General features: G+C 33.4%; 3 protein-coding genes and 1 pseudogene across 4 annotated transcripts; 2 read left to right on the top strand and 2 right to left on the bottom strand.

Moving 5' to 3' along the window:
- The first annotated feature begins 7,551 nt into the window (after positions 1-7,551).
- Positions 7,552-11,551, top strand: NEUROD1 (neuronal differentiation 1). Its single transcript, XM_074302959.1, has 2 exons — positions 7,552-7,702; positions 9,161-11,551. The coding sequence occupies exon 2, from the start codon at positions 9,171-9,173 to the stop codon at positions 10,239-10,241; it is 1,071 nt and encodes a 356-aa protein (XP_074159060.1). The 5' UTR covers positions 7,552-7,702; positions 9,161-9,170; the 3' UTR covers positions 10,242-11,551.
- A 14,842-nt stretch (positions 11,552-26,393) lies between these two features.
- Positions 26,394-251,151, top strand: CERKL (CERK like autophagy regulator). Of its 2 annotated transcripts, XM_074302961.1 has the most exons (13): positions 26,399-27,588; positions 88,918-89,160; positions 120,501-120,632; positions 168,819-168,882; positions 208,692-208,834; positions 222,654-222,728; positions 223,777-223,954; positions 224,071-224,136; positions 226,049-226,074; positions 226,171-226,279; positions 229,697-229,793; positions 250,588-250,760; positions 251,013-251,151. In XM_074302961.1, the coding sequence occupies exons 1-13, from the start codon at positions 27,339-27,341 to the stop codon at positions 251,074-251,076; spliced, it is 1,620 nt and encodes a 539-aa protein (XP_074159062.1). In that variant the 5' UTR covers positions 26,399-27,338; the 3' UTR covers positions 251,077-251,151. The 2 variants fall into 2 exon arrangements, with proteins under 2 accessions (XP_074159063.1, XP_074159062.1); XM_074302962.1 differs by lacking the exon at positions 88,918-89,160 and having other exon boundaries at positions 26,394-27,588.
- Positions 251,152-251,214: 63 nt separating this feature from the next.
- On the bottom strand, positions 251,215-349,944 carry ITGA4 (integrin subunit alpha 4). The gene is made up of 28 exons (XM_074302960.1): positions 349,454-349,944; positions 348,802-348,923; positions 325,235-325,341; positions 325,011-325,140; positions 321,927-321,994; positions 320,702-320,831; positions 312,439-312,524; positions 311,530-311,592; positions 311,304-311,441; positions 309,628-309,739; positions 300,182-300,276; positions 297,549-297,639; positions 294,816-294,861; positions 294,210-294,364; positions 292,384-292,538; positions 277,019-277,168; positions 275,227-275,303; positions 266,862-267,012; positions 265,611-265,706; positions 264,860-264,939; positions 264,398-264,487; positions 262,623-262,713; positions 260,564-260,671; positions 259,283-259,408; positions 258,364-258,483; positions 256,104-256,202; positions 254,353-254,472; positions 251,215-253,812 (listed from the first exon to the last, which is right to left on the bottom strand). The coding sequence occupies exons 1-28, from the start codon at positions 349,927-349,929 to the stop codon at positions 253,720-253,722; spliced, it is 3,375 nt and encodes a 1,124-aa protein (XP_074159061.1). The 5' UTR covers positions 349,930-349,944; the 3' UTR covers positions 251,215-253,719.
- A 47,326-nt stretch (positions 349,945-397,270) lies between these two features.
- LOC141562208 (14-3-3 protein beta/alpha pseudogene) lies at positions 397,271-398,120 on the bottom strand (annotated as a pseudogene).
- Between the last annotated feature and the right edge of the window lie 119,380 nt (positions 398,121-517,500).

A 517,500-nucleotide genomic window follows, 5' to 3' on the forward strand; every position in this document is an offset into this window, starting at 1 on the left:
ATTCTGAGATTTTCAGATCATAAAAAATCCCTCTTCTTTGTAGAAGTAGTTTCAATGCTTGGACATAACAACTTAGAGTAAAAAGAGTATATTAATCTCCCAATGTGTTGAAATCTCTACCAGTGTCTATACCTGGATTTACTTTTCCTTTATCCTACAAGTATATTAACTGAAAACAGAAGGGTATGACAGAAAAAGTCCTAGACTTGGTACTAGAAGTCTGTTCAAGTTCAAGAGTTAAGTCTTAGAAGTTCACTTGATTAATTACTTAAGCCTGAAATTCCTTATCTGCAAAATGGGCATAATTATAACTTTATTACCTACCTTGCAGGCTTGTTGTAGTGGTCAAATGAGATGTACAAAGTGAAAAAGCCTTTATTGTGAGTATGGCTAATTTCATTTAGAAGATAAATATTAACCTTAGAAGAAACCTTTGAGAACCAAGCTTCTTATTTTATGGGTGTGAAAAATTAGGCCAACAGAGGTGAAGAAACTTGACACAGGTGGCAAATAGCAGAATTTGGAGTGGAAGCCATGTCCTATAATTCTAAATTCAGTTTCATTACCACTACAAGTTGCTGAAGATAAGATATCTAAGGAGCAGGTAAAAAAAATCAGTACTATGGCCTAGATCCTATAATTCTGATTTCAAGGCCCCCTTTTCCACATAACCATCCTTTTACTATTACAACACCCTAATCCTTTCCCAAAAACTCTTTAGGTCTTTACTGAAGTTCAGCCATTAAATTAAACTCAATATAAAAACATTCAGTGAAAACAAATCACAAAAGGAAACTTTAGAATTCTAAACTATATAGCATGATCCAAATGATTTTTTTTTCCCTAATGAAATGGCTGAGCGTAATAATCTCAATATAAAAACTAATTTACACAGAAGTATAAGAGATTCATAGAAAATCCATCACAGTAAACAGATCAGTGTTTTTATAATTGTTACAAATAGGTATATATTTTGTAATTTTTACTAATGCCATACAATCAGTCAGCTACAAGAAATCTAATGTATAAAATGTATAAATCTTAGAGTGTCTATATGTATTTTTGAATTTTACTTATTCATTGATTTCTGTACTTTTTATATGCAATAATGCCTTACTTTATAATAAGATTATCCCCCTGTAGGCTCAAAAAGAGACTTGACACCCAGAGAAAGCAATTTCCCTGTAGCAGGTGCATACAGCAGGTGGTTCCACATGGTACCTGCATTGCAAAGGTAGATTTAGTCAGAGATTTTATTTTAATATGAAAACCTTATTGCAGCCTGAGCCACCACTGGGTAATGTGCCAAAAAGCATGTCTGCAGCATGATTTATTACGTGAAAATACCACCGAACTAATCAGTGGAGTTACTAATTAATACAAATCTGCATTTTTTGCATAAGCAATTAGTGCAAGGAGAGTGCAATGAAAAAGGAAGTTGACTCGTTTAATCTCAGTGCCTATTCAAGCGGAAAGACCCACCAGGGCCAAGCACTAGATCTACATTTGGAATTTTTCCCTTTTGATTAGTTAAAGACACTAAAAGGTCAAATTATCAATATTTAATTCAAATGGAAATGCATTTATAAAAAGAGAAAACAGAATACTTAACTTAAAGAAGGTGGGAACTGAAAACTATATATATAGATCAAAATTAATTAGATTTTCCACTTATAACAACTTAAATCAAACCTGATTAAAAATTCTAGTTCCTATTAATAGTTGTTTTTAAACCTCAGTAAGTGGGGAAAACTACCACCAATACAAAGGAGAGCCACTGGAAAAGCTCTTATTCCCTCTCTCCATTAATAGTTATGATTCACAGTGATCTTTCTATCAAAGCTTTAAGATAGATTTGTTTTTAAAATTAAATGTAATATTTTAAAATCTCATATGGTTTAGTAATTATGTAATTCAAAAATTCAAAAAACATGTCTCTTAGCTATTGAATCACTTAATTTCATCTGATTTATTTTCCATTAACTCAATAGAAATTGTTTACAAAATTAAATTATTATATTGGGTTGCAATTGTAGAAGGAAAAGGGAGTGACATTATTTTCATAACTAGCATAAAGAACATCACTTTAAACACTCCAAGATATGCTTTTCTCATTCAGATAACCAGAGAACTTTCAAGTAAAATGATTTATTTTCTTTTAGCTTTAAAAGCCAGAAAAAAAATTTGTTCTTGAAGGAGAAAGAAAAAGTTTTTTTTTTTTCACTAATCAGATTCCATAATTATTTTGGAAATTCTCAACTATATTTCAGCTTCATCAGGTGGAATCTATTTTTTCTTCTCTCTCTCTCTCTCTCTCTCTCTCTCTCTCTCTCTCTCTCTCTCTCTCTCTCTCTCTCTCTCTCTCTCTCTCTCTCTCTCTCTCTCTCTCCTTCCCTCCCTCCCCCCCCTCTCTTTCTCAAACTTTAAAACTATAAAACTATTTTCAAAAAGAATAGGCTTACAATATAGGTTACAAGACATCCTGATTAAAGTCCTAAAATTTAAGGGGAAAAAAAAAGCTCAAGTAAAAGTAACTTTTTGCAAAGAAATACTTTTAGAAGAGAGGAAGGAGGGGAGAAAATGAAGGAAAGAAGAATCATGATAAATGTGTTTTTGTTTGAGGATGAAAAATGAAGGTAAGTGCGGGGAGAAGACCGGGAATTGTCCACGGTGCTGAGGACATTTTCCCTTCTGTTTTTTTCCACTCTAACTCTAAATCTAACTTCCTCTGTAGTTCCTACTCTCCTTTATAGCTTACCTAGAACCCCACCGTTCCTCCCCCCATCCTCAATCATTTTTGAGGATCTATTGTTCTGAAGACAACTTCCTTAATTCTCTCCAATTTTTTTTTTTTTTTTTTTTTTTTTTTTTTTTTTTTTTTTTTTTTTTTTGAGGAAGGGAGACGTAAAGGGGTTGTTAAAAAAGAGAAGGCTGGTAATAATTTAATCCTTGCCAGTTACCTGGTTATGTACTCCCCTTTGGACTACAATATGTTACCGAGGCTGCCCTTAAACAGGTGTGCGAACTCTGGTCAAACATGCCATTCACTATACACATAGGGACAGAGCCCTTCAGCGAGCATCTGAGGCAGAAAAGCCGTTCGGTAATCTCACAGACAAACTTAATTTGCCATAATCTTCCGAGATATACTGACTTTAATTTGTAAAGGCTTTTTCCTGTTTGTTTTGTTTTTAAAATGAGACATGCCAGTATGGAAAGAAATAGAAGCAAGAATACATGAAGTGCCAAAGGCCTCATTAATTTCAGGGGGCGGGGGAGGGAGGCTGGGGTTAAGGCCAGGAAAACGTAAATAACAAATAAAAGAGACCCATACAAGCAGAGCTGTGGAAATACTGTACTAAATCATTCACCAAATTACAACCAAGGCTTACTCTCTCCAATAGCTTTAAGCTATTTGGAGGGAAAGGGGGGAGGGATTCATTTTTTCCCCGTCGATCTCGCAGGTGCAATATGAATCAATTATCTTAATTAAGATAATGCCGCAAGCCCAAGAGATTTGCATCGGACGGATTTTGCACTCTGGACAACTGCGAGGCATTTTAATAGCGTTTCCGTTACTTCCAGATCAGGTTTGAGCAACTACAAGCCTCTTAGCCTCAATAGGAGTCAAAGCTCGGCTCTTCTCTGGAGATACAGATTCTCACTGGGTCCCCAGCGCTAAGGGCTTGTTGTCTTACTCCAAGAAAGCGATTTTTTTTTTTTTTTAGCCTGAAGACTAACTATTAAAAGAATAACTTAAATAGGACCTTTAGAACCCTAAGGGCCACGATTGAAGCTCTTTCCCTCAAGCCTATTATGTTTGCTTCTTTTGACCCCAATCTTCCGGTCCCTTATCCTATCCCTTCAAATCCACTTGTCTTTCATATTCTGGGATCCGATGGTCCTCCTTCGCTGCAGCTTTTCTGAAAGGGAAAAATGTGGTGGGGATGGAGGGAGATACGGAAAGGGATTGGAGAGAGGGAGAAACTATTCAACGACACTTGAACCTTTCACTAATAAGAACAGTTCACTTCTGCTTCCCAGAGAAATAGGTCATTTGGGGAGATACCCAGGCACAGAATTCCTCTCCCAATCCTTTAGCCTTTGATCCTCTGGACTTGGGCCATCTCTTAGTCTCCTAATTTTACACTCACGTAGATGGTTTCCACATAGTTCTCCCAACAGATCATTTCCCCTTCCCCCTCCCTACTTTTCCCCGGCGGCTGGACATTCCCGCTGCTCCTGCTGCTGCAGTAACGGTCAGGCCCTAGTTCACCAGCAGATGAGCTGAAAGGGAGACCTAAGAGGGAAACAGATTTGGGACATTGCATGGGGTCAGTGAGCCGTGAAAGGGGCTTTTGTTGTGAGCGCGTGCGGTTCGCGTGCAGCGCTGAGGACCTGAGTCCCCAACCAGGGGGCCAAGAAGGGGGAAAGGACTGGTGATGGGAAGAATAGGGATGTGTAGGGGGAAGAGGATTTAGTGAGAGCAAAAGAGAAAGGAGTCAATGGAAAAACAAAAACGGTAACTTAGAGATGAGAAGGGGGTAACAATGTTCGGACAATGAAAATAAGGAGGCGGAAGGAAGGAAAGATGTGGAAAATGAGTGTGATTGCAGAAGACAGAAGAAAAGCTAGAGAGCTTCGGTCTCTGTTAAGTAGACTCGTACAGCTGCACATCAAACACACGGACTTCTTGGACTTGTCTTCCTTCTCTGCTCAACAACTTTCCTTTTACCTTTCAAATCTGAACCAAGGAGCTGTCCTTCTCCAACTATAGTTTCAGTTTTGTTTTGTTTTATTTTTCCTATCTGGAAATAATTAGCTTAACTTTCCCAATCCAATAATCATCTGGCTTCAAGAAACAAAAACATTACATTTTAAATGGCTTAAAAATATTTTTTTGCGTGGTTTTGATGTGTATGTTTTATTTGATATCTGATGTCCTTTTTGGCTCTCATTGTTCTTTTCTTTCTCAGAGTTTTTCTAGATTACAATGGCTGAATAGATCGAAAATCCAAGCATTGCATTTTTAGTAAAAAAATAAAAATGCTGCTGGTTTCATTCCTCTAATTTCCTATTTCCAAACAACTTAAATTAGAAATGGGCATGAATTAACCTAATGAAAAAGATGGAGGCCAACTTAGATTAGCTAGGTGGATAGAGCATTATTAAGTTCTTATTATGAGATAATAACGAGGGTTTATCCACCTAAGAATGATTTCAATCCTACGTGAAACTTCTATCACCTGGATCTCTGTCCAGTAGAAGATTCTAATAAGTCATTATTTTAAAATTCGGTGGTTCCTAGATACTTGTAGCATAACACTCACTTTCTCTCTCTCTCTCTCTCTCTCTCTCTCTCTCTCTCTCTCTCTCTCTCTCTCTCTCTCTCTCTCTCTCTCTCTCTCTCTCTCTCTCTTTTCCTCCCTCCCTCCCTTCTTCTCTTCCTTTCTCCTCCCCTCAAAAAATCCTGAATATTGAATGAAGAAACATTGAAGGTAAGTCAATAAGAGATATATTATCCCATTTGAAGGCCAAGAAGTTCGAAATACAATCAGGTACAAGCCACATCTCTATCTTTAGAATTAAAACTATTCCATCGCCCTTTGAGTTTTTCTTTGTTAAATACATCTCCCAAATTAGTGTTTCAAAGGAATATTGAAGAAATATGTAGTTCGTCCGAGAGAACGCTCAAAATATAGCTCTAGTTGAATTACTTTGTATCCTTAAGTATCCTTATCATCTAGCAAAATTCAAAAACAGTCATTGAAATCTGCCTCTGAAATCCAGAAATAACAATTCCACTTTTAAAAGTACGAGTTTTTCCTCTAAATCTAAATCCTCTGATAACGTTCGGGGTCCCTAACGTCCCCTTCCCTTCAACTCCCAAGACAATTGTTTGCGAACTCTGAGCTTTAAGGGCAATTACCTTTAAATAATCTATTCAAGTGCAAAACATTCTAGTGGATTCCTGGTTTAGCTGCGGACATTTTGGCCCGAGGAGGTGTGCTAAGGAGTAGCTAAGCCTCCCAAGTCAGTCTTTGAACCTGATTTGGTGGTAACTAATAGACTGATAAAGTGAATCATTCAAAACTAGTCAGGATAATTCTATGATTAATTGTGAATCTGTGTCCTGGTAAAGCCCCTAAAAAGCATAACACTTTCGGGCTTTCGGGATTGCTTTCTTTTGCAAAGGTTCAAATCAAAAGTGAATGACTGTCAGAACAAATGTAGGTGAACCAGCCTTTCCACCCAACAGAAAGGGAAATGGTCTATATAGAAAAAAATAGCCTAAATCTAAATATCTAAATGAATAAATGAATACCCACCACATCTCATTTTTATTATTTTTTTAAAAGACGTTTGTGAAGCAAGATATTTACAAATGCGAATCCAATGGCAATTGTGTAATGTAAAAATTGTAGGAAGAAAAAACCGCACACATTTTACGCCAGGCCAGATTTTTTTTTTTTTTTTTTTTTTTTTTTTTCTTCAAGAAAGCAGGTAGTGCTAGTAGTAGTCTCTCCTGGTCCCGGTTCCGCGGAAATACACGTTGTCTTCCCTCTGCAACTGATTCGGGGACTAGGGCTTCAGAGGCATGCTTAATACTTTAGTACTCCCAGAAGCATTCCTTCAGGCCCACTGGGATTGATTACAGTGTACCAAAATGATGCTGTACTTCTTTAAAAATCATGTTCTTGAAGAGCCATTAATCTCTAGTCCTGGGGCGGCTCTTTCATGAAAAGAGTTAGAACCGACAAGAGCTAAGGCATCTTTAACTGTTCTCAAAACTCAGCACCAATATCTAACGGGTCCCTAGAGGATTCTATATGCGATGAGGGAAAATGAGCAGTAAAAGTGAGTAGATATCAAGGAAGGAAAGAAGGCAAATGCAGGGAAAGCTGTTGCCGAGAGAGGAAGGACATGAAGACAAACAGGATCTCCAGTAGAAAAAAGCGTTCATGTGGTCAATGGGGAGAGGAGAAACTAGAGTAGAGCCACCTTGATCTCACGGTTCCCTTCCTGAACTATTCACCACTGTCCCAGTTCTATACTTCCACCTCGCCCCTCACTGAGCATTCATTAGCTTCATTTCCCCGCCCTCATCACTCCTCTCCCCGGAACTCCCCCTTCGTTTTTTTCTTCGCCTTTTGCTGTCTAAAGGGTTAATCTCTCCTGCGGGTAAAAACAGGTCCGCGGAGTCTCTAACTGGCGACAGATGGGCCACTTTCTTCTGGCCACAAAGGGGCCAGAATGGAGCGCTCCACGGAATACAAATGGGTAGGTCACGTGGCACCCGGGCCCTTTGCTTGACGGAGAAGACCATATGGCGCATGCCGGGGAGGAAGAAGAAGAGTTCGGGGAGGGGCGGGAGAGGAGAGAGGGAGAGAAGGAGGGAGGAAAGGACATAGAGTAGGAGTCGAGCTGGAAGGAGAGGAGGGCGGGAGCATAGGGAAGCTGTAGGCAGGGAGGGGAAAGCAGATAGTCAGAACCCGTGCGCAGGCGCTGGGCGTTACAAACCAGCTCCTGGGTCTCCTCCTCCCCCACCCGCCCTCTCCTAGCATCACCAACTCCGCTATATAACCTGAGAGCCCAGAGCACAGCCCCCCAGAAACAAGAATTCAGTCCCTCACAGGAGAGAATCCCGGGAGTTAACAGGGTTATGAGACGATCACTGCAAAGGACACATTAACTAACGCAGGTAATTATGATTCTTCTCGTTTCATCCCCTCAAATGCAGCATTAGAGCACACATACATGCCTTGTGTCTATTGAAATACCCACGCACTCAAGTATTGGTTTACAGCATGTACAGCTTAAACACCGAAGACAGTTTTGTGTCTTTTTTTTGGTTTTGTTTTGTTTTGTTTTGTTTTTTGGGGGGAGGGCGGAGAGAACCCTCTGAGATTATATCAATTCAGTGTTTCCAAAGACCTAAAATAACAATTATTATTATAACTTTATGATTTCCTATACACATTCATACAACTAGCTCCTGTTGTCAATTTTTTTCCTTCTATTTTTCCATGTTTTGGTGTTTTGTTTTGTTTTGTTTTTTCTAAACAAGTATAAAGGGATTGGGTTTTGAAGGCAAGATTTTTTTTTTTTCCTGAGTTGGGCAAAGGAACCTGAAGAGGCTTTTAAATCGTGCTCTGCACACCCACTCCCCGTCAAGAAAAGCGGATTCTGAGGTAGTTTAATTTGGAGGTAAAGAGTTGGAGAAGAGAGCTGAAATTGCAGTTGCTGCTACCTGTTAGCAGTCGAGCAAGCTTCACTATTGGAGTCCTATATTTCACTTGAAGCCTTTCATTTTCATTATTGGAAGCAGCGACTTTCCCACTGCTGATCATTGTAGAGGGGTGAAAGATTATAATTATTCCATCTTTTAAAGAGAAAAGGTTTGAGCAGAACTTTCAAAAGCCCCCATAAAAGGATGGCCGAACATTTCAATGGGCTGTTTATTAAAGAGGAGCTTTCTGCACCTGATCCCGGGCACAAGAGAACTGCTCTTTGCTTTGACCTGAACACTTATGAAGATGTGATAGCTTTTGCAAAATGTTGGAGATTCAGTGTTTAGGTGGGGATAGGACTAAGAGAAAAAGCTAGTTACTTTTGTTTTCACTTTTTGTTATTATTGATGATAAAATTAATTTTGGAAACTTTTTTCCGTCTTCCAATTAATTTTCCTTACATATAATATCAAATTCACTTCCAAATGCAGGCAAATTGAATGTTGATATTTTGAACTTAAATCATTTTATTAATAGGAGAAACGGACAGAATTAAGATTTTTTAAAACACGACACATTTTTGCAGAGATATTAGGGACTCTGACACATGCTGATACATATGAAATAGCTAAAAATGGATATGTATTTAATTTATTTTCATCACATCACCCAAACATTTAATCACTATAAACACTCTTAAGAAGAAGTGCATACACACATATTCACACTAATACAGGCTACACCATGCCAATATAACACATTGGATTTGTCCAGTCCCCCGGGAATTCAGTGCTTTGATTAATTGGTCTCTTCCTTACACAAGCATTTAGAATACAGTATTGAGGTGGGGTGGGGGATTTAATTTCTTTCCTTTGAATATGGTGTTTCCCTTTCCCCCCTTTCTTTTTGGTCTCTCCTATTAAATGTAGGACTTGAAACATGACCAAATCATACAGTGAGAGCGGGCTAATGGGGGAGCCTCAGCCCCAGGGTCCCCCGAGCTGGACAGATGAGTGTCTTAGTTCTCAAGATGAGGAGCACGAAGCGGACAAGAAGGATGACGATCCTGAAGCCATGAACCCGGAGGAGGACTCGTTGAGGAACGGGGTTGAGGAAGAGGACGAAGAAGAAGACTTGGAAGAAGAAGAGGAGGAGGAAGAGGAAGACGATGATCAAAAACCCAAGAGACGTGGTCCTAAAAAGAAGAAGATGACTAAGGCCCGGATGGAGCGGTTTAAGCTGAGGCGCATGAAGGCTAATGCCCGGGAGAGAAATCGCATGCATGGGTTAAACGCTGCACTAGACAATTTGCGCAAAGTGGTGCCCTGCTACTCCAAAACTCAGAAACTGTCCAAAATCGAAACTCTGCGTCTGGCCAAGAACTACATTTGGGCTCTCTCCGAGATACTGCGCTCTGGTAAGAGCCCGGACCTAGTGTCTTTCGTACAGACCCTCTGCAAAGGTTTATCCCAGCCCACCACCAACCTGGTAGCTGGTTGCCTACAGCTCAACCCTCGGACTTTCCTGCCGGAACAAAACCAGGATATGCCACCCCATTTACCATCAGCCAGTGCTTCCTTCTCGGTACATCCTTATTCTTATCAATCTCCCGGGCTTCCCAGCCCGCCCTATGGAACCATGGACAGCTCCCATATCTTCCACGTAAAGCCGCCGCCTCACTCCTATGGGGCTGCCCTAGAGCCCTTTTTCGAAAGTACTCTCACTGATTGCACCAGCCCTTCCTTTGACGGACCCCTCAGTCCACCACTCAGCATCAATGGGAATTTCTCTTTCAAACATGAACCCTCCACCGAGTTTGACAAAAATTATGCCTTTACCATGCACTATCCTGCAGCGACCCTGGCAGGAGCCCAAGGCCATGGATCAATCTTCTCTGGCACTGCTGCTCCCCGCTGTGAGATCCCAATAGACAACATTATGTCCTATGATAGCCATTCACATCATGAGCGAGTCATGAGTGCCCAGCTCAATGCCATCTTTCACGATTAACCCTTGAAGAGTCGCATCGATTTTATGATCAGAAGGAAAACGAATCAACTGTGCTTACAGTGACTGTCTTGTTTACAAAGGGCAGCCCTTTGGGTACCACTGCTGCAAAGTGCAAATATTCCACGCTTCAAGTGATATATGTATTTATTGTCTTTACTGCCTTTAGGAGAAACAGGGATGCAAAGTTCCTGTTTATCTTATGTATTATTTTCTATAGCTCCTCTATTTTAAAGAAAAAAAAAAAAGAAAAAGTAAAGAAAAAAGAAACTACACTGTCAATTTAGTGTAGCTGTATTCAGATCATATTAACTATCTGATCAGATAACAAAATCACAAGCAATAATTAGGATCTATGCAATTTTTAAACTAGTAAATGGGCCAATTAAAATATATATAAATATATATTTTTCAACCAACATTTTACTACTTGTTACCTTTCCCATGCTGAATTATTTTGTTGTGATTTTGTACAGAATTTTTAATGACTTTTTATAATGTGGATTTCCTATTTTAAAACCATGCAGCTTCATCAATTTTTATACATATTGGAAAAGTAGAATTATATCTAATTTATACAAAATAATTTAAATAATTTAAACCAGCAGAAAAGTGCTTAGAAAGTTATTATGTTGCCTTAGCACTTCTTTCCTATTTGTAAAAATTGCACAATTTGAGCAGTTTCTTTCCCATTAAAGTCTTTCCCCCTATGATAAAAACCAGAATCATAGCTCTCAAGTTTGACTCAAACACAAAAGACTTATTTTCTATCAAAACATATCAGTTCAACACATTACTTGCACAAACTTGTATATAAATATTTTAAGCAAATGCCAACACCCTTTTTTTGAAATCAAAAGCTGCTTGACTATCACATACAATTTGCACTGTTTCTTTTTAGTCATATACTGCTTTGCATTCCATGATTTTACAGAGAATTTGAAAATATTGATGTTTCCAGACAAAATAAATGCATGATTTTATACATACATACACAAATCGTGTTTTGTCATATATTCATCTTATGAATCTGAACCTAAAATGAATCAGGTTGTTAATGTTGGGCTTTATACCTATCGTAGTCAATTAGTACAGTAGCTTAAAACAAATTTGAACCATTTAATCCATAATTAGAACAATAGCTATTGCATGTACAATGCAGTTCAGAATAAGTGCTGTCTGAAATGTAATGCTGGTTCAACTGGAATCAATTTGTACTGTAATTTTGTTTGTAATCCTGTATATTATGGTGTAATGCACATTGGGATTTTAGAAAACATTCATCATTTGCAATAAAATAGTATTGGATGTTCGATCAATTGTTGAATTTCTTCTTAAAGGTGTTCTTTCCCTTCATGTAAACATTTCCTATGGGATTATTGTTTAATTTGGTGAGATCATAAAAGGTGCAACATTAATTATTTGTAGAATAAAATGAACTAGAAAAAGTTCTGGACTCCATATTTTCTTTTGCTTTCATTTTTTTTTTATTCCTAGGCATTTCAACAAGATATCCCAGAGGCTAGAAACACACAAATGCAATTACAGTTGTTTGAAATGTGAAAACAAAATCCCCTTTTCACATTCCAAACAATTTCAATGACAAAACCATTTATTTATTTATTTGACAAAGTTGGGCATACCATTCCCTTTAGAATTTGGTGCTCAACCTCAAAAATCACTTTTAGATAAAAAAGAAAGAACTCAGGGTAAACATCATTGCCATAGTATCTAACCTTTTCTAATGTACTCTTTCCCATTGTTAATCACCTAAAAGGATTCAGTTACTCATCTTAAGACACATAGATTATTTTAGGTCTCTTCTGTCCCCAAGAGCTTCTGTTCCTATCCAAAAAAATACATTATTTTATCAAAAATATAAACTTTGCAGGAGAAAGGAGTATAGGTTTTTCTGGTTAAACTATGTCCAATAAATTAGCAGGGAACGTAATACCTATGCTTGGAAAAACTGTTTCTTTGCTTTAAAATAAAGCAGTAAGGTATTGGCTTTCCTGGTCCCACCCTATGAATTCAGAAACCTAAAACTACTGGCAAACTATAGCAAATGAGCCTGCCAGTTTTTAAGTCCACTCCCAAACTGCTTGGCACTTGCCTTTCCCCTCGATGTATTGACTGACAGGACAGGTTTCTGGGGAATAACATTTTGGCACTAATGTCCTGGCCCTACTACCGTGTTCTGATTACTGTCATTAGTAGCTCCATTGTTTCCACTATGAAGTGGATGCCACATTGGATAGTTACTCCCTTTCCCAAGCATGTTCCTTTAATCTCCTTCTCATTGGTGATTTAGAGGTTCCAGAAAGCTGACCTCATTTAGCAAGCTGCTCCAGAAAAATGTGAGTAATCTAATGGACAGAAACAATTAGCTATCCTAATAATATCATCAATGAAGCTATGCAGGCTGCAACAATATCAATAAAGACAATTTCAAAATTTTTTTAAAAACTGGGAATAATTTTAAATATTTTCTTATATTTTGTTTTTTTTTATATTATTCCTCAAATTAATGGAATGCATTTGAATTAGCCTCATGTTCATCCTAAATAAATGTTTCTCAATTAAAGGGAACCAGATTTGTCAAATATGAATCAAGGTATCATTTTTATGTTTAATATTTCTTTCATTTTTCTTATCTTAAAAGACATGTCACTGACTCAATATTTACAAATTGCCACTATTTCAGTCTGGTAGATCATGAAGCAAACACTAATATATAGACTTACAGATTTCTTTTCAACAGCTTAGTTTTATCTGCAATTAGAAATGGACCTATTCTTGAAAAATAATAAGAAACATAATAACTGTTGCTATCATGAGTAGAAGAAAACTATTAAAGAATATTTCATGCACTTCATTAATGTATTTTAAAATTTAGTTAATTTTACCCAAGTTTGCTATCATTTTTATGAAAGAAGTTAAAACTTAAATGTTTTTCTATTTTTTCCATTATATCACTTTATTTTAAAAGAAAGATTCTTTTAGTCAGTCAGGGGGCAACTCACATGCCACCATCTTTTATTCAAATGCAGGCACAGATGTTCTTCTGCAGGGGAGGTTTTAATTTATGAAAATGATATTGTTTATGCATGAATGCACTGAATGCACTCTGCATAACACACAGTCCTTCCATCTGATGAGAGAAATACCACAGAACCAGTGCCAATGTCAGGAACATATTCTACAAATTTACTTGCTTAAATGTTTAATGAATATTTGGAAGGCATTTTCAAACCATGAGAAACCTTTTCAATTACATTCCCTTTTCATTTGTGAATTGCCATCCCTAATTAATGAGGGGAAATACAATTCTTAGAGTTAGTACAATTGATAAAAGCCTATATATAGCATTCAGGAGGAATCATAAGACACAGAAGTAAAAATTGTGGGGGAAAAGTGAAGTTAGTCATTAAAAAGAGTGTGAAAAATAGATAACTATTGCTTAGTTTGAAATATTTTTTCTTACTCTAAAGGTTGTTTTCCTCCTCATCTTCATTCCATATACTTTGAAGCTCCAGTTTACTCCATCTTGAACAATCATTACTCATCAGGATAAGCTGCTGTAGACCTACTTGTTTAATCTGGAAATGCTCTGAAGAATTATTTTCAGCAGGAGCTGGTGGCTTCAAAAACCAGCTGAGCAAATTATCAAACAACATGATAGTGACCCATTTTCTCTGTCTTTAATAACTAGGATATAAACATTTGATTGGAGATAAAACTTGACTTAAGCATATGATCTAGTGCATAATTCATTTTAAACAAAAATTCTGTTAGTTTCAGTTGACTTAAATCATGATTTGAATTTATACTCGCATATATATTATTTTCTAATATTTTAAAAATAAAATATCAATAAAGATAAATCAAGAGAGATGTTACTGTTCCAAATTTTTTTCACTAGAATTTAAAGTTCAATAAATCAACACAATATAACTTTTAAAAATCAAAATATAAATGCACACAAAATATAAATATATACACATTAAAAAACCCTCAGCTTTCTATACTTTTACAGCAGGATAGCAAAGGTCATTCATTACCTTTGCAATTAATGAACTTCTAAAAGTTTTAAAAATAATTTATTATTCATTTAATAATCAGAAATAAAGGAATTTTGTCCTTTAACAAAGGTTTATAAAATATAAAAATTCACTAAATTTAATATGTTGTAGAAGATTAAAATAATTTTTGATGGCAGATTTAAATTATTTTATAGATTTGTTACTTAATTTAATTAAATTGTTAATTGTTACTTAAATTAATTAAAAATCTCAAAATTGTTTCTTCTCTTTGTCTTACAAAATAACAAATGCAATGGATAATTCAAGGATCTTATTTAAATCACTATAAGAGCCAATTCAACATCTTGTAGAGCAATGGGGCTAGGAATTCTTGTTAATACCTTTGGAAAGAAATGTCAGCATTAGATCCACAGTGATTTGTATAGTGTGATACTGGCACTTGGTCAGCGATTATATTTAAGAGGACTCTTGTCAAGAATCATACAACTAGAAGTCACTATTGTATACATGTTTAAAGTAATCATCTGTTTTCAAATGTTACAAGTTGACAATTGACTTTCAATTTCTTTCATGTTTTTCTCACTGCTTTTCCCCTTTCTTACCTTTTCTTTTCCCTCTTCCCTTCCCTATTTTCCCCTTTCTTTATCCCATTTATCCCTATCTCTCCTTTTATCCCTCCTTCCTTCTTCCCTGTTTTTGCCCCCTTTCTTACCCTCTCCCTCTCCCTTTTCCTTTTTTTTTTTTTGCTTTTTGTTGAGGCAGTTGGGGTTAAGTGACTTGTCCAGGGTCACACAGCTAGGAAGTGTTAATTTTATGAAACCAGAATTGAATTTCATTTCTCCTGACTTCAGGGCTGGTGCTCTTTCCACTGTGCCACCTAGCTGCCCCTCCCTTTTCCCTCTATTTTCTTCCTCGCCCTTCCCCCAAACTTTGACACTTTCCTCTTCTCTCTTATTCTTCTCCTTTCACCAAGTGATTCAATAATTTGGATTAAATTGACTGGACATTCCATAAAAATAGCTACATGACTTTTTATATCCATGGTTGTTGGTGACTTCTAAAATATTTTAAATATATAAAGTGTTAAATGTTTGTTGGACTGATTTCTAATTTATACAAGATGAAATCTAATCATCTAAACATTTAAGTCCATGCCTGTCTCTTAATTTAAAAGCAAGGTTAAATTGTCCCTTAGTTGATACCCATCCTTAAGTTCTTTTCCTACACACTTCACAATCTATTGAAATTCTATGGCAGTTATTTAGTAGTATTTTTCCCCAAAACCACATTTATATTTAATTCTCATGCAGCACTTTCATAACTGTATGACATTTAATTTTTTTCTAACAGTTTTCTCTTACCTTTTTCTCTTTTAAAATAATGAAGATTATGATAATGATTAATAATGATTATGGTGATTCCTTTTATATAGCACTTAAAAGTTTGTGAAGTATTTTGCATGTTAATTCATTTGATTAAACTTGAGCCACTCAGTTTGCTTTGACCAGCTAGCTACCTCTCCCAAAAACAGCTATCATAGAGTGTTGGGGTTGTAGGAGAACAGAGATAGTCTTCAAGAAAATTTAGCTTATCTCATTTTGCTTCACAAAAGGATAATTTTGTGGTGTTACTTATCCAATTTGAAACCCTTAGGTTCAAGTAGTAAGCTTTATAACATTTAGATTCATGATAATAAGTTAATCCTGGGAAATGATTAAATTAATCTCCTTTTGAAATACAAAATGAATTAGAATACATCAAGGTAATGGGAACTATGGCTGTACAAGTCATAGCTACATAATTACACAAGGAAGAAGAGATAGTTATTAATTGCAGCAATACCAAATATTTATTGTGACATTTTCCTCATGATGTGAACTATTTTATAACATAAGGTTAAGAAAAAGTTCAATATCATAAGTAGCATTCTTCCTATGTCATGAAATATTTAAGGCAAAAAAAATTCCATAAGTGCAGAGAAAAAACAGAAATGTAGTCTAGGCATCGTATGTGGCCTGTTTATATGAGAAAACAGGGGAGGCAGCATTTAGGACTTGGGGAACAGCTACTAGTCCCAGTCTGGTTTACATGTAGAGTGTGTGAAGGGAAGTACTATAATGGCATATAGATTATGGACGATCTTAAATGTTCTTAGTAAGTATTTTAAATTTTTATTGGCAAAAGGGAGCCACTGAATATGTTTGAGTTGTAATTTACATTGATATATCTGTGACTAAGAAAGGTTATTTTGGCAAATGTGTGAAGAATATAGGGCAGTCAGTCAGCAAGCATTTATTAAGCATATCTCATATGCCAGGCACTGTGCCAAGAACTAGAGATACAAAAAATGAAAACAAACAAACAACAGATAGAGCAAAGAGATAGAAAACAGGGAGACAAGCTAAAATATATTATAATAACCCAGGGGGGAGGAATCCCAAATAGGATGTTGGCAAGATGAGTAAAAGGAAAGGAGTAAACAATAAAATTAGAAATGGATATGGAAGATAATGGATGTTAGAGTCAAATTGATTTTTTAAGTCTGAGTTGACTAGGAGATTGGTGATGCTATCAATACAAATAAGGAACAAGGAAGAAGAAGCAAATATAGGGAAGAAAAAATGAGTTCAGTTTTGGAAAGGTTGAGTTTGAGGTGCCAATTGTAATACAAGTGGAGATATAAAGCAGGCAGATGAAAATAGGAATATGAGTTTCAGAGAGGATAGAGGGAGTGGATAAAAATATTTAAAAGTCTTCTTTGAGAATGTGATAATTGAACCCAAGGGGAAGTATGAGACCACCAAGGGAATTTCAAGAGGGTGGAGCTGTGGGAGACACCCACAATTAGAAATTTGAGGAAGAAAATGAAGGAAACAGAAAAAAGATTTGAAAGGTGGGAGAAGAATGCAGTTAAAAGAATATAATTGAAGGAGAAAGGACGTATTTAAGAAAAGGACAAGGTATTAAATCGTTCAAAAAGTACTTTATGAGTCAGAACTTGAGAGATGTATGGTAGGGTATAGTTCTTGAGGGAAAGGAGGGAATCAAAGAAAAGTACCTGGTTTTATAACTTAATATTTGAGAAGTAGAAGTTTCATTAGCAGAAAAAGGGAAGTCAAGAGGCCTAGTATTATTAGATAATTAAAAATTACTAAAGAACTAATATTTCCTTTAGGGGGATTCATTTAGAAAATTCAAATGGCAGCTAAATATCTTGACTTTATTTTTACCTTTAATATGTTCAGTTTCATAAACTTGAAATATAAGTATTTTAAGTTTAGAGTGCCATTTAAATTATGTCAGTTAAACAAGTATCTTTGCTTTGACGTCAATGAAAGGATATTACAACTCTCAAGAGATATGCTAATACTTTACCATTGATGTCAGTGAGGATTGTAATATCTTTCTATTGATAGCAGGGAATTAAATTTTCTTGTAGGTTACAGATAAATAAACCATGAGATAAAGTTCACATCCCCAAATAAAGATAATTTAATAGAATGCTGTCTAAAAAGAACATAGAAAGATTTGGATGTTAAACATTTCAAATGCCTTTTATTATTGTCATTATCTAAATACCCTTTATTTTCATAGATCTTAAAGAAGGGAAGGACTTTAGAAATTATCAATCTATTTTACTTACCTTATTTTGTTTCCTTTATTTATGGGGAAACTGAGGCCATCATAATGAAGTTGACTGGCTTGCCCAAATTTGGTCAGGTAGGAAGGAAGAGAGCCAGTATTCAAATTCTTAACTATTTACTTTAAATACAGTCTTCTAACAGAGACCATTTATTTTGACATTTAACCTAATTCAAAATATTCAAAGATTTAGTGGATAAATCACTCTTAAAAATGTCAACACATAGCATCAAACATCCTATATTAATGGAGGCCTGAGGTTCTCTAAGGTTATGCTACTAAAGCATAAGCTTTGACTGATTTTAATCACCTAGAAAGGACAGGGATGAGATTATTGTTTGAAGTCTAATCTATAAAGGGTCATCACAAGAAGTCTGGCCATTAGACACCTATTTTTGTCCACTGTATCACATTAAATTGTATTCTAAGGGAAGCATAATGGGGGTAGTAACTTGAATCTATTGAAAGAATACCTGTTCTTATAAAATGAAAGATGATTTGAAGAATTCTTTAATTATGCAGATTCTATAAAGCATACATTCAACTATATGTATGTGTGTGCCAGATAAATAACAAAGCTTCCAGAACATTTTTTTAAAGAGATCTCTTTTTGTGATTCAATTTTGGAAAATGCAATTTAGTGACTTTGTGCATTTAATGATCTTGAAGATGATATCTAAAATCAATGAAATATGAATAGGCCACAAAAATATCTAGGAGTCTGTATTTAACTTTAAGTAGTCCTTAACATTGAATTTTAAAAATCAGAATTAAAACAATTGGTTGAGCTACTTTTTTTCACTCTAAAGACTTGCATTATTGTTTATTCTTCAGCAAGGCCTACAGTAGCAACAAAATCAGCCTGGAAAGATGATATACTACCTATAATACAAACTCTGATTTTTCATTTCAAGCAAAAGAGTGCACAATATATTATGAAGGTCATGTAGGAAGGACCAGAGCCAATATCCAAACTCTTATACACTGGCTCTAACACAGATAATTTATTTAGCCATTTAACCTAATTTAAATATTTAAAGACTTATTGAAGAGATCACTCCTGTAAAATTGATTCAAGTACAAAAAATATACTTTTCCAATGGGAACACTAATGCCAGAATCTTGATTTAGAGCCCAAAAATACTTTATAGAACTTCTAATCTAAACTCATCACTTTAGAGGTACAACCTAGAAAGATTAAAGAACTTGTCCAAGATAATACAATTAAGAGACAGAAATAAATTCAGATTTTCTGACTCCAAGTAAAACTCCACTGCATTAAGAACTCATTTATCAAAAATGAGAAAGTCTTGAAAAATTGTATCATCTTATGGAATCACACCAAGAAGATGAAAAACTAGCACTTCCTACCTTGATTAACTAGTTTAATTCTTGATTAGAGTTGCTATTTAAATAATTGTTTTACTAATTTCTTATGGGAGATTATCAAATTCACCTGTTGTTTTAGTATTGGATTGACAGAGATTAAATCCATCTTTAAATCATCTCTACTCATACTCCTGATCTTGCAGAGTATAAATTTCTTAGAATTAGAGTTTATTCTGTTTTTATCTTTGGAACCCCAAGGCCTAGAACAGTGCCTAAAATATAATAGGTTCTGAATTTTAATAGTTAAATTGAACTGAATTTAATTTTGGAATTTGGGCTTTCATCTGATTCTCTTTGGGCAAAATCTATTACTGTATTTTCTCTTGTGATTGTAAGTACCTGAAGTTCTAATGTAAATTCAGTATTGGCCTATTAGAATGATTGTACAGTTTTGATCTCTTTACCTTTACCTCAAAGTCCATATCATGATCAGATTCTATAATCTGTTCCTTGATAGCTGAGATTCTATTCTAGTAAAATATATGTGAACAACAATTTCTGACATCCTGTTTTGTACATAGAAAACAATTAATAGATGAACATATATCATTTTAAAATATTTCCAGAAAAAACATAGAAATTTACACCTAGAAATAAAAGGTATTTTAGGAGCTGTCAAATTTTAATCCTTTATTCAACAAATTAGGAAACTGAGGCAAAGAGAAATTAAGTGACCTGTCCAACATCATACAAGTAGTAAGAGTCAGAATAAGAATAATTTGAATACAATTCCTCTGAATACAAATCTGGGTCTCTTTTTACTGTAGCAATATGATTACACATTGGTCCATTGGCAGTTTATTCTTGTTTATAATTTTTACTCTTGAGGAGTTATAACACATAAGATTTTAACTTTGTGTCAACACTGTGCAGTGTACAATTCTGGTGGTAAAATTACAACAATATATAGATATTGTATAAGACAATGAATCATTATAAGCTCTCAATCTTTTTGAAGAGGTAAGATATCAATATCTTTCTATTCTCACACTACCTAAACTTCTCTTTATATGGTTAGGTATAGCTGATTGATGAGATTGAGAGACAGACAGATTGAATTCCATAATATAATTACTATTGTGATTATACTTATTTTCGCATAGATAAGAGATGTCAAATAGTTTAGTAGTGTAAGACTTACATAGAAATGGTTATCACTAATCCATGCATAGGCCTATATATTAATTTGTTTTTGTAACATGCTACTATTTGTATTTTATTGTATATTTATTTTGTTAAATCTTTACCAATTATTCTTTAATCTTCTTTGGGGAGCACTTGAAGTGTTGAGGACCCCATGTGGCCCACAACAGTGTATCTGCCACTTCTGATCTGGTCTACTTTTTTATTCCAAGCAGAATTACCTTTCTCTCATTCCAGAAAAAAGGAAAATCTACTCTGCTTCATTAGAATGACAAAAAAGAAAATCTATAATCTTTCTTTGTTTAACCACCTTCTGGTCTGGTCAGTGATTTCATCAAACTACTACTACTACTTCTCCTCCTCCTCTTCTTCTTCCTCCTCTTCCTCCTTCTCCTCCTCCTCCTCCTCCTCCTCCTAAGTAGGTACTATTTTATATTCATTTTACACTAAGGGAATTGAGGCAAGCAATAAAGTTAAACAAGTTCTCCATGATCTGAGGCTAGATTAGAACCAGTCTTGACTCCAGGTTCAGGCTTCTTCCTTTAGCTGCCTCCAGGAAGAATCTTCCTGGTATGGAAACTCCATTGGTACAGATCAGTTATTTCTTTAAATACATTGTCTTTTGGGGATATTCTGCAATTTTAAATTTTGTTTCAAACTGAACTGTCTTTAGAATATCTATATTATTCTTAAATAGTTGTCTACCTTTTTGGAGAGGTTTAATGACTTACTTATGGTCACAGTTCATATATCTCAGAGATAGGTCTTAAACCCAGTTTTTCTTGACCTCATGTTTGGCACACTTTCTACTATGACATATCTCTCTCTTAACCATTGTATTGACTGGAATTTATCATGTAGTTAGTCCACAGAGACACCAAGGTCATTCATCCACTGCCATCCACAATCCTCCTGATTTATGTGTTGCCACTGATCTTCAATGACTCTGAAAGAGCAAGTGAGACTGACAATCTTGTACAACTCTACCTCATTAAAATTTGATTTATGCAAGAGGCAAGACATCACCCTGTGATATCATTGGTCTTCAAAAATAAAGAACAAAGTGGTAACAACAAACCTTAATGCATTTAAGTCTATCCCTCTCAGCTTATCTTAAGTGATGACAGAAAAGCTACATCTCATTCCATCTAGAAAACTTTAGTCAGTTTGTTCTTTCTATATAAATAATCTTTACAACTATGGTACAAATATTCATCTAGATAATAAATTTCTGATTTAACCTGTCCCTCCCCCTTTTGTGTATTTGCACAGGAATATAGACAGACATCAGAGAGGGAGAGAAACATTAGAGGTTATCATGTTGCAGATGGACATGAGGTCATAATTGGTACAAAGAGTAGAAGAGCCAGGATTCAAATTCAGGATTTGCTTAGACTTTTGAAATACAATGCTCTTGCCAGTAGTTAACATATTTCCTGTCTCTCCAAAACCTATATTTATAGAGGAATCACTTATAGACAACATCCTAGGCAAATGATCTCTGAATCTCTGTTAGGAGTCCTGCAGTGGAGAGGAATTCACTACCTCCTTTGGATCTGTTTCACTTTTGGACAGTTTCGAGTTTTTTACAAAGTTTTTTAAAAATATCATCAAGCCCTATCCTCTCTACTATTTATATTCACTTCTCATAATTTTTCCTCTTTGAATAATTTCTCATATTAAATTTTTTTAAAGTAATTTAAAATCACTGTTTGCAAATTATTTCCATCCTCTATGCTTCATATCTAAAGAGCTAGCATTCATTGATTTTGCACATACTGAATTTTAGAAATACTTAATACATGTTTCTATCTCAAATTGCATATTTAAATGTACATTTCCTAGCTCTGTACAATAAAAGTTTTGTGTCAATTCTTGCTTTCAGCTCATCTAAAATTGAGTTCTATTTAGAAAAAGATGCCTTAAAATGAGGGAGAAAGGAATGATGAATATTACCTTTAGTCTACATGTTAAGTTCTTCTGAACATTTGGCTTAAGTGGGTGGGATGAAGAACTTGATTATAACCCTACAATGCACTTTCAACAAAAGTTCTAACTGAATTGAAAATATGAAATAATAACAAAGGGCAATGATAAATTTTGTTCAATTAATTTAGTTAGATTCCAAAATTTTCTGTATTTTCTTTGTTATTGTTTGTAGGGGCATATGGCCTTCTACCTTTAAGGTAGCAGGAGTCAGAGTAGCAGAAAGATCCTGGCAAATTCTACACTCAGCATGAAAGGGAAACAACCTTCCCTCTGACATTTTGAAAACATGCCCACTTATCATCAGAAATGACTGAAAGATAAGAACAGTCAAATATTTTTTTTGCCCAAAACACCAAACTTTGGGAAATTATATTTTGTCTGTGGTGACATTGAAGAAGCAGTGGCTGTATTTTATAACCACAGAGGCCAATTTAGAAGCACACTGAAAAAAATAATCAGAGAGCTTTTTGAAGTGAACTAGGCAAGGTTTAAGATCTAATTTAAGTGGTGTGAAATAAAGTTGGTAAAATGGACAGCCATCTTCTAGATCTAGAGGCCAGTTTGTCCTCTTAGAATTCAGAGAAGTGGCAGAATAAAAACTGAGAAATGTCATCTTCAGGCAAAAATTTGGATCTAGTCTAAAATATGATCAAGATGTTCTCATTAGAAGCAAACCCTTATACTCTCTGCCTGTGTTTTAATGGCCTTGAACTTTTTGCTGGAAATGGAATGGATCTGGTTCCAGTAAGCTGATGTTGGTCCAGATTTCCCCAAGGCTCTGGTGATATGGTGGATAGAGCACTGCCCTTGGAATCAGGAAGACTTATCTTCTTGAGTTCAAATCTAGTTTCAGATATTTCCTAATTATGTGACCTTAGGCAAATCACTTAGTTTGTTTACCGAAATTTCCTCATCTGTAAAATAATTTGGAGAAGGAAATAGCAAACCACTTCAATACCTTTTTCAAAAAAAGCTCCAAAATAGGCCCATGAAAAGTTGGACATGACTGAACAACAACAAAAAACCCTCCTTTCTGGTTTCTCTAGGTCTTGCCAATAAACAAAGCAACTTCTTCAAGGGCTTTAATACATAATTACATTATATTGATCACTTTGGTAGCGCAAAGAGAGATTATCACTTGACTGGATATTAGTAAGGAAGGTTATTTGGGTTAGACATGTAGGGAAAAAGTGAATAGAAAATTTTCAAGTTTTAGGAGAGAAAATATTTTGTAAGTATTTTGTATTTGTAAGTATTAAATTAATTTATTTGTATCTGGAAACAGGAATAAAGGAATCATTTTGAAGATAAAGATTAATAATTTCATGTACATTTGTTTTAGGAGACTTAGGATGGTTTAAAAGATCATTTGACTTTTGGCCTTACATTGTGCTTTGGTAATAATAAAGAGGATCAGACTATCTCTGATCTGCTGGAAATATGATAAAGTAGCTCAATTCTACTTTTCTTTATCTCTCACTAATGTCTCAAACTGAGAAGTTCCTTCCTGAATACCTCTATTTAGGTGCACCTCTCATAGGACATAGTTTAAATGGAGAAGCTTCCCAAGTCTGGGATAGTTGCTTGACAATTCCTGATCATATTACATAGTTGTAGTAGACATTTATTATAATGATGTGGTAAAGATCTATGGCAGGAGGCCCCCCATCTGTAGCTGAAAATTAAGGTTTCAGCCACACAAACTGGGTTTTCTCTAAGAAGGCAATTTATTGTCTATGAAGTTTAATTGGTCCAGGGGACTAAATCTCAAAACCAGAGTTTTCTGGTCATAAAAAGCATAAAAGTCCAGCTCACAAGAAGTCCCCATTTCCCATTGTCATGTGATTCAATTCATTCTTCTAACTGAAAGTATTATCATGGCCAATAGGGAAGCTTAGATCAATTGAATTTACAATGTGACTTTACTGAATATTTTTTTTCATGCTATTGTTTAATAAACTTCCTTTGGTTAAAAACTGTGTAGCTTACAGATATCTCATTTCATTTCAGTCCTAAATCTGAACCATCAGACAGAAGTGAATCAAGGCTCATCTAGAATAATAGAATTTCTAAAAATGGTTCTCCTTTCATCTGATATCTAGATATATGCTATTATAAAAAGCACATGATATATTTTATTCACTCCTAATATACCTGTATATTTTATCTATTCTTATATGTGAGTAGTTATTTAATTTGCAGATTCATACAGATTATAGGGGGTCAAGATGAAAAGGGAAGAAAAGAGAGAGAGAGAAAGAGAGATGCAGAGAGGGGGAGACAAAAAACAAAGAGAGACACACAGAGAGACAGAGAGACAGAGAAAGTTGCAGGTAGAAACAGAAATAGAAAGAAACAAAGACAGAGACAGAGTCAGAAACACACAGAGAAACAGAGAGACAGAGACAGAAAGACAAAAACAGAGAAACAGAGATAGAGAAAAAGACAGACACATACACACAGAGAGAATTCTGAGATAATAATAATAAAAAAATCTATGATATGAAAACAAAAGGGTGAATTTGTAGTCTGTACAACCAGGTTCAAAATCTATCTCATATATGGCCATAGGTACACAGAAGCAGAAGGCCTCAGCTTCCTCATCTATAAAATGAGAATCATAATGCTTTATACTATATATTCCCATATTTCACAGGAATGTTGTGAAGAAAGTACTTGTCAAATGTTAAAATGATATATGAAACTGAGTTGCTATTATCATTACTATTATTAAGGAAAAGCTGGTCAAATTTCCAAAGCCTAAGCAAAATCATTGTTTTATGCCATATATTGATTGGTACTTGGAGAATGCTTGCTTGTGCCTTTGAAGGAAATTTTAAGAAATACATTCATTGAGAAAGGGGACTTAGAAAGAAAAGTGCATACTTATAGGTAAGGTGAGGAAGATATTAGTGAAGAAGCATTGAGGTATGGCTCTTGGTAAGATAAATTTCATCTATCTGTTAGCCACAGAACAGAATCCAAATTTGGAGGTGGGAGAAAGAGAAGGGAAGAAGAGCATAATGGTCAGAATTGTGGGTCTGGTATAAAGTTGGCTGAGAAGAAATAGCCATTACTTTGTCCTATTTGCTTGGATCACAAATGAAGCTTTTGTCTTCCAAGAAGTTTTAGTTTTATTGATCATCTGTCAGCTGTAAATAATAAAGTTGATTGGAAAATCAAAACTCACTAGAGAACAACAGCTCTTTTAAAATAATGACTGGGGACTGAACCCACTTGAAGCTTGCTACTTGTTCAGAAATTAGCTAGCTGGGGGCCGATCATGCTGATAATCAGCTTTCAGCTTCAGTTGGAGGCTTGGCTACTCATTTTCAGGACATTAAACAATGTATGTACCAGCTTGACAAGCATATAAGATTTTGATATTCAAAAGGAAGTTGGCTGGCTCTCAAGATTGAAAGCCAATCCCTGGCTCATTCAGAGTTTGATTGGGCTCTGAGATAATCCTTATCCTCATTTCTTGTTTTGTGGAAATAAGTGGTCTTTATTTCAGCAGCCTTTTAAAAGGCAAGGTGGTGAGACAGTAGGAAAAGTACAGCCTGGGAAATGGGAGAGCTGAATTCTAATTCTATCTCTGCTCTAGGATTAGTTTCTACTACTAACCAATAAAGTCACCTAATTTCTTGATCCTTGTAAAATAGAGAAGTTAGATTAGATAATATTTAAAGTTACTTCTACCTCTAAAATTCTGTTAGTCAAGTCCAGTGTTTATGACATCATTTGGGGTTTTCTTGGCAAATATTATTATTCTAGTTATTTGCTAACGTTTCTGCTATACTTCAAAAGTGAATTAGGTAATCTCATAAATCTATGGTAACGTGAGAAGTCTGCTCCTTCCAGATAAGGTGAATTTTAATAATAGCTCAAACATAAACATAGAATTTTAGACCTCTGGAGCTTATTTTATCCAGATCCTTTATTTTAAAAATGAGATAATTAAAGCTCAGAGAGATGATATGACTTGTCAAAAGTTAGAGGTATTTAGCTACAAATCTGGGATGCCCATACTTACTGATAACTGTCAGCATATATAGTTACAGCTAGTTAGTTTCCAGAACATATCGAAAGTAGAAGACTTACTAATGCAGAACAAACACTTGTGTTGGGAAGATTTACATTCTAATATTATTCCGAAGAAACTTGAAAAAGGGAGACCAATCAGGAGGCTGGCAGGAAATTGGTGATGAAAGCTTATGCTGGGGTAGTGGCTCGTAAGAGGATAAAATGACAGCTTAGCCTTTCAGTCTAACTAATTCTTTGCCAGTACCCTCAGAGCTTTCATTATTTATGCAAATGACCTTTCTAACACCCTAACTTTTACAACTCTAGCCCTTATTTCTTTATTTTAACAGCAATCACTGTTAAGATCTAGAAATCATTGGGAATAGCATCACCTCTAACGTCTGGATCTTTGAAATTGAAATATCCTATCTTTTACCTCTACTCCCAGGATCTCGTTTGCACTAAACCTATTCTTTTCTAGTGTTTGTGAAGGGCCAATGGCGGCTAGCTAACTTGGAAGAAGGATTAGATTTGCTCTGCTCAGCCCTAGAGGTCAGAGAGTGGAGCCACGGATGCAAATTGCAAAGCAGCAGATTTTGACACGCGGCAGCGTGTGCCGAGGTTTTCTTAGGTCCTTCAAAAACCGTACAGTAGAGTTAAGTACTTTCCAAGACAGCAGAGCGTGAGGCACAAGAGGGCACAGGGAGGGGCGGGCCTTCTAAGGTACTCACTGAGCTCGCCCTCGCCCCCTCGAGGAGGGCGCACGCCGTTGCTAAGGCGACGACGGACGCTTTGAAATAACGCAGCTGTGATTTCTGCGCTGGGCCTTGCCGGGACCCTGCTCCGGACCCAGTCCTTAGTAGGCTCCGCCATGCCCCGCTTGGTCAAGGCTCGGGTGAGCGCCTTGCCCGGGGGTCCGGAGACTGGGAAGCAGACGGTGAGAGCCAAGTCTGGGCCACCTCGCGTGCTTCTTCCATCCACGCTGCCAGTGCCCACGACCGAGCGCATCCTGCAGCGGGGGATCTTTGAGATCAACGGGAGGAGCTGCGATGTGGTGCTGAGCGACAGCGCCCTGCGGTGGAAGCCCATCCAACCCGAGCACCTCGCTGCCCCCGCAGCCGGTGAGTGGCCTCACGAGGCTCCGCTCCTCTCTAGTTGCCGACCCCCGCTCCTTGCCCCAGCAGCTTCTTTCAGCCTGGCGCCTCTCTGGGCTCTTCCTCCTCCTCCCTTCCCTCAAGCACCTCCCTGACAACCACGTCCCTAAGCATTCAGCAGGACGCGCGACTCCACGCGTGCTTCCCGGTCCCTCGTGTCTGTCCGCGCTTCATCAAGCCATCGCTGCCGGGTACATTTGGAAACGGGCGATTTTCTGAGTCTATCTTGCACCTGCTGCTTCAAAATGAAAGGGCGACGAGAATCTGAAGCCCGAACGCAAACTTAAGTTTTAGTTAAGAAGAGCTTTTAAAATTAAACAAACAAAAAAACAATGCTTTTTACTTGTTTTCTGTTTCTGAAATCACCGATATACATATGTAGTATTCTCGACGACAGTAGTTTTCACTTCAGTGTCTTGGGATAGTTGAGTCCGTGTGTCTGAGAACCAGGAACCGAGTGACCTCTCCAGGCTTCTCTAATTCTCAGGTGATTTAGCCAGGTTTAAAAGAATTTCCGAGGAAAAGGTTGTTTGGAAATCGAGAAGGAAAGAGCCCTAGCATTGAAAGTCAGGGAGGCCCGTGGTTCAAACTCACCCCTCTAAAGAGGAGCGTGAGGGACTTTTTTCTCTCTGTATCTTTGGACCCTTTTAGCCGGAGGCTCGTGTAGCCTATGGAGTCCTTCTCAGAATAATGTTTTAAAAGGCATAAAATGAAGAGAGTACTATTACAAAGAGGAGATATATATTATATATATATATATATATATATATATATATATATATATATATATATATATATATATATATATATATATATATATATATATATAAAGAGAGAGAGAGAGAGAGAGAGATAAAGTGATCACATAAAAAAAGAAACAAGTTCATAATCCTCAAGTTAAGATCATTCACTTAGGAGTACTGTGAATTTGAGCTAGTCATTTGACTTCTTTGAGCCTCAGTTTCCTCATCTATAAAGTGGAGATGCCAGAGTGAGACATTTATTGGCCTCTGCACCAGATTCCCCTTCTGATACATATTGGCAAGTCACTTAACCTTGAGCATGTCTCAGGAAGCTAAGTAAGCTAAGTAACTGTCTATGATTTCAAATTACAGAAAATAAAATGTCTCCCCGTTTAGGTAGGGAAAATTTCTTCTTGGGAGTTCCCTATACCAGTGAACTTTTGCAAAATGCTTTGCAAATTTTAAGTTCTTAAATGTCTGTTTTTATGGCCTCCAGGATCTTTCCCACCCAATTGCAACCCTTCTATAAGCAATTTTTCTAGGTCATCGTAGTTCTTTTGCAGGTGACTGGCTTTTGGAAGGTATTAATAGATAAAAGCAGTTTCTTGTGTCTTGGAGGGGTTAAATGATCTATGGTCATACAAATAACAAATCACAAGTGAGATTTTAACCTGTTTTTGACTCTCATGTCCAGCACTCTGTCTAGTACACTATGCTGCTACTCAATTCTAATATTCTATCTCAAATATATTATTAGTATTTTTGAGCTAGCAAATTTTTATTTTTTGCAATTATCTGCATTTGTTTTCACTGATTCATTTTTTGTAGGATTGTTCATTATTTAAGGAATAGTTTCCATTACATTAGTTACATAAAATAAATACATAAACTAGTCTATAATACAATGTAATTAATTTACACATGGAATACAAGAATATATTGTGTTTTCTTTATGTCAGGCACTTTGATAAACAATAGGAATACAATTAAAGACCAAAAGACTGGCCCTCTCCTCAAGAAGCTTATATTCTAAAGAGGGAAGAAAGACCAGATAAATGGGGAAAAAAAAACAAAAAACATTCAGATCTCTGTTTGGAGTAGATTTGTATAAGGCATTAAGATGTTGAAGACAGAATTTTGTCAAGCTGTTCTCACTGAATAAAATATCTTTATTTTTATTTTTTATTTTAAGCATAAACATTTCCTTTCTTTGTTGGAAAACAAAGTGTAACATTCTGTTACTACAATTCAACCAAAACAAGTAATTGGCTTAGAAATCTCTTGTAGGGAAAAGAAAAAAAAAGAAAAAAACAATGAAGTTAATTAGTCAAAGGCCATAGCCTATATTGAATGACTATAATTAATACTGAATTTATGAAGTTAAATATATTTTAAATTGTGAATGACCATAGATTGAACAATTAACCTAATTTTGATGAAAATAAAAGGCTTGTGTGGCAATACAAACAAGTCTCCCAGTTATGAATTGTGTTCTTAAAATTAGTTGTTTATAATTCTTGGTGTATTTTCCCTCTAGAAACGTTATTATAATTGGTATTTAGGTTCACATACTAGTCCCCAAAAATCTATTTAGCCCATAATGTCTAAATTGAAATAGTTTAGATTTCCTAGGTGTAGGGATATACTCTTTATCTATTGAAAGTGTGGTCACAATTCAGCAATTTGTAACTTTAGTTGTTTAGAGTTGCTATAATATAACAGAAAATATAACTGAATAAAAAAATAAGGAAAATTTTATTTTTAATACTTGTTCATTGAGGAAAAGTAGGTTTAATTGAAGCTAATTGGAAGGAAGTATTAAAAAAAATAATCCAGAAAGGAATTCTGACTCAATAGTTATAGAGGTTCTTTGACTCAAGAGATATGTATGAATTACCGGATCAAGGTACTGTGCTGTGTATATAAAGATAAAAAAGCCAAAAAAGTCACATAGGCATTGGGAACACTGGAGAAGTTGAAGGCCATACACAACTTACTTTTCATATAGATAAACACATATATCAGACACTTAAAGATCTAATGTTTTTGTATTGAATTTAATTTCATTACTAAAATGGTGTTTTATGCTTACTTTTCAAAAATTGCCAAATTTTGCCATTGCCAAAATGGTTACTCATCACTCTTCCTGTTGGCATGATAAATTTGTTTGGCTATGGAATACTAAAACCTTCTTTATTGGGTTCAAATGGGACTTAGAATGAAATATGCTTTCTTATGAACCTGCAATTTTTTTTTTTTGGATGAATGATCAATCGTTAAAAAATTAAGTGCCACTATGTGTCAGGCTCTGTGCTAAATGCTTTAGATGCAAAAGACAGCCCTGCTCTTGCAACTTTGCCTTGCCTTGAGAAGATTTTACCTCAGTTTCTCATTCTCTTGCCTTTTACCTACAATTTCAATATCATGAGCAATTCTATGACAGACCCAGAAGTTCTAGATTTCCTAGATTTTATCTTTTGCCTACAGTTGCGTACTTGCCAATTTGCTCTTGTTCCTAGTTGCTTTCCAAAGAGGGAATTCAATGCACAGAAAAGGCAGTTGCTACATGAATCAGAACTGGATCAGGGACAGGGTGAAACAAGGCTCTAATTGAGCAAGAACCCAATTCTTTTTAGGAAATAACTTTTTGTATGGGATAGCACTGTAATATACATAATTGTACATAATAAATATGCATATATTTGTATATGTGTGTATATGTGTATATTTTAAATTGTATGATTTTTATTATTTTTCATATTTTTTCTAATATGAAGCATTTTTTTTCTTTCCTACCAAGACCTCCCATTTTCTATTGAGGGAAAAAGGGAACTACAGAACCCTTATAACAAGTATAATCAAACAAAACAAATTTCCAAATTAGTTGTTTCAAAAAAAATGTCTTATTTTGCATAGTAATCCATCATTTCTCTTTTAGAAGGTAGGTTTCTTCATCATTGGTCCTCTTGTTTGGTTCATGACTGATCATTTTTTTGATCAAGCTTCTTATTCAAAATTGTTTGTTTTTACAAGTTGATATTATAGTATAAATTGTTCCATGGTTCAATTTATCGTACTTTGCATAAGTCTATGCAAGTCTTCCCAGATTTCTCTGAGATAGGCTCTTCATTTCTTATGGAATATATCTACTACATGCATGTACCATAATATCTTCAATCATTCCCCTCATTAATGGGTATTCCCTTAGTTTCCAGTTTTTTTGCCATCACAAAAATACTAATATAAATATTTTGTACTATTGGGAGGACCTTTCCCCCTTTGTTTGATCTCTTTGCTGTATAGATTATATAGTAGTGGTATGCCTTTTAGTGGTTGGATTAAAGGCTATGAACAGTTCAATAACTTTTTTCAACATAATTTCTAATTGCTTTCAAGAATGGTTATACCAATTTTTGGTTTCACCCTTAGTATACCAGTGCTCCTATTTATCTGTACATTTCTAAAGGGAATTTCACTGAAGTCTCCATTATGATAGGCTGAGGATAGGGACATGATGGAGATTGTCACTTTTTCATGTCTTCTTAGAATTTTTTCCTTCAGCAACCTGAATCAAGGTTGATCTTCTCCATCATCCTTCTCAAAGCTTGAAGAGTCTTTAAGACTGAAGAGAACTCTTTTTTCACTTTCACAAACTCTTGTCACTCCCCATGTGGTACAGAGTGTGATCTCCATCAATGAGGAAGGACCCCATGCAAGTGGTACTTAATACCAGGATTGTAAATTCTTTTGCCATTTGTCTCAAAATCTCCTTAGACCCATGCCCTTTTATCCAACAAGTGTCAAATATCCCCAGGATTCCAATTCATGTCCTTCTGAGGTAAGGATGAGGGGTTTTTAAAGCACCACATCCCCCAGAGGATATCTAGTACAAAGCCTTCATCTTCCTTCACAGAATATTTTCTTCACCCTTAGGAATATCCTTCAGTAGAACCTCTTTTCACCGTTAAAACAAAGCTTACCTTTCCCCTCTTCCTTTTGATCCTTTCTCCCTCCTCACTCCCTTTCAGGCTCTTTTCTTCCTCAAAGATTACAAAAGTCATCTCCTCCTCATTTCCAGTCTTTGATTTGAATTGAGCTCATTAGACACTTAACTCTATCCTGGGGTGCCCTATTTCCACTTTCCTGCACTTTCTATTTTGTGATGAAGGATGCAGAATCAACTTATAATATATTTGCATTTCCTTTAATTTTATTTAAAGTTCTCTAAAGTTCTTAGTAGGTAGCTAGATGGTACAATAGATAGACTTGGACAGGTTTGGAGTCAGGAAGTCTATTTTTTTCTGAGTTCAAATCTAGTCTCAGACACTTACCAACTGTGCGATCCTGGACAGGTTACTTAAGTCTGTTTGACTCAGTTACTTCACTGTAAAATGAGCTGAAGAAGAAAATTGCAAACCATTTTACTATCTTTGACATGAAATTTGACCTCATATGGGATCTTCAGGAGTTAGACATGACTGAAAAATAATTGAACAGTAAATGATAGGTTTCGGTTCCTTGTAGAGCCTTTTTTTTTCTGAATTGATTTCTTGAATTTAATCATTGGGGGTTTAGAAATTTGAAGCTTTTTTTTTTTTCCTGGAGGTCATTTATGATTTCTTTTGAATGGTATTAACTTTTCTCAGAAGTATTCTGGGTAGTTTTCTTGTATTATTTCTTGCAGTAAGGTGATCAAGTTTTTTAATTTCTGGGAAACCTGTAATCCTTTGGTTGGCTCTGTTCAGCCTATCGTCAAGATCTTGATATTTTCTTTGGAAAGAAAGCATATTTTCTTTTAGCATTATTGTTTTTTGCTTCTAATGTTCTACATTGTCCTTCACTCTAGTTTATTTGCATTCCAAATCAAATGTGGTCTCCTTTATTTCTTTGAAGATACAGATTCAAATACAGTCAAGCCTTAATATTACCACATTTAATTTTCATGACTTCAAACATATCAGTGATTTTTTATTTTATTAATACTTTATTTTCACTTATGGGTTGCTAACCATGCATATTTAGCTATGTGAAGTAGGGGAAAAAGATTATGCCACTCATTTTCTAAGCTTGAAGAGTGGCATGGCGTAATTGACCAGCTAGTTAGAGATACACAGAATCCCATCATCTTGTCAACTTGCCTCTATTATGTTTCCATACTCTGAGATCCTTAAGGTTATCAAATGTCAGTCTCTGTTAGAATATTTCAAGCTGGTGCACTTAATCTCCAGTGTCATTCAGCAGCTATTAAGGATAGGAATGTTGGAGATGATGTCAAGACATTAAGAGTTCTGGTGTCTTCCAACAGCATCAGTTAAAGTCCCAACAATTTTTTCCTTGGTTTTCAGAGGATGGCCAAGATAGGAAGCTTTATAGCAGTATTGTGTACTGTATAATACCCTCACATAGTTATCTAACACAGTGGAAAATAAGATTCATGTTTAAAAATGTTTTTGTTTTAATAATTTTATTTACTGTGTGATATTGTGCTATAATACAATAAATGTAATGTGTTACGAAAAGTGAATGTTGTCTGAAATAATTTTGAAAATTGAGATGTTAGCACAAAAGAACACAGAATACAAGGAAGTATTAGAAAGAAAAATCACATTAATACTTTTATTTTATGTAACTGCATTTTATGGGTTATTTCATGGTTACTATGTAAGAAAATTGTATATTACCTGAATTAATGTTATATTCAGAAAAAGTATATTTTCAGCAATCTGTAGGAAAATATTACAATTTTTATATTTGGGAGAACCTAGCAGCCTATTTCTCATACTTTTAATGTATTAACACTCCTGTTTTTATTTTCCCACCACTTTTTAAGCAATGTTATTATACCAAATATCATCCTTTAGATTATCTCTCCTTGATTTTATATTATAGTCTGGTTTTTGTTCAGTTGTTTTTGACCCTTTGGGGGTTTTCTTGGCAAAAATACTGAAATGGTTTGTCATTTCCTTTTGTAATTCATTTTACAGATGAAGAAACTGAAGCAAACAAGGTTAAGTGACATATCTGGGGTCATATGGCTACTAAGTGTTTGAGACTAGATTTGAACTTAAGAAGATGAGTCTTCTTGACTTTAGACTTGAAACTCTATCCACTTTCACCTAGCTGCTCATACTGCTATCTACAGATAACATAAGCATAGGAGAGGAGTTTGTTAGGACTATTATTGAGAAGTGCTACCCCTCTGCACCCTTAAATCAGCTGCTTTACCTTCCAAGAAGAAGATGAACCTCCTTGTTGACTTATCCATATTAGCATTAAATTCACTCTCTGGGAATATCTTTTCTGCTACTAAGAGTTTTAATTATAGTAAAATTCTTTATGAGATCAAGAATATGAAATAATATTAATCAACAACTTGCTGAGGGATTCATTTTATAGCTAAATCATCTTGGCATATAAGTATATTGGTGTAAAGTGCTGGCTAACACCCTGGAGGTATTCAGGGTCAGCCAGAGTCAGAATAAATCGAAAGTATTTGGTCTTTAGGGGGAGAGAAGGAGGCAGGCAAGCTGCCATGCGGCTTGCCAAAGATGTATCCTGGATTCTGGAGTCCAGAGTCTCCAGATCTCTCCTCCTTGTCCTGCCACCAAGTGACTCTGGCCTCTCTCCCTACACCCTCCAAACCTTGTTTATGATTATCTTAATACCAAACATTCAGCAAGCACCAATGGTGAGGAGAGCCATTATTCAAATATATGCTAATAGAGTCTATCTTGCATCCAATAGGTAGTTAGCCTTAAGTGCTTGGTTGTCTGATTCAGGTATATCTTTTTGGAGTTTCAGCCATTATACTTTGGGATTCATTTGCACTCAAAATAAATTGTTATACAGGGTATATACATACATACATATATATATACATACATATACATACATACATATATATATATATATACATACATATACATACATACACACACACACACACACACACACACACACACACACACATATATATATATATATATATATATATATATATATACACCTTGAGATCCTGTTATAGCAAGGGTGGAGAACTTTTCTTCTGCCAAGGACCATTTATATATTTATAATATAGATGGCCATGAAACATTATCTAGTTAAAGAACTTGAGCAGTGGGAGGTGGTTGTATCTAACTTTCAGGTCATCATCACCAGCAATAGCCTTTGTAAGTGATTATCTGGCTCATGGACTAGATGTTTCCCACCACTGCTTTATAGTAAAGACAATAGTACTTGCTCAGAAAAAAAAAAAAAAAAAAAAACTTTCAGTGTCATGTTTATTTTGTGTTATGAGTTTCTGGATACTAAAGGATGTTAGTCAAATTGCTAAAGTATATTCAAAGCTTCTTTATGAAGAAAATATGGCCCTGTTTACAAGCCTTCTTATAGCCCATTCCAAGCATAGGTGGTCTAGCTTTCCATGTTGTTAAGAAAATACAGATCCATCTCTAAAATTTTACTAACAGACTGTTAAATTTGATTCCCACAATGTAGTACTTAAAGGATTGTTTCCTTTTTTGATCAGCATCAGAGCACCAACACTTCTAGAACTTACTGGGAAATTATAATTAATATAAATAAAATAGCTGTTTTCCAATACTTGTCCAAGACTAGCTTAAGAAAAAAGATATTTCAGAGATTTCCTAATGAATTCACAAGTTGCTCACCCTATGTAATCCTGCACAAGTTTCTTAACTTCATTTAAGTTTCCTCAGTTTCCTCATCTGCAAAATGAGTGAGCTGTACTCAACAACCTCAGTGGTATCTTTCAACTCTAAATTTCTACTTTAATATGATCCTGTGATCTTGTATTAGATAATCATTTCCTTAGATTCTTGTACTCTATTTCTGGATTAACTTTAGAATAGAAAATAGTTAAGTACTTTGTGTCTTTTTATTAATAATTAAAATATGTATCACTTCAATTTACCATGCGTGTACTAGAAATATTAGGGAGTCACTGGAGTTTTTGAGTAATGGGGTGATATTGTGAGACCTTCTTTAAGGAGGCCACTGTGGTAGCTGAGATAAGAACTTCTGCCAAGTAAAAGAGATAGGATTGTGCTATGATATGAGTATCCATAGTGGTAGTTGTAGCATGGGGAATTATGCTAAATGACCAAGTGAATGAATAAAGCATGTATGAGGCCAAATTTCCATCTTTGCAACAGCATCCCTATTTCCCTTTTTATTTCCTTAACTTTAGGTATTTGAATAGCAAATAATTTCATGGGCCTAATTTGGCCCATGGACTGAATGTTCTCCATCCCTGCTTTATCATAAAGACAATAGTACTTGCCCAGAAATTTTTTTCAGAATCACATTCTTTATTTTGTGTCATAAGGTTCTGCATACTGAAGGGTACTGACTTTTCTTGGATTTTATTTGCTGAGAATATCTTTGTTTTTACTACTGTGATTCTTCCTTCTTTGTGGCTACTCTCTATAGTATCTAACTTAGGACATATGCATAAGCAGACTATTCCTTTTACCATTCTTTTTTTAAGCTCTCTTTATTAGATTTATGAAATACCTGGAAAGTACAATCTTGCTAAACTTTGTTAAACATAATACATTTTTGGTCAAGAATCTGCCATTCTTTACTACAAACCATGATCCAAGAATACAAATTCAGTTACCTGATATTACCTTCTTAGCTAGTTGTTTACTTTCCAGAAAATTTTTTTTTCTCTTCTGTATAACTATCTTTCAGTGGACAATAGTGAGAAAAACACAATTCGTTTTTCATCTTCTTGCCCAATACTTCTTAAGTGTGAAGACTTTTGGACTGTTAAAGGCTTTAAGTGTCAAATTGAGCAGTTTGTATTTTGTCCTAGAATCAGCAGGGAACTACATAAGACTCTTGAACAGCAGGTTGACATGGCTAGACTTGTGCTTTAGGAATATTGTGATTTCAGTCACACAGAGAATAGATTGTGGAGAAGAAATACTTGAAGCCAGGTTTTGAATTAGAAAGAAGTCTGTTCCAAAAAGGCCAGGTAAAAGGAGATGGGGACCTGTACTAATTTGGTGACCTTAGGAATGGAGAAGAAAGCATTGAATATGAGAAATATTGTGGAGATAAAAGCAGTAAAACTTGGTAACTGATGAAATATGACTTGGGGAGAAAGAGAGAGAAAAGTTTGCAGCTGTGAACATGAGTTACTTGGGACCTAGTTGTAAATCTCTGTGGGCCCTTCCCCTCATCCATATGGAAGTTAATGGACAAGGTGGTCTGTCTCTCTCTCTCTCTCTCTCTCTCTCTCTCTCTCTCTCTCTCTCTCTCTCTCTCTCTCTCTCTGTCTCTCTCTCTCTCTGTCTCTCTCTCTGTCTCTCTCTCTCTCTCTCTCTCTCTGTCTCTCTCTCTGTCTCTCTCTCTCTCTCTCTGTCTCTCTCTCTCTCTCTCTCTGTCCTTCCCACACACACACACACACACAGTTGGGATTAACTGTCTTGCCCAGGATCACATAGCTAGGAAGTATTAAGTGTCTGAGGTCAGATTTGAACTCAGGTCCTCCTGACTTCAGGGCTGGTGCTCTATCCACTACACCAATTAACTGTCCCTCTAAAACTCTTTTAAAACAGTTTACAGGAGCCTCAATACAGACTACCTGTGAGAGAATAAATGATAATAATTCTAATTAATAATTTTATAGGTCTGAAAATTTTGCAAGCATATCATATAAAACAAGTCATTTGAGTTTTGCAGTGATCCCATGAGTTTAAAACTTAGATTTAAAAATTTATAGTAAACTAAGGATTGGAGGAGGGAATTGCGTCCCAGGATTTTCCAACTTGAATTCTAGCATTCATTTTATTGGAATAAAATAAGTGCAAGGGCTCTAGATAGGAGCCCAGACTATTCCTAAGTCATGCAATTCTCAGTCTAAAGTAGATCTGGTGGTTGGCTTAAGTGTCAGGTTCAAGGGAGAGATAATGGATCAAGGTAGGTACTTGGTAGTAGTCAGGAAGGTGAGATTAAATCTAAGTAGAGGATGGGTGCAACATTGGGAAGCCCTGGCTCATTATGATGAAGACAAAGGTAGTCCAGTATCTTGGATAATTTTGGGGAGATCATTTGAAAAAAATAACTTTTCAGGGCAAGGTATCTGCTTTTATTCTTAGATCCTGACATTAACTCTTAGTTTAGCCCTCTAAGATTAGAAATCTGCTTATTAAAGTGATAGCAAAATTTGTTGTCCCTAATCACTCCAGCCAACTTTATTGCCCACTATCAGGTTTACCACACTATCCCTCCAAACTTATTTTGTGCACATAGTAGTGAATTTTTGCTTATGCTTTTTCCTCCAAATGCAAAGTACCTTCTTCTACCTTTAGCTCATCCAAAATTTTCCTGCATTTTATAGCATAGATAATTTAATAATGACAGTAATCATTAGCATTTACAAAACATTTTAATTTAATTTAATAAATGCTTTTCATGTTATCTCATTTTATCTTTACAATAATACATTGTAGGTGCTGTTATTATCTTCATTTTACAGATGAGGAAAATAAAACTCTTAAGACAAATAATTTGACCAGGTCTATTCACATTTGAAATTGGTCCTCCTTGCTCCAATTTTCACACTATGTCCACTCTACTGCCTCACTATCTTATTTCTAAGATTTCTTTTTATTTCTTTCAGGTTATTCCTTTCCACTTCAATTTAGAGAGTTTTCTGCTTTCTAAACTTTTAAGCATTTCTGTTTTCCAGTATCATTGATTTTGCTACATAAGTACCTTTCTTTCTTCCTCTTTCTCAGAAACTCCTAGTTCATATCTTATTTAAGTATTAGTTATTGTCTGAGTTGTAATAATAATCTTTTCTTTTCTCCTATCTCCTAGAATTCTCTGTTTTGTAAAATAGACGTTTTAGAAAGCTCTTCATTCCATTATCTTTCCATGGGATTAAATATGTTTTTATTATGAAATAAAATTATCAAACCTCAGTTATTGATACAAATTTTCAAATTTAAAATTTTGATTTAATGTTTGCTGTTACACAGTTTCTGCTAAAATGCTCTTCCAGGTACTATTCCTTGTATACTTTTGACTTCAACTGTATTCTTTTAGTAAGTGAGGAAGAAAAAGTAAACAAAAATAAACAAAGCCTTAAATGTATCATTTAGTCCTGTTAAAAAGTATTGCTTTTCCAGTGATTCAAATTTATTTAAACATGCAACACATAAACATGGATACAGGAAAGCAAATGCAGAAAAATGTTAGTGTAAATATAAAGATACAAAAATCAACTTTAAAACAACAAAAACCAGTGGTCATAAAGGATTTAGCAGAGCACGATGCAGTCTTAGTATTAATCTACCCAAGCTATTTAGGAACAGATGTATGTGAAATGGATACGTGTAGTCTGTTTTGTATATCTAAAGTACAACATCTGTCAGTCTTCTTGTGGTCAGGAATAATGGAAAGAGGGGTTAAACCCTCAAATGACCTATTACCAGTACATTATTGAAGTAGTAATTACTTGATCAAATTCAAAGCTTTTGGCCCATCAATGCACATATAAAGAAAATACTTGTCTTTTATATTTTATTAAAGTAGCAAGCTCTATACCCTCAAACTGATTTAAAGGACATATTCAAAAGGTTATTTGAATAATTCAATTGTACTGTCATATCTATGTAAATTTATATTATTTTGACAGAACTAGTTGTTTACAACTTTATAGTATGTAGGCATGTTTTGCATTTTTACTGAAGATATATGAGACATAAAATAATCAAGAATTTCAGAATGGCAAATTCTTTGGTTTTTAATTATACATATATTCATTATTTTTATTTATTTTGATTATTCCTTCAATCATCATTACTATATGGATCTTAAAAATGTATTTTCTAAGATAATAACTACTATCAGCGATTTTAATTTTTTTGGTGTTATGTTTTGGGGAAAGACAATATAAAGTTTAAAGAATTAGAGGGCATGCTATAGATCAGTTAGTCTAACCCTATTTTATAGATGAAAAAACTGGAGCAGAGAGCAGATAATGATAAATATGTAGTGTTCTCACATGTTTTCTAATTTGTAACTTCCACCAGAGCCTGTCTAATAGTTTTGAAGTTAGTTTTAAAAGCTTTTACTCCCCAAATCATTTTACTTTATTACTAATGACTACCAACTATGAAGATCTACTTTTTCTCCTGAAGAGTTCATAGCAGGGTCCCATTTTATGAAGTTTTGTTTGTGTTTCTTTAAGTTTTGTATTCCTTTGTTTCTGTTATCATATTTCAGTTAAATATATACTAACTGCTTGAGCATCCTGCTATCACAGCCTTAAAAGAGTTTCACTCTTTTACTGTTAGTCTAATTTATTAAAATTTTACTGTTAGTCTAATTATTCTTTAGATAAATATCACTAGGACTTTTGAATGCTGATCACAAAGTGTCAAGTGGAATCTCTTTTCATATATCTGGAAGTTCAGTGCACAGTGATTCTACTAAGAATACAGCATGTGACCAACTGCAACACAGGGATAGGCAATAATGTCAAAGTAGTATATCAATCCTGTGAGGGTGTTAGTTTTAAAAATGATGGTTTATGTGATCAGGGAGACAAGGAAGCAATATAGTTTCCCCTCCCCCTGCCATAGTATTCTGAAGTCACTGCTGTCTGTACACAATTGTATTTGGCAGCAGGGTCCTCAAAGAAGTGGGATTTGAGCCAAAAGAAATCAGCCCACATGCTACCTTTGGCTTAGATGTCACAGACTGTAGTTCTCTGATATAGCAGATGATTATGTCCCCCAAAGTATACATGAAAAAAGATATATAATTTCTTCAGATGGTATAGTTGGCATACTTTTATGGATTAATGGTATGCATAAAGATAAGAATGAGATTGTGTATCACCTAGCATAAAGAATGCTTAATATAATAGTCCAAGGTTTTCACCAAAAATAAAAATTGAAAATGATCACTAAAGACATCTTATCATATTGTCCACTGGCAGAATGAAGTCTACGTCCCTTCTGTTCCCTTTCCCTTCATCTTTGCTTCTTGTCTTTTTTCTCTTATTTTGATTAATCAAAAAGGCTATCCTGACTTTTGGAATAAAGTAAGTAGGGGATATATCACTAAACTTCATTAAAAGTTCTATTAGCAACAGTGTTGTTCAGTTTTATATGTGTAAATAAAACCTTAATCAACCATAGATAACATTTAGTTTCAATAACCAATTTTCTTGTCTACACTGATTAGGGAAGGAAGAGAATTGAGTGAAATTCTTCATTTATTTATTAGTTTCAATTTCATTCCCTCAAATAAATCATTCTAAGAGTCCTTAATGCATAAAGCTGTATTTTATTTAAAGTTTATTATCTCAGTTCTATTCAACAAACATTTAAAAGCACTGTAGTAATGTCTAATGATACAAAGACAAAATAAAAGTCATCCCTTGTCTTCAAGGACCTCAATCTACTAACATAGATAAACATAGCAACAAATGAATAAATTTATTCATCCTTTACTATATGGTTGAAGTCAATTGTGTAAAAAAAATCCACATAATGGAAATCTGGTTTACATTCATTTCAACAAAGAAAATAATGCTCTATTTATTCATACCTTCCCTACCTCCAAAATCATCCCATTTCCATCCAAATAATAAATCTCATAATAAATATTTTGCATTCTTGTTGAGACATCAAGAGAGGGAGCATTCATCTCAATGTGTTATTATTTTATTTGTCTCATTATGAAGCAGTTTGCATTAGTTTTGGGAGACAATCTGCAATTCTTTTTTTTTCCTTGCTGAGGCAATTGGGGTTAAGTGACTTGCCCAGGATCACCCAGTGATAATCTGCAATTCTTGATATAAATGCTTCATTCTCAGTGTTTTCTCTGAATTCTTTGCCTGCAGTCCTCAGACATCGAGAAGAGCCACGATTGCTCCCTTATAATTTCTTCCCCTTAGTGTGTAACATCTTATTATTCTGCCAGTATATGTGTACTGTTTCTGATGTCTACTATATGGACTAATTTGTGTTTACAGATAAATATATACCAAAAATGAATATAAATTATTATTGCTTAGTAAGAGGAAAGTTCTTACATGAATGTCATGATCAAGAGAAATTAAAATACATGATAGCAACTAAGGGAATCAGGAATGATTTCCCTCAGGAGAGTGCACTTGATATGAGCCTTGAGTGAAGCTAAATGAATGAAGATGAAGAAGTATGGTAATAGGACAGTCTAAGAATGAGGAACAACCTATGCAAAAGCAAGGTGGTGGTGGTGATGGTGGTGTAGTATGTGTGTGTATGTGTGTGTAGCTGTGGAGTGAAATATATAAATGTGAGAATTTATGTGAAGTAAACCTAGAAACAGATTGGAGCAAGATTGTAAATAAATTTTAAAGCACAAAAGAAGAATTTGCATTTTAACAGAGAAGCAATGAGAAAGCCATAGAAAGCCATAATATTATTGAACAAGGGATTTACTGACTTGCACTTTATTTTGAACTATTGCAATAATACAAGGAAAAGGTGGAGGAACCTGGAACAAATTGGGTAACCTTGTGAGTGGAGAAAATGATCCAAAGGTGCAGAGATGGAATTGAAAGTGATTGGGTATGATCATTGAGAGTTACTGACAGATATAGTGAATCTAGCTATGGCTAAATGGATGGTATTGTCAGCAGATATAGGGAAGTTTATAGGAAACACTGGTTTAAAAGGTGTTTTGGATTGTCCCCTCAGGTAAGTATGGTAGAATATATTTAATAGTGGGACAAAGTGAGACATTTATAATTCACTTAATAGATAATAAAATGAAATTTACCTAGCCATTGGAAAAAGCTACTCAGTAAGGACATACATTGAGGATAGCCAAGTTGATTCAGTCTTGTGCCAAGTTCTCTAGTTTGAATTGGCCATTGTGGTTCATCTAATATCAGAGGAGATCTTGAGCTACTTGCTGTTTTGTAATCAGGCTACCAAGAAATAATGTCAACAGCTTGAGCCTTTATTCCCCTGAGCCAATTGAGTTTTGCAATTAGTTTTAAAATCAAGGAAAAGCTAGTAAAACTTGCATAGGAAAAGGAATCAAAGTATTATTCCCACAATACTTTCTCTAAAAGAATTATAACAAAGTTAATGTGAGACAATTATAGTTGTCATTTCACATGACAAATTTAAGAAGAATAACAGAAAGAAAACTACAAACTACCACCACCACAAAATACAGCCAACAATAGTAGACCTATGTAATAAAATATACATTGCCAATGACAGTGTATCTTTATGATGGTCAAGTCTATCAAAGGTCATTATCTCCCCCAACCCCTCACTTCTGATGTAGGCTTATATTAAGCTTTGCATAGAGTTATTCTTATGTTCAAGTTTACTTCTTTTCCTCTTTGGAATACTATAATCCAAGATTTTTCACTTTTTTTAGTAGCAACTGTCAGGTCTTATGTGATCCCAAAGGTGTTCCCTCACTATTTTAACAGTTTCTTTCTGGAAGTTTCAATATTTTTCCTCTGATATGAGAGATCTAGTTTTTAACTCTCATGCTCCCAAGATTTTCTTCTTTTTTCCTTTTGGGGTTCATTTGAAGAGGTGATTAGTGTATTCTTTCTTTATTCTGCCCTCTGGTTCTATTGGATTTGGGCAATTTTAATTTATGTTTTCTTGAAATATTGTATCCAGGTTAAAAAAATCATGATGTCAAGTATTTACTGAATAAAAACTGTTAAATTATTATTCTTTGACCTGTTTTTCAGCTCAGTTAGTTTTTTTTTCTTTCAGATATTTTGCCTTTAAATTTAATTTTTCAATATTTTGATTTTGTTCCAATAGTTCTTGCTGTTTCATAGAGTCATTGATTTCTATTTGGTCTATTCTAGTTTTCAAGGCATTTAATTAGATCAAATTGACCACTTTCTCCTATAAATTATTGTTCTTTCAGTTCTTTCTTCTAGTGCTTTATTTAATTTTTAACCTCTTGTCTAATTTCTTCTAGGCATTCATGTAATTCTTATGGAAACATCACTTTTTCCCCCTTTGAGTCTCTGTTTATGACATAATGTTATAATTAAAATATTTTGTATATTAGTGGCATTTCTTTTGATTAATATATTTTCAGTTTTAAGTTCCTGAATTGATATTTTATGCCTGGGCAAACTTCTAAACCCTAATCTGATGGTTAGGATAGTTGACCCTATTTGCTCTTGTCCCAGGTTTTCTAGTATATTGTGTAGACTTCCACCTCCTGTGATTCTACTTTGCTGGATTTTTAAATTTCAGATCTTCAGGGTTCTTTTTTATGACTCAGGACAATGTTTTAGGGAGCTTAGATTTCCTGGACTTGTGCTCTAAAGACCTGAATGCTAGGGCACTGCTCCAAACTGGTCACTTATAACTGAACTCCTTCAGATGTCCATTGTCCCCACTGTGGGTTTTTCTTTTATCTTGCTTCTCTTGCACCTGCCTGCTTTCCCCCTCATCCAGTAACTTTCTCAGGTGATATTTTCATTCTTTATGCCTGCAAACACATAGTCTTCCAGATTACACTTATTTCTGAACATCCCTGGTTCTGCTGTGAGAATAACTTTGTTCCAGCTTCCTTTATTCTTAGTCTCAGGCTTCATGTAGCTGGCCAAAATCAGGATCTTGAGAGCAGTTCTAGGGGCAGAGGAAATCACTTTCTGTAGCTTCTCATTGGATTACTTGATCATTATTTGGTTTAATAGGAACTTAAGTATTTTGTTGTAGGTCTGTGACACCTGAGGCAGCAATTTTAGCAGGAAGTTCTCTGATTATTTTTGATAAGTTGCATTTATTTACTTTTCTTGCATTTATATTGTTTTCAGTGTTGACAAGATAAACATTCTCCAGACTGCTGTTTTGTTTTCTTTTTATATTTTAATATAATGTCTCAAATTAAATTGAAATCATTTTCTCCATCATTTAGACAGAATCACATGGGATGCAGATTGAGTTCTTTTGCTATTTGGAATATATAATTCCATTTCTTTTAACTATTTCTCATGATTGCAGAATAATCTTGTTTCATTCAAATTTCCTTCATGTTTTTGAAAAAAATTCTCTGTGTACTATTTATTTGTGAATGAAATGATTAAATGTAATCATTATGTGAAGTAAAGTTTAACATCATTTTGAGTTTGTGTCTGTGTGCATGGGTATGAACTTTGTAGTCTTTTGAGGAATTAATTATCTTTCTGATTTCAGAAGGGTTAGGGTTACTCCATTGCTTTATCTCCTTGTACTCTTGGTCCTTGGAAATATTTTTCTCTTGAAATCTTAAAGGTTTTGATCATCATGGGGGAATGTTTATTCATTACCTTTTTCTAATCCTTACCCAAAGACTGGCCTTAAAAGACTGCTTCAACCCTTCTTTTTGGAGGATATAGGATAAATAGTTCTGAGCCACTGTTCTGAATATCCTCTGGGGATACAAGAATAGTTCTAGTTTTGTTTCATTCCTCTTTCCAATAAGCCTGATAGTGCCATCTTTGTAAAGCTCTTTGAGTCATTCTTCTTTCTGCTTTTTTTTTAAGAGTGATAGAGAAGATGGAGAGGAAGGATTCTGAACAGTCTCTGTAAAGTCTTGGGGGTTACTAACATAGGGTTTGGCCACAGTTCTAAGAAAGTGTAAACTTTGTATCACCCCCATTTCTCCTTCTCTTCAGTTCCATTTAGATAGGCAAAGTCAGAGTCTCTTATTCCTTCAAGAGTGGGGATCTGAGAATTATTCAGACAGTAGCAGAGTTCAAGGGAGTCTTCAGTTAACTTATGTTCATGCTGGGAAGGAAGAGTGCTGAATGAGAGTTTTGTGGTTTAAAATTTTCTTCTTTCTTTCTTTTGTGGATTTGTATATAATCCCTTCTTGTGACATGTAATTCACATTTTTAAAAAGTTTGGAAAAAATTTTGGATGACAAAAGTGAATAATTTGCCAGATTATTAGACACTTGGCTCAAAACTCTGTTTAGCTTTTAAAGCTCTTCCCAAATTTTCCAAGTGTACCTATTTAATTTTACATAATAATCCTATTTCTGAACTCTGTGGTCCATGCACATTAATTTAACTGTTCCTTACACAAGATCTTTTGTCTTTTACTTTTTTATCACCTGTTCCAACTTACCTCCTCTTCTGAGAATATTTTATTAACTTCAAAATTTTGCTAAACTGGAACATTTAAAAATTATATTATTCTTTATGGAATAAAAAAGCATTTCAATATTATAGAATAAAAATGCACACTAAATTGCAAATCTACTATGTAAAACTTGGTATTCCTTTTAAATACATAATAAAATTATCATGTAAATTTCATTTTTTTCTAAATACAATTTTTCTTAGTCCCTCAAGGTTCTAATGTCCTTCTTAACAAAATTTACTTTGTTTTTCATGTATTTGATACATACTTATCAATATACCTGTTTCCTCTAACAGAACATACACTCCTTAAACATAGAGACTTTTTTTTCTTTTTGTTCTCATGGCCTATTTCAGTGCTTGGCATATCATAGGTACTCAACAAATACTTTTGTTAATGACTAATTTATATCCCTAGGGCATTGTATTTGGCATATAGAACATGTTTAATAGTTGCTTATTGAGTGATTAATATCTTTATTTAATTTCCTCAGATCCTCAGTTCAACCTTCATTAGGAACATAGTTCTTGGCTATGTATTACTAATGATCTTTGAAATTAGATAGTTAATGTTATAGCACAATCATTTCTTACAGATAGTCTATGCAGAGATTGATAAAAGAAGTTATATTTTACAGATACACAATAAGAATCTACCAACTTTTAAGATATTTAATATCTATCAAGAAGGGACAAAATTTACACAGTAAAAGAACCAGCTCATCCTGGGTGAAAATGAAGAGCAGAGGAAGGAAACATTAGAGGAAAATGACTTGATTGTTTCTGTGTGGAAGAGGGATTAGATCTATTCTGTGTGGTTCAAAAAAGAAAAAAAAACTATGACTACTGGAATTTACAAAGAGACAGATTTCAGCTCAGAATAATAAAAAATAGCTAATAAAGCTATCCAAAAATATCAGATGGGAGTCTATTTGAAGCAATGAGCTGTTGTAGAGACAATTCTTGCTCTCAGAAAACTGTTGAAGCAACTAAATTATCTCTAAAGATATTCCCAGTTCTAAGATTCTGGACTCTTAAATTTTGGGGGATTGATTTTGGTTGTTGGCATGTTGTTGAGGAATGAGGTGGAATCTCCACCATTACTAATAACAATTGCAAAACAATTGATTGAGGCTGATGGACAGAAATATTCAAGAACCACTAAAAGAGCAGTAACTCACAGCTTGCCTTACCAGACCAATGACTTTTCTTTTAACCAAGTTTTAACCAGGTCCCTCATTTAGAGGATCAACCCTTTGGTGACTTTTGGTACTACAACTCTCACCTCTTCAGCAATACAATTGATAACAAAGTCAGTTGCTTATCAACAACTAATCTCATTTCTATTTTATTTATGCATAATTATCTGAATGTTGTCTTCTGCATTCCACCATGAGCTCTTTTGGAGCAGGGTTTACCTTTGCCTTTCTTTGTATCCCTTGTGTTTAGCACAGTATTGAGCACATAGTAGGTGCTTGATGAATGCTAACTGACTATGAACTGAAAACTTGCCATAATTTTCTTCTTGGGATGTATATCATAGAACCATGTTATAATGAGGTCATCTTGGTGACTTTGGATGGAGTTTGTGTTGTATTGAGTTCCACTCTTTAGACAATATATATGTCAGTGTTCTGGCATATTTTTCAACTTACTTTATTTGATAACCATTATGGAAAATTACAGACCATCTTTTTTTATTTTGCTGTTCCACTGGAGTCCAAATAATAGTTTTTAAATTGATGTTTATCATGTTTGTAGCACAGTTTCAGGTGCCATAACCAGTTACAAATGAAATACAGGTAAAGATATGATATCTAACTTCAAAGATGTAACAGAGAAGCTTATAATCTAATAGATCTATGAGCTCTTTTCTGTCATATTTTAAATTACTTCGCAATATTTATATAGAATGTAAACAAGACTTAGTATAGAAAACTATAATGAGAACACTGATTTATGAAAATATAAAATTGATTTTCTCCTGAACAAAAAATAATTGTTGTAAATATTTTATACCCAGAAAAAACATTGGAAAGTTTGGGAAGTCCTTGAGTTCCAAATTAACATGTATGTTCTTAACTATTTCATGTAATTTATTACAAAAATTAGCAAAACACTTAAAATTAAAATTACAATCTAAAGTTATCAACTATCTGCAAGTGTCATAACCTTAATTTTGCCATAGTCTTTCAATTTTGTTTTTTTTTTCTTAAAAAATACTATTCATTATTAGCACTATGGATGCTCTTTTGTCTTTGCATACTGTTTCCATATAATGTGTTGTGCATTTGATATGGATATTACCTTATTGCCATAAGGAGCTGCCATTATTTTAGACACCAAGTGATTTCATGATAGTGTCAAATTTCTTTCACATATGCTTATGTTTTTGTGCAGATGACCCCCCCAAAAAAAACCATCTGCTAGTTTTGTGGCACTATCTGCTATGTCTTTTTGAGAATGTGACCTGTCTGTCACTTTGCTAATGGGAAGGTACAATATTTCATTAGGGTGAATTTCCTCTCTGTTTTTTTTCTGTTGGTATTAATTCTCAAAAAATTAGTTCATTTTTTGGGGGGATCTTTACTCCTCGACTTCATGATTATTAAGCCCATTACTTAGCCTCTTTTGTTTGAAAACTTGAAACTTGACAGATAAGAGTCCTATTTGTAAACCATTTGTTTTTTAAAGATATCTCTTAGGGAGAAGTGAAACTACAATATGATTACTCTAAAGTGTTGCTTCATATTAGGAATGAATTTTTTAGGCCAATACTCTATGTGGGTTTCATATTTTAGTGTCAGTAACCTTTTGTTAACTTCTAACACAAGATAAAATAGAACTTTTTTTTAGGGGGTAGGGAAAACACCTTTTAATGTTAATAGCAAAAAAGTATAAACAAAAGAGGTCAAACCTTGTTTAAAAAGTTAATGAAAATATATTTGAAAAATAACTGAATCAAAAGAGTACAGAAAGCATGTAGAGGGATTTTAGAAATAATTTAGTCCAATTTTCTCCCCAAATTTTTCTCAGTACCAATTTTGTAGAAATATCTACATATATTTTCTTAAAACTAAGTGTTCTAGAAAAAATAAACTAAAATTAGTTATATTCGTGACATTAAAAAGTAAAGGAGTAATTCACTGTAACGGAATATCTAAATTACAAAACTTTGGCTACTTCTGAGTAATAAAAGAGTCCTTATTTCCATTGTCCCCAAATTCTAAATATGAAAGTATGCTTTGCTTAAAGTTAAATAGTTGGTTGTTTATAGTCAATTTTTTTGGGGGAAAGTCAGAACTTTAAGGAAGTAGAAATGTTGATTAAAACTATAAATGAGAAATTTTGGTGTGGAAAACCTGCATTCTCTTCAATTTTATTTACAATATTGGCAGTACAGGACTTTATCTATAATGTTTTGATTGATACTTAATTTGTAGTAAATTTAGGCCCCAAATAACTTTAAATTTAAAATCAAAGTAAAAAAAATTATATACATCATGATGCTGATCACTGCTTTTCTTTACTTATTTTCCGTTGTCTGCCTTCTCACATTTTTACACTTAAGTCTGTTAACTTCTCCACCCCTCAGGATCTCTTCACACACACACACACACACACACACACACACACACACACACACACACATCATTTTTTCTCATTAGGCTGACATCCCTCCTACTACTTTCTCTTGACTTTGGCAGAATTGATGCAAAAGCCAGTTATTTTGAGCTGCTATGCTCAGCTGTACTTTTTATAGTGCTTTTGTAATTTTTGTCTAATACCTTCTGTGTGTGGGGGGCAAACAGGATCAAAAGAGTCTAGTTATGGTGTTGCAAAGAAGTGTGTTGATTGGTGGGCAGCTTCCTTAGCATGATGGTAGAGTATGATTGTGTTCCCAAGAAGAAAAAGATGAAACTTTGGAATGAGAAACAGATGACTGTTTTCCTACAACTGCTTCCATAACTTTTTACCAACTAAAAGTATATATTGTATTGTCTGACACGTGGAATTTGTTAATCTCATCTGGTATGTGTATATGTGTGTGTATTTGTGTCTGCATGCTTCAAAAGATAAAGCAAGATATGAGAATCTGGAACTTCTTCCCATTCATAGGCTAAAGGTAATACCACCAAACCAAAGGACAGTTCCCAGCTAGTAAAAAAAAATAGGGAAAATCTTAACTAAAGAATTAAAAAAACCCACCAATTTATTAAGCATCTACTAAGTGCAAGGCATTATACTGAGCATTTGATTGTTGCAATAATCCTGAAAGATAAGTGTTGTATCTCCCATTTTACATTTGAGGAAACTAAGGCAGATAGATCAAGGGCTTTCCCAGGGTCATATACCTAGTTTGTATCAGAATTTAGATTTGAACTCAGGTCTTCCTGACTCCAGGCCCAATGTTCTATCCACTTTACCACATAGTTACCTGCAGGAGATGAGGAATGTCCAGAAGTCCCAATAAGTGGTATTCATGAAGGAATATCACATAGTTTTCATTTATTATATTAATGTATGAATTATTTTTCTTTCACTTGTGTCTTTTAAATACACTGAATGTTATTTATCTTGAATGTACTTCGTAGGTAATTAGAATGACATTGTAGCACAAAAACAAAAAAAGCAACAATAACAAAAAAACAGAGGGAGAACTATTTGCTTTATAAAGTTTTTAGCATGGTACCATAAACATGCAGACATTTATTTATCTTATCATCATCTAATGAAGTAAATTATGGTATGGGAAACTGGGGGATAAAATCTCACATTTGCATGCTGGCTGAATATTAGGCCTTTCTCTCAAAATATGTGCTTTTGTTTTGTTTTTAATATAACATACTATTCATAATTAAAATGAAATCCCAGTGTTAAAGGATTACTGTTTTAAATAATTGGATTTTTGTCCTTTGTTTAAATGATCCTTCTATATTAGAGAGAACTTAAGGGTATCTTGGGATATGAAATATTCTTAGATTAGAATATTCTTGTTACATAATCCCTCAACCTTAATAAATGAATTACTTCTAAAATAGTTTATCTGAAGCAAGGAAGCTGTTATAGGAAATATTGTAGCACAAATAAAAAAAAACACTTTTAAGATATAGGAAATGACACAAAGAATTACTTTTTAACATGTTGGCAAGTTTGAATAATTATTTTAGAATGCTGAAAATAACCTCTAAATAGAAAATATTTAAATTAAAAATGTTTTCATCATTATAACTTCTACAGAAATCATATCTAAAATTGCATGCTTCATTGGATAGTTCTCGTTATGTATAAATAATTCTATTACTTGAAAAATTTTGTTGAATCTCTTTCCTAAATAAATTTAATTTTTCCCATTTTTAAATATAACTAAATGTTAGGAAGTACCTTAAATATATGCCCTAAAGTAGGATACTAGACCTGAGAGAAAGGGATAACAAAGTGATTGGTATTTGGGAGAATAGGAATGGAGGAAAGAAGTAATATGCTTAGGCCTAGTTGCTGTTGAAATGAAAGAAACATACAACATTCTGTACTCTCTCTATCTCCTTACTGAAGATTCTAAATAATAGAGAATCCTATCCTCAGGGGATATATTGAGCCAGGATCAGGATAAGCAGCAGAGAGTGTTAAGAGAGGAGGAGAGTGCTTTGCTTGAGGCATGGCTCTATTCCATCTGGAACCCTCTTAAAATCCTTTTACTAGCCCCTTAAATCAGAGTTGGAGACCTCAGGCTAGAAATTGAGCTAGGAGCAGCATTAATAGTGCAGAGAGAAATTGAGAGACATTGCAGAGACACACACACACACACACACACACACACATATACACACAGAGGGCCAGAAAGAGACAGAGAGTGAGAGTGAGAGAGAGAGAGAGAGAGAGAGAGAGAGAGAGAGAGAGAGAGAGAGAGAGAGAGAGAGAGAGAGAGATTAGACACAGAGACACACACAGAGACAGACTGACAGACTCTCTCTTATCCTGAATGACACAAGCTACTTTGTATACTGAATTACTGGATCAAATCAGAACATCTTCTTATGAGATCATAGATCTCTATACAACTAAAAACAATTTACTTTACTAGAGAGAGAGAGAGAGAAGAGACAGAGAGAGAGAGAGAGAGATAGAGAGAGAGAGAGAGAGAGAGAGAGAGAGAGAGAGAGAGAGAGAAATACACACAGAGAGAAAGAGACAGAGACACACACAGAGACACCACCCTCTCTTCTGTCATGCTTTTGGCTAGATATTTGGCTAGATTGTTAGTAGTTAACTCTGACAAACATCCTCTATGACTATCTTAGCATTTAGAAAAACTATCAAATAAATAACATGTTATTGTGGGTATACATTCCTAAATCATCTATAGTTTCTATAGGAATACTGAAGAGGTCTGATGTGTATTGCATATAAATGTAGTAGAATCAGAATTAGATTCACGTGAGTAGTGGAAAGATTTAATTGATCCAATAAGAATAAGGGGCTAATTATAATATTATAGGGAAGAAAAGGGGAGACCTTGTAAATTGTAATTTCCAAACCAGGAAGTAAGTCTAATGAGCTTTAGATTATGTTACAACAAACAATAGCTATTTTTTTATCATGTACCTATCAATTGATTTTGTAGTCCCATGAAGCAAAGACACATAATATATAATTTTTTATTTATGAAGTATATATGATGCAACTTCAGTCTGGCAGTAAACATCTATTAAATGCTAAATGTTGGGGATACAAACGAAAAAGGCAAAGAGATTCTACCTGCCTTTAAGAATTCAGTGAAGAAGACAACATGCAAATAACTATGTAGAAACACCCTATATTCAGGTTGAATTGGAAATGAATAGAAGGAATGTACTAGAATTAGTAGGGGTTGGGAAAGCAAGCCTGTGATGACTTTGGCAATCTAGTGGAGAATGGACTTGTGTTAGAAAAGACTTCAGTCAGGGAAAGCCAGCAGCAAGCTGTTTTGTTTGTTTGTTTGTTTATTTACCAGAAGGCCTTCTACTAATCCTTTTAATTCTAATACTTTCTTCCTACTATTTCCTATGTATCCTGTTTATAGTTTGTTTGTACTTATTTGTTGGCATGTTGTTCCCCTGATAGATTGTAAGCCTTTTTAGGCTCTTTGAGTCTCTCCTTGAGGGATTGCTTTTTTTGCTTCCTTTTGTATCCCTAATAGTATATACTTAATAAATGTTGATTGATTGGTATTTGCAATAGCCCAGGCAAGAGGTGATGTGAGCCTGCATCACCTCAGTGTTGGAAAAAGAAAGGAATGTATATAAGAGATGTTAGGAAGGTAAAAATATTTTCCTGTTTTGTTAATTATCTAAAGAGTTTGTTGAAGTCTTTATGTTGGAATCAGTGATCAACATTTTTTATTTTTTTCTTTAGGACTGATAAATCATTTCACTTACTTAGGATATTCCTGATGATGACAGTGCTTTGACTAATGCAGATTAACGACTCTTCTATACCTATCTCTAGTCTAAGAGAGTTTCCTGGAGATACTCAAAGATCAACTTACAGTCTCACAACCATTATATATTGGAGAGTATACTTGAACCAATGTTTTCCTGACTCTGTGATGGACCCCCAATCCACTATAGCATTGTGTCTCTCTTGAACATCTTTTGGCATAAAAATAATTATCCTGAATGACACAAGCTACTTTGTATACTGAATTACTGGACCAAATTAGGACATCTTCTTATGAGATCATAGATCTCTATACAACTAAAAACAACTTACTTTTCATTGCTTTAAAAAGCATATTGTGGAGTTCTTATATGTTGCTTAAACCCACTATGATAATTTGTTAACTACTTATGAATGATTGAACAGAGTAAACATAACACCAATCAGATTATTTTCTCTGGTTTTCCTGTACCATGGTGAAACTTTATTTTGTTTTCTAGTATACTTCTGAAAATTGTCAAATAGCATGATTTATATTTCGAATATTCTAGTCATCTCTGGATAAACTGAAATTGGAAAAGAGATCCCATATTATATCTCTAGTCCTATAGTATTTACCATTTTTGTCTGATACTTAAATTGTTATTCTAAGAAAGATAAATATTAAAAGTATTAGAATTTATAAGTTTACATGAAGAAGATGGCTAATGTTAATTTTATCCATTTGTTGCTACTTTTGGAATGACTACAGTTTATCATCAGCAGATTGTTTGAGCTTTCACAATCTGTCTTTCCTGTCAATCATTCCCTTAAAGTAGATATAGAAACCTATGCTTATCTAGCTTTTGTAAGACTCTGGAAATATAGAGCAACAGATGTTCTAGTCTACACAATGATATGTATCCTGGTTACAACTCTTTATAGAGTGCAGATTGATTCTTAGAAAAACAAAAATTTAGCAAACAAATGACAATAAATTGCTGACTGCAGCAGTAATTACTTATGATTGACTATAATGGTTTTTTCTAGTTGATAGATCCAATTCTGTGCCTATATTTATAAAAAAGTGCAAAAGTGCAAACTTCTATGGAAGTGATTTTGTTTTTTGAGATCCAAACTTTTAGTGTTTTTTAACCTATAAATTGTTGCCATGGCATAGATTTCACATAAAGGAACTTTTAAAAGAAAGAATTCTCGAATTATAATGGGAGAAAGAAATCTTGAATGAACTTTTTATTTTGAGAGTTTCATTTTCCCTTTAAAATGAGCAACAAATACTAATGTTCCTTATTGGATTTATAAACAAATTTCATTATCTTTTAGATGATGAAGATTTTTATTTTGAATACAATGAATTTTCCTTGATTTTGTAAAAGGGTGAGGAAATTTTTTTCTGTTATGTAAATTATACCTTTGAAACTTTTTTAAAATTGGAGCTGTAATTTCTTCAAGGTAGAGCACTCTCAGTGAGTAACTTCTTCACTAGTGCTTATTGTAACTTTCTCTGTAATTTATATAGCCTTACAGACTATAATCAATAAATATTTATTAAGTACCTACTTTATATAATTAGACTCTGCATTTTTATATAAAATACAGATTAAAGGACAATCCAAGAATTTTTAATTAGATGATGAGAAAGTTAAAGTACTATTTTGCAAATAAACTATGGCATAATATTACATAAATATATGCATACACACACACATATATATATACAACTCATGTATACATATATACATATATGTGAATGAAAATCATATATAAATTCCAAATTACATTACATTTTGGTATATACACATGTAAAATTAATGGTATTACTCATTATACACAATCATGTTCATATTTCATATTTCTAATTTTAATTAGATATTTTCCCAAAACTTTACAGATTTATCCCTGAGTAGTGTGAGTTTATAGCACATAATAGATCAATCAAATAGTTAAGCCTTTTAAGATGTTAACTTATTTTTAGAGTATTTAATAATAACAATGATAATATAAAATAATATAGCTTATATATATACATATACATATACACATATTTGCATATATATATATCTTACTATGTGCCAAGCACTTCATGGTTATTATCTTATTTTTTTGTCACTATGTTCCTGAAAGGTAGAGACTATTATCTTCATTTTACAGATGAAGAAACTGAAACTAACAGTGGTTTACCCAGGATCACACAGCTAGTGACTAAGACTGAATTTGAATTCAGATCTACTAAATTCCAGGTACCATCTTCTATCTATTCAGTCTCATTGCTGCCTCTATCATTAAACCACTTCTTAAATCAAAAACTTCAGATTTCTTAGGGTTCTATGGATATTCTGAAATTGATAGTAATTTTTGGAGATTTAGACCCCAGGAATAATATTTAGTCATGACCATATTATAAGTCAATAGTGCAATAAGACTCTCTTTGAAAAAAAGAAATAATTTGAAAAGATCAAACCTATAGGAAAAAATATTTACAAGGTTCTGAGTTGGCTGATTATTTTACATATATCAATATTTATTAGATATTTAACCTATAACTTCTGTGGAAGTAATTTTGTTTTTTGAGATCCAAACTTTTAGTGCTTTTTTCACCTATAAATTGTTGCTATGGCATAGATTTCACATCTGTTGACAAAAATGAAAATAGAAAAAGAGAATAGCATAATTTAAAATAGGTGTGCTGTTACAAGTCTAGTGTTTCAGTAGGAAGGACAGTGATATATGCAGTGTTTCCCTGCAGCCATGTAGATGGAGATTTTTTCCCCTTGTGCATAATTTGTATTTTCTTAATGAAACTAAGATTCAAGGGAAAAAATAAACCACAGAATGAGGGCAGGTGACACTGATCAAATTTCTCTTCTATACAACATCATCAGTAATATTTGCCAAAATTTTCCAGAGTTGACACCATGATGTTTAAGATCGATCAGGTATTTTAAATTGTAAAAGGGATATGAGAGAAAAGCAAACTGACTTTGATGTGTCTGCTAAAATATTTAGAAGAGTATTTGTGCATAGATTAAAAATAGAGAGATCACTAAAGATAGGCATATATAAGCATGAGGACATTTAAAGCAATACTCTCCTATTTTCATTTCTCTTTTTTTCCTATTTCATTAAAGTCTATTTTCTCTTATTATTTCCTTACTTTTTTTTTTGGCCTAGTCCTTAGGCTAAAGAGTAGCACCAGTAGATATTGCTTAGTGGTATTCAGGATAAAAGATGCTATGAACTGCAAACAAACTATGACATCTTTTGTAAAATAGAAAAGAGGAACTTAGTGTTATGCTCCATTAGCTTTTAGCTTCTCTTGATAAGATCTCTCATAATACTTAGTACCAAGCACAGTAATGCTCACATAATAGAGACTTAATCAATCTTATTGATAGCTTAGATCAAAGTACATAGGAGAACCTACTAAAATGAAATAACGGATCATCTTTACTCTGAGTTCATTCACAGGAAAAAATCTTTTAAAAATGGTTGTAAGCTGAGTTCTATATGCAACCATTATCAATTAATATTTACTGAGAAATACCAAGGGCATGGCACTCAGGGTTTTACTACATAAATTACAGAATAATAGCATTAGAAGGGACCTCAAATATCATATAGCATGATCTTTATATAAATCATGAACCTTATCCATAATATCTTAACTAGGATCTAAACATCAAGTCTGTACTTAAATACCTTTAATAATGGGAAACTCATTGATCAGAGGTTTAGAGCTAGGAAGTAGAATTCTTCTGCCACTCCCTCTGCCTGAGTTTAAAGATGAAGAAATTGAGGCCCCCCCAGAAGGTTAAAAGCTGTACCTAGGGTTCTCTAGGTAAAATAAATATTATACACATTATTTGAACCCATATACCCTGATCTCAGGGATAGTACCTTTTCCATTCCATCAAATAGAAAGCCTGTCCTTCATGGATTTCTTTGATTACCTAACCATTAGGATCATATGTAGAATTCTTTTCTCTTCTTATCTTTTGAAAATTTTGCATTTCTTTCCTTATGTTGAGCTTAATTCAGTTGGTTGGATGCCAAAAAGAACAAGCTTAATTCCTTTTTTAAATGTTAACGTCTTTCAGCTATGTGAAAACTGTCATTTCATAAATATTTTTTGAAGACTGCTTTTCCTAAAATGTCTCTTCCCCATGTTAAATGTCTTCTCCTCTAGATCTTTTCAAGTTTATCAAAATTTCAATATTTTAGTAAATCTGTGATCTCATTGCTGTCACTGTTCTTCCCATTATTGTAGATTAACACCTATTCACATGTTTTCATCTTTTTCATTTCCTTTAATCATTTTCCTTAACTTTTTCATAGAGCATCTTCTCAACTAGTTTGAAGAACTCCTTGTAGTTTGAAAAAAAATTGAGAAGTATCCATGCAGGACTCAGTCATCCATTTGTTACCAATTGCTTTTGCTATATGACTAGACCACTTTTATTTTCTGATCATATATTTTCTGTATTATATCATTTACATCATTTCTTACATGCCTATAATCATTGCAAATAATGTACAAACTACTTACACCCACAATGTTTTATTTTATTCCTATTTTGGTGTTGTTGTTGAATTGCTTTTTAGTCATGTCTATGTTTATGGCCCCATTTGCAGTTTTCTTGGCAGGGATACTGGAGTGGTTTGCCATTTCCTTCTCCAAATCATTTATAAAAGAGGAACTGAGGTACATAAGGGTAAAACACTTGCCTAAAGTCTTACAACTAGTTATTCTGAAACTGGATTTGAACTCACAAAAATGAGCTCAAACCTTTCTGATTCCAGGCCTAGCCTTGAGTCTATCCGATGCAACATCTAGTTGCCCCTATTTTTTTTTTACATTCTCAGTAGAGGCTTACTTTTTAATTACCTACATTTTAGTGACTTTCAAAATTTGGCTATAGATACAATAAGGGATCATGATCTCCCTTATTTAGATTACTATCCTTCTAACAGTGCAGTTTAATATTGTAATGTTCTTTTTGGCTATTGCTCTTGTCCCATATAAATGAATTTTAACCCATATGCACAAGCATATGTATACATATATATCTGTGTATTTTCCATGAACTGTCATCTATGGCACATTTTACCCATCCTATAAGAATCCTTGGATCTTTTGAAAGCAAAATAAAAGGCTTCACATATGTCTTTATTAAATTGCAATTTATTAACTTTATACACTTTTTATCTTTTTGCTATACTAGCTATACCATATAAACATATCCTGTGTTCCTTATTGGTGAGAATTCACTAAATCCAAGCTTCCAGGCAGCCATTACTCTGCTATCAAGATCTTTTCCATGACATGCACATTTTTCATTCTCCTCTTGACCCTCCCAGCTTTCTACTTCTTACTCTAGGATCATCAGTCAAATTAATATCATTACTGAAAAGAATATGCTAATCATCTGACTCTATTCACCATCTCTGTGACTTCTCAGGTCAAAATAATCTTCCCTGACCACTTATTCAAGAATGTGAATGAGCCTTCTTGAGGACAGGGACTGCTTTGCTCTTTCATATTTTTAACTCTAACAGTGAGCACATTAATAATGATAATAAATAATTAATAAGTGATTTTTCTTTTATCTAGTGTATATAATTCTAGCTTATTATGCAACATGTTACTTCTCTTTTTTTAGTTAAGTATCATTCCTCTGCTTCAATCACAACCCAGGTTGTCACCGTTGCCAGCTTACAAAAGAAGCACAAGAGGCTTTGAGAGAAGTTGAACTGGCTTTATCCAATGTGGTTGAAAGAGTCACTCAAAAACCCTTGGAAATATCAGTTTTTGCTACAAAAGAGGCACCCACAGCAGGCCCTCATCAAGGAGACAGTGTGATTAAGTGGGTGAACCTCCCAGCACAACCATAACAAAGCCTTACTCCTTACCCAGTACTTGTGGCTAGAATTTTATTAAAGGCCATTAAGAGATTAGTACAATTATCTGGGATAAGTCCTGAAAAAATATACACATTCTATATTAATGCACAAATTAATGTATGCTGTGAGACCATTCCAGAATAGCAAATTTTATTGGCCACAGCTCCAAATTTTGCACATGGGTCTCCATTAAAGATAACCTGGGTACTACATAATTGGCGATGGATTTTTGAAGAAAAGGTTTCTAAGGTTCCTTTTAAAGGACCAACAATCTTTACAGATGCCTCCAAAGAAAATATTTGTGCTGTATACTCTCATAATTTAACCATAAAGAGAGTAGTTAGGACTCCTTTTTAGTCCACTCAACAGAATGAATTATTTGCTATCATGCTAGCTCTTACTTATTACCCAGGAGACATAAATATAATTACTGATTCAGCCTATTCAGTAGGTGTAGTACAAAGAATTGCCACAGCCCAAATAAAATTTGCAGCCTCTAATATTTATTAGCTCTTTAAAGAATTTCAAGAGCAAGTGAGGAATAATTCAGGAAAGATTTATATCTTGCATGTCTACTCACATAGTGGACTTCCAGGTCCTATTTTTGATGGAAATTCAAAGGCAGATAGCTGGTAATCATAACTGTGAAAGTAAATGGGATGAATTCTCCCATAAAATGGAAGCAAATAGCAGAGCAGATTAAAAAAAAACAGAATCCTCAAAAAAACAAAAACAAAAACAAACCAACCCCCCCAAAAAACAAACAAAACAAAACAAAAAAACCTGTCCTTTCTACCTTCTTCATTTTCATTTCCTGGGATAGAATTGTTTAAAAGGTTTCCTTTTTTATTGATTTGAGTATTTTGCCTTTGTTTTTTTTTTTTTTTTTTTTTTTTTTTTTTTTGGTTGTTGTTGTTTGTTTTGTTTTGTTTTGTTTTTGCTTTACTAGCACAGAATTGTATAGTAATTTGTAATGATTCTATTTTTTTCACTATTGTGATTTTTAATTTGTTCCCTTCTCTTTAATGTTCTGCTGTCTAGGTTCTGATTTCTTCATTCAACTGGAACTGCTCTTTGAGGTACTAGTTGTCTATGCCCAAAGGGCTAAAATGTGCCTACCATTTGATGCAGCAATATTTCTACTGGGATTATATTCCAAAGAGATCATAAAGGAGGGAAAGGGATCCATCTGTGCAAAAATGTTTGTAGCAGCCCTTTTTGCAGTGTCAAGAAACTGGAAACTATTAGTGAATATCCATCAATTATAGAATGGTTGAATGAGTTATGGTATATGGATATTAATGGAATATTATTGTTCTATAAGAAACAATCAGCAGAATGATTTTAGACAGGCCTGGAAGAACTTACATGAATTGATGCTAAGTGAAAGGAGCAGAATTAGGAGATCATTGTACATGGAAACAACAACATTATATGATGATAAATTCTGATGAACGTGGTTCTTTTCAACAATGAAATGATTCAGGCTAGTCCTAATGATCTTGTGATAAAGAGAGCCATCTACACCCAGGGAGAGGACTATGGAACTGAGTGTAGATCTCAATGTAGCATTTTCACTCTTTTTGTTGTTGTTTGCTTGCATTTTGTTTTCTTTTCTTTCTCATTTTCTTTCCTTTTTGATCTGGTTCTTCTTGTGCAGCATGATAATTGTATAAATTTATATACATATATTGGATATATATATGTATATATATATATATATATTATAACAAATTTAACATAGATTACTTGCCATCTAAACGAGAGGGTGGGGGAAATGGGGGGAAAGTTTGGAACACAAAGTTTTGCAAGGGTCAATGTTGAAAAATTATCCATGCATATGTTTTGAAAATAAAAAGCTTTAATAAAAAAACAAAAAAGAAGTTACTAGTTATCTCTTAATTACTAAATTCAATGACCTTTTATCAATTGTTTTCCTTCTTGCTCTTTCTGTAGCTTTTAACAGTGTTGATTGCTCTCTTCTTAATAGTCTTTTCTGCATGTGTTTTCATGCCTTTGCTCCCTCCTGACTTTCCTCCTTCCTGTCTTTTCCATCTTTGTGGTTCCTTCCCCTTTCTCATCCCTATAAATATTCATCTAGGTCACATTGAATAAATGTAGGTATCTCTTGGGAGGCTCTTCTCTGGCCCTTGCTTTTCTTCTAAGTTATTTAATTTAATGATGTCATCAGCTTCCTTGGATTCAAATATAATCTCAATGCAATTAATTATCAGATCTATCTATCAAGCCTTATTCTAACTTCTACTTTTGTATTTTCATTTTATGTGCCATTATGTCCCATAGAAATCTTAAACTCACAATGTCCAATCTTACTCTCAATCTCTCTTCTCTTCCTAACTTTTCTATTACTGTTGAGGGCTCCACCATACTCCCAGAAACTCTGTGTCATGCTCTATTTTCACCTTTTTCTATGCTCCTTTATCTCCTTTGAGATTGTCACTATCCCTTTCCCAGGCTGTTATTCATTGCTTTATAAGTGGACCTTTTCAGTAGCCTTCTAGTAAATCTGCCTCCTTCAAGTCTCTCCTTATTTTAGTGCATCCTTTATTCATATATCAAAATAATCTTTATAAAGGTAGGTCTGACCATGCCACACTCCTTTTTCAACAAATTCTAGTCATTCTTTAAGATCAAATATAAAATCCTCAGTTTAGTTCTTAAAACCCATATTAATGTGCTCTTTCCTACGTTTTTGGTCTTTTCTCTCCTCTTCCACTGGTATTCACTGACACTGGGAGAGAAGGTAAAGGAAATAAGCAATTGTTAATTGACAACTATATGTTGATTGATTATGTTATGTTATGATATGTTAATTGATAACTATATGTTATGCACTGTTTTGCAAATATTATTTCATTTGATACTCATAACATAATCATTTATGAAGTGGTTGACCCCATCTTTACCATTTCACAATTTATGGGAAGATATAAGAATTGTAAGATCACTTTGATTTATATTTTGTTGATCATGAAAAAGAATTTAATTTCACACATAGAGCAAAATGTCTGCTTAAAGCTCTCCTGCAAAAAGATGTTAGCTATCCATACATCAAAGTCATTCAAGATTTTTTGAAAGATAAAACAATTCCTGTTCACTGATCCTCTGATCATAACTATCAGGAGAGACAAAATAGGGAAATGTATGCTCACCAAATATGTGAAACACTGATGGAGAAAATCTAATTCATAGGTCAAGTTAAACAGGAATTCATTGTTGATGATGAAGTCCTCTAGATGTTTCTGTTTGCAGATGGCATTGTGCTGATTGGAGCCTCTTAGAGAAGATTGATGACCATTTGTGAAATACATTGTGAAGTACAGTCATATAGAAAACCTGCAGAGCTTGTCTGTCACTGTGTCTATCTAGGACAGACAATAGAGATGGCTGGTTAATTGTAACAGAGTTGACAAGAAAGACAACAACTTGGAGTCATTAAAAGGGCATGATAGTTTGAGAACCTACAATATTCTTAATGACCTCATGTTTCCCAGGAAAGCAGAGGTCCATCTATCTAATGACAGCCTTCTATAGGTGGTACTATTGTGGCAGAGATGTATTAAGAATGACATTTTATAAAGAATTAAAAATGTATATCACAAGGAGCAGGGAGGTGGTACACTGGATAGAGCACCAGCCCTGAAGTCAGGAGGACCTGAGTTCAAATTTTGTCTCAGACAAATTAACACTTCCTAGCTGTGTGACTGTGGGCAAGTCATTTAACCCCAATTACCTCAGCAAAATAAATAATAAAAATAAAAATGTATATCACAGGTTGGGGCATTAATGAGAGGAGCACTGTAGAGCTGTCATTATAACTAATTGGGAACTTCAAAGAATAACAAAAGTTAAAGATGTTAAAGAAATATTAAATGAAAAGATAGATTGATTATGAGGTGAGAGTGAGGGATGTCTGGTACTTCTCTGGTTTCCTTGTAAGGAGAGAGTAAGCAAGGACTTGTTGCTAATGGTCCAGCCATAGAAGCAAGGCAGTCAGTGAGGTTTTAGACATTGGAGGGAAGGACTGGAAGACCAGCTGAAATGAAACATGGGTCAGTTGTGAAGAACAAACTGCATGTATTAATCTGAGGGTAAGGGTTTTTATATTTTTCACCGAGGCAGCAACAAGCACTTATACGAATATTAACCACCAAGTCATCATGACCATTTTCTCTCTTCCTTGTAATCTCCAAACATATTGTTTTTCCCAGGAAATAGAAGGAATAATGAGCCAACATTCTGAGTTACTACAGCCATAGGACAGAGGACTAGCCACAGATATAACCTGAGCTGATCAGAATCCTTTGATTCCTCAGAGAGGGTTCTCATAAGGTCTCTCTCTGTGGTTGGTTTTATCCCCTTTTGTAAACTTATGTTATGGGAAACATGGACAACAGTTAAACAGGATGGATAGGCATGGATAGTTTGTAGTTGACATTATTGAAGGGCACATCCCAATCAATGAGATTATTTGTCTATTTGAACAATGATAATTTAAAAAATTAAGTTAGTTTATAGATTTATCCATATTGTTGATCTTTTCAAATAACCTTCCTTTCACTGCTTTCTTTCTCTCTTGCTACCAAGAACAGGAAAACAGAGTTAGTAGGGTTCTCTTTTTATTGATAAATGGTATATTGATAGGCAGCCCTGAAAATGTTAATAAGAGGATCTAATGTCTTTTTTATCTTTGTTTATTAACAGTATTTATTTGTCTTCTTTCTACCAAACCCTGAGTTGATGACCTTCTCCAGGGCTATCTTGGAAGATGACTGGGAAGGTACACATAAGATAGAAGAGGCTTATGAAGAGCAGGAACAGTAGGAGAAAGAAAGCTGGGGAGTAAAAATAGTTCCACATAGAGAAGAGGATGAGGAAGGCTGCCATTAGGCCACAGATAAGGTGAAACCCAGGATGATTTTCTTCCTTTAGGTATATATTCCTAGAATAATTGGTATTTCCAAATGTGGTCCTAATCATAGTCCCAGAATTGACTTTCTCCACAGTTATGGCCCTAGACCTGCTGAATTTGGCTACTGTGTTAATGTTCCTTGAAATCGTCTTGGTTTCTAAGTTATATCTCTAGACTAGTGAGATCAGAAGACTCGGTATTGACAAGATGCCTTGTAGCAACCTCTGGTTTCAGCACCACTGCATATAATAGTTGATTGGCATCTGAGAATATCTCCCAAGAACAAGAGTGAACATGGACTTGGTATTTTGAATTTAATTCCTTCTTGCCTTTTTATGAAGACATAGTTGAATATACTTGGTCTCAATTCTTCACTTGAGAAAAATGATCAAAAAGTAAGAGAAATGAACTTAGTTGTAGCCATTAGATATGGTCATAACATTGTAGTTGCAAAGCCATTGTTGGAGAGAATGAAGGTCATGTGCTATTATCACATAATCATGTTTCAAAAAGAAATTTAAAATAAAGAAAAAACTTCCCCCAAATTCATTATTACATAAATAAATTTAATGTTTAATTTTCTAAATAATGAAGTAATTATTTTATTCTTTTTAAATATTATTTTATTTGAAAAAAAATAGTGAGAAAAAGAAAAACAGAAAAGGAATATGAAACAAACATTGTCATGTGCCCAGTAAAACATCAGGGAAGATTTTAAATGTCTAACAACAAATTACCAGATCAAGAAAGTATGTATTATTAGTAGAAGAAATTATGTTCATGAATGTCCATTTTTTCTTTACATACTTATAAATTGTTCTTTGGTTCCCTGCTGTGCACCGTATTTATTTTTTTTTTTTACCCCTTTCACCTCTCCACTATTCCCAAGCAAGTTGAAGTTAAATATAAAAATATGTTTATGTATACATATGTAGATATATGTATGCATATACACACACTTGCACACACCCTTTTACCTGAACTCTATCAGTCTTTCTTTTGAGTTACCCTATTGTTGGTGTGAATCTTAAACATATATTATATATTTTCCCATGTAAAAAGACCAAATTTTTCCATGTTTAAACAGTTTGTCCATGTTGAGTTTCTTAAAATTGATCTTTGATATTAGCTTTTACGTGCCAATTTTTCTTTTAAGTTTGGGTTTGGTTGATAGAAAGTCCTAAAAATCTAAAGTTGTTGAAGGTTCATTTTTTTTCTCATTCAAAATTATAGGTAATGATATGATACTTTTGGCCACAGCCCTAGTTCTTTTGATTGTTTGTAGTTATGTTTCTAGGACCTGTGGTATTTTATTGGAGTTGTTTATAAGTCTCCTAATTGTAGCTCCAGCATATTTGAATTGTTCTTTTTTGTTTTTTTGTTTCTTGCAAACTTTCCCTTTGATCTGGGGGATTTGAAATTTGGCAATAATATTACTGTGTGTTTTCCACAAAGGATATCTTTGGGGTGGTGATCAGTGGATTTTTTTCTATTTCTACATTCCCCTCATATTCCATCAGTCCAGGACAATTTTCTTGGATCATTTCCTGAACTATATTGTCAAGGTTCCCTTTCTGGTCACAACTTTCTGGCAGTCCAATTATTCTTTGATTTTCTCTTCTTGATGTATTCTCCAGATCTGTCATTTTTCTTATAAAATTTTTCACATTCTGTTCTATTTTCTCATTCTTTATAATGTTTTGTTATTTCTTGGTCTCTCATAGCTTCACTGGCTTCCCCTTGCCCAATTCTAATTTTCAAGGAATTATTTTTATCTTTGAGACTGTACCTCCCTTTCTAGTTGGTTAACTCTTTTTTTCATAATCTTATTTTTCTTGGATGGTTTTTATTTTTTTTATTTTTAGATTTTTCTCAGTGTTTCTCATTTGATTTTTAAATTCACATTTGAGTTCTTCTAAATTCTCTCTGGACAGAGAGCCATTTCACATTTCTCTCTCTCTTTTTTTTTTTTTTTTTTACTAAAGTGTTCTCTGAAGATGAACCCAGTTGTTCTTTATTCCTATATTATGTTTCAATGGTAGGTTTTTTCTTCTTTGCCAATTCATTTTTTTTTTTAATGAGAGGTATTAGGTGAGTGGGTAGTGTCTCAAGTTTCCCTTTAACTCTCCACTCTGACTAGGAACCCCCAACCAAAGTTTCACCCTCTTGGAAGTGCCCACAGTCAGTAGCGACCCTGCCCCACTGCTACTGTACTAACTGGGTGCTAGTTTCTTCTCACCATGTCTCAGCAGCACAACTGGGTCTGACATTCCCAATCAGCCGAAGTTCACTTAGTCTTCCCCGACCCAGACTCCAACTCCACCTACAGATCTAGAGGTAAAAATTTCGATGGTTCCTGCTGAGGTTCCAGCCACACCTCCACTTGGTCCTGGGCTCCCCACTTGTTATTTCTTCAGTAAGTAGCAGGGAAGTGTTTGCACTTCAGACAAATTAATCCTCAGCCTGGCAGCTTTCTTCTGATCTTCTGTGGCTGTATCACGAGGACCCCTGTTCTGTTCCAAGTCTTTCTGAATTATCATTAGTCTATGTTCACCTTGAGGTGCAAATTTGTTCTATTTGTTGGGGAAATAAAGAGAACTTGAAATTTGCCAACCCACTCCACCTACTCCAACCAACTCTATCTTCCCAGAATCCTCGCTGAATTATTCTTCAACTTTTCTGAAAGAATACTGGGATACAAATTTGTTCTCATGTTTCTGTCTTAGCTGAGTACAGTGAGGTATGGGAAATAATTAATGTGACCTCCTATTTATATGAGCCTCTAATTACCTAAAAGTTAATATATACATGATTTATTCTATTTTGGTTCTATCAGAACCACAATCATATTAGAAATGCTAAGTCACTTTGGATTTTATACTCATTTATGTAACATTAGCATACAAATATTTGAAAAATTATATGCAAGGAAATGATAAAATAGAAGTAACAAAATTTTATTCTATATAAAACTGTGCTTTGAATTACTGATTACTATCTTTAACTCATGCTTCCTTTTAACAAGTAAAGTTTATATTGTTTTTGTCTTGGTAGGCTAGACAGCAAATGTGAATGCTTTCTCATTCCTATATGAAAGGATTTTTTTTATCCTTTATTCCTCAGTTTTACATGTTATTTAGACTTCTTAAAAGGAAGGATTATATTTTCTCCAGTTGCAATTCATTAAATCCTTGAGTAAATACACTATTTAAAAAAACACACCAAAACCCCCAAATTGTAATCTTCCATCAACCTTAAAGAAAACAAGCAACACTAAATTAACAATATCTTTAGTTGTACCTGAGCTTAAGTGGATTATGGTGTGTATTCAACAGTTTTTGTGTTAAACAAAATAAACATTAATGTTTATTCTGTCATTTGAGCACAGGTGGACACTTGGTAGCAAGCACCATGCAGTGTAACACATGGCACTACACAACATGGGGGCAAAGAGCAGGCTTTCTGACCTAGCAGTCATTTTATGGACATTTTGCTGTCTGTATTTTCTCATGTAGTAGCTACCATTCAAGTTCATAAAGTATGCTGTGTTTATTGCTGTTTTGTTAAACATTTACAGGATAATTATCTCATCAGAAGGGTGAAACAAATAGTCACAATCCGACTGCAAGTGTAAGGCTAATCAGAAGTCTTGTTTTGTTTTGTTTGTTTGTTTGTTTTTACATTTTGACATATTAGATAACATTTTGTCCATGGCCTTCATAATGTTGGCACCCTGTGCATATTAGATGTAATCATTGCTGAAAGGAAACTTGCATCCATCTGGAAGCAATAAACTTTTCTAAAAGACTGCACAGTGTTATTTAATCCTGTGACTTCTTACTGTGAGCGAAATTAAGGTTTGATGCAGTTGTGTCACATCATATTGATATCAAATTTATCTTTCTAAAACAGTGATAGAAGTATTACAGTATCAAGGAGAAAATGGCATATTATAATTTTATAAACTTTGCTTTGAACATACTCTGTATACAGTAGCATATTGTATCTATAATTTATTTTTGTTACAGATAACCTATTTAAAATCTTTCAAATCTATCATATTATCTGACATTATGGTACTTAAATATTTATTTGAGTTTCCACAACTATTTCCACATCTAGGTATAATAAATGAAAATTATGTACTAAGTTTCATTATTGTCTTATACTGGATACATTTTTCTCTTGGAAAAAAATTCAAAAACAAACCTTTTTTACTTGAGAATAATTCATTGTCATGTTTTGAGCCCAGCAACCTAAAAGCTGAGGCATTTTTAAGATCAGACCATTTGAAGTGAACTTTTAGGCCTTTCCAGAAAGATTCAATAACTTTCACAAATTTGATTTATTTTTCTGTTTTAAAAGTGTTTGTTTTTAATTGAAAGAAAAAGTCAAAGACTCAGGTTTTTTTTTTGGTAAGAGTGCTTTTTAATTATGAGACAGCTTAACCCATCGAGTTTATTTAATATTTTTGAATCTGTAAAACATAAATTTTTAAAAAGATTAAACCTATGGTTTATGCCTAAGCTCACTATCAATTTAATTTAGAGGGACAAAGAGAGGATTTTTTTACCCTTTGTAATGTAATCATTCTCATGTTTCATAGTAATTGAGATTTGGGGGCAGCTATTTTTTTTTGAAAAACAATATTCATAATATTCTATTAATTATAGAAAAAAACAATACACTATAATTAATGGGATTTTTTAGTTTTTCATTAATAACAAAAACTCATTAACAATGCTATACTTAGATTTAGTTTTTAAACTGCATTTTTAATCTAGAAACAATATTCATTTAATGAATAAATGAAAGGATATATCTTAAAATATCTTGAATTAAGATTATTATTTTACTTTACATGACTCAGGATTCTTTGATTCTTTCTCTGTTAACATGTGCATAGGCAAATATGGTAAAGTCAGAGTGATTGGTGATGGGTTCAGCATTTTTGGAGTCTGATTGTATTACTCTTCCATTACTCAGATCATCAGGACATCTGAGAATCTGGGGATTTTGTGGTTGGGTTCCAGAGTCACTGTGTCCTCTAATATGACCTTTCTTGAGAAATTGATGTTTATTTTATTGAGGGAGGAAACTGCACTAGAAAATGTGGAGAACATAGTACATTTTTACAAGATTTACCTGGTAGTTAATTTTTTTTCACATATTAGGAACATTAGTCAGCAGAGTTGTATTAAGTTCTCAGTATATTGAGAAGCGATTTGGAGAAAATAAAATGATTTGTACAGTTCTAGACTTGGAATTAGAAGATGTGAGTTCAGTTACAGAAGCATACTGGTAAATATTTAACAGCCATTTTTTAAAGTACATTTAACACACTTTTAAGTTTAATCTGCATTATTAACATTTCTTCCATCACTTTCTTAAATTTAGACAATCAACAAAACAATAAATCAAGCTCTGATTTGTAGTTTATTTCCCAATGAAAATGGCTCTCAAGCCAATATGATTGTATCTCACCTCAGACATTTAATTCATAGCTATCTTGTTAGTTCCAGTGTCATCTCTATAATGTCTATTGTTTCCTCTACCCAATTTATCCTTTCCTTAACTCACTGGGCCAACAATCCAATTTAGTTCCTCCTAGGTATATATTACAATATTCTCCTAATTGATCTCCTTGACTTTTGTCATTCTCTCTCCAATTTATTTTCCACTCTATTGCCAAGTGATATATGTAAAGTATAGGCCTGACCCTGTCACTCTCCAGTTGAACTTTATATGGCTCTAGAATAAAATATTGACTCCATCCAGCCTTTAATTTTAATAGCCTTCAAAATCTGCTTACAAACTAACTTTTCTTAACTAAATATATGTCATTCCCTATTATGCTTTCTATGTTCCAGTAAATTAGTATACTTACTATTATTGCCCTTACAATATACTTCATCTTCCACATTTATCCCTTTGCAAAGGCTGTTTTCTGAAACTCTCCTTTTTGTTCTCCACTGTGTTGAGCTTCCTCCAAAATAGCACTTTCTTGATTTCCTCAGCTGCTAATAGTCTTTTTTTTCCCTGAAATTATGTTGTTTTCTGTCTCTCTCTGTCTCTGTCTCTCTCTCATTTTCACTCTTTTATTTTTTTTTTCTGCTAGGAAAATGACTTGGTTAAGAATATAGATATATTAAAATTTACAGATAATATAAAGCTTGGAGGAATAGTTAAGAGAGTCAGGATCTCAAAAAAAACTTGACATGGTAGAAGTATTGATCTGATTTTAATTAGATAAATTTCAATATCATGGATAAATATAATGTTGGATTCAAAAATCAATTTCATTAAAAAAGATCAGAAGAGTAAGTACTTGATCTACAAAATGTAACCAAAAAAAAATCTAGAGGTTTTAATAGATAACAAGCTTGAGATGTTAGAGGATTGGAAGTTTAATTTCAGACTTCTCTGGCAGCCACAAAAGAGGCATTATTATCAAGACTAAGGAGATAAGAGTGGGTTGTGTTGAATGGTTCCTTCCAATTTTATATTCTCTGTGTTTGAAATATAGATTGGAGAAAAGTCTGGGAGACATCTGCATGTAACTAGAATAAAATGATTAGGAATGAATGTAATTCCCGAGAGAGTGTGTAAGGAAAGAAGAAAGTTCAAATATGGTTAAAAAAGTTAAGGAAAAGAAGCTGGGGGAGATAAACATAGATGGAGTAGTTGAATTATAGTAGGAGAAACAAGAAAATGTGTGTTTCTGAAGCTAAGAAAACAGAGATCATTAAGATAAAGGGAAGTGACCAATAATATCAAAAGTCACAAGAAATATGAGAATTTAGAATAAAAAATTGAATTTGATAATCAGGAAGGCATGAATAACTAGGGAGAGGGCAGTTTTGGCACACTGGTGGGACAGAAACCAAGGGATTTGAGTCAAGAACAGGTATTGAAGCAGAAGCATATGTTACAAACAATTTTTCAAAAGTTTTATATTGAGAAGAAGAATAGCATGTTTTTAGGTATGTGTTAAGAAATGATTGGAAGGGAAAGACTAAGGATAGGTGAATGACAAATCTTAGAAGTAGCATAAACAGAATGAGGATAAAAAATAGGGATTAGGATTAGCATAAAGAATGCTTATTAGCCTGTTAGGACCAGGTATTTCTTTGTGGCCAGAGAGTAGGTGTTTTTTGTTTGTTTGTTTATTTGTTTTTTTGAAGTGTACAAGAAATTTAGTAACTTTTATTCAGTAACTTTCCAATAGAATGAAACAATTCACAACTTTACAAGAGTAAATTAGGGTACCTGCCTTAGCCCTTCATCACTGATTTTTATATAGGTTCCATGAACTACTGAGAAAAAGTATACTCCTTTCTGTCTCCATTCAATTTTCTCCAAAGATCTATCATAGCCAGTTTTTCTAGTATTCTATTTACCTCTTTAACTTCATTCTTATTTATTTTGTGGTTTGATTTATCTAGTTCTGAGAGTGCAAGGATGAGATATTGTAGTTTTGCTATCTATTTCTTCTTGCAACTCTCTTAATTTCTCCTTTAGGAATTTAGATGCTACACCATTTGGTGCATACATGTTTAATATTGCTTCATTATCTATGGTACCCTTTAGCAAGATATAGTTTACTTCCTTATATCTTTGAATTAGATCAATTTTTGTTTTTGCCTGATCTGAGATCAAGATGGCTACCCCAGCTTTTTTACTTCATCTGAAGTATAATAGACTCTGATCCAACCTTTTACTTTTACTCTATATGTATCACTCTGCTTTAAATGTGCTTCTTGTAAACAACATATTGTTCTGGCTTTTAATCCAGTCTGCTATCCACTTACATTTTATGGGAGAGTTCACCCCATTCACATTTACAGTTAAAACTACTAATTCTATATTTTATGCCATCTTATTAACCCCAAATTATACTTTCTGGCTGGTTGTAATATTTTTTCCTTGTTGTCCTCAAATTTGGCCATGATATTCCTTGGGCCTTTAATTTTGGGGTCTCTTTCAGGAGTTGTTCAGTGAATTCTTTCAATGGTCATTTTACTTTCTGTTTCTATGATATCCAAGCAGTTCTCTTTGATGGTTTCCTGATAGTGCTCTTTTTTCATCATGTATTTCAGGGTGTCCAATAATCCTTACATTGTCTCTCCTAGATCTATTTTCAAGTTTGGTTGTTTTCCCAATTAGGTATTTTACATTTTGCATTTTGTCTATTTTTCCTTTTTTTTTTTTTTGTCTTGCTTAACTGATTCTTGTTGTCTCATTGAATTATTCATTTCCATTTGTTGAATTCTGAATTTTCGTGAGTTATTTTCTTCTTTACTTTTTTTACTTCTTTTTGTATTTGTCCTATTGAATTTTTAAATGAGTTGTTTTGTTCTGTGGAATTTTTTTCCATTTTACAAATTCTGTTTTTTAAGGAGTTATTTTCTTTTTTCCATTTCACAAATTCTGTGTTTTTAAGAAGTTATTTTCTTTTTCTGTTTCACAAATCCTCTTTTTCTGGAAGTTGATTTCTTTTTCCATTTTGTCAGATTTATCTTTTAATGAGTTTTATGCTTTTCCCATTTCACTAAGTCTATTTTGTAGTGAATTTTCTTCAGATAGTTTCTGTGTTGCCTTTTCCAGATCCTCTTGCAAAATTTTCATCTTATTTCCCCATTTTTCTTCTACCTCTCTTTTAAGATCCTTTTTAATTTCTTCTAGGTGCACCTTATGTGATAGGGACCAGGTTATATTACCTTTTGGGGCTTCATCTGGAGACAATCTGCCTGTAGTCTCCTCAGGGTTTGAAATCTGTTCTTCTCTTTTTCCATAAAAGTTGTCAATCATTAGAGTCTTTCTTACTTTCTTACTGGTTGATAGGGGAATGAAATCAGGCCTTTAAATTTTTACTAATGCTATGCTATGTAATGTTATGTTTCTCTAGAATACAATCCTTCTCTGTGAGGAGGTTTTTGGGGAGGCTCTGGAGCCAGCCTTAGTTTCAGTTCAGTTCAACAGTCCCAAAATGCAGCCAGGAATTAAAGTCCTTTACTATCTCTTTCCAAATCTTCTCTCCAGCTCCCTCTGAATTCAAAGCCAGCAGCCAGCACAAAGGTAGATTGGGAATGAATCAGACTCTATATCCAAGAGTGTGGGATTGTGGGTTTCCCAGAATTCAATCCTAGATGTGAATCTCCCGAAAGTCCATGAGCAGGTTTTTCCTTTAGACTTGTGAATCTGCTGGACTTGCAAATCCACTGATTCCTAGCTCTGTATCTCCTCAAGCTTCCATGAAGTTCTCCCTTTGACTCACATCAGACTCCTTCTAGACTGACTTCCCCACTCAATGTTGGCTCCTTATATCTTCCCAGAGAATGGGCTTGTGGGTATTCCCTGGGCTGGTGGGAGCTCCTTAAAGAACCAATGATCGAACTCCTTTAAAGGTGTAAACTCCTTTAAAGATTTGAACTCCTTTAAAGGTGTGAACTCTGAACTAGAAAATTGTTAAGTACCAGACAACTGATTTAGCACCTAGTAATAATCCTAACAATACTAGACTTTGGATTATATACAAAATTTAGACAAGTATAACTCCTGCCCTATGGGGCTTAAGGGCATATAACTAACAATAAATACAATACAAGGTAAGTGTAAAACAGAGTACTATACAAGTTGTGAGAAAGATTATTGACAGAGTGAAAAGAAGGATGTTTTTTATGACCTGGTCTTTAAAAGTTACATAGAATTTCAGCAAATGGAAAAGATGAGGAGGATATTACAACTATAGGAAGTAGTGTATGAAATAGTGCATAGAGGCAGGAAAGCACCTGGATGCTGATTCCCCAGGGGGAAGGGAAACCTGAGTTCTAGGGTTGGTGATTAGAAAGGGAGTGAAAATTTAAGTTGTTTTTTTTTTTTTAAAGATGTGCATTCTAAAATTAAGACAACTCTGAGATACCACTACACACCTGTCAGATTGGCTAAGATGACAGGAACAAATAATGATGAATGTTGGAGGGGATGTGGGAAAACTGGGACACTGATACATTGTTTGTGGAGTTGTGAAAGAATCCAGCCATTCTGGAGAGCAATTTGGAACTATGCCCAAAAAGTTATCAAACTGTGCATACCCTTTGACCCAGCATTGCTGTTATTAGGATTATATCCCAAAGAAATACTAAAGAGCGGAAAGGGACCTGTATGTGCCAAAATATTTGTGGCAGCTCTTTTTGTTGTAGCTAGAAACTGGAAGTTGAATGGATGTCCATCAATTGGAGAATGGTTGGGTAAATTATGGTATATGAAGGTTATGGAATATTATTTCTCTGTAAGAAATGACCAGCAGGAGGAATACAGAGAGGCTTGGAGAGACTTAAATCAACTGTTGCTGAGTGAAATGAGCAGAACCAGAAGATCACTATATACTTCAACAACAATACTGTATGAGGATGTATTCTGATGGAAGTGGAAATCTTCAACATAAAGAAGATCCAACTCACTTCCAGTTGATCAATGATGGACAGAAATAACTACACCCAGAGAAGGAACACTGGGAAGTGAATGTAAATTGTTAGCACTACTGTCTATCTACCCAGGTTACTTATACCTTCGGAAGCTAATAATTAATGTGCAACAAGAAAATGGCATTTACACACATATATTGTATCTAGGTTATATTGTAACACATGTAAAATGTATGGGATTACCTGTCATCGGGGGGAGGGAGTGGAGGGAGGGAGGGGATAATTTGGAAAAATGAATAAAAAAAAAAGATGTGCATTCTAGTTATTGGGAACACATATTCAGAACAAGGATAGATAGGATCCCATGAAGTAGAGGAGTCTTCTGGGAAGTCAGCTCAAGAGAGAGGGAAGATGCTTAAGCATGGCATTTTTATGGCACTGTATTAAACAGGAGTTGTCTGAAGGATTAAAGCCAGGCCAGGCAACAGAAGATGAGAAAATTTCATGTAAAAATTGTGTCTCAGCAGTTTTAAAGCTTTCAAATTTGAAAAGAAAGCCAAGGACAACAAAAATACTTTTTGTTTTTAATACAGAGATGCTCAGTTCTGATTTTGCTTGTTTTCTCTGTCAAAGAGAATGACCTTTCCTCTGGAAATGACTCAAAAAAACTGACATTCATTTGTATGTCTTCCCAACTTTCTCTAAAACAGCCCTTTCTTATTTTCTTATACCACAATATATTTCTATTACATATAATTTGTTCAATCATTTATCAATTGATAGATGTTCTGTTGATTTGCAGTTCTTTGCCACTACAATAAAAGATGCTATCAATATTTTTATACAATAGCTGCCTTTTTCTTTTTCTTTGATCTCCTTAAGATAGATGATAGTGATATTGCTGGGTTAAAGATTGTGCATAGTGGTTTCTGCTAGGTTAAAGAGTATATAGAGTGGTTTCCTCTTGGAGGAGGTCTTTAAATAGAGACTGAATGGAGTTTATTACAATAGGGATCCCTCTTAGGTATAGTTTGGACTAGATGGTCATTGAGATCCATTCAAACTCACAATTATTTATTAATATTATTATTATTAAATTAGCAGGCTGGATTTAATTAGTCAGTTAGAAATACCTACTTATGAAACTACTGTAATAGGAAGGGAGGGAATGAAGATGAACACTATGGTGGTAGCAATGTGTATGCAGAGAGATGTCATAAATAGAATACACAATTTAGAAACTGATTTGGAAGCTGAGATAAAGGTAAAATATAATGCTAAGGTTTTTAAAAATAGATAATTGGAAGAAGAAATAGTGAAATTTGATTGTTATGGGCTTTTCTGGAAATTATAATATTTCTTATTATTTTTAAACCCTGTCACTTTTAAAAGGAAATGATTAATTGTAGCCATTTTCCAGATAGTAGTTGAGGTAATGAGATGTCTTTATTCATTCATTCATTCATTCATTCATTCAGCAAATATATATTGACTTGACTACCAGGGACTAGGCATATGAAATGTAAATATGTATGATATGGTTCTTCCTTCAAAAATCATAAGTTAATTGAAATTTTAATATTATTTTAGATGCATATATACTATACATAGAAAAATGCATATGTAATTATATGTATTTATAAATAATTATTTATAATATATTCTATATCATCAATTGCATTTAGTTGAAAGTTGTCCCATACCTTTAAGTCTTCATATACATGTATGTGTGTATATATATATATGTGTGTGTGTGTGTATGTGTATATATGTATATATATATATATATATATGCATGTTAATTACATATTCATTTAATACATATTTTGTTTGACTTGACTACCAGGAACTGTGTATGTGGAATGCAAATATGTATGATATAGTCTCTCCTTCTAAAACTATAATTTAATAACAAAGATTTACTATATTTATCTTTACATGCATAAACATTCTTTATAAAGGGCATGTGCATATGTATATACACATATACACATGCCTATATCCCTCATTGGCATTTAATTAATTTTTTTTTTTACAATTTAAGTTTATATGTATACATACATACAAATTCATTATGTTTATTATAGAATTATATTTTCACTACATAATTATATTATAGATATATATTCAATATTTACTGATGCCTACCAGGATCCATGCAACCCCTTTGAATTGTTTTTCTCCTCTAGGAAATGAATATTATAGTATCTGTATTTTAATTTGAATGTATAATGTATGTTAATATATTAGAATACTATATAGTTTGGGCAAGATGAACAGATAGTCTACACATACTTAATTTCATCTCCTTCCCCAAACTGATGAAATTATATGTTCCAGAGAGATGTTAATATATTTGAATACAAAGAAAAATTTTACTTTCTACTCTTTTACTAAGCTCCTACTACTACTCTTCCATGAAATTAGAAGTGTAGCTTGCCATTCTCTGGCTGCAGATCAACTGTATCTCTGATGTATTATAGAACAAAAACAAAACAAAATAAAAACACCAACTTTTAGAAGAAATGAAATATTTTTAAAGCCTATCACTTATCAGGTTCTGTATGAACACATATTTCCTCCTTTCTTTCTAAAGAGCATGATCTCTGGCAGTAAAGAGGAGAATCAAATATAGAAGAACCCTCAGCTCTTAAGAAAATTTTGTACTTTGTATTTATTTCTTGTCCCTTTACCAGAGGGCAATAAAGAAAAGTTATTTCTTTCCATTTCTTCCTCTTCCTCTAGTCTGCCATGTTGTTTTGTGAGATGATCTTCATATTCAGTAGGAGTCTATACTCAGCATGAGTGTATGTGGGATCCCTGGCAGCAGAGAAGAGAGCAAATTATGAATTCAAGGCACCAGAGATTACACATCCCTTAAAGGATCTCATAGCAAGGGAAAGTTAAAGGATCATTCCAGAGAAAATGTTTTACAATGAAACACAAACAAAACTAAATGCTTGACAGCATTATTACACACACACACACACACACACACACACACACACACACACACACACACCACACATTGAACTAATCAAGAGTTACATTTACAATCAATGTTAAAGAAATAACTGTTAATAAGATTAAAATAACTTGTTTGTGGTGCAATAGTAAGAGAATTTCTAACCCTCTAAGAGCCCCAAGTATATTAATACTGCACAGACTATTGGATCCACTTAAAGCCCCAGAATTATTTTTTTTAAATCCAGAGAAGCAAGGATCTATGAAGGTCTATGAAGATGTTACTTGGCAATTTCTATAGTCAGTGTTATAGCTCCAGCTTCTATAGCTCTTGAAGAACTAGGGGGAAAAAAGTTCTGGGTACTAGAGTGTTTGTTTCTGTCAAATGGTTCAACATCACAAATGAATATAGTTATGCTAATGGAAATGTCATTAAGTAATATTCTTTACCATCTATTTTACTACAACACTCTAAAGACATTTGACTTTCACCTGAAAATGTCAAATGTAATGTCTTTCCTCACTAGTAGAAACTATCTCTGCTTTTGTTTGTAATTTTGGTGTTTGGCATAGCTTTTTGCTCACAATAAGTGTTTACTAAATGCCTTTTTCATTTAATAGCATTCATTTAGACATCAAGAAAATTCAGATAAATGTAAAGGACATTTGTGTATGTATGTTTAGTTTATATGTGTGTGTTTATAAATATTGTTTATCCTTCATTCTCCAAAAGGATCATAACATCAGAGAGGTGATGCCATGACATGCAAATGAATTGGACAAATTGGACTGAAGTGAGGGATGGCTGTTAAAGGTCACCTGCTCCACTTTCTCCTTTAGAGCCTTCTGGGTCCAGTAGTAAAATTATATGCAAATACATAATACAGATCTACATATACACATGCATGTACATATACATGTATACACACATCTATATGACATAATTCACAAAGGCACACATAATTAATAATATAATAATAAATAAAGAAATATATATAGTAAAACAAAAGTAAATGAATAAATTAAATAATAATATAATATAATAATGATAATAAAGCAATGGGAACAAGTAACATCAGTATGGGTCAAAAAAAATTTGAACGTAACAGTAAAGTACTTGTTCAGTTGTGTCTGACTCTTTGTGCCCTAGTTAGGGTTTTTCTTGGCAAAGATATTAGAGTACCTTGTAATTTCCTTTTCTAGAATTTACAGATGAGGAAATGAGGTTAACAGGGTTAAATAACTTGCTCAGGGTGAAACAACTAGGAAGTATCTGAGGTCAGATTTGCCCTCTGTGCACTATGGTTGACACCTAGCAGTCCTATTCATCTTAAAGTGAAAATGATAAATATAATTGATTAAATTCTGATTTATATATATATATATATATATGTATATATACATATATATTATTACAGATATAATCATTACAAAGAACAATTAAACATTCCCTGGAAGATCCCTATTTGACTAAGATGACACAACATATATTGAGATAAATAAATACAAAGCACATAGAGAAGGGAATAAAACATACCTATTATTTATAATATTTGCTCTCTGAAAATATTTCAATATGTTATAGTTATTTTTAGTCCAGCTGAAGCAGAGGATAATTTCTTAAATATATAAGAAATTTTGAATTTTAAAGACATATATTTGCTGAAAGTTAATAAAGATGACATAGTTCAATATCATATCTTTGGTCTTGCTCATTCCTTTGATGACAGTCATCAAGATTTTTATGGTTGAATCATTTTGTGTTGAATAAGGTATGTTGATGATTGGTGTTTTCTTTTCATAGAAATATTTAGTATCAAAATGACATTTCCTTAATGTTATTAGAAGTTTAGAAGTAACTGGTTTTAAAATTCAATCACATAATAATAGCTTACTTTAAAATTAATAAGGAATCATCATTTATATGATATTATTTATTTGAAATTATATATATATATTTATATGTACATGTGTATTCATATATACATATATATATTTAAAAGTATGTGTGTGTGTCTGTGTGTGTCTGTGTATCTATATGAATTCTTGTTGTTTGCAACTTTCAAGAACACATTCGAAAAAGCACAGTAGTTGATTTGACTTCCTGATTTTAATATTTGATAGATAATTATTCAATTTGAAGTATATTTATCATTGACATTTAAATTTATTCAGGGATTAGCTAATCTTTCAATCATAATGTACAGTAGAAACCCATACTTGAAAGTCAGCGTATTTTTATCATCAGGGAAAAAAAGAGCAGTACTTGGTGTTTATTAAAAAAAAAAAAAAAAGATTTTGATGTAGATAGCAGTTTTTCTCAGTATTTAAAGAAAATTCCTGTTAGGAAGGTGGATATTGCCCCCTATCCTCACTACTATTGTTATTTCTCTAAATATGTTGTGTTTAGGCTTAACAATTGTTAAAGCTTTAACCTAGAGGGCATTCAATCTTTTTTTAAAAATCATATTTACTGAAATGAAAGAATAATCTTGTTTGTTTAAACTCTAGTTTAACCCAGTTGTTAATAATTACATTGTTGTATCTTCTTACAATTAAAGTGTATTCAAATTTATTGGTCCTTTGCTTCACAGATATTTAACTCAGTGTGTGGTTTATTCAAACAGAATCTTGTATTTTTAATTAGGGGATTAGATAAGTAAGTCTAAATAGCCTAGAATGTTAGACTCCATGTTGCTTAAAAGTCTAATATACCATACGTGTGGACATAAACTCTGTTGTTACGGATTCATGTATCAGGCAGCCTCGTTTTTCAGGCAGTATTTTAAAATGTGGACATGTGCAGAAACTGCAAGCACAATTAGCGTCCAGCAGATAAATCCAGCTCTAATCCTGTTTACGGTCTACATCAGACAGATGTGCCAAGATTGATTTCGACAAGCCTTCAGCTTACAGTAATATTTTTAAAAATGCAATTCACTATTCTATTTTTGTTAAATCTCTGCTAAATATTTTTAAGTGTTGTTGGTCTTATTCTTCTAACTGCTGTAACCTACTTTATATAGGTCTCTGCTTTGCTCTCATGGTGACGGGATAACTTGGCAGGAGAGATTATCTTTATTCCCTGTAATTAAATTGACTTTTTTTTCCCAGAAGATACAACAATAGGAAGTGGGTGCTGAATTAAATAAATAGCATGATATCCAATAGATGTATACTTAAATCCCTTTCAAGAACAGATGGTACCCAGTATCTTTGTAAGTAATGTGAGAGGACAGTTAATGTTCTGAAATAGCTAGCTATAACCGATATGATCCTAATGAACCAATAGTTTTTCAATGATAAAACACATCAAAAACAAAATAATACAATACTTGTGTAATTTTAGTTCTCATAGCAAACAAATTTTTTGCATGATTAAGATTTATTATATGTTCTAAAAAGGGAAAATACAATTTATTTTATGTAACAAGTTGTTATTTTTCTACCAATGAAAAATGAATATTTTAGCTTGTGATATAAAAAAATTTATATTATTTATTTAAAAGATACTATCATTTTGTATACATATTCTATATGCATCTATTAGATTTCCATTGTAAGTAAAACTTATTCATATTAGTGAAAGCTTTTATTTTTACTTATAGTAGAATTTAGTTGTTGTATAGTACACATATGTTACTGCCATAGGAATATGAACACAGTAGGTGAGAATTTTAGTAGATTGTCATATTATGTTGATATGGGATTTTAAAGCTTTTCCAGTTTTAGTTTGCAAATTAAGGCTGCAATTCTTTATCCTGGTTTCTATGGGGATTGAAAGGAGCCAGGATTTTTTTTTAAGGAAACGCATAGATGTTAGACATAAAAGTGGTTTTTAATTGGGCTTGTACTTGGAATACCTATAAAATATAATCCTCTCTCAATATGATTATTTACAATAATATTTGTTCTTGTCATATCATATTCATGTTCTTTTAGATCATCTAAATTTAAAGTTTTTGAGGTGACTAATGACTATTCTTTAAACAATGTTCATTTTCTCTTTTAAATCAACCTTTTAAAATTCCATCTTGCATTAACTTTTAAATGAAGAGCTCTGAACCTAAGATTCATGAATTTGTTTTAAAATATTTTAGTATCTGTATTTCTATCTACTTGCTTTTTTGGCAGGGGTACCATTTGTTCTTGAAAGGGATTTAAGTATTGTGCATTTTATTTTATACATATAAAATTCTTAGAAGGAATCTATAGGCTTCACACATGACTTATAGAATCTATCAACATCATTTGTGGGATAGAGGAGTTTCCTTCATCTCATGCAGTGTTGCTTTGCTTGCATTCTAGGAAGTTAGTGAATATTCTGCCATTAGAAAAGCCAGCAGAGTCCCTTGTTATATCTATCTCAACTAAAAAAATTAAATTTTCACTGAAAAGAATTCCTTGGTAACTCTTAAAACAATTGAAAACTTTAACTGATATTTTCCCTAATTTAATGATGTTCCCTTTCAGTCAATTCTTGTGTCCTAATTTTATTCTGAAAATCATGTAATTAAAGGGAGAAAATGGGGCTTTCTCTCTTATAATTATCAATAAAATTTGTGACATGAAATTCTCTTCAAATTTAGTAAGTAATCAGGTCAGCTGGATAATACTCCTGTTAGATTGTTAATTTTAGATTGTTAGGTTGTAGGGATTGTTTTGTGGAAAGAATGAATGATTGTAAAAGCATTAAGTACTTACTATATGTAAGAGAGTATGCTTAAGCATGGGCAACACTAATAGAAAAAGAAGATAGTATCTGCTTTTCAGGAGTGCACATTTTTTAAGGAGAACCCAGCACATTTAGGAGGTTTCAGCTGCATCATATGATCCCATAGACCCTAGGATGCAGTGAGTGGCAAAGCAGATGAAAAGGTACCTTCTTTCGTGTTGATTCCATTCACAGAGTCATAGCTATTTCTAATGTTGACCCATTTGACAATTCCAATGACTTTGGATTTGAGGGAAAAAAAATTGCCTAGTTTTTGATGGCTGTGGTTGCTGAGGAATTGGAGGCTTCAATAAGCATTTTTTATTTTGCATCTCTACAGTGGTTGATTTCGTTATGTGGGGTTGAGTTGAGTTAAACAAGGATGGATGATCTGGAAGCACTTCTCTTCTTAGGGTTTTTGGGTCAGGGTCCTGGTTTACCTGCATCAGGATATGAGGGGAAATGATGGTTCAAGTAGTAGGGTTTTTACCTAGTCCATACTGCCTCTTGTCTCTCTTTTAGCAGGGTGCTTTGCCACTACAACTTGTCCGGTTTATCTGTTCTGTGGCCAACAATTAGTGGATATGACTGGGTTTTTCAATAAAGGGCTTGCTTCTCTACATGATAACTTTGAGGAATGACCTGGAAGCAGGTCTAGTGATCATAATCCATAGAGTTTTTGGATTTACTTGCCCATTGGTGGTAAATGGTCAGTGGTTGGTCTTGGTATAAAGAGACAAAGAAGGCAGATTTTTTTCTTTTTTTTCCTTTAGTTTCAACAGCACCTGCATAATACATAGTAAACAATTAAATGCTTGTTGATTTTATTTTTTAATGATAGTAATCTTGACATGCAACATTGCTGTAATAGGTAATGTCATCTTTGTCATAGTGACATAATACAGACTTTGAAAAATAATTTTGTTCTAAAGAAGGTTTATTTTTATATGGAAATTATTTTGGCCAGTATTTAGAAAATTAAAAAAAAAACACATTTATTCTAAGCTTGCAACTCTAAAACTATGCTTTGCCTATTCCCTTTTAACTCTTTTACAGGAATCTGGCAGGTGAGTTATTCATGTATGGGCGCAATCTATTATATGATTCTGTAAATGTTCCCTCTTTTGTAATATATTTTAAATACTTGGGAAAAGAGGGAAAAGGAACTTTTAATATGAAAAGTAGGCAAAGGCATCTAAGGGAGATTGCTTAGAACTTATCATTCAAGGCACCCTGGCTAAAAATCTCACCAACTGAATTATTTTTCTGCTTCATTTCATGCTCTTGGCAGTATCTGCCTTAAAATAGCATACACACCATTATCAGGGCTCATCTTTTTAGGGATTTTGTAGCCAACTAAAAGAATAGGTACTTAATATATTTGGGAAGACAAAGATAATCCTAAATATAATTCCTACATTTTTCTTACAGAGAATGGAATTTCAGTGGGGTTGGAAAAGTTGTGAAATCAAAGAATAGTTTGGAGGAATTAGACTGAAATTTGTAGAATTCTTCAAAAGGCTTATAGAATATTCCAGAAGACCACATCTAAGCAGAAACCAGGAAAAGCCTATTACTTTGTGTGCGTGGAAAATGAAGAAAAGATGAAATCTATAGATGGTGTAGTAGAGATAAAGAATCACTCAGTTCACAGATTAGAACAGAAAGTCAAATGAAATAAAATATATATATATATATATATGCTAATATAAAGTAATATACAAAAGGATTTGGCAGTAGAAGTTTGGGAAACTATTATTTAACAGAGAAAATGCTAGAATTTGAATCAGGAAATTTGTGTTTCAGAATTGGTCTTACTGTTATCTTGATATAATTTCAGATCAAATTGCTTCTTTCTCTCTGCCTCAGTTTCCTTTTATCCTAAATAGGGATAATAAAATTTCTCCTTTTTACCTCATCTTGATATTTTGAAGAACAAAAGAAATAATGGAAGGTAAAGTTGTTTAAAGCATCAACGACTTTGTACAGTTATAAAATAATGTACAATATTATGTGACCCAAGACATAGTCTTAAATTAATTTACTGGTAAGCTTGTTCAAATTGAGACTGATTTATTTTTTTATTTGTATTTTTAAGAGTGAAAATTCTATGTTGTGAACCACACTCAATTCCCACAGTACTCTCTCTGGGTGTAGATGTTTCTCTTCATGACAGAACAATTGGAATTGGTTTGAATCATCTCATTGTTGAAGAGAGCCACGTCCATTAAAATTGATCATCTCATAATCTTGTTGCTGTGTATAATAATCTCCTGGTTCTGCTCATTTCACTTAGTATCACTTCATGTAAGTCTCTCTAGGCCTTCTGAAATCATCCTGCTGGTCATTGGGACTGATTTATTTCAATAATTTTATCTTTTATTTACAATATCAATATCTAATTCATGATATAAAGACAAAACATTTAAATAATGTTTTGAAATAAATATATATTCAACATGTTAAGATATATTTAAGATACTAAATATTGAATAACATTTTAAATTCATTGGGAAGTACAAGAATAAAAGGAATTTTCCTTAAAAGGATAAGTAGTATTTATTTCCAACTACTACCACGCCTTAATTGTGTATGAAGAAAGGATGTCTATTATCACCATATTTTTCAAATCATATTAGAAATGTCAGCTATAGCATTAAGCCAAGAAAAATAAATTTATGGAATTAAAATATGCAATGAAGAATTAAAATATACTTTTTTTGCAGAAGATATGATATCCTTAGAGAATCAACTAAAATTTAATTCAAACAATGAAGAACTTTGGCAAAGTTGCAGGATATATAAGAAAACCCCATAAACAATCACAATTTCTATATAGTATCAATAAAACCCAGCCATAAGAGATAAAGAAATTCAATTCAGAGTAATTATAGACAATATATAAAATACTTGGGAACCTACCTGCTAAGATAAATGCAGGGACTATATGAGCACAATTAGAAAATGCTTTTCATAAAATAAAATCAGATCTAAACAATTGGAGAAACATTAATTGCTTTTGCATAGATCAAGCCAATATAATGACAATTCTACCTAAATTGAACTACTTATTCATTTATACACCAGTCTAACTTTCAAAAATTATTTTGTAGAGATACAAAAATAATAATTCATATGGGAAAATAAAAGGTCAAGAAAATCAAGGGGGTTAATGAAAAATATATCAAAGAAGGTGGTTGGGCAGCACCATATTTCAAAATTAAGTAAAAAATGGTTATTAACAAAACAGTGTTATAGACAAAGAAATAGAGTGATGGGTCAGTGCAATAGATTAAGTATATAATTATAAATAATTGTAGCAATATAGTATTTGATAAATGCAATGATTGTAGCTTTTGGGACAACTCACTATTTGACAAAAATTGCTGGAAAAACTGGAAAAAAATTGGCAGAATTTTTGCAGTTGTCAGAAACTATATATAGAATTACTTGTTATACCAAATCATAGCAAAATATTTGTTATAGCAAAATAAGGCCTGTAAAGGGCTAGAACTGAGCAATGCACTTGGATAATGAAGCACGTGAGACTAATTGCCAATTGGACAGTTCCCTATTAACTTGTTTGAAGGTTGACCCTCCCCAGCTGTTCTGTGCTGACTTGATTGGTGGGACAAAGAGGGGGAAGTGACTTGTGTGGGAGGAGGAAGAGAAACTTGGGTGGTGGAACTCACGCTCTCTCGCACTCGTGACCTGGCGTTGGAGGCGACTGAAAAGATCTAGAATAAAGACATTTAGTGATCCTGACTCCTGCTGATTTCTGGGAAGATAGAGTTCCAGCAAAGGCCAAAATGAATATATGATTTAGACATAAAAGGTGATATGATAAAGTAAGTTGGGGACCATGAAAAATTTTACATGTTAAATATATGAAAAAGGGAAGAATTTATGACCAAGTGAGACATAGAGAATAATTACAGAATACAAATGAGGTAACTTTGATTTCATTAAAGTTTTTGCACACAAAAAATCAATATAAAGGTAGAAGAAAAGGACAAAACTAGAAACATTTTTACAGCAAATTTCTCAGATGAAGATGTTGTATTTCAAAATATAGGCAAGTGAATAAAATTTATAAGAAGATAAGCCTTTTCCCAATTGACAGATGGTCAAACGATATGAACAGTTTTCAGAAGAAGCTTGTGAAAAATTTTCTAAACAACTATTGATTAGAGAAATGCAAATTAAAACAACTCTGAGATACCACCATGCACATATTAGGTTGAAGGGCATGTAAAAATGTTGGTTGGGACAGTAATACAAAGTTAGTGGAGTTAAGAAATTATCCATTCCTTCTGGAGAGCAATTTGGAGTTCTACCCAAAAGGGTTATACAACTGTGCATATTCTTTGACCAAGAAATACTACTACTAGGTCTATGTCTCAAAGAGAGAAAAAAAACAATAAGAAAAGGACCTGTGTGTGCAAAAATATTTATACCAGATCTTTGTATAGTGGTAAAGAATTGGAAATTGAGGAGATGCCCATCAGTTGGGGAATGATGGCATACTTACTAATTGTGCTATGATAAATATTGAACATGTTTATTGAGCATAAATGAGCATTATATGATTTTCAGAAAAACCTGGGAACACCCCATATAAAGTGATAAAAAAATGGCAGAACTAGGAGAACATTTTACACATTAACGGTAGTATTGTATGATTATCAACTGTGAATGACTTAATTATTGTAATCAATAAAATGATCAATTCGGAAGGATTTATGATTTTTAAAAATGCTATCCACATCCAGAGAAAAAACTGATGAAGTTATTCCTTCCACATTGTGACTTTTCTTTTCACATTTTGATGTATCTTGGGTTAGCATAAGAAATTAAATGGAAATTTGGGGGGGATTTTTGCAGAAGCTAAAGATGACATATGAAGGCCAGCAGACAACACAGAAAAGTTTAGAAATTCAGAAATGCAGGATTGCTATAAAAACATTTCAATAGTCTCTGGCATCATAGAAGAAAAGGCTAAGACCTTATATGATTTCCTAAAGGAAAATGAAGATGAAAAGTCTACCCCTATGGGTTTTACACAGATTTTCCAGATTGCAAGAGTACTATGCTCATAATCCTCATGATGTGGAAGGAATAATTGCATGATTAAAAAAAACCCTTTTTCTCTAATCTGTTTTCTTTTACAATATAGTGAACATAGAAATATGTTTTGCATGATTTTCCAAGTATGATCTATATCAAATTGTTTTTTTCACAGAGGGGAAGAAAAGGGGAAACAGAGAGAATTTGGAATTTCAGAGTTTAAAAATGAATATTAAATTGATAAACAGGACAAATAAAGAGAGTTAAGAGTACCTAAGGTCTTAATCAGTTTAAAGCTCTTCTCCTAGATGGGCTCCTGAAAAGGGGGTCTTATTATTCACTATGTCATTTTAAGTGGTACTTGAAAGATTGTTGAAAAAATGGGAAAACTTCAGGATTTAAAAAAGAGAAAATATCATACTGATTTTTTATTTTTAAAAGTGTATGAATTATAGGCTTGACTTGGATTGCTGATAAGATTTTAGAATTTTTACATGTGATTGGTAATTATTTAATGATATAAATAAAATATATGGGGAAAAATAAATGATTTGAGCAACCTTACACCAAATATGTACAAATATACATATATATGTGTGTCAAGTGAAAAATAGCTTATACTATATATGTAGGGGAGAAAAAGAGAGAGAGAGAGAGAGAGAGAGAGAGAGAGAGAGAGAGAGAGAGAGAGAGAGAGAGAGAGAGAGATTCCTCTGATGAAGTTATTCCTTCCACATTGTGACTTTCCCTCTCACCATTTTGATATATCAAGGGTCAGCATAAGAAATTAAATGGGAATTTTTTGGGGAGTTTTGCAGAAGCTGACGATGACATATGAAGGTCAGCAGACAACACAAAAAAAATTATCAACAAGCTTTAATTAAATATTTCCTATGTCCAAGACACTGTGCTATACATTGCAAATACAAGTTTCCAGAATGGAGAGAATAATTTTAATTGAAAGTTTTCTTTTCTAGGTAATTCCAAATGTGACTTCTTGAATAAAGAAGAATTTATTGAACTCAAAGATTTATTCTCTGTGAAACTGAAATGGCGTCGATCTGCCAAACAACAGAAAGGTGGTACTTTGTTAGGTATCACACTTTTTGTCTGTATGAAAAAGGAACAAAATAAACTAAAGGATTATATCCTAAATCTTAATAATTTAAGTGAAGACCACTGTGCTTTGTGGGTTAAAGATTTGAAGAAAATTTTAACTGGTAAGTATGTTATCATAGAAATATGTTATTATGGTATCAGTAAAGCAAAATATTACTTGGGTGAGTATTGTTATCTGTTCAATTCAGGATTGCACACTCTAATATAAAACAGTCCATGGAAAGGGCTCTCGAAAGGAACATTAAGTTCAAAACAACAATGTGAATTTTTAAAAAAAAAGTTAATTCAGCTGGATTCAAGAAGTCAGAGGACTATTGCTTGGATAGGCAGAAAATTATAAACCAAAATAGAGAAAAGATAGAGTTGCACAATTCTTTTTCTTTTTCTTTTTTCCCTATTTTCTCTGCCAAAAAAGATGGTCTTGCTCAGAAAGTGTTAGAATAAAATATGGGTGATAGAGTTGACAAACAAGATAAACGAAGAGATTTAAGAGTACCTAAGGGTATCTATTTAAATCTCTTTTCCCAGTTGAGCTACATCCTCTAATGCTGAGAAAAAAAGGATGTATGTATTTACTACATCATTTTAGTTATACTTGAAAGATTGTTGAAAAATGGAAAAATTACAGGATTGGAAAAAAGAGAAAATATACTGATTTTTTATTTTAAAAAGTGTCTAAATTATAAACTTGACTTGGATTGCTGACAAGATTCTAGAATGACTCATTAAAGAGGTAGTATTCATATCCAGGAGATCATTATACACTTCAACAACAATACTATATGATGATCAGTTCTGATGGATGTGGCTCTCTTCAACAATGAGATAATTCAAACCAGCTCCAGTTATTCAGTAATGAAGAGAATAAGCTACACTCAGAGAGAAAACTATGGGAAATGAGTGTGGACCACAACATAGCATTTCTACTCTTCTGTTATTGTTTGCTTGCATTTTTGTTTTCCTTCTCAAGTTTTATTAACTTTCTTTCTAGATCTGATTTTTCTTGTTCAGCAAGATAACTATATAAATATGTATACATGTATTGTGTTTAACATATATTTTTAACATATTTAAGATGTATTGAACTACCTGCCGACCTAGGGGAATGGGTGGGGAGAAGGGGAAAAGTTGGAACAGAAGGTTTTGCAAGGGTCAATGTTGAAAAATTACAGATGCATATATTTTTGTAAATAAAAAGCTATAATAAAAAAGGAAAAATATATGAGGGTTTAAGACTAAAAAAAGAGGTAGTATATATCTAGAAAAAAGATTATTCACTTAATTGTTCACAAGGAACAGGTCATGCCAGTTTAATTTTTTCATCCTTTTGTCAAGGCTACTAAACTGTTAGATTGGAGGAAGACTTTAGAAAGAAATCACTTAAATTTTAACAAATACTTTTATAAGTATTTCATAATCTTCTATTGAAAAAAATGAAGAGATAAGAATAAGATGAGATAAAATTAAAACAATTTGAATGGTCTAGACTAGTTGTTACTGGATCAGTGTCATTTTTTTTCAGGAGATCTCCCAAGGAATGCCCCAGGGATCTGTGGTTATTTCTATGCCATTTCACATTTTTATCAGTGATGGATAAAAACAGAGCTGGTATGCTCATTAAATCTAAGGATGATCCTAAGATGGGGGTGGATAGCTAATAACTGAATGACAGACTTTATTAGGCTAAATTTAATTAGATACTATTCAGCCCCAGAGCAAGTGTAAAGTTTTACATTTGATTTTAAAAAGATAAACTTCCTGCCTGAAAGTTAGGGAAAGGATGGCTAGAGAGTTGTTTAAAAGATTTAAAAGTTTTAGTGGATTTCAAGCCCAGTATGAATCATTAGTGTGTTATGGGAACTAAAAAGGCAAATGTTATATTGTACTCTATTAAAAGAAATATAAGTTTGTAGGATAAATGGGAACCTACTGTCATTGACTTGATCAGGTCCCAGTAGTTATCTTGTGTTTTTCTTTAAGCTGTGTGTGTGTGTGTGTGTGTGTGTATGTATGTGTATGTGTGTGTGTGTATGTGTGTGTTACAATTTTAATGTATTTTTAAAGCTTCTTTCAAAATATATGCAAAGATAATTTTCATTATTCACCCTTGCAAAACCTTGTATTCCCAATCTTTCTCCCTCCTTTTCCCCTACCTCCTTCCCTAGATGGCAAGTAATCCAATATATGTAAACATATGCATTTCTATACATAATTCCATAATTATCATGCTACTCAAGAAAAAATCAGATCAAAAAGGGAAAAAAGGAAAAAGGAAACAAAATGCCATTAAACTACAACAAAAAGTGAAAATACTATGTTATGATCCACAATCAGTCCCCACAATTCTCTTGCTGAGAGCAGATGACTATCTCCAACACAAGACCACTGGAGTTGGAAATTATGGGGGTGCAATTAGATAAAAACTAAATGAATTATAGTATATGAATATAATAGAATGTTATTAAAGAAGTAAAATGACAAATGATAAAATTCAGAAAAAACAAAATTTTTTGTGAATTGATGCAGAATTAAACGAGTAGAATAAAAAAAACAGTTTATAAATATATCATAAAAAGACAACTTTTAAAGATTTAAGAACTCTATTTTGACCAACTATGTCTCCAGAGCAACAAAGTGGAAATATCGCACCTATGGTCTGATTAGAGAAATGAAGAACTTGAGATATACATTGAGCTGGTATCTTTAGGACAAAGCTAAAGCATGGTTTGTTTTACTTGGCTATATTTATGTTATAAGGTTGTTTTTGTTGATGATGATAATGTAGAATAATGCTATTTCCTCCCTTCCTAAAAAAAGAAGGGGCATTGTAGCATTTTTTTCAGTATACAGAAGACAATGAGTTTGAGGAGACACAGAAAAAAGTAAAACAATTTTAAGAGTAACATTGAATTTTTTTTAAATGAAAGCTATGCATAAAATAGATTTATAAATTCATACTCTTCTGTGTATATGGAAATGCTAATGTCTGCTGACATTTATAAAATGATGAGAGACAAAATATTTTAAAAATATTAATGAAGACAGTATATTGTGATTGTCCATTGCACAAATGCTTATTCCTTGAGAAATGTAATATTAATATGGAAAATAATAATTTCACTGAAATATACTGTAAAAACAACCAAATTTCATGAAATTTCCGAATCAAAAATTACATTAATAGATTTAAGTATTTATGCAATTGTGAATACTCTAAAAATATTTAATTAACTGAAAATTAAACTGAGCCTTTATTTTTCATCTTTGGGTTTGGGGATTGATTTTTTATAGAACCTCAAATTTTCCTTATTTTAATTTAAGCTTATTTTCTCTTGTTAGCCTATAGCAGACATGGAGAAAAATTGATGTGCACCCTTCTCCTAAAAATTTCTTCATATGCTCTGATGACAATAATCAAACAACTCTGTACCTTTTTTATTTTCTGGGCTAAATAACCATAGTCATTCTAACTCCAACTTCTAGGATGTCTTCCAACCATTTAATAATCTTTGCAATTCATTTATGAATCCTTTGTAGTTGCATCTTAATTGTATGATGACAAGCTCTGGTTTAAATTATATAAAAGTATCTAATAAGTACTATATAACAAAAGGATTATTCTCTAGCCTTTAACTACTGTGACCTTCTATTGCTGGAACATGGGGTAAAAAAATTGCAGAGTAAGTTAGTAGAACTTTTAAGTTTGTTTTAAGCACTGAACTTGAACTTCAGGTGGCTACTGTCATTTGAACTAGTGCTTAATTAGTATAGTACAGGTATGACAATTAGACTTTTTGTTGTTAAGTCACTTCAGTCATATTTGACACTTCAGTCTTTAGAGTTTTCTTGGCAAAGATTCTGTTATGGTTTGCTATTTCCTTATCCAGCTCATTTTATAAATGAGAAATTGAGGCAAACAGGATTAAGTGACTCCTCCTTATAATTAGCAAACTTATAAAGTTAAATTCAAACTCAGGTCTTTCTGACTCCAGGCCTAGCACTCTACCTACTAGGCCACCTAGCTCAAGACTTATTTTAGGTATCAAGACTAAAAGGAATGATACAGCTGTTTAATCATGTCACATTTTTATTTTTATGTATTTCAAAAGACAACATATTTTATTTCAAAATTTATTTATTAAATGTAATTGTCTATACATACCAAGTGTGAGGGATGTAGAAGACCCTTGCCCAAAATGACTACTTAGAGATCACTCAATAGAAAACAGAAAAGTTGTTTATTGAAAACCTCTGGAGGATGAGCCATCCCATCGAGAGATAAGAAAGAGAAAGCTCGAGGTAGGAGGGCTAAAGAAGTAGTAAAGATACATAGCTTTTATACAAGAAATTACATCACAGGTAAGAGAGAATTGAGAAGGGGAGGGAGAGGCATCTAATTGGTTGTTGCTATTTAGAGAGATTGGAATGGAAGGTTTCTGTTTCCCCAAAATTTCCTGATTTCTAGGAAACAGAAAATCAGGCCTTCAGGCTTAATCAAGAAGATAGTGGTCCAGCTAATAGACTAAATATCGATAAATGTCAAATACTGATAAATGTCATCAGCTCAGGTTAAATAAATATGGTTATAGCTGGCCAAGGCTCAAGCAAATATGGACCTGCACATATTATACAGGTCATAGGGGAAATCACAGAAATAATGAAAATAAAATACAGAAAAAGAATTCACATATTCTTGTAAGTTCTTCACCTTATCTCACTCTTCCCCACACAGGTATTAGGGATATCGAGATAAAACCATATGTTCCCATATAGTGCTTACATTCCATTGTGAGAAAATTATATAAAAACAGATAAGTACATGAAATTGAATTAGGTAATTTCTGGAAGGAAGGGAAGACATTAGCTACTGGGCATGTGATGAGATCAAGATAAATCTACATGTAGAAGTGATATTTGAGCTGATCTTTGAAGAAAAGAAAGATTCCATTTGCCAGAGGGGGAATGTACAGTGCATACATAGTAAATAGCTTGTCTATGAAAAGTAAAGGAGACAGGAGATATTGTCAGGAAAGAGGTACTGCAAACTGCAGAACACAATGTATTTTTTCTACCTTGATGTCTAACCCACATCTTTATCTTTGGTTCATAAGAAATGGATTACCACAGAACTTCCCAAGCCCATCCCTAACCCCAAGTCAGTGAAGAAAATAAAAGACCTCCCCAAAGAGATAAAAGTTAAAGTAAATTTATAAACCTTTCTGTGAAAGAATAACAAAGTCTAAGAAGTAAGAATTTCCCTGAAGGATGGAAAGTGAAAGCCTCAGGCGCACTAAAAGCTTTATGAAATAAAAAAGCCTTAGCAAAAGATTCTCAGGAGGGTAAAAAGTGAAAGTGTAATGTAAAGCTAAGGGGGAAAAACCAAAATAACCTCAGCATGAAATTACCTTGATGTGAAGAAAAGCAGCTTCAGCCCAGATCACTTGTTGCTTTGGGCCTTAGCTGATTATGGAAGAAAAGGATCTCAATATAGTAAAATAAAAAGTCACTCTTTAGCCATCCTTCTCAAAAACCATCAGCCAGGTCTGCTTCACTAGAGGGGAACAACCAAAGAAATAACAGGGGGTTAATATAAAAGTTTTTTTCCCCTCTATCACCTTCTGCCAAGGAAAGAACTTCTACTAAGGTTGAATACAAAAGGAGGAGTGGTTCTTGGCATCCCTGATGACGGAAAAGGCACAGGTCCATTGAAGGAACTAATTAAGCCTGATTCCCAAGGAAGACCTTTCAGGCAAAGAAGATTCTCATTTTGATGTGAGAATCTCAAACCTAAGTGCCTTAGCCAGAAAAATGAATAAACAGAAAAGGAATTTTTGGATGTCAAGAATGACCAAATACACAAACTCAGAACAGAAAAACTCAAAAATACATATAATTGGGATTTTGAGGAGGAAAAAAAATGCAAAATTTCCTCAAAAGAACAAATATAAATAATTCGAATTTACCAAAACAGATAACAAAGAAATGAAAGTAATGGAGTAAAGTTTTTTTTAAAAAATAATCAAAACTTGGGGAGAGCCAAGATGATGAAGTAGCAGGAAGCAGGAGCTCACTCCCCAAACTCCTTCAAACAGATTTAGAAAATATGAGACTCAATTCTGAGAGTGAAATCCAGGGAAAAAAAGTCACAGTGAATTATTTGTCCATCCCAGATTGATAAAGAATCAGAGTCTGTGGACATTAGGAAGTTGGTCTGATCAGAAACATACCATATCATGTGTAGAATTTAATTTTTATCTCAGTTGATCAAAACAATGCCAGAAGACACACACACACACACACACACACACACACACACACACACACACTTTATTGTAGGAATATATTGAATTCATCAAGGATATAAGGACAAGAAATAAGGACAATACATAAGAAAGATGGTTAGGGAGCAATCAGGAAGGGATTAATCATAATCAAAACAAACCCTAAGCTGAAGAGTAGATTGAAATGAAAAATATGAGAACTTGTAATAAGGAGCAATTAAGAAGTCCCGAGAAGAAAATATGAGAATAAAAAGAAAAAGAAAATAATTATAGCTGTGAATGTGAATAGGATAAATTTATTAAAAATGTATTAAAAGCAAAGTTCAAATAATGCTTTATTTAGAAAAAAAGCACATTTAAAACACAAAGATTCATTCAATTAAATAAAGGATTAGAGAAAATTTTATTATATCTTACCTGAACAAATAAAAAAAGAGATATAAATTATGATTTCATATAAGGCAATACTTAAAAATTAAAAAAGATAAACAAGAAGAATATGTTTTGCTAAAAGGCAACAAGCAGAATTAATTTCAATATTTACTATATATGCATGCAATGGCCTAACATGTAACTACTTGAAGGAAAAACTCAATTTAAGGGAGGACTAGATAGTAAAACTTTAATAGCAGTATCCCCAATGTACTTCTTTCACATAATATATAAATAAAATTAAGAAGAAAAAATCTGAATAGATTTTAGAAAAATTAGATATGATAGAACTCTGACATTTATTGAATGTCTCCATACTTCTCATTTATGTGGCACTTTTGCAAAAATTGATGATGTCCTAGAACATAAAAACTTCACAAACAATTACAGAAAAGCAGAAATATTGTAAAACACTATAAGTAATGTGGTAAAAATAAGTATATACTTATTGAATAAAATAATAAAAACCAACTGGAAACTGAATAGCAACCCTAAAGAATTGATGGGTCAAAGAACAAATCATAGAAATATAGATAATATTTATTACAGATATTGACAGAAATGAGACAACATGCTAGAACTTTTGAGTTGTAATCAAAATGATTCTTGTAGATACATTTATATCTCTAAACAATTTCATTAATACAAAAGAGAAGGAATAGATCCATGAACTGATAATGCAACTTTAAAAACTCCTAAACTCCAACAAATTAAAAGACAACAAAGTGGAAATCCTGAAAATCATGGAAGATATTAACAAAATTGGAAAAAAATGAATAAATTAAGGTAATAGCTGGGTTGTTTATTTGGGAGGGGAGGCTGGCAAACAATAAAATATATGAACCACTAAATAATTTGATTTAAAGGTAGGAAAAATATCAAATTACCAATATTAAAAATGAGAATGAATCCACAACAAACAAAATAAATGATATTAGAAACTTTTATCCAACTATATGTGCATAAAATCAAATTAAGTGGCATAATAAATTAGTATTTGTAAAAATTTAAAATGTTCAGTCATCAGAACAAGAAGTAGAAAACTTAATTCAATCTCAGAGGGAGATTTTTATAAGACATCATTTAACTTCCAAGGAAAATTCCATGATGGATTCACAAATTAGTTAAATATTCAAAGAATGATTAATTCTAATCTTACATAAACTATTTGCAAAAATAATAGAAGAAAGTATCCTACTAAGTTTCTTCTATGATACATATAATAGACTTAATACACATCTGGGGTGTAGAACTAAAAAGCAATAACCATAGACCAATATCTCCCCAAACTAGAAAACACTGGAATAAATGCACCTTTCTTTAAAATTATAAATAGTATATATTTAAATCCATGACCTAGTGTTTTATATAATGGAGCCAGGTTTTACTATTCTTTCAAAAAAAATCATGGGTCACTAATTGGCAATTCACTACTTTCTAAAATTTTAACTGTCAATTCCCTATTTTCTTTCTCCCTTTTGCCCCTCCTTTATCCATCAATATGACAAAAATTGCAATATCCATTATACATATAGTGCCATACAAAATATATTTCCATATTATTCATTTTGCCAAAAAAACAAGAGAAAGAAAAAAGTGGGAAAAATGTACTATAAACTGAGAATTCATTAATTCTCTCTGGAGATAGATAAAATTTTTTATCATGAGTCCTTTGGAATGACAGAATAGCTAAGACTTTCACAGTTAATTATCATTACAACATTGATGCTACCAAGTAAAATATGCTCCTGAGATCTGAGTTTGAATTTGACCTCAGTCATTTACTAGTTGTATGCCTGGGGAAAGGTGTCACAGTGGATAGAGCACCATATTTGAAATTAGGAAGACCTGCATTTAAATCGGGACTTAGATACAGCTATCCACCCTGGGCAAATCACTTAACCCAGTTTGCTTTGGTTTCCTCATTTATAAAATGAGTTGGAGAAGGAAATGGAGCAACAAACCACTCTACTACCTTTGCCAAGAAAATCCTAAATAAGATTGTGAAGATTTGGGCATGACTGAACAAGTCCTTTGATAAATCATTTAGCCTCTTTCTGCCCCAGATTTCTCAAATGGAAAATGTGCATAATGATAGCTGCATTGTTGTTGAAAATCAAATAATATATTTTTGTAAAGTGCTGGCAAATACTAGGTATTTGATAAATGTTTGTTTCCTTCCTTCAAAAAAATGTTTTCCTAGTTCTGCCCACTTCACTTTGTATTAGTTCTTATAAGTGTTTCCAGGTTTTTCTGAAATTATCCTTTTGGTCAATTTTTTTGGTAACACAATGATAAGTATGCTATCACAATCATATACCAAAACATGTTAAGCCATTCCCTAATTGATGGGTATAGCTTCAGTTTTCAAATCTTTACCATTACAGAAAAGAGCTATTATAAGTATTTGTTCTTCTGTATACTTTTACTTTTTTTTTTTTTTTTTTTTTTACTTCTTTGTATTGGAGACCTACTAAGCATTTATTACTGGTCAAATGACATGCACAGTTTAATCACCTTTTTGATTAGTTCCAAATCATTCTTCAGTAGGATTAGATCAGTTCATAAGTATAGAGGACCACAGATATTGGGAAACTGAGAAAAGTATACTTGAAACAAATATACTTACAGCAGGGTGTTAACTCAGTGTGATTAATGAGATGATAAGTTTTCTAGTTCACACATACTTAGTGTGCTGTAATGATATAATCATATGGAGGTATTTAAGGGCTGAGAGGACTGGCAATAGAGACATTCCATCTTTGACTATCTTCCTGGTGGCTTTCCTGTCTCTTGCGCTCCTCCACTAAGATCAAAGCTGTTCCTGAGACCCTCCAGAGAGCTGGTCCGGACACTACACATAAATCCAAAAATAGTGTAGTAATGTTTTGTTTTTCTATATATCCTTCAGAATTTGTTGCTTTTCTTTTCTGTCATGTTATCTAATTTGTTAGATGTGAAGTATTACCTCAGAGTTGTTTCAATTTGCATTTTTCTAATTATGAATGTTTCAGAGAACCTTTATATTAATATTGATAATTTTGATTTCTTCTTCTGAAAACTATTCATATTCTTTGGCCAATTAACAGTTGGAGTGGTTATTATATTTATAAATTTGTCTCAGTTCTTTATGTATTTGAGAAATGCTATTTTATCAGAGAAACTTCATCTAAATCTCCCACCCCTCATTTTCCTACTTTCCTCCTAATTTTGGCTGAATTGTCTTTGTGCAAACCCTTTTTAATTTCATGTAATGAAATTATCCATTTTACCTTTTGTGATCCTCTCTATCTCTTTAGTCTAAACTCTTCCCTTATCAAAAAATCTGGCGGGTATTTTTTGACATGTTCTAAATCATGTATTAAGTTTGAGTTTATCCTTGTATAAAGTGTGAAATGTTGATGTCTGCCTAGTCTTGATATAAGAGAGTGGTCTAGGCTTGCTAGACTATTTTTCAGTTTTTCCAGCAGTTTTTGTGGAATAGTGAGTTACTGACCTAATAGCTTAGATCTTTAGGTTTAATTTTGATCTACACTTCCACTTTGGACGTTATGGTCCAATCAAATCATTGGACCATTACATATGTATATCTATCTATCTATATAGATATATATCTATATATCTATATATCTATATAGACATATATATATATATATACAGAGAGAGAGAGAGAGAGAGAGAGAGAGAGAGAGAGAGAGAGAGAGAGAGAGAGAGAGAGAGAGAGAGAGTTTTTAAGATTTTTATGACCTATACCATGGTAAATTTTTGTGAAAATGTCATACACAGGTGAAAAAGGTATACTTTTTTATTCCCATTCAGTTTTTTTCTAGAGGTCTCTCCTATATAAAATTATTAACTCCCTTGTTATTTGTTTTATGATTAGATTTTCTAGTTCTGAGATGAGAATTATAGCTTAGCACTCTCAGAGAAAAATTAAAAACATAGTGGTAAGGGATATAATAGCATCAGATAATTGGGAAAAATAATTTTCATTAGAAAAGTACTTATCAGATAAATGGACAGAAAAAATCTCTTGTAAAATTTTTGAACTTCAGAAATAAAATAGTTTCATAACAAGGTGGAATAGAGGGAAAAGAGAATTACAGATCTATTATGTACACTTTTCTTTTTTTTTAATTTCATGATAAAACAAGCAATAGGAAAGATTCAGAAAACAAAATGGACAATTTTGATTACATAAAGTTAATAAAATTGAAAAATTAAATTGAATAAAGCTAAGGTTAAAAGGAAAATAACTAAGAAAAAATTTTACAACATTTTTCTTATAAAGGTCTCCAAGTTACTTATGGAATGGATTAAAATTTGTAACAGTAAGAGCCATTTCTTAGTTGGTAGATGGTCTAATGATAACAATACACAATGTTCAAGAGAAGAAATAATCTATATACCATATGGAACAATGTTATAAATGTCAACTAATTTGAGAAGACAAAGGAATTTAGCATTTCTGCCTCAAAACTATCATATTGGCAAAGATGACAAAAAAGTAAAATGACAAATATTATAAAGGCCAAAGGAAAACAGACACATTGACATATTTCTTGGGGAATCTGTGGATAGATATAATCATTATGGAAAGTAATTTGGAATATCTACAAAGCCTTATTAAGAAGTAGTCATGTCTGTGGAGAAGGAAGGAATATATGGTAAAAAACAAAACAAAACAAAACAAAAAACAAAACTAGAGAACAATATAAAATGCAAAATGAATAATTTTGATTTTATGAAATTAAAATTTTTGTGCAAGCAAAACCAATGCAGCCAAGATTAGAAGAGAAGCAGAAAACTGGGGGAAAATTTTATATCCAAGGATTCTGATAAAAGCCTTATTTCTAATATATATAGAGAACTGACTCAAATTTGTAAGAATAAAAAGCCATTCACCAATTAATAAATGGTTAGAGGATATGAACAGACAATTTTCAGATGAAGAAATTAAAGCCATTTCTAGTCATAATAAAATATTCTAAATCACTATTAATTGGAGAAATGAAAATTAAGATGATTTTAAGATACCACTTCATACCTTTCAGATTGGTTAAGATGACAGGAAAAAATAATAATAAATATTGGTGGTTATGTGGGAAAACTGGGACACTAATATTTGTTGGTAGAGTTGTGAACTGATCCAACCATTCTGGGGAGCAGTTTGGAACCATGCCCAAAGGGCTATCAAAATGTGCGTACCCTTTGATCCAGCAGTCTCACTACAGGGTTTGTATTCCAAAGAAATCACAAAAGGGAAAAGGACCCACATGTGCAAAAAGTGTTTGTTAGCAACCCGTTTTTGTGGTGGCAAGGAACTGGAAACTACATGCCATTAGTTGGGGGATAGCTGAATAAGTTATGGTATATGAATGTAGTCAAATATTATTTTTCTATAAGAAACAATCAGGAGGCTGATTTCAGAAAGCCTGGAAAGACCTGCTTGAAGTGATCCTGAGTGAAATGAGTAGAACCAAAAAAACATTGTATATAGCAACAACAAGATGATGGTCAACTATGATGGATTTAGCTCTTTTCAACAATGAGGTAATTCAAGCTAATTCCAATAGACTTGTGTTGGAGAGAGTCATCTGCAGCCAGAGAGAGGACTATGGGGACTGAATGTGGATTATAACACAATATTTTTACCTTTTTGTTGTTGGTTGTTTGCTTATTTTTTTCTTTCTCATTTCCTCCTTCTTTTTGATCTTGTGAACCATGATAAATGTGGAAATATGTTTAGAATAATTGTGCATGCTTAACCTAAACTAGATTACTTGCTGTCTAGGGGAGGGAGAGAAAAATTTCGAACACAAGATTTTGCAAGGCTGAATGTTGAAAACTATCTTGGCATGTATTTTGAAAATAAATGCTATTATATAAAAAACCCTAATAAGGTCTTTTTTATTAAAGCTTTTTATTTACAAACATATTAATGGGTAATTTTTCCAACATTGACCCTTGCAAAACTTTTTGTTCCAAATTTTCCCCTTTCCCCTCATCACATCCCCTAGCTGACAGGTAGTCCAATACATGTTAAATATGTTAAAATATATGTTGAATCCAACACATGTATACATATTTATATAGTTCTCTTGCACAAGAAAAATCAGATCAAGAAGTAAAAAAAAAAAGAAAAACTGAGAAAACAAAATGCAAGTGAACAAGTGAACTGATTTGAATAATTGTTGAAGAGACCACATCCATCAGAATTGATTGTCATACAAAGGTCTCATTTCCAAAATATATAGAGAACTGACCCAAATTTATAAGAAACCGAACCATTCTCCAATTGATAAATGGTCAAAGGATATGAACAGACAATTCTCAGAGGAAGAAATTGAAACTATATCCACTCACATGAAAGAGTGTTCCAAATCACTACTGATCAGAGAAATGCAAATTAAGACCACTCTGAGATACCACTACACACCTGTCAGATTGGCTAAGATGACAGGAACAAATAATGACAAATGTTGGAGGGGATGTGGGGAAACTGGGACACTAATACATTGCTGGTGGAGTTGTGAAAGAATCCAGCCATTCTGGAGAGCAATCTGGAATTATGCCCAAAAAGTTATCAAACTGTGCATACCCTTTGACCCAGCAGCGCTACTACTGGGATTATATCCCAAAGAAATACTAAAGAGCGGAAAGAGACATATATGTGCCAAAATGTTTGTGGCAGCTCTTTTTGTTGTAGCTAGAAACTGGAGGATGAATGGATGTCCATCAGTTGGAGAATGGTTGGGTAAATTGTGGTATATGAAGGTTATGGAATATTATTGCTCGGTAAGAAATGACCAGCAGGAGGAATACAGAGAGGCCTGGAGAGACTTAAATCAACTGATGCTGAGTGAAATGAGCAGAACCAGAAGATCACTGTACACTTCAACAACAATACTGTATGAGGATGTATTCTGATGGAAGTGGAAATCTTCAACATAAAGAAGATCCAACTCACTTCCAGTTGATCAATGATGGACAGAGGTAGCTGCACCCAGAGAAGAAACACTGGGAGTGGAATGAAAATTGTTAGCACTAATATCTGTCTGCCCAGGTTGCATGTACCTTCGGATTCTAATGTTTATTGTGCAAAAAGAAAGTGATATTCGCACACATGTATTGTACCTAGACTATATTGTAACACATGTAAAATGTATGGTATTGCCTGTCGTCAGGGGGAGGGAATAGAGGGAGGGGGGGTAAACTGGAAAAATGAATACAAGGGATAATATTATAAAATATATATATATATATATATAATAAAAAAAAAAAAAAAAAAGAATTGATTGTCATATATTGTTTTCTTGTTGCTGTGTATAGTGATCTCCTGGTTCGGTTCATTTCACTTAATATCAGTTCGTGTAGGTATATCCAAGACCCTCTGAAGTTATCCTGCTGGTCATTTCTTATAGATATTTTCATATCTTCTTATAGATATTTTTCCATTTGCTTAGATCTGACTTTATTTGTGTGGAAAGTGTTTTGTAGTTTTGCTTATATAGTTCCTGATTTTCCTTTGGCAGGTAAATGCCCAAATATTTTATACTATCGACAGATATTTTAAATGGAATTTCTCTTTATATCTCTTGCTGTTGGATATTGTTAGTGATGTATAAGAATGCTGATGATTTATATGGATTTGTTTTATATGGATTATACAACTTTGATAAAGTTGTTGATTGCTTCTAATAGGTTTTTAGTTGATTCTCTAGGGCCTAATAAGGTCTTTGCCTCAGCTGTACCACTATAGAAAAGCAAAACTAAGGAGTAAAAGGTCCTGTATATGTTAAAATATCTACTGTAGTTCTTTGTTGTGGTAAAACAAACAAAACTCCCTATAAATTAAGAGGATATTCATCAATTGGGCAGTAGCTGAACAAGTTGTAATACATAGATGTCACTGAATAATTTTGGGTGTAGAAAAAGTGAAACTTTCAAAGAGATGAAAAACACTTTATGAAATGATACTGAGGAAACTGAAGTTTTGTAACAATTTATACCACAACATTAATATTATAAAAATATTTTCAAATCTTCACTAAACTAGTGAAGAATGAAATTAGTCAAATCAGAAAAACAATTTGTGAAATAGCAGTATCATAAAGATAATTTCATAGACTATAAGAACTACAGTCTATGAAATGACAATCAGAAAATCAATAAAATCAAGGATGAAGTATGCTTTTGATCTCTTGTTGGAGTGGTGATAGATTCATGTTCAGAATAAGAGCACATTTTTTGAGCATAACCTCTGAGAGTTGTCTTTTTTTTCCTTGATCATGTATGCTTATTCCAAGGATTTTTCCACCAATGAAGAAAGGGCATATAAAAGGAAAAAAATATATTTTTTTCTTTATTAAAGAATTTAATAAAAATACTAATTCTTCCCTGAATCTACCCTCTCTCTTAATCCCTCTCCCCATCTCCCTTTTTCCTCCTAGTGCCATAATAAGTTGAATTGTCATATTAAATTATTTTGTGTCCAGTTCAGATGAAAGTGAGAGTTAAATGATGCATACTCTTTTCCTCATCTCTATAGACCAGTACTATATTACAAAGCTATAATTATCAAAGCTATTTAGTCCTTATTATGGTATATAAGTTTATTATTTGAACAGATTAAGTATATAACATACAGAAGGAATAGAATATAGTATAGTATAGAATATAGTTTTATGTTTACTCAGTGATATTTCATATTGAATATCAATATAAACTCCAGATACATATTTGACCTGTATATAATGAAATCATTAAATCTGAGAAGTATTTCAGATGTATAGATAGCAGAAGAGTTGTTACTAAACAATAGATAGAAAGGATCACAGAAGATAAAAATGGACAATTTTCATTTCATATAATTAAAAAGTTTTTTTTTCCAAAATAAAAAACTAATGCAAATTGGAAGGGTATTAATGAACTAGGAAACTTTTTACAGCAAGCTTCTATGATAAAGTCTCATTTTCATGAAAAAAACTTTCAAATTTATGTCTTAGGGCTATTTATCAATAGACAGATGGTCAAAGGATAAGAACAAAAACTTTCTGCAGAAAGAAATCTTATATATTAACAACCATGGTGAAAAATTGTCCAACTTAATAGGGAAGTGCAAATTAAGAAAACTTTGAGGCTTAATTTGCACCTATTAAGATTAGTAAAGATGATGAAAAAAGAACATGGCAAATGTTAGAGGAACTTTGGGTACACAGACACATTAATATATTGTTGACAGAACTGTTAATTGTTTCAGTGATTCTGGAAAAATTTTGGAGATATGTCAAAAAGCCTATAAACTGTACATTTATATTGATATAGTGGTACACTTATGAGACATATACCTAAGACATAAAATAAAAGGGAAGTAGTTCTGTATTTCTCTTTATAATATCAAAGAACCAGAAACCCATTATAAAATCCACCTGTTGAAGAATATCTAAAATTTGTACTACATGATGCAATAGAACAATATTATCTTATGAAAATGATGAAATGGAGCTTCAGTGTTCATTGGAAAGAGCTGATATGGGGTGAAATAAGCAAAAGTAGGAGAATAATTTATACAACAGTATATTAAAAAACAAACAAACAAACAAACAAAAAACGTTTAGTCTTTAGAACACTGATCACTACAGTGACAAATTAAAGATTCCAGAGATCTAACAATTAAATATACTATGTTCCTTCTGCCAGAATGGTGATGTACTTAAAATTTAGGCTTTGTTTTTGGACATAACCAATGTGAAAATCTGTTTTGCTTCAATATACTATTAGTTTTGAAAGCTTTCTTTATTTTCATAAACTGTTTTAAGAAAGCATGGAGAAAGTGGGAAAGAGAATAAATGTTTATTGATCAGAAAAATATAATAAAATTAAATTTAAAAAATAAACAGAATGCAAGCAAAAAAAGAAAAGAATGATATCTATGAAGATATCCATGTAAGTATGCAGTTAAAACGCACCATTCTGACTTGTAAATTGTCTGTTCTAGCAAATGGCAAATGAAAGGAAGAAGATATCAAGAAGAGAAATTTTTGTGGTTTGATTTGTAGTATGATATGATTGATACATATATATGTGTATGTATATGGTGTGTGTATGTGTGTGTGTGTGTATGTGTGTGTGTGTGTGTGTGTGAAAGTTGGCTACAGAATAAAGAAAGAAAATGATATTTTTTCTTGTTTTAGACTTAAGGTAGAGTATTATGTTTTTTTTTTTCTCAAAATGTACTATCATGACTTCAACAAGATGCTAGTCTGATGTAACACTAATGGAACATTTCTTTTACTTTCATTTCTGCTGAGACTAGGCATTAATTTGGAGCCAGTCATTGTTTCAGCTAAGGTTCACTCATTTCAGAACCTGTTAATGCTATTTCTAATTGAAGTGAGTAACATAAGAAAGCTAATTTTCCTAGGAGGGGCAGATTCCCACCTACCTCTCTATCACTTTTAGCCCCAGGGAAAATTTTTAAAATTGATTACTTTTATTTACATATTAAAGAATTTAATTGGCACCTTATAATAGCATATCATTATCCTGTATTGGTCATTCACAGATGACCCTGAGAATAGGACTTTTAAGGTCTCTTCCCTGTTCAAATTATTTTGGTCAAGTATGAATCAGTGTTACTTTCCAGACTTTAAGATTGATACCTATTGAGGTAGCTCAAGAATGCCCTTGGGTAAGCTTTATAAATTTTTATCGGACACCACAAAATGTATGTTATATTAGTATGCAACAATATAGTAAATCTTTTAAAGAAGGACTCAATCTTGATTTCTTAATCTATTATTATTATTATTGCTAAAATTATTATTATATAAGTTCTTTATTTTCTTGGTGGAGTTTGAATAAATATGGTCCTGGGACAATTTGCTGATTTATGATCCTTTCATGTTTAATTCTTCATAGCATGTTGCATAGGTAGTTATTGATTACCTATTGCCTATACAGAAGTCCATTGTCTGTATAATTATTGAAAATAAATAGTATTTCCATTCATGGCATTTCCAATGGAGTCTAGCCATTATCCTCATCTTTCCACTGGAACTTTGGTCTGGACTCTACTAATGGAGTCTATCTTACCTGGAACCATATTACTTAACTTGACACCATGTTTCCTATTCACTTTCCATCTCATTTTTTACCTATCAAAAAAGTGTGAAAAGTTAGTATGTCCAAAACCATACTTTTCCATTGTTCCTCACTTGCCATGTCCATGCCATCATGGTAGGCATTTATACACTCTCTATTCTTTTAGGCTGCCTTTATATGTTGTCTACCCCTATTAGAATATAGGCTTCTTGTAGAAGGAATCTTCTCTCTCTTCCTTTTCCTTTTTCTATTTCTTCATTTATCTTCCTAATTGTTTTTTACTATTCTTTATTCTGTGATAAAAATTATTTTTATGAACAAGTTTTAAAATATGGAACTGAATTAGTAGTTTTGTAATAATCAGTAAATGCTAATATAAATGTTACATTACTCACAGATTGGTTGTTTAGTAATTGTCTTGCTCAATATAGTCCTGATACTTCTTGGCACATTTCTTCTACTGAGGTAGCATATTCTTTTCTAGCAAGTGTGAAGAAACTGAGAGAGAGCAAGAGAGATTGGGGGAGGGAAGGAGAGAGAGAGATACACAGAGATAGAGGAGGAGAGAGAAACAGAGACAGGGACAGACAGAGAGAAAATGGGAGAGAGAGGCATATACACAGAGAGGGAGGGAGAGAAGGAGGAGGAGGAGGAGGAGGAGGAGAGAGAGAGAGAGAGAGAGAGAGAGAGAGAGAGAGAGAGAGAGAGAGAGAGAGAGAGAGAGAGAGAGAGAGAGGGAGGGAGGGAGGGAGGGAGGGAGGGAGGGAGGGAGAGAGAGAGAGAGAGAGAGAGAGAGAGAGAGAGAGAGAGAGAGAGAGAGAGAGAGAGAGAGAGGGAGGGAGAGGAAAGAGAGAGAATGTGTGTTTCTTGGAGGAGACACTGTTCTCATCTTATGGTAAAAGATATCTTAAAAGTGTGTGCTTAAGCTTGAATTTGAAAGATAAGTGAAATAGTGCAATGAATAGGCACTTTGACCTGGTTTAGACTTGGACAAATTTGACACTTTTGGTACTATGTTTCTCTTCCTCTCCGTTTCAGTTGAACAGTCATCTTACTGATGATAAATTTAGAGCACACATTCAATGAACATTTTTGTCTAGCTTTGCAACTTTTCAGTTTTATAGAAAAGGCATAGCTTCAGTTACTTATTTTGGCAAAAGTATGGAGATATAGTTCATAATATTAATGATGTACAATTTGAACCAAAGCATTCCAACAAGTAGGGTATTTGTAATTTATTTATGTATGTTTTGCTTTCTTGTGGTACTGGATCACAAAGGACCATCATTTATCTTGTGCTTGATGATTTTAAGTTGGACTCTTCTCCTCCCCGATATTTTCCTTTCTATTTCTTAGATTCACAGAAAGAGATTTATAACCCTAGCTGGTCTACCAACTAATTAGGAGTATTACCAGAGTCCTACTGGACAGCTTTTTAAGGTTCCTGCCAGAGCCTCAAAACTGCCTTAGAGGTCTAGAAGCACACAAATTCCCCATTGTATATTTGCCTGAGTAGAATTCCCCTATTATGTTCCATGACATTATGGGTTGGCCTATAAAGCGGTTGTTGCTGTTATATTATTGCCACTACTCTGCTATATTAGCAATAAATGAAATAAAATAACTAATCTCTTTAGTGATAAAGGAAAATGCAACTAGACTATTACTACTAGGGATTTTTTAATTACTCAAAATTTCAAAGGAAACTAGTTAGAGAAGTAGTAAATTTAAAACAGAGATTAGGAGTATAGAATAGACTATAGGACTTACATATGACTTGAAAAAATGATATGATTGAGTGAAGGCTTTTTAATGCTTGGAAGCAGCAGGAAAGAAACTGATGGGACAAGGATATATGAAAATTTAGGAAGTGTCAGATGATGATCAAAGGGATAGAGAAAACTCCTACATAAAATAGGAAGTAATTTAATAAAAAGCACAAGGGAAGATGGGGAGTAGCAAGGAAGAAGGATCATCTCATACTCTTGAGAATAGAGTAAAGGAAAGTGTTAGTGATGATGAGAGTAGGAAAAGAAGTTGGGAAAGATAGCTTCAGTTTTTTTTTAGTGAAGAATGTGTTGAGAGGAAGAGAGTAAGGAATGATACTGGTTGAAGAGACAGAAGATTTGAAATAGCTATTGAGGAATAAAATAGGGAGTCAAGCAATGAAGAACTGGTATTTAACAGTAAGGGCTCAGTTGAGATATGTTTTGTTTTCAATACAATTATGACTTATAGCAAGATTATTTGAGCAGATACTAACCTGAAGCTTGAAGCCCTTGAATGTAAGGGAAGGAGCTGAGGTAAAGAGCTAGACTATGAGTTACCTAAATACTGACACCCTTGAAAAAGGAAAGAGAATGATGAAGAGGCCAGTAGATAATAGCCATGAGGATCTGGATAGGCTGATAGAGCTGAATAGGATGAACCTCCAATAAGTAACAGTCAAAGAAAGGCTCCCAGTGAGAGATAAACATATCTAAATATCCTTTTGACTCAGGTTGGGAAGGGCTGTAGGAGAAAGAGAAGGTAAAATACATTGTTAAGATAATAGAACCAAGTCTCCATTATTACAAGAGTGTACATTATTAAGAGGTTTGGTAACCAAAAAAAATACAGGGGTCTAGAGGACATAAAAGAAAGAGAGAGTGTAGAATGCTTTTACCTAGGGGGGCTCAAGATTCTGAATCACATAGAAATGAAGTCTTACCAGATTCATTGTTCTTAATAGCAGAAGTAATGCCATTTTGATTTTTCTGTTATCAAGAGATGGGGATAGGGAGGTGGAGAAGTGGAAAGAGGATTGTTGTAGTAATAGGAGGTAGATGGCAAGATGTCCAAGTTGATTAGATCCCTGTTCTGGTTATGAGCTGGAAGATCAAAGGTCAAGAATGGTAAGGGAAATCATATGAGAAAGTGAAGGAAGGAGAACTTTCAATATCAGTTCTTATTTGGTGCTGGTTAAAAAGTGAAGAGATCAATCAGCTAAATTGTTTAGATAACACAGAATATGTCAGCAAACTAACCTATTAATCAAGTGTTTGATAAACTTAAAGATCTCAGCTTTGGAAGAAGGCCTAAGTTTCCTTAACTATTAAATGACAGTTTTGGAATAGATAATTTAATCTCTAAGGTCCTAATGATTCCATATCTTGCGGCTTGAAATTAGACTATTTGCTTTTACTCTAGGGCACATAATGAGTCATTTGAGCTTAAAGAATTTCTGGTCATGGGAATTTTTAAATTTCTTAATTGAACATTCAATTCTAAAACATTTACTCACCTGGTTTTAAATATTTGGTCGCTTTCACAGGGATGTCATTAATTCTGCTAATAAGGAATGTTTCATTGTCTATTAGGAAACATATGTTCCAGTTCTAGAGAGCTATTGTTACAGATAAAAAACTTGTAGATAAATCATTTCTTCTCTTTTAAAAACTTCAACTTCTATGCTAAGCAGAAAATAGTGGTTTTGCCCTTGATCAACTGAGGAGCTTTAAGTTTTGTTTTTCCATTTTAATTATTTGAATAAAATTTTTATTATTTTATAACTTATTATAATGTACAGATACTTGCCAAAAGAACATCAGATGTTCTTTAAAATTTTTTTTGATTCATTTTTATTTCAAAAACACAAAGGGAGCTCACTATTCAAATATTTTGAGGGGGAAATTCTTTAGTTTAAAATATATTATTTTTAAAACTAATAAGAATCCTGTTTCTACTTTATAATTATAATAGTAAATTTTAATTGTTTAATGTGAAGTATACTTTACACAGATATTTAAAATCAAACAATATATGTTATTTAGATATCAAACTATTACAAAGTAAGTGATTGCAGTCCTTGCACTGAATCATTGAAATAAATTCAGATATTACTCTTGAAAGACAAGCTATAGAGTGAGATATTCTTAGCAATATGTCCTCATCCTTCAAAGTTAAAATTTTCAATTTTGTTACAAAGTAAGTTTCTGTGTTCATATTCTCAGGTTAAATATTAATTTGGATTGTTTTCATTTTAAAAATAAGATTATATTTGATAGAAGTATTAAATGAATAAATGTATATTAGATGTAACTGGCTGGTGGAAAACCTCAATTTTTAATATAATTTGGTTATCATATATACCATCTTTCTATGTTGAGATTGAATTTAAATGTTTAACATGATATGTTTGTTACCTTTGGTTTTATATATTAACTGGGCATAGTTTATTATAAGTGATTATGGTACAGCTATCATTAATGACAATAAAAGTTAATTTTTTAGTCTTTTGTACTGGCAAAAACTGTTGCTAGATGTTTTTAAGTTTCTCTTTGTAAAATACTTGCAAATACATGGAATTGTGACATGGCTTGAAGGTCTTAACTTTTGCAAACATGAACCTATTTCAGTAAAACTCTGACAAAAGCAGCACAGATGTGAAGTCTGAGAGTGGCGTCTCTGCTGCCCTACTAGCCTTTGTTTTGAGAACATCCTGATTAACCCCCACCCTTCATGGTTCATTGATTCACTCATAGATCAAGTTTAAACTAGTACATATTAGCACATTTGTTTCTAACAGAAGAACAGTTGGTCATTCTGTGGCATACTGCTGTTTCACTTCGAACTGAGGTGGTAACGAGACTATACTTGGAATATTAAATGAGAAGCTACAATAGGGCTAAAAAACTTGTTGACTGCTATCTTTTGTATTAATATTGAATTTTAGATTCTAGCTGTACTAAAATATTGTACACAAGAGGGCAAATGATAATTACTACTTTCAAATTAAGGTCTAGATGACTTTTTATACAACTTCTAATTAAAAATTATAGAGAAAAGAAAGGTTGCAATTGTCTTATATGATATGAAATTCCCTAAGTTGGGAAACATTTAAAAATGTTGTTCTTTAAAGTTAGTTTTCCATCATGTTTGTTTTATGCTCATTATATAGTGTGTTTATGTAGATATATTTATGTTGTTAGTGAGCACTAGTTACTAAATAAAGGGAACATATGGCTCTTTACATTTAACTCTTGTGTTTTAGATGAATTCAAATGACTCACCTTGATTTCTTCTAGTTCCAGAGCAAAAAGGTCAATGGTTGCTATATAAGATTTAAATTTAGGAAATTTCTAAAAAGATTTTTAATCTCATGCAATTGCTATTTTTATTTTGTATGAAGCATAAAAATGGGAGAAAGGAGTTAGTCCCTTTAAACAAAAACTAAGTTTAATAGATAAATAATTTTATAAATTCTAATGAACAAATAATTTTATTTTGACAAAGCAGATACTTCCCATCAAATACAAAGTCACCCCTTAACATATGTGTATGCACACATACACAGAGTAAGTTCTAAAAAAATTATCGAAGAAAGAAAGAAATATTCTTTAGCTTAGATAATTTTATATTAGCATTATATCTGAACAATTTAATTCTTCCCAATGTAGGCTTTTTATATCATCTTAATGACTGCAATTTTGTTTTTTGATGCCATTTTCTTATTCTGTATATTGATTCTTAATAGTCTTTCAGTGTTTTGGTTCTGCATTTGTTATTCCATATGGTATAGTTATATTCTATGACAGTCCCATACAATATTCTGTTCAGCCATTCTCCAATTATTGATCACTTATTTTTGTAAACTAGCTTTAAATGATCACAAATAATGCTGCTGTAGATATTTTCTTAGGAGCTAATTTTTTTTAACCATCAGTAACTTCTGACAGATACAGCTTAAGTAGTTGAGTCTCTGGCAGAGCAAAAGGATATGAACAATTTAGTAACTATTGTAAAATTTTACAGTATTGAATCAATCCAGAGTTCTACTAGCATTAACTTACTGGACTATCTTCTGATAATATTTCTCAGGCTTTATCATGTTAAAGATGATGGTTATGAATTGTTATTTTCTATTGTTTGATTTTTTCATTTCTATAATTATCACTTTGAATGTTTTTTTTCAGGTAGTTATTGATACTTTGCAATTTTTTTGAATATTGTTGATTTCCTTTTATTCTCTATTAGGTAATAACTCGATTTTATGTTAATTCAATTCATATGCCTACAGATTTTTGCAAATGAATCTTTTATAAAAGTTATATGGTTGTATTTTTTTGGGGGGGCTATGTATCCTTGAAATTAAAAAAATATATTTTATTGAAGCTTTTTATTTTTATATCAACTTTTTCCCATCTGACCCTCACAATAAATCCTCTCTTTTGACAAAGTAAAACAATTAAGCATTAAAAAAAGTTTTAAATGGAAACCTTGTCTGACAGTACATTGAACATTCTATCTTTATCTCTTATCTCTCTGTTGTGAGGAAAATGTAAGTTTCCTAATCAATATTTCATTACTTTAATTGATTTTTCTGTTATCTGAAGTTCATTTACCACTTAGTGAATTTTTCATTTATGTTATGGTAGTGATTGTTTACATTTTTGTTTAGTATCTTCCTAATTTTTTTTCATACCAGATTCATATATTTCCCTTATTTCTCCAAATTTCCTTCATCATTTATTGCTGTGAAATAATATTCCATTCTGTTCATATATCATGTTCTTCACCTTTTAAAAATAGTTTGGATTAAGGGATAACAGTGAAGAAATTCTCTTTACTGTTGTAAATGTACCCCAATTCTGAAATTTATAGGCAAGATCCTTGCCTTGAAGCACTGAAAGGAAAAAAAAAACAACTTTCCCAATATCATATCCTCTGTCAATGTCTATGCAACCCTTAAAAACCATATATATTTGTGTCTCTCTGTATGTAATATATATATATATATATGTATATAATACAAATTTACCTCCTTTTAAAAGTCAACACTTGATTTTACAAATACAAATCTGATCATCTTGCTAGTCTCTTACTCTGTCTAATCCCAAAGAGTTGTAATTTATCCATTCTTCTACTTCAGTGATATTAAATTAGTATTTTCCCATTGTAATTTTTTCCTACTTTCTGTCTTATCCCTAACCCCATATGGGATTCTCTAGATTTTTCAAGTAATTTAATTATTGATGGAGAAAATTGTTTGCAGTGGAAAGTATTGTGTAATCCTAATTTATGGAGCCAATTCTATTTTTATCTTTTCCATAATTGCTTATTTCTTTTGAAATAATCCCTCCTTGTTTCATTCTCTACTCCTCCAATAGACAGGCATTCTTCCATATTTTTCTAACATCTTTAGTATTGATTTACTAGTGAAAAAAATAGATTTTGACATTTGAAATATTAATTCAATTTTCTACTATCCTTCTGACTTTTCCTATTATACATTTTATTTCTCATACTTGTTAATTCATTGGTAGTCTTTGTCTTCTCACTGTTAGTGTGTAAAAGTAAGTACACACATATGCATATGTGAATATATATGTACATATATACACATGCACATATATGAATATCAATCAGGAATTCTACCACTATATGCTGAAAGCAAAGATTTCAATTCTTGGTTTTTCACTAGTTTCTGAAAATTTGTTTAGATATTTTGTAAGTTTGCAAACTACATACCCTAGTTGTTATTTTTAATTAAGCCAATCAAATTCTTTTTTTTTTTTTTTTTTTTTTTTTTTTTTTTTTTTGCTATATAATTATTTTATGCTCAGTTGGGGAGGACATGTGATTTTTAAGCTGTTCAGACTTAATTAGTCTTCAGAATTCCATATTCTACTTTTTTATCTGTAACCTAGGAAGAATCTTGATATTTTGCTGTCTGTTTCCATTATTTTTGGGAAATTTTTCTACATTATTTCTTGGAGTATGGTGCTCAGTTTTCTTTTTCATAAAAGAAAATCTTTAATAATGATGTCATCTATTTACATTTTAACTTCAAGTTTAGTATGCTTGTTTTATAGAATTCTCATGTATTCTTCAAATCTTGTTTTAAACTCTTTAATCTGTTATTTTTGGATTTTGATTCTATCACATTTTTAGGATACTCTTTATTAAAATTTATTTATCTTGTTTTAACTCCTTTAGTTTCCATTTAAATTGCTGAGGGTTTTTTCCTCTAGAGCCCTCATTTCTCTTCTTAATTTTGCACTCTTTAGTAAATTGCTTCTTATAGTTGTTGCTCCACTGTCACTTGAGGGGGATTAAAGAATTTGTTTTTCTTCTTCAGGATATTTTCCTCAATTTCCTTTGTTGCATAGTGTTTATTCATATTTCTTTCTTTGTCAGATTTTCTCCATCTTAATCATTCTGATATTTTTTTCCTATGGTATCCTTGTAGAACATGTTCTTCCTGCCATTTTTTCCTTTCAGAAGGCTCAGAGGTACTGTGTCTTTTTCACTGGCTTTACTGCTTAATCTGAAATAGGATTGGTACAAATAGAGACCAGCAAGGTCCATCTTCTAGGGTGAAAGTTATAAGGATGCGAAGGCAGGAAAACTTGAAGCATTTTACTATCTTCAAGTACTACTTTTACTATTCTTATGGATTCTAAAATCCTCTCTTAGCATTAAGGTTTCCAATATTTCTAGACAATATTTTATGATTTCCTAAAATAAAATCAGAATATAAACTTTTAATTTCATCATTCATTCCTGAGAGAACAATAATTCTTTGTTTATTTCTCCATCCTTTTCTTTTGGATCAATTATTTTTGTTCATACAAATTTTTCTTTCAATTTTGTTGTCTTCTGATTTTGCTTTAATAAATCTTATTGAATCTTTGAATGTTTGCATTTTCCATTAAATATCTTCACTCTTTTGTAAGGTTTTATGTTTTGCTCAGTCAACAATGATCATTTTCAATTTTTATTAAAAGTTCTGAATTCATGATTTTTTTTTCCTTTCAGTTTTTTCCCCATTGACCTAATTACTCTTTAAGTTTGTGAGCAATTGAATCCTTTTTGGGGAGGATTCTATTTTCTCAACTAATTAGTCAAAAGTTAATTAAAAGTAATCAAATTCTCTTGGCATTTTCTTATTTGTAAGTTTCCAGATCTTATACTTTATCTCTCTCCAATATATCTCATATCTGTCCCCTCTACTTCACTTTCCTAGCCACCACCTTTTTTCAAGGGCTCATCATTATTTACCCAAACTATTTTAATATCCTTCTGTTTTGTCACCTTATTATATTAAGCCTCTCCCCCTTGCAGTATATCCTCCATACAATGATTTTCCCAAATTAGAGGTCTGTTCATATCATCTCTACCCAGTAGATGCAAGAACTTCCCTATTGCATATTGGATAACATTTTCATTTCTGTTTAATATTTAAAAGTTCTCCATATATGGAACCTTCCTTCCATTACAATATTTTTTATTACACTCTACTATATTCTAAGAATACAGTCATGTAGTTTTGCAGTTATTGGCTTCCATGCCTTTAATGTGTTTCCTCATCAACCCCAAAATGTTGGAATCCCTTGGTTCTTTTAAGAGGCAGCTCAAACACATGCAAATGAAGCCTCTCCTTCTTTCTCCAAACTATTTCCTATCTATTTTGTATATGTTATATACTTACTTAATTATATTCTTATTGTCATTCCCATTAGAATTCCCATTAGAATTAGAACATAAATGTCTTCTCAAGAGACATTTAGCCCTTTTCTTTTAGCTCTAGAGCTTGGCACACAGCACTATTAAGAACTTTTCATTCCTTATTATTTTTTTTCAATCTCTCTAATTTCTTTTGTGGGTATTTCCTTCCTTTCCCCTCATTTTAGTTTTTGTTGTTCTTTTACTTGATGTATTTCTAGTTTTTTTGGGGGGGAAATAAATGAAGAGCTGAAGACCTTTTACTTAAGTGTTTTGCTCAATATCGTGGATAAACTCAAATAAGTTAAAGAAAAATCTTCAAGTGTTATAATATTTTAGGCTTCATATGCAAATACTTGGTATAGAGCCTTGATTCATTTCTCTAAATTCCATGATCCATACAAATCAAGTTCTCTTGTTCTGAAGTTCTTTTATAACCAAGTAAGCTAACTTTGTAACAAACATATGATTTTCTCTTCACTGGCATATGTACTAGAATTCAATAAATCATGTTTATGGCATATACTTATTTGAAAAAATAAATTCACTTTTGAGATTTTGCTTCATTTACAATTCTACAAATTTTACCTTATACACAAGTCTCTATATACTGAAAAATCGTGAACTAATTGCTATTTAAAGCATATCACTGCTATGTCTATTTTCTTTATTAATGGAACTTTTTTAAGAAAATAAAAATAGAAAATGGCAAATCTAATTAAAATGATGTTTTTGATTCAAGTATAGGAAAACCTTGACTTACCAGGAAAGTTGGAGAATGGAGAATTTTTATGAATTTGTTTTTGTGGCTAAGTATAACTTTTAAATGTCTCTCTCCCTCCATACTCCCAATTACTTTCCAATCTTTCTAGAACCAATAAATTCATTTTCATGGCTCATTAAATATAATACAATAAAAATAACTTAATTATTCTAGATTCATCATCTATATAAAAAGATCACTGTACAGTACAATAAATATAATTTAATTATTCTGGATTCATCATCTATATAAAAAGATCACTGTACATAATTAAAGATTTAGATTGCAAGACAGATTAAGTTAAATTCACTTTGATCCTATCATATACATACTTTTCTATCTTTAACTTTAAAATGATTTGTATGCTTCTCTTGCTACAGACTGAGGGGTTTTGCTCTGCCACATTGTTGTGTTCTGTACACAATATAATTGAAGAAGTTCTAAAAAGTAAATTATCTATAATGTAGTTTATAGGACATGGACATAAAAACCTTTATAACTCAAAATTTCTCTATCATGACTGAACATTTCTAATGTAGGCCACTTGTTGCCCCATGATTGTAGATAGAAGGAAAAATAATTATAAATATATTAGACATCTGTAGAGAGATGCTACTATCATTTTCTTCTTTATTACCATCAAAATGTGTCTCTTTCTGAAGGAATGCAAAAAATATTTCTCTAGAAGAAAAGCTCCTGAGGTTTGAAACAAATCTTTGGAAATCAAAAATAGAAGGACTCAAAGAACCTTTGAATTGTTAAGTGGGATAATTTCCTTTGAAAGACAAGGACTTTCAAAAATGTATACTCCATGCATCATATTTTTTTTTTTTTTTACCAGTTTTATTTCTTAGCCCTATGATGCTTTTGTCCTGGGTGATTTGCTTTAAAAAAATATATATAAGCATTAGCACTTTGAACTCTTCTGAGAAAAGATTCAATTAAAATCTCCTAAATTGAGTCAATAAAAATCAGTGCTCATTGGGGGCAGCTGGTGGCACAGTAGATAGAACACTGGCTCTGAAGTCAGGAGGACCTGAGTTCAAATTTGATCTCAGGCACTTAACATTTCCTAGCTGTGTGACCCTGGGCAAGTCAGTTAATCCCAATTGCCTCAGGGGAAAAAGATCAGTGCTCCTGGTAACCATTTAGTCCTTTGCACATAATTTCAGCAATGGGATTCCTGAACCAGAGGAATTGTAGGGACAGTCTAGTCCAACTCTTTCATTTATCAACTAAGGAACTGAGGTCAAGACAGGTTAAGTGAATTGTCTGTGGTCACACAGGTACTTGAAATAGTACATCCATCCACTACAACCATCTGCTACTTGCTGGTCACTCCACTTAGAATCCAGGTTGTAGACTGGTTTTAATGGAAGTTTTCAGTTGTAGTAGTCAGTTCCTACTCCCTCACACTCACTCTTCACCTTCTGTTTCACATATGACACTTCCACTTATTCTGTCATTCCCATTCTATTATGAACAAACTGCCCTGGCTATTAGATTTGTGACCATTTGCTTTGTTTTTTTGGCATTTGCTCTGTATATTTTTTGTATTTGTATTTAATTATATTTGTACGTTTATATCTCCATTTCTCTGTCTCTTGTTATCTCTGTCTCTGTCTCTCTGTATCTCTCTTCTCTCTCTGTCTCTTCTCTCATAATTTCATCTTTTCTTCAGCATCATCTAACTTAAGACTTCTTAATCTTTTTCCACTTATGATCCCTTTTCTCCTGATAAATTTTTATACCACTCTGGTTATATAGGTATATAAAATAATAAATCAAACATTTACTGATGACAATCCATAATTTTGCAATCCCCATGTTGTTATGTGGCCCCATATAGACTGACGACCCACAATTTAAGATTTGTGTCTATTTATATATTCCCTCTTTCCCTCCTCCTCCCCCAGAGTAGGACAAGCTTCTTTTTTTTGGTCAGGGCCTACACCTTAGCTCATAATAGAAGATCATAAATGCGTATTTAATTAGTTTAAGTAGCAGAGTTAGAATATAAACTCAGCTCTGACTTCAAATCGGTTTTTCTTGCTATTGTATTATATAGTTTATAAATTAAATATTATCTATGTTTTTATTTTCATCATATTTTTTGAGAAATACAGGGTTATTCACTCCTATCATTTTAAAAATGTCTCTTTTTAAAAGTTAAGCATTAACTTTAAGAATATGTCATTTTAGTTGAATGGGGTTTTTGTTCTTTTTTAGGGATCCTTTATTAAAAAAAATTCTTAATGACTGGTCCAATTTGTGCCTGAGGACAATTTATTTATTTAATATCCAAAATGTTAGTGCTTTTATATATTTAAAGAACTTTTATCTTGAAAATAATTTCACCACTCTCATCTTTTATTTTGGATCTCTGAAGTTGAAAGAAATCTATACTATTGGAACATTTCACATCAGAGAAGAAAAATGAGGATGAGGATGAGCAGACTCCTGGGCTATTCAAAATATGACATTGGTGTGATGGACATTTTGATTTAATATTTGGTAATACTATTATAAAAATCCATAAAATTATGCCTTATTTCCAAAAAGGCAGTATAAATCAAAATATAGGTTTCTTATGCAGTAGTGCTAAAACAGAAATAATTTTTGACTTTCTGTAGCTTGCCTTTTCCTCCTGACCCTAACAACAGAAAATTTGCTTTGCACCTGCTCCAGCTGTGTCCTAAGTGATAAGCATCTTGCAGACCCAGAAAATTGCAGTATCAAATCTCAGCACCAACTGTGAGGTAGCACTATCATCAAATCCCTGCTGAGAGGCGTTTCCTATTTAATTCCCAACAGAATATTTTTTTCTTCCTTAGCCTCTCTTTTTTCAGGTTTGAGCTGTGACCTAAAACCTTTCTCTCCTTTGCTAAAATGTACTTCCATAGGTGCTTTTGCACTGACTCATCCTTCCTTGCTTTATTTAACCCTGAACTCATTAGTAGGTCAGGCCATCAGCAGCCCCAGGGTTGTTAAGGTGTCTGATTCAGATAATGAACATATTTATTTAGGAAGAGGAAATGGATAAGTATGTATGCTATGGTTCACTGCTTTTCTCTAGAAACTAAAGTTAAAGAAACATATAATATGCTATATATGATTGGGAAATACATATTTATATTTACAAAAGAAGTTTTTAATTGTCTTTATCAGGCTAACTAATTAAAAGTAAATCTGCTGACATAGCAATGGAGTTCAGAAAATGTTAAAAATTCATTCTAAAAATAGATAGTTAATATTTTAACCTATCTACAACTTTCTAGCTAAACTCTTTATAAGTGGATAGATTTTTAAAAATGAAAATGAAAATGTCAAGGCACTATCTTTAAAATATAAAGTTTTCACATTTTTCTTTCAGAGTTTTCAAACCGGCCCAAATCCTTGAAAGTACTTATAAACCCACAGAGTCACAAAAAAGAAGCTGCCCATATTTATTATGAACATGTTGAACCTCTTTTGAAGCTTGCAGAAATAAAGACGGATGTAACAAGTAAGTGATTTTAAGAATTTTATTTTAAAAAATTTACACAAGCAACCAAGGTCACCTGAATTTATTCTTAATCATTATTAAAATAGAATTTTGAAATCCTGACCTTTTAAAATAATATAATATATATTCAATATATTCAATATTCAATATAACTTTATCTGTTTGTTAAACATTTTGTTATGTCATATTAATACTTTTTTTTAAAAGAAAGAATTGAGATTCTTTCTACCCCCAAAATTCATCATTGTTAAAGTGAAATATAACTTTAGGCATGTAGGTGACTTTTTTACATGAGAATTATTTTTGAAGTTTGACAACCTAGCTGCTTAAATGAAATGTGTATGTATAATGGCCTTCCATGGAATGTTTTCCTTCCATTGTTTTTGTTCTGATTCTGACCCCTACTGGTTAGGTCAAAAGTGAGTATTTAATTGCTTATTTCAGTGAAATAGAGCACAACTTCATTGCAAGATAGATCTTACAAATTTTGTCACCCTTGTTTTGAAATTGAGATTATGGAACTTTAAAAAAGCAAAGAATTTGCCAAAGAGGCAATTAGGAAGAATGAGAATTGAAGTTTCCACCAGATCTTCTGTTTCCATGGCCAGTAACTCCATTTCATTATATTGCTTTCTCCATGTTGCAGTATGTGCTTAACTGTGAATTTGGTGATATGTAGATTGGTACATGGGCCTAGGCATATTAATTCCTCTTCCAGGAAAAAGTCCATGTTTAAAATAAGGATATATAATTGATAAAAATATTTAGTGTTGATTAACAGTGTACATGGGCAACTGGGTAGGACAGTGTATAGGCTTGTGACAGGAAAACTCATCTTCCTGAGTTCAAATACTTTCTAGTTACTTTAGCCAATTAGCCTCCATTTATTTTTAATCTGGAAAATGAATTGGAGAAGGAAATGGGAATCTACTCTAATGTCTTTATCAAGAAAACCCCAAATGGCATTACTAGGCATGAGTAATGACTGAATAACATCAGAGTACATAATTACATTTGCTTAAAATGCTATATGTAGAAACATATATAAAGGTACTTGAATACATAGAGAAACACACATATGTACACATATCTGTGTAAGTGGATATATCTCTGTTTGCATGTATATACACATACATTCACACACATATATTTATATATATGTATGTATACATATATACATGTAGATCTATGTCTGTGTGTATTTGTATTAGAGATAAGAACCAGACATGTGATTTTAACTGATCATAGGAACTTTGCTGAGGGAACTACCAAAAAGTAGTAAGTAGTAAGCTTCTCTGAAGCTTAAATTTTAGAGAATGTCTGTAACCCTTAGAAATGAAATGAAATTAAGAGGTACACATATAAATGTATCCTCTTGTCTTTTCAAATATTATGCTTCTTTCAAAGCTATGACACCTTTCATTCTATTTCTTCTTTGAAATTTTATTTGTTGCATACTCTAACCCTTTCATACCATATAAAGAACTTGTATTTTACTTTGCTAAAAAAATAAAAGACCATCAGATCAAATAATTATTTATTAATTAAACATTTATTAAGCTTCTTCTATGTGCTATGTTCTGTTGGATTGAGTATTAGGCATTATGGATAGAAATTACAGTGAGTATTTTCAGTTGACCTTGACTGAAAGGGAACATTTAGACATTTAGTATCTGATGACCGTAAAAAGTAGTCCCAATCAGAAAAGCCAGATTGAAGGAAATTCAATGCTCAAAGGCCTTTCATTTCCACTAATTTTATAATGTTCCAACTAGGAAGCTCCTAGGTAGAGAAGCAAAATCCAGGCAAGGAAAGTCAAGACTAAAATTTTCAAACAAGGAAGTTCCAGATTCATTAAATATCTACAAAACTTTCAACTTGGAGATGGGGACTGAAGTGAATAAAATAATAAAAATCCTACCAAAAGGACAACAATCATTTCATATACTCCTAGGGGTCTGGAAGTTTACACCAAGTTAACTACACCTGAAAACCTGGGAAAAGTTATAGGTGAATTTTGTACCTGACAGTACTTTGTAATAAACACCAGCAGAAGGGAATGTACCTTTGGACCAAACAGATGCTCATCAGCCCATCCAAGAAACCATAGGGTCTTCCTCTCCCAGATTCATTCATTCTTCATTCATTCATTTATTTATCTAGATATTTTTTGAACTAGGGTGAAAGAGGAGATTATTTGCCTTAATTGCTACATATTCTTAATCACTGAATAGATGTAGCCTCAGTGAAACTGAGAGCTGTTGAAGACTTTAGCTTAAAAAGGCCAAGATCTATCTTTTTCATCCAGGGCCATTGCTAATCATCTTGATCTATATCTTGACACTTGATCCAGATGGCTCTACAGGAGAAAATGAGGAAAGTGATCTTGCACAGTCCTCCCTCAACTAAATCCAATCCATCTGCTTATCATAACATCACCTCCCTGATACCATGGCCCTCTTTGAAAACAAATGACAAGGGGCAGAGCCAAGATGGTGGAGAAGCCACATGAGACTTTCTAAGCTCTCTCATTCCCTCACTACCAACTATTTAATTTAGCCTCAAAAATAGCTCTTGACTGGTAAAACCCATGAAGATTAGAAGTACAACAATTTATTAACCAAAGAGAATCTGGAATTTCATCAGAAAAGGCCTGCCCTGAGTGGTGGGAAAAGACTGGCATGGGGCAGTGATAGAACTAGGCTAGCATATTGTACAGATCGGGCTGGGGAGGCCTCTGGGGTTAGAAAAGCTACAGAAACAGATGACAGGGGCATAGGCTGAATGCTCTACTCTGCTTGCAAAACAGCAGATCATTAGAGAAATCAAAGGCACTTTAAAAACTGCCAGAAACTATAATCTGCTTATGGCTACAGAAAACCGGAAGTGATTCAGCACAGGTCACAGAAGGGCTGTGCAGCCACCTTTTGCTGTCCCAGGCTTTTCCTTGGGGCAGTTAAGAACCTGCAAGGCAGGGGGACACAGCCCGGGGCAGCCTTTAATCTGCGCAGTGGGGGGCTCGTCCTGAGGCAGTGGACCTTCTATAGCAGGGAAAATTCCGCAGCAGCTACTGTGATTCCCAGGGTACAGACACTTTCAGTCTGTGAGCATAGGGGCTATTCACTGGTCAGCTGCTAATATCCACAGCCTGAAGGGGGGCTTTGGCCTGGGGTAGTGACATTTTTCACTGCTCAGTCTCAGGGCAGTTCCTAGGCTCTTTTAGGTTCTTCAATGGGCACTTCCGCAGCCCAGCCTATTCTAACCAGCTCTGAATCACTTCTGGGGAGAAGGGGTGTTCTCTCCCAGAGTACCCTCATACCTTTGCAGCCCATTCACAAGATAGCTGCCATCCATATACCTATTAATCTTCTTGCCCTAAAGGCAGACCCTATAGGTTTTTAAAAATGAGTAAAAAAATTAAAAGGATGATTGATAGCTTCTACAAAGAGAACAGGTTTGCAACCCTGAGGAGACTAATAGCAGACAGTCTCCAGATAATACCCTGAAGGGGAATGTTACCTGGCCCCCATCACATAACTCTCTCCTAGAAGAGACTATTAAAACCTCAAAAGAGGGTTAGAAGAAAAATGGGGAAAGGAAAGAGAAGCTATGAAAGGGAGTAACAACTTTCTGAAATGTGAATTGGAAAAGATAAAGAATTCACAGGAAGTGCAGAGAAACAGAATTTATGAATTGGAAAAGGTTAAAAAATCCCTGGAAAGTAGATTTTTGAATTGGAAAAAGAAAATAACTCACTTAAAAAATAGTGAAATGGAAAAAAATTCTATAGAGCAAAACAACTCATTTAAAAACTCTATTGGACATATACAAAAAGAAGTAAAAAAAAGCAAATGAAGAAAAAAACTCATTAAAAATCAGAACTGAACAAATAGAAATGAATGATTCATTGAGACACCAATAATCAGTCAAGCAAAATCAAAAAAATGAAAAGCTGGAGAAAAATTTCAAATATTTACTTGGAAAATTGACAGACCTGGAAAATAGATCAAGGAGAGATAATCTGAGGATTATTGAACTTCCCAAAAATTATGATGAAAAAAAGAGCCTAGATTCTATTTTACAGGAAATCATCAAAGAGAACTGCCCAGAGATAATAGAAACAAAAGGTAAAATAGACATTGAAAGAATTCATCAAACACCTTCTGAAAAAGACCCTAAAAAAACAAAACAAAACAAAACAAAATCTCCACAGAATATTGTGTCCAAACTTCATAACTATCAGACTAAGGAAAAAATATTACAAGCATCCAGGAAAAAAACAATCCAAATACCAAGGTGTCACAATAAGGATCACTCAAGATCTGGCTGCCTCCACATTAAAGGATCAAAGGGGCTGGAATCTGATATTCCAAAAGGCAAAATAACTTGAAATGCAGCCAAGAATAAAGTACCCAGTGAAGCTGAGCATTTTCTTTCATGGAAGAAGATGGACATTAATGAAACAGATGAATTCCATTTATTTCTAAGGAAAAAAACCAGATCTAAACAAAAACAACAACAACAAAAAAGATCTCCAACCACAGGACTCAAGAGCAGGAGAAAAAGGTAAAAGGAACTCTTTTTTTAAAATTAATTTTTATTTACCAGATATTTGCATGGATAATTTTACAATATTGACAATTGCCAAGACTTTTGTTTCAATTTTTCCCCTCTTCCCCCCCCCCAACAGATGGCAGGTCGACCAATACATGTTAAATATGTTAGAGTATAAATTAAATACAATATATGTATACATAACCAAACAGTTGTTTTACTGAACAAAAAGAATCGGAATTTGAAATAGTGTACATTTAGCCTGTCGAGGAAATCCAAAATGCAGGCAGACAAAATTAGAGGGATTGGAAATTCTATATAGTGGTTCATAATCATCTCCCAGAGTTCTTTCGCTGGATGTAGCTGGTTCAGTTCATTACTGCTCTATTGGAACTGATTTGGTTTATCTCATTGTTGGAGAGGGCCACGTCCATCAGAATTGATCATCATACAGTATTGTTGTTGAAGTATATAATGATCTCCTGGTCCTGCTCATTTCGCTCAGCATCAGTTCATGTAAGTCTCTCCAGGCCTTTCTGAAATCATCCTATTGGTCATTTCTTACAGAATAATAATATTCCATAATATTTATATACCACAATTTATTCAGCCATTCTCCAACTGATGGGCATCCATGTACTTTCCAGTTTCTAGCCACCACAAAGAGGGCTGCCACAAACATTCTTGCACATACAGGTCCCTTTCCCTTCTTTAAGATCTCTTTCAGATACAAACCCAGTAGCAACACTGCTGGGTCAAAGGGTATGCAGTGTTTGATAACCTTTTGAGCATAGTTCCAAATTGCTCTCCAGAATGGCTGGATGTATTCACAGTTCCACCAACAATGTATCAGTGTCTGTTTTCCCATATGCCCTCCAACATTCTGCATTACCTTTCCCTGTCATTCTAGCCAATCTGACAGATGTGTAGTAATATCTCAGAGTTGTCTTAATTTTCATTTCTCTGATTAATAATGATTTGGAGAATCTTTCATATGACTAGAAATAATTTCAGTTTCTTTATCCAAGAACTGTCTGTTCATATCCTTTGACCATTTATCAATTGGAGATTAACTTGATTTCTTATATGTTAGAGTCAGTTCTCTACATATTTTGGAAATGAGGCCTTTATCTTAACCTTTGACTGTAAAAATGTTTTCCCAGTTTATTGTTTCCCTTCTAATCTTATCTGCATTGATTTTGTTTGTACAAAAACTTTTCAATTTGATATAATCAAAGCTTTCTACTTTGTAATCAATCATGACCTCTAGTTCTTCTTTGGACATGAATTCATTCCTCTTACACAGTTCTGAGAGGTAAACTATCCTATGTTTCTCTAATTTATTTATAATCTTATTCTTTATTCCTAGGTTATGAACCCATTTTGACCTGACCTTATGGTATTAAGTGCAGATCAATGCCTAGTTTTTCCCATATTAATTTCCAATTTTTCCAGCAATTTTTGTCAAACATTGAGTTCTTATCCCAAAGGCTGGGGTCCTTGGGTTTGTCAAATACTAGGTTGTTAGAGTTATCGATTATTTTGTCCTTTGGACCTAACCTATTCCACTGATCAACTAGTCTATTTCTTAGCCAATCCCAAATGGTTTTGGTAACCACTGCTTTATAATAAAATTTTAGATCTGATACAGCTAGGCCACCTTCATTTGATTTTTTTTCACTAATTTCCTTGAAATTCTTGAATTTTTGTTTGTTTGTTTTTGTTGTTATTAATTTCTCCTTTTAATTTTAGAATTTCAAGTTTAGTATTTAATTGGGGGGTTTTAATTTGGTCTTTTTCTAGCTTTTTAAGTTACAAGCCCAATTCATTGATCTTCTCTTTCTCTATTTTATTCAAGTAAGCCTCTAAAGATATAAAATTTCCCCTAATTACCGCTTTAGCTGCATCCCACAAATTTTGGTATGATGTCTCATCATTGTCATTATCTTGAGTGAAATTATTAATTGTGTCTATAATTTGCTGTTTCACCCAATCATTCTTTTTTTTTTTTTTTTTTTTTTTTTTTTAATTTTTTATTTTATTTTATAATTATAACATATTTGACAGTACATATGCATGGGTAATTTTTTACAACATTATCCCTTGCACTTACTTCTATTCAGATTTTTTCCCTTCCTCCCCCAACCCCCTCCCCCAGATGGCAAGCAGTCTTATATATATTAAATATATTACAGTATAATTTAGATACAATATATGTGTGTAGAACCGAATTTTTTGTTGCACAGGAAGAATTGGATTCAGAAGGTAAAAATAACAGTTTACATTCATTTCCCAGTGTTCCTTTTCTGGATGTAGCTGGTTCTGTCCATCATTAATCAATTGGAATTGGATTAGCTCTTCTCTATGTTGAAGAAATCCACTTCCATCAGCATACATCCTCGTACAGTATCATTGTTGAAGTGTATAATGATCTTCTGGTTCTGCTCGTTTCACTCAGCATCAGTTGATGTAAGTCTCTCCAAGCCTCTCTGTATTTCTCCTGTTGGTAATTTCTTATAGAACAATAATATTCCATAACATTCATATACCATAGTTTACCCAACCATTCTCCAATTGATGGACATCCATTCATCTTCCAGCTTCTAGCCACTATGAAAAGGGCTGCCACAAACATTTTGGCACATACAGGACCCTTTCCCTTCTCTAGTAGTTCCTTGGGGTATAAGCCCAGTAGTAGTATGGCTGGGTCAAAGGGTATGCACATTTTGACAACTTTTTGGGCATAATTCCAGATTGCTCTCCAGAATGGTTGGATTCTTTCACAACTCCAGCAACAATGCATCAGTGTCCCAGTTTTCCCACAGCCCCTCCAACATTCATCGTTATTTGTTCCTGTCATCTTAGCCAATCTGACAGGTGTGTAATGATACCTCAGAGTTGTCTTAATTTGCATTTCTCTGATCAATAGTGATTTGGAACACTCTTTCATATGAGTGGAAATAGTTTTAATTTCATCATCTGAAAATTGTCTGTTCATATTCTTTGACCATTTATCAATTGGAGAATGGCTTGATTTCTTATAAATTAAAGTCAATTCTCTGTATATTTTGGAGATGAGGCCTTTATCAGAACCTTTAACTGTAAAAATTTTTTCCCAATTTGTTACTTCCCTTCTAATCTTGTTTGCATTAGTTTTGTTTGTGCAGAAACTTTTTAATTTGGTGTAATCAAAATGTTCTATTTTGTGATCAATAATGGTCTCTAGTTCTCCCTTGGACACAAACTCCTTCCTCCTCCACAAGTCTGAGAGGTAAACCATCCCATGTTCCTCCAATTTATTTATGATTTCGTTCTTTATGCCTAAATCTTGGACCCATTTTGATCTAATCTTAGTATGTGGTGTTAAATGTGGGTCCATGCCTAGTTTCTGCCATACTAATTTCCAGTTTTCCCAGCAGTTTTTGTCAAATAATTCTTATCCCAAAATTTGGGATCTCTGGGTTTGTCAAAGATTAGATTGCTATTTTTATTCACTATCTTGCCCTGTGAACCTAACCTATGCCACTGATCAACTAGTCTATTTCTTAGCCAATACCAAATGGTTTTGGTGACTGTTGCTTTATAATATAGCTTTAAATCAGGTACACTTAGACCACCTTCCTCTGACTTTTTTTTCATTAGTTCCCTTGCAATTCTCGACCTTTTATTCTTCCATATGAATTTTGTTGTTATTTTTTCTAGGTCATTAAAATAGTTTCTTGGGAGTCTGATTGGTATAGCACTAAATAAATAGATTAGTTTGGGGAGTATTGTCATCTTTATTATATTCGCTCGGCCTATCCAAGAGCACTCAATGTCTTTCCAATTATTTAAATCTGACTTTATTTTTGTGGCAAGTGCTTTGTAATTTTGCTCATATAATTCCTGACTCTCCTTTGGTAGATATATTCCCAAATATTTGATACTATAGACTGTTATTTTGAATGGAATTTCTCTTTGTATCTCTTGCTGTTGGATTGTGTTGGTAATGTATAAAAATCCTGAGGATTTATGTGGATTTATTTTGTATCCTGCGACTTTGCTAAAATTCTGAATTATTTCTAATAGCTTTTTAGCAGAGTCTTTGGGGTTCTCTAAGTATACCATCATGTCATCTGCAAAAAGTGACAATTTGATTTCTTCATTTCCTACTCTAATTCCTTGGATCTCTTTCTCGGCTCTTATTGCCAAGGCTAGAGTTTCTAGTACTATATTGAATAGTAATGGTGATAGTGGGCAACCTTGTTTCACTCCTGATCTTACAGGGAAAGGTTCTAGTTTATCACCATTACATATGATGTTTACTGAAGGTTTTAAATATATGCTCCTTATTATTTTAAGGAATAGTCCATTTATTCCTATACTCTCAAGCGTTTTTAGTAGGAATGGATGTTGGATTTTATCAAATGCCTTTTCTGCATCTATTGAGATGATCATATGGTTTTTATTAATTTGATTATTAATATGGTCAATTATACTAATAGTTTTCCTAATATTAAACCAGCCCTGCATTCCTGGTATAAATCCCACTTGGTCATAGTGTATTATCCTGGGGATGATTTTCTGAAGTCTATTTGCTAATATCTTATTTAATATTTTAGCATCAATATTCATTAAGGAAATTGGTCTATAGTTTTCTTTCTCAGTTTTCGATCTACCTGGTTTAGGTATCAGTACCATGTCTGTGTCATAGAAGGAATTTGGTAGGACTCCTTCAATCCCTATTTTTTCAAATAGTTTACATAGCATTGGAGTTAGTTGTTCTTTAAATGTTTGGTAGAATTCACCTGTAAATCCATCTGGTCCTGGGGACTTTTTCTTAGGAAGTTGGTTAATAGCTTGGTCTATTTCTTTTTCTGAGATGGGACTATTTAGACTACTTACTTCTTCCTCTGTTAATCTGGGCAAGCTATATTTTTGAAGGTATTCTTCCATTTCATTTAAGTTATCGAATTTATCGGCATAAAGTTGAGCAAAGTAGCTCCTAACTATTGTTCTAATTTCCTCTTCATTAGTGGTGAGTTCACCCTTTTCATTTTCAAGACTATCAATTTGCTTTTTCTCTTTCCTTTTTTTAATCAGGTTTACTAAGGGTTTGTCTATTTTGTTGGTTTTTTCATAAAACCAACTCTTAGTTTTATTAATTAATTCAATAGTTTTTTTACTTTCAATTTTATTAATCTCACCTTTTATTTTTTGAATTTCAAGTTTTGTGTTTGTCTGGGGGTTTTTAATTTGTTCCTTTTCTAGCAATTTTAGTTGTAAACCCAATTCGTTGGCCCTCTCTTTCTCTACTTTATGCAAGTAGGCCTGTAGAGATATAAAACTTCCCCTAATTACTGCTTTGGCTGTATCCCACACATTTTGGTATGATGTCTCATTATTGTCATTTTCTTGGGTGAAGTTATTAATTATGTCTATGATTTGCTGTTTTACCCAATCATTCTTTAGTATAAGATTATTTAGTTTCCAATTATTTTTTGGTCTATTTTCCCCTGGCTTTTTATTAAATGTTATTTTGATTGCATTATGGTCTGAAAAGGATGCATTTACTATTTCTGCCTTACTGCATTTGATTTTGAGGTTTTTATGCCCTAGTATATGATCAATTTTTGTATAGGTTCCATGAACTGCTGAGAAGAAAGTATATTCCTTTCTGTCACCATTTAGCTTTCGCCAAAGATCTATCATATCAAACTTTTCTAGTATTCTATTTACCTCTTTGACTTCTTTCTTATTTATTTTGTGGTTTGATTTATCTAATTCTGATAGTGCAAGGTTGAGATCTCCCGCTATTATAGTTTTGCTATCTATTTCCTCTTGCAGCTCTCTTAATTTCTCTTTTAAGAATTTAGATGCTGCACCACTTGGTGCATACATGTTTAATATTGATACTGCTTCACTATTGATGCTTCCCTTTAGCAGGATATAATGCCCTTCCTTATCTCTTTTAATTAGATCAATTTTTGTTTTTGCTTGATCTGAGATGAGGATGGCTACTCCTGCTTTTTTGGTTTTGCCTGAAGCATAATAGATTCTGCTCCACCCTTTTACTTTTAGTTTGAATGTCTCATCCTGTTTCAGGTGTGTTTCCTGTAAACAACATATAGTAGGATTCTGACTTTTAATCCAGTCTGCTAACTGCTTCCTCTTTATGAGGCAGTTTGCCCCATTCACATTTATGGTTAGAAGGACTAATTCTATATTGCTTGCCATCCTATTAACCCCTGCTTATGCTTTTCCCCTTTCCTTCCCTTTTACCCTCCTATCCAGTATTAAACTGGTAAACACCACTTGCTTTTCACAGCCCTCCCTTTTTAGGATCCCTCCCCCACCTTAAAGATCCTCCCCTTATTTTATCCCTTTTCCTCGAAATTACTGTATTCCCTTCCCCTTAGCTTACTCCTTCCCTTTCACTTTTCAATGAAGTGGAAGAAGTTTCACCATAAATCGAATATGTCTATTGATACACGCTATGTTCATCTCCCTCCTTTCTTTCTCTCAGATATAATAGGTTACCTTTGCCTCTTCATGAGATGTAGTACCACCACTTTATACTTTTTTATGATATAATCTCCTTTCCACCTCTAGTTTCTAAGACAAATTGTACATATGTTCTTTACATATTTTTTGACAGAAGTATAGTTCTCAAGATTTCTTTTTACCTTTTTTAGAAGTCTCTTGAGTTCTGTATTTGAAGATCAAACCTTTTATGTAGGTCTGGTTTTTTCATCAAAAATAGATGGAATTCATTTATTTCGTTAAATGTCCATCTTCTTCCCTGGAAAATGATGCTCATTCTTGCTGGGTAAGTTATTCTTGGCTGCATACCAAGTTCCTTAGCCTTTCGGAATATCATGTTCCAGGCCCTGCGTTCTTTTAATGTGGACGCTGCTAGATCCTGTGTTATCCTTATTGTGGATCCTCCATATCTGAATTGTTTTTTTCTAGAAGCTTCCAATATCTTTTCCTTTGTCTGATGGTTCTTGAACTTGGCCACTATATTTCTTGGCGTTTTGATTTTAGGGTCCCTTTCAGTAGGTGATCGATGAATTTTCTCGATGTCTATTTTACCCTCTGTTTCCAAAACGTCTGGGCAGTTCTCTTTGATAATTTCCTCGAAAATGGTGTCCAAGCTCTTTTTTTCCTCCCATTTTTCAGGGAGCCCGATTATTCTCAAATTGTCTCTCCTGGATCTGTTTTCCAGGTCTGTTGTCTTTCTGGTAAGGTACTTGACAGTCTTTTCAATTGTTTCATTTCTCTGGTTTTGCTTGACTCCCTCTTGGTTTCTCCTTGAGTCATTCATTTCTACTTGTTCCAGTCTAATTTTCAATGATGTATTTTCTTCACTCACTTTTTTTATATCTCTTTGTAATTGTCCAATTGAGTTTTTATCTTCTATGGAATTTTTTTCCATTGTATCCATTTTATTTTTTAGAGAGCTGATTTCTTTTTCCAGCTCTCTAATCCTGTTTTCCTTGGAGTTGTTTACCTTTTCCACCTCACTAATCTTGTTTCTCAATGATTTGATTTCCTTATCCACTCTGTCTTTGAATGCATGGGATGACTTCTCCAGGCTCTCTTGCCAAGCTTCCCTTTCCTTTTCCCATTTCTCTTCCAGTTCTCTTGTGAGAGCCTTTTTGATTTCCTCTATGAGGTTCTTTTGTATTGAGGAGAAGCTTATATCCCTCCCAGGGGATACATCTGGGGACATTCTGTTCCTAGTCTCTTCAGCATTTGAAGTCTGCTCCCTCTCCACACAGAAGCTGTCAATGGTTAGAGCCCTTTTGAATTTTTTGTTCATTTTGTCAGAGTAGGAATCAAAGAAAACAAACTGACAAGAGAAACAATTGGTCTGTTTTGCGGGGGATAGGGCTGTATGGTATTAATGGGCTTCCTCTACAGACTGGGGGTAGGGCAGCAGAGAGCCACTAACAGAACAGCAATGACTGTACTGAGTCTGTGCTCTGAGGCTCTGAGAACGCACCGAGTCAGTCCAGGTGGGGGTTGGGGGTGGCCGGGCTCTGAGAGACGCTGGCTTTCCGGGGTTTTAATCTTCACCTCCGGTGTTTACACCCTCTCTGCCGCTCCTGGCTTGCTGCCAAGATGGAGCATCCACACTGGGGCAAAAGCCCTTTCACAGAAACGGCAGAGATCACACCCCTCCCCCTGGTCTGAGCTGTGTGAGCTGCCTGTCTTGCTCTGGCTGTCTGCCCTCAGTCTGCACCCAGTCTGATTGACCCTCCCCCGAACAAACACAGACCTTTTCTGGCGACTTTCAAGGATGTCTTCTCTTGGTGATAATTTGTGGATTTCTTTCTGGGTCAAGCATTAAGTCAGAGGCTTGTCATGAAGTAAATTCTGAGAGAAAACGAGGAGCTCAAGCAGCTGTCTGCCTCCACGCCGCCATCTTGGCCGGAAGTCTCACCCAATCATTCTTTAAGATGAGATTATTTAGCTTCTGATTACTTTTTGATCTATTTACCCCTAATTTTTTGGTGAATATAGTTTTTATTGTATCATGATCTGAAAAGAAAGCCTTTACTATTTCTCCCTTCCTGCATTTAAGTTTGAGATCTTTATGTCCTAATATATGGTCAATTTTTGTATAGGTTCCATGAACTGTTGAGAAGAAAGTGTACTCCTTTCTATCACCATTCAGTTTTCTCCAAAGATCTATCATACCTAATTTTCCTAATATTCGATTTATCTCTTTAATGTCTTTTCCTATTTGTTTTGTGGTTTGATTTATCTAATTCTGAAAGTGCAAGGTTGAGATCTCCCATTATTATAGTTTTGCTGTCTATTTCTTCTTGCAACTCTCTTAACTTCTCCTTTAGGAAGTTAGATGCTATATCACTTGATGCATATATGTTTAGTAATGATATGGCTTCATTGTCTATGCTACCCTTTAGCAAGATATAGTTTACTTCCTTATCTCTTTTGATTAGATCAATTTTTGCTTTTCCTTGATCTGAGATAAGGATGGGTACTCCTGCTTTTTTGACTTCACTTGAAGCATAATAGATTCTGCTCCAGCCTTTTACCTTTACTCTGTATGTATCTCCCTGATTTAAATGTGTTTCCTGTAAACAACATATTGTAGGGTTCTGACTTTTGATCCAGTTTGCTATCCCTCTCTGCTCAATGGAAGAGTTCATCCCATTCACATTTACAATTAAAATGATTAATTCTGTATTTCCTGCCATCATAATATCCCCTGATTATGTTTTTTCCCTTACTCCCCCCAAAATCCTCCTCAGTATTAAACTTATGAGCCCCACTTGTGTCACACAGCCTTCCCTCTTTAATATCCCTTCCTCCTCCTTTTAAGTCACTTTCCCTTTCTTATTCCCTTTCCTTATTGCTCTTTTCATTTTCCCTTTCCCTTTCCTTCTTTTTAATGAGGGGAGAAATAATTTTCTGTAAAACTAATATGTTAATTATTTTCTCTTTGAGCCAATTCTGATAGGAGTAAGGTTCACACAATATTCCTCCCCTTCTCTAACTTCCCTCAGATATGATAGGTTTTCTTTGCCTCTTTGTGGGATGTAGTTTTCCTCTTTTTATCTCCCCTTTCCCCTTTTTCTTACACTATCCCCTTTCCATTTCTACTTCCCCCCCCCTTTTTTTTGTTATATCCTTATAATCAAATTATACATGTAGTCTTAATGTATATCCACAACAGAAATACAGTTCTCAAAAGGAGTCCCTTTTACCTTTTTCTGCTTCTCTTGAGTGTAACATGCACTCCTGGCAGTTAAAATTACTAGTTTTACCCTATGCCCAACACAGTATGTTTGACCACTGACCTTTGCAGTGTCAATTCTACCTGGCTCGCCTCCTCTGAGGCCTTCAAAGGTCTCTGGCCACGATCTCTTGAATCTATAGTTTAATAACCAGTAGCATGCTCAAGAACAGCCAAGTGTAATCTTAAAAGCCTTTATTATACCTACTCACATAATGCCCTGACTTGTCAGCTCCCTAGTGAACACCTGGTCTGAAGATTCACGTGTTCACTACCAGACTTCTTACCTCTCTTGGCTATCCATCAGCTTGGCTTGGCCACTCAGGCTAGGGAGCCAGGTTGAAGAGTGCCAGGTTAAAGAGAGCAACTGCTATCTGCAGTGGGCTTATAAAGGGCCTGTGAGGTCACACACATAGCCAACCAGCAAGAGAGTCATTACCCATTATGAATCTATCTCAATGTGGCCAGATACCACCCAAAGGGCAGTCCTATATCCACAGAGAATACTTTCTGGTCTCAATCTCCTGTTGTGCTGTGGCACCACCTATTTAAAGGGCCCTTACACTTAAGTCCTACTATTGGAGATCAAATTTTTTTCTTTAGATCTGGGTGTTTACTTAGAAACATATGGAATTCATCTGTTTCATTAAATGTCCATCTTCTTTTTTGGGAAAAAAATGTTCAATTTAGCTGAGTAGTTTATTCTTGGCTGCATTCCAAGTTCTTTTGCCTTTTGGGATATCAGATTCCAGGCCCTTCGATCCTTTAATGTAGCGGCAGCCAGATCTTGAGTAACCCTTATTGTGGCACCTTGGTATTTGAATTGTTTTTTCCTGGCTGCTTGTAATATTTTTTCCTTAATTTGTCTGATAGTTCTGAAATTTGGACACAATGTTCCAAGGAGTTTTTTTTTTTTTTTTAGGGTCTTTTTCAGAAGGTGTTTGATGAATTCTTTCAATGTCTACTTTACCTTTTGTTTTTATTATCTCTGGGCAGTTCTCTTTGATGATTTCCTGTAAAATAGTATCTAGGCTCTTTTTTTCATCATAATTTTCAGGAAGTCCAATAATCCTCAGATTGTATCTCCTAGATCTATATTTCAGGTCTGTGGTTTTGGCAAGTCGATAGCTGACATTTTTCTGCAGATTTTTATTTTTTTGGCTTTGCTTGATTGATTCTTGTTGTCTCAGTGAATCATTCATTTCTATTTGTTCAGTTCTGATTTTTAATGAGTTATTTTCTTCATTACCTTTTTTTTTCTTTTTGTATATGTCCAATTGAGTTTTAAAATGAGTTGTTTTGCTCTATGGAATTTTTTTCCATTTTACTAAATTTGTTTTTTAGTGAGTTATTTTCTTTTTCCAATTTACAAATCCTACTTTCTTGGGAATTTTTTATCTTTTCCAATTCAGAGATCCTAGTTTCCTGTGATTTCTTTACCTTTTCCAACTCCTTAATTATGTTTCCCTGTACTTCCTGTGAATTCTTTACCTTTTCTAATTCACATTTCAGGAAGTTATTTACCTTTTCTAATTCACATTTCAGGACATTGTTATTCTCTAGCATAGCTTCTCTTTCCTTTCCCAATTTTTTCTTCTAATTCTCTCTTCAGATTTTTAATAGTTTCTTCTAGGAGAACATTATTTGGGGTATTGTCTGGAGTCTGTCTGCTATTAGCCTCCTCAGAGTTGGAAGTCTGCTCTTTTTCTGCATAGAAGCTTTCAATCGTTTTCTTCATTTTTTTGCTCATTTTTTAAAAAAAGCCTTTAGGTCTGCTCTCAGGGCAAAGAGACAGTATTTGCCCTCTTAATGGGCTACAAGGAACTGTCAAGTGCGGGAGGGCTCTGGAAAGAGCTCCATGGGGAAGTGATTATGCCTGGGTTATCACAGGTGGGCTGTGTAAGTGCCCTGAGAGGAGCCCCACTGTGAGGATTAGTGATTGCCTTAGGGCTAGAGGTTAAGGAGCAAAGGTATCACCATTACTATTCAATATTGTAGTAGAAACAATAAGAGCAATAAGAGCCAAGAAAGAGATTCAAGGAATTAGAGTAGGTAATGAGGAAACCAAACTATCACTCTTTGCAGATGACATGATGGTATACTTAGAGAACCCCAAAGACTCTGCTAAAAAGCTATTAGAAATAATTTAGAACTTTAGCAAAGTTGCAGGATACAAAATAAATCCATATAAATCCTCAGCATTTTTATACATTACCAACACAATCCAACAGCAAGAGATAGAAAGAGAAATTCCATTCAAAATAATGATTGATAGTATAACATATTTGGGAATATATCTACCAAAGGAAAGTCAGGATTTATATGAGTAAAATTACAAAACACTTGCCACAAAAATAAAATCAGATTTAAATAATTGGAAAGACATTAAGTACTCTTGGATAGGCTGAGCAAATATAATCAAGATGACAATACTCCCTAACCTAATCTAATTATTTTAATGACCTAGAAAAAATAACAACAAAATTCATATGGAAGAACAAAAGGTCGAGAATTTCAAGGGAATTAATGAAAAAAAAAATTTAAAAAATCATTTTTTGACCTAGCTGTATCTGATCTAGAACTATATTATAAAGCAGCAGTCACCAAAACCATTTGGTATTGGATAAGAAATAGATTAATTGATCAGTGGAATAGGTTAGGTTTACAGGACACAATAATGTACAACTATAGCAATCTAGTGTTTGACAAACCCAAAGATCTCAACTTTTGGGATAAGAATTCATTATTTGACAAAAACTACTGGGAAAACTGGAAATTAGTATGGCAGAAATTAGATATGGACCCACATTTAACACCATATACCAAGATAAGATCAAAATGGGTCCATGATTTAGGCATAAAGAATGAGATCATAAATAAACTAGAGGAACATAGGATAGTTTACCTCTCAGACTTGTGGAGGAGGAAGGAATTTGTGACCAAAGGAGAACTAGAGATCATTATTGATCACAAAATAGAAAATTTTGATTACATCAAATTAAAAAGCTTTTGTGCAACAAAACCAATGCAAACAAGATTAGAAGGGAAGTATCAAATTGGGAAAATATTTTTTACAGTTAAAAGTTCTGATAAAGGCCTCATTTCCAAATATATATAGAGAACTGACTCTAATTTATAAGAAATCAAGCCATTCTCCAAATGATAAATGGTCAAAAGATATGAACAGACAATTTTCAGATGATGAAATTGAAACTATTTCTACTCAAATGAAAGTGTTCCAAATCACTATTGATCAGAGAAATGCAAATTAAGACCCCTCTGAGATACCACTACATACATGTCAGATTGGCTAATATGATAGGAAAAAATGATGATGAATGTTGGAGGGGCTATGGGAAAACCGGGGCATTGATTCATTGTTGGTAGAGTTGTGAAAGAATCCAACCATTCTGGAGAGCAATCTGGAATTATGCCCAAAAATTTATCAAACTGTGCATACCCTTTGATCCAGCAGTGCTACTACTGGGCTTATATCGCAAGGAAATAGTAAAGAAGGGAAAAGGACCTATATGTGCCAAAATGTTTGTGGCAGCCCTTTTTGTAGTGGCTAGAAACTGGAGCGTTAATGGATGCCAATTAATTGGAGAATGGTTGGGTAAATTATGGTATATGAATGTTATAGAATATGATTGTTCTGTAAGAAATGACCAGCAGGATGAATAGAGAGAGGCTTGGAGAAACTTACCTGAACTGATGCTGAGTGAAATGAGCAGAACCAGGAGATCATTTTACACTTCAACAATAATACTGTATGAGGATGTATTCTGATGGAAGTGGATATCTTTAACAAAGAGAAGATCTAATTCAGTTCCAATTGATCAATGATGGACAAAATTAGCTACACCCAGAGAAGGAACACTGGGAAATGAGTATAAACTGTTTGCATTTTTGTCTTTCTTCCCAGGTTATTTTTACTTTCTGAATACAATTCTTCCTGTACAATAAGAAATTAGGTTCTGCCCACATATATCTTATCTAGGATATACTATAACACATTTAACATGTATGAGATTGCCTGCCATCTAGGGGAGGGGGTGAAGGGAAATAGGTAAAATTTGAAATAGAAGTGAATGCAAGGGATAATGTCATAAAAATTACCCATGCATATGTACTGTCAAAAATTATAATTATAAAATTGATTAAAAAATTAAAAAAAGAAAACAAATGATAAACAACAACAACTAGAATAGCCTGAACTTGCTCTGACCACCCCAAAAACTCGATTCATGAAGTAAAGTTGGAAATATGAGTAAATAGAAAAGTAAACTGATGATAAAGAAATGTTATTTTTAGGGACACATCTAAGTTACAAGCCCTAGAGAATGAGAAATTTCACAGTAACTCTAGGCAGAGTCACATAAAGGTATGGTGTGGCCACAAGGTCTAATGGATTTTTAGGAAGAGCTAAAATATTTTAAATGAAATTAAATCCTTAGAGTGAAAATGGAAAGAAAATGAAAAGCTCATTACAGGCAGTACAAAATTTTAACCTAGCAGCAGATTCCCTGAAAATAGGATGGAAGAAAAATCAGTTATTTCATGAGATGAAAACAATCAAAATACTGGGAAAAAATAGATTAAAATGTTTAAAGTATCTCCTATGAAAAGAACTTACTTAGAAAACATGTCAAAGAAAATTCATCTAAAAATTACTAGGCTACTGAAAATTAAAAATAAAAAAATGTTGGATACCACATTTCAAAAAGATTGTACATTAAAACTTCTCAGACCTATTACAATCAGAGAACAAAACAAAACAAAACCAAAGCAAACAAACAAAAAATATCCACCTGTGTCCTTCTGAAAGAAACAGTAAAGTAAATGCTCCAAGGAGTACTATAGCTCCAAATCCAGAGTTACCAGGATAAAGAAAATATACTTTAAGCAGATAGAAAGAGTTCAAACTGTATCCATTATCACATAAGTTGAAAGTTATCACTATAAAGAAAAAGAAAGCTTAGAGGATGTTTCAAAAGAAGATAACTAGTTACAACTAAGAAAAGGAAAGAAAAACATATACTAGGGAAGAAATGGAAAAGAAGAGGAATATCACTTAATTTCAAGTATTTGCTAGAGGGACCCAAAGAAAAAAGAAACTATTGAAATTTGGAAGCGGTGGGTAGAGTAAGCAGTCATCAAATAAATGTTACCTTCCTTTTGTCTGGCAGAGGAGAGTTCAAAACATAGAGAATTTGATGTAAAAAATATCAAATTTACTGAGGAAACAGAAATAGGAAAGCATTAAAAAAAGAGGGAGAGAGAAATAATGAGCAACAAAATCTCTAGATTTGGAGATTAGGTTGTGAAGAAAAGATTAAAAAGAAATAAGGAGTAAAAACCTATTGTTTTCTGGTTGAGAGGAAGAGAAGAGGAACTTTGGAGCAGAAACATTACTTGTTAGTAGTAAGAACACCATTTTTATCTTTCATCTTCTTTGTGTAGAGGGAATTTGAGAATAATAAGAAGAAAAACTAAAAGTGAACATTTCTTTTCTACTAGTTACTGTGCTTAGTTTCCACTCCAACACCATCATTCTTTCTCTTCCCTCTGTCCTGTCCCTCACCATTATGGACATTACTTTAGTTTTGGTATTCATGCCTCATCAGTATCCTCAATTGCCCCTGTCCATATGATGAAAGTACTAGAGAGTAAAGTAAAAATCATCCAATGCTCTCTTTATAGAACATTCAGTATTTCCAACCATCTCTTCATTTCTCATGAGTTACTCATTTTGGTTTTGGCTTTGGCTTCTCATACCCTTATGCTGGCTACGCTGAAAAGCTACTCAACCTTTTCCTCTTCCTGTATTCTTCAGCTTTTTGTGTACTATGTTGTTATTAGATTGTAAGTTCCTTGAAAGCAGGGACTGCCTTTCTTTTTCTTATTTGTATCTTTAGAACTTAACACAGTACCTGATATATCAACTTCATTAATATTTATCATATTGTAACTGGATGTGGAGAATATACAGTTAAGAATTATAAACAACAAAATGAATGGGAGGATTGTATCATTATATAAATTGAAGAAGATAGCAAGATATATTAGAAATTAGAGTTCAACAATTGGTGTTTCTAAAATCATTCTTGAAAGAAATGGTAAATTTCTTTTTAAGAAAATTCTGAACTTAGCACATACGAAATAAAAATAACATTTTTACATACACTGTAATGTGAAAAGAGGGAATAGTTAAATGAAATTGTGGGTCTCTATTTTTTAGTGTTTGATTTTCTTTTTGAGTACAAAATAAATTTAACATCTTTTACTATATATATGTATGTATATATATGATACATTTAAAATATATAATAAATTTAACAAAGCTATCATGCTTATATGTGAATCATTCTCTCTCTTTTTTTTTTTTTTTGAGGAACTATACTTATCCTTTCTCTCTCCCACAATAAATAAAAGAAAAACTTTTTTTTAAAATAAATATTCATAGTTAAGTAAAAAAAAAATCCACCATTGACTATGTCCAAAAAGCTTATTTTATTTTGCCCATTTAGCCCATTATATCTCTGATAGGGTGGGAAATATGCTTCATTATTGGACCTCTCAAGTTGTACTTGTTTTATTGATCATCAATTTACCATAGTTCTCAAATTTTTCAAAGATGCTATTTTTTGTAATTTTGTTATTGTGTAAATTATTATTCCTTGTTCAGTTTATTATGTATCAGTTTATGTCTTTCCAGGTTTCTCTGAAGTCATAATATTTATTCTTTATTCTTTCTTGCAGCATAATATTATTCCATTGCATTTATGTCATAATTGGTTCTTTATTACTTATCACCATCCACTTGATTTCTCATTCTTTGCCAAAAGTTAAGTAAATTAATTTAGGATATATTGTCATGTTTTATAATTATATTCATAGTTCCTGTTATTGTTTTTGCAGATAGACTCCCAAATGTTTTATACATCCTATAGGTGTTTTTGATGGGATTATTTCTTTTATAGATTCCTCTTAGGTTTGTTGTAAGAAATGCTAGTGATTATGGAAATTTATTTTAAAATTTTATAATACTGAAGTTTTTTCAGTACTTAATTTTTAGTTGAGTCTAGAGTTCTCTAAGGGAAAAAATTATCATCTGAAAAAAGTGATAAATTTATTTCCTCCATTTCTTTTTCTTCCTTTTATTTCTTTCTTGACATTGTTATCACTAGCAATTTTTGAACTATATACTACAATTGTGGTGACAATAAATATATTTACTTTATCCCTAATATTATTGGGAAAGCTTTTAGTTTATGTTCATGACATATAATGTTGATTCTTGGTTTCAAACAGATATCACTTAAACTAATAACTAAAGGATTACTTATTCCTATTTTTTCTTTTTCTTTTTTCTTTCTTTAGTCTTTTTCATTATCTCAGAAGTTTTTTTTCTGCTTCTAATTACATAAATTACATTTTTGGTTCTTCTTATTAATATATTATACTTTTAGTTTTCACTTCTAATTAACCTACTCTGAATTACTGGTATAATACAACAAAGTCAAAATGTATAATCTTTTAGATATTTTATACCCTTCTTGCTAATATATTATTTAAATTTTAACATTCATATGCCATGATATTGATCTATATGTTTCTTTCTCTGTATTGACTTTCCATGATTTAAGTAAGTATCAAGCTCATATTCATATTATAGGAGAAAGGTGGTAAGACCTTTCCTTTCATTGTAAATAACTTGTATAGTATTTGAATTAGTTTTTCTTAGATTGTAAACTCCTTGAGGGCAGAAACTGCCTTTTGCCTCTTTTGCTGTATCCCTAGCACTTAGCACTATTCCTGATACATATGAGGGATTTCATAAATGCTTATTGAATAATATCAGAGAACTGACTTGTAAATACTTCTGGCCCCAGACTTTTTTTTCCTTTTGGAAGTTTACTTAGGAGTTTTTAAATTTCTTCTTTTTCCTTAAATTGGTCTATTTACAGTCTGTTAATTTTGTTATTCTAGGAACTTTATGCTATTTGCAAATATCCAACCATTTCAAATAATTTATCAGTTTTTTTGATAGATAGTTGGCCAAAATAATTTCTAATTATTTTTACTGCTTCCCATTTGTTATGAATTCCTTCTCATCTAGTTTTCTTTCTTTTAAAAATCAAATTAGCTAATGATTTTTGTGTAATTTGTTTTTCTCATGAAGGACCCAGTTAATATTTTTTCCAAATGTTTTTGCTTTCCTTATTAAATCACTTTGATTTTCAGAATTTTTATTTTGGTACTTAAGTGGTGTTTTGAATTGCTGATATTTGCTGTATGATTTTCTGTTGGTTTGTTTCAGACCCAATTCATTGATCTGTTCTTGGTACATTTTGTTAATGAAAGTGTTTGGAGAAAAAAATTGTCTTCTCAAACTAGTTTGATAAATACTCCATTTGTCTATTGTTTCTATGATTTCTCTTTTGATCCAGCCATTTTTAGTATTGTTATTTTGCTGGAACTCTGTCCTCCCAGAAATCAACTGGAGTCAGGCTAGTCAAAAGTCTTTGTTCTTGGTCTCTTGAGCTCACCATCAGTGGATTAGATCTAGTAATCTCTACACCACCTTCCTCTTTCCCCACGCCAGGAGAATGCCTCAATTTCCTCCTCCTACTCCATCCACACACATCACTTCCTCCTCTTTGTCCCACCAATCAAGTCAGCACAGAACAGTTGGGGAGGGTCAACCTTCAAACATGTTAATAGAGAACCACCCAATTGGCAATTAGTCTTATGTGCTCCATTATCCAAGTGCATTTGCTCAGTTCTAGCCCTTTACATCTCCTGCTTTCTTTTGTTTTAGAACACAGGTGGTCACGCATCTCTTACTTTTCAGGAAGGTAAGAACCCCAAAAAGGCTGTGATCACTCCCCCCCCTGACTTCTCAGGAGCGGAGATGAAAGCATTTAAAAGGAGATAATCATGCACTTCCTGACATCTCAGGAAGGGAGATGAAAAGCACCAAAGGGAAGTAGGGATTGCTAAGGAGTTTTTGGGTTGAGACAAGTATGCACAAACCCATCAGCATGGGAGTTATTACACAAGCACATAGCAATAACACAGAGGCTATTAGTGATGACCCTCCCCACAGTTAGTGCAGGCTTGATGTGGTGTAACAAACATGAATTGTAAATGCAAGTAATGATATAACAAACAATATATATCAACACGGTTTTGTAAAAGATTTCCAGAAGTCCTAGAAGGAGGGTATGTAAACATCAGACACACATATGTCTTCTTCAGCAACCAAGAGATAGTACAAAACCAATTTATTGTCTATTGCTTCACATGTTAGGGAATCCAATGATCCCCACAAGTTTTGGAAGTCCTGCAACAATTTTATGATGCCTCAGAGAATCCAATGATTCCTGAGGGATTTCAAGTCCTACAATAGTCTTATCATGTCTCAGAGAATCCAATGATTCCTGAGGATTTTCAAGTCCTATAACAGTCTTATCACATCTCAGAGAATCCAATGATTCCTGAGGATTTTCAAGTCCAACAATTTTTGATGTCCATGAGTCAAACTCCATAACTTCCAGGTTCTTTCAGTGGTGGGCACAATCAGCAACGGAACCACCTGATGTTTCTTGGGTCTTCTTCCTTTCAAGGGTCTGCTCCGTCTCTCTCGGATGGACAAGGCAAATATGGCTCGTTGGCACCCATCTGATTCCTTCTTCATCTGTGGAGATACAAGCAAACCCTCTCCCCCAAGAAGTAACCTATCTACTCCCTTCCATTCACCACTTTCTGGGTCTCTCCACATGACCTGGAGATTATCTAAAGACAGTGGAGCTGCTTGCACTGGACACTGTCCTTCAGTTGGGTTATAAAACCTGTCTGCTGGAGCCAGTGCATCTTTGTCAAAAATTAAAAAATTTAATGGAATAGAGAACTAAATTTGGAAGTTCTCTAGGGTTACCTGTGGCTCCCCCTTTCTTTTGTTTTTGGAGGAGTGTCTTAATGTCTCTGTTTCTTCTCTCTACTATTGCCTGACCTTGTGGATTAAAGGGTATTCCAGTGGTGTGTAAAATCTTATACTGCACACAAAAGTGTGCAAAATGGTTAGAAGAATATGCAGGTCCATTATCTGTTTTTATTTCTTGTGGCACACCCATAATTATGAATGCTTGGATAAGGAATTCAGTGACCACTCCGGCCGTCTCTTTTGCTGTTGGCACTGCAAAAGTGAATCCTGAAAAGGTGTCTATCATAACGTAGATAAAAGACAGATGACCAAAAGATTTATAATGGGTCACATCCATTTGCCAGATTTCATTGGGTCTCAAACCACGAGGATTCTTCTCTGGAGGGAGTGTAGGAGCATGGAAAGGAAGACAAGCTATACAGGCTTTTACTATGCTCCTAGCTTCTTCCCTTATTATTGCAAATTGTAAAAGTAAAGCTCAGACAGCCTGATGATGTTTAGAATGTGCTTCTTGAAATAAAGGATATTGGCCAACATGGTTAGAAGGCTATCTGCCTTTGAATTGCCATCAAAAATAGGACCTGGAAGTCCACTGTGGGAGTGGACATGCAAAATATAAATCTTATCTGGATGCTTTCTCACTTGCTCTTGAAGTTCCTTAAAGAGCTGATTATATATATATATATATATATATATATATATATATATATATATATATATATATTGGATGCTACAAATTTTATTTGGGCTGTGGCAATTCTTTGTACCACACCTCCTGAATAGGCTGAATCAGATATTATATTTATGTCTCCTGGATAATACACAAGAGCTAGCATGATTGCATACAATTCATTGTGCTGAGTGGATTGAAAAGGAGTTCTGATTACTTTCTTTATAGTTAAGTCATGAGAGTATACAGCACAAATATTATGTTTGGATGCATCTGTAAAGATAGTTGGTCGTTTAAGAGGAACCTTAGAAACCTTTTCTTCAAGAATCCATCACCAATTATGTAACAGTCTGGCTATCTTTAATGGAGACCTGTGTGTAAAATTTGGAGCCATGGCTAATAAAATTTGCCACTCTGGGATGGTTTCACAGCACACATTAACTTGTGCATTAGTATAAAAGGTGTATATCTTGTCAGGTCTTATCTCAGATAATTGTACTGCTCACTTAAGGCTCAGCTAAGTTAACCCTGGGCACTGAAAAGGCAAATCTTTTCAAATCCTCCTTATCTAGAGGGATAGAATAAAAACAATCCTTAATGTCTATAACCCATAGAGGTCATTCTCTAGGGAATTGAGTAGGAGATGGAAGTTCAGGTGGAAGAGTTCCCATAGTTTCTATCTGTTCATTTAACTTTCTTAAATCAGTCAACATCCTCAATTTTTCATATTTCTTTTTTACAAGAAATACTGGGGAATTCCAAGGACTTAGAGAAGGTTATAAGTGTCCTTGGTCAAGTTGTTCCTGTATTATATGTCAAATAAGGCCTGAATTTTATTGCTACCTAAGGGCCATTGTTCTATCTACACTGGTCAGTTTTCCATTGGATAGGAATAGGTGAAAGTGATGGCAGACCTTCAACAGTAGCCCTGGCTAAAAAACCCGAAGTATTCATTTTTAACCCTAATTGTTATAAAATGTCTCTTCCCCACAGATTAATGGGGATTTTTCAACTATAAAAGGAGTAAAAACTCCTGTTTCACCTTCAAATATCCATCTTAAAGGGGTAGCACTAAGTTCAGCTGCTACTGATCCTCCTACCTCAGACATGTAAGTGTCTGCCTTAATCTTTGGCCAGTGACTGGGCCAGTTGGCACCTGTAATGATTGTGCATGCACCTGTGTCTACCAGTCCTTCTAATGGTATGCCATTTATATAGATGGTGAGCATAGGTCGGTCAGCTGTCACAGTTGCTGTCCAGTATATTCCTGGGTTTTGCTGCCTGGAGTCAGAACGTGGGTGACTGTCACCAGATTGCTTATTAGGGGTCTGTATCAATAAACCCGATGCTACTACTTCCCCTGGTTGATAAACCACACATTGTCTATCTGTGTTAGTGACTGGGATGTTATCTACACATTTCCCTTTAGATTTGAATACAATTAAAGATTTGAAAAAAAGGTTCTACCCTTTATAGGGCTACATCAGCTTATGTTAAAATGTTACTAGATGGTTTGTCTTATGAAGTCCTAACCCCGAATGATTGGAAATCCATAGCAAAGACATGTCTAGAACCTGGACAAAACTTATTGTGACTTGTGGAGTTTCATGAATTATGTAAAATCCAAGTCAGATACAATTTGGAAATAGGAGTTAAGACACAATTCACTTTTGAGCAATTAGCTGGTGAAGGTCACTATGGAGAGAATTCAGAACAGGTTAAATATCCCATGAAAGTGTATGAGCAAATTGCTAAGGCTGCAATAAAAGCTTGGGGTGTCCTCCCTGGACAGAAAGATTGGCAGTGGGGGGGGGCTTTCACTAAAATAGAGCAAGGTCCCAATGAAATTTTTGCAGATTTTGTGGGACGTTTGAAAACGGCTGTCAAAAGAACTATTGGAGAAAATGCAGCTACAGAACTAATGACCAGACATCTGGCTAAGGAAAATGCCAATGAGATTTGCAAAAGAATTATATGGAGATTAGACAAAGATGCTCCTTTAGAGGAGATCATAAGACGATGTGCCACAGTGGGAACAAATACCTTTTATACCCGGACTATGATGAACATGGAAAGACAGGGTCCCTCCTGGCAAGGGACTTCTAGAGAAACTCGGCGATGTTTTCAATGTGGAAAAATTGGGCATCTAAGAGCTCAGTGTAGATATGGAGATAGAGTGAGAAGAGAGGATGAGAGAAGACTTAAAACTCCATGTCCAAAATGTCACAAAGGCTTTCACTGGGCCTCAGAATGTAGATGGACCCAGGGAAATGAGAGGTGGGGCCCAGCTTCAGCCCCCCCAAGTGGGGCATGATGGCAGCCAAGGTTACATCCAGAGAATTTTAATACATGATCAATCAGCCAAAAGGCAATCAGATGGAAGAAAGGGATTGAAATTAGGAAAAATAGAGCTGTGTGCAGTAGAGAATACTGAGATACTCCCTGGAGAAGTGAAATATGTTCCTGTTCAGCCTATGGACCCTTTGCCTCCAGGCACAGTAGGCTTGACCATTTCACCTTCTGAGAGTGCTTACAAAACTGTGTCCATCCATACACTGATGTGGGAAACTGGAGAACGTGTAGCTAATATCCCAGTCACTAACACAGGTAGACAATGTGTGATTTATCAACCAGGAGAAGTAGTAGCATCAGGCTTATTGTTATGTACCCCTAATAAGCAACCTGGTGATAGTCGCCCAGATTCTGACTCCAATGGACAAAATCCAGGAATATATTTGACAGCAGCTGTAACAGCTGACTGACCTATATTACTATTTATATAAATGGAATACCATTTGAAGGATTGGTAGACATGGGTGTAGATTGTACAGTTATTAAAGGTGCCAATTGGCCCAGTCACTGGCCAAAGATTAAGGCAGACACCTACATGTCTGGGGTAGGAAGATCAATAGCAGCAGAAGTTAGTGCTAGGCCTTTGAGATAGATATTTGAAGGTGAAACAGGAGTTTTTACTCCTTTTGTGGTTGAAAAAAATCCCCATCAACCTGTGGGGAAGAGACATTTTACAGCAAATAGGATTACAAATAAGCACTTCGGCTTTTTAGGCAGGGCTGCTGTTGAAGGCCTACCTGCACTTTCACCGGTTCCTATTCAGTGGAAGACTGATTCACCAACATGAGTAGAACAGTGGTCCTTAAGAAGTGATAAAATTCAGGCCTTATTAGACATAGTGAATGAATGAACAACTTGAACAAGGACACTTGCGGCCTTCTCTAAGTCCTTGGAATTCTCCAGTATTTGTGGTGAAAAAGAAATCTGGAAAATGGAGGATGTTAACTGATCTAAGAAGAGTAAATGAACCGATGGAAACTATGGGAACTCTTCAGCCTGGACTTCCATCTCCTACTCAGTTGCCAAGAGAATGGCCTCTTTGGGTTATAGACATTAAGGATTGTTTCTATTCTATCCCTCTAGATAAGGAGGATATGAAAAGATTTGCTTTTTCAGTGCCTAGTGTTAATTTGGCTGAACCTTATGAAAGATATGAATGGACAGTTTTGCCACAGGAAATGAAAAACAGCCCTACTATGTGCCAAATGTATGTTGCTGCTGCTCTTGCTCCAGTAAGAAAAGCATTTCCAAAAATAATATTGTTACATTACATGGATGATATTTTGGGATGTGCACCTGAGGAACAAATGTTAGAAGCTTGTCTACAGAAGACCATGGAAACACTAAAGTACTACAAGCTGCATATAGCTACAGAAAAAAATTCAAAGACATGCCCCTTTTCAATATTTAGGATATGAAGTATATCCTAAGACACTCACAGTACAAAAGCTTTCTTTAAGAATAGAGAAGTTGAACACTTTAAATGATTTCAATAAATTAATAGGAGATATCCAATGGTTGCGTCCAGTGTTAAGCTTAACTACCAATCAACTGCAACCTCTATATGACACTTTAAGGGGAGGGAGTGCTTTAAATTCACCATGCCAGCTTACAAAAGAAGCACAAGTGGCTTTGAGAGAAGTTGAACTGGCTTTATCCAATGTGGTTGAGTCACTCAAAAATCCCTGGAAATATCAGTTTTTGCTACAAAAGAGGCACCCACATCAGTCCTTCATTAAGGAGACAGTGTGATTGAGTGGGTGAACCTCCCAGCACAACCAGAACAAAGCCTTACTCCTTACCCAATGCTTGTGGCTAGAATTTTATTAAAGGCTATTAAGAGAGTAATATAATTATCTGGGATAAGTCCTGAAAAAATATACACATTCTATACTAATGCACAAATTAATGTATGCTGTGAGACCATCCCAGAATGCCAGATTTTATTGGCCACAGTTCCAAATTTTGCACATGGGTCTCTATTAAAGATAACCTTGCTACTACATAATTGGTGATGGATTTTTGAAGAAAAGATTTCTAAGGTCCCTCTTAAAGGACCAACAATTTTTACAGATGCCTCCAAAGAAAATATTTGTGCTGTATACTCTCATGATTTAACCATAAAGAGAGGAGTCAGGACTCCTTTTCAGTCCACTCAACAGAATGAATTATTTGCTATCATGCTAGCTCTTATTACCCAGGAGATGTAAATATAATTACTGATTCAGCCTATTCAGTAGGTGTAGTACAAAAAATTTCCACAGCCCAAATAAAATTTGCAGCCTCTAATTTTTATCAGCTCTTTAAGGAACTTCAAGAGCAAGTGAGAAATAATTCAGGAAAGATATATATCTTGCATGTCCACTCCTACAGTGGACTTCCAGGTCCTATTTTTGATGGCAATTCAAAGGCAGATAGCCTTCTAACCATGTTAGCCAGTACTCCTTTATTTCAGGAAGCACAAGAATCTCATTCTAAATATCATCAGGCTGCTTGAGCTTTACATTTACAATTTGGAATAACAAGAGAGAAAGCCAGGAGCATAGTAAAAGTTTTTTTCCTCACACTTCCTCCTCTGTTCATTTTTAAAACTTTTCCTTCCCCTATAACTTGCTCGGTAGTTTAAGTCTAATTGAACTACATTATATATATAAAATACCTCTGCAGAAATTGAACAAGGCCCATTTTTTGTGTAAAATTCTTTCAGTTGAAGTCCCACTAGCTTCCAGTTATCTACATTTAGTTTTTCTTCCTCTAAGAACCAAAGGGACGTGCATTTTAATGTGCCCAAGAGTTTATCAATCTGTACCCAGGTTACAAGTAAACTCTTCTCCTCAATTATCTTAAGTATACTCTCTATAGCACCACTCCTGGGTAAGACTGGAGCTGGGGGTGGAGCAGGGTCGGCTGAGGTCGATGGAATATCTTTAGCTAACACTGTTCCATTTCAGCTATAAGAAATTGATGGTTTAGTCCTTAATAAGGTAAGTTCCTTATTTGTCTATTAGAATACTCACCTAATCTCCTGGTCACTGGAGAACTTCAGTGGAGATAGAGTACCTGCCCCACATTGGGTGCCAAATGCTGGAACTCTGTCTTCCCAGAAATTAGCCAGAGTTAAGCTAATCAAAAGTCTTTATTCTTGGTCTCTTGAGCTCACCGTCAGGGGAATAGATCTAGTAATCTCTACACCACCTTCCTCTCTCCCCATGCCAGGAGAATGCCTCAGTTCCTCCTCCTACTCCACCCACACACATCACTTCCCCCTCTTTGTCCCACCAATCAAGTCAGCACAGAACAGCTGGGGAGGGTCAACCTTCAAACATGATAATAGTGAACTGTCCAATTAGTCTCACGTGCTCCATTATCCAAGTGCATTTGCTCAGTTCTAGCCCTATACACTATTTACTTCCTCTTCCAACTGTTCCTGGCTCCCTTAATGCCAAACTATGTGGTTTTACCCAGGAAATTCCCTCAGTATCTGGGAATTCTTTGCCATGGCACATCTAACCAGTCCTTTGACTTTGTTAATCTAAGAAATTCTTCTGAAAGCAGTTGACTTTTCCACCCTTTCTAACATTGTTGAGTTCCTGCTGATGTCTTCATTTTGTATAAGAGTCCAAACCAGCTAGTGAATCAGCCCATAATCATTTATTAAATACCTATTTTGTGACAGGCAATTGTGCTAAATTGTTGGAGTACAAATATAAAATTTTCTGCTCTCATAACATTTATAGTACAGTACAGGAATACAATACACAAAAGGAAGATAAAAGATAGTGTAGGGGAAGCAAGGTACCTACTACTCAGGAATGTTGGAGAAGTTCACAAGGAGTGAAATCAGGTGGGAAAAGGAAGAGAAGGATATCCTGAGTGACCTCCTTAAATGATAGTTTTGGAAGAAGATCTTTTGATTTTCCTATCAGGGGGACACCAGAAGGCAGAGAGCACTGAAGTGATATTCTGGATGGATAATGACTGAGTTATTCAAATGAGTGCAATTGGATGGGAAATGAAGAAGACAGTTGGCTTGGTGCATTTTTATGTAAAGGTTTTAAGAGAAGCTCTCTATGATACCATTTTGAGGGTGGATGGAATCCAAGATACAGTAGGTACTGATGAAGTGTGAGTTGAAAGGCTGATGAGATTTTGCAGAATGAAGATTTCCCTGGGGCATATTGGAGATGTTCAAAATTGAGTTTTTTAAACAAAAACATTTAGAGGATTCAGTTGTTATGACTTTGTTATTTTCCTTAGCTGCATTCAATAGTATAACTGAAAGCAAATGATTGTGGGAATGACTTGAGGCTGAGATTTTGCTGAGTAATATCAGTGGGCAAGGCATGGAACTTGAAAAAAAAAAGTGCAGTATAGAGCTGAAGTAGTTCACCACAGAGCAAGATCACATCAAGAGGGAAAGAAAAGAGTAGGTACAAGAACTGAAGATCTCATTGAGAATGAAATCAAGGATTAGGATTATAAAGAAGAGGGAGAGATGGAATGATAATTGATTATGATCAGATAAAAGAATTTCAGAACTAATATGGAAGTTCAAGGATTTGACTATCTTTGCTCATTGTATTTTTTATTGTATTATTGCATTTATGCTTATGGAAAGGAAACAATATTATCAGAGAATCAACTTGGTTTAATTGTGAACAGGTCATACATAACATACATACATAACTTTGCAGTTAGGTTAAAAAAGATGACTTCATAAGTAGAAAGTTGAGATTGTACAATTTAATAGCACGTTTGTCTTAAAATGATCAAGTGCCGTTAGAATGCAAGCCAAATATGATTGCCAGAAAAACTCTTTTACTCTTAGCTAGCATGAAGTAAACTTTAATCTCCAAGTGAGGTGATTCAGTGAGATGATAATATCGCTTTACTATGCCATAGTCAAAATACAATGTTATTTCCAGGAAGTCCAGTTATAAGAGATGTTGATTGACTACATAGCATCCAGAAGGATGGGAAGCTAGGAAGAATCAAAGAAAAGTGTGGAGTGTCCTGCCATATGAGAATTTGTTTAAAGGATGTAAGATGTTGCGCTCCAGAGAAGATACAATTCAGAAAACTTCAAGTGGTTTTTAAAAATTAAAAGTTTTATTTTTTCTATTATATGCACAATTGTTAACATTCTTTTTTTAAAAACTTGAGTTTGAAATTCTCTCTCTCCTTCCCCAAAGGCAGTCAATTTGATATGATTATACACATGAAGTCATGCAAAATTTATTTCCATATTAATCATGTTGTGAAAGAAACACAGACCAAAATAAAATAAAGGGAAAATTCCTATTTATACTATTTTGATAGTCTGATAGGAGATAGCATTTTTAATCATAAGTTCTTTATAATTGTTTAGGATCTTTGTATGGTGAGAATAACTAAGTCATTTGTAATTGATCATTATACAATATATTTTCCTATTCTCTTGGTTCCAAGTTCTAAGTTCTTCTAAGAAAAACTTTAAGTTCTAAGTAAGAACTTTACCATGCCTAAATTAATGTAAGTCATTCCAGGTTTGTTCTGAAACCATCTTTTCATCACTTTTCACAGCACAATAGTATTTCATCAAAATAATATAGTATAACTTGTTCATCCATTTTCCAATTAATAGGTTTCCCTTAAATTTCTAACTCTTTGCCTCCACAAAAAGAGCTGCTACAAACATTTTAAACACATAGGTTCTTTTCCTTTTAAAAAATCTCTTTGGCATATAGACAAAGTAGTGGTATTGTTGGAGCAGAATTTATGCATGATTTTGTTTTTATTGACTTTTTGCTCTTTTTATTTAATTTTTAAGCTTAAATATAAAATAATAAGAAAAACCTTTGAAAATAAGAGAGGACTAAAATATGAAAAAAAAAAACAATTTATATTTCAAGAAAGCCCATATATTAAATACTATATAAAATACTACACATTATATTTAAAGCTGTCCATCTTTTCGTTTTCTTGCAGATTTTCTTTTACTCTCTGCACTCTGTGCACTTTTGAATTTAACTTTTTCCTCTCTCATTTTCCCCAAGAAAGCTACAGTTAAGCACACATACACATGCATCTATATGCATGCACACATACACATATACATAAGATACCTAGAATAATTCACATATATATATATATATGCATTCATACACATATGTAAGATTGTATTATGCTTATTTTCACTTGTCCTCTGTTTCTCTGTCTTCTCTTTCTACTTTCACAAGTCAAAGTCTTTCCATATTCTTTAAACCAATTCATCATTTCCTATACCACTGCAATATTCTAACTTTATGCTGTCTAGTTATTTTAGATGGTCTAAAATAATATTGGTTAACATGTCTGACATATTTTCCCTAATTTTCTGTTTTATTTTAGTTTTAACTTTGTATGAAATCATGAAAAATAAATTGTACTCCTGATCTTTGTTTTTTTGTTTGTATATATGTCTCACTTTTATAATATTTCCTGAAAACAACATATTATTGAGTTCAAAATTTTACTTTCTGATCTGTTTTCATTTTATGGGTGAATTAATCCCAATTCACATTCTAAACTATAATTGCTTATTTATTTTCCTCCTTCCTATTTTTCTTATTTATCCTTCTGTAAAGGGCTGAAACTCTTAAAAGGTGTGCTTGAATCAGACAACTGAGCACTTAATGCAAATTACCTATTGGACAATACTCTATTAGCATATGCTTAGAAAATGGCCCTTCTCATTGTTCTGTATTGGCTCCTAGCTAATCTGACAAGTGTATAGTGGTATATCAGTTATCTTAATTTGCATTTCTCTGATTAATAATCATTTGGAGAATCTTTTCATATGGCTAGAAATAGTTTCTAATTCTTCATTCAAAAAATGTTTGTTCATATCCTTTGACCATTTATCAATTGGAGAATGATTTGATTTCTTATAAATTAGAGTCAATTCTCTGTATATTTTGGATATAAGGCCTTTATCAGAACCTTTGACTATAAAAATATTTTCCCAGTTCATTGCTTCCCTTCTAATCTTGTCTGCTTTAATTTTGTTTGTACAAATTTTCTAATCAAAATTTTCTATTTTATGATCAATAATGACATCTAGTTCTTCTATTGTCACAAATTCCTTCCTCCTCCACAAGTCTGAGAGGTAAACTAAACCTATGTTCTTCTAATTTATTTATAATCTCATTTTTTATGCCTACATCATGAACCCATTTTGGCCTTATCTTGGTATATGGTATTAAGTGTGGGTCAATGCCTAATTTCTGCCATACTAATTTCCAATTTTCCCAGCAGTTTTTGTCAAACAGAAAATTCTTATCCCAAAAGCTGGGGTCTTTGGGTTTGTCAAACACTAGATTATTAAAATTATTGATTATTTTGTCCTGTGAACCTAACCTGTTCCACTGATAATAAGTCTATTTCTTAGGCAATAGCAAATGGTTTTGGTGACTGTTGCTTTATAATATAGTTTTAGATCTGGTACAGCTAGGCCACCTTCATTTGATTTTTTTTTTTTTTCATTAGTTAAAAGTCTTGACCTTTTGTTCTTCCAGATGAATTTTGTTGTTATTTTTTCTAGATTATTAAAATTGTTTTTTGGGAGTTTGCTTGGTGTAGCACTAAATAAATAGATTCGTTTAGGGAGTATTGTTATCTTTATTATATTCACTCTGTCTATTCAAGAGCATTTAATATTTTTCCAGTTGGTTAGATCTGACTTTATTTTTGTGGAAAGTGTTTTGTAGTTTTGCTCATATAGTTCCTGACTTTCCCTTGGCAGATATATTGCCAAATATTTTATACTATTGGCAGTTACTTTAAATGGAATTTCTTTTTGTATTTCTAACAATTGAATTTTATTAGTGATATATAAGAATGCTGATGATTTATGTGGGTTTATTTTATATCCTGTAACTTTGCTAAAGTTGTAGATTGTTTCTAATAGCTTTTTAGCAGAATCTCTGGGGTACTCTAAGTATACCATTATATCATCTGCAAAGAGTGATAATTTGGTTTCCTCATTACCTACTCTAATTCCTTTAATCTCTTTCTCAACTCTTGCTGCCAAAACTAGCATTTCTAATACAATATTGAATAGTTATGGTGATTGTGGGCAACCTTGTTTCACTCCTGATCTTATTGGGAATGATTCCAGTGTATCCCCATTACATATGATGCATACTGATGTTTTTAAATAGATTCTACTGACTATTTTAAGGAAAAGCCCATATATACTTTCTAGTGTTTTTTTTTTTTAAATAGGAATGGTTATTGGATTTTATCAAATGCTTTTTATAGGTTCCTTCCTTATCTCTTTTAATTAGATCAATTTTTGCTTTTGCTTGATCTGAGATAAGGATGGCTACCCCTGTTTTTTGTTTTTTGTTTTTTTTTGTTTTGTTTTTTTGTTTTGTTTTTGTTATTTCACCTGAAGCATAACAGATTCTTCTCTAGCCTTTTACCTTTACTCTGTATGTATCATACTGCTTTAAATGTATTTCCTCCAAACAACATATTGTAGGATTCTGGCTTTTTATCCAGTCTGCTATCCGCCTCTGCTTTATGGGAGAGTTCATTCCATTCACATTTATGGTTAAAACTACCAATTCTGTACTTCCTGCTATCTTATTATCCCCAGATTATACTTTTCTTTTCCTTCCTCCCCTTACTCCCCTTCCCAGTATTAAACTTATGGGCATCACTTGCCTCACACAACTCTCCCTCTTTAGAATCCCTCCCATCCCCTTTGAGTCCCTCCCCCTTTCTTATACCTTTCCCTTATTTTTCTGTATTACCTTCTATTTAGCCTACTCTTTTCCTTTTCTCTTTCTTCTCCCACTTTTTAATGAGGTGAGAGAAGTTTCTTTTTAAACCAAATTTGTCTAACATTTTCTCTTTGAGCCAAATCTGATTAAAGTAAGATTCACACAGTGTTCTTCCCCATCCCTTAATTCCCTCAGATATGATAAGTTTCCTTTGCTGTGGGATGTAATGTCCCTGTTTTTATCTTCCCTTTTCCCTTTTCCTGATACAATCTCCTTTCCACTTCTACTTCCTTTTTTATATTATAACAGTAAAATTAAATTATACATGCATTTTTTATGTATGCCCATAACAGAAATACAGTTCTTAAGAGTTCTTTTTATCTTTTATGCTTCTCTTGAGTTCTTATTTGGAGGTCAAATTTTTGGTTTAGTTCTGACTTTTTTCATTAGGAGTAAATGGAATTCACCTGTTTCATTGAATGTCTATCTTCTTCCCTGGAAGAAAATGCTCAGTTTAGCCATGTAGTTTATTCTTGGCTGCATTCCAAATTGTTTTGCCTTACTGAATATCATATTCCAGGCCCTTAAATCCTTTATTGTGGAAGTGGCTATATCCTGTGTATTCCTTATTGTGGCTCCTCAGTATTTGATTTATTTTTTTCTGGATGCTTGTAATATTTTTTCCTTAGTCTAATAGTTCTGAAATTTATCCACAATATTCCTTGGAGTTTTTATTTTAGAGTCTCTTTCAGAAGATGTTTGATGAATTCTTTCAATGCCTATTTTACCTTCTGATTCTATTACACCTGGGCAGTTCTCTTTGATGATTTCCTGTAAAATAGTGTCTAGGTTCTTTTTTATCATAATTTTCAGGAACTCCAATAGTCCTCAAGTTATCTCTCCTAGATCTATTTTCCAGGTCTTTAATTTTTCCAAGTAGATATTTACCATGTCTTTTCTATTTTTTCCATTTTTTTTTTGTTTTGCTTGACTGATTCTTAATGTCTCAAAAATCATTCATTTCTATTTGTTGAGTTCCAATTTTTAGTGAGTTATTTTCTTGACTAATTCTTCGTGTCTCAAAAAATCATTCATTTCTATTCAGTTCTGATTTTTAATGAGTTATTTTCTTTTTCCAATTCACAATTCCTACTTTTGTGGGAGTTCTTTACTTTTCCAATTCACATATCCTACTTTCTTGGGAGTTCTTTATCTTTTCCAATTCACTAATTCTGTTCCCCTGGCAGTCCTTTACTTTTCCTTTTTCCATTTCAGGAAGTTGTTTTCTTTTTCCACTTTATCAAATCTTTCTTTTAATGAGTTACATGCTTTTTCCATACTCACTTGCAGACCTCTTTCCTGTCCCCATTTTTCTTCTAGCTGTCTTTTAACCTTTCCCCATTTTTCTTCTAGATCTCTTTTAAGATCTTTTCTAATTTCTTCTAGGAGAGATTTGTGTGATGGTGACCAGGTTATATCCCCCTTTGGGTTTTGTCTGGAGATTGACTGCTATTGTCTCCTCAGAGTTGGAAATCTGCTCTTTTTCTGTATAGAAGTTATCTATAGTTAGAGTTTGCTTGGCTTTTTTACTCATTTTTTTAAAAGTCCTTAGGGTCTGCTTTCAGGGCAAGGAGGTTTCCTCTACAGACAGTGATAGATGGACACTAGATGTATTTCAAAGGGGCTGCAAAGAGTGGCCATCTGCTGCTGAAGTGTGACTGCCCTGGGCAGAGCCCTGTGCTGAGGGCCGTGGCTGTACAGCTATGCTGTGGTTGTGCTGAGTCACTCTTGGTGTTGGGTGGATGTGGCCAGGACCTGTTAAATTCTGGGGTTGGGGTACACTCTACCTTTGGCATTTGTGTAACTTCTCTGCTGATCTACTGCTTTGTAGCCAAAGTAGAGCAGACAGTCTATGGTAGAGTACTCCTTGCAAATTCTCCTGTGGAGATCACATCCCACCTCTGTTCTGCTCAGCGTGCTAGCCTCCATGTTCTGCCTCCCTGCCTGATCAACACAGACCTTTTCTGGTGATCTTCCAAGTTATCTTCAGTTGGTAATTTGCTGTACTCCCTATATTCCTGGATTTTACCAGTCAAGCACTATTTCTGAAGCTAAATTAGGTAATTGGTAAATGAGGATAGAAGGGAGCTCAGAATAAAGTGTGTGATGAGAGAAAGGAAGGGGGGAACCCCATTTGTCAATGCAAAGATCTCGTGAGGCGCAGTGTCCCCTGTAAATGAATTTACAGGCCCGAAAACCTAGACTGATAAATAAAAGGTTTATTGTAGAAATTTGGAAGTAAAACTCAGTTAGAAAGACGCCAGGGCCAGAGGTCGCCGCTGGGCGGGCAGGAACCCTTACATGGCCGGAAGGATACCATGTGCTGGGGGGGGAGGGCTCCTGCAAAGAAAGAGCTCCTTTATACCTAGAAGGAGATTGTGGGTGGTTCCAAGTTCTTGGAGGGCTTTTCAGATAAGGAAGAAACTGTTTGTGGGAGGCTGAGAAAACCCAAGCCAGCTCAGATCTGGTGGGGGCTGGGCCTGGATGTTCAGTCATGGGGGTTGGGAAATCAAAAAGGAATCTTAAAGGGACCTCAACCCCCATCATGTATGTCCTCTCCACCATCCTGGCTCCGCCCTCAGATAAGTGATTCTTACTTATGATCCTAGCTCTTCTGCCCTCTAGAATATCATATTTCAAGTCTTTTAATGTAGTATCTGCTCAATCCTATGTTGTCCTGCCTATGGTTCCATGATATTTGAATTGTTTCTTTGTGGCTGCTTGCAGTATATTCTCCTTGAAAATATGCCTGTGGCTATAATATTCTTGGGAATTTCAATTTTTGGATCTCTCTCAGGACATAATTGGTAGAAATTTTCAATGACTATTTTACCTTGTGATTTTAACACATAAGGACAGTTTGCTTTAACAATTTCTTGAAATGTAATTTGATTTCATTTTTTAAATAATGGGTTTCAAGTAGTCCAATATTTTTAAAATTATCTCTCCTTTATCTATTTTCTAGTTCAGTTGTTTTTTCCATTGAAATAATTCACATTTTCTTCTATTTTGTCATTATTTTGATTTTGTTTTATTGTTTGATGCCTCATGGAGTTATTAGTGTCTACTTGCTCAATTTTAAATTTTAAAAAGCTTTTTTTAGTGAGCTTTTATGTTTTTTTTTTTCCATTTGGCAAGTTTTACTTTTTAAGAATTGTTTTTCTAGTGAATTTTTGTACCTCCTTTTGCAATTTTTGTGCTAAATTTACCATATTCCTGTCTCTTTATTCCATAGTTATCTGGCATCACTCTCATTTCTTTCTTTCTTTCTTTCTTTCTTTCTTTCTTTCTTTCTTTCTTTCTTTCTTTCTTTCTTTCTTTCTTTCTTTCTTTCTTTCTTTCTTTCTTTCTTTCTTTCTTTCTTTCTTTCTTTCTTTCTTTCTTTCTTTCTTTCTTTCTTTCTTTCTTTCTTTCAGATGCAATTGAGGTTAAGTAACTTGCCCAGGGTCACACAAGTAGTAAGTATTGAGTGTCTGGGGTCAATTTGAATTCAGGTCCTCCTGACTCCAGGGTGATGCTGTATCCATTGCAACAGATAGCTGCCCATCACTCTCATTTATTTTTCCAGTTTTTCCTCTACCTCTCTTATTTGATTTTTAAAATCCATTTTGAATGCTTCCAGTAAATTTGTGTGGGGGAGGGGCTGAAAGAAATATACATTTTTGTGTAGTTGTTTTGACACTCTTATCCTTTTCTAGGAATCTTTCTTGGCAAACATATTATCATAGTAATATTCTATGTTCAGGTCCTTTTGTGGAGTTTCTTTTTCATTTTTCCTGTATATTTCTCAATTTCCAACTTATGTTAAAGTTTTTTTTTTTCTGCTCATAGGATAAAGGAGGCACTGTCTCAAATTTCAGGGGTTTTTTGTTGTTTGTTTTTGTTTTTGTTTTGTTTTCAGAATAGTTCTTGGGGTAGGGAGGAGGTTGGGGATGGGTGGGTGAGCTGGGAGTTTTGGTTCTTCCAAGATGATAATGATCTAAGGAGGAGGGTAGTCACTGTTCTCTTGGCCTGTGGTATGTCTATGTGCTACCTCAAGTATTCTTTTTTACACTGGAACTGTAACCAATTCCATTCTAACTGCAACTCTTAGTTTACTAAGTGCTCCTTCTTTCCTTGGTACTGTGACTCAGGCTTGCATCTTGGATCCCCATACGGACAATGCAACAGACTCTTTCATCTAGTGCTGGACTTCTATTATCCCTTATATGCAAATGTTTGTTTTAGGGTACTATGCTACAGTGTAATACATTCAGACACATTAGGGCATCATTACAGTTGAACAGCAAGTTATATATGCATTTCTACTGTAACAACTTGCCTATTGCCATTGCTTGGCTAAATAAGTGTCCCTTTAATATTTCTTCATAGGATCTGTATTTCTTTTCTCGACTGCTATCAAGTTCAGGTCATGTTTATAGAAAGTTACATTCTAAACCATATTAGAAAGATATTGTTATATAATCTTCCTTATTAAAAATTCCTAGTTTTAAAATTTCTAAAACTTCTTTCAGTAATCTATTTCAGATCTGATGGTACAAAGTTTTTCTTATTAGTTCTAAAATAAATACCTCCTGAAGCAATTTAAATTCACTTTTTTCCCCCATTTTGAATGTATGGGCAAAAGAGCTCTTTTCTCCCCATCATCCATATACTATCCATACCATGTGGAGTTTGCTAGTAAGTTCCCCTTCAACCTTCTCTTCTTGAGGTTGGATGTCTCTGGTTCTTTTAACCATTTCTAATGTTAACCTCTCAAAAATTGCTTAATTCTGCTACTATTTCTACCTTGAAAAAGTTTTACTTCTTTTTTTTTAATATGTATGTCAGAATAAACATAACATTCAAATAGATATCTGATCATTATAGTATGTGGTGGAAGAAGGAACCTATGATTGTTCTCTCTAGTACTTCTTATATAACCAATATCATATTTGGTATTTTAAAAATCATACTATACTGCTTATTAAGATTTGTTCTTTGGTATATAATGGCTAATACAATCTTTTTCATCTATGCTAGTGTAAAGTCAGTCTTTGTTGTCTTGTTTTTGTAGAGCTTGTTATTTCTGTGCTCTGTGTCTTCTACTACCCTGCTACCCAGTATTTATTATTTCTTATAATCAAAAGTTTTCCTCATTAATCTGCCAAAGAGCTCCTGAATTTCATCTTTTAACAGTTTATTTATCAGAGCCATCAAAGAAGGGATGGTTTTCTTTTGTCCCACCTAGAGTAATCCATGCAACTTTCATGACTAGTTTTTCTAGTTATGATTCCAGTTTGTACAATAATAACTCCTCATGCTTTATCTATAATTTGTCACCTTAGAGTTGGTAATTATCATATAAGAGAATACTGAGCAGTCAGATGTATATATTTGGCATAACAATGATTTTACATTAGATATTGAAGGTTTTCAATAACAAAATTTAAAAAACCATAATATATTACATATAGCTTTTAGTTTTATAAAATTCTATACTTATAATAATCATTTTGAGGGATGAGAAGGATTTTGACAGGAAAACCCCTAAATGGAATCATGAAGACTGGATATGACTGAAATAACTAAAAAATAGCCATAAAAACAATTTACTGAAAAAATTATACTAAATGTATATTGTTACTCACTTAATATATGTCAGCTAAATGACAACTAAATGCTTTTGACTAATTCACAATACTTTGGGAATTATTCAAATTTAATTTAACAAAAATAAATATCTACAATGTAAAAACACTGGTTAGGTACTTGGGATACAAAATTGGATGGCAAACTACTTTCAAGGAGGTCACAACCTAACAAAAAGAAAAAAATACATTAAATAAGTAAAATATGAAGTTGATCAAGCTAAATCCAAAGAAAGAGGGCAAAGTCAATGTGATAGAAGAAATTTGACAAAAGAGATTTATTGGCTCTAATATACAGTAATAATCTCATGGCAGAAGTGGCAGATTTTAGACTCCAGAGAATAGAAAGATTTCAGTACAAATGTGGGACTTCAAATCCATTCCAGGAATAGGAATGATCAGAGATGTTCAATTTGGCTAAAATATCTTGCTTGTGAAAGGGAATACTCTTAGATAACATTGGAAGATTGGTTGAGCACAGAATATAGAGTATACACCATGATTAAGACTTTTAAAAACTACACTTTGTTAGGCATTTGGAGATTTATGAAAGTTTTTTGGGTTTAGGATTTGGAATCTAAGTTTGAATCTTGCTTCAGACATTACTTAGAGAACTAATCCTAGGAAAGTCACTTATATTCTGTGTGCTTCCATTTCTTTATTTGTAAAATAGGGATAGTGATAGTATTGACTTCAGTCATATGAGTATCAAGGCAATATATGTAAATCACTTTCCAAACATTAAAGTGCTATATAAATTCTAGTTATCATCATCATTATCGTTATCATCATCAGCATTCTGTGATTCTCACAATTATAACTTAGCCTCAAATGGTCAGTTAAATATTGCTGTAGATAGAACACTGGACCTGAATTCTGGATTCAGGAAGTTTTGAAATCAAATCTGATCTCAGGCACTTATCAGCTGAGTGACCCTATGCAAATCACTTGAATATGACTTTTTCAAACCTGTCAACTTTAAAACGTGAATCATAATAGTATCTACTTCACAGGGTCATTGGAAGATCATATGAAATAATATTTGTAAAGTGTCCAGCAAAGAGCAGGTGCTTAATAAATATGAAATTGTTTCCATCCCTGACATGAGTATCATGCTCCAATAGCTGTATATATCACCTCCAGACTTGACCAAGTCAAATATGTCCATCTTATTTCTATTTTCATATGTGCTCTTTCCCCAGAATCTTGCTGAAAAAATCAAATTATGCCAATTTTGCCTAATAAGGTGCTGAAGGAGAAGTATAGGAGAAGAAATCTTTGCTCTCCATGAATAGAAACTTCAAGGCAGCATAAACTCTACCAAGAACTATTTCAATCTTCCCTAAAGTTGCAAAAAGAACTGACAGACTCAGCCTATCAAGAGAATAAAGAAGAAACTGGGACAAGAAGCTAGGGTGCAGGATTCTGTGGAAGAAAAAAAAAAGATGAATGGAATACAATTATGGTTAGTGTTGTCACAGCCAGAATATGCTTGGGACAAGGATTGAGATGAAAAGGAAAGTCCCCACAAGTCCTTATGGTAAACAATATCAAAAGAGAGAAGGAGAATATTCTGAAATTTAGTAATAGGAATATTAAGAAAAAATACTGAATCAGATATCCCAGAAAGAAAAACCTTTAATTAGGAAACATGGAATTTAAATAGATAAGTCAATAGGGAATTCAACAAAAGTAGAATCGAAAATGAGTTATAAGATATTTAAAATACTAAAAACAGCTCTACATATTGCAACATAAGGCAAGTTGAAGTAGAACATGAAGTAAACACAGAAGCCCATGGATTCCTAAGAGAGCATAAAACTGCATCAAAGATGCTCTTAAGAGAATAATGGGAAACTTACGAGAAAAAATGATTTGAAAACAACAGAATTTATAGTTTTTCTGACTGAAAAATTAGCTGAACAGAAAATCTTGAATTTCCAATGATGAGTCTCTTTAAAGAAGCTAAAGAGAACAAAAGATTCAGAACAGAAATATACAGAATTAAAAGAAAATCTGATAGAAGAAAAGCAAAAGGTAATAACATTAAGTTAACACAATATCTTTGTATAAGCAAAGTGCATTGATCTTTAAATATAATATAGGGAGACTATGGATCTTAGACCTTCCAGCAGAATAAATATAATGACAAATTAAAATCGTGAGCATAATAATATGGAAGAAAAAAAAAACTGTTCAGAACTTCTGCAAAAGAAAATATCCATTGAAAGAAATTACCTTTATGGGGAAAAACAAATCAAGCTTCAAATCTCAAGAAAAATAAAGGTTAAATTAAACAATTTTATGATAAACAAATTCTATACTTGGTGAGGAGAAATATATTTAGTAGTACATACGTATTTCATAAACAAAAATATTTAAGTCAATTAATATATATTAAGCATCTGTTATGTGTCAGGCACTGTACTAAGTGCCTACTTCAAAATATAAAGGAAAGGAAATTCAAGTAACACAAGACTATTCAGTATCCACCACAAACTGCAGAAGGGAATGGAATAATATATTGTAAAAGCCAAAAAAACTCAAGATGCAAACCAAAATGCCATAACTTGCATACATGAGCCTAATCGTTAGTGAAATAGATGATCACAGTGGGATTGGATTTCTGTATCATGTGACCAGCAAGATGGAGGGCGAGATATTTTGCTCTCCCAGCCACTTAAAATTATTTGCAAAAGGTAAAGCGATTGCAACTGCCCTCACAGGCTAAGATATCAAGAACTCTAAAGGTAATGATTCGATAAATTAATACTAATTTCTAACACATTCACTTAACTCTTGCTTTCCCACTTATCCCCATTTTCTGGCAGAGCTGCTCAAAGGAACCCAAGTTCACATCCATTGGGCTGAGTAATATTGCTCCTGGGGTAAATTGTTTGTAGATTACATCTTGAAAAAGAATGTGCATAAGGTTTGTAGCATAGCATTTAGTGATGCACAATTTTGTTTTGTTTCTTATGATGGAAGAAAATATAATAGCTAAAGAAGGCTAATGTAGAGAGTCACAGTCAATGGGGAAACTCTGGGTAAGGTATAAGATTTTTCAGCCCAGAGGGAACCTGCTAACAATGTCTGATTCAGTTCCCCATTTCCCCTAAGGGCTCTTGGCCTTTCTGAATATTCAGGGGATGATGATAGCCTATGTTGAGATTGAAGCAGAGTGATACCAGGTGAAAGAGTATTCTACATAGAATAGCAAGTTGTTTATATGGTCCTACATGCACAGTGTCTTTTTTTTTTTTTTAAACATTGTATAAAGGGGAAAGCCCTAGGAATAATTGGACTCCATTTTTCACCATCCTCAGGAGTCCTGCTTCATCACTTCTCCACTAGGAAGAAGGTATATTTTAATCACCCCACCATGGGGGGCTCTAGAAAGCAACGGTACGTTTTGTCACCCTAACTTGGGGGCTCTAGAAAGCAGGATACAACAGGCTAAGCCTTGAAACTTTTCCAAAGACAATTCTAATGCATGAAATAATGTATAATGAAGCATCTCAAACATTCTTATGTTGTTTGTTAAAAAACTGAAAATTTTAATTTTATTTATTTATTTTTTTTGCAAAACCCATAATCTGAAGAGATGCAAAGGATTCATCTTCTCTTCCTGGATGGGGCATTTTGAATAGAACTGGCACTTTCCATGTTGTGCCCTTTGCAATAGTTCTAGTAGGCTGACACTATATTTTTCCATAAGCAGTTATTGTCACAGAGTCATTAGTTGCTAATGAAAGTATAGATGCCAAGTCATTATTGAGAATGGTATTTCCACTGAATCATAAGCTATTGAGGATTGTGTTGCTACCATGAGTAGCAGGAATTTCATTTCATTTTAAATCATTTTGGGGAGCAGAAATTCCTTAACTGTTTTCTGTATTTCTTGGTCAGGAGTTGTATATCTATATCTGTATCTATATCTATATATTAATATATAGATATAGATACAGATATAGATATAGATATAAATATCAACACATAGGTGAAGTATCAGAGTTATAACTAGTTCTTTACAATTCCATTTTTTTTATTATTGCTCTTTGGGGAAGATCTAATGTTTCATTGTGTAAAATATATACATCATAAAACTACTGCTTTATCATCATTCCTTTGTCTTTTAGCTTATACTCTATATTCCTCCAAAAGGATTATCATCACAATCAATATGTTTCACCAAAATCAAAAGTGTTCAATGAATGTCATATCTCATTACTGAGCACCAATTTTCTTCACAATGATGACTATTCAGCCTAGTAGTCAGAGAGACAGGATACAGTGACAGTCTCACAATATCACTTCAGAAACAAACACGAAAATGTGCAATGGCACATTTTGTTGTGTTGTCACACAACAATATGACATCATTTGAATAAGTTGGTCTGTTCTTTATAAATTTCCACTAGGAAGTATTGTAATCAAATTTAACCTTTTAAAAAAAGATTCGGAGAATGAAAGGAAAAATCATTAAATGGATGCTTTTCATATAAAAGCAGGTAACCTTAACTTGACTTAATACTCAGAACTTTGATAAAAAGGAAATGATAAACCCATAAACATATCATAGACCCCCCTTAGGTCTCCATATGATTGCAACTTCTTACTGCTTCTTAGCTTCTGGATATATCTATATATATATGTACATATATATATATATATATATGTTATTTATTCAAATCTATAGTAATCAGCCTACAATCCATTGAATCAGTATTCCAGCTAAGACCCAATAACATAATTTCAATCCAAAAAGGAATTTAACCAAAAGATAATAATGGGTTAAATAACACACATATCAGGAAACAACAATTTTCACTAAACACACCAAATAATTACCAACTGGTTTGGCTTGATCATTTCCCTCTCTTATCAGAGTACTGAAATTCTGTTTGTAAAAATGTATATTAATTGAGTGTAGTAATCTCCAAAATTGTTCTGTTGTTTTTGATGATGTTCTAATTTGCTTGGAATTAAAATTCTACCTGAGAGAAAAAAGTAAGAAAACAATATTTTTCATTGAGATTTTCCCCTTTAGTCTAAATATCATCTTCATGCTGCAACTAATTTTATAATGGATTTGAGAAAATTGAATTATTAATGAAGGTATGTTTTTTGGGAGAGATAGCAAGTTGGGTATCATTGTAGCATGTTTCTTCACGATGACCTGCCTTGAATTTTTGGCTTGCAGTTATGTATAGTATTTTGTCATCTCAAATGTGGCACTAATCATATTGAATTATATTGTGATAATGTGCATTTAAGGTAATTTTCATGTGAATGCAAATTAATAATAAATATTATCTTGCATATTTAAATAATCTTCAAATATTATTAATATTCAATAATAAAACTAGTTGATATCATTCTTGTTTTTATTCTCATAGATTTTAATTTAGAAAGGCTCTTCTACTATATTTCAATATTATTTGAATAAGTCATGGGAGAATTATGTTGTAACACTGGTGGAAACAGAATGATTCTTTTAGACACCAAGACTAATAATTTTTAACAATATCTAAAAACATTGTAGGAAAAACTTGAACTGTGCTGGCACCAGGGACAGACAGGCATGAAAGATTAATGTAATCTTGCATATAATGATGCACATTCTTACACAAAAAATCCATCTGCAAGTGTCATGTCAGTCAGCAGAAATCTTTGATGGGTGGATACAGCTGGGCTGTCTCTTCTGGCAAAGCTGCCCTGGAAAATGCTAAATGTGGTTATGATGTTTTGTGCCATCTGCAGTATGCCAGTTTATCGTGTCTTTGCTGGCATTTACAATACTACACAGGGCATCAACAACCATAGGAACAGCAATGTAGAGTGACAGATTCATTTCCTCTAGAGACTACAGACACTGGTATACACTTGCACCACCTTCATCACCCTCTTCTTCTTTCCTCCTCCTCCTCCTTGCATTAGAGCATATTGTTACTGGGTTTTGATTTTATTTTCCACTTCTTTATACAACTTTTCTTCATAGAATATCAGTTCCACATTTTTGTTTAATATGTTAATCTTATAAATGAAAAAAATCAGCTTATTTATTAATATAAGAATCATATAAACATCATTTAATATTGTCTGTGAGATAGCAACTAAACATGCCTTATTTTTAAAAATACTACTGGTGCTAATTTTATTACATATAAAGTAAATGCTTCTTAATTTAGGAATATTAAATAGGCTAACAACAAGGTAAAGTAGAAGGTTGCTAGTTGTGGGGTAACTCCAAATGATTTCTTCAGTTGAACAAATATATGATAGCATTTTTTATAAAACTTTAAAACAGGGAAATACCAGACAGTCTTTTCTCATGATTAAAATATATTCAAGAATAAATTTTGTTTTGTTTTACCATATGTTTATCATAACATTATGCCAGACCAAGTTCAATGGTGTTAAATAGATTAATTTTAATTTTAAAAATATTTTAATTTGTTTTTTTTTTTAAATAGTAACAGAATATGAAGGACATGCTCTATCACTGCTAAAGGAATGTGAACTTCAAGAATTTGATGGGTAGGTTATTTTTTTTTTACATATAATAATTCTTTTTTAATGAGGAATAGTTTGGAACTTCTCCATCTGAATACTTAAACCAAGAATCATGCTTATTTATAGAATGATTATTGAACTACATACTCTTGCCCAAGAAAGAGTCAATGAAATAATGGAAAAAGACCAAGCCTCAAATCAAAGAGACATTGTTTCAACTCTCACTTGGGACACATACTTGACTATGTGACTATGGACAGGTCTCTTAATTAACCTGTCATTTTCCCCTGCTAATAATCTAATATTATAGATTATACTATAATTTATATAGGAAGAGTTTCCTGAACAGTTTGCCCCTATTTCAATGAAATCATAAGATGTATTTAAGGGGGAAAAGCATTCTTACTAATAAAAATCTGGTGCTGTTGGTGAGGGGATTTAGCATTTAGAAATGGAAAAAAATGTTTTTCTCATGATGTCACAGTGGTCCTATGAACTATAAGGCTATTTATTTTGCCAATGGATTTCCAGGGTATATTGGGTGGAGTTTGTGAATTACTTCTCATAAATTTATTAGTCTGTCAAGAAACTTAATCTAAGCTCCTACATAATGCCAGGTACTATGCTAAGCATTGAGGATGCAAAGAAAAACAAAAGATAGTCCTGTTTTCCAGGAGCTCAACTTTTGAAAATTTTAAAATTTTATGTTTAGGGAAAAAACAGATTTATATAGCTAAAAAGAATATAACCACTCTTTTGGATTTCATAGCATTTTATTGTGGTTATCATATTTGACCTTGAGTAAATCTGTGAAAGTATCATAGAACAGGTGGCTTCTGAATTATATCTTGAAGAATGGCTAGTATTTTGACAGGGAGAGGGGATGGTGAGGTAGGAGTATGATTTGGATAGGGGAAAGCCATTTTAGGTAGAAAGAACAATGTGATAAAGGTATTAGGGCTTCCTCATGCATGTAATCCAATTCCCTTCTCTCTCCCCACCCCACCCCCCAAGTGGGAGAACATATAATTTTATGTTTATAACTATTCCTATATAGGCAACATAATATTATGTGGATGGAATGCTGTTAAAGAGATTGAAAATACAAATATAACTCAAATTTTCCATTGGTTTATGACTATGGGCAAGCTACTTAATCTGTTAGGTCTCTAGTAATTCTATAATGCTTATTATGTCTTTGAGTAAAAGAATGACACAATGGATGGAGTTGGCATCAGGAAAACCAGGATTCTGATCTTGCCTGAGTCATTTTCTTTGTATGTGACCCTGAGCAAGTTACTTAATTTCTTTAAGCATGTTTCTGTAAAAAGAGATATTTATAGCAAGTATCAAATGAGTTGTTGTATTAAAAAGTTTTGTGAACTCAAAAAAAATAAATAAAGCAAAGGCCTATAGGCAGAAAAGCATGGAATGAGTCTATGAAATAGTAGATATAGATAATCCAGCATAACGGGAGAACTTGGGATATGACAGGAAGTGGTAAGAAATAAATCTGAAAAATTAGGTTGAAAACAAATGATTAAGTACATTGAATATTATGCTTAAAAGTTTAGTGTTTTTGTTTTTCTGCTTTATCAGCACTAAGAAGGAAGTGGAAAGTTTCTGATCTACAGGGAGATATGATCACAATAGTCCTTATATTTTACTCTGGTAGCTAGTTTTGTGTTGAAAGGACCAAAGTGGGACAATATTATCAGGAAAGCCCAAGCCAGAGAAATTGAGGGTGGTGAATTTATTATACATTTGAGAAGAAAAATAAGTTGTACATAACAGAGACTTCCAGTTTCATTTACACTTCTATTTTTTAATTCTATTAAGTATGTGGAAATTAAAATAAAAAATTTAAATAAAATCCCCTCAAAATAAATAAGGAGAGGTTATTTACTGAATTGTTTTGAAATGAAAAAAAAAAGGATAAATGTGCAAGTTCTGGAATTAGAGTCTCTAGGACTTGGCAAGAAATTGGTAGTTGAGGTGAAAGAGAAGAAAAAAATCAAAGATAATTCTCTAAGGAGATTTATCTGTGTACTGAAAAGAATAGTATGGTCATTAACAAAAACAGGGAAGACAGGATGATGATCTAATTTAGAAAAGAAGATAATGTTCTGCTTTTGGACAGACTGAATATAAGTGTTTAACTATTGCCCACAAAACTATTTAAATAATTGTTTCCTCTTGAAACTAATTGATTTGCATTGATTTCTGGTTTTCATCACCCTGAAGTACCCTGATTTATATGGTACTTATAATCGTTAAAAATCTTAAAAAAATATTTGTTATTTGATAAATAACCCATCAATATTATTTGACATAACCAATCAATATAATATTACTTTTCCTTTCCTTTTGTTTTGCTTAAACTTTGATGTTACCTTTAATCAGGCTTTCAGTTTTGTCTTGTTTTGTAGCAGTAGGAGTAATTAATATAATGTCATTTTTAAACTGTTCTATTTTGGATTGAGTTATGTGAGAAAAGTAATGGGAAATTATATGATATTGTGTTTCTAAGGAATTGAAAATAATAATTATGAATAAGGAAAAATAAAAAAAAATCTTAACAGAGGAGTAAAACCAAAAGTAAATGAATATATATATATTCTTTATTTAATTACTTTAATTACTTGTTGATATATGAAATGTCAATGATTCAGAAAATAAAATACTACAAAAACATCATTTATAACAGAATGAAAATTAGAAAAAATGATGGAAAAGAGTATTTGGAAAAATAGCAAATATTTTCAAATAACTTTTATGAGTATAAAGTTAAGTTTTATTTGACCTGAACTTAGTTTACTGTTTTGATGGATTGCATAGAGATAATTAATATTAATTTAATACCAGTTTGTTTCTTTAAAATATAGTCATGCATTTTGACTGTAGTTATCCTACGATGCTTTTGCTCTGAATTTTGGCCTTTGTAAATTCATAGACATTTTCATACATTATTCTGTCTTGTAGTATCTCAGAACCTGTTTCTGTGTAACTAGCAGTCAAAGTAGGAAGAAAATAGCAATTTTTTTTCATATTCCTTTGTCCTTATCAGTACTACAGAAGGATCTTGGAAAGGCCTGATTATTTGCATGAAATAATTTCCTTATAAATTAATATTGATTAAACCTCAACATTCAGTTCAAATCAACAAAATTTTTAAAAGTTTCTTCCATATATAAAATTCTGTAATAAGTGCTAAGGATACAAAGACAAAAATGAAAGAGACCTTCCTTTCAGGAAGTTTATATTATATGCATATATACACAAATCTATCTATCTATATATATGTGAGATGTGTATGCATACATATATTTATTCACATACTTTATATAAAACATATATGCAAAACAAATTAAAGTTATTTTAAAGAAATAATGATAGTGAAAGTTAATATTTATATAGAACTTTGTTTAAAAAGCAATTTACAAATGTAAATTTGAGCCTCACAGCAACCTTAAGAGATACTTATTGTTTTTATCCCATTTTACAAATGAGTAAAGTGAGACAGAACAGAGTTAAGTGACTTTCCCAGGTTACACAGTTGGTAAATATTGGCCATTTTTGAATCCAGGTCTTCCTAACTCTGAATCCATACCCTCTGTAGGGCATTAGGAAAATCTTTCTGTTGATGACTGGAGGCATAGTGGTGTCCTTTGCAATAAAGCTTCTTAAATTGAGGAGTGTGGCCCCATGTGGAGTCACATAAGGAATATGGGGGGTCCTAATTTAAGATTTATTATTAATAAATGTTTGGTTCATATCTCTATTTTATATACCTTTATACTTGGGGTTACATAAAAATTTCTTGGGTGAATGGAAAAAAAAGTTTAAGAAGTCCTGCTCTACAGAACTACAGAAGTTTAGAAGAGAGGTAAGATTTAAGGAAAATATGATTTACAAATCAATTAGGAAGTATTTATTAAATTTCAGTTATTTGCCAGGCACTGTGCTAAATATTAGGTATACAAAGACAAAAAATGAAAAAGCCCTTGCCCTCAAAAGCTTGTTATGGCTTTATATATGTTGACTTTAAGATACCTACAGGATATCAGCAGGCATTTAATAAGGCAGGATGGGTTCAGGACTAAGATTAAAACTATATATACAGCCTTAGTCATTGGACTAAAAAGGATCCTTGAACCTGTGGGAGTTGATGAACTTTCCAAGAGAGAAAGGATAGAAAGAGAAAAGCCCAGGACTGATCTTGGAGGACACCTAAGTTACGATGAATGATTAGAGATGTTGGGAAGAATAAAGGACTCAAGCATAAGATCCAAAGAGAATTTAAAGGAAGAGAAGAAGCAGTGGGAAACCAAAAGGAAAAGAACTTAAGAAAAATCAGAGTAAAATCTCAGAATAATATTGAAAAGAGAGAGGAAAGGAAGCTGGGTACAGGTATCAAAATTAGTAGATGACAATCAAGTGCTAAGTAGATGAAGAGAGTTCTTTAGGAAAGTTAGCTATAAGAGCTGATCCTACTTAGCAATCTAAAGTGTGGAAAGTAATGACTAGCATGGATTGAGCAGCTTGCTTTTATGTCATGGCCAAATAATTGTTATCTGCACTTAAACTGCACATTGATTTTTCTCCTAGAAAAGAAGTTAAAGTGGTTAGGATATCTCTCTTGTTCATCATGAAGTTTAATTAAATGTTATGTTATTGTCAAGCAAAATCAAATTGTGAGACAAGTTTTAGTTTTACAAAAAAAAAAAAGATAAAGGATTGGAAAAGGAATATAGAACCCTTGGCTTGGAAAGTAAAATAATCTAATTCCAAGGCAAAAAGGTGGGGAAAGGATCACTAACCACTTCTTGCTAAGTACTAAATATGAGATTTTTCACAGAAGACAAAATTGTATCCTTTGAGAAGGAAATAGCTTCTTGTTCTCTAGAAAATAATGGGATGTCTCTACTGGGGCTGTCAGATAACAGACCATCCAATAAGAAGAAATAATTAGTTGTTGTTGGGAAAGCAGAGTAAAATTGATAACTTTTGCAAAAATTAAGGGATCTTTAAGCATTAAAACTCTTTAGGGGGAAGGGTGGAAAAATAAATAAGACGAAAGGGGGTAGTCTGACTTACCTAATGATTAATTAGAACTCTTCTTATAAAGATTGGATTCTATTGATGGCCTTAGCTGGACCTTGAGAAATATTTGTATAACCCAGAAACTCATTTCTAGCATAGATAGTAGACCTTTTGGGGAAAAAAAAGCAAAGATGGCATTGTGACATTAGATTTATTCATGATAAATTTCTGATTTAACTCAACTTTCCTGAACAAGTCTCTAAACTTAAGAATTCTATAGTTATAATAAACAGATTAATATTTACTCAAGACTTTTTGTTTAACAATTTGTATCAACACATGAAGCCAGCAGGAAATTAATAATATGTCTATGCATATGTACCTTTTCCACAAAGCAATGTCAGTTCATTTATATTCTTAGAGGAAGGAGGGCATTGGCAGTTATAAAATTACTAAAGAGCTAACATTTACTTTATACATTACAGGAAGAAACATAGTAGCCATCACCTAAATTAAGAAACTTATTGTAACAGTCATTGCTTATCTAGTTTGGCTATACTATACTATACTATACTATACTATACTATACTATACTATACTATACTATACTATATATATTATACTATATATATACCTTAGAGCAGAGGTGGAGAATGTTTATTCTGCCAAGGGTCGTTTGTACATTTATAACATCATTTGCAGGTCAATTAAAAAATCACATTAAAAATCACATTAAAAAAACAGAGGAAGAAGAAGTAGTCTAAATAGTCCCATCTCAGAAAAAGAAATAGAACAAGCTATTAACCAACTCCCTAAGAAAAAATCCCCAGGACCAGATGGATTTACATGTGAATTCTACCAAACATTTAAAGAACAACTAACTCCAATGCTAAATAAACTATTTGAAAAAATAGGCATTGAAGGAGTCCTACCAAATTCCTTTTATGATACATTTAAAATATATAATAAATTTAACAAACTTTTATGACACAAACATGGTACTGATACCTAAACCAGGTAGATCGCAAACTGAGAAAGAAAACTATAGACCAATTTCCTTAATGAACATTGATGCTAAAATCTTAAATAAGATATTAGCAAAAAGACTTCAGAAAATCATCCCCAGCATAATACACTATGACCAAGTGGGATTTATACCAGGAATGCAGGGCTGGTTTAATATTAGGAAAACTATTAGTATAATTGACCATATTAATAATCAAATTAATAAAAACCATATGATCATCTCAATAGCTGCAGAAAAAGCATTTGATAAAATCCAACATCCATTCCTACTAAAAAGGCTTGAGAGTATAGGAATAAATGGACTATTCCTTAAAATAATAACGAGCATATATTTAAAACCTTCAGTAAACATCATATGTAATGGCGATAAACTAGAACCTTTCCCTGTAAGATCAGGAGTGAAACAAGGTTGCCCACTATCACCATTACTATTCAATATAGTACTAAAAACGCTAGCCTGGGCAATAAGAGCCGAGAAAGAGATTCAAGGAATTAGAGTAGGAAATGAAGAAATCAAATTGTCACTCTTTGCAGATGACATGATGGTATACTTAGAGAACCCCAAAGAGTCTGCTAAAAAGCTATTAGAAATAATTCAGAATTTTAGCAAAGTTGCAGGATACAAAATAAATCCACATATATCCTCAGTATTTTTACACATTACCAACACAATCAACAGCAAGAGATACAAAGAGAAATTCCATTCAAAATAACGGTCAATAGTATAAAATATTTGGGAATATATCTACCAAAGGAGAGTCAGGAATTATATGAGCACACTTGCCACAAAAATAAAGTCAGATTTAAATAATTGGAAAGACATTCAGTGCTCTTGGATAGGCCGAGCGAATATAATAAAGATGACAATACTCCCTAAACTAATCTATTTATTTAGTGCTATACCAATCAGACTCCCAAGAAACTATTTTAATGACCTAGAAAAAATAACAACAGAATTCATATGGAACAACAAAAGGTCGAGAATTTCAAGGGAAGTAATGAAAAAAAAAATAAATGAATGTGGTCTAGCTGTACCGGATCTAGAACTGTATTATAAAGCAACAGTCACCAAAACCATTTGGTATTGGCTAAGAAATAGACTAGTTGATCAGTGGCATATGTTAGGTTCACAGGGAAAGACAGTGAATAAAAATAGCAATCTAGTGTTTGACAAACCCAAAGATCCCAAAATTTGGGTTAAGAATTCATTATTTGACAAAAACTGCCGGGAAAACTGGAAATTAGTATGGTAGAAACTAGGCATGGACCCACATTTAATACCACATACTAAGATAAGATCAAAATGGGTCCAAGATTTAGGCATAAAGAACGAAATCATAAATAAATTGGAGGAACATGGGATGGTTTACCTCTTGGACTTGTGGAGTAGGAAGGAGTTTGTGTCCAAGGGAGAACTAGAGACCATTATTGATCACAAAATAGAACATTTTGATTACACCAAATTAAAAAGTTTCTGCACAAACAAAACTAATGCAAACAAGATTAGAAGGAAAGTAACAAATTGGGAAAACATTTTTACAGTTAAAGGTCCTGATAAAGGCCTAATCTCCAAAATATACAGAGAATTGACTTTAATTTCTTATAAATCAAACCATTCTCCAATTGATAAATGGTCAAAGGATATGAACAAACAATTGTCAGATGATGAAATTAAAACTATTTCCACTCATATGAAAAAGTGTTCCAAATCACTATTGATCAGAGAAATGCAAATTAACTCTGAGATATCATTACACACCTGTCAGATTGGCTAAGATGACAGGAACTAATAATGATGAATGTTGAGGGGATGTGAGAAAACTGGGACACTGATGCATTGTTGGTGGAGTTGTAAAAGAATCCAACCATTCTGGAGAGCAATCTGGAATTATGCCCAAAAAGTTATCAAAATGTGTATACCCTTTGACCCAGCAGTGCTACTAGTGGGCTTATATCCCAAGGAAATACTAAAGAAGTGAAAGGGACCTGTATGTGCCAAAATGTTTGTGGCAGCCCTTTTTATAGTGGCTAGAAACTGGAAAATGAATGGATGTCCATCAATTGGAGAATGGTTGGGTAAATAATGGTATATGAATGTTATGGAATATTATTGTTCTGTAAGAAATGACCAGCAGGAGGAATACAGAGAGCTTGGAGAGACTTATATCAACTGATGCTGAGTGAAATGAGTAGAACTAGGGGATTATTATACACTTCAACAATGATACTGTATGAGGATGTATTCTGATGGAAGTAGATATCTTCAACATAGAGAAGAGCTAATCCAATTCCAATTGATCAATGATCGACAGAATCAGCTACATCCAGAAAAGGAATACTGGGAAATGAGTGTAAACTGTGAACATTGTTTTTTTTTTTTTTGTTTGTTTGTTTTTTGTTTGTTTTTTGGTTTGTTTCTCTTCCCAGATTATTTTTACCTTGCAAATACAATCCTTCCTTTGCAACAACAACAACAACAACAAAATTCTGTTCTGCACATATATATTGTACCTAGGATATACTATAAGATATTTAATATGTATGGGAATGCCTGCCATCTAGGGGAGGGGGTGGAGGGAAGGAGGGGAAAATCTTGGAACAAAAGGGAGTATAAGGGATAATGTTGTAAAAAAAACTATGCATATGTACTGTCAAAGAAAATGTTATAATTATAAAAATTAATAAAAAAACAAAAAAAATTATATATATATATATATAGGGTCCAATGGCCTAAAATTCTCTAGTTGTAGTCAGACCAATGGATGTTTCTTGAAAGATCTCAAAAATAAATTCTGAAGGCATATAGAAGCACTTCCAATGAGGAAGAAAAGAAAGTTTTCATGGAAGTGCTTAGAGACATATACCTGTACAAATTTCATGAGCAACTGGGTGGCATTGTGGACAGAGCATTTTACTTAGAAACATGAAGTCTTCCATTTGAATTCTGCCTCAGACAATAGCTGCTAAAATTATTTAATCTCTTTAAGCTTCAGTTTCCTCATCTCTAAAATGGAAATATAATAGCTACTTCACAGCATTGTGAAGATTAAATATAATAACATATGTAAATCACTTTCCAAACTTTAAAGTGTTATGTAAACAGTCATTCATGACCACAGGAAACTATTCCATGAGTTTGAATTTTTTAACAATAGCTTCTTATTTTCAAAATATAAGCAAAGATAGTTTTCAACATAAACCTTGCAAAATTTCGTGTTCCATTTTTTTCTCCTTCCCTTCAATAATTAATCCTCTCCCCTAAACAGTAAGTAATCCAATATATGTCAAACATGTACAGTTTTTCTATACATATTTCCAGGATTATCATGCTGCACAAGAAAAATCAGATCAAAAGGAAAAAATGAGAAAGGAAACAAAAAGCAAAAAAAAAAAAATATGAAAATACTATGCTGTGATCCACATTCAATCTCTACAATCCTCTTTCTGGATGCAGATAGCTCTCTCCATCACAAGAATATTGGAAGTGGCCTGAATCACCTCATTTTATTTTAATATTTTATTTATTTATTTATTTAATATTGCCTCCCAGTTACATTCAAAACTATTTTTATATTTGTTTTTAAGATTTTCAAGTTCTAAGGTCTCTCCATTATTGCCACCCACAATTAAGAAACCATATGTGAAGTTATGTAAAACATTTCCATAAAAGTCAAGTTGTGAAAAAAAGCATAGATCTCTCACCCAAATGAAAATTAAAACCCTCAAAAAATTATAGTAAAAATAAAAAGAGAGATAGAGAAATAGACAATGCTTCAATCTGTATTCAGACACCATCAGTTCTTTCTCTGGCTATGGATAGGATTGTTCATCATAAAATCCTTCAGAGTAGTTGTGGATGATTATACTATTTTTTTATTATAGCTTTTTGTTTACAAGATATATCCATGGGTAATTTTTCAGCTTGACAATTGCAAAACCTTTTGTTCCAACTTTTCCTATCCTTCCCCCCACCCCTTCCCCCAGATGGCAAGTTGACCAATACATGTTAAATATGTTAAACTATAAGTTAAATACAGTATATGTACACATGTCCATACAGTTACTTTGCTGTACTAAAAGAATCAGACTTTGAAATAGTATACAATTAGTCTGTGAAGAAAATAAAAAATGCAGGAGGACAAAAATAGAGGGATTGGGAATTCTATGTAGTGGTTCATAGTCCCAGAGTTCTTTCGCTGGGTGTAGCTGGTTCAATTCATTACTGCTCTCTCTATTGGAACTGATTCGGTTCATCTCATTGTCAAAGAGGGCCACGTCCATCAGAATTGATCATCATATAGTATTGTTGTTGAAGTATATAATGATCTCCTGGTCCTGCTCATTTCACTCAGTTCATGTAAGTCTCTCCAGGCCTTTCTGAAATGGATGATTATACTATTGAGAATAACAAAGTCATTTATAGCTGGTCATCCTAGACCATTGCTATTATTTTGTATACTGTATATTTCACTTTATTCATGGAGGACTTTCCAGGTTTTTTTTTTCCAGACATCATCCTGCTCATCATTTCCCAAAGAACAATAATATTCCATCAGAGAAACTTGCTTTGATTACTTTTTACAATTGCTATTCCTAATTTTATTTTCACACCATTTATTCTCTTTCCTTTCACCCTGACCCTCCTCAAAAATGTTTTGCTACTTTCCACTCCCTACCCTAATACATCTTTTATCACTTTCCCATATTCCATTTCCCTCTTATTTTTTTGCAAGGTAAGATAGATTTCTATACCCCTATTGAGCATATATATATATATATATATATATATATATATATATATATATATATATATATATATATATATATATATATATATATATATGTTATTTCCTACTTGAGTCAATTCTAATGAGAACAAGGTTCACTTTCTTCTCCTCCCCCACTTCCCCAGTTCCTTTCAACTGTAAATGATTTTTCTTCCCTCTTTTTTATGGCAGATAATTTAAACCATTCCACTTCTTCCTTTCTCTTTCAACCAGTACACTCATCTCTCACCCTTTAATTTCATCATTAAAAGAAAAAAGATATTATCTCATCATATTCAACTCACACCTGTGCCTGCTGTCTATATGTACTCCTTTTAACTGACACAATATTGTCAATGTCCTAAAGAGTAACAAGTATTATCCTCCCATGACGGAGTGTAAACAGATAAATCTCAGTAAGTCCCTTATGATATCACTTTCCTGATTACCTCCTTATGCTTCTCCAGAGCCCTATATTTGAAAATCAAATTTTCCATTTAGCTCTGGTCTTTTTATCACAAATGCTTGAAAATTCCTTGTTTCACTGAATGACCACCTTTTCCTCTGATGTATTATATTCAGTTTTGATGAGTAGGTAATTCTTGTTTGCAATCCTAGCTCAATTGCTTTCTGGAATCTCATATTCTTAGTCCTCTGGTCTTTTAATGTAGAAGCTGCTAAATCTTGTGTTATCCTCACTGTACTTTCACTATATTTAAATTGTTTCTTTCTGGATGTTTGAAATATTTTCTCCTTGTCTTGGGAATTCCAATATTTGACTATAATATCCCTGGGTGTTTTTATTTTGGGATCTCCTTCAGAAGGTGATTGGTGAATTCTTTCAATTTGTATTTTACTCTTTGCTTCAGGAATATCAGAAAAGTTTTTCTTGATAATTTCTTTAATTTGTGATCCTTTTGTGATCATGACTTTCAGATAGACCAATAATTTTAAAATTATCTCTCCTGAATCTATTTTCCAGGTCAGTTGTTTCTCCAATGAGATATTTCACATTTTTTCTATTTTTTTTTTCATTTTTTTGGTTTTGCTTTATTGTATCTTTTTTCTTTGTTTGTATAGATTATTTTAACACACATTGTTTTAAGAATCATGTTAGGAAGGAAAATCAGAGTAAAAAGGAAAAACATAGGAAAGATAAAAAAAGAATTGAACATAGCATGTGTTGATTTACCTTGTCTACTTAGTTCTTTTTCCTGCATGCAGATGGAATTTTCTATCCAAAGTCTATTGAGATTGCTTTGAATCCTGAAACACTGAGAAGAACCCAAGTCTTTCATAGTTGAGCAGCACACATTCTTGCTGTTATTGTGAATGTACTCCTGGTTCTGCTTGTTTTGTTCAGCATTAGTTCATATAAATCTTTCCAGGCATTTCTAAAATCAGCTTGTACTTCATTTTTATAGAACAATCATATTCCATTACCTTCATATACCACAACTTATTTAGCCATTCCTCAATTGATGGGCATCTACTTATTTTCCATTTTTTTTTGCTATCCCAAAAAGAGATGCTACAAACATGTTTGCACATGTGGGTCCTTTCCCCTTTTTTCTGTTCCGTGGGATACAATCCTTATAATGTCATTGCTAGGTCAAAGGGGATCACAGTTTTATAGTCCTCTGGGCATAGTTTCAGATTGTTCTTCAGAATGGTTGGGTCATTTCACATATGGATTTAATGTTATCATTTGAAAGTTATCTGTTCATATCATTTGACCATTTATTGATTGGGGAATGTATTCTCTTAAGTTGGACACAGTTCTTTATATATTTTAGAAATGAGACCTTTATCAGAAACACTAGATGTACAGATTTTTTTCCAGCTTTGTACTTCCCTTATAATCTTGTTTCTGTTGGTTTTGTTCATGCAAAACCTTTTTATGTAATTAAAGTTGTCCATTTTACCTTTCATAATGTTCTTTAATTTTTCTTTGATCATAAAATCCTCACTTCTCCAAAAGTCTCATAAATACATTATCCCTTGTTCTCCTAATTTGTTTATGGTATCATCCTTTATGCAAATCATAAATCCATTTCAACCTTTTTTTGGTATGGGGATGTGAGATGTAGGGATATGCCAAGTATCTGACATATTATTTTCCAGTTTTCCCAGCAATTTTTATCAAATACTGAGTTCTTATTCTAGAGGCTGGAATTTGGGGTTTTATCAAATATTAGATTGTTATAGACCTTGATCATTGTGTCATGTTTATCTAATCTATTCCACTGATCTACCACATTATTTCTTAGCCACTACCAATGGTTTCTATGACTGCTGCTTTATAATACAATTTTAGATTTGGTACTGCTAAGCTACCATCCTTTGTATTTTTTTTCTTCATTAATTTCCTTGATATTCTTGACCTTTTGTTATTTTAGGTGAATATTGTTATTATTTTTTCTAGTTCTATAAAATAATGTTTTGCCACTTTGATTGATATAGTACTGAATAAGTAGACCAATTTAGGAGAATTGTCATTTTTCATATATTAGTTTGCCCTAGCCATGAACAATTGATATTTTTCAAATTATTTAAATCTGACTATTTGTGTGTTCATATAATTCTTGGATTTGTCTTGTCAGGTAGACTCACAACTATTTTATTTTGCCTACCATAATTTTAAATGGAATATCTTTTTCTATCCCTTGATAATGGATTTTGTCAGTAATATATAGAAATGTTGATGATTTCTGTAGGTTTATTTTATATCTTGCAACTTTGTTAATGCTGTGAGTTGTTTCTAATGAATTTTTGAATGATTTTCTAGGATTCTCTAAGTATATCATCAGATCATCTACAAAGAGTGATAGTTTTATTTCCTACATGCCTATTCTAATTCCTTAATTTTTCTTTTCCTATTGCTGAAGCCAGCATTTCTAGTACAATGGTGAATAATAGTGGTGATAATGAACATCTCACTTCCATTCCTGATCTTATTGGAAATGTGTCCGGCTTCCCTCCATTACAAATAATGCTTGCTGTAGGTTTTAGATAGATACTACTTATTATTTTAAGGAAAGCTCCCTTTATCCCTATAATCTCTATGTTTTTAATAGGAAAGGGTGCTATATTTTGTAAAAAGCTTTTTCTGCACCTATTGATATTATCATATGATTATTGTTGGGTTTGGTTATTGATATGGTCGGTTATAGTAATAGTTTTCCTGATATTGAACCAGCCCTGCATTCCTAGTATACATCCCACTTGGTCATAGTGTATTATCCTGCTGATAAATTGCTGTAATGTCTTTGCTATATTTTATTTAAAATTTTTGCATCAATATTCATTAGAAATATTGGTTTCTTTCTCTGTTTTGACTTCTTCTCGTTTAGATATAATTACCATATTTGTGACATAGAAGGAATTTGGCAGTATTCCTTCTTTAGCTATTTTTTCAAATAGTTTATAGAGTATTGGAATTAATTATTCTTTAAATGTTTAATAGAATCCACTTGTGAATCCATCTGATGCTGAAGATTTTTTCTCAGGGAATTCATTAATGACTTGTTCAATTTCTTTTTCTAAGACTTCTATTTAAGTAATTGATTTCCTTTTCTGTTAATCTGGGCAATTTATGTTTTAGTAAATAGTCATCCATTTCACTTAGATTGTCAGACTTGCTGCTATACAGATGGGCAAAATAGCTCCTAATTAATGCTTTAATTTATTTTTCATTGGTGATAAGTTAACCCTTTTAGTTTTTGATGCTGATGATTTGGGTTTTTACTTTTTCTGATCAAATTAACAAAGGTTTATTTGTTTTGTTTTTTTCATAAAGCCAACTCTTAGTTTTATTTAATTAGATCAATAGTTTTCTTAGTTTCTGCTTTATTAATCTCTCCTTTGATTTTCAGAATTTCTAATTTGATATTTAATTGGGGGTTTTTAATTTGTCTTTTTCTAGCCCTTTTAGTTGCATGCCCAATTCATTTATCTCCTCTTTATCTATTTTATTCATGGAGCTATTTGAAAATATAAAATTTCCCTTAAGAACTGCTTTGGCAGCTTTGCCATACATTTTAGTATATTGTCTCATTATTGTTATTTTCTAGATTTAAATTATGAACTATTTCTGTGATTTGTTGTTCTCCCACTCATTCTTTAGAATTAGATTATTTAATTTCCAATTGTGTTTTAGTCTATATTCCTCTGTACCTTTATTTAATATATATATATATATATATATATTTTTTTTTTCTATTGTAGTCTGAAAAGGAAACATTTACTCTTTATGTCTTTTTGAATTTGATTGTGAGATTTGTATGTCCTAACATGGTCAACTTTTGTCTACATGGTATGTACTACTGAGAAAAAGTTGTATTTCTTTCTGTCCCTGTTCAATTTTCTCTAGAGGTCTATCATATCTAGGTTTTCTAGGATCCTATTAACTTCCTTAGTTTCTTTCTTGTTAATTTTGTGGTTTGATTTGTCTGATTCTGAGAGGGGAAGGTTGAGGTTCCCCATTAAAATTCTTTTGCTGTCTATTTCTTCCTGTAACTGGCTTAAAATCTTCTCTAGAAATGTGCCTGCTCTACCTATAACTTGATGCATACATATTTATTGTTGTTACTACTTCATTATTTATGGTACACTTTATAAAGATGCACTTTCCTTCCTAATCTCTTTAAATAAGATCTAGGTTTACTTTTGTTTTATTTGAGATCAGAATTGCTACCCCTGCTTCCCTCCCTTCCCCCTGAAGCAATTGGGGTTAAGTGACTTGCCAAGGATCACATAGCTAGTCTGTGTCTGAGGCTACATTTGAACTCAGTTCCTTCTGACTTCAGGTCTGTTGCTCTATCCACTGCACCACTTAGCTGCTCCATAATCCTGCTTTTTTCTTTTAACTTCAGCTGAAGCATAATAAATTTACTTGTATGTATCTTTCTGTATCAAATGTGTTTCTGGTAAAAAAAAAATATATATATATATATATATATGTATATATGTATATATATGATTCTATTTTTCAACCTACTCTGCTATTTGCTTCTGTTCTGTGGTGGAATTCATCTTATTCACATTCACAGTTATGATTACCAGTTCTGTATTTCCCTCCATCTGGTTTCTCCCCTGTAGAATCTTTTGTTCTCTCTTTCCACACTGTCCTTAGTCGTGTATGTGTCTTTTTTCCCATCCTATCCACTCCCTTATCTTCTATCACCTCTCCCCCCTTCTCTTGGTAATGCTTTTTTTTTTTTAAACTCACACCACACACAACTTATCTTCTATCAATACCTCCACCCTTCTGTTACCTTTTTCCCAAATGTTTCTGCCTTCCCTTCTATCCTGTTCCTTCCTTTTCTTTTCCTTTCTCCTCCTAGTTCTTTATATAGTTAGCCAAATTTCTATACCCAACTCAATGATTAAGTTATTCCTTCTTAGAGTCAAAACTAATGAAATCAAGCATCAGACAATGCTTACCCCCTCCTTTCTTTCCCTACATTGTAATAGGTTTTTGCACATCTTCATGTGAAAAAGGAAAGTACCTCTCCTTTACTCATTTTCTACTACAGACTCTTTTCCACCCCTTAATATCATTTTCTTTGATGTCATCACATTAGTCTATTCACAACTACACTGTCAATCCATGTGATGACCTGCTCTGTCTACCCCAGTGACAGATACAGTTCTCAAGAATTACATATATCATTTTCCCATCTAGGGATATAAACAATTTAAACTTAAATAATACATATAATATGAAAAATATATAAGTATGTGTATGCACACACATAGTTTCCCCTATTTCCTTTCTATACTTCTCTTTACAGTTTTTTTTTTCAATAAAAATGTTTGAAAGTCTCTTATTACATTAAAGCTCCATCTCTTCCCCTGAAAGATGATGCTGAATCTCTCTAGGGTAGTTAATTCTTGGTTGTAACCCCATGTCCTTTGCCTTTCAGAATATTGTATTTCAAGCCCTCTAATCTGATTGTAGAAGCTGCCAGATCCTGGCTAATCCTTATTGTTGCTTCTTGATATTTGAACTGTTTTTGTCTGTAAGCTTGCAGTATTTTTATCTTGAGGTAGTGGTTCTGGGGTTTCACAACATTTTCCTTGGAGTTTTCCTTATGGGATTTCTTTCCAAATGTGATTGATGGATTCTTTTAATCAGTATTTCCTCCTCTTTTTCTAGAATACTGGGGCAATTTTCATTAATGATCTCTTGTAGAATGCTAGTAAGGCTTTTTTTTTTTTTTTTTTTTTTTTTTTGGTCATAGCCTTTACATAGGCCAATAATTTTTAAAATTGTCTCTTCTGGAACTATTTTCTAAGTCATCTCTTTTTCCAATGAAATATATCACCTTTTTTCTATTTTAAAATTCTTTTTAGTTTGGTTGATTCTTGTCATCTCACATTCTTAGCTTTCATTTGCCTGTTCCAGTTTTTAATGTGATTTTCTTCAGTTAGCTTTTGTATTTATTTTTCCATTTAGTTAATTCTACTGTTTAAGGAGTTTTTTTTTTTTTTTTTCAGATCTTTTTTTTTTCCTTTCCTTTTCCAAGCTGTTGACTCTCTTATGCATACCTATTGTTTCCTTTCTTATTTTTTTGTCTACCTCTCTTAATTGCCTTTTAAAATCTTTTATGAGTGCTTCCAAGAAGTACTTTGTGCTTGAGACCAATTTATATCACTCTTTCAGATTTCCTCTTGTGGACATTCTGTCCTTGTCTGAGATTGTGTTTTGGTCTGCCCTGTCACCATAATAGCTTTTTATGGTCAAGTTTCTTTTCTTTTTCTTCCTTTTCTTTTGGTATTACCTCTTCTTCTTTTTTTTTTTTTTTTTTTTTTTTTTTACTTTTAAAGTTGAGCTCTATTCTTGGGGTATAGAGGGCTCTGTCCCAAAGCTTCCTGTGCAGCTCTGAACACAGAGAGAGGCTCCTTATGTCTGCAGGAGGCTAACTTTTCCTGTTCTCTTCAGACAATAGCCTGGTTTTCCAGAGTTTGCCTTCTTAGCTGGGGATGGAAGCTCCCTACTAACTTGCTCCTTTACTGAGCCAGGACTGAGGGTCTTAGTTGTTAATCTCACTGACTTTCTCAGAATCTGAGCTGTGCTGAACAACCTTTTCACCCCAGTGAGACTAACCTTTCTTAAAGGTTTTCAGTCTATCTTGAGCTGGAGAGTGATTGTATTCCTTCACACTCTGTTCAAAGGCTTGTTTTCATATGGTTTTCAAAGGAAACTAGAAAGGGATTATTGATTAAAAAAATAACTTAATCCAGATAAGTTTAGAAGTGAATTCTATTAAACATTTATAGAACAATTGATAGCAGTGTTATGTAAATTAGACACAACAACTTAATCAAAGGAATAAATAAGAAATTGAAACCCAAGACAAATCAAGAAACATTAAGAGAAGTTTTAGCTGCTTTTGATGAGTGTCAGATGAACCAATTCCCAAAAACACAAAAGGTAAAGAGTTTATCCCAAAGAGTCCAAGTCTCACAGCTCCTAGCCACACCTACCCAACACTAGTAGTAACTCAGCATGATCCCAGTGCAGCCGATGTCACTTCCTGGTCTATAGAGGAAACTTGGAAGCTCCTTGCCCTAAAAACAGATCTCAATTGTAATGTCTGAGCTAGCTTTCTGGAGGACCTTTGGTGGGGTCTTGGTCTCAGCAAGATAGTCATAATGAGCACAGACAGGAATAGAGTCTAAAATCTTTATTGTCTCCTTTAAAATCTGTCTCCACAAAATGTGTCTATCACAATCACTTGATAGGATTCTCACAGGGTGCTAAGTCAGTTATCTAGTTTAGCATGATAATTAACTGTTCTCTAGTTCACTAATGTACTTAGTATTTATTAGAGTTCTACAAGATTTACACCTTTATGAGAGCATATATAAGGAGGACCTCTAAAAGACAAGCCCATTAGAGGAGAAGCCCACTCTCAGAGACAGAGACAGATTCATTCCATTTTCCACCTTTGTGTTGGCTGGAGGCTGAAGTACAAACCTTTGGATTCAGAGACATTTGGAGGGAGCTAAAGACAGAAGCTGGCAGAGGCAAAGGACTAGAGTCAAGATCTGGAAGGCCTCCAGAAAACTACCCGAACCCCAAGTGAAGGAGACAAGATTTTAAAGGAAACAATACAGGATTTGGACTTTAAATCCCTGGCTGCATTTGAGGTGATTATTACACTGAGCTGAAAGGAAAGCTGCCTCCAGAAGCCCCCCAAGAAGAACATTACACTGACCCAGTCTTGATCTTAGTGGAGGAGTACAGCAGGTAGGAGAGCCACCAAATGGATGGTCAAAGATGGAATGTCTATTTCTAGTACTCTCAACTCTTAAATACTTCAGTATGATTACATCATTACAACACACTATGTATGTGTGAACTAGAGAACCATTACATCACTATACTAAGTACTAAGTATATATGTGAACTAGAGACCCATTGTCTCATTAATCACACTGAGTTAACAACCTGTTGTAAGTATCCTTCTTTCAAGTATATTTTTCCAGAGTTTTGGTCCTCTCTACATCTCCCCCTTTCTTTTGTTTTTGGAGGAGCATCTTGATGTCTCTGTTTCTCCTCTCTACTATTGCCTCTCCTTGAGGATTAAAAGGTATGCCAGTGGTGTATAAAATCTGATACTGTGCACAAAAGGATGCAAAATGTTTAGAGGTATATGCAGGTCCATTATCTGTTTTTATTGCTTGTGGCACACCCATAATTGTAAAAGCTTGTATAAGGAATTCAGTGACTACTTGGGCTGTCTCTTTTGCTGCTGGTATTGCAAAAGTAAATCCTGAAAAGGTGTCTACTACAACATGGATAAAAGACAGATGACCAAAAGAGTTTTAATTGGTCACATCCATTTGCCAAATTTCTTTGGGTCTAAAACAACGAGTTGTTTTTTTGTGTTTGTTTTTGTTTTTGTTTTTGTTTATGTTTTTGTTTTTCCTGGAGGGAGTGTAGGAACATGGAAAGGAAGGCAAGCAGTACAGGCTTTTATTATGCTCCTAGCTTCCTCTTTTATTAATCCAAACTGCAAATGTGAAGCTCAAGCAGCCTGATGATATTTAGAATGAGATTCTTGGACTGCCTGAAATAAAGGAGTATTAGCTAACATGGATAGAAGGATATCTGCTTTTGAATTTCCATAAAAAATAGGACCTGGAAGTCCACTATGAAAGTGGACATGAAAGATATAAATCTTACCTTGAGCTTTCTTACTTGCTCTTGAAGTTCCTTAAAGAGCTGATATATATATTAGAAGCTACAAATTTTATTTGGGCTATGGCAATTTTTGTACGTCACCTACTGAATAGGCCTAATTAGATATTATATTTATATCTACGGGATAATTCATAAGAGCTAGCATGATTGCATACAATTCATTCTATTGAGTGGACTGAAAAGGAGTTCTGACTACTTTCTTTACAGTTGTCATGAGAATATACAGCAAAAATCTTATATTTGGATACATCTGTAAAAATAGTCCTTTAAGAGGAATCTTAGAAACCTTTTCTTCAAAAATCTATTGGCAACTATATAATAGCTGGGTTATCTTTAAAGGAGACCCGTTTGTTAAATTTGGAGCTGTAGCCAATAAAATTTGCCATTCTGGGATGGTCTCACAGCATACATTAATTTGTGCATTAGTATAAATGTTGTATATATTGTCAGGACTTATCCCAAATGATTGTACTACTCTCTCTTAATGGTCTTTAATAAAATTCTAGCCACAAGTACTAGGCAAAGAGTAAGGTTTTGGTTGGTCATGCTGGGAGATTCACCCACTCTATCACACTGTGTCCTTGAGGAAAGACTGCTGTGCGTGCCACTTTTATAGCAAATACTGATATTTCCAAGGGTTTTTGAGTAACTCTTTCAACCAGATTGGATAAAGCCAGTTCAACTTCTCTCAAAGCCTCTTTTTTTTTTTTAATTATAATTTTAATTTTTTAATTTTTTTAAATTTTTATTTTATTTTATAATTATAACATTTTTTTAACAGTACATATATGCATGGGTAATTTTTTACAACATTATCCCTTGCACTTACTTCTATTCAGATTTTTTCCCTTCCTCCCCCAACCCCCTCCCCCAGATGGCAAGCAGTCTTATATATGTTAAATATATTACATTATATTCTAGATACAATATATGTGTGTAGAATCGAATTTTTTGTTACACAGGAAGAATTGGATTCAGAAGGTAAAAATAACAGTTTACATTCATTTCCCAGTGTTCCTTTTCTGGATGTAGCTGGTTCTGTCCATCATTAATCAACTGGAATTGGATTAGCTCTTCTCTATGTTGAAGAAATCCACTTACATCAGCATACATCCTCGTACAGTATCATTGTTGAAGTGTATAATGATCTTCTGGTTCTGCTCGTTTCACTCAGCATCAGTTGATGTAAGTCTCTGCAAGCCTCTCTGTATTTCTCCTGTTGGTCATTTCTTATAGAACAATAATATTCCATAACATTCATATACCATAGTTTACCCAACCATTCTCCAATTGATGGACATCCATTCATCTTCCAGCTTCTAGCCATTACAAAAAGGGCTGCCACAAACATTTTGGCACATACAGGTCCCTTTCCCTTCTTTAGTAGTTCCTTGGGGTATAAGCCCAGTAGTAGTATGGCTGGGTCAAAGGGTATGCACATTTTGATAACTTTTTGGGCATAATTCCAGATTGCTCTCCAGAATGGTTGGATTCTTTCACAACTCCACCAACAGTGCATCAGTGTCCCAGTGTTCCCACAGCCCCTTCAACATTCATCGTTATTTTTTCCTGCCATCTTAGCCAATCTGATAGGTGTGTAAGGATACCTCAGAGTTCTCTTAATTTGCATTTCTCTGATCAATAGTGATTTGGTACACTCTTTCATATGAGTGGAAATAGTTTTAATTTCATCATCTGAAAATTGTCTGTTCATATCCTTTGACCATTTATCAATTGGAGAATGGCTTGATTTCTTATAAATTAAAGTCAATTCTCTGTATATTTTGGAGATAAGGCCTTTATCAGAACCTTTAACTGTAAAAAATTTTTCCCAATTTGTTACTTCCCTTCTAATCTTGTTTGCATTAATTTGGTGTAATCAAAATGTTCTATTTTGTGATCAATAATGGTCTCTAGTTCTCCCTTGGACACAAACTCCTTCCTCCTCCACAAGTCTGAGAGGTAAACCATCCCATGTTCCTCCAATTTATTTATGATTTCGTTCTTTATGCCTAAATCTTGGACCCATTTTGATCTAATCTTAGTATGTGGTGTTAAATGTGGGTCCATGCCTAGTTTCTGCCATACTAATTTCCAGTTTTCCCAGCAGTTTTTGTCAAATAATGAATTCTTATCCCAAAATTTGGGATCTTTGGGTTTGTCAAAGATTAGATTGCTATTTTTATTCACTATCTTGCCCTGTGAACCTAACCTATGCCACTGATCAACTAGTCTATTTCTTAGCCAATACCAAATGGTTTTGTTGACTGTTGCTTTATAATATAGCTTTAAATCAGGTACACTTAGACCACCTTCCTCTGACTTTTTTTTCATTAGTTCCCTTGCAATTCTCGACCTTTTATTCTTCCATATGAATTTTGTTGTTATTTTTTCTAGGTCATTAAAATAGTTTCTTGGGAGTCTGATTGGTATAGCACTAAATAAATAGATTAGTTTGGGGAGTATTGTCATCTTTATTATATTCGCTCAGCCTATCCAAGAACATTGAATGTCTTTCCAATTATTTAAATCTGACTTTATTTTTGTGGCAAGTGTTTTGTAATTTTGCTCATATAATTCCTGACTCTCCTTTGGTAGATACATTCCCAAATATTTTATACTATTGACCGTTATTTTGAATGGAATTTCTCTTTGTATCTCTTGCTGTTGGATTGTGTTGGTAATGTATAAAAATCCTGAGGATTTATGTGGATTTATTTTGTATCCTGCGACTTTGCTAAAATTCTGAATTATTTCTAATAGCTTTTTAGCAGAGTCTTTGGGGTTCTCTAAGTATACCATCATGTCATCTGCGAAAAGTGACAATTTGATTTCTTCATTTCCTACTCTAATTCCTTGAATCTCTTTCTCGGCTCTTATTGCCCAGGCTAGCGTTTTTAGTACTATATTGAATAGTAATGGTGATAGTGGGCAACCTTGTTTCACTCCTGATCTTACAGGGAAAGGTTCTAGTTTATCGCCATTACATATGATGTTTACTGAAGGTTTTAAATATATGCTCGTTATTATTTTAAGGAATAGTCCATTTATTCCTATACTCTCAAGCCTTTTTAGTAGGAATGGATGTTGGATTTTATCAAATGCTTTTTCTGCAGCTATTGAGATGATCATATGTTTTTTATTAATTTGATTATTAATATGGTCAATTATACTAATAGTTTTCCTAATATTAAACCAGCCCTGCATTCCTGGTATAAATCCCACTTGGTCATAGTGTATTATGCTGGGGATGATTTTCTGAAGTCTTTTTGCTAATATCTTATTTAAGATTTTAGCATCAATGTTCATTAAGGAAATTGGTCTATAGTTTTCTTTCTCAGTTTTCGATCTACCTGATTTAGGTATCAGTACCATGTCTGTGTCATAGAAGGAATTTGGTATGACTCCTTTAATCCCTATTTTTTCAAATAGTTTACATAGCATTGGAGTTAGTTGTTCTTTAAATGTTTGGTAGAATTCACTTGTAAATCCATCCGGTCCTGGGGACTTTTTCTTAGGAAGTTGGTTAATAGCTTGGTCTATTTCTTTTTCTGAGATGGGACTATTTAGACTACTTATTTCTTCCTCTGTTAATCTGGGCAAGGTATATTTTTGAAGGTATTCTTCCATTTAATTTAAGTGTTCGAATTTATCGGCATAAAGTTGAGCAAAGTAGCTCCTAACTATTGTTCTAATTTCCTCTTCATTAGTGGTGAGTTCACCCTTTTCATTTTCAAGACTATCAATTTGCTTTTTCTCTTTCCTTTTTTAAATCAGGTTTACTAAGGGTTTGTCTATTTTGTTGGTTTTTTCATAAAACCAACTCTTAGTTTTATTAATTAATTCAATAGTTTTTTTTACTTTCAATTTTATTAATCTCACCTTTTATTTTTTGAATTTCAAGTTTTGTGTTTGTCTGGGGGTTTTTAATTTGTTCCTTTTCTAGCAATTCTAGTTGTAAGCCCAATTCGTTGGCCCTCTCTTTCTCTATTTTATGCAAGTAGGCCTGTAGAGATATAAAACTTCCCCTTATTACTGCTTTGGCTGTATCCCACACATTTTGGTATGATGTCTCATTATTGTCATTTTCTTGGGTGAAGTTATTAATTATGTGTATGATTTGCTGTTTTACCCAATCATTCTTTAGTATAAGATTATTTAGTTTCCAATTATTTTTTGGTTTATTTTCCCCTGGCTTTTTATTAAATGTAATTTTGATTGCATTATGATCTGAAAAGGATGCATTTACTATTTCTGCCTTATTGCATTTGATTTTGAGGTTTTTATGTCCTAGTATATGATCAATTTTTGTATAGGTTTCATGAAATCCTGAGAAGAAAGTATACTCCTTTCTGTCTCTATTTAGCTTTTGCCAAAGATCTATCATATCAAACTTTTCTAGTATTCTATTTACCTCTTTAACTTCTTTCTTTTTTATTTTGTGGTTTGATTTATCTAATTCTGAGAGTGCAAGGTTGAGATCTCCCACTATTATAGTTTTGCTGTCTATTTCTTTTTGCAGCTCTCTTAATTTCTCTTTTAATAATTTAGATGCTATACCACTTGGTGTGTATATGTTTAATATTGATACTGCTTCATTATCTATGCTACCCTTTAGCAGGATATAATGCCCTTCCTTATCTCTTTTAATTAGATCAATTTTTGTTTTTGCTTGATCTAAGATGAGGATGGCTACCCCTGCTTTTTTGGCTTCATCTGAAGCATAGTAGATTCTGCTCCACCTTTTTACTTTTATTTTGAATGTATCACCCTGTTTCAGGTGTGTTTCCTGTAAACAACATATAGTAGGATCATGACTTTTAATCCAATCTTCTAACTGCTTCCTCTTTATGAGGCAGTTTGCCCCATTCACATTTATGGTTAGAAGGACTAATTCTATATTGCTTGCCATCCTATTAACCCTGCTTATGCTTTTCCCCTTTCCTTCCCTTTTACCCTCCTATCCAGTATTAAACTGTTGAACACCATTTGCTTTTCACAGCCCTCCCTTTTTAGGATCCCTCCCCCACCTTAAAGATCCTCCCCTTATTTTACCCCTTTTCCTCGAAATTACTGTATTCCCTTCCCCTTAGCTTACTCCTTCCCTTTCACTTTTCAATGAAGTGGAAGAAGTTTCACCATAAACCGAATATGTCTATTGATACACACTATGTTCATCTCCCTCCTTTCTTTCTCTCAGATATAATAGGTTACCTTTGCCTCTTCATGAGATGTAGTACCACCACTTTACACTTTTTTATGATATAATCTCCTTTCCACCTCTAGTTTCTAAGACAAATTGTACATATGTTCTTTACATATTTTTTTGACAGAAGTATAGTTTTCAAGATTTCTTTTTACCTTTTTAGAAATCTCTTGAGTTCTGTATTTGAAGATCAAACCTTTTATGTAGGTCTGGCTTTTTCATCAAAAATAGATGGAATTCATTTATTTCATTAAATGTCCATCTCCTTCCCTGGAAAACGATGCTCATTTTTGCTGGGTAAGTTATTCTTGGCTGCATACCAAGTTCCTTAGCCTTTCGGAATATCATGTTCCAGGCCCTTCGTTCTTTTAATATGGACGCTGCTAGATCCTGGGTTATCCTTATTGTGGATCCTCCATATCTGAATTTCTTTTTTCTAGCAGCTTCCAATATTTTTTTCCTTTGTCTGATGGTTCTTGAACTTGGCCACTATATTTCTTGGCGTTTTGATTTTAGGGTCCCTTTCAGTAGGTGATTGATGAATTTTTTCAATGTCTATTTTACCCTCTGTTTCCAGAATGTCTGGGCAGTTCTCTTTGATAATTTCCTCGAAAATGGTGTCCAAGCTCTTTTTTTCCTCCCATTTTTCAGGGAGTCCGATTATTCTCAAATTGTCTCTCCTGGATCTGTTTTCCATGTCTGTTGTCTTTCTGGTAAGGTACTTGACATTCTTTTCAATTGTTTCATTTCTCTGGTTTTGCTTGACTACCTCTTGGTTTCTCCTTGAGTCATTCATTTCTACTTGTTCCAGTCTAATTTTCAATGATGTATTTTCTTCACTCACTTTTTTTATATCTCTTTGTAATTGTCCAATTGAGTTTTTATCTTCTATGGAATTTTTTTCCATTTTATCCATTTTATTTTTTAGAGAGCTGTTTTCTTTTTCCAGCTCACTAATCCTGTTTTCCTTGGAGTTGTTTACCTTTTCCAGCTCACTAATCTTGTTTCTCAATGATTTGATTTCTTTATCCACTCTGTCTTTGAATGCATGGGATGACTTCTCCAGGCTCTCTTGACAAGCTTCCCTTTCCTTTTCCCATTTCTCTTCCAGCTCTCTTGTGAGAGCCTTTTTGATTTCCTCTATGAGGTTCTTTTGTATTGAGGAGCAGCTTATATCCCTCCCAGGGGATACATCTGGGGATAGTCTGTTCCTAGTCTCCTCAGCATTTGAAGTCTGCTCCCTCTCCACACAGAAGCTGTCAATGGTTAGAGCCTTTTTGAATTTTTTGTTCATTTTGTCAGAGTAGGAATCACAGAAAACAAACTGACAAGAGAAACAATTGGTCTGTTTTGCAGGGGCTGGGCCTGGATGGTATTAATGGGCTTCCTCTACAGACTGGGGGTAGGGCAGCAGAGAGCCACCAACAGAACAGCAATGACTGTACTGAGTCTGCGCTCTGAGGCTCCAAGAACGCACCAAGTCAGTCCAGGTGGGGGTTGGGGGTGGCCGGGCTCTGAGAGACGCTGGCTTTCTGGTGTTTTAATCTTCACCTCCGGTGTTTACACCCTCTCCGCTGCTCCTGGCTTGCTGCCAAGATGGAGCATCCACACTGGGGCAAAAGCCCTTTCACAGAAACGGCAGAGATCACACCCCTCCCCCTCTGGTCTGAGCTGTGTGAGCTGCCTGTCTTGCTCTGGCTGCCTGCCCTCAGTCTGTGCCCAGTCTGATTGACCCTCCCCCGAGCAAACACAGACCTTTACTGGCGACTTTCAAGGATGTCTTCTCTTGGTGATTATTTGTGGCTTTCTTTCTGGGTCAAGCATTAAGTCAGAGGCTTGTCATGAAGTAAGTTCTGAGAGAAAACGAGGAGCTCAAGCAGCTGTCTGCCTCCACGCCGCCATCTTGGCCGGAAGTCACAAATCCCCTCTCAAAGCCTCTTGAGCTTCTTTTGTAAGCTGGAGTGGTGAGTTTAAAAGTTAGCATGGTGAGTTTAAAGCACTGTCTCCCCTTTTAAATGTCATATAATAGTTGTAACTGATAGGTAGTTAAGCCCAACACTGGATGCATCTATTGGATATCTCCTATCAATTTCTGAAAGTCATTTAACTTCCCTGTTCTTAAAGAAAGTTTTTGTATTGTAAGCACCTTAGGATACACTTCATATCCTAAATACTGAAAAGAAGAATGTCTTTGAATTTTTTTCTGGAGCTATATGCAATTTGTAGTTACTTAGTGTTTCTATAGTCTTTTGTAGACATGCTTTTAATATTTGCTCCTCAGGTGCACACCCCAAGATATCATCCATACAATGTAATGACATTACTTTTGGGAATGCTTTTCTTACAGGAGTAAGAGCACAAGCCACATTCATTTGACATATAGTACAGCACTTTTTCATTCCATGTGGCAAAACTGTCCATTTATATCTTTTATGAGGCTCAGCTAAATTAATGTTGGGCTGTTAGATTCTTACTAAGTGGTAAGTCAGTACTTAGCAATTCTCTAGCTCAGGGTTCACAGTTTTAGTTCATTCCTTTAAAAGGAGTTATGAAAAGGAGTTTACACCTTTAAAAAGGAGCAAGTTCATTGGTTGAAGGAGTTCCCATAAGCCCCTGGGAGTACGCACAAGCCCATTCTCTGGGAGGATAAAAAGAGGCAACATTGAGTCTGAACAACAGTCTAGATTGGGATAAGAACAAGACTTCCCGGGAGAACTTCAGGGAAGCTCAAGGAAATTCAGATCCAGGATTCAGGAAGAGGATTCCAGATTCTACCTTTGCTCTGGCTGGAGGCTCCAGAAGCCTCCCAAGAAACCTGCTCATGGCGGAAAAGATTTTACAGAAAAGAAACCTCCTCCCAGAAAAGTATTACAATTGAGGGACTATCAGGACACTACAATTTGGTGCCCAAACGTGGGGCAAGGAATTATTCTGAGCCTTTCAGAGGAGCTAGCCCAGACTTGACATTTTGGTGCCTGAACAGGGACCGACATGATCCTGATTTTAATGGAAAAGCCTCTGATCCAGATCTCAGTGGAAAATCTCTCAGACCCAGAAATAAGTGTGAGTAACAAGGACACTTTGTTAAAGTGCTAAAGTAGAATTTCAGTGAAATGGGGCAAATTTTTAGAAAACAGCCTTCTGTTTCTGTTCAAGGAAAATGTTTAGAGAGCATTATCAAGGTTATGAAAAGCCAAGGATTGATTATAATTTTGGAGGAGATCACTGAACTTTTAAAAACTGTGCAGGCCATATGTCCTTGTTTTTCTTTGGAAAAATAATTGGATCTAAAGGAATGGAAATTAGTAGGAGAGGAATTTTGTCAACACTATAACAAAAACGGATCTAACTCAATTTCCAAAGACACACTTCAAACTTACAATATAATTCAACTGGCTTTAGGAAATTATATAAGTTATAGAATAAGGAAAAATTAGAAGGAGCAAAATGGGGAGGTGTCAACTAAACTGTGAAAAGGATGAATCAGATAACAATGGAGTTAAGTACAATTCTGAGTAACGGGAGCATTTCCCATCTCCTCCCTCAATTAACCCTTCAGGGGTGGAGCAAGAAGAAGGAGGGGAAGAGGCAATGACACAAACAGAATTACCTGTGAAACAGCCTATGACAAGATTAGAAAAAGCATTGGTTAAAGCTAAGAGAGAAGGACAGGAAATAAGTGATTTTATACATGCATATCCTGTAATTGAAGAGATTGACTCTTTAGGCCAAAAAAGGAGAAGATATACACCTTTAGATTTGAATAAAATTAAATATTTGAAAAAAGGTTGTACCCTTTATGGGGCTACATCAGCTTATGTTAAAATGTTACTAGATGGTTTGTCTTATGAAGTCCTAACCCCGAATGATTGGAAATCCAAAGCAAGGGCATTTCTAGAACCTGAACAAAACTTGCTGTGGCTTTTGGAGTTTCATGAATTATGCAGGATTCAAGTCAGAGGCAATAGGGAAACATGAGTTAACATAATTCACTTTTGAGCAATTAGCTGGTGAAGGTCAATATGGAGAGAATTCAGAACAGATTAATTATCCCATGACAGTGTATGAGCAAATTTCTAAGGCTGCAATAAAAGCTTGGGGTTCCCTCCCTGGACAGAAAGATCTGGAAGAGGCTTTCACAAAAATAGAGCAAGGTCCCAATGAACCTTTTGTAGATTTTGTGGGATGTCTGCAAACTTCTGTCAAAAGAACTATTGGAGAAAATGCAGCTACAGAAATAATGACCAGATATTTGGCTAAGGAGAATGCCAATAAGGCTTGCAAGAGAATTATATGGGTACTACACAAAGATGCTTCTTTAGAGGAGATCATAAGATGCTGTGCTACAGTGAGAACAAATACTTTTTATACCCAGACTATGATGAACATGGAAAGGCAGGGTCCCTCCTGGCAAAGGACTTCTAGAGAAACTCATAGATGTTTTCAATGTGGAAAAGTTGGACATCTGAGAGCTCAATATAGACATGGAGATAGAGTGAGGAGACAGGATGAGAGAAGACCTAAAACTCCATGTCCAAAATGTCACAAAGGCTTGCACTGGGCCTCAGAATGCAGACTGACCCAGGGAAATTAGAGGTGGAGCCCAGCTCCAAGATACCAATCAAAAGATAGGTGGGGCGTGATGGCAGCTGAGGTTATTTAGATCCTTTAGAAGGTCAGGACTCGGATGTGATCTATCAGCCAAAAAGTAATCACATGGAAGAAAAGGATTACTTGATAAGTCAGCCAAAAGGCAATCAGATTGCAGAAATGGATTACACTTGGGGAGAATACAGGCCTTTTAAATCAACGGGGCAGTGTCCAGTGCAAATAGCTTCAATGTAATTGCCAGATGATGAGATGAGATTTAGAAAGTGGTAAATAGAAGGAAATTAGATAAGTTAACTGTCTTGGAGAGAGTGTTTGCTTGTATTTTAAAAGACAGAAGGAAACAGATAGAGAAGGACACAGATGGGTGGCAACAAGCACCTGGAGAGAAACAGAAAAAGAGAAAAACCTCACAACAAAGAAGATCTAAGAAATATCTGACACTGAAAGAGCATGGCTGATAAGAAGACTGTTAAAGAACTTTAAAACTTGCAGGAATTATTGTATTTCTTGCACATGAACTAATGGACAGTGGACTTATTGACATGTATAAATTTTCAATTTATGATTATTTGATCATGTTATTTGTTACATCACTTCTAGCATGTGTTATGTTACTATATATTTATGTAATTTATGTAATTATGACCTCCCATATTGATGGATTTATGTTTCAAGGTCATGACCACTCTATGTTCTAAATCAAAAGAAAGGGGGAGATGTTAGGGTCTTACTAAGTGGCAAGTCGGTACATGGCAATTCTCTTGCCAAGTACCGACTTACCACTTAGTAAGAACCTAACATTAGGCACTGAAAAGGCAAATCTTTTCATATCCTCCTAATCTAGAGGGATAGAAATAACCCTTAATGTCTATAAACCAAAGAGGCCATTTCCTAGGCAATTGAGTAGGAGATAGAAGTCCAGGCTGAAAAGTTCCCATAGTTTCCATCTGTTCATTTATTTTCTTAAATCAGTTTACATCCTCTATTTTTTAGATTTCTTTATTACAACAAATACTGGGGAATTCCAAGGACTTAGAGAAGATTGTAAATGTCCTTGTTCAAGTTGCTTTTGTACCATATCTAATAAGGCCTGGATTTTATCACTTGTTAAGAGCCACTGTTCTACCCACACTGATTTATCAGTTTTCCATTGGATAGGAACAGGTGAAAGTGCAGGCAGGCCTTCAATAGCAGCCTGCCTAAAAAACTGAAGTACTAATTTTTAATCCTAATTGTTGTAAAATGTCTCTTCCCCACAGATTTATGGGGATTTTTCAACACAAAAGGAGTAAAAACTCTTGTTTCACCTTCAAAAGTCCATCTCAATAGGATAGCACTAACTTCAGCTGCTATTGATCCTCCTACACCAGACATATGGGTGTCTGTCTTAATCTTTGGCCAATGATTGAGCCAATTAGCACCTCTAATGACTGTATGATCTACACCTGTGTCTACTAACCCTTCCAGTGGCATGTCATTTACATAGATAGTGAGCATAGGTTGGTCATCTGTAACAGCTGCATTCTTGGAATTCTTGGATTCTCTTGTTGGGAGTCAAAATCTGTGTAAATATCACCAGATTGCCTATTAGGACTCTGTATCACTAAACCTGATGCTATTTATTACTTCTCCTGGTTGATGTCACACATTGTCTTCATGAACTAGTGACTAGGATATTAGCTACAAATCCCCCAGTTTCCAATATCAGTGTATGGATAGACATTCTTTTGTAAGCACTCTCATGAGGTGAAATGGTCAAGCCTACTGTGCCTGGAGTCAAAGGATCCATAGGCCATACAGGGACAGATTTTACCCCTCCAGGGGATATCTCAGTAGTCCCAGATGCATACAACTCTGTTCTTCCCAGTTAAAATATCTTTCTCAAATCAAGTTGCTTCTCAGCCAATTGATCACATTGGAGTACTGAACTTCTAAAGATTCTCTGGGTGTAACATCGGTTGTCATCATGCTCCAAGTGTTTTTTGCCTGGGACCCTGCAGCTAGGCCCCCCTTCCCATATTACTGAGTCAATCAACATTCTGATGCCCAATGAAAGCCTCTGTTGCATTTTGGACATGGGGTTTTTGGTCTTGTTTTCCCACCCCGTCTTCTCTGCCAATCCTGAGCTTCCAGATGCCCTTCTTTACCATGTTGAAAGAATTGAAGAGTATCTCTGGAAGATTTTTGCCTGTCTTCCCATGTTCCAATCTTGAAATGTCTGCTTCATATCTTTGGTATAAAAGGTATTTGTGCCCACTGTGGCACAGCGTCTTATAATCTCCTCTAAAGGAGCATCCTTGTGTAGTTCTAGTATACTTTTTCTACAAGCTTCATAGCATTGTCTCTAGCAAGTTGTCTTATAATTTCTGTTGTTACATTTTCACCAATAGTTCATATGACAGCTGTCTTCAGAGGTCCTACAAATTCAGCAAAGGGTTTATTTTGACTTTGCACTATTTTCATGAAGGCTTTCTGCTGCTATTCAAGCATGGGACACCCTCCCCAGAAGAAAAGATAAAGGGGAAACCACAAGAAGTTTTGTCCAGGGTCTAAACATGTCCTTGCTATAGATTTCCAATCACTAGGGATTAAAATTTCATAAGCCAAATTCTCTAATACCATCTTAACATGAGATGATGTAGACCAATAAAAAGTGCAAGCCTTTTTCAAATCTTTGACAATTTGCATATTAAAAGGAGTATATCTTCTTCTTTCTTGACTTGAAGAGTCGAACTCTTCAATCACAAGGTATGCTTCTATTCTCAAGTCAGATGTATCCTGTCCTTCCTCTTTAGCTTTAACTAATGCCTTTTGGAATTGTGTCAAAAGGGGTTGACAATGCTGCTGCATGAGTGGTGCTGATAGTGTCACTGCTCCTCCCACTGCTCCTCCTCCATCCACCCACTAAGGCGAAATTAAGGGGGGAGCATCATGAGATGGGGAATGCCATAATGGTTCCTGATGAGAAACACCACACTCCTTAGTTTCATCAGCACTGTACTTAACTCTTTCTTGTCCAAATCTTCATGCCTTGAAACATCTTAGTTTATTTAGCATCATCAGATTTTTTTGGAGATACATATATGAAACATTGAGGATTCATCATTCATTCCAATCCTGGATTAAAGTACTTCATCAGTCCTTTTGTCATGAGGCACAGAATGCCTAGCCTATATTACTTCAAAACAATAAAAACCTCAAGACTACACTGATATACCTTCTCCTAAATTCTGCTTATCTATTGACAATTGTGTAACTGAATAGCATGTAAAGGTTCCTCCATGTTGTCAGAGCATATTTTTCAATTGGATGAAACCAATCTCCTGTACAAAGGCACCTATTTGAGAGTCAAAATTTTTCAACAGCTGACATGGAATATGTTTTTCATTGTATTATTGTTGTTCAGTCACAAAAAAGAGAAGTGATCTTAGCCAAATTCATCAGACTATTAGTGTTAAAAGAAAAGCATGCAAGTTCTTCAGAGGGATCATAGCATTGACTGCTGATCTACTTGGATAATCAAGATGATCTATAATCACCCACTCCATAGACCAAACCCTGGACACTTATTGGCATTAAACAACCAGCTTTATACTAGATAAGAAAAAGTAAATTATTTCCATAAATTGTGTTTAAGGCAATACCATATGATGTGATCTTAATGAATAAATGGATGTGGTATTTATTAAAATACTATTATATACAAAATTCTGGGGATATAAGTAGAAAAGTAAAACCATTTCTCTTATCAGTGGCTCACATTCTCACATTTCTGAATGTATTACATATACTAAAGCAACTTAGCAATTGGATTATGTTTACAAAAGTAATGTGACTAACATGTTACTTTTTACTAAGCACAATTAGTTTATAATTGAAACCTTTCCTGACAAACAAGCAAATCTAGACTCATTGCTAATGCTCTTAGGGGCTTCAGGTTGTGTATTGCATCTTATCTGTGAAGTATTAATAAAAAGCAGTTTTAAAAAAGACCAAATTATCACTCTTATTTTATGATGGTAGTTTACAACTTAACATATGGAAATACATACTTTTTAATCTTTTTAAATGATTTTTAAAAAACAAGTCTTTATAAAATAATTTGCTTAAGGTTTTCTCCCTAATATTCTTTATGATTTTAACCAGACAGAATGACTAATCCAGACATTATCTCACTAATATTTACAACTGAACTCTGTATATTAGCTATGACAAATGTACTAACTACTAAAGTTAGCAAAATTTCCACTTGTTTTTTTTTTAACCTAAAAACAGAAGCTGAAAAATTTATTAATGAAATTCTTAGGACTATGAAGGTGGTGAGGAGTAATCACAATTTCTTTTTCAGAAGAAAACATAAATAGCAATGTTTTTAACAAACTCTTATTGCTCTTTAAAGAAAGGAAATAGACATTAGGTCTCAGCAGTATGTTTCTAGACAAAAACATTCTGGTTTATGTCCACAGCAGGGGTAATTTTAATTATCTTCCCTGAAAACAGTGAAAAAGTACCTATTTGTAAATGGCTGCTAGCACTAAAGTTTTATACTATGGCATAGCATTCAAATATCTGAGTGATTAAAGCAAGCTCTTTTTGAATTAATTCTTCCTTTGCTGGTGATTTATCAGTGTTATACAATGTTCAATAGTGAGCAAAATACTTAAATTTCCTTAAGTTAAATTCCCGACATTTGTGCAAGGACAGTGGAAATAATGTTGATGACTAGTCATTATTGGCACAGCTCAAGTAGATTCCTCATTAACTTTCTCATTAACTTTTTTCTTCCACAATAGCGTTGTTAGTAAAAGAAAATTTAAAAAAAAATTTTTTTTTTTTTTGGTTTGGATCTACCCATATAGAAAATCCCTCTCTTTAAACTTATTTGCAATTTATAATCTTAGAGTGTTGTGTGATCAAGGACTTCCTCAAAGTTACCTAATTAACATATATTAGAGATCTCCCTGACTCCCTGATATTGTGTCTCTCTAGATACTAAAGTACATCCTTATCTCAGCAAACCTAGATTGACTAGTGCATGAGTTAAAGGGATATAGTATCATAATATTGTATTTTTCCTATGAAATCACACATAGACATGGGTCTAAATCATAAGTTAGAAATTACATTTCAATTCAAATTTGTTATACTTTATATTATCAGTCACCTAATATCTAAGGTAAATATTTCTTTGAATGGCTCATATCTCCTACCCCCAAAGACCATTCGAGATTGGAATGGTTTTAGGAATTCTTCGTGTAAGTCTCTAAAATGCAAAAAATGTTTCATATATTATTTTGCCTTCAGTGACTAGCATAGTATATGAAATCCTGTAGGTGCTGAATAATTGCATAATAGTAGGTGCTTAATAAATGTTTGTTAGTGGATGTAATGAAATCCTTTTGTATTTGATCTTAGTCCTTTAGAAACTATTGCTGCAGCATGATTTATGTATAATTGAAATGATGGTTTTGGGAAAACTCTTTTTAACCTCTGTGAAAATATCCTATTTTTGGTGAAGCCATGCTGCCTCACCACTTCCTTTTCTGGATATACTGACACTTTTAATGACCTATTCTAGAATTTTCCTGGGAATTAAAGTTAAGCTCTATAGCTTCTATATTCTATATTCTGTTCTTTAATCATTTTTTATCCTTATTTAAAATTTTTTTTATTAATTTTATATTTTTTACAGTACATATGCATAGGTAATTTTTTTTACAACATTGTCCCTTGTAACTCCCTTCTGTTCTGAATTTTTCTCCTCCTTCCCTCCACCCCCTCCCCTAGATAGCAGGCATTCCCATACATATTAAATATGGTATAGTATATCCTAGGTACAATATATATGTGCAGAATTAAATTTTGTTGTTGTTGTTGTTGTTGCAAAGGAAGAATTGGATTCAGAAGGTAAAAATAACCTGGGGAGAAAAAGAAAAAATGCTAACAGTTTACAATCATTTCCCAGTGTTCTTTTTCTGGGTGTAGCTGATTCTGTCCACCATTGATCAATTGGAATTGGATTAGCTCTTCTCTATGTTGAAGATATCTACTTCCATCAGAATACATCCTCATACAGTATCATTGTTGAAGTGTATAATAATCCCCTAGTTCTACTCATTTCACTCAGCATCAGTTGATATAAGTCTCTCCAAGCTCTCTGTATTCCTCCTGCTGGTCATTTCTTACAGAACAATAATATTCCATAACATTCATATACCATTATTTACCCAACCATTCTCCAATTGATGGACATCCATTCATTTTCCAGTTTCTAGCCACTATAAAAAGGGCTGCCACAAACATTTTGGCACATACAGGTCCCTTTCACTTCTTTAGTATTTCCTTGGGATATAAGCCCACTAGTAGCACTGCTGGGTCAAAGGGTATGCACATTTTGATAACTTTTTGGGCATAATTCCAGATTGCTCTCCAGAATGGTTGGATTCTTTTACAACTCCACCAACAATGCATCAGTGTCCCAGTTTTCTCACATCCCCTCAACATTCATCATTATTAGTTCCTGTCATCTTAGCCAATCTGACAGGTGTGTAATGATATCTCAGAGTTAATTTGCATTTCTCTGATCAATAGTGATTTGGAACACTTTTTCATATGAGTGGAAATAGTTTTAATTTCATCATCTGACAATTGTTTGTTCATATCCTTTGACCATTTATCAATTGGAGAATGGTTTGATTTATAAGAAATTAAAGTCAATTCTCTGTATATTTTGGAGATTAGGCCTTTATCAGGACCTTTAACTGTAAAAATGTTTTCCCAATTTGTTACTTTCCTTCTAATCTTGTTTGCATTAGTTTTGTTTGTACACAAGCTTTTTAATTTGATGTAATCAAAATTTTCTATTTTGTGATCAATAATGATCTCTAGTTCTCCTTTAGTCACAAATTCCTTCCTCCTCCACAAGTCTGAGAGGTAAACTATCCTATGTTCCTCTAATTTATTTATGATCTCATTCTTTATGCCTAAATCATGGACCCATTTTGATCTTATCTTAGTATGTGGTGTTAAGTGTGGCTCCATGCCTAGTTTCTGCCATACTAATTTCCAATTTTCCCAGCAGTTTTTGTCAAATAATGAATTCTTATCCCATAAGTTGGGATCTTTGGGTTTGTCAAACACTAGATTGCTATTTTTATTCACTGTCTTTCCCTGTGAACCTAACATATTCCACTGATCAACTACTCTATTTCTTAGCCAATATCAAGTGGTTTTGGTGACTGCTGCTTTATAATATAGTTCTAGATCAGGTATAGCTAGACCACCTTCATTTAAATTTTTTTTCATTACTTCCCTTGAATTTCTCGACCTTTTGTTTTCCCATATGAATTTTGTTGTTACTTTTTCTCGGTCATTAAAATAGTTTCTTGGGAGTCTGATTGGTATAGCACTAAATAAATAGATTAGTTTAGGGAGTATTGTCATCTTGATTATATTTGCTCAGCCTATCCAAGAGCACTTAATGTCTTTCCAATTATTTAAACCTGACTTTATTTTTGTGGCAAGTATTTTGTAATTTTGCTCATATAATTCCTGACTCTCCTTTGATAGATATATTCCCAAATATTTTATACTATCAACAGTTATTTTGAACGGAATTTCTCTTTGTATCTCTTGCTGTTGGATTTTTTTTTTTTTTTTGCGATGTATAAAAATGCTGAGGATTTATGTGGATTTATTTTGTATCCTGCAACTTTGCTAAAGTTCTGAATTATTTCTAATAGCTTTTTAGCATAGTCTTTGAGGTTCTCTAAGTATACCATAATATTCTTTAATCATTTTTGCCAATTAAACCATTTCAGTAAATTTTCTCTCTAATTCTCTGAAATAATTTCTATTTCAAAGTTCAACTATCACATTCACTGCTTCTTTTGCTACCTGAGAATTTAGCTTATATGAATTCTATACTGTGACAGAGCCAAATTATTATAGAGCCAAATTATTATAGGAATTTGGTTACTCTCTCTTATTCTTAAAGATGAAGAAGATGAGAAGATTACAATTCACTATGCTTTAAGGAAGTCAATTAATCCTCATTGTAAATAGTAAATTTCCTGGTTAATCTGTTGGTACAAGATTACATTCTAAGGATCACTCACATATTGATTACCAAAGACCCACAATTAGACTCATTGCTCAATATATAGTGTGTGAATAAAGAATTTCTGTTCTGTCTTGAGTTAGAGAGCAAGGACTCAGCTAAGAGAGGACATATAAAACTGAACAAAAGAAAAAGGGACAAATCAACCACAGTTTAAGAGAATTCTCTCAGAATTTGGGTGGAAAACTCCAAATTGGAGAAAGTGTGGTTGTGGACAAACAGATCTCAATCCTTAGAGTTTTTAACCAATCTCTAGTGATTTACAGGAAAGCCTAGTGACAAAACAAGCTAAACTATAATCTGAATAGGTAAGGAAAAGCTGGGAATGGGGAGCCAGGATAGACAAGGCACTACTCAATCTATATAGCTTTATTTTTTTTGTAACCTTATAACATGTAATTTAGATCAATAATGGAATAATAATGGAATAATGGAAGTATGGAATATACTTTTAGAATCCATATTTTTCTAAGATTATGTTCTTTCTAAACTACTTAGTGAATATTTTAGTAAATATTATCATTAGATCTACTTTACAACTATTTCCCTGTACTTATATTTTCAAACATTCAAAAAATTGTCTCCTAACTCATGTTAAAGGGTAGACATACTAATAAAAAGGTATAATTTAAAAACAATGTTAGAGAGAGGTAGCTGGAATTTGGTTTCAGATACAACATTCACATACTAATGATAATCAGAAGTACTTTATTTTTATTTTTTTAATTCTAGTTTTTATTTACCAGATATATGCATGGGTAAATTTACAGTATTGACGATTGCCAAACCTTTTGTTCCAATTTTTCCCCTTCTTCCCCGCCCCCCCCATGGCAGGTTGACCAATACATGTTAAATATGTTAAAGTATAAATTAAGTACAATACATGTATATTTGTCCAAACATTTGTTTTGCTGTACAAAAAGAATAGGACTTTGAGATGGTGTACAATTAGCCTCTGAAGGAAATAAAAAATTCAGGTGGACAAAATAGAGGGATTGGGAATTCTATGTAGTGGTTCATATTCATCTCCCAGAGTTCTTTCGCTGGGTGTAGCTGATTCAATTCATTACTGTTCTTTTGGAACTGATTTGGTTCATCTCATTGTTGGAGAGGGTCACGTCCATCCGAATTGATCATCATACAGTGTTGTTGTTGAAGTATATAATGATCTCCTGGTCCTGCTCATTTCACTCAGCATCAGTTCATGTAAGTCTCTCCAGGCCTTTCTGAAATCATCCTGTTGGTCATTTCTTACAGAACAATGATATTCCATAATATTTATATACCACAATTTATTCAGCCATTCTCCAATTGAGGGGCATCTATGTAGTTTCCAGTTTATGGCCACTACAAAGAGGGCTGCCATAAACATTCTTGCACCCTAACTAACCATTTCCCTTCTTTAAGATCTCTTTGGGATATAAACCCAGTAGTAACACATCAGCAGTACTTTAATCCCAAACTTCTTTGTACATACTTTTACTGACTATTGAGTTCTCAATGATTTTTTAAAAATCAGCAGAGTTTTATTTGGTTGGTGGGTGTTATTTGAACATATTGTTGATAACAGTTTATTAATAAGAGAATTATATGCTGTTGACCATTAATAGAACAAAAGATAATTCAAACATGTTAACATTTTAAAATTTGTCATGCTTATTAGCCAGTTTGTTATACTTCAATTATTTAGTGCTAGCTAATTATTTTGTTTATTCTCTATTCATGTACATGCTAAATTTGCATGTACAAGGAAAAATTTTCTAAACATTTTGAAACCTGAATTTTATGACTATTCACCAAATATTTAGATATTCTCTTTTTCTTCTGAATTGTTCCTTTTTAATATAGGATTATCTGTGTTGGTGGTGATGGATCTGCAAGTGAAGTGGCTCAAGGTTTACTTCTTAGAGCCCAGATGGATGCTGGGATAGACACAAATTATATCCTGACACCTGTCAGAACTTCACTTCCTCTTGGGATAATACCAGCAGGTAAGAATAGTGACAGCAGACTCACTGAGTTATGCAATTTTGTGAAATTAATCTGTTATGCTATACAATTTAGGCAGCCCAGATTATCTCTTAAATAAATAAGCAAGGGTTGATATTGACTGAATATTGACTTCTATCTTAAAAACCTATATTCCTTAATTCTTTACACTTCCACATACACATACATATGCAGAGGTAATTTTCTAAAAATATTAAAATATCAAAAATTTAGTTCATCACTGGATAGAAAAATATATTATATTCAACCAACATTTATTTTATTATCACTCAATCCCTTACTGTTGGTTCAAAGATATTTTTAGACTTTTAAGTGTAATCCATTCAAAGATGCTTAAAGACTATTTGAGATAAAATCTTCCCAAGACTCTTTAAAATTGTAAGAACCATTAAGTTGCATTGTGAAACCTACAAAAATAATAATTTTTAAAATTTTATATTCCCATGTACCAATCTCCTATAAATTTCCAATCTGATGTGTTACTTTTTTATCTTTGATAATTTTTTTTTAATATTTGATAAATTATACCATGAGAGGCAACCTCTGCTACAAAGAAGCAAATGCATGTTAGGCCAGCAATTTAACCTTGACAGGTCATTTTAGTTGCTATGAATGTGATGATGATGTTATGAGATGGAACTTTTCCAACATTACACTCCATGCAAATTGAACGTGCTTGGGTCACTGTTTCTGTTCATTAGTATTTATACTCCTGAGATAATTTGTTAACAGTTTTATATCAAAAGCAAGCAAGATGGGTGCATACAAAGGGATAAATTTTTACCAAGTGGGCAGCAATCTCAAGGAATAAGTAAAATGAGAATGTTTCTTTTTTTTTTTTTTTTTAAAGCTCAGTTTTAAAAAAAGGAAACTGCCATATGATAATTGAGCTTTATAGATGTTACAGTTTTAAAACAAATCTTTTAAACCCATACTACATGCCTACATACTGAATTTTCACTAGAATAGCTGGAGAGAGAGCATTCAAGTGTCAGAATTTTATCTGAGCACCAGCTATCTGAGTAACCAGTTCTAACTGGTTATACCTAATGGAAATAGGAGATGATTTACTGAGCACATTTGTTTGAGGTCTAAAGTCCTACTTCTTACTTTGATAGGCAAAGAATACGAATAACAAGTGCTAGGCAGGAAGTTTTCAAGCTTCAGAACATGAGGAGACAGCCTGCCTTTGAAGTCATTTGCCTCCTGGAGAGAGACACCCAGAGGGAGAGTGTTTAGTAAATTACTCTACTGAGCCAGCAGACTAAGCTGCTGAATTATGGTCAAAATCAAATGGATCAGATGTGGGGAAGCCTGTATTTGTAATCCTGGCCATTAGCAATGGTGTTTGTTGCTATGGGAACTGGTACTAAGGAACTATACAGAGAGATTCAGGTTGAGGAGAAAAAACTAGAAGGACATAAAGATAAAAAAAAACCCAGAAAACAAAAAACAAAAAATCCCATCTAGTTGTAAAACAAGGCTTGATCCTCAGTCTGATGGCTACAAAACAACATAGTCCTAAGGAGTTCATTTAAATAAATTCATGCTTTCCAATTAATTTGGGGAGAATAAAATATTGCCAAGGGAGTGTTAATTTCTGTGATATTTCAGGCAAAGAACCAAAGTGTAGGTACAGTGTTCATGAGAATTTTAGATATGCTTGACTAAGAAGTCATTACATCACATTTATCTGTTTGGATGTGGGAGACATTAACAGTCTTATGAATATTCATGTTGTCTGGTTAATTAAGTTAATTGTTCTGCAGAAGTGCTTGCACTTCCAAGGACAATTTTTTTTTATCACAATTTCTGCTTGGTACCTTCATCAGTCATTCTCTACATGAGCTGGTACTTTTGTCCTTACTCTTCTGCTTTGGCACATTTTAGGGGTGAGGGAGAAGAAAGAGGGAAAGAGAATAATGTTGGCAGGAAAACAACTTTTCATTCTAATTAAAATGTTCAATTTGAAGTAGAACATTTATAGCTTTTTCTGAGAATGTGTTACATTGTTATTATCCATTTTGGGCAGTGGTGCCTTTCAATGAATAGACCTTTTTTACAAAAAGTAGTGTTTGAGGAATTGAGAAGTTAAATTTGATCTATAGAATTCATTTGAGCATTTCATATGTCAACATCTTGAAAGGTCAGCATGGCTTATAAAATGGTTAGTCATGGTTTTGTTATGTCTGTCAAAAACAGTGAAGCACAGATAGTTATGATACATATTTCACACAAAAATTCCATTCATTATAATTTTCTTTTACATAAGTTAAGGAGGGAAATACACATATTGAATGGATGTTCATAGTTTTATTACTTTTGCTATATATTAAGTTTTGGTCCTTATTTTAATATTGTTAAATTATCTTTGTGGAATTCTCTTCAAAGATTTAAGACTATAAGGATTTTTATAAGACTTATAAGACTGTAAGTGGACAGGATCACTAGAATAAAAAGAAATTTTTGGCCTCTATGTCATGATTTTCCTTACCACCAAGAGTGCTTGCTACAGAATTGAAGAGTAGTTACAAAGATATTCCCTAATAGCTTACTGAGTATCTATGCTTTGTCATAATTCACAAGAACACTCCTTTATAACACAGAAGGAATAAACAGTCTTTGTTGCCTTGGTCATGGTGTGTTTCATTCTCCATTGTTCATCACAGCATTACATTATTGCTTTTTAATAGCCTTTCTACAGGAATGTTTTTATAGTCAACTTGTAATAATCTATAGTAATAGAAAAAGGAGACAGCATGGATAATTGAAATCCATAGGTAATAATAAAATTTCATTTTAGCTAATAGTTGTATTCTCTCCTCCACCAAAACTTTTAACAAATCTGCTAACAGAACACATGATGGATTATTTCGTCTCTTTTTTATTTCTCCCATCTATTATCAAGTGGGGGTGCTAATAAGCAAGAGAATGGTCAAAAGACAGGTACCAGAAGGCCAAAAGATAATTCAAGAGGCCTGGTTAATCCACTCCTGGATAATTAGCTTCTCAGTAATCAAGAGTTGTCTGTGTTCACAGCTATACTGTTACAAAACACCCACAAATCAATCTCTTCTTCATTAGGCCAGTTTTGTATTTTCATTTGGACTGGATATTATTTGAAGACTAAATAAAGACTGTGGCTTCTTTGGACTTAGTATGGTTCCTTACCTTTAATAGCTACTTATTACATTTCTATTGATATGAATGACTCAGTAATATCCTCATATAATAGGTTCTTATATGTTGTTTTGATGAGGATAATAATCATTTTTGATAGTCTCTGGGCTCTAATATTTGGTAATTGTATGATTCTCTTTAGAATGTCAGTAGCTTAAAATAAAATTAAGATGCAAATCTTAATTTGAGATATTATATTTTGGAAGTGGATTTTTCCAGTTCCATATCAGTTCAATATATTCAAGCCCATAATACTAATAGTACTAATGTTAAAGCACATCATTATAATCAGTATATGACATGATAGTGACAGATCACTTGACTGAAATTGAATGAAGTAATTGTAAATTCCCAGAATTTCCTTGTTTTAATATTTTAAAGTAGAAAAACTGATTTGTCCTATGTTGGAGAAACTTGTAATGAGTAGGGAAACTATAATGATTTCAAAACAATTTTAAGACATTTGTAGTTAACATGTTACATAATACATATCAATGTAAATATTTGATATCTTTCACATTAAATCTCTCTATGTGCACAAATGACCCCATTCCATCTCATCTGCTCTAAAAGATTGGCCCATCATTCCTATTTTTTCACAGTCTCTACCTGATCCACTATTTCCTCTTTTTGCAGTCTACAAACATGTCTATGTCTGTGTCCCCTATCTATATCAAATCTGTTGCTAAGGCCTATTGATTTCACCATTGCATCATTTATCAAATACACCCCCTTGTCTCTTCTGATACTGTAAACACTTTGGTGCAAGGCTTCATTATCTCATGCTTGGACTATTGCAATAGCCTATATATAGGTGGACCTACTTGCTTCATATCTTTCTAGCTCACATTCCTTTCAGCCATCAAACTAATTTTTCCTAAAACTCAAGCCCTACCATATTACCCTACCCCTCTATAAACTTCAGTGTCTCCCTTTTATCCCAGGATCCTCAAGTTAAAAGTCCTTCATAATCTATTCCCCACCTACCTTTCCAGTCTTTTCCCACTTTACCATTTGCCATGTGCCTTAAATACAGTGATAACTTGGCCTCTTTCATCTTCATTGAACAATACAGTTTATTTCTTGGCTTCTGGGAATTTTCTTTCATGGTTTCCCAGACCTGGAATATTCTCTTTTATCTTTGCCTCTTGACTTCCCAGGATTCTTTCAAATTCCAACTAAAATCTTACCTTCTACAGGAAGTTTTCCCCAATCCCCTCTTAATTGTAATTCTCTACATAATTGTTTGCTTATTATTTGCACCTTGAAAGAGGGACTATCTTTTGCTTTTTTGTATCTTTATTACTTATCTCAGTGCCTGCCATATAATAGGCATTTAATAAATGCTTATTAACTGATTGGCTATATTTTTTCATCCTCCTTATTCTTGATTATTCATTCTATAAATTTCTGATGTAAATTCTACTTGGGAAAAGTAGGTGATCTTTGTGATATATTGCTTTAATCTCCTTGCTAGTATCTTATTTAAAAATTTTCATCAATATTCTTTAAGGAAAATCTTGTATCACAAAAAGCAAAAGAACAAGGAACAAATGTCAAATATCATTTTCTCATGATGGAAATGTTTTAATATAGGTAGCCTTAGACTCTAAAATATGTACATTGCAAGTATTAATGACATAAATTGAAAATAAAAATATTTTTGTTATGTTCTATATCATCAAAATACAAATAAAATTTTATTAGTTATAAGGAGGATGACATATAGTGATTTTCCACCATTGACATTAATTCCAAATCATATACAATATCATTGACTGACCAGCACATCATACTTATAAAGAACAACTAAATCCTTGAGTCTAGATTAGATAAAATTAATCTATCCATAAATTTTAATTAAAAATAAAATAAAAGATAAAACAATATTAATAACAAATATTTTTTAAAAAGATAATCATGCTTAAACTGAAAATTTTGAGATTTCATAGTATGAATCTACCTAGTAGACAATTTAAAAAGTTTTTTAATATGCATTTTTCTACAATATTTGACAGAAAGTATAAAAACATTTCAGGACTAGTCTACTGTAATATATGTTTTATTATTTGTGATAGAAAACCCTAGAGGAGGAGAGATGGAATAATTCAGGAATACCAGGAACAAGCATCAAAAACACCATCTTTGGTCCAACAACTTGAGAAATTTATTGAAGAAACCTAGGAAAATTTCAGATTAAATTAATGTATAATAGATAAATGCAGTAGAGTATTTCAATGCCATTTCATCCAGTTAAAAGCAACAAAAATATCCATAAGAGAATCCAGAAAATAAAAGTACCTTCCAAATTCTAGCTTTTCCTAATTAAAAATTACAATGAAAGTCAGAGATTAACGTAATGAGAGAAGTCAAAGAAATTCAAAGAACAAAATACACAATTCAAAATATTTCAGCAACTTTACTGCCAAGATTTAAGATGCAAGGAAGTTAGGAGAGAAATAAATCCCTGAGAGACATCCAGCCAAGATGGCAGCGTGGAGGCAGATAGCTTCTTGAGCTCCGCATTTTCTCTCAGGACTTGCTTCATGACAAGCCTCGGAATTAATGCTTGACCAGAAAAGAAACCCACAAATAATCACCAACAGAAGATATTCTTGAAATTCACCTGAGAATGTATTGTTTGCTCGGGGGAGGGTTGAACAGACTGGGCGCAGAATAAGGACAGGCAGCCAGAGTGAGACAGCAGCTCACACAGCATGCTATCTCTTCCATTTCTGTGAAAAGTGTGGATGGTCCATCTTGGCAGCAAGCCAGGAGCAGCAGAGAAGGTTTAAACACCAGAGGTAAAGAATAAAACCCTGGAAAGCTAGCATCTCTCAGGACCTGGGCACCCTCCAACCCCACCCAAAGTGAATCAGCACATTCTTAGAGCCTCACAGTGCAGACACAGAGCAGCCAACTCTGTCCTGTAAGTGCCTCGCTGCTGTCTCCCTCAGTCTGTATAGAAAGCCCAGTAACACCATCCAGCCCCATCCCCCATCCAGAAACAGACCAATAGTTTCTCTTGTCAATTTGTTTTCTTCAATTCTGGCTCTGACAAAATGAACAAAAAATTTAAAAGGGCTCTAACCATTGACAGCTTCTGTATGGAGAGAGAGTAGACATCAAATACTGAGGAGACCAAAAGCAGATTGTCTCCAGAGGAATCCCCTAAGAGGGATATGATCTGCTCCTCAATACAAAAGAATCTCATAGAGAAATGGGAAAAGAAAGGGAAGCTTGGCAAGAGATCCTGGAGAAGTTATCCAGAGTGGATAAAGAGATCAAATCATTGAGAAATAAAATTAGTGAATTAGAAAAGGTAAACAACTCTAAGGAAAACAGGAATAATGAGCTGGAAAATAAAAACAGCTCTCTAAAAAATAAAATGGATGAAATGGGAAAAAAACTCCATAGAAGATAAAAACTCAATTGGAAAATTACAAAAAGATATAAGAAAAGTGAGTGAAGAAAATACATCATTGAAAATTAGACTCAAACAAGGAGAAAGCAAGAGGTAGTCAAGCAAAACCAGAGAAATGAAACAATTGAAAAGAATGTCAAGTACCTTATAAGAAAGACAACAGACCTGGAAAACAGATCCAGGAGAGGCAATTTGAGAATAATCAGATTCCCTGAAAAATGTGAGGAAAAAAAAGAGCTTGGACATTATTTTCAAGGAAATTATCAAAGAGAACTTCCCAGACATTTTGGAAATAGAGAGTAAAATAGACATTGAAAAAATTCATCAATCACCTACTGTAAGGGACCCTAAAATTAAAATGCCAAGAAATATAGTGGCCAAGTTCAAGAACCATCAGACAAAGGAAAAAATACTGGAAGCTGCTAGAAAAAAGCAATTCAGATATGGGGGAGCCACAATAAGGATAACCCAGGATATAGCAGCATCCACATTAAAAGAGCGAAGGGCCTGGAACATGATATTCCGAAAGGCTAAGGAACTTGGTATGCAGCCAAGAATAACTTACCCAGCAAAAATGAGCATCGTTTTCCAGGGAAGGAGATGGACATTTAATGAAATAAATGAATTCCATCTATTCTTGATGAAAAAACCAGACCTACATAAAATGTTTGATCTTCAAATACAGAACTCAAGAGATTTCTAAAAAGGTAAAAAGAAATCTTGAGAACTATACTTCTGCCATAAAAAATATGTAAAGAACAAAGGTATAATTTGTCCTAGAAACTAGAGGTGGAAAGAAAATGATATCATAAAAAAGACTAAAGTGGTGGTACTACACCTCATGAAGAGGCAAAGGTAACCTATTATATCTGAGAAAGAAAGGAGGGGGATGAACATAGTGTGTATCAATAGACATATTCGGTTTATGGTGAAACTTCTTCCACTTCATTGAAAAGTGAGAGGGAAGGAGTAAGCTAAGGGGAAGGGAATACAGAAATTGTGAGAAAAAAGGTTAAAACAAGGGGAGGGACTTTAAGGTGGGGGAGGGATCCTAAAAAGGGAGAGCTGTGAAAAGCAAGTGGTGTTCACAAGTTTAATACTGGGTAGGGGGGTAAGAGGGAAGGAAAGTAGAAAAGTATAAGCAAGGGTTAACAGGATGGCAAGCAATATAGAATTAATCATTCTAACCATAAATGTGAATGGGGTAAACTCCCTCATAAAGAGGAAGCAGTTAGAAGATTGGATTAAAAGCCAGAATCCTATTATATGTTGTTTACAGGAAACACACCTGAAACAGGGTGATACATTCAAAATAAAAGTAAAAAGGTGGAGCAGAATCTACTATGCTTCAGATGAAGCCAAAAAAGCAGGGGTAGCCATCCTCATCTTAGATCAAGCAAAAACAAAAATTGATCTAATTAAAAGAGATAAGGAAGGGCATTATATCCTGCTAAAGGGTAGCATAGATAATGAAGCAGTATCAATATTAAACATATACACACCAAGTGGTATAGCATCTAAATTATTAAAAGAGAAATTAAGAGAGCTGCAAAAAGAAATAGACAGCAAAACTATAATAGTGGGAGATCTCAACCTTGCACTCTCAGAATTAGATAAATCAAACCACAAAATAAAAAAGAAAGAAGTCAAAGAGGTAAATAGAATACTAGAAAAGTTTGATATGATAGATCTTTGGCAAAAGCTAAATAGAGACAGAAAGGAGTATACTTTCTTCTCAGGATTTCATGAAACCTATACAAAAATTGATCATATACTAGGACATAAAAACCTCAAAATCAAATGCAATAAGGCAGAAATAGTAAATGCATCCTTTTCAGACCACAATGCAATCAAAATTACATTTAATAAAAAGCCAGGGGAAAATAGACCAAAAATAATTGGAAACTAAATAATCTAATACTAAAGAATGATTGGGTAAAACAGCAAATCATACACATAATTAATAACTTCACCCAAGAAAATGACAATAATGAGACATCATACCAAAATGTGTGGGATACAGCCAAAGCAGTAATAAGGGGAAGTTTTATATCTCTAGAGGCCTACTTGCATAAAATAGAGAAAGAGAGGGCCAACGAATTGGGCTTACAACTAAAATTGCTAGAAAAGGAACAAATTAAAAAACCCCAGAAAACACGAAACTTGAAATTCAAAAAATAAAAGGTGAGATTAATAAAATTGAAAGTAAAAAAAAAAAACTGTTGAATTAATAAAACTAAGAGTTGGTTTTATGAAAAAACCAACGAAATAGACAAACCCTTAGTAAATCTGATTAAAAAAAAAAGAAAGAGGAACAACAAATTGTTAGTCTTGAAAATTAAAAGGGAGAACTCACCAGTAATAAAAAGGAAATTAGAAAAATAGTTAGGAGCTACTTTGCTCAAATTTATGCCAATAAATTCGATAACTTAAATAAAATGGAAGAATACCTTCAAAATATAGCTTAACAGATTAACAGAGGAAGAAGTAAATAGTCTAAATAGTCCCATTACAGAAAAAGAAATAGAACAAGCTATTAACCAACTCCCTATGAAAAAATCCCCAGGACCAGATGGATTTACATGTGAATTCTATCAAACATTCAAAGAACAACTAACTCCAATGCTATATAAACTATTTGAAAAAATAGGGATTGAAGGAGTCCTACCAAATTCCTTTTATGACACAGACATGGTACTGATACCTAAACCAGATAGACTGAAAATAGAGAAAGAAAATTATAGACTAATCTTCCTAATGAATATTGATGCTAAAATCTTAAATAAAATATTAGCAAAAAGACTACAGAAAATCATCCCCAGGATAATACACTATGACCAAGTGGGATTTATACCAGGAATGCAGGGCTGGTTCAATATTAGGAATACTATTAGCATCATCGACTATATCAATAACCAAATTAACAAAAAACATATGATCATCTCAATAGATGCAGAAAAAGCATTTGATAAAATCCAACATCCATTCTTACTAAAAACACTTGAGAATACAGGAATAAATGGACTATTCCTTAAAATAATCAGAAGCATATATTTAAAACCTTCAGTAAACATCATATGTAATGGCGATAAACTGGAACCTTTTCCAGTAAGATCAGTAGTGAAACAAGGTTGCCCACTATCACCATTACTATTCAACATTGTACTAGAAACACTAACCTCGGCAATAAGAGCCGAGAAAGCGTTTCAAGGAATTAGAGTAGATAATGAGGAAATCAAACTATCACTCTTTGCAGATGACATGATGGTATACTTAGAGAACCCCAAAGACTCTGCTAAAAAGCTATTAGAAATAATTCAGAACTTTAGCAAAGTTGCAGGATATAAAATAAATCCACATAAATCCTCAACATTTTTATACATCACAAACAAAATGCAACAGCAAGAAATACAAAGAGAAATTCCATTCAAAATAACGGTCAATAGTATAAAATATTTGGGAATGTATCTACCAAAGGAGAGTCAGGAATTATATGAGCAAAATTACAAAACACTTGCCACAAAAATAAAGTCAGATTTAAATAATTGGAAAGACTTTAAGTGCTCTTGGATAGGCCAAGCAAATATAATCAAGATGACAATACTCCCTAAACTAATCTATTTATTTAGTGCTATACCAATCTGACTCCCAAGAAACTATTTTAATTACCTAGAAAAAATAACAACAAAATTCTTACGGAAAAACAAAAGGTCAAGAATTTCAAGGGAAGTAATGAAAAAAAAATCAAATTATGTTGGCCTAGCTGTACCTGATCTAGAACTATATTATAAAGCAGCAGTCTTTGGTATTGGCTAAGAAATAGACTAGTTAGTTGATCAGTAGAATAGTTAGGTTCACAAGGCAAGATAGTGAATAAAAATAGCAATCTAGTGTTTGACAAACCCAAAGATCCCAACTTATGGGATAAGAATTCATTATTTGACAAAAACTGCTGGGAAAATTGGAAATTAGTATGGCAGAAACTAGATATGGACCCACACTTAACACCACATACTAAGATAAGATCAAAATGGGTCCATGATTTAGGCATAAAGAATGAGATCATAAATAAATTAGAGGAACATAGGATAGTTTACCTCTCAGACTTGTGGAGGAGGAAGGAATTTGTGACCAAAGGAGAACTAGAGATCATTATTGATCACAAAATAGAAAATTTTGATTACATCAAATTAAAAAGCTTTTGTACAAACAAAACTAATGCAAACAAGATTAGAAGGGAAATAACAAATTGGGAAAACATTTTTACAATTAAAGGTTCTGATAAAAGCCTTATCTCCAAAATATACAGAGAATTGACTTTAATTTATAAGAAATCAAGCCATTCTCCAATTGATAAATGGTCAAAGGATATGAACAGACAAATTTCAGATGATGAAATTGAAACTATTTCCACTCATATGAAAGTGTTCCAAATCACTATTGATCAGAGAAATGCAAATTAAGACAATTCTTAGATACCACTACACACCTGTCAGATTGGCTAAGATGACAGGAACAAATAATGATGAATGTTGAGGGGATGTGGGAAAACTGGGACACTGATGCATTGTTGGTGGAGTTGTGAAAGAATCCAACCATTCTGGAGAGCAATCTGGAATTATGCCCAAAAAGTTATCAAACTGTGCATACCCTTTGATCCAGCAGTGCTACTACTGGGCTTATATCCCAAGGAAATACTAAAGAAGTAAAAGGGACCTGTTTGTGCCAAACTGTTTGTGGTAGCCCTTTTTGTAATGGCTAGAAACTGGAAAATGAATGGATGTCCATCAATTGGAGATTGGTTGGGTAAATTATGGTATATAAATGTTATGGAATATTATTGTTCTGTAAGAAATGACCAGCAGGATGAATACAGAGAGGCTTAGAGCGACTTACATCAACTGATGCTGAGTGAAATGAGCAGAACTAGGAGATCATTATACACTTCAACAATGATACTGTATGAGGATGTATGCTTATGGAAATGGATATCTTCAACATAGAGAAGAGCTAATCCAATTCCAATTGATCAATGATGGACAGAATCAGCTACACCCAGAAAAGGAACACTGGGAAATGAGTATAAACTGTGAGCATTTGTTTTTCTCCCCAGGTTATTTTTTACCATCTTAATCCATTTCTTTCTTTGCAACAACAACAACAAAATTCAGTTCTGCACATATATATTGTACCTAGGATATACTATAACATATTTGATATGTATGGGATTGCCTGCCATCTAGGGGAGGGAGTGGAGGGAAGGAGAGGATAATTCGGAACAGAAGGGAGTACAAGGGATAATGTAAAAATTTGACAATTATAAAATTAATAAAAAACAAACAAAAATGAGTTTGGAGGATCCTGGTCATTAATATGACTGCAAAGTCCCACAAATAAAAATTACTTAGTGCATCATAAATGCAATGAATGTTAGGAAAAATACATTAGGTAAAATTCCTGAAATTTTAGCTTCTCTATAAAACTGGCAGAAAAGTCGTGGAGAGTGCCAGATAAAATCCGTAATTGTTGGCTCAAAGACTCCAGTGCATGAATTACTAGAAAAAACATTTTTTCTCCTTTCTCTCAGATAAAAATTTGATCAGAAAGCATTTGTGGATAGAGGATAGTATTAGATTGAGTCATATGGCCATCTTCATATATGACTGAAGAATAATAAAAGGCACAAATAATGGAAATTGAGGAGGCTGATGATGAATTTGGAAGCCAACATGTTTGAGGATGCTATCAACCTATATATGAAAAACTTAGGGAACATTAGATTACATAAACCGGAATTGTATAGGTAAATGAATATAAATAGATAAATGAATGAGAAGAATATGGAAAGTGAACAGATTGCTAAATGTGGTGGTAGAGGGAGGGTATGGAAATAGTGGTGAGGATCAATTGGTATACCTAATTTTTTTTCCAGGTCTAGTATGCCCAAGAACACAAGAGAAAGTACATCTGATACTGGAAACGGTGGCCAGGGATGATGGTTTTTTTTATACTTAGCCAGATTTTGATCAGTGCAAGTAGGGGAAAAGAGTATGAGAGAAAAATGTATCTAGTATAACAGGAAGTTTGTTAATGGCAGAAATAAAAATTCCAAGACAAAGTGAAACAGAAGGGCAGAGCAAGAAAAATAATCTAGAGGAATAAGCCCAAGGCAATTGACTCAAATGAGCCAGAAGTAGTAGCAAGGAAAGATAAATTTGGGATGTTCTGTTGAATTCTGGTTGATTTTTATCAGCCTTTCCAGGAAGCACTGGTAGCTCTCTCTTTCTTGATATGGTAGTGAATGGCTGGAAATGATAGGTTTTTGTTGAATTGTTTGTTTGTTTTCTGAAGTGTCTGTGGCTAAACAAAGTCTATACCCTTAAGACTTGGTGTTTGGATCCTATTTTAATAATTTTTCAAAGTTTAGGCATCATTGATTTTCCTACCCTTTCCAATAAGCAGGATTGTTCATAAACTCTATTTCTCCTTAATGGAGTACTTTGGAATTGTTGATTCTCACTTCTACCTTTAGCTGATGTTCTAGTTCTAGGCTTCTTGGCTGTTTGATAAAGCCTTTACCGATGGTGGAAAAAAGGCTTAATGTTTCTACCTTCTGTGATGAAATTGAATATATTTACTTAATGATTTATTGGAGAAACAAAATCAAGTAATCAAATATGACTGTAGCTGAATAGAAATACAAATACCATAATCTAAGAGATGGGAAAAGGTTAGTTGTTAAACAGGTTTTTTCTAGAGGTACATAATATATTTCTAATGGAGGGTCTAATGTCTTGTTTTGGTTTTCAGAATAGAGTAATTTCACCTGTCTTGGATGAATTACGTGATTTGTTTAAACTTCTGATGCTCCTTTCTACTCCCTCTGATTTCAGTATCAGCAGTATTACAGGAGCCTTTATATAAGCTCATAGGAGAGTTTGTCAAGTGGCCATCTCTAGATGAAAGTGGCCTTCTGATGAGATTTTTTGAAACTGAGTGTGTGTGTGTGTGTGTGTGTGTGTGTGTGTGTGTGTGTGTGTGTGTGTTTATGTGTGGAGGGGTATTGGGTGAGGGAATTAAAAAATACCCATTTTTTCCCAAAATGTTACTTATTTAAGTACTAATATGTGATTTTGATATTTGAATTTTTCCCCTAAATTCTTTCTTTTATTATCAACTCTTGCTCAATTTTACAGGTTCTACTAATGTACTAGCACATTCAATTTATGGAGTCACCCACATAGAGACTGCAACATTACATATTATAATGGGTAAGAATTATGTCATGCCTTAGAAGGATATTTTACTTTATGTAACAAATAATAGTCCTTGAGTTTTTATTGTTCAGTCCTTTCAGTTTTGTCTGAGTCACATTTGGGGTTTTCTTTGCAAAGATACTGGATTGGCTTGCCATTTCCTTCTCCAATTCATTTTACAAATGAGGAAACTGAGGCAAGATCACTTGCTCAAGATCACACAGCTAGTAAAGATCTAACACCAGATCTGAATTCAAGAATATGAATATTCCTGACTTCAGGCTTCCCCTCTATTTACTGTACCACCTAGATGCTCAGTACTTCAGCTATGAGAGCAAAATTTGTGAGGCTTTAGTATCATGTCTAAAAGGCATAATCTAAGAAAGATTTCTCGAATGTTAAAAAGCCAAGTAAAAATTATTAAACATCAAAATTAGGACTATGATTTCAAGTTTTTGCTTCATATATATATATATATATATATATATATATATATATATATATATATATATATATATATATATATATGATTATGTTTGCTAAAAGCCAAGAATGGAATTGTTTTCAACTATTATTTAGGATTATAGGAATATATTTGTATACTTTTACACACACACACACATATAATACATTAGAGTGCAAGCTGAATTTATTTTTGAAGAGAAAAAGATCATCTCAGAAAAGTGGGGTTAACATTTAACTTTTATCATAAAACTGAAAGGTGATGTAACTCAGATAAAGGAAAAACAAATGCACCACGAAATAAAGTCATTCTAGATTTCTGTAACTTCACCATCCTTATGATCAACATTGAACCCACAGTATTAGTAGATATGTATTTCATCTTAGTATCTGCCTCCTTTGTACCATGATGGAGAACCAAATGGAGACTTCATTAATTAGAGATATAAATGGAAAAGAAAAGACCATTCATCATGATACAATGGAGCTCAAGATAGCTTTTATTTTAATTAATTAAACATAGTGCTTCAGATTTATTATCTTCTTATGGAAATTCACCATACAGTTTTTACTATCTTATTTCTTTGTACTGTTATTTCAGGACATATACAAACAGTAGATGTCTGCACATTCAGTAGTATAGGCAAGTTTATTCGCTTTGGATTCTCGGCTATGTTTGGCTTTGGTGGAAGGACATTGGCTTTGGCAGAAAAACATCGTTGGATGCCACCTAATCAAAGGAAGGACTTTGCTACAATTAAAACATTGGCAAGCCTCAAGTAAGCATTTCTCTAGGTTTCTAGAATATACTGTTTACCATAATACAATGTATGAGAAAATTTTTTCACATCTCTGCAATACTGCATAATCTATAAGAAATCTTATTATCTTTTAGACCTGAGAACTGTGAAATAACATTTTTACCTGCAAAAACCTCACAGAACTTCCAGGAAGGCAGTAGGTATGTAACTGTGTATGTTAATGTGTGTATATATGTTATTGGCCAGATCTGTGATTGGTTTGATTAACTGTCAATAAGGAAATTTTTTGTGCCATTTACAGAGTCACACCTTCCTGCAAGATTTAGTTACAAAGAATTTCCTAGGTTATTTAAAAAGTTAAAATGATTTGCTTAAAGCTACACATTCAGGATTTATTTTGAATCCCTATCTTCCTGACTCAGTCTGATTCTATACAGAACATTAAATTATGTTGAATCTAAGTCTGTCTGACTCTAAAGTCAGACTTCTGCCCCTTTGTACCATATTTCCCTTCCCTCTAAAGGTTTTGTCCCAAAAGAAAAATGATAAGACAGTTAGAGCAGGTTTCACTTTGGCTCCAACAGCTCCTGAAAGTAATAAAGATTTTTTCACTTTGCTTTATGAGAACAACAATTTTTGAATGAAATGGGAGGCAGAAGAAGAAAGACGACATGGGATTCAATGGAGTGGTACCCATTTCTTATTCTTCTCTCCCTAAAGTGACTACTCAGGTTATAATGGGGATAGGTATGGAAGATCAGTAGGGAAGACCTTCTGCACTTTGGCCCTATTCTTCTCACCAGACTATGCTTTCTAAGAAGTTAATTTCATTATCCTGTTCTCCTGAAACAGAACATGTTGATAATTTACAATATTTTGGGGTTCAAGTTATTTTTACCAGCATACATATACCCTAGGTAAACATAATTACCCAAAATGGTTTACTTTAGAGGCCTTAATCCTATAATCATGTATTTAGCACTGCTATGTGTTTGACACTGCTATGTGTTTGACTCTGGGGATATACCAAGAAAAATGACATGGTCTTTTCTCTCAGGGAGTTTATAGTATATTAGGAGCGTAAATTAAGTTGAAAGTAAATGCAATTTCACGAGAGACAGAAGGAGTAATAATATGTTTTGTTTTGTTTGTTTGTTTTTACAAAACAGGATTTATCTAACATTTCTTCTGAACATTTTGTCCTATTGTTTTCTCCCTAGCTTCACCATGAAGTATAAAATCATAGAGCTAAAATATACATTATAAATTATGTACATGATAATTTACATATACATATAATAAAATGTACATATTATACATAATATAAAATAATTTACATATGTAATGTTCATAATAACTTGAGTACAAAATAAACATGTATAAGGTAAGGTGTAATCGAAGAAAAGGAGAAATTAAGATAAAATATTTGGTAGGACTTGAGCTGGGAGAAGGTAGGGGGAAATAGAGATGAATGGATTAATATGAAAAATGTGAAGGTATAATTTAAGAGATTTGGCAAATAATCAGATATAGTTGTTGGACAGGAAATCATCAAATACGATTGAGACTTCAAGTCTAGAATGCTAGTAGAATAGGGAAATTGGGAATTGGGGAAAAAAGTAAGTTGGGGAGATATTGGTTTTGGAAATGTTGAATTTTAGTGGTTGGTGTGGTATAGGTGGAGATCTCAAGTTAATAGTTGAAAATATTGTACTGGCTATCATGGGCAAGAAAGAAATATATATTGATTTGAAAATAATTTGCATAAAGAACTGGTAGCAAATGGATTTACAAAAAAAAAAAAAAGAAAAAGAAAAAAAGGTAGATGGAGAAGAAGAAAAAATGACACCCACAGTTAAGTGTATGACAAGACTAATTTACAAAGAGATTGAAGAGCATTCTAACTTTACCTGGTTATCATCTTCTACATAATAATCTTCTATTTTTGAATGATTCTTGAAGTCACCAAATATATCATCATACATTATAATTTAATTCTTCAAATAAAGTTACTATTCTTAGAAAAAAAGATGTAATACTTAGTTTAAAGTCTTTTAATTTATATTTAGTATATTCGTGTGTTTTTTTCACACAATGCATTTTTCTTTTTAGAAATGAACAAAGAACAACAGAATCTGGTAGGTTCTAAAATGGCCTCTGTGAAATTTGAATAAAATATTGCAAACATATTGTTATAGTAAATCAGTGAAGTAATTATTTTTCATGACTTTTAGACTATAACAACCAGTGGCAGAAGATTCAAGGTCATTTCCTGAACATCAACATCATGGCAATCCCTTGCTGTTGTTCAATGATACCAGAGGGCTTGGTTCCTAATACCAGGTCAGTAAAAGTTTAAAAGAATTCAAGTAATATTTATAAATTTTGATATCTTCTTCTAAGACAAATGAAGTTTTTCTCAAAATAACTGCTATTAATATCTTGTTACCTTATCATAGCGTGGGTCATCTCAGTCTCCAATATCAGAGATAATAATTAAATTTGATATCTATAAAATGCAGACACTGTTCAATGAGATTATTTCTTTCAAATCTTGATCCCATAAGTGTGGGAAGCTATTGGGAAACAATTTCCCCCTGTTGATATATACTTGTACATAAAATATAGAAAAAGAGGTGAATATAATAACTTTGATCCAACAATTAATTAATAACTTCAGCAAAGTTGCACGTTGCAAAATAAGAACACAAAAATCAACAGTATTTTTGTATAATAACAACAGAATCCAAAAGGCAATAATTGAAATTCAAAATATATAAAATGCATGAAATATTCTCAGTGTTTATACATATCCATTTATATAATTTCCTTAGAGAAATAAACAATTTAAATAGTAGCAGCAATATTCATTGCTTTTAGCAAGGCAAGGTCAATACAATAATAACAGTACTATCAAAAGTAATTTTCATTTTTATTCTATATCATTTAAATAATCAAAAGGATATTTTTTCAGAATTTGATAAAATAATAATATTAATTTTCAATGATAATTTCAATATTTCAATAATAGAAGCTCTAGATAGGAAGAAATAATGAAAAAAGGGAGGACTTAAGAGAGAATAGCATCTCCAAACCTCAAATTATATTATTAACCAACATTCATCAAAACCATTTGGTACTGTTTAAAAAATAGAGAAGTAAAATAATAGAATACAAGACAAGTGAGAATAAGAATAATAGAACCCAGTAATCCAATGTTTGTTGAACCCCCAAACATAAATTACTTAGAAAAATACTTACTATTTGATAAGATCTACTGAGAAAACTAGAAACCAGACTATCAGAAATTAGGATCAAATAGCCTCAATATTAAAGACACTATCAAAATTTTGAAGAAATATAATAGAACATATATCCTTCACTGCCATTGGTAGATGATTTATTCTTGGGCAACAAAGGGGAATGACAGTATAAAAATATTTTTTTAAATCACTAATGAAATTTAAAAGGATTTACACAAACAAAATTATTGAATCTAGGCTAAGAAAGGAAGCAAATGGGAACAAATCTTTGTATTAATTTTCTCGGATAAGAGTTTGGTATCCAAAATATTTAGTCAGCTAACAGAAATATATGACCAAAAATCATTCTATGATAGATAAACAGTTTAAAATAAAAAGAAACAATTCTCAAAAGAAGAATTGCAAATAATTAATGAACATATGGAAGAATATTTCACATAAGAAGTAATAAGTAAGAAAAAGTCACATTACAACAACTCTAAGGTTTTACCTCATATTGGCAAATTGGCAAAGAAAACAGAAAATAAGAATAGTTTACGTTGGAGTGTTGTAGAAAGAGAACTACACTAATGGATTATTGAATATGTGATATGAATCAGTACAACCATTCTGGAGAACAATTTGGAATTATGCAAATAAAATGACTAAAATGTCTATAATTTGACTTGAAATTTCTACAGCTAGACAAGGGAGGTTATTGATGAAAACAAAGTCTCCATAAACTACTTTTGTAGCATTAAAGTACTAGAAACAAAGTAGACATCAGTAGATTGGGGAAGGGTAAATTGTGATACATCAATTTAATGAAAATTATTGCGAGCGTAAGAAATGATGATTATGATGAACATACAGATGCATGGAAAGACTCACAAGAACTGGTACAAAGTATGTAAACAGAGCCAAGGAAGCAATATACACCATGCATGACTATGCCAATATAAACAGAAAGAATACCACAAAACAATAAAAAGTGAATGTTGTAAAATTACAGAGAATAAATATGGCCTCAAAGAAGAGATATGAGAAACTTCTTCTTTTGCAGAGATGTACTAACTACAGACATAGGATATTCCATATTTTGTGAGATTGTTTAAAAAGTATTGATCAGCCTTTCTGGCTCTTTCCTCCTCTTCTTCCTCTTTATCATATCTTTAAAATAAAATATCTTATCATATGAAATATAAGAGAGAATTCATGGAATGATAGGGTAATTTAGGCAATGTTAAATATATCAATACATATATATTTAGAAATAACTTTTGTCAACATAAACTTTTAAGAAATTGTGCTCTTTTAATGTAAAGCCTAAAATGTTCTAGAGGACATGATATTTAAAAATAAATTAAATAAAATCAGTATAGTAAAAACTACAGTTCTTAGATTGACAAAATTGGGCTTCCACTCTAGATTTTCCTTCAATTAGTGATGCATTCTTGGACAAGCTATATGGTAAGCTATCAATCACTTCTTTTGTAAATTGAAGTGGTTAAACTAGATAATCTTTAAATTCTCATAGTTATAAAATCATATGACTTGTTAAATTCAAGAGATTTTATTTCCCTGTTGCCAATTTCCAAATTTTTTCCTTAAAATAGAATTTTAATCATTTAAATAAACATAATATTTATGTTTATGTCTCTAGTCAAAAACTCTTTTTACATTATTTTCCCAAGACTTTTAATGCCTCTGAATATTAATATACACATTTCTGCATATTAATATACATATTTAAGTCACAGTAAATACAAACATTTACACTTTTTGATCTTATGATTAGTTTTTTTTATTCAGGATTATGATATTCAAATAACAAAAAAGCTTTAAAATATCAAATGGATGTAGATGTTAACATCCCCCTACCTTTTAATGCCAAATATAGTAATATCTTCTTGATACCTTACATTAAAACTTAAGAGGACTTTTTTTCCCCATTTGAATCAAAAACTTTTCTAGGATTGGGTGATTTTTTTTAAGCAAATCATATCGAGTTGCCATTGAGTTAAATATAATCATAACATCCAAATTACCCTTTCCTATTTCCCCTTTTTTACTAGCACTTAATTCCCTAACCTCTCTCTTGGGAGGTTCTCAGACTTTAATCATAATGTCTAAGAAATACTCATTTTGATTAGTGGTTTTTTTCCTTTTATTATCCCTTTAATTGTGGATTTCTAGTAATTTAATGTCATGATAGTTGTAAAGAATGTATTTGTTTCCTTTCCATGGAACTTTTTAGTCAAATGGATTTTTGAAGAATAAGTTAATTCATAAGCAGAATTGATTAGAAGTGCTCCATCAGTAGTTTTAAAATCACTGTAAGTATTAAGAAAAAAAACCAAAATAATATATTATTATTAAGTTGATTCCTCCAAACCTGCTAATAATCTATGTTTATATAAAAGGAACTGTGTAAATTATTTTTTATTCTAGAATTCTAAGCTAGATTCTAAATTAGATTTCTTAAAATACAATATACAATAAAATATTTACTTTACAGATCAAATAATGGAAGTATGGCTCTTATTATTGCACGAAATACTTCTCGACCAGAATTTGTAAAACATCTGAAAAGATATGCCACTTTAAAAAACCAGGTATAGTAAATCATTTTTTGTTATCTTGCAAAAAATGCTTGCTAATCATGGAGGAATTTTTACTGCCAATACTCATAGTTGTCCTTCCTTAAGAAGGCTTAGTTTCTTGTCTAAATATATTAGTCTATACTTATCTGAGTTTGGAAATCTCTAATCACTCTAATAGAGATTAGTCTCCTTAGTACCATCTGCTATAATTCAGTTCTGTGTAATTTCCATCAGACCTCAAAAGAGAATATGAATCTACCAAACTCAGGAAAAGCAAAGAATTGTTATACTGAAGTATGGAGCAAATGAGATTAACAGCCTGCCTTTGTATATGGATGCCATCTTTTGGAAAGAAAAGAAAACTTTGAAAGAGAGCATGACGAAATTAAAAATTTTTGTTTTTGATATCATTGAAGCAGATTTTTTTTCAGATTGTGTTCTTTAAATTTCTCAGATAATATTGTATAAATGAACATACATTCAGCAGTTAGCAAAAATATACTCATCCAAAATGCATAGCATTTAAAATGTAAACATTGTTTAGAATGACATTTGGGACTAGAATAAATTAATTTTTTTAACCATTCAAGGGATTATTATATCTTTAAAAGACAAAGTGGGAGGGACAGCTAGGTGACACAGTGGATAGAGCACCAGGCTGAAGTCAGGAGGACTTAAGTTCAATTCTGGTCTCAGACACTTATCACTTCCTAGCTGTGTGACCCTGAGCAAGTCACTTAACACCAATTGCCTCAGCAAAAAAAAAAAAAAAAAAAAAAAAAAAAAAGACAAAGTGGGGAATATAAATCACATCCTTTCTACAAACAATATGATACAATGAATAAAAGACTGAACTATATATATATGAAGAAATCCATAAATTTCTAAACCTTTTTTCTTTCTCAACTATTGAGACACTAGGTGTTCCTGAATTTAAATTCAGCATGATTTTCATTGAGCTGTATTGCTTCTATACAGTGTCAATGGTATTCTACTCTAGAATGTAGAGTTTTTATGGTAGGTTACACAATTTTCCCTCAATATCAGTAAATATCAGTATCTAAAGGAAAGCCAAGATATACAAAAATAGATATTACACAAAATATTCTATTATTACAAAGTACTACAATAGTGAATTTTTCTGTCTTATGCAAGCACACCCAAATGTAAGTCATCTAAGTATGTACTAGCCCTTGAAGTACTCAAGCTGAGAAATCAAACATTTATTCCAACAATGCTGCCATTATTATTTTTTTTGGAAATGATCATTTTAGATTCCCTGTAGAGCACTTTACAAGACCCACAGAACAAAAAAAAACTTAATACTTTCCATCCATTCCTTCCACCAAAGAGAGAAATTTTCATCCATGGGGAATTATCAGTACCAGAAATGATAGATTATCATGTGTGAGGAAAAGCCTAGACCAGTATAGAATGGACCATAGAGAGTTTGGAGAAGAATATTATATAAGAAGATTAGAAATTAGAAAGAATGCCAAACAAATATATTTATATTTGATTTTAGAGGTAATAGGGAGTTCCTGAAATAAATTGGAAGAAATGAGGAGTGATATGGACAGAATGATACAATAGCAAAATAACTTTGGTAGTTGTGTGGCAATGAATTGTAGGAGGGGGACATGAGATAGAAGTGGCAAATGGAAAACTATTGCAACAGTTCATAAGGGAAATGAAAGCCTGAACTAAGTTGGTGGCAATATGAATGGAGAGAAATGGATATATGCAATGAATGAATGAAAAAACATGTATTAAGTAATTACTATATGCCAAAGGCTGTGCTAAGCATTAGGTATATATAACTATAGACATAGTATTGTATGTGTGTATGTTTGGTGGTTGTAAGGAGACCACATGAAAACACATAGTAAAATGCTTTGAGATCCAGGCTCCAGGAAAATCACTGTAAGAGGGAACAGAGTTAGAGAATGATAAGACAAAATAAGCAGGGGGAAATTTTATCTTACCAAAAAAGAGCTTAAAGAGAAGAAAACTCAACTATCTTGAATATTAGAAGAAAGAGAAGAAAACTCAACTATCTTGAATATTAGAAGAAAGCACTAACAACAGAAGAAAAGGTAACCTCAATATCTATTTAAGTTTAGCCATCTATGATTAAATACTATAGAGTAGAATAATCTAATACTTTGATGATATAAAAGACCGTGTGGTATTTTACAACATGCAACTACAATATGCTGTTCCTGAGTGGTTTAAAAGATAAATGGCAATTATTAGAATAGAATTTATGCTTTGAACATCCCAAAATAATTAATATAATAGAAAACCTTGAATCTGTGCTGACAAGTTTTGACAAAGAAATGAAAGAATGAAAAGACATTAGAGGAGGACACTCTGGGAGAAGAACAGCAAGATAAATCCAGTAACATTTACAGAAAATATACTCCCATTTTGAAGCAAAATATTCTGATCCTGAAGATGGAATGTGTAGAAAAAAACCTAAGAATCATAGATATCCCAGAAGAACATGACAAAGCAAAAAACAAACCAAACAAAAAAAAAAAAACTTTTAACACCATAATGTAAGAAATAATGCAAGGTAACTGGCCAGAACTTCTGAATGAAGAAAATGAAATACCAATTCAAAGAAAAAAAAGGAAAGAGAAACTACAAGAGAGAGTGATTCACTTTAACAATTCAATCCAGAAACAAGTTGTTCAAGCAATCAGAAAAAAGACCTTTAAAGAGCACACTATCCTGTATCCACCAGAAAATATAGGAGGGGATGTGTTCCAAAAATTTTTTATCCCAGGGTAAACTATTCTGCAAATCTGAATTTCTCATAAGTGAAAAAAGATAGACATTAAGTAATAAAGAGGAATTTTAAACATTAGAAAAAGAACCACATCTGAAGATATTATTTTCTCTTGAACACACTAGGTAACAAAAATGGAGGAAGGGTAAATGAATGGAGGAGCTAAGGAAAATAGCAACAGAGTGGCAGCAAAGAGACCAGTAAGAAACTTTAAAAATATATACACAGGTAGATAGGGATATAGGTATAGGTAATAGTGAAGAGGAAAGCATGGGGCACTATGGACATAACTTTGAAACATCCTGCTTACAGGTAAAACAATATTGGGGAGGAGGTACTACATTCCAAATAGGATGCATAAAAGGGAGGGGAGTAGGGAAATAGAGCAGAGTGATGTGTCTACATCAAATTGAAAGCTAGCAAAAAGATGACCCTTGTGGTCTTTCAGGAAGTAAAGAGCCTTCAGGAGAGTAGCTGAGAAGGAAAAGAAAATGAATAAAGGGGAGGAATAATAAGAGGCCTTACTTTGATTCCATTGATGAATAGTTGATATTCTGTGAAGGGAGATGGAGACCCTGTTCTGGCTGAAGTCTGAGGGACTTAATGCTTAAAAAGACCACTCATTCTTCCTCATGTGAGGAGAAAGCTGGAATTCCTGCAGGGCAATTGGCACATGGAGAGTAGAAGGGTGTGAATTCAGGCAGGCAAATGGGACAAAGAAGGCAAGTTGAGGGAGGATATAGATGAATAGCAGGTGACATAATCAGGAGTGAAGTAGGGGGATGATTCTACTATTGCACTCTGTCATCTTCAGGAATTGGCATTGCTTTACTAGTTAGGCATAATGGAAAAATAGAATCTCCAAGGAAAACTACTACTAGGCAATGGCAGAAAGTGCCTAGAGGTGAAAGAAAAGGCAGAAAAGATATATCAGAAGTTTTGAATACATGAGAAATAAGAGAAAAGAGACTAGATCATGATAGGGGCCATGAACCAAAGAATTAGGATTATAGTAAAATGAAAACAAGGATGGATAATGAAGCGAGTGAGGAAAAACTCTCTCAGAAAAGAGCATTACAGTGAAATTTAAAATAATGAATAGAACTATTCTGAAAGAGACAGGAAGAAAAGGGAATCTATTTGACTTAGAGGAGAAAAAGAAGGGAAGAATAAAATAACCAGATAAAAACAGGAATGACACAGGAACTAATATTAAGCAGAATCCCAAAGGAAAAGTGATAGTAATAAGAGTGGGGATTGAGAATGAGTGAAATAGAATCTTGAAAAGACAGGTTGAGGGGGCAGAGCTAAGATGGCGGAGAAAATACAAGCGAATTTCTAAGCTCCTTTCTTCCCTCAATACCAACTAGTTGAATCAGTCTCAAAAATAACGCTGGACTGGTAAAACCCACAAGGATTAGAAGCACAACTTACCAGCTGAAGAGAATCTGGAATTTTGACAGAAAAGTCGGTTCTGAGGGGAGGAAAAAAAGACCGGCAGAGACAGGGTTGGACTAAGGGCTAGCACACTGTGCCAATCGGGCTGGGGAGAACTCTGGGATTAGAGAAGCCACTGAGATAGGGGAATCTGACACAGGCTATAAGCTCTTCTCTGCTTATAAAACAGCAGTTCAGAAGAACAATCAAAGCCACTTTAAAGTAAAAAGCCAGAAAATATAATTACCCCAAACTGTAATTGACCTAATACAGATCTCGGCACAGCTGTGCAGGCACCTGCTGCTGTCTGGGGCTTTTCCTTGGGGCAGTTAAGAACCTGAGCAGCTGAACAGTGGGGACACAGCCCGGAACAGCCTCTAATACACATAATATGGGGTTCAGCCTGAGGCAGTGGAATTCTCCCAGTAGCGAAACTCCAGCAGCAGTGGAACTCCAGCAGCATGGAACTTTCACAGCAGGGACTGTGTTTTCCAGGCAGAAACTTCCGGTTTGAGTGCAGGGGCTTTTTCCATGTCAACTGCTAATATCCATGGTCCCACAGGAGGCTTTGGCTGGGGTTTGTGACGCTTTTACTGTTCAGCTTCTAGTCTCCGAGAAGTTGCTAGGCCACACAGTGGGGGTCCTTCACTGGGCACTCCTCGAAATTTAGCCATGCTAACCACCTCTAAGTCGTTTCCAGGGGGGAGGGGAACTCTCTCCCAGAGCTCTCTAATATCCCAGTCACAATTTTGCCCCTTTCCATCCTATCTATTAACAATGAGTAAAAAACTGAAGAGAATGATTAATACCTTCTATACAGAGAAAGAACAGGTATCCAATCCCAAGAAGGCTAACAGCAGATAGTCTCCAGATAACAACCTAAAGGGGAATGATACTTGCCCCCATCACATAACTCTCTCCTAGAAGAGACTATTAAAAAGTTAAGAGAGTTTGAAGAAAAATGGGGAAAGGAAAGAGAAGCTATGATAGAGAATAACAACATCCTGAAATTGGAAAAAATAATGAATTCATAGGAGGTGCAGGAAAACAAAATTTGTGAATTAGAAAAAGCTAAAAAAATCACAGAAAAGTAGGATTTCTGAATTGGAAAAGATAAAAAATTCCCAAGAAAGTAGGATTTGCGATTTGGAAAAAGAAAATAACTCACTAAAAAAAATTAGTGAAATGAAAAAGAATTCAACAGAGCAAAATAATTCATTTAAAAACTCAATTGGACATATACAAAAAGAACTAAAAATATGAATGAAGAAAATAACTCATTAAAAATCAGGACTGAACAAATAGAAATGAATAATTCATTGAGAAACCAAGAATCAGTCAAACAAAACAAAACAAAAAAAAAATGAAAAGCTGGAGAATAACATCAAATATTTACTGGAAAAATCTATAGACCTGGAAAATAGATGTAGGAGACATAATCTGAGGATCATTGGACTTCCCAAAATTATGGGAAAAAAAAGCCTAAATTCTATTTTACAGGAAATCAACAAAGAGAACTGTCCAGAGATAATAGAAACAGAAGGGAAAATAGGCGTTGAAAGAATTCATCGAACACCTTCTGAAAAAAACTCTACAAAAAGAACTCCATGGAACACTGTGGCTAAGCTGCAGAACTATCAAACAAAGGAAAACTATTTCAAGCAGCTAGGAAAAAAACAATTCAAATATCAAGGTGCCACAATAAGGATCACCCAAGATCTGGCTGTCTCCACATTAAAGGACCTAGAACCTGATATTCCAAAAGGCAAAAGAACTAGGACTGCAACCAAGAATAAACTACCTAGCTAAGTTTAGCATTTTCTTCCATGGAAGAAGATGGAAATTTAATGAAACAGAGGAATTCCATTTGTTTCTAAGAAAAAAAGCAGACTTAAACAAAAAAAATTGATTTACATCCACAAGACTCAAGAGAAGCAGAAAAAGGTAAAAAGAACTCCTGAGAACTGTAACTCTGTTGTAGATATACAGAAAGTCCACATGGATAATTTGATTTTACTGATATAAAATAAAAAGGGAAGTATTAAAAGGAAGGGTATAGTATCAGAGAAAGGGAAAGGAGAGATAAAAAGAGGGAAACACATCCCAGGAAGAGGCACATCTGAGGGAACTTAGAGAGGGGGAGAAACATTGTGTGAATCTTACTCTCATCAGTGTAGGCTCAAAGAGTAAATAATTAATATATTTGTTTTTCAGAGAATTCTCTCTCACCTCATTATAAGGGGGAAAGGAAAAGAGGAATAAGGGAAAAGTACAAGAAAGGGGAAGGGACTTAAAAGAAGGGGGGAGGGATACTAAAAAGGGAGGGCTGTGCATCACAAGTGGGATCCATAAATTCAATACTGGGGAAGGGGTTCAGGGGGGACAAGGGGGAAAAAGCATAATCAGGGGATAATATTATATCAGGAAATACAGAATTAGTAATTTTAACTGTAAATGTGAATGTGTGAATGGATGAACTCTCCTATTAAACAGAGGCAGATAGCAGTCTAGATTAAAAGTCAGAACCCTACAATATGTTGTTTACAGGAAACACATTTAAAGCAGGGAGATACATATAGAATAAAGGTAAAAGGTTGGAGCAGAATCTATGAAGCCAAAAAAGCAGAGGTAGCCATCCTTATCTTAGATCAAGCAAAAGCAGCAATTGATCTAATTAAAAGAGATAAGGAAGGAAACTCTATCCTGCTAAAAGGTAGCATAGACAGTGAAGCCATATCAATACTAAACATATATGCACCAAGTGGTATAGCATCTAACTTCCTAAAGGAGAAGTTAAAAGAATTGTAAGAAGAAATAGACAGCAAAACTATAATAGTGGGAGATCTCAACCTTGCACTCTCAGAATTAGAAAAATCAAACCACAAAACAAATAAAAAAGAAATTAGAGAGGTAAATAGAATATTAGAAAAACTAGGTATGATAGATCTTTGGGGAAAACTGAATGGTGATAGTAAGGAGTATACTTTTTTCTCAGCAGTTCATGGAACCTGTACAAAAATTTACCATCTATTAGGACATAACAATCTCAAAATTAAATGCAGGAAGGCAGAAATAGTAAATGCCTCCTTCTTAGATCACAATGCAATAAAAACTACAACAAGAAGTTAGGGGTAAATTTGCCAAAAAGTAATAGGAAACTAAATAATCTCATCTTAAAGAATGACTGGGTGAAACAGCAAATTATAGAAACAATTAATAATTTTACCCAAGATAATGACAATGATGAGATATCATACCAAAATTTGTGGGATGCAGCTAAAGTGGTAATTAGGGGAAATTTTATATCTTTACAGGCTTACTTGAATAAAATAGAGAAAGAGAAAATCAATGAATTGGGCCTGCAACTTAAAAAGCTGGAAAAACACCAAATTAAAAACCTCCAACCAAAAACTAAGCTTGAAATTCTAAAATTAAAAGGAGAAATCAATAATATTGAAAGTTAAAAAAAAAACTATTGAATTAATAAATAAAACTAAGAGTTGGTTTTATGAAAAACCAATAAAATAGATAAAACTTTGGTAAATCTGATCAGAAAAAGGAAAGAGGAAAATCAAATTGTTAGTCTTAAAAATGAAAAGGGGGATCTTTCCACCAATGAAGAGGAAATTAGAGAAATAATGAGTTACTTTGCCCAATTTCATGCCAATAAATTAAATAACTTAAGTGAAATGGATGACTACCTCTAAAAATATAGGCTTCCTAGATTAACAGAGGAGAAGGTAAACAGCTTAAATAGCCCCATTTCAGAAAAAGAAATAGAACAAGCTATTAATCAATTCCCTAGGAAAAAATCCCCAGGACCAGATGGATTTACATGTGAATTCTACCAAACATTTAAAGAACAATTAGCCCCAATGTTATATAAACTATTTGAAAAAATAGGGGAAAACAGAGTCTTACCAAACTCCTTTTATGACACAGACATGGTACTGATACCTAAACCAGATAGGTTGAAAACTGAGAAATAAAACTATAGACCAATCTCTTAATGAATATTGATGTTAAAATCTTAAATAAGATATTAGCAAAAAGACTTCAGAAAATCATCCCCAGAATAATACACTATGACTAAGTAGTATCTATACCAGGAATGCAGGGCTGGTTTAATATTAGGAAAACTATTAGTATAATTGACCATATTAATAATCAAATTAAAAAAACATATGATCATCTCAATAGATGCAGAAAAAGTATTTGATAAAATCCAATATCCATTCCTACTAAAAACACTTGAGAGTATAGGAAAAAATGAACTATTCCTTAAAATAATAAGGAGCATATACTTAAGATCGTCATAATATGTAATGGAAATAAACTGGAACCTTTCCCAGTAAGATCAGGAATGAAATAAGGTTGCCCACTATCACTATTACTATTCAATATTGTATTAGAAAATGCCAGCCTGGGCAATAAGAGTCAAGAAAGAGATTAAAGGAATAAGAGTAGGTAATGAGGAAATCAAACTATTACTCTTTACAGATGATATGATGGTATACTTAAAGAAACCCAGAGATTCTAATAAAAAGTTATTAGAAATAACTCAACTTTAGCAATGTTGCAGGATACAAAATAAATCCACATAAATCCTCAGCATTTTTATATATCACAAACAAAATGCAACAGCAAGAGATACAAAGAGAAATTCCATTCAAAACAAATGTTGAGAGTATAAAATATTTAGGAATCCATCTACCAAAGAAAAGGCAGGATTTATATGAGCAAAATTAAAAAACACTTGCCACAAAAATAAAGTCAGATTTAAATAATTGGAAAGCTATTAATTGCTCTTGGATAGGCTGTGCAAATATAATTAAGATGACAATACTCCCCAAACTAATCTATTAATTTAGTGCTATACCAATCAAACTTCCAAGAAAGTATTTTAATGACCTAGAAAAAAATAACAACAAAATTCATATGGAAGAATAAAAGGTCCAGAATTTCAAGGGAATTAGTGAAAAAAAAAGTCAGATGAAGGTGGTCTAGCTGTACCTGATCTAAAGCTATATTATAAAGCAGCAGTCACCAAAACCATTTGGTATTGGTTAAGAAATAGACTAGTCTATCAGTGGAACAGATTAGGTACACAGGACAAAATAGTGAACAACTATAGCAATCTAGTGTTTGCAAACCCAAAGATCCCAACTTATGGGATAAGAATTCATTATTTGAAAAAAAAACTATTGGGAAAACTGGGAATTAGTATGGCAGAAATTAGATATGGACCCACATTTAACACCATATACTAAGATAAGATCAAAATGGGTCCAAGATTTAGGCATAAAGAATAAGATCATTAATAAATTAGAGGAACATAGGACAGTTTACCTCTCAGACTTGTGGAGGAGGAAGGAATTTGTGACCAAAGGAGAACTAGAGATCATTATTGATCAGAAAATAGAAAATTTTGATTACATCAAATTAAAAAGCTTGTGTACAAACAAAACTAATGCAAACAAGATTAGAAGGGAAGTAACAAAAACATTTTTACACTTAAAGGTTCTGATAAAGGCCTCAATCTCCAAAATATACAGAGAATTGATTTTAATTTATAAGAAATCAAGCCATTCTCCAATTGATAAATGGTCAAAGGATATGAACAATTTTCAGATGATGAAATTGAAACTATTTCCACTCATATGAAAGTGTTCTAAATCACTATGATCAGAGAAATGTAAATCAAGACAATTCTGAGATACCACTACACACCTGTCAGATTGGCTAAGATGATAGGAACCAATAATGATGAATGTTGAGGGGGTGTGGGAAAACTGGGACACTGATGCATTGTTGGTGGAGTTGTGAAAGAATCCAATCATTCTGGAGAGCAATCTGGAATTATGCCCAAAAAGTTATCAAGCTGTGCATACCCTTTGATCCAGCAGTGCTACTACTGGGCTTATATCCCAAGGAAATACTAAAGAAGTGAAAGGGACCTGTTTGTGCCAAAATATTTGTGGCAGCCCTTTTTGTAATGGCTAGAAACTGGAAGATTAATGGATGTCCATCAATTGGAGAATGGTTGGGAAAATTATGGTATATGAATGTTATGAAATATTATTGTTCTGTAAGAAATGACCAACAGGATGAATACAGAGAAGTTTGGAGAGACTTGCATGAACTGATGCTGAGTGAAATCAGCAGAACCAGGAGATCCCTATACACTTCAACAACAATATTATATGAAGACATATTCTGATTGAAGTGGATATCTTCAACATAAAGAAGATCCAATTCACTTCCAGTTGATCAATGATGGATAGAAACAGCTACACCCAGAGAAGGAACACTGGGAAGTGAATGTAAACTGTTAGCACTACTGTCTTTCTACCCAGGTTACTTATACCTTCGAAATCCAATTCTTACCGTGCAACAAGAAAATTGGATTTACACACATATATTGTATGTAGGATATATATTGTTGCACATTTAATATGCATGGGATTGCCTGTCATCTAGGGGAGGAAGTAGAGGGAAGAAGGGGAAAATTTGGAAAAATGAATACAAGGGATAATGTTGTAAAAAAATTACTCAAGCATATATACTGTCAAAAATTATAATTATAAAATTAATAAAAAAAAGAAAAAGAGAATGAAATAGCATCAATGGAAGTAGATCTTTCTTTAAAAAAATGAAACTACAATGAATAAAAGAACAAGTATTGTTTTTACATTAGAGGGAAAAAAACAAACAAAACTGCAATCTAAGAAAAATATCAACCTAACTCATAACTTTAAATGGAAATTGGTTAAACAATCTAATAAAACAACAAAAAAGTGACATTAGACAAGAAAACAAAACTACAATTCATTATCTATAAGAAATATTTTGAAAAAGAGACAAAAGGAAACTTACAGAATGGGGTGAAAATGACCATGTACAAAGAGAATCTAAAAAAAGCAGAAGTTGCTACCATGTTGACAAAGCCAAAAAAAAAAAAATAAAGAGGGGATAAATAAAGAAACTGAAAGGAACATGTCAATAATACACCTATATGTTTCAGATAGGTTTCAGATGCCTTAACATTCAAATGCAAAAAAGAAATACCTGTGCTAAAAGAAGATTATATATATATATATATATACACACATATATATATATATGTATAGTAAAACAATAGTGACAGGAGTCTCCAATGTTCACCTATTAGTTTTGGATAAGTCTAGCAGAAAGATAAACAAAAGAGAAAATAGGGGGCCTAACAAATTCCTCAAAAACTTGAGATAAAATATTTATGAAAGTGGACTGCAAAAGGATATACCTAATAGCACATGGGAATTTTACAAAAAATGATCATTAGCTGAGCACAGAAATTTGCAAACAAGTGAAAGAAAAAGCAGAAAGCATTCATGCCTTTCTAGACCATAGAATATTAAAATATATTCATTTTTCATACAAACAAAATATAGACTCAACTGGAGATTTAACAATGAAATCCTAAAATAATGAGTAAGTTAAAGAACAAAATTAATAATTATCTGAAAAAATAGTGTTGAAATAACAAAAGTTCTTAGATGTGGCTATAGCAATGCTCAAGGGATTCCTACAAACATATATTAGAAAAATACAAGGACAGGAATAATGAACTGAATATGCACTTAAAAATTAGGTCGACAGACAAAATAAGTGCAAAAGAGAACATATCAAAAATTAAAGGAGAAATAGATACATTGGAAATAGCCCTCCATAAAATCTATAATAAAATTAAAAGCTGATTCTTTGAAAAGACTAATAAAAATAAACTTTTAGCTAATCTGATAAAAAAAAAAGAGGGAAGAAATATTGCTAAAATGGCAAATGAGCATGTTGAAATCAAACAAAACCACAAAAATAAAAAAAAAGATTATTAGAACATATTAAGCAATTAAATGCTAAAAAACTGAGAACACAAAAGAAATAGTGAAGTATTGTAATGTGCTGTTGTCTTCAGAAGCTGCCAATCGCTCTCTGGGAGGAGATCTGCTGTGTCAACTCAAATCTCTCAGACAGATTCTTCTTCCTGTAGAGAACCCTTGTCTCCAGACAGTTGCTGTTAACTCTGGTCCAGAGTAGTGACTTCCTTCTTTTATCCTCCCAGAGAATGGGTGTGGGATAATGCAAGGGCTTCTGGGAAAAATTACTTCAACCAATGAACTTGCTCCTCCTAAGCATTCAAGCTCTTCCCCAGGAATTCACAAGTAAAACTCCCAGTCATGGCCAGAACTAGAGAATTGTCAATACCAACTTAGCACTTAGTAAGAACCTAATATCTTATTATCTCATTAGCACTTAGTAAGAACATAACAAAGTATAAAACATATCAAAATATAAAATAAAATATCAGAAAGCTACATAGAGATCTTACATAACCCAGTCTCAGAAAATATAATAAATCTATCTCTAAACCACGAAAAACAAAATAAAAATAAACTTCTACTCATGATAGATTTGTAGGAGTATTTATTCAAATTTTTCTAGAACCATTAATAACCATAGTTCACAATTTTTTTTCAAAAATAAAGAAAACTTACTTTAGGAAATCCTTTTAAATCAAATAAAGACCAATCTCATTTTAAGTAGGTGTGATTTTTCACAAATCACTGTGCAAAAGAATTTTTACATAATTTGAATTTGCTGATGGACCTAGGGAAGGAAGGGATGGAAGAAGGTAAAAAGAAGACCCATAGAGGGAGGGTGCCTACAGATGGTTCAAGATACATGAGGACCCAGGACAGAGAAGCAATAGCAGGTGGGGGAACACATGGAATGAGGAGGGCAGCCACCTCTATGGGGTCCTTCTAGGATTACTCTGGGTTTCAAGCCAAGCTCCCAATATGGCAGAGGTGGCAGTCTTTCTTCACTTTAATTTTTCTACTCTTTTCACTTGGAGAGTTGTTTTTTTTTTGTTTTTGTTTTTTTTTTTTTTTTTGTTTTACAAATATACTTTTTATTTTATTATTTTAAAAAAGTTGAGCTAAGTGAAAGGCACTTAGTGGGGGGGGAAGAAAGGAGGGAGTTTGAAAGGGAAGGAGGAAAAGAGGGATGGAAGGAGGAAAGGAAGGAGAGAAGGAAGAAAGGAGGGAGGGAGAGAGACAGAGATAGAGGGACAAAGACAAAGTGTACAATAAAGTTAAAATAGTTTTGTTTTTTTTGAATGTGGATTTCTTTCAGAATTCTTTATCCACAGTCAAATACATGCAAATGCATGTAAAACAAGATGTGTCTTTTATTATAGTCCTAATAGCTAGACGAAGGTGAGATAAAACATAAAAGGAAAACAGGTCAATATCATTAATGAATATTGGCTCAAAATTTTAAACAAAATTATTTAAAGCAGACTACAACAATTATGAATGAGATGAATATCAGGGATGCAAGGGTGGTTCAACATTGGGGAAATCATAAAAAATATTTTAACCATATTTAAAACCAAAATATTCCAAAACACATGATCTTCTCAATAGATAGATTCAGAAAAAAAGCCTTTAGCAAAGTATGACACTCATTTATGCTTAAAAACTTTACAAAGTATACTCATACAGGGATCTTTTTTAACATAATAAAAACATCTTTATAAAATCAAAAGCAAATATTACATGCAATAGATACATTAGAACATTTTTTTGCATAAAGATGGGAGCAAAGAAAGATATTCTTATTAGAAATAATTTTTGAAAATCTAGCAATAAGAAGACTAGGGAAAGAAACCAAAGAAAGAGATAAAACTATTCTTATTTGCTGACTTCTGGTGAGATATTTGAAAAATCCTAGAAAATCTTTAAAGATATTAACTAAGACTATAAATACTCAAAAATTAATAGCATTTCTTCATGATAATAAAACACAAGAAACTAAAGAGAGAAATACAATTCCAAATAGCTATCACATAAAATATCTGAGAATCAACATACCAAAGCACACAAAATACTTGAAGAGATTGGTCTATCTTAAAGCACTAAAAAAACCCAACTTTAATAATAGGATCTAGCCCATGCCAATGTAATAAAAGTGACATTACCAAAAATTTTTTTCAATTTGAATGCTATACTAAAGTTTCATGGGAGTACTTATAGAATTTGATAAAATAATAATATTCTTCTGGAAAATAAAAAAAAATAAAAACCTAAAATATCAAGAGTAATGATAAAGAGAAATAGGAATAGACTGAGAAAAGCATTTGCAGACCTCAATGTGTTATCATGAAGCAAAAATCATAACAACCATTTGACATTATTTTAAAACTAGATCATTTAATCGACTAGACAAGAGAAAAGCAGAAACCAGAGAACTTAACTCAGTGTTTGATGAATTACAAAATAGAAATTACCTGGGGAAAAATATTTAGTAAAAACTTTTGAGAAAATGCAAAACATTCTGGCAGAATAACACCTTATATTACATTTGATCATAAATTATTTTTCAAAAATTTTTATATTTATTTTTATTAATTTCACTCACCATTTCCATGACACCTGTATTCTAGCCATTGTATTCATTTCTCTGCTATCAACAACTTGAACTCTGTCCCTAGAACTACTCTTGACTATAAGTTATTTTCACCTTATTACCCAGAGACATATCTCTGTAATGTCATCATTTTAAAAAGTGGTACCATTAATGTACTCCCCACTCCTTTCCATCTCCCATCAAATGCACTAGAGACTTCACAAAGTGGTTTATGAAGATCAAATTAGAAAATGTAAATAATATATCAGGTAAGTTATTATTTTTAATGCTTGATTTAACCAAGGTATTATATTACTAATGGATAAAAAACAAAACCAAATTTTATAATTTTTTGCTTAATAATGAATACAATGCTATATTTTCATTTCCCTCAGTCACCTATCATTTCTAAAATCCTATAAAATAGGCACCTTAAATGCATATAAGTTTTCTGTGGGTAAGTAGATTTTTTTCAAATAATAGATTGTTTTATTTTCAAAATATACACAAAGATAATTTTCAACATTCTCTCTTGCAAAACCTTATTTCTCCCTCTCTTCTCCCCACTCCTTCCCTAGACAGCAAGTAATCCAATATATCACCATAAATTTTTAATAGAGTACATTATCTTAATATTAAAAATCATACTACGAAAAAACTAGAAGTGAAACAAAACATAAACCTTCCCTAGCTAGGGATAAGACATGTATTCTTAACCAAATAAAGAAACAATTAAAATAGATAAAATAAAAGGTAGCTTTGATTTCAATAAACTAAATAGCTTCTTTAGTGATGAGATTTATGTGCATAGGCTAATAAGGGAAATGGTAAAAAAAATCCAAAAAAATCTTTTGCTTCATATTTCTATGATAAGATATGATATCTCTGATATAGAAATGATTTATAACTATATAAGACTAAGACTCATTGTCCAATACATAATTGGTCAAAGGATATGTCAAGTATTCATAATCACTTAAATAATACTCCAAAAAGCAGAATCAAGATGGCAGAGTAAAGACAGAAATTCCTCTGAGCTCTTCCACTACTCTCTCTAAATACCTTTATTAAATTACTCTAAATAAATTCTAGAGTGGCAGAAAAAAAATAATGGAGTGAAACCATTTTTAAACTTGTTATAACTTGGAAGTAAGCAGGAAAGGTCTGTTAGACCAGGGTGAAAGAAGAGCACAATCCATCACAGGACCACCAATGCAAGCACAGGTCTGAAAAAGGAGGAGTATCTTTCAGGGCGAGTGAATCACTGACATCAGTGGTAGTTTCCAGACCTTTCAGGTGATGTCATGATTGGATAATAGGTCAGAATGAGATTTACAGTGACCTTTGCTGGTATTTGGATCTGAGTCACAAACTGTATAGTAGTCCTAGGGCAAGGAGGAGTATTAACACAGCAGAGCTTGTGGCCACAGGGAAGCAAGGACCCTGGTCACACTTCTAGGATTGAAAAGAAGGTTGTAGTTGCTCACAAATCAGTGCACATTGCAAGATAGTAGTAAACACACCTTTCCCTAGGTCATAACCCCTTGAAAGAATCAAAAACATACATATAGATTCCCAAAATTGCCTCTAAATATATATATATACTGCAGCTTGAAATAATGTCCACTCCATTTGGGAAATACTTTAGTGTTGAGTTCAATCTCAAGAAATAGGGTGGACAATTAACAACAATAACAACAACAACAACAACAACAACAAACAAACAAAAAAAAAAAACAGAAAAAAATTTGAACTTAGAATGTTACTATGGTGACAAATAAGATCAAAACACACATTCAGAAGATAAAGTCAAAATTTCTGCTTCCAAAGCCTCAAAGAAAAATATGAATTGAACTCAGATCATGGAAGAACTCAAAAAGGATTTTAAAAAAACAAGAGATAGAGGAAAAATTGGGAAGAGAAATTAAAATGATAAAAGAAAACCGTGAACAAAAAGAGTCAACATCTTGGTAGAGGAGACAAAAGAAATATACCCTAAAACAAAATAGGCCAAATGGCAAAAGAGGCTCAGAAATCCAATGAAAAGAATACCTTGAAAAGCAGAATTGGCCCAGTGGAAAAGGAGGTACAAAAGCTCACTGAAGAAAATAATTTCTTAAAAGTGAGAATTGGGCAAGTGGAAGCTAATAATATTATGAGAAATCAAGAACAAACAAAATGAAAAGAATGCAAAAATAGAGAAAATGTGAAATGTCTCATTGGAAAAACAACTGAGCTGGAAAATAGATCCAAGAGAAATAATTTAAGAATATTTGGAATACCTGAAGGTCATCATCAAATAAAGAACCTAGACATCGTCTTCCAGGAAACTATTAAAGAAAACTGTTCTTATATTTTAGAAGCAGAAGATAAAAATAAACTGAAATAATCTACTGATCACCTTTAAAAAGAGATCCTCAAATGAAAACTCCCAGGAATATTGTGACCAAATTAAAAACTTCCCAAATCAAGTAAAGAATACTGCAAGCAGCCAAAAAGAAATAAATATCACAGTCATAATAAAACAGGATTTAGAAGCTTCTATAGTTAAGGATCAGAGAGTTTAGAATATGATTTTACAGAGGGCAAAAAAGCTAGACTTACAGCCAGAAATCACCTATCCAACAACAATTGGTATAATCCATCAGATAGAAAAATTGACATTCAGTGAAATGGAAGACTTTCAAGCTTTCCTGGTGAAAAGACCAAAGCTACATAGAAATTTTAAAATTTAAGCATGCAAAAGAATGTTTATGTCCCTACATGGAAATATATTTAAAATAACTCCTAAAAACTTTCTTGTTATTAGGGAAATTAGGATAGAAAACAGATGTGTGAATTGAATGTGATGGGATGATTACTTAAAAAAATAAAATTAAGAGTTGAGAAAATAGAATACACTGGGAGAAGGGGAAAAGGAGAGGTAGAATGGGATAAAATATCTTACATAAAAGAGGCCTGAGTGAAATTTTACAGTGGAGCTAAAGCAGAGGAAGTTGGGAGGGGAACATATAAATCTTTGTCTCCTTAGATTTGGAATAATACATTTATTTGGGAGTAGAAATCTATTTTACCGTACGGGAAAATAAGAAGAGAAGAGGATAAGAGAAAGGAGGAGAGGAATTGATAGAATTCAGGCATTTTGAGGAAAGTGAAAGTCAGGATATGGACAGGGTAAATGAGAGAGGATGGGATAACATTTTATACTTTCCTAATTACATGTAAAAACAATTTAACATTCTTTTTTTTTTTTTAATTTTGAGTTTCAAATTATCTCCGTCCTTCCCCTCCCCCCCTCATTGAAAAGGGCAATTTTACATAGATCATACATGTGTAGTCATGCAAAACATTTTCATGCAAGCCACTCTGCAAAGAAAATACAGGCAAAAAACCCCAAGAAAAATAAAGAATGTTAAATTGTTTTTACATGTAATTAGGAAAATATAAAATGTTAAGATGTTTTAAAATAATGCTCCAAATCATTAATAGAGAATTACAAATCAAAAGAACTCTGAAGTTTTATCTCAGACCACAAATTCACAAATTGTGACAAATATGGCAGTATTCAAATGTTAATGTGTTTATATAAAAATAGATACAATAGCATATTGTTGGTGGAGCAGTGAAGTAGACCTGTCATTTTGAAAAGCCATTTGGAATTATGCAAATAAAATGAGTAAAATGTTTATTCTGTTTGAACTACAGATTCCATTACTATGTTTCTACACACAGTAGAAGGGGGAAGGGAAGACCTCAGAGATATTGGGAATAAGTAATTAAGACATAAGAAACAGAAGATATCAATAAAAACAATTTTTTTTAAAACAGATGAACAAATTTCACTTTTTCAACTTAACAATTTAATTACATAATAGTTATTATTTTAAAGCAGATTTACACATATTTTTAACATCATTTTGTAAGTGAAGAGAAATGCACAGGTTTAATTGTTTATTGAGACAATTTATGGTTAGAAATAGACCTAGGACTCTGACTCCAAGTTCGGAAATTTGTCTACTACATCATGTTGGGAACTTCCAGTCTAGTGTGAAGAGACCAAAATAAATACAAACAATAGTATTTTAATATTTTTATTTCTACTAATGAAAAACATACTTTAGCTATGACAATCAATTATAGTGTTCCTCTCTACTTCAACATAGAGGAAGTGGAGAATAACCCTGTAATTATAGTTTAATCCTTTGTCTTGTTGCTACTTTTACACAGTTGTTCATATGGCAGTCTTTTCATGAACATATATCATATATAAGTACATATATGTATGTATATATACAGATGTGTGCCTGTGTCTATGTATACAGAGAGAGTCATTATAGTCTAATCCTTTTTGTTTATGTATTCAAACCTGTGATTTCATCTGTGGAATAACTTCCCTGTGTGGAAATTCCCTTCAGCAATATATACAACTTCTCTGTAATATATAATTCTAGAGAGTTGACTATGAGAGGTTGCTCATGATCAAAGGTAGTATATGTCAAAAAGTAGGTCTTGAGACCAGAATACACATGTATAAACACACATGTACAGATGAAAATATTATATATCTAATATATTTAACATGCTGATTAACAACTTTATATGTAAAATGGAAAAACTGATGAAGCAATAGCTAATTTACAATTTGCTACACCTTGTGCATTCAAATATGGGTGATGATGGATGTAAATCACTTTATAGTTCCTCTGACTAGAAAATATATCTTCATATTGCAGAATCAAAGTTTCTTCTTTTTAACATTCAATCACTCAAACTGTAATATTCTTTGCTGCTTTTCTTACCTTATTTTGAAGCAATTTTCTTTCTGTAGCTCAATAAATGAAACTTTAATGGTAGATAATGATAGAACGATTGGTAATATAATTGGGTTTGATAATCAGAAGTAGCTATTTTAAAAAGTCACAGGTTATTAATAATCTTGCATAAATATATGCAGTGGTATTGAAAATTGAAGTGTCAGCATATTTTAATGCTTCTTTTTAAAATGCTAAAGAATTCACTAGCTTGGCTACGCAAACATTTCTTTTTTTAGCCATGACTACTTAAGAAGATTGACCACTAAGATATGAGCATTATGCTCTATATCCACAGGAGGAGAGCCCACACTTATAAAATCACACATTTTATTCTGTGTTTATAATTTTATTTCTTCTATTTTCTATCCAAAATTGAAGCAGGAAATATTTAACTTATCATTTATTCTAATAGCAAAAATGATTATAATTGCCTGAGAGGAAAATGCTTAACAATAATTATCCCAAATATCTTATTAATGTATTTAATCTTTTAATGGAGGTGATTTGGTATTAAAAAAAAAAAGAACACTGGGAGATAAGTTCTAGTTCCAGTTCTGCCACTAAATAGCTGTGTGTCCTTGGGAAATTAACATCAATGCCTTAATTTCATCAGACTAAATTTCTATAAGTAACATGTACAGAACAGGACAACAAAATTGTACATGATTACAACTTGCACTAAATTCATGCTATCTACACAAAAATTTCAAAATATTAAATATTATTAGTAAATTAAATTGATTTATATATAAAACTTAGATTTTTGTTCAGATTACTTTGCCATCATAATTTAGAAGTTAATATTCATATTTAGCCTTTCAACATGGACCACTTTACATGTCATATTCTTAATTACAACAGATTGTTTCATAAAAGTATAATTAGTGAAAAGCAAGTCTTTCCATGAGTAAATTGGGATCTACTGGCAAATGTAAATTCACGCCACATTTTTCGTATCTGTAAGCAGATTGCTCCAATGCATAGCATAGTACCTGGCACATAGTAAGTGCTTAAAAAATGTTCATTGATTGACTGCCACCATGAATTTGCTTTAGTTTTTATCAGAAAAGCCATTCCTTACCTCAGTGATCTTAAGGACTTCAAGGAAATGAAAAATTGCTTCTTAAAAAAAATGTTGAGAATATTTGATTTTAAAGTAAACAAGAGATTAAGGAGTTCCAAGTAATTTATCATCCATACATAACATCACTGAGCTAGGTCAGTGGAGTCATTTTTATATGCAAATTATGTATATTAATCTAACTTGATTATATTACTTATTCAAAGTAAAGTAAATAAAAATGTTTTATTTTAGTTTAATTTTCCATTTGTTGAGACCTACACTGTTGCAGAAGTAAAAATCCAACCAAGAAATAACTGTGGGTGTGACACAGGAGAATTTGAGTTTCATGGAACATCTGGCAAAAAAAGTTATCCTTGGAATGTTGATGGAGATTTAATGGAAGTGGTATCAGAGGTTCATATTAAGTAAGTATATTTACCATTGTTCATTGAGAACTAAGTAGTCAGGCATGCAGTGAATGCTCAGCTAAAGTAGCTACCTCAGTTTTTCTTAGTACCTATTTGCATTTTATATGTGTCTAATAGTTGACAAAAGATTTGGGTGTATGACACATAGGGCACTTAATATAATGTGCAAGTGACAAGATTACATTATAAAAATCAATATAATTATGAATAAATTAGTAGAATCACAAATGACAAATATTTTCTTTATAGGGTGCATCCACAACTTATCAAGCTTTATGGAGGACATCTGGAAGAAATGAATGACTACAAGTAATATTAAATTATTAGAAGAAATGTATAAAATTGGGATATTAATAGCCCAAATAATTTAAAAATCAAAATGCCTATTTGTTATAGAAAAACATAAATTTTAGCTTTTAAAAATCTAGAAAAATTAGAATGAGTTCTTAAATAATTTTAGTAAAATACATATTTATTTATACTGCAGATCAAGATTTCATGGTTTTTTTTCAGTCTAAATATTCATAGAGTAAATCATCCAAATAACTACAGTTATTCTAACTTAGATTATTAAAACTAAAACTAAGATTTTGCATTTTTAGAAATGAATAAACTGATTCTGAAAATTTTCTAGCATTTTGTTTCTTTTGGTCTACACATACAATCTTTTGCAAATAACATTGCTATTCTCACTATCACAACTCTCCAAAATTCTATCATTATTGAAATTAACTAGATGATTAGTGAATATTTCTACAAAATAAGGAACTCATATTTCAAATGTTAATTCATAAAACATTTTTTACACAATCCATTTAAAAAATAAGCAAAATTTTTACTCATGTAACTCTTCTTCATAGTTAGAGAAAATTCTAAGAGTTTGTATTTTCTGTCATATTTGGGATTTTAGAAATTACTGCATTTTAGTACATAATTGTGGCAATTGCCTTACACTTAGTATTGAAATACTCATTTCAAATTAGCAATGAGAACAGATTATAGAATACTTCTAACAGAAGATTTTTCTGGACATAGACAATCAAAGGTCACAGTTTTAGCGATTTTTAGGCAATGACAAAAATGTGATGATATGACCCCACTTAATGTTACCAGCTATTGGAACCTTGAAAAGAAAGCTCTAAGAATTCTAGAGTCACAAATATACAGAAATGCTACAAAAATATTCATTAAATATTTTGTGCAGTTTTCTTTTTTTTGTAAAACATGTTATTTTACATTTAATCAACAATCAAATAAAGAGCTACAAAGGTAAATCAAAGATCTAGATAACTGGGAAAGAGATTTTTTTAGGTTTTTAAAACATTGTATAGTTTGCCATATATAAAAAGTACAGACAAGCAGATCCTGATAAAATTGTATTTGCTTACTTTTTCCATCATCTTATTAATATACATGTAACAAATAGTACAATTGAAATGCATTTCCATTTGCAAATACAACATAAATTACCTAAAAAACTGTAAATAAACTATTTTATGACTTTAAAAAATTACATTTTAATGGAAATATTTGCTATATTTAGATTTTTTTGTATTTGTCCTTCAATTCCCAATATTTTAGTTTGCTTAAATTTGTGATTTCTTGTCCATCTTTTGAAAAACAAAACAAAATAAAAACTGATGAATATTAATTTAATACTAGTAGTTGAATAGAAGACATTACTATTCAAATATATATTAGTGCATTTCATTATTCTCCAATCAGTATAGAAATTTCTGTATAATTGTTATCCTTAAACAGCTTTAATGCTGTTTTCATTATTAGTGAGGTATGGTTTTCACAATACATACATCATATACATCAGTGTATTTCCTATTCAGATATTAGCTAAAGTGCAACACAACAACACAATTTGTCTCAATATTAAAAATATCATTGAAGTAAAAATACTTTTTCAAATTTACAAACAATCAGTTAAAAAAACTATTTTCTTTGATTTGTTCATGGGTACCATGGAAGAAAGTATATTGTGAAAATATATATATGTGTATATATATATATGTATATATATATACATACATACACATACATATATTCACACAAGTTGAAGATGCACAGGTGAATTTTCTATATTCTTATACACAATAATGCTTATTTTACATATATGTATACATTAATCCACAGACCTAAAAAAACACCCCACACATCATTTATCCTCTTACAGTACAACCCTTTTAGCCTCATGTTTGATCAGTATATAATATATATATGTATATATACATATATATATAGTTCAGCTATTATTTTCTTCAGTTATTAAGTATTATAAATTGCTTAATAAATAGTTGTTGATTGGAATCCAAGTGAAGCAAGTTATAATAAAAGATCATTAAAGACACACATGTTTTAATATAAGGTAATCCTTTTCTGATCATCTTATATAGGAAGGTCTGAAAACAGTCCTTTGAAATATAATGAACAATACTTTAGGAAGATCTATTTTAAATGTCAACTATTTCTTCCAAAAAAACTTATGTCCATTTGATAAGAGTTTGTTGCATCATTATGAATACAGCTAGAAAGTACATGTATTCAAAAGGATGCTTCAAGTAAAAAGGTTTGCTAAATTGAGTTACTTATTCTTTCCATGATTTCTTCTCAATTCACATATGCTGGCATCCCACAATCTCTTCAGAGAACTACTTAGCATGAAGAAATAAATCTTTTTAGTGTTCTTCAATCCTTCTGATACATGCGAAAAATGCTGTCTTTGATTATTTCAGATCTCTTCATTTTTCTTGAAACAGCAATCATCATGTAGATACTTTTTTTGAATTATAATGCATTATGGCACATGGTCAAATTTAAGCTTTTCCCCCAAGTAAAAGAACATCAAGATGATTAAACAAAGGAAAATTCAGTTGACGATATTTTCTTGTAAGCAGTGTCTTCCATTTTTTAGTTAACCTGAGACTGGTATACTTTAAAGAAGTCTTTAATTCTCTTTATTGCTGTTGACATAGCTCCAACTGTCTCTTCTATTTTCCTCTTGAAGAATAGCTTTGTATTCTCTTTTAAAGAAACCTGCCTGAATAAAATATACCATTTTACAGTCATTAACCAAAATTCTAATGGAGGATGAAAATAAACTCCACAAAGACATTGTTACCTCTTCATATATTGTTAATTCTAGTATTCTTTTTCCCCCTTTTCCCTTAATTTGTGCTATAGCTCCTAATGTAACTTTAAAAATGACCAAATACTGTGGGAGTATTACCAAATACATAGAAGGTGGCAAAAATGTCTCTTATTTGACCTAAAGCAAACTGTAAAGGGAGAAAAAATTATTCTGGATTTATAAAATTTCTCTCATCAAAAAAATTAAGGAAACCAGAAAGCAAATAAGTTAGTTTGGGCATTTATTTAAAATGTAATAATCCTGGATTTAGAAGACAATTTTTCTTGAGAAAGCTATCAATAAATTTAAAGTTGGGAAAATAACAGGAAATCAGAGTAAAATGGATTTGGAGAGTAGTGAGTGAAACCACTAGATTTCAGGATATTTTAGTCTTAAAAAGAAATCTTCTACTGGATTTGATAAATTTGAGAAATAGGCTATGTGACTTACCTTCCACATGATGTATGAAAGGAATAAAAATACAGTGAAACCCAGTATAAAGCTGGTTGCTATAATCATCATACGAAAATATGGTTTTGGCTTTTGGTGATGCAATCCTTCCAGATGGACCTGCATGAATTTAAGAAAAAAATTAAAACATCACTTCAAAAAACTAACATATAATTCATGGGTCATTGCTCCCCACCAAAAAATAAAAGGAATGAAGAAAATTTAAAAGGCTTACAATATGCAAGTGGAAGGAACATTTACACCAGTTAAATGCGTCCTTATCTCACATTCACATCTAGTAACTGGCAAGTTTGTGATTTTGTATTCCTTCACAGTGAGTATGTAGTAAGTAAATTAAGTAGTAAAATGTCCCTAGTATTACAAATATATGAATACACTAAGTACTAAGAGAGAAGAGAAAGCCTATGACAGTCACAGGGTATATCCATAAAAAAGGGATGGACATGGATTCCAGAAAAGGAAGTTGATAACAAAAGCTGATAAATCAAAATGTATTCCTGATTTATGAAAAATATGATCTTTTCCTCCCACTATCATTCTGTCTTCTCTTTGCTTTCTTCCCTCTGAAATGTTGACATTATAGTTAATAGTTCAGTTTACATTATTTTCTATTGTAAAATCCCTTGCCCCTGGTTGTACTGCTTCTATTTCCAAACTCCACATCTGGATCAATCTTCTCATTTGCCTTATCAGATTCTATTTACAAACCGCAACCACTGCTGAAGGAAATCACATAATCATGACAACTGGATAATTTATAAATTTATGTTTTTAGAATTTCAAGTCACATGTAATAACTTCTCTCCTGCCTCCCCACCCTCAATTCCTTTCCCATCTTGATGCTGCCCCATCATCTGCAATGCAGACAAACTATTAGGTTCCACTTCCACCTTGATCCCCTTCATTGTCTCCCCTAGCCTAGCTATCCAGAATTCTTCAGGATAGTTGAGCTGGAAAAATCAATGGGAAAGCTTTGCCTTTTTCTTTTGTCCCACCTCTGCCATCATACCAGTCAACAACACTGTGGGTATCCTTACCCCTTCACTATGTGCCCTCCTCCTTAACCAGGACTACCTAGGACCCATCAAGCCAATTTGACTTCTTATATCACTTTAATGAGATGGGAACCACTAACCTTCCTGCTTCAGTAAACTGGAGGTTCTTATGTCTTTTACCATCTTTTCTGCCTCTATGTATTCCTAACATCTGACCTCCTGTGGTAACCTAAGGACCCTGGGTCTTACTCTCCACTCTGCTACGCCAATTGCATTTTCGCACCTTTCCATCTACCTTAAAAGTAAATTCTCTTGGGGCAGCTAGGTGGCGCAGTGGATAGAACACCAGCCTTGAATTCAGGAGGACCTGAGTTCAAATGTGATCTCAGACACTTAACACTTCCCAGCTGTGTGACCCTGGGCAAGTCATTTAACCCCAGCCTCAGGGGGGAAAAAAAAAGTGAATTTTCTTTTACACGTTGTCTTTCTTATTAGGGCAGGAACTGTTTGCCTTTCTTTGTAGCCCTAACACATAGCAAGTGCCTGGCCTAGAGTAAATATTTAAGTAAACGTTTAAGTTCACTGATTAATCGAATAATACAAAGATACAGGTTAAGATGATAAAAGATAACTTATCTACTCAAATATTTTGTTTAATCATACAAAACAAAAATAATTGAGCACCTAAATAATATTTTTTTACATTCACCCTCCATCAATTAAAAGAATTCTTACGTATGCAATATTTTCATCCTTGTGTAGTTCAACAACTTTTTCATGTGGCTCTGGTGAGACTATAGCTTTTACTTCAAACTTGAGTGCAGAGGTCTCATCCTATCATTATGAAATGGAAGGAAAAAAATTCTGTTTATGTCATTATATTGATTTCATGTAAATTGAATTGAAATCAAAATTAACCATTATATTGATTTAAAATTAATTTATATATAAATTTACATCATAAATATATCATAACTTTTATATCAATCCATTTCAATTTTATATAACTGATTTTATCATCTTTACCCATTACCTAGGAATTTTTAAAGTTATTATTATTCGTGTTTTTTGATCCATTATCTGTAGCTTATTTCCCTGCTAAGTATATGTTAAATACCAAGAAAGAGTCTGGTGGTGTTAATAAACTCATTTCAGTGAAACTTTTCTAAAAACTAGACAGGAAGGGTTTTTTAATTTTTATTTTTTCATTGTACAGGAATTCATTAATAGATCACCTATCACTCGTTTTTCCCCAAATACTAAACCTTTATCCTTTCCTTTGGACATAGTTTAAAAAAACTTTTATGAACAATCAAAATATCAACCTAGCATAGCTTCCTTCTCCAATTCACAAACTGTCTTAAACCTACCCTGAGAGAAGTCATTTTTCTGGAGGGTATATATATATATATATATATATATATATATATATATATATATGAAGGTGAAGGGGACAGAGAAGAAATTGAAAAATCCTGTTAGATTTTATATATAAGGAATGCTACATTTTCTTGAATTATTTTGTTATTATTAAGTAGTAGTTAACTGGAATTAATTGCATATTTCTCTATGGGTACAAGTAATCCTTAGAATTCTCAAATACTGATATGAACTCCTTGATATTTCATAAATACTTGAATAAATAATAAATACTTGAATAAATAAATAGTTAGTATGTGTTAGGGTCAGATTCCTAACTACAAAGATGGATTTCTATCTGCCATACCACTGTCTCTAATGATTACATCACTGTCTCTCATGATTCACTTAGAAAGATATCTGTACAGTAAAGATATTCAAAAGCAAAACCCCTTGGGTTTGGGGAAAAAAGACAGTACTTAGTTGGTACAGTATGTTCTTCTCTTTGGATGTGAGTATCTGCTTGATAATAGCATAATGTGTAACAATTATGGTTTCTAAATGTATAAGAACCTAAAGCACAAAATATATAATTTTAATGTTATGACCATTAAAAAAAAGAAAAAAAGAATGATTTAATTATCTGGATCCTCAATATCTTCATTTCCTAATCTAAGGTCTTTAAAAAAATTGTGGAATAAATTATTATTCATAAGGTTGAATAATATTTTTCATTGTCATTATACACAGTTCTAAGATGAAGTTCTGTGATATGTCTATTCTACCTCCAGTGCTTTACATATATCTGTTAATTATAACTCCAGCCATAATTGATATATTTTATGACTCTTCAAACCTTGGACTTTTTAATTGTCATTAAAAATTATATTATTCAATTCAAGTTAATTATTTTTCTTCTTTCTAGGAAAAACATATTTCACTTTTTATTTTCTTATTTAAAAAATGCAATGTTAAATAATTATGGATTTCAAATTCAAATTAGAATAAGCAATTACAAATTTAAAGATTATAAATGACTTCTCTTGATATTACATAAGGATTTCAATATTTCAGTTAGATTTAAATTTTTTTTCTTTTTTTTCTTAGCACTTTTATCTTTTAATAATAACTTTCAACACATAAATATTAGATGTGTAGGACTTTTAGAAGCAAGGAGTTAAGCTTTCCAATTTCACAAAATTTCAATACTTTAACTTCAATTGTCATATGAGTAATTATAGTAAATCAAATCAAAATATAATCAAAGTGTATAGCCAATCTAGTCAAAATAATTCCTTTCTTTCTTAATCTTGGCCTGAATTATCTGGCTATCAAAGCACCCACTGAGTTTGTTACAGAGAGCAGCTTAAGAATTTAAGAAGTTTTCAAGCAAAGCCTTCATGACCACTTGTTGGATACACTTTAGAGTGAATTATTTTTTTTTAGATATAGGTTCTATCAGATTGCCATAGATGTCCCTTCCAACAATAAAATACTGTGATAACTATATTCTTCTTGCCTCTAGAGTTATACCTCAAACCTTAACTGTACTCAACTCTAAATAGACTGTGCATTTGGTTAAATTTACATATCAATATTTTAAAACAGATTCATATGAAATCACGTGCATGTTTACCATTTCTAAAATCAATGGTCGACCTTCCAAATGAATGTGAACACTGGCTTCTTTTCCACTTTCCATTTTTCCAAAATTGCAGGAGAAAGCTAAACAATGTAGATCATTTTTTAGACAGTACTAAAAAAAAAAAAACACCAAGAAAACAACACAAAAGTATTAAGTTGAATGTTTATCACATTTTAAGTAAGTTAACACAACAATATTCTAAGTGAAAATCTCATAGCTCAATATCAATAAAACACAAATGTCTGTTTCTCATCCTTTGCAATGAAACTTGAAGTTTCAGAATTAGAATCAGAATCTAAGTAACACATGATATATATATATATATATATATATATATATATATATATATATTTGCATGTTACATTATTTAAAATATATTTTCTTCAGATTACATGTAAAAGTCTGATAAAAAGAAAAAATTAATAATGTAACAGAGGCTGACCAATCAACCAAAACCTGACAGGGCTAGGCTAAAGATGAAGGGCCTATAGAACTAAATTGCATACCTTGGTGCAAAACTAACTTCACCCACTAAATAGTCCTTTTCCTTGGCCTAGTTTTTTATGATATAGGAGAATAATAATAAGGGTAAGACATTGAAACTTCAGTAAAGTGCTTAATTGTATAAGCATAGGATGGTTTCTGGGAAGATATTCATTGATAATGGATGTCCAACCTCAGGTCTTAACATCTATACATTTCATGTGTTGATATCTCATCTGATTCGATTTTCTAAAAGGATTTATCTCATCATTGGAAATATTTTTCTAATTAACTACACACTTGGTCACATGCCCACCTCTGGTCAATGTTAAAGATTCTATGGTTGAAACAATATTTTAATAACTATTGTTATTAAGAAATCTAAAGATCAAAAACTAATAAATCCATTGAATTACTGTAACCTTACCATCAGCCTTTTATCAGTCTTTGAAAAGAAATTGACTATATCTTTTAGTGGTTCAATTTTTCTCTTTTCTTGTGATAAAGTGCACACCCTTTGATAATCATCAAAATCACATTTTCCAGCAGTTGTCTAAAAAAGCAAGGTAGAAAAGTTATTATTGCATTATTTTTCATATTAGAAAAAATGCTTAATAAATTTATAAAGATTCATACTTTCCTTAGGCTGATAACTATTTTCACAAATGTGGACGACAAATCTTTAAAGTCTTAGCAGATGACTGAGTTGCTATGAAGTGTGTTTTATAAAATGTACCTTTTCTTCCTACTAAGTTGTTAACCTCATAGTGAGCAGAAAATCTAGTGATGAGACTCTTTGGTGACTGGGTTTATACTTAAAGCTTTCCAGCTTTTCAGAACTTGGGCTCTACACCCATTAACTTTCAGAATCCAGGGTAACGTTGAGATCATGAATCATGATTGGACATCAGAAGAGAATTTTGGTGGAGCTATATGATTTGAATTTTTGTATCTGGTTCTACATTGCTTTTTCTCAAAGATCCTTAAAATTTGAGCATATTTATCATGGTTCTCATTTAGTTTTAGATCAATAAGTTTACATAGAGGGCTTCAAATTTATTCTCTGATTAATAAAGAACAATTTGGTTCTTCAGCAGATTAGTCTCCTTCAGTCTAGAGACATGGAGGTTTGCCCGAGTGAAGGCAATGTGACAAAAGGTTACCTCCAATAGAATTATAATAAATATTGCAAATATGGGGCTAAAACAGGCCTAATGAAGATCTGCCATAATAATTTGTCACTTGTTTGACTTGAAGCCAAGATGGTAAAAACTCATTCTGTGGAGTTCTTACTGCATATCTTATTGTATTAAGTAGATTTCATATGTTGTTTCTCTGGATAATTTGGAATTCAAATTCTCTGGATAATTTTGTCACCAAAAATAATTTGGAGGAAGTGAGGCAAAACTGTATTCCTAAGTATATTTTTGTTATTTGCAAAGTCCAAAGCAGCAACTACAAAGTAAACACAAATATCACCTATGTGTTGTAATATAACAACCTATGATGCAAAATATGTACTTGGAACTTAGAAGATGCTTGATGAAGAGAAATTACTTCAGATATATCTTTCCTAAGTTAACAGAATTGAATGAAAAAGAAAAGCAAAAACTACTTCAAAGATAGTTTTATGCCTGATAAAGTATGAACTTAGTTTATTTTTAGTTTTTGAGACTTATAACATAGCTTAACAGGAAAATCACAATACCTGGACATCCAAAATGTTGAATAGTTTGTTGTGATATGGGGTAAATGAATTAGGTATCATGATCTCCACACTCACATTAGGAGCCATGCTAGGTCCAGCATTGATAACCTAATGAGGAGAGAAAGGAAGAATTAGTTTTTCAATTTTAGAAATACTTTGTTTTAAGGTCATATTTTAGGACAATTTTTAAACCATACAATAGCTGACACAAGGTACTTTAAGATTCAGAAAGTGCTTTACACAATATCTTGTTTTTACTTCATAATCTTATGAAATAAATTGAATACTATCATCATTTTACAGAAGTCAAAACATGTTGAGAGAAGTTAAGTAAGTTGCCTAATATCACAAAGCTATTAAAAGAAGAGGCAGAGGGCAGCTAGATGATGTAGTGGATGGAGTACCGGTACAAGAGTTAAGAGGATATGATTTCAAATTTGGTCTCAGACACTTGCTGTGTGACCTTGGGCAATTCACTTAATCTTGATTGCCAGAAGAGGGAAGGGGAGGTAGATAGAAACTGAAAGAAGGATAGAAGTAGGGAGAGAGGGATAGAGAAAGGAGAGGGAGAAAAAGAGAGAGGCAAAGGGAAGGAAGAAGGGGGAAAGAGAGGGGAAAAAAGGAAGAGAGATAGAGACAGAGAGGATTGGGGGGAGGAATTCAAACCCAGTGCTCTTTTCACTAGATAATATCACCTTCTTAAGGTGGCTTCTCTTTTGACATTTATAATGACATATATTCACTTAATTACTTTCTTTTCATGGCACATGCAGATAAATTTTCCATAGATAAGAAAAATTCACATATTATACAATAGTTTCAACTCAGTTAAATGTATGTTCCTTGACAGCAGAGATTATTTTCATTTTTTACTTTGTCTCTTCGGTGTCTGGCACAATGCAGGGCATAAAGGATATATTCAGTAAATACTTGTTTTATTGAATCTCCTTTCTCCTCTATATGCCTAAATCCTAATACTTCCTTTTTGAGCATCTCAACGAAGCTTCAGAACTAGAGATTCACAATGTACCTGAAAGCCATGAGAAAGTAAAGGAAACTTTCAGGAATAAAGAAATATAGCTGTACTTTCAATCGTTATAATAAATCATTTCTTAATGGTTTCAGCAATTTTGTACTAAAGAGAGATCCTCAACATTAATATGCTTGGAAAAAAGTAGGTGTCATCTAAGATGTCAATGATTAAATATCATTAAACACTCAAATTCTGTAGTAATTTATCAGTTGAAGTTTGATAGTTTCTGTCAAAGGTTTTTTTCAGCCTTATGGTAGTATAATATTGGTTTTGAATAATGACAGGAATGCTAGAAATGATCAGTCAATAAATAAATGATCTATATCTATAGATTAGCTGGCTAACCAAATAGATCCTAATGATCCAAAAACAAATCAAAAATAAGAAGGATAAGTCTTCTTTCTAATATGTGAAATGTGATATTCTCTTTGTAATATTCTTGGAAAATATTTCGATATAAAAAAATTCCAAAGGTCAAAAATCACTGGTCTGTGTGAGAGGCATTCTAGTGTCAAGGCAGATAACTGGGTGAGTATAGTTTCTGTCACTCATCAGTTGTGTATCCATGAAGACGTCCCTTAACCTCCCTGAGCCTTAGTTTCTACATGTGCAGAAGGAAAATGATAACATTAGAAATCTTTGCTTCTCAGTGAAATGTTATGAGGATAAAAAATGGTTATGTGTAAAACATTCTGCAAACCTTCAAGTGCTATGTCAGCTATTATTATTTGGCAAAGAGTAATCAAAACCCTAATCTTTTTTTTTAATTAGCTTCAGTCCATACCACCATTACCCTGCTTTGGTCTCAGTTATCAAGCTTATTTTCCTCTTTAGGAACCACATCCTCAAAATAAAAATACTAAGTAATCTCTGAATTGCTTTCTTCCATCCCTTATTATTACCCTCCTCGGTTTAACAGACTGATAAAGTAATGATTTCTATGATAATAACTCAAAAATAAATTCTGAATTTGATATAAATATTTTTACAAAACAATTTTCTCTTACATGGAAAGTAAAACCTTACATGGAAAGTAAAATTGATTTTCTCCATCATACAAGCTTCAGGTTCATTTTCCTCACTTGGTCCATAAATAAATGAGGCTGGTGTTACAAATCTGATGAAAATAATTTAAAAAACAAACAAAAATTATCAAAATGTATTATTTTGGTACCATATTAAAATTGACTTTTCTTTATGAATCTAATCCAGAGTAATTCTGCATCCCTTCTTCTTCCAACATTACCAGTTACTTTCTGCTTTAATGAGCCAGAATTGGAGGCATATTTCCTCCTTTTTATCTCCACTAAACCTTCATCCTTTACCATCTAGATTTTGAAACCATAGGAAGAAATCATCTAGACTGCAGGACTACAGAAAAACCCTGCCCTCTTGTTATACTTTTAACTCCCTCTATTCCTTTTAGCAAAACAAAACAACAACAAAAACAACAATAAAAACAGATCTTACCATTTGCCCTGAAGCTGAACTTATTTGTGTATATATTCTATGTCCTCCAATTAGTATGGAACTTTTGAGAGTATGGACAATCTTTAATTTACATCTATATCTCTAGAGGTTAATACATAGTAAGTGCTTAATAAAGGCTATTTAATTCATTCATTCATATAAATAAAATAGAGTTACTTTTAGAAAAATCAAATGTGGATATTCAGGACCAGGGTGCCTACTACATGCAAACTTGGGAAATTTTACAGTCAAACCTTGCTTTCTTGCCAACGTACTAATAAAAACTTTTGCCACTCTTTTATGTTTCACAGAATCCTAAAAACTCAGAAATGAATGATTTTTGCACTGAAGAATAGACATCATTTAAGATACTGTCTTTTGAATACAGTTAATAATAATAATAATAATATATACATATATATATATTTAATATAGTACAATTCTCCCTGAATTGTACAGAAAACTCTGTGTAATGGTTTAGATAACAAAGGACAAAATGTCTATAACCAGTATGCTTGCTTTAAATCTATGTAATGATTGCATTTTTTAATGTTTTCTAGTTTTAAAACCTATATATACACAAAAGGAACCAAAAACCTGAAATAACTTAGTCACCATTTAAGGCCCAGGGAAACACAAATTCTAATTCCACATTTTTTCCCTTTTTCTTAACCATTTTTTGTGATATGTACCTCTTTAATAGTCAATGATACCTGTAGAATCCTTCTCGGAATAATGTTTTTCAATGCATAAAACTCAAAAATTACAAAGTAAATAAATTATACTAAAATAAATTATTAAAATACAATTTACCAATATCAGATTAAAAACCTGGTGATTAAAAAAAAAACATACTGAAATCTTGGGAAATCAGGAAAGCCTCAGTTCCTGTATCTTATCTATAAAGCCAGAGGGTTCACAGGAGTCAAAGGGTAGAAGAGGGACACCCTGCTTAAAAGTATTTCTTAGAATTTCCCACTCTGATAAGGAGTTACAACTATATTCTTCACATGCACAGTCACCCTCTCTACTTAATGTAGTGAGAAGGTAATAAGGAAGATCTACCATCATTCATCCCATTATACTGGTGGCAGGGTTAAGATTTCTCTGATATGAGACTGTTGAGATTCCTAGCAGGAATTATTAATTAGCCCTAGATGTGCATTATTAGGAATTTGTTGCAGCAGTAAATATGTACTAGACTGAAAATTACAAATAAGCATATAAGGACTTGTATAAAAATTAACTAGTGATTTTAATCTCAAAATATAGGTAGAGGAATTGAAAAGGATTACCTTTAAGACTAAAGCAGTGGTACATTATTAACTTACCCATGAACATTTAGCATAATTTCATACTTGAGGGGTATCCTTAAAGTTATATTATTATCCAACAGACTGTCCATGTCCCATTCATTTTCACTAGAGAATCAAATTAAAATATCCTGTTAGAATTCTTAAAATGCAAATTTTCTCTAGAATTAACATATATATATATATATATATTACATATATCTTATGGTTTGTTTAAATAACGCCTTTTGTTTTTAATTACATATGTGGGCATTATTTTTATGATGGTGTTGACAAGAATTTGTGCTAATTATTTCAATAGTTAGTCTTTGATTTTTTGTTCATTCAGTTTCCTGATAGATTAAATAATTAAGAATCTTTTATTTTTGACCCAAAATGAAAGTGTCATGCACCTTATGTCTCTGTGTCCCCATCCCTAATCCTTAGAATGTTACAAATACTTTTCACTAAGTACAACAATAATTTTTGAATAAAATTTACCAGGTAGCATTAATTGTAATGATGAGATCATCTTCTGCTTTGCTAAGTGAACTTGCATCCAGGAGAAAACTAAGATTTTCCTATAAAAAAGCAGAATTTTGAATAAACAATTTTCCACATTCTAATAGTTGCAGATAAGATAGAGGGGAAAATATAGACAAAGAGGGACATTAAACACATCAAATAAAGTTTTCTCATCTAATCTAAAATTTTTATTTCTTATTAATTTAATTTTCTCAGTTAGAACAAATATTTTATTATTATTTTTAATATTACCTTTATGTGGTGCATGGCGATTTTTTAAGTACATAAAACTATATATATGAAAAAAAAACATTCACAAGAAAACCCTAAACTTAGAATAAAAGCAAACAGCCTTAGAAGATGAGATATCCTAAGATTTTGGAATAAATATGAATCCTCTTGTTCAACAACAGTAAATAAAATATGTAGCAGAAAAAGAAAAGGCAATTACTGAAGTATTTTCAAAGTCCCATCTGTCAACGCCCAAACATTGTAATGTCTTTAGCAAAAATGACAACAAAGCAGTAAAGAATGTTTTATTAAGTTTCTCACAATTCAAGCATATAGTAAAGACTCATAGTGAATTCTCACAAGAGTTTAATCAGGTTTTCAAGTCTATAACAATCCATAATTGATCAGTTTTCCTTTTGTCATTTTTAATAACAAAATGTTGTTTCTTTTTATGCCTGTACTGCATATAAGATTCAAAACAAAACAAAAAGTTTACCTTTGAAAGATGATCCACGTATATATGACCAACCTTGCAGACAAGTTTCACAACACCCAAATTGGCTGTTACTTCACAATACACTTGTTTTTCTTCCTAATATTGGGAGGATGGGAATCAAAAAAGGGAAAGATTTTAGTTTATTAAGGTTTTTAAACAATCTTTTATAAAAGCACATATTTGAATATATTTCTACCTTACCTAGAGGGACATTTCCTGTTTAGTTTGAGTACTAAATTAAAAACAAAAATTTGACCTCCCGTACTTTCTGCTAAACATTGCCTAAAATTCTATCATCCTTCCCACATATACATGAACAAAATTCCCAAGTCTCTAATCTTGTGGTCCACTTCTGTGTAACACCCTGCTCATTTATGAATTAATTTTTTAGTGATCACTCCCTTATCAGTCATTGTGTTTGAGCTGTGATTGTGAGACAGAAAAAATAATGAGGTTTTGAAACTCTCGTTATTTGGGGACTAAATGATATTAACATGGCACATGTTTTGATATTTTAGATCAGGCTATTTGAAGGCTTAGACCTTTATACAGTCTTAATTCTTGACTAGGACTTTGTGATAATCAAGCACTTGAGAAGAAGTAAAGATTAGAATCTGTGGATCCATATTTCAAGTGATGGAGTATTGTCAGTCTTTACCTTAAAAGGCTACCTTAGTTCTAGCAATTGGGGCCCTTGTCTTGTCCATTACTTCTGTCCCACTCACTGGGTCCTCAATTTTCTGTGCTAATGTTCTTGCCTTAGTATTCTGCTTTGTAGAACAAGATAAAATTATGGTTTTATCTTGTTCTTTTTGTACCTCTTAGAGACTTGACTATTGCCCCTAAAGCACAATTTCTATGCCCTGGACTATGCCACCTGCTAAAAACCACATGTCTGGCTAGTGCCCTACCAGAATATCACCACACTGCTCTGATGAAGGCGATATGTGGATTTCAGCCACCTATGAAGACATCCACCTGCTATCTCCAACTAGACCTTATTGATACCGAACAACTACTTATTCTACTACTCTTGCTATTCTTCTCAGATTGCATTTTGCACTTTGTTAAGCTCAGATAGTGACATAAATGTGGATTAGCTAAAACATGAACCTGAATTTTATTTCCAAGTATTTGGAAATATTAATTACACTCTTGAGAGCAAGTATGAGACAAGTTACATGCCTTAACTGAGAAACATTTAGTAATAATTTAAAGAAGAATCTATATACTTTGCAATTTATTCCTTACCAGTTCTAAAATTTTAATGAAGTAAAGACCTTTGGGTAGATAAATTTGTAAAGTTGTATCATACGCATCATCTCCAGCATTAGTCAATGAAACATTCAACATTAATGTCTTCATACTTCCAACTGCAAGATAATTTTTGTTTTCATGTGGCCTAAAAATAATTCAACATTGGTTAAGTTCCATTTTAAGAGTGTTAAATCCTAATATGCCTTAAACATTAATATGAATTAATATATGGAAAATATTCTAGTAGCGAAACAATCTTTAATATGACATGTTTTAGGCACAAATTCCTATAATCAAGAATTCTAACATCAGCTAAATTTTCAAACTGATATAAGAGATTTATCCTTTACTTATTTTTGCTAAGTCAATTGAGTTTAAGTGACTTGTCCAGGGTTATAAACTAGTGTTAAGTGTTTGAGGTCAGACTTGAACTCAGGTTCTCCTGACTTCAGGGTTGGTGCTCTATCCACTGTACCACCTAGCTTCCCTTAGATTTGTTATATAAGTAAAAGATTTTATTGAATAAATCACACTAATTTATTTTCCATTTAATAAATTATTTATCTTTTGCATTTTAATAACTTTTAGAAGTATATTGAGTCTGTGAAACTGGAAAATTCAAAACTTTTAAAATTCATTGTATGTGCATAATGAGCTATGGAAATAATAGCTATTGTGTATATAACATTTTAAGATTTAGCAAGTCTCCTTGGTAGGGATTGCTTTTTTTGCCTGTATTTCTATTTTGCATGCTTAGCCCAGTGTTTATAGCAGATATATTATAAAGCCCTTAACAAACGTTTACTTATCTTTCAACTACACATACCTATACTTCTATAGATATTACTAAACCAATTGCTAATTTATCAATATTATAACCAATATGATCTAATAAGCAAGTCAAATAATACTTCAGAAGTTAAAAAATAATAAAGCTTCCACTCATATGATCTTTCCATTTCAGCCTAATTCCTTATAAAATGTTCTGGCAATGCCATTAAAAAAGAATACAAGTTGTATTAAAATGAAATATTTTGCTTATTTTTATTAGTATAATAGAAAAATACCACATCCTATATAATAGTCTAAGTTATGGCTAGAATTAGCTGAAGAATAAATATGCAACCAAAAATAATATTTAGATACAATCCATTCTGGAATTGTTTGTTAGTCTATAATACAAGCTTTGTTCTAAAATACATTTTCATTCTCCTTAATCCTCCCATTTCAGTTCCAAAGGGTGAAACAATTCATACTCTGAAGCTGTGAGTACAGAAAATTCTCAACTGACAGCTCCTAAATCCTTAGGGGGAGGGGAACAGGGAGCAGGTGAGGAAGCACAGGAAGGAAAACCTCCACTTTGGATCACTGTCAATAAAATGCACTATATAAAAATAATCATTTAAAGCACTAGTGCTATTTAAGAAAAAAGCCTTTAGTTATCATTTCAGGATAGAGGAAACAGATTAAGCAAGAGTTGCACTATTGTCCCAACTCTTGGGAAAGGTTTGTCAATTTGACTTTTATTTGCAAGCCTTTGTCTCTCAGAGCTAAAGCTGCTAAGCGGAGGAGCTGAGTTAAAAAGGGTAGAGGAAATATGAGGGGACATCAGAGTCTCCCAATTTCCCCTCCTGGTATGTAATCATGTTACAAATGAAGGAACCTAAGAGGTTCTAAAAGTAAACTTTCATTTGACATTAAAGTTTAATTAAGACTTGTGGAAGAGCTGCCTAGAAATAAGACATTTATAAAATATTCTGGCTGCTAACCAAAGCATTAGTCACTGAACACCTTTGGGAAAGAAGTTGGCACTTAGACAAACAGCAGAAGGTGAAAGCACTGCATAAACAGCGAGGTTCCAAGACAACAGCAAATTAAAGAAAAACACAATGTTAACATTTCAGTAGCTGGCGTTTAGATTTCCTTTACATTTTTTAAAGTTATTTTATCACATTACCATAATTACTCTTCGATCCATCCATCCTTTTTTTTTTTTTTTTTGGTTGTTCTATATCTTTTTGCATCTTGATTCTTTAACAAGAAGCCATTAGAAAGATGCCCACCAGCTTTCTACAGGAGATACAATAAAGCACCAGGTGCACATCTGGGAGTGTGACAAAGCGGCACTCGAGCTTTTCCCTGGTAATCATATTTCATTCTTCATTAAGACATGCATAATGCATACTTGAAATTTACCAAGCCAACTAGATCCTAGAAGTTTAAACAAAGCAAGGTACTGTGTACATACAGAATCATAACTTAATAAGCACAGGATTCAGGTGGGGGTTAGGGGGAAAAAAAGGGAGATGGATTTTTGCTCTCCTGTCTGTTAACTGCTCTGAGCTGAATGAATGGAAAGGAAGTCTTATTTGGAAAGAAATCTTTCCTGAGCTTTGGTGTAATGAATATGCACTATCTAGACAAAATAAATTAGTACTTCACAGTTAAATAGTTTTTAATCAAGATACTAAGACAAAAGGTAATGTGAGGGTGATACTTCACACTTTGTTATGTCAAGGTATACAACACATTTATATGAGTTTAAAAAAAAACAAAAAAACCTCCTGACTCTTGAGCTAAAAAGACTTGAGCTATAGAAAAAAAAATGTGTGCCTATATTCTTTTTTCACTTACTTGCTGATCATAAACAAGTAACACATGTGAAAGGTGAATTGCTAAGTGAGGTAAATGAGTTAACTGACATTGGATGGGCATTTCATTGAGGGAAGGTTATATTAATTGGAATTCCTTGTGCAGTCAAAAGAGAGAAGGAAAGAAAAGAATGGAGTAAGAGGATTTATAGGTTTAGTCAGATTATTTTTCAGCCTGTAAATCACAGAGTTATTCTTTTGGCCCCCTTCCATTTCTTCCTCCTTATCAGAAACAGAGAAAGTGTCCAGCAATGAGAAAAACATCAACTTTTGGAATCGTAGCCTAGCCTGTGCCCAGCTCTATATCTACCACCTGGTAAAATTATTTAACTTCTCTTACCCCCAGCTTCTTTATATGTAAAATGAGAGGGGTGGGCTAGATCAGAGTAGCTTAAACTTTTTCCACTCATGACCAGTTTTCTCCTGAGAAATATATAAGTATATAAAATAGGTCTACAAATCAAACACTTATTGACAATGTCATAATTTCACAACCCTTACATGCAGTTATGAGACTTCATTTGAGATGGTGATCCACAGGTTAAGAAGCTTTGGGCTAAATTTCTTTCCACATCTTTGGCTCTCAAAGACTACCCAGAAAAAACACACACTATCTTCTTTCCTCTTCTAACATAAAAGACTGCCATCAAAGCATTTAGTGCTGTACAGTTCCCACAGGATACTCAAAATTTGATGGTACTGTTAATACCTGCTGTTGAATTTATAATTTTAGTCATGTAGCATTCAGCTAGGTCTCTTTGACAGCCAAAGACCCTCTAAATGTAATTCATTACATGTACAAAGGAGATGTTCAGTAAGAGGGCTCAAATTAATCAGGGAATGAATTATAGGGCATTACAGTGATAAAGTATACAATATGGGAAGGAAATAAGCATTTACATAACACCTTCTATGTGTCAGATGTTAGTTATAGATTCAATCTCATTTGATGCAGGGTTAAGCCCATTTCTGATGTCTTCAGAAACTGATACTCTTCACTGAGTAAATTTGTCTAAAACAGGTTTATGGCTGTGGGGCACATAAATACCATTAGTGCCCATTGAGTTATATTTAAGAGAACTTGTGAAACATAAGGCCTCGATTTTCATCCTGTTTCTGTTGCCTTTGTGGGACAAGAACACTTGTATGAAATGTTCTATACTTTACTAAATATACAAAGCATTCTGTCAGAGTGTTTCTAGAAAACAATCAGAATCTCTTTCCTGAAAACACCTTAAATCAGTGTCAGATGCCTACCAGAAGTAGACATTTAAACTAAAAAATAACACAAGAGCTCGTGCTTCCTGCTTTTATAATAGCACACATGGTGGGACTTAGTGACCTTTACACATTGACATACTAAACATAGAATCACAAAATAAATCATGATCATATATTTATTTCAGAGACTATGGGATTTAGAGATGGAAGTGATGCTAAAGAAATATTAAATAAACTTGTAAACTAATGCTTATAATTTCCCAGAAGTGCTGAACTAGTTTTATTGTGTTATATAAATATTCCAACAGCTACGAATTATCATTTAAAATTATCATAAGACTTAAAGCTCAAGCTATGTGGTTTATGTTAAGGAAAACATGCTTAATTAAGTTTAGAATAAATGCATAGATTAGATGTTAGAAATTAGATATTAGAAAATAAAAGTATTTTCATTCTTTAGATATGAAGCATTATTATTGTTTGTATTTTCATATTCTATATTTCACAACCCTATTAATTTGTAGAGCAATTAGAGGGACTTCATTCAAGAATGCCAAAGATGATTAAAAGACAGAGTGAATTAGAAAAAAGACTTGGGAGGAGAAGACCTAACACAAAATAAAGAATTTCCAAGCCCAGCTGTTGTACTTGTTGAAGATCAGTGGAAGATGAGAATATGAAGCAGACAAAATGTTCATGAAAAAGACAAAAGAGAATGACAAGAGTTGAAAATCATTCACTTAAAGAGAGAATATATTATGTATCAGGCACTGAGGATATAAAGCCATTTTCACTGGAATCAGATAGTATAGTTTGTCAATTTGTATAATTGAGTTTATTTCTCAATCGTCTGTGTAATGAGCTGGGTTTCCTTGGTATAAAAATGGCAAGTTACTTAAGGCTACATAGGCCTGGCTTAAGTGAAAGGGAATTAATTTAGAGAAAACATTAAAGTTAAATATCGCAGCATTTTTTAAGGCCATCAGTGAAAGTCTTATCAACAGAAGTACTATCAAGAACAGAAATGAAACGAGGAATGGAACCCATGATTAAATGTATTGGATTATTTAGGTAGACTTTGCCTATATAAATAGGACACAGAAGCCTGAAAAAGCATATTTTCATTGTGCTGCAGCTACAGAATATTCAAGTCCTTTCATTGTGAAAGACTTGAGCATCAATTTGAGTTTATGAATGTAATTTGATCCCATTTGAAACAGTAAGATTCTTTTGTGGAACTGCAAGGAAGGATCTTAAGATATGAGTGAATACTCTGAGATGCCACTACACACCTGTCAGATTGGCTAGAATGACAGGGAAAGATAATGCAGAATGTTGGAGGAGATGTGGGAAAACAGGGACACTGATACATTGTTGGTGGCATTGTGAATACATCCAGCCATTCTTGAGAGCAATTTGGAACTATGCTCAAAAAAGTTATCAAACTGTGCATACCCTTTGATCCAGCAGCATTACTACTGGGCTTATATCCCAAAGAGATCTTAAAGAAGGGAAAGGAACCTGTATGTGTAAGAATACTTGTGACAGCCCTCTTTGTAGTGGTCAGAAACTGGAAACTGAGTGGATGCCCATCAATTGGAGAATGGCTGAATAAATTGTGGTATATGAATATTATGGAATATTATTGTTCTGTAAGAAATGACCAACAGGATGATTTCAGAAAGGCCTGGAGAGACTTACATGAAATGATGCTGAGTGAAATGAGTAGGACCAGGAGATTATTGTATACTTCAACAACAATAATATATGATGATCAATTAGATGAATGTGGCCATTTTCAATAATGAGATGAACCAAATCAGTTCCAATAGAGCAGTAATGAACTGAACCAGCTACACCCAGCGAAAGAACTCTCAGAAATGACTATGAACCACTACATAGAATTCCCAGTCCCTCTATTTTTGTCTGCCTACATTTTGGATTTCCTTCACAGGCTAATTGTACACTATTTCAAAGTCCAATTCTTTTTGTACAGCAAAACAACTGTTTGGACATGTATACATATATTGTATTTAATTTATACTTTAAAATATTTAACATATATTGGTCAACCTGCCATCTGGGGGTAAGGGGAAGAGGGGAAAAATGAAAACAAAAGGTTTGGCAATTGTCAATGTTGTAAAATTATCCATGCATATATCTGGTAAATAAAAACTATTATTATAAAAAAAGATATGGGTGGATATCTATAAATTTCAACTCTATTCCCACTTCACTCCAAACCAGAGGGCACTTAGATCCAAACTATGGAGAGTTCTTTTCCCACATTCTAGCCTAACCTTGTAGCCCAATCTGATCAAATCTTTCTAGTAACATAAGATGAAATGACAAGAGTAAGGAATGTCTTAGATGTCCTTTTCCCAACGGTCATGAGTCTAAGCACCTTTTGGTCACTGTGTTCTCTAGATACCTGGGCACATCCATGTGATCTGTCACTATACCCTAAGAATCATGAGACTTTTATATCTAAACTATCCTCTTTTATTTCCCTTTTCTCTGTGAGAGCTGAGACTCTCTTAAAAAGCACTCACTTGATCCTAATATTTCTGTTGTCTTCTGTTGTATCACTTTACACTTTAAGATGGGCTAAGATGATGATAGAAAAAGATAAGGATTAATGTTAGGGGATGTGGGAAAACTGGGACACTAACACACTGTTGGTAGAGTTGTAAAATGATTTAACCATTCTGGAGAGCAATTTGGAATTATGCCCAAAGGGTTGTAAAAGTGTGCATACCCTTTGATTCAGCAGTGTCATTAATGAGTCTGTATCCCAAAGGGATCATGTACAAAAATGTTTGTAGCAGCTTTTTATGTGATGGCAAGGAATTTTAAAATGAATAGGTGCCCATCAACTGGGGAATGGCTGAATAAATCATGGTACATGGATGCAATGGAATATTATTTTTCTATAAGAAATGATGAGCAGGCTGGTTTTAAAAAAGCCTGGGAAGACTTACATGAACTGATGTTGAGTGAAGCAATTGGAACACAATAACAAGATGATGATGTGATGATCAACTGTAATGGATTTGTCTCTTTTCAACAATGAGGTGATGCAAGGCAATTTCAATAGATTTGGGATGGAAAATGCCATCTGCGTCCAGAGAGAGAACTATGGAGACTGAATGTGGATCAAAACGTGTTTTCATGTTTTGTGTTTGCTTATTTTTTTCCTTCTCATGATTTTTCCCTTTTGGTCTGATTTTTATGGAAATATGTTTATAATATTTGCACATAACCTAAAATATGTATTTCTATTGTCTCTGATCCTATACTCACCCCCTTCTTGACTAAACTTCAAAAAGCTGTCTACACTTAGGGCTTCCATTTTCTCTTCCCTTTGAAATATGGTTTCTAACTTAATTCAAACTGCTCTCTCCCAATTGCCAAATTGAATGGTCTTTTCTCAATCTTTACCACTCTTGACCTTTCTGCAGTCTTTGACACTTAATTACACTAGATATCCTCTCCTTTCTAGGTTTTCATGCTATTACTTGCTCCTCATTCTCCTCCTACCTCTCTAACTTCTATTCAGTCTCCTCTATTAGGTTGATACCCACTAATCATGAATGTGACCATATACCAGGCTCTTATTTTCTAACCTTTTCTCTATATTATCTTGTTTGGTTATTTCAATAGCTGCCACAGATTCAATGATCATTTTGTAGTTGATTCACAGATCTAATATAATCTAACCTCAATCTCTCTTCTAACCTGCAGTCTTACATTACCAAATGCCTTTTGGATCTTAAATTGGTGACCTCCTAGTTCCTGGACTAGTATTTCCATTTCTGTAGGGCCTTTAGTATTTAATTGTTCTATGAAAAATTACATTTAAACTTTTCAATTTGGTTTATCTATAGGCATTTTGAGTGTTTGCAGTATCATAACAATCAGCAGGACAGTGGACCTGATATTGTAGTCCCAACTAAAGTTCTATATTTTCACTCCCTGTTAGCACTACTGTCTTCCTATTGATTATCTCCAATTTATACTCTCTATATCTAAGTGATGTCATAATGTATATGGTGCTAGGAATGGAGTAGGAAGACTCATGGGAAAGTCATTTAATCCTGTTTACCTCTGTTTCTTCATATGTAAAATGAGGTAAAAAAGGAAATAGTAAACCATTCCAGTATTTCCAAGAAACCACAAATGGGATCACAAAGAATCGTATGCAATTGAAACAACTGAATATCCACATTAAATATTTTGCTTATTCATGGCACTTCACTGATTTTTCTTCCTAATTGAACTGAGCAAAGCCTTCTTATGCTTTTTTCTATATCTAGCATAGGCCTAGCAGATATGTGCTTGATATGACCAAAAGCAAATGACCATGTTACAGAAAGCTTAAGTTTGCAAAAAATTATTAATATTGGTGTGAAATTACTCATAATATTTATATAATTGAAACACTTCAAATCCTGACAGTGATCAACCATAACATTTATAATACTTACTTTGGAAATCCAATTTTTGCAGACACTTGTAGGTCAGCAGAACAATTTTCACGGCTGCAAAATCTTGCAAAGGTTATCTGAAAAGGCAATATAAGAGAATGAATTAAAGGCTTGTTATCAATTTGAGATTCTTTTTACAGAGTACCTAGAGATCAGTGCTTGACCAATGCTGTTTAATTTGGTTTTTATAATTTTAGTCAATGACTTGGCAGAAGGCCTAAGTGACACACTTATGAAAATATACCAAATGCCTCAGACCAGGAGGAATAGCTAATAATGTGGATTAACAACTACCCTCCACCCCCAAAACAAAACAAAACAAAACAAAATAAAAAAAAGCAGAAAAATAAACACAACCATGATGAGGTTAGAACACTGAGCCAAACTCAGTAAGGTAAAATTTGAGATATTTGGAAATACTCAGCAGAGTGCCAGCATATAGTAAGTGCTTGATAAATGCTTGTATGGTATATGTGTGGTGTGTGGTTGTTGCTGGGGTTTTTTTTTAAGATTTTTAAATTCATTTCTGCTAATTGCAAGAAAATGAATGAAACAAAAATTACTGGTGGTTTATTACTTGTATTTCCAATAAAAGGTTTACATTAAGGTAAAGCAACTCTAAATTAACCTTAAAAGGTAAAAGATGTCCCCAACAAAGTGAAGGAATTACTATGATGGAAGGCTGGTTTTTGTTTGTTTTTAATTCAAGTTAATACTATTAAGTATTTACCAATGGGCTGGATAAATTAAAAATAAAAATTGTTCAGACCCTTCATGGAATTTAATCTTTACTGAGATTGAAAAAATTTTGTCCTAAGTTGTTACCTTTCCTTGATAACTTGTTTTAGTTACTATAAAAATGAATCATGTACTTACAATCACTTGAGCCTCACATTCAAATCTTATCTCAAATATATGGGCAAGTCACTTTACCTCTCTGAGTTTCAGTTTTTTAATATTGTAATGAATATGTTGACTTTGATGACCTCCAAAGTGCTTTCCCAATCTAAAATTACCTATGATACTATGATGTTCTTTTTGTGGTATTAGCAGATGAGAATTAATATGGGCTATATGACCCCTTGAAGTCTCTCAAATTCTAAGTTTCTATGTACTATGAAAATATTTTAATGCCACTATTCTGCCCAAATATATTCAGCTGGCTCTATCTTTCATAGTTGAAGAGTAAAGACTCAAATGTAATAATTACAACCCATAAAGAACTGTTGATAATACAGAAAAAAATCTTGTACAAAGTAGCATAAGCAATGAATATAGGGAGCTTAACATCAGATTAATTTAAAAAAATTGTACAGAGATGGAGATGGAAAGCACAACATGAAACTGAAAAAGAGGAATTACTGAGTAACAAAACTATATGACTATGAGCAATAGAATCCAACAAAAGATCTGTTAAACCAGGACAGATTATGTTCCTAGGTATATTGTGTGCAAGAGCTCAGGGTTATTTTGTGTAAGCAAATAATTCTAACACAGAAAAGATGTCACTCAGAGTTCCTTTTTATCTTTTCATCATAGAGCAAAGTAAATAAAAAGCTTTCATATACATATTCATATATTTAATGTATTTTTACCATATGGGCATAAAAAAAGGGGAAAAGTGTTCTTAAAAAGTTTTTTTGGGGGGTAGGAATAGCATTAAGACAAGATATGAATTACTACATATACATTTTTTAAAAGGAAGAACATATAAAAATTCTTCATTATTTTAAGTTCCATGAAATTTCTCAAAGCCTCTACTAAAAATAAAAGTTAAGGAAAATATTCCAACCTTTTCTTTAATTATATCTTTTTCTTTCTTCTGCTGAAGAATTGGCTGAAGAGGTGAAAATCCATCAATGCTGCTTTTACTGATCACATGATGCCCAAGTTGATAAGCTGCTTCAACATGAATTGGAGTAAGGATATCCCTTACATCTTTCTAAGAAAATTGGAAATTTTATTACTTAATAAATATATAACCATAACAGAAAATTCAAAACACAAGAACTTTTTTTCCTATGTAAAAGAAGACAAAGAACACAAAAAACCTAGATATTTTATTCACATTTGTTTTACCAAAGCTTTTTTTCCCTCTTAATATAAAATTATGATCAGACACACTGAATCTGAGCTACTAAGGTAGGATGAGGTTAGTGAATACCCTGAAATTGAGAAAATTAGGCAGCAGTGGATTAAAGTTGATAGGTTGTCTACTTTAAGCCCAATACCAATGCAATGAGATAAGGGGTGACAACTAGGTTGCCCAAGAAAAAATAGAGATGCTCCATTGCTAACCAGTAGCAGTACTGAATTCATGACTAGTTGCTGTACTTCCAGTTTGAGCAAGAAAGGAATACCTAGTCTCAAAAAGAAACACAAAACAAATTTTATGGATTATAAATTGGAGATTATGTCATTCAGGGGGATAGCTAATCCAGAATTATGTCAGCTGCTGCTACCACCCCTGCTGCTATTATGCCAACCCATCAGGTCCTGCTAGTGAATGGGGAATCCAAAATGGAGGTTTGGGGAGCATATTAGACTCAGCTTACACACAAACACACACACAATCATACACATCTTGCCTTTTGTAAGAAGGGCAGCAATTCTGAAGCAAAGCAAAATTATGGAGATAGTGTCTAGCCTTCCATTTTAGAAAATACAACATAGCATCATGACACTGGACCATTAACCTATCCCTGACAGCTGTATACTTGGTGTGGTTGTGAGATATCTAAAGAGTGATGAAAACCATTAAGGAATTGCTTTTTTTAAAAAAAATTCAGATATTCCTATTGAAGAATGTCAATGATGCTTGGGTTTGTACCAAGAACATGTTCTGCACATATCATACACAGGTCTTATTACAAGGCCATGGTTAGTAAACACTAGTGTGAAGATGGTAGTAGTGATTTTATAAAAAAACATTTTTAATGGTTTTTTATGCTGGTTCTAAATTAGACAAATTGCCAGGAAAAGACAGGTTGTACCAGCAATACTTTAGAAAGCCTAAGTTATTCAAAAAGATGTCTTTTTAAAAAATGTACTTCTGAGTTGTTTTAGTAACCCAAATAATTAAAGGAGAATGCTGCAGCTGTGTGCACTTTAGATATTTATTTGTTCAGATATTCCAATGCCTCATTATAGAATAAAGCTATGAAAAAAATTTAACAAAAAAGAGATTATGCTATTTATATGTTATTTTCCTTTCCACCAGAAGGAATACTTCTGAAAAACAGATGGACTAGATAATCCACCTTCCTAAATGTATTTCCTCTTCCAGAGGATCATAAATGATTCACCTCAGTAGGATTCCAAGTCAATTCTCCAGTCTAATTCTGGTGTTCTTCCCATTATGCTATGATACCAGGGAAGAGTATCCATGGTACCACACAGAATTTGAATTTGAGGGAGTGAAGAACAGAATTTTATTTATAGGTATGTCAATTTGATTTGATTGTTTGATTTTATAGAAAATTAAGTTGCTCCCCAATTGCCATTATTGCCCATTTTTATGGGTAGGGACATCTTCAGTTTTAAAAATATCCAAAATTCTTAACGGAGAAATTAAATAAATGTCAGGTCTTCCTCTAGGACTTGTTGGATTCATTTAGACTCAATATCTTCTTGAAATCAGTCAGAGTTTCCCTAGACATCAAGAAGATTATCAGATTATGCATGGTTATCCTATAAAAAAGACTAAATTAATATTATCTATTTCACATTTAAGTCAAAAAGGAATTCCTTTTAGTTTTTTAAAATTAATTTTATAATTATAACATTTTTGACAGTACATATGCATAAGTAATTTTTTACAACATTATCCCTTGTACTCCCTTCTGTTCCGAATTTTTCCCTTCCTTCCCTCCACCCCCTCTCCTAGATGTCAGGCATTCTCATATATATTAAATATGTTACAGTATATCCTAGGTACAATACACACACACACACACACACACACACACACACACACATATATGTGTGTGCATAATGAATTTTGTTGTTGTTGTTGTTGCAAAGGAAGAATTGGATTCGGAAGGTAAAAATAATCTGGGGAGAAAAACAAAAAATGCTAACAGTTTACACTCATTTCCCAGTGTTTCTTTTCTGGGTGTAGCTGATTCTGTCCATCATTGATCAATTGGAATTGGATTAGCTCTTCTCTATGTTGAAGATATCCACTTCCATCAGAATACAACTTCATACAGTATCATTGTTAAAGTGTATAATGGTCTCTTAGTTCTGCTCGTTTCACTCAGTATCAGTTGATGTAAGTCCCTCCAAGCCTCTCTGTATTCATCCTGTTGGTCATTTCTTACAGAACAATAATATTCCATAACATTTATATACCATAATTTACCTAACCATTCTCCAATTGATGGACATCCATTCATTTTCCAGTTTTTAGCCATTACAAAAAGGGCTACCACAAACATTTTGGCACATACAGGTCCCTTTTACTTCTTTAGTATTTCCTTGGGATATAAGCCCAGTAGTAGCACTGCTGGATCAAAGGGTATGCACATTTTGATAACTTTTTGGGCATAATTCCAGATTGCTCTCCAGAATGGTTGGATTCGTTCACAACTCCAACAACAATGCATCAGTGTCCCAATTTTGCCATATCCCCTCAACATTCATTGGAATTCCCAGTTAGTGGATCCTCTGGATGTTCCTGATGCTCTTATTTGAGTATGACATTTTACTAAATGCATCAAGCCTTAGAATGTAGTAGTTTCCTACAGAGCATCTATGATTAAACACTTAAAATATTTCATCTATCCATACTATAAAAACAAAATGGATGAAGAATTCAAATTGTCTAGGTTATGTTGGCCAGCTAGATAGATAAACCACGATTTATCCATTAGGATACATATCTTGGACAGACACTGTTAATTGGGTCAGCTATGAACAGGAAGAAGATAACTTATGGATTGCCATTGGTAAATTGTAAAGTTATTTTGCTTGTACCAAACATTATCCTGAAACAAAAACTCATTTTTTTCTCTTAAGTATCTGTTGGTATTACATGGTTGTGAGTCATAGAACACTACTACTCCAAAAAATGCAAAATGATTGTCACCCTAAGGACAAGAATGAGTTCAAATGAACTGCATCTCACTGTATTTGAAGGGATATGATAAACCAAAATGAGTCTAAGAAGACCTAGAATAAAATTAAAAATTTAACTGAACAGGTATACCATTGAAATTATTACAGCAATTTTTAATTGTCAAAAAATGGAAATTTTTAAAAATGACAAAAGCAAAAAATGGCATACATCAAAGAAATGTATGAATGACAAGAAATATGTGCTGGTTACCTATAGACTTCTTTAATTCTCCCCAAATATCATCACAATACCATGAAAAATCAATGGAAAGCACTAGTACTTTGGGTGGATCTTCTGTGATAAAATTTTTAGAGGTCAAAGACAAGAGTTACAGAACATAAGCAGATTATGGATAGGCTGCCATCTGGAGGGAAAATCCAAATTGGTGACTTCATAGATCTATATAAATAGTATTTTAATTCTAATTAAGTAATTTGAGAAGATGATTTCAATTAAACTAAATTACCAATTTAATTAGATCATTTGATATATAGACCCATTTATGAGGGTCCATAAATATTGTAAAAGCAACCCTAGTTAAAAATCCAAATGATCCTGAAACATGTAAGGGGAATTTATAAATCAACAAGGTTATACATGTATGGCTTGCTTCATTTTTAATTATTAAAGCTTTTTATTTTCAAAACATATGCATGGATAATTTTTCAGCATTGATCTTTGCACAGCTTTATATTCCAAATTTCCTCCTCCTTCTCCCAACCCCTTCCCCTAAATGGTAAGTACTCCAACATATGTTATACATTTTAAAATATGTGTTAAGTCCCAATATATGTGACCATAGTTGTACAATTATCTTGTTGCCCAAGAAAGATCAAATCAAAAAGGAAAGAAAATGAATAAGAAAACAAAATGCAAATCAACAACAAAAAGAATGAGAATATTATGTTATGATCAATACTCAGTTCCTCCAGTCCTTTCTCTGGGTGAAGATGGCTCTCTCTATCATGAGATCACTGAAACTGGTCTCAATCATCTCACTGTTGGAAAGAATCAAGTCCACCAGAATTGATCATTGAATAATATTGTTGTTGCTGTATACAATGATCTCCTGGTTCTGCTCATTTCACTTAACACCTGTTCATGTAAGTCTCTCCAGGCCTCTCTAAAATCATCCTTCTGATCGTTTCTTATAGAACAATAATATTCCATAACATTCATATAGCATAAATTATTCAGGCATTCTTCACTTGATGGGCATCCTCTCAGTTTCCAATTTCTTACTACTATGAAAAGGGCTGGTATGGCCTATTTCTATAGGATCTTTGTATGTTACATACAATCTTCCTAATTCTTTTTTTGCTTTAGAATTGATACTATGTTATCATAATTAGATTTATTACTATTGTTACTATTAGGATTACCAGGTGAGAACTCAGGTTGTCTAGACAGTGACAAGGTGAGAATTCAGGTTGTCTGGACAGTTCTCTGGCTCAGACCTTTGGTTCCGGCTTTTAAAGGGCGTTTACACATTAAGAATTCTAAGAGGAGCAAGTTCATTGGTGGAAGTATTTCCCCACTCCCCATTGAGTTCTCACCTGCCTATTCTCTGGGAGGATAAAAGAAGGGCAGCATTGGGTCTGAGAGAATTGACTCTGGGATAGAGTTTTGACGCCAGGCAGGCTGAAAGGAGACCAGTCTGATTTGAGAAAGGACAAGAGCTGGAGGAGATTCAGAGCTCCCAAGAAACCTGTGCACAGAGTAAAAGATTTTACAGATCTCCTCCCAGAGAATGATTGGCAGCTTCTGGAGACAACAGGACGTTACAGTTACTATATGTTTATGGAGCTGGTCACAGACTTGGCTACCTTTACTGTAGTTATAATTTAAATTTAAATGCTGGACTTCCGGCCAAGATGGCGCCGTAGAAGCAGACAGCTGCTTGAGCTCTGTGTTTTCTCTCAGGACTTCATGACAAGCCTCAGAATTAATGCTTGCCCGGAAAAGAAACCCACAAATAATCACTAACAGAAGACATCCTTGAAATTCGCCAGAGAAGGTCTGTGTTTGCTAGGGGGAGAGGATGAACTGACTGGGTGCAGACTGAAGGCAGGCAGTGAGAGCTACCCAGGCAGCGCACATAGCTCAGACTGGAGAGGGAGGGGTGCAATCTCTTCCATTTCTGCAAAAAGACTTTTACCCCAGTGTGGATGTTCCCTCTTGGCAGCAAGCCAGCAGCAGAGAGGGTGTAAACACCTGAGGTGAAGAATAAAATCCCAGAAAGCTAGCATCTCTTGGGACCTGGCCACCCCAACCCCCACCCAGAGTGACTCAGCGAATTCTTAGAACCTCAGAGCACAGAAACAGCACAGCCATTGCTGTCCTGTTAGTGCCTCGCTGCTGTCTCCCGCGGTCTGTAGAGGAAGCCCTGTATAACCATCCAGCCCCATTCCTCCCCCCCCAAAAAAAAACAAAACAGACCAATTGTTTCTCTGGTCAATTTGTTTTCTTGAATTCCCACTCTGGCAAAATGAACAAAAAATTTAAAGGGCTCTAACCATTGACAGCTTCTGTATGGAAAGAGAGCATACTTCAAATACTGAGAAGACTTAAAGTAGACTGTCTCAAGAGGAATCTCCTAAGGGGGATATTATCTGCTCTTTAATATATAAGACTCTCATAGAGGAAATCAAAAAGGCTCTCACAAGAGAGCTAGAAGAGAAATGGGAAAAGGAAAGGGAAGCTTAGCAAGAGAGTCTGGAGAAGTCATCCCAGGCATTTAAAGACAGAGTGGATATAAAAAAAAAAATTGAGAAATAAAATTAGTGAGTTGGAAAAAGAAAACAGCTCTCTAAAACATAAAATTGATGAAATGGAAAAAAAATTCCATAGAAGAAAAAACTCACTTAAAAACTCAATTGGACAATTACAAAAAGATATAAGAAAAGTGAGTGAAGAAAATACACATCTCATTGAAAATTAGACTCGAACAAGTAGAAATGAATAACTCAAGGAGAAACAAAGAAGTAGTCAAGCAAAACCAGAAAAACAAAAAATTGAAAAGAATGTCAAGTACCTTATTGGAAAGACAACAGACCTGGAAAACAGATCCAGGAAAGACAATTTAAGAATAATCAGAGTCCCTGAAAAATGTGAGGGAAAAAAAAAAAGCGTGGACATTATTTTCCAGGAAATTATCAAAGAGAACTGCCCAGACGTTTTGGAAACCGAGGGTAAAATAGACATTGAAAAAATTCATCAATCACCAACTGAAAGGGACCCTAAAATCAAACAGCCAAGAAACATAGTGGCCAAGTTCAAGAACCATCAGACAAAGGAAAAAAATATTGGAAGCTGCTAGAAAAAAGCAATTCAGATAAGGAGGAGTCACAATAAGGATAACTCAGGATCTAGCAGTGTCCACATTAAAAGAATGAAGGGCCTGGAATATGATATTCCGAAAGGCTAAGGAACTTGGTATGCAGCCAAGAATAACTTACCCAGCAAAAATGAGCATCGTTTTCCAGGGAACAAGATGGACAATTAATGAAATAAATGAATTCCATCTATTCTTGATGAAAAAACCAGATCTACATAAAATGTTTATTCTTCAAATACAAAACTCAAGAGATTTCTAAAAAGGTAAAAAGAAATCTTGAGAACTATATTTCTGCCATAAAGATATATAAAGAACACAAGTATAATTTGTCCTAGAAACTAGAGGTGAAAAGGAAATTAAATCATAAAAAGTGAAAAGTGATGGTACTACATCTCATCAAGAGGCAAAGGTAACCTATTATATCTGAGAAAGGAGGGGGATGAACATAGTGTGTATCAATAGACATATTCGATTTATGGTGAAACTTCTTCCACTTCAGTAAGCTAAGGGGAAGGGAATACAGAAATTGTGAGAAAAAGGGGTAAAATAGGAAGAGGAACTTTGAGTTCGGGGAGGGATACTAAAAAGGGAGGGCTGTGAAAAGCAAGTGGTGTTCACAACTTTAATACAGGGTAGGGGGGTAAGAGGGAAGGAAAGGAGAAAAGCATAAGCAGGGGTTAACAGGATGGCAAGCAATATAGAATTAATCATTCTAACCACAAATGTGAATGGAGTAAACTCCCTCATAAAGAGAAAGCAGTTAGCAGACTGGATTAAAAGCTAGAATCCTACTATATGTTGTTTACAGGAAACACACCTGAAATAGGGTGATACATTCAAAATAAAAGTAAAAGGGTGGAGCAGAATCTACTATGCTTCAGGTGAAGGCAAAAAACCAGGGGTAGGCATCTGCATCTCAGATCAAGCAAAAACAAAAATTGATCTAATTAAAAGCGATAAGGAAGGAAACTCCATCCTGCTAAAGGGTAGCATAGATAATGAAGCAGTATCAATATTAAACATATACACACCAAGTGGTACAACATCTATATTCTTAAAAGAGAAATTAAGAGAGCTGCAAAAAGAAATAGACAGCAAAACTATAATAGTGAGAGATCTCAACCTTGCACTCTCAGAATTAGATAAATCAAACCACAAAACAAATAAGAAGTCATAGAGGTAAATAGAATGTTAGAAAAGTTTGATATGACAGATCTTTGGCGAAAGCTAAATGGAGACAGAAAGGAGTGCACTTTCTTTTCAACATTTCATGGAACCTATACAAAAATTGATCATATATTAGGACATAAAACCCTCAAAATCAAATGCAGTAAGGCAGAAATAGTAAGTGCATCCTTTTCTGAATATAATGCAATGAAAATTACATTTAATAATAAGCCAGGGGAAATACACCAAAAAATAATTGGAAACCAAATAATCTTATACTAAAGAATGATTGGGTTAAACAGCAAATCATAGACATAATAACTTCACCCAAGAAAATGACAATAATGAGACATCATACCAAAATGTGTGGGATACAGCCAAAGCAGTAATAAGGGGAAGTTTTATATCTCTAGAGGCCTACTTGCATAAATAAAAGAAAGAGGTCACCGAATTGGGCTTACAACTAAAAATGCTAAAAAAGGAACAAATTAAAAACTCCCAGACAAACACGAAACTTGAAATTTCTAAAAATAAAAGGTGAGATTAATAAAATTGAAAGAAAAAAATATTGAATTAATTAATAAAACTAAGAGTTGGTTCTATGAAAAAACCAACAAAACAGACAAACCCTTTGTAAAGCTGATTAAAAAAAAGGAAAGAGGAAAAGCAAATTGTTAGTCTTAAAAATGAAAAATGGAGAACTTACCAGTAATGAAGAGGAAATTAGAATAATAGGAGCTACTTTGCTCAACTTTATGCCAATAAATTTGATAACTTAAATGAAATGGAAGAATATTTTCAAAAATATAGCTTGCCCAGATTAACAGAGCAAGAAGTAAATAGTCTAAATAGTCCTATTTCAGAAAAATAAATAGAACAAGCTATTAACCAACTCCCTAAGAAAAAATCCCCAGGACCAGATGGATTTACATGTGAATTCTACCAAACATTCAAAGAACAACTAACTCCAATGCTATATAAACTATTTGAAAAAATAGGGATTGAAGGAGTCCTACCAAATTCCTTTTATGACACAGACATGGTACTGATGCCTAAACCAGGTAGCCTGAAAACAGAGAAAGAAAATTATAGACCAATCTCCCTAATGAATATTGATGCTAAAATCTTAAATAAAACATTAGCAAAAAGACTACAGAGAATCATCCCCAGGATAATACACTATGACCAAGTGGGATTTATACCAGGAATGCAGGGCTGGTTCAATGTTAGGAAAACTATTAGCATAACTGACCATATCAATAACCATATTAACAAAAACCATATGATCATCTCAATAGCTGCAGAAAAAGCATTTGATAAAATTCAACATCCATTCCTATTAAAAACATTTGAGAGTCTAGGAATAAATGGACTATTCTTTAAAATAATGAGCATATATTTAAAAATGTCAGTAAACATCATATGTAATGGCGATAAACTAGAACCTTTCCCAGTAAGATCAGGAGTGAAACAAGGTTGCCCACTATCACCATCACTATTCAATATTGTACTAGAAACACTAGCCTCGGCAATAAGAGCTGAGAAACAGTTTCAAGGAATTAGAGTAGGTAATGAGGAAACCAAACTATCACTCTTTGCAGATGACATGATGGTATACTTAGAGAACCTCAAAGAACTTAGCAAAGTTGCAGGACACAAAATAAATCCACATAAATCCTCAACATTTTTATACATTACCAACACAATCCAACAGCAAGAGATACAAAAAGAAATTCCATTCAAAATAACGGTTGACAGTATAAAATATTTGGGAATATATCTACCAAAGGAAAAGCAGGAATTATATGAGCAAAATTACAAAATACTTGCCACAAAAATAAAGTCAGATTTAAATAATTGGAAAGACATTAAGTGCTCTTGGATAGGCCGAGAGAATATAATCAAGATGACACTACTCCCTAAACTAATCTATTTATTTAGTGCTATACCAATCAGACTCCCAAGAAAGTATTTTAATAACTTAGAAAAAATAACAACAAAATTCATATGGAAGAACAAAAGGTCGAGAATTTCAAGGGAAGTAATGAAAAAAAGTCAAATTATGTTGGCCTAGCTGTACCTGATTTAGAACTATATTATAAAGCAGCAGTCACCAAAACCATTTGGTATTGGCTAAGAAATAGACTAGTTGATCAGTGGAATAGGTTAGGTTCACAGGGTAAAATAATAAATAAAAATAGCAATCTAGTGTTTGACAAACCCAAAGATCTCACCTTTTGGGATAAGATTTATTTGACAAAAACTGCTAGGAATACTGGAAGTTAGTATGGCAGAAACTAAGCATGGACCGACATTTAACACCACATACTAAGATTAGATCAAAATGGGTCCATGATTTAGGCATAAAGAATGAGATCATAAATAAATTAGAGGAACATAGGAGAGTTTACCTCTCAGACTTGTGGAGGAGGAAGGACTTTGTGACCAAAGGAGAACTAGAGATCATTATTGATCACAAAATAGAAAATTTTGATTACATCAAATTAAAAAAGCTTTTGCACAAACAAAACTAATGCAAACAAGATTAGAAGGGAAGTAACAAATTGGGAAAACATTTTTATAGTTAAAGGTTCTGATAAAGGCCTCATCTCCAAAATATACAGAGAATTGGCTTTAATTTATAAGAAATCAAGCCATTCTCCTATTGATAAATGGTCAAAGGATATGAACAGACAATTTTCAGATGACGAAATTGAAACTATTTCCACTCATATGAAAGTGTTCCAAATAATTACTGATCAGAGAAATGCAAATTAAGACAACTCCGAGATACCACTACACACCTGTCAGATTGGCTAAGATGACAGGAACAAATAATGATGAATGTTGGAGGGCATGTGTAAAAACTGGGACACTGATCCATTGTTGGTGGAGTTGTGAAAGAATCCAATCATTCTGGAGAGCAATTTGGAATTATGACCAAAAATTATTAAACTCTGCATACTCTTTGATCAAGCAGTGCTACTACGCCTTATATCCCAAGGAAATACTAATGAAGGGAAAGGGACCTGTATGTGCCAAAATGTTTGTGGTAGCCTTTTTTGTAGTGGCTAGATACTGGAAAATGAATGGATGTCCATCAATTGGAGAATGGCTGAATATGTTGCGGTATATGAATTTTATAGAATATTATTGTCCTGTAAGAAATGACCAGCAGGATGATTTGAAAAAGGCCTGGAGAGACTTACATGAACTAATGTTGAGGCAAATGAACAGAACCAGGAGATCATTATGCACATACTACATGATGATCAATTTTGATGGATGTGGCTCTCTTCAACAATAAGATGAACCAAATCAGATTCATTTGTTCAAAAAGGAAGAGAACCAGCTACACCCAGTGAAAGAACTATGGGAAATGAGTGTGAACCACAACATAGCATTTCTTCTACTTCTATTTTTGTCCGCTTGCATTTTTGATTTCCTTCTCAGGTTATTTTTACCTCATTTCTAAGTCTGATTTTTCTTGTTCAGAAAAATAACTGTTTTGATATGTATACATATATTGTGTTTAACATAAAATTTAACATATTTATCATGTATTTGTCTACCTGCACTCTAGAGGAGGGGCAAGGAGAAGGAGGGGAAAAGTTGGAACAGAAGATTTTGCAAAGGTCAATGCTGAAAAATTACCTATGCATATCCCTTGTAAATAAAGAGCTATAATAAAAAATAAAAATAAAAAATAAAAAAATGCAGAAAAAAAGAAAAAAACTTAGAAAGCAATTTAATCTCAATCAATCATTCATGAACTACTTAGAATTTGCAAGGTAGTGTGCTAGGCAATATAATGGATACAATACAGTACACTGCATAGTCTCTTCCTTTAATGAACTTATCATTTAGTTGAGAAAGAAAGATATATGTGTAAAAGATATGTGAAAGATAAGATATATCAACAATACAGGACAGCACAGAAGAAGTGACTAAGGAAAGATCCAGATAATAAATATAACTAGTGTTAAGTGAGGTGGACAGACAGCCAAGATTTTACTCAAAGGCATTTCAATAAAATATGTTGATTGTTTTAATACTGAAATTCTCAAAAATATAATTATAAATGTGCCCATTTGTACAATTGTGTGGTAAGATAATAATAATTAGTGAGGTATTCCATATTTATAATAATTCATAATATAAATAATTTTAAAACTACACATTTATATTAGAGGGATTACATTTGATAGTTAAGCCACATAATTAGATTTTCAACCATTTTCTGGGCAATTAAAATTGCAATGAATGCAACAATAGTGGGAATATGAATTTAAAGTAGAACAGTCACTATGCTCTAAATATGTCAAGGATAAGGATGAGGTGGATGGAGTTCATATTGGCTCAGGAAAGCCAACTGTTAAATTTATATTGTGAGCATTTATGCCTCATAAATGGTCAAACATTATATATTAGGACTTGATTTGCTGTTTGTTGATTGTCTAAACCTAAGAAAATGATGGAGAAATATTAATATTGCAAAATTGAGCTTAAAAATGTTTCATGGGTGCTTTTGTTTCCCCTGGAAAGTTGATTGTTAAACATTTATTAGTTCATACTTAATTTAATCTTACTAGAATTAGAAAATACTATGGATGGCATAAACATTTTGATAATAATGATACAAAGGAGATCTTTTTCATTTGACTAATCTGGCATTTCTTGGCTTATACTTGAGAGGCATTATAAATCCATTTTCTTAAACTGTGGTTTGCAGCTGCACACAGGGTCGTGTAACTGAATGTGGATGTCACAAAATTATGATTTATTATCAATAAATATTTGATTTATATAACTGTTTTATATACTTACTTACCCAGGGTCACATAAAAATTTCCTGGGCAAAAAGACGTTGTGAGTGGGGAAAAGTTTAAGAATTCCTGCTTTAAACAACATTATTACAATAAACATTAAGTACTTATCTACTTGAAATCTAAAAGAGAATATAAGAGATATAAACTCCAAAATTAGTTATAGAGCAAGGCCTCACACTCTATAGGCACAGAAAACAGCAATAGTGATGTTGATATGAAATTAGCTTAAGCTGCTATTTCAGGAGAAATATGTAAATATATATTAAGTACACTAGCCTAGTTTGTTCTAAAAGAAAGGTAGAGAGACGCTAATGGTGAATATTTTCTTCCCTATACTGCATACATTTTCTATATTCTAACGTAAATTGCTTAATAAGGATATGTGTATACAATTTAAATTAGTAAACCCTGTAGAAGTTGATTTGAGAGAGATCTGTAGACTAACAAGTTCAAACCAAAAAAATATATTTTCAGGAGTCCATATGCCATCCTCTTTTGAACAATATAAAGAGTACCCACTCCACTGATTTGATTAAGTATCAGGTAAGTAAATCAGTAGATATACCTGATTCAAAGAAATCTCCAATATACTCACAAAAGCTTAACTGGGAAAGGGGGAAATGAATTTATGTATGTAATATACAAAATAGCCTCACCAAATGTTAGTGTTTATTTTGAATATTTTAACACTTCTGCCAGAATTTGCAATGAAATTTTACTCATCAAAATTCTCAGGTAAAATTCCATTGTACAGAGTTATCCAAATAGTTCCAAATAATATAATCAATTAACAAAACAATCTTCTGATTTACCAAAATTAAGGTGGGCTATGGAAGGATTTTATGAAATGGGAGATCTAAAATACATGTGACTCTTATGAAAACTTTAGGATCCAGTGAAGGAATGGGCTGGGGGAAGAATATTACAACAATAACTAATGAGCATTACAAACTCAGGAGGAAAATGTTCCTTATGTCAAAAAGTCATCTAAAATATACAATATATTCCAGTAACTCTGACATCTGGAGCTTTAAAATTAATAATCCTATTAATTTAAAAGAAACTCAATATCTATAAGCTTTTGATTCCAAATGTTTTATATTCCTTAACAAATTGGTAAAAATCTAATCTTTATATAATTCTTATAAGAGATGAAAGTTTTGTATCTGCAGGAAAATCGCAGCTTTCATAATGAGATGAAAAATGAAGATAAAAGTCACTTTTTATTGAATTTTGGAAAATTTTAAAAGCCAATGACATTCTACAAATATCCATTCACTGCTTCAAATAATTAATAGAATAAAATGGTCCCATTCCACCTAGTTTTAATTGGGAAACATGACAGAAAATCAGAAGCAGCTAATCTTGCAGATTATATAAAAGATGTGGAAAGGGACTATCCAGTAAAATACTGTGGTAAACAAAGTTTTCAATTTTTCCTCCTTGATAAAACAAATCAGAACATATGCTAGGAATATAAGTATATATATGAAGACATTTATATCTATGGATCCCATATGATTTCAATTAGTGACACATTTTGAAGTATATGCATCAATTCCAAGAATCTTTCTTTGTCTGAACAACACCATGACAAGTAGAAGGATATGGAGAAAAAGCTTTTTCAGTGTTCTTTTTGTTCACTAATTCAACAGTGTCCTCTTGAAGTGGCACATTAGACCTTTCCTTTAAAAAAATAAACCTACACTATTTGTCACTAAAACTGATTAAGACTGAAAATCTGTGGCTATGAAAGATTAAAAATAGAACCTACTTAATCCCCAACATACAAGTGATTATTAGGTTAATATCATCCTATGCAGTTGTAACTCTACCAGCCAATAGCTTTTTACTAGTGCTAAAATAAAAACCATTAAGGGAAATAACATGGAGATTACTGCTCTTAGCATTTAATAGTATATTGGATTCTTTGTGTTTGTTTGCATTTGTTTAGAATAAGTGTCTTAGAGAAAATTAAGCTCAAAGCTGAGGTTAGTATTTGGAATTCTAGAAAGGGCTTTTGGGGACAGTTTAACTTTTTTGTGTATGTTTGTAATAAGAAATAATGTGACGAAAGATGTACCATTCTCAGAACAAAGCACTGGTGATATTTTCTATTCTGACATTTGACTAAGGTAAAAAAAAATGTGATTAGTAGTTCAGGGATAATAATTTAGATTTTTAAAAAAATGTCACATACTCCATTTATAACAATAGCAAATGCTGGCTACAGCTGTTTGGGACCCAAGTGATATCATTGACAATGCGGGCACAAGGTGAAAGAAATAATTCCTAAACAGCCATGGTGGCCACAGCTTCCCCAAAGGACAATGAAACAAATACTGAAGGATTGAGAAGGACTGGCTCACTTAGGTTATTTCTGAGACCTGAATTGAACAAGGAACCCTGCACACGTCCAGGCAAGATTATAAACAAGAAAAGTGAAATTACAAACTTTACCATGTGTTATTTCATTGAGTAATATATATGAAACAAAAAGGACAGAGGATGGAGATTTAATGAATAGGCTTGGTTTATCTCATGTACATAATATATAACTATATTATGTATATAATAGACTTTCATTCTTGTACCCTACAGAAGAAGAGCAAATTCACTGGATTATATCCTACAAAACAGATACTCTTTTGATGAGGTATAATTGGGCATATGTTTTATTAGTAATAGAAAATAGGTCACATTACCCGCATAAATGCTTGATGACTCTTGCAGTTTTCTGTAATATTGGATACATTGACGCTTCCTGAAATTACATCTGATGTTCCATTAGCAGAAAAGTAAAATCTTGATGGGGTCTCAGCCTTTCTGCCCACATCCAGACTCATATTATAAAGCAAAACTGCAATATCAAAGAAAGTATAGTCATTAATACCAATTCTCCAAAAATAATTAACATTAAGAAATTTGTATAGTTTATTATTGTTGACAATAATGATGTTAAATTGCACCAGATACTATGTTCCTCATCAAATGGACTTTTGAAAACACTTGAAAGAAAGAAAAATAGTAAAAGACACTTAATATTTATTTACATAAAAGTTCAAAAATATTTACATACTGTGTCATTAAAAGTATGACAATTTGATTAGAAAGTATGTTAAGTGAAACATATTAGATACCCATCTGCTGATTAAGCTATTTTAAGAAAAATTTTATTTTAACACCCAAAAATTTCTGCTAAAATTTAAATAAAAAGAAATAATAAAATACATTCTATTAAGTTTTACTAAGTCAGATGTACCCTACAGAAATAACATGCCTCACAAATTTTAACCTGTAAAAGTAATCTATCATTATCTTTTCAAACAAAATACATCATCTCCTTGAGTAGAAATCAAGCACTTTAGGAGAATAAATCACTCTCATTTGTCCACTACAGAATCATTTAATACACTTGAGTCATTATTCCCTCAAGTTAGTCAATGCTGACGCTCCTATTTCTGACTGCCAATAAATTATTGTTTATCTTTAGATCAATCATTTAACCCCTTTGGATCTCAGTTTTCTTAACTCTAAAATGGAGAAGCTAAAGCAGATAATTTTTGTTATTTCATTCTGCTCTCACATATTCTATATAATCTATAATTTAAGATCATTGAATTGGAATAGTAACCTTTGGATTTTACTATCCACTTTAACAGGTGAACTACAAAATTTGTGAATTTATTTGTATAAACACAGTCTAACATATATATATACATATATATATATGTATATATATATATGCCCATTGCTATTCCTTTTAAGTTTTTTCAAATAATTTGAATTACTTTTAATATTGGCCCATATACACCATAATTAATAATATAAATAATTAAAATTGTATGTATAAATACTATATTATCTATTAAACTTAGAATATATTTCAAAGTCAAATATAAATTATTTTTGGATTAACCATCATTTTGGATTATTCATTTGGTGCTCTCCTACTAGTAGTATATATAACTGAGAATTGGCTATTAAGAATGTAACTGGCCCTACTCCCAGAAACTGGTTTGTTGTCATAATAAATCATTAAGAAGCAGGCTGTTCTTCATTTAAATTAGAGTGTTATCCTGAACTTATATACCATCAAAGCTTCAATGATAATAAACAGGCTGTCCCATATAAAAACATTTTGTTCTCATCAATCCATTTTGTCAAACCAGCCCAATAGAGGCATATATGGTAGACTATTACAAATTAATGTTCATGACATCTTTTGATTATAGACTTCTCAGATACCTTCAAAGTTGGTTGTACTATAATATATTTGAGGAGTATTCAACCTTCTCTTTCAGCACCCCTTGACCTCCAGGCACCTATATGGCAACCTCTTCCTCATCACCCACTTGCTTCATAAGAATAGGGAAGATTGAAAAAGAAAATACAGATCAGAAACCATAAAGTCACTACGTATTTGCTCTCAATGGATTCTTGATACATCAGGACCAACACTATTTAAGTGGTTTTAAGTATGTAGTGATAACCATATATTCACCCACCAAATACATAAAGGTAGATTTACCAATATAGCCTGGAACTGCTCGGCCTCTATATGAAAAGCAGAGGATTAGGTGCATGCATACAGAAGGTTGTCCATTTTCAGTACATTCAAATTTAGTTCGGTTCACTGATTGAGGATGTTTTAAAGAAGCCTCAACAATCACTACTGGTCTTGTCCTAGAAAGGAAATAAAGTACATTTTTAATTACAGAATAATTTATCATTAAGGAAATCCATTAATGCCTAAGCTTTAAAAAAGTAGCAGTCATAATTTCAAGCACTTTTTTTTATCAATACCTGCACACACATACACACATGTATATACCTACATGTATATATATATACATATATACATGCATACACATATGCATATTTATACACACATTGCCAGACAACTACTTCATGCACTGACTTAAGTTAATAGTTTGCTTAAAATCATTAAAATATTTTAATTCTACCTGAAGATACTTATTTAAGGTATAATTCTGGTGAAAAATCTTCAAAGTCAATGATAACGTTCAGAATACCATAATACTCTATTACAATCATGCTGATTTTGAAAACTCTCTCATCATTTACAATTAAGCCCAGTTGTCTTTAAGCACTAAAATGTATCTAACAGCCTCACCTCAGCACCACAGCAGAATCAGACCGAAAGGCACCAACTGCTACATCTGAAAGTGGGGAAAATCAACACAGATTGATGATCACCATTAGTCAAAAGGAACTACTTCTCAACTTTAAATGCTGTATAGAATAGTCACTTTTCCATTGTATCAAAATACCATTAAGAAATAATGAATTAGATGTTATATGCTAACATCTCAGAATACACCTTCTTGTTTTTCTTAAATCAGCTCATTTAGAATGACCTACATTCTTTTTTATATTTTAATAGCTTGTTATTTTCAAAATACATGCAAAGATAATTTTCAACATTCATCCTTGTAAAACCTTATGTTCGAAAAATTTTTCCCTTCCTTCCTCCATCCCCCTCCCCTAGACAGCAAATAATCCAATATATATTAAATATGTGCAATTCTTCTACATATATTTCCACATTTATTTATCATGCTGTACAAGAAAAAAATCAGATCAAAAATAAAAAAAGCAAGCAAAAAGATGAAAAAAAGATGAAAATACTATGTTGTGATCCACATTCAGTTTCCATAGTTCTCTTTCTGGATGCACATGTCTCCCTCCATCACAAGTCCATTGGAATTGGTCTGAATCCCCTCATTGTTGAAAAGAGCAAAGTCCATCATCATATAATCTTGTTACTGTGTACAATGTTTTCTTAGTTCTACTCACTTCACTAAACATAAGTTCATCTAAGTCTCTCCAGGCCTTTCTGAAATCATCCTGCTGGTCATTTCTTAGAGAGCAATAATATGACATAACATTCATATGCCATAACTTATTTAGCCATTCTCCAAAAGATGAGCATATATCAGTTGTTTTCAGTTCCTTGTCACTACAAAAAGGGATACTACAAATATTTTTGCATATGTGGGTAATGACTTACATTCTTATCAATGCTAAATATCTGTAATACAGAGAAGAGCTTGTTAAAACTGAATTGGTAGTCATCCAAGGAAACAGAAGCTTCTAAATTCTCTCTTCTCTTCCTGGCTAGAGGGGAAAGTGAGGCAGGTGACTTTGCACAGTCTTTCTTTATTTAAATCTAATTCACTTGCATGTCGTGGCATCTACCTGATGTCATGGTCCTCTTCAGAGAATGAAGGTCAAACAATAACCTCTGTGAGTAAAGCTGGCCCCAAAACTGGAATTGATCAGTTGGAAAATTAACTTCTTCCTTCCCTCCCTCTTTTTTCTTCCTCCCTCCTTCCTTCCTTCCTTTTTTCCTTCTTTCTTTCCTTTTTTCTTTCTTTCCTTCCTTCTTTCCTTTCTTCCCTCCCTCTATCCCTATAGACTATTATAGCCTTACCTAAAATGTTTTTAAAAACATTTTTTTTCTCTTTTGTACCCTGAACTCTTCCAAGATATCTTGGGGTTTACTAACTAGATTTATTTCTTAAAGACCAAGGCCTTAAACCAAAACCAATCTGATTCTCATTGACCATCAATAGGTCTTAGGCTAAGTCCCATTTGATCAATGTTTGGGTCCTGATTAACTCAGATTGAATGTATATAGTAATCATTTCTCTTTGGCCAGAAAACCTGAATGTCTTCCTTCCCCAGCTCTATTTATTTATTTATTTATTTGACCAGATGAAAGAGGAGATTCTTGGCCTCAATTGATACCTCGCCTTAATCACTGATTCTCAGTCAAACTGAGACCTTGTTGAAGTATTTAGGTTAAAAAGGCCAGACTCTCCCATTTCATCCAGAGCCATACCCAGTCATCTTGATCTATATCTGGCCACTGGACTCAGATGGCTCTGAAGGAGAAAGTAACAGATGACCTGGCACAGCCCTCCCTCTTTCAAATCCATTCCACTTGGATGTTATGGTCTTATCTTCCTGATATCATAGTCCTCTTCGAGAACAAAGGACAAACAATAACCACCTCTTCTTATTAACATGTATTTACTTTTAATATCTGCTTTTGAGTTCTTTCAAAATTCTCATCCAAAGAGCCATAAATCTATATTTAAAGCTGGAAGAGTCCTCAGAAATCTTCCAGTCTAATCGCCCAGAGAAATCAGATGACTTTTCTAAGATCACAGGCATGGTTGTTATTCAATTGCTTTAGGAATATTTGACCCTTCATGGCTCCATTTAGAGTTTTCTTGGCAAAAATAGTAGAATTTACCTTTTCTTTTTCCAGCTCATTTTACAGATGGGGAAACTAAGGCAATCAGGGTTAAATGACTTACCCAGCGTTCTACAATGAACAATTGTCTGAGACTGGATTTGAATTCATGAAAATAAGTCTTCCCTGATTCTGAGCTCTGTTTTCTATTCACTAAACATAGATCAAATACTAGGATTTGAAGGACCTTAGAATTTAGAACTAGAAGGGGTCTTAAATATTATCTAGTTCCTCTTTCTTTTTGGATAAGGAAAGTTAAGATTTAAAGTTAAGTGGCTCACAGGAGAAAAGGTATAAGGGAGAGAACCAGAGTGAATCCGAAGTGACCTGATACCACGCCAATGCTTTTTCTACTCCACTAAGACAAGTAAAATGATCAATTTAAGGAGAAAGCTAGATTTCCTCAGAGATGCTCAGTTACTTTAGAGAAAGCACACGGCCATTCTCTGAATGCAATCCAATTTTGTAAGTGGATAAAATCTTGACTAGATTAAAGATTTTCAGAAGAGTCTTCTATCATTTTGTGCTAATTTGATTTCTACCAACTTTCTAATTTATATTTATAAAATAAAATTTTTCATTCACCTGAATATCCATTATGATCTGCATCAATGCCTCCAGATATTGATTGCCCGAACATGCTTAAGGTCTGGCTGATCTGAAGTCCTTGGATTCTCTGTAAAAACAGGTGAACTGCATGGGAAGATGTTTTGGAAAATCTCATTTCCAAAAGGAAATAATGAATTAATTTTAGCTCTGAAATATCCTCTTTCCATGGTTCTTTTATTGACATGAAATAGCAACTTGATCATATATTGTGGCAAAGAATGATTATTTAGAATATTCATTCAAAGAAAACTTGCCTACTTTCAAAAAGTGAAAAGGGGCAGTTCCAGAGCAATGGACTCTCAAACTTTTGCCAGTTCCACCTCACTTTATCCTCACATATCCCTTATTTGTCCCAACTGCTAAACACAGTTTGAAAATAAGGCAACTATAGAGTATGAAAAGACTCTTGAACAAATGAAATATTTGTATAGCACTTAGCATATTGCCTGGCACACAGTAGGTGCTTTTCAATTGTTATCCAAGACCTAGCTAAGAACCATAATATTTAACTGTATTGTTTTTAACAAATGCTGACAAAAATAGGATATCTAGAAATTAATCCTTATATCCTGTTTCAATCTCTAGATACCAATTTATAAATTCTGGACTATTAGCTGACTTTAAAATGTTTTTTTTTATTGGATCATATGTACACATAATAAGGGGCAGTTGTGTGGCACGGTGGATAGAGTGCCAGGTCTGGAATGAAGAAAACTCATTTGCTGAGTTCAAATCTGGCCTCAGATACTACCTATATGATGTTGGTTAAGTCACTTAACCTTATTTGCCTCAATTTCCTGATCTATAAAATATGGAGGAGAAGGAAGTGAAAAGCCACTCCAGTATCTCCACCAAGAAAATCTTAAATTGGGTCTTAAAGAATCAAACAACAATACATAGAAGTAAAGCATTCACTTCCATATAAGGTTCCATTTAAATATTCTCCCATCAAAAATTTCTTATTAGTTTCAAATGCCACTTCTATACCAGTAGTCTTGGAGTAAGTCTTTCTTTTTCAAATTGGAGTGAGCCACTTTTTTTCTGAGATTTTCTCATGTCTTTACCTATTCTTAAAAAGAATTGTAATGTAAAATATGGAGATAAGATGAGGGATTATGGAGCCTTATGGAAAGTTACTGAATATTTGGTGAATCATCTAAGTAGTAACCATTTCTTAATTTGCAAATAAATCAAATGTGAATATCAGTAAGTAGATATTTTTTGATTAATTTGATTTTGCTAACTATACTTTTGAATCAAATCCAGTTTATTAGCATAGGGAATTCCTGCTAAGGAATCTTTCCATTATCATAGATTGGAAGCAGTTCACCTATAACTTATAGCTTTAGAGAGTTCCCTGGGGCACTAAACAGTTGAGTGACTTAACCAAGCTCCCACAGAATTTGTGACAAAGCCAAGACTTGAATCAAGTCTTCCTGATTCCAAAACCAATCATCTATCTACTATTCCCAATGCTAAACTGCCATACTCCTTAACTGTCCTACAAAATACTAAATGCAACAAGATCTATGTAGCAAAGATCTGCTGCCCTATTATTTAGTCAATTAGTCTTGTTCAACTCTTTGTGATCACATATTCTTGGCAAAGATACAGGAGTGGTTTGCTATTCTCCATCTCATTTTGACAGATGAGGAAACTGAAGCAAATAGGGTTAAATGATGTGTCTAGGGCCATACAACTAATAAGCTGGATTTGAATTCAGATTCTCCTGTATTCATTGTTGGTGTTCTAACCTCTGCACGATCTATCTTCCTATGAGTCACAATTAATCAAGTCTCAAGAGAAACCATAATCACAGTGGCAGGGTTCATTTTTTAAATCGTGATAATATAAGTGATTCAAAATCCAACAAAATGTGGTCTCTTTGATGGCAAGGATGATTTCATTAAAAAAATTAAACAGTAACAAAGTGCCTTGCACATAATAGGCACTTAAATGCTTTTTCATAGGCTGTACAAATATTGAATTTTTATCATTATTGCAATAAAATAGTGGGCTGTTTTATATTAGTTCTACAAATTGACAGAACTAAATATGTCTGTACAACACAAGGATGTTAGGGCTGTAAGATGCTTTAGAAGTTATCTCATTTGATAATTCTTTTATAAATAAAGCCTGGTAAGTTAAAGTGACTTTGCTCAAAGATCCAAAGACAGGATTGAAATCATAATTTCCTGACTCAGTTTCATAACTCTGTTAAAAATTTGTTCTCTAATTTATTTTCATTCTCATTCTCTTTCTCTCTCTCCTCCCTCTTCCTTTTCCTCATCCTTCCCTCTCTCTCTGCTCTTCCTTCATTCCTTTCTCACTCTCTTCTTTCTTTTCTATCTCTTCTTCTTTTCTCTTCTCTATCTCTATCATTATCTCTCCCTCCCATTCCCTTTTCCTTCCTCTTCCTCCTCCTCCTACATCCTCTCCTCTTCTCTCATACACACACACACACACACACACACACACACACACACACACACACATACACACACATCCCAGAGCATTTTCTCTCATACCCTCTTCCAAGCCTATTAATATTAGCCATTTAAAGATTTTACTGTCAATGTCTTTGTATAAAAAAAAAATGGAATGCTCACCTGTGAAAAGGATAGTGATATCCCATCTATTCTGCCATTGTAGATATAAATAGCTCCACGTAAATCATCTTCTTGAGGTGCTCCAATGGCAACATCTGCAATAGCAATAAGAAAAAAAATAGTATTCAGAAAAATAGGAGCAAAAATAACCATCTACTTTTGAAGTACTAATCTTTGGTTGTGCTAATTTGATGACTAATCTTTATGACATTTTAATTCAAACTGAAAAGAATAAACATTCAGGCAAACTCCCATTCACAGTCCATTGATATTCACAAAGATTTCATTTGATCCTATGAGACATCCTGTGAGCTAGGTGCCATTATTATGCCCATTTTACATATAAGGAAACTGAGGCTCAGATAGGAAATTGAAGCTCAGAGAGGCTGACTTGGCCAGTCACATAGCTAACAAATATCTGAGGAAAGCTGAAAGTCAGCCTAATGCCAAGTCCAATTCTATTTACTAATCCATGCTATCTTTCCTATAAAAACAGGAAAATATTTTAAATCTAGAAAATCTGTCCTAAAAGATTACATTTCTTGGATTACATAGGAAGTTAAAATATAAATAATAAAAAACATAAATTTTTGTCATGTAAATATTCAAATGGATTACCATAATTTAAAAATGTAATACCTAGGAGCCAAAATAATAATAATGAGTTTGTGTTTTTCAAAAATGCAATAACATTTCAACCTGACATCAACTGAGGATGATTGGAGAGCATGCATTTATTTCCAAATGGGGTTATTTAATGAATGATAAGACATAATATGTAAAGTTCTGTCATCTCTCAATTGTAATCCTTTTCTGGGAAGAGGTTTCTTTTCTGTTAAATTTTTTCCTTTGTGAGCAGGTTTCTTGGTAGGTTTCTGGAGCCTCCAGCCAGAGCAAAGGTAGAATCTTGAATCCTCCTCTTTCTGAATCCTGGCTCTGAATCTCCTCGAGCTTCCTTGAAGTTCTCCAGGGAAGTCTTATTCTTATCCCAATCTAGACTGTTGTTCAGAGTCAATGTTCCTCTTTTTATCCTCCCAGAGAATGGGCTTGTGGGTACTCCCAGGGGCTTATAGGAACTCCTTCAACCAATGAATTTGGTCCTTTTAAAGGTGTAAACTCCTTTAAATGTGTAAACTTTTCAGAAGTCTAAAGGTGTAAACTCCTTTTAAAGATGTGAACTAAAGGTGTGAACTCTGAGCTAGAGAATTGTTTAGACAACCTGAGTTAGCACCTAGTAATCTAGTAATCCTAACAATAATATTAACTTAGATCAATTATTACATGCTAGGTGGTCCAGTGGAGAATTATAGATGGGAGTGGATAAGATCTACCCAAAACAAAATATAGATTAGTGATTATCTCTCCTCACAAGAGGTTACACATGGATGAAATAAATCACAGTCAAGTGAAATATAAAAAAATATTCAAAAATAACTTATATATGTAGGCAAAGAACAAGAATTTGCACATGCAAATAATTTGCACATATAAAGCAAAATCAAGGGTTTCCTTATTGTCGATAAAGCTGAAACAAAATCTGGGAAAATAAATAACTTCTTCATTTAGCTTCTGTTCTTCCACAATCTCATTTATATACTAAGAGGTAAGGATATTGGAATTATAGTAGACCTCATAGCCTTAAAATCTACAAAACTCTTGGGAAGTTATTTTGAGAGAGGAAATCATTGCCTATTTGGAAGCACAAGATGCCCATGAGATGTTTAAAATTATTTTTGGCAAGATGGATCATTATCTGTAACTGTACTTCAATACCAAGCACAACCATCCAAAAAATCCAGATAATTTTAACTTGAGATACTCTGACTAACTTGGGCCATTTGCCCTTAAGGAAGTATGTGTGATAACTCAAGACCCCAAATATAAATTAACAAATAATTAGCATAGTTTTCAGGTAATATCTTTCATATCATTACACTTTAGAAATAGGAGCCAAGATAAGGTGTCTCTTAAAAAGTAGATAGCTCAGCAGAAAGCAGGAAAGAAAAGCTTAGTTATTACAACATTTGGCAGAAATTTTGAAACAATATAATCAATAGAAACAGGATGTCCTGCAAAGATGATATACCTAGCAGAGATGATGTAACCAGTGGAAAACAGAAACATTCTGTTAAATAGAATGTAGATGTACTTCACCAGAAGACCTTGGCAGTGTAAGCCCTGCATTAGAAATCAAGTGCCTTTACCATGTGAATGCCCTGATCACAAATTTCCCTTGAGTACCCTTCCTGTGTTTTTTACACTCATAAATACTCTCTATATGTGGTGTTCCATTTATGTGATTTAACAACAAGTGAAGATGTTCTCCATGTTTTACAGGGGAATATTTTCATTACCATTTTACATGCTAGACTCTGACTAAATGTATTTTGCTTTGAATTATTGTATTCTGGATGACTAATAAAAGTAAACACATTAGTGGAGAACTCAAAAGGTATGCTTTTGAACAGATGTTGAACCACAGAGTATCTCAAACTTAAGATAGTTTTTCTTGGGTCCATGTATGAGAGGTAAGTTGGAAACCTAGATGCTGAAAATAAATACCTAAACATATACATATGTATAAAATAAGCACCACAAATAGCTCATATCTACCATAGATGACAATTAACAATTGCACCAAGGGCTCTGCTTCTACTTCTATTACAAAGACTATTTCCATTATATTCCTACTTAAAATCCCATTATAATATAGGAGTAATCTTGGGTTCTTGAAATCTATGACATTAGATTGCAAGATCCTATAGGTTGTTTTTTGTTGTTGCTGTTTTTTTACCATACTGGAAACTCTTTCAATCCCCAGAGATGAACTGTGTGTCCAAGCTCATCATCAGGTTGATAGGTTTAACATCCAACTTCAGCTCCCAACCTTACTATTAAATTACAAAGGAATTATTATCTGTGTAGATACAGAGAAGAGCCACACCAATGAAATAACAATCCTTGAAGTATGAAGGATAATCATTTGCTTAAGTAAGGAGCCTATAGCTTGAATGCTGATGTAAATCAATTTAAATGCTGACTTAGCTTGGATCCCTGCTGTGAAATGCTATGTGTATGGAAATTCAAGCATAGTTTTATTTATTCATGGGCACTAATGACATCAATTAAGACAAAACATCTTACTTAAAATAAATAAATGATGAGTCTTCAGAGAAGAAAAATAAATAATCTCATCAACAAGTTTTCAAATTACTTCTTTCTTGGTGAAAACATCATTCACTTTTTAATCTCTGACATATACATGAGCAAACCTAACTTTCTAAAAATACTGGGATTATTAGATTTTATTAATAAATATATTATATTAGGACACATGTTATGGAATATAAGAAAATCAGCATCCTTAAAATGTAAGAAATCATTTGTCTGTTGCTTGACAGTAACAGGGGGAGCCAGTGGCACTTGAAAAACAAATTCTCCATTGCCAGGTCCTTAGGATCTTCAGAAAATAAGACATGAATGCATGCTCTATGTAGCTGTATCTCTCTCAGTAAACTTCATGCCGTTACTGAGTCTAGTATCTAGCCCCTGGGAACCTGATCAAACATCATTATTTAAAATTGCTAGGAATTTAGAATCACCAAAGAATATGAGCCTCAGTGAGACAGAGGCATTAGAAGGATTGTACAAAAAAAGGGTTTAGAAATGCCCGAGATCTTTGACTTTGGGGTAGATCTTATCTGCTCCCTTCCTGCACAAGATATCATCCTTGCTTTAGCCTTATTTTCTTATTTTCATAGTTTTGACCCCATGTTTGACAAGTTTAACTATGTCATACTTTATCATGGAATCCCTTGCCTTTGTTCCATCACTGTTCATGTTCTGCAAAGACTCAATCCTGCATTCTTCCTGCCATCTGCCCTCTCTGTTTCAACTCTCATCCTAATGAAGAACATTAAATTTTAAAAGTCATATGCATTGAATGTGCCCAATCACATATAACCCAACCTCAAATGGAGGAAATGTGGAATAATAGATAGAAGATATATAGACAGAGACAGATGTAGATAAATAGAGATATGAAAGAGATGATAAAGGCATATAAAAATAGAAATATAAAATATAGAAAAATGGACACAGAGCACATTTATATGTAGAGAAATAGACTAATATTTATATATGTCATGTGAGCATAGGAAAGTCTCTTATTCTCTCCTACCCCTACAAGCAACAATCTGAAACTGCCCAGCATAGGTACTCTTATCAGAGAAAGTGCTGGGCTCTAGGAGCAAAGCAGAATAGCTTAAAAAATGCAAGAAGGGCAAAGAATCTACCCCAAATATTCATAGGAACTGTTGCGCCTCACCTGTGATAAAACATTTGTGCTTATAATGATTGACCACAGTCAGACACACAGTAACTGGACTCTTAAACAGTCATGTCATTTTGGTTCTCTTAGAGAATGAAGCACAATAACCAATCAATCAACCAAATTATAAGCTATAAAAGAATTGTATTTCTGCTCTTGTGGAGGGAGGTTACAGCAACAAAATAACAATTCTTTTTTCCCTCTGAGGAAATTTCGGTTAAGTGATTTGCCCAGGATCACAGAACTAGGAAATGTTAAGTGTCTGAGGCCAGATTTGAACTCAGGTGTTCCTTTCTTCAGGGCTGATGCTCTCTCCACTGAACCACCTAGCTGCCCCAACATAACAACTCTTGAAATCCATCCTGCCCACCACTCAATCTCAAATAGCTCTCACTTGAAGAACAAATCTTTTATTCTTCTCTGATAGACTATTAAGATCCCATAATGGTTGTTACCAACCTTTCTTCACTTCTTTAAAACCCCTATAACACCCTCTTGGCTCTCAGCTAATAATTTCACCTTGTACTGCACTGAGAAAATTGAAGTTACCAGTTCTCCTGTCTCCCTGCCTCCAAAGCTCAAACTTCTTTACATTTTCTATCCTTTGATCTTCTGTTCTAATTTTTGGAGAAAAGTTGATCCTTTTTACAGCCCATAACCATCTCTCTTTTTTTTGAGGTCATTATCTCTCTCTTTCTGTCTCTGTCAGTCTTTATTTCTGTCTGTTTCTGTCTCTCTGTCTTTCTGTCCCTCATCTTCAATATTCCATTTTGTACTAACTCTCTACTGCTACTTAAAAATATACTTGATTCTCTTATAGCATTAATTTGATTTCACCAGTTTCCTAATGTATCATCTAACTTGCCTCCCTTTTATTACTTATTTCTTATAAAGAGCCATAAGCTTTTTTTTTTTTTTTTTTTTTTTTTTTTTGTATTTGTGATACAATAAGGAATGGTGACTACCCCTGGGTCACAAGCTAATAAGTATTAAGTGTCTAAAGCAGGATTTGAATTCAGATCCTACTGACTTTAATCCCAGTGCTCTATTCCCTACATCTCCTAGCTGCCCAGCTACATATTCTTAATATCTTTTCACAACTCACCAATTTTTCAACCTCTTATTAGCTGTAGTGTTCAGGCTAGCTGAGGAGTACCTCAGGACCAGTCCTGATCTTAGTGCAGGAGTACAGGGGTCAGGACAGCCACAATGAGGCAGTCAAAGATAGAATGTTTCTCTTCCAGTCCTTCTTAGTCCTTATATATCTTATTAATTAAATCATTACAGCACACTGATTATGTGTGAACTAGAGAACCATTACATCACCACATAAGTATTAAGTATATATGTCAACTAGAGAACCATATCTAATCAATTCCACTGAGTCAACATCTTGTGGTTAACCTTCTGATACCATCTTTCTATTGCTTTCATAGTTTACCAACAATTTTAATGCCAAATTCAATGATCCTTTTTAAATCTTTATCCTTTTGGACTTCTCTTTTGGCTGATAACACTCTGAACTACCGCCTGCTTCCTTTCTGTGTAAAAGCTCTTCTCTCTTGCTTGCTGGCCTTATTAGTTCCCATGGGTTCAGTCATTTTCTCTTCACATATAATTTCTATATCTATATATTTAATCAATAATTTCTCACTTGAATTCTAGCTCCTTAATGCCAAGCTCGGCTAAATGTGTCCACCTCAAAATGTCAAATTCCAGCTTTCCATCATCATCATTTTTTCTTCAAATTTCAAATCTCTCCTCTGTTTCTCTTTCTTTTAATGTTTTAGCATCCTCACATTCAGATTCATAAGACTGAATTCTTCCCTATTCCCAAAGATTCTATCTAATCAGCTGTCAAACCTACTAATCTCCATCCTTATAACATGTTTCATATCTGTCCCCTTCTCTCTGCTCCCATGACCACAGCCCTAATTCTGGGTGCCAGCAGCTGTCACATTGAGTATTATAATAATCCCTTAATTGGCCTACTACTACCAGTCTATTCCCTCTTTAATTTATCCTCCACACAGATGGAAGATAATCTTTGTAAAGTCCAGATTTACCTATGTGAATTTACTGTTCAATAACCTTTGGCATCTTCCTAATATTTCGAAAGCAAGTTATAAACTCCTTATCCTGGTGTTAAGGTTCTCCACAATCTGGTTCCAGTCCATCTTTCTATCTTGCATCACATACATACTAGCTTTTATATGAGTTGTTCTCTATGCATAGAATTCACTGCCACTCTCTGTCTCTCTTTAAAGCTCTGATGCTGCCTTCTGTCATAAAGCTTTTCTTGATTCTATCTGTTTTTAAAGTTCCCTCTTCAAGTTGTTGTTAGCATTTAGTCATTTTCAAAGGTCTGACTCTTTAGAGATACTTTTCAGGAGTGTTTTCTTGGCAAAAACATTGGAATGGTTTACCATTTCCTTCTACAACTCATTTTACAGGTGAGGAAACAGAGGCAAACAGAATTAAATGCCTTGCTGGGGTCACACAATTAGTAAGTATCTAAATCCAGATTTGAACTCAGGTCTTCCTTATACTTGATGCTTTATCCACTGCACCACCAGTTATGTTGTATTCAATTATCTGTGTGTATGTTGTATTTCCCCAGGAAAATGTAAGTTCCTGGAAGACAGGACCTTTATCATCATTGTCTTTGTATCTTCAATAACTGGCACAAAGTCTTTCATATAAAAATATTTTAAACTATCTATTGAATTGAAATTATTTCTAAAATTACAGATAAATAACAGAAAGGTTTTTTCTTTCAGTTTGAATTTCTATTCGCCTTGAAGACAAATGTATTTAACCTTTATCATGTATATCACTTAGCACTGTATAAAAGAAAAAAAAAACTATGAAGTACAATAATAATAATTTAATTTTTCTTGGCTTCCTTCAAGCTCAAATTTCAGCCTTCAAGCTCAAATTTCAGCATGTGCAGGAAATTCTCTCTGGTCCCCCCTTTCCCTGTATGAGATTATCTTCTATTTATTTTGTATGTGGCTTCTACAGACAAGTTCTTAGCATGTTGTCCCCCCATTTAGAATGTGAACTCTTTGAGGACAGAGACCATTTTATATGCCTTTTTTGTATCTTCAAATTTAATGCAGTGCCTGCTACAGTACAAATGCTTAATAAGTATTTCCTGGCTAACCAAAATCATATTACCTTTGGAAAACTACCTAACATAGCTATCATTTGAGAATTTCAAGGGCAAATTAAAAACACAAAATAAGCCAAGCTATGAATATTAACATTTAAGACCAAATCTAAAAATATCTTAGTGAAGACAGAAGATATTGTATCAACTAATATAATTTAAAAATCCAACAAACTCAGGAATTTACCATCACATGCTTATATTTATATAGTACTAGCTAACAAAAGCCTACTACATAACATACAATTTCTAGCTCATAATGAAGTGTTCACAGATTGGATATCAGCCAAACTAGTGTCCTCTCTAGAAAATATCTAATTTCGCTTTGCTAAGTATGACTTTCTTTTTTTTTATGCTAGTCATTAGAATTAAATCATTTGGACACAGTAAATACAGTTGATTTTCTCACTTTCCTTTTACAGAAAAGTAATTGGTTTTGTGACAATTCTAATACAGGAGGCAGCTATAAAATGCAGCACAATAAAAGTACATCAATTTTGAGTAGGACTCATGGATTATGGGGAGAAAAACATTAACAAAAAAGAGTTATCTTCTTTTCTACAACCCTTCACTCATCCACACATGCCAAAATTATAAAATTTGAAATCTACTCCATTACCACTACCATCATGGGGAAATAGAAGGAATAAGGAAGAGAAGAAAGCAAAGGTCTTTTATTTTTGTAGGAACTGTCAACTGAGATTTATGCTATGGAACAAAAAAAAATCAGGGCAAACTGGGATACTTTTGGTGTACATAAGTCTAAGCCCTGCTAAGATCTAAAAAGGAAAGAAATATAGAAAGAGAATATTCCAAGAAGAATGAGATGTGCAGCATTGGAACTGGCCATATATATTGGCCATTCCATATGCCATTTAGAATTCAATTTGATGTCCAGCTAACTGTTGAACTATATGCTGAAAGTAATTATTTGAAGATATGTATTTCTGAATATAAAATACTTTCTTTTTGTTAAAACAATAAAAAAGGACAGAATGAATGATGCAAGTCTCCACTGAAGGGAAACCTACAGTAAAGATTTCTGAAAACCTCAACTTTGCTCTGTAGCCACCAGAGAAATGCAGTGACCTACTTTTTCTATTCCAACATACATTGCATTGATAGCCCCTTCTTCCTTCTTTCCACCAATTAAAACACTATCAAAACCACCTCAGGCATGACAGTACCTGCCCCGGAAAGAGAACCTTGCCAGTTATCTGGGACATTCTTGCCTCCCAACTTTATTTTAATATCTAATATAACTAAATAGTGCAGCCTGGAGCCAAGAAGACCAGAATTCAAATTCAGCCTCAGATACTAACTACAGGAATTCAGGCAAGTCATTTAACCTTGTTTACTTCAGTTTCCTCATCTGTAAATTGATCTAGAGAAGGAAATGGAAAACCACTCCTGTATCTTTGCCAAGACAACCTCGAATAAGATCATGAAGAATTGAACACGACTTAAATGATTTAAATAACAAAAAACATTCAGACACATACATCCATAGGAAACAGCTAAGGTTCTTATCCAACTATATTAAACAAAACTAGATGTTCTTTTAGGAATAGGGAGGACATGAGGATATTAAGTGTGTCAATAAGAGTTTACTTGAGATATCTCTTAAAGGAAAAATCCACTAAGAATTACTAAGCATACTTTTAATCCTATAACTATGTGCATACATCTCTGCTGACTATTAAGTTCATGGAAGTATTCCCAGATTTTGTGCTTAAAAAGAAGACATACTGACAGAGGTAAGAGAGGATAGTTAGTTAATAGTGAAGGAAGCAATAGAGAAACTACTAAAAACACATAAAAGAACTTTAAAAAGACAGCAATCTGAGTTATTTCCTGCAGAAGCCAATGCAATCCAATAATAATCACTTTAATGCATGACTCTGTAAGGTGAAATCAACCACAAAATATTTAATTTGACATTACCTTCAAAGCCATCATTATCAATGTCCCCTAGATTGACTATGGATTCTCCAAATCTTGCAGCATATAAGTCACTTCCAACTAGCTCTGTTTCCATTTCTTTCATTTTTGCTTCCTAGAAGGGGAAAAATGTCATTACAGACCCTTTTATCATTTAGAGTTGTAACCTAATAATACTGTTTCAACATATATTTTCTAAGTCCTTAAAACCTGGGATGGGGGAATATGCATGCTGAGATTTGCTGTCCATTTAAAATTAACAAATTTTATTTGTTGGAACTTGTAGTTTTTAGAATCACTATGTATAGAGGGCATTGTGCCAGGAGGTTTCAGAAGAATTGCTATTATGGACAAGGTTGTAATCAATAAGGAAAAATTGGCTACCAAAGTAGAGGGAACTTGGGAGTAAGTGACTGACTATACTGTTGTAGAGTTCATGATCTATAAGGAAAAGAAAGGCCAGTATCAAAAAGTCTACAAAAAGATAAATAGGACCTGATAGTCTAAAAATCTCTGAAGGAAGTAGATCTTAGGAGAATATAAGACTTTCATCAACAAAATGCTCATGATGCAAATAATGAGATGACTAGAAAGGGGGAAAAGCAGGAAAGTTATTTAATAGAGCTAATTAAGATACACAAGGAACTAAGAGACTAAAGCAGATGGACATGAAAATAAAAGACATGTATAGGAAATGAGCAAGTAAACAAAGAAAATGGTCCTGTGAGAATAGTTTTGGGAATGCTGCACTAAAATAGAATTAAATCTGGTGGGGAATGTTAAGAACAAAAGGGTTGTTTTTTTTTAAAGCCACCATTTTGGGTACAAGGAAAATAAAGAACAGAAAGAATCATTACTGAGAATGAATGGGACAAAAGCAATAAGAAAAGAGGATGAAATGAAGATAAAAATACTCAGTCCTTTGTCATTTCTTTTATTCTCCTTGAAAGAAAATAAGGAAACAATAGGATGAACAGAACAAAAATTGTTAACTGAGATTTGAAGTTAAAGTTAAGAAATAAAACTCATAATTGCTAGTAATTGAGAAATATAATTAATATTAATAATGATTTAATTATAATCATTATTAATATAACTAATTCCTACTATTGAAATTGAAATAAAATAAATTAGGATAAGCTTATTTAAATAATTTCTTCAAGGATTTCACTTAGGTAAAATCGTTTTAATAAGTCTAGACTCTCATCGTAATCTGTATGGTATGACAAAAGGCAAAGATCTTTGTCAGAGATCTTCAAAGATCTTTGCAAGTCACTGTAAACAATAAATCTAATCAAAAAAGCAAAGAAAATAAACTTGAAAACCTAATTTCATTAGAAGTGAGATTTGTGTGGTTTCTTTTTATAGGCTGACTGTATTTCAATAGAAAGACAAAGGTAGTTAAATGAAGGAAGTTTATAATTTGGGGTGAAATTTCCAAAAATGATTTAAATGAACATCCATAACATCATACTCTCTCTTTAGCAAGTTCTCTCATACTCTTAGCAGGATGGGGGGAAATTAAGCCAATAATCAATTATTCCCATTCTACTTAAAGTAATCAACAAGAAGCTTAAACAGATAAAAACAGTTTTCAGTTAAATCAATCACAGATTTTAGACAATTTCAATTCCATAAAATATTTGAAAATAACTGCTTACTGATATAAGATAACTTACTGAGCCCAAATTGATATAAACAAAAACTCTTCCTTCTTCTCTGACAATACTGTGCATAGGGGCACCAACAAGTAAATCTGAGAGGCCATCTGCATTAAGATCCACAGCACAAACTGAAGCTCCAAAATATGAACCGAGCTGTATCAAGTCAAAGCAAATCTGGTTATAATACGAAAAGCGGTGTCATCATAAAGTTTGGTGTGTAAAGAAATACAGAAATATTTACCTTCTTCCCCTTCATTTCATATATTATGTTCAGTTCACTTGCTTCAACACTGAATATGTATGCCTAAAATTTTTAAAAAGGCAATAAAAATATCCTTAAATTACATTCACATATGGCAAAATCCTCTTTTCATTTTATTCTAAAGTCTTTTCTTTGTCTAATGAACTATTAGCTAATTAAGTTTAAAGCCTATAGTTTACCTTAAGATTGATAATCTGAAGTAGAATAAAATAAGCTGTTCATATCTAATAATATTTTATTTGTGTTTACCACTTTATGTTGCCAACACTCTTTGCCATCATTATCTTATGGGAATCTCCTTTTTAATAGGGCAGAATCGACATTATCCCCATTTTCTGAAAACCAAGGCAAAACTAAGGTCAAGGGAGAGTAGACTGGTTAAGGTGGTGGAACTAGGACCAGAAGAAATATTTTTGGCTTCCTTTCTACTCCTTCCCAGCTTCCATTTATATTATATATACAAGGTGTTCTTCTCATACAACCCGTAAGGGGCCCAAGAACAAATAAAGGCTAACTTTTATTTTTACACTATAGTATTTAATATTTAAATTTTGTCATAGTAAAATAAATGAAACATTTTAAAAAGCAAATATGAATATGTTAAAAGAGAGGGCATTTTCCCTACCTAAACACAAAACAAAATTTGTAACTAGCCAATAAGATTATATTCCTTTGTTAAACACCATATGCAGCCTCTATAATAAAAGCATTCATAAATTGTCATATTCTAAATACATAGTAATTCCACTTGATATTAGTGAAATACATTTTTCCCTGGTGATTCCTGAAGGCTCCTAGATTCCCTTATGCCATACTTTTTTCAGCCTTTATCAAAATTTGTATTGAATCTCTGAAGGCAAATATTGATTTCAAAAATACAACCCTTACTTTACCAATCTGTTCATGTTGTGGAGCTCCTCCAACCACTTCTGTATGGTGGTGATCTCGAAAATGACCAGCACCAACAGCATATCCTAGGGAAGGAAGAGAAGAATGAAAAAGAATTTCATTATGAGGATATAGCTTCACATCCTATGCATCTTTTTGTTTTGTTTTGTTTTTTAAAGATTATACTATATTTCATTTCTCAAGACTATTTACCATAGTTAAACAAAAATAATACATTTTAGTGGGAAAACAGTGTTCCTGCCTTAGTTCTGATTTTAGAAAAAACACTCAAATGAAAAAAAAAAGTCTATACAAGTCAAACAATTCCTTTTTTTTAAATTATGTTCAATCATTCAATCAATGTATTCTGTATTTTAAAGGTCTGAGTTCTGGGGAAAATCAGTGTAATGCTCTCCAAATAATTGCTTTTGCCAAAACAATATTAGGACACATAAAGATAAGAAAGAGAATGAAAAAGAACCATCACCAGAGGAATACTTAAAACTAAGCTACTTCAGCAATGCAATAGGAATCATAAAGCCACGTACCAGGAAGTCATTTTCTGGTAAAAGGTCTTTCTTTACTCTGTAAGTTATAACCTAAATTGATTAAAATCTGCCAATTTCCTGGATAGATCTATGATGTCTAAAACTAGTTGCCCCTGAGGAAAAATCTCTCAGAAAGTGCAAGAGGATAATTCTATCCTACCTACAAGCCAGCCAAAAACATGTCTGTATGTATGTGTGTATGTGTAACTATCTAGACATATATGTTTATGTATTCTTTTAATTTTTTTTCAGTTCCAAATTCCCCCATCACCTCCTTTCTTTCTAAGATGGTAAGCAATTTGATATAGATTATATATTTGCAATCATGTAAAATATATTTTCATATTAGTTGTATTATGACAAGAGTTCTTGATTAAATGAGATAATATATGCAGTATTATGTGCTTCAGGATCAAATAAAGGCTTTTGGAAGTACTTCCAAAAAAATTTTTCTCCCTATAGGATTCCTTTGAAAGTGTATGACTAAACTAGCCACAAGTATACACCCCAGGATTGAAGTATATATACATTTTCCAGTCCTATACCTTTGTAGTCCAGTCTGTATATCATACAAACAGATTTCCTGTAAATACAGCATCATTTCCTATACTTACAAGTAACTATAATTTGCATTAAGTACAAGAAGAACTCAAAGGACTAATAAAAAAGATATTAAAGACATACCCTTCCTGTATATTTGCACAATATTTTCTTAGAAGTTTGGTTACCTGCCTATATTAAACCCTACTTCAACACAATAAGTAGCTTGAGAGAAGAACCTAAAATTTAAAAATAAAACACTTAACAGACAATTCCTTTGATTTTTTTTTCTCATGTTAAGCCACAACAAATATTAGGAATGTAGCAGTAATATTTCCATGTAATTTAAAAGCACAAAATAATTCAATTAGGATCCATTTGAAAATATAATTTTTAAGCTTTCTATTCTAAAAATTGATAAGTTATCATGAAGAAGACTACTAGAACTTGTTCTTAATTTCATTTTATAAAGGATAGACCATTTAACTTCTAAGATGGTCTTTATTCCCTCTTAGAATTATTTTCTGGGGTAAGTAAAATATTAAAATATATTTTAAAAGTAACCAAGAAAAATACAAATGAAACTATATTATTTTACATGGGAAAAAATCAAGACCTTGCAAGTTTTGGATGGTTTGAGTTAAGAATGCTAATATGTAGAGTCAGAAATCTAAGGAAACTCTGACATAAAATATTCTTAAAATAACCCCAGTATTTTTTTTATCAACTAAAATTTCCTAAGGATTAAGGAAACTTTCCTTTCACTATTATCTGATAATTAACTGTGATAAGTCTAAGATTCCCAGAAAAATCAAACTATATGTTCTTTTTGGTCTCTTTTGGCTATAGAGGAAATTTAAGTGTCTGTTAAAAAGAATTCAATTGAGTGGAGCTAAGATGGTGGAACAAAGGCAGAGACTCACCAAGTTTTCAACAAACCAAATTCTTTTGAATAATAACTCAAAATAAATTTTAGAGCATAAGGCTAGAGAAATATGGAGTGGAACATTTTCCAGTCAAAACATAGTTCAGCAGGAAAGGTTTATGCCACCAGTGTGGGAGTCTAGCACTCAGTCTCAGCACAGGCCCCATCAGTGCAGACAAAGCCACAGCCACAGCTCTGGCCCTCATCATAACAAAGCAGGAACAGGCTTACAGGCCTCTGAATAAACAGAAATATTGGCAGTTTTTAGACCTACCAGAGACACCAAAGATGACTTGGAAGGTCAACAGGAAAGTAAAGTGAGAAGGTCTTGGGAAACCAGAAAATTAGGAGGAGACATGGTAGCTAGAGATAGTGACAACAACTTCTGGAGATCCCAGCACATAGGGAATCTATTTACCAACACTGAGGAAAGACTAAGTTGTTTTAGCATCCTAGATTTTCCAGTCACATTGGAATGAGGATACTTTTTACAATTCCAGGGCACAAAAAGTGCTTGTGATCAGGTTCCTAGAAGGATCTCTGAAAACAGTTTGGAACAGTGACCCTTTCACCCTGAAGACAGAGCCCTACTTTATTAAAGAGTTAAAAGCCAATAATGTAATAAGTTGAGGAAATTAGCAGACAACAGAAAAAAGTTTCTGACCATAGAAAGTTACTATGATGACAATGGAGATCAAAACGCAATCAGAAGATAACAAAGTTAAAGTTCCTACATCCAAAGATTCCAAGAAAAATGAGAATTGATCTCTGTCCATAAAAGAAGTCAAAAGGGATTTTGAAAATCAAGTAAGAGAGAGGAAAAATTGGGAAGAGAACTGAAAGAGATCCTAACATGAAAACTCCCAAGAAATATTACAGTTAAATTCTGAAACTCCCAGGTCCAGGAGAAAATATTGCAAGAACGAGAAGGAAACAATGTAAGTATAGTGGAGCCATACATAGTCAAGACAACAGATTTAGCAGCTTCTACATTAAAGGAACAGAGAACTTGGAATATGATATTCCATAAAGCAATGGAGCTAGGATTATAATCACCAGCAAAATAGCATAATCCTTTAGGAGAAAAGGTGAAAATTCAATGAAATAGAGAATTTTCAAGCATTCATGACAAAAATATCAGAGCTGAATAGAAAAATCTGATTTTCAAATATAAGACTTAGGAGAAGCATAAGGAGGTAATTAAGAAAAGGATATCATAAAGAACTTGATAATGTTTATCTTAGAAGAAATTATATAGAAGTTAGAAACAATTTTTATATACATATACATATATATATAGGCAGAGGGCATAGCTATGAATTAAATATGAATGGATAATATCTTTAAAATAAAATTAAGAGGTGAGAAAGGAATGTACTGATAGAATGGGAAAGGATGGCTTAGAATGGCATAAGTTATCTTCCATAAAAGAAGCCAAAAAAGCTTTTACATGGAGTTCTGGAAAAGATGAGGGGCATGGGAGTGAGACAATCTTACTATCCTCAGAGTATTTGCTCATTTCAAGAGGAAATAGTTTACACACTCAATATGGGAATCTCTTACCCTGCAGGAAAGTACAAAGGGAAGGGGATACGAAAGGAAGACCTTATGATAGGAGAGGACATATTATGGGGGAGGTTAGGGGATCAATAGCAAAACACTATTGGAAAGGTCACAGTGAAAAGAGAAAGAGAGATAATAGAATAAACAGAGGAAATATAGTAACTGGAATAAGAATTTTGAAGACAGTTTCTCTGATGAAGGCCTCATTTCTCAAATGTATAGAGAACTGAGTCAATTCTATTTTTTTTAAAGAGCCATTCCCCAATTGATCAAAAGATTAACTATGTCCAAAGATCTATAAAATCATGCATATCCTTTGACCTAACAATATCACTACTAAGCATGAATCCAAAGAGATAGTTTAAGAAATTAAGGAAAAGGATCTGTATGTACAAAAATATTTATTGCAGCTCTCTTCTCAAGGAAAAGAATTGGAAATTGAGAGGGTGTCCATCAATTGAAAAAAGACTGAATAAATTGTGGCTTGTGATTATGATGGAATAGTATTGTTCTATGGGAAATGATAAGCTCTCCAAAAAACCTGGATAGTTCTCCATGAAATCAAGCAAATTGTAATGTATTATGTAGAAAGTAATAGCAAAGTTTTGGATGATCAGCTGTGAATGATTTTATTATTCTCAATAATACAATGATTCACGATTACTCTAAAGGACTTATAATGAAAAATGCTATCCATAACCAGAGAAAGAACTAACGGTGTATGAATACAGCTTGAAGCATACTCTTTTAAATTTTATTCTTCTTGCAGGATGTTTTTAAGGGTGGGGGAGAGATCTATGCTTTCTTTTACAACATGAGTTCTAAGGAAATGTTTTGCATAACTTCATATATACCTTCTTAAAGCGGGTGAAAGTGGAGAGGAAAAGAGAAAATCTGGTGCTCAAAGTTTTTAAAAAGCTGTAAATGAAAGTTTTATAAGAAGTGGAGTCAAGATGGTGGAGAGTAGATAAGTCTTTATCTGATCTCTTCCTGGCATCCCTCAGATCAACACCAGATCAAGCCTCTAAACTGGTTTTCGAGTGACTAAACCCACAAATATTTGAAGTGTAACAAATTTCCAGCAGAAAATATTTTGGAAGAACTACAGAAAAGGTCTGTTTCAATTGAGCATGGTGGGGAGTTGGCCAAGCACAAGCATAGTGCAGAGATCCAGGGCGATGTGACATCTGCATGCCAGGGAATCCACCTGGAGGTTCTTAGTCAAAACCCAGCAAGTTGATTACACTCCTAGTTCAAAAGCCAGTGGATCAGCAGATTAGCTATGAAACATCCAACACAAATATAAAATGCAAATAGTGAGCCTCTGAATCTCAGAAGAATGAGGGACTTGGCATACCCACCTACCACAGGGAGGAAGTCAGTTGCAACTGCCCAGGGCAACTGTCACCTGTAAAAGAAACTTGGGACAATCTTCCTTTGCTCAAGAGCAGACCTCAACCTTTAAAAAATTATTTAAAAAAGCAAAAAGAACTCTGATCACTGATAGCTTTTATGGAGACAGAGAAGAAAAGACCTCAAATTCTGAGGTCCCTAAAGACAAATCATCTCCAGATGATCATTTCCATGCCCTAAAGGGTGTTATGAATTGGTCCCCATTTCACAAGTCTCTCTTAGAAGAATTCAAAAAGGATCTTAAAAGGGAATTACAAGAAAAATGGGGAAAGGAAATAAGTTTAAAAGAGAATTTGGAAAAAGAAACAGAAATTACCTGAAGAAAACTCCTTAAAAATAGATTTGATGAAATGGAAAAATCTTGTAACAGCTTACAAAATAGATTTGAAAAAGAAACCAACTAATTGAAAAACAGAATTTGTGAAATGGAAAAAAATTCCAATAAATAAAACAGCTCATTTAAAAGTTCAATTGGCTAAGTACAAAAAGAGATAAAAAAGCTAAGTAACAAAAATAATTTACTAAAAATTAGAATTGAACAAATGAAAGTGAATGACTCAATGAGACATCAAGAATCAATCAAACAAAACAAATAAAAAAGTGGAAAAGTAGAAGAAAATATAAAATACTTCATTGAAAAAACAACTGATCTGCTCTAGGAGAGACAATCTAAGAATTATTGGACTACCTAAAAATCATGATTAAAAAAAAAAAAAAAAAAAAAAAAAAAAGCCTAGACATCATCTTTCAGGAAATCAATAAGAAAAACTGTCCTGATGTCCTAGAACCATAGGATAAAATAGTCATATAAATAATTCACCAATCACCTCCTGAAAGAGACTCCAAAATGAAAAGTCCAAGGAATACTGTAGCTAAAATTCATAATTATCCAGAAAGAAAAACCCAAACATCAATGAGCCAAAATCAAGATTACCGAGGACCTAGCAGCTTCTACTTTAAAGAATTAAAGGGGGACAGCTAGGTGGCGCAGTGGATAGAGCACCAGCCTTGAATTCAGGAGGTCCCGTGTTCAAATGTGGTCTCAGACACTTAACACTTCCTAGCTGTGTGACCCTGGGCAAGTCCCTTAACTCCAGCCTATTTAAAAAAAAAAAAAAAAAAAAAAAAAAAAAAGAATTAAAGGGTCTGGAATCTGATATTCCAAAATGCAAAGGAACTTGGATTATAGGCAAAAATCAAGTATCTACCTTATATTTCAGGGAAAAAAGATGGACATTCAATGAAACAGGTGAACTTCATTTATTTGTGATGAAAAGGCCAAAGCTAAAAAGGCAAAAAGGAAAGAAAAAAACTGTTTCTTTTAAAAGTTAAAAGTTTACATCTCTCTATAGGACATGAGTAAAAGGCTAGAGCAGAATCTATTATGCTTCAGCTGAATTTAAAAAAGCAGAGGGAGTGGTCCTCATCTCAAAACAAGCAAAAACAAAAACAGATCTAATTAAAAGAAAACCGCATCTTGTTAAAGTGTATCATAGACAATCAAGCAGTATCAAAAGTAAGCATCCAAATTCCTTAAGGAGAAGTTAAGAGAGCTGCAAGAAGAATTAGACAGCAAAACTATACTAGTGGGGGATCTCAACCTTACTCTTTCAGAACTAGCTAAATCAAACCATAAAATAAATAGGAAAGAATTAAGAAAGTAAAAATAATTTTAGAAGAGTTAAGTATGATAGATCTTTGTAGAAAATTTAATGGAGACAGAAAGGAATATACTTTTATCTCAGCAATACATGGAACCTACCCAAATATTGATCATGTATTAGGGCATAAAAACATCAAAATCAAATGCACAAAGGTAGAAATTATAAATACATTTTTTCAGATCATGATACAATAAAAATGCAGGGGGAAATAGACCAAAAAGTAACTGGAAACTAAATAATTTAATCCTAAAGAATGAGTGGGTGAAACAACAAATTATAGATACAATTGATAATGTCATCCAAGAGAATGACAATAATGTGACAACATACCAAAATTTATGGGATGCAGCCAAAACAGATCTTAGGGGAAGTTTTATTTCTATAGATGTTTACTTGCATAAAATAGAGAAAGAGAAGATAAAAGGAACTGGGCATGCAAGTAAAAAAGCTAGAAAAAGAACAAATTAAAACCCCCCAAATAAATAATAAATTTAAAATTCTGAAAATAAAAGGGGAAGTTAATAAAATTGAAAGTAAGAAAACTATTCAATTAGTAAACAAAATTAAGTTGGTTTCATAAAAAACAATAAATTGATAACTCTTTAGTCAATTTGATTAGAAAAAGGAAAGAAGAAAATCAAATTGTTACATCAAAAATTAAAAGGTGAACTTTCCACCATTGAAGAGGAAATTATAGCAATAATTGGGAGATATTATGACCAACTCTTTGTCAATAAATCTGATAAGCTAAGTGAAATGGATGAATACTTACAAAAATATAAATTGTCCAGATTAACAGAAAATTAAATATATTACTCAAATAATTCCATTTTAGAAAAAAATAAATTGAACAAGCTAATAATCATCTCCCTAAGAAAAATATCTCTAGGGTCAGATGAATTTACATGTGTGTTCTACTAAATAATTAAAGCAAAGAAAGTTTTATATATAACTATGGAAAATAAAAATATTAAAATAAAAAATAAAAAGAATTCAGCTATCAACAAGTTTCTAGTAGAATGTAAGCTTCTTGAGAACAGTGACCATTGCATTTTTAATAATTATCTTACTAGTACTTGGCACAGTACAGATATATCTTTAATATTTTTAATTGACTTGTAAAGATAAAATGGAATTTTAACATAAAAGTATATTATTAGTCATTATCAAACATTCCAAAAAAATGCCATTATGCATATAATCTATGTTCTTGGGGACTTTTTATAAACATAGCCATAGTTACCTAGGCAAAGAGACAAGATTCTAATTTTACTTCCCAAGGCTTATTTGAATGTAGACTATGGGGTGATGTCCCCAACACACTGATTTTTGCAAAAAAAGGAAGCACTCAATAAGAGTTTGCTGTATTGAATTTATATTTTTTTCCATTTTATTGGGCCCCTTTTTCATTCTGTGGTTTAAATACAATTGGCAAGCATAAAATTCAAATTCACATAAATTATGGAGTTCTCTGACAAGCAGGCTATTTCTGAACTCTTAAGAATTTTTAATGCCTTCTTATATGCCTTATGCAAGTAAGCCCTAAATCAACATTTATTACTCCTTGTAGACCTAAGGTTATTAAATTTGTGTTAAATATTTTACAATACCTAGATAGCTTCCAAATTTTACTTTATTCTGTCTGTCCACAAAAGCCTTGTACTTGTTTGCTGTAATGCTGTACACAAAGAGTGAACCTGTCCAGTAATGTGATCCAGGGGCTCCCATAACAATTAAATCCTAGAAAGAAAATAAAGCACCTTTATTATCAATGGGAAAGTGTTTTTACCACCCAAGTCTGAAACAAACAAATTTTATGTGAATATTTAATACATTGGGGATGGGGAAAGGATGCTTTTAATTCCAAAGAATTTATTAAAAATAAGCAATATAGTGAAGACATACAAGATGGCTACAAAGGCTTCAGTTCATTCAAAAGGCTTCTGGAGACATCTCTAAAAATAAGCTAGTAAATGACTAGTAAAAGTAACTTAAGTGAATTTAAATTTACTTAAAATTTTACTTAAATTTTTAAAAAAGTAAATTACTAGTTTAACTAGTAAAGAATAAAGATTTTTTTTTACTCTATTCTCTTTTACATCAGAAAAGCCAGAGGCTTCTAAAATTAAGGGTTACTCAAGATGTATCATAGAGCAGAAAGAAAAATATTTTGGAAAACACGAAGTTGGGAAAGACACCCCTTCCTCATTGAATAAATGATTAGTGATCTACCCACAAAACAAATTTCCTCAAAATTTTATAGTCTAGTTCTATTTCCTCTCAGGTTCACACTTTAAGATGGAAGTTTTTTTTTTCCTTTAGGTCTTGCCTTAAATAATAGCTTATCCCTTTGTCTTGGCCTTTTCCATATTCTTACTCTCATAAGCAGAACACCAAATTAAACAAATTTTGTTGTAAAAGAAATTTTATTAATGATAAAAATGTAGTCTTATATTTCCTACAATTTATAACTAACTTTAAAATACTTGGATAGTTATGTTTTAAGTATGGATTCTATAAAATGTAAAAAAAAATTATCCTTTAGTGAAGTGAAATCTTGATGTATTCAATAATATTACTTTTTAAAGAAGACCATTCAGGATAAGACATTCTTTACATTGTTCATTTATTAGAATTTTCTCAATATATAAATTTAATTTAAAGAATGAAGATTACAATTTAGGCTACTATAGGAAAAGCCATTTTTGCTAAATTTTGCACTTTTTACATTGTCAAAAAGTATCATATTAGTTATATAACTAATATAAGCTATTCCTGAGGATTCTGTAGTTCCAAAAGGTTAAATTGTTTGTTTTTTTTAAATGTAATACTTACTTCTGTGTGAAAACTAGATATTCCAGCTTGACATGATGTATACTGTTCTCCAAACTTTTTTAGATGATCTAAAGAAAAATAAAAGGAAAATAATTTGTGAACTATTTTTAAAATAGTACATTAACTATATGTGATTTTATAAGCCTCTGATGTCAAAAATTTTAAAGGTATAGCCTTTGGTTATCTCATGTTTTTAAACAAGAATATCACATCAATACTTTAAAAGATATAAGCCTCTAGGGATTCTTTCCTTCATTGAATTTATATCTTCAGCACCCATCTGTCTAGCTTAGTGTTCTGTCTCTGGAATTGTGATGAAGATGGAAAAGGTCGATAGAAGGGCAGCAAAATAGTCAAGACAGCACAAAGGCAGGACCAAAATAAGGATTTCAATTTCAAAAGGCAAACACTAAGGGAAATAAAACTGAGGTCTATAAAAATTTGAAGAAACTGACATGTTTTATGATTGCATCCCTCATTGTTTATTCAATTAGCACATAGTAGGTACTTTAAATATTTGTTGATTATCCAACAGATCACTGTTGTTTGAAAAATTCAAAACTATTTTACATTTAATAATATAGGGAGAAGCAGATTAGGGCTGGACCTCAAATGTTCAAACTCTAGTTTTCATCATACTCTACACTCTTCTCCCTCAAACCCCTTCAATCTTGTCATTTGTAAAGTGAGAGACTGAAAAATGTGATCTGAGTAAGGCCCCTTCCAGCTATGATATTTAGCTCCCAACTTTCACTCTTGCAGAAGGTATAGATTTCATTTTTAGGAGAATAAAATGAAGTGCCCTCCCCTTAAATAATTTGGGGTCTCACAGTTTCTAAGTGAAAAATTTTAAGTGAATTATTTAAGATTCCCAATTCCCATTTCCCTTCCACTCTGTTCTAAATAACTATTTTAACTGAAATTGTAACAGCTCCAGCAGATGTATTGGGTGAAGATTTTTATTATGCACTGATATTGATCATTTCACTAAACATAAATTACTCCTCACCAATCTAAAGGCAATATATTGCAGGCTTAAGGGAGCTTAAAGAAATATATGTTTCTAGTATTCTATGCCTATTTCAATATATTAAGAAAAATGAGAAATCAAACCATAGGGGAAGAATCCAATCAATTTTATCTTTAAAAATAAAGCAAATGGGACATTTGCTATCCTGTAAAATATACCAGATGTCTAAATTCAACCAACACTCTTAGTTTCAACTGTTTGCAATGAGCACAAGACAATTCTGGGTCACAAGTCTTTCATGAAATGAAATATTTGCTATCTTAAGCAACATTTTTGATAGGGAGAAGAGGAATGTAAAAGACAATAGAGAAAGAAGATTTTGAGTGTATGTGTGTGTGTGTTTATATCATATATAAAGGAGTATGAAAGAGATGTAGAATTGGCAGGTTGTGAATAGAAAGATGACCAGACAATCATTCTAGTTGAAGAGAAGTTTCAAGAATGTCCCAAAAGGTCATATATACATTGTTATTTCAAAAACTGTAGGTAATGCTAGTATAAGAACAACCTATGTAATAACTATGTTGCGACCATTGTAGAGGAGGGAGCTACAATGTTTCCCTGTGTAAAGACTCTTGTATGGCACAATGGCAAAACTGTAAGTTAGAGTGCAGCTGTATATTCATTTGAAAAACCTGCAATATTATTTCTTCCTATCTTCCACATCTATAAAAATATCTTTAAAAATCTATTTTAAAGTACAAAGCAACATACTAGGCACTTTAGGTCAATGGTGTCATATACAAATAGAAATAGGGGCCATTAAAGCATACATAAATATCATGAAGACTGCATATTGATATAGAAAATCACATATTAACATTATGTACTACTATATTTTTATTTTTATAAATTTTTCCAATTACATTTTATTTTTACTCAGAGTGCTATTAGTTGCATGTGGCCTACAACAGTCCTTGCTACACAAAAAGCTTCATGATTAATTGAATTAATTAGTAAAGAATAGCTCTAGTTATACAAGGATGACTATAAGATATGGTTCTTGTCCTCAAGGAACATATAATCTTTACTTCAGCTAGCTTCTTTGAATGTTGAGAGAATTGTTCTGGAGCCATGTAATGATTTTTTAACTTTTTCAGGAAAAAAAAGCTATCATAAAAATCTTAAACAGTACTATTAACATAATTGTTATTTAAATAGAATACTTTAACAATATGATATGTGTTTTGTCCATTAGTATGAATGTCCTTTGGACTCCAGAAAGAAAACATTGTTAAGTGTTACCAGTTTTTAATTTTCTAAATATTAATGAGTAATGAAGCTTTTGTGCAGCAAATCTTGCTTTCAATTTCATGCTGATATTAGTATCTACTCAACTTATTTAAGCTCTGTGTTTATATTTTCACTTCACTTGTTGACTACTTCTCCTGTAAGCTGCCTGCATCCTAGTTGGGTCATAAAGAAAAAAAAAAAACTTTTCAGCTTTCACTTATTGATGCTTCTATACAAGAGACAGTAAATGAAATAGAAGAAGTAGAGACAGATGGTGAAAGAGAGAGAAAAAGAAGAGGAGATAGAGAATATACAGGTGAAATTTGCTTAGACTCTAAAGCATTTTGAAAAGTATTGAGATGAGGGGAAAATTAAACAGAGTAATTTTCACAGAAAAGCTTTTCTATTTTGTTGGATGGGCAATGAATTTCCAGAATATTGGAAATGTTTATTTTTTAATATAAACTACATTTTTCTTCACAAAATTAAATATAAATGACACTTAATTATCCACTTTATTGGCAGAACTCATCCCTTATCTAAATAGGAAAGAATTGACCATAACAACGTTTTCCTTAAGTACATAAATTTCATTAATTATTTCGTGCTAACCCTACTAGCTATAGCGTATAAAACGAAAGAGAAATAATTTAGGAGTTAAAACAATTTTTAAAAAATTAATAGTGAAAATGTGGGACCAATTTATTTATATATATAAGGAAAAATAATTTTCGACTTGAAAATCATGAACCAATATGTATCTACATTTTAAAGCAACATATAGTTGCTTCTTGTGATCCAATAATACAATCTCACCTCACCTTGATAACAGGGAGCCATTCTTTTACTATGCTCTGTTCTCAAGTCAGGCGGCATTAGATAACAAACACCACTAGGAAGCTTATATTCATTTTTCATGTAATATATATTTTTCCATCGATGTCCACAAGCCTGTATGAAATACAAATACAAATTATGTAACAGATATATTCATGCCATAAATGTTTGTACAATATCAACTAAGGACAAAATCGTCACTACATACCACAATAGTTCCATTTTCTTTTGGCTGTCTGAAAAGACTGACTCCCAACCATTGATTGTCTCTTTCTCCTAAACATGTCTTTCCACAGTAGTCTCCAGCAGGGCTGCCTATAGAATGTACAAAAAGATCACCTTCCATAGTTATCTTGGAAAAATATTATGCTACATCAGCTAATAAAAATGGGTATACAAACTTAAATCACATGTGAAATTAAACTCTCTACTTTTCCATTCTGTATTCAGTGTTTATCAGACTGAGCTATCTTCAGGGTTAGATAAAATATTTTAGAGAAATTAAAAACAAATAGGGTGTAGTAAAAGGTACTATGATGTATTAGCTGTCGTGATAGACCTGGTATCTTGCTGACACTGCTTAAGTCAAACCCTGTCTTTGACATCTACTAATTGTGTGGTCACTCTTAACTTCAATTTCTTAATCTGGAAAATGAAGGGCTTGGACTAGATAGCCTCTGAAACCCCTTTAGTTAGTAAAACAAAGGCCTAACTATATTACTTCTTCACTCAAGAATGTTACAGCTCCAAGTATCTCTAAAAATCAATTATAAACGTCTCTGTTTGGAATTTAAAGTCTTCACAACCTAGCTCCAAGCTACCATTTTTGGTTTTATTTTATACTGCTTGACTTCACATACTTTACGCCACAACTAGATTGGCCTCCTTGCTAGTCCTTACACATAGCTTTCCATGTCTACCCTTTTACAAAGGTCCAGGACACATATTCTTCCTCTCTAATTTTCGTCAAAGTTCAGCTCCAGTGCCCCATGTTACAAAAGTCCTTTTTCTGATTTCCCCCTAGTTGTATGTCCCAGACCTTCCCCTACACAACTTTACATTTATATTACACACACTCACACACACACACATATGTATGTGTATGTATATATGTGTGTATGTATGTATATATATATATGCATAGGTTATCTTCCCCTATAGGAAGGACAGATTATTCATTTGTCCATGTGTCTCATACACAGTTCCTGACACATCGTAAATGCTTGTTGTTTTCTATTAGTTTTGTAAAACTAATTTTTGGGGAGTATCTAATGCTACCCTTGCCAATAAATTTACATTACACTCCATCTTTTGTCTCTGTGTGTTTTCACATCTGAACACTCCTCATAGAGTCTCTCTATTTCTTTAAGATACAACTCAGACATCATCTTCAGAAATAAGCTCTTCTAGCTCTTCCTAACTCCTCATGTCCCTTTCAAATTACTTTGTATTTAACTGCTTTTCATATATTTATTTCAGCAACTAGATGGTACAGTAGATAGAGTGCTAGTCCTGCAGTCAGGATGACCTGAACTCAAATTCAGCTTCAGATACCTACTAGCTGTGTGATTGTGGACAAGTCATTTAACCCTGTTTGCCTCATCTATAAAGTGAATTGGAGAAAGAAATGGCAAGCTACTCCAATATCTTTGCCAAGAAAATTCCAAATGGAGCCATAAAGAGTAGGTTCCAATTGAAATGGTTCAACAACAAATATTTTGTTTACCCATTTTATGTTTATGCAGTATGTATACACACACACACACACACACACACACACACACACACACACACACACACTCTCTCACACACACAATTTATCCCTCATAAGAATGTAAGCCCCTTTTAAGTAGGAATTGTTTCTTGCTTTATCACATGTTCTTGGTGCCTGGTGCATAGTAAGTACTTAGTAAATACAAGTCAATTGATTCTTCTTTCTCTTTAAATTCCAGAGGGAAAAAAAAAAGAATGAGTTACCATAGAAAGACTCAGCAAACTGTGAGCTTTGGTTATTGGAGTTTTAAATTTAGTTTTTATATTTTTATATCATATTGATCCTCCCCACTTTTTTTTTTGGCTCACTCCATTTAAATTTCATTGTATGCGAATCATTACACACTAGAGTCACTTTCCCTATAAACCTAGTCATTTACTTGAGCAAGGCTTCTTAATCTAAGGTACATGAACAGATTTTGGGGGCTCCATGAAACCTTTAGATAGGGAAAATTTTTGCATCTCTCTATTTTCACTAAGCTCCAAGTGAAACTGAGCATTTCCTTCATTTATTTCAAAACATTATTCTGCAAAAGAGTCCTTAGGTTTCCACTAGAATATCAAAGAAAGCCACAAAGGACAGACACACAGAAAAAGGTGAAGAATTCTTGGATTCTAAAGGAAAAATCCACATTCACAGGACTTGATTACATGTTTAAGACTAATATACAAGAGATATGATTCCTCCACATGGTTTTTCATCTCCCAACCCCAACAGGAGCATAATCTTACAGTATGAAGACTGGAGGATAAGCTTGTATTTGTTTGTTCTACAAAAAGATGTCAAGGGAAAACAACCAAACCATCAAACACAGCTGCCCTGAGTAAACAGCACACAAAATCCAATCATGTAGCCATCAAGGAACGATGCAGTATGGTTTTACAACAGCATTGTTACATAAGTATATAGGTAGGAAATTACATATGCAGGCAGAAGCTATATTAATCACTTATTCCTATGCCATTTAGCTTTTCCCCCAAAGACAATGCATAATTTTTATTTAGCATGGCAAAGAAAAATGAAAAAAAAATGTATTTGAAGGGATTTAGTTTAAAGGAGACATTTTCATTTTACTTTTCTACAAAAAGCAATATTCTAAATAGAAACAATCTCTGTATTAATATCAAGAGTACCAAAATAGTAATGAAACATTTTCTGGTTTGAGAAAAAAATGTAAATATAGAGAATTGTAACTAAAGTTTATGGTTGCACAAAACATGGCAACATGATGCCAAAAACAAAACTTTCTACATGGTGTCCAATTTCTAGTAGCCTGATTTTGTTCATTCAGTTACCCATTTGTTTGATTCTCAAGAAAATACAATTTAATGTAAAAACTCCTATTACATTTGTTATGTCACCTCATAATATATATCTATATTTATATATACATATAGAAAGAGATCTATACCTATTTCTACACACACACATACACACACACATAACAGAACCCCTTTGTTTTATAGCAATAAAGCAGTTTGTTATAGCAGAAAAAATAAATCACTGACTCTGAAACAGGAGACTGATTAAAATATCAACTCTGAGTTCCTGACGAATAGAAACTGTTTCACATCTTGTTATTTGTAGTTCCAGTTCCTGCTCCATAGTATTTAATACATGCTTATTGATTTATTTGTTTGACTCTGAGGAAGTCAGTTAATTGTGATAGGTCTCAGTATCCCATCCTGCAAAATAAGGAAATTAAACTAGATGGTTGCTAAGACATTGCCAGCTCGAGGTCTAGGATCCCATAAAATTGAAAGGTTAACTTACCCCAAACCACAAGTGCCACACAAGTATCCAGTGGTAAGACTCGGATCCGACAACTCTACACAGAACTCTTCCCCATTATATCAGCCTCCTCCCCTCCTCCCTAACACTTCAACTACTTTAAAGATACTTTAATGATGCATTTCCCTCAGGAACACAAGACCTTTTACATGAAAGTCAAGACATCACCCATGATGACATTGCTCCTCTTTGAAAACGAAGAATAAACAATAATATTTATAAGAAATATACACAAGAGTGAGATCCCCCCTCAACACACTCAATTTCTATCAAAAATATGATTAGTAAGATTAAAAAAACACTTTAAAACTTCATATTATTTAGTAGGAGAAAAGTTTTGATATTAATTAGTCACCTAATTAGGGAAAGTCATTTTTTAACCTGAAATACATTACATAATCATGGAAACAGATAGCATTCTAAGAATTCAATGCAAGATCCTTAAAGGCAAGAATTATTTTTTTTTCTGTCTTTGTTTCTAGCACATAGAGAGAGCTTAACAAATGCTTGCTGAAGTTTGGCCCTAAAATGTACCTCCCTTTCTTTCTTGAAGAGGTTGGAGACTATGATTGTAGAACATTGCAGATACCATCAAACTCAAGTAATGTACTGAGTCATTTTATTGAACTGCTTCAACTCCCACTCTATTTTCTTCCTTTTTTAAAGGTAAGGGTTCATAACCTTTCCGTGAGTTGTAGACCCCTTTTGCAATGTGCTGAAGCCCACAGACCTCTTCTCAGCAGGATGTTTTTAAATGCATAAAAATAAAATGCATGGGATCAAAAAGAAGCTAATTATAATGAAATACAGTTATCAAACTAACTTTTTTAAAGATCCCAAGCCTTATATCCCAAAGAGATTTTAAATAAGGGAAAGAATGTTTGTGTCAGCCCTCTTTGTAGTGGTCAGAAACTGGAAACTATGTGGATGCCCATCAACTGGAGAATGGCTGAATAAATTGCGGTATATGACTATCATGGAATATTATTTTTCTGTAAGAAATGACCAGCGGGATGATTTCAGAAAGGCCTGGAGAGAATTACATTAATTAATGCTGAGTGAAATGAGCAGGACCAGGAGATCATTATATACTTCAACAACAATACTATATGATGATCAATTCTGATGGACGTGGCCCTCTTCAACAATGTAATAAACCAAATCAGTTCCAATAGAGCAGTAATGAATTGAACCAGCTACACCTAGCAAAATAACTTTGGGAGATGAGTATGAACCACTACATAGAATTTTCAATCCCTCTATTTTTGTCCACCTTCATTTTTGATTTCCTTCACAGGTTAATTGTACACTATTTCAAAGGCCGAGTCTTTTTGTACAGCAAAATTACTATATGGACATGTATACATATATTGTATTTAACTTATCTTTAACATATTTTACATGTATTGGTCAACCTGCCATCTGGGGGAGTGGGAGGGGGCAGGAGGGGAAAATTGAACAAAAGGTTTTGCAATTTGCAATGCTGAAAAATTACTCATGCATATATCTTATAAATAAAAAGCTATAACTAAAAAATAAAAAAATAAAATAATAAAAATCCCCAAAGCTAAGGAGTTCTGTCAGAAAGTATGGTTCTCTGGAAAAATGGACCTGGAAATAAATGAAACCAATAAAAACTTAAAAATAATTGTATTTTTTGGATTGTATTTATTTGGATACTAAAATATGCTGGCATCAATCATCTTTTTCATGCAAAAAAAAAATCGACATTTTCATTCTCATGATTTTGGGCGTATTTTGATGCAATAGTATCCTCCACATTTCTAGTGTTTGAGGATAATGACAAAGTCCATTTTTGAATTGTATCAATCTAAAAAGCCTTATTCTAGTTTGAAAGTTATATTTATAGATCTCTATCCTACTTGGTTTCAACCAGAATGAGAAGTAGAAGCCAAACATTAAACAGAATGGTATTCATGTGGCAATACAGTACTTCTGATTTGGCCAAATCTGAAGATTATTGGAAATGTCAAGAGAAAGTTAATTCTGTTAATTTTTTCTGAAAGAAGAACATAAGTAAATTCAGATTATCATCATATTTTATCCACATTCCATGCTGAAATAATGTATAAACTGATTTTCAATTCAGTTCATACTTTACCCTATTAACTCCTAGTAAATCAAATCAGTTTTATAATTTAAAAAGTACTTTAACATAAAAGAGGTCAGCAGGAATTAATATGTAATAACTTTCCCTGCTTTTATAGAATTGAAATGACTAATTCTAAGCAAAGCTGAATATAGTTCCCCAATGGAAAAAGTCACATAGAACTATATTCTCCCAGCTCATGCTATAGATAAATCTCGAAGACTCATTTTTCCTTTGGAAAAAGAAAATGTGAGATTGTTTGCCTAATACTTGAACTTTTTCTCCACTCTCTTGTTCTAATCTATGCAATTACTTTGGGTAAACATTTCTGAGAAACAGATATAAATAATGTTACTTTTCTGGCAGCTTGATATGTTAATCTCAATTCCTTTCTGGGAAGTTTTGTCCCATGATTAGCTAGAAGCTCTAGATTTCAAGAAAGTTATAAATTTTATGGATCCCAGTTTCCTAATTCATTAAATAAATCTATTCAATTAAATATATAAATTGCTTCTATCTCTAAACTCCTCATACCATCATAGAGAATATAAATTGTAGCAGAACATAAAACTCCTTGAGTACCGGAACTATTTCACATTTGTCTTTATATTTACAGAACCTATCACAGTGTCTATAAACAGCAGGTGTTTAATAAGTGTTCAATTCCTGATTTATATTTATTAAACGGTCAATAAGCATTTCTTGATTGGCATGCTTTCTTATACTTTGATATTAAAAAGCTTTATATTAAAACAGAACACATCACTAAGATGAATCTATTTATAATGGAGGGTTTATTTAATATTTTCAAAATTCTTTTGTATGATTTTTTTCTTCTGTTTGCTCCAAATATTTGCTCCAAATATCATTTCATTTCTTGCAGTTCTCTTGGATTCTTCTGGCTTTTCCACTATTCCCCAGAAAGCTCATTATTAGGAAATCTCATCCATCATCCTACAAAACTCTATCAATTTTGGCACTTCATCTCATCATCACCTTCAGTCACTCTCATTAGGATGTGGAACCATGAATGCCCAAACCTCTACTTAGGGAAGGAACTCAGTTCAGATATCTTCTCATTTCTCACTTGGCTATACTACTCAGGGCTTTATGCTTCTTCTCAGGTTATGCTCTCTGACTTTATGCTTCATGTCTTTGTGTCAGTTATCTTTCCCCATCCCCACCCCCACATCTCTTGCTTTTCAGCCTTTTGTGGCCAGTATCCTTCCCCCTCCTCTAAATTAGATTGTAAACTCCATGATGGCATAGACTGCCCAAGTCCCAGTAAAATAAAGAATAATAATGATCTCCAATTGAATGTAAGATCCTTGAGGGCAGGGATGGTTTCACTTTTGTCTTTGTATTTCCTAGTATCCAGTACATTAACAAATGCTTATTAAATGTGATTAATCCTCATTTCCAAATCTCTAGTTCTCTTTAAAAATAATACTGAGGTTTGAATTTATTAACACATATGTCTTCCAAATGTTTATTCTAATTTTTTACCAATATATCAACAAATGGATATTAACAGAGGGAAGCTATTCTTATTTCATATTTTTCATGAAATTCACCATGAAATTTATGGAGAGGCAATGAAGGTAATTTATGTTTACCTTGTTGAGAGAAAAATACACTTTTATTGGCCCAAGTCTTTATTATTTTCTTTCTATAAGTCAACAGTTGGGTGCATCAGGAAAAAAAAAAAAATATATATATATATATATATATATATATATATATATGCCTAAGGCTATACAAGTTGACTTTCTGCTTGATGAAATCAAATAACAGTATCTTGTTACTAAATAACCAGCAGAGGGAGCTCTCGGTGTTGTAAGAATAGGCAACATTTATGACCTCAAATGATAACCTGTATGTTAATATGACCCTGCTGGAAAGTCTTAGTTTTTTTTTTGTTTGTTTGTTTGTTTTTGTTTTTGTTTTTTTTTTAATCCACTCTTTCTTCTTTAAACTTAACTTCTTAATAATTTTATTTTTGGATGTTTCCCTAACACCTAATAAAACATTTTAGCAATAGATAGATGAGAGATGTGTTGATAGTTAGCTCAAACTAAAACATGTAGTGAACATCAATAGAAACTATGTTATGTAGAAAAAATATAATTTCCAAGTTGAGGGGGTTATATAGGAAATGACTGAACTTTTTATTATTATATTTTATTGTAGTCAATTTTAGATTATTTTTCTTTAGTTTGGCTATTTGCTAACAAGATTTTAAATATACTATAAAAAGTGGTCAGGTAATAACTACAAGTCATGTGTTCTCTACTAATGATTGTCAATGGATTTTAGTGCATTCAAAGAATGACAAATCATAGACCATTACTGGTTAAAGATAGTAAATTTACATGAACTATTTTTTTTTATCAACACAATGCTATATAATATAGTCATGTTATCTATTCTATTATTTGCAGCCAGAATTTTAAATATTTCCCAAAAAACCTCACCATTCTCTTCTATTTAGAGAAGGCTAATCTGGAGTTAGTAACCCTTTCTCTATATATTCAAACAGAATTCTATCTTCTATCTCCATGAGTTTCCAGTGGTAATTCTACATTTTTGGAGTGTGTATCTTTTTTCATCTGTATCTCATAAGATCCCTCTTGTTGACTCAACCTTAAATATTACATTCTACAAAAATAATCTGTGATCACTTAATTTTGATTACTCAACCAGTCCTATCTTACTGATTACTTTGTACTTAACAAACTTGTATTTATTCTCTTAACACACTTATATATGTACTTTTATATGTATTTGCTCTCTCCTCCCTCCACATCCCCACTCTCCAAAAGAATGTTAGTTCTTTTAATTGATAGATTATTTTGTTTTTTGTTTTTGTATCCCTAGTGCCCAGCACATACTACTATTCTACTACTCTACTACTACTACTTCTACTACTACTACACCACACACACACATACATACACACACATGCACACAAACACATATTATTTGAGTTATTAAAAAAATATAATAATTTCCAGTCCTAGGGAACAAAGGGGTCAAGTTCTTAATGCTTAGGATACTTTAGATTTAAGCCTTCTTTTGAAACTAAATTAAATATAATATAAAAAAAGATTTATAAACATTCATGCCATATTTTTGGTGTCCTTGAAATAAACATGATCAATTTTTTAATTTTGACTTGTCTGTTAGTATTATTAAATAGCAGGAAGCCCTTACTTAAAATATTATGCAAAATTTGTGAATATATATAATCTAAGAGTAACAAAGTGTTTGGGCAGCAAATCTGTAGTGGTAATTCAAGAAAAAGGATTTAGCTTAAAGCACTGGCAATCTAAAAGCCAGCTTAGATCTCAACATCACTCTGTGACTTTGCCCCACCATTCTTTATTAGTGTGGAATCAATCAAGTTATAAATGCCCTGAGACTCAGACTAAGATGAAGAACACTGATATCATATGAACTTTCTGAGCTAGCACTCTGACATAATCAGGCATGGAATAAAGGGAAGGTAGAGGGTAGAGGATGCCGAACATGCAATGATGTGATCATAATTTTTTTTAATTCTCTGTTAAAACATTCAAATAACTAACAAAAGAAAGCTCTATTCTAGAAGATTATAAGAGTAATACAATTTTTAGATGAGAAAAAATTTAAAATAATGGGATTAGGCTGACACAAGAATGATAATAGTATCTTTCTAAGAGTATGTGATTTAAATAAATGATTTCCAATCTCCAAGGTATAACCATCATAAACTTCCCTAAAGAAGATGCTTTAACTAAAAAAAATGAGACTGTAATATATATATATATACATATATATATATATGTTTAAATATATACTTATGCATGTGAATAGTATATATGTATTCATGTATTATGTATAGTTTGTATGGAGATGTATGTGCATTCATATTCTGATACTAAAAATTCCAAGGACTCCACTGTGGTTATTTCCTCCAATGACTAGGGTACAAGCCACCCATGCCTACCTATTCTGTACAAATTTTATCCATGTCTTCCTATGGGAAAGGTACTACTTACCCAATGTATTGGGAGTCATACTTATGTATTATAATGACATTATTATATTATAATGATCTCCATCCATTACTTACTGCCTTCTTAAGGCTGATTCAGTTCCATCTTTCCTGGTTCACATCCACAGTCCTCCTCAAATGCTTCATTATACTCCTCTACTGTCCCTTTCTACAGCTAACATACATACACATCCAATTAGTTATCAACATTTGTAAATTCTATCTCCATCACATCTCTTCTCTCTTCTCACATGGCCTCTCTACTAGTTCATACTCTCATTATTCCTATCCTAAATTGGAATAGTCCTCAGGCCTCCCTGTTTCTTAGCCCCATTTATAATTTCTTCTCCTCTAATATATCAAAGAGATATTCTTAAAATGATGGCCTGACCATGCCGTTCCCTTGCTCAAGAAGTTTTAGTGGCTCTGTCTTGATTCTACAATAAAATACAGGTTTCTCTACATGCCATTGAAAATTTTTCACAATCTGCCTCCAACCCATCTTTCTAGGCTTTTTAAAAAATTACTTCCTGTTATGTACTCTATTTTCCAGATGAATATTCCATCTTTTTCTTCTTTGTCTTTGCTCAGACTGTCATCCATATGAAGAATGCCCTTATATACCTCACTTCTGCCTCTGAGAATCCTTGTCCTTTCAAAGTTCAGTTTAGGTATAATCTGCAAGAGGCCATGTCAGATCAGATCCTCCCAAATGGTGATGTTCTTCTTCCTCAATTTTTTTCTATATATTTTATGTTTACTTATCAATATAGATGTTGTTTCCCCCTTGCTGAATAGAGGATACTTGAAGACCCAGTATTAGATCTTTATGGCTCTAGCTAGCTTAACAAAATACATGTTGAATTAATTCATACTGATTGTTTCTAAATAGTTTGAGGTTTTCATATGATATAGGATGTCAGAACTGGAAAGAAACACTAGAGATTATTTGCTACAGAGGCGAATCTCTGCCCCTCTTCACTCAGATTTCCCCTCTGTTGTTTGGCTCATGTAGTTTGGCGAAGGGGGCCTTTGTTACCCAAAACTGATTTGGTTTTATGCACAGGTACTGCCAGTTCCCAAACATTCATTCCAAGCACAAGAAACTTGGACAGAACTGACCTAGACACATGATCACAATGAGTTAGATACCAGTTTCTCAATATTTAGCTTCACAATTGTTGCCAAAAGTTTATATTTCTTAATTATCAAGGGTGTCATCCAAAGTACAAAGGAATAATCAAGCCAGTATTAGGCAGAAGGTGGAATTTGAAATGGATTATAGAAAACTATTAACAGAAAACTAAAAGGAATGGAAATCCAATCCCTTGAAAGCCATAACTTGGTAAATTGTTAGAAAGCAATAAACTCAATGAGTTATGCTATTCTATTTTTCCCCCCAAGGCTGGGGTTAAGTGACTTGCCCAGGGTCATACAGCTAGGAAATGTTAAGTGTTTGAAACCACATTTGAACTTGGGTCCTTCTGAATTCAAAGCTGGTGCTCTATCCACTGCGCCACCTAGTTGCCCAGAGTCATGCTATTCTAACAAATGAAGATATTAATGGTACTCTGCTTTAGGATGGATGACTTCAGAAGTGACATCTATAAGAGTCATGGGTCATTTCATTTCTTAAAAGAAATAAAAACAGGTGAGAATTTTCAAAAGGAACATATCTGGAATTCCCACAGCAAGATATTTGCCTTTTAGTGACAGAGTTAGCAAAGGTAATCAGAAAAATAATTATTGCTTTAATAGTAACCACTCACATTTTACAAATATATTCTACTATGTAAACCAAAAATTTAGTTCAGAGAATAAAATTTCTAGGGGGGGAAGGCAGTGGAGGGAAAGAACATAATAAAGGGTAACTTCTAATTGATCATAACACAAATTTTAGGGCTGGAAATGTCATTAGTTAAGTTACTTTGTAAGTTTTTATTATGTACTTATCACATCTATTTATTCCAATCAGAAAAGGTTAAGTTTATATAGGGATACTGGAGTAATCAGTAAAAAGGTAAGAATCCTATGCACATGAAGGTCAGGAAAAGTTTCTGTAAGAATATTGGTTAATCACTTCCAGTTGATCAATGATGGACAGAGGTAGCTACACCCAGAGAAGAAACACTGGGAAGTGAATGTAAATTGTTAGCACTAATATCTGTCTGCCCAGGTTACATGTACCTTTGGAATCTAAAGTTTATTGTGCAACAAGAAAATGATATTCACACACATGTATTGTATCTAGACTATATTGTAACACATGTAAAATGTATGGGATTGCCTGTCATCGGGGGGAGGGAATAGAGTGAGGAGGGGATAATTTGGAAAAATGAATACAAGGGATAATATTATAAAAATATATATATAATAAAAAATTATTAATTAAAAAAAAGAATATTGGTTGATAAATTCCCATTTACCCAGAGAACAATAATCAAAAAAAGTTCATATGACCACAACTATTCTCACAATCTATTTTAGGGTAACTGAATTCCACAGTCACAAACCTGAAGTACAATAAGATGCTAATGTTCTTTTTGAATCATCAAATAAAGATTAAACTGCATTCAGTCTTAATTCCCATGATGGATATATTTTACTATAACTGAATTCTTTAAAAATTGTCAATCCACATATAGCATGTAAGTTAACCTTATTCCATTATGCCATTTTCAAAGTTAATAAATCTAGAAACAATGCTTCTCTGAACAAATACTCTGGTGAGAAGTGAAGAAAATTCTGATCTTGGCAATGGACTATCAGCAATGCCAGGTGAGGACAGCAATAGAGGCAATGGTTCTGTTTAGGGCAGACCCAAGCCTCAGTATTACTAAGACAATCACCTGAAAGTTTAAGGTTACTGTTGTTCAGGCACTTGAGTTGTATCCAATTCTTTGTCTCCCCATATAGGTTTTATATTGTTTTGTTTTGTTTTGGCAAGGATACAGGCATGGTTTTCTATTTACTTCCCTAGTTCATTTTATAGATGAGAAAATTGAGGTAGCAGAAGATAGAGAAGTGGGTCTGGAATCAAAAAAAAAAAAAAAAAAAAAAACCAACAAAACCAAAACGCATCTTCCTGAATTCAAATCAGACACTAGCTATTTGACCCTGGACAACTCATTTAACCCTTTTTGCCTTAATTTCCACATTGTAAAATAAGCTTGAGAAGGAAATGTGAAAATACTCCAGTATCTCTATTAAAAAACAACCCTCCTCTTGGCTCACAAAGAGAAAATCAAACATGACTGAAATGACTGAATAAGGACAAATTGAGACAAACAGGGTTAAGTGACTTGTCCAGGGTCACAAAGCTAAGTGTCTGAGATAAGATTGTAACTCAGGTCTTCCTGCCTCCAGGCCTGGCACTATATCAACTATACAATGAAAAAGAAGAGAACATTAATTAATAAATTATTTGGCTAAAATGAATTTTTAGTAATTGTATCCCCCAAATTTAGCACAGCATCTGCCACATGGTTGGTATTCAATTCATATTGACTGGATTGGATTGGATTAGATTAGACAAATTGGGGCATATCATTGGGTACAAACTATCCTGGAAGAGGCATAAAAATTCCAAATGTGTTACAAGCACTAGGGATTTGGAGCTCCCTTTGCTTACAGATAAGGGAGGATAGGAATAAAGAGGATAAAAAGAAGCCCTCTCCCAGAATATATATCTATAATCTACGATATTTTTACTCTTGATATAAAAATGTACACTAGTGGAATCACAGAATTTAAGTAAAAATGATGTTGAAATGGATGAATTTGTTTCAGTCATCCCTCCCCCCTCATTTTATAGATTAGATAGATAAGAGAACATTCACCCAAGTTCACAGAATGATTTAGTTACACACTGGAGTTTCTTAATCTCAAAATATGGATTTGATATGTGAATTCTAGGACTGGAATGAAGCTTTAGGATAAGGAGCAGGGACATGGTAGAAAAAGCCCAGAGGAAGTGCCCTCTACACCTGTCACCTCCTTCTCTGACTTCATGGCTCCTTGAAGAGCCTCCAATTTATAAGGATGCCCAATTCAGTCATGTTCCGTTGCTTTCCAAGCTGTTCTCTGGACTTCCTTTATCAAATGTCTATAGAAGTACTTCTGATGCCCCATTTCAGGTTCCACTTATGCAATATCTATAAGCTTTCCACTTGTATTTGTATTGTTAACTGCTAAATACAGTGCCTATCATAGAGGACTTAATAAATGCTTATTGATTGACAGAAACATATTTGGAAGCATGAAACAGCAGAAAGCACAATGGCTCAAACATAAGAGGACCTGAGTTTAAATCATTCTTCTTCTATTACTTACATGATCTCAAGTTTCAATTTTCCTAAAACTTAGTTTGATCTATTATAAGCTATTATATAAAATGCTAAAGCTTAGTAAGTTGATCTGAGATGGCTATTCCTTGGTGCTGGGCCTAAGGCTAAGTATCAGAAGGGCAAGACCCCATTGCATCAGAATTGTAGAGATGTTTCAGGATGCTAATTATTCCATGCTTCCACTTCAAACCAACTGGCCCATTTTAAAGGGAAAATCTTGATGCTGGTTTCATGATCACTGATTCTATGACAGTTTGTATTGTGCTGAGAATAACTTATTTCTCATTTATGGTATATTTCAAATGTTTTTATTTATAATTCTAATTTTGTTTTTATTTTGTTCTCTACCTTTCCTTTACTTGTTAAAAAGAAAAAGTGGCATGGAAAATACAATTTTTATGGTATTTCATTTATGACTTAGTGGAAAAGGCTGGAATTAAGCCCTATTATCTAGCCAGTTCTTTTAGGGAGCATATACTCAAGTCTTATGAAAAAATGTGGATAAAGTCTCCTACTAAAATAGGAGTGATTCAGTGTTTCACTCTCAAGAAACTCTCCCTTGTATTTCAGCAGGAACCTTTCATAGCACATGGTAAGAATGTTACTTCTTTTTCTGACCTTAGTCAAAATGTTGCATGATTATAATAAAATTATAATAAAAAGACATTTTGTTTAAAGGTTACATAATAATTGATTTCACTTAAGAGCAGTAAAACTTTTAAGTTAAGAGATCAAGAAATACTTTCTATTTTTAATTAATTAAATAGCAAATTCATGTGTTTGCCTTTTAGGATACAACTGGCAAATTTGTTCAAATCGTCAAAGTAAGGTTTCAATATTTAATGAGTTAAATAAACAGTAATAATGATAATTGATATTTATCTAACACTTTGTATGTATTGTATGTTTGTGAGGTAGATACTGTGGATATCGGTTATCTCCAGTGTACAGGTAATGAAAATGAGGTTCAGAAGGGTACATGGCTTATAATACCCTTTTGGTCATAAAAACAATTGTATCGGGATAGGATTCAAATCCAGATCTTTTTGGCTCCAGGTATACAAAGAACTCTTCCCCTTAATATATTACTCTGGGCTGCTTCACATTCATTCTTATATTTCAATCAATATCTTTGATTTATTGACAATAGCATAAGAGGTCAAAAATTCCATCTTTGACTCTAGATCTCCACTAGAAACCTAGGCTGGCAACTTTGCACAGTTCATTCTCACTTAAATCCAATTTACTTGCTTGTCATGGCATCATCTCACTAATATCATGGTCTTCTTCGAGAATGAAGGCCCAACAATGTTTTAAACCTAGTACTTCATGTTGACTAAATTGTGTAGTTAAGTAAATAAATTCACAACAGAATAAACACTCCAGAAGTAAATGAGACTTCCAAAAAGGTGGGGAGGAATGCTCATACCTAGGAGCAAGTTCAAACTGAATTCTCTACAAGAACCCTTCTATGAAGTAACAAATTGGGAAAATATTTTTAAAGTTAAAGGTTCTGATAAAGGTCTCATTTCCAAAATATATAGAGAAGTGACCCTAATTTGTAAGAAATCAAACCATTCTCCAATTGATAAATGGTCAAAGGATATGAACAGACAATTCTCAGATGATGAAATTGAAATTATATCCACTCATATGAAAGAGTGTTCCAAATCACTACTGATCAGAGAAATGCAAATTAAGACAACTCTGAGATACCACTACACACCTGTCAGATTGGCTAAGATGACAGGAACAAATAATGATGGAAGGGATGTGGGAAAACTGGGACACTAATACATTGTTGGTGGAGTTGTGAAAGAATCCAGCCATTCTGGAGAGCAATTTGGAACTATGCCCAAAAAGTTATCAAACTGTGCATACCCTTTGATCCAGCATTGCTGCTATTGGGCTTATATCCCAAAGAGATACTAAAGAGCGGAAAGAGACCTATATGTGCCAAAATGTTTGTGGCAGCTCTTTTTGTAGTGGCTAGAAACTGGAAGATGAATGGATGTCCATCAATTGGAGAATGGTTGGGTAAATTGTGGTATATAAAGGTTATGGAATATTATTGCTCTGTAAGAAATGACCAGCAGGAGGAATACAAAGAGGCTTGGAGAGACTTACATCAACTGATGCTGAGTGAAATGAGCAGAACCAGAAGATCACTGTACACTTCAATGCTGTATGAAGATGTATTCTGATGGAAGTGGATATCTTAAACATAAAGATCACTTCCAGTTGATCAATGATGGACAGAAACAACTACACCCAGAGAAGGAACACTGGGAAGTGAATGTAAATTGTTATCACTACTCTCTATCTACCCAGGTTACTTATACCTTCGGAATCTAATACTTAATGTGCAACAAGAAAATGGTATTTACACACATATATTGTATCTAGGTTATATTGTAACACATGTAAAATGTATGGGATTGCCTGTCATCAAGGGGAGGGAGTAGAGGGAGGGAAGGGATAATTTGGAAAAATGAATACAAGGAATAATGTTATTAAAAATTATTCATGCATATATACTGTCAAAAAATTATAAATAAAATAAAAAAAAGAACCCTTCTATGGTGTATTAAGCTACCAGTGCTTTCTCCTAATCTCCCACTTACTCAGCTAAAGGTCATGATCCTGACTTAAGAGGAGGATAAGAGGACTTAAGAGGGAGAATAAAATATAGCACTCTTAAATATTGTCACTAGCATGGCTAGGTACCCCTACCTAATTCTTAAAGCTAAGAGGGGAAAAGTGAGCAAAAACTCTCACTAATACACAAACCACTGCTTTCTTAAGCAGAAGAATCCAATGCCTCACTACGTGAAGTAATATTACTTTCAAATGAAATATGGATCACCTTGACCTATACTTTTCACAGTTCTTGAAAATATATTAATTGGTCAAAGACAGAAAAAAACAGTTTAAAATGTTTCTTGGCTGATTATAAAACCAGAATATTCAATTATATTAGAGTATTAATATTGGGAGTAATAGAGATAGATGTTATTGTGAAAAAGGAAGAACAGTATCTCCTGTACTATTACTAACTAGATATCCTTGAAAAGGCAAGGTAGACTGTGGAAGCAACAATTCTGAACAGTAAATAAGTTTCCCAAATTCTGTTATTGGGTTTACTTTAAGTTATTTATTTTCTTTTTCTAATCATAACAGAAGCTTATTCCTAAGCAAAAATAAACCTTTTATTCCTACAAAAGCATTCTGCACCTTTTAAAAATCTATAAAAATTCCACTCCTATCATAGAAATCACATTTTGGTGATACCTTAGGTTTCAAAAAAAATATTTAATAATGTCACTTGACTGATAACTGATGAAAGTTGATCATTAATATTAAATGGGAAGATAATTCAGGGCAGTTATAATTCAGAGGTTTCCCGGGTCTAATTCTCCCAACATTCATAATCAGAAGGATAAAGGACTTTCATGATTCTAGGATTTCTTTGGCATTTTTTTGCCATTCTTTCTCTCCTTTTTTTTTTTTCTTTTTTTTTGGTTGTTGTTGTTTTTATTTTGTTTAGGCAATTGGGGTTAATTAAGTGCCTTGCCCAGGATGACACAACTAGGATTTGAATTAAGGTCCTCCTGACTTCTGGGCTGATGCTTTATCTACTGTGCCACCTAGCTGCCCCAGTTAAACTTATATTGATACCTGTGGTTATTATATCACCTCATTTCTAAATATATCTTTTTCTTGCTACCCTATGAACCATTGTATATAATAAAGAGTAATAAAAGAAAGAAAACAAAACAAAATAAGGGAAGTTCAGTAAAACTAGCCAACACATCAACAAGAGTGTGACAAAATATAAAACTTGTCACATTCAGAATCTCATACTAAAGGAAAAAGTGGGGAGTAGGGGGAGGTGGTACATTTTTAAACTTTTTTTTTTTGCATGTCATTTTCTGAAAGGCTTAAAATTCTTTGTCCATTTGCATGAATTAATCTTCACCTCCTCCCTGACCAAATTGTTGTCTACTATAATAGTAAAAATAATTTTTTTATCATTATATAAGGTAAACTTAATAATGTACTCTGATCAGGTTTTTTCTCCTCTGATTCCAGGAAATATCTATCTCTGAATAAAGTTACAAAACACCCAATCAATCATTCTCATTCTTTTTTTTCTACCAAAGTTCCCTTTTGGCATTTGAACAACTTTACAAAACCTTTTAAATTTCTATTACTTCTTCCTGTTCTAGACTAGGTTTCTTTACCCTTTTTATATTCTTCAAACATCATTTTAAAGTTCTTTCCCTTTTCTCCACCAACTGCCCCCCCCCAATTTTTTTCTTTCTCATATGCATTTTGACTACTTTCTACATCTTGATAGTCCATATTCTAGTTCTTTTCTTGTGGATGAACATTTTGTAGGCTCTGGACTTCAAAGGACAATCTTTTGTCCCTCTAAAATAATGTCCTCTGATATAATGCACATATAGGCATAAATCTCACTTGGAAAATAAATCCTCAAACAAGACACAGAGCTTATTTATGGCCAAAGACAATCTTGTTGACTTTTTTTCACTTATCAGTTTCAGACCTGTAATACTTTTGTTGGTGTGTGTCTCACTCTTTCCTAAGTCATTTTCTCTCTAATCTAGTCTAGAAGTCTAAAAGTTGGGGAGAAACTTACAAATAATACCATCACCTGATTTCCAATGAAGCACTTTTCTTCAAAATATTCTGATACACACCCTAGCCTCTTCTTTAATATTTTCATTATAGTATAACTATACTGTAATCCACTTCAATTTTATGTCACAAAGTTATTTATATTGAGCCATAATATGCCTCACTATAATTTGTACCCAGGTTATGTCCTAAGGAGGTATTCAGAAAACTTCTATTCCTTGATATGACAGCGCATTAATTATATTAGAAAAATGACCATATTTCTCTATCACTTTTTTCTTTTCCTGGTTAAATATTCCCAATTGGGAATATAGTTTTTAATAACACAGAGAAGAAAAAGAACAAATTTATAGTCCATATATTGGGATTGAAATCCCAGTTATGCTACAACTACCAGTATGGTCAAGGGCATAGACCTCAATTTTCTCATATATAATAAATGACATCCTTCATTAGGATCCTATATGCTATGAGGGAAAGAAAGAAGGAGGTAGGGAAGAGGCATAAATGAAGAAAGAATAAAAGGGAGGAAAAAAGATGGAGAGAGAATGGGAGAGAGAGAAGGAAGGAAGAAAAAAGGAAAATAGAGAAGGAAAGAGGAAAAGTAGAAGAGGAGAAAGGAAGGAAAGATTTATAAAGCACTACTACTATGTGCTTAGTAAATAGTAAAGTTGCTATTCTATTTCCATTTGCTATTTACTATTTCTTAATAAATAGCAGTGGAGAGTTTTCCAGAATTCTAGGATTTCTTTGCTTGGCATTTAATTCTCTTTCTTCTCTTTCCCACCTCTGTTCCTTTCTCCCCTCCCTCTCCTTCTCCTCCCCTTCTCTTTCTTTCTCCCTCTTCCCCCTCTCCTTTCTTTCCTCCCTCTTCCCTCTCTCTCCCTCCATCATACTTTTCTTTCTTCTTCCCTCCTCCTCCTCCTTCTCCCTTTCCCTCTCCCTCTCTTTAAAAAAAAGTCAAACTTTTATTGATATCTTTTCTTTTTATATCACCTCATTTCTAAATATCTGTTCCACCTACTACTCTGTGAAACATTCCTTATTACAAAAACAAGCAATTAAAGAAAAGTGGAAAAAAAAAGTTCATTAAAACTAAGTAAACACATCAGTAAAGTATGGCCATATAAAATGCTTCACACTCATAGTCTCATGACACTGGGAAAAAAGGAGTTTGTGTGTTTATGGGGAGGGTTTCAACTTTTCTTTTTGCATATGCTATTTTTGAAGGGTTTAAAACACTTTCCTCACCTATATGAATTAATCTTCACATCATCCCTGACCAATATTCTTGCCCCCTATTATTTCATTATTATTATTACCAGATAAACTTAATATTGTATTCTGAGCATATTTCTTTTCTTTCTGATTATAGGAAACATCAATTGTCTCTGAATGACTCTATAAAAACACTCATAAACCATTCAAAACTTTTTTTTTTCTATCAAACCTCTCTTCTCAACATTTAATCAAACTTTATAATATCCCTTACATTTCTATGCCTTCTAATCTTAAATCCTCCCTCCTTTCTTTTCTTCTTCCTGTTTCCCTCTCTCTTTCTTCCCTCTTTCCTTCCCTTAAAAGAATGCTACTATTCTATGAGCTTTACAAATATTACTTCCTTGATTCTCATGGAAGATACCATGATGCCTGTTTTATTACTAAAAAAGCTGAATAACATAGATATCAGGCAGTTTGTTCAGGGTCAAACAGCTACCAAGTGTCTGATACTGATTTTGAACTCAGGTCTCCCTGACTTCAAGGCCCAGAGACCCAGAACTCCCTTTCCTGTTTCATCAGCTGTCTCATTTTATTTATAAGGATTGTTCAGGAACTGAACACAAAACTCATGAAGTAGTCTAACAAATGTAGATAATTTTGGGACCAATGATAAAACCGGTTTAACAAATAATACACAGTCAGAAAAATGTCTTTCCTTTATAGAAGTTTCTTTGAAATGCTATAAACTTATAGGGGAGAGGGATGAGAAACTAAGATAATGCTATTTCAAGAATTTTGGGGAACTTTTCTTTTGAAATTGCCCTAGGCCTATGGCATACACTCTTTTTGAATAAAAATAACTCATTTATGTAATCACTTCAATTTAAAAATAACTTTGTCACATAAACCTATAAGATAGCTCATGCAAATATCAGTGTATCTACCTTTTAGAAGGAGGAACAAAACTATCAGAGAGGTTAGGTGACTTCCAAAAGTCATACATTTGAGTCAAGGCTCGAACAAGTATTCTCAATCTCAATCTAATGTAAATTATATTAAATTCCTCAAGCTACCTCTCCAAATGTTCATCCTTAGACAGCAAATTAACTTTTCTTTTTCTTTTTTCCCCCTCAAGAGTAGTATTGACTCAAGACTGGTAAACTACACAGATGAACAAGCAACGGGTAATACAAATGTTGTCTTAAAAGAGGTCTATATTATAAGGGAGTAAAAAAAAAGATGTACACTCATGGATATAATTTATTCTACTATTATATATCTTTTCCTTGAATTGGAAATTCATTACTTTATATTATGAATCCTTACTGATATTTTGCTGGACAAATAATAATATTCTGTTTTGTTTTATTTTGTTTTTCTTTTCTTTCTTTTTTCTATTTGTTTTTTAATAAGCAGAATTTTTAAAGTTCACCAAAAAAGTCTGCTTAAATAATAAGATAAATAACCTTGTATGACCCACTAGCTACTTCTGAAAGCAGCTTCAAAATTAAAATGCCAAAACCATCTTCAGTAATTGAAACATCTCTGAAATATCTATATAACTTTCAAGGCTAGAAAGAGAGAACACTCATTTTGGACTTAACTTCTGGTATTAAAACTATGCAATTTATAAGGCCACACTTCATATAGTCTTAATGCCCCCTGAATATACCAGCTCTATATTATCTCAGGGACTTAAACCCATAAATCCTATTGAATGAAATAGCACAAGTATTTATTAAGTATCCACTACTTAGAAGACAATTCAACAAGCACTGAGAATACAGAATACAAAATGAGTTAACAGACTTTGCCCCCAATAAGATTACTTTCTGTATGAAAGAAAACTGTTTCTTACCAAATATGGCAACTTGACCATCTTTAAATTGGGATAGAGATTAGACTTGTAACTTTCTTAATATATGGGAGTTCCAGATAAGAAAACTCCTTCTGTTAGTGCTGATTGGCATATTCTCTGCAACTCACTTATGATTTTAGAGAATTGATTAATACACTTTGAAATTCAGTCAACTTGCCCAGAGTCATGGAGCTGTGCATCAGAAGCTAGACAGTGGATAGAGAGGTAGTGATATGAAATTGACTTCAGAGCCAAAACACCAGTGTTCAGGTCTTGCCTCTGACACATCTTAAATCATTTCACCCAAACACTCAATTCTTCACTTAAGTCTGAACCCTGGAGATAGCATGCATTGATACACAAGATTTAAAAAAAAAATCCTTATAACAATTCAGTTAGTAAGGTACTAAAATCTCCATTTTTACAAATGAGGAAATTGAAGCTCAAAGAACTTATCACCTGTTCAAAATCACAGTTATTAAGTGTTTGGGTCAGAATCTAAATAACACTTATTCCTTTTACACATGGTTATAAATATAGCAATGCCTAGTGATCCCTGTTTTTATTATATATTTCTGTTCATTTAGTAAGCAAATATATTTAATTCTAAATTTTGAAAAGTATATTAAAACATGAACGCTTTGTCTTTCAGCTGATCCTAGAATTCCTGGGGCAGTATATATTTCCTATTCCTAAAAGGAAGCTGTTGCTGTGTAGCTTTGATAGCCAAGACCAAAGCAAGACAATAGGAAGATTTACTTGTTTTCTTTTGAGCTCTTGTCAGCCCTTCTAGTATATCTTCTAATCATAAACAATCCTTTTCCTTTCAGTCTTTTTTATTTTTTGTCTAGAAAGTAAACTTGCCTTCTTAAAGACTGCATAATTTCTAGTGGCTTCTTCTCAAGTTCTCTCCTCTCAAAAGCTGTGCACACTGAAAAAATACATTTTACAAAATGAATACATCTCTATGTTCTAACTTTTGCCTGTGGGAAGGTAAAGTCCTAAAAGTAGAGATAGTTCTTACTCTATTTTTAAGTCACAATCTTCAGCTCAATAATAAGATCCTAAAGAGCTGTAGACAAGATATTTTGGAGCCATCACTAAATTTGGTTTGGGAGGGAAATTCAACCATATTAAATCCACAATGCATTCTTCAATTGGGTGCTTTAACTCTTTTTACTAGGAGGTGGTGGGAAGCTCTTGCTTTGGATCTTCTAATGCTGTTCTAAGAAACAATATTTTAAAAACCCAGCTACAGAGGAGGGTTCTGAAGAAACTATATATTGTGCTAAAGAAAAAGTTAAATTTAACATCACTGACAACTTTGCTAGGAAAGATTACAACTATGCATCAAGTTTCTTTTCCTTTTAATTATATAAATGAGGGGCTGGTAACTGGGTATTGCTTCATTGTTAATTTTCATTAACAGAAATTACTGTTTGTGCTTGTACCAAAACTGATTCTAAATAAGATGTGGTCCTAATTCTAAGGTCAATTTTTGCTTCTAAGCTAATCCTATACATAAAATTGGGTGATCAAAGGGTGATTACAAAATTTCCATTCTTAACTTAGAAAGATCCAAATTCCCTCAATTTCAAGAAGGTTTTAAAATTATTTCACTTTACCTCTGGACTCATTTCAAAGTATGTTTCATACAAACTTTATAAACATGTGTTTGGGCCAGAGGAGCACTAGCAAAGAAGAAAGGGATCCATCAAAACTCGTCCTTTTAAATAAAAGATACCTTCTTCAATATCTTCTCTTTTCAAAAGTTTTGAAATTACTACCTTGAGCAAAAGGAAAAACTTATTGTAGGTGGAAACACGTAGAGTTCTTGGTAGTTTAAGGGGATGAGAGCAGTTAGGGAAGAGAGAATTCCAGTGAGTTGATGCCAAAATTAAGTAAGCATTACAACCAGTTTCCAAAGAAATCTTTTTGCTTTCAGGTAGAGAGTGGTAATTCCCCTTCTGAACTCACCCAGCTGTAGTTGTTCACAAGTCCAGTTAGGATTTTCTCCAATCTTGCATCTGAAAATTGCACCAGGGTTGACCACTGAAGCGTTGGTTTGCCAGTTGGCGGTGGGGGCTCCCACCACAAGCCTAGCTCAGGAACATACACGCAGGCGCAAAAATAGAAATGGTAAAAGATCATCCCACACATCTTAGAAGCTAGGCAAAAGGGGAGGTGGAATAGAGTGGGGGGAGTACGTGTTCCCACAACCCCCAACTTTTGACTCACGATTCAAAGACCTGCAACCCTGCAACCCACTTTCTGGTCACATAATAGGCACTCAATAAATGTTTGCTAATTGATTGACTCTTCACGATGTGCTCACTCACTAGCATGTCTAATGTGTTCACCTCCTACGGTGCCCAAAAGAAGTAAGGTTCCACTAACACTCACTCCTCCCCCACCCCCGCCTTCGAGCTCTTCAACTTCAATATAAGTTTGACTCTAGGGCAAATTCACCAAGGGAATACCTATCAACAGCCTTGGCACTATAGGATGCCTAGCACAGTCTCTCGAGCACTATTCTCCTTTGGGAGAAAAAGTTTTAAGCAGAGAATCACTTCAAGGCACGGATTTCAAAGCCTCCCCGCAAATGGGAAACTGAAACAACTGCACTCACCATCTGTTGTCCCCATGGCTGTGCAAGACGACCGAATAACCAAACAAGGTCCCTTTGGGTCCGTTAAAAAGCAGCGGGTTTTCCGTGTCCAAGTTGTAGGGATGGATTCTTGGGATCTGAAGGCAGAGAAGGATAATCACCGCTTTCCAGATGGCCACTCCTGGGGAGCCAGCCTCTAGACTTTCTTTCCAAGCCATGCTCTCCCTGTTCGGGACATCCAATAAGCCGCACAAAGTTGTGCACGAATGGGCAGAAAGGAAGAGCGCCCCAAGTGCACCGCGGACACAGCCGCGTGTCTCCGGCGCCCCGCCACCGGGTGCAAGCTGGCTGCTCGGGGTGAAAGGGGTGGAGAGGAGGGAGGAGAGGAAGTTCACAGCGGGCGGAGCGTTTGCAACGGCCCCGCAGGTTCCGTGGGATCTGGTATCCCCACGCCCTGTTTCTGTATCGAGAAGTTGGGGGCTCCCGCCTTGCCTCATAGATCAGACTGGGTGGGGTCCACGGGTGTGGTAAGGAATTGGAGGGGTGTGAGATCTTGAGTCCCTCTCACAGGTCCTCCAGTCCCAGGCCCGGCTGGCTGCAGAGGGCGCTAGGAGATCTTTGTAGGTCCAGATGTGCTTCGCATCCAGCTGCTCTGCCTTAGTATCAGATGGGATGTCTAGACTTGGCCTAAAGTCGTGGATCAGACTGGTCCTGTTTAGTTTTTCCTTGGGGAACGAAAGGTTGAATCCGGAGAATTTTGTTTTCTCCTTTGACAAAGAACTTCTCCTGGTTACAAAGACTGCTTAATTTTGCTGCTTGTAGAAACACAAAGATTGGGGTAGATATTCAGGTTTTTCCAACCAACAATCCTATCAATAATCCTTTTCTTCAGCTGTGAATAGCAAGTCCAAATGAAGGGGATGGTTGGGTGCCGGAAAGGCGGGTTCACATAGGTACCAAAAATCAAACGGCAACTCTTCTGAAGAAGCAAGAATAGCAATGCTGGTGTTAAAAATAAATAAATAAATAAACAAAACAAACAAACAAACAAAACCAAAACACTATTCACTTTAAGATATCTACCTTCCCCCATTTGCGTACTTCCCAGCCACCCCCTTCCCACTTCCCTATTAGGTCAGTCAGTGATGTGTGAGGGGGGACATTGAGAGTGGCACACGCTGTCTGTTGAAAACTTTAATCGGGGAATAGAGATGTCTAGACAAGTTGTCACGGTTAAACTTTCTTTCTAATTTCACAAACCTGAAAGTAGTGCCCTACCCTGCCTAGGCAATACACATGTCTTCCCAGATACCAGTCACCACTAAGAAATAGGAATCCAGTACTGGGCCCCAAGTGTACCTAACTTATCTTCAGAAGAACAGATCCTATTCAGTAATGTCTCAGGGACAGAATTTTGAAATTATCCACCAATGAAAAATAGTTTCAGAAGTAGTGAAAGTTATTTTATTGCTCCGGTTATTTGTCAGGTGCTTTATAAATAATATTTGAATCCAAAATCTTTGCCAAAGCAAGGCAAAAGAAAATTCTTTCTTAAATTGCTTAGTTGGTAGTACAAATAAAAATAGTCAGGTTTGATGAGTAAAAATTGTCAAATTAAATAAACCTGAAAATAAATTTTGTTTCTCTGGGGAAAGATGAACAGATGAAATATGTGATCTCATACATTTTTATTTGGCTTCAAACACTTGATGCTTACTAGCTGTGTCATTTAACCCTCATTGCTTCCTTTCAAAAGAGTTAAATAAAAGTCTAAGGCTGTGGTATCAGACTCAAAAAAGAAGAGTCCTGCAAGTCACATATTGATTTGGAAAACCATAAATTAATATTTTAATTGGTTTTATTGTTTTATTTATTTTATTAAAATTTCTTAATTACATTTAATCTTGTTTAGATTCTTGTTTGGGAGGCATGTTGACAACTTCTGGTGTGGGGAACATGTAAAAAAATTATTTTCCATATCTTTCTCTTTTTAAATTGAACAGGTGCCTATCCAATTTTAGTTCCAGAATGGAAGATACAATTTCATAAAATTGCAGGGCTTTTCAACATCTAGCTCTTCAACTGAAGGTATTGGCAGTAAAGAAGTGGCAGACCTATTTTCAGGCCCTGAAGCTTCATAAAATTTGAGCCACCATTTTTACCTTTGTATTTTTTGTTTTTAATATAATATTTTATTATATTTCATTGTGATTATAATTAATAAAAATGTTTCTGGTTTTCCTCCCATTCATAAAACTTCAGTAAAATAAAATCCACTTAACAAAATTCATCTAACAATACAGGTAAAACATTTTTACTTAGGCTAGGATTTTATCCCTGAGTGGTAGTTCCCAGCTTCCTTCTTTCCTCAGAAAACAGATGGATTTAACTGGATTGAGGTGATTTGCTACCTTGTTTTGTGAATAACTTCACTACTGTGCTGTCAGATGAGAGCAGAGTATGTGCAAGGCCACCACCAAGATTTCATCTTTCTTCTACATCAGCTCAAGAAGTAGTACAGATATTCCTCTCTCACCTCTAACCCTTTCTCCCCCAAATCAGGTTAGGTAGAGAGGGTAAATGAGAGAAGAGATGAACAATTTATGAGACTATGGATTTATTTTCAGATATGACTTTTTTACATGCACTTCAAAGCCTATCGAACCAGCCCAGCAAGAAGTAGATTCCATACCAGCCCACTCCACCTTCTTCTTTCCTGTTCTGGCTGAACTTTGACACATGAATTCCCAGTTGTTATGGAGGAAATCCAGAGTTATTGGCTGAGGTCTCACTTGAGTTCTCAGGGTCTCTCTCCACTTCCCAAAAGTAGTAACATCTAGAAGTAACTTTCACCAGATCACCCCAATTATCCTTCTGACCTTACCAGGCAGAGAAGGTCATTTGGATAAACAGAAAGTCATTAATTATATTACTTCCAATATAATAGAAAACAATTACACAGTGGATAAAACAATGGACTTGGAGTCAGGAAAACCTTAGATAGAATCATGCCCCAGATATTTAATGGCTGTGTTGTGCTGGTCTAGTTATTTAATTCAAATCAGTTAAGTTCCCTCATCTGTAAAACTGATATAATAATTCTAGGACCTACCTTAACAGGATTGTTGTGAGTATCAAATGAGACCGCCTATATGAAACATTTGTAAAAACTTAAAATGTTACATAAATACCAGTTATTTTCAGCATTATTAGTTTTATTTTTATTACCATCTGTTCTTCCACTATGTCTCTTAGAAATCTGATCTGCCAAGGCACATTAAGTACTCTTAGGTCTTTATATTGGTCTTACAGCTGATATGTGTTGTCTCACCCAATTAGAATGTGAACTCCTTGAGACAAGGGAGGGGCTGGCTTTTCTATTTGTATCTCCAGCACTTTGCACAGTGCTTGAAAATTATTTTTCCTTCATTCACTCTTCTAAGAATGGTCAATGTGTATAACACATTGACACAAGTTGTGTTAATAAAAGCATGAGGCCTGAATTTAACTTTGTCGATGATTTAGAGAATAATTCAGTCTTTTCCAATCTTAACATGCCATAAATTTAATGTGATGCCTACAAAGCTCTAAGAAAAGCCCCTTTTAGACTTTATTAATGGCAACAAAACAAAAGTAGTTCTGCTGTAGTCTTCCTTTAGAAAGATACTCTAGGAATGCATTTAGAAGCCATACTTGCCTACATAGCTTTAAAGGGATGAAGATTTGGCTCTGGTACAATGAAATATATGAGGTCTTTCTTGTAATTTTCTCTACTCTTAATGGTTTGGGGAGTCATTATTGCAGTCAGTGCACTGAAAGAAGACTCATTAACTACCAAACAGTTCTGCTAGTAATTTATGCATATTTGTCTACATTTGTTAGGGTCACTGACCTTTTCAAGAAATATTTGTTATGATTGTTGCTATGAGTGATTGTTGCAGAGATGTAACCCATAGAGATGTATGGCTATTTATTTCCTTTAAAAGTTTGCATTCAAAATAGAAGATCATTAAGATGATAGGATTTAGAGGTAGAAGGGACTTCTGAAGTCATCTAGTGAAGTCCTTCAGGAGGAATCAGTGGAGAAAGCATGGAAGAAAAAAAAATAGTTAGACAAATAAGGAAAAAAGTGAGGCAGTATCATGGAAGCCAGTAGTGGGTTTTGAAAGATGATGGAATGATCAAAGAATTTGAGGAAGGAGTATTTTGAAGGACATTCAGTATCTTTAAATATTTTCAGTGGGACAAAGAGTGGAGAATTGGTCTTTTAGAGGTTAAGAAGTCAGTGAATGTGCAAGAAGTGGAGATGGCTAATAATTCAACTGGTAGTGATACTAGCACAAGAAGTTAAAAAAATTCAAAGAATGTTTATTTTTGTTTTGCTTTACTTTGGTTTGTAATATAAGGGCTGCCTAAGCAATGATACGGAAGATGCACAAAAGAAAGGGGTTCAGTAAAGCCAACATCCTAGAAAAGGCAAACTAAGACAGATCAGTTCAAGAGCAAAAATAGAGAGTAGTGATCACACACACACACACACACACACACACACACACACACACACCTTTTATTCTAAAATACATGAGAAGAAGGATAAAATAGTTAAAGATACAAAAGAAAATTAAGTTGGACAGGAGGGAGTAATGAGATTTTTTTGAAAAAGGAATTAAGCTAAAGATGCTCAAAACTTGTGGGCACCATCATTTCAGTAAAGTACTAGCAAGTACAACTACTAAGAGAGGGAGTAGTGAGAAATATTTGAGACAGCTTACTAGTAAAACTCTAATTAATCAAGAAGAAATGGATGAAATTTTATATATATATATATATATATATATATATATATATACACATGTATATATGTATATACATATATACATATATATATATATATGCAGTAGGATATCATACATATGCCATAAAATAGGAAAAATGCAATAGGAGATATGTCACACTATAGGATTAATGATTATCTCTTCATACCACAATAACTTTATTTTGTTTCCTGCTTTCTTTCCTCTGATCTTGCCATTTAAACTCCAGGGAAGAGACAGGAGCAATCACTGACAAAGGAACACATAGACCCACAACTAACACTGACCAAAAGCTATGATACCTTGAAGATGAAATGAACAGAAGCCATGATATCTGGAGAGGTTGACATCCTGGAGCCTAGTTGAAAGTTATTGGAGTTGAGGAACTATGAGAGCAAGCTACTAAAGTCACTAAAGACAATAACAGAATAAAGAGGAAGTCTGTGAGCCATAGTTATATGGAAGAACCAGGCTCTCATATCTAAATAATTGCTTTTCTTTTAATTTTCTTTTCAAATTATTTTGCATTTTATAAGTCAACTATATCTACTAAGCTTCATTTTTATTCAATAATCATCAATATTCAAATATACATGTATTTGCATGCAATAACATTCAAAACAGAGTCTCTGGTGACTTCTGTCTTAAGATATTGTGGCTTTTGCAAAGAATTCACTGAGGTTGGGGGAAGGGAAGGAGGAAAAAGAATGTCAAGCAGAGTGTTTTCTGAGACTTCCTCATTCCCATATGCAGAAGTCCTTGCTTTTGGAAATTAGACAAAAGGAGCCCAAACTCGCATATTCTAAACACCCCAAGGACACAGGAATAGCTTCCCTTATGTCATTCACAGGAATGCAAAAATGTCAAAATTAAAGCATATGCCTGGTTGGATGGTGAGAAGGACAATGGTTCATTGTCTAGTAATCTAGCAAACTTAACCTGGAGCTTCTTTCACTACATTCTCAAAACCAAACTCTAACTCACAGAAATCAGGAAAGGTTTTCCCATAATAAATTGATGTTCTTTTTCTCTAACTTTGGATTAAATTATAGGGGTTGAATGACCTTTAGGTCCCTTCCAACTCTGACATTCTTTATGATTCAGTTTCCCTTAACTATCCAAGCTACAGCCATCCTAAGTAAAAAGTAATAAGTTAATCATTTCATTGGATGTGAACTTTAATTTTAATAGCTAAGTATTGGTGAAAAGTTCTCAGAACAAGTCTTCTACCTTCTCCATTTATATAGTCTTTGGTTTTTCTATCCATTCCAAAATTCTGCTTCTCTTTCTACTAACACATAGAGGTACAACTCTTGCCTTCAAGAAGCTTGTAATCCTTGTAAAGAGGAGAAAAATATTTTCACAGGTAAATATAAATCAATGGGATATGTACATAATATAGACACTAATAAGGTAATACATTGTTTCAAAGAAGAAGATTCTTATCTGCTAAAGACCAGAAGAGAAGTTATATCAAGGAGGTGATATTTGAGCTCAGCTTAGAAGCTTCTCAACATAGACCCTAAGGTGATAATGAGTCAGGAAGAATAATTAGAAAACTACACAGAGAAAAAGATAATAGAAAAAGATAAATAGAAATCTGTATAGAATTTACAGATGTGTTTGTGTATGTGTAGGACAGGGGGATGGGAAGAAAAAAGGAAAAAAATTACATGATAATTTTATTACATATTTAAAAGAGATGGCAATTTGGATATGATAGATTTGTAGTTTTATGTTGTCATATTTTTATTATATTATCTTATGTAAATTCTTGTTTTATTCCACAAATCAAAAAGAAAATAAAATTTAAAAAAGAAAAAAGAAATTTCTCCTGATTAGAAATTGCTAATAGTTTATTATTTTTCAATTTATAAGTAATCAAAATTAATCTGACTTGCTCACTAATAAACTCACTGCTAGTTAAACAAATTAAAAAGAAAATTTAAAAATAAGACCTTCAATACATAACTGCATAATCCAAGTATATTCTTATATTAGTAATATTCAAAAATATTTCTTTCTTTCATTTGAAATATGTAACTTCTTTCTTAAGAGATAAGTGGAACAATTCATTTTAATTAAAAAAAAAATTCATGCAGAACCAGACTTCTAGTCTTTCAAAGTTTTTTTTTTCCTACAATTCTATCATTATGTAAATTGCTATCCTGATTCTGCTCATTTATTTCTGTATGAGTTCATAAAGGTTTTCCCAGTTTCTTCTGAAATTGTTCATTTTATAATTTTTTTATTGAATAATAACATCCCACTACATTTATGCAGTAAAATTTGCTCACACATTCCCCAATAGGAAGATATCCCTTTTTTTTCTGTTTTGGGACTAGTGGGAAAAGAGCCCTGTATTTTTGTACATATAGTTTATTTTCCTGTTTCTTTAATTTCTTGGCTCAGAAATCTAGTAGAGATATAACTAGGCTAGTTGATATGAACAGTATTGTTACCTTTAGGACATAGTTTCAAACTGCTTTCCAGAAGAGCTGTACCAATTCTCAGCTCTGCCAATAATATCCTGGAGCATCTTTTTTTTTTTTTTTTCTCATAGCCCCTCTGACATTTGTCATTTGCCTTTCCTATCAATTTTGCCAGACTGAGAAGCAACTTTATGACACAGTTTTGTACTACTTATAGCTGATAACCTGCCACTCAGTATATAACTTTAAAAAACTTACTTCCTGTCACACCTCATTTCACAAGTAAGAAATAACAGTTCCTCTTATTCTGTTGTTTGAAGCATCAATTACAAAAGTAGTTTTGTCTTCACAGATTTAATAGCTATTTGATTATGCAACAATATGTCATCAGTAGCTTTATCTGGAATACTGAATGTATGTACTGGAAAGTAAATCTTTGTGATCTCAGAATTTTGCCAGTGACAAATGAGAACGTTTCTCAGTTCTCTCATCAGAGACTGGATTTGATTATTATACATGTGCTACTAAATAGTATATCTTACTCTTAGGCATTAATTATTTCCATGGTCTATTTTTAATTTGGGAGATTATTTTTATTCATAAAATTAAGAAACTTCATATTTGGGGAATTGTCAATGTTTTCAGAAACTTTGAACTAGAAAGTTTAATGGTGCAATGAAGGAAACTGTTGGACTTGGAGTAAAAAAGATCCAAATTCAAATCCTACCTCAAAGATTTACTAGCTGTGTAATCCTGGGCAAGTCACCTAATTTTTCTCAGCCTTGGTTTTTCTTATCTAAAAATTGGAGTAACAATACCCTTTACCTCAGAGAATTGTGTGAATCAAATGAGATAACATACACCCACCACTTTATAAAACTTAAGATATTACATAAGGTACTACTATGTTTTGTTTTGCTTTGTTTTAAGATTTAAGGACTGTCCTTAATTCAATAACTAGTCACAACTCCAGAAGACTAATATTTCTTACTTCTTGGCAGAGGTGATAGTTTGTAGGTAAAGAAGAAGACATACATTTTCAGATAGATCCCAATTTATAAATTTATCTTGCTTCATTATATTTGTTTTACTTTATTTTTCTCAATGATGCTTTATTTTTCCAAATACATGTAAAGATAATTTTCAACATTTATTTATGTAAGACTTTGTATTCCAAAATTTTTCCTCTCCTCCCTTATTTCCCTTTGCTCCAAAACAGCAAGCAATCTGATAGAGATTAAATATGTGCAATCCTCTTAAACATATTCCTATACCTGTCATGTTGTACAAGAAAATCAGAGCAAAAGGAGAAAATATCATGAGAAAGAAATCAAACACAAACAAAAGTGAAAATACACTTGCTTCAATCTATATTCAGCCTCACATCATTCTCTGGATGTGGATGGTATTTTTCATCCCAAGTCTGTTGGAATTATCTTGAATGATCACATTGTTGAGAAGAGCCCAGTCCCCCACCGTTGATCATTACGTAATCTTGTTACTGAGTATAATATTCTCTTGGTTCTTTTTATTTCATTCAGCATCAGTTCATATATGTCTTTCAAGATTTTTCTGAAATCAGCTTGTTCATAATTTAATACTATCTGTTATGTTGAAACTATTACTGTTAATATGAAAGGTAGAATGATCATTTGTAGCCAAAAATATTTCACTAGAAACCTCTTAGTGTGTCCTTATACAAGAGCACTGAGACATTCTCAGATGGAAAAGACGTAGAATATGTGATTCTATCCTGCAAGTAATTGACAATCCATTTAGACAGACAATTCAATTCATTGAATATTTGATAAGTAATTCCTATGTGACTGTGTACACTTAGTGCTGGGTGTACAAAGATTGAAATTAAGCTGCCTCTGCTCTAAAATTTCCATTCACTGTGGGAAAATAACATGCACACACACATATACACATATGAATACACATATATACATGAAAAAAGCAGCTTAAAAGGTACTTCAAAATAATATTGTATAAAAAGTATTGACTGTATTGACACATCATTTACTACATCACATGAAGCATGTATTGCAGTGGAGTAAAGCAATTATTAATGTTAGAAGATTTTAGTCAGCTGAGTTTTTCTAAATTTAATTTAGCTTTAAATTTAGTCATGCTACTTTTTTTTCCCCACATCTGGCCTAGAGGAAGACAAAGATTAATCTAGGAAAACTAAATGCAAGAGATTAGAGAAGAGAATCAGAAACTGGAACAGTAAATAATCAGATACAAAGAAATGTAAACAGAGGATAGAGGTCACATCCTTAAGACAGAGGGCAATTTCACAAAGAAGTGATCCTTAACATTTTAAAAGTCATTTACAATATTTAAGGAGTCCTGGAGGAAAAGATAACACATACACACACACACACACACACACACACACACACACACACAGAGTTTGAGCAATAATATAAATTAGCAGAAAGAGCGAAATATAAAGTGATTAAAAGTGTGAGGTTAAAGATATATTTAATGTGTGTATATATGTTATATACACATGTAAATCTATAGTGTGTACATGTCTATGTATGTGTGTGTGTGCTCAAATTTATCTTTGTACTAGTATCTGTGCCTCTGAGGCTTATTGGACAACTAAACTTTCCAAATTTTTGGACATGTTTTGTATATTAGTATGTTGTAAGATGGCACAGACTGTAAATCAGCAGTATTGTATCACAAATGTGTTGTATATTTGCATAGTAAAATAAATTTCCATTGTTTATAAAAACTAGGGAAACTTTGGTTTTTGAAAGAGGATGTTATCCTTATACAATGGTAATAAGTAATAAAACATTTTTTCAACTGTAATAAATTCAGACCATCTTGCTCATAGCTGTCTGGAAGAATGCAATAGGACTTAAGAATTTTTAATTTTAGTCTATTTTGGAAAGCAACCTCAAATACTATTTCTCATATATCATTTTTATTCTTGTTCTTTAAAAATCTGCAGACTTTGTTGAATCTAGTTTCAAATATTACATGGGGAGAAGATAGACCTGGATTCTAATCCTACCCTGCTAGTAGGTACCTTGGACATGCTTGCTTTTCCATTTCTGTACTGTGGCAGTGAAAAATGAAGTGACTGAAGAAATAAGAGTTTGAATTTCTGAGAAATGTGTTAAGAAATGCTTGCCAATTTCTCAGCAAATCAGACCAAGACCACCTTTGCTTTGGACCAGATCCCAAATTCAAGGGGAGAGAGATTTTTATACATTAAAAAAAATTAATCAAATAAGATCAATTTTTTAAAAGAAAACAATTAACCAAGATACAAAATTAGATAATCTAATTTCTAATTGGAAAAAAGATTAGGGGGGGCAGAGCCAAGATAGCAGAGAAGCAGAGACCTTCTCTACAACCCTCACATAAATTACAAAATCCAGCCTCTGAATTAGCTCAGGACTGGGAGAGCCCACAAATATTGGAAGTGCAGCAAATGATCAGCAGAAGATAATTCTGAAGGTCACCAGAAAGGATCTGTTTCAATTGGAAACAGGAAGGAGGCAGCCAGCCACCAACAGCACAGCATCCCCAGGCAGTATGGTCTCTATGGGCGATTGCAGAACCTGATGGCAGAGAATCTAAGGGAGGAAACAGATCAGAAAAGGTCTGTTTCAATTGGAAATGAGAGGGAGGCAACTTAAAACAAATAGCTGACCACAAAGGCCAGCACAGACAGCACAGAATCTTGGGGTGGGGCAGGCTCTATGGGGTAGTGCAGACTCTGTGTGGCAGAGAATCTACAGGGAGGAATCTACAGGAATATGCAGCAGTGTTGGACACTCTGCCCTGGTTGCAAGCCAGTAAATCAACAGAGAAGTTATAAAACACCCAACACAAATACAAAAGATCAATAGTGAACTCCAAAACACCAGAATCTCACAGGACCTGGCAACAACTACCCAGCACCAGGAGTGAATCATCATTGACCCGGTGCAGTTGCAGCCCCTTGGAAAACCTCCCCCACCCTAAAGGCAGACCTTAACTTTAAAAATATGAGTAAAAAAGTAAAGAGTACTTTAATGATAGACAGTTTTTATGACAAAAGAGAAGAACAGATTTCAAACCCTGTGGAGACTAAAGGCACATTGTCTCCAGATGAAACCCCAAAAGGTGATATAACCTGGTCCCCATAACACAAGGCTCTCCTAGAAGAAATAAAAGGATCTTAAAAGATAGCTAGAAGAAAAATGGAGAAAGGAAATAAAAAAATTTGCAAGAGGGTTTGGAAAAGGCAATACTGAAATTATCTGAAGAAAATTCACTACAAAATAGACTTAATGAAATGGGAAAAGCATATAGCTCATTAAAAGATAGATTTGATATAATGGAAAAAAGAAAACAACTCCCAGAAAAACAGAATTTGTGAAACAGAAAAAGAAAATAATTCTTGAAAAAACAGAATTTGTGAAATGGAAAAAAATTCCATAGAACAAAACTCAGTTAAAATTTCATTGGAAAAATAAAAAAAGAAGTACAAAAAGTAAATGAAGAAAATAATTCACTAAAATTCAGAATTGAACAAATGGAAATGAATGACTCAATAAGAAAATAAGAATGTCAAAGAAAAAAAAAATTAAATGAAAAAAAAATGTAAAATACCTAATTGGGAAAACAATCAACCTAGAAAATAGATCTAGAAAAGATAATCTAAGGACTTCCGGCCAAGATGGCGGAGAGGAGGCACACAGCTGCTTGAACTCTACGTTTTCTCTCAGAATTTAGTTCATGACAAGCCTCAGAATTAATGCTTGACTGGAAAAACCCCCCACAAATAATTACCAACAGAAGACATCCTTGAAATTCACCAGAAAAGGTCTGTATTTGCTCAGGGGAGGGGACTAACAGACTGGGCGCAGCCTGTGGGCAAGCAGTGAGAGCAAGGCAGGCAGCTCACACTGCTCAGACCGGAAGGGGGGAGGGGTGTGATATCTTCCGTTTCTTGCAAATGACCTTTAACCCAATGTGGATATTCCATATTGGCAGCAAGCCAGGAGCAAGCAGAGAAGGTGCAAACATAGGTGGTAAAGAATAGAACCCCAGAAATCTAGTGTTTCTTGGGACCTGACTACCCCCACCCCCACCTGGAGTGACTCAGTGTGTTCTTAGAGCATCAGAGCACAGACATAGCACAGCCACAGCTGTTCTGTTAGTGCCTCGCTGCTGTCTCCTGCAGTCTGTAGCCCGTAACACCATCCAGCCCCATCCCCTCCCTGCCGAAACAGACCAATTGTTCCTCTTGTCAATTTTTTTTCTTCCATTCTGCTCTGACAAAATGAAAAAAAAACTTAAAAGGGCTCTAACAATTGACAGTTTCTGTATAGATAAAGATCACTTCAAAACTTGAGGAGACTAAAAGCAGACTATCTCCAGAGGAATCCCCTAAGGGGGATATGATCTGCTCCTCAATACACAAGACTCTCATAGAGGAAATCAAAAAGGCTCTCACAAGAGAGATAGAAGAAACATGGGAAGAGGAAAGGGAAGCTTGGCAAGAGAGTCTGGAGAAGTCATCCCATGCATTTAAAGACAGAGTGGATAAAGAAACCAAATCATTGAGAAACAAAATTTAGTGAGTTGGAAAAACAAAACAGCTTTCTAAAAAATAAAATTGATGAAATGGGAAAAAAAATCCATAAAAGATAAAAACTCAATTGGACAATTACAAAAAGATATTTTAAAAAGTGAGTGAAGAAAATACACATCACTGAAAATCAGAATCGAACAAGAAGAATTGAATGACTCAAGGAGAAACCAAGAAGTAGTCAAGCAAAACCAGAAAAATGAAACAATGGAAAAGGATGTCAAGTACCTTATTGGGAAGACAACAGACCTAGAAAACAGATCCAGGAGAGACAATTTGAGAATAATCAGAGTGCCTGAAAAATATGAGGAAAAAAAGAGCCTGGACACTATTTTCCAGGAAATTATCAAAGAGAATTGCCCAGACATCTTAGAAACAAAAGGCAAAATAGACATTGAAAAAATTCATTGATCACCAACTGAAAGGGACCCTAAAATCAAAACACCAAGAAACGTAGTGGCCAAATTCAAGAACCATCAGACAAAGGAAAAAAATATTGGAAGCTGCGAGAAAAAAATCAATTCAGATATGGAGGAGCCACAATAAGGATAACCCAGGATCTAACAGCGTCCACATTAAAGGAGCGAAGGGCCTAGAATATGATATTCCAAAAGGCTAAGGAACTTGGTATGCAGCCAAGAATAACTTACCCAGCAAAAATGAGCATCGTTTTCCAGGGAAGAAGATGGACATTTAATGAAATAAATGAATTCCATCTATTCTTGATGAAAAAAACAGATCTACACAAAAAGTTTGATCTTCAAATACAGAACTCAAGAGATTTCTAAAAAGGTAAAAAAAAATCTTGAGAACTATATTTCTGCCATAAAGATATGTAAAGAACACATGTATAATTTGTCCTAGAAACTAGAGGCGAAAAGGAAATTATATCATAAAAAAGTGTAAAGTAGTGGCTCTACATCTCATGATTATATCTGAGAGAAAGATCAATAGACATATTCGATTTATGGTGAAACTCCTTCTACTTCATTGAAAAGTGGGAGGGAAGGAGTAAGCTAAGGGGAAGGGAATACAGAAATTGTGAGGAAAAGGGGTAAAATAAGGGGAGAACTATAAGATAGGGGGGATACTAAAAAGGGAGGGCTGTGAAAAGCAAGTAGTGTTCACAAGTGTAATACTGGGCAGGGGGATAAGAGGGAAGGAAAGGAGAAAAGCATAAGCAGGGGTTAACAGGATGGCAAGCAATATAGAATTAATCATTCTAACCAGAAATGTGAATAGGGTAAACTCCCCCATAAAGAGGAAGCAGTTAGCAGACTGGATTAAAAGCCAGAATCCTACTATATGTTGTTTACAGGAAACACACCTGAAACAGGGTAATACATTCAGAATATAGGTAAAAGGGTGGAGCAGAATCTACTATGCTTCAGGTGAAGCCAAAAAACCAGGGATAGCCATCCTTATCTCAGATCAAGCAAAAACAAAAATTGATCTAATTAAAAGAGATAAGGAAGGGCATTATATCTTGCTAAAGGGTAGCATGGATAATGAAGCAGTAACAATATTAAACATATATGCACCAAGTGGTGCAGCATCTAAATTCCTAAAAGAGAAATTAAGAGAGCTGCAAGAAGTAATAGACAGCAGACTATAATAGTGGGGGATCTCAACATTGCACTCTCAGAATTAGATAAATCAAACCACAAAATAAATAAGAAAGAAGTCAAAGAGGTAAATAGAATACTAGAAAAGTTTGATATGATAGATCTTTGGCGAAAGCTAAATGGAGACATAAAGGAGTACACTTTCTTCTCAGCAATTCATGGAACCTATACAAAAATTGATCATATACTAGGACATAAAAACCTCAAAATCAAATTAAGTAAGGCAGAAATAGTAAATGCATCCTTTTCAGACCACAATGCAATCAAAATTACATTCAATAAAAAGCCAGGGGAAAATAGACCAAAAAGTAATTGGAAACTAAATAATCTCATACTAAAGAATGATTGGGTGAAACAGCAAATCATAGCATAGCAAATCATAATTAATAACTTCACCCAAGAAAATGACAATAATGAGACATCATACCGAAATGTACCAAAGCAGCCAAAGCAGTAATAAGGGAAAAGTTTATATCTCTAGAGGCCTACTTGCATAAAATAGAGAAAGAGAAGGTCAATAAATTGGGCTTCCAACTAAAAATACTAGAAAAGGAACCAATTAAAAACCCCCAGGCAAACATGAAACTTGAAATTCTAAAAATAAAAGGAGAGATTAATGAAATTGAAAGTAAAAAAATATTGAATTAATTAATAAAAGTAAGAGTTGCTCCTATGAAAAAACTAACAAAATAGACACACCCTTAGTAAATCTGATTAAAAAAAGGAAAGAGGAAAAGCAAATTGTTAGTCTTAAAAATGAAAAGGGAGAACTCTTCACTAATGAAAAGGAAATTAGAACAATAGTTAGGAGTTACTTTGCCCAACTTTATGCCAATAAATTCGATAATTTAAATGAAATGGAAGAATACTTTCAAAAATATAACTTGCCTACATTAACAGAGCAAGAAGTAAATAGTCTAAATAATCCCATTTCGGAAAAAGAAATAGAACAAGCTATTAACCAGCTCCCTAAGAAAAAATCCTCAGGACCAGATGGATTTATATGTGAATTCTACTAAACATTTAAAGAACAATTAACTCTAATGCTATATAAACTATTTGAAAAAATAGGGATTGAAGGAGTCCTACCAAATTCCTTTTATGGCACAGACATGGTACTGATGCCTACCTAAACCAGGTAGCCTGAAAACAGAGAAAGAAAATTATAGACCAGTCTCCCTAATGAATATTGATGCTAAAATCTTAAAATAAAATATTAGCAAAAATCATCCCCAGGATAATACACTATGACCAAGTGGGATTTATACCAGGAATGAAGGGCTGGTTCAATATTAGGAAAACTACTAGCATAATCAATATATCAATAACCAAATTAACACAAACCATATGATCATCTTAATAAATGCAGAAAAAGCATTTGAAAAAATCCAACATCCATTCCTATTAAAAACACTTGAGATATAGGAATAAATGGACTATTCCTTAAAATAATCAGGAGCATATATTTAAAACTGTCAGTAAACATCATATTCAATGGCGATAATCTGGAACCTTTCCCAGTAAGATCAGGAATGAAACAAGCTTGCCCAGTATCACCATTACTATTCAATATTATACTAGAAATGCTAGCCTCAGCAATAAGAGCAGAGAAAGAGATTAAAGGAATTAGAGTAGGTAATGAGGAAATCAAACTATCATTCTTTGCAGATGATATAATGGTATACTTAGAGAACTCCAAAGACTCTGCTAAAAAACTATTAAAAATAATTCATAACTTTAGCAAAGTTGCAGGATACAAAGTAAATCCACATAAATCCTCAGCATTTTTATACATTAACAACACAATCCAACAGCAAGAGATACAAAGAGAAATTCCATTCAAAATAACTGTTGATAGTATAAAATATTTGGAAATATATCTACCAAAGGAAAGTCAGGAATTATATGAGCAAAATTACAAAACACTTGCCACAAAAATAAAGTCAGATTAAAGTCAGTGCTCTTGGATAGGCCGAGCGAATATAATCAAGATGACAATATTCCCTAAACTAATCTATTTATTTAGTGCTATACCAATCAGACTCCCAAGAAACTATTTTAATAAACTAGAAAAAATAACAACAAAATTCATATGGAAGAACAAAAGGTCGAGAATTTCAAGGGAATTAATGAAAAAAATAATCAAATGAAGGTGGTCTAGATGTACTTGATCTAGAACTATATTATAAAGTAGCAGTCACGAAAACTATTTGGTACTGGCTAAGAAATAGACTAGTTGATCACTGGAATAGGTCAGGTTCACAGGACAAGATAGTGAATAAAAATAGCAATCTAGTGTTTGACAAACCCAAAGATCTCAACTTTTGGGATTTATTTGACAAAAAACTGCTGGGAAAACTGGAAACTAGTATGGCAGAAACTAGGCATGGACCCACACTTAACACCACATACTAAGATAAGATCAAAACGGTTCCATGATTTAGGCATAAAGAATGAGATCATAAATAAATTACAGGAACATAGGATAGTTTACCTCTTAGACATGTGGAGGAGGAAGGAATTTGTGACCAAAGGAGAACTAGAGATCATTATTGATCAATTTGATTATATTATATTTATATTATAAATAGAAAATTTGATTATATCAAATTAAAAAGCTTTTGTACAATCAAAACTCATGCAAATAAGATTAGAATGGAAGTAACAAATTGGGAAAATATTTTTACAGTTAAAGGTTCTGATAAAGGCCTCATCTCCAAAATATACAGAGAATTGACTCTAATTTATAAGAAATCAAGCCATTCTCCAATTGATAAAGGGTCAAAGGATATGAACAGACAATTTTCAGATGATGAAACTGAAACTATTTCCACTCATATGAAAGAGTGTTCCAAATCACTATTGATCAGAGAAATGCAAATTAAGACAACTCTGAGATACCACTACATACCTGTCAGATTGGCTAAGATTACAGGAACAAATAATGATGAATGTTGGAAGGGCTGTGGGAAAACTGGGACATAGATGCATTGTTGGTAGAGTTGTGAAAGTATCCAACCATTCTGGAGAGCAATCTAGAATTATGCCCCAAAATTTATCAAACTGTGTATATACTTTGATCCAGCAGTGCTACTACTGGGCTTATATCCCAAGGAAATACTAAAAAAAGAGAAAGGGACCTGTATGTGCCAAAATGTTTGTGGTAGCCCTTTTTGTAGTGGCTAGAAACTGGAAAATGAATGGATGCCTATATGGTATATGAATGCTATTGAATATTATTGTTCTGTAAGAAATGACCAGCAGGATGAATACAGAGAGGGTTGGAGAGACTTACATCAACTGATGCTGACTGAAATGAGTAGAACTAGGAGATCGCTATACACTTAAACAACAATACTGTATGAGGATGTATTCTGATGGAATGGATATCTTCAATGTAGAGAAAATCTAATCCAATTCAAATTGATCAATGATGGACCGAATCAACTACACCCAGAGAAGGAATACTGGGAAATGAGTGTAAACTGTTAGCATTTTTTGTTTTTCTTCCCAGGTTATTTTTACCTTCTGAATCCAATTCTTCCTTTGCAACAACAACAATAACAATAACAACAAAATCCGGTTCTGCACATATATATCGTATCTGGGATATACTATAAGATATTTAATATGTATGGGAATGCCTGCCATGTAGGGGAGGGGGTGGAGGGAAGGAGGGGAAAATTCGGAACAGAAGGGAGTGCAAGGGATAATGTTGTAAAAAATTACCTATGCATATGTACTGTCAAAAATGTTATAATCATAAAATTAATAAAAAAATATTAATTAGGCTAAGAGCAAAAAAACAAAACAAAACAAAGCAAAAAAAAATAAAACAACAAAAAACAAATTTTTGTTTCTCTGAAAATACCACTACTTTTGGAATATTTCAGAATATTAATATAGAGTATTTTAAAAAGAAAAGAAAAGACAATCTAAGGATTATTGGATTTCCTGAAATACATGATGAAAAAAAAGAGCCTATCTTTCAGGAAATCATCAAAGAGAACTGACTGGATATCATAGAAACAGAAAGTGAAATAACCATTGAAAATTCACCAAATGCCAACTGAAAGAAACCCCAAAATTAAACAAGGAATATCATGGCTAAATTTGAGAACTATCTGGCCGAGGAAAAAATATTACAAGCACCCAGAAAGAAACAATTCAAGTACTGAAGAACTGCAATAAGAATTACTCAGGACCTAGCAGATTCCACTTTAAAGGATTAAAGGCCTGTAATCTGATATTCTGAAAGGCTAAAGAACTTGGAATGCATCCAGAAATAAATTACCCTGCTAAACTGAGCATTTGCTTTATGGGAAGAAGATGAACATTCAATGAAACTGGTGAATTCCATTTATTTTTGATGAAAAGACCAGAACTATACATATATATATGTATATATCACCTCCAAATATAAAACTCAAGAGAAGCATACCTTTTGGTAAAAAGAAAAAAAAACTCTTGAAAACTGTATTTTTGTTATGGGTATACATGAATAATCTGATTTTACTGTTATAATTTAAAAAAGAAATTAGAGATGGAAAGGGGATTGTAACAGAAAAATAAGGGGAAGTAGAGGTAAAATGAGGGAAATTATATCTCAGGAAGAGATAAATAAAACATATTATAATTGAGGGAAAGAAGGGATGGTGGCAAATATTGTGGGAATCTTACTCTCATCAGATTTGACCCAAAGGATGAATATTAGATATATTTAATTTCATTCAGAAACATCTCTCATCATACAGAAAAATGTGAGGGGAAAAAGGAAGGTGTAGGCTAAATAGAAGGAAAAAGAGAAATAGTAAGGGAAAAGGTATAAGAAAGGGGGAGGGTTTCTAAATGGGGAGAACTGCTTGAGGCAAGTAGTACTCATAAGTAAAATACTGGGGAGGAGGGAAAGGGGAAAAGGAAAGAGAAAAGTTTAATTTGGGGTTAATAAGATGATAGGAAATAGTAGTTTTAGTAGTTTTAATTGTAAATGTGAATGGGAGGGGACTCTCCCATAAAAGGTAATGGGATAGCAGATTGGATTAAAAGCCAGAATCCTACAATATGTTGTTTACAAGAAACATTTAAAGCCCTGTGATACATACAGAGTAAAGGTAAAAGGCTAGAGCAGAATCTATTATGCTTCAGATGAAGTTAAAATAAATAAATAAAAAAAAAAAAAAAAAAAAGCATGAGTAGCTATCCTATTTCAAGTCAAGCAATAGGAAAAACTTATCTGATTAAAAGATTATAAGGAAGAAAACTATATCTTGATAAAGGGTACCATAAATAACAAAACAATGTTAGTGTTAAATACATATGCACCAAGTTGTGTGTAGCATCTAAATTCCTAAAGGACAAGTTAAAAGAGTTGCAAGAAGAAATAGACAGCAAAGTATAATAGTGGGAGATCTTAACCTTGCATTCTCAGAACTACATAAATCAAACCACAAAATAAATTTTAATAAAAGTTAAAGAAGTAAATAAAATACTAGAAAAACTAGGTATGATAGATCTTTGGAGAAAATTGAATGAAACAGAAAGGAGTACAATTTCTTCTCAGCAGTTCATGGAACCTATATAAAAATGGACCATATATTAGGACATAAAGAACTCAAAATCAAATGCAGAAAGGCAGAATTACATTCAATAATGGACCAGGGGGAAATAGACCAAAAAGAAATTGGAAATTAAATGATCTCATCCTAAAGAATGAATGGGTAATAGAGCAAATCATAGACATAATCAATAATTTTAATCCAAGAAAATGACAACAATGACACAACATACCAACATTTGTGGGATGCAGCCAAAGTGGTAATAAGGTGTAATTTTATATCTCTAGATGCTTACTTGCATAAAATAGAGAAAGAAAAGATCAATAAATTGGGCTTGCAACTAAAAAAGCTAGAAAGAGAACAAATTAACCCCCCCAATCAAATACCAAGCTTGAAATTCTAAAAATAAAAGGCAAGATCAATAAAATTGAAACTAAAACAATCTATTGAATTAATAAATAAAACTAAGATTTGGTTTTATGAAAAAACACAAAATAAATAAACCTTTAGTTAATTTGATTAGAAAAAGGAAAGAGGATAATTAAAATTTTAGTTTCAAAAATGAAAAGGGAGAACTATCCACCAATGAAGAAGAATCTAGAGCAATTTTCAGGAACTACCTTGCCCAACTTTATGCCAATAAATTTGACAACCTAAGTGAAATAGAGGAATACCTACCAAAATAGAGTACCCAGATTAACAGAAGAGGAAGTAAATTGCTTAAATAGTCACATTTTAGAAAAAGAAATAGAACACTCTATTAATCAACTCCCTAAGAAAAAATCCCCAGGATCAGATGGATTTATGTGTGAATTCTACCAAAATGAAAAGAATAATTAACCCCAATACTATGTAAAGTATCTGAAAAAATAGAGAATGAAAGAGTCCTATCAAATTCCTTTTATGACACAGATATGGTATTCATACCTATACCAGGTAGGCTGAAAACAGAGAAAGAAAATTATAGACCAATCTCCCTAATGAATATTGATGCAAAAATCCTTTTTTTTTTAATTTTTTTATTTTATTTTATAATTATAACATTTTTTGACAGTACATATGCATGGGTAATTTTTTACAACATTATCCCTTGCACTTACTTCTATTCAGATTTTTTCCCTTCCTCCCCCAACCCCCTCCCCCAGATGGCAAGCAGTCTTATATATGTTAAATATATTACAGTATAATTTAGATACAATATATGTGTGTAGAACCGAATTTTTTGTTGCACAGGAAGAATTGGATTCAGAAGGTAAAAATAACAGTTTACACTCATTTCCCAGTGTTCCTTTTCTGGATGTAGCTGGTTCTGTCCATCATTAATCAATTGGAATTGGATTAGCTCTTCTCTATGTTGAAGAAATCCACTTCCATCAGCATACATCCTCGTACAGTATCATTGTTGAAGTGTATAATGATCTTCTGGTTCTACTCGTTTCACTCAGCATCAGTTGATGTAAGTCTCTCCAAGCCTCTCTGTATTTCTCCTGTTGGTCATTTCTTATAGAACAATAATATTCCATAACATTCATATACCATAGTTTACCCAACCATTCTCCAATTGATGGGCATCCATTCATCTTCCAGCTTCTAGCCACTATGAAAAGGGCTGCCACAAACATTTTGGCACATACAGGACCCTTTCCCTTCTCTAGTAGTTCCTTGGGGTATAAGCCCAGTAGTAGTATGGCTGGGTCAAAGGGTATGCACATTTTGATAACTTTTTGGGCATAATTCCAGATTGCTCTCCAGAATGGTTGGATTCTTTCACAACTCCACCAACAATGCATCAGTGTCCCAGTTTTCCCACAGCCCCTCCAACATTCATCGTTATTTGTTCCTGTCATCTTAGCCAATCTGACAGGTGTGTAATGATACCTCAGAGTTGTCTTAATTTGCATTTCTCTGATCAATAGTGATTTGGAACACTCTTTCATATGAGTGGAAATAGTTTTAATTTCATCATCTGAAAATTGTCTGTTCATATCCTTTGACCATTTATCAATTGGAGAATGGCTTGATTTCTTATAAATTAAAGTCAATTCTCTGTATATTTTGGAGATGAGGCCTTTATCAGAACCTTTAACTGTAAAAATTTTTTTCCCAATTTGTTACTTCCCTTCTAATCTTGTTTGCATTAGTTTTGTTTGTGCAGAAACTTTTTAATTTGGTGTAATCAAAATGTTCTATTTTGTGATCAATAATGGTCTCTAGTTCTCCCTTGGACACAAACTCCTTCCTCCTCCACAAGTCTGAGAGGTAAACCATCCCATGTTCCTCCAAGTTATTTATGATTTCGTTCTTTATGCCTAAATCTTGGACCCATTTTGATCTAATCTTAGTATGTGGTGTTAAATGTGGATCCATGCCTAGTTTCTGCCATACTAATTTCCAGTTTTCCCAGCAGTTTTTGTCAAATAATGAATTCTTATCCCAAAATTTGGGATCTTTGGGTTTGTCAAAGATTAGATTGCTATTTTTATTCACTATCTTGTCCTGTGAACCTAACCTATGCCACTGATCAACTAGTCTATTTCTTAGCCAATACCAAATGGTTTTGGTGACTGTTGCTTTATAATATAGCTTTAAATCAGGTACACTTAGACCACCTTCCTCTGACTTTTTTTTCATTAGTTCCCTTGCAATTCTCGACCTTTTATTCTTCCATATGAATTTTGTTGTTATTTTTTCTAGGTCATTAAAATAGTTTCTTGGGAGTCTGATTGGTATAGCACTAAATAAATAGATTAGTTTGGGGAGTATTGTCATCTTTATTATATTTGCTCGGCCTATCCAAGAACATTGAATGTCTTTCCAATTATTTAAATCTGACTTTATTTTTGTGGCAAGTGTTTTGTAATTTTGCTCATATAATTCCTGACTCTCCTTTGGTAGATATATTCCCAAATATTTGATACTATCGACTGTTATTTTGAATGGAATTTCTCTTTGTATTTCTTGCTGTTGGATTGTGTTGGTAATGTATAAAAATCCTGAGGATTTATGTGGATTTATTTTGTATCCTGCGACTTTGCTAAAATTCTGAATTATTTCTAATAGCTTTTTAGCAGAGTCTTTGGGGTTCTCTAAGTATACCATCATGTCATCTGCGAAAAGTGACAATTTGATTTCTTCATTTCCTATTCTAATTCCTTGGATCTCTTTCTCGGCTCTTATTGCCAAGGCTAGAGTTTCTAGTACTATATTAAATAGTAATGGTGATAGTGGGCAACCTTGTTTCACTCCTGATCTTACAGGGAAAGGTTCTAGTTTATCACCATTACATATGATGTTTACTGAAGGTTTTAAATATATGCTCCTTATTATTTTAAGGAATAGTCCATTTATTCCTATACTCTCAAGTGTTTTTAGTAGGAATGGATGTTGGATTTTATCAAATGCCTTTTCTGTGATGCAAAAATCTTAAATAAAATATTAGCAAAGAGTTTACAGATAATCATCCCCAGAATAATATACCATGACCAAGTAGGATTTATACTAGGAATGCAAAGCTGGTTCAATATTAGGAAAACTATTAGCATAATTGACTATATCAATAACCAAATTAATAAAAACCATATGATTATCTCAATAGATGCAAAAAAATCATTTGATAAAATCCAACACCAATTCTTATTAAAAACACCAGAGAGTATATGAATAAATGGTCTTTTACTTGAAATAGTCAATAACATCTATTTAAAATCATCAGCAAGCATCATATATAATGGGGATAAACTAGAGCTATTCCCAATAAGATCAGGGGTAAAATAAGGTTGCCCACTATCACCATTGTTATTTAATTTTGTATTATAAATGCTAGTCTTGGCCACAAGAGAAGAAAAAGAGATTAAAAGAATTAGAGTAGATAATGAAGAAAACAAATTATCATTCTTTGCAGATGATATGATGGTATACTTAGAGAACCCCAGTGAATCAACTAAAAAGCTATTAGAAATAATCCACAACTTTAGCAAAGTAGCAGGTACAAAATAAATCCACAAAAATCATTAGCATTCTTAGACATCACTAATAAAATCCAACAGCAAGAGATACAAAGAGAAATTACATTTAAAATAACTGTTGATAATATAAAATATTTGGGAATCTATCTGCCAAGGAAAAGTCAGGAACTATATGAGTAAAACTATAAAACTTTCCACACAAATAAAGTCAGATCTAAGCAACTAGAAAAATTTTAAGTGCTAATGCTTAGGTCGAGCAAATATAATAAAGAAGATAATACTACCTAAACTAATCTATTTATTTAGTGCTATAATAGTCAAACTCCCAAGAAACTATTTTTCTGATCTAGAAAAAAAATAACAAAAAAATTCATCTGGAAAAACAAAAGGTCAAAAATTTCAAAGGAATTAATGAAGAGAAAAGCAAATGAAGGTGGCCTAGCTATACCTGATCTAAAAACGATATTATAAAGCAGCGGTCAAAAAAAAAAAAAAAACATTTATTACTGGCTAAGAAATAGAGAAGTCAATCAATGGAATAGGTTAGGTTCACAGAACAAAATAGCCAATGACTATAATAATCTAGTTTTTGAGAAACCCAAAGGCCCCACCTTTTGGTATAAGAATAAGATAAAAAACTGCTAGGAAAATTGGAAACTAGTATGGCAGAAAGTAGGCATAGACCCATACCTAACACCATATACCAAGATAAGGTTGAAATGGGTTCATGATATAGACATAAAGAATGATGATATAAACAAACTAGAAGAACATAGCATAGTTTACCTCTCAGATTTGCGGAGGAGGAAGGAATTTGTGAACAAAGAAGAACTAGAGATAATTTTTGATCATAAAATATATGGTTTTGATTACATTAAGTTAAAAAGTTTTTGTACAAACAAAACTAATGCAGACAAGATTAGAAGGGAAGCAATAAACTGGGAAAACATTTTTAGATCCAAAGAATTAGATAAAGGCCACATTTCTAAAATATATAGAGAATTTACTCAAATTTATAGTAGTTCAAGACATTCTCCAATTGATAAATGGTCAAAGGATATGAACAGAAATTTTCAGATGAAGAAATTGAAAATATTTGTAAGCCACATTAAAAGATGCTCCAAATCACTATTGATCAGAGAAATGCAAATTAAGATAACTCTGAGATACCACTATACATCTGTTAGATTAGCTAAGATGATTAAAAAAAAAAAGATAATGCTGAATGTTGGAGGGGAATCTGGTAAAACTGGGACATTGATACATTGTTGGTGGAACTGTAAATGGATCTAACAATTCTGGAAAGCAATTTGGAACTGTTCAAAAAGTTATTAAACTGTGCATACCCTTTGATCTAGCAGTGTTTCTACTAGTATTGTATCCCAAAGAGATCCTCAAGGAGGGAGAGGGACCCATATGTGCAAAAATGTTTGTGGCAGCCCTCTTTGCAGTGGCAAAAAACTGGAAACTAAATGGATGCCCATCAATTGGAGAATGGAAGCATAGATTACAGTTTATGAATGCTATGGAATACTAGTATTCTGTAAGAAACGAACAGCAGGATTATTTCAGAGAGGCTTGGAGAGACTTACATGAACTGATGCTAAGTGAAATGAGCAGAACATGGAGATAATTATTCATGGCAATAGTAAGATTATATAATGATCAATTCTGATAGACATGGCTCTCTTCAACAATGAGATGTTTCAAACTAGTTCTACTTACTTAGTGATGAGGAGAGCCATCTACACCCAGAGAGAGAACCATGTTAACAGAGTATGGAAAACAACATAGCATTCTCACTCTCATTATTTGCTTGCATTTTGTTTTCTTTCTCAATTTTTCTTTTTCTTCCTTCTTGATCTGATTTTTCTTGTGCAACAAGATAACTATATAAATATGTATACATATATTGAATCTAATGTGTATTTCAACATATTTAACATGTATTGGACTGACTACCTGCTAGCTAGGGGGGTAGGGGGTAAGAGAGGGGAAAATTTGCAACAAAAGGTTATACAAGAGTCAATATTGGAAACATTATCCAGGCATATGCTCTGTAAAAAAAAAATGAAAAAAACAAAGAAAAAAGATTAGAGACTTTTCAAGTTAGGAGGGGGAGACCAAGCAGATGAAATTCACTGAATTCAGAAAAAGATGTGTTTCATTCCCCTCCAAGTGTATGCAATCAGAGAAATATAGAAATAATAACCGGTTAATCAGCGTTAGAACAGTTTTAAGAGGATATATGGATTGCTTGAAATATATAATTGCGATAAAACTCCTTGGTTCAATCTAACTGGGTTTCTGCTTAGTATAACCTAGATGCTTAGTTAAGAGCCTCTAAATAATAGATACAGGTGTCCCAGCTTCTCAACCATACAAAGCTAGATTCAAACAATGCAATAAGTGTTCCAGACAATTTCTACAACTAAATAAAATTTTCTCAAAAGATTAAAATTGAGATAAACCTACAATTGAATAGAAAAGGAACTGAGTTAGTTCCAGAATTCAGTCATAAGATGTGTCAATGTGGTTTGCTAAATTGCCACTAAAACTTGATGTTCTAATCCCCTTAATTCCCTCAATACCTAAATATTCTCATTTGTATTTGAAAGGTGTTTGTTGCATTAGTTAACATCAAAAATCAGTATCACTTTTAAAATTTCATAACTCTGAAGCACATATTATGAACATTTGACCATGTAAATACCATACAAATTAATAAAACTAGCAGTCCCTGACTTTCAGAGCCTATAATTCTTGGGAATAGATACTTTCATCTAGACTCCTAAAATGATGTCCAAACTCATCAATATAACCACTCACCAATGCAAGAAGTAAAGCAAATTCAACATTAAATCCCTGAACACACTTTCACAGGGTTGTAGGATTGGGAAGGGCCTTAGATATTAGCTAGTTCAACCTATTTATGTACACATATCTCTTTTACCATAAGCAGCCATCTGGCCTTCACTTGAAGAAGTCTAATAATAAAGTTGTTTCATATTGTTAAGTTTCCAATTCTATTACCATGCAATAAAATTTCTTTGGTGATGATTAAAATAGATAGGTAGTTCAACAGAATAGACTAGGTGAAGGTGAACTATGAATAGCCCAAGCTTAAACAAATTCAAAAATAAAAAAACTTTTGAGGGAAAAAAAATATCATTACACAGGAATGTCTAAGAAAATTGGAAAGTAATTTGTCTAAAATAGATTCATATCCATATCTTACATCTTTTACTTAATTGAGTTTTAAATTGATATGAAGCTTAAATATGAAATGTGATCTCATTTTTTTAAAACTAAGGAGACTTTTCAGGTTTATAGATTGATGGTTATGATAAGGGTTCATGATTGGTTGTTGTCCTATGCACTTGAAGAGGATCAAAATGACATCACTATAGATAGTGATTTTGTACATCTCATGTTTCTTTGGGCTAATTCAACTCTGTTTTGCTCTTAGAACACAGTACCTTCTTTGATGAGGGCATGCCATGCTAGGCTGTCCTATGCCTGTATCTTCCATGTCATACAATTGATTCTAAAGTTGAGAGACTTTGAGAGTGCCCTTGCATGTTTTTTTTTTTTTTTTCTGACCACTTTGTGAGTGCTTGTGCTGCATGAGTTCTCCATAAAATATTTTTTTTTTTGGCAAGCACACATTTGGCATTTGAACAATGTGGCCAACCCAATGGAGTTGTGTTCACTGTCGTAGAGTTGGAATGCTTGACAATTAAGTTTGAAAAATGACCTCAGTGTCTGGTATCTTATCCTGCCAGGTGATCTTCAAAAGCTTCTTAAGACAATTCAAATAGAAGTGATTCAATTTCCTCACACTACCCAGATTTCACAGGCATAAAACAATGAGATCAGCACCATAGATTTGTAAATCTTCATTTTAGTAGCCAGTCTTTTCTCCCACACTTTCCTTCCACGCCTCCCAAACACTGAGCTAGTTCTAGCAATGCTTATATCAATCCCATTGTAAATATAGACATCCCTGGAAAGTATACTGCCAAGATAAGATAATTTATCCACAGCATTCAAAACTTCACCATTTACCATAACTGATGGTTCCACATATGGATGGTATGGTGCTGGATGATAGAAGACTTGTGTTTTCTTAGTGTTTATTGTTAGGCCAAAATCATCATAAGCATCAGAGAATTGATCCATACGTTGTTGCATCTCAGCTTTGGAGCTTGCATTGAGTGCACATTTATCTGGAAACCAAAAAAAAAAAAAAAAAACCACGCATCAACATTCTTTCCACTCTAGTTTTGACTTGTAGTCTTTTTAAGTTGAAGAATTTACCATCGGGATGGTAGTTGACTGATTCCATGCTTATCTTCCTTAAAGGACTTTGACAAAACGGCTGGAAAACATCATGCTAAAAAGTATGGGAGCAAGCATACCACGTGTTTCACTCAACTGATGACTGGAGAAGTTCAAGAGCATTAACAAACAAGGGAGAGAGGAGTTCAGAAAAGACAAAAATGGACTATTTCAATTATGTAAAATTAAGAAGTTGTTTTTCATAAACCAGGCCAATAAAACTAGTATCAAAAGCAGAAAAAACAACAAACTCTCCAAACTTGGATCACATTTGATATCTCAGATAAAAGGATAATGAACATAAATCTATAGTGTTAAGATCAATTTTCAATTAGATAAGGATTTATGACATAGGGAAACATTTTTTTTTTTCAAAAAGGAAATGGAAATTATCAATACCCATATAAAAATATTCAAATTCCTAAAAAAAATAAGACTATTTCTTTATGCATCTTTATGCATCTCACTTCCACCCTCAAGTTAGAGTGGAAAAAATATGTTTCATTCTCTGTGCTCTGGAACCAAAATTATCCTTGAATTTAATCTGTATTCATCTGTCTTTTAGTGTTGTTTTCATTTGAATTATAGTAGGCATTTTGAATATTGCTTACTTAATTTTCATCTGTCAAAACTTCATTTTTTTCTCACATTTATCTGTGTTCTTCCAAGTTGTGATTACTTCTAGTGCAAAAGATTTTTGATGTATGAGGAAATTTTAGAGAGGAAATGGTACAGAGGATACTATATCTCCTTGGATCTACCTGGAATATCTTTAAAGAAAAGGTATGGTCTCAGATTCTTCAGTCAGATGTATGTTTTTTCCCCTGTAAATCACTACTATCTCTTTGTGGTTCAGCTACACCCTTATGTTTAGGATTGGTACAATAATGATGATGCTAGATAACTTTTATTTAGTACTTGCTATGTGTGTCAGATACTGAGTTAAGTGCTTTAAAAATATTATCTCATTTGATCCTCACACCAACTCTGAGAAATATTTTTCCCATTTTATAGATGAGGAAACAAAGGCAATCAGAGGTTAAGTGACTTCTCCAGTATCACATCTAGTAAGGCCGGAGTTAAATTTAAACTGTTCTTTCTGATTATTAAACATTTTTTACCTGATAAAATGACTTTGCTCACACACTCCTACCCACTACTCATAATGCAGACAGAGAAGCTAACAAGGTGGATTATCTACTTCAGAAAGAGGAAATTTAGTTTAGTTTATTTTACTTTATGAGCAGGCTGGAGGTAGTAAGATGAGTCATTGACCTAGACAAGTTAATTGTGAGTAGGGTAATCTTCACTTAATTATAAGAGGTAGATTTGGGCCAATGACAAAAACTATCCTACTTCCTCTGCAATCAGAAAATAGAGCTCTTCTTTGTAGTGTAAGGAGAAATAAGCATGAATTGAGAAGTGGAACTAGCTGTAATGAAATAATGGATTTAGAGGAAAAAGTCTTGTTTCTGTTCAGTCATGTACAACTCTTTGTGACCCAATTTGGGGATTTCTTGGCAAAGATGCTAGAGTGTTTTATCATTTTCCTTATCTGCTCATTTTACAGATGAAGAAGTGAGGTAAACAGAGTTAAGTATTTTGCCCAGTGTTACACAACTCATAAATGTTTGAAACCAGATTTGAATTTAGGAAGATGAGTCTTCCTAATTTCAGGTCTGACATTTTACCTACTGATCTATTTAGCAAGAAGAGAGAGAGAGAGAGAGAGAGAGAGAGAGAGAGAGAGAGAGAGAGAGAGAGACAGTGAGACAGAGACAAAGTGAGATATATAGAGAGACAAAGACAGAGACACAGAGAGACAGAGATGGGGGAGACAGAGAGATATACAGAGAAACAGTGACAGAGAGGAAGGAAGGAAGGAAGGAAGGAAGGAAGGAAGGAAGGAAGGAAGGAAGGAAGGAAGGAAGGAAGGAAGGAAGGAAAGAAGAGAAAGAAAGAAATTATGTTTTATTATATTTCATCACTTTTTTATGTTCACTTTTACTACTAGCAATCATGAATCATTAATATAAATCCTATTTCTCATTATCTGTCATCTCTCTAGAGAATTGTCCAATTAGGCAGCTAGATAGTATAGAAGAAAAAAAAAAAAAAAACACTGGACCTTGAATCAGGAAGATTTGAGTTCAAAACCTCTTCCTGACTATGAAACTCTAGGTCTCTGTAAGCCTCAGTTTCCTCATTTGTAAAGTAAAAGTAATGGCACCTATCTCAGAGCATTGTCATAGAGACTAAAAGAGATTATAAGTGCAAAACACTTTGTAAATCTTAAAGCACAATATAAATGCCAGATATTATTATTATCATTTAGTTAAACTAGACAGATCATTTTATTTCCTAACTCAATCTGTTATTATTTTTATCTGGCTTCACCCTTTAGTACAACTTAGTCAAAATAATATTACTAACTTGAAAAACCAAACCCCAAAAACTGAGATACTCTTTCCATTTTAATTTTACTTTTTCCAAAATCCATATCACTACTGCACAGGACTCCTTTCCCCCTCCCCTTCCAATCTCCCCAGCAGGTTGTCATCTTTCACATCCAAAGATTCCAATTAGCACCTAAAGCTTGAAGCCCACTACAGTGTGAAATGGTTACTTTTTTTAGCAGCAGTTGCACATGGCTGATGCTCCATGATACTGAACTGTATCATTTGACCTTATGGACCTCCCTCCTCAGGCCTTTTTCTCTATCTCTAGCAAGAACTAATTGTATAATAATAAAATGTTCAAATGTATGAGTAATTCCCTTTTCTGCTGAGTTTCATTCATAGAACAATAAATTATTTTTCTTTAGATCTTCTGTGGTTCTTTGCATTTCTCCAGTGGACTAATTGTGTCCCTAAAATCTCCTTAAGGCCATAAATTCTTTTTTTTAAAATTAATTTTATAATTATAACTTTTTTTGACAGTACATATGCATGGGTAATTTTTTTACATTATCCCTTGCACTCACTTCTATTCCAAATTTTCCCTCCTTCCCTCCACTCCCTCCCCTAGATGACAGGCAGTCCCATACATGTTAAATGTGTTATAGTATATCCTAGATATAATATATGTGTGCAGAACCGATTTGTTGTTGTACAAGAAGAATTGGATTCAGAAGGTAAAAATAACCAGGGAAGAAAAACAAAAATAAGGCCATAAATTCTTTAAGGATAAACTGCTTTATTTCTATTTTTATCCTCTTCAGTGTCTTTCACAATAGGTATTTAACATATATGGAAGGTTTCCAAACTTTTTCATTATGCAATATATAAAAAAATAGCACACATCACCAATAAGTGTATATATTTTATTTATAAGTTATGCGATCTTTTTTTTTTAATTTTTTATTTTATTTTATAATTATAACATTTTTTGACAGTACATATGCATGGGTAATTTTTTACAACATTAACCCTTGCACTTACTTCTATTCAGATTTTTTCCCTTCCTCCCCCAACCCCCTCCCCCAGATGGCAAGCAGTCTTATATATGTTAAATATATTACAGTATAATTTAGATACAATATATGTGTGTAGAACCGAATTTTTTGTTGCACAGGAAGAATTGGATTCAGAAGGTAAAAATAACAGTTTACATTCATTTCCCAGTCCTTTTCTGGATGTAGCTGGTTCTGTCCATCATTAATCAATTGGAATTGGATTAGCTCTTCTCTATGTTGAAGAAATCCACTTCCATCAGCATACATCCTCGTACAGTATCATTGTTGAAGTGTATAATGATCTTCTGGTTCTGCTCGTTTCACTCAGCATCAGTTGATGTAAGTCTTTCCAAGCCTCTCTGTATTTCTCCTGTTGGTCATTTCTTATAGAACAATAATATTCCATAACATTCATATACCATAGTTTACCCAACCATTCTCCAATTGATGGGCATCCATTCATCTTCCAGCTTCTAGCCACTATGAAAAGGGCTGCCACAAACATTTTGGCACATACAGGACCCTTTCCCTTCTCTAGTAGTTCCTTGGGGTATAAGCCCAGTAGTAGTATGGCTGGGTCAAAGGGTATGCACATTTTGATAACTTTTTGGGCATAATTCCAGATTGCTCTCCAGAATGGTTGGATTCTTTCACAACTCCACCAACAATGCATCAGTGTCCCAGTTTTCCCACAGCCCCTCCAACATTCATCGTTATTTGTTCCTGTCATCTTAGCCAATCTGACAGGTGTGTAATGATACCTCAGAGTTGTCTTAATTTGCATTTCTCTGATCAATAGTGATTTGGAACACTCTTTCATATAAGTGGAAATAGTTTTAATTTCATCATCTGAAAATTGTCTGTTCATATCCTTTGACCATTTATCAATTGGAGAATAGCTTGATTTCTTATAAATTAAAGTCAATTCTCTGTATATTTTGGAGATGAGGCCTTTATCAGAACCTTTAACTGTAAAAATTTTTTCCCAATTTGTTACTTCCCTTCTAATCTTGTTTGCATTAGTTTTGTTTGTGCAGAAACTTTTTAATTTGGTGTAATCAAAATGTTCTATTTTGTGATCAATAATGGTCTCTAGTTCTCCCTTGGACACAAACTCCTTCCTCCTCCACAAGTCTGAGAGGTAAACCATCCCATGTTCCTCCAATTTATTTATGATTTCGTTCTTTATGCCTAAATCTTGGACCCATTTTGATCTAATCTTAGTATGTGGTGTTAAATGTGGGTCCATGCCTAGTTTCTGCCATACTAATTTCCAGTTTTCCCAGCAGTTTTTGTCAAATAATGAATTCTTATCCCAAAATTTGGGATCTTTGGGTTTGTCAAAGATTAGATTGCTATTTTTATTCACTATCTTGCCCTGTAAACCTAACCTATGCCACTGATCAACTAGTCTATTTCTTAGCCAATACCAAATGGTTTTGGTGATTGTTGCTTTATAATATAGCTTTAAATCAGGTACACTTAGACCACCTTCCTCTGACTTTTTTTTCATTAGTTCCCTTGCAATTCTCGACCTTTTATTCTTCCATATGAATTTTGTTGTTATTTTTTCTAGGTCATTAAAATAGTTTCTTGGGAGTCTGATTGGTATAGCACTAAATAAATAGATTAGTTTGGGGAGTATTGTCATCTTGATTATATTCGCTTGGCCTATCCAAGAACACTGAATGTCTTTCCAATTATTTAAATCTGACTTTATTTTTGTGGCAAGTGTTTTGTAATTTTGCTCATATAATTCCTGACTCTCCTTTGGCAGATATATTCCCAAATATTTGATACTATCGACTGTTATTTTGAATGGAATTTCTCTTTGTATCTCTTGCTGTTGGATTGTGTTGGTAATGTATAAAAATCCTGAGGATTTATGTGGATTTATTTTGTATCCTGCGACTTTGCTAAAATTCTGAATTATTTCTAATAGCTTTTTAGCAGAGTCTTTGGGGTTCTCTAAGTATACCATCATGTCATCTGCGAAAAGTGACAATTTGATTTCTTCATTTCCTACTCTAATTCCTTGGATCTCTTTCTCGGCTCTTATTGCCAAGGCTAGAGTTTCTAGTACTATATTGAATAGTAATGGTGATAGTGGGCAACCTTGTTTCACTCCTGATCTTACAGGGAAAGGTTCTAGTTTATCACCATTACATATGATGTTTACTGAAGGTTTTAAATATATGCTCCTTATTATTTTAAGGAATAGTCCATTTATTCCTATACTCTCAAGTGTTTTTAGTAGGAATGGATGTTGGATTTTATCAAATGCCTTTTCTGCATCTATTGAGATGATCATATGGTTTTTATTAATTTGATTATTAATATGGTCAATTATACTAATAGTTTTCCTAATATTAAACCAGCCCTGCATTCCTGGTATAAATCCCACTTGGTCATAGTGTATTATCCTGGGGATGATTTTCTGAAGTCTATTTGCTAATATCTTATTTAAGATTTTAGCATCAATATTCATTAAGGAAATTGGTCTATAGTTTTCTTTCTCAGTTTTCGATCTACCTGGTTTAGGTATCAGTACCATGTCTGTGTCATAGAAGGAATTTGGTAGGACTCCTTCAATCCCTATTTTTTCAAATAGTTTACATAGCATTGGAGTTAGTTGTTCTTTAAATGTTTGGTAGAATTCACCTGTAAATCCATCTGGTCCTGGGGACTTTTTCTTAGGAAGTTGGTTAATAGCTTGGTCTATTTCTTTTTCTGAGATGGGACTATTTAGACTACTTACTTCTTCCTCTGTTAATCTGGGCAAGCTATATTTTTGAAGGTATTCTTCCATTTCATTTAAGTTATCGAATTTATCGGCATAAAGTTAAGCAAAGTAGCTCCTAAGTATTGTTCTAATTTCCTCTTCATTAGTGGTGAGTTCACCCTTTTCATTTTCAAGACTATCAATTTGCTTTTTCTCTTTCCTTTTTTTAATCAGGTTTACTAAGGGTTTGTCTATTTTGTTGGTTTTTTCATAAAACCAACTCTTAGTTTTATTAATTAATTCAATAGTTTTTTTACTTTCAATTTTATTAATCTCACCTTTTATTTTTTGAATTTCAAGTTTTGTGTTTGTCTGGGGGTTTTTAATTTGTTCCTTTTCTAGCAATTTTAGTTGTAAACCCAATTCGTTGGCCCTCTCTTTCTCTATTTTATGCAAGTAGGCCTGTAGACATATAAAACTTCCCCTAATTACTGCTTTGGCTGTATCCCACACATTTTGGTATGATGTCTCATTATTGTCATTTTCTTGGGTGAAGTTATTAATTATGTCTATGATTTGCTGTTTTACCCAATCATTCTTTAGTATAAGATTATTTAGTTTCCAATTATTTTTTGGTCTATTTTCCCCTGGCTTTTTATTAAATGTTATTTTGATTGCATTATGGTCTGAAAAGGATGCATTTACTATTTCTGCCTTACTGCATTTGATTTTGAGGTTTTTATGCCCTAGTATATGATCAATTTTTGTATAGGTTCCATGAACTGCTGAGAAGAAAGTATATTCCTTTCTGTCTCCATTTAGCTTTCGCCAAAGATCTATCATATCAAACTTTTCTAGTATTCTATTTACCTCTTTGACTTCTTTCTTATTTATTTTGTGGTTTGATTTATCTAATTCTGATAGTGCAAGGTTGAGATCTCCCGCTATTATAGTTTTGCTATCTATTTCCTCTTGCAGCTCTCTTAATTTCTCTTTTAAGAATTTAGATGCTGCACCACTTGGTGCATACATGTTTAATATTGATACTGCTTCACTATTGATGCTTCCCTTTAGCAGGATATAATGCCCTTCCTTATCTCTTTTAATTAGATCAATTTTTGTTTTTGCTTGATCTGAGATGAGGATGGCTACTCCTGCTTTTTTGGTTTTGCCTGAAGCATAATAGATTCTGCTCCACCCTTTTACTTTTAGTTTGAATGTCTCATCCTGTTTCAGGTGTGTTTCCTGTAAACAACATATAGTAGGATTCTGACTTTTAATCCAGTCTGCTAACTGCTTCCTCTTTATGAGGCAGTTTGCCCCATTCACATTTATGGTTAGAAGGACTAATTCTATATTGCTTGCCATCCTATTAACCCCTGCTTATGCTTTTCCCCTTTCCTTCCCTTTTACCCTCTTATCCAGTATTCAACTGGTAAACACCACTTGCTTTTCACAGCCCTCCCTTTTTAGGATCCCTCCCCCACCTTAAAGATCCTCCCCTTATTTTACCCCTTTTCCTTGAAATTACTGTATTCCCTTTCCCTTAGCTTACTCCTTCCCTTTCACTTTTCAATGAAGTGGAAGAAGTTTCACCATAAATCGAATATGTCTATTGATACACGTTATGTTCATCTCCCTCCTTTCTTTCTCTCAGATATAATAGGTTACCTTTGCCTCTTCATGAGATGTAGTACCACCACTTTATACTTTTTTATGATATAATCTCCTTTCCACCTCTAGTTTCTAAGACAAATTGTACATATGTTCTTTACATATTTTTTTGACAGAAGTATAGTTCTCAAGATTTCTTTTTACCTTTTTTAGAAGTCTCTTGAGTTCTGTATTTGAAGATCAAACCTTTTATGTAGGTCTGGTTTTTTCATCAAAAATAGATGGAATTCATTTATTTCGTTAAATGTCCATCTTCTTCCCTGGAAAACGATGCTCATTCTTGCTGGGTAAGTTATTCTTGGCTGCATACCAAGTTCCTTAGCCTTTCGGAATATCATGTTCCAGGCCCTGCGTTCTTTTAATGTGGACGCTGCTAGATCCTGTGTTATCCTTATTGTGGATCCTCTATATCTGAATTGTTTTTTTCTAGCAGCTTCCAATATCTTTTCCTTTGTCTGATGGTTCTTGAACTTGGCCACTATATTTCTTGGCGTTTTGATTTTAGGGTCCCTTTCAGTAGGTGATCGATGAATTTTTTCAATGTCTATTTTACCCTCTGTTTCCAAAACGTCTGGGCAGTTCTCTTTGATAATTTCCTCAAAAATGGTGTCCAAGCTCTTTTTTTCCTCCCATTTTTCAGGGAGTCCAATTATTCTCAAATTGTCTCTCCTGGATCTGTTTTCCAGGTCTGTTGTCTTTCTGGTAAGGTACTTGACATTCTTTTCAATTGTTTCATTTCTCTGGTTTTGCTTGACTACCTCTTGGTTTCTCCTTGAGTCATTCATTTCTACTTGTTCCAGTCTAATTTTCAATGATGTATTTTCTTCACTCACTTTTTTTATATCTCTTTGTAATTGTCCAATTGAGTTTTTATCTTCTATGGAATTTTTTTCCATTTTATCCATTTTATTTTTTAGAGAGCTGATTTCTTTTTCCAGCTCTCTAATCCTGTTTTCCTTGGAGTTGTTTACCTTTTCCAGCTCACTAATCCTGTTTTCCTTGGAGTTGTTTACCTTTTCCAGCTCACTAATCCTGTTTTCTTTGGAGTTGTTTACCTTTTCCAGCTCACTAATCTTGTTTCTCAATGATTTGATTTCTATATCCACTCTGTCTTTGAATGCATGGGATGACTTCTCCAGGCTCTCTTGCCAAGCTTCCCTTTCCTTTTCCCATTTCTCTTCCAGCTCTCTTGTGAGAGCCTTTTTGATTTCCTCTATGAGGTTCTTTTGTATTGAGGAGCAGCTTATATCCCTCCCAGGGGATACATCTGGGGACAGTCTGTTCCTAGTCTCCTCAGCATTTGAAGTCTGCTCCCTCTCCACACAGAAGCTGTCAATGGTTAGAGCCCTTTTGAATTTTTTGTTCATTTTGTCAGAGTAGGAATCAAAGAAAATAAACTGACAAGAGAAACAATTGGTCTGTTTTGCGGGGGATAGGGCTGGATGGTATTAATGGGCTTCCTCTACAGACTGGGGGTAGGGCAGCAGAGAGCCACTAATAGAACAGCAATGACTGTACTGAGTCTGCGCTCTGATGCTCTGAGAACGCACCGAGTCAGTCCAGGTGGGGGTTGGGGGTGGCCGGGCTCTGAGAGACGCTGGCTTTCTGGGGTTTTAATCTTCACCTCCCATGTTTACACCCTCTCCACCGCTCCTGGCTTGCTGCCAAGACGGAGCATCCACACTGGGGCAAAAGCCCTTTCACAGAAACAGCAGAGATCACACCCCTCCCCCTCCGGTCTGAGCTGTGTGAGCTGCCTGTCTTGCTCTGGCTGTCTGCCCTCAGTCTGCACCCAGTTTGATTGACCCTCCCCCGAACAAACACAGACCTTTTCTGGCGACTTTCAAGGATGTCTTCTCTTGGTGATAATTTGCGGATTTCTTTCTGGGTCAAGCATTAAGTCAGAGGCTTGTCATGAAGTAAGTTCTGAGAGAAAACGAGGAACTCAAGCAGCTGTCTGCCTCCACGCCGCCATCTTGGCCGGAACAAGTTATGCGATCTTGACTACATATATTAAATATTTGCAGAAAATAGAAATTAAATGACTAATGCAAACTCAAAAGAATATTTGGTCCTAGAGTGACTAGAGCTTTTGAACTTTATTGAGTAAGAGAATGACACTGTCAGAATTATGTTTTAGGAAAATAAATTTTGGTAAGAAGTATAGAGGATTGAAATTTAATTTGGATTTTAATATGCTGCTTTGCTCTGCTCTCTGGTTTCTCTTCATTCTTGAATCTAAATCAATCTAAGACCCTGTTTTTTTCTCCTCTTTGTTCCCAGCTTTGCTGTAGCTCTTCTTGCTTTGACTTTCAACCCGGTTTCAAATTGTCCTAGTATCAACAACTTTTTTGGGTGAAGACTGCTCAACCTCTCTCTCTCTCCCTCCCTCCCTCCCTCCCTCCCTCTCTCTCTCTCCCCTCTCTCATTCTTTCTCTCATTCTCTCTCTCCCTTCTCTTATTCTCTCTTTCTTTCCTTCCTTCTTCCTTCCTTCTTCCTTCCTTTTCTTCCTTCCTTCCTTCCTTCCTTCCTTCCTTCCTTCCTTTTCTTCCTTCCTTCCTTCCTTCCTTCCTTCCTTCCTTCCTTCCTTCCTTTTCTTCCTTCCTTCCTTCCTTCCTTCCTTCCTTCCTTCCTTCCTTCCTTCCTTCCTTCCTTCCTTCCTTCCTTCCTTCCTTCCTTCCTTCCTTTCTTTCTTTCTTTCTTTCTTTCTTTCTTTCTTTCTTTCTTTCTTTCTTTCTTTCTTTCTTTCTTTCTTTCTTTCTTTCTTTCTTTCTTTCTTTCTTTCTTTCTTTCTTTCTTTCTTTCTTTCTTTCTTTCTTTCTTTCTTTCTTTCTTTCTTTCTTTCTTTCTTTCTTTCTTTCTTTCTTTCTTCTTTCCTGGTAGTTCCTCCTTGTCTCACTCTAACAAAGATACTTAACTTTCCTAGGCCTCAGTTTCCACCTGTAAAATGGGGAAATTGGCCTATCTGGACTTCAGAAGCATATTCAAGATCTAAATTTATGATCCTATGATGCTCCTCTTCTTAGGTGAGGTAGTAGACATTTACTGCAAAGCTTTTTGTTTGCCAATAATTTCTGATTTAATTCATACTTTATCGGTGGCTTGTTATCTAAACAAATTATTACTAGTCATAAATACTTTAAGAATGGTGTTTTCTTTATTTGTTAAATAGGACATTGCAAAAATGAGGAATAGTGATTGGCTAAGATCTGTAGGCTAAAGTGGCCCTGGATACCAATGAGGGTCTCAAGAGTGATACAAAGTAAAGGAAAATTATATTGGTTTGTTAATTTTAATAAACACCTGAAAGTAAAGTGTTTTTAAATGCTAGATTGGTTCCCCTTCCTCAGGCAAAAATGAGGCAGGAGTAATTGCTATCTAGTAGCAGCTTCTTCATGGTAACCACCCCCACCCACCTACCCCTTATAAATGTATGAGAAAACTCTTTGCAGGAATGTGACTAGAATCTGAACTTGTCAGTGGGAGTAGAAAAGGAATAATTGAACATGGAAGGTTCCCACATTTCAATGGTGAAGCCTAGATTTGATTTTTACCTTTAACTCTCTAAAACTACACATTAGCAAGATTATGCCAGGATGAAGAAATTTCTGTTTATAGCAATATACTTTTTGTCCTGTTTTATCCCTGCTATAGAAAATATTGAGTATGAAATGTCATTCTATTTGGCAAAGTCAAAAACTTATAGAAAAGAAGGAAAGAACTCCTACAACAGACTGACACTCAGAAAAAAACTGTAAAAGAAGTATATTTTGCTTTGGGGTGCTTTCCATACTCAAGGTTGTCAAAATGTCTTTTTGCCTAGACAATCCCCACACCCTACCCCAAGGAACTTCTCAAAGGCTTAAAATTTTTAAAGTCCTACTTCAGGATTTATTTGTCTTCCATAAAAATTCACTTATCATTTCTTTTAATTCCATAGGTGTCTATATTTACCAATTTAATAGATTTATTCATACTGAGAATCAATTAATCTACCAATTTTTTTTCCCATTCCTATTATTTGCATAACACTGTCTTATATACTTTGGGGAATAGATAAGAAATATAAGAGAGTTCCTAAGCGCGCGCGTGCACACACACACACACACACACACACACACACACACACACACACACCCCACACCCCCCCCCCCCCACACACACACACAAACCCTTAAAATCTAGTTTGGGAATGAGATATAATTACATTATATATTTAAATAAGAATTCAAGTCTTTATATGTGACAAGTTCTAGGATAGGCTATGTATTCTATAAGTGTTTCTAAGACTTCAAGGGAAGGAGAGATCAAAGGAAATTAGCAGTTTAAAAGAGGGAATTTGAGCTCATAGGTTCTAAATTCTTGAATGTAAGAATATTTTCAAGGATGTATGCAAAGACACATGCAAGTATATATCTAATTTTCATCATTCAACATACCTTTAACAGTATTGTAGCTACATTTATTTGACTGCCAACATTTTAAAAGCATGGTCCACTGTGTGCTTGAAGCATTCTATTCAGACTGTATTAAGTTGAAAGCATAAGACTAATATTAGAAGTTAAATTGGCATTTGGTGAATTTTTGGGTTTAGAAGTCTGGAACTGATTAAAAGACTTTCACTTATAGTTTATTGCTGTAATTCCAAGAGTTTATATTAGTATAAAAAACATTCTAGTCTAATAGAAAAATAGGATTAAAACACATGTAAAAGGATTGTGTTAAAGGTGCTGGGGTCATAGCAATAATATGATGATAAATGTTCAGTGAAAACATAGATCATCAAAAAAAAAACTTTATTTTTTATAAATAGGGTTTGTGGGATAGAGGCAGTAGGTCAATCTGGAACTCAAGAAGACATGTTGAACTCCTTTAATACATGCTAGCTATATGTAATGAGCAAATTGCCTGGCCTCTCAATATCTCAGGAAAATATCTAAGAATATAAATTACTAATTAATTCATCTTTACCAACCCAATTATTTATAAACTATCCCTCAGAATAATTCTTTATTTGGATCTGGGTAGTGCATGACAATGGGCCTCCTTCAGACATGGTCTAAACTATAAACTAGGTGAAATCTTTCTTTGAACTCTTCCAGCAGAATCATAACTAGAGCCAGTCATAAGGGAATTTGATTCAGGGCAGGAAAAATTGCCCCAAGATGAGATTATTTAAAGAAGTGAGTAATTATATTCCTCTGAAGAAATTAGGGATGGTGCTTTGATAGTGAGATAATGGAATACTTTGCTGTTGAGGCAAAGGTGAAGTCTCTGGTTGGGGAAGTAGCAATATGATCTCCCCTTTCTCTGGAAAAGGTGAGGTAACTAGACCTAAATTCTGGCTTGATTTAATAGTCAAAAGGGATCCTGAGTTTAAGCTAGCTAGCTGATTCCTTTGCCCAAGGATACTGTCTACTTTGTTACAAAAGGATTATATGCTTTACCTCTCAGGATGTCTCATTACCAGGAGGTAGAGAACTGAAACCCAGATTAGCAATAGACTTAAAAGCATTCTCTTAGTTGGTTAAGCCTCTCTCCTCTCAATTTACCCCACACCCAGCTTCCAGTGATTTTTGTTTTTGAAGTACAAATTTGTGTTTTATAATATTATTCCCTTACTCAATAAACTTCTTAGATTCCCTATTGCCTCTAGGATAAATGTAAATTCCTGTGTTAACATTTTAAAGCTCCAATACACTAAGCTATCTTTATTACCCTACTCTATTACACCCTACTCTCCTTTCTGAACTTTCTAGACCCAGTCAAACTTGCTTTCTTACTGTTCCTCACACATAATTTTCAATCTTCTCCCCTCTCAAACTTCCCATACTTGAAAGGCTCTTCCTCATCTGTTTCTTAGAATCTCTACTTACCTTAAAAACTCTACTCAAGAAGACATCTTTCTATGAAAAGACTTTTCTGATCTTCATCAGCTCCTACTATTCTCCCATCACTATTTCTTAGTAACTATATAGATACAACAATCACTTGAAGGGAGCTCAGAAGCTCCTTCTTGTTTTACAGGTGAGGAAATTGAGACAAGTAAGGTTAAATAACAATATAAAAGTACTAAGCATAACCCATATAAACATCAAGGGCAACATTTTAAGCTATATCTTCAGATCCTAGAATCATTGCTTTCCTATTTTGAATATAGCATACAATGGGATAATATATGTAAAGCATTTTGACTGTCTTAAAGCATAAAGTTAAATGTTAGTTATTATCAATCTTCCAATGCTGACCATTACTATATACTTGCAAGACATAAGATTTATATGCTAAAAAGAAGATCTAGTTGCCAATGCACTAGAGATCAGCTGAACTAAAAACAAATTCCATGTTTCTTCATTATTAAACCAAACACAGACCTTTCTGGTTTAGGCTCTTCAATCAAAGAATTTTCCATATCAGATTTATTTATTTATTTACACTTTTTTGACTAGATTAAAGAAGCCATTCTTTGTCTTAGTTTCTATCTAGTCTTAATCACAAAATGGGTGCAGCTTCAGTCAAATTGAGATTTGTTGAAGATGTTAACTTAAAAAGGCCAAGGTCTGCCACTGCATATAGGAACTATATCCCATTGTCCTGAACTATCTCTGGCCATTGGAAGCAGATGTCTCCAGAGGAGAAAGTGAGGCAGATGACCTTATACTACTCTCCCTCACTTAAATCCATGACCCGCATCATCATGTCATCATCTCCTTGATGTCATGTTCTTCTTGGAGAACAAAGTACAAACAAAACAACAATTCCATATTAGATTTTTCAGAGCGCCATATAGTCCTTTTTTCTATATGAAACTATGTCTTTTCAAGTTCTATTAGATTTCAGGATGAATTCTTATTTCAAAATAAAGGCTTCTTTTTATTTTCATTGTTCTGATCATTTCTAGGTGTTACTAATTTATCATTTTCTGGGTAGAGGAGATAGAGAGAGGCATTTTAGCACTACTAGAATAGATTTAACCTTCTAGGGCTAAATTTTTCTTTAAAAAATACAGTATATGTTTACATATGTATATAGTTATCTTGTTGCACAGGAAAGATCAGATTTAGAAATAAGGTAAAAATAACCTGAGAAGAAAAAAAAAACAAAAATACAAGAAAACATTAACAGAAAAGTGGAAATGTTATGTTGTGGTCCATACTCATTTCCCAGTATTCTTTCTCTTAGTGTAGCTGGTTCTGTTCATCAAATAATTAATTGGAACTGATTTGGAGCCCCTCATTGCTGAAGAGATACATGTCCATCAGAATTGATCATTATGTAGTATTAGTGTTGAAGTGTATAATTATCTTCTGGTTCTGCTCATTTCACTTAGCATCAGTTCATGTAAGTCTCTGCAAGCCTCTCTGTATTCATCTTGCGGTAATTTCTTATAGAACAATAATATTCTACAACATTCATATACCACAATTTATTCAGCAATTCATTCTCCAATTAGTGGGCATCCCTTCAATTTCCAGTTTCTAGCCATTACAAAAAGGGCTGCCACAAACATTTTTTGCACATATGGGTCCTTTTCCCTTCTTTAATATCTCTTTTGGATATAAGGCTAGTAGCAACACTGATGGATCAAAGGGTATGCACAGTTTGATAATTTTTTGAGTATAGTACCAAATTGGTCTCCAGAATGGTTGGGTCCTTTCACAACTCCTCCAACGATGCATCAGTGTCCCAGTTTTCCCACATCCCCTCCAACATTCAGCATTATATTTTCCTGTTATCTTAGCCAATCTGACAGATATGTAGTAGTATCTCAGAGTTGTCTTGATTTGCATTTCTCTGATCAACAATGTTTTGGAACACCTTTTCCTATGACTAGAAATAGTTTTAAATTCTTCATCTGAAAATTGTATCCTTTGACTATTTATCAATTGGAGAATGGCTTGATTTCTTTATAAATTAGAGTCAATTCTCTATATATTTTGGGGATGAGGCCTTTATCAGAATCTTTAGATATAAAAATATTTTCTCAGTTTACTGCTTCCCTTCTAATCCTGTCTACATTAGTTTTATTTGTACAAAAGCTTTTTAACTTAATATAATTGAAATTTTCTGTTTCATGATCAATAGTGATCTCTAGTTCTTTGATTACAAATTCCTTCCTCTTCCACAGGTCGGAGAGGTAAACTATGCTATGTACTTCTAGTTTGTTTATATTATCATTCTTTACATCTAGATCATGAACCCATTTCAACCTTATCTTAGTATACAGTGTTAGGTATGGGTCAATGCCTAGTTTCTGCCATACTAATTTCCACTTTTCCCAGCAGTTTTTGTCAAATAGTGAATTCTTATCCCAAAGGCTGGTGGGGTCTTTGGGTTTGTCAAACATTAGATTGCTATAGTTATTGACTATTTTGTCCTGTGAACTTAACCTATTCCACTGATCAACTAGTCTGTTTCTTAGGCAATACCAAACGGTTTTGGTGACCACTGCTTTTTAATATAGTTTTAAATCAGTTACAGCTAGGCCACCTTCATTTGATTTTTTTTCATTAGTTCCCTTGAAATTCTCGACCTTTTGTTCTTCCAGATGAATTTTGTTGTTATTTTTTCTAGGCCATTAAAATAGTTCTTGGGAGTCTGATTAGTATAGCACTAAATAAATACATTAGTTTAGGCAGTATTGTCATCTTTATTATATTTGCACAACATATTCAGGAGCACTTAATATTTTTCCAATTGTTTAGATATGACTTTATTTGTGTGGAAAGTGTTTTGTAGTTTTGCTCATATAGTTCTTGACTTTCCCTTGGCAGATAGATTCCCAAATATTTTATACTATCACTATAAGTGGAATTTCTCTTTGTATCTCTTGCTGTTGGATTTTGTTAGTGATATATAAGAATGCTAATGAATTATGTGAACTTATTTTATATCCTGCAACTTTGCTAAAGTTGTGGATTATTTCTAATAATGTTTTAGTAAAATATATGGGGTTCTCTAAGTATACCATCATATCATCAGCAAAGAGTTTTAATTTGCTTTCCTCATAACCTACTCTAATTCTTTTAATTTCTTTTTCAACTCTTATTGCCAAAGCTAGCGTTTCTAATACAATATTAAATAGTAATGGTGAAAGTGGGCAACCTTGTTTCACTCCCAATTTTACTGGGAATGGTTCCAGTTTATCACCATTACATATGATGCTTACTAATGGTCTTAAATAGATGCTATTGACGATTTTAAGGAAAAGTCCATTTATTCCTATATTCTCTAGCGTTTTTAATAGGAATGGGTGTTGGATTTTATCAAATGCTTTTTCTGCATCTATTGAGATGATCATATGTTTTTTGTGAATTTGGTTATCGATATAGTCAATTATGCTAATAATTTTCCTAATATTAAACCAGGCTAAAACTTTCTAAGAGAAAAGGTTGTTTTCTTGCTATCTTTTTGAAAGTAAGTATTCTATGTATATAGCATAATTTATAAAAAAAAGTTATCTTTTTAAAAGGCATATCTGCTTAATTACAACACCACACAAAAGTATCTAAAACATATATATATATATATATATATATATACATATATATATGTATATATATATATATTTAAAAAACTCAAATCAAGAGCAAGAGGAACTATTGATGGATAGCTTTATAGAGAAGCAGTGAGTGGCACAAGAGTTTATCTTAGGAATGATCACAGCCTGAAGCCTAACTAATAGCCTGTGCTGTTATCTATATATGATGGTGAAAAAGTCTTAGTGTAAACAATGATTTTTTAAATATTTTGAGCATATGAATGTACTGTGCTTTTTTAAATTGTGTCCATATTTAAAATTTTAATTTAGGCTTTGATATATAAGCTGTTGGGAAGACAGCCCAAAGAGCTTATGCCTCATTATTTCTACCTTGAGGGGATGATGTAAATGAACAACAATTTCAACCTGTAAATTAAAAGAAAGAAGGGAGTAGCCTAGGTTTCTTTGGAGAAATTACAAAATTATTTTGCTTATCCAAAACTTTACCCAGAAATGAAGTTCCTTCTCTTTAATACTAGTCTTCTTCAGGTATGGCTGCAAGTGATGATACACCATGGCCTCCAAATTAATGAAAATGAGGGTCATCCAGAGATCAATGAATAGGCACATGATGGTCATTAGCTGGCTTTATAATACATAATAAAAAAGAATTACAAAAGTTCTATCTCATTATCTACCTATCATCTATCAATCTCCCCCCATATAACAATCAGTTTAATCTGTTATATTGTTTTAAAAGTATCAAATATTTTTCCATTGATTCTAACTCTTTTCATTTTAATGAGTAAATGGTAACATTGAACAAACAAAAATTGAGACAATAAACCACATTATCTAGTTTCAGTAATTTAGAATTTGTGGTAAAACTCAAGAGGCTGAATGAAGTTCATTTTTATTTTCACAATAGGAAGAAATGGGAGTTGCAATACAAATGAATGCTGTAAACCTAGTTTCAAGGGGAATGTTTGCTAATTTCAAAAGGAAAATGTGTTTGTTTTTTCTCCTAGCTTTTTATAAGAATACAAATAATATAATTTCAAGTAGAAATATAATTTAATAATTACAGGTTACCTGTATACTTCTCAAAATATACTCCTCTCTGAGGAGAAAGATTTTGCTTAATTTACTTTTAGTTAATATATTCAATTCAGTTTAATTCAATAAAAAATTCATTAACCCAACAAAAATGTATTATGTACAAACTCATACAAGGCATTGGGCTGGGCAATAGAGAATACAAAGATAAATAATGCAAGATTTTTGTCCTCGGGAATTTTACTATTTAGTAGAGAGATTAGATACATCCACAGATAATTAGAACATAAAATACAAAATGAGAGAGTAAGAGATGAACAATGTGTGAGGAGAGATCAGAAGGGTATAATATTAGGTGGTACAGTTGATAGTAATGGAACAGAGTTTGAACATCAGAGTTCAAATGAAAATTTTTAACTGATACTTTTGTATTTCATTTTTTAATTATTTTACATTCTTCCTGATTATTTCATTTAAGTTGAAATTAGAACTGTTTAAATGACAGACACAAATCTGATACATTAATAAACAAGGATTTTGTTTTTGCTATTCTATTTTCACAACCATGGGTGTATTATTCAGTGAACACAACACAGAAGCAAACTATCTTCACAACCACATGTGTACTGTGTGATATACACAGACAGTAAAAACAAAGCAAAAAAGAGCTACTAGACATACATATAAACTTGGTTCTGCGTTCACTACTATGTTGATTAAATGCCAAGGAATAACTGCAACAATGGTTTACCTAGAGGATAGTGTTTTAGTGGATTTTTTTCATTTTCTTTTCTTTTTCTTCAATTAATGCATTAATTTTACTTATTTTAGGCAATGAATGTACAGTTGATATTGACAGCTAAGTGGAATGCTAAGGTGATGAGAACGTTGTGTGAAACAATAGGTCTGGATGTTCAGAGTCCTTTTCTGAGCATGATTCAAGCAAAATTTGTAAATTGAAGGGTTTTCATTTGGCTATGTCTGATATCAGGTACTAAGAAATGTGTTTGCTATGTTAAGGTTGTGAAAAGTTGACATAAGGCATATTGTTGCATAGAAAGATATGTGCCTAGGTTATAGTGACATTGAACAGATAGTGAAGCATGATAACCATTAGCTCTCTCCTTTGCCAGAATGTGTTTTGTCACCCTGTTTTTTTATGTCCATAAAGTGAGATTGTTCCTGAGTAATTGCATGATCAGAGTGCTATCTTTGAGAGATTCTTCATTTATTGTATCCAGTTCTGCCATCACTTCCTCAAAGATCATTTATGTTAGACTTCAAGCTTTCTCAGGTGAATTTAGTGTCTCATAGCAAAAGACAAAGAACTTGAGAGCCAAGTCAAGTTGAATTGGGTGTGTTGGCTATACTTATTTCTTAGCAATTTCAAATGTTTTCTGATAAGCCTGTTGGTAATTTGATAGTGTTTTTTATTATTATTATTATTGTCTTCAGATGCCACTTTAGAAAAATATCTGACTTAATAACATTTCATTTTTAAGTTCAATTACTTTCTGATTGTCCAGCACTGAAAATAAGATACTTGTCCAAGAGCTCTAGAATGTCATTGCAGATATCTTGCAATTCCTCTATGATTTTCTCTCTGTATTATTCTCATTTCTCTCTATCTTCTGCTCTGTGCTGGGGATGACTCACCAGGAAGACTATCACACACTTACTACATTCTTGTAGGCTACTGAGAAGCTATTCCTCTCTTCACTGGATGGTTCATACCCTTGCCCAGTGACTGCCTTCATAGTAGAATCCATACTTTCATAACTTTCAAAACTTTCAGCCTGCTTAGCCAGTTTTGCTTTCTACAAAAATCCACTTTTATCATAGTTATCATCATGGCCATTCTCATGATGTGGTCAGCACAGTGACAACACACTTCCCTGCAGTGACTCAAATTCCACTTACTATGAGACCTTAAGCATGTCACTTAGATTCTGCCTACCTCCATTCCTTCGTCTACCTTTCATCTTTCATTATACATTTATATCTTTATGGCCTTTTCCATTCTAAAAATTACCAAGCACCCCTTTGATACTTGTTTAACTTATTCTCATAAATTTTTTATGTAGATTGAAAAGGAATAATATAGGTCAATAGTTACTGATGCTTTTTGACTCTTGTTGGGATAATAATTAAGTCCAAGTTGTCTTGTTTTGTTTTAAGGCACTTTTGGTATCTATTCCTTTTTTATATTTTGAAAATTTATCCTTCAGTGAACTTAAAATCATGCCATCTTCAGCATGATACTCCTCTGTGTATAATTGTTCTGATCTGGAGGTTTTCCCATTCTTTGTCCCCTCCAGGGATACTTCTGCCTCTTTCATTCTACCTTTAAAACAGTTATGTTGCAGTCTGAAAGTATTCATGATATGTATTTGTAAAACAACCTCTCTAATGATAACGTCAATTTAAGAGCCTACATTGGTTATAAAGGATGAATAGGTAGAGAAATTCACAAAGAACAGGCTTTGATCACAAGGGATTCATAGTCTAATAGGTACACAATCTACAGACAAAAATGAATAAACAAGATTTCTACAGGATAAATAGTAAATAGGCATTAACAGAGAGAAAAATCAGGAAAAAAAACTTTTTTATAGGATAGAATTTCAATTGGAATCTAAAAGAATCCAGAGAAGAAGATTGAGATGAAAAAGGAGAGAGTTCCAGCCATGAAAGACATCCAGTAAAAATGGAGTCAAGAGATGTAATATCAGGAATGAGGTATATCTAGGAGGCCAGTGTGATTAAGTCATAGAATATGTGGAAGAAAGGAAGGTGTAAGCTGAGTGGAAAAGCAATGAAGGATCCAAGTTATGATGGGCTTTAAAAGTCAAAGGATTTTGTATTTGAAGCTGGGGGTAATATGTAGCCACTGGAATTTTTTTTTGGTTAAGGAGATAACATTAATAATGACTTAGGAAGATAGATTTGATTGTTAGGAGATAAACGGACTGGGATGTTGAAAGACTTTGAAGAAGGAAGGAACCAAAAGATCATAATTACAAAAGTCTAAGCTAAGGTGACTAGGATCTGCATCAGGGTAATGACAGTTTCAGAGGAAAAAATTGGGTATATTTAAGAGATGATAAAAAAGGTAAAATTGAAAAGACTTGATACCAGATTGAATATGGAAGCTAAAAGATGGTGAGGAATTAAGTATGATGCCTATATTGTAAGCCTGGGCAATTAGAAAGATAGCAGTGTGCCCAATAGTAAGAATAGTTAGGAAGAAGCAAGAGTTTTGGGGAAAAGATAACGAGTTTAGTTTTAGATGCATTAGTTTGAACATATCTGTGGTACAATCAGTTTGAGATATCCAATAAGCAATGAAGAATGTGAGGGAGAACAAATATTAGAATCATAAGCATAGAGATGATAATTCAATACATGGTAGCTGATGTGATCACTTAGCAAAATAGTATAAAAGGTGGAGAAAAAAGACTCCAGAATAGTCTTGTAATAGCCTATAGATAGCAAATACAATCTGAAGATCTAGCAAAACAAACTGAGAAGAAATCATCAACCTTGATAGACATGTAGAATAAGGAGAAAACAGTTACCAATACTACTGAAAGGGAGAGAGATCGAGAATGATAAAGATCAAGAAAATGCATAAATTTGTCAATTAAGAGATCAATAGTATCTTTGGAGATAATAATGAGATCGGAAGCTGAGTGATTACATCTGAGGCCATATTACAGAGAGTTAAGCAAGGGAGCAATGAAAATGTGCTGTTTGTAGAGAGCCTTCTCAAGGAGGTTTTTTTTTTTTTAATGTGAGAAAATAAGATGTAGGCATATACACTACACACAAGCCTTATGTCTCTTATGTCATGAACATTTAAGACGAAAACCAAAAGCTAGTAGATATGGTTCACCAAATAAAATGACAAAAAATGAAACTGTTATTTAATATTCAGGGAATGACTCATTACTGTTGTCAGTCATTTATGAGTCAGCAATATATGTACAGTTAAATCACCAACATTTTAGAGAAAAATAAAAAGTATTACAAAGCTAAAAGGAAGAATAAAAATGAGAAAATTATTTGGGATACAATGAAAGCAACTCTAACCTCACTTATTTAAATAACCTACTGGTTCCCAAGAAACTATTTTAATGACCTAGAAAAAATAACAACAAAATTCATGTGGAAGAATAAAAGGTCGAGAATTGCAAGGGAACTAATGAAAAAAAAGTCAGAGGAAGGTGGTCTAAGTGTACCTGATTTAAAGCTATATTATAAAGCAACAGTCACCAAAACCATTTGGTATTGGCTAAGAAATAGACTAGTTGATCAGTGGCATAGGTTAGGTTCACAGGACAAGATAGTGAATAAAAATAGCAATCTAATCTTTGACAAACCCAAAGATCCCAAATTTTGGGATAAGAATTCATTATTTGACAAAAACTGCTGGGAAAACTGGAAATTAGTATGGCAGAAACTAGGCATGGACCCACATTTAACACCACATACTAAGATTAGATCAAAATGGGTCCAAGATTTAGGCATAAAGAACGAAATCATAAATAACTTGGAGGAACATGGGATGGTTTACCTCTCAGACTTGTGGAGGAGGAAGGAATTTGTGACCAAAGGAGATCTAGAGATAATTATTGATCACAAAATAGAAAATTTTGATTACATCAAATTAAGAAGCTTTTGTACAAACAAAACTAATGAAAACAAGATTAGAAGAGAAGTAACAAATTGGGAAAACATTTTTACAGTTAAAGGTTCTGATAAAGGGCTCATCTCCAAAATATACAGAGAATTGACTTTAATTTATAAGAAATCAAGCCATTCTCCAATTGATAAATGGTCAAAGGATATGAACAGACAATTTTCAGATGGTGAAATTAAAACTATTTCCGCTCATATGAAAGAGTGTTCCAAATCACGATTGATCAGAGAAATGCAAATTAAGACAACTCTGAGGTATCATTACACACCTGTCAGATTGGCTAAGATGACAGGAACAAATAACGATGAATGTTGGAGGGGCTGTGGGAAAACTGGGACACTGATGCATTGTTGGTGGAGTTGTGAAAGAATCCAACCATTCTGGAGAGCAATCTGGAATTATGCCCAAAAAGTTATCAAAATGTGCATACCCTTTGACCCAGCCATACTACTACTGGGCTTATACCCCAAGGAACTACTAAAGAAGGGAAAGGGACCTGTATGTGCCAAAATGTTTGTGGCAGCCCTTTTCATAGTGGCTAGAAGCTGGAAGATGAATGGATGCCCATCAATTGGAGAATGGTTGGGTAAACTATGGTATATGAATGTTATGGAATAGTATTGTTCTATAAGAAATGACCAACAGGAGAAATACAGAGAGGCTTGGAGAGACTTACATCAACTGATGCTGAGTGAAACGAGCAGAACCAGAAGATCATTATACACTTCAACAATGATACTGTACGAGGATGTATGCTGATGGAAGTGGATTTCTTCAACATAGAGAAGAGCTAATCCAATTCCAATTGATTAATGATGGATAGAATCAGCTATATCCAGAAAAGGAACACTGGGAAATGAGTGTAAACTGTTATTTTTACCTTCTGAATCTAATTCTTCCTGTGCAACAAAAAATTCGGTTCTACACACATATATTGTATCTAGAATATACTGTAATATATTTAACATATATAAGACTGCTTGCCATCTGGGGGAGGGGGTTGGGGGAGGAAGGGAAAAAATCTGAATAGAAGTAAGTGCAAGGGTTAATGTTGTAAAAAATTACCCATGCATATGTACTGTCAAAAAATGTTATAATTATAAAATAAAATTTAAAAAATAACCTACTGGTGATGAAAACAGGAAATGGGTAGAAGAAAAGGCATTGACATCAATTGTAATAATTGTTTATTCAAGTTTAATGAATGCAAAAAATTTTTCTATAACCAAAAGACAAAAAGATCTTAAGAAATCCCTTAGTAAAATTTTATTATGATAATCAAGTATAAGACTGCATTAGAATATAAAATATCTAAATGTTATAATTTGTTAATATTCTTATAAACATGTAATATGTGAATACATATATTTTATGATATGTAAAACTTCATTAAGTACAATGAAAAATAGTGAGTAGTATCACTTCACAAAATAGGGAGAAACCGTAAGGGAAAAACTATTTAAAGAAAGTTTAGCAAGAGACCTGACTAATCAAAACTATGCTGAGAGTATTTAAGGATGAAAGTTAAAGGAGGATAAGAGATTAGAAGATGGAAACTATCTACAGATTATTATAAGTAATTCTATTTTTATTTTTTATCATTAAAGACTAAAAAACCCTCAAGAAAAATAAAGAGAAAGGAAGAAAGATAAAGACAGACAGAGAGAGAGAGAAAGAGAGAGAGAGAGAGAGAGAGAGAGAGAGAGAGAGAGAGAGAGAGAGAGAGAGTATGTTTCAGTCTGTAATCAGACACAATCAGTTCTTTCTCTGGATATGAATAGGATTTTTCATCATAATCCTTATGAATAGTCATGGTTCATTGTTTTGGTGAGAATAGCAAAGTCATGCATAGCTGATTATCCCAGAATGTTGCTATTACATTATACATAGTACATTGCTCTTTGCTTGAGTTCATAGAGGATCTTTCAGGTTTTTTTCTTAGAGCATCCAGTTCATCATTTCCCAAAGAACAATAATAACAATAATATTCCATCATAAACAATCACATATTACAATTTATCCAGCCATTCACCAATTTATGAGCATTCCCTTAATTTCCATTTTTTTTGTCTTGAACAGATAGCTGCTATAAATATTTTTATACATATAGGGTTTTTTCTCCTTTTTAAAAAAATCATGCTTAGTAGTGGTATTGTTAGGTGCAAGATATGCAAGATTTTATAGCTTTTTGGACATAAATCATATGCTTTGATCATTCATCAATATGGACGTGGTTCTTATTTTTTAAAATACATTTTACTCAGTTCTCTTTATGTTTGAGAAATGAGGCCTTATCAGAGAAAGTTGCTTTAAAATTATTTTTGCTAACTATATTTCCTCCCATTATCTCTCTCCTTTCACCCACTCCCTCCTCTAAAATGACATCTCTTCTATCACCCTCTCCTTTCATATATTCCATTTCCTTTCTAATATAAAAAAACTTTGTCTTGCCTCTTTTTGTGGCAGATAATTTATACCATTACAACTCTCTCTTTCCCTTTGTCTTCCTACATTCCCCTTGCACCCCTTAATTTCATTTTTAAAGATATCTCTTTATATTCACACCTGTGTACTCCTTCTAATTGCCATAATAATGAGAAAGTTCTAATCAGTTACAAGTATCATTCTCTCAAGTAGACATATAAAAGACAAAACCTTATTAAGTTCCTTATGATGTTTCTTGATTACCTCTTTCTTTTGGAAAATCAAATTTTCTATTCAGCTCTGATCTTTTCATTATGAATGTTTTAAAGTTCTCCATTTCATTAAATATTACTTTTCCCTCTAAAGGATTATTTTCAATCTTGCTGGGTATGTGATTCTTGTTTTTAATCTTAGCTCCTTTGCTCTCTAGAATATCATATTCCAAGCCTCTTATTCTATAATGTAGAAGCTGCTACTTGAATTGTTTCTTTCTGCATGCTTGCAATATTTTCTCCTATAAGTGGGAGTTCTAGAATTTGGCTAAAATACTTCTGGGAGTTTTCATGTTGGGATCTCTTTCAGGAAGTAATTAGTTGATTCTTTCATTTTTATTTTATCCTTTGGTTCTAAAATATCAGGACAGTTTTCCTTAATATTTTTTATAAAGATGATCTCTGGGCTCTTTTTTTAATCATGACTTCATATAGACCAATAATTTTAAAAATAGCTTTCCTGGATCTATTTTCCAAGTCAGTTGTTTTTCCAATAAAACATTTCACAGTACCCCCCCTATTTTTTCCCTTTCTTTCTTTCTTTTTTGGTTTTGTATTATTGTATCTTGATTTCTCATGAAGTCATTAGCTTCCATTTGCTTAAGTCTAATAGTTAAGGAATTATTTTCCTCAGTGATCTCTTTTTTCCATTTGGCTAATTTTACTTTTTGAAATATTCTCTTTATTAACATTTTGATTTTCTTTTGTACACTCTCAAATCTCTTGCTAATTTTTCATCTATCTCTCTTCAAAATCCCTTTTATACTTTTTCATAGCCGAGACCAATTCTTATTTTCTGAGGTTTGGATGTAGGAGCTTTGGTTTTGTTATCTACAGAGTATGTTTTGTTCTTCCTTGATACCAAAGTAACTCAGAATCTTTTGCTGTTGTTGTGTGCCCATTTTCCTAGCCTATTACTCAACTTTTAACTTTTCATTAAAGTAGGGTTCTCTTTCCAGGGTGGAGGGTACACTATCTCAAACTATAGGATGCAGCTTTCTATAGAGATTTTTCTAGGGACTTAATTATAAGCACTCTTTTGTGACCTAGATGTGTACCTGTCTCATTGCTGCTGTAAGATCTAATGTGTTAAAGCAAATGAGCTCTTCATCAGTGCTATTAAAGAAACCTTTTGTGGGCTGAGGGACTACCCCCACTCTTGGTTTGCTCTTTTCCCAAAACCCTCTTACTTTTTCTTGACAAGTCTCTCCTGAACTCCCAAGGCATGTTTGGTGATTCTGGGCTAAGAACTTGGGAAGCTATCAGTATTACAACTGATTCAGAGAGCTCTAGACCCATACCTGCTTTGCTGGCACAGGGGCTGGGGCTGGGGCCTTGATCTAGACTGTACAGGAGCACTGTGGCTACACATTGACCCCACCATGGAGCCACAGACATTTTCTGCTGACTTTCTAAGCTGTTTTCATCTGGAAAATGTTCTACTCTTTCAGTTTTTTGTGATCTAATGTTCTATTTTTTATAATAATATATATTATATATTATAATAATAATGCTTATTTGAAAGAATTTGAAATGGTTTGGGGGAGAATACAGAGAATTCCAGCCTTTACTCCACCATCTTGGCTCTGTCTCCCCAAACCTTTTCTTAGCTCTCCTTGACTTCTGTATGACTGTATTGATCATGGTTTTCCTCTAATTTCTCTGGAAACTGTTTATCAATCCTTTTTGTACTCTTCTTCCTTGTTCTTTTCTCTGAATATGTGTCCAGAATACTTTTGTTTTTGATCTCTTTCCATGTCTCTATACTTTTCCTTAGATGTATTATCTACTACCGTATCTTCAATTTTTATTTCTTTGCAGAGGAATCCCTTATTTTGCTTTAAATCTTTCCCACAAGTGTTGCCTCTTTAGATGCCATTGAGTATCTAATCAGCAGCTTATATTCAAAAAATCATGCATTCACTTATTCAACAAGACTGTACTAAATATATATGAAGAGCTAAACACTGTAATAGGCACCATAATTCAAAGACAACAGTGAGCTTTTGTAACTAATTGCAATCAATGTGAGGAGCTCACATTAATCATGTTTTTCTCTAGGAATCATCACTCACATGAACTTTCCTATTGTCTGCTAAGGGCATCACCATTCTGTTGTTCACCAGGTTTTACAACACCATATTTTTCTTTGACCCTTCTCCCCTCATCACTATGTGGTAACACACAGTAAACATTTAATAATACATTTATTTATTAATTAATAGATCAATTAATACATTTGATTAATTGCCAAATCATATTGGTTTTACTCCCATAGTATTTCCAATATCCATATACTTCCTTCCATTTTGCAGCAATTATCTTAGTTTAGAACCTTAATTCTCCTCACTCAAGTTATTATAAAGGCCTTCTTTTTAATGTATTTGGATTCAGGCTCTTTCCCTATTTCCTCAGCCAATTCATCCCTTAGAACTTTGTCTATGTCATCTTCTTAGTGCAACAATCTAATAATTTTATTTCTCCACTCAAAAATCTTTATTGGCTCTTCATTCCATACCATATAATGGTATTTAAGACTTTATATAGCCCAACTTCAATCTTTTTTTTCCAGTATTATATTATACTACTCCCTTGGCGCTTATTATGCATCCCAACAAAATTACTCCACTTTTGTGGATTTTTGACTCATCTCTCTGTATATACTGCATACTATACTTGGAGAAGACTTTGCACAGCTTGTCACTCTCAATTTACTAAACTCACATACTTACTTCAAGGTAAAATTCAGGTGTTACTTTATAGATCCTACCTTGAAATCTTTGCTGCAGGTGAAAGAAGGAAAGTGATTACTTCTTCCTCAATTTTTTCGTAGACCTTTGCTTCAACTTTTTAATACTTTTCTCACTTTTTCTTATAGTTTAGTTATTTAATCATATATCTTTGATCATCAGGACTTTGATAATAGTTTTCATTTAGTGTCTTACATATAATAGGCACTTAATGATATCGTTGATATCTTTTGATTCATTCTAAATTGGATTTAAGGGACCTAGAATTATTAGGAATTGTGGGCCTCAATCTCTCTTCCAGAATCATCAATATCCATTGGCAGGAAAAATGTAAAGATGACTTCTAATAGCCCAGAATGCAATGGAGGTATATGACATCTTTGATGTCTAAGCAAACATTTGCTTCATCTGTCTTCATTGGACCACATTATTCTCATTCATCTATTCTTCCCAGAAAAGTCTTTACATGCTTGGGATAGATAACCCCCTAACTAATTGATGCCTTTGAGACTTTACTGGATGTGACTATTGTACATGCTACAGCTTCTTGGAACCACAGATAAGAGTTGAGTGACTCAGATGGAAATCAAAGATGAAAAGCAGCTCGGAAAAGGGCTTAGCTGCTCTCAGAGGAACTACTCTTTCCTTCACACCCTTCACCTTCGACACTTAACAAAATTTTGTTAAAGAAATGATTGAAGGGGTGGAGCCAAGATGATGAAGAAGATACATGCAAATTTGTAAGCTCCCTTCTTCCCTCATTACCAATTAGTTAAATCAACATCAAAAATAACACCAGACTAATAAAAACCACAAAGATTAGAAGCACAACTTACCAGCTGAAGAGAATGTGGAATTTCAACAGAAAAGATCGGTTCCAAGGGGAGGGGAAAAAAAAGAGGCCATCACAGACAGGGTTGGACTGGGAGCTAGCACTTTGTGCCAATTGGGCTGGGAGAACTCTGGGATCAGAGAAGCCACTGAGATAGAGGAATCTGACACAGGCTGTAATCTCTTCTCTGCTTATAAAACAGCAGTTCAGAAGACAAATCAAGCCACTTTAAAATATAAAGCCAGATCCTAAATCCACCCCAATCTGGAAGTGACCTAATAGATCTCCTCACGGCTGTGTAGACTGTGCAGATGCCTTCTGCTGTCCGGGGCTACTCCTTGGGGTAGTTGAGAGCCTGAACAGTGGGGACACAGCCTTAGGCAGCCTCAAATCTACATAGTTCAGGGCTCAGCCTAAGGCAGTGGAATTCTAGCAGCCGTGGAACTCCCAGAGAAGGAGAACCTTTGTAGTAGGGACCGCGGTTTCTGGGTAGACACTTCCGATTTGAGTTCAGGGGCTTTTCACATCTGCTGCTGATATCCACGGCCCCAAGAGAGGTATTGGCTGGGGTTTGTGATGCTTTCACTGTTCAGCCTTAAACCTCAGGGCAGTCGCTAGGCCACACAGCAGGGTCCTTCACTGTGTACTCCTCACAGTACAGCCGTGCTAAACACCTCTGAGGCATTTCTGGGGAGGGGGGAGGGGAACTCTCTCCCAGAGCTCTCTCTTACCTCAGGCACAGGGTTGTTGCATTCTACTCCCCTCCCCAATCTGGGAGGAAGCTGGTAAATAAATAAATAAACTTTTTACCCAAAGGGCAAACCCCAAAAGATTTTTAATAATGAGTAAGAAGCTGAAGAGAACGATTAACACCTTCTACATAGAGAAAGAGCGGGTATCCAACCCCGAAGAAGCTAACAGCAGCGAGTCTGCAGATAACACTCTAAAGGGGAATGATACCATCTCACCATCACATAACTCTCTCCTAGAAAAGACTATTAAAAAGTTAAGAGAATTTGAAGAAAAAATGGGGAAAGGAAAGAGAAGCTATGATAGAGAATAACAATGTCCTGAAATCTGAGTTGGAAAAAATAAAGAATTCACAGGAGGTTCAGGGAAACAAAATTTGTGAATTAGAAAAGGTTAAAAAATCACAGGAAAATAGGATTTCTGAACTGGAAAAGATGAAAAAATCTCAAGAAAGTAGGATTTCTGAATTGGAAGAAGAAAATAACTCACTAAAAATATTAGTGAAATGGAAAAAAATTCAACAGAACAAAATAATTCATTTAAAATCTCAATTGGGCATATACAAAAAGAACTAAAAATGTGAATGAAGAAAATTTCTGCAAAAGCAGAAATTGATCTAATTAAAACAGATAAGAAAGGAAACTATATGCTGCTAAAAGGTAGCATAGGCAATGAAGCCATATCAATACTAAACATGTATGCACCAAGTAGTATAGCATCTAACTTCCTAAAGTAAAAGTTAAGAGAGTTGCAAGAAGAAATAGACAGCAAAACTATAATAGTGGGAGATCTCAATCTTGCACTCTCAGATTTAGACAAATCAAACCACAAAACAAATAAGAAAGAAATTAAAAAGGTAAATAGAATATTAGAAAAACTAGGTATGATAGACCTTTGGAGAAAATGGAATGGTAATAGAAAGGAGTATACTTTCTTCTTAGCAGCTCATGGAACCTATACAAAAATTGACCATATATTAGGAGATAAAGATCTCAAAATTAAATGCAGGAAGGCAGAAATAGTAAATGCCTTATTCTCAGATCACAATGCAATAAAAACTACATTCAATAAGAAGTTATGGGTAAATAGACCAAAAAGTAATTGGAAACTGAATAATCTCATCTTAAAGAATGACTGGGTGAAACAGCAAATTATAGAAACAATTAATAATTTCATCCAAGATAATGACAATGATGAGACATCATACCAAAATTTGTGGGATGCAGCTAAAGAGGTAATAATGGGAAATTTTATATCTTTAGAGGCTTATTTGAACAAAATAGAGAAAGAGAAGATTAATGAATTGGGCCTGCAACTTAAAAAGCTAGAAAAAGACCAAATTAAAAACCCCCAACCAAAAACTAAACTTGAAATACTAAAATTAAAAGGAGAAATCAGTAATATTGAAAGTAAAAAAACAAACTATTGTATTAATAAATAAAACCAAAAGTTGGTTATATGAAAAAGCCAATAAAATAGATAAACCTTTGGTAAATCTGATCAGAAAAAGGAAAGAAGAAAATCAAATTGTTAGTCTTACAAATGAAAAGGGGAATCTTTCTACCAATGAAGAGAAAATTAGAGAAATAATGAGTTACTTTGCCCAACTTTATGCCAATAAATTTGATAACTTAAGTAAAATGGATGACTACTTCCAAAAATATAGGCTTCCTAGATTAACAGAGGAGGAGATAAATTGCTTAAATAATCCCATTTCAGAAAAAGAAATAGAACAAGCTATTAATCAACTCCCCAGGAAAAAATCCCCAGAACCAGATGGATTTACATGTGAATTCTACCAAACATTTAAAGAACAACTAGCCCCAATGTTATATAAACTATTTGAAAAAATAGGGGATGAAGGAGTCCTGCCAAATTCCTTTTATGACACAGACATGGTACTGATACCTAAACCAGGTAGATTGAAAACTGAGAAAGAAAACTATAGACCAATTTCCTTAATGAATATTGATGCTAAAATCTTAAATAAGATATTAGTAAAAAGACTTCAGAAAATCATCCTCAAGATAATACACTCTGATCAAGTAGGATTTATACCAGGAATGCAGGGCTGGTTTAATATTAGGAAAATTATTAGTGTAATTATTAATAATCAAATTAATAAAAACCATGTGATTATCTCAATAGATGGAGAAAAAGCATTTGATAAAATCCAACCTCAATTCCTACTAAAAACGCTTGAGAGTATAGGAATAAATGGACTATTCCTTAGAATAGTCAGGAGCATATATTTAAGACCGTCAGTAAGCATAATATGTAATGGAGATAAACTGGAAGGAGTAAGATCAGGAGTGAAACAAGGTTGTCCACTATCACCATTACTATTCAATATTGTATTAGAAATGCTAGCCTCAGCAATAAGAGTCCAGAAAGAGATTAAAGGAATAAGAGAGGAAATCAAATTGTCATTCTTTGCAGATGATATGATGGTATATTTAGAAAATCCCAGAGATTCTAATAAAAAGTTATTAGAAATAATCCACAACTTTAGCAAAGTTGCTGGGTACAAAATAAATCCACATAAATCCTCAGCATTTTTATACATCACCAACAAATTTCAGCAGCAAGAGATACAAAGAGAAATTCCATTCCAAACAAATGTCGAGAGCATAAAATATTTGGGAATCCATCTACCAAAGAAAAGTCAGGAATTATATGAGCAAAATTACAAGGCACTTGCCACAAAAATAAAGTCAGATTTAAATAATTGGAAAGATATCCAGAGCTCGTGGATAGGCCGAGCGAATATAATAAAGATGACAATACTCCCCAAACTAATCTATTTATTTAGTGTTATACCAATCAGACTCCCAAGAAACTATTTTAGTGACCTAGAAAAAATAACAATAAAGTTCATATGGAAGAATAAAAGGTTGAGAATTTCAAGGGAATTAATGAAAAAAAAGTCAGATGAAGGTAGTCTAGGTATACCTGATTGAAAGCTATATTATATAGCAGCAGTCACCAAAACCATTTGGTATTGGCTAAGAAATATACCAGTTGATCAGTGGAACAGGTTACATACAAAGGACAAAAAAGGGTACAACTATAGCAATCTAGTGTTTGATAAACCCAAAGATACCAACATTAGGGATAAAAATTCATTATTTGAAAAAAAAAACTGTTGGGAAAACTGTTAATTAGTATGGCAGAAATTAGATATGGATCCACACAACACCATATACCAAGATAAGATCAAAATGGGTCCATGATTTAGGCATAAAGGATGAGATCATAAATAGATTAGAGGAACAGAGAATAGTCTACCTCTCAGACCTGTGGAGGAGGAAGGAATTTATGACTAGAGGAGAACTAGAGATCATTATTGGTCACAAAATAGAAGATTTTGATTACATCAAACTAAAAAGTTTCTGTACAAACAATATTAATGCAAACAAGATTAGAAGGGAAGTAACAAATTGGGAAAATATTTTTACAGTTAAAGGTTCTGATAAAGTTCTCATTTCCAAAATATATAGAGAATTGATCCTAATTTATAAGAAATCAAACCATTCTCCAACTGATAAATGGTCAAAGGATATGAACAGACAATTCTCAGATAATGAAATTGAAACTATATCCACTCATATGAAAGAGTGTTCCAAATCACTACTGATAACAGAAATGCAAATTAAGACAACTCTGAGATACCACTACATACCTGTCAGATTGGCTAAGATTACAAGAACAAATAATGATGAATGTTGGAGGGGATGTGGGAAAACTGGGACACTAATACATTGCTGGTGGAGTTGTGAAAGAATCTGGCCATTCTGGAGAGCAATTTGGAACTATGCCCCAAAAGTTATCAAACTGTACATACCCTTTGATCCAGCAGTGCTACTAGTGGGCTTATATCCCAAAGAACTACTAAAGAAGGGAAAGGGACCTGTGTGTGCTAAAATGTAGCAGCTCTTTTTATAGTGGCTAGAAACTGGAAAGATGAATGGATGTCCATCCATTGGAGAATGGTTGGGTAAATTATTGTATATGAAGGCTATGGAATATTATTGCTCTGTAAGAAATGACCAGCAGGATGAATTCAGAAAGATTTGTAGAGACTTGCATGAACTGATGCTGAGTGAAATGAGCAGAACCAGAAGATTATTATACACTTCAACAACAATACTGTATGAGGATGTATTCTGATGGAAGTGGATATCTTCAACATAAAGAAGATCCAACTCACTTCCAGCTGATCAATGATGGACAGAAACAACTACACCCAGAGAAGGAACACTGGGAATTGGATATAAAATATTAACACTACTGTCTATCTACCCAGATTACTTATACCTTTGGAATCCAATACTTAACGTGCAACAAGAAAATTGGATTTACACACATATATCGTATCTAGGTTATACTGTAATACATGTAACATGTATGGGAGGGAGTAGAGGGAGGGAGGGGAAAATTTGGAAAAATGAATACAAGGGATAATGTTATAAAAATTACTCATGCATATATACTGTCAAAAATTTATAATTATAAAATTAATAAAAAAAATGATTGAGTGAAGAAACAACATAAATGATTTAATTTTTTAATAGAACTCTTATGAGGGTGAAATTCAAGCACATAAATGGACATTTGGGAATCTTCTAGCCCATTTTACTAAAGAAAAAGTGACTAATCCTATACTAACTCCATCCCACAGGTCCCTAGTGGGTTTAAATGACATTTCACTTATTCCTAAAAGAACCACACCCCTATTAGTGATAGGTCAGCTCAGTAAATCAGACTAAGGATTATGGATTATTATTACCCCAATAGATTATTAAGTTTTCATCCTTTTTCTATATTAACAGAAGTAACTTTTGCCTAGTGAGTCGTTATGAAAAATAAATGTATGCCATTGATTACAAGAGGAATTTCATGGGAGCATCTGGATGGATAAAGGCAATCCACATTACTTGAAAAGCAACTCAGGGTTATGCCTTCCTGACAATACAGATGACAACTGACATCTTCCTCCATGGACAGCTGATACCATGTCCATTTATTACTTATTGTAAGATATTTTTATGGTTCTCAGAACTGGGTTTTCCATTTTATGGAAATTGCTAAGTGCTTCTAATGAATCAGATCTATTTAATAATGATACTTGATGAGTTTAAAGCTATTTTAAATGAAAGGACTCTTAAAATGTTTGCTGAATTCCCCCCTTTTTAATGCTATAATTATTGTATATCAACATTAAAACATAATCAGAATCCACTTATTTTTTAGTCAATTTTTTTCTGTAAGAAAGCCATTTAAATATTCACTTATGAAGGATATGATACAAAATGAGAAGCATTAATATTTGAATTACAAAGGTCATATAAGAACAGCTTGAAGCAATAGGGGCGTGTTTCAAAAATATTAATTACATGATGTTGCTTTGTGAATAAAATTACTATTGAAAAATATGGAAATGATTATAAAATAATTATGCTTATGAGGCAAAGACATTATCTTAAAGCAATTCAAGCTCAGCCTAGCCAAAAGGATATTCAGTCAATACTGGAATTTTAGAAAATTAATAAGGGAAAAGAGTGGAAGCTTGGAACCTAATAAATATTTAAAATAAAATATAGCCCATGAAGAGCTCATAGCAATGTAAAAACATGGAGAACCAGGGCACTACAAAACTCTACTGGCAAAAGTTTGCTATTTCATCTGTATTTTCAGATTTAGAGATCTAATGATGGGGGCAAAAATAGAAAAAAAATCTTCTACAATAGAATTGAGAACAAAACAACATTTTTAAAGACAAATTCCCTCCTCTGTGGTAACTCTTAATCCTGGCTATGAAAATATATTTTACTTACCTATTCGTAGAGTTATTTATCTCAAAGTCTGTTTTGATACTTCAAAACAAATGATACTTTGTGATACTTCAAAGAATTATGATTTTCTTGTTAAGAATACACTTTCTAACTAATACAAATAACATCACTTTCATGATTTAGTGGATATTTGAATGAGTTTCTATGATACCCAGATTGTATTAACTAGAAATCAACTTGTGGAATGTGTTTTGTTTGCTTTGTCATATTTTAGTTAATCAATTGGAAGAGTAGTGAAAGTGAATTTAAGCTACTGATGCATTCTATTTGAAAATTGTTTGCTGTTTAAATACCATGAAAGTGTGAGTTATAGAGTCATAAATCCTAGAATCATTAGTTGCCAGACCTGGAAGGGAACCTAGAGTTCATCTTTCCCAAACTCATTTATTATACAGATGAAGAAAAAACTTGATGTACATAGACAAGAAATGATTTGGCTCAAATCACACAACTAACAAAAAGCTGAGAAAGAAACCCAGTTCCTCTGAATCTAAACTTAGTTGTCTGTACACTCTCATATTTATTTACATATCCCCAATAAAGTGTTAATTTCTCAAAGGAAGGGAAATACTTTTTACTTTGGTTTTCTCCTCCTCCTCTTCCTCTTCCTCCTCTTCCACCACCTCCTCCTTCTTTCTTCTTTCTTCTTCTTCTTCTCCTTCTCCTTCTGCCTCCTCCTTTTCTTTCTCCTTTTCCTTCTTCACCTTTTTTATGCCTTTCCCTCTTCTTCCTCTTTTCCCTCTTCTTTCCTTAACATGATGAATTACTGTACTGACTACACTTTATTTTCAAAAACTAGATCTAAGCAATATTGTTGAACAATATTGAGGAATGTTCTCTCTGTGTTTCAATGTAACCCTATATTATTCATGTGAATATGTTCACTATAAAAAAACCAGCATGCTTTTAAGTATATTTCCCTCTTCTGATTACCATTTAAGATAATACCTTTAATGCTTTTATAATGACTAATCTTATATTTGAGCTCTAGTGTATTGGCTCTCTATAAGGTTGGAGAGCAGGAAAGGAGATTGAGGCATCTTTTTTGAAGGGCCATTTTCTCTGCAATTTATTTCATTGCATTGCTAGTTTATCACAGTTTATCTTTTTGGAAGACTTAGTTACAACATTTCCAAAGCATTTATAATGCTTTGCAGGAATGTAGTCAGGATATAAGTAGGTTACTATCAATAAGCATTTATTAAGTGTCTGAGTATGGTAAATCACTTGAATAAATATTTCTCTTGGGAAAATATTTTTGGATTTTCTGTGGTAAAAAATGCCTCCACTAAAGAATCTTATCAAAATACAGTTAATATTGTCCCAATAGAAAACATTTATGACTTTTTTGATTAACTCCTAGTTTTTTTTTCAGAGACTTAAATATCCAGAGAACTTAGCAGTCAGTACTTTGAATAAAATATAATGTAGGATGTGTTATACTTTGAGAGAACTATGATTTTAACAATTTGATGTATATCACACCCTTTTCTCTTTCTCCTCATAGTGCTCCTTGTCTTTCTCTTCCTTCTCTTTGTTTTCCTCTTCCTTCTTCTCTTCATCTTCAAATCTAGCACTTATAAAGTGCTTTAGGGTATGCAAAATACCATGCAGTTATTATATGATATATGGAACAGTGATAAGGATCTTACTAAAAATAAGCTATTGATATAAAATCTCTGAAGGTCTGATGTATACATGGAGAATTAAATTAATTCTCCTTATTTCTACAGAGCAAAAGCAGGAATATGGGTGTAAAATTGCAGAATGCCTGTTTTAGGCTTGATATTAGGGGAATATTTTCAATCATTCATATCCTCCCTGATGGAATGGGCTGCTTCTAAAAGTAAGGGCTTCCTCTTCCTTGCAGTGCTTTTAACATAGCCAAGAAATCTGCTTCTGGGAGATATGAGCAATAGGAATTTTCATTTATGTACCCTTTAAAATAGTTGATCCTTAGGGTAGTTCTTCTGGTTTTGAGATTATATTATTCTGATTGTTGGTAATTTAACTAAAACCATCCCTGTAAGTACATCTATCTATGTTATCTCAGGGAATTCAATTAATTCCTCTAGGTATCAGTTTTCTCATCTATGAAATGAGTTAGCTAAATAAAATGTCCTATACAATACCTTCCAATTCTAAATCCATGATCCCATTATCTAAAATAATCATCTGAATTAAAGCAAAAATATTCTCCTCTTTTGGAAGAAAATAGATTCAAAAATTCATCTCTGTGAAAATAAACTAATTAATCATATGTAGAAATGAAGTTCACTTTTATACATGGATGATCAATAGGCTTAAGAACACATTTAGATGAACAGATCATATCCAAAGGGACAAAAGTGGCTGTCCATACAAAGCAATTGTTTAATTACCAATCCATAATTTTCTAAGTTGCCAATGCCACTTTTCAGAAAATAGACCATTAATCCAGATAACTATTTCAGAATCAGGAAATTATGTAGTAATAGCTTGAATTTATCCTCCTCTTTTCTTTTTTAACATAAATTCCTCTTTTTTCTAAATATACTTTGAGAATTTAAAAAAATGCTTCCATGATACAATTCTATCTTGATTTAACTTCCTACTTGTGTGACTGCTCTCTTTCAGTCTCCTTTGCTGGATCTTCATTTAGGTCATACCTAATAATAATAGGTATCCCCCAAGGTTCTGTTCTGAATCCTCTTTACTTTTCCATATTACTTTACTTGATGATTTCATCAGACATCATGATTAATTTATCATTAATGCTGAAAACTTTCAGATGTGTTTATCCAATCCTAACCTTTTTTCTAACTTCTAGAATTACTTTTCCATATTATTTTTTGATATCTCAAACTGGATGTCCCACAGATACCTTAAATCTCCATATTGAAAACTGAGCTCAGTATTTCTTTCTCACTCCCATTTTGCCAAGTACACCCTTGTTCTGTACTTGTTCATTAGTGATGAGGGTACCACCATACTTTCAGTTCACTAGGCTTACAGCTTAGATGTCATCTTTGAGTCATTATCACATATCCAATCTATTGCCAAGTCCTATCAATTTTTACCTTTCCATCATTTCTTGTATATACCTATTTCTCTCTTCTGACACTACTACCCTATTGGTACAAGCTCTCATGACCTTATTATATAAGTCCTTTTGGTTGGTCTCCCTGATTATAGCCTCTCCTCATTCCAATTCATTCTCTAATCAGCTATCATATTAATTTTCCTGAAACACAGATTTAACCATGTTATTCTCCTGCCCAAAAAACTCTTTTGGTGTCTTATCATTTCTATATTCACATATAAATTATTCTTTTTGTCCTTTATAACCTTACTTTCTCCTATTTTTCCAATCTTCTTACATTTTAATATCTCTCAGATACTCTGTAATCTAATTATGCTATTCTCTCTGATATTCCACAAGACACTCAATCTCCCAACTTCATTCATTTACTGGAATTCTTTCCTTCCTCATCTCAGTCTTCTGACTTTCTTAGCTTCCTTTAAACCCCAGCTAAGAATCCCATCTTCTACAAGTACCCTTTCCCAATGCTCCTTAATGTCAATGTCATCACTGAAAAATTACCTTAAATTTATCTTATATACTTTGACCACATATAGTTATTTTTATATTGTCTCTCCCATTAGAATATGTTTTATGAAAACAGGGACTGCTTTTGCCCTTCTTTATGCCTCCAATACCTAGCAAAGTTTCTTAGACTTCATATTTTGCTTTAAACAGCAGATAGAAGGTTTAGAGTAGAAAAGACCAGATTTCATTAGCCTAATTCATATTTTCTTAGCATTCATGGGCAAGTTATCTGAGGTCTCAATACCCAACCAACTAAAATTCTTAGTTAGAGACCTGACATTGATCTTAACTGGTGGAGGGTGGTTTTTATATTCAGCAATAGAATTAAGTACAATTCTGATGAAATTAAGAAGTGTGGTACTTCACAGCAGGAGCCATTAGGGCATTACCCATCTCATGACCCTCCCCCCTCAATTAACCCTGCATGGGTGGATGGAGAAAGAGAAGGGAAAAGAGGCAGTAACACAATCAGTGCCACCTATGAAGCAGCCTATGACAAGATTACAAAAGGCACTAGTAAAAAAGCTAAAAAAGATTTGATATATCTGATTTGATAAATGTTATTGAAGAGTTTGATTCATAAGGTCAATAAAGGAGAAGATATATTCCTTTTGATTTGGAAAATATCAAGGATTTGAAAAATGATTGCACTCTTTATGGGGTTGCATCATATTATGTTAAAATGGTATTAGAGAAATTTTAACCCCTAGTTATTGGAAGCTTGCTGTGGCTTTTGGAGTATAGTGAACTGTGTAGGATATAAGCCCAACAAACTAGGCAAACTGGAGTTAATATACAAATCACTTTTGACCAACTAGTAGGTAAAGGTCAGTATGCAGATGTTTTAGCACAGATTAATTACCCTTTGATAGCATATGAGCAAATTGTGCTCCTGCTATCAAAGCATGGGGCTCCCTCCCAGGACAAGATAGTGGGGAAGACTTCATGAAAATAAAGCAATGTCCCAGTGAACTCTTTGCTGATTTTGTGGGACATCTGAAAACAGCTGTCATATGAATTATTGGAAAAAATGCAGCTACAGAAAATGCTAATGAAGTTTGTAGAAGAATTACATGGGGACTACACAAAGATGCTCCTTTAGAGGAGATCATAAGACTCTGTGCCACTGTGGGCACAAATGCCTTTTATACTCAAGCTATGATGCAGAACATAGGAAGACAGGGTCTCTCTTGACAAGGGACTTCCAGAGAGACTCATTGATGCTTTCATTGTGGTAAAGTAGGGCATCTGAAAACTCAATGTAGGCAAAGAGATAGAATGAGAAGACAGGGTGAAAGAATAAGACCTAGAACCCCATGTCTAAAATGCAGTAAGGGCTTCTACTGGGCCTCAGAATGTAGACTGATCCAGGGAAATGAGAGGCAGGGCCAAGCTCTAAGACCTCAAATAAAAAACAGGTAGGGCATGATGTCAGCGGAGTTTATACCTAGAAAGTCTTTAGAAGTTCAGGACTCTGATATGATCAATCAGCAGAGAAACAATCAGATGGGAGAAAGGGATTATAATTGGAGAGAATACAGGCTTTTTAACCCAATAGAAGACAGTGTCTAGTATGAGCAGCTCCAATATAATCACCAGGTGATGTGAAGAGATCCACACAATGGTGAATGGAAGGGACTAGATAAGTTAACTGCCTGAGGGAGAGTATGCTTGTATTTCTACAGATGGAGAAGGAATCAAATGGGTGCCAAAGAGCAGTATTTGCCTTGTCCATTGGAGAGAAACAAAAAAAAAGAGAAAAACCTCAAAACAAAGGAGAAGACCTAAAAATATCTGACACAGCATGGCTGATAATAAGACTGATACAGGACTTCAAAATCTGCAGGAATCATTGGATTCCTTGACACATGATGAGACTATTGCAGGACTTCAAAGCTTGTAGGAATTATTGGATTCCTGACACATGAAGTAATGGACAATAGATTGGTTTTGGACTATTTGTAGGACTTATGGACATGTATAATTCCTCATGTTGATTCATATTGTTTGTTATAAAATATTAAATCATTACATGTTATTGCAAGAAGGGACCTTGAAGATTATCCAGTGCAACCTATTGTCTAATACATGCAGAAATTGAGGTCTAGAAGTAAAATAACTTTTCCAAAATCACACAGATAGAAAATATTTGGTCTGAAATTTGAATGAAAGTCTGATTCCAAATAGGGGATTCTTTAATGACATCTCTTTCCAGCCTTTGAGGATATTATATGACATTTTGCTATAGATTAATATTTGAATTATTGAATTAATTAAAATGTCCATTAGATTCATATTCATTAAACAATTATTTGTTGAGTTTCTACTATATACACAGCATTATACCAGGCACTATCTATCATTTTCACATGTCATATTGAGGACTCACAAACATAAACTGTTTTGTATTGGGAAAGATTTTTCTGTCAACACATCAGTCATGTTCTCACTAATATTTTGAGACCAGGTTTATCACTCTGTCAATAAGCACTTGACTGGTACAGTCAGCATCTATTAAGAACCTCTATGCAGAGGACTAGAGAAGACAATTTAATACAAACAGCACTGTATTTGGTGGCAGAACACTTAGATTCGGAGCCTATTCTTGTGTGCAAGTGAAATATTATTTCAGGCAATTTATTCACTTTCTAAACCTTTGGAAATCAGTGTAAAATTGAGGATGATAACATTTGCATAAAATCCCAAGGAAACCACTTTTTGTACTGTAAAGTTTTATAAGGCTGCTATTATTGTTAGAGTAGTCATTAACTTCAGCATAATGTAAAATATGTAGAAATAATTTTTGCTCTAGAATTAACTAGAAAAAGTATAGATTTACAGTAACCATCAGGTCTTTTAAAGAAATACCCAAACTTTAAACTTTTTAGAGAAAGCCACAAATTCTTGTATAACAGAGAGGGACATTTTCCTAATTGAAGACACTGAACATTTTCCCTGTGCTTTTTCAACCCTTTGACATTACTAATCTCACTCCTGTGACATCACTCAATCATGCTAAATCATATCATTAGCCTTGCCTCCTATGACATTGCCCTCACTCTTTACCCTGATTGCTAACATTATGTAACCTGTTATTTATATTGTTTGCCTCTCCCTCGTGACATTATTAAGCCCAAGCCTATTGATGTCATCTGGGAATTTTCTCATGCAGAGCTCATACAAGCTTTCCAGTTACATCAGAAGTAATATTCACTAAGAGGATGTGATTCTGGTTTCAAAGTATGTACTCTACCTTTATAAAAGTCTGAGAGTTGGCTTTAGATATTTTGATTTTATTTGCCAAATTTTATAATAAAGAACCCACAATTTATCAATTTCCATTGTTCTTTCAATTTCAATTCAATTTTGATAGTTGGTTCCTTGGAATTTACTATCTGGGTTTTACAAATTTGGCTTTGTTTTTGAAGCTGCTAGATGGTATAATGCATGGTGTTTTAAACACCCCTTAGTTCAAATCCTACCTCTGACACTCAATGACCATGTTACCTTAGGGAAGACTCATAATTTCTCTCGGTCTCATCTTTAAAGTGGGGATATTAATAATACTTAATTGTGTGACCCTGAGTTAAATCTCATAACCTTTCTCACAATCCCAATCACTTCAGGAGGATTAATATGAAAATCAAATGAGATATATGAAAATCAAATGAGATAATATACAATAAGTGATTTATAAATATTAATTTTTATGTAAATATTAGTTACTATTCTTTCTCTGGGATTTAAAAATATATCTTTCTGTGGGATTTGAAAATCTTCTACCTTTTGGATTTTACAAAGTAAGTCATTTCTAAAGTATTTATGATTTACAAAGTTTGTCTTGTTCCATTGGATTCATGAATCTCTCCCATGAGGTTTATTCATTAAAAAGAAAAGGAATGAATCCTACTCCCAGATCATTCTGGGAGCTTTTGATAAATCTGGCTTCAAAAGCTACTAAATGTGTTTTCAAAAATGTAGAACTAAACTGGTAACAAGATGTGAGTGATGACACTTCTAAAGAAACTGGTTGTGAATTTACTGATTAAAATGACAGTTCATCACTTGGCACCTCTGGATACAACAAAGGAAGATGATTTGATGCATGCACATAGCAGGAGTGCCATTTTGGGAACTGGGCTAGGCAAGAGCCACAGCCACTCAAATATTGAGTTCTGATGTAAGTGTGATGACTCCCAACTAGCTATAAATACTTGGGCTTTTAAAGCTTTGCAAAACCTGATTCCTTCATGACTTAAACTTAATTCTATGATCTTACTGTCTTATTCTTCTTCCTATATGACATCTATAGACCAACTTAGTGAAATATTCCATCTCCTTACTCTATTTCTATGGCTAGAATGATTTTTCCCATTTCCCTGCACCTCTTGGATTCTGTGGTTTCCTTCAAACTCAAATCCTACTTATAGGAGCCTTTTCTTGTTCTTCTCTTCGCCACTACTATTTCCTTCCATTTGAGATTACCTTTTTCTTATATTCTGTAAGTAATATATGTCCACTTTTTGGCATGTTTTTCCCCTGCTAGATTGGGAATTCTTTGAGGGCAGGAAAAGTAGTTTTGTTTTTTTTTGTATCCCTAATACTAAGCTTTCTGATCGGGTTATCAAAAATATTTCCCTATTCCTATGGAGCTTTGAAGCCACTATGCTCATGTCAAACATTAATTTAAGAGCACAAAACATCTAATTAATCTGATCTTTCCATAACATTCAGGTATGCTTTAAGAAAAACTTAACACTAGATGTGCCTACTTATGGGCGTCTACATTTGGAAGTTTATTGTTCAGTTGTTTTTTGGTCAAGTTCAACTTGTTCTGACCCTATCAAGGGTTTTATTGGCAAACATACTAAAGTGGTTTGCCATTTCCTTCGCCAAGTCATTTTTTGATTATAGTTTTTTTTAATTTATGAGATATATGCATAGGTAATTTTTCAGTATTGACAAATACAAAACCTTTTGTTCCAATTTTTATCCTCCTTTCCCCCACCCCCTCCCTCAGATGCCAGGTTGTACAATACATGTTAAATATGTTAAAGTATAAGTTAAATACAACATATGCATATATGTCCATACAGTTATTTTGCTGTACAAAAAGAATCAAACTTTGAAAGTGTACAATTAACCTGTGAAACAAATAAAAAATTCAGATGGACAAAAATAGAGGGATTGGGAATTCTATGTAGTGGTTCATACTCATCTCCCAGAGTTCTTTTACTGGATGTAGCAGCAATTCATTATTTGGTTCATCTCATTGTTGAAGAGGGCCATGTCCATCAGAATTGATCATCATATAGAGTAAAGAACTTAATATCTCCCCCTTTCTTTTGATTTAGAACATAGGATGGTCATGATCTTGATACAGGTATACATAAATCCATCAATATGGGAGATATTACACATAATTACATAAATTACATAAACACATAGTATCATAGCATATGCTAGAAGTGATGTAACAAATAACATGATCAAATAATCATAAATTGAGAATGTATACATGTCCATAAGTTGTAGAAATAGTCCAAATGCAATCCATTATCCATTAGTTCATGTGCCAGGAATCCAATAATTCCTGCAAGTTTTCAAGTCCTGCAATAGTCTCATCAACAATTTTTCATCTCAAGGAATCCAATGATCTCTGCTGATTTTCAAGTCCTTTAACAGTCTTATCTTGTGTTAAGGAATCCAATGATTCTTTTAAAGTTCTTACAATCTCCTTATCATCCATGCTCTTTCAGTGTCAGATATTTCTTAGATCTTCTCCTTTGTTTTGAGGTTTTTCTCTTTTTCTGTCTCTCTCTGATGGACATGGCAAATACGACTCATTGGCACCCATCTGATTCCTTCTCCATGTGAAAAAATACAAGCAAACCCTCTCCCCCAAGCATTTAAACTATCTTGTCCCTTCCATTCACCACTTTATGGGACTCTTCACATCACCTGGTGATTATCTGAAGATAGTGGAGTTGCTTGTACTGGACACTGCCCTTCTTGTGGGTTATAAAACCAGTCTGCCAGAGTCAGTACATCTTTGTCAAAAATTTAAAAATTAATGAAATAGAGAACTAAATTTAGAAGTTCTCTAGGGTTACCTGTGGCTTCCCCTTTCTTTTGTTTTTGGAAGTGTCTTAATGACTTTGTTTCTTCTCTCTACTGACCTTGAGGATTAAAAGGTATGCCAGTAGTGTGTAAAATCTTATACTGCATACAAAAGTGTGCAAAATGTTTAGAAGTATATGCAGGTCCATTATCTGTTTTTATTTCTTGTGGCACACCCATAATTGCAAATGCTTGGATAAGGAATTCAGCCCACTCGGGCTGTCTCTTTTGCTGTTGGCACTGCAAAAGTGAATCCTTAAAAGGTATCTACCACCACATGGATAAAAGATAGACAACCAAAAGATTTATAATGGGTCACATCCATTTGCCAGATTTCAGTGGGTCTCAAACCATGAGGGTTCTTCCCTGGAGGGAGTATAGGAGCATGGAAAGGAAGGCAATGTGTACAGCTTTTTACTATGCCCCTAGCTTCCTCTCTTGTTATTCCAAATTGTAAACATAAAGCTCGGCCAGCTTGATGATATTTAGAATGAGATTCTTGGACTTCCTGAAATAAAGGAGTACTGGCTAACATAGTTCAAAGGCTATCTGCCTTTGAATTTCCATCAAAAATAGGAACTGGAAGTCCACTATGTGAGTGGACATGCAAGATATAAATCTTTCCTGAATGATTTCTCACTTGCTCTTGAAGTTCCTTAGCAATCTGATAAATATTAGAAGCTGCCAATTTTATTTGGGCTGTGGAAATTCTTTGTACCACACCTACTGAATAGGCTGAATCAGTAATTATATTTATATCTCCTGGGTAATAAGTAAGAGCTAGCATAATTGCAAATAATTCATTCTGCTGAGTGGACTGAAAAGAAGTTCTGACTATTCTCTTTATGGTTAAATGATGGGAGTATACAGCACAAATATTTTCTTTGGAGGCATCTGTAAAGATAGTTGGTCCTTTAAGAGGATCCTTAGAAATCTTTTCTTCAAAAATCCATTGCCAATTATGTAGTAGCTGGGTTTTCTTTAATGGAGATCCATGTTCAAAATTTGGAGCTGTGGCCAATAAAATTTGCCATTATGGAATGGTCTCGCAGCATACATTAATTTGTGCATTAGTATATATAGTATATTTTGTCAGGACTTATCCTAGATAATTGTACTGATCGCTTAATGGCCTTTGATAAAATTCTAGCTTCAAGCACTAGGTAAGGAATAAGCCTTTGTTCTGGTTGTGCTGGGAGGTTCACCCACTCAATCACACTGTCCCCTTGATGAAGGATTGCTTTGGGTGCCTCTTGTAGAAAAAAACTGAGATTTCCAAGGGTTTTTGAGTGACTCTTTCAACCACATTGTATAAAGCCAATTCTACTTCTTTCAAAGTCTCTTGCACTTCTTTTGTAAGTTGGCATGGTGAAGTTAAAGCACTGCCTCCCCTTATAATGTCATATAGAGGTTGTAGTTGATTGGTAGTTAAGCCTAACACTGTACGAATCCATTGGATATCTCCTATTAATTTTTGGAAATCATTTTAAGTGTTCAACTTCTCTGTTCTTAAAGAAAGCTTTTGCACTGTGAGTGTCTTAGGATATACTTCATATCCTAAATATTGAAAAGGATCATGTCTTTGATTGTTTCTGTAGCTATGTGTAGTTTGTAGTACTTTAGTGTTTACATGGTCTTTTGTAGACATGCTTCTAACATTTGTTCCTCAAGTGCACATCCCAATATATCATCCATGTAATGTAATAACATTACTTTTGGAAATGTTTTTCTTACTGGAGCAAGAGCAGCAGCAACATACATTCAGCACACAGTAGGGCTGTTTTTCATTTACTTTGGCAAAACTGTCCATTCATATCTTTTATAAGGCTCAGCCAAATTAACACTGGGCAGTGAAAAAACAAATCTTTTCATATCCTCCTTATCTAGAGGGATAGAACAGAAACAATTCTTAATGTCTATAACCCAAAGAGGCCATTCTCTTGGCAACTGAGTAGGAGATGGAAGCCCAGCCTAAAGAGTTCTCATAGTTTCCATCTGTTCACTTACTCTTCTTAGATCAGTCAACATCCTCTAATTTCCAGATTTCTTTTTTACAGCAAATACTGGGGAATCCCAAGGACTTAGAGAAGGTCACAAGTGTCCTTGGTCAAGTTGCTTTTGCACTATGTCTAATAAGGCCTGAATTTTATTGCTTGCTAAGTGCCACTGTTCTACTCATACTGGTGAATCAGTTTTCCACTGAATACAAACTGGTGAAATTTCAAGTAGACCTTCAAAAGCAGCCTTGCCTAAAAAGCCGAAGTACTTATTTGTAATCCTATCTTCTGTAAAATGTCTTTTCCCACAGATTAATGGGGATTTTTTCAACCACAAAAGGAGTAAAAACTCCTGTTTCATTTTCAAATGTCCATTTCAAAGGGGTAGCACTAACTTCTGCTGCTATTGATCCTCATACACCAGACATGTAGTTGTCTGCCTTAATCTTTGGCCAGATTGAATTTTATTTTTGAAGTATATAATGATCTCCTGACCCCGCTCATTTCAAAACTCAGCATCAGTTAATATGTCTCTCCAGGCCTTTCTGAAATCATCCTGTTGGTAATTTATTACAGAACAATAATATTCCTTAATATTCATATACCACAATTTATTCAGCCATTCTCCAATTGATGGGCATCCACTCAGTTTCCAATTTCTGGCCACTACAAAGAAGGCTGCCACAAACATTCTTGCACATACAGATCCCTTTCCCTTCTTTAAGATCTCTTTAGGATATTAGCCCAGTAGTAACACTGTTAGATCAAAGGTTATACACAGTTTGATAACTTTTTGAACATAGTTCCAAATTGCTCTCCAGAATGGCTGGATGTATTCACAAATCCACCAACAAAGTATCAATGTCCCAGTTTTCCCACATCCCTTTCAGCATTCTGCATTATTTTCCCTATCATACTAGTTAATCTGATAGGTGTGTAGTGATATCTCAGAATTGTCTTAATTTGCATTTCTCTGATTAATAATGACTTGAAGCATCTTTTCAAATGGCTAGAAATAGTTTCAATTTCTTTGTCTGAGAATTGTTCATATCCTTTGACCATTTATCAATTGGAGAATGGCTTGATTTCTTATAAATTAGAGTCAATTCTCTATATATGTTGGAAATAAGGCCTATATCAGAACCTTTGACTGTAAAAATGTTTTTCCTAGTTTATTGCTTCCCTTCTAATCTTGTCTGCATTAGTTTTATTTATTCAAAAGCTTTTCAATTTGATATAATCAAAATTTTCTATTTTGTGATCAATAATGATTTTTAGTTCTTCTTCAGTCATAAATTCCTTCCTCTTCCATAGGTTTGAGAGGTAAACTATCCTATGTTTTTCTTATGTATTTATAATCTCATTCTTTATACCTAGGTCATGAACCCATTTTCACCTTATCTTGGTGTATGGTGTTAAGTATAGGTCAATGCCTAGTTTATGCCATACTAATTTCCAAATTTCCCAGCAGTTTTTGTCAAACAGAAAGTTCTTATCCCAAAAGCTGGGGTCTTTCGGTTTATCAAATGCTAGATTATTAAAGTTATTGACTATTTTGTCCTTTGAACTTAACCTATTCCACTGATCAACTAGTCTATTTCTTAGTCAATAACAAATGGTTTTGGTAACCACTGCTTTATAATATAATTTTAGATCTGGTATAGCTAGGCCACCTTCATTTGATTTTTTTTTCATTAGTTCCCTTGAAATTCTTGACCTTTTGTTTTTCCATATGAAGTTTGTTTTTATTTTTTCTACGTAATTAAAATAGTTTTTTGGGAGTATGATTGGTATAGGTCTAAATAAATAGATTAGTTTAGGTCATATTGTCATCTTTATTATATTTGCTCGCCCTATCCAAGAGCATTTAATATTTTTCCAATTGGTTAGATCTGACTTTATTTGTGTGGAAAGTGTTTTGTAGTTTTGCTCATATAGTTCCTGATTTTGCCTTGGCAGATAGATTCCTAAATATTTTATACTATTAGTAGTTACTTTAAATGAAATTTCTTTTTTTAACTCTGTTGGATTTTGTTAGTGATATATAAGAATGCTGATGACTTATGTGGGTTTATTTTGTATCCTGAAACTTTGCTAAAGGTGTGGATTATTTCTAATAGCTTTTTAGTAGGATCTCATGGGTTCTCTAAGTATACCATCATATCATCAGCAAAGAATGATAATTTGATTTCCACATTACCTACTCTGATTCCTTTAATCTCTTTCTCAACTCTTATTGCCAAAGCTAGCATTTCTAATACAATATTGAATAGTAATGGTGATAATGGGTAACCTTGTTTCACTCCTGATCTTATTGGGAATGGTTCCAGTTTATCCCCATTACATATGATGCTTACTGATGGTTTTAAATTGATGCTACTGATTATTTTAAGGAAAAGTCCATTTATTCCTATACTCCCAAGTGTTTTTAATAGGAATGGATTTTGGATTTTCCATGTGTAGAACTGAGGTAATTGAGTTAAGTGACTTTCCCAGGTATCTCAGGCCAGATTTGAACTCAGGAAGATTAGTCTTCCTGACTCCAGACTTGGTGTTCTATCCACTGTCCTACCTAGCTGCCCTGTATCTGGAATTATGATTTTGTTCATTGAAAAGGTGATTCATCTGGGTTTATTAAGTATGTAAACATCCCTGGTCAATTATTCCTTCTTTAATCTTCCACTTCTCTTTAAAATCTCTTGAAAGAAAATGACATCCTGGGGCAGCGAATAGACAGCCCTGAAGTCAGGAGGACCTGAGTTCAAATATGACATCAGACACATAACACTTCCTAGCTGTGTGGTCCTAGGAAAGTCACTTAACTTAATTACCTCAGAGAAAAAAAGAGAGAGAATGAACATGCTGTATTTGATCACTATACACAATGTAATACATACATATACAAATATATAGATTTATCTTTATGTAGATATCCATATAGATATCTATATCTTAGTTTTTCTCTATCCATCTATCTGTTTTTCCCTTAATAAAGCCTCAGTTCTATATATAAAAACAGAACCCCACAAAGCATGCTGAGAGAAAATATAAATTAAATCTCTGATTTTTTTATTTCATGGTTTGGCATCAGAGAAGTTATTTTGATTGGTTTTCTATATTTATTGTTTACAATGCTCATTCACCATCATAAGATTTCTGAAAGTATAGTTTGGCTTAAAATATCCCACAGCTTGTGGTCTAGAGTGACAGATTGGTTGTGGTCACTATCTAGGTATGGTTTTTGAGAGTTCTAAACCTCATTCACACAAAGTAGTCCCCAACAACTCCTATTATACTTAATGCTTTCAATTTGTGAGCCACATATGTAATAAGTTTCAACACTTGGGGAGGTTTTAGCTTTGTACAGATATATATTTTCCATTTTTTTGCATTTACATTATTATCAGGCCACACAGAAACACACACACACACATACACACATGCACACCACAATAACAGTCTGGTTTGGTTCATAAAAGACCCAAAGCCAAATAGCCTTTCTTTTATTGACAGCTAGATGAACATATTTTATTCTCTAGCCATCTTCTTTCAACTGGAAGAATTAGTACTCATTTTCTGTTGTTTTCATCTTGATCATGAAGCAATGAAAGTATATGCAGACCTTAAGGAAAGCTTCTATATCACTGACATCATCTGCAAAACCCTCTAAGAGTGGAAATATATATATATATATATATATATATATATATTTCCACTTCCATTCCATAGAATGTATACATATAAGAACATATAAAACAAATGTGTATGTATAAAGTGTGCATATGTATAACGTACATGTATATAACATGTATATATGTATGTGTTTCTCTCTCCACAAGCCTTTGATCCACCTTATGTTAGGTAGCAATTTTATACCTCTCCTTCCTTATACCACAATTTATACATATGATGATAAAAAGGAATATTTGGAGTTACAAAGATAGAACCTTCCTGAAGGTACTAGTGTTGTCTTATTAGCCATTAGAATGTAAGGTTCTTTAGGGCAGAGACTGCCTTTGTTTTTCCTCATATCTCTAAACCTTATCATGGTACATAGAATATAATTAATGGCTAATAAAGGCTTGTTAACTGACTGTTGAATGACATTAACAAGTTTGTGGTAACAGGTTGATTGGGCAGCATTGTCTTTCAGTACCCCTGATTCTTGACTATACCTTTATCCTCAGCATATAATCTGTAGAATCTATGCTGAGCTGATTCCTATGAATCCATTTGGAAGCATGGGGAAGAAATTATTTTTTTAATTAATTAAAGCTTTTTATTTACAAATCATATGCATGGGTAATTTTTTGACATTGACTCTTGCAAAACCTCTAGTTCCAACTTTTCCCCTCCTTCTCTGAACCTGCTCCCCTAGATGGCAGGTAATCCACTACATTAAATATGTTTTAATATATGTTTAAATCCAATGTATGTATACATATTTATACAGTTATCTTGCTGTGCAAGGAAAATCAGATCAAGAAGGAAGAAAAAATACCGCAAAAGAAAACAAAATGTAAACAAATAACAACAGATAGTCTGAGAATGCTATGTTGTGATCTACACTTAGTCTGTCCTCTCTGTGGGTGTAAATTGCTCTTTTCATTTCTAAGCAAATGGAACTGGTTTGAATCATATCATTGTTGAAGAGAGCCATATCCATCAGAATTGATTGTTGTATAGTCTTGTAATTGACATCTATAATGATCTCCTGGTTCTGCTCATTTCACTTAGCATCAATTCATGTAAGATTCTCCAGGCCTCTCTGAAATCATCCTGTTGGTCATTTCTTACAGAACAGAACATTCATATACCATGATTTTTCAGCCATTCTCCAGTTGACAGGAATCCACTCAGTTTCCAGTTTCTTGCTGCTACAAAAAGGGCTGCCACAAATATTTTTGCACATGTGGGTCACTTTTCCTCCTTTAAGATCTCTTTGGGATATTAGCCCAGTAGAAACACTGCTGGGTCAAAGGGTATGCACAGTTTGATTACTTTTTGAACATATTTCCAAATTGCTCTCCAGAATGGTTAGATTCTTTCACAGTTCCACCAACAATGTATCAGTGACTCAGTTTTCACAGATCCCCTCCAACATTTATTATCTTTTCCTGTCAACTTAGCCAATCTGACAGATATGTAGTGGTATCTCAGAATTGTCTTAATTTGCATTTCTCTGATTAATAGTTATTTGGAACACCTTTTCAAATGACTACAAATAATTTCAATTGCTTTTATCTGAGAATTGTCTGTTCATATTCTTTGAACATTTATCAATTGGAGAATGACTTGAGCTATTATAAATATGAGTTGATTCTCTCTATGTTTTAGAAGTGAGGCCTTTATCAGAACTTCTGAATATAAAAATGTTTTCCTATTTTATTGTTTCCCTTCTAATCTTGTCTGCATTAATTTTGTTTATACAAAAACTTGGTAAATCTTGGTCACAAATTCCTTTCTCCTCCACAGATCTGAAAGGTAAATTATCCTCTGTTCTTCTTATTTGTTTATAATATCATTCTTTATGTCTAGATCATGAACTCATTTCAACTTTATCTTAGTATATGGTATTAGGTGTTAGTCAAGGCCTAGTTTCTGCCATACTAGTTTCAAATTTTATGGGGAAGAAAGTCTAAACAAATCTCTCTTTAAAATATTTCATACTCCTTTAGTTGAAATTAGCAAACTATAACTTTAAAAAAATCCAAAGGGCTATGGAGATTTGTACATTTGGGGAGCCTCCATCAGCTTTGTAAATTACATGTCAAAAAAGAATTTTGATAGACCTCAAACAAGATTCATATGATCCCAGAGGAAAACTCTTGATATCTCTGAGTGGGTAGCAGATGTGGGTCAGAGAAGCTTTCTACACGGAGCAGGGCTGATAAGAATGTTGTAAGCATAAGACCTTACAGCTTTTGTGGTGTTCTGTTCACCTGATGTCATACTCCTGTTTCTCTAGGAATGGATCTCAGAACTTGTGAAGTGTGATACATAAAGAGAGTATCAATCTGGTACCATCTCTCTAGAAAATGACCTTGAATTGATTTTTTTTTTAGATCCTGGGCAATCAAAGTGACACTTTGGTGAAAAGTGCAAATCCAAGTTCTCATTCATTTTTACTAATATTGACAGAGCCATAGACAGAAGAGAGGAATACAGAGATTATGATAATTAAACAAATTACATTTCACTAAAAATGTATATTTAAATCTTTTGTAATTGTTGTCTTATCCCAGATATAGCAGTTAGGAGCAGAAAGACTTTTCCATATTATGAAAGAGAATTGAGTTGCTAATTTAGTTGGAGACAAAATATTTAATTGCTAATAACTACAATGGAATCTTGAGAAATAATAGATTCATAGACTGTTAGAACTTTGAGTAACTTTAAAGAAAGAATGTGTTAGTAAATGATTAACAAAAGGCTCTGCTCCTTCTCCCCCCAAAATGTATATACAACACAATTTTAAAATGAACTTGTATTATTCACATATTCTTGATTTTGTTCTTAAAACTAAATAATAACAAAATAATAAATCAAACCCTGATTTGAGATGCTTGCCAGTTTTTGAGGTAAAAATGCACATATTGAAAATATAACAGTTGGCTTTTGGATGGCAGAATGAGCTGACTCCAGTTAACCCCTGCTTGAAAGGTCAGTTATTCCAACTGTTATAGACAAAGAAATTGTGGTGCAGAGAGATTACATACTTTGTCCAAAGTCATGCATTGTAGCCTAGACCTCAAACCAAAGTCTCCTAATTCATTCTTCAAGTTGTCTTTTACATGCTTCTGCCTATTGTAAATTTTGATTTCTTGTTATGAAATATTTCTATCTATCCTGTACACCATGTAGTAATGTGATACTCTAAATGAAGCTGGAAGAGTTATCTCTGTTCCTCAAATAAGCTAACAAAGTGCATGGAAAAGCACCAGACTAAGTGGTGTTCAGCAAATCCAAGAAGAAACCATATTGGCTCAATTTTCCAATATAGATTATATATATATGCATATAGAGCCCTGGGAGTCCTAAGGAGGAAGGCTAGCAAGGAAAACTTCTGAAAAACCTTCTATTATAAGTACCAACGGCATTCCAGATCCAAATTGATGTTGGAAACCTGCAAAGTTCAGACTAGATGTGCAGAGATCAGATTTTGTTCTCCTAGTATATGTTGAAAGTTTGTAGCTTCTTGCTTATGTTACTCCTGCTATCTTTAAAGAACGCAGCACTGAATACCTAGAGAAAACAGTAACATAACTGAAGAGAATCAAATTAATATTCCCTCCAGAATTGTGAAAGTGCAGCTCTAAAACAAAGTTCCAGGGTAAAAAATGAAGATAAAAGAATGGGTGAACAAAAAAAAAAAAAAAAAAAAAAAAAGAAACCAATGCTAAAAAGGTAATATGGAGGTAAGGATTTCCAGGACAAACTGAGAAGAGAATAACTTCATATAAGAAAAATCTCAAACAACACAGCAATATAAAGTTAAAAGAATGAGAAATGGAAGAAAATATAAAATATTTCACAGCTAAAACAATTTACCTAGAAAATGGGTCAGAAAAGAAAAGATGATATTCACTGGATTATTTGAACACTATGAACAAAAACTAGAGTCCTGACATCCTATTACAAGAAATCTTAAAAGAAAATTGTTCTTTTAGAAACAGAAATCTTCTTAAAGAACCTCCCCAAATGAAAATTCCTAAGATCATCAAAGCCAAAATCCAGTGCTTCCAGGAGAGAGGGGAGAAAAAAAAAAAGTATTACTAGTAGCCAGGAAGAAAGAATTCTTGTATTAAGAAGCCACAGTTAGTCTCACACATGATTTAGCAGCTATGAATGATAAAGCAGCTGAGAACTTGAAAAACAATATTCCAAAATGCAAAGGTTATGAGCCTATAGTTAAAAATAATTTACCAGCAAAACTGAATATTATAATATTTGTTGTTTGTCCTTTGTTTTATAGTAGGAGTGATACTATCAATGAAGTGGTTTTGACTTTCCTATGAATTTAAGCGAGACATTTGCCCAGCCATCGATCTCACATACTCTTTTTGAGTCATAGAAGTCCAGTGACAAGAATCAAGATAACTTGAAATGGTCTAGGATGCAGCATTTGACTTTAGCATTTTTGATGTCTGATTGAGTGTACTCCATAGAGTTTGCTTCAGCTGCCTGTATAGTCACAGGAACAAATTATTCTCACACACTCATTCTGCAAGAAATGCTTGAGAATAGACAACTCCCAACACACTGATAGTTTTGAGGGCTGTCAGTTATCCTCACCTTTCTCAGAACATCTGCCAAGATGGTTTTACCAGGGTGTGGTCATTGCACATGTTACTGCTCCCTAGAATGATAGGTAAGAATTATGTAATCAGGTAAACCACACAGTTAAATAAACAGCCCTAAAAAGGGCTCAGCAAGCCCTCACACCAGTAGTGCTAGTCATCCTGAACATTTTGTACACCCATACAACAGGGAAGGAAATGGAATTTTCATGAAATAGAAGACTTCCAAACATTCCTGATGAAAAGACTGAGGTTAAAGAGAAATTATGAAATATAAAGACAGGAATAAAGAGAAACATATAAAGGTTAACATCAATGGACAATGATAAAGGATTAAATAAGTATAACGTACTTGCATTCAAATATGGGGAACAGATACATGTATTCTCTTTGAACTCTATCATTATCATCCAAGGATATAGAAGAAATTCAGTTAAACCAAGTCTGAAAATGATTTTGTTATGTCTTGATGATTTTAAGAAAACAATAGAAAGAAAGGAAAAAAGGAATGGATGGGGAAAAAAGGAAGAAAATTAGGAAAAATTATCTCACATAATCAGGGCCCACAAGCAGATAGCTACATACACAGGGAAGACAGACAAATGAGCAGCTGACATATGAGTCTCATTTTAATCTGATTTGTTCAATATAAAGAAGAATATAATCACATACATATTTTATACCTTGGGTAGAAAAATTAACTTCACAGAACAGGAAAGCAGGAAAGAAAGGGAAAGAGGAAAGAAATTAGAGAGAAGGTCGACTATGAGAGGGATTAGTATTAAGGAAAACAAAGCACTGTGCTTCAGTTCATCTTTAAAAAGCAGGAATTGCAATCATATATATATAATATATATATATATATATTGATTATAATATATGCAATCATATTCTCAGACAAGACAACATCAAATATGTTTCTATTGATTATATAATATATATTATATAATATATATATTGATTATAATAAAATTATAAACATTATATATGTTAAAAAAACAGGGAAACTTCATTATGCAGACAAAGAACTAATATCAACATTCAACATATATTTGCTAAATAACGTTGCCAAATAGCATTACTTAAAGGGAAAAAAGTAAAGAAGTTACAGGTAGAAATATATAGTAAAACTTAATAGATGGAGTGTTCACTATATCTCTTTCATATATAGGAAACATTATCACAATTTGTATAATATAGCCAAAGCAGTCTTCAGAGAAAAAAATCGATATTTCTAAACACTTCTCTCAATAAAAAGTGGAACAAAAGAAGAGGTAACTGAATTGAGCAAGCAACTACAAAACCCACCATTTTAATAAAAGCCCTAATTAAACACCAAAATAGAAATCCTAAAAATCAACCAAGAGATTAACAAAATTAAAAAAAAAGAAGCCCAATGATTTAATAAATGAGATGAAATGTTTTAACATCTTATTCCCAATAAACAAACCATCAGATAATTTGCTTTAAAAAAAGGAGACAAAACAAATTTCTATTATTTAAAAAAAGGCAATATACAGGAATTAGGGGTATACTGACAATGTTTCACAACTGGCACTCCAAAACAACAACAAAAATGAGTGAATCCAACCTATTTTAAGTCTAATCTGCATTATTAATGTTTTAATATCACTTTTTAGATACAATTAAAAAAAACACAAATCAAAACCAGATGCAGCATTTTCCAGTTTTTAAGCTGAAAATTTAACAGTAGATTTACTCAACTCAGCATATCACTAAAAGTAAACTTTATAAAAGTATCTAGTAGGTGTATCCAGAAATTATCATGAGTTCTCATTTCCCTGATCTGATGAGAACTTCATTTTGGTATTGATGTTTGGTATAGATTAATAAATTATAAATTCTCTTGTTAGTCTCACTATCCCATTCATAATACATTGAGGCTGATGTCTTAATTGATAGCTGATACATAGTAGGGCTACGTCCTTGAACTTGAATTTGTAAAGTGTTCAGATACTGAAGAACAGAGACAGAGTTGGAAAGCCATCTAGAGAAAGGCTGATTTCCTGTTAGAAAGTTGAATCATTCATTAGTCCCTTCCATGGGTGCCAGGCCTCAGGTGAGGTGAGACCTGGGGAAAGACTTTTTTTTTTTTTTTTGTTAGAAGCTAGATGTTGAGAAGTTCTTGGCCAATGCTGAGAGCTTCAGGAACTCAGGTACACAGCATTGAAATGGCAGGGGAAGTACCTAGGAAGTTCTTGGGACAAATAAATTAATTTCTATATTAAACAGGAGCTGACAAACACATAGGGACAAAGCAATGGTATGTCATAGCAAGCAAAACATTACCCACAGTAGAGTTTAAATTTCATGAGGCATCATTTCCATATTGATCTTTTTTTAAATTTTCAACACTTAGCATAATGCCTAGAACATTTATTTATTTTTGTTTGGACCTGTGATGTTATTGGTATATTTCCAAGTAAAGAAATTCCCTCTACCAGTAGTGGTCAGTACCTGCTCACAGAATTGCCTGAGTGATTGAAGGAACTTGATTTACCCAGAGAAACAATCAGTATATTTCAATATTGGGCTTTGAACCTAGATTTGCCTAATTTAAAATTTGCCTTTTTATCCATTATGAAACAGTTATTCTCTTCTGGAACAAAATAGTAGGCACTTAGCATATATTGAATTAAATTAATGAAATTAATCATTGTGAGGATTGTTTAAATTTTGAGAAGGGATCAACTCTGGCAAACCGAGATGCTTTTCCTTTTTTTGGAAGATTCTCAAACCCAGGGTAATACTGCAAATTTGGAGGTTGTCCAAGGTCTTGAAAGAAGTGGAGCTCCTTAGAGGAGAGGGTTAACCTTCAAGTAGCACAGCATTTGTTCTGTGAGATATTACATTATGATAAGTCTGGAAGAGAGAAAAGTTTCTTAGAGGAGCTTAGTAAAGGAAGGAAAGGGACCCACATGTGCAAAAATGTTCTTTTCATAGTGGTAAGAAATTGGAAACTGAGTAGATGACCATCAGTTGGAGAATGGCTAAATAAGTTATGGTATATAAATACTACAGAATATTACTGTTTTATAAGAAAAATCAGAAGGATGATTTTAGAGATGCCTGGAGAGACTTACATGAACTGATGCTAAGTGAAATAAGCAGAACCAGAAGAGCATTGTACCTGGCAATATCAATAGTATAGGATGATCAATTCTGATAAACATGACTCTTTCCAACAATGAGATGATTGATGTCAGTTTCAATTATCTTGTGAGGAAGAGAGCCATCTGTATCCAGAGAGAGGATTGTGGGAACTGAATGTTGATCACAACATAACATTCTCACTCTTTTTGTTGTTGTTCGATTGCATTTTGTTGTCTAACTCATTTTCTTTCTTTTTTGATCTGATTTTTTCTTGTGCAGCAAGAAAATTGTATAAATATGTTTATGCATATTTGATGTAACATATTTTAACATGTATAACATATTGGATTGTTTGTCATGTAGGGGAGGGGGTGGGTCTGAAACCCAAGACTATACAAGGGTTAATGTTGAAAAATTATCCATGCATATGTTTTAAAAATAAAAAGCTTTAAAAATTAAAAAAAATCAAAAAGAAGAACTTAGTAATCCAATGGAGAGAGAAGAAAAGTTGTTTTTACATTAAAGGAGTCAAGTGAGAATCTTTGCATTTGTTTTAATTCTTGTTCTTAGATTAAGTAAAACTATTCCTAGATTATGTTTTATTGGGTTGAGTGATGGCATGGAAGCTGGAGATTTGATTATGTTTTTAATTTTAAAAATGTTTTTGTGTTTGTTTTGGAGATAGTTTTGAATAATAGAAAACCAGACTTGGTTTTAGGAAGAATTGAATTCAAGTCTCAACTTGGACAGAAATTAGCTTCATGAGGGAGATGTTGACCTGTGCTATAAGAATTTCCTAATCTACGAGTTCCTTCTATAAATGAAATCATAGAGATAGATTGTTTTAGCAAAACACTGGACGGATTCTGTGAGTCTCTGGTCCTCTCTACTTCCCTCTTCCCCTATTCCAACCCAACATGAGCTCAATCCCTGCAAACATCAAACTTTAGTTCTATATTGTAAAGTTACTTTTACATTCAATGTACCTCATTACATTCATTTTTATAAAGGAATTCTAGTTGATATAACATATATTATATTCAAAACATGCTTTTAAAATGGTAACAGCTAGACTAGTTAAGCTGTATTAAAAAATTCCTCATTCTACATTCTAATAATAAAACCCAGACAGAAGACTTGGTTTGAACATTTAATTTATGGCAACTAAACAGGCTTAGTTTCCTACATTCAATCCTATATTTGACAGGTGTTAAATATTTATTCTAACCAAGAGTTTATTTTGAACACAAGATGATTACATTCACTATCTCTGCATGATATTTTGAATTGGCACTCACTGGGAAGATTTAACCAGAACAATAAATGATATAAAAATAGAAAAAGCATGAATTAATGCACTCTCTTGGAAACATGGAAACTTTTAAGAAACTCAGGAGGGAAAAAGTGATTCTTGAGAGATTTTCCAAAGAAAAAATTTACAAATTGAATTACTTTTAATTATATTCTTTTTGAATATATTGTTGTTAATCATAATGTCAATGGAACACATAGCTTAAAAAGAAGTATAGCTCTTTTAGATTTTCTTTCTGATTAAAAGTTATTTTAATGATGCTTATCATTTTGAGATATTGTCTGCTATGTTGGGAAGAATGCCAGCCTTTGAGCCAAGAATACCTGGGTTCAGGTTTTGTCTCTGACTCTTTGTTGTTGTTGGTCTTTTGTTTTTGAAAAGGACTTGGTTTGCCTGTAAATTGGATTTAAGTTAGACAGACTTGTACACATTCATCAGCCTCATTTTTTAATCCAATCATTGAAGTCCAATGGCAGAACTAAAGTTAAGATGTCTGGTGAGGACTCAAGTTGCAATGGCTGACCTTGGCATCTTTGATGCATGACTAAGCTCTAAGTACTCCAAAGAACCTGCTTCAGTTGCATTATGACCATCAGAACAAATTCCTGTCATTTGACTATTCCACTGGGGGAAATCTTCACATGCTTGAAGTACTCATCCCTCTGATTCACCAACAGGTTTAAGACTTCAACCTGATTTGGTTACCCTCAACCAAATTTAGCCTAGCTGCCAAGATGTTTTACCAGATATTGTCTTCTTTGAATGCTATAGCTTCTTGGACCATCTGTGATATAGAGCATTTGTAGGAAGCAGGGCAAGTTCCTTTCAGTGCTGAAGGCAACTCTCCAGGATTGTAAATTAAGGATCAGTTTGCATTGGGAGAGGAAGTTGTCTGTCTAATTGATGAAATCCTAGGCTAGAACCAAAAAGATAAATAATTTGTCATTTCATAGATGTTTTCTAGCAATTAGCAAAAAGAAATCCTACAAATAATATTAATAGTTCTTATTCCTCATAGTAATGAGGGCTCCATTTTTTGCTCCATTATATTGTGAGCTCCTTGAGAGCAAAAACTTTCCCCCCAGCACTTAGCAACATATAGGTCAATAGTAAGTAATTCATTTATTTAAGTAGTTTATTTTATGTATTAGATGGTTTATTCATTAAGTAGTGCTAAATAAATTTTTATTGATTGATTGGGTTTTTATATGTTGTGTCTTTAAATATGTAAAGATGTTACTGCTGACATTCACTCTGAGTTGTTTTCCTAGTGATAGGGATGGTAACTGCTGATTTACATCTGTAAACTATTTGACATAAGATATGATTTGATTTGGATTTGGGTTGTTGTTGGTTGTTTTATTGTTTTATTCTGTTTTCATATGCAGGAAGAAGACCTATATAGAGAAGAAAGAGTATATCCTTTGGCCTCATTAGCACCTTGCTTTACTCAGCTGAGCCAACTAGCAGAGAATAGTTTTTTTGTTTGTTTGTTTGTTTGTTTGATTGTTTTCCTCTGAATCTAGATATAAACAAGGCTGAGACACTTCATTTGCAACAGGAAATGTGGGTAAAAAGGAGTTTAATTTGTAACCAGAGCATATGTAAAGATACAGAATAGATTATACCAGGTTAATATAGATTCTCACACTTTGTAGTTCAGAGTTCTGTCCTAGCTTGGTGATGCAGAAAGAATATTTGTGTTGGGTCAGAGCAATTCAGTTCAGATTTCAACCCAATCTTCAATGTCTATGTAAACTGGTCCTTAACTTCCTCCTTTGACAAAGGAAGGATTAACAAGATTATGTCTGAAATTCCTTCCAATTTATAATCTCTATTTCTTTGCTCCTTTGAGAAGGATTCACTCAACTAATATAAACTCTTCATTTTATAGATAAGGGAACTAAGGTCTTGCAAAGAAACTTAACTATTGTAATCCAGTATATTTAGTAGAATTCAATAAAATGTTCCACGTGGCAGACTTTTTTTTACAACCATAGTGTCAACTAGTTGAATGTAGTCAGATTTGTTCTATTTTGCTTTTAAGCCTTTCATATTTCAGCTGCACTATTAAGAAGAGAGAGAAAAAGAGAGAGACAGAGACAGAGACAGAGACAGAGAGAGACAGAGAGACACACACACACAGAGAGAGAGAGAGAGAGAGAGAGAGAGAGGGAGAGAGAGAGAGAGATCAGTTCCTGGCTTTTATATAGGCTTAGATTTTGACTCCCCCTGGGATTGTGTTCCTAAGTAATTCAACTCCAAGAAGATCTGAGTACCCTGGTTGCAATTAATAATCTCACATTTTCTATAAACTATGACTTTTACGAAAGGAATTTGTGCTCTATCTCATAACTGTTTGAAACCCTCTATGTTTATTCTGCTTATTTCTTTTTAATATTAAATTTTTATTTATCATGCAAATATAGTTTTCAATATTCTTTCTTGCAAAATTTTGTGTTCCAAATTTTTCGCTCCCTTCTTCTCATCCCCTCCTCTATACAGCATATAATTCAATATATGTTAAATATGTGCTGTTCTTCTAAACACATTTCTAAATTTGTCATGCTACACACAAAAAAAATTTTCAAAAAGGGAAAAAATGAGAAAGAAAAAAAGCAAAGACAATAAAAAAGTGAAAATGCTATGATGTGATCCATATGCAGTCCTCTTAGTCACTCTTTCTAGATTCAGATGCTCTCTCCATCAAAAGTCTATTGGAAGGGGTGTGAATCACTTCATTGTTGAAAAGAGCCAAGTCCAACTAATACATTGTTGGTGGAGTTGTGAACTGATCCAACAATTCTGGAGAATAATTTGGAACTATGCCCAAAGCTATCAAAATGTACATACCCTTTGATCCAGCAGTGCTTCTCCTGGGCTCATATCCCAAAGAGACTTTAAAGGAGAGAAAGGGACCCACCTGGGTAAAAATGTTTGTGGAAGCCCTTTTTGCAGTGGCAAGAAACTGGAAACTGAGTGGATGCCCATCAATTGGAGAATGGCCCAATAAGTTATGATATATGAATGTTATGGAATACTATTGTTCTATAAGAAACTATTAGCAGAATGCTTTCAAAGAGGAATGGAGAGATTACATGAACTGATGCTAAGTAAAATAAGTAGAATCAGGAAATCATTCTACACGGCCACAACAACATTATACGATGATCAATTCTGATGAATGTGGTTCTTTTCAACAAAGAGATGATTCAGGCCAGTTCCACTGATCTTGTAATGAAGAGAGCCATCTACACCCATAAAGAGAATTGTGGGAACTGAGTGTGGATTACAGCATAGCATTTTCACTCTTTTTTGTTGTTTGCATCTTATTTTATTTCTCATTTTTCCCCTTTTTGATCTGATTTTTCTTGTGTAGCAAGATAATTGTATAAATATGCATGCATATATTGGATTTACCACCTTTTTGCCATGTTTAACATATATTTAAGATATATTGTATTGCCATCTGGGGGAAGGGGGAAAGGAAGGGAGGGAAAATTGGAACACAAGGTTTTGCAAGGGTCAACATTGAAAAATTATCCATGCATTTGTTTTGAAAATAAAAAGCTTTAACATTTTTTAAAATGGCTTTAATTTTTTTTGTCTGAAAATTGTTCATATCCTTTGACCATTTATCAATTAGAGAATGGCTTGTATTCTTATAACAAGTTAATTCTCTAAATATTTTAGAAATGAAGCATTTATCAGAGCCCTTGGATGTAAAAATTGTTCCCAGTTTTCTGATTTCTTTCCAATTTTGGCTATATTAGTTTTGTTTGTACAAGACTTTATAATTTAATATATTCAGAATTATCCATTTTGCATTTCATAATGTTCTCTAGTTCTTTTTTGACCATAAATCACTTCCTTCTTCACAGATCTGAGAAATAGACTATCCTCCTCATTTTCTGCCTGGGTCTTAATGCTAAGAAATAGGAATTGACTTTGCTGCTTGGCCCCAGTGGTCAGGAACAGAAAAATATTGGTGGAAGCTAAAGATACACAGTTTCTACCTTGATATGGAAGCAAACTCCCTTTTTGATAATTAAAACTACCCAAAAGGGGAGTGGGCTGTCTGGGGAGGTATCATTATCCCTAGAATTCTCTAAATGGAGATTGAATGACCTCTTATCAGGAAAGCTGTTAAAGGGATCCTTGCTCATATACAGAGGAGATGAATTAGATAAACTCCAAGGAGATACACTTCCAAGTCTAAAATTCTGTTATTCTAAGATAATACTTTTATATATGAAAGTTTTTCTTAAAATCTCAAAAAATGCGTGGCTTCCAACTAAAGCTGAATGTGACTACATTTGTATTAGGATGGAAAGTTCTTATAAATATGTTAGGAAAGAGACCCTTTATGGCAAAACTGAGGCAAAAGGAAAATCCTTAGCAAGGCCAACAGCTAAACTATTGAACCCCAATCTTAAAATAGCTGCCTTCTCTTTATCTCTCCCCATACATAGGCATTAATTTAGTCTTGAATCTACATATATGAGCAAATATATATGTTTGCTAATGACATAGCTAATGTTCAGGACAGAAATCATGATAACTAGTATCACCTAACTAAACCAAGATGAAACTCAGCAATCTTATAGGTTATTTAGAAAATGAACTATCTTAGTTCTGAATTCTTCCAAGAGAATATGACACCGACTCAGAATTTTAGCTTCTTGAAAAATATAAATTTGTTGAGAGAAGATATAAAAATAGTCTATTCAAAATAGCAAATAAGCTCTGTCTTTGCAGCAGATCACAATATATAATAATCTGTACATTTTTCATTCATTAGAATATATGTTAATCAACAAATACTTATTATGTCCCTGTTATGTGTCAAGCATTTATTTAGGAAGTAATACACATACCAAAAATAACTAAAATTAAAGTGAAGAAATCTTCTTTCCAAGAACTTTACAACTTATAATGCTGATTGCCCAAACAGATGATTTGACAATCAAATGAAATTTTATCCTTAAGTTTTAAAAACATATGAACTAGTCCTATATACAGTGAAATATCTTAACATATATGTTTGTACTCAATAACTTATTGATGAAACATGGGAAGGAAAAGGATGATGAAAAATATTTTGAAAAATTTTTCTTTGGGATTAACTATGAGTCATGCTGGCACATCTAGAAGACTTTCTTCAAGAAATGAATACTAAGGTATTTAGGGAAGTGCTGAATAAGGTCATAAAAATCAAATCAACTGTATTTTAATGGAAACAAAATAACTGTTTATTAACACGGAAGTCATCTCTAAATCAATTGTTGATGTGACATGAGCTCATCACCTAATTAGAATGAAAATAAAAACTATTCACATTAAAGGAAAAGATACAGAGTAAAAGACACTTTATTGAATAAAATTATAACTCCAAATTTACCTTGTCAAATAGAAAATGAATAAATGCAAAAACCTTGAATTTGACTGTAATCATTTCTTAGAGAAATTTTTCCTATATAAAATAATTGTCACTAAGAATAGGCCCAAAGAGCCTAGTTATTTTCTCAGCCAGCAAACACCTGATCTCTTTGGCAAGTGGAGAGACATGGCAGCTAAGAGCATCATCAGCTTGAACATAAAATCACTTATAAAGCATTATAGAAAAGGATGAAAAAAGACTAAACATTTTGACACATCTCAAAATAGTAAAAAGCAGTGATTAGGAAAACAAACCTTCAAAAAAATTGTCATGATACCCAACTAAAACATATCACTCCAAAATTATTTATAGATTTAATCAAAAGGAGAGACAGAAATAGAAAAATAGCTTATTTATGTGCTTTATTCAAAAGTGAAGGCACAGGTCAGCTGAGTAGCACAATGGATAGAGCACCAACCCTTAAGTCAGGAGGACCTGAGTTAAAATTTGGTAAAGCTTAACACTTCCTAACTATATGACCCTGGTCAAGTCACTTAACCCCAATTGTCTCAGCAAAAAAAAAAAAAAAAAAATGAAAGCACATTCTGTGTTTTTCTTCTATTAGTGTTTTGGGTTATTTGCCCCAATGTAGCAGCATGACAAACTAAATATATATATATATATATATATATATATATATATATATATATATATATATATATATATATATATATATGTATGTAAAACTCTGACCATAAACCAAAATATTAATGAAGGGTAAATTTTAATCATTACGGATCAATTGTTACATCCATTTCAGGAAATGATTTTTTACTAAAAACTTCATTTTTAAAAAGGGGTAAGTTTTAAAATGATAAAAAAGTGATGTTGGGTCAGATATGTTAGCAATGGAGGCCTCTTATTTATCAGGTTTTTTCCCTAAATTCTGTTCCTAGAAATATCCATAAATATAAATATGAAGAAAAGGACAGGAGGAACATGTTCTCCCCACAGCTGTAGAAACAAAGGTATTTCCAATGTGAGGAATTTTGGCCATTATGAGGAAATATGCCCAACTGAACCAATGAGACGATTGAGATAGGGGATAGCCTCAATGCTAGAATGTTGAATATATGTGGTATGGTGAAAGAGTTTGACAGTTAAGTCATTTTAGGAATATTCTCTTTTATGAGCTCAGATCTGTTTCAATATCCAGTTCTATGTGTCACTCACATGCCTTCACATTGAATTTTCCCATTTTCTCTTGGTATTTGTTACATTGTCAACCTACTATTATGATTCTCCAACAGACCTTTTGCTTCTGGTTCCTACTCATTTGTCATTTTGTGGTGGCTGGATATGCTTGCTATGTTGCTTCACTTACTTGTTATACAAAACTGCCCATATGCCATTACTGTGATAACCACATCCCAAACTGGCTGTCCTGTGAGCATTGCATCCTGCTCCATGGAGGAGCATCCAGGGTTCTACGCCTAGCCTGTCACCAGAACTTAGAAAAGTACGAGTTGATTGGTATAAAACAAAGTGATTTCCCAAAGTCAGCCAAGCCACAGAAAGAATGATACCTAACTCCTTTTCAAAATGTTCACTCTGAAATATTAAGTGCTTGGTGCATTCTCTTGCTCTAACTTAAATTCATTACAACTTCTTCATTGTTTTCCTTGTTGCCATATTATCTGTGTTTGTTGAATGTCTGTCTTGTTAACATGTTTAATTTTCAGCATGGATTGAAAAGATTTGAGAGATAAAGGTAAGACAAATCACTTGTCAGTGCATAAAAATGGATACAAAAGAAATGGTCATCAAGTGTTTTTTGGTGGGAAAGCAAAGGTCAGACTCCAAGGACTAGTAAAAACTAGGAGCTCCAGTCATGGAATCCTCTGTTGCCTTAAGAAATTTGTTTTTTGTATGAATAAAGGAGGCCCTCTATGTCTAAGAGAATCACAGGTATTGTGCCTACTCTTTCAAGGTCTAGAAATTGTCATTATAGACAGATAAGTTTTGTAGACAAACAAGACAAGTTGTATACATATAAACGCAGGATTCAGTATAGGAATAGGAAATGAAGAGTAATGTTGGGTGGATCAGAGGATCAGTGATTTAGAACTATAAAGGAATTAAATAAGTGAGTTCAACTTGCTCATTTTACAGATGAGTAACTAAGATCTGGAGAGATTAATTGACTTGACCACACTTACAAAGGAAATAAGTTCCAGAAATAGAATATGAAACTCAGATTTCATGTCACACTGTATCTCCATATCACTCTTATCTCTCGGTTAGGCAAATTTCATGAAGAACATGTGAGAACAAAGCTATTAGAATAATGGTTTTAAGATACATTGGTGAACTGTGGATTTTGAAGTGGCAGAGAAAGGAAGAAAACATTTATTAATATACTATGCATCAGGCATTATGATCAATGCTGTATAAATATTATTTATATATCTATATGTATTATCTATATATGTATAAATAATTATCTATATAACAAATCCTGAGAGGTAGATGCTCATTTTACAATTGGGGAAACTGAGGCAAACAGTGCTTTAATGACTTTCTCAGAGTCCTAGAGTTATTAAAAGTGTCTCAGATTGTGTTTTAATTAAGGCCTTCATGATTCTAAATCCTATCATCTAGTTACCAATTCTAGGTGTCAGTTACATATCAGGAAAGTAGTCATATGTTGACAAAAGGCAAAGAATTCTTGGAATAAAAGGAAGGGACATTAAGATATAATTATCTTAAATGTCATCCTAGGCAAATTCAGTTTGTGCTTTTTGAAGAGGTATAAGCAACCCATTTCCTATAAAAGCTGTTCCCTGCATAGGGGATCATAGGCAAGTTGAAGGGCCTTGTATGACAGGGGGATGGAACCCTAATGATGGTGGCTGAGGCTGTAAAAAACAATTTTAGGCAGATAGAGCAAAAGAGTTCTGTAACAGACAAAATAAAAAGACACTATAATGTAATGGAGAAGTTAGATTTGGATAAATATTGAAATGTGTGAAGCAAAAAATATCACATTGATTTGAAAACAGTTGTGACTCTTAATTTTGATAAGTATAGTATTTTATTATATCATTTTGATAAAGTAGTATTTCTTGCTGTGATAAATCCAGACACAGGAGAAAATATTTCAATTTCCTTTCTCATACAGTTACTTTAAGAAATCATTATGAAGGAAAGGATTGATAGGTAAGGGAAAGCTTATAGGATTCTGGAATCATAATTTTATCATGCAGTTGTTAATTATAAACTCAGGATATAAGATCAAGTGACACCATGACTTAATGGGAAAGCCATCTTTGAATCCAGAAAGACCTAAATATAATTCTTACTTCTGAATCATTCTGGATGTATAACACTGGGCAAGTCATTTCACCTTCTTAGTATTTAGGCAACTCTCTAAGATCATATATAGCAGAAAAGATGCTCGGTTACATGAGTAAAAAAGGGTTTCCTCACTTGGGAGTTTCTTATACTAAATAAATAACAATTCTCTACCCCCATTCTCTAATATTGTTAATGCTGAACTCAGAGAACACAATCAGTAGAATTTTCTTCATTGGGCAATCTGGGAAGAAGAAACGCAAATTCATGGACAGATGTGTAAGTGGTGGCCCTGCTTGACTGGGAATGTCAAGCATGCTTGCTTAAGAAACAATTGGCATCCATGAAGGCATCAGTATTCAACATGCACTCCAGGATGCTCTTCGATTACCTTGGGCTCTGAGCCAGTCCATTTCTGCAACTTCTTGATTTCCCTGGCAACAGCCTAGCAACAGCAGAAGTCTATCAGATTGTGCCTGAGGGGAGTTTTTGTGTTTTTCTACCAAAGCTAATACTAAAGTCTAACATATTCCTTATAACCCTTTTATGGGGAACTGGCTACCTTCCAGCAATTGGTAACTCTAAATCTGTGTGTGACATGAGAATTCATAGATGTGTGTATCAGGGTTGACAAAATTCCATGACCATTCAATGTTGGAAAATCAGACATCCATGTCTGTTGGTAATCTGTCCCAATCTTGCTTGGTGGATCTCACAGAAGCTAAACAAGGTGTCTAAAATGCTAGCCTGGTTGAGTTTGCCACAATTCGGTGTAAAGATGAACTCTACTCTTCTCCCTGCCCCAATTTAAATGAGTCAAGTGAAAACTCTGGCTAATTGGTGTTTACACCAGCACTGCCACATAGACCAGCTGCTACTGATGTCAAATGAGCTACTCACATAACAGGCCAACAGGCAATGTCTGATCTGGGAGTACTTGACAGAAATCAGTCCAAGTGTGGTACAGATGATTTAATAAAGCATCGTAAGACATTTAATTACCTTTCTTTCTGGCAACTACAAAAATAATTTTTACAGCAAACAAAGTATATTAGCCTAGTGTTTATGGACTAGCATTGCTTGCATTTGGAACATGTTAACTAGCTTCGTTCCCCTTTATAAGAACATATATTTTGAGTTTAAAGATATTTGAGAGGCCACTGCATAGGCATAATTAATTGATAGAGCACTGGACCTGGAAAACTTGAGTTCAAATATAATCTCAGGCACTTACTGGCTGTATGATTCTGGAAAAAAATCATTTAAATTTTCTCAGTTTCCTCAATTATAAAATAAGCATGATAAAAATTCCTACCTTATAGATAAAAATGAGATTCTTGTAAAGTTCTTAGCATAGTATCTGGCATATATAATGGGCATTCTATAGATGCTAATTATTATTGATAAATGAGAGAACAAAAGCAGGGAGATGTGAAGTGATTTACTTAAGATTACACAGCATCAGAGTCAGAACTGTCAAGATTCTATTAGGAAAAACAAAGTATACTCCAAGTTAAGCATGGCAACAATCTCTCACCCTTATAAATGCCAACAATCCCTTATACTTGCAACTGCCAAGTGAACCAAACTAGGTATTCCACTGCTGCTCCTGGCCATGCTAACCCTATTCTATTCTTCACTGAACAACCACTTTGGTTGAGCTTGCTATTCTTTGTAAGGAAAACTTTGGTACCTTCCAGTGATCCAATTCATCTTGGGTCTGTATGTTAAGGATTACCTTTCTTCATGTTGTGTATCCCAAACCTACTATTTCTTCCTGCTCTGTTTGGCTCTGACTTGCAATTAAGGAGGTTCTTACTTGTTCTGCTCTAATTTTGGCCTTTTTTCAGACTAAGAGAATGTCCTACTTGTGGACTGTGTCTGTGCATTCTGTTATCCTGAAAGATTTAAAATACAGCCAGTCAGAAAAAAAAACCTTCTAAGAGCTATAGCTAAATAGTTATAATGGGAAAGATTAATGAACTTTTAGACTTAAAATCCCAATAAGCAGGAATAATTCTTACTTTAGGCTTTCTGTGGGAGTTTGGGTTATAGGAAAAGAAAAAAAAACACAAGACACTTTCCCCCTATCATTTCAACACTATGGTTACATTGGAATTATGGGGGAGAAAGTCAGATAACCAAAGTCTGTAGAAATGCTAAAAATAATCTTGGTAGATTTTGGAAGTTCAAAAATTTGTCATTTTAAATTTTTAGGGGAGAATTCCTAAGATACTGAGAAATTCCCAGGAACTACTCCCTTCTGAAATATCTTAGTAAGTTTTGGGGTACCACTTTGTATAATTTGTTTTGAGAAAGAGTAAAGAGTAAGTTCTAAAAGTCTTAAAAGTAAATAAAAAGATTAATAGCCTCCTTGTTCTAGATAAATGACAGAAGGCAGGTGCTTTAGAAGTAATCTAAGAGTGGAAAAAGTATTGTAAAATTTGAGAGACCACCGTAACAGAAATTCTGTTAGACAAAGCTTCCCTTTTCATCTGGAAGTTATGATACCTGAATAGGATTTTTGAAAGGATGTATTAAAAATAAATATTTGAAAACTGTCAAATACTTAACAAGGCTTATTTTATTATAAAACAGATAAAAATAATAACAACAATGAGAGAGGCTTGCTATAATAGTGAATTTTCATTTGAAAATTCTTGGCTATTATGAAAGTGGTTTAAAACTGTAGCTTCAACATGTTAATAGTGAATTAATGAAAAGATATTTACTGTATTTCTGAAGTTTCAGAATATTGGTAGTTTTAGTTTATTAGTAAAGGATAAATGATATATTAATCATTAGGGAAACATCAAGAATGATATTCAAACCCTAAGATATGGCCAGTGAAAATTTGCAATATAAGGTAAATATATCATTGTTTTGAGCTTTATTTACAGAGATAGTTGTCTGAATTGTAATGAAACCAAAAGTAGGTGGTACAAATCTGCAGTCTGGGAACTGCTAAAAATGGATGTCTCTGTCTGGGAAAAGTTTTGGGGACAAACTTTGACATGGCCTAGATAGGATCTTCTTGACTTTTTCACAATTTTGTTATTTTCTTTCTGAAAAGGAAAATTTTTCCACCTAGTTACTCCTGGTTTTTTTTTTTTTTATAACCTGTGACTACATAATTAATTGTCAGATATATATCATGCCTGGAATCAATCAGAGCTAAAGAAATTTTCCCCTTGTATATGACATTGTTATAATTATGTCCCTCTTTTTTCTTTTATAGTTAGTTTCTATAACCTAGAAGTTTTATAAGTATAATAGCAAATGTATTAAATAATAAATTAATACTAGAATATCACTGAGTTACTATAATAGGATGCAATTATAAACATTTTACCATTTTAGCCTGTTTCTATGGACAAATTATAATATAGGGGTGATATCCTCCAAAGGGGAAATGATTAAAAAATATATAATGGAAATTTTTTCTAACTGAATGGAATAATACATTTTGAGAAAGCAACAGAATTAAACTTTTTTTCTCTAAGAACTATATACATATGAATATATATGATTTACTTTCAAATTTATCTATCCAAATTTCATAGAAGTTCAATTTTTGAGTATGTTTTGCTAATAAATTCTCAAAATTTGATTAAGGATTTTAAACATAAATTATAATGATAATGGTAAATAAAGTGAAGTTATTTTCCCATTTTTAAAAATATCTGTCTGATAATCATAAAAAGCAGAAGAGTCTATTTTATGGTTAGTCCATTATAATTGATTTTTAATTAAAGATTCTTATATTATTTACAGATTTAGGGAGGAGTAGAAATACCAAATGGCATAGAAGCTGAAATTCATTGAAGTTTCAAGACTAAAAAAACAAATTTGAGTGATTTTATTATATTAAATTAAAATTATATAGGAACCTCCTGATTTAGAAAAGCAGAGCCCCTTAGTACTGTCCTGAAAATAAAATCTGGTGTCCATGAAAAGCTATGTAGGGACCAGCTAATTACATGAGACAGTTGAGACTCAAAATATTCCAATTGAATGGAAATTGAGAATGGATCATTAGAATACAAGGAGATAGGGTTTTTGGTTGCTTTTTAAAAAATATGTTTAAATTTTTTGTTGGTGACATACAAATCTCTCTTCTTAAAATTAGTCCACTTTGAGTTCTCTAAGTAGTTTGATCTGTAATGTAACATTAATGTTACATTACTTAAAGTATTCAGAAAAAATCAAGAAGATACATAGATCATGACAGGACATGACCTCTTTATAATGAGATTCTGGATGCTAATGTAAATTCCAGTATTTCTAAGAACATGAGTTGTATTTTCTGCCCCTAGCCAGCAGCTGTGTATTAATTTATTTTAAATGTACACTATAGAAAAACCTAATAACTAAGGATAGGATTTGGCAACCAATATACTGCAGGAAACTTCCTTCCTCATAGGAAACTGATCCTCTTTTCATTACAGACTAATTTGTTTATCAGACATAAAATGTCCCAACCTCGGGATTTCATCTGTCTCAGTCTTTGCCTCTCTGTCTCTGCCTGCCTTTTTTCTCCCTTCCTCCCTTCCTTCTTTGTGAGATAACCTCTCATTTATATGGTATAGATCTTATTTGCTTGTAATTATTTATATAGTTACCTGATTCTACTATGAGCTCTTTGAAGGGAGGGACTGTTTTTGCTTTTCTTTGTATCTAAAGTAGGAAGGGCAATTCCTGGCATATGATAAAGTATGCCAGTACTCAATAACTGCTCCTTGACTGTCTTACTTCCTTTTTTCCCTAAAACAAAGGCCTACTTGTAACATGATTTGAGATGCTTCAAATTGTTAAAAAGAAAAAAAAAGTTAGAAGGAAATAAAGGGTGTACTCCAGAGGGTTTTTAACTTCAGTTTCTGTTGAGGCAAAAAATCAAGGTTCACAAATACTTAGAGTAGCATGGACCTCCATTTACTTATTTAGGGAAGTAAATAGAAATCTAAAATGAAAAATAGAAAGGTTAAAATTACTTTTTATGAGGAAACCTAAACTATGGAACCCTAATATTTTGCTTAAATTTTCTGCATCTTATGCCATGAGTATTAGCAGTACATTAGGCAGAACATAAAACATGTAACAACACAGATCCTGCCCTCTGAACACAAGATCTAAATAATTAATCCAAGTTTCTTAAAAGTACAATATCAGGATCCATCAACATTTAAAACTCTGGCAAATGTTATCCACAATTACATTTAAAAGCTACTAAACTTTATATGAGTTTGTGATTTATCCTTTTTTTCACTTGTAAAATGTAGTATTTTGGTGATCAGGCAAACGAAGGATTATAATAACATGAACAACCACATACTGTTTGCTTAAAATGTCACCATGACCCAAATTTAAGAAGAATTTCCAGAAGATATTGCTAAAGTTTTAAAATGTGGGAGATTTTTGTAGCTTACTATTGTATATTCATACTGAAAAGATTTTGCTAACGGATTTATCTAAGTGATGTGCAGTACAAGTGAGGAAAACATCTACTGTTTATAGGTTAGAAACTGAAGTTAGTGAAAAGGGCGAATGTCCTTTGTATTTCCACAAAACACTTTAAAAAATAGAACATTACTTTCTATATCACTTCAAAAGTATAAAACTTCACTTATTTAGAGCAAAGGGGCCTGCAATAGATAATCTGAAGGATTCTAGGAAGGGGATAAAGAATATGCCAAAGGTAATTACTGGTGGTAGTGATGGGAGTAGTGGTGGTAGAGGCTTGTCGACTATTACTGGAAAGTCTAAATCTGTTGAGTCTTAAATATGAGAACTCCAAGGAGCAGTAGGGCTAAAGCCAATTGGATGTTAGCACTGAATCAGGAGTCAATATGGAAAGCTATTGTGAACAAGGAGCTGCAAGGTTAGTTTAAGTCAGAAAAAGAACAAATTTAAGTTTTTGTGCTATTTAGTATTGGGGATGGGTCAGTCAACCACTCCTCCTCTTCCTCAAAGAAGAATTCACACACACACACACACACACACACACACACACACACAATCCTAAAAACTTATTCTTTGATCAAGCATAATTCATCAGCTTCACATGCTCAACTCTCACTTCTATACCTACCCTCTTCTTACTAGTATAATTAGCATTGGTTAGATTGCTTCTACCATATACAAAGTTGTGGTCTTCCAATCTTTTTCCTGTCCCACCCTTTACATTCAATTGACTAAAAAACAGAGACAATTAACCAGAGGATTCAGCATAATCTTTACTATGATAATGACACACAGTAAAGAGAGGATTTTCAAGCTATAGGTCTTAAATCATATAGTATTTTAAAGAAAAATAATATGAAATGATTTCTGCTTTTCAAAATACCTTTCTGTATGTGTGCATATTGGTTTTCCTTCTTTCAGAGGCAAATAGGGGCACAGGGGATAGAGCACTGGAACTAAAGACAGGATCACTAGAGTTGAAATCTGGCCTTGGCCACTAATGGCTATGTGAATCTAAACAAATCATTTAACTACTGTCTGCCTCAGTTTTCCCAACTGTAAAATGAGAATAATAATAGTATCTACCTTTCATGGGTTTTGTGGAGAATGAAGAGATATTTGCAAAGTGCTTTGCAAACCTTGAAATGATCATATATGATATTATCATTATTATTATTATTATTATTATTATTATTATTATTATAAATCCAATTTCTTAAGCTGCCAAATCAATATTACCAAGATACACGTCAAACCATATTATTCATCTATTGAAAATTTGTATGGCTCCCTTTTATTATTAGAATATTATTAATGCATTTATAATAATAAATATAATGCACCAATAGAGAATTTAAAGCACTCTGTAATCCTATTGTAACCTACCTTTCCAGATCTGTTTTATCTTAATTCCTTCATACATTTTGTTTTTGCCAGATAAGTCCTACTTGTTTCCTGAACTTAACATGTCAACTCCTTCTTCTATGTCATTTCACAGAAGCATTATTTTAAGTTCTACACTGGGAGATTTATGTATTACTCTTTTAAAAAACATGTTTTATATCAGAATTTTCATTGTACAATGAAATTGTCATAAGTTATATTTTTCCATTCCTTCTCCCCAACATGTCCTCTGCAAAGTTGCAAGATAATTATAATTAGTTTGTCATGCAGAGTTAATCCAATTATGGAAAGGCATATCAATAGCTATATTTAAGTCTATATCTCTCCTTCCCTCTCCATCTTCCTGCTTTAGAAATAAGAAGCAACCCAAGAACAATTGGTCCAACTAAGATTATAATTTTGCGGAAAAATAAACTGAGGCTCAGGTAGGTGAAGTAATTTTTTGACTGCTACTAATTTTTAAAGATTTTTTCACATGAAAAAATTGACTTCCAAATTATCTCCCTCCCTCTAGTTCCTCTCACACCTATTGATAAGACAAGTAATATGATACTTCTTATATATGCAAGATCACATAAAACATATTTCTCTATTATCCATGTTACAAAAATCAAGAAAAATAAAGTGAGAAATTTATATTGCAAGTTTCAGTTAGTTCATCAGTTCTTTCTTTCTGGAGATGAAGAGCAATTTTCATTATGGACATCCCTTCAATTTCCACTTCTTTACCATCACAAAAAGAGTTGATTTATATATAGATATAGATAGATAGTACAAATGGAACTTTTTTTAGATATCTTTGAGATACAAACCTAGTAGTGAAATTGCAGGATCAAAAGATATCCACAGTTTTGTAGCCCTTTTGGCATAGTTCCTTTTTGGCAATTGTTCTCTAGAAGAGTTGGATAAGTTCACAATTTCACCAACCAATTATTAGTTTACCTGTTTTCCCAGATCTCCTAGAACATTTTTCTCTTCTAATAGACGTGAGGTGGCAACTTCAGAATTATTTGAATTTGCATTTCTTTAATCAATAGAAATTTAAAGGGATTTTTTGGTATGACTGTAGGTAGCCTTGGTTTCCTCTAAAAATTATCTTTTCATATCCTTTGACCATTTATCAATTGAATAATGGTTCTTATTTTTATAAATCTGACTTAATTCCTTACATATTTGAAATGAGGCCTTTGAGAAGCTTGCTGTAAAATTTCTTTTTATATTATTTGTCTAGATATCCCTACCTATTTTATAGTGATCATTTTTATATTTCAACTGAAATATAATACATTCAGCTCCAGCCCTTTAATTTTTTCTGTGTGTTTTTTTTATTTCAATTGTGTCTCTTGTAAATAACATATTGTTGGATTCCAGTTTCTAATTTATACTACAATCGGTTTTCATTTTAGGGACAAATTTCTCCCACTGACATTCATTTATGATGGCTGCATATTTCCCTTGTAGTTGTTTTCTTCACTTAGTTACTTTCTCTCTCTCACTTGTTCTCGCTCTTGCTCTCTCTTTCTCTCTTGTTCTCGCTCTCTCACTCTTTCTGTCTCTCTCCGTCTCTGTCTCTCTTCCTTCTACCCATCTTTAAAAGTCTATTTTACTTTTCATCACTGTCTCCATTAATTTGCCTTTTCTTTTATAATCCCCTTCTCTTTTCCTTACTTCCTCTACTGCTCTTTTCCCTGTTACACACAGCTGAATATGTCTAAATATCCTTTCTCCTTTGAACCAATTGAACCAATTGAGTAAAAGCTATTCCTTGTGTATCTCTCTTTTTGAATGAAATTTCTCCCGTTCTTCCTCTCCCTTCCCCTTTTCCCATTGTACCCTTTTTCCCCACCCCTTCATTTTCTTTGAGATCACCCCAACATAAAAAAAAAAACTTCACACCCACGTTCTCTGTCTATGTAGACTCCTTATTATCACTGTCCTAATAGTTCTGAGGGGTTACATATAACATCTTCATTTTGGGATCTCTTCTAGGAAGTGATTTATGGAATCTTTGCATTTTTATTTTACCCTCTAAACCTAAGATATGGGAGAAGTACTCTTTTATTTTCTCAAAATATGATTCCTAGTTCTTTTTTGATTATGGTTTTCAGGAAATCTAATAATTCTTATCTCTTTTCATCTATTTGCTATGTCAATTGTTTTTCAAATATAATATTTCACATTTTCTTTTATTTTTTTCATTCTTTTGACTTTGTTTTATTGTATTTTGAAGTGTTATGGAGCCATGAACTTCCACTCACCCAATTATAATTGTTAAGCAATTGTTTCTTTTGTTGGCTTTTATACCTCTTTTTCCACTTGGCCAATTTTGCCTTTCAAGGAATTCTTTTCTTCAGTGCCTTTTTGTGCCTCTTTTACCATTTGGCCAATTCTGGTTTTTAAAGTATTATTTTCTTCAGTAATTTTTGTGTTTTTACCAAGCTGTTAATTCTCTTTCATAATTTTCTTGCATGATTCTCATTTCTTTCCATAAATTTTTTCCTTTACCACTTATCTTTATTAAATTTCCAGGAATTCTCATTCAGCTTATTTTCAATTAACATCTTTTTCTTTGAGGCTTTAGTTGTAGTTGTTTTGATATAGCTGTCTTTTTCTGAATTTATTAGTTTGCTTTGCCATTGTAGTAGTATTTTACTGTCAAGTTCTTTTTTTTTTTCCTTTTCTTTTTCTTTTTTGCTGCTTGATCATTTTTTGGGCTATTTATTGACTTTGAAATATGTTTCATGTTATGTTAAATTTTTTCTCTGTTCATATGAGGTTAGGGTGGTATAAGCTTCAGACTTTTTCTTATTGTTGTTTGCATGGGTAGTTTTTGGAGTGTGTGCAAATTTTTGGTGCTTCCAAGATGGTGTGATCGAGAAAGTGATGTGGTCTTGTTTTACTGGTCTATGCTATTGTCTATACTCAGAAAGGTCTTTCTCCAGGGTGATGGTGCTTTTCTCAGCATTGGCATTGTGACCATGTTCTTTTTTCTTCTGAAACCACAAGCATTACTGTTGCTCTGCTTTGGAAATGCTTAGCATAAATGCTTTTCTCTTTCTTGAACTGGTGATATGGGAAATTGAGATTCCAAAAGAACCACACCTTGCACCCACTGCCAGTGAAGTGTTTCTTTAAATCTTTTTCTGACCAGTGGTCTGAACCTCTTACCAATTCTGAACTGAAAGCCTTTGAAGCTGCTGCCCCCACTTTCACAGCCATCTCCAAAGACCATCATTGGTGTATCCAAAGCAATTCAGAGGAAATCATCTCTGAAACATATCATCTTCATGAGTTACAGAGAGTCTTATTGAACAGAAGGTCTGAGAGTGTGTCTTCATCATTTTTCAAAGAACAGTGGTAAGGAAAGAGAAGAAAAGTGTATTAGAGGAAAGGGAAAGGAAAGTTAGAGAAAATTATCTCACATAACCAAGGTGGGCAAATAAAAGTTTATACAAACAAGGAGAAAGGGGTGAGGGGACTGACTGACACTTGAACCTCACTCTCAACTGGTCAGCAGAAAAGTAAATACACACACAGAATTGTTTGTAGAAACAAATTGTACTTATCAGAGATGTAGGAAGGAAAAGAGAGATGGGAGAAGAGACAATTAAAGGGAGGGTAAATTAAAAGAAAGATTAGTCCTAAGCAAAACAGACTCTAAGAAAGGCAGTACCAATTTTTTTTTTAACTTTTTATGATGGAAAAGAGTAGGAAACACACACTCAATCTCTCTCTCTCTCTCTCTCTCTCTCTCTCTCTCTCTCTCTCTCTCTCTCTCTCTCTCTCTCTCTCTTGAAATGCTACTGTACTTCAAGAAATTACATTCACAGTAATGCATTCACATCTGTCCTCTTCTCATTTAAAGGCCTCCACAATATCTAGCTCGTAATTACCTTTTGAATATAGTTTCATATTAATTACATTCACAACTTGTCCATTTTAGCTAGACCGGACTATTTGCTTAGTCCTATACACAATATTTAATTTCCTGCCTCCATATCATTGCACAGGTATTCTCTTATGTCTAGAATGCATTGTCTTTTCCCTTACACCTCATTAAATTGCAGTTTTAAAGAACAGTTCATGTGCAACTAACTACATGAAGCTTTTTTTTTTTTTTTACTTTCCAGTGCTTAATATTATTTCCCTCTTGAAATCATTTTGTATACATATTTTTTTCTCATCTGAGTATTGCTGTATTCCCTTAAGAAAATGAATGTTCCCCAGGGGAGAGAATTTTTTTTAATTTGTATTTGTATCTTTAGCACATTAAGCATATAACATATGTTTGTGGAATGGAGGTGTATTGAATTCTTTGCATAAACATTCAAAGATTGTTTCTGGATGCTATATGTTTTTCTGAATTATTGAAATTTTTCTACTGTTATTTTTTTCTGTATCATACTTGTCCCTCAATAGTATCTGGATTTATCATTTTCTCTAGGTCTTTTTCTCTCTTCCCATCAATTTTCAGTTTAAAACTCCCTTGGTCACATCAGCAAACATCCAACCAGATTAAAATACTTCAAAAAACTCAGAGAAATAGCTGCCTGGAGTCACTACATTTCATATCTGATACAACTTCCAAGCAATTTTCAAGAATACTAATACACAGACTAGCTTTGTCTTTTCAAAAACAAAATATTTTCAGAAATGTAAAAGGAAGACATTACCATTATTAAAGTCTCCCCACAGCTACTCCTCTACATTATGCCCCCTTCTTCCTGTAAACTTGTTCATTATTCTAATTATCTATTTATTAAGCTCTCAGGCTAATTATATTTAAAAAGTGGTTTATTTCTCCTTTGGTTTGATCTAAAATAACTGTTTTCACAGACCTATAAATGCTATTAACAAAGAGCCATTGTTACAAAAATGTAAATGAAAACACTGAAAAGATGGTCAGATTAATTGCAGATTAATTATACTAACTAGTCTTAGTCTTAGAATAGATGGCAAAATATATCTCTGTTCTCTCAGTAGAGAGCTGAGAGGAAATGAAAGAAGGTTGCATATTCTACCAGACATGCATATTTTATCAGTGGTTTTCCTTAACGATTTTTCTTAACAATTTATGAGGTAGAATTAAATGAAAGGGAGAGGTACTGGTTATAGAGAAGATATAAAAATAAATATTACTAGAACATTAAATTGAGATTAGTCCTTAGCATGGCCCACTGGAATCACATTCTGGAATGCTCTCCCTCCTCTACTCTGAATACTGACCTCCCCAGCTTCGTTTGAGTCCCAACTAAACTCTTACCTTCTATAAGAACTTTTCTCCCAACTCTTCTTATTTCTTATGTCTTCCATTTGTTCATTATTTCCTGTTTGTCCTTTGCATAGCTTGCTCTGCATATATTCATTTATAATATATTTTATATGTTTTGTTTATGTGTTGGTTCCCCCAAGTAAATTGTAAGGGAAAAGATGATATTTTGCCTCTTTTTATGTACTTAGCACTTAGCAAAGTGCCTGACACTTTGAGTAGAATAAATATATTGATTGGTTGACCATCAACAATGCTGAAGTGGTATTCATAGTCATAACATTTTATTTCTAGTGCTATCTTTGCTCCTAACTAAATGTGTGACTTTGGGAAAACCTTTTTGAGATGCAGTTACCTTACTGCTTAAATGTTTGGGATAATGTGTAATTTTAGGCAATTAACTATGTCTTTCTGAGCCTGTTTCCTCTTCTATAAAAAGAAGAGGTTGGATCAGATAGTTATAAGATCCTTTACAATTATAAGTCTAAGATCCCATGCTCCTAGTCCCTTTTCAGTTCTAAAAATTCTATTATTCTCTGATCAAAAGTCACTTCTGTAAAGTCTGGAAATTCCCTCCAGGATAGTGGAAATAATGAAATGAACATGAAATAATATTAAAAAATGCTAGTTAATGGCTTTCTCCTGCCTGGGAACATCTTCCCATCCTTAATGACTGTGAACTTTAATTCTTATGAAGTGCTAACTGATGGAGTATTCTGAAATCTACTTCATATTACACACAATGATATATTGTTATTGTAATAATAAATTTTGAGATTAACTACCACAAAATAGCATTAAGTATTTTATGATCCCTACAGCATGTAAATGATGCACATCATTACTTTTTCCAATCTTTGTAAATGGTCTGGTAATAGTCTTTTTGCATTAGAACATAACATGGATGCATCTTGCTTTATCCAAAGCTGACTTTACAAGTCATGATCTATAAGCATTGGACCTGTTTAAGAGTGAAGTTACTGAACTGGTATATGACTGAGCATAAAATACTGCTGTTTGCTTGCTGGAATCATGGCAGTATTTGAAAAGTAGCATTGCTCTTTATGTAAGTAGAAATTATAGTATTAGAGGGAAATCTAATTTTGAGTTCAGATGGATGTTATTGAACCACATTCAACATTCTCCCATCTGACAATGTTTATATTAAGATGCAAACTACTTGAATCTTGTAATTTCTCAATTTCATCTCATTTTTATGGAAAAATGGACTAGTTATCACATTAATAGTTTTTTAAAGTTTTTAATAGAAACTATTTAAATGGCTTTTAATGCCATGTATGTCCAGTCTTCCCAAGGATTTCAACACCTATCTCCTTTCCTCTGTACAGAGATATGCTGAAAGCAGCTTGAATTGATTTCCAAAGCGATTGTTAAATTTTCAGCATGAACAATTGTTTAATTCTTTAATAAATGTTAATGTAGAACACTTTAAAAACCTTAAAGCACTATAAACATTCTAGCTATTAATTTTAATTTTTTGGGAAAAGATGACTGAATTTAAGGAATATAAGTTTCAGAAATCATGATTGCTGTTAAAATCTGATGACATCTCTAGAATGAGAAGACAAGGTTTTAGTAGAAAATGAAAAATGGACATCAATGGACAGGAATATCTAAATCATATTACTATATGTAAGAAACTTACTTCCATGTGGACTGCAGTGTGCAGGAACCAGCTCTAACCAGTTTGCAAGAACCCATTGTGAAATTTTCCAAGTGAGCATTTCCACATCAAAAATCAAGTTGCAACAAATCAGGAGACTTTTTGTTTTGTTAATTGTCTAGAATAAATAAAGTGTTACTAATATAGATTAAATGTAAATGTGTATGGTCATATACCCTCCCCACCCCCAAAAGAGAACATAGTTGTTAAATATTTGCATTATTTGGACTTTTTATATAGGATATCCTCCACAAGTGTCAAACAACTTTGGCAAACATATGTTTTCCTGTTTTATGCCTTGCTTGATATTGATAACCAAAAGATCATTGAAAAGTTGTCTAATTATATCTCAAAAGAATTGTTTTGTGATTTCAAGTTGTGAATGGGCAACTCAATTGGAAGAGAATCTTTTAAGCTGAATTTGGCTCTACTGACTCAGATGCTTTGGTAAGAAAAATGATGATTAGAGTGGGAGATAGTATTCTTTAAATTTTTCATCTATTGAGTTATTGATGGTGATGGGGTTTGGCCCTCTTTTCATTTTACATAGTCATAAAAATAAAGGGAGAGATGACAAAGATAATAAGTTAATACTATATTAACATCACATTCATGCTGTTAGATAGTAATTATGTTGTTAACATTCTGTCATCCCTTCATAAAGTGTGAAAAAACTTTTTGTTTTCTTAATTGAATTGAAAGGGGCAATTGCATTGATTGCAAGACATGCCAAACTCATATCTCTTTATTCCCCAAATTTATTTTATTTAAAGAAACAGAATAAGAAAAATAAAAACAGAAAAGGAATACAGGACAAAATAGAACATTGTCATATGCCCATCAGAACAGCAGGAATATTTCAAAATATATAACAACAAATTACCAGTTCAAGAAAGTATATATATACAACATACATATGTACATGTATTTATAGAAGAAATTATATTCATGTGTGTCCATCTTTTCTTTACTTCCTTGTAAATTGTTCTTTTGTTCTCTGCTGTGCGTCTTTTATATTTTATTTATTTTTCTTCTTTCATCCCCCACCACTGCCAAGTAGGTTAGTTAAGTATATATTTATATAGACATATACATACACATACACATACCTCCACATATAGATATACACATATCTTTCCTACCCCCCCTGACCCTTTACTTTAATTCTGCTCCAAACTTTCCTTGATATTACTTAACCTCCTCTCTGCCCTCCTGCCATGGATCCCTTCCTTGTCTTCTTTACTCACCCTTTGCTTCTCTGTCCATCCCTCCACCCTTATTTCTTTATAGATTTTGGAGAGGGTTACCCTTCCCAATATATATGCTATATTGCCTATTAAACCCATTCCCTATGTGAGTAGGTTTTCAGACCTGAAAGCCTTACATCCCCCTCTAATGTCTCTGTATACATTCTTCCTCTGCACCTCATTTGTATGATATGACTATTTTTACCTTAACTCTGCCCCTCTGCCCCAATTTTTTGAGTTGTCATGTTGTTGATGTCAATCTTAAACCTATGCTATGAATTTCCTATGTAAAAAAAGAAAACATAAACAATTTATCCATGTTGAGTTCCTTGGAATTGATTTTTATATGTTAAATTTTCTATTAAGTTTGGATTTAATAGAAAGCCTTGAAAATCTGCAAGTTCATTGAATGTCCATTTTTTTATTTAATATTATAAATAATTTTGCAGGAAATGATATTTTTGTCATAGATATGTTTTGATAGCCATAGATATGATTCCAGGGCTTGCAGTTTTTTATTGTGGCTGCTGATAAGTCTTGTACAATTCTAATTGTAGTTCCAGTGTATTTAAATTGTTTTTTCGTTTTTGCAAAATGTTCTCTTTGATCTGAAGTTTTCGAAATTTGGCAATAATATTCCTGTGTTTTCCACAAAGATGTCATTGAGGTGGTAATCAGTAGATTTTTCTATTTCTATTTTCCCCTCATGTTCTATCATTTCAGGATGATTTTTTGAGATTATTTCTTGCATTATTATATCAAGGTCCTTTTTTTGGTCACAATTTTCAGGCAGTCCAATTATTTTATATTTTCTCTTCTTGATCTGTTCTCCAGATATGTCATTTTTCTTATAAGGTGTTTCACATTCTGTTCCATTTTTTCATTCTTTATAATCTATTTTGTTATTTCTTGCCTCTCATAACATCACATATTTCCCCTTGCCTGATTCTCCTTTTTAGAGTTATTTTCATACTTGAGACTCTTTTTCTCCTTTTCTAGTTTCTAGTTTCCCTCTCTAATTTTCTTGTTTTTTCTTGGATGGTTTTAGTTTTTTTTTTTTTTTTTTAGTTTTTCCTCAATGTCTGTTCTTTGATTTTTTTAATTCTTTTTTGAGTTCTATAAATTCCCTCTGGGGAAGGAACCTTTTTACATCACTCTTTGGAGTAGAAGTTTGTTTTATGTCAGTGTCCTCTTCTGAAGAGGAACTCATGTCTTTCCTATTCCTATAGTATGTTTCTATGGGACTCTTTGTTCTTTGCCTGTTCATTTATTTTTTTTAAATAATAGGTATTAGTGTAAACACCTCTATTCCTAGGGTGGAGGGTTGGTGTCTCTGGCTTTACTTCAGCTCTTCCCTCTACCAGGAACCCCCAAACAAAAGCCCCACCCTTCAGCAAGTGCCAACAGTCTACAGTACAAATGCCTCACTGCCTCTGCACTCACCTGATGTTGGTTCCTACTCCTGCAGGACCATGTTCTGCATCACAGCTGGATCTGGCATGGCTAATCAGGAGAGGTTCCCTCAGTCTTCCCAGTCCCAGACCTGGATTCCACAAACAGTTCAGGAGGTGAAAGTCTCTGTACTTCCTAATGAGGCTCCAGCCAAACCCTGATATTCTTCCCATTTGGTGTTTCTGCACAGCTAGCCCTGAGTCTTCAGATCTTCTTGGATTGTTTCAAGAGGACCCCCTGTTCTACCCCAAGTCTCTTGATTTTTCATGAGTGTATGTTTGCTTTGAGGCATAAATATGTTCTATTTCTGCAAGAAATAGGGAGAGCTTGACATTTACCAACCTTCTCCACCATCTTCCCAGAATCCTTATCTCCTTTATAGCTCTTAAAATGGTTAGTTCACCAGCTGTGGCTATGAATTATGGCAGGAGTGAGCCCCAGGAAGAGAATTGTTCTTTATCTGTTAGAGGAGAACTAGCCTTCCCCCATTGTCCATAGTACTTTGAAATGGAGCCACCCACTCAGTACAAAGTATAATATTCATCAGAGACTCTCTTCAGATAGACATAGACACAGAGAGGTCGCAACTTAAGTTATTAAGCACATTCAAGGAATAAGAACTCTTATATCAAAGAAACAAACTGGCTATAGATTCCCTGGAGAACTAGCCACCACACTATTGGATTGAACTGAGGAGAGACACAGAATGGGTTTCTATCCAAGAACCCCATTGTTCACATGGGTTCAGATGGGTTTCTTACATAGCAAAAATACTCTGAGAATAGCTAGATGAGACCTCTAGGAGGAGAAAAAGGTTATGGAAGACCAGTAATACTAGAAGCCTGAGTTCTTTTGAATTCATGTCTACCTCACTACTATTATACTCTATTTTGTAGGAGAACATAACCTAAATTTATGAGATAGGAAGTTTAAGTTATCATAGCTATTGTTCTAATGATGCCATTTTAGTAAATTTCAATACTCTGAGCAATATGTCTATTGCTGACTATTAAAGGGAAAATCACTAATGGGAGTTTCAACTACAGTATTAAGAGTAGGTACTCACAAGGTATTCCCTACAAAGTAGGCTTATCTGGAGAACTAACCAAAGAGTACTATTGCAAGTTGGAGTAATAACTCAAGGGTGTTATACTGAAAATATTTTCTGAAAAAATGTATGAAAACCTTTCTATTCCCTTCTATTTTTATCTAGAACATAGCCTCAATCATTGAATAAATGTGGTGTCAGTTGAAAACTGAGAGCTATTAAAGACCTAAGTTTTAAAAAGCCCAGGTCTCTCATTTCTTCCAGGATCATCTCCAGACATCTTGATCAATATTCTGCCACTGGATGGCTCTGGAGGGGAAAGTGAGGCAGGGGACCTTGTCCAGCCCTCCCTGTCTTAAATCCAATTCACTTGCATGTCATGGCATTCCCTCCCTGATGTCAAGGGCCTATTTGAGAATGAAAGACAAACAATAACAACTCAATACCTATATAGATTAGTCTGACAAAGATTTTCTTTAAGTGAAAAAAATAGGCAAATGATAATTTGTGTGTGTGTATGTTAAAAGAAAAATCTGATTTCTCCCATCCCAATCTTTTGTCATTTTGCTTTTTTTCACGACTTCTTGAAAACTCATCCTTGAATCTCTTCACAACTGTATGACTTATAGTGGAGGGCTGACAGTCGGTCTGTGTATACAAGGTCCTATCCCACCAGTCTTTCAATTTCTGTCTTCTTCAGTGTTATTTCCATATCTTCATGTAGCAAACCAAAGGCATGTCTCTAATACTATGCAAATTTAAGTATTGAATGTATGAGGCAATATGGGACTCCAGGTTTCCTCATGGTGGTAACGATTTTATGTCAGTTAAATTTCTCAATGAAATAATGGAAATTAATCAGCATTTTTACTTCTATCCTGTATTAGCTTTTTAAAGTACCATCTGTTGTTTGAATTAGGTTGGATCTGAATTCTCAAAAATTTTACTCCTTAATTTTTTCTTATTTTTCCAATTGCATTTTAACTTCTAGGAGTCAATGGGTTAAATGGAAGAGACAAGCCACTCTTTGTACTGAAGAGGGTGGTGATGGAGAGATCAATTTACCATGGATGAAGGGATGTAGTACCAACAATAAAGTGCTGTGGAAGAACAGGAACTAGACATATGCTTTCATCAGCATAAAGAATTCCCATATGGGTGAATATCCTCTATTAAGCAAGGCAGGCTTATAGCTTCTTTACAACTTATCATCTTTAGACAGTCACCTAAAACACTGAGAAAGTAAGTGACTTGTCCAGACTCATATAGCCAGTACATGTTGCAGGTATGACTTGAATCCAGATTTTCTGGGTTCACTTTACCATGCATCTTGGCTAGTGGAGTCACTAAATATTAGGATGGAAAATAGTTGAAGGCCTAAAGAAGCAGACTTACCATCTGCTAGACACAGACATCAGTTCTTTCAGGGAAAAGAACTATAAACTCTGCTACCTTTGACTGTGAAGGACAGCAATGGATACAGTGCCCTCACAAAACTAGAATATAAGCCTGAAATGTTTAGGGGCAACTAAAAAGATGAAGTTACCAGTATAAGACAGAACAACACTAGGTCTTGGATCATTGAATTTTATAATCAGGAGAGGCTATTCACTGTCAAATTCAATGATTATGACATGATTTCCCCAACCATCCTTAAAGAAATATCAAGGTTACTCAAACCAAATATTGCAATGAATTCATAACAATTAGAAAGTCATTTCTGGGCTCCCCAGCTGTGAGATTACTAAAATGTTGCTTCTCTATTCCACTCAATAGAACAGTAAAGTAAAAACATTTACTGCCTGTGGTATTCCAGGGACCAGTTAAATTTGCTTTATAGCCTTCAGTAATGAGAGTGGACAGCAATGTAACAATACATAATAAGGTGAGTTTAGTTTTATGTCCTGAGAACAATCTGCTTTATCCTTATGTCTCAATTCTTTAAGCCATTTCTATTTAAGATGATTACAAACCATCACTGGTGAGTGACAGCTATAACTGTTGCAGCTTGTGAGAAAAATGGGCATAGGTCTGTACTAAGGCACAATTGCCCCAAGACTGCAATTGCCATTAAAACTTAAGTAAGGACAGCAGAGCATTTTCCTTAAGTGTCTGTCAATCATTCTTTTGTTTTAAAAAGAATGAGGCAAGTGAAGGGAAAGAAGGGAGGGAGTCAGCTTGTTGTTGTTCATAGAGTATTAGAAATGGAAGGAATCTTAGAAAATATTGAATTCAATTCATACTTGGAAAAGAATTCTATAACATTCATGACAAATGCTAGGCTATCAAGCCTTAGCTTCATTCATTGATTCATCCATTCAACAAACATTTATTAAGCACCTAGGTGCCAGGCAGTTGTCTGAGTATTGAAGATACAGAGACAAAAAAACAAAACCAAAAAAATAAAAACAGAATAGTCTTCAAAGAACCTATGTTCTTTTTGGAGAAAATAATAAAACACAAGTATGAAAATGCAAAATACAGGCAAAGTATAAAATAATTTTGAGGGATAGGGCTCTAGTCAGTGGAGGAACCTTGGGAAGAAGGGGAGATTCATCTTCAGCTCTGCTTGGTTTAAACTCCCAAAAATGCCATACTCCTCACGGAAAATCTGATTATTTGCAATCTCATCAATATACTATTAAACTTAGTTTTGACATATTTAACCTATACCAGATTGCTTGCTTTCTTGGGGAGGAGAAAGAAAAATTTGGAACCCAAAGTTTTACAAAAGCAAATGTTGAAAACTATCTTTACATGTATTTGGGAAAATAAAATACTATTAAGATAAACTTTGCTTTGGACACTCAACATCTTTTCCATCTCCTTCAGTGGGACATCCCTTGACTCCCTTTCCCTTTTCCAGCTTCCTTTTGTATTTTGTATTTTTATTTTCAATGCATATGCATGGATTATTTTTCAACATTAACCCTTGCAAATCCATGTGTTTCAATTTCTCCCCCTTCTCCCACCTCCTCCCACCTCCTCCCCTAGATGGCAAGTAGTCCAATGTATGTTAAACATGGTAGAAATATATCCCCATTCTTTTCCTAAGCTTTTTAAGAGAAGGGACTGTCTTTCTTTTTTAATTTGAATCCCCACATAACAGTCACATAATAAATGATGATTGAATTGAATTAAATTAAATTTTAGACACGTTAAGTTTAAGATGCCTAGTTGGAAGTGTCTGATAGATAGCTATTGATACAGTTGACTAACACCTCAAGAGAGAAATTAACATTGGATAACATAGACTAGGGATATCTATATGGAGTTGAGAATTAAATCTATGGGAGCTGATGATAAAGACCTCTGGTGACATAAAGTTCATTCTCTCCAGAAAGAGCATATTTCACTTCTGAACAACTCCAATTGATAGAATGTTTTTCTGTATAATGAGTCATAATCTCCCTTTCTAGAAATTCTTCCTATTGCTTCCTAATTTGTCCTCTGGGGTCAAACAAAACAAATACATTTCTTATTTCCCATGATAGATCTTCAAATACTTAAGGCAGTGTGATATATTTATTAGTGAGTTGATGAAAGTTTCTGTTTCTTCAGAATCCTGCTCCTTCTTCTCAATGTGCTATTTGTCAGTGATACCCTATTTACTCAGTCTTTCATCTCTCTCTTTTCCTTCTCCCCATTAAATTGTAGGTTCTTTAAGACCAGAATTTATTTGGTATCTGTCATTGTGTATACAGAAACCTAATGCAGTGCCTTAAGCATACTAACATTTAATACATATTCACATTTTAATTTTCTGAATAATTGCTAAAAATTCATTAGATTGACTTTGGATTTCAACTTCCCATGCTATCTCATTATTCAATTCCCACAAATCACTGAAAGCAAGCAGTCCATGAAAAAAAACTTTGATTTTCTATTTCAGTCAATAGTATTAATATTTAGTTTATTTACTAAGAATATGTTGATTTTTATAAATGAGAATAATGACATCTTTCCTTCTGAATACTTGAACTAACATAAATGTTAAACTTAAGGATCTAGTCTGTAATTTCCCCACATGTTGTACCCTCTCTATCCTGAAAACCTGAGGTCTAGTCTTACTTGGTTCTGACTATATAGTCATGAATAAGTCAAGTCAGTTTTCTTAGCTTCAATTTATTCATTTGTAAAATTCATCTGGTAATGATAATGATGACAATGACAATAGTGACGACAGCTAACATTTATAGAACCCTTTAAGGTTTGCAAAAACATTTTTCATATGTGATCTCAATTTATTCTTATAATAACTCAATGAGATAGATATAATTATCCCCTTTTACAGATGACAAAACTAAGTTTGAGAGAGGTAAATGGCCACACAGGTAACAAGTATCTGAGGTAGGATTCAAGCTCAAGTTTTCGTGACTCCAAATAAAAAACTCCTACCAATATCTAGATGACTAGATGACTATACTGTCTAGATGACTAACAATATTTAGATTATTTAATGTAATGATATATGAAAATTTGCTTTGCAAAGCTTAATTGTTTTATGTGATATGAATGCAAATTATTAGCAATTATTATAAACTTAATGTAAATCATAAAAAGAAAAATATTTTGTCCTATTTAAGTTTATTATGTATTTACATGTCCTCTTTAATTATAAATTATTGTGCTGGGCTTATGATTACCACCTTTTTATTCCTTTTACTGTTCTCTAATATCTATCATTCACATACAAAATTTTCTTATTGGTCTCTGGCTGGTTATTAAATTTTAAGCAGACTGTCTTCCTTATTGTGTTTCTCTTTGAAAGGCACCAATACATACCAGAAAGAATGTTTTATTTTACACAGATACAAATCTTGCCTCTGATTTATTCTAGCTATATGAGCACGGGCAAGTCAATTTATCTCTGAGCCTTGATTTTATCTGTAAAGTGGGAATACTAATACCTTCAGAAGCTATATCATAGGATTATTATGATACTAAAATGAAAAAAAAGTTATTTAAGATCTTTACAAAACTTAAAGCGTTGGATAAAAGATAATAAATATTATTATTATGTAATAGTTTGTACAATGACACTGCCATAGACTGCATAATTGTTTATTGCTACTCCTTTATTCCATGAGAATCAGCATTATAGTGCATAGAAACTTGACTTTGGAACTAGAAAGGGGCTGAAGTCTTGACTTTAATACACACTGGATATGTGAATCTGGGCAAATCTTTTAACCTCAATTTTCTGATCTATAAAATGAATGAGTTTAACTCAGTTGCCTCTGAATTCCTTTCTAGTTTGGAATCTATAATCTTATGATCTTCTTCATGCTGCAGACAACTTTTTAGGACTACAGGCTTCTAAGAAGGCACATATAAATACGAGCAGGATAAGTTCCTTATCAGGAGCTTCTCACACTGAAGAAATCACAGGTCCAGTAGAATATGTTGTTCAGTAGAATGTGTATGCATTTATGTGTGTATAGTTTGTGTACATGCGTATTATACATGCATTTTATAAGAGTTTTATAACATCATACGTATTTGTGTGTGTGTGTTCCATGGAGATATATGTGTATATGTATACATATATATGTGTGTGTGTGTGTGTGTATGGAAAAATAATAAATGAAGGCATAAGGATTTCTCTTTATAGCATTTAATTTAAATCACTCTGATGCCAGAAACTGAAAGTTTCAGTTCAAGTTCTTTCTGTATACTTAGTCCAGTGACTGGTATATAACAAATACTTAATAAGTGGTTTGTTGACATCTGTAACATCATAGACATGGAAAAGTAAGAAAGCTTAGAGGTCATTTAGTCCAGTTGCTTAATTTTATCAATGAAGAAATTAAAGCCAAATGGAGCAATAAGATTACAATAAGAATCAGTAAATATCAGAAGTAAAATGTTAATCTGGAGCCTAGAATACAAAATTTTACTTTTAATTTTTTTTGTTTATAATTTGGGACAAAGAAATATTTTTAAATACCAAGAGAAATTCTTTCACCAGATCGGGTTTTCAGGTTTCCCTAGAAAAAAAAAAAAAGATCAAGAAATAAAATAGTTTAGGGTTCACCAGAGGTCTTTTAGGTGGGTTCAGAGTAACTAGCTCATCTATAATAGGACAGTCTTTTCATTCATATTTGGTCAAGTCTATTCCCCTATTCTCATTCTAGATCAACCTTCCTGATGTTTTTCCAATTGAAACAGTTTACCACAGGGGGAACTTGACTTAAATTGTATAGCCTTCACACTACTATCATTTTAATATTAAGGGAGAGGTACATTCTTCTCAGAGGTACTATACAGACTGGTAGGTAGCTAGATGACACAGTGAGTAAAGCACTGGGCCCATTTCCTGAGTTTAGATTTAGTCTCAGCCACTTAATGTATAATCCTGAGCAAATTACTTAACCCTGTTTGCCTCAGTTCCCTCATTTATAAAGTGTGCTAAAGAAGGAAATTGCAAAGCTCGTCGGTATCTTTGTTAAGAAGATTTCAAATAGGTTGATAAAGTCAGATATGACTGAAATGCCTGAATAACAACAATAATAATCATCATAATATCATGAATTTGGCCCTGGAATGGATTTCAGAACTCATTTTGTCAATAGATTTCAAATATGCGGTAAGCCATGCTACCCCACAATCCCCTGTTGTTCAGTTCAACTAGATTTAATTAGAAAATATTTAATAAAATGAATATAAAGACAGTAGAATATAGATATTGTATATTTTCTATATCACTGAAGAAAACATTTAAATATAAATAGGCCATTCAACTGTACATAGGAATTCTTGTCAGTGCCTATTGACTTAGAAACATTAAGCATTTTTATTCATAATAACAACATTATCTTAATTTATTTATTAGAACACTGTATATGTTCTATTATATTTTATTTATTTGTTAAATATTTGCTAATTATGTTTTAATGTTGTTCCAGCTGTATTTTGGAATGTTGCAAGGCAATAGGGTTGTATTTAACATCTCTGTTCTAAGTAACTTTGCCCCCAGTATGGATACTTATGTATGGCTTTATGGCTCCCACTTCTACTTGAGTTTGACACCACAGGTATCATTTTACAGGTGAGGAAAATGAGGTTCTGATATTAAATGATGTGCTCAACATTACATAGGAAATAAAAGAGAAAAAAAAATTGAACCCAGGTTCTCTGACCCCAGTTCTCTGACCCACTTTTTCTCCCATACCTTCTCTGGGTAGTAAGATTGCTATTATGCCTATTTGTGGATTTGAAAATAGCCTGGGAGATTTAAAATATTTTAGTTACCATCATACACCCAAATTTTCTGAATTCAAGTCCAATATTCTTTTCTCTGTGCTGCCTCCTACATTAAGACAAGAGTTATTTTTAATGGATTAATCATCACTGCCACTCTAAAACAACAATAATCTAACATTCAATGTGCTTGCCTTTGTATGTTTCTGGATTTAATCACCATACTAGAAAAATTCTGAATTTCTTATTTGGTTGTAGGCTAATTTATATAGTTAATATTGTTGCAATTGTTTATATCATAATATTGTGTTGTATCAGTTATTCATTGAAATTTGATTTTTGAGGAAATTATGCCATAAAAAATCAGAATGTCATAGTGTAGAGATCAGTAGAGTCACTTTTGATATTTCTAGTGTGATATGAGAAGAATATTTTGCTAAGAAAAAAAAGAGCTTTATTCATCAGGAGGCCAAGAAGAAGCATACATTTAAAATAGGTGATAGATGTGTAGCATATGTTAGAATCCAATAAATAAACCTATCTAGTTCATCTTGATTATAGTATCCTTTGGCCATTTTTTTCCTTCTCTAGGTTTTGCACTAGTCAAACAGAACAGAGGAATTGTCATTTTTACTTCTGGTTGTTATGATGCCCTATGCTATTATAACATCTCATTGATTAGAGTTCCATCTCCACATTTCCAGTGTTTTCTTTTTTAGAAATGTTGGTTGAAAAGTCCAACAACGAAATAAATTTTACAGTCCTTGGCATGAATGTCAATTTTAAATACAAAGTAAAATAGCTCTATTTTTTATATCTGTGTGATATGTCTTTTAACATTAACCATCTATATATTTGTAGCAGTCTATAGTCAACAAACCTTTATTAAATGATTACTAATAGTCAGGAACTAAAACACTGAGGATATAGACAAATGAAAAAACACAATTCCTTCTTTTAAAGGAACTCACATTCTAAAAGGAAGAACAACACGCAAACAACAGAGTACATATAAAATATCTATCATCTATTCATTTTTCTATCTATATCTCTATCATCTATCTACTGGATATAATGTCTCTATTACCTATCATCTATCTGATTATTTATCATCAATCTATCTATCTATTTATCTGTCTGTCTATCTATCTATCTCATTAATGAGAGGTAAGTTGGGTTGTCATTTGGGCAGGCAAGAGACAATATCATAAAATGAAGCTTTGAATCTGGAGTTAAGAAGACTGGGTTTGTATCCTTCCTTGAAAGATGACTGTGTGACTCTGGGCAAATCATTTGTTTTCTCTCAAACTCAGATTTCCTAACTAAATGATTTATAATTCCTAGTTTAAGAAGAAAGCAGAGATTTGAAGGGTTTACCAGAAAATTTACTAAAAAACTTGACTGGGGCCTATTATGTTTTTCTAGTAGTATTTGTATCACTGTATAATGAAGGTTAATACTTAATAATAAAAAATGTATGAAGCACTTTGAAAAACAAAGTATCATCTAATTGCTAGCTATTATTATTACATGATCATTATTATTGTTAGAATTATTTTCAATTGATAGATAGCTGTATATAGTGGAAATACTACTGGCCTGGATATTTTGTATGCTTCTGTGATACATAAACGGTAAAAGAAATGATGATGTGATACTGTTAATTCTGTGTAAGGAACAAAATTGGTTAGGACTTTTGGAAAGAGATAGGCATAGTTCCAAACTTTATTCAAGATAGACTGGGATATGGTGTGGTGGGGGAAGAAAGAGAAATTTTGCATGAAGGGAGAGCTGGGATCTCATCATATGTCCTATTTTATTTTGTTTCCATAAGAGTTTTGGAAAGAAAATTTCCACTTGAAAGAGATCAACGTCTTACTCAAAAACTGTGTCTTTTAAAAAACTCGTTTCTATGTTTGCTACTCACCCAGGCTCACAGTATTATGCTTACATTTTCCTCACCAAATAAAAATCTCCTACATGTAAAGTATCCTAAAAAATTCTCAAGGTTTGGAAGTTCAAGTTACATAGATCTAGAATTTGATGGGAATCTCAAAGGTCATTTAGTCCAATGGCATTATTTTACAGATAAGGAAACAGAAACTCAGGGAGATTATATAAATGACTTCAGTTGCAGAGGGGTTAAACATACCCTATTTAGTGCTGAGAAATCTCCCAGAGACTTGTTCAATATATAAAAAAAATTAATCTTCAAGTGAACAAAAAACTTTTTTAACTGAATAAAGGATAGGGAATCATAATATTTAAGATTAGAACATTTTTTATAAATTTAATATTTAGGATAAGATAAAAATTAAGGTAAGAAATCTAGCACTCATTCTTTTACATAATGGCCAAGGACCAAAGATGGAATTAATAATAATATTTAACATTTATATAGTGCCTTAAGGTTTGAAAGCATTTTACAAATACTACCTCATTTGAACTTCACAACAATTCCAAGAGGTAGATACCATTATTTGTTAGGATTACTAGGTGAGAACTCAGGTTTTCTGGACAATTACAAGGTGAGAACTCAGGTTGACTTGATAGTTCTCTGGAGGAGCAAGCTCATTGGTTGGAGTACTTCTTCCCAGAAGCCCTTGCATTATCCCACACCCATTCTCTGGGAGGATAAAAGAGGCAACATTGGGCCTGGACAAGCAGTCTGGACTGGGGAAGGACAAGGGCTGGAGGACAGCACTCCAGGAAGAGGAGAAGTCTCTGCATTACATCAGGCCTGATGGGGCTCTCTGCAGGAAGGGAAGTCACTTCTCTGGACAAGAGTTAACAGCAACTGCCTGGAGACAATGGTTCACTACAGGAAGAAGAATCTGTCTGAGAGATTTGAGTAGACACAGCAGATCTCTTCCCAGAGAGCGATCCGGCAGCTTCTGGAGAGGACAGCTTGCTACAATTATTATCCCCATTTTACAAATGAGCAAACTGAGGGAAACCAAGTTTCCATGACTTGATAAGGAGCAGATAACTATTAATAAGTATGTGAGGTCACATTTGAACAGTTTCCAAACTCAAGTTTTTCTTACTTCAAATTCAGTGTTCTATCTATTATATCATCTAATTACTTATGAAAAAGCATGGTACCAGCAAATGCTTTTTGTAGTCAATATGAACTGTGTTTTTGCTACTTTGCTGGAATATATTTTTCTTTATTGCCTTTCAAATTTTCTCCTTATTTTGTTACTTTAGTTTTATTTTTCCTTTTGTTTCACAGGTTGCCATAACCAAAAAAAAATCTATTTCCAGTGTTCATCCTAATGCTAATGTCCCTTTCCATGGGACTCAGGCACACAGACCTTATTCAAAGCCTTTTCAGCTTGTTCCAGCTTGAATTCTGCTAGCACAGTCTTTGAGAATCCCAGATTATTTCCATATTATCCTTCTGGTGGTCCCTGTTTGGGCGCCAAAATGTAGAGCCCTTAAATTTGGGTGCCAAAATATATCTTCCAGACTAGCTCTCTGGAGGATCTTGGGACCACCCTTGGTCTTAGTGGAGGAGTGAAGGAAGCAGGAGCCTCACAAGGATGGTCAAAGATGGAGTCCTTATTTTAAGTCCTCTCAGCCCTTGAATACCTTAGTATGATTACATCATTACAGCACACTGAGCATGTGCCAATTGTACAACCATTACATCACCACAGCACACTGAGCAAGTGCTAACTAAAAGCACTCTGCTATTGGTATGTAAGTGCCTCTCACTGTAAGTATCCTTTGCTTTAAGTAGAATACAGGTAGTCATGCTCTACTTGGCTTCTCAGGAAGGATGAGAGCACTGAAGGGAAATAGGGAGCCAAACTAGACACTGCTAACGGGTTCCCTCTGGGCTGAAGAGTTTATACCTTACCCAGACTTCCCCCATTATCTGTGGCCCTTTACATTATCATCCTCAGAGGAGGACTTCATAACTATACTTTCAGTCCTATTTTGCAATAACAGCGACAGAGTATCAGGAAAGAGGGTGCTAGGAGTCACATAGATTTTAGATTGTCAAAAAACTTCAATTTCATACTCTAAAGGTGATATCCTTGTCCATGCCCAGTGAGTGAATATATTGATGGAAGAGATGAATCACAAGAATTCTGACTTTCTCTGAGTTTCTTTCCAATTCTGTAATTCTATCAGAAGCTAAACTCAGCTGTTTCTAAGTTCCAGGTATTCTTTATTTAATAGTGCTTTACAAAACACTTTTCATACAAGCATCTAGGTTGCTCAGAGTATAGCGCACTAAACTTATAATGAGAAAAATCTGAGTTCATGTCTGGTCTCAAACACTTACTAGCTGTGTGACCCTAGGCAAACCACTTAACACTCTTTGCTTCAGTTGTCTCATCTGAAAAATGAGTTAGAAAAGGAAATAGTACACTGCTTCAGTATTTTTTGCCAAGAAAATCACAAATGGGGTTATGAAGAGTCAGATATAATTGAAAATGACTTATCAATAGCAATGAGTCTGTCTATATCTCCTTACACCTTAACAATCATTTAAGGCTATATGTTCCCTGGGGATTCATGTAATCTGACTCACTACTAGTTTTACCCTTGAAAACAAATTAATACCTTTTCAATGCTATAATCTTTCAAATATTAATGAGATATAGATAATGTGTGTGTTTATATCTACATACATATTTATATGCACATACAAATGTACATGTCTATCTATTTATGTTAGTAAGTAAGTTGAAAAATCCCAGAGTGGGGGACCACCTTCCAAGTATGGCCAAGCTCTGGAATTGAGAACCTACCCACCACCCATCAACTGAGAAAAGGGGCTTTTGGGGGGTACTAGTGATGGATAGGAGAAGAGAAGGATTATACAAATGACCCCCAAGTACTTGGAAGAACAGCTGGAAAAGGAACTAGTGTTATGATATGAAGAGACAAGGGAAATTTTATTCAGGCTCTATTATTTCATCAGACCACTTTATGTGGCTTAGATATGTAGGATAGGAAGGAGAAGCCTGTCCAGCCACCCTAAAACACATTTCCCTTCCAGAGAAATCCAAATCCTACAGAAGTTCCCTAAGACTAAACTCTATATGAGGCCAAAAAAATCACTATGATCAAGGGCATAAAATGGAATTCACTAGGTCAAGAAGTTGTCCTTCTTGTGCAAGTCCAAATTCAGTTCCTTTATGAGATGAATCAAAATCATGTGATAGCACTGTGTATGGAAGACATTAGGACCTAGTGGAAAGTGAGGGGGGAAAAGGAAACTTGTTTTTGCATCACGTAAAATTGTTCACATTATTTCTTTAATGCTATTTCTATTAATAAAAATGCAATTATTTCTGATAATAAACCATTTGTAATTACAAGGACTTTGGTGGTGAGAACTTTCCTTTCTGGGTTTTAAATAAATATAATTGCTGAAGAATCAGAGATTGTAACACAAAGCGTTATCAGGTTGAATTGTTGCTCCTCTAGATAGTGGCAACTAGGCTCAGATTAGAAGCAGAAATGTCTCCTCATTAGTAAGCTAACCATTCCATTTTATGCCCTTGATCTTTTGGGACATTTCCAGAACCTTATTTCTTTGACATTTCTTTTCTCTCTAAAAATCTTTGAATTCTTTTCTTCTAGCTCTCTTCCCCTCCTTTCAAACATGCACAAGATTAATCTTTAAAACAAAGCAAAACAATTTCACTGAACTCTATCTACTCTCCTTTTTTATCTAATAATTTCTGATTTATTGTTAATGCCAATTTTTTTGAAGAGTGATGTACACTGGAGGCTTCTTTACTCATTTTCTCCTAGTCTCCATCTGTCTTTTGCCCTTATTAAATGGCTATTAAAATGGCTTTCTCCAAAGTCACCAATGACATGCAAATTGCCAGTCTAGTTGATTTCTCTCTTCATTTTCCTTAACTTCTCTGCATCATGAGCAAATGTTCAAATGTGGGAGAACACAAAGTATGATTTTTAAAAATTAGATGCCATTGATCATGGTGGATTATTAGTTTTCAGAGATTCTGAGACATAAACTTGAAAAAAGAAGGTCAAGGGAAAAGTATGGAAAAGTCATTCCTGCCTGTTTAAAGGACTTGAACCTTAGTGTTTGATGATTAAAATGTATTTTACTTGCATACTATTCAACAATAACTCCTTAAAAGTGCTTTTGCATACATTATCTCATTTAGTCTTCATATCTCTGTTATAAAATTCCCAGCCACACTCTACAATCAAATATATAAAATGTTGACAAGCCTAAAAGTATCATATTTTAATATTATACTTCAAGTAGATGTTGATGTCGTTGTTGAATTGTTCGATTCATATCTGACCATGATTCCATTTGAAGTTTTCTTGTCAAAGATACTGGTATGGTTCACAATTTTCTTCTCAAATTAATTTTTATAGATGAGTGAATTTAGGCAAACAAGATTAAGTGACTGGCTTTGGTTCACATAGTTTATAACTGTCTGAAGGCAGATTTGAACTCAGAAAAATGAGTCTTCTCTTATTTGAGCTCTTTTATTTGATTGATAAGATGTCAGCCATCTGATTTAATACTCCTCGAGGACTTCTATATTTTGAATCCTCTCTGTTCCCTACTCAGAGAATAAATGGAATTTTATCTTTAGAAATCTGTTCGTCCAAACATTTCTTTGACAGCCTAGACTATTGCCTTGCCAATAATTCAGGAAACTAAATTTTGCAGATCTAAAGTGTTCATCTCCAGAATTTCTGTCCTGGATTCTTAACAATCCTGCTTCTCTTCACTCTCTGATCTCCAGACATTTCCTTGACGGCTTAGACAACTGCCTTATTGCTGAATGTTTACTCTTTCTCTCCCCATTTTAGTTCCAAAAATATGATAAAATCAATCTTTCCATTGTTCTTGAAGAATTAGGCATGGCAGTCTATCCCACCCACAATCCCTAAAACTTCCTGGATTAAAATAGCAGTGCCAGACTAGTCTCTTATGTATGCTGCCTCTCTTAATTAGACTGTAAATTCCTTGAGGTCAGAAATTATCTTTGCTTTTCTACTTGTATCCCCAGTATTCAGAATATTAAAATTTTTGATATATTTATTTATTCAGAACTAACAGGGACTTCAAAAATCATCTAGTCATTTTACCAAGGAAGAAACAGTGTTCTAGAAAATAAGTGACTTAATTGTACAAAGTTATTTAGCTAGCTTGTATGAGATACCTGAGAAGAACCTAGTCTTCTTACACCTTACACCACTCTATGCTTCCTTCTCAAACACATATATACTCTTCTGTCCAGTAACTCTGACTTCCTTGCCATGTCTTGAACAAGACATGTTTCCAAACTCTGAGCATATTCAGTGGCTGATGTGGTCTCCTGATTTCCAGTCCAGGTTCATGGTGGCTGGAGTGAGAGATAGGAGAGCACAAGCCCCATTCTGTAGATAATTATAGTAGGAACCATAGATTACTTATTTATTTTCAGGAATAAAGCTAACAGATAAGTAAGTAGCTCTTTTCTGTCTGTCATTTGGGAACAATTATGGTTAATATTTGTGGAAGTTTTTGATATTCGTGGCTATTTCAGCAAAATATGTAAGAATGCCAATAAGATATCATATAATTTCTTAAACCTTTACCCTAAAAAATTAAGAAATTCCCTTCAGGCATGTAATTTGAACCATACGTGTTCATTCTGAATTTCAAATGGCATAATTTATTTGTGTAATGTCTTACTGTTCCATGTGTTTTAAATTTATTTTTGGTTACAATTGCTAGTATTTTCTAAAAATATTAGTCCAGTACTAGTGAATAATGAATATCTCAAATGTTTCAAAACATTATGCTACCATCTACTTCTTCCTGACAGAGTCTATAATTCATTCTTATTTGCATTGTTCTCACTTTAACATGTTTTGATCCATTTTTCTTTTCAAATCATGATTACTAAGATATTCTACACTATTGTGTGTTTACATAGCCACAGACTCATTTAAATCATCTGGAACATGTAATAAAAATATGCCAGAGTGATAGATATAAGGATTCATTGTCTGCATTATTTGAAATTTGTTTTATGTTCAAATAAAAATATTTTCTTTCCACACTAAGAAGAATTGGCTTTCAAGAATATTACTGAGAAACCTTCCAAGATATAATGGTTCCTTCACATAAAGAATACTTATATGTCTGTCTAGTCTATGTCTTCAATAAGATAGTTGGGGGTTTTTTTGATCCAAAATTCTGATTTAATTAAGTGGCATAGGGAATTCACTGGTGAAAAAAAACTTTCTCTAACAATGTAAATCATTGAATTTTTAAAATTATGAATTACTTCACAAATATGCATGTCTTACTATGAAAAAATAAAACTAATATCCACATTATTTTGATTTTAGTATCTATGTTACTAACTCATCATTTGCTCTGAAGCTACTTATAGTCTTAGATAGTTGTCCAGAGCAACTGAGAGATTTGTTATAAAGAGACACATAGTCAAAAAAAAAAAAAAACTTTTATTAAGCATCTATTATGTCCAGCCACTGCTAAATGCTGGGAATACAAAGAAAGATAAAAGACTTAATCCCTACTTTCAATCTTGCAATCTAATGTGAGAGGTGATATGATAAAAATGACTTATAAACTATACACAAGGCACATTGGAAATAACCAGAAAAGAGAAGGCACTAGCATTAAGAGATAATTGGAAAAATCTCTTACAGAAAGCAGGCTCTTAGCCAGGACTTACCTAAAGAAGTCAGGGAAGCCACTGGGCAAAGGAGGAAGAACATTTCATCTATGTAATAACATGACTGAAAATGCCCATAATTAAGAAATGGGGTGTTTTGTCCAAGGAATGGCAGGGAGGTCAGTAGTACTGGGTAGAAAAGTATGTGTGGTTTTACTGTTAAAGGTTCTGATAAAGGCCTCATTTTCAAAATATATAGATAATTGATTCTAATTTATAAGAAATCAAGCCATTCTCCAATTGATAAATGGTCAAAGGATATGAACAGACAATGTTCAGATGATGAAATTGAAACTATATCCACTCATATGAAAAGGTGTCCCAAGTCATTAAGACAACTCTGAGATACCACTACACACCTGTCAGATTGGCTAAGACGACAGGAAAAGTTAATGATGAATGTTGGAGGAGACATAGGAAACCTGGGACACTGATGCATTGCTGGTGGAGTTATGAAAGAATGCAACCATTCTGGAGAGCAATCTAGAATTATGCCCAAAAAGTTATCAAACTGTGCATACCCTTTGATTCAGCAGTGCTACTCCTGAGCTTATATCCCAAGGAAATACTAAAGAAGGGAAAGGGACCTGTATGTGCCAAAATGTTTGTGGCAGCTCTTTTTGTAGTGGCTAGAAACTGGAAAACAAATGAATGTCCATCAATTGGAGAATGGCTGACTAAATTATGGTATATGAATATTATGGAATATTACTGTTCCTGTAAGAAATGACCAGCAGGGTGAATACGGAGAGGCTTGGAGAGATTTACATGAACTAAATGCTAAGTGAAATGAGCAGAATCAGGAAATCATTATACACTTCAACAATACTGTATGAAGATGTATTTTGATGTAAGTGGCTCTCTTCAACAAAGAAAAGATCCAATTCAGGTCCAATTGATCAGTGATGAACAGAATCAGCTACACCCAGTGAAAGAACACTGGGAAATGAGTATGGACTGCTTGCATTTTTGTTTTTCTTCCTAAGTTATTTTTATCTTTCTAAATCTGATTTTTCTTGTGCAACAAGAGAACTGTATAAATATGTAAACATATATTGTTTTTAAGATATACTTTAACATGTTTAACATGTATGAGACTACCTGCCATTTAGGAAGGGAAGGAAGGGAAAAGTTGGAACAGAAGTGATTGCAAGGGACAATAGTGAAAAATTACCTATGCATATGATTTGTCAATAAAAAGCTATAATAATAATAATAAAGAGAAGTGTGTGTGTGAGGGGATGTTGTTGTTGCTATTTATACTTTGTCCTCAAAGAAGACAATGATATCAGGGAGATGATGTCATGTGACATGCTAATGAATTGGCTTTAAATGAGAGAGGTCTATGCAAGGTCATATATCTTACTTTCTCCTCCAGCATCATCTGGGGTCAGTAGCCAGATGCAGATCAAGATGACTGAACATGGCCCTAGGTGGAATGTGAGACCTTGTCCTTTTTACACTAACAAGTCTCAGTTTGATGACAATATACCTGTTCAGTGGTTAAGGCTAGTGGCAATTGAGGGAAATAATGACCTTCTTCACCTAGTCAAGTAAAAAAAAAAAAATAAATGAATAAATTGAGGGAGTGATATAAGGTATAAGGAGACTACAAGGGCAGGAATTTAAGAAGGACTTTCAATGCCAAACATGTTTTCCTGGTTCTAAAGTCAGTTTTCTCTTCAGTGTCATACTGATTCTCGTGATAGGTTCTCAGGTAACAGTTTTTGAAAATGGTAATTGAAAAAAATAAATATGAGGTATAATTATTACTATATGTACTAGACATGGCTGATATTGGAAAAAAAGTTAAGTTATGTAAGTTCTTGATAAATGTGATAGATGCTGTGTTATAGAACTTTGTTCATACCAGACAACTTCATATAACCCCAGAAACTAGCAGGAAACCAGAACATACTGTTCAGGGAAAAAGACTAGGTTTGACATCATTTGTTCTGCTGTGAGATACTAAAATAGAGAACTGGCAAAGCTGCCAAAGGTGATCCTTTAATCATCCTGTAGGGAGCCCTCTGTTAGCTGTTCAATTTATCACCTTAGTATATAGATAAATACTATTGGCTGTTAGGGTTTCATGGCCTGAAGTGAGATCACAAAGATCAGACATGGCTGAAAATTGACTGAACAAAATATATGTATTAGAAAAAACACCTTTTTTTCCCAAACAGAAATCACTCTTAAAAGTACTAATAGGTTAAGCATCTGCCATGGGGTTTACAAAAGGGAGGTCTTCCTCAACTCAAAATAGGAAAAGAAAAACAAAAGAGAAAATTAAGTCTCTTTCCAAAGAGAGTTCTCTGAGCATCTAGGGATTCCTGTGAGGGGAACAGTTTAAGGCAGAGAAAAATAATCTTTATAGAACGTATAAACAAGGAGTAAATATAAGAGAATTCATTGATTGGAATAACAATTCTATTATGAATAAGTTTTATGCACCAAAGCAACAAAAAATGATTTTAAAGCACATTTTAGAAATATTTTCCCCTGGTAAGTGGCAAAACTATTCCTTGCATCAATGCAAATTGACACATTTCTAATAACCCATTGCTTGAAATTCTCAGAGATGACTTATAAACTAGATAAAACAATCAATCTTATTATTTTGCAAACCATTTTGGGCTTTTTGTCTGTTTGTATCCCTCTCACACCAAATTATGCCAATGAGTAGCATAGTGATCTGATTCAACTTCTTAATTTTACGGGTTTGGCAGCTGAAAATTAGAGAAATGAAATGGCTCATTCAAAGCTCTGACAGACAGTCTTGGAGCTCATCTGTCAGTTATTCAAAGAGCCTATATGAGATGTTTATTATGTGTCAGGCACCACATTAAGGGGTAAGGATAAAAACAAAGGCAAAAAAGTCCCTGTCTTCCAGAAACTTCTCCATTATAATGAGGGAGAAAATCCATAAACATCTAGGGATATACAAGATATTTTCAGACGACATGAAAGCAATCTGTGAGAAAAAGACATTCCCAGCTAAGACTGAGGTCTCAGTCACCTGAATCTCAATTCAAGCTTCTATTCACTATGTCACATGCTGCCCATGATATTATTGCCCAAATCAATTTCCCACCTGACTCGTTGGATTTGGCATTGAATGATATTTGTCTGTTTTCAAAAATCAAAATACCCTCTCAAAGGGACACTTTGCTACTTCTAAGGCTAATAAGCATTTTTAAGTTCCAGGCACTATATTATTTGCTAGAGATGTAAAAAGACAAAAGGGCTTACCTTCTAAATACATTATACCTTATATCATATTTGAAAGTTTGTACTTAAGGCATTTGGAACCAGATATAAAAAGAAGTTCCAAAGACATTTGAGAAAATGGAATAAATATTGGGATAAAATATGACTCCTTTGAAGTGAGTATCATTTATTTAAGACACTAGGTAAAATGTGTTTGCTTTTAAAGTAAATGTTAATGTTTTAGGGTCAAATCTTATGTATATCAAGGGTATAATTGATGAATAGGACAATGTCAGCAAAAAAAAAAAGACATGGAGGTTTCAATATCTAGATATTTACATGATGCTAAACTATCCAGATGAAAAGTGAAAAGTTGAGTCTGGTATCTGGTTAGGAGAACTATATTTTGAGAGTCAGCATTGTAGTAGAGAGATACTGTACTTGGCACAGTTCATCCATCTACAGGGTCTAAGATGAATAGGCTGTCTCCAGGACATGATTAATTCCTGCCTTTCCTAATGTAGTTTTCTGTTCACCTAAAGGGAAAAAAATCTTGGCACATGGATGTTGGGCCTATCATACTTAATAAACTATGAGCTACCATACTTGACCTCCTTTGATGACTGGACAAGGAGAATCATTTTATCCTCTTTACCTATCCTTGATATCTTAAGGCAAATTTTTGTTAATCGTTCAATGGCATAAGCCCAAAATCAAACTTGAATTAATAGGGCACTATCCCTGAATAGGTATATATCTGGAAAAGACTATGAGATAAAAACAAAACTGTCAAGATGGTTGAAAATTTTTACTGGTCAAATTATTGTGAGAGACAAAGACAGGAAGTGTTTTGGAGTAGGAAGCAATTCCTCAAATATCATCAACATATCCACCCATATGTCTCTTACAGATATAGCTAATTATAATGTACTCAACACAGTGCCTAGTATTTGATTGATTCTAATCTAATTGCTTCTATTTCATAGGTGTATGGGTGTTCTGGGAGAACTAGCATCTCTGGTGTGGGGGCTTGCTGAGTCCTTTCCAGGGCTGCTCATCCACCTTATCCTCTGGAGTATGCAGTGGCCATTTCCCAGTTAAAACTATCTTGGCAGATGAACTAAAGCAGATAGAAGATACCCAATGGCTCTCAAACCCATTGGTAAACTTGGGGATATCTACCCCAAGCATGTGAAGACTTCCCCAGTGAAATAGCAAATGAGAATAATTTATCCCAACAGTCATGAAGGTAGCTGAAGCAAGCATCAGAGCTAGGTGAGACAAATTCTAAGGGAGATCATCCCCTGCATCCTGGGCCATCACTAGTACTCTTAAATTTTGTCCTGCCAGTTATGACTTTGATGACTTTGGAAGACAGAGAAATTGTTGCTTGTGAAATTCTGTCTCACTGAAATCTAATTTACATGTAAATTAAAATTTCATTCTTATCATTGGTTCTCTGAAAACAAAATATAAAAAATCATAGCCTGGCACTTAGTAAGCACTATATAAATCTTATTATTGTTATTGCTATTGTTGTTTAGCTAATATAAGTTAAGTCAATTGAATTGTAGCTAGGTCCTGATTAGTGAGAGTAATAAACTCTCTAGAGTAGTTAGACCTATTTGAATTTGCATTGTTGAAATTTATAATTATATAAAATGCTGTCATTGGTTCTAGCACAATAGAACTTTGCAACATAAATTTAAATATTATATCTGTTTCAAATGATTAATTATTCACTCTAATTTGGGATTCAGCTATAAACTAATATTGCTAAACACCCATTACACTCAAGGAACTGTTTTAGGTATCCACACTAGGAAAACAAAATAGTGAAAGTCTCTACCCTCAGAGAACTTATATTCTTCATTCTATCTGTTAGAGTAGCAGCATAAGTAGTATTAAAGGTAAAGAAAGGAATTGATTTGCAATTCCTCAACTCCAATTTTACCTGGGCTATGCTTTTTAAATAAGTATGTGTAACTCTTTCTGCATCTCTCTTTCTAGCTCACAGGGTAATCAGTGTAGTCCACCCATATGGCATTGGTACAATGAACTAAACCAATAAGAGAAGAATCACTTCCTTCTTTTTGCTCTCCTTCTCTTTTACCTTGACTTCAAGAAATGGGCCTGAGAGGTATTTGTTTACTTTGTCCTCAGAATTAGATGTGTATGTGGGGGTGAAATAGGTGTGTGGGTATATAGGTATGGTGGGGGATGGAGTACAATTGAAACAGTCATGTACTTGGAGCCACGTTTTCATGTGGAATAGTATAGTCAGCCAGACTGGCAGGGAAGCTTTACCCAGAGTTACCAGAGTGCCTGGTACTCAAGCTGTAAGAAGTTTTAAGTCTAAAATTTTTAGACTTAGACATGGAATGATGTGCTCCTTAGAACTGAGTTAAGCTATGTACCTCTTTCTTTCCCCCAAAACAGGTGGTAAAAAACAGGAATAAAACATCTCTGCAATTGTTTCCTCTATATCTACCATGATGATTACAGTTGAAATCTGTTAGTCAAGTCATTGTTTAAAGTTTTAGAACTATAAAATTACTTAGTGAACCAATCTATCTAGATATCCATAGTATGATGAAACTACTATGGAGTATAATAAAAACATATACTCTAGAGTATAATAAAATTACTTCTGAGGTTTCTGTAAAGATTGAGGAAGAGAATATATATGAAATTATGCCATAAACTATAAGCTGCTATATAAATGTAAACTTATTCATTTGACAACTAGATGGAAGAATGGTGGATAAGAGTGCTAGATTTGAAGACCTGAATTCAGATAATGCCTCAGTCTGTTATTCTTTCTCTGTAAATGGAAATTAATAATAACACATGCCTCAAAAAGTTGTTTTGACAATCAAATTAGATACATGGATATATAGATAGCTCTTTGCAAACCCTTAGGTGATATAAAAATATACTATCTGTATTATTATTATATAAATATCTGGCAGTCAAGATCAGAACCTAGTTCTTTTGATTCTCAGTATAAGTATTGTTTACATTCTAAAACATGATTTAAGAGGTGAACTGAAGCTTATAACTAAAATATTCTCTAAGTCTACCATTTTCAGTTTTCATTATAATCTTTAGGGCATGGATATTTATTGTTCCACTCATCATCTTTATGACTGCCTAGACCAGAGCCCCTTTCACTAGCCTGGAAATAACACTGACTCTGAAGTCATAGAGCATGGCTTCAAATATTGTCTCTCACCCTTATTCTCCAGGTAACCTTGGACCTCAATTGTTCTGCATACCTTTTGAGGTCCCTACCAGCTCTCAGGTTAGGATCTTAAGCACTATTCCCTTAGGAGAATATAAGTGCTTTTACACATTCTCATTTGTATATTGCCATCCCTAGCATCAAGCAAAAAGCTCTGCACATAGAAAGTGCTTAATTACTACTTGTTGAATGACTGATCTGTCGTACAGCTACCTGGTTTACTTGTGCATATTACATTGCTCATTGCTACTTCCTGAGTCTAGAAAGACATTATTTTACTCTTTTGCTTGTTGAATTCCTACCTACCCTTTAAAACTCAATTCAAATGCTATCTTTTTTTTTCAAAAAGCTTTCTTAAACAGTACCTCTATCTTATTGATAAAAAAAACTTTTTTTTATAGGACATATAATATTTTGGCTCTGTACTTCAATAATTATAACAATAGAAATAGCTAGCATGTTAAGATTAGCAAGGTTGTATATGAATGTTAACTCAATGTTATCTATCTGTGAAGTAAACATTATTATCATACTGTTTTCAAATGAGGAAATTGAGACAAGCTAAGTGATCTGTTCAGGGACACATGGATAGTCAGAACCTAAGTCAGGATTTGAATGCAGGTCATTCTGCCTCCAAGTCCAGCGCTCTAACCTGTACTGCCATTGTATACATTATGTATCACTATTTATCCTACTTAGAAATATCCTTGTTCTTTCTCTATACTAGAATGCAAGCTCTTCAGAGATTGTATTTTAACAAAACTTAACCTTCTTTCCACCACTTAACATGATGCTAAGAAAGCGGTGCAATTGATAGAGCACCTGGCTTGGACTCATGAACGTCTAAAGATACCTACTGCCTGTGGGACTCTAAGCAATTTATTTAATTCACTTGCCTCATTTTCATCATCTGTAAAATGAACTGGAGAAGGAAATGCCAAACCACTGTAGTATCTTTCCCAAGAAAATTAGGAATAGTGAATTTTATTTAACCAACAATAAACAATCTAGGATTTTGTAGATGGGAACATAATGATGGTTGCAACTTGCAGTGGGAACTCCTCCCACCATTGAGGATCATAACTCATTTATAACTTATAGTCTCAGAGGATTGACTCAGATTCAGAGAGGTTAATTGCCTTGCCAACATCACATAGCTAAGTGTTAAAGGTGGGATCTGAGCGTTTGTCTTCCTAATAACAAGTCTCACACTCTACCCCCTAAGACATACTACCTGCAGTGCTATATGATGCTGCACACTGCTATAATTATAAACCAACAACAGAGTTCTAAATTTACACCATGATTCTGTATTCCAGGCTGAGAGCAAAAGCTTGGTGAATGGATGGTTATTGTGATAACCCTAAATCATTGCAAATTATTAAACAGCATGTGGCACACATGGTGGTGGGTAGACCCAGGTGTAACAAATGATTGTCCTTAGAGAGAATCATTTCTTTACTTCATGGATGCAATTCATTAGGGGAAATGCAAAAAGCTAAAACTGCAGCAATTAAATATGCCAGAGTACTCTGTCTTTATGTTCCTTTATTCCTAATCAAAATGAAAAAATATCAAAGATCTATTTAAATTTTCTAATTTGTTTCTGCAATAGTGCACACATAAGGGAAAGTGAAGTATTTCATTCTTAACTACTTGTTAAACTTGTAAGAATAAAAAACTTAGTTAACATTTATCTAATGCTTCGAGGTTTGCAAACCACTCTGCAACTTTGATCATTTTCAATTGTGTCTGAATCTTTGTGACCCCACTTGGCTTGGCAAAGATAATGGAACCGTTTGTCATTTCTCCAATTCATTGTACAAAGGAGGAATTTAGACAAACAGAATTAAGTGACTTGCCCAGGGTCATAGAGCTTATAATGTCTGAGATCAAATTTGTGTTTAGGAAGATCAGTCTTCCTGACTCCAAGTGGCATTCATTATATCACTTAGCTGCCCATAGTTTACTAGTACTGAATCTTTTACTCTTCAAAATAATGTTGGGAAGTAGATACTATTTTTATCCACATTTTACAGAAAAGGAAACTGAGGCAGTTTCTGAGCTTACAATGATTTGCACAGAATCACATAATTACTAAGTAGTTGAAATTGAATTTGAACTTCGGTCTTTCTGACTATAAATACAATGATTCATTCAGTGTGCCACCTGGTTACAGACTTTAACAACTAATAAAAAACTCTAACAGCAATCTTTCGAATTTCTATAAGTGTAATTGTTTGAGATTCTTTTTTGTTTGTTTGTTTTTGTTTTTTGGTGGACACCATTAGTTGAAGGGAAATAAGAAAGAAAATAGAGAAGTAGTTATGTTTATAACTGGCAATGATGAAAAAGTTCATAAAGAAGGAAGGGATTAATGGAACTGGACCACTAAACCTGAACCCAAAAGATGAGACAAATTATTGTGTTAAAGAGCAAGAAGTCAGATAAAACAAGCAGAGAAGGCAAGTACCCCTTCAGCCTTTTTCTAAAAGTTTCTTTACCTTAACCAGAAACATTATTAACAGCTCTCCATTATCAAACTGTAGGAAGAGACTATTTTTTCCTGTTGCAATTATCTTTTTTTTTTGGTGAAAGCAAAGGCTTTATTTTTTTCATTTATAATAGAAGTAAATACTGCAGACCCATCAAGTTGTTTCTTTCACTCTAAGAGAGAGTAGATCAGACAGTAGGGAATAGGGAGTGGGATAGGGAGAATACAGAATGATTGATGACAATATCCATGAATTCCCAATCCCTGATTGCAAATAAATTCTACCAACTCCGGTGTTTATCCTGATATCACTCACTCAAGACTGTACATTTGTAAGAAGTTTATGCTTTTCTCTGCTAACTTAAAGCAAAGTCACAGACCTCACACCAATGCTTAGCACAGTGTCTGGCACATCATGGGTGATTATTAAATGTTGATTGATTGATTATACCCATAGAATAGGAAGTATCTGGATTCTTCACTACTTGGTAATGGTTACATGAGTGGACTTGTTTTAATGAAAACAGACACATTTGGAGACCCAAAGGCTGATTGTGAAGCATACTTACACATTTCTCTTTGCACCAGGACTATCTGGATTTCTCCATTTGGTTTGTATGTTATATCTGGATTTCTCCATTTGGTTTGTATGTTATTTTGTGAACCCTCTTGCTAGACCAATTCAGTTTAAGGTAAGCATAATTGCTAAGTCAGGGGGAAAGGGATTTTTGAAGAAGTATAGTTTTCTTGCTTACTTTTTCTACATTCTTAGTGCAGTCAAGTTCTAAACAGTGGTCTATGAATTTTGGAAAAGATCATCACTTCCCACTGAGAAAATTGCCACTTTTAAAATAAAGAGCATTTTATTTCTCAGATTCAACTATGTCCCACGTGCTATTTTCTGCCATTGTCCACTATCTGAGGCAACAACCTTTTTTTAAACTATAGCTACCCTTAAACAAAAACTCATGAGATTTTTGCTTGCAACAGAAGATGACAGGAAGTATGGTAGTAAGTACAACTCAGAATTTGTGAGCTTGAAGAATCACAGAAGTTATTCAGGATACCCTCACTAAATGTACAAAAAAAAAAATAAACGATTTGCCTAAGATTGCACAACAAACATAAGTGACACTATGTAAAAGAATGTGTACTGATGTGACTGAAGAAGCTGGCACATTTTCTCTGTCACTACAGAAAGGTCACCAAATTTCTATAAGCCTCTATTTTCTCACTTGTAAAATGAAAATAGTAGAGTATTCTCAAAAGAGTTATCTTATAAGATTGTTGGATAGATCAAATGATATAGTATTTCTGATGTGCTTTAAAAAAAACTTTAACATGCTATAGAGATGTTACTATTATTTGTGACAGAAAGAATAGGAATTAGAAATTAGATTTTCTAAAACTTGCTCCATCATGCCATAATAATATATATTGATGTTTCAGGTTCTATCTGTTATTGGATACTCTATGACTTCATTTTAACATGAATGCCCATAAAATGCAACATTTTTTAAATGTAGAAGGGTAAATGAATAATGATTTAAATACAAAATTGGAGAAAAGGTTAGTCAAGCAGTCTACATACAAAATTAAAATGTTTAAATCATAATTCTAATAGTTATGAGTTATCATTGGACACTTAATTTAAATATTTATGTAAATTTAGGGTTTTACCTATATTTCTTCAATCACAATTTCTATTAAATCAATTTCATTAGGAACCCTGGCTTCACTTCTTCATTAAAAGTAACTCTCTCAAAGTGAGGCAGGAAAATGGATAAAAAAAATAGAATATCATTTTTGTTTAAAACAAAACAAAAACTACAGTGACAACAGCAACAATGATCCTTTTTGCAGATGATAAAAGAAGGATTGAAAAAGATTAAGTGGTTTGTTTCAAGTCACACAGATAATAAATGTTTCAGGATTCCAACCTCAGTCATCGCCAGTCATGGACATCAGGTCCATATTCCAATATTTTAATATAGCTGTGATCTCATTGATTGGACATTTCCTCTCACAATTTTAAAAGGCAGTATTTTTAGTAGCAGTAGTAAAGAAGTAGCCAGCTTCTAGGTTCGGGATGACTTTGATTTGAGTCCCATTTCTGATACGTAACTGAGTGACCCTGGGCAAGTTGATCCCCTGGGTAACTCTCAACTTTAAGTTACAGAGATGCTGATTAATTAGGAGGAATTTCCTAATCAAGTTATTCCTTATGCCAATGAAATCACAGATTCAGTCGTTGTGTTTATCCTTCCATCAATATAAATCACAACTCACCCATGCCTACTCATTCTGTGAGACCATTGTCCATATCATACTGAAAGGATACATGAAGATATTCACCCAATGTGCTGGAAGATCCCCTTATTTTCTCCTGATATCTTCAAAGATGTATGTGTATGGATGAGTCCATTAATTATTCTGACTTTTTCCTACATGGTCACATTCATACAACTATATTTAACACCCTGAGAATTATAGATACTTTTAAACTAATAATTTCCAAATCAAGCTATCTGCATTCTGATTACCTGGATTCTCCTCAATTCTCCTACCTCTAGAACTGGGACTCTTCTGCAACACTGTTTCAAATAGATGAGATTTTTGTTTTATCTCACAAGGAATCAGGTCATTATGTCACTTGTCACTGCCAAATCAGCCATTAAGCATATAGCAACCGTTCTTAAAGTTTCATTTATGTATTTTTTGAAATATAATCTCCTTGGTAACATACTTAATTATTTATTTTTTCCAATTTGCATATATTAACAATTTGTAACATTCATTTAAAGAAATTTCAAGTTCCAAATTCTTGCCCTGTCTCTCCTTGAGAAGGCAAGTAATTTGATACAGGTTATACATGTGCAACTATGCCACACATATTTCATATTAACATGTTGTGAAAGAAAACACAGACCAAAAGAAAACAAAACAAGAAATAAATTTTAACAATTCTAAAACTATATTTCTTTCTTTTTTTGTTCTTTTTTAGATTTTTATTTTCAAAATATATGCACAGTTTCTAACATTCACCCTTGCAAAAGCTTGTGTTCCAATTTTTCCATCTTTACTCCCACCCCTCCTTTAACACAATAAGTAATCCAATATATATTAAACATGTGCAATACTTCTATATATTTTTTACAATTATGCTGAACAAGAAAAATAAGATCAAAAAGAGCAAAATGAGAAAGAAAACAAAAAGCAAAGAACAAAAACAGTAAAACCACTATGTGTGATCCATATTCAATCCCCACAGAATAGCTAAGAATAATAATAAGAATAAGAATAGCTAAGTTGTTCTCAGTTGATCATCTTAACACATTTCTGTTACTGTGTACAATATTCTACTGATCCTGTTTACTTCACTTTATATTAGTTTCTATATAGGTATTCCCAATTTTTTCCAAAACCATCTTGCTCATCATTTCTTATAGCACAATATTTCTTCACAATCATATACTATAACCTATTCAGCCATTTCCCAAATTGATGGTTATCACCTCAATTTCTAATTCTTTGCTACCACAAAGAGAACTTCTATAAATAATTGTGTACATGTAGATTTTTTTTCTTTTTTTTAAAAATATGTCTTTGGAATACAGATCTCTTAGGGCTAGTACAGAGTCAAAATATACAGTTTTATAACCCTTTGGGTGTAGTTCCACACTAATTCCAACAATGGATAGATCAGTTTGCATTTCTATCAACAGCATATTAGTGGTGGATTTTTTTGTATCCCCTTCAACATTTGCCATTTTTCTTTTGTCATATTAACCAATCTTATATGAATGAGGTAATGCCTCAGTTATTTTAATTTGCATGTCTATAAACAACCGTGATTTAGAGCATTTTTTTCCCATATGACTAGAGATGGTTTTGATTTCTTCTGAAAACTTCTAGTTCATATCCTTTGATCAATTATCCATTGGGGAATGACTTCTATTCTTACAATTTGACTCAGTTACTTGCATATTTGAGAAATGGGGCCTTTATCAGAGAAATTTGTTCTAATGTCATTGCCTCCCATCCCAATTTTCTGCTTTCTTCTAATCTTGGCAGCATTGGTTTGATTTGTGCAAAACATTTTTAATTTAATGTAATCAAACTTTCCATCCTATAATCCTCCCTATCTTTGCTTTTTTTCCCTTAGCTATAAATTTGACAGGTAAACTATTCCATGCTCTTCTAATTTGCTTATGTTATCACCATTTATGTCTAAATCACATACTTGGTTTGACTTTATATTGGCATACAGTATGAGTCATTGATTTATTATACTTAGCTTCTACCAAACTGCTTTCTAGTTTTCTCAGGAATTGTGTCAAATAGTGAATTCTTGTCTCAAGGAAAACATTATTTTAAAGACTTATATTTATATTTTTAATACTTAGCATAACACCTGGCACATAAGTACTTAATAATTATTTTTTATTAATTCATCTTATAAATCTACAATTCCCATATGTCTTTATAGAAAAGACATTCTAAAAAATGCAATGCTTTGGAATTAATTAAAATAAGTTATATCATGTAAGTGATATTATGGGAATGATTGATCACAACTTAATCAGCTGTATAACATTTAAGTATTTAATGCAATGATATAGTTTCATTTTAATGACATGATATTATCAAAAGGGAATATAATGCAATGTTAATTAAATTATATCACATAATTAGTGATCTATCCAGTCATAATTTGGGGAAAATTGCAATAGTACCAAAGGAAGAGATAGAGATGGCATTCTTTACAAAGCCTTCCTTTCCTGAAGTAAGCTCTTTTCACCTTATATCACCCAGCTTTTGTTTACTTATGTGAGTATATAACTTGAGGTATATGATTTGGCACATGGTAACATGTCTTTGAATTCAATTTACATTAGACTGTTTTGTCTCTCAATTAAACTACAAATTATTTTTATCAGTGATTATAACTATTTGTCTTTTATGTCTCCATAGTGACTTGCACATAGTTAAGTACATAGAGGCAGATCCATTCCATCTATGGTGAATTAGCAGAATTGTTCGGGCTTGGCTATTGATAGAGCTAGTACTGCTATCAGGTTGCAAAGGGACTCTGAGAGTCAGCTAGGGATAAGAGGTGAGGCAAGGAGAAGAAATTGGTTACTTAACTGCTGCTAAATTTAACAAACTATTAAAACAGACTCTTCATTAGCCTATTATAATCCTTAAAGTAATAATACATTAGACAAGTGTAATAATATTTGTACATTTAGCACAGTGGTTGGCATATAGTTGTTGCTTAATATCTGTTTATTAAATTTAATAAATGCTTGCCTCTCCATTCATTGACACCAATTGGTAGTTGTTATACAAATTAAATGCTAAACCAAGTTGATGGTAACTAACAGGCCTTAAACCTATTGGTGATTTAGGGGAATGTTTACCTCAAGCATGTGAAGCTTTCCTCCAGTACAATAGGCAGGTGAGAACAATTTGTTCCAATTGCTATAAAGAATCTGAGGAAGGCACTGTGAAGCACTTAAAGCTTGGTCAGATATTGAAGATATCAACATCATCCATTGTATTCTTGGCCATCACCAGTCATCTTGACTTTTGAATTGTCTCTGGACTTTTATAACTAAAATAGAGTTACTCTACCTCACTTAAATACAATTCGTAATCAAATCAAAATATTACCTGTGATGCCATTAGACCTCTTTGAAAACAAAGGATGAACAACAATTGGTGGATGAGTGAATGAAAAATTCCCCTCAGCTCACTGCATCTCACATCCCATTAACCACCAGTCAGGACACTTGGGCCTATCCATCCCAGCATCATTCCATCTGTTCTGTTGCCAAGACAACACTTTCACATTACAAATGAGGAATCTCATTACTCAATTACTCAAGATAGACACATATCAGAGGCAAGATTGAAAAGCAGGTCCTAGGACTCCAAAGCCTTTTTTCCCCTCTATTGTGCTTGTCTCTTAGAACCCCTCGCTTCCTTCAAAACTCAATTCAAGTTCTAACTTCAAATGAAGTCTTTCCTACTCCCCTAATTCCCTGGTTGTTAGTTATTCTTTCTCTTCAAATTACTTTTTATTTATTTATCTATATGTGTTGAATCTTCCCCCTCCCCTTTTAGTTCTAGGATGTTCTAGGATGGCAGGAACTGATTTTGTTTGTTTTTTTTTGTTTGTTTGTTTGTTTGTTTTTGGTCATTGTAGTCCTAGTACCCAATCCAGGGTATTTTAGGGAAGGGATGTTTCATAAAAGCCTGGTGAGTCTTTGAATCGATAAGGACGTGGTAAGGGACTCTTTGAGAAGTCAGCTGAGGGCTGAGTAAATATCTGCAAGTGAAGCATAACACACACACACACACACACACACACACACACATACACACACACACACACACACACACACACATATATATATATATATATATATATATATATATGTATATCTATCTATAATTATATCTATCTATCTCCATGAGTAGAATGTAAGCTGGGTAGCTGGGTATGTAGGGGGGTGGGTGGAATAAGAGGGTGTCAGCACATCCAGAAGCAAGAACTATTCTTGGCCCTTCTTATTTCCCTTAGAGGAAAATCTACTCAATACATGCACTATGCATACCTAAGATATGATGGATGGAACATGTGTGGAGACATATCATTCAGCAGCTTTCTTGAATGTTCAACTTTAGCTGCCCTGGAGAGTGGAATTCTTAACTATAGGTGTATATTGATGACCTCTGCATCAAGAAACATTTACTTAAACTTAGTTCCCATAACAAAGTTTAACGAATTTATAGCTGATATTTCAGATTATGAGCTTTTGTAAAAGAAAATTGGAGAGTTAAAAAGTGTTGTCTAGTTTCTGAAATTGGGCTTAGTAAATAAAAAAATTATCTTTTTGACATTCATAGTTTTTATACACACCCATACCCACACATATTTTCCGCCTTTTTACATCTTTCTCCTTACCATGCATTCCTCAATCTGTAATGCTGTTTTATATACGAGACACTCCATCACTGAGTTCTGGGGATATTCTGGGTTTGGAATGATAACCTACCCCATGTTCAGAATGCTTTTTTCTCATCTTTTCTGCTTGCTGTATATCTTGCTTTTTTGTTTTGTTTTTCCCTAAGTCCCAACTAAAATCTCACCTTTTACATGAAGCCCTCTAGAAACCTCTTAAGCTAGTGTCTTCTCTCTGCTAATTATTTCCAATTTATCCTGCAAGCTTTTTTGTACATAGTTGTTTACATGGTATCTCCCTAATTTGACTGTAAGCTCTTTGAAAGCAAGGATGGTCCTTGATCTTTCTTTATATTCCCTGCATGTAGCACTGTGTTTGGCACAAAAAAGTAAGTGTTTAATGAATGCTTTTTGAATGACTGATTAGTGCTTGGTAGAGATCTTCAGCCAAACTGTCCTCTCTGTCCATCACTAACAGTATCCCTATTTTCATATTTTTCATTGGACATTCCATATTCCTAGAATTCATTCTCTTCTTAGTTCCGTACCTCATAAAAAGCAACCCAACTTTTAAGATGAAACTCAAATATATATTCTTGATTATCTAACTACTAGTGTTTTTCCTCCTGGACCATGTACTACTGAATTTTATTTGTATTTGTGACTAATGTTAAAATGTTCTTTTAGTCATTTCTGATACTTCATGAACTTATTTAGAGTTTTCTTGGCAAAGTTATAGGAGTAGTTTACAATTTTCTTCTCCAGGTCTTTTTACAGATGAGGAAGTTGAGCAAACAGGATTGAATGATTTGTTCAGGGTCACACAACTATTAAGTGCCTGAAGCCATGGACTTAACTCCCAGACCTGGTGTTCTATCCATTGTGTCACATAACAGCTCAATTATATACATATAAATATATATGCATATACATATGTATAAGTAAATATACATATAAGTATATTTATATGTCTTCCCTATTCTCCTAGGATATAAATTCATTGAAAATAGGAATTGTTTCATTCTTTGTATTTGTATCCCCAAGGCTTAGAGGAATATCAAACATAAAATAGATCCTTAATAAAATTTTCTTTATCAAGTGTTAATTGATAATTAGTCCAGAGATATATCTGCTCTAATAATTTACCCCATTTATGTCTAATGGCAAACAGTTTAATGTAAATCTCTTTTGTTGGTATGTTTGTTTTATTTTAGATTCACAGAATCATAGATTACAAGCCTCAAGGAACATTATAGGCCATCAAATCCAATCTCCTCATTTTACAGATGAAGAAATTAAAGATCAGGATTATGAAAAGACTTGTCAAAGTATACAGGTATCTAAGTAGTGATATTTGAATCCAGGTTACTGACCACAGCCAGTGCTCTTTTCACTACTAGAAACACTAGAAAATAATGATTGCCTTTTAGGTGATGAGCATTCACTATAATGGTTCAAATTATAGGATCATATATGTAAAGTGGAGATAATTAATTATTCCATCAGTTGAGAGCCTTTGGAAAGAAGATAAATAGATTTTGATCACATTAATGCATTTGAAAATGCCATGTCTTGGAAGAGTTGAATGGGAACGTTTAATTTCCTATGACCATTCTAATTGATCATTCCAAATGTGTTTATGAGAATTGTGCATACCCTTTTATCCATCTATATACTAGTAGACCTAAAACCCAAAAAGAATCAAAGGAAAGGACCAATATATATATATATATAAATATTCATAGCAAATCTTTTTTGTAGTAGTCAAAAACTGGAAATTAAAAGATGGTCTTATTGAGGAATGGCTAAATAAATTATACTAAGTGAATGTAATAAAACATTACTAGGCCATAAGAAATGATAAAATGAACAATTTTAGAGGAAACTGAGTAGATGTTAATGAGTTGAAGCAAAGCAAAATGAGATGTATTAGGAGAAAATTTTTTTTCAGAGATAACATGGTAGAGAAAAATAATTGTGGTATTCTTTAGAATTCTGACCAACACAATAATAAATAATAAAATCAAACAAATGAAGATGAAATGAATCACTTCCTCTGAGAGGTAACAAATTTTAAATGCAGAAACCTAAATTATTGAACATAGCTGAAGTGGGAATTATATATATATATATATATATATATATTATATTACATATATTAATTATATTAATAATATGATATAGTAATTAATTGCTGTATTTGTATGGTTTCTTTTCCTTTCAGCAAGTTTAATGGATGGAATGAGAAGTACTAGGAAGGACTAAGCAATAAAAAATTATTACTTGAAAATAATTTTTAGGGATAGCTAGGTGGTGTGGTGGCTAGAGCAACCTCTTGAAATCAGGAGGACCTGAGTTCAAATCTGGTTTTAGGAACTTCACACTTCCTAGCTATATTACTCTAGGCAAGTCATTTAACCCCAATTGCCTCAGTGGAAAAAAAAATCTTAAAAAAAGAAAAGAAAATATTTTTCAAATAATAATCCTAAAATATGAGTGAAAATAATAGCAACAAATGCCCATAGGCTTATTGGGAGAAAAAAAATCAAGGTTATCTAGTCAAGAAAGATAAAGGTCCAGTCTTTCCTAAGATAACACAGATATATCTGTAATTTGAACATGTGTCATTTCAGTTCAAGTTGCATAATTTTGTGAACTCTATAGATAAAATAGTAAAAATGATCCATAACAATGTAACTTTTTTGCTTCTTTGTATATGATAAAAGAAAGAAAAATATTTTATAAAAAACTAACACCAACTTTAAAATATCATAGTAGCCCACTCCCTTAAGGAAGTGAACATTAAAAGAGAGAAGTTCCTCATTTTTTTATGGGTGGTATGTTCTTATGATACTTTAAGATATCATTAAGAAAATGATACATTATGAAGATACTTCATAATTATTGGTGGTTTGTGTATTGGTAGCACTTGAATTAGATCACATTCTTTGTTTTTTTTTGTTTGTTTGTTTGTTTGTTTTTGTTTTTGTTTTTGTTTTTGTTTTTACCTGAACCCATTATTTCATTGATATAGAGAATTTCTTGTGAGAAAGCTTCTTTCAGCAATGCACACTGGCAATTATTCTACAACAGAGAGCCATATTTTTGTTGTTGTTGTTCAGTCATTTCAGCTGGTTCAATTCTTCACGATCTCATTTGGGGTTTTCTTGGCAAAGATACTGGAGTGGTTTGCCATTTCCTTCTCCAGCTCATTTTACAAATGAAGCTAAGAAAAACAAGGTAAGTGACTTGTCTAGGGTCAACAGTCAGTAAGGCCAGATTTAAATTCAGGAATACAAATCTTCTTGACTCCATTCTTGTCAGCACCTAGTCATCTTAGAGAGTTGCACTGAAAATTAAGTCACTTATCCAGGTCACATAGACTCTCTTTCTTCCTATTATTGAGAGCAGTTGTCTAACCAGGCTTCAGTCTACTTTTCTGTATTTTTGAATTGTTCCTATTTTATTTTACATGGTGATTACTCAAGTGCATTCCTCATCTAAGCTTCATGAACTCAGGGAAAATATTCTCCTCAGTAAAATTTTATAGTAGAAAGAATACATGTTAAAAGGAAAACCTGAGTTTAAAAGATAAGAGAAAATCACTTAATGCCCCTGACTCTCATTTGCTTCATTGGTTAAAAATGGGACTAATGATATTTTTAATTATTATTTATATGGCATATTGATATTCTAATATATCTCTCTATATATATAGTATCTAAAGCATATAATTTTATGAAAAAAGTACCTTTTCATCCTTAAGATGTAAATTAAAATAAAAATTAGTTTTATTATAGGAAGTGAAAATGATGTTATCACAACCATGATCTATAAAGCTGGACTTTCCATGGCATAGGTGGGGAAATTGTAGAAGTCAGCGTAGTCAGAGGTCAGCAAATTAACTTCATTCTGAGAAAATCATTCTCCCTAACCTGGGGTTTTCCATGACAAGTATATATTTTTCTACATCATCCTCTAATGTCTTATTGTAATCTGAAGGTTACCTTGAGACCTTAAAGCCTCTGCCAAATACAGGAAATCCCTACAAAACTGGAAAGCATTTGAGTTTAGATCCATAGATGGACTTGACTTATTGATTTTTTGAATTTCTTTTTTAATATTTTTATTTTTAATTTATGGAATAAAACAATCATTACATAGTATAATAAAAAGATGATTGTACAAAAAACTGCAAATCCCATAGCTACCACTTGCTATTCCTTTTAAATATATAATAAAGTCACAAATTGAAAGTTGCCAATTTATTTTTTCCTGTTTTTTTATTATAGTTTTTATTGACAAAACATATGCATGGGTAATTTTTCAACATTGACTCTTACAAAAACTTCTGTTCCAACTTTTCCCCTCCTTCTCTCCATCCTCTCCCCTAGATGGCAGGTAGTCCCATAGATGTTAAACATGTTAAAGTATATGTTAAATACAACATATTTATACAATTGTCTTGCTATATGAAATAGGATTTAGGAAGAAGGTAAAAATAAAAAAAAACAAAAACAAAAACAAAAATACAAGTGAACAATAACAGAAAGAGTGTAAATGCTATGTTGTAGTCCACACTCATTTCCCAGGGTTATTTTGCTGGGTGTAGCTGGTTCTGTTCATTACTGATCAATTGGAACTGATTTGGATTCTCTCATTATTGAAAAGAGCCACTTCTATCAGAATTGATCATATATATATATATATATATATATATATATATATATAATTGTTGAAGTATATAATGATCTCCTGATTCTGCTCATTTCACTTAGCATTAGTTCATGTAAATCTCTCCAAGCCTCTCCGTATTAATCCTGCTGGTCATTTCTTATAGGACAATAATATTCCATAACATTCATATACCACAATTTACCCAGTCATTCTCCAGTTGATAGGTACCCATTCAATTTCCAGTTTCTAGTCACTACAAAAATGGCTGCCACAAACATTTTGGCACATACAGGTCCCTTTCCCTTCTTTAATATTTCTTTAGCATATAGGCCCAGTAGTAACACTGCTGGATCAAAGGGTATGCACAATTTGACAGAAGGTTGTCAATTTCAAATAGAAATTTATCTATTTCTATTGAGGTCTAGTTAGGTTTGGAAAATATCAATATCCATTTGGCCTCAGGGTGATAAATTCTGGAGCAATAATAGTTATGAATATTTTTCACCTTTGAGATAATATCCACTATAACCAAAATGATAACATCTTGATTTGCTGAAATAGCATTTATCATGACTGATAATGATGATAATGATGATGATGATGATGATGATCAGATAGCAGAATCCTACACCATCATTTTTGGGTTAGAGGTCAGATACACATGGTCTAAGAACAACTTGTTATCTGCCTATTATTTTTCTTTTATATCTAATGTTCTTTAGCTCCTAGCTCTTAACTCATGATTTGTAAACCCATGTGGGGTCTTGTAACTGAATGTAGGAGTCACAAAATAATTATCAGGAAAGTTTGAATTATTTGATTATTTAAATACCTATATACCCAGTCAGGTAAAAAAAAATTTAGGTAGGGGCAGCTAGGTGTTGTGGTGGATAGAGCATCAGCCCTGAGGTCAGAAGGACCTGAGTTCAAATTTTAACATTTCCTGATTGTATGACCCTGGGCAAGTCACTTAATCCCAATTGCCTCTGCAAAAAAAAAAAATATATTCTCAGACATAAAGGAATTATGGGTGGAAACATTTTAAGAAGTCATGCTTTAGATTATTGAAATAATTCATTTTATATTTGTCATATATATACATATATACATATATATATACTGCTTTAAGGTGTATAAAATGCTTTACAGATATCTCATTTAGTTATTTCTTAACAACCTTTGTATATAGGACTTATTATTATTATTATTCCCATTGTACAGATAAGAAAACTAAAGTAGTGAGAAGTTAACTGACTTATCTAAGATTACAAAGCTGGTAAGTGTCATAGCCTAGACATAATCAGATTATTCTGATTCTATATCCAGCACTCTGTCCACAGGGTTACTTCAGTGCCTTATGATTATTGGGATGTAGACTCATCTTCTTTATACTCCCTTAAAACATCTTCTAGACAACTCTAATAACAGGCAGGATGATATGAACTTCATCCTATTGCTTTGTGGCTTTGGCCTCTTCTGGTAGGTTTCTATATTTTAAGAGTTGTTTATTCCATATGGTTTGAACATTATGAATATTGTCATGACATCTATTAAAATTTTATTAATTTTTTATGGATTAATGTTATATCTAGACATTTGTGGAAAAGTATTGCCCATAAAAATACTGTTCTGCTTCTAGTAGAGTTTGTTGAAATCTCAAGGATATTTTAATTTTTTTTAAATTTATAGTAGTATTAGGATCTTTCAGTTTATTAAAAAATTGTGAGTTTCTAGTATAGAATTCTAGGTCCCTGATCTTTCTAGTTATTCCACAGATATTAAAGTTTTGAAGCCTGAAAATTCTATCATCTTTTACCTTCATTTAATCTATTAATTCATTATCATCAATTCATTAAGGCTATTGTTTTTGTTGCTCAATGTGTCTGACTCATCATAGCCCCATTGCATCTTACTTGATAAAGATACTAGAATAGTAGATGACAAAACTGAATGAAACAAGGTTAAATGACTTGCCCAGGGTCACAGAATTAGTGTCTAAAGTCATTTTTGAACTAAGGTTTTCCTGACTCTATGCTTGATACTATGCTATAAATTATATATAGATATAGATATAGATTGATAAAAATTGATAAATGTTAAGGCATTTAGCTTCCCATTAAGACTAATCCTATTGCCATTTCAAGTAAGCAGTGCTCTAATACTGCATTGCTGTTAAAAATCCCTTCATTTTCATTTTCATTTTCAAAACACATCCACATTATTCAGCCACTTGTTCGATTTTTTTAAACAAAATATTGTTGGTTGAATTCATGTGGATGTCATCCCTGGAGAACTTTTTTGATTCTACATTGTGGGGTTGTATTTGACAAATCCAGTTCCATACACTTATTGGCAGCCTTTAGCATTTCATTGTAAATGAGGTCTTTTTTGTTTTGAAAGTACTTCTGAAAAATTTTAATCTGTTTATTGGCTACCAGAGCACATTTGTTAATCCCCTTCCTTCTATTTGATGAGAAAATGTTAATCTTTCTAAAGCTACCATGAGGTGATTAGCCCTTTGCTTCTTTCATATTGTATCAGTTTTTGTTTGGATACCTCTAGATCCTTTGTTATTCATTGTGCCATGCCAAAAGTGTAAGGCTGGCATTATGTAGGCATTAATTGTTCTTAATAGCTTTTTCTTACTAAAGCTTTGACCTCAGGGAAACGTTTCTTAATAGATATATAGGATCATCTTCTGAGAGCTTTATGCTTTTTTTTTCCTGGAGTCAATTAAGGTATCTGAATCACTGACCTCTGATATCATATTAGGCAGCTATGTTATTTAATAAAAATGTCTCCATCAAGTACATACAAGAGAATGAAGATCCTATCACACAAAAGTGTGATAGGAAACATGGAGTTCACAAGTAACAGTTTGAGAACAGACTCAATCTATTTTCACCACCAAGACTTCTTGAGGTGAAGATGAAGGGAAGGAGAAGCAAAAACCTTGACCTTTTTTTTTTAGTTGGTCCACCAGCCTGCAGTCATGTGGAAAATAAGTCATTTAAAACCACTTTGAGGTAGAGAAGTGGGTCTTGGGTAAAGGGCAGTGTTTTGTATAATGGTTAAAATTTAGAATAGAGACCATTACTTGAAACCACTTATTTTACAAATGAGGGATCTGAGGCATGTGAGGAAAGGATGTGAGTTGCCCAGAGTCCAATAAGCAGGGATTTTTGGAGGAAGGTTTAAACCCAGGTTCTTTGGTTCCAGAGCCAGTGCTGATTCCATGCTGTCTAGTTTCTATTTCTGGGCACTTTTATCCATATGTTTCTCTCTTCTATTTATTTATCTTTCTGAGAAAGGTCTGTGCTTTGGGTCATTCAAGTAGCTACAAAATTTGGGGTACATAAAACAATGAAAACTAGTTAATGATGAGTTTGTCAGCAGCGTCTATGTTTTTGATGATATCTTTTGAGCTCTTCCTTCTCTACTCAGATATGTTTGTGTCAGATTTTATGGCACATTGAAAAAAGGTATGGATGAATGGTGATTTTCAAAGATATAAGGCAAAGCTAAGTTTGTATTATATATCATTGTTTAGTATAATTGTGAAGTTCTGGTGATGTATTTCCAGCATATTTCATTTAGTCCTAAAATACTAACTACTACTTTGAAAAGTGTTCAGAACTTTTGGGACAAGGGAGCAGTATGAATCAAAGCATTATCCATTCTAATGGCAACCAGATGCCAGAGGGAAAAGCTTCATGATCTGCATTTTAAAATAGAGAAACTGAACCAGAAGCTTAACTTAAGTCTTGCCCTAGGTGACTTACTAAGATTATGTCTATGTAATGAAACTAATAAAGATTTTTAAAAATGAAAAAGGTAAATTATACTATCTTGAAGGAATTAGTTAGGCAATATCAATTTTTACTGATTCAAATATACTTGATTATTTTTTTGGATAATTACTGGCCAAAGACAAATGATCCAATCTAACTGAATTTTTTCTCAGCCAGACTCTGTGGTGCATAGCCTGGTTGGTCCATAGCAGGAGATGAGCACATTGTTCCCCATCTGGTCCAGAGAATTCTAATCCAGCTGGAGAATGGCCAGGAAATCTCTAGGCATCTTTTAACTCATGACCTGAGTACCTTTGGGCAATATCATCCCAGAGTTATTAGAGTTCTTGATGGCTCCCTTACCAGACCATCCATCCTGGATATAGGTTAGGACTAGCTTAGAGCCTCAATCCAAACAGAAAAGAAAACAAGGACATAAAGATAATTATACAACAGACAACAACAACAACAAAACCAACAACTTCAGAAGACGTCACTTAAAGTTGTGTCCCAAAAGGAATAGTTGGCCATTTGTTACCATCTGGATTAATTGTAATCATTCCATCAGAGGCAGAGTTTTATTGTTATGAACACATGAAAAGGGGAACATTACTAGAAGGATGCTTTAGATACATGATAAGAAATGCCAGCTTGGAGAGCATTTTTTTTCATACTGGTAAAAAAACACTGCCCTATTTTCAATATCAGAGTTCTAGTAGCCCTAGAAAGACCCTCTTACCCCATCCTCCCAAAAAGAAACTGAGAATGAGGTGGTGTGGTAGAGAGAACCCTGAAATTGTATCATAAAAATGGCTTTTCTCTCTCCTCTAGTATTTACAAGTTGTATAACCCTGGTTATACTCACTATACAAAGATATATAGATATACAGATATCAGTTTCAGTTTCTTCTTCTATAAATTGGGGATAATAATGCCTATAGGGATTTAGTTATGGGATTATCATAAGTATCATCTAAGATAAAGCACATTAAAGCACTTTGCAAACTTTAAAGTGCTATAAAAATGTTAGCCATTGTAATTAGTGATACAAATGCTGGAGATATGTTTTGAACCATCATGGTGCCACAGAGATGCTTAGATAAAGGTTAAGGTTACCAGAACCTTGATGCGCTGAGGTTGGCAGCATTATGCTATCTTCAAGTTTGAAGCTGTCCCTACCCTTTTCATCTGCACACAGATTATTGTAATCCAGATTCTGTTTTTGCAGAGCTATAATTGGTCAGTCTCAGAATAATCTCAATGTTCTAAAAATATGGAGTCTGCTTCATATGTCCTGCTTGTAAATACTTCTTTTTTTGGTAATGTCCACAAGATGCTTTCCACTTTTCCACAAGTGACAGCATTCATTGGGCGCATGTACTATTTCTTTTTAATGTCGTACCCACAGTGTGAGTGGAACTTCTAACACTGTGGCAAATTTAGCTGTGACCAAAATGTGTGTGATCCATTTGATTGGGTGGTACAGTTCCTGTTTAATCAAGATGCTATCTAAATGGTAAAATATTAATAATTATAAAGAATATATACATATTATATATATATATAATTTTAAAACTTACAAACCAATGTATATACCTTATTTCAATGAGATTAATAACAGTCCTATGACAATTGTTATTGGCATTATTTTTCCATTTTATGGGTATGGAAACTGAGGCTCAGATAGGTGATATGACCCATTTATAATCACACAGCTAAGGTAAAGTCAAAAATTTGAATTGTGCTTTTTTTTAACCCTGGTTCCAACTTTAGAATCTCATTCAGTATATCATAAATACCTTTTCATAGTGTTTTTAAATCTATCATTTATTCTTGATATTCACAATTATTCTGTGAGATTTTTAGAATATATATTACTCATGGGAACTTTTGAATTCATTTTTCTGCAATCATTTTTTGTAACATCCACCAATGTATCAGATTTTATTAGAATCTATTAAATTATTACAGATATGTACAATTGGAAAATTTATCCATTGCCATTTTGATTTTAAAATGGTGGATGACCACAAATTGACCTGAAATCTATATCTGACTGCATCCTTGTTTGAGTGACAAAATAAATAGCGAGTTGTACTATATATAGCATAATGCTAGTAACTATGAGATATCAATTCAACTAAAGGATCTTTTATATTGAAACATCACAATAATCATAACAAATAATTTTGAGGACTTTTATAAATTTATAAAAATGAAATAACTTGAACAAAAGAACAATATAAAATAACAATTGTAAAAACAAACAGCCTTGAAAGCTGTAAGAATTCTGATCAATACAATGACCATTCATGATACCAGAAGACTGATGATGAAACATGCTATCCATGACAGAAAGACAATGGACTTAGGATGCCGATTGAAACATGTATATGTTTTCATATAGCCACTGAGAAAATTCATTACCTTTAATTCCATATATTTGCTAAAAAAATGTGTTTTTCCCTTTTAATTCACTGGGATGAGATATGGTATGAAAGAGAGGAAACACAGCTATTTGTTTATTATTAACAGAGGTAAGGAAAGTATTATAGATGTGATGTATTCTCTGTACTTTCATATGAGATCACTGTGCTATTAGTTTTATTTATCTGTTTTATCTTGTTACAAGACACTTCTTACGAAGTGAGAATATCTAATAAAGTTTTTTAATACACAAATCAGTTGTTCAGTTGTTTTTCAGTCATCTCTGAATCTTTGTAACCTTAATTGGGGTTTTCTTGGCGGAAATAGACTCCTTTGCCATTTCCTTTTCCAGTTTAAAAAAAAAAAAATTACAGATGAGAAAACTGAGTAGAATTAAATAATTTGCCTAGAGTCATTTAGCTAGTAAATATCTGAGTCCAGATTTGAACTCAGGAAGAAAAGTCTTCCTGACTCTATTTATGGTTCAACTTAGCTGCCTCTAAAACTATGAAGAAAGAAGAGAAAGAAAGAAAGGAAGGAAGGAAGGAAGGAAGGAAGGAAGGAAGGAAGGAAGGAAGGAAGGAAGGAAGGAAGGAAGGAAGGAAGGAAGGAAGGAAGGAAGGAAGGAAGGAAGGAAGGAAGGGAACAGAAAAGATAAAAGCAGTTACCTATTTGCTTTATTATTCATATTTCTCAAGTGAAGAAACTAGCTAATATCTGGAAATAATGCATGTAACAGAACTGGGAATGTTGAGCCTGGAGAAGAAAATATTTTGGGGAAGAGATCAACACAAGAAAGATGTCTTCAAATATTTGAAGGGTTTTCAGGTGGAAAAGATTAGACTCTTCTGCCTTGATTCAGAGGATAGTACTACAAATGGTGGGTGAAAATTGCAGAGACCTCAATAGGATGAAAGAGAAAATTTCTCATCAATCATTATCCAAAGTGGAATTAAGCACCTCAGAAACTTTCCCTCATGGAAGGTAGCAATAAAATTTAGGCCTTATTAGATATAGTACAGGAGCAACTTGACCAAGGACACTTACAATCTTCTCTAAGTCCTTGGAATTCCCCAGTATTTGTTGTAAGAAAGAAATCTGGAAAATGGAGGATGTCAACTGACTTAAGAAAGGTAAATGAACAGAGGGAAACTATGGGAACTCTTCAGCCTGGACTTCCATCTCCTACTCAGTTGACTAGAGAATGGCCTCTTTGGGTTATAGACATTAAGGATTGTTTCTATTCTATCCCTCTAGATAAGGAGGATATGAAAAGATTTGCTTTTTCAGTGTCCAGCATTAATGTAGCTTAGCCTTATAAAAGATATGAATGGACAGGTTTGCCACAGGGAATGAAAAACAGCCCTACTATGTGTCAAATATATGTTGCTGCTGCTCTTACTCCAGTAAGAAAAGCATTTCCAAAAATAATGTTATTACATTACATGAATGATATATTGGGATGTGCACCTGAGGAACAAATGTTAGAATCATGTCTACAAAAGACCACAGAAACACTAAGGAACTACAAATTACATATAGCTCCAGAAAAAAAATTCAAAGACATGCTCCTTTTCAATATTTATGATATGAAGTACACCCTAAGGTGCTTCCAGTACAAAAACTTTCCTTAAGAACAGAGAAGCTAAATACCTTAATTGACTTTCAGAAATTGATAGGAGATATCCAATGGATGCATTCTGTGTTAAGCTTGACTACCTATCAATTGCTACCATTATATGACATTTTAAGAGGAGACAATCCTTTAAACTCACCATGTCAGCTTACAAAAGAAGATGAAGTGGCTTTGAGGGAAGTTGAACTGGCTTTATCCAATATGGTTGAAAGAGTCACTCAAAAATCCTTGGAAATATCAGTTATTGCTACACAAGAGGCACTCACAGCAGTCCTTCATCAAGGAGACAGTGTGATTGAGTGGGTGAACCTCCCAGCACAACCAGAACAAAGCCTTACTCCTTACCCAGTGCTTGTGGCTAGAATTTTATTAAAGGCCATTAAGCGAGCAGTACAATTATCTGGGATAAGACCTGACAAGATATATACCTTTTATACTAATGCACAAATTAAGATGTGCTGTGAAACCATCCCAGAGTGGCAAATTTTATTGACCACAGCTCCAAATCTTACATACGGGTCTCCATTAAAGATAATCAGACAATTACATAATTGGTCATGGGTTCTTAAAGAAAAGGTTTCTAAAGTTCCTTTTAAAGGACCAACTATCTTTACAGATGCATCCAAACATAATATTGTGGATGACTTATACTGCCGTGACTATACTATAAAGAGAGTAGTCAGAACTACTTTTCAGTCCACTCAGCAGAATGAATTATATACAATCATTCTAGCTCTTGCTTATTATCCAGGAGATATAAATATAATATCTAATTCGGCTTATTCAGTAGGTGTGGTACAAAGAATTGCCACAGCCCAAATAAAATTTGTAGCCTCTAATATATATCAGCTCTTTAAGGAACTTCAAGAGCAAGTGAGAAAGCATCCAGGTAAGATTTATATCTTACATGTCCATTCTCATAGTGGACTTCCAGGTCCTATTTTTGATGGATGGTAATTCAAAGGCAGATAGCCTTCTAACCATATTGGCCAATACTCCTTTATTTCAAAAAGCCCAAGAATCTCATTTTAAATATCATCAGGCTGCTCAAGTTTTACTTTTACAATTTGAAATAACAAGAGAGGAAGCTAAAAGCATAGTAAAAAGCCATACAGGTTGCCTTCTTTTCCACGCTCCTATGCTCCCTCCAGGGAAGAACCCTCATGGTTTGAGACCTAATGAAATTTGGCAATGGATGTGACCCATTATAAATCTTTTGGTCATCTGTCTTTTATTCATGTTGTGATAGACACTTTTTCAGGATTCACTTTTGCAATACCAGCAGCAAAAGAGACAGCCTGAGTGGTCACTGAATTCCTTATACAAGCATTTGAAATTATGAGTGTGCCACAAGCAATAAAAACAGACAATGGACTTGCATATACTTCTAAACATTTTGCACACTTTTGTGCACAGTATAAGATTTTACACACTATTGGCATATCCTTTAATCCTCAAGGACAAGCAATACTAGAGAGGAGAAACAGAGACATTAAGATGCTCCTCCAAAAACAAAAGACAGGGGAGGCCACAGGTAACCTTAGAGAACTTCTAAATCTAGGTCTTTATACTATTAACTTCTTGATTTTTGACAAAGATGCACTGGCTCCAGCAGACAGGTTTTATAACCCACTGGAAGGGCAGTGTCCAGTGCAAGCAACTCCACTATCTTTAGATAATTGCTAGGTGATGTGGAGAGACCCAGAAAGTGGTGAATGGAAGGGACCATATAGGTTAACTGCTTGGGGTAGAGGGTTTGCTTGTATCTCTACAGATGGAGAAGGAATCAGATGGGTGACAACAAGCTGTATTCAATTTGTCCATTAGAGAGAGATGGAACAGACCCTTGAAATGAAGAAGAATACCCAAGAAACATCAGGTGGTCTCATCGCTGATAGTGCCCACCATTGAAAGAGCATGGCAGTTATGGTGTTTGACTCATGGACATCAAAAATTGTTGTATTTCAAACCTTCAGGAATCATTGGATTCTCTGAGACATGATAAAACTGTTGTAGGACTTCAAAACCCTCAGGAATAATTGGATTTACATAAAAAGACCTTTACAGGACTTCAAAAACTTTGTGGGGATCATTGGATTCCCTGACACATGAAGCAATGGACAATAGATTGGTTTTGGACTATCTCTTGGCTGTTGAAGAATGTATGTGTGACTAATGTTTACATACCCTCCTTCTAGGACTTCTGGAAATCTTTTACAGCACTATGTTCATTTATATTGTTTGTCATAGTATTACTTTCATGTACAATTCATGTTTGTTACACCACATTGACCCTGCACCGGTTGTGGGGAGAGTCAACACTAATAGTCTGTGCTTTATTGCTATGTGATTGTGTAATATATCCCATGTGGATGGGTTTGTGCATATCTGTTTATAGTAAGAGCCTTAAGTCCAGAAATCATTTAACAATATCTGGCTTGACTCCCCACTTCCCTTTGGTGTTTATCATCTCTCTTCCTGAGAAATCAGGGAGAGTTGTGATCATCTTCTTTTTAGTGCTTTCACCTCTCTTCCTGAGAAGCCGGGGGGTGGGGATGATCACCTCCTTTTCAGTGTTTTCAACTCCTTTCCGAGAAGTCAGTGACGGCATGATCACCTGTGTTCTAAAACAAAAGAAAATGGGAGATGTAAAGGGCTGAAATTGAGTTGATGCACTGAGGTGGGACAATTGAACACTTAAAGCTAATTACCAATTAGACAATACTCTATTAGCATAGGTTTGAAAAATGGCCTTTCTCACTATTCTGTGCTGGCTCAATCTTTTGGTGTATACAGATAATTGTAGGAGGGATTGGGGGTGGAGTAAAACAAGCCAGAGTCACTTTGGAGGAGGACAATGAGAAGGGAGGTCGATTGGTGGAGAGAGTGTGGTAGTTTGTCCATCCCCTTCACTTCTCCCCCTAAAGACCAAAGATTTTTTTCCTTATCCTGACTCCAGCTGATTCTGGGGCCTCCAGGGGCTAATCTGAACTTCACAGGGATGAGGTAAGAAGTGAGAAAGTTATGGTACAAGTAGACTACTAAGATGCCAAAAGTTAGGATATGGAGATCTTTCAATGCCAGATATCATGTTTGATAAATAACCTTTGAAATTTATTGATTAAGGAAGTGACATAGTCAGGTCTGAACTTTAGGAAGATCACTTTTACAGATGGGTAGAAGAATGAACTAGAATGGGGAGAGAACTGTGGTAGGAAAACCAACCCCAGACTATTACAATAGCTTAGTTATGAGATGATGAGGGCCTGTACTAAAATGGTAATAGTGACAAAGAAAAGAAAAGTGAATATGCAGGAGATGTTATGAAGATAAAATTGATAGGCCTTAGTGATATATTGGATATTGGGAGTGGGAGTGAGTGAAGTGTGAAATCTAAGTTGTAAGCCTGATTGACTAGATAGAAGATATTACCCTCAGTAAAGAATGGGTTAAGAAAAAGATAACAAGTTCAATTTTGGACTTATTGAGTCTAAGATGATGATGAGTCTAAGATTATTAAGTCTAAGATGTCTAATAGCAAAGAAGTTAGGACTGGATCGGTAGATCTGAGAATTATCATCATAGAAATGATAATTGAATCCATGGAAGATAATTAAATCACCAAGTGAAATAAAATAGAAGGAGAAAAGAAGAATTCACTGTGCAACATTCATAGTAAGGCTATGTTGCCTGAATGAAGATTTAGCTGAGAAGGCTATGAAAGTGTCAGATCAGTAAGAGGGAAATCAGGACAGAGTAGGATCCTGAAAACCTTAAAAGACCAACAAGGAGAAGAGGGTGTCAAAAGCTTGCAGAGAGGTAAAAAGGATGAGAATTAATGTTTTCTTTAACTATATATATATATATACATATATATATATGTAATCTTTTAAAATTATTGTATGAAATTAGAGCTCATAAAATAAAGCTTCTAACCTTTGCAGTAGTTCCTCTGTCAAATGATATTGAAACATATATCTAATCACATGACAATGCACTCTGATATAGCAATCTGATTAAGGTAAAACCCAGCAATCTGCAAAATGAATTGGAAATGGCTTTGTTTAAAATGGTACCAGCTCTATGAATGCATGCTCTGATTACCTTGGATTTTATCCATTTTAACACATCATATATTTTGATTTGATGTTCACATTTTTTTAATTTTTTGCTTAAAATATTTGGAAATCTATTGAGAAAAATATATTAATCTCAAATATGATTTATTTTGCATTTCCAATCTGGGGGACCATTTAATTGTGTTTTTGGGGTCTGTTATGAATGAAAATAATTTTGAAACAATCATTGTTGATACAAAAGAAGATTGTATTTGTGTGTGTGTTTGTGTTTGTGTGTTTAAAGATCTGATAAAATGGCAATTCAACATCACTGAGAGCTTAGTTATAAATAACAATCATGGGCCTTTTCAAGGCATTATCAGGAAGTAAGCTTAAGACAACTTACAATGAAGTATGTTTTGAAGAGACTTTAACATTCCAAACATGTTTCTTAAAGGTATTTTCTTTCTCATCAACAATTGAGTAAATCTGAAAGAAAAGTTTAACAGATTTAGGATTGTACCTCCTTGCACAAAAACATATGCTGTTTTGAAATAAAATCTCCAGCTTACTTCAATGCTGCAAATTTATCAATAACATCTAACATTTCTTAGTGGCATACTCTGCCTTGCTTGACCAATTAAAATAGGAGGTAATAGGTTTTTTAAAAGATGGATTCTGCACGCAACATTTAGCTTTACCAAATAAATATGGTTTACTGCTTATCTGTTGGCCACTACTGTTCTTGTAGGCAGTATCTTCAATATAAACAAAAGACATTTTCCTCTCTTCCCCCCCCTCACAGCCAAAAACTCCAAATATCTAAAGAGTAATTTGACAATGTGACATCCCCAAAGGCCATTCTAGAGCTGTGTGCACAAATGCCTGTGGAGCTCACCAAAAAGCCAGATGTTGCTACTGAAATATTCTGAGGCTTGGCATCTGGGTTTTGCCACCCCCCAGAAATAGTTTGGAGTTTTGTGCTGTTTGTTGGAGTAACTAATCAACAAACCAGTGGCTGAACAGATTTTTGAACTTTACATATGAAAGAGAGAAGAGATAAGAGCAAAAATGAGATATTATATAATTAATTGTTCATCAGCAAGTATTAAGTGTACTGAGGAATCTCACAGGAGATAGAACAACTTGTGTTTTATTACCTATAAAATATGTTTAGAGGAAATTAATTTGACAAATCAGGGATCTATGTAAACTGAGTTACCTCTACAACCTCTTTTTAATTGTCCTATTCACATGTTGTATAAAGAATTCTTGAGACACAGAATCTTGGGATCTAGGTTCACTATAGATTCATATTATTTAATTTCAGTTGAGCCCTCACTGCCAAAGGGCAATCCTTTGATACTTTTCTAATTGATTTAATTCTCCTCAGTAGCTATTCCAACCATTATTTTCTGTCTTTAAGAAAACTACATCTACTGAGTAGATGATGTTGCTTCATACTTTGCAAAGAAAGTAGAGGGTATTTGTAGTACTTTTCCCATTCTACTTTAAATCCTGTGATATTATCCCCTATTATTTCTTCTTTCACTTGAATCTTGGAAGGAGTTTTGGACCTTCTCCCCAAGGTAAATCTTTCTGTTTGCATCATTGATCCCATTCTCTCTTTTTCTCCTTCAATAGATTTTTTCCCATATCATTTGCCACTATTATCCTATAACTTCCATTTCCTTTACAAACTCTTAGGAAAAGTGTCTACATGTATTGCCTCCGCTAATCTTACCTTCATTCCCTTTTCAACCTTTCATCACTAAATTAGAAAAAACTCTCTCCAATGTTACCAGTGATGTTTTTTTAATAATTTTATTAATGATTTTTTATATCACCACAGTTTCAACCATTACCTCCCTCTCTTTCTAGGAGAGGTATCCCATATAATAAATATTTTGCAAAACAAATAAAAAGACAGGAAAATATCAATATATTGAAAAAATATGAAAATATTTTCAATGCACAATATTTGTTGGTCTCCCACCTCTCCAGAGGGATGGAATAGAAATGTCTTTTCATATGTCCTTTTTAAGTCAAACTTCCTTCTTATGCTATTGTAACTTTAACCTTTTTTGGTTGTTTTTTTTCCTAGTTACATTGTTTTAGTCATTGTGTACATTGGAGTTTTTTTTGGCTCTTTCTATTTCATTCTGCATCAGTTCATATAGACCTTTCCATGCTTCTCTGTATTCATCCATTTCCTGTGCCACAATTTATTTAACCAATCTACAAAAAATAAACATCTATTGATGTCTCTTTGCTATCACAAAAATTGATATTATATCTATTTTGGTGTATATGGAACCTTTATTCCTATGAATTATTTCTTTGGGGGTATGAGCCTAATAATGCAATCTCTGAGTCAATGGATATTAACATTTTAGTCACTTTGTTTTCATAACTACAAAGTGATTTTAAAATTTGTTGTAATGATCCAAAACTACCAACAACACAGGTATTCATCTTCCTACAACTCCTTCAACATTGACAATTCCCATATTTTGTCATTTTCATCAGTTTGCATCAATCAAGTGTATAAGGTAAAAATTCAAATTTGTTTTAATGTACTTTTCTTTTATTATTACTGATTCAAGGAATTCTTCCATATATTTGTTAAGAGTTGGAAATTCTATGAGATCTTTTTATGTCCTTTATGATGATATATTGGTTGGCAAATCAAGTGGCCTCTTCTAAATTCTAATCTTTCTTGAATTCTCTCCAACATATGATACTATTAACCATTTTTGTACTCCTAGATAGTCTGAGCCAGGATTTTCATGATACTGCTCTTATCTTGTTCTCCTCCTGCCTGACTGACCATTCCTTCCCAATATGGTTAGTTAGATCATCATCAATTGCTCAATATCACATCTCTGCAATTAAGGCTGTATCCTGAGCCCACGTTCTTTATTGTCTGAACTACTACTAGACTCTCAGTTGATTTCATAAATTCCCATAGGTTTCATTATCATCTCTATGCAGATGATTCCTAAATCTAAATATCAAACCCACCTATCTCTCCGGAGTTTAACAACTCTCTGTAGGGCATTTCCATTGGATACTCTGAAAGCATTTCAAAAAGTTTATATCAAATAGAACTCATTATCTTCCTCCCCCAAACCTATTACTCTTTCTAAATTCTCTATCATTATTTAGCACCTGAAATTATTTTGTATTAAGTTGGTATATATTTTATATTTACTTATATGCTATGTTATCTGCCCCCCCATAACTTATAAGCTTTGTAAAGACAGAAATTGCTTTAATTATTTATTTATTTTTCTTTTGTATCCCTACCACCTTGTTCAGTTCCTTCTCATAAAATGGTCTTCATATTTATAGGAAAACAGAAAAGGAAAAGAACTCACAGTATCTGAATTAAAAATTACCAAAACTTCAGGACTACTTTTTAAAAATAGAGTGGCAATTTTAAAATGGACAATAGTTTACTGATGGTGTTTTCTTTCCTTTGAAAACTGATTTTTCCCAATGCCTATATTTTTTTCTCTTCCTCAATTACTTGTTTTGCTAACTCTTCTCATTTATTTTCTTTCTGTCAGTAGTTTTTCTGTGTCTAACAGTCTAAATTAGTTACAACTCACTTTTTTGCTCTTTTGAGTTTTCTTTCTATTTTTTTAAGTTAAATCTCTTTTTATTCTTTGACTGTCCTGAATGTATCCTCTGTATACCTACAGATATACCTGGGAGTTGAAAGTTTTAGTAATACTGAAATAAATAATGTAGAACTGATTGTTATTTGTAACACTAGGATGCTAATGTTTGGTCACAAACAGAAGGCTTTTCTGCTCTTTCAATAACCTTTTAGCAGCTGGCTAGAAGCTCATTTACTTCTTTAGGGGTTGGGGACTTTTTTGCCATCCAGATAAAAAAAAAATTCCCAACATGTTCACTGTCATCTACATTTCGATGCTCATTTAGCAATAACTCTGTGAGGTGGGATTGACTTTCAACTGTGGCATTAAGAGAGCAATATATTAAATCAAGTTCTGTCTCTCTCTGAGGATGGCAACAAGAGCTCAGCTGTGCCCCACTGTCTGAGGTGGCCAACGGCAGCAGCCGCCACAGTGAATTCAGCCATAACTACAGCCGAGTCTGATCATCATCCTGATGAAATTACACTGATCTAATTTGCACGCTGTGAAGACATTTGGCACTGGCTGGATCAGAGCCTTGACATCTTCATTGGAACTCAAAGGACACTAAGAACCCAACATTACATTTCACATTCTCTTCTGCCAGGCTGTGACATTTTCTCCTCTTTAAAGGCATTATTGCAAGAACATTTAATTTGGGCTTGATATGTCTGCCATTTTGCTATGTGGAACACACTGAGCCAGAAGAGCTCAGCTGTAATAAAGTTTGGCACCATCAGCCCACCATATACCTGCACCATCCTGTGCAATTTAATTGGCATTCAGTGGGTTGATAAATGGATTGGCTTAATGAGACAATATACTTGACATATGCAGGACTCTCCTGAGGAATAGGATTCATTTTAGTACTTCACACATCAACATGCTACAGATACCAACACAGTCACCTCCAGCAGCTGTGCCATAACCAATGACATGCCTTCCACT

This window comes from Sminthopsis crassicaudata, chromosome 3, assembly GCF_048593235.1.
Source record: "Sminthopsis crassicaudata isolate SCR6 chromosome 3, ASM4859323v1, whole genome shotgun sequence".
Lineage (NCBI taxonomy): Eukaryota > Metazoa > Chordata > Mammalia > Dasyuromorphia > Dasyuridae > Sminthopsis > Sminthopsis crassicaudata.

What these genes read in the sequence shown, in the direction of transcription:
- ITGA4 (XM_074302960.1), bottom strand. Translation starts at nt 349,929, where the DNA reads ATGAGGCAAGGCGGGAGCCCCCAACTTCTCGATACAGAAACAGGGCGT. An exon ending in TCATTAAAATTTTAGAACTG is followed by an intron (nt 265,707 to 266,861) that starts GTAAGGAATAAA and finishes TCCCAATATTAG; the next exon opens with GAAGAAAAACAAGTGTATTG. An exon ending in ACGTGGATCATCTTTCAAAG is followed by an intron (nt 264,940 to 265,610) that starts GTAAACTTTTTG and finishes GCTTTTTTATAG; the next exon opens with GAAAATCTTAGTTTTCTCCT.
- NEUROD1 (XM_074302959.1), top strand. Translation starts at nt 9,171, where the DNA reads ATGACCAAATCATACAGTGAGAGCGGGCTAATGGGGGAGCCTCAGCCC.
- CERKL (XM_074302961.1), top strand. Translation starts at nt 27,339, where the DNA reads ATGCCCCGCTTGGTCAAGGCTCGGGTGAGCGCCTTGCCCGGGGGTCCG. An exon ending in ACAAAGAACAACAGAATCTG is followed by an intron (nt 226,075 to 226,170) that starts GTAGGTTCTAAA and finishes CATGACTTTTAG; the next exon opens with ACTATAACAACCAGTGGCAG. An exon ending in GTATCAGAGGTTCATATTAA is followed by an intron (nt 250,761 to 251,012) that starts GTAAGTATATTT and finishes TTTTCTTTATAG; the next exon opens with GGTGCATCCACAACTTATCA.